Consider the following 576,716-nt stretch of genomic DNA (forward strand, 5'->3'; position numbering starts at 1 on the left):
ATTATTTAATAGGATCCATATGACATGTGAATTATTATTATTTTTTTTAACTTATTACCTCTAACGAACACATTAGGGTGAAAATAAGGGCACTTAAAATGTAAGATGTGTTTTGAAGCATGTTTCAGCATCAAGTTTTGTGAGCACTGGCACAAGTGGTTGTGTTATGAAAACAAAATGAACAATCCCAAGTAACGTTCCCCTGGAGGAACCTCTTCTATCAAGATTTTGCCTAATTCCTGAACAAATGGTTTAAATTTGTAAACTAGGTTTTGTTTTGTTTTTTAAAAAAAGTTCTTTGTTTTGTATATACTCTTATTTTTGGCCACAAGGGCTAACTGACATATCTCATGCCTTTAGAATTCTGTGCCCCAGGATACTCAGAATTCAGATGAATGTTCTACTCCCAATGCTATGTCAAGAGCACAGCCATCTTTTCCAAGATCAGATTTCTTAAAGCACCCAACTGTCATCATAGAGTAGGGAGAGAAACTCTTCTTAAGAGGACAGAGCTTTCTTTAAACTAGTGAGCTGCAGAGATCCTTGAAGTCTTAAAAACAGAAGCAAAAAAAGATAAGCAAGACCATAGCACTCCTGAAATTGAGAACTGAATGAAGCTGGTTAATAGAAAACAAGTATTTAGAATTATAGGTGTTTTACCAGCCAATTAGTGTCACCAGCTTGCAATCAGGAACTTTCACAGGGCTTGTCTACACTTGGTATGCTATAGAGGCACAGTTGGGCCACTATAGAGCTTCAGTGTAGACATTACCTATGCTGACAGCAGGGATTTTCCTGTCAGTGTATGTACTCCATCTCCCTGAGAGGTGGTGCCTACGTCAACAAAAGAATTCTTCCCTTGACCTAGTGCTGTCTATGCTGAGGTTAAGTTGGCTTAACTATGCTGCTCAGGGGTGTGGATTTTTCACATCCCTGAATGAAATGGTTAAGATGACTCAATTTTCTAGTGTAGACCAGGCCTTAGCAAGAGAATAAATTAATTTTCATGTGTCACATGGACAAGCAAACAAAGACTGGAGAACCTTTTTCCAATGAAGGGCCTAATTCTGATAGCTCATATGCTGCTGTGAATTAAGAGTAACTCCACTGAAATCAGAGTTATACCAGTGTAAAGTGACATCAGAATTACTGGAAGCCCAAAGTCTCTACTAGGTCTGACTCTTGCACACAAACAAAAGGTTTCTACACCTAGGCTCAATTTCTGATTAGTTTGTCTGATCAGTGGAGACCTAAAAACATGACATCTGCAGAGTGCAACACATTTTGGACAGATAGAGCCTTATATAAATGGAGACAACTTTGACCAAAGAAAAAATAAATACAAATTCACTATTGGTATGAAATATATTGCAACAGTAATTGGGCTTCAATCATCTGCCACACAGTGTCCACAGCTGTATAGTATTTGTATAAAAAGTGTGGTTCTTCATTCAAGTAAACCCTAAAAAAAATGAAATATGGAAGTTGTATTTTTAAACAAAAAACCTTAGAAGCAGCATATCACAATCCTCTCCAATACCATAGAATTTTCTTTAAATTGAAGCATTCTAAAGATGTCTGACCTCAAAATACATCATAATGTCAAGTGGCTTTTTTGTTTTAAACTGGTCCAGCCCAGGTCTGTAACCTGTACAGACATGAAAAACAGGAGGAAATCACAATTATTGTTCAGCGCAAATATTGAGCATGTCAGTTATAAAATGACAAAGCAAATAAAATGTCCCCAAATGGGGCTTAGATGGCTTTACATTAAAAAAAATAAAATAAAATAACCAGAGGTCATCATATACAAAGTTCTTTACATGCTGCATAATTCTGACAGTGCCCTTAATATCTAGGCTTTTTATTTTTTTTTCCACAAGATGCCAAACCACTTACAGTTTAGGTTTAGTTTAAATGCTTTTTATGAAATTAAATTATACCGATAGATGGTATTTTACCCATGAAGAAACTACTGATGCACTCCTTAAGAACAGAAAAGTATGCATATGTAAGTCAGTACAGGAGTTTCTTCTGCAACTTTTTGGAAAACAAATATATTTCATGAAAAAAAAGCAGCAGCCTGTTTTGTCATTAAAACAAATGTATAGTTTCACAGTTGGAAAAGAAATTAGTTACATTGTTTTACAATTCAATACATATTCCCTAAGTCACTTTTTTCTAATGGCTCTGTAATAAAGTGTAAGGACAAATCCTGGGCTCCTGGCTCTGATCAGACTCCTACTACTATTGGCTTCTATGGGAGTTTTGCTGGAGCAAGATGCTTAGATTCAGTCCAAGCACAAAATCAACTACTTTAGTGTTTGCACAGCTGGTATTCAGAACAAAGGGAACATTTTCAGACCTCTATTCAGGTTAAATGTCAACTGTAAAAAAAACCTATTTAAAAAAATCAAATTCCAAACAGTCTCTAACAAAATCTACAGCTCAGTCACCAATGCATTCATGATCCTTTTTCTGTAGCTGAGATAGTGGGTTTAATTCTCTCACACACACCAGTCTAAGTTAGGAGTAACCCCATTAAAGTCAATGGACTCATATCTGTATAAAACTGGAGAATACCACTTAGTATATTTAGAGTCAACTTTTTTTCTTTAAATATACTCTCTTGTTACTATGAACAACTGTTTCAAGCCCCACACCTCCATCCATTATCTTCCCATGCTTCCATTTTCTTTGTTTAATTCTAAAGTTACCCCAAGCCCTATTATACCTGGGTTGGCTACTCAATTTGCTTTCTTCTAGCATGCACATAAGAACTCTTTTATAGTGTTGGTTGCAGTAACTCTTGAAGATATTGGGCCTGATTCTTCACAGCCCTGCAACAGGTGCACAGTGGGTACAAACACTACCATTCTAATATGGCAGCATTTAACACAAGGTGCAAAATATGGAGAATCAGGCCCATAAGATCCAATAAGTTTGAGGACCTTTTAATTCGGGTCCTAAAAGGCATCTCTCTACAGGGAAATATGTTGTCTCAATATAAGAGGAATCATAAGGATAATTAATGTAGCACTTAATGTGGCACTTGAGTAACACACATCTCTGTTAGACCATGAATTACAGCACTCAGGGTTTCAGATTTGTATCATTTAACTGAATTTCTTTCTGTAACTAATTCCCAATTTTAGAAACTCTAGAACATTAGAGGGGGTTGACTGTAGACTAATAATAAATACAATAAGGGTAGTTATGTTTAGTAACTACAACTGAGTGAAAACATTCACATCTGAGCAAAGGGACATATGAATTCTGCTGGATTGCTCTAAAATATTCAGTAGAGATAAGACTAGCCATATTTCCCCACTCAAATCTTAGTATTTCTTTGTATTTTTCATGAAGTGTTTTACCACATGATTTAGTACCTGTGTGTTCAATAACTAACTGTAGGAATCAAATGACTACAAAATTGTCTTAAAAGACCAAATAAAAGCCTTGGCTTTATAATCCCCAATTCACTGCTATCCATGTCTTCTATAATATAATGATTGCACATTTTTAAAGTATTACAATTTGCTAAATGAATCCAACCACTCAATACTTCATAAATACAGCCTGTACAAAGTACAGTTTATTTATAAAGTTATATTCTAATACCAACTGTCAGCACATTTATATTACATCTGGTATTGCACTTTTTTTGAGTGGCACCGACACATACGTGTCTGTCTGTGTGCATGCATGTGAATAAACCCATCCGCCTCAAACTCCTGGACTTTTGGAATTCACTTTAGATGCTGTAAATCTAACAAGTTTAAAACACTGGAGTAAATATCATCCTCAGAATCCTGGGTTTAGCAAGTTATTGTCAAAAATATTTAAGAGTTTATAAAAAAGTGTTTCAGAGTAGCAAGTTCTGCCTGCAGCTGTGCATAAGGACAATCTAAGAACCTCTGGTAGTCTTGATACTTGCAAAAACTGGTGTCCAACAATTAGATTTTTCTCTCACTTACATTCTCACACAGAGCATACAAGAAAGCCAGAGTGCATGTGCAAGAGCATGCATGCTATAAAATGTTTGTTTGGCAGCTCTATATGCTGTGAGCTTTCCAAAGTGTTTGCTATAAGTAGCTGGTGATCATTTTGAAAATCCAAACTTATTTCTCATGTGTTGGTTATAGGGATTAAGCAGCTGCTTTCAAAGGAGCAGGAAAGAACAGAAAGAGAGAGAAAAGGTGGACCCAGAGGCTGAGAGTTTAACCATACATTCCTTGAACAGCCAGCATATCACTTAGGCCCTGTTGACACTTACCAGTAGATTGGCAATGCTGCGATTGATACAGCGGTGCTGATTTAGTGGGTCTGGTGAAGACCCATGAAGTCGATGGCAGAGCGCTCTCCCATGACTCCTGTATTCCAGCTCCCTGAGAAGAGCAAAGTAAGTCGGCGGGAGGGCATCTCCCATCAACATAGCATGGTGTAGACACCGTGGTAAGTCGACCTAAGCTATGTCAACTTCAGTTATGTTATTCACATAACTAAAGTAGCGTAACATATGTCAATTTACTATGGTATTGTAGACCAGCCCAAAGTAATGTTAAGAATATTGCCTGAGATTCTTTGAAGAAACTTGGGCCAAGTTCACCTGTGGCACAAGTGGGTATATCTCCCACTGATTTCAGTGGTACTTGTATACTCTTTCACCAGGGTTGAATTTGGTCCTATGATTACAACTGAACACCATCAGTGACATGATGGACAATGAGAGTCTTGGACAGAGAGAACTGGGTTGCAAAATTAAATGAGTGAATATGGGACAAATCATGTAAATAAAGAAAATATATTAATAGTTCCTATTATATAAATAGCCTTTATAAAAATAATCTTTCAATAATTTTAATAACTAACCTTTAGCTAGGCTCTGGAAAACATGTGTGAAAAAATCTATAGTGTTCAGATTAGATTAAATCAAATCCCAAAGCGAACACTACAATGTTTTGTTGCACTAAACCCTATCCTGCCCATTCAATTTCTAAGCCAGTCATTTGGGATGGTGGGGACCAGAGTTTCTTCATGAAGCTATAAATCGCATCCCTACAAATACTGTCCAGGAGAATACCATATAGTAGGCTTATTTCCTACGTCTTTCAAAATGGTGCAGATGATGACAGACCCAGAAGTCAAAGGTTCAATTAAAACCAAAATATATTATGCCTATGACTAAATTTAAAGGAACTGTCCCCTCACTTTAATCTTTTAGATCTTTGAGCTGAAATTGAAGGAGTTTTCAACACTATACCTACTATTTAAATAGCCATGAAAACACTAAGTTTTCTTCCTTTTCAACTCTTTGAAACCCTACATAATCTTTAAAGTGATACTAGACCTACTGTAATATGTAATGGACTATTTTTGATGATAGCATGTTTTCCTTTTCCCAAATTATCCAAATTAAAAGCAAACAAAAAAACCCCTGCCAATCTTTCAAGTTTACCTTTTTGGGCTTAAGGCATAATATGAAATTGCACATCACACGAAAGCTTAATTTTGAAGTGTACAGTTTAGTGCTATCTGAAACCCCGGTTTTTTTACATTATTTTTGAAAAATGTCTGAATATTTCATCTCTGCTCTTGCTGTAAATTCTAATGCCATCGTCTGTGGTTTGTGCAATTCCTATGCAACCAGTCTTTGCTGCTGACAAGTATTAACAGTGCAGTGTAGCACCCATAAGTGGGCGATGAGTTTTTTAAATTCTTCACTTTCATTTCAGTTCAAGGCATGTTGCTTTATTGTGTGGAAGATCCAGTCCATTTTCGTTGTCCAGCCACCATGATGAGCATCATTCATCTGCTTCATGAAATATTCTAGAGCTTCTTGTTCACTTTTGTCCAGTGCAAGCGTCTTTCGAATGTACGCAATATCATCAAAAGACTGTAATTCTGGCATTCCTGAGCCAAGCATCATGGAGAAGAGATTTATGAAGAGATTGGCATGCTGCCGAATTGCTAAGTAAGCCTTATAACACATCTCCTGAAACCTTAAAAAGAAAGACAAGAGTTGGTTGGTTCAAGATACTGGATCCACAACTTTCATTTTTTGGAGGTAACAGAAGGAGAGAGGCAGAGCGTGTCTTCACCAGACACGCTATGGTGGTGTGTCTATATCGGTGCAGCTGAGCCAATATAGTGCTGTCGTGTAGATTTTTCCCTTAGATTAGGTTCAAGTCATTTTTCAGTGACTAATTGATACCAGGTAAATTGGAGATTCTAATCTTCGCTTCTAAATCCCTATTTTCAGTTCATAAGCTTTCTCAAAAGGTGAATTATTTAGGAACGTTTAAGGAAATTCACTGAGACATTTGAATTATGCAAGTCTAAAAAGAATACGTTTTAAGCATTGAAACAAAATTGCTCATGACCAGTAAAATTAATCAAGGTTAGCTGTAGTTCTAACACTTGAGTAAAATTACATTTTTAATCCAGTAACCCTAAGTGGTTATGTATGTGCCTGATCCAGCAAAGTCAGTAGGAGCAGTGGATCAGCACCTTGAAGGATCAGGCCCACAGGCCTTGAGTGCCGAGAACCATAAAAGATCTATCCTGGGTGGACGATTTGAAAGAGATGTGTCCCCCCACAACTGAATTAATGTAACATTGTATGCCTGCAGTATGTTTCTTTGTTACATTAAGCTCTACAGGAACCTATACAGGGTCTTACAGCACATAGCTTGATTCAAGTCAAAGGCCAGAGTATTAAAGATCATTGGTTCCTTATTACATCTAGGACAGAGATTTTGCTACAAGATATACCCAAAAATATTTAATCAGTTTTTGTATATTTTGATTTATGTGAAATAACTGCTCAATTAAAAAATGGCTTACCTTTCAAATTCCCTTGTTTTGGTACATTCTTGGGCTCCTTTACTAATCACTATTAAGAAATCTTGCGTTAAGACAAATGGCACACGCTCTCGTTTGTAACCAAATTTTTTCTTTTTGTGATCAAGGAAGTGTCCAAAATCAATGTGAAACAGCTTTAAAAAGGAAGAAAATGGTTACATAGTTTAAAATTATTCTGCATATTTAAACAGCTTTCATAGTAATATCAGTTCATCTAATTTTTGCTTGGATTTTGTGATCCAAACACCAATATGCCATACAATTAGTGTCTATACATCAGACAAATGGAAGATGACATATTACATACGCAAATATTTGTAGAGAGAGACTTTTTGCAAAATAGTATCTTACTTGTCCGTCATCTTTCACCATGATGTTACTATTGTGACGATCACCAATTCCCAATATGAAGGTAGCAACACAATAGCCAGCGCAAGACCGTGTAAACAAATCAATAGCTGCATCATACCTGTTGAAAACAAACACTGGAGGCATTATTCTTCTGAAGTTCTAACACCACAGAAGTGCAGAAATAACATGCATGTAATGAAAGATATGTGTATACTAGCTTATGGAAAACACGCAAATCAAGACTACTTGGATTTTATCATTGAACTGAATCAAAAAGCTAGGTAGAGATTCAGCATTCTTGGAATACAACAATACCTGGAATAAGATAAAAAAATAATAATAAACTCACCGTTAGAGCAACTTTCTTAAAGACACAGAAAAGAAATTTTCACTCTGATAAGCTACTAATGCAAATTCAGATTTAAACCATGTATTTGTGCAAGTGTATATCTTAAATTGCCAATTTTTTGCCAACTGCTGCATTGTCACAATGATATCACACAATGCCTTAACCTCAAGAGGAGAGCTACGGATAGCAAAAATACCAGGCGTGGAGTATCGTTGTATGACTTAGTTTCCCACTTCAAGAAGGGGGGCATGAAATATTTCTGTTTTGAGGCCTCCATCAAAAAAACAAAACAGGTGAATTAAGAAGGAGAGTAAGTAAATGAAAAGTAAAAACTCACATTTCTCCTTTGTTTTTGTCCTTGAGCCACTGATGTAATGTGTGGCTATTGAACTGCAATGCGCCCTTTAGACCACCTTTACACTGAATCTGCATAATTGTGTGAGAGCTTCTCACCACCTCAATAAGTCCCACACAATCACCAATAGACAAACAGCCATAAGGCAACATCCTGGAAGAAAAAAAAAAAAACATTATAAAGAGCAAGTTTTCAGACAAAGCATTTTAAACAGTACAAAATATGCACATTCTGGTTAGTAACCTTATTCAGATCAATACCATCTATTACTGGATTTACTTCATAGGGTTCTGCTGAAAATACATTTGAAAACCCTACAGCTGTATTATCAGAAGTGTTGAGAAAAAAAGTGTGCAAGAACACTAGAGTTCAATAATGTGCCTGACAATGCGGCCACTGTATCTGGCAATTTATTTCCTAGTTTTATACTGGGAAAAGATTTAAGCTGAAAATTACTAGTGGTTTCCGCAATACCTCTGAATATTATAAATAATCATTAATGGAACTTTCAAAATGTAGGTAGATTTATCAAGATATATTTCTGTACACATCTTCAGACTTTAATACTAAGGGCAGGACAGTCTCCGGACTTTAAGAAAGGGAACATTCAGCACAACCTGAGTGCTACCAGAAACGCATAATACAGAATAAAGCTTAAGTAAAGCCTGCTTTACGAAAACCCCACATGAAATTTTAAAAATACATTTCCAGATCTATTACCTGTCAATATTATAAAATGGTAATGGAAACCCATGTACCGCAATAATGCTAGTCTTACTGATGGCCATTCCCTGGAACTAGACTGAAATAAATTTGCACATAAGGCACAGATCAGTTTATAGACCCCAATATTTTGGATATCTTGAAGCTATAAAAAAAGTTACAGTATAACATACAGAAACATGCTTACAAATCACTTTAAGTATTAAATTTGTTTTTCATGGAAAAGGAAAGGAACCATATGTAGTAATTAGGTTAAACAGAAAACATTAAGAATGGCACTTGAGAATACTTTCTGTTGCTCACCGAAGATCAAGACCCTGATTTTGCCAGATGTTTTCCATAATTCGAATGATCTGAAGTGTCAGCATGTCCTGACGTAAATCTGAAATATTCAAGTACATACAGATGTTGTGGATTTTATAAGATTAGCATGAAAGCTTTTTGTAACATGCCATTTTATTATTTTCCCCCCAATATATTTTAGAGTGGGAGAGTAGGTTGTGTATTTCACTAAAGTTACGTTCTCTAAAATGTATGATCATTATGCAGAAGTCAAAAGCAACCTTTAATGTTTAAGGATTAATGTAAAAGAGTTAAGGTAGTTTCAAGACAGATTAGTAATATACAACTTTAAAATCTGCGTGGATTAATGAGACAGACATCAAACATGGCTTTACAAATGAGAGCAAATATTCTAAAGCATTTTAACATTTGAACAGTATTACAGTTAAATAATGTTATGATAAGCACAGAGTGACCCTACGAAAATATTAGGCAAATCAATTTCAATACTACGGAAAGTACAGTGCATACACGAGTCATGTTCTAAGAGGAAAAAACAGTTCAAAATACTGTTATAAAAGAGAATGAGTGTTTGAAAAAGCATAGCCTAGGAGCACAGCTACAAAAATACTGTGCATGTGTTTGTCTGTTCATTTTTTACATACCCATTTCTTTAGAAACTTAAATTAGCAAAGCCAAACAAGGTATGTGTATTTCTTTAACATGTATTCTATAAATTATTTATAAAAAAAACTTTAAGTCAACAAGCAAGGTATGAGAAGAGAAGCTTATGTATAAACACACAAAATATGTTAACCAGGATATGCATGTATTTTGTGCCCTTACCATCTCCATTTTTAAAGATGATTTCATTGTTTTGAAACAACAGTTCAGACATAATATCTGGGTTTTCCCAGTTCAACCACAGTGGCCTTTTTGCAGAGGACATAATCCTGCACTCCTCAAGCCTACAAAAAGATAAGATTTCTTCTAAATAAGTGTATTGTTGACATCAGTGAATGGTGCTTTTGTAGTATTCCTGCTCTCTTCACCTTTCCTTCCCCCAACATTTATGGCTGATATAACACTATGATGGGCCGAGATGGACAGTTAACAACAAATTTTCATTCTTTAGCCTTAAACTTAAAGCAAGAAGTGCACTAGCTTGTGCTGCCTGACAAGGGAACTGGGTGTATATAATCTTTAGGCAGCATCACTTCTGGCCAAATAATAAGGTTCGTCACAAAAATTACAAGCATTATTCTGTGGTCATTTAAAGTTGTTCTACTGATGCTACCGGCTGAAGGTCAAAAAAAGGTATCCACTATACAATTTTCTTAGTACATTTGCAAATTTTAAAATCTTTTCCAAGATGCACTAATTTCAGAAAAATGGACTACTTAAATTCCAAAAGGGAAGAACATACCTAAGATTTCCCAGCTGATGAGCAGGGTTAAGAGGCGAAATAAAGCCTTGTAAAGCATCCATGAAATCTGGCCGCCTCATTTGTTCAACAAGAAACTTCATCTGTACCTGAAGGGTAATCACATTTAATTTGAGAGCTTTTTGATGATATGAGAAAGATGTACATACATGCTGGGGTTTAATTTTGATTTAAGATGTAATTTTGTGTAATGCAAGTGTCAAAAAACAAACAATCCCACATTCGTCATATATCACCAGAACTGAAGCATTATTTTCATATTACCTGAAAATAGTTGTATGACATAACTTCTATTCAAATGACCTACTCAACTGGCCAACAACAGTGGGTACAGTAAAAATATCTCCAACACCTGGTAAGGAATTTTATTACCTACTGAAGTAAACAATATCACACTATTTTAACTAACCAAGTAAAGACCCAATTCTTATTAAACTACTTTTAAACATACTTAATTCTTGTATTCTGATAACACTAATACCTTTTGTGTCTCATCCTTCTTCTCCTGCTTGAGAATATCTGTGAGGTTTATCAGTTTCTCCATAGCCTCCACCTGCCTGCTCAAATGTTTTAGGTACATCCCACATGCTCGACAGTAGGACTCCAAAAGTAAACCAAATCTCTGGCTTACATTCTTATTGTGCATTTCAGACCTATCAAAAGAGAACATTTACAGGTAAAAGAAGAACGTTTACAGGTATTACTGTTCAGGACTGATGCTGTCCCTAAGCCCTTTTCTCAGTTGGCAAACTTCTCTCAGAATGGAATTCTACAATTCAGCCCACTTTTAGACAACAGACCAGGCTACAGCACCTCCTGCTTATCACCTATATTACCTCAGCAGGTCCAACTGGTTTTGGTCTCTGCTGTAGATCCCACTCTGGGAGCTGTGATCCCCTGGTAAACACAGTGACAGAACAGCTTGTTCAAAACAGTATGATTTATCCATCCACAGGAACATCATAAGCAGAGAGAAAAGGTTTAAAAATAACTAAAGCATACAGCCTTGCCCAAATGTAGCATTTACCTCATGCAACTAGGTAGGCCCAATTTAGCCTTGACACCCTTCCTGTTTTCCCAGGGACCAAGTTACTGCCTGCTTCTCTGCAGACCCTCAATCCCAGAGGTGGAAAAACTATGGCCCGTGGGACCATCCTGCATGGCCTCTGAGCTCCCAGCCCCTCCCCTACTGTCCCCCTCCCGCACAGCCTCAGATCACCGCACTGCCAGTGTTCTGGTCTGTCGCTCCTGCCGGGGAGCGCAGCAGCATGGACACGAGCTTCTACTGCTCTGAGTGGCATGGTAAGGGGGTGGGGAGCGGGGGGGTTGGATTGTTCAGGGGCCAGGCTGTTAGGGGAGGCACAGCCTTCCCTATCCTGCCATCCATACAGTTTTGCAACTCCAATGTGGCCCTCGGGCCAAAAAGTTTGCCCACCCCTGCTCTATCCCTATGACTCAGAAGCTCAGCTTTTCTACTATATTCAATCTCTCTGTTTGAAAGTTCCTGCACTGAAACCCTAAAGGTGTCAAGTGGAGCTCTTGCACTCCCCTGCAATGGGGTCTGTGAGCCCATTTCCACATTAGTGAAGGTACACCTCCAAGGAATTATCAGCTCCACTGTCCATCGGGATTGTCTACACTCAGCCATTCACTTTTGGTTCCTAGAGAAGTAAGTTAACTATGGCTGATTTAACTTAGTTGCCCTTTAGACAGCAGCACAGTAACTTCAAAACCCACAGGGGGTGTGTGGGTGTGTGTGGGGGTGTGTGTGTGTATATAAAAATATTCATAAAATACATATAATTCCCACATTCTTCACAACAGGCAATTTTAAAAGGCTCTTGCATATAAAAGTAATTTGAAATATCTTAAATTTAGAAAGCAAGCAATGGAGATGAGCTAATTATCTACAGTTAACGTGGAATTTGCCGATAATCACACTGTACACACCCAGTTACTAACTACTCAGCAATCTTAATTTAAATTTCAACATCATGCACCACCTATTTTTTAAACTTTTCATTACACTTTCAGCAGTGATTTAAATAGAAAAGACAAAGTGGAACAATGATCATGACATAGCATCACAGGACTAGAAGGGACCTTGACAGTCATCTAGTCCAGTCCCCTGCACCCATGGTGGGGATTACGTATGATATAATGCAACAACAAAGGTCTAATCATAGGAACAGAATAAGTACACAGTAAAGCCAGAGTGACTGCTTCAGTAAACATTAACTAGAGGGCAGGAAAGATTGAAAGAAACAGAAGAGGCTAAAGGAAGAAGACAAATGAAGAATGGTGGTCTTAAAGGGGAGCATACTTTCTTACTTAGTGATACTAAATGCAATAACGAGGTACTGAACAAATAAATAATAATTAAAAGTTATTGATCTTTGTATAAACCTTCCACTGAGAATAGTAGATCTATTGTGGATTGAGGGAGTACGGGGCCCTAAATTTATACCCTCAGCCCATCAGAGAAGGAATTCAGCTCTCTTCAGTGACTGAGCATGACATTCCTACCGTAGATACAATGCTGGCTACTACAAAAAAACGTCTATATCAAAAATAGGTAGTTCATTATCTTCTGTATCTTTCCAAACTTCTAGACACCTAAACTGACTACAGATTTGAGAACTAATTTTGTCTGGGGAGTCATGCTGCTTATATAGAAAACAAAAAACAAAAAACCTTATAGTAGTAATAACTTAAGAAAAAAGAACATTTCTGACATTTCATACCCCTAACTACTGTGGTACAGCTTGGTGGAAACCCACCATTACCCAAAAAACTTCCCAAACAAACTTACTTTAAGTGCCAAAAGAAAAAGTGTCCTATCCTTTGATTGGTCAGTGCCTTCTTGAGTAAAAATCTCACCAGCAGATTATCCAAATATTGCTCATATTTCAGAACCTATTTATGGGTAAGAAGAAATGAGAATTTGGAACTGTAGCTTTCATTTTGCAAATATTCCCATGGATAATACACATCCAGACACATACTACATAAAAGAAGAGCCACATTCTGGAAAAGGATTTTATAACTCAAGAATGTCTGGCCCTCATACTTTAGGGTTTGTAAATGTTAGCAGGCATTGTTCCAACCCTGCTTAACAGTACACACACTGGATAAAGGTCCAAACTTACCACCTATCTGACATTTCCTTTATTGTTAACTTAACTGACACCAACCAAATTTTAGGGTCATTTTGCTAAGATTTCTAGAATTGCCTCTTCAGGGAGCCTGCCCAGTCCATGCTACAGAAAGATAAATGGTCTGGCTGCCAGTGTGAATCAGCAGAACAGCTCTGTATCTCCTTGCAGGGTCCTAACATCTCTCATCCTATTTACAGTAAAATAAACCAGGTTTGATATTTCAAGATTGCAACTACTATATTTATTATCTATTCCCCAGAATCATTCGGGAATTACTGTTGTCAAGATTTCTTCTCTTTCTTCTTGCTACATCAGATTTAGGAAGCAACAATTAAAAACAATTGTCAACAACAAATATACATAACCTCTAATTTAACAGAACAAGCTAGGGTACCTGTACTAGCTGGATTAAGTACTGAGACAGTTTGTCATCTGTCAAATACTTCTCCAGACACCGAACTGCAAATGCCCGCACCATTGGGTCAGGATAATTACAGTCCAAAAGCTCCATTGCCTGTTCTGGCTTGATTGGAGGCCAGTCTTTTACCAAGCAGTACATCTGTGTGGAACAAAAACAGCAACCCAACATAATCCAGACGTTTTAAGCAGTTGCATGGACAAAACAATAATTATGAAATAGACCCATGTAGGACCAGCAATCATTTTCCTGTTTATAAACTGAATTTACTCTTTGATCTCACAAATGACTAACTTGATGGAAACTACAACCTGCTAAATATTTTATCCACTATATAAAAAAAGCTATAATAAGAACTACAACCTCAGTCATTCCATAGTCAGTAATGTCAACCCAGCGTAACTCACTGGTCAGCAAGACATCAGGGATTGAACCAGGGACCTCTAGAGGTAAAAGCATAAGGCTCTTGAACTAAACAGTCAGGCTCTGGAACCATCATCTGCGGATCAGGCACAGAGCGGGACAGAACACACACCAACCAATGGGTTGCATGAGCAGAACATATTCTAACTAATGATTGCTCACTTTCATGCAAGTTGAAGAAAATCATTTTTAAAAATCAAAGATAAACTGTGTTTAAAAATGTCTTTTAGTGAAGTTTCTTGAACGTAGTATATTACCTGGGCTACTTCATCTCTAGAGTTCCATTTAACAGACAAAAGTAGTTTGGGTAGAATTTCTGGGGTATTTACACAATAATGTCTGTAAAAGAGAAAAAAATGTAACTTGCATATACAAACTAGAGGTAAACAGTAAGTAGCTTTACTTTGATCACAGCAGACTATGGCCTTCAATCCTGAATTATTATCTACCTTTATGCCTGCAGAGTCCCACTGAAGTCAGCAGGGCTCTGCATAGGCACAGGTATCTGTCCACACAGGTAAGTTTGCAGAACTGAGGCACATAATGGATTACTTCTATCACCAGCTTTCCTCCACAGGCGAATAAAACTAATATATGCTTTCCTAAAATGCTAACCACAGCATGGAGGAACATATTGAACAACAGGCCAGAATTCAAGTCAATTATGGGTTTTATGAAATCAGAGAATTCCAGAACCCCATCTTTATGATTCTGTATACCTGTGGCTCCAAAGGAAGTCCTTCTCTTGCTCAGTAATTTCAGACAGAGGGTCTCGTGTACAAATTGCACGGAGTTGCTCTTTGTCACTTTCTCTTAATTCATTATCTCTAGCTAGCCTGTTACTCTGTAAAAGAAAATGGTACATTATCCTTCCACACACTTCTGCTCTCACGCAAGCTACATACCTGATGTAAACATAGTATTTTTATATAGTGTAGCATCATTTATACTCTATTATTAAAAATCTGTTGGTTGTTTCTTTCAATCCGAGTGCAGCTCTGTATTATATTTTAAAAAAGATTAAACAGTGCTAGCTTTATAGTGTTTTGATTTTTGTAATTGCTTACGACCACGGACAGAGATATCATTCCAAAGAAATTAGTTGGATGGAGGGACAATAGCAGTTGGCACACTACCATCAAATGAGATTCTAGCAAGAGCCCCATAAACCACAAGATGAAAGTGACAACCCCATCCTCATTTAGCAAACTATTCAGGATATCTGCTGGAAGGGGGCAGAGAAAAAGCCAAGAATGGAGAAGCAGAGTGTGGGAAAAAAAATACGTGAATATGAGGTCTGAGAGGAAGTGTGGAACATGTCCAGGAAACTTGGAAAATCAGGGGGAGAGTTTCAAATTGATTTCCAATGTGACTGTAAAGCCAGTGTTCGTTAATGCTGAACAGATTCCCCAAAGGAGTAGGGACACTCAAAGTAACCCTCAGGGGAGCTAGGTGCATCCTGCGATTGAGTTCATTAAGCGTCATTTCATGTGTTCAGAACCTGTTACATAGATGCATTTTATAGATACAAAATCAAATAAACCAGCTCGGTCACCCATGACTCCTCTGCCCCTTCTTTCTTTCTCCAATAATTTAGTAACTTTTAGTCTATGGTTGGTGTAAAACTTCTTCATTTTACAGCATGATGCCAGGGTAATGGAGTTTCTGATATTTTGTTTGTGGAATGGTTTGCACTGTACAAAGACTGAATTCCTAAGGGGTTTTAGTGATATAGGGCTTTGGTATGCTCTTTAGCATAAGCCACAATTCACAGAGCATGGTGAAATTTTTCATCTTAAACTTGTTTCCATCAAAAACCACAGATTTGGCTCGATTGAGACATTTTGTGAATTTGTGTTAAACTTGTCAAATTGTTTCAGATAAAAAAATCCAAAATGTTTTATTATGACATTTAAAAAAAAAAGATTTTCGATTGCTTGATTTTTGGATTCAAAACAACTGATTAAATAAACCTGAATGAAGTTTAACAGAAAGAAGCAAAAAACAAAAACAAAAAAACAAAAAAACAAAGCCAATTTTTTTTTATTTTGAACTTTGTCTAAAAAAGTCAAAAGTTTTTTGTTTTGGGTCAACTCAAAACAAAATTTCTCCCATTTTTTTGGTACGGCCATCAAACTGAAAAATCAGTTATTCATCCAGCTCTATTTTTAAGTGCTATCATTTTTGCAATTTATTTGTCAGAAGCTGAAATGCTGCAGAAACATCTAATTCTATTCAACTGCACACATCTTTAAATCTGAATTCACATTTTGAGCTCTTCAGGATGCATATAAAATATATGGTTATATGTTGTTATAAAATATGGTAAAAGGAAAAGTGAAGAGTAAGCCCCTTTGCCATGTGAAACGTGCATTAAAAACTAAATTTTGTCCGAAATTCCCATTTTGTTTGCAGAAACCCTCTTTCAGAGCTAGATTACTGGGTAACATCATTGTGGAACTACCTAGAACATCTTGGTAAGAAGATTTTTTTTGTAAGTGTGGCTGGTTCTCATTTGAGAAACAAGGCAAACCAGAATCACCCAGAGACAGAGAGACATATTGTTTGGTCTTTTAAAGAGTATTATGCCTTAAAATGTACATAAAATATTTTAATGTAGAAGGAACTGATAGATTATAGCCTACTGCCGGTTAAAAAAAGGTACATAACCTATACTTAAGACTGGAAGTACTATGCTTTGCCTTCAGTTTTAGTTAGGTCATTTTTTTTTAAACTGTATTATTATAGTTACTCACACAAGGCATGGTTCATGGTGTTATATGGGGACACTTAAAATGGCTTAAATTAGGTCATGAGCATTTCCAAAGGGAATGAACATATCACACTCCCTTGCAGCACATATCTACTGAAAATCCCTCGACTTGTTCCCCACCCATCTCCCACCTGATTAGTAATCCAGCCACTCTAGCCTGTCCACTTTAATGAGTGCAGCTTCTGAAGCAAGTGAATTGGAGTCAGAAAAGAGAAGAGGCAAACACTTTAGAACTGCCACCAGTGGAAATGTTTTTTAAAAGAACATATAGTAGATATGGCACAATAATGTCTATTCCAAATGTCTTGGAGTCATCAAAAACTGGGATATACACTTGATGTTATAGCAAGAAATGCTATGGAAAAAACAAAACAAAACAAAAAACAAAAACCAAAAAAAACCTTAAGACAAAAGAGAATTATGGGAGGTAAGTCAGTGGATAAAAGATTCATGCCAGGAGTGGGGAAGCTATATATTCAATCCTATAAAAAGTCATATTTATAAAAAATTATTAAAAGCTTTTTAAAAGCACGTATTTATCTAGCTTCTGGTAGAGGCTCATCGTAAGTAGAACAAAGCCAAATAAAAATAAGGAAACAGAACTAGCCCATGTGCTACTGTTTAGAGTTAAAGCATCAACTCAAGGACAAACAAACCACACTTCTGAAATTCCTTTTATGGCTGCAGCTGTTATACACAATGAAGATTACTGTAACTTAAATTGATTACAGCAAAATGATTTTTCAGTTTGTTTCTTTAGTTCACTCTTTTTCCTATACAAGTCATTCAGTTTTCCTTCTTGTTTGTGTGAGTATTTGTTGAAAAGCAACCAGGCAGGAAAAAAAAAGAAAAAAGGTGGGGGGAGGGGGGAAAGGAAATCTGTTTGCATATTATATACATTGGCAAGTGGATTTAGGGGACATGGGTAGCACTGGAAACTCATTTTTCAAAACTGACTAGATTTCAAGTTGACAAAGTGACTAGGAATTAGGAAGCTCAGTTCAAATCTAGTTTTGCTTTTAATTCACTATAAATTTGAAAAAAATCACTACATTTTCTTGACCTTCAATTAATACCACTGTAAAATAAGGTTTAAAACTATTTGCACATGTTGGATCATAAGACAAAATGTACCTGTATATTAGGTCAGAAAGTTCATGGTTTAGGTCAAGCCCAGTGGGAAAATGCATTTATCCTGTTGAGGTCAACATCAAAAACTTGAAATTCTATGAAGTGTGGGACAGTAAAGTAGATAATATATAAATTTAATATTTGAGAAAGCGTCTGAAATATCTGAAGTAACAATGGATCTATAAATGCTCCATTATAACAGTATCTATACCGGATCTTAAATATTTCTACTAATTTATTGGTTAAAAGTGCAACATAGTGCATTTCAAAATTAAACAAAAATACATGTCTATTGTTTCGTATGTTAACAGAAGATGTTTTATAGAACACCACTATGGTAACTTGGCCTGGTGGTTTCCACAGCATTTGGGACTAACGTGTCAAAAATTTTAAACAAGTATATTGGTAATTGGTAAACTCTAAGCCAGTGTCAGATCTTGAATGTGTAGCATACATTGTCTTGTCCAAAGTTTTATTTTCAAGTTACTTGGTGTCATTACTATTATACAGCCATAAAAACACGCAGTACTTTACAGAACACACAGCTCCTGCCCCAAAGAGTTTACAAGATAAAAACAGGTAAGACAATAAAAGGAACAACAGGTATGCTGTGGAGATATCAATAGTGATGAGACAAATTTAGGAAGATTTTATGAAAAATGTTTTAAAAGAGGGATTAGAAGGAGCAGCAAGAGGATACTTGGCAGACACAAAGTAGATTATTAGAGTTTTAGTAGGGAGCAATGCGAAAAAAAACATAAAAGGAGAAAAAGGAGAGAGTATGAGTAGCATTATGCATTACTGGTTTGACATGGAAATGGATGCTAATACACCTTTCTCCTCCTCTAACTGCTATGATCTCGCTCCTGAGTATCATAGGGACAAGCAAGCTGGTTCAATAGGAAATAAACGCCCACCCATCACCCTAACCTTCAAAAACAAACCCTGAATATTTTTGAAGTTCAAAATGTATCACATCGTCTTTGTTGTGCCTTTAAAAACTATTAGAATGTATACTTCTCTGCACTTTCTAGTTTCAGCTAAGGATAGAAGAAACAGTACTGAGATGGCTATATTCGAGCCTTAAAGAAACCAGAAAGCCTCTAAAAAATTAAAAAGTATCTGTCCTTTCAAGATTTACAGTCAATCAAGAAGATACAAATATGCATCAGATATGCAACCCCAACTTCTAGATTCTGCAAGTCTGCCTCGTTCCTACTTTAAAGCAGCTTCTGCAGTTGAGATGATTTGGACTGGTAATTAATTATGAGAATTTTGTGTCCATCTGTGATAAGCAGAGGACCCCCGCTACTAATCTGTTCTATAGGTGGGAGAAAACTACAGCATTCTGAAGCATAACTCTCACCTAATGCACACTATTACTTTCACGTTGAAGAAAGAGAAATGGGGACATTCAGGAGAGTGCTTTGTAATTTTTAAAGGTACCACAGTCATGGGCTCAAAGTAAGAACCTAGACAGGTTTCAGCTACTGTAGAGATGAATATTTTAGAAACCACTAAATTTACAAACCCTCACTATAGTCACTACTAATCTCTCCCTTGCCAATCCTAAGGACCATACTCATTCTCTTCAGTCTTTGCTACTTTTATGCTGTTGACCACCCAGCTCTCAAAACTATCATCTTATGTGGATTTACAGTCCTTTCTTTCCTGGTTCTTCACCTGCATGTAATCTCCTTCAGTGTTGCCTTTGATTTATCATCACACTTCAACTTTGTTGGTGTTTTTCAGATGTCTGCCTCAGCCCCCCTTCTCTTTTCCTTGTACGACCTCATACTTAAGGATGACCTCTATGCCAGTGACTCTCAGATCTACCCCTCATCTATCAAGGATTGCATCTCTTCCTGTTTCTTCAGTATCTTCTTCTGCTTCCTCAATCCTTGACTGTCAAACATGTAAACTTTGTCTTTTCTCTTTTCCCCCTTTCTTCCACAGTTTCAGACAACTCCACTGTCCCTCAGGTACTCAAGCTCACAACTTTGGTATTCTCTTAAAGTTGTCCCTTTCCTTCTTCTTTCACATGCAGGTCCTTATCAACCCTTGTCACATCTCTTCCTACGTTACCACCTTTGGTTCATAAAGTAACATTAATCAGGTTACCTTAATTTTTTGTCAACTTTGTCCCCCCTTTTCCTTTCCTCTTTCTGATCACAATTTAAAAAAACAGGAAGCTCTTCATAAAGCTGTGTCTTTATTTCTGTATCTACTTATTTCTTTCACACTTTTGATCATGTAAGTTACAACAGTAATGATGATGGTGGTGGTGATGTTAGCCAATATTGTATAGTTAGGCACCTAATAAAATGAACTGACTTGGAGGTACTGAGCACCCATTGCTCGAATCAGATCCAAACGTCTCAACCGCTCCAAAAATCAGACGACGTAGGGTTAGATCATGCCTAGCACCAACATGTCTGCACAAAGGAATTGTGGGGGGTAGGGATGGGCGAGGGGGGGGGTACAGAGGCGGCTTCCAACCTACTCCGTGAGGTCTCAATAGGGCTACAAGCCAAACTGGGGTGCATATATGCTGTCACATAAAGGGGTATCACAACTTACTCCTCCTCCAGAGAAGAAAAGGAGACACTGTGGCTCAGAGGAGATATTGTGCTTCGCTGACACCTGATCAGGGTGGAATGACTTAAATCACGGCAATTTAAATAATCAATTTTAATCAACTTTTCCATTTGTACTTCAACTATTTTCTAAAGAAAGGTGCATTCTCATTGGTTGATATAACCATTAAAACATGCTGATTTACAACTAAATAGATTTGGTACACTAATACTTTTATTTAAGCAAATATATAGCTTAATATTTTCAGATTCTTATTAATTGTACATGTTTAGCATGTTAGAAAATGGTGACTCGTATATTGCCTATTTACTAGATAATTAACTTTTTGCTCATGATTTGTGTCAAGCTGCATTAGGATAGCAACTAGAATTTAATTAAAAATAAATTTTATATGCTGTTGTGTGTTTATTAAACAAAACAAGCCTTTAATACAGTACATGATCTACTGTGCCATATTCATAAACCTTGATCGCAAAAAGTTAGATATTTTCCCATTTACATTCTTCATAAAAAAGCAGCCTTTAACTCAGTTTTTGATAGAGGGCTCATGGATTCAACATATTTATTTTTCATTTAAAATGTTTTGAGATTATAAAAAGTTTAGGATTTAACATATTTTGTATTACATTCAGATTTCATTTTAAAGAAAGAGTTATTTTTAAAAAACAATTTAAATAAAATAAAAAATATCTGATTTAAATAAAAACTGTGTTTTAGTTTTTCAAAATAAATCATTGATTTCTATTCACCCTGCAATATGTAGACAACACAGAGCCCTACTTATCATTTGCCACACATGGCCAGGCTACTACCACCAGGGTGGCCCAGTGCCTGGATAAGTTCAGCTCAAGGACAAAGAACAGCTGGCTGAAACTGAACCCAAGCAAGACTGAGGTTGCGCTTGTGGGCAGGGGAAAGCATTCTGAAGACTTTGCAGACACAGTGCAGTCCACACTGACCAACATTTTCAGATTAATTTCAGGGAGATTTGTGGAGGCAGCCAGGCCAAACATGACTGAGTGGTACTGCGACCTAGCTCTTGGGATGGCAGCGCCACTCATATTTGTCCCAGCCAGAACAAAACAGATTTACAAAATAAAACTGTCTGAATGGTTCGGAAAAGCACTTAGCATCAGTCTTCTAAGGTTACACCATATACTCACGGCCTCCATGGGATTCTGAAGTAAACTGGACCTAAACTACCATTTTTAGGTTTCAGTGCCAACAGTCTTTTGATGTGAATGAGTTTACATCTAAGAGCTATTGTTTCAGGAAGAAAACATTGAATTGGTTTTCATTCACATTTTTGAGGTTTTCTATTTAATCACCAGGGCTAAAAATGTAATTTAATTAAAAAAAAGGAAGCTCAGCATTTGAAGCAAGGGATCGATTTGGTGGTAAATTTCAAGACCACCGAATCTCAGAATGCATGGGGTTCAGCTCAAGAGACAGTATCTCTGACTGCTAATAAAGTTAACTTGTGGCAGTTTGCTAGAACATAAAACTTAGATATCAGCATTGCCGAAGAAGTTACAAGCATATTACAGACTATAAAAGAAAGATTTTTCAAAGATAAAACCTATATACAACAGACAAGAAATTGTGGGAGGGAGGGAGGGAAGGAGGGAGGGAGAAGAGGGAGCAAAAAATTAAAAGAAATAGTGCCACTGATGGAGAATCTAACCCTGTTACATTTTTTGCAAAATCAACTTAACGTTCAGACAACCAGACAAATTGCTTATATAAGCTGGAAAAAAGTCCAGAACTGTTTGTACAGTAAGACACAGTTATACCCTTAAAAGATTTTGGTTGATCAGTGAAGCATCAATATGTTTAACTGCAAGAGACAGAACCTGTTGGCCATTTTTTGTCTGGTGTTTATCAAAAATGAATTTGGCTCCATGTATTTTGATATAAAATATTTCCCCCCACAAATAAAGCACTTCAAAATGTGCATATATTTTTAAAGTTTTAGTAACTAATCCTGGAAAGTAAATTCCCCTTACCAGCCCCGCATGGCTGTAGTTAAACCCTAGTTCTCGAGATATAGTCCAATTGGCATGTTCTTCAGTCACTGTCATGTCTGGAAACTTTACAGGGCTGCTAAACCAATCAAATTCCAGCTCTAAACATGGAGTTTCCTGAGGAAAAAAGAATTTTCATGATTGTTCTGAAACAAAATTATAAATTAGAAATCATTATAATCTAAACAAGTCGATGTGTGTTACTAAGGCTGAAATTAGAATATAAGCATCAATTTACCTTATTCGGATTTGACCCAGTAACGCCAATAGGATTTAGCAGATCTTCCAGCCCATGCGGCACAGGCCACAGATTCAAAGCCATTTTCCCAGATACAAGAGTGTCTGTATAATCAAACATGTTTATATTTCCCCAAGCCAATGGGCAGTGTTCCTTTAAAAGATCAAATGATCATTAATAAATGAGAGTGAAGAGTGATCAAGTTATAGTACAATATTGGATTTCAAGAAATAAAGGGAGGAGGAAAAAGATTTTTGAAAAACTGAACTATGGAATCACACAATTATAAAAAGAACAGGAATACCTGTGGCACCTTAGAGACTAAAATTTATTACAGCATAAGCTTTTGTGGGCTACAGCCCACTTCATCAGATGCATAGAATGGAACATATAGTAAGAAGATATATCACACAGAGAGAAGGTGGAAGTTGCCATACAAACTGTAAGAGGCTAATTAATTAAGATGAGCTATTATCAGCAGGAGAAAAAAAACTTCTGTAGTGATAATCAAGATGCCCATTTAGACAGCTGACAATAAGGCGTGAGGATACTTAACTTAGCCCTGGTCTACACTAGGACTTTAGGTCGAATTTAGCAGCATTAAATTGATGTAAATCTGCACCTGTCCACACGATGAAGCCCTTTATTTCGACTTAAAGGGCTCTTAAAATTGATTTCCTTACTCCACCCTGACAAGTGGATTAGCGCTTAAATCGGCCTTGCCGGCTCGAATTTGGGGTACTGTGGACACAATTCAACGGTACTGGCCTCCGGGAGCTATCCCAGAGTGCTCCATTGTGACAGCTCTGGACAGCACTCTCGACTCAGATGCACTGGCCAGGTAGACAGGAAAAGAACCACGAACTTTTGAATCTCATTTCCTGTTTGGCCAGCGTGGCAAGCTGCAGGTGACCATGCAGAGCTCATCAGCACAGGTGACCATGATGGAGTCCCAGAATCGCAAAAGAGCTCCAGCATGGACTGAACGGGAGGTACGGAATCTCATCGCTGTATGGGGAGAGGAATCCGTGCTATCAGAACTCCGTTCCAGTTTTCGAAATGCCAAAACCTTTGTCAAAATCTCCCTGGGCATGAAGGACAGAGGCCATAACAGGGACCCGAAGCAGTGCCGTGTGAAACTTAAGGAGCTGAGGCAAGCCTACCAGAAAACCAGAGAGGCGAACGGCCGCTCCGGGTCAGAGCCCCAAACATGCCGCTTCTATGATGAGCTGCATGCATTTTAGGGGGTTCAGCCACCACTACCCCAGCCGTGTTGTTTGACTCCTTCAATGGAGATGGAGGCAATACGGAAGCAGGTTTTAGGGACGAAGAAGAAGAAGATGATGATGAGGTTGTAGATAGCTCACAGCAAGCAAGCGGAGAAACTGGTTTTCCCGACAGTCAGGAACTGTTTCTCACCCTGGACCTGGAGCCAGTACCCCCCGAACCCACCAAAGGCTGCCTCCTGGACCCAGCAGGCAGAGAAGGGACCTCCGGTGAGTGTACCTTTTAAAATACTATACATGGTTTAAAAGCAAGCATGTGAAAGGATTACTTTGCCCTGGCATTTGTGGCTCTCCTGGATGTACTCCCAAAGCCTTTGCAAAAGGTTTCTGGGGAGGGCAGCCTTATTGCGTCCTTCATGGTAGGACACTTTACCACTCCAGGCCAGTAACATGTACTCGGGAATCATTGTACAACAAAGCATTGCAGTGTATGTTTGCTGGCGTTCAAACAACATCCGTTCTTTATCTCTCTGTGTTATCCTCAGGAGAGTGACATATCATTCATGGTCACCTGGCTGAAATAGAGTGCTTTTCTTCAGGGGACACTCAGAGGAGGCCATTCCTGCTGGGCTGTTTGCCTGTGTCTAAACAGAAATGTTCCCCGCTGTTAGCCACAGGAGGGGGTAAGATTGAGAGGGTAGCCACGCGGTGGGGGGAGGCAAAATGCGACCTTGTAACGAAAGCACATGTGCTATGTATGTAATGTTAACAGCAAGGTTTACCCTGAAAGAGTGTAGTGACTGTTTTATAAAATGTGTCTTTTTAAATACCGCTGTCCCTTTTTTTTTCCTCCACCAGCTGCATGTGTTTCAATGATCACAGGATCTTCTCCTTCCCAGAGGCTAGTGAAGCTTAGAAAGAAAAAAAAACGCACTCGCGATGAAATGTTCTCCGAGCTCATGCTGTCCTCCCACACTGACAGAGCACAGACGAATGCGTGGAGGCAAATAATGTTAGAGTGCAGGAAAGCACAAAATGACCGGGAGGAGAGGTGGCGGGCTGAAGAGAGTAAGTGGCGGGCTGAAGACAGGGCTGAAGCTCAAATGTGGCGGCAGCGTGATGAGAGGAGGCAGGATTCAATGCTGAGGCTGCTGGAGGACCAAACCAGTATGCTCCAGTGTATGGTTGAGCTGCAGCAAAGGCAGCTGGAGCACAGACTGCCACTACAGCCCCTCTGTAACCAACCGCCCTCCTCCCCAAGTTCCATAGCCTCCACACCCAGACGCCCAAGAACGCGGTGGGAGGGCCACCGGCCAACCAACCCCTCTGCCACAGAGGATTGCCCAAAAAAAAGAAGGCTGGCATTCAATAAATTTTAAAGTTGTAAACTTTTAAAGTGCTGTGTGGCATTTTCCTTCCCTCCTCCACCACCCCTCCTGGGCTACCTTGGTAGTCATCCCCCTATTTGTGTGATGAATGAATAAAGAATGCATGAATGTGAAGCAACAATGACTTTATTGCCTCTGCAAGTGGTGATCGAAGGGAGGAGGGGATGGTGGCTAGCTTACAGGGAAGTAGAGTGAACCAAAGGGCGGGGGGTTTCATCAAGGAGAAACAAACAGAACTTTCACACCGTAGCCTGGCCAATCATGAAACTGGTTTTCAAAGCTTCTCTGATGCGTACCACGCCCTCCTGTGCTCTTCTAACCGCCCTGGTGTCTGGCTGCGCGTAACCAGCAGCCAGGCGATTTGCCTCAACCTCCCACCCCGCCATAAACGTCTCCCCCTTACTCTCACAGATATTGTGGAGCACACAGCAAGCAGTAATAACAGTGGGAATATTGGTTTCGCTGAGGTCTAAGCGAGTCAGTAAACTGCGTCAGCGCGCCTTTAAACGTCCAAATGCGCACTCTACTACCATTCTGCACTTGCTCAGCCTGTAGTTGAACAGCTCCTGACTACTGTCCAGGCTGCCTGTGTACGGCTTCATGAGCCATGGCATTAAGGGGTAGGCTGGGTCCCCAAGGATACATATGGGCATTTCAACATCCCCAACAGTTATTTTCTGGTCTGGGAATAAAGTCCCTTCCTGCAGCTTTTGAAACAGACCAGAGTTCCTGAAGATGCGAGCGTCATGTACCTTTCCCGGCCATCCCACGTTGATGTTGGTGAAACGTCCCTTGTGATCCACCAGAGCTTGCAGCACTATTGAAAAGTACCCCTTGTGGTTTATGTACTCGGCGGCTTGGTGCTCCGGTGCCAAGATAGGGATATGGGTTCCATCTATGGCCCCACCACAGTTAGGGAATCCCATTGCAGCAAAGCCATCCACTATGACCTGCACATTTCCCAGGGTCACTACCCTTGATATCAGCAGATCTTTGATTGCGTGGGCAACTTGCATCACAGTAGCCCCAACAGTAGATTTGCCCATTCCAAATTGATTCCCAACTGACTGGTAGCTGTCTGGCGTTGCAAGCTTCCACAGGGCTATCGCCACTCGCTTCTCAACTGTGAGGGCTGCTCTCATCTTGATATTCATGCGCCTCAGGGCAGGGGAAAGCAAGTCACAAAGTTCCATGAAAGTGCCCTTACGCATGCGAAAGTTTTGCAGCCACTGGGAATCGTCCCAGACCTGCAACACTATGCGGTCCCACCAGTCTGTGCTTGTTTCCCGAGCCCAGAATCGGCATTCCACAGCATGAACCTGCCCCATTAGCACCATGATGCATGCATTGGCAGGGCCCATGCTTTCAGAGAAATCTGTGTCCACGTCCTGATCACTCACGTGATCGCGTTGACGTCGCCTCCTCGCCCGGTATCGCTTTGCCAGGTTCTGGTGCTGCATATACTGCTGGATAATGCGTGTGGTGTTTAATGTGCTCCTAATTGCCAAAGTGAGCTGAGTGGCCTCCATGCTTGCCTTGGTATGGCGTCCGCACAGAAAAAAGGCGCGGAACGATTGTCTGACGTTGCTCTGACGGAAGGAGGGGCGACTGAGGACACGCTTACAGGGTTGGCTTCAGGGAGCTAAAATCAACAAAGGGGGTGGCTTTACATCAAGGAGTATTTCAGGCAGGACTTCACGGAGGGTTCCAATAAGAAATGGTGCACCTAAGTTATCGTTCTTATTGGAACAAGGAGGTTAGCCTGGCCTCTGATTGATACATGGCTAGATTTACCTTGCTGCACCTTCTCTGTGAGTGACTGCAGTGTGACCTAGAGGAATGAGTCCCCTAGACGGGGGAGGGGGGGGAAGCAAATGAATACAAAACAAATCTGGTCTATTTCTTGTTTTGATCCACTCCATCTATCTTTTACATCTTTGGCTGGCAGCAGACGGCGAAGGAGGACTGCATGCCATCCACATCTCATGGCTGCTCGGCAGAAGATGGTACAGTACGACTGCTAGCCATCCTCATCTCTTGCCTGCCCGGCAGAAGATGGTATAGTATGACTGCTAGCAATCCGTATCGCCTGCCTGCTCACCATAAGATGGTTCAATAGGACTGACTGCAGGACTAAAGAGAATGACCTGGTCAAGTCACTCCAAATTTAGTCCCTGCGCCCATGTCTGCCCAGGCGCTCCCAGCCGACATGGCCAGGAGCACCTCGGACACGACGAGAATGGCTACCAGTCGTACTGCTCCATCTGCTGCCAGAAGGCAATGGGTTGCTGCTACTGTGTAGCAATGCCATACCACGTCTGCCAGCACCCAGGAGACATAGGATGACGGTTACCTGAGCGGGCTCCATGCTTGCCGTGGTATGGCGTCTGCACAGGTAACTCAGGAAAAAAGGCACAAAACGATTGTCTGCCCTTGCTTTCACGGAGGGAGGGAGGGAAGGGGGGCCTGACAATATGTACCCAGAACCACCCGCGACAATGTTTTAGCCCTATCAGGCATTGGGATCTCAACCCAGAATTCCAATGGGCAGCGGAGACTGCGGGAACTGGGGGATAGCTATCCACAGTGCAACGCTCCAGAAGTCGACTCTAGCCTCGGTACTGTGGAAGCACTCCGCCAAGTTAATGCACTTAGAGCATTTTCTGTGGGGACACACACACTCGAATATATAAAACCGATTTCTAAAATAACGACTTCTATAAATTCGACCTTATTCCGTAGTGTAGACATACCCTTAGGGAAATAGTGTTTTGGGTCATTACACATATTGAATCTATTTGTATTGTAGTGCATTGACACTATGGGAAGCCAGAAATAATACAATTTATCAAAATGAAAGCCAGTATAGTTAATAGCCACTATTTTTCCTACATTTTTGACTAGCTTGGTTTCTTGATTTCTAAGTTTTCTAACCAAGAAAACAACACTACATGCGCATGAAAGTCATGTGCATGCATGTTGAATCATATTTCACAATACTTTTTTCAGGCAATATTGTATGGATATCAGGTTTCAGCTGGATTCAGGAAAATAGCATAGTAGAACCTTGCTATTAAGAATAAATAATGTATTACCATAATTAATTTTTTAAGTTAGCAAAAAGAGAGAAGCAAATAATTAAAAGACAAGAATTACATTGCAAGTTGTACTCTTTTCATTTTCTCAAATCTAGTTTTAATTTTTGATAATACTTAATTTATACAATATATTACAGAACATATTACAAGATTTGTCATGAGACATCATTACAGCACTATGTCTCTGCTATTAAATCCTTACTGTCAAATGAGGAGAGACAGTCTGTGTGAAAGCATGGATTAACAAATATGTAGGTTAGCAGAGAGCAAATTATGAAAGTTGTAGCATATTTTCCCTGTGAGACTTCAAACCTCTGTCTTGTCAGCTGCTGGGATAATCATTTCAAAGAACACAATCTGAAGAGTTAAAGCTACCTGCTAGGATTTTTTCCTCAAGTAAGTCAGTCTTACACACTCACAAACAAACTAACAAATAAAAATTGGATAGTACATCAGAACACACACACGACCAAAGTTTTTGAGCCTGGATGTATCAGAATCATGGACTTTAAGGTCAGAAGGGACCATTATGATCGTCTAGTCTGACCGCTGGCACAATGCAGGCCACAGAATCTCACCCACCCACTCTTGTAACAAACCCCTAACCTATGTCTGAGCTATCGAAGTCCTCAAATCATGGTTTAAAGACTTCAAGGTGCAGATAATCCTCTAGCAAGTGACACATGCCCCACGCTACAAAGGCGAAAAACCCCCAGGGCCTCTGCCAATCTGCCCTGGAGGAAAATTCCTTCCCGACCCCAAATATGGCCATCAGCTAAACCCTGAGCATGTGGGCAAGACTCACCAGCCAGACACCCAGGAAAGAATTCTCTGTAGTAACTCAGATCCCACCCCCTATAACATCCCATCACAGGCCATTGTGCATATTTACCGCTAATAGTCAAAGATCAATTAATTGCCAAAATTAGGCTATCCCATCATACTTTCCCCTCCATAAACTTATCAAGCTTAGTCTTGAAGCCAGATATGTCTTTTGCCTCCACTGCTTCCCTTGGAAGGCTGTTCCAGAACGTCACTCCTCTGATGGTTAGAAACCTTCGCCTTAAAGTTAGGATCCAAAACCCACATTTTAGGCACATCAGTAAAGCTTGCTGATTTTTTTTTAATTGCTTAGCAACCCCAACTCCCATTTAGGTCAAAAGGAAATGCAAGTGCTCAGCACCTTCACACACACAGTTTTTTAGGTGCCTAAGAATGGCTTCAGGAACCTAACTTTAGGCACCCACATTTGAAAATTTTGGCCTGTCCCTTTCTGTTCAACTATACAGACCACAACTAGTGCTGCATGGATAATATACAACAAATATATCAGGTAACAAAAAAATTAATTTGTAGTCAATCAATAAAGTTAAGAGAAGTTTCTATACATCTTAGATATTTTAATCAAATAAAAATTCAAGAAAATAGAAGATGTTGGTAAGACCAACTTCTATTCAAGTTTTGGCCAACTGTTCTTCCCAAACTTGGCTGCCTGGAGTTTTCTTTTATAACACGTTAGAACTATTAAAATTATTAAATATTTTACCTCCTTAGCACCCTTTCTACCCTTAACAGAGCAGATGGAAAGGCAAAGCCGAGCAGCACGTGGGAGATCAGGAATGTACATGTCATATGACAGCCATTCATTCCATCTGTGGGATTTTAAAAGTAAAATAAAAACCAGGTTAAAGCAAATAAAACTCAGTACACTTTAGTTAGTAAATAGACACAAAATGATATGGAAAAATCAGAGTGTTCCTCTTCCAAGGATATTAAATACATATTTCTACTCTAGAAAAGCAACATCATCAAAATAGCACTTTCTGACTGAGCAGATCAGCTACCTGCATGTATTCATCCACATCTACTGCTTTTAGTCACCGAAGTCCTTACTGTTTTTTACTCTGGTTAGCCCTGCAGAACCAATGTCATTCAGAGAAAGTGAGATGGACTTTTATTCCTTTTTGGGCACCATCAACAGAATTGTTTACCACATTCAATCAACATTTGCGCAGACTCCCTGACTGTAATTGTCAATGTAGGCCTAGTCTGACAACATGGGTTTGCATGGCTGTTATTGAGGGTTTAATCTGGCCTGCAAATCTTTAACTATTCATGAAGATGCGTACAAAGTAAAGAAGTTGGCTTGACTCTCAGAGCGCAGTTTGAGTTGCAAGAGCTAGTTAGTAGAAAATGCATGTTTCTACTTGTAAACTCAGTATTGGGATCATTGGGAGACAAACAATACCATATTTATAGTTACATTACAATATAGAGCCACGCACTTTTAAGCACTTTAGTAGGCTTAAGTCGAGCAAAAAAATTTAAGCACATCAGAACATGATGTAACTAATATTTAAGGCTGCGGGTTTGTCATGGAGGTCACGGATTCCGTGACTTTCTATGACCTCCGTGACTTCTGCAGCGGCCGGTGCGCCTGGCTCAGGGACAGCTCAAGCAGCTTTTGTGCCAGATGCACTGACCACTGCTGAGACAGTCTCGGGCCCCTGCCAGCAGCAGAGTTTGGGTCTGGGAGCCGGCAGGGGTGCTTACGTGGGGGGCCCCTCGGAAGCGGTGACATCCCCCTTGCTCAGCTGCTAGGCAGAGGCCTGGCTTGGCAGCTCTGCATGCTGCCTCCACCCAGAGCACTGGCTTCGCAGCTCCCGTTGGCCAGGAACTGCGGCCAATGGGAGCTGCGGGAGCCATGCCTGCAGACCTGCCTGGCCACACCTCCGCCTAGCAGCTGAGAAGGGGGACGTTGCCCACTTCCAGGGAGCCCCCCAGGTAAACGCCACCCAGAGCCCACCTCATCCCGTCTCGTGCCTCAACCCCCTGTCCCCTCCCACGCCCAAACTCTTCTGCTACTACTGCTGCTGCTGGGGAGTGGGGGGAAAGGCATGCAGCTAGGTAGGGAGCCTGCGGCCCTGCCAACCTCCCCCCGCCCCCAACAATAGCGGGGGTCCCGAGCTGTACACCGCCACCTACGCCCACCCAACACCAGGGGGGGGGTCTCGGACCCCCCCCCCAAGCAGCCAGGCTGCCCTTCCCCAGCACCCGCAGGGCCCCCAGGCAGCAACCCCCCGCAAGTTTTATTCACTGGTATTTTAGTAAAAGTCATGGACAAGTCACAGGCCGCGAATTTTCGTTTACTGCCTGTGACCTGTCTGTGACTTTTACTGAAAATACCCATGACTAAAACGTAGCCTTACTAATATGTAAACAGATGCTCTCTGAAGAAAACCCCTTGAAAGGTGTAGAGGAAGTACCACCACAGACAAGTGGAAGAAAAAAAAATTAAATTCTGAGGATATAAATCCTAAGAGGAAGTAATTGAATGAAAAACTGTCACACACCACTGGTCAGTTTTACATTTAGTAAAAACCAGTGTCTCATCTCTCTTCTCCCTGATGTACACTTCCTTTTCCCCAGGTATGATAAAATACTGTGTTTTTTTCTTAAAGAAAAGTTTTGCTACAAATTTGGTATTTGTATTTACTAAATGCCAACAATCTACAGCAGTGGTTTTCAACCTGTGGTCTGTGGATCCTTGGGAGGCTGCAGACTATGTCTAAGACTATGCCTCTCCATTTGAAATTTTTTAAGGGTCCGCAAATGAAAAAAGGTTGAAAATCACTGATCTAGAGCAATACTTCCTGTACAACAGTGTACTAAGAAAGAATAATTTCTTAGCTAGCTAATGGATACTTTCCAAATATTTACATAGCTGTAATTAATTATGGTTCTGTTGAATTGTACACTAGTAAACCTCACAGGAAACAATTAACACTGGAGAAGAATACTTGAATTTAGTACAGGATATGTGTTAGGTAATGAAAGTCATAGAGAAGCCTGAAGCACAGTGAGTGCAACCTGTTTCAATTACTGCATTGTAACTAATAAAATAAGGCTGTAAAGATAAAGATAGTTTATGAAAGAGAAAAGTTTTCTTCAAATACTCCATTTTACAGAGCAGTGGAATTGAAATTTTACACAGTCTTCCGTAAGTGACCGTCAGGGTTTTCATCTCAATAGCTCCCCGGCATTACATGCACTGCACATGAAGGCAATTTCTGGAGTTTCATCACCTTTTAACCTCCATATAATAATAAATGGGCACATAATCTGCTTTCTGCTAAAAACTCTGCTCTCTGCAAATTCTGGGGTTACTCCACTGAAGTTAATGGAGTTGCTTCAAATTTACACTTGGCTGCCAAAGAGCAAAATTTGGCTCTACAGGACTACCAAGTACTGTCATTATTATTGTTATAGACTTCTTAAAACATGTTGAATATATCAACTGATATGTCTGGCTATTACCCTACAAAAGCAAAGATGCATAATTATATTTTCTTTGTTGGGTTGCCTAGTTAGATTTCCTCTGTTGGAAGAGGGCACCAGCCTTTAAAAATGGACTATGCTCATGGAAGAACTGAAAAGCTAACACAAAATGCTAAAAAGCAGCATTTTAAAAGCAAACATTAAGGGCTTAAAAATTGCAAATGTATCAATAGTGCTTCCTTAGCCCTACATAGACCTTACTCTTTGGATTCTGCTTAAAGGGAGACTGATATTGATTATTTAAGAACATAAGAATGGTCGAACTGGGTCAGACCAAAGGTCCATTTAGTCCAGTATCCTGTCTTCTGACAGTGGCCAATGCCAGGTGCCCCAAGGGAATGAAAAGAACAGGTAATCATCAAGTGATCCATCCCGTCGCCCATACCCAGCTACTGGGAAACAGAGGCTAGGGACATCATCCTTGCCCATCCTGGCCAATAGCCATTGACAGACCTAACCTCCATAAATTTATCTAGTTCTTTTCTGAACCCTGTTATAGTCTTTGCCTTCAAAACATCCTCTGGCAAGGAGTTCCGCAGCTTGACTGCGCGTTGTGTGAAAAAATACTTCCTTTTGTTTTAAATCTGCTGCCTATTAATTTCATTTGGTGGCTCCTCATTCTTGTGTTACCTGTATTATCATAGCGCCTAGGAGCCTTAGTCCTGGGTCTAGAACCCACTGTGCCAAGTGCTGTACAAACAGAACAAAAGGACAGTTTCTTCCACAAACAGCTTGTAATCTAAGTATAAAACAAGACAAAACAGATGGCTACAGATAGATGGGGGAATATAAGGACAGAATGAGACAACAGTGGTCAGAATGCCAGGCTGTGGCCTCTGTGCACCAGTGGCCTAGTTTTTGTCCAGTTTTTTTGGAGCCATCACAGAGAAGGAGAGAGTTTGAAGGAGGATATTGATGTAGCTTTGCAACTATTTACTGGGAACTCCTCTAATGTGTGAGGGGCAGCATTGGAGAAAGCACAAAGGTGTTTGAAAACAAGTAGAGGATGGATGCTGTCATCATTGATCAACCAGAGGCAAGAGTTGACATCTTGGTAGTGAATGAGAGATTATAGTAGCGCAGGCTGCAAGGGGCCCTGAAAGTGAAGACAAGTAACTGGTTTGATACAAGAGAGAAGGAGGAAGTCAGTGGAGGGCCATAAAGAAAGGGGTGACATGGTCAAAGCGACAGGCTACGAAAATGATTTTTGCAGCAGCATTCTGAACGGGAAGACTGAATTAACCAAGGCCAAAGAAAAGGATATTGCAGTATTTGAGATATGTGTTGATGAAAGGCTGGACAAGAGTTTTAGTTGTGTGAATGGATGAGAAAAGTCATATCTTGGAATTGTCATGCAGAAAGAATCAACAAGACTTTGATGTAGGTTGGATGTGAGGATCTAGAGAGAGGTCCAAGTCAAAGATAACACCAGATTATGAGCATGAGCAATAGGCAGGCAAGTGGGGTTGTCCACGGGAAAGAGAAAGGAGGCAGCTAGGAGGCCTTCAAGGGAAAGATAAAAAGCTCTCTTCTAGCCATGTTGCACCTGAGCTGAAGCAAGACAGCCACAATGAGATTTCAGAGAGATACGCTAAGATATTAGTTTGGGCAGAAGGAGACTGGAGTAGAGAGGTAGATCTGTGAGTTGACCCCATAGAGTAGAATTTGTGTTTGTGGAGACTACCCAGAGAAAGAGGTGCAGAGGGAGATGAGAAGGGACCAGGGACAGAGCCCTGCAGAATCCCTCCAAAAATTAGGAGATGGCATAATGAAGATCCTCCAAAGGACATGCTGAAGGAACAATGAGAGAGTTAGGAGGAGAACTAGGAGAGGGAGAGAACAGTTATGGATGCTAAGGGAGGATAAGATTTCAAGAAAAAGAGAATGGTCAACTATCAGGCCAAGGAGGAGGAGGAGGGAGTACTAATTCTGAGATATGGCTCAGAAGAGGCCATTGGCAAGAGCAGTTTCAATTGAGAGCAAGAAGCAGAAGCTGGACTGGAGAGGGTCTAAGATGGAACTAGAAGAGAGGAACTCCAGACAGCAATTGTAAACAATGTGTTCAATAACCTTAGAAATAAAAGGGAAAAGGGAGATAAGGCAGTAGCTGAGATGCAAATAAGTTGGAGAAGTAGAGTTATTTAGCTAGGAAGATGGCAGAACTCAGAAAGGAAAGAACAAATTTGTAGTGGAGGAAGGTCAGCCTGGTCACAGAATTTCTGCCAGAGATGCTCCATGGCATGAGAGCAGGAACAGAGGAAGCAGCTATTGAGAGTGAGCCAGGACTGAGGAGGGTGGTAGGGTGGAGCAAAAGAGTAAGGGCAGAGGAGAGTGAGAAACAGAGAATCAACCACCATAACAGCAGAAGAGAGGGCTGAAAGCACACAAGTTGTTAGCATTGGATTGGAAATAAGAATGCCAGAATGGCCATACTGGGGCATACCAAGGGTCCATCTAGGCCAGTATTCTGTCTTCTGACAGAAGCTGGTGCCAGATGCTTCAGCAGGCGTGAACAGAACAGGTCAATTATTGAGTGATCCATCCCCTGTCATCCAGTCCCAGCTCCTGGAAGCCGGAGGCTTAGGGACACTAAGAGCATGGGATTGCATCCCTGATCATTTTGGTTAATAGCCATTGATAGACCTATCCTCCATGAACTTATCTATTCCTTTTTGAACCTAGTTTGGCCTTCATAACATCTTCTGGCAACAAGTTCCAAAGTGCACTGTGTGAAGAAGTGCTTCCTTTTCTTTGTTTTAAACTTGCTACCTTTTAATTTCATTGTGCAACCCCTGGTTCTTGTGTTACTTAACGGGACAAATAACACCCCCTTATTCATGTATATATGTGATATGGCTGTGAAAAAAGCTAATGTCGTCTTGGGATGCATCAGGAGAGGTATTTCCAGTAGGGATAAGGAGGTTTTAGTACCGTTATATAAGGCACTGGTGAGACCTCACCTGGAATACTGTGTGCAGTTCTGGTCTCCCATGTTTAAGAAGGATGAATTCAAACTGGAACAGGTACAGAGAAGGGCTACTAGGATGATCCGAGGAATGGAAAACTTGTCTTATGAAAGGAGACTCAGGGAGCTTGGCTTGTTTAGCCTAACTAAAAGAAGGTTGAGGGGAGATATGATTGCTCTCTATAAATATATCAGAGGGATAAATACCAGAGAGGCAGAGGAATTATTTAAACTCAGTACCAATGTGGACACAAGAACAAATGGATATAAACTGGCCACTAGGAAATTTAGATTAGAAATTAGACGAAGGTTTCTAACCATCAGAGGAGTGAAGTTTTGGAATAGCCTTCCGAGGGAAGTAGTGGGGGCAAAAGATCTATCTTGCTTTAAGATTAAACTCGGTAAGTTTATGGAGGAGATGGTATGATGGGATAACATGGTTTTGGTAATTAAATATTCATGGTAAATAGGCCCAATGGCCTGTGATGGGTTTTTAGATGGGGTAAGATCCAAGTTACCCGGGAAAGAATTTTCTGTAGTATCTGGCTGATGAATCTTGCCCATATGCTCAGGGTTTAGCTGATCGCCATATTTGGGGTCGGGAAGGAATTTTCCTCCAGGGCAGATTGGAAGGCCCTGGAGGTTTTTCGCCTTCCTCTGTAGCATGGGGCACGGGTCACTTGCTGGAGGATTCTCTGCTCCTTGAGGTCTTCAAACTACAATTTGAGGACTTCAATAGCACAGATATAGGTGTGAGGTCTTTTTTAGGAGTGGTGGGTGAAATTCTGTGGCCTGCATTGTGCAGGAGGTCAGACTAGATGATCATAATGGTCCCTTCTGACCTAAATATCTATGAATCTATGTCCTCCACACCATTCATGATTTTATAGACGTCTCGCCTATCCCCACTCGGTCGTCTCTTTTTCCAAGCTGAACAGTCCCAGTCTTTTTCTCTCCTCATATGGAAGCTTTCACATACCCCTAATCATTTTTGTTGCCCTTCTCTGTACATTCTCCATTTCTAATATATCTTTTTTTGAGATGGGGCAACCAAAACTGCATGCAGTATTTAAAGTGTGGGCGTACCATGACTTTATATAGTGGCATTATGATATTTTCTGTCTTATTATCTAACCCTTTCCTAATTGTTCCTAACATTGTTAGCTTTTTTGACTGCAGCTGCACATTAAGCAGATGTTTGCAGAGAACTATCCACGACTCCAAGATCTCTTTCTTGAGTGATAACAGCTAATTTAGACCCCATCAGTTTGTATGTAGAGTTGGGATTATGTTTTCCAGCATGTATTACTTTGCATCTATCAACACTGAATATCATCTGCCATTTTGCTGCCCAGTTACCCAGTTTTGTGAAATCCTTTTGTAATTCTTCAACGTCTGCTTTGGACATAACTATCTTGAGTAATTTTGTATCGTCTGCAAAGTTTTCTACTTCACTGTTTACCCTTTTTTCCAGATCATTGATGAATATGTTGAACAGCACTGGCCCCTGGATAAACTCTTGAGGGACACCACCATTTACCTCTCTGCATTGTGAAAACTGACCCTTTGTTTCCTATCTTTTTACCAGTTACTGATCCATGAGAGAACCTTCCCTCTTATCCCATGACTGTTTACTTTGCTTAAGAGCCTTTGGTGAGGGACCTTGTCAAAGGCTTTCTGAAAGTCCAAGTACACTATATGCACTGGATCACGCTTGCCCACATGCTTGTTGACCCCCTCAAAAGAATTCTAATAGAGTCTTTCCATTCAAAATATGGGAAGGTCAAGTGACAGGCACGCATGTACGAGGGGGAGTGTGCCAATAAGCACTACTGAAAAAGACCAAGTGATGATCTGAGAGGGGGAACTCAGCAACAGAGAGATCAGAGAGAACAGTGCTTGGTGAATTTCCACATCAACAGCTCTTTTGGTGAATGGGAGAGTTGAACCAAGGCTAACAAGATAATTCATTTTCCTATTAACAATATGTAGGACACATTAGATTATTTTTTACCATTTGTATTGTTTATTCAGTATGGATAGTGAAACTAGGCCAGTCTGTTTATAGTCAATTCACTGTCTGGTTCTCCTGAACCAGTTTGCTACTATGTTTGGTTTCTTGTCTTGGGTGGATGAAGCTCCCCTGCAAGAGACTAATGCAAAAGGGATATGGATGCAGATTCTGGAATGCAAATGAGCTATATCAAGTAATATAACCCTCCACCAAGAGAAAAGGGTGGCCTGTCGTGAAGCTTATGGTAAGCATAAACTTCAGAGGCGGTGGATGCCAGTATGCGCCACCTTCATTTCCATCCACATGATCTTCTCAGGGATAGAAAAACAAAAGTGCACACAGCCTCTTACATAGTAGGGAGCTAAAGTACAGCATGATTGAAAAGATTCCTTTTAAGTGAATTCATGCTGCAGTCACTACAGAACTCATAACCCTGATACAGCCGCAATCCCTGTTGTTGGCTACTAGTACCTGCTACCAGAAGACTACGGATATGGAGGGGCAACTTTTCCTGAAAGTTCCTTCCCCTGAAGTTACAATACAGGGTGGAAAAGGCTATCTTGCAGCCTCAAGAGCTTTGGAGAAGAGTCAGTGGCCGAAGTCAAAGAACGGAGAAACTTTAATGAATATGATAATGTTCTGGACTAACACCTTTCATCATTCTTTCCCTAAAGAGACTTCCTCCCCAAACATCCCTACACTATATTAACACTGCAGATAAACTGAACCACAGCTACTGGAAGAGAGAAATTATTTTTCAATAACCATATATTCTGTTAGACTTGTTAATTATATAATATCTATTCATTCCCTTGGAGAGCAGTAGTGTTTGCAAGCAAAATTTAAGTCCCAACTAATTAACTTTTCTAAAGACATGCAAGGTCAATCAGACAGAAAATGTGAATTTGGAATCATTTTTGAATACACTCTCGGTCTGATCCAGACAGATACTGAGGCCCCACAACTATCATTAGAGCCAGAGAGCGAGCATAGGAGAAACTGCAGAGCACTTTTTGGAGATTAAGACCTTTGTTTTAAATTCACTGGCATACATTTGTACCACACACATTTTGTATTTACATCACCATCATTTGAATTTCCACGTTTCATTTTTAGACACAAATCAAGGTAGATCCAATCTATTTAGGTTGTCAAATTAATTAACTTCCATTTAGCAAACTGCTCTCCGATCTTCTCTTTGCCAAGTAGCTCTTCTTTACATGGGCCACACTGTATGTCAATTCCACCTTTTCCTATGTATTTTTATTTATGCACTTCTCTTCTTGCTTACAAAACTCTTTTCTCTAACAGTATCTATTCCTAGATTTTTTTTAAAGCTCTTTCTATTCCCTGTCCTGCCGTATTTCAAGAGCATCCTAATTCCAGACTTCCAGTTGCCCTGAAGCCCTAACAGCATTTTCCCCTCCCTAGTGGCTTGTGTTGGGTTGGTGGACGTTGATGATATTAACAAATCCGATTAATCACAATCCAACATGATGATAGTGAAAAAGGTGGCCACTTAAAGTGTGGTTTTATTTTGAAAAGTGATTCTATAAAACTGCATTCTGAGGTTCCCTATTTATCATGCCTCACTCACTAAAAAAAAATTGCCCAGATTGTTTGCGTTGTGATATTGCCTAGGAACCTCAGTCATGTACCCAGATTCTACTGTGAGATCAACAGAACAAGTGGTAGAAGACAATATGTGAAGCAGCCAGCTCTGCAAACACATCTTAGGATCTGAAAGTCAAGCTATGTTTGTCTTTTTGTCATTGTGATAGATTCTGCAGGGCAAATACTTGTGCAACCCTGCTGAACAGAACTGTTGCATGTTACAAGCAGAATTTGAACTTGCAGTTGGAGCTTTGCTAACAAGTCACAAGCCAGAACAGAATCTAGTTCAATTTCTAGTAGCTACGCTGGTTCTGTATTGTAAAACAAAAAGGGGAAATGTAGCAAATTTTTGGGTCACAGACAAAACTCTTAATACACATAGAGAACAGACCTGTTGAGTAAAAGGTTGCTGCTTTTACATAACATTTTACAAGCCAAAATGAAGATCTGCAAATCCTAAATTAATCCAATTAAACAAATCTGTAAATGGAAAGGAGTGATCAATTTAAAAGGAAAACTCCAGTGATTATTTATAATTCTTAGACAGCTACATACATGTTAAATAAGAATGTTTTTTGTTTAGGATAAATTATTTTCAGTACATCCTTTTAGAAAATAAGGCTGCTTTTTTCTCTCAGTGGTGCCTACTATCTTATCTGCTTCCCAGCTAGGGAAACTGCTTGATGGTAAAAATTGGTACGGACAGAATCTAATTCTGCTTTACAAAGCTCTGGAAATCAGATTTCCCCAAATTGTTACAGTAGCATTATTTACCTGGGATTGGAACAAGGTACCCTTTGAGTATTCACATTGTCACATAATGGTTCTCCTCCATGGTAGATACCAGTTCGGACATAGATCTGAAAATAACATGTTTAAGCATTAGCACCTGTTATAGCCCATTTGAATACTAGACCCAGGTCTGAACAAAAGTATTACTGTAAACACCATCGCTATTAGATGCTGATTAGAACCATATGTCACACACTAATTTTTATCAATTTGAGAAAAAGCTATATGGCATAAAGTATTCTTACTGTGCTTCTACTACAAAATTTTAGTTCACTACCTCTGCGTCACCATTTCAAAGTTAATTATGACTGCATTTCAAATAATAACTTTAAGTAACAACACAACTGGAATTTATCCTTGATTACCAGGGCAAGCCATGGAGATGGAAGGATAAACTGGGCAACTTCCAAGCACAGAAAAGAACTAGGATGGTAACAGTTTATGCTGAATGCAATTATCCCTCTTGTTTTTTCTCTCTTTCTTTCAAGTAAGGGTAGCAAACTTGTCCACAGCACTGTTCAAACAAAAACTTGTCCCAGTTCTTACAGTAATGGCTCTTTAAGCATAGTATTTGTTATTTTAAGATACACAAGAAAAATCCTTACTTACATTTTTCCTGCTTCTCCCCCAGTTTATTTTAGATGAATCACCAAATTAAGACCTGATACAACAAATTGCTCAGCATTCAACTCAGAACCTCAGTGCTTTGGGTTTCACAGATTGTAAATTACAGTAATATGTAAAAGGGAAAAATTCAGAAGTTTTATCATGCTTCTTATTAAATGAATAAGACCAAAATTCTCAGATTTGGGTGTCTAAAACAATTGGCCTAATTTTCTACTATGTCATGTAATCCCTAGTACCCACTGAAATCAATGTCAGCTGAAGGTGCTAAATAACTCTGAAAAAATCAGGTAACGTATTTGGATACACAAAGAAAGATTTAGGTATTTTAGGCAGCCAAGTTTGAAAGCATGGGCCTGAATTTATATACTGACTTCTATGTTCGTCAAAAGAAAAAAAGATGGCATTGGGAGCCGTGTGTGTGCACACCATTTTCAACTTCTGGAAGATACCTTCAATTTTGTTTTGTTTTTTAAAGAAGAGTTTATATGGCCTTTTCAAATACACTGCAGCTTAACCAAACAAGGAAAAAATTATGATGGCCTATCACAGGGGTGGGCAAACTTTTTGGCCCGAGGACCACATCTGTGAATAGAAATTGTATGGCGGGCCACGAATGCTCACAAAATTGGGGTTGGGGTGAGGGCTCTGTTGGGGGTGAGGGCTCCGGGGTGGGACCAGAAATGAGGAGTGCAGGGTGTGGGAGGTGGCTCCGGACTGGGGCATGGGGTGAGTAGCGTAAGGGTGTTAGGGCTTCGGCTGGGGGTGTGGAGTTTGGGGTGTAGGAGGGTGCTCTGCGCTGGGACTGAGGGGTGCAGGGGGGATGAGAGCTCCGGCTGGGGGTGAGGGCTTTGGAGTGGAACTGGGGATGAGGAGTTTGGGGTTCAGGAGGGTGCTCTGGGCTGGGAATGAGGGGTTTGGAGGTTGGGAGGCGGATCAGGGCTGAGGTAGGGGGTTGGGGCATGGAGAGAGGCTCAGGGGTGCAGACTCCAGGCGGGAGTTACCTCAAGCGGCACCCGGAAGCAGTGGCATGTCCCTCCTCCAGCTCCTATGCTGAGGCGTAGCCAGACGGCTCTGCATGCTGCTCCGTGCACAGGCACTGCCCCTGCAGCTCCCACTGGAGCGCTGGAGGGGCCATTGCAGCGTGTGGGGGGGGGCATGCCTCTGCTTCTGGGAGCTGCATGGAGTGGCCCCTGACCCTGCTCCCCAGCTGGAGCACCGGAGAGGGGCCACGCCGCTGCTTCTGGAAGCCGCGTGGAGCAGCCCCCAACCCTGTGCCCCAGATGGAGTGCTGGAGCAGGGCAAGCTCCAGGCCCCGCTCCCCAGCGGGAGCTCGAGGGCTGGCTTAAAACGGCTGGTGGGCCAGAACCGGCCCGTGGGCCATAGTTTGCTCACCCCTAGTCTATCATGTAATTTTAGTTAGAAAATTTGCTTTGAAAATATAAACTTTGCTAGTTTTGTGTGTGCTCCGTATGCTCCAAGGCCCTGTCCAACACTCACTGGTCAGTGGGAGTGCTTCCATTGACTTAAGTGTGAATTAGGCCCCTAATTAACACTAGTAGCTGGTATCAACATATACTGTTGACCAGCTGATTCCCTAATTTTGTTAGAGAGGCCTATTGCAGTGAGTGTGGCTCAGTGTTTTCATTCTGATTCTAGGCAATATTTTAACATCCATGCATTCAGAATTTCACTCACCTTGTCAATGTCTCGAATGTTTACATTTACATAGGTGGCACAAAGAATTCTTATCCTGAGAGCACTGTTTATGGCCCAGAGAGATTTGGCTGAAGCTTCGCCATTCATGTATGGTGTAGCTGTAGAGATCCGTCTGGAATAAGATGGCATTGTAAAGGTATCCAGTGGCAGCTGGGTATAAAGGCTTTCCTTAGCCATCAGCATCAGGTTGGGCATTCGGCCAAGCATTATACAACTTCTTATGTACTGCAATAGTTGGAAGAAGAAGAAGGAAAAAAAAAAAGATTGTTTTGCTGTATTTTCTTTGTAATTAATGCTTAAAAATATTAAAGGAAAGCATATATAAAATCCAAAAGGCTAAGAAAATTACATTTAATGAGCTCTTGTAGCATTTATCTTTATAGCATCCCTTTACATTGTTTTCAGTTACACCACCAATGTTTTTAACTAGCTTGTTGCACATGACCAAACAGGCAGCAGGATATACAAATTTTAAGACAAAAATAATCATTGTTTGCAGCAGTAGCACATTCTATCTGAATTCCATGTTTCCAGCTAGCGGTAAAGGGCTGGAGGTGTCTTGATACAATAGCGGTACAGTCTCTAAAGAGAAAGCAACACAACTCAGTCTCTGTCACCAGGTCTATTGAGTAACACTGATGTTGCTCCAGACGGAGCTGTTCACCCACTCTTCCATCCAGTAGTTCCCTGTCAAAGTGATGGATATTACTTAAGACAAAAAACCACAAGGCTGGGAGGGGAAAAAAAAAAACAAACAAAAAAAAAAACTCAGGGACAAAGAAAAATTAAAAACGACTTAGCTATAATTTCTGCAGTGGAGCGATACTCCTTATTGCTATTTCAATTACCACAAAGCAAACAGGAGTTCAAATATCTATTTCTAAATAAAAATGTCATTTAAAGTAGTAATGTCTATTTTGTAATTTAGCACTTTCTCTCAGAAATTTAGGGTGGTATTTCCAAAAGTGGTCAGCGCTGACCTTTACTTGATTAGAATAAATTCCCACTGACTTCAATGGGAGCCTGGGTAGGCCAAAGCTGAGCACTTCTGTTGCATTTTTATTTATACTGCAATTATCTGTACACAGTAAACTCAACTGCACAAAAATTTAAGCTAGTTGGCTAATGTTATGAATTTTCATTTTCTGCCTTCTGAATTAGTTTAAGAAACGAAACAAGAGTCCGTCACAGAATCTTAATACATCATTCTCTTACTGCACTCCCAATTTCAATTCTTCTAGTGTATTTTTAAATAAATCCATTAATTTACAACAAGTAACTCACCTTATACTGGCTCAGAGGATATTTTTCGAGCAAGTATTCATCACAGCCGCACACTTTTAATATATACTTGCCCTGGTACTCTAAAACGCAGAGTTTTAGTTGTTCAGATGATAGCAACATACTTCGTGTTTTTTTCCTGATTGCTTCAGCAATAACTTGCTCAGGAACACAGTCATGGTTGATTTTTAAGGTATATTTCTGCTTGTCATTGTTCGGGGACACTATTACCCATATCACCACTATTATTTGCCCTGGAATAATGTGAAACAACATCAGATTCTATTATTGTCCATACACAGTCTTCTAAAGAAACTGGTCAGACTTGGAATTGCTTGTCATAATCCCTACTGAAAGAACATGCAGGCGCAATTCATAGCCCAAAGTGCAGAGAACCTTCTACAAAAGGTGCTCAGTGGACTCTACTTACATTGACTTCCAAAAAAGCCATTCTGGTCTTACTGTCCATGTACATTCAAACTGTCATTTAATCACAAAACTATTTCTAAACAACTAGTACTTATTCAGCCAATCTTTTTCCACCAACAATATGACTATTCTGTAACTAAGGACTAAAAGATAGTTTTATGTTTCCAAAATCATTTAATTCTACATGTTCTAAATATTATTAGAGACACTTCTGAACTCAGACAAAAATTCTAACAGCAGCTGGCAAATCAGTCCACGCTGTCACATAATCACTGAAACAGTTGCATCAATCAGTGCAATAACTGGATAACTCAAGCTGTAAAAGAGTTTTCCTAGAATATAGAAAATTGAACTATGTGACACTTTTTTTTTTTTTTTGAGTTCAACTCCTACTACGCAGGTTATCCTGACTGAAGACAAAGCGTGTAACCAAACTGTAAGATGTTGCCGCAGTGTATTAAATATACTACATAAATAATGATTCACTTGCCTGCCATCATGAATTGTACTAACTGAAATTTTTGTTAATAGAAATAAGTACCATTAAGTTGTTAGAGCAAACATTTGTTATACCTTTATCTAGTTTACTGTATATGTGCTTGGGCAGTTCAGGTGAAGATTCAACATTTGGTGGACAGACATATAATGCTCTACTATGGGGTGCATTCACATCTCGAAGATCCACTGCTTCTTTACAAACATTAAGAATATTTCTTCTGAAGTCCTGTACTTCTGGATCCTTAACCATATCAAATTCACAGACAGGCATGCCAATAGCAAAACCTAAGATATTGAAAAAATACTTAATTGTCAGTGACTAATAAATATATTGCAGTATATTTTTCATAGAAATACTATTTTTCTACTGCTGACAGAACAAACATCTTGTATTTAAGCAGCTTATAAAAGCAATTCAAAATACTTGTTCACACTTTATATTAGCTACTAGTCCTCCACTCCTGCAGTTATGCTGAATAATGAAATCAACCTTATAATGTAACCGTGTACCTGGTAAATCTGGCAGTAGTAAACCCAGGAGCACATGAAAAGGTTAGAAAGGGATACACTCACTGAAGTAACCTGGGGAGCTTCTGGGTCACTATTGGATGCCTCCCCCAACATCCTCCAACAGGAATAGGACTAATGAGACTTCCTCTGAAGTCAGTTGCTGTTACATGACTCTCCCCAGACCTTGACTGGGTTTCACACAGAGTGCTCAGAGCCCTCATCAGCTTTCCTCTATAACTTCCAGATCTACTTTACTGCACGCCAACTTTTCAATATTCTAGAATAGCTACAAGATTTAAGCTTTGACTGTCACATTAGGCACTTAACTTAGCTCTTGAAGATTCAGCAAGGGACCAATCCTGCAAATTTTTTACTCAAGCATGTAGTCCCATTTACCTCAGCTGGACTACCCACAGAAGTAAATGTTTACAGGCTGGAACCCTCAGATTCTGGGCATCAGTTCAGAAAAATTCTGTGGGGATTGAGGCGGCATGCAAAGTTGTATCAGCATCCCCATTTCCACTTCCTGCTGAGGCCACAGTTGCTTGTGAGGGGTTATTCGGCCAGTCCCATCCAAGGGGCGGGGGAGGAGATGGGGAGGGTGTCCTCACTGACAGCTGGCTGAGGGCAGGTATTGAGCCTGATTTGCTCCAGACTCAGCTTTGGCACAGGTTGCCACCTGAGAAGCAGTGCTGACAATGCGGTCAGTAGAAGCACCAGCCTAACCCAATGCCCCCGCAGGTCCAGGGGAGACACCATAGTGCTAGTTCGTGAGGAGCTATGGCAAGTCTGGGCAGAGGGCCAAACCAACTGCCCCCCATCACATAGCAAATGACGCCTCTGCTCAGATTGTACTGATAAGTGATTAAGAGAACCTGTTCAGGACCACTATTGTATTTTTAAACTTTCCTGAACTTGGAAAAGAATCTATACCAGGGGTTCTCAAACTGGGGGTTATGACCCCTTAGAGGGTCACAGGGTTATGATGTGGGGGTCGTAAGCTGTCAGTTTCTACCCCCAAACCCCACTTCACCTCCAACATTTATAACTGCGTTAAATATTTTTAAAATTTTGTTTTTAATTTATAAGGGGGTTTGCACTCAGAGGCTTGCTGTGTGAAAGGGATCACCAATACAAAAGTTTGAGAACCACTGGTCTATACTAACCACCTGGTTTATCCTAAGAAACATTTTGGGGGAAAAATGGGGGAAAAAATAAGTTCTCTCACTTGAGATGTCCCTACAACAACAAATTTAATATGCATCTGTTAGAGACTTTAAGACTTGGCTCATACAACTTATTTTTAGCATGAATATTTACTGTAGTACCACATTCAAGTGAGCAGTAATGTTGCAAAACTCAATGAAAAAAGTGAAGATTTTTATCACCATGTTTTATCTACAAGATTTTATTTTACAAAATATAGTTATCTGATTTTTCAGACTGACAGACTGGAACAGGATAAGAAGAAAGCATTTATATAAAACTGGTTTGCTCTAGTGATTATTCCAAACAGTTCTTAGTCAATCAAATACACCAAGTAGTGAGAAAACTCACTCAACATTATAAAAGAAAAGAAGGGTTAGCCAACTGGTTTTGTACTGTGATGTGGTTATAATTGTAAAACACATTGGTGATCAATGCAGGATAGATAAATACAAAAGCATACTACCATAATTTGCATTATTAAACCAAACATTCCCACCCTGGTTTGAAAAAGTCTACCAGACATCTAAATGCCAAGTGGACGGGAGGAGGGGAAAGCGACTTGTGATACAAGCCTCCTAAAGCAGCAGCTCCTGCAGTGTAAAGATTATGTGTTGTTTATCGAGAACATTAACTGCAACATATTGTCTACTTGTTATTTAACACATTTGTAAAAAGTGTGTTATTAACTTCTTACACCCACTGGCTTCTCTTTACTTTTCCTCTTCTCTCTCTGTCCTTTTTAATAATTAATCATTTTCTGTGGTATTTGCACTCTGTTTTTCCTTTTCTCTCTTTCCTTCAGCTACCATTGATCTCTCTCTTTCCTTTATTAGGGATTGTTTTTGATGTTCATTCTACCTTTCCCACTTCTTCCCCCTGCTCCTCCCCCATCTCATTCTCTCTGTGAAGTCTTCTTTTCTAAGCATGCATTTAAAAAAAAAAATCAAGAAGATTTAAAATTATTTAATTTTTTTTAACTATTCATTCAAATCAGATTGAGGCTTTGTAAAACCAATTAGCACTCTGTGTTAACACATTACATTAAAACTTATAATGAACTAGCCTATTTGAATTTTCCAAAACAGCTATATATGGGCAAAAGAAAAAAAATATCAAAAATGAAGGCTCTGATCTTGTAAACACGTAAGCAGGTACATAACTCTGCTCACAGGAATACTGCCACTAACTTCAATGGGATTACTCATTTGCTACAAGCTAAGTGTTTGCAGCAGTGGGGGCTAAAATTGTATTTTATTAAAAACTTCTCTCAGTAGCACAAATTCTTTGTCATTTCAAAACAAAACTGCTTCAGTGTTATAGAAAATTATTTCAATACATTAAACAAAGTTATTGCAAACTTTATTTAAAAAACAAAAACACAAAAAATCACTCAAACCAAAGTTTTCAGAAGCAGGAACCGAAAAGTTAGGCTCCCAAGCCACACAGTATGGATGTTAATGAAATCCTGGACTTGTTTTTTTCATTTTAAGTGTGAAACTTCTTAGCAGACTAAAACCTCTAATAATCTGAAATTCTACTAACGAGCAGGAAACTAATTAAACAAACAAGTAGAAAATAGCCACTTTAGCCATGGAAGAATATAAAATAGGGAGAGAAAGAATTAGCAACATATAAATAAAAAAAATCTGATTTGAATTATAAATATTACTTGATATTTTAAAATAATTTTTTTATCCACTCTGTCTTGTTTCCTCCACTTTCCTTTCCTTCCACTCTCTCATTCACACCCACAAACTCACCCTACCTACTTATACCCACCCCTTCATACACTTTTCAAGCCCTAACAGCCAGCAAAGTAAACAAACAGCACCAAAGATATGGAGCCACAGAGACAATGCTTTGTTAAGAACCAAAGGCCCTTCCACCCCCTTTGAACAATTTGCTAGGAAAGAGTGGAGTAAACTCGGACCGGATCACAACTACTTGCACATTAGTATTTTTCCCCAGTGGCTGCATCAGAATTTAAGTGCTCCAGAATTTAAGATTTTTTAAATCTCTAATCAGTCTCTAATCTTTAAGAATTCAAAAGTAGTTACGATGAGTTTAATTTTATACTTCTATCACATGTGGGCAGAGCCTGGGAAAATTACCATTTATTTTCCCCTCCAGACTCGTTTTAGGATGAAGAGGAAGGTTCTGGATTCCTAACAGGGTGCTGTCCACAGACTCTACACCCAGGGCCTCCATCTTTTGTAACCATCAGCTATCAACCGCCTAAAACGTGTATTCCCCAAACACACTGGATGGAGGCACTCTCTCTTTGCACTGCACCCTGATTCTCCTAACTGCTGTAATAATAGCAGTTGTCTGCACTGATCAACCCTTTCCCAGCCTCCATTTGGGGTCCTCCTCCCTAGTGTATACCTCCAGTGCCTAGCTCTGTGCTGCCACCTAGGAAAGGTCATAAGCAACAAAGTGAAATTGACCAGATTCTTGGTCAACTTCACTGTTGCTTACAGGATTCCCTATTACTCTGCTGCAGATTGGGAAGGCTTTAAGTAGCCTGCAGGCTTGTTTACACACAAAAGCTGTACCATTTTACCTATTCCAAAATACAAGGTACAATCCCTAACATCCATTAGCTCTTCAATCATTACTGTTTCATTGAAGATCTCAAATTGTTTCTGGCTGTAAGGTAATAAATTAAACACAAGGCGTATCCAGTTACAGTATGCTCTTCCTTGGCATTCAGCACAAGGATGTCATTGCTCACGCTTGGGACTATATGGCAAAATTACCATGGAAAGCAACTGAAAGGAACCAGGGTTGAATTTTCCAAAGCAACTAAATCTGTGTCTACACAGAAAAGCTGTACAGCTTTCACTATATTGAGAGAGAGAAAACTGTACAATCCCACAAGTGTGTCAGTGTTACATTGGTATGGCTTATACCCATACAGGAAGGTGAAGAAACCATACTTGTACAAAGTACATTTATAATTGTGTCCATACTAGGGATCGTATTGATATAACTATTTCACTTTAAAAAAAAAAAACATCCCTAACAAAAATAGTTATACCAGTACAAAAACTGCATATAAACCAGATGCAATATCTTTCCTTTTGCCTATCTGTTTACAGACTTAGAAAGATACTTTGTTCATGGCTGGAAATTTATCTTCTAGCATAAATGACTACATACTTTTCCTTTTAAACAAAAGTTTTGAGACTGCAAAAGTTGATGACTCAACTTCACATTCACCATAGTTAAGTGGATTTTTCAAGCCCCTTCTCCACCCCACAGTAGGAAATATCAGTTTTATATTTTGACGTGGCTACACCAAAAACTCCCTACGTCCCTACATTCTACTCCCTGAAACAATCAAGACAATCAACAATAGGAATGACTTCAGGATTCAGAACCAATTTGTACAATATTTTACGCATTTTAAGAGGACAGAATTCCTACTGTTTTAAAATTAGTAATAAATAATATTCCACAACCATTTCTGGGAGACTGGATAAAGGCAAAACAAAACAAAACCCCAAAAAACCCACCAACACTTTCAAAATATTTAAAAAACAACCACTTTCCACTGACATTTTGCTTAATAAAAAAAAACTCTCCCCCTCCACTTCTAGTGAAAACCTACTCACGCTCCAAAATTAGAATTGCAGCAGTTAAAATCCCAACTTTTTATTTGCACAACACAATAAAAGAGTGCTGGTTTTACTGTGATCATGGTCTTCACTATATAGCTCATAAGACCACCCTTAAAACTCTGCCAGACTGCTGCAGTTTTTGCAAGGTGGCAGCAAATTACAATTGATAATCACATTCCCATTTTAACACCTCTTTTAGTATTTTGAAGAGGACAAGATGATTAAGTTTACTAACTAGGTAAATCAGGAAGCTTTAAAACACAGAACATCTTACCAATTTCCCGATTAAGAATCTTTTCTTCTCTGTTGCCTACTGGTTCAATGACTTTTAAAAAAGGCTGAAAGAGCCGCAGGTCGCAAAGTCTCCGTGTTTCATCAAAAAATTCTTCTCTTTCTGCTTCTTGTGTAACACTTACGAAAATGTAAGAAGATTCATCTTGAAGGAGCTGATAAAGAGGGTATTTTCTTGCTTCTTTGAAGAGTTCATGCTTGATAGTCAATAGTGTGGCCTCACGGAGGCATTCTAGAGTCACTATCATTCCATTAGGTAGAAGACACTCTACAAGGATCCTTGGTGGCATCAAATGGATGCCCCATAGTTCACCAGATGATGGTCTTGGAGGCATTTTCTTAATCTTTTGGTAAACTTACAACAGAAACAGGTTTAAGCACAGATTCCTACAGGAGAGACCTAAATAAATGTAAAACATTAAAACATATTAGAATGAAAAAATATAAACCTCACAAATTAGAATTGAGAGCAGCTTTATTTAGAGACTCTTCTATAACCCCAACTGACACAGTATCTGAGCACTTATGACATTAAATAGGGGCAGGACATACAAATTATTGCATTTTACCAAGGAGGGTGTAGGGGAGACAACCCAAAGTCTGATGTCAAAGGAAGTTCTGGGGAAAAGCCACATTTTTAATACGAATTAAAACCCTCAAATGGTACAATTAATAGCAACACAGATGTTATTCATCCTTGTTGCGAACTTTTAAACAATATGCATTTAGTGATTTGCAAAAAAAATAAAATAAAGTGGATTAATTTTTTTCCATTAAAAATGATTTACATACTTATGTTTGAAACACATTTAAATAATTCTCTTCATTCCCCACTACATTACCGCCAATAATTAAAACATTAACCTATTTTTAACTTACATATGAACATCACAGATGACTATGCTTTACAGTTTCAATTTGTATTAAAAATAGTAACTTGGAAGGTATGCAATTGTGCTAAATAATCACTTTCAGGTCTACCCACTGAATCTCTACAGTACATTGCTACTAAAACATTTCCCATATTCTCATTAGTGTCCTGCCAACCCACATATGCATCTATCCATCTCCAATCACTGACAGACAAGGCTTTGAAGTTCTTCTACCTAACAGCTAAAAGCTAGGTTTTGTCCTCTGCTAGAGAAAGACCAATATGAAAGATAGGATCTTCAATGTCCACATGCAACACTCAATTAAGTCAATTGTCCCCATCCCAAATGTTCTGAAAGTAATGAGCTGGGATGCCTGTCAGGGTGCCCTCCCTCCATTCTGCTTGATGTCAGTCTTTGGCTAATATATGTCTGATAACTCCTCCACCACAAAATTTCCCATGGTTGCCAGAAGGGAGAAGATACATTCTCTTTCTACTCAGACCTCTTCCCTTCCAACCCAAAGCCTCCTGTCTTGCTATGAGGGTTGGTTAGGAAGTTTCTGCTTTCCTATATCTTTCTCAGCTTTCCAGCTGCTATAAGGAGCACATTTCCACTACTCTGCCCTCTTTTTTTATGTTGAATAGGTCAAGATCTACTTCAGCCACTGTTCAGTTTTCTCAAGGAGCAGCAGAATGAAAGTGACAATTCTTTTCAGTTTCACTGCAGTCCACAAAATTCTGAATAGCAGTCAGATTGTGATCAGCCTTCTCTGCTGCAGCTTTGGAAATTCTACAAATAGCAACATAGGCAACGGAACTCTCCATTACAGTTTTAGTAAAATGCTACATTGATTTATACTTTATTCGTGATTAGAAGGTTCTTTGTCACCATAAAGGCTAGGTTTTTTGTTTGTTTTTTTAAATGAAAGCTTAGATTCTGCAGAAGTTAAAGAAATGTCTCTCTCTATTTGACCCAGAGGAAGGCAATGTAGATTTGGATATTTTAAGTTCTACGTACATACACTCACACCTATTGACTGCTCAACTAGATCATAAATAAGAGTTTAATTTGAGATTTAAATGAAAACCATCTTCTGCATATGGTGTTAATTACAAAAGAGTAGGAGTGAAACTCTGAAATTATATAATCCTTTAATGGGAGTATTTCAAAGGTCTAAAGTAGGTAAGAATCCCCATTTTACACATGGGGAAATAAGGTGCACAAGGTTAAATAACTTGCCAAAGATATCAAAACTGGTGTTTGGTGGAGAGAGAGACTCAATGACTCAGTCAGTCCTTTACTGACTATATAGCATCTATTGCTTTATTGTTTACATTAGCATCCCCATTCTACCCATTATTAAAACAAAACTAAATGAGGCAAGGAAAATAACCCACCATTGTTTGTATTACTATGTTAACAAATCAATTTATTAACACAGAATTAGTATAAATCTATTTAAACAAGCCTGATCTTGCAATTTTCTATAAATCATATGCAGAAATCAAGTTTCCTCATATTTCTAGTTTATTTTCTATATATTTTATTTTTTACATACACATCATCACTGCATTTATTATATCCATGTCTCCCCCTCTCCCATTCTTCAATGACAAAAGTCATTTTATAGAATATATTTCAGTCTCTTATGACAAGAGATAATGATGAAGAAATTCTGATGTCCCAAAAGGATGGTGGAAAAATATATCATGAGGAAAGTGCCAAGCCAAAAAAAAAGTAGTTGTACTTATTAATATACAAGTATATTAGTATACAAGCCAATTGTTTTTGAAAGAGTTTGTCATGAAGAGATGACAGGCTGGCAATATTTTCCCCTATACTGTTTTTGTTCCGAGTCAACCAAGACAAGAACAAGACTCCAGTCTACACTACCAAAATTATGGTTGTCTAGCATACTTATAGTTAAATCATATTACAAAAAAAGTGTTGTGTGGTGTGGGTTTTTTTTTTTTAAATTTATATATTACCAGTATGGTCAGGAGAGAGATATAGGGGAACCATGTTACAAACCTAGATATCTACCAGTGTTAAAATTTGGGTGTCCTGTTCAGAACATGTTTTCTGTCCACATATGCAAAACAAGTGATAAACATGGCTGTGTCCAAATCATCCTAACCCCCATGTTTAAGCATGTTAATTTTTGTAGTGCAGACTGTGGCCTAGTTCTGTAACATTAGGCTGCTGAAAAGTGTAGGAATTTTTTAAAAACTATTTAATTTTAGATTACAATATCAAACAATTCATCAAGTCTTAGCAGACCCAAAATAATTTTTCAAAATAAAATTATGTTTATGAAGTACAAATCTTAAAATAGTCAATGTGTTTGTTTTCTAAAAGAGAGTGTGGGCTGCAAGTAGGCCAATGGGCAAGTCACCATTTTAGAACAATCACACTAAAACAGCAGCTTATTTTTCTTCTGACAGAGTAGGGGCTAGAAACCGTGCGCACATTAATCCTATGTGCACATTCACTCCACTTGTGCGTGTAAGGATACCATCGTGGTTTGTATTTGGAGAGTAAAAGAATTTCGGTTTACATTTTCGAAGTATAATTAGCAGATTGCGTTTTTGTCTTGTTTTGAGAAAACTGGAAGGCTGCCTGGAATAAAGGGAATCAATTCTGTTCTTAAAACAGCTCAAGGAATATTACTGTAACAAATTATTTTGGAATAGATATTACATAGACACAATTAGGGGCAGCAATGAGCACTTCCAAATCATGGTTAATCACCCCTCCAGACCACCAGAATTCTGAACCACCACAAGTAGCCAGCAAGACCAAACTCACAGGCCCCTCACTGATCAAACTACCAACTCTCTGGGCTGGTTACAGCATCTTCCTGAACCACCGTGTTATTGATTCTCCTTTCTCAACCCCACTAACCACCTGTTGCAATTATTGATAATGCACACCTATATTTTAGATTGTGCCCAAAATTATTAAAGTAGTTTGAGTATGCATGTAACATATTTAACTTTTATCTTCATTCCTCTACATATTGAGTAGTTAAAAAAAAAAAAAGCTTCGTAGACCACTTTCCTATTTGGTTTGGTACATGCATTTTTCCAGTACTAAGAGCTATGCTGTCCGAAGACACACAATATTTGTCTAAATCAGTCATCTGTATCATCCTCTTTCCGGTGAACGAGAAATGACCATAAAGAAGGCCCAAGATAAAGAGTGAAGCGTTCTAGCTTTTGCTGTCACACAGTAGAACCTCAGAGTTACAAACTGACTGGTCAACCACATACCTCATTTGGAACTGGAAGCACGTAATCGGGCAGCAGCAGAGACAAAAAAGCATATACAATACAGTATTGTGTTAAATGTAAACTACTAAAAAAGTAAAAAGAGAAAGTTTAAAAAAAGATTTGACAAGGTAAGGAAGCTTTCTGTGCTTGTTTCATTTAAATTAAGATGGTTAAAAGCATTTTTCTTCTGCATAGTAAAGTTTCAAAACTGTATTAAGTCACTGTTCAGTTGTAAACTTTTGAAAGAAAAATCATAGCGTTTTGTTCAGCGTTATGAAAACCTCCATTCCCGAGGCTTTCATAACTCTAAGGTTCTACTGTACAAGACTAACCCTGTTCTGGATAGATAAGGTAATCTCATTTTCTCATGCCATTGCAATGAGGGCAGAATTGAGGTAGTTTGGCTACCTTAACTGAATTTCCATGCAATAGAACGTTTCATTATAAGCAGCGCTGGATTAAATTTTTCAGTTGAAACTTTTTTTTGTGGAGAATTTGCAGATTTGGCAACACCAAAACATTTTGTTAATTCCTGTCAATTTTGCTGAATTGTTTTTATTGGGGGAGGGGGGGAAGGGGAGAGACCTAACCTCCCACCCGCCTAAACATTTCATTTAGATATTTGATTTTTTTTATTCTGAACAACCTTTCATTTAGAAATGTACTTCAGTCTTCTTATAAACAGTAAACATTAAAAAATGCTCAACATCTAAAATGAAACATTTCATCAGACCAGAAATTTTTTTTTTTTAACTTTTCAGAATTGTCAGCCAATAGAAAAATCAGTTATTTGCCTGGCTTTAGTCAAATTGCTGTGTACAATTAGCCAAGACTACTGGGCACACTTTTGTCATGAACATTCATCTGAGGCCTTTACAAAGTTTAATGTTATTTCTTCCTCAACCACTTCTTTCCTGAAAGTGAGAATTCCTGTAGCAACCCACTCGAACGGTCATCATCCAGGAGAAGTGATCATCTGATCAGAAGAAGCTATAACAACTTTCTGAAACTTGCAGGAATCTCTGCCAAAACATAAAATGCAGATAATATAACTGCTACCTGATTGCCATAGAACATTTAAACAAGCAATGGGGAAAAAGATCAATAGTGGAGCTAGACAAATGTTGTCCAACTAAACATTGTTTCATCAGAAAATACTGATTTGAAGAAAGATGTTTTGGTGAACCTATTACAGATTTGACCTAACTTTTGCCAATGGAAACATGCCAAGAGGCCTGTGTTCCAGGATCCATAGCACCATGGTACAGAACCTGCTGGGGCTCTTACTGCTAGGCTCTCCACTACGCTGCAGTGCTACCATCCTCCCTGCCACAGAGCAGGGTGCCTAAAACTCAGAGCCCAGGCTCCTGCTGGGGCTCTGGAGCAGCCACGCCACTTAAGGACTTCTAGGCAGAAGCCTGAAAGACCCAGGTGCCCTGGCTCCAGCCGTAGTTTGGCTCTCAGATCTGCAGCAGGGACCCTAGAAGTCCTGAGAACTCCAGCTCAAACCAGGGCTCTCAGTTATGGAGTTGAGAATCTGAATCCTTGGACCAGTTCCCAGGGGTTTGCAGCTCTGGGGCAGCTGCACCAGAGACTACTATCTATTAATCCGTATTTTGACTGTGCCACTAAAAGCAAATGATTCTAAAGAATGGATACAGCCTTAATCCCAAAGATAAACATGCTCTTTCATGAATCTGCCTGAGGGAGGAGCATGCTTGTTCTCAATGGCGTATTTCCTTTTGCAGATGCAGCAGATCCACAGATGCAACCCACCCTACATCAAGATTACTAATGAAAATTCTCTTGTCTGCATGATCTGTAGTATAAAGTTGTAGTGTTGGTAATCAAGGAATATAATTACTGTTAGCAGTTATATTAACTGGAATTTTTCCAACTCTGGATGTTATCAGAGTAGCGGATGCTTTATTGGCAGGAGCTAAACTTGCATCTAGAATCAATATATTAGTGTCTCCCCAAAAGCAGTATGAAGACCCAGTGACCAGCTTTGGGGGAGGGAGAGGGGAGAACTGCATCCTCCCGCTCAGCCTTCCTTTATCCTGAGGGTCGCTTGTCATCAGTGCAAAAAAAGCTCCACTCCTGTGCAGGCTTTGCAACGGTGAAGTCCTGCAATGTTCACTATTATTCACTGACTAGCATACTACCTTGTAGGCACAAAAGTTCAGCTAACATCCTTCCTTTAGGATTTTCTCTCTTGCAAAAGCAAGCAAGCAGTAGGAACTAACCAGGAAAGACAAAGCAGCTCCATACATTAACTGTTGATGTATTGAACAACTAATTTAAACAAACAGTATTTTAATGTATACACCTTAATAATTATAAATCAAACTGAATAAATCTGCAACATCATTGAAAAGTAAAGTTTCCTAATCCTCTGCAATTCAGTGCATAAACTGTAATCACTCATTTCACTACCATTAGCTTACCCTTACAACTGAATGAGCCATTCAATAAACATGATACATTTTATTTCCAAATATTCAAAGTCAGTTAGCTTCTCTTATTGCAAGAAAAATCTCATTAAATTGCTTTGACAGACAGGATATAACAGTTTCCTGTAACAATTATTCTGTTTTATATGCATTCCACTATGACTTTTGTACAGATTTGATTAGTTTTCCCAGTTAGAAATTCACTCCACAATCCACACTAAAAACCTCCTAGATTCATAACTGACTGACCCCTCACGCCCCACATGAAACAAACTCCAAAAACGTTTACACTGTTCAGGTTTAGACCACCATATTGACTTTATTTCTCATTATCCCAATCTCAACACCAACTGAATTTTTCCAACGTAAGACTGTTATGACTTCAATCGATTCCCCAAAAGCAAAATTCTGGGAGGAACAGGAGTCACTTTCCCAGGGGAAAAACATTAATCTCTCTCTCTCTTCAGAATGTAAAACTTTTATCCACTGGTGCCAATATGTCAGCCTAGAAATTTCAGACTCCATGGACTAGAGAACAAATGTTTTTTTCCCTCTTAAGGCACATCAGTCACTCCAAAACCCAGCACAAGGAGAGTTGGCAGGGTTGTCAGTGGGTTTGCTTTTTCTGCTGTCCAAATCTGCTGCGTAGTGACAGTAAAACTGCCTTCAGTCTAGATATTTTCAGTGATACTCCTTTGTTCTTCTGGCCTGCCTTCAGGCATTTTTCTAGAGTACAGATACAGACCAAGCATCTAATACAAAGACTTGAAATTGTCCTCTGCTATAACATTGCTGATAAAATTATTTTTTGTTGCACTGTATGTAGAGCTTCCTCGTGTCTTTGTATTTTTCTATCTTATTTCATCCATTTAACAAATTATGCAAATACAGTTTTCACACGAATTCTTGTATGGCTGCAAACAGCATAGTAAAAGGAAAGGATTAGGAGGAATATAGCCCTTTTTGAAACCTTGTATCGCTAAGGTTTTTGTTTGTTTTACAAAATGCCCCCTTGTCTACACTACAAAATGTACCCATTGCTGACAATTGCTGTAGTTGAACCAATATGTTTAAATAAGTTTCTGAAACAGCGATCTCAGCACTCGTTTAGCCGCACCCACTACCAGTGATGGGTAAATTTTGTAATTTAGACACAGCTTTAGAGAGCTCTTTCTCTAGGATGAAATCTTAAGTGAATATTATAACGATTATCACTGCACTGGCATCAGCACTGGCATCAGACCCAGTGTAAGATACTGTCCAAAATTAAATATCTGCATTTAAACCCATTTTGTGATTAGGATATGATAGAACCATGTTCTAAAATTCATATTATAAATTCTAACACAGCATTTTTGTAAAGCTTTTTCTTCAGAGGGGCCTGGCCACAAAAATAGCCCTGTAGCAGGGCTTAACTGTTTTTGCCACTGTGTAGTCTTGTTTTGTTTTTATTTAAACACTGCTCAGAGCAGAACTAAACACAAACCCCCAAGCCTTCCAATATTGATACCAGTGGTAGAGCTGCAACAATGGACAATTACAAGTCCCTTTTTTGCCAATCCATATGCAGCCTGGCTGTCAAAGCACAATACAAGTCAGATAAGCTGAAGACATGCTTAAATAGAGTCAACACTGTTCCTCAATTCTGCTTGAAGACCAGTGTACCCAGAGCCTAAAACTGTGAAAAAAGGTAAAAAACAGACAGTAAGGTATGGAAGTCTGTGGCTCTAGGGCAGTGTGGCCTTCTCAAGTGTTTTGGGGTGGTGGTTGTTGTTGTTTTAAAGGCGCTTAAATTTTTGTCACTACGTACTCAGTGTTTCAAGGACAGAAGGAGGATCCTGGGAAAGAGAGGCACTTGGAATTTTAAATGACCTCCACCACCACCTCTGTAACCATGCTTTTCCTTAAAGGACCCTAAGGAGTAAGAACATGGAGAAGGTGGGAATGCCTGTTCTTTTTTCCTTGGACATTTTCTTCTAGTTTACAATTTTGATCTCCTTTCCACCATGCTGTGTGCATGCATAATACAAGGGGAGAGAATTCCACAGTGATGCAGTGTTTTTCAACTAGTAGCCTCTTCAGAGGAGATAAAAAAACCCAACATATTCTGTTTTTAATCAGTGACACACTGTTAAACACTAAAATTGCATTTTGACGCCTCGGAAGGCCAGTGTGCCTTCCTTCCTTGAACTTCCATACATCTGCTAAATCCTATTATTCCAATCAGGAATTCTGGCCTCTATATGGAAAAAGTTTCCCACTCACAGTTCAAGAGCCCTGCTCCATAGTGGCTCTACATTGGCTGAAGGTGTTCTGCTACATCTACAAGCATGTTGTGAAGTGGGGTGAGCAAACACTGGAGTTTTTTCAAGCTGTTAAGGCAAGCCTGCCGTGCTGAAGAAACGCAGGGGAAACAATAGCAACCACCTTTGCACATGTAAAAATAAAATGGTTAGGTTTCCTGCCTGCTTATGGGTCTCAGAGTTTTTACACTAAGTGAATTTTATATTGGTGACGTGAACATTTAATAAGAGAGCACAGAAGAGAACTCAGTGATAAAGCAGAGAGCTTTAATTTCATTTTTGTATACAGAAAAAAAGGAATCTTCTGCCCTTTTTGAAAGAGTAAGGCAGTGTGATGGGAATGAGGGTTTATTTTTGAGTTTCTTTTGTATAAAACTAATTGGATTGGTAGCCAAAAATGTAACTAAAATATAAACTCCGGCTATGATTAAGTTGTTTGCTTATATTTTTCGTTCTAAATTTCTTTCCAATTCTCTACTCTTCCTGAGATTTTGGAACCCAGACAGTAAACAGAATCTTTCAAAACAGGAAATGCTGGCACACATACACAGTGGCAAGAAAAAAACAGTAGAAAGAAAGTTCAGATATAGGTGTTGTGGATTTTATTCCATTCTGCACCTTTACGCAGTATCTATAAACAGGAGTACTCCAAAATTAAGTTAGGGGAAAAACACTAACCCAGGAATTTTTTTCCCATGTGTATGCACTGGGAGGGTACGCATGAATTGTGGTTAGCTTTGTGGTCAGTATCCAGGTTAACTTAGCCTGGGTGTGAGTAGCTATGCTGCAAAGTCAAATTCCTGTGTCCTCGGGACATTTGGGGGTGCAGCCCTCGATTCCTTGTGCTGCAACGGAATGGGAGTGCTGGCTGACCTTTCTACTCAGCAGAGTGTTAGTAGCTACTGCCACTTTTACCTACTCACTACAGCTGGGTTCCCTGTCATGGGGAGTTCAGAGACAGAAGCTCTCAGCAGGCCCCTGCTCTTGAGACTCACAGAATTAGAAGAGACTTCAAGAAGTCATCTAGTCCAGTCCCCTGCACTCAAGGTTGGACTAAGTATGATCTAGACCATCCCTGACAGGCGTTTGTCTAACCTGCTCTTAAAAACTCTAATGATGTTGTGTAATCTCCCTCCCTAGGCAATTTATTCCAGTGCTTAACTGCCAATTAGGAAGTTTTTCCTAATGTCCAACCTTGCTGCAATGGCCTTCTTGTCCTATCCTCAGAGGTTAAGGAAAACAATTTTTCTCCCTCCTCCTCTTAACAACCTTTTATGTACTTGAAAACTGTTATGTCGCCTCTCAGTCTTCTCTTCTCCAGATTAAACAAACACAATTTTTTCAATCTTCCCTCATAGGTCATGTTTCTAGACCTTTAATCATTTTTGTTGCTCTTCTCCGGACTTTCTCCAATTTGTCCACAACTTTCCTGAAATTGTGGCACTCAGAACTGGACATAATATTCAGTTAAGGCCTAATCAGCACAGAGTAGAGTGGAAGAACTACTTCTCCTGCTAATACATCCTAGAACGAGGTTTGCTTTTTTTGCAACAGTGCTACACTGTTCACTCATAGTTAGCTAGTAATCCACTCTAACCCCCGATCCCTTTCCACAGTACTCCTTCCTAGGCAGTTATTTCCCATTTTGTATGCGTGCAACTGATTGTTCCTTCCTAAGTGAAGTACTTTGTGTTTGTCATTATTGAATTTCATCCTGTTTACTTCAGATCATTTCTCCAGTTTATCCAGATCATTTTAAATTTTAATCCTATCCCCTCCGTTTGGTATTGTGCACAAACTTTATAAGTGTATTATTTATGCCATTATCTAAATCATTGATGAAGATACCGAACAGAGGATTGGTAGCTGCATACCCAGTCTAAAGCCCTCACAACCTGAGCTTGGTGACTTCTCATGAAATGGCTGCCCCAGGCACTGACAGAACTAAAATCCAGTCCCCAACCTTAATTGCAATAGTAGAAGATGGATGAAAAGCTATGAGAAGGGGAAGGGGTAATAAAAGTAGCAAAGCTAAACTAGCAGTGTTGGGGCTTTCCCCACATACTGACCTCCCACTGGTGCACAACCCTCACAAGTCTTCACTGGGAGGTACTGTAATCACTGAATAAAGAGCAATCTGTCTCCTGATTATTTTTATTAATGGTAGTATTACTGTAGCATGTCAGAGACCCTGCCATGGAGCAAAACCCCATTGTGCTAGGTTCTGTACAAATACAGAACAAGAAGGTCCCTGATCCAAAAAGCTCGCAATCTAAGTATAAAACAAAAGACAACAGATGGTTACAAACATGGGAGTACAAGACAGACAGACAGACACTGGTCAACGTTATAGGCAGTGATATCAGCACAATGGCGAAAAACAGTTGTCAAGTTTTTTTTCTGTCAGCATCACAGAAAAGAGGAGAGTTTAAAGAAGGGATTCGAAGAATGATAAGGTAGCTCTAAGATTGTTTATGAGGAGCTCTTCCAAAGTATGAGAGGCAGCACAGGAGGAAAGCATAAGTGCTTGTTTGAAAAACTTAACAAGTGGATGATGAAGGCTGGCAACATGAGCTGACAGTGAATTTGAGAGGATCGGTAGGGTGGGGATAGACTGTAAAGGCCTTGGAAATGAAGATAAGCAGCTTATATTTGATGCAATAGAGAAGGCGGTGGCTATGGAGGGATGCAATGAGAGTGGAGAGGAGGGATAGCTCAGTGGTTTGAGCATTGGCCTGCTAAACCCAGGGTTGCGAATTCAATCCTTGAGGGGGCCATTTAGGGATCTGGGCCAAAAATTGGGGATTGGACTAGATGACCTCTTGAGGTCCCTTCCAACCCTGATATTCTAGGAGTCTATGAGTGGTATCACGGTCAAATCAATGGGCTCAGAAAATCATCTTTACAGCAGCACATGAATGGACGTGAGCAGGGCAAGGCTGCACATGTCAAGGCCAGAGAAAAGGATATTGCAGTAATAGAGACACGAGATCAGAGCCTGGACAAGAGTTTTAGTTGTGTGGATGAATAGCAAAGGCTGTCTTAGATACTATGCAAAAAGATTAAGAAATATAAGACATAGCCTGAATGCAAGAACTAACAAATAAAGTGCAGACATTTGTGCATATGTTGCATCTCCAACTACTTGTAACTGGAGAAAGAGAAAGGGTGGGACTTCTTGTACCCTCTCACAACAAGGGTGCTCTGCAATAAGTGAAGGGCCATAGAAACTGAAGCACCAAGCAGTTATTTCCTCTTATGTGCTTTCAGTTTCTTCATGGTACTGTAGGTTCTGCTGAGGGACTGTCCTTTGCTATAACCGGAAACAAAAGATGACAAGAATTAACCAGCATTTTCAGAAGTGCTCTCAAGCAGTTCTAGCAAGTTACAAAACATGTTCTGCACTCAAAGGGTCAAATAGTTCCTGTAGTGTGAGGGGATCTCCAGGCCCTCAAGGAATTCATATTCTGAAGTAATCAGCCTTCCTGTGACTAGGTCATCAGAACAGTGGCAGGGAGTTTTGAGTAGCAGTCCCCAAAAGGGAAGAGACAGGCAAGCAGTGAGCTAAACTAAACAGAATCCTAAAGGGGGAGAAGATTTCAGACAGTATTCTTTTTATAAATTAAAGGCACAACATGATCCAATGGCTAGAAGTTGAAGCTAGGTAATTTTTCACCTTATCTGTAGCCTAAGTGTAATTAACCATTGCAATAATTTACCAACAGCTGTGGTGGATTCTCTATCACTTAAAATCAAAACTGGTTGTCTTGCTAAAAAATATGCTCTAGTTTAACCAGAAGATATGGACTTGATATACAGATTACTGGGTGAAATTCTATTGCTTGTGCTACACAAGAGGTCAAACGAGATGAAAAATTCTTGAGTAAGCTGAGCCACTCTGATTCTTTCCAGGTGAACTGGCTGTCCTGGGAACATAGGAGGAATTGTGGGAAGGCATTGGAGGACTACCAGTAGTCAAGTCACTGCAAAGTAGAGAAGTTACCATTCTAAATGGAAGCCTCACTTGGGCGTTAGCTTACAGCCCCAGATAAGCCAGCTAGCCCTGGATGAAAAAACTACTAAACTCAGACGAGAGAGTTGTATGTGTACCGCTAAAAGGTGTGCAATAGCTGCTGTTTGTCAGCAGGAGAGAGCTCTCCTGCCAACAAAGAACTTCCACCCCCAATGAGCGGCGGTAGGAGAGCTCTCCTGCCGACAACGTGCTGTTCACACTGGTGCTTTTCCTTGACAAAACTTTTGTCTTTCGTGTGTGTGTGTGTGTGTGTGTGTGTGTTTAATACCTCTGAACTTGTCATTCAGTTGCCAGTGTAGACAAAGCCTCAGAGAGGGTTAAGGCGCAACACCTGCATAAGAGCCTATATTAACTCTGCATGGATGATAAATCCTGAGAAATCTTCCCTCTCACTACATAACCAAACCTAAAAAGCTAACCAATATCTGAGACTTCTTGAATTGGACTTTATCTACCTCCCTGCCCTACACTTCATAAAATTAAGTTTGAGACAAACATTAAATAGGATAAACGTATTTTCCCCATAGGAAGAGTGCTCCCCAAGGTTCTGGATCCATTATAAGGGGATGTTGTCTTCTAAATTGACATATGCAAATTGTTTAAAATATTTGGGGGTGGAGAGGGACATTTATTTACAACCATGTATAAAAACAAGAACCTTGACAGAACAGTACTGGAAGGTGCAGTTAATATTCTGCCCTTTAGTCCAATTATAGCTAATAACCTTCCATACACCCCTCCAACACTGCTTTCCGGAAGCATCAAACACCATTCGTAAAAGTTGACGACTAGCTGGCTACCCCTAATAGAGTTCAGTGGGTCCACAAATGTTATTTACTGGCATAAGACTGGAGGTATGATCCCATGCAACTCCACACAACCTTGTTTGCGCATGTGCATTCCTGGGCATCGTAGTGCCTCAGTAATAGATGCTGAAGCACTCATTTTTAGAAGCTTTCAACATAGCCAATAGCGTGCTGACAGATGTTTAGCAGTTTGGACATCAATCACACTATATGCTACTTTCAATGTCGATGCTTCTATAGATGAGCCATGTACCCTAATTTATACCAATACTTTGAAAGAAGAGTGCTCTTGAGAGTGAAGCAGCAGAGGTTATCTATCATAGATGGCACATACAGCTACCTATTTAACCAGCAGGATCTAAATGTTGAGACTCCCCTATATACAAACAAGACCTATGACCAGATGAAGTTCAGAGTTTTGAACCAATTTTACTTTACATTTGTGAAATGGGACAGTAAATGAACAAGACTACTTTTCTTTGTGAAGAGCTTGGCCCATTATTACAGTAATTGCCTACGCGTATGTGAACTGCAATCACTATGGACAAGCGCTACTGCTTTGTGGACACTGGCTAAAAATAGAGCATTACTCATTGGAACATGTGGTTGGTGTGGTTAAATCAACAGCTGGCACTTAAAAAAATCTGATTAGAAGAGGTCATTGGTATTAGGGTCCCAGAGATAATGGAAGGAGCATGAATGGGGATTTAACAACTGTGGTCAAGCTACAGACCTAACATGTCCACCTTGTGATGCTGCTATTCTGCAATACAGACAGTATTGATCACCCAAAGCCAGTTTCCTGGTGTCAAAGGCTGTTAGCTGGGCAGAAGTCATGACAGTAGTCAGATTTGCATACAAAGGGCAGAATGTCAGAGTCATCCCCATATGCCAAAATAATTGAATTGTACTTCTGCTCTGTCAAAGCAGATGATCAGCAGGGGCCCTGCATAATAGAACTACTTTTCCTTCACACACAAGCACTGAGAAACAAGCTGTGCTTTAGCTATTACCTCAAAACGAGTCAGAAGATGGTAGAATGTGCCATTGAAAGGGAAAATTGGAGATGGCACTTGCACAAGAGTGCTGATTAATATGAAGGCCTCTGAAGTCTGTAGCAAGTAGGACTTAAATTCCATTCCTCTGTCACAGACTGCCTTAGCGTTCTTCAGTATCATAAGTTTTGTTGTTGTTTTTTTTTAAACCTAACTAATAAGTCACTGAAAAGTATTTTATATGTTGTTCTGTTTAATGCTGCCCACACCTGTAAAATGCAGTTGTGACTGCAGTTGTGCTCTGGGGGGTGGGGTGGGGGGACAGCCCTGGACTGCCGCTGCTCATGGGGTGGAAGGCAGCCTGGGACTGCTGATGTGGGGTGGGGCACAGTGATGCTGTTGATCTTAGGGCTGCCCGAGCTGCTCCGGCAGCCCTGGGGTCAGTTACACCTGCAAGCTGCAGAAGTCGCGGAGGTCCCAGAAAAATCACGGAATCCACGCCTTCCATGACCTCTGTGACAGACTCACAGCCTTAATGATTACCTATTCTTTTCATTCCCTCTAGGGCACCTGGCATTTGTCACTGTCAGAAGACAGGATACTAGGCAAAATGGACCTTTGGTCTGACCCCGTGTGGCCATTCTTATGATAACATGTAACTATCAGTGTAGGAGTTTTCAGCAAAAGCTACACATCTGGGCAGCTAGCTAAAGAAGGGTCGTAATGTTTTCTGCCTTAGGAGTTGGGGCTTTTAGCATGTAAGCAGGACAGGTACATCATCTTTCCACACCTTAAAGAGGGGAAACTTAATATGGGATAGGAGCTTAAAATCATAATGCTCCACTGTATCCAACAAAAGTTCAGATTAGTACAGGTAGCATTCAAATTTCAAGTGGCAGTAGGCTTCCTAGTGAAAAGAAATTGGGAGCCAGGGAAAGGGTGACTGTCATTTAGAGCTACATACCAACTTTACACTGGTTTAGGTGAATGTAAGCTTCCATGTCTGGAAGGCATGATTCACAATCATAATGGATAAAATTCTTAGGCAGTGCTACATAATCTAGTAGCATGTTCCACAGAAGAATAATTAGGGCTCTATTATTAAAGATGCTGCCCCCATAAATTTGTCTTTTCACAGAAAATATGGGCACTACAAAAAATTAATCATCAAGAATGCCTTTCAGTAGGAAACCATTGCTATTAAGGGACTTTTACAAGTCTTCAACCAGAAGGAAGCTTCAATGTAGGACATCCTTTGCCAGCAGTTTGTTACAAAAATCTTTAAAAAAAAAAAATAGAAGACTAAAGGTAATATAAGAAACCACTGACAATTCCCAACTGGGTGAAATTTAACACACAGAGTGCCTAAGAAAACTATGATAATCTAATTCTACTAGTTCTGTGGACTTAAGTGAGTTGGAATATTGCTTATGGAAGATTCCCACTGTGACCAAGTCTCACCGAGAGCTGTTTAAAAAAACCCCACATGCACATACTCGAACAGCAAGGAAGGGAGGAAAGATTAAGATTGTGTAATGGAGGAGATCCACACTAACAACTTTCAGTTGTACTTTAGTAATACATGAGATAAGAGTATAAGAAGGGCATGCAAAGTACATGTGGTGAAAGATGAGCTGAATCAGTTGTGCCAAATCATTTGACAATACATTCAAGCAGGTATCTGCTGGTAAGGCATTCCTATCTAACAGTAGCTTCTTTAGATAGCAGCAGTGAAACACTCCAGAGTTAGGAATAGTTTGCATAGCTCATTCATGAGGAAAACGAGAATCTCATTTTCCACTAGTTCTCATTTTCATCCTTCCTTGTCTCCTGCTGGAAGTTATGCTGTCTCTCTTTGTAGGTCAACGTGCTCCAAGGTCGACCTCTAGCTTTACCTGAACAAAGGCTTGATGAGAGAGGATAGCTACACCAGTACTTTATTCTAACAACATTTTTGTTTTTCTCTTAAACATGGATTGAAATGGTGGATAATTTTACTACATTAGGACTGAGTAGCTGCATCACAGAGAGGCATAGATCAGCATTCAAGTTGCACTCCCCGTCAATATCTGGCCTGGGGAACTAATGATCCAGCCAGCGGACCAAATTCAGTGATGAATCCTGGTCACGTGACACCTGAGGCACATTGCACATAGGCTAAGAAGAAGCTGCATCACAAGACAAACTAAACTTCTATGCAAGCTATGACTTTTCATTTAGAGTTGTTGTTTTGTTTTTTGAAACACTGAAGTGGAACTATTTTAAGAAAGCCAAATCTATTCTCTTAAAAACAAATTTCCCTAGGAGCTTAGTTTTAGGCATTTGCGAACATGTATCACTAGGTTCTTTGACCAGTACAAATATGCGTAACACCTCAATTCTAAATATTACTTTTATACCAATATGTACTCAAACATTACACACTAATCTTTGTAACTATGCCATTACAAGTGGCATCAGAGCTCTAGCAGATATTTTACTTGAACATATGCCCCCTCTGAGCTCCAGAATTAATTTATGAGGAAGCCAAAGGCCTATCCAATAGCTGTGATTATTTGATTGATACTCTCATTCAGTGGAAAAGGTTGGTATGTTCTCTTGGTACAAATAGAATGGAAGAGCATTTCCTATTTGGTGGCAAAACTGGAAGAGATTTTATTAAGGTGACAGCAAGTGACTGCAAAAAGATGAAATACAAGAGAGATCAACCATTTTAAGAATTTGTTTTTGACTACCCTATTAATGGGAACTTCCTCAATACACTGATTAGTTTTATTAGTGCCTGGGCCATGCATAGATGTCAGTGAAACCTATTACTCAGTTTAAGTATTTTTTTTTAGTATCTCATTTAAAAGCTTGACAGATTCAGAGAGAAACTTCCAACCTTGCTAGCAACCATTCACGCTTTCATGAGGACTACAGTTGTGGCACCTGGCTTTGAGGTTCCCAACCAAACTGACAATTTGCTTATAGAAACAGTTTGTAGATCAGATATAGGGTTGTGTGTTTTGCATTATAACAATTTAATGATCAGGCAAAGCAGATTTTAAAATCATATTTTCATCCTCCCCTGACTATTTCAGCATCAGGGAATTTCCACATTCAGCAACAGTGGCACAAATAGAAATCGGTTATAAAAAAGTTTGTGGTCAAGAGTGGGGTTAGTGCTTTGCAAACTTAACATTATTTAATGACAACCAAAAATCACAAATACACTAACAACTGTATAGGCTTTAAGTTAAATGCTGATTTACCTCACCATAAAAGCCTATGTAATAATTTTCAGAAGAACAAACAGTGCTGTTTAATACCTTACAAAGAAGGCTCCTCATCTCCAATCATCTGTTTGATAATCAACATTTATCCACTACTTATTGTTGCTCTCCTTGTGCCTGAAGCTTCATGTCCTCAGTCTTTAGTTCATTTTCATCTTTGGAGTAGCTGGCCTCATTCTTGTAGCAAGGTGAAGGTGAATTGCTTTCAAAAAGCATCAGAAACTTCAGTGTTTTGACATGCCAACATTAGATTAAATTCATCATAGACATGACAGGCCTTTCCACCCATGATCACAGTTACCCTCAGACTATCATGCCAAACCTTCATTGCTTCCATCTTCTCTCAACACTGCTAGATGCTTCTTGATGTTGTGCACAGTCTATTGATTGCACACCAGGAGCAAAAGTGAATTCAGTCTGAACTTGATTCCCTCTTTCAGCAGTTGGCAAAGAAGATCCTCAGCTGCTTGGACCAAGGCACACATGATCAATCAATTAAGGCATTCACCATGGTTATAAATACTGGCACAGAACTTCCCATTTATTATAAAGAACAAGTTCTTACACTGTGCAGGTATCTGTGTTTTATGGATCCATAATTCTAATTTATGATACCCTGCACTACAGGACTACTAGTCTCAGGAAAAATGGAAGTTAGGAAAACTAGCTAAATAGATTGAGCTGACGTAGTTCAGGCTTTCCATCCATTCTAGGGAGAAAAGTATAAACTAATTTTAGCACCAATCTTTATCAATACCTTGACATTTGTAGTAAAGCTGACTTTGAAAAGCCTCTGCATGGAGAAAGACAATTCTCTCTGAAAGGAAGTCTGAATTAGATAAGTGTTTCCTCTCAGTATCTCCTGTGTGGAGGGAGCAGCCCAGAGCTATTACGGGCTAATTTTGAGCATTAGATTCATTAAGACTTCTAAAGCATCTTAATGCTGCAACTGTTGCAAGTACATTATTTGAGCACTAAGAGATAAAGCAGACTGGCTTGTCTTGTCCAAACTAACACTATAGTATAAGGGACACTATTAGGAACAATTATGAAAAAAAGTCAAGTTTTAAGAGGTGTAAACGTTAGAACACATAAAACACTCAATATTTCTCCATTCTGGAGAGTGACAATGGAAACATCCATTGGACATTACTCTGTAAAAGAAATCGTTCTTCTCCCTGCAAAAGGAGTCATTCTACTGGCTAAATATTACGACCAATTGGCTCAACGTTCCAGGGCGTTTTACAGTAAGGCTTTGTCTAAACTGGAACCTGAACGACAAAAGTTTTGTAGTTCAGAGGTCTGGAAAAAAAAAATCACCCTGAACTACAAAAGTTTTGCTGACGAAAAGTGCCAGTGTGAACAGCACTTTGTCAGCAGGAGCGCTCTCCTGCTGACAAAGCTACCGCTGCTCGTTAGGGGTGGAAGTTGTCGGCGGGAGAGCTCTCTCCTGCCGACAAACAGCAGCTACACTGTGCGCCTTTTAGTGGCACGGCTGTAGCAGCACAGCTGTGTCACTAAAAGGTGCGTGGTGTAAACACAGCCTAAGTCTTAATCAATTAATCAAGCCTTCTGTATTTGAAAGAAGTGTTAATAAGAGTTGTGATTTTACAAAGTAACCAGTGATAATTATAGCCCTTCATTAAAAGAAGGCCTTCACACACAGAAAAGGAAAAATGCCAGAGTATGTTTTCTTCTGCAGATTAGTTGTCTTTAGACATGTTTTGTACAAGTGTCTGTTTTTCCTGTGTAAGTGCTTGCTTTGACACAGTGTATTCCTGTTGTATCTCAAAAAGAGATTAAGTACAAAATGTGTGTATATTTCTGCCTGACTTCACTGAGCTGGCTTCAACTTTGTGGTGGCGTAAGGAAGGTGGACATGAAAAAACTAGATGAATCCATAATCAATGCTTGATCCAGCTGTTCTTAATCTGAATGTCTTTGGTAGAGGTTCCCTTTCTCTCCAGCTGCTAAATCATCTCTGTGGCAAATGAAACAGGAGCAAGTTTTGAAGAGATGGGGTTATCCCAAATTAAGGTATTTTCAAAGAGCTTCCTAGGGAAGGTTACCTACAAAGATACCCATCATGCCCCATTTTGAATAATATCATTTGAACACTCTTCTAGGATCTTGATACTGAATATAAACATTTCCAGCAAATACACTTAATGCAAGTTTACCTGTCAAGTGCTTTTGCTCCTTTCTGGACTAGGAAAATGAGAAAGCACATAGAAGGGGAAGAAAAAAAGATGCAGCGGGGCTGTGGGGGAACAAGTTTTCTGAAAGTGTCAATGTTAAAAACAAGAGACCAGACCAATAATCTTCTAGATTAACATGTGCTCTGCCCACAAGAAACCACGCATCACTGCAAGTAATGAAAGCTCTTTGTAATCAGCATGACAGAAGGTTTTTTTTTTTAAATGAGAGTTTATATGGATTTTACTATATCCTCAAATACCCTGAATCTGTATGTTTTGATTGCTCCTATTTATCTATTAACTCCCATTTTACTAGCAATTTTGATTTATAGAAGCTGTTCAAAATTTAACACAATAGATTTACAGTAGCTGTTTTAGGCTCTTTGTAAGGCATCATAAAGAGATTAAAAACAAATACAAACAAAATGTTAGAAAGCTATATTCTCAGTTCATTTAACATTTCATAACATTCAGGAGTACTTCACATACTTTAGAATAGAGTGCACACGTCACTATCTTCTATCCCAGAAAACATACTGGAGGAAGCAGAGGCACTAGTCTGTTTTTCCCCAATTTTTAAAATATGACACTGTCTTCTTATGCTTTTTTTGTGAAGCTGGGGTTTTTTTGCCTTACTTACTCACAACTTGAGGGACAGGGGAGAAGAAAAGTAATCTCCCGCCAGTTTTTTTTCTCCTTCTCCACAGAAAGTATTCCTATCATCTCTTCTGGTCATTACCAAAGCTTCAACCTGCAACATTGCCTGGTGCATTTGTATTGTCTGTAGCTACATTAGATTTGACTTCTACAGGTATGAACATTGTTATGTCCAATACTACATTTATTTTATTCTTGTCAAGGACTCATATTGCTTATACAAAATACACGTTCAACACAACTGACCTTATACACCATACTAGCTCTCTTCTACCAACCATTGAACACAGCCAAACCCTCCACCACAATAAAAGTTTGTGAGCTATGCATATCGTTGTATCAAAGGGAAGATAAACCTCCTGAATCTCAAAACGCATTCATAGTACTATAAGTCTGAACTTTGACTTTTTACTTCTCAAATGTTCAAAGTTATAATTATTTAATTTGAAAGTACTGTTTAAATTGTAAGACAAAAGTGAGAAGATTTATGTTTAAAGCTGCTGATGTCTTTAACTTATGCCTTTGAAGTGTTTTTCTTCCCCAACAAGTTCAGGAGCATGTATTAATTATGAAATTTAGTTTTTACCAGCCCTTTTTTCCTAGAACTATGTAGTCAATACTTAGGACACAGATAGAAAGCCTATTAGTTGTTAGGAATGAAGGAAAGCCTTACAGTTAAGTTATGCATTAGAGCAAATCTACATTTCATTCCAGCTTTCCCACAAACTTCTTGTGTGACCTGGGCTAGTTACTTCATCTTTTTGTGCCTCGGATCTTCATCCATAAAGTTGTGGTAATTTTCCCTTCCTTTCAGCTGTGTTGTGAAGATAAATTTATTGATGTTTGTAAGATGTTTAATTATTACTATAGCGCAGGTCCTATAAGTATCAGACTGAAAACTGGAAGAAGCTGAACTGATTATTTCTGTGAATTGTTTTGGAAAAATGTGAGTCTTGTATGCAAAGTACCAGCTTAATTAATGAAAAAATGAAGCAAGTTGTCTGACAGATGTATAAAACCTTTGAAAATAGTGTTTGAAACAGAAACATTGACAACTACAACAGTAGTATTAGAAACTGTATTATAGCACAGACTTCATAAGACTACACATTTGAGTTTGTGGAGGAGTTAACATCAGGAAAGAAGTCCAATCCCCCCACCCCACCAAGGTGATTTTCTTCAGTTAAGTGGAACAACAAAAAGCTGATGAGTTGGATGACCCTGCAAGAGAGACATTTGACACCACTGTCAACATTAAAACATAGCCGGAGTGATTTATATTCCTATGTTAGGCCTTCCAGCAACTTTCAGCATCATCTTCAGCCAAGAAGAGTTTGTTTCTCTTCAACATGCAAAAAATGGCAATGATTAATCTAGGCCTAAACCATGGAAACAACCATAATTTAAGATGAGATTTTAAAAAATGTTAGCATCACCTTCAATATAGCACAACTAAGCAATTTAAGAAGCAGATACAGCTTTCTCCTAGATATGCTCTTCTGGACAGATTCAAATTCACAGGTCCACTATTAGATACAGAAGTGAAGAACAGGAAAAGTTAAATGAAATGACATTGACACTAATCCACTATTCTGAATTAAACAAGAGAACTGACAATGACTAGAAGCATCCAAAGGGACAAATGTATTGTGCTTAATGCTACTGATTCTAATCTGAAAAGAAAAAGTATGAAATGCTGAATGTAAGTTGCTAAGAATGCAGAGGTAAGCAGATCTTTGCTAATTGCACAGACAATTAAAATAAAGACTAGAGAATATCTCAGGTCCATTCATCTTGAACTTGCCATATAGTGCTTAAATAGTGTGCCAAACCTTACTGAGAAAGCAAAATACCTAACAGTCCTAAGACATATTGCATAATTTCAAAAATTCTTCCATAGCCACGATCAACTTCACAGTTGGTTGTATTAGGGCTTGTTCACATGGAGACATTGACCACAATACATATTGCAAAATAAGCTATGCCACACCAGCTCCCCATTTGGGCACTATTCCCAAATAAAAATCACTTTTATTTCAGAATAAATTACTCCAGTTTGGAAGCATCCTAATTATTCCACAATAAAGTGATTTTATTCTGGTCAATTTCTCCATGTAGATAAACTCATCTTCCCAGAGACAGACTGTACTCTGAGGAAGTCTACATCCAACTGATGAAATCTGCACTGAGCCAGAGGACTTTGATCAAAACACCACATTACATGCAAAGATTCTAAAAGGACACACTAAGTTTACAAAAGCAACTGAAGGAGTTTCAGATCAGAGGCTAGTGACACTGACAGTCTCAATGGAAATTTAGCTTGATCTAATGAACAAACTAGAACCATACAACACACACACTAGTTTCAGAGGGGTAGCCGTGTTAGTCTGTATCAGCAAAAACAATGAGTCCTTGTGGCACCTTAGAGACTAACAAATTTATTTTGGCATAAGCTTTTGTGGGCTTTAACCCACTTCATCAGATGCATGGAGTGAAAAAAAGTAGGCAGGTATAAATATATAGCACATGAAAAGATAGGAGTTGCCCTACCAAGTGGGGGGTCAGTGCTAATGAAGCCAATTCAATTAGGGTGGATGTGGCCCATTCCCAACAGTTGACAAGAAGGGGTGAGTATCAGAGGGAAAATTATTTTTTGTCATGACCCAGCCACTCCCAGTCTTTATTCAGGCCTAATTTGATGGTGCCAAGTTTGCAAATTAATTCTGGTTCTGCAGTTTCTCGTTGAAGTCTGTTTTTGAAGTCTTTTTGTTGAACAATGGCCACTTTTAAGTCGGTTATTGAGTGTCCAGAGAGACTGAAGTGCTCCCCTAATGGTTTTTGAATGTCACAACTCTTGATGTCGGACTTGTGTCCATTTATTCTTTTGCATAGAATCTTTTCATGTGCTGTATATTTATACCTGCCTCCTTTTTTTCCCACTCCATGCATCTGATGAAGTGGGTTCTAGCCCACGAAAGCTTATGCCCAAATAAATTTGTCAGTCTCTAAGGTGCCAAAAGGACTCCTGGTTGTTTTCACACACATACACACACACAAAGAATTTTCCCATTATTTGGCCAGGATGGCTCCTTCTGCAGCAAGAGCAAGGCCCTTGTACACATTTAAGTGGAATGCATCAAGCTGCAGCCCTTCTTCTGGCTCCTCCAGGGCCTCCTGCTGAGGATCAGGCTGTATTCCCTCCACCCCCTTCTTCTCATATTTGCCCGCCCCATCTGTGGGCCCCATAAAGTTGCAAGACTTCCTCCTGGCACCAGCCATGATTGCTATCTGCCAGACATGGAGAAGGAAGCTCAACAGGGGTGCTCTGACTGCAGAGCCTGTTTTCGCTCCCTTGTTGCTTCAGGTCTCTAGGCAGAGTTCCTCTGGGCAGCATCCACCGACTCCTTTGAAGAGCTCTGGGACTGTCCAGGGTTCTTTGCTCAGTGTCTCCATCCAGAACCCCAAGGCTATTGGTTGAACCCAGAAAAGAAAGCTGAAAAGTAGCTAACAGAACATGAGTTCATTCTCTTTGACTTTTAAACACTAAGAAATCCAGATTTGTACCCAAATCTGTTTACAAAGGAGCATATTGTATCAAAACGGTGGGAAAAATGTGGAACTAACCACAGCCAGGGTTGTTAATCTACTGTTGTCTGTTTTTAAGAGATCTGCATTCTCATTTAGACAGTTCAAAATGTTTTTAAGCTCATTTGGACTGGTTTGGTCTAAGTTTCATAACAGAGTAGATGCTGAAAAACTAAGTAGGTTGGTTTCTAAAAGCAGACACAAGAGCATTATTAACAGTAGTATCTAGCTCTTATATAATGCTTTTCATCAGTAGACGTCAAAGCACATTACAAATGAGGTAAGTATTATTACCCCAATTTTACAAGTAGGAAACGGAGGCACCATTACTTGCATGGTAGTAGCACCTAGGAGCCCCTGTTACAGACCAAGAGCCCAGTGCTATACATCATGCATAACTGAAAGGTGTTTCCTGCCCTGATTAGGCTTATCTAGTCAACAGACTGAGAATTCAGTTGCACTCTACCAACAGAAACAGAAGCACATCATTGTGGATGATGTATGCATTTTTATGTTTTAAAAATAAATACATTTTATAAAGCAAACAACACACTATGGACTTTGAATTTCATTTAATAAAATCTGTTTTTTTTTCTTCCCTGTTGGAGAAGAGCCATTACCATCTTGTTAGCCACCAACCATTGCCATAAAGGTACATAAAAACACTACACATTAGTAGTGCATTAAGGAAATATCTAAAGCGGACTATTAACTCAGCAGTTGCGCTATTTATTGTTCAGGTCCTGTGGAAAGGCATAAGATTTAAACTGCGAAAGTTGATTGAATTTGTGAGTAACTTAGAAACAACACACAAGACACTTTTCAAAGATCAGTGACCTGAGTTCATCAGACTGAAGTACCACCCAGTGTAGCATCAGCCGGTGATGAGGTTTTATTTCTCTATTCGCCTATTATGCAGAAGGCAATATTTTCACACTGGCATTTTTTTTTTAAGTTAGGTCGTAAACTCTTCAGAGCAGGGACTGGGTCTGTGTTTGCACAACAGAGCCCGATGCCGACTGAAAGCTCTGGGCACCATGGCGTTAATACCGGCACCACAGGAGCAGTCATCAGAAAATCAAGCAGCATGGCGTGGTGACAAGAAAAAAACAGCGTTATTAGGAGCACTCAAAATTAGCGACCAATTAAGCCCCAGTTTCTTCATTTCCTAGCGCAGGAGCCGGACACATTTCCTAGCCCCTGAGCGAGGAGGCAGATCGATCCCACCCTGTGGGTTTAGCGGTGGGGTGGGGGACAGGGCAGCAGCCCTGCCTCGCCCCGGGGACGCTGCGGCGGCTCCCGCATGGCTCGGGGTGCCTTTCCCCCCGCCCAGCCCCTCTCCCCCGGTGACTCACCTCTCGCTCCCCGGTGCCGTCGGTTCCAGCGCCGAGGCGGGGCCAACTCGGAGGGGGGCGGGAGAGGCAGCCCCGCACCGGGGGAGGCGGCGGCCACGACCGGGAGCCGAGGGGGGGGGGACAAACAACTCGGCCCCCCGCCCTGAAGCTCCCCCGCCCGGAGCCTCCGCCTCCCCGACGGGCAGCGCCCAGCGGGACCCGCACCCCCGCCGCCCCTTCAAGCCACCAAAGCCCGTCCTCGGGTCTCCGGGGCCCGGTGCGCCCTCAGAGCAGCGGACAGCGAGCCGCCGGCCCCCGCGCTTCCCCGGGCTCGCCGAGCCCCTCAGCCCCTAGGAGAGCCGCTTCCCCTCACAGGGAATAACAGGAAGGGAGCGGGGGTGACCCCGGGCGCGCACGGACTCACCGGAAGTGATTAGAAAGAGAGGGGGGGGGAGGGGAGGAGCGAGCGAGACAGGAACGTTCAGTGCGCATGCGCGGAAGGGGCAGGGGGTTGGTGCTGCGGGTCTTCTCCCCCCCCTCCGGCTGGTCTCCAGTCAAGGGGCGGGCACGCACCTGGAGGATACAAAACACTCCCCTTGCATTGACTTGGTGCCCGCATCTTCTTTGTCTAAATCAGTGGCTCTCAAACATATTTACTAGCGACCCCTTTCACATAACAAGCCTCTGAGTGCGACCCTCCCCTTTATAAATTAAAAAAAACACTTTTTTACATATTTAACACCATTACAAATGCGGGCGGCAAAGCGAGATTTGGGGTGGAGGTTGACAGCTCAGGACCCCCCTCTGTAATAACCTTGCGACTCCCTGAGGGGTCCCGATCCCCAGTTTGAGAATCCCGGTCTAAATCCTGGCGGGAGGGCATCAACACGGTACACAAAGTAAAAAATACAGTCAGGCCTCACTGCATCATCAGCCCTCCCAGTGATCTCATAGCCTGATGATACCATGGTCAGCAGAGGAAATGGGATTTGCTCACATGGCTGTGCTGTAGATGGACATCATAGCTGGGAGGGGCTTCGCCCCTGCTGACTCTGTCATAGTGAATGCCACATTTGTATGCATTTGCCACATGATAAACTGATTGATCTGACAGGTCTTTTTAGCCTCTGATCTATGTGATAGAATCTTCACTATCTCTGAGATGTATAGTCCTGGCCACTTCAAAGTAGTGGTGACCTCATCACCATTTGCTATCTTACCTGAAGCAAATACTCACCAGCAACCATACACCACACAAGAAAAACCTATCCTTGCAACAAAACCCGTTGCCAACTGTGTCCACATATCTATTCAAGGGACACCATTATAGGACCTAATCACATCAGCCACACCATAAGAGGCTCATTCACCTGCACATCTACCAATGTGATACATGCCATCATGTGCCAACAATGCCCCTCTGCCATGTACATTGGCCAAACCGGACAATCTCAACGCAAAAGAATAAATGGACACAAATCAGACATCAAGAATTATAACATTTCCAAAACCAGTCGGAGAACACTTTAGCCTCCCTGGTCACTCAATTTCAGACCTAAAAGTCGCAATACTCCAACAAAAAAACTTCAAAAACAGACTCCAATTAGAAACTGCAGAATTGGAATTAATTTGCAAACTGGACACCATTAAATTAGGCTTGAATAAAGACTGGGAGTGCATGGGTCATTACACAAAGTAAAAACTATGCTAATTTCCCCCCTACTGTTACTCACACCTTCTTGTCAATTGTTTGAAATGGGTCATCCTGATTATTACTACAAAAGTTTTTTTTCCCTCCTGCTGATAATAGCCCACCTTAATTGATTGGTCTCATTACAGTTGGTACGGCAACACCCATTTTTTAATGTTCTCTGTGTATACATATCTTCCTACTGTATTTTCCACTGCATGCATCTGATGAAGTGGGTTTTAGCCCACGAAAGCTTATGCCCAAATAAATTTGTTCGTCTTTAAGGTGCCATAAGTACTCTTCATTTTTTTTGCTGATACAGACTAACATGGCTACCACTGTGAAACCTGTCATTTGCTATCTTGTTCATTTATAAAACGTTTGTGGTAAAATCACAAGGTCCTCACTGCTTAAAAGTCATCTCTCTCTCTTTAGTAATTTATAACATTTCACTTGTATTTTGCGTTTTGATTTATTAACTAACAAAAACTGTGTGTACTTTGCTAAGAATGTTGTCAACCCAAGTATCTTTTCTGCACTTGGAAAGAAATGCTTTGAAATTGTTTTGATATTTTGAAGTTTCTTCTTCTTTTGTGGTTCTGATTGCTTGCTGCCATCTAGTGCAATCAAGTGTGGAAGTATAACATTGTATAAGTATAATGTTGTATAAGGGGACATGCTGGATACATTATATATGAGAGGGCATGCTAAAACATGTTACAAAGTATCTGAGGGAGCACACGTAGGGACAGTTAGCTTTTGAATGGAGAAGCAATTAAGATAGAGCCAGCACCTCTAAGAAACAGGCATCAGAATGGAAGGTGTGAAGGGCAATTAGTTAACTGGAAGCTGTTAAAGGAGATTGTTAAGGGTGGCAGGTAATTGAAGATACGTGACTGGTCTCAGGGATCTCGAAGGGTGGTGACTAAAATCTTTTTCTTCTTTTGTCTGTAACTTCTCTGTAACTTGTTCTCCAAAAAACTGTATAAATTAAAAGACACAAGCCCCACTCGGGGGGCTCACTTCTAAATGTATTAGCTTTGCTAATAAAACAGAGTGGTCTGATAAATTGTGAGTCTGAGTCAAACTTTGACAATTGCTTATACTGTATGATATTTATTTTTGTCATGATATTATAGACATTTATATTTTCAGTGTGAACTTTAGAAGAAATGGTACTGGGAGAATGAAAACCAGAAGGAACAAAATAGATTAACGATGATTAAGGCTACATTTTAGTGATGGGTATTTTTAGTAAAAGACAAGGACAGTAAACAAAAATTCATGGCCTGTGACCTGTCCATGACTTTTACTATATACCCCTGACTAAAACTTAATTATATAATTAATAAATAATAATAATAATAATTATATAATAACGTAATAACATAATATAATAACATTTAACATTCCTGTGGTGGGAAGAACAACCTCAACAGCCCAACACTGTGGCATTTAATTTCAGAAAGGGGAACTATGCAAAAATGAGGAGGTTAGTTAAACAGAAATTAAAAGATACAGTGACGAGAGTGAAATCCCTGCAAGCTGCATGGACGCTTTTCAAAGACACCATAATAGAGGCTCAACTTAAATGTATAACCAAATTAAAAAACACAGTAAACAAACTAAAAAAGAGCCACCGTGGCTTAACAACCATGTAAAAGAAGCAGTGAGAGATAAAAACACATCTTTTAAAAAGTGTAAGTCAAATCCTAGTGAGCTAAATAAAAAGGAGCATAAACACTGCCAAATTAAATGTAAAAATGTAATAAGAAAAGCCAAAAAGGAGTTTGAAGAACAGCTAGTCAAAAACTCAAAAGGTAATAACAAAATGTTTTTTAAGAACATCAGAAGCAGGAAGCTTGCTAAATAACCAGTGGCGCCCCGGATGATCAAGATACAAAAGGAGCACTTAAACACGATAAAGTCATCACAGAGAAACTAAATGAATCCTTTGCTTCAGTCTTCACAGTGGAGGATGTTAGGGAGATTCCCAAACCTGAGCCATCTTTTATCAGTGACAAATCTGAGGAATTGTCACAGATTGAAGTGTCACTAGAGGAGGTTTTGGAATTAATTGAGAAACTTAACAGTAACAAGTCACCGGGACCAGATGGCATTCACCCAAGAGTTCTGAAAGAACTCAAATGTGAAATTGCGGAATTATTAACTATGGTTTGTAACCTGTCCTTTAAATCAACTACTGTACCCAATGATTGGAAGATAGCTAATGTAACACCAATATTTAAGAAGGGCTCTAGAGGTGATCCTGGCAATTACAGACTGGTAAGTCTAACGTCAGTACCTGGCAAATTAGTTGAAACCATAGTAAAGAATAAAATTGTCAGACACAGAAGAACATAAATTGTTGCTCAAAAGTCAACATGGTTTCTGTAAAGGGAGATCATGTCTTATTAATCTATTAGAGTTCTTTGAGGGGGTCAACAAACATGTGGACAATGGGGATCCAGTGGACATAGTGTACTTTGATTTCCAAAAAGCTTTTGACAAGGTCCCTCACCAAAGGGTCTTATGTAAATTAAGTTGTCATGGTATAAGAGGGAAGATCCTTTCATGGATTGAGAACTGGTTAAAAGGCAGGGAACAAAGGGTAAATTTTCAGAATGGAGAGGGGTAACTAGTGGTGTTCCCCAAGGGTCAGTCCTAGGACCAATCCTGTTCAATTTATTCATAAATGATCTGGAGAAAGAGGTAAACGGTGAGGTGGCAAAGTTTGCCGATGATAATTTTATTAAGATGATGTTGAAGTAAAAAGAAAACGGTACAGAGTTTAAGCATAGAAGTTTCTGGTAATCAGGGAATAAGATTATCAAGGGGTACGAAATTCGGTTTAGGAGCGAGTGGCGTAAGGAATACATAATCTGCAATCTCCCCAGTTGGGGGTAAAAGTTTAACAGGTCAAAGTACGGGTCAAAGTATTGAGATATGGGGGTGTGTTGTTCATATGATGGCTATGTTCAGGTGTAGAGTATAATGAGTGGATACGGTGATGAGGATGGATTTACCCTCATTTGGTGGGATTTAATGTTCAGTGAGTTTATGGTTCCAGTTCATATGGTCCAATGGAAAAAGTCTCTCAGTCCCTTTCCCATAGTTGATGCATGATGTCGTACCAGCTCACACCTCCTGGTACTGTTGGTGGCCGGTGATATGTTCGATGTAGATGTCCCTTGACCATCGGATGGTGTCCGAGACCAGGAGGCACTGCATGAGCCGTGCATAGCGTCGACCGATCCCACAGGTCTGTAGCACACGCTCGTTGCAGGGGTCCCAAGCGCCCAGGGCTTCAACGATCAGGGCATCCATCTGCACCTCGTAGCCCTTCTCTCTCAGGGTGTCGGCCAGGGGGGCGTATTTTTCCAGCTTGTGAGCTCGGGCTTCATGGAAGGCCGGGGTCCTGTTCTCAAAGGAGACTGTGACGTCGACGAGGATGATCTTTTTCTGGGCCTCACCGGTGACTACCACGTCAGGTCGCAACTGGCTGTCAGTGCCGGGGATGGCGCAGTTCACGGCGACCTTCCCCAGGCACGGTGCGATGGCTTTCACCAGGCTGTTCTGGATGGCGTTGTGGCGCAGCTGCCAGGCTCTGGAGTGGGGCTTGCAGCTGCACAGGATGTGGGGCAGGGTCTCGTTGGAGTAGCCACACTTCCTGCAACGCTTGTCTCGGTTCCCATGGCGGACAGCTCCGTTGAGTGGGATGCAGTTGAGCTGGGCATGGTGGATGAACCGCCAGTCGGCAAAACGGGTGAAGCCACCCCTGGCGAGGAAGTGGTTGTTGGCGTCCCACTTGCTGGTCAGTTAGAAGGCTTTACCCTGGTCTGGTTTATGCTTCAGGGTTTCCATGTACAGTGAGTGGATGGCTGCCTTCAGGGTCCTCTCCAGCATGCCCCTGGCGCTCAGGGTGATGATGGTGTTGTCCTCAGACCTGATCTGCAGCACCAGGATTCCCAGCTCCTGGTGCTCCTTGCGCCACTCCCAGCGGCAGCCGATGCGCTTCCCCAGGCGACACGTGGCATTGCGAGCACAGAACCACAGAAGCGATGTCATGCCCGTCCCGTCCGAATTCGCCATCCAGGGAACCGCTCAGGAAGGTGGCGGTGTCTTGGTTGGAGGGGGTTCTGCCGATCTACTTCTTTGTTGCATCATGGAGGGCGTTTGCTGCGATGTCCTTACCATGGAGTCGGGACATGTCAACAGGCGGAAGGCGTGGGTGATCACCGCGATGTCACAGAGGTCACCCATGCGGGGGACATTGGCACCGTCATGCCTGTTGGTGATGTAGACCAGCTCGTTGCTGGCTCTCTGACGAAGGAACAGCCACTTCTTCACCAGCTGCTGGACGATCTTGTCTGCCTTGTTGAGGGGTACCTTCGCCACGGCGGACCCCCTTAGGATGAACGAGATGCGGGGGATCAGGAAGGTGTTCAGGGCGTTTATCTGCTGCCATGGTGCTAGCAGGGAGGCATCGATCTTGGCGGCATCCTGCAAGATCTCCTGGATGGTGTCCTCGGGTGTCTGCCGGACATGGAAATCCGTCGGCATGCCAAGGTTCTGGTATGCATGCCCCTCTGCCAGGGGGATGACGGACTCGCCCTGAAACTGGAACTCTGTCGTCTGCACCGAGTCCCTTTTGCTGCCATCGATGTGGAGGGTTGCGCACTTCTTTGCATTGAAGCGGAGCCCCATCCAATTGGCAGCTTGACTGGTGGCATCTAGCATACATTGGAGGTTCTCTGGGTCGTCTGCGGTCAGGACCAGGTCATCCGCGTAAGCCAGGATGCTCACTCTCTCACCGTGGAGGTTGAAGCCATCTGTGCCATTGGAGATCGCTCACAGCAACGGCTCCATGGTGAGGTTACAGATGATGGGGCTGAGGGGACAGCCCTGCTTAACTCCGCTCCGGATCAGGATCGCGGCGGTCTCCCCTTCGACCAAGCAAATGGTGGTGCTGCATCCCTCGTATACCTCTCGGATCACACAAAGGAAGTTCTCTGGCATCCCAAACTCCTGGAGCATGGCAAAGATGTGGTGGTGGGGCATGGACCCAAAGGCATTAGCCAGGTCGAGCCACACTACCATGCACTGCCTCCGCGCCCTTCTGGCCATTTTGATGGTGGTTTGGAGGACAAAGTTGTGTTCATAGCAGCCCTCGCAGGACATGAAGCCTTTCTGGATGGAGCTGATGGCTCCCCCGCTCACCGACCACTCCGTGATCCTTGACGCCAGGCAGCTGGCATAGAGCTTGTACACCGTGGAGCAGAGGGAGATGGGCCTCCAGTTGCTGGGGTCATCCTGCTCACCCTTCTTGTACACCAGTACCGTCATAGCCTTCTTCTAGGAGTTGGGAGTCCGGCAGAATCGCTTTCACTGGTTGAAGAGTGTGGCGAGGACCAGGCAGCCGGGATCTCGCTTTTTCAGGAGGCTGTAGGGGACGCCGTCTTTCCCAGGAGCTGTGTTTTTTGTTTTTGAGAGTCTGGCCATCACTTTCTTGGGCGTATAGTCAGTTTCCAGGACACCTGCTTTGTTGACATGGGGCAGGGGGCGGAGGCACTCTGGGTGCTGCGCGTCATTCCAGGCTATGCGGTCGAATACATCCTTGAAGTAGCTGTAGAGATACTCAGATGGGATCATGCAGTAGGGCGAGGGCCCGTCTAGGATCTCCCTCATGGCCTTAAAGCTGTTTGCCCGGTACAGCTTTTGGATCCTTGAAGCCGCTGCTGGATCGTAGCGGCGGCTGGCGGCTCTACTTCTGGCTCCCCTGGTGGTGGTGGTGTGGTTTGGAGCAGGCGTTCTGTGGGCAGGCGGGGCGTTCTCCTGGTTCGAACTTCTCCTGGGAGCGATTTCCGCAGAGCGATTTTCCGTAGTTCTTGGGTGAGCCTGTCTACGAGGAGGTTGAAGTCGTCAAAGGAAGCTGCCGCTTGTAGCTCCTCAGTCCAGGCAGTCTGCCACGGAGTGGCAGCCCTCCCCATCAGCTGCTGGCCCTCGTGGTCCTCGACCTCGTCTGGTGCAGGCTCAAAGCCTGAGTGGTCAGCTTGCCATCTATCTCGTGGGTCAGAATTCCCTTTGGTTGGGTGCTGGGGTGGAATCTCTGGCGGGATGCTGGCGTTGCTAGTGGTCGGAGAGACGCGGTCTGGCTCGGGGGTTGCTGGGACACCACCGGTCCTTCTATAAGTGGCTGCTGCCTGGGCGGTTGCTGCTGGAGCGTGAGATCTGCCGTAGGCAGTGTCCCGCAGAATGGACTTGGGGGCTGTGCTGGGCCATCTGGCGATGAAGGCCCGGTGCTTTGCTGCGGCTGCGGGGCTGGTTCCTCCAGTAACGTCTGGAGTTTGTAGGGCGATCTGGGGCACGGTGCTGGCTCCTCCGGCAGCTGGAGTTCGCAGGGCGGTCTGAGGGGCGGCGCTGGCTCTTCCGGCGACAGGATCTCGAGCAGCTATGTGCGGGTGGCGCTGATCCTTTTGGGGACGGGGACATGCCGGACAGGTGACAAGGTAGCACTGAGTCGTCTCAGTATGGAGATTTGCTTGGCGACATGAGAGGGTGAGACAGGCATCCTGCTGGCGAGGACCTGGGTGATGTTCCCCAAGGCAGCAGGTACCTTCTTGATCGCAGCATCCTGTTCCGCTGGCCTGGCGATGGGGACAGGCTTCTTGACGGCAGCTTGCAAGGTCGCTTTTCTTTGTTGAGGCTCAGGAGCAGCGGGCCAGCATGCAGCAGGAGAGCTGGGAGCCAGGGCAGGAGACTGTGTTGTTCCCTTGAGGCGTTTTCTGCAGGCAACTTGGCGCGTCTTGCATTGTTTCTGCGGCTTGAAGGGCAGGCTGCAGAGGGTACAGCTGAAGGCGACCGCTTGCTGTGGTATCTCTTCAGGTGCCTGGTGACACCACCGAGGAGGTGGAAGCTTCGGGGCGGAGAGCAGATGGGGCAGATGAGCACGTCTGCAGCAAGGGGGTACTGCAGGTAGATGGTGTCTTCATTACCTTGCAGCGGGGGAGTTCCAGCAGCATCAACGGTACCGCTGGCTGGTTCATCCTGGTGTGGGCAGGTGGGCTCGAGAGGTCCGGCTGGGCGGGCATCCGGCAAGGTCCTGGGATCCCTCTGGGTGGTTTCTGAGGCTGGGCAGGCATCCGGCGAGGTGCTGGTGACCCTCTGGGTGGTCTCTGGAGAGATGCTGGTCCCGTCTATGGAGATTCCTCTCTTGATGGTGTGTAGAGCAGCGAGAGCACCACTAGCGTCAGGGACCTGGGCAGCTGCAGGGGTGGGAGGTTGTCGCCTCAGAGCATCTTGCAGCTGTAGAGTTGGGGGGCTCTCCATTGGCGGCTGGTGTTGCTGGAGAGCGGGGGGCTCTCTGTCGGCAGCTGCTGTAAGGCAGGGGGGCCGTCCCTCGGCGGCTGGTGCTGCTGGGGAGCGGAAGGGGATGTTCCTTCTGGTTGTGATGTCCCGACAGGCCGGCCTCAGGATGCAGGATCTTCCTGGAACAGCATCTCGGAGGGGGTCCTTTGAGCAGCCATCGTTCTTCCCTTTCGTGCTGCTGGTCTGCAATGTCCTGGAGGCACCTAGCAGCAGAGTTTTGGTGTGTGTTCGGGGGCCAATGGGAGCCAGCGCTCTGGGCGGAAGCAACATGCAGAGCTGCCTGGCCACACCTCCGCCTAGCAGCTGAGCGAGGGGGATGTCGCCAGTTCCGTGGAGCACCCCAGGTAAGCACCGCCCAGAGCCCGCCTCACCCCAACCTGTGCCCCAACTCCCCTGCCCCCTCCTACACCCAAATTCTGCTGCTGCCCCTTAGCCAGGTGTGCCGGCCGCTGCAGAAATCATGGAGCTCATTGAAAGTCACGGAATCCATGACCTGCGGGACCAACTCTCAGCCTTAATGATGATTTACACGGAATACCGTTGTTTTGTTTTATACAGCATGCTATCCCAGTGAAGTCAAACAATCATTCGGTTACTGAAGTCACACGGTATGTTTTAATTCATGACAGACTTTGGCCCATGATGTAATTAGGATCCCCAGTCCACCACTGTCAGAGCTTCAATAGTGGCTGTAGCATGCACAGAATTCAATTGTTTTTACAATCTCAGAATAGGTTAGACCACACAGTGGTAAAAAATACCCTGAGTCTTGTCAACAGTGTAATCTCCCTGGTTGCTACCACCAATGGTGAATCATGAAAGAAACACTGCATAGCTAAGGTTGATATCTCATTCGGGGCTTTCAAGCTAAATACGTTACAGAAAAAAAATGGTTCTCAGTGCTGTGATTCTGTAGGTAGCCACTGAGTGAGAAGTTCTTCCTGTCCACTTGGTGGTGGATGCACTTATGGATTCCCACTGAAGGAGCCTGTACTCCAAGGTTTCCTCCCCTGGACAGGGCTCAGTTTTCTTCTTGATTTACATCAAGAAGAACTCCACTGAAGTCAGTGGAGTTGACAGATGTATGCCAGTGTAAATGAGAGTAGAATCATTCCCCACATTAAAATGACCATTCGCCTCAATAGCAAGCAGAGTCAGGGTAAGTAAGGAGTGGAAGGATACCTACTAAAATTGATCCACTAGTTGCTACTCGGGCCTGCAAATCCTCCTTGCCCACAGAGGACAACATTTCTTTGAGGCACTATTTATAAGAACATTTATGAAGAATTAATAAAGACTTTTGAATTTTCTGCCTGATGAATGACTGTTGCTATTTCCTGCCTCTGCCCAAGCAGAGTCTTGCTCAAGTGAGTCATAGAATCATAGGAAGGTCAATTACTTATTGTTATTATTTTTCACTTTTGTATCACTTTTGAGAATCCAGATATTGTACTATTGGATTTCCTCCAAGACCGTTTCCATTTGGCTTCTCCACAATACCTTGTCCAGTTATGGAAGAACACTTCACCCAATTCTCTGGGATCCAAAAAACTCAGTGGGACTCCAGATTTCATCACTCAGCTTCCTTTATTTGGCATACAGCAAAGCTACGCTGAATTGATCAGACTCAAGCACAGGGCGTGAGCATAGGATGTACCACACATCCAAAGTTACACAGAAACCCTCTCCCTTCATATTCTCATTACATTTACTGTACATTACATCACACATTTTTGGATTGGCTCGGTCACTTTGCAGGAACCAATCCTTGTGCAGCATGCTCTGTCCATGGTCGACATTTTCCTCCCTAGTACATAGTTTCCTGGGAGTTCTCCTTCTTATCTTAGCTGACTCAGACACGGTTTTTTTCAACCTCCTGCAGAAGGTGCACCATCACCCACAGTGCCATCTAGTGGTTACACAGGGGTAGGCAAGACACTATCCCATTATAACCGGGGTGGCCAACCTGTGGCTCCGGAGCCACATGCAGCTCTTCAGACATTAATATACAGCTCCTTGTACAGGCACCGACTCCGGGGCTGGAGCTACAGGCGCCAACTTTCCAGTGTGCCGGGGGCTGCTCACTGCTCAACCCCTGGCTCTGCCACAGGCTCTGCCCCCACTCCACCCCTTCCAGCACCCTCCCCTGAGCCTGCTGTGCCCTCGCTCCTCCCCAGAGCCTCCTGCACACCACAAAACGGCTGATCGGGAGGTGTGGGGAGGGAGGGGGAGGCGCTGATCGGTGGGGCTGCTGGTGAGGGGGAGGCGCTGGGAGCAGATGGGGGGCAACTGACTTATTACTCTGCCTCTTTGGCAATGTACATTGGTAAATTCTGGCTCCATCTCACGATCAGGTTGGCCACCCCTGCATTAGAAATTCAGTCCTGCCCTTTCGTGTCCTCCGCCCAAAGGTTCTCTAGTCCTCCTCTCCTGCACAGGTGTAGCAGGGGCTGGGTCTTTGAGTAGTCAAGGCTTATTCCAACAGGCCTCTTGACTTAGCTGAAGGCTCTTGGTGTTGCACTGTTTTCTGGGAGCGGATAGGGGAGCCCAGCCCCTCTCTCTCCACTGAGCTCTGGTTCAGGACCCCACAGTGGGTGGCTACACTTAGACCCTTGGGGTGCTAAGTCACCACCCTCCTGGGCCACTTCCTACCTCCATCTCTTTCAATTGCATAGGTTAAGCCACTTCTCTCAAGTCTCTGACCTGCAATGCTCAGTCACTTAATCATAGGGCGAGGAGGAACTGCAAGGGTCATCTCACATAAGCTCTGCCAAGATGCAGGATTTGTTGTGTCTTTTCTCTCTTTTGTAGGTTCTTCACTAGTCTGTGTAGTTAGGCCTCAGGCAAGGAGCTCCTGAGCAGTACTTTCCCCTCAGAGTTCAGAGCAGCCATCTGCTCCATTTGAATACCCGCCTCCGAATGAGTTGCTCTGTTCCTCCTTTAAAGCCCTGCCTCCAACTTGTGCCAGCCCTGCAGGTGTGGCTGGGTGGGACGCCTGGGCCCAGAGCTGCTCTTTACTCCTTTCTCTCCAGCATAAAATTTGTAAACCCCATCACACCTCCCTAATTCTATCTTCCAAGAAATGAGGCATCCCACCAGGTGTTAATTTCTCATGTCAGGCCAGGCCTCAGCTACGCTAGGCACAATTCATCAAACATCGAAGGAGGTGATCCCTGCCCTGACAGGTGTCTAATTCAACATTATTGTCAATTATTATTTTGTCACACGTCTAACAATATTTGGAGTTTTTCTTATAGCTCTAGCTGCTGGAATCCAGCAATTTCATGAGCATCTCATCTTTAATTTTAAAAATAGAACGTTTCTAGCCTTAATGGTTGCCAAGAAAACTTGAAAATATGAAGCGAGTGCACCCTGAATGCCAAGAAACCAGCAGACAAAGAATCCAAATCGTATTAGTTAAAAAACCCTCATCTTTTAAAGCCAATCTCAAGACTTTTGAATGCCTGGGGTTGGCAATACTGTCAACAAGATACAAGAAGTGAGGGACATAAACTGACAAGAGTAGGATGAAGCTGACAGAAAAATATCACATGGTAATGCATAAGGTATGTAAGTTTACATCTTGATGAGTCACTTCTTTTTGTTGTTGTTGATACCTTTCCTCCTCTTCACAAGCAAGCTAGTAGAAGCAAGGTTTTAAGTGAGGTTTGAATAGTGGTGATAGAGATAACTCCCATCAAAGAATTTTTTTTCTCTCCTTGGTAAAGGTCTTTCCTCAGTGCTCGATAGTTAGGTGTTTTATAAACACTGTGATCAGTGTGCTATAAGATGAATTCCATCAAGAAGGCACGCACAATCTCTACAATTGCCAAATGAGTTCCAGCCACGGTTACATGGATAGCACAAATTCTAACCTCCCTCCTGCCCCCAAATGAATACTTCTTTTCCGTTGCCTCGAAGACCTCAGAAATGAGAGGAAATCTATTCCCCTATTCACACTAAAAATCCATTGGAGCTGTGGGTCCTGTCCTCAGACAGAAGTCTTTGCTTTGTCATCGCCAAAGGCTCTGAGGGAAATTAGGCCATCTTAGCTCTGAAGTGGTTTGGGTATGGTGGATAAGTATATTTCTACACTGACAAAATATTCATAATTTCTATTGTTGGAAAAAAGGAGGAACAACTGTAAAACAGATGCAATTACCAGTTCAGCATCACAACTGAGGATCTGAATGAACAGGTAAGTAAAAAGAATCAGTGTCAATTTAGAATAAGAGTTAGTAAAGAAAGAGAAGCTGAGTGTAATGTTTTAATAATAAATAATAATAATAATATTTCTGGCAAGCACATCCAAAAAACAGAGTGTAAAGTGATCAGCTACTGGAGTTGGAGAGAAATTTTCCCTTATGGCATAGTATTGCACAATTAGGTGTACTATAGGTATTTTATTCCTTCCTCTGAAGCAATGTAGCATTAGAGACAGCTGAGTGCACTAGATGGACTATTGGCCTGTTTCGCTATGTTCCTATAATTAACAGGAATTAAAAAAAAACTGTTCAATGACTGATAATTTAATTTTGCCTTTAGCTATCTGAAGCTCTGATAGAAGAAGATAAGATAAAAAGGAAGACATCTGTTAGATAGATAAGCCAATATCTAACTAGGCAAATAATCCAAAGAAAAACAGAAGACTAATCAAGAGAAACTGAGATGTGAGTTGGAGAACTGCAAGCACAAGGGTAGTAGAAGACATGGTAGGAAAAGTTACTGGGAAGTTTTTCTATGTAAGGAAACAAGAAGCGGATAAGGGATAATGGCAAGGGCAATGATTGAATAGGTGCATATGTACTCTGTGAACTAAGAATAGATTAGTTTTAACAGCGGTTGTACAAGAAACAATATGGGGACAGATCCTCAACTGGTGGAAATCAAAACAGCTCTGTTAACTTTAGTGGAGCTCTGCCAGGTTACACTAGCTGAGGTTCTGGACCTATGGCATCTTATAAATACATGGAAGAGAACAATAAACTCACTCCCCAATCTCTAGAGAAAAGACATGGTGAATTATCAGCAAGGTAAAGAAGAAGACACCAGGGAAGATGACATTGTGGGTTACTTTACAAAGAATATGGGCAGGAACCAAGAGAACTAGCAGAGGGCAAAATAGCATATATTAAATAGATAAAAATATTCCAGAAAACTGGCATAACACTTCCCCCACATGGATCCCTCATAATCTGATTTTCTACACAGTTTGTAAAAGGTGCAAAAGAGATCAGATAATTAATCCTCTTTCAGTATGTTGCTTAGAATCTACAAATCTCTCTTTTATGGTACTGAACAATTATCTTCTTGTAAACTCCAGCTTCTATCTACTTCTGACTGGCTAAGAATTGCACACATGCTATAATTGCACCACACCCTGACTCACTGGTTTGTCTCATTCACCTGATAATCTTGCTTTTTTTAGCTTGTAAGCTCTTTGGGACAGGAACAGTCATATACCATATGTTTATACAGCACATGGCACAATTATTAATAATGATCTTATTGTCATAATGCCTAGGAGCCCCAGTCATGAACCATTGTGCTAGGCGCTGTACAGACAGAGAACGAAAAGAGAGTCTCTGCCTCAAAAAGCGTACAACCTAAGAAAAGAGATAGGAGCCCGACCAGGTCAGCCTATAGGTGCTTCTACAATAGAATTAGGTAAGTTCATGGAGGATAGATCTATCAGTGACTATTAACGAAGATGGTCAGGGATGCAACCCCATGTGCTGAGTGTCCTTAAACCTCTGGATGACAGGGGATGGATTAGGTGATAAATTGCCCTGTTCTGTTCACTCCCTCTGAGGCATCTGACACTGGCCCTTGCTGGAAGACAGAATACTGGGCTAGCTGGACCATTGGTCTGACCCAGGATGGCTGTTTGTATGTTCTTAAAAATGTTAAATAATAATAACTGCAGCCTGGACGAGAATAAGAATGCTTTGAATCCTCCATTTGCAGAGGAGAAGTGAACACCTGGAAAATCAACACATATTTTCTTCTTTTGGTTTTAAAAATGATATTTTACTTGGGAAAAAAAAAAGAGGCGTACACAATAAAATGAATCCTATAAAATGACACGAATTAAACAAGGCTGTAGGGCACAATGTAACCCCTCGTATGATATGTGCACCCCAATCCATACCGTCTTCCCTGACTGTGGAGAAGGCTTTAAAATGTCGTGAAAACCATGTCTGTGTTTTCTTCCGCAGGTATCCTGAAGCAATAGCTCTGAGAGAGGCAAACGGCCCAGTCCAGCTCAATGGGTTGCGGACTCTGAAACCGGAAAGTGGCATTTAAAATAGCTATATATATATATATATATGCTATTTCACCGTTGGTCATTTTGGCAGAAACCTCCAGCTCAAGGCTCTTCACCCACCTCCCTCCTCTCCATCTCCTCCTTCTCTCCATCCCTGCACTAACGACTCCTCCCCTCCCTGTCCTCTCCCCCACATTAGTGACTCCCCACTCGTACCCTCCCTTTCATCCCCGCCCCTTGGTGATGGCTCCTCTCACTCATGATTTCCCCAGCCCCTCCTCTCTCTAGTTACTCCCCTCCTACGAATTCCATTCCAATCCGTAGTACTTTCCTGGCATGGCAAGCTGTGCAAATCCCGGCAAAGGGCAAGGAAGCGATCCCTTAGCGTCTGTCACCGATCTGCCTTCCATGGGCTTTCCAGTGAGCCTGGGGGTTTAGCTGCAGCATCGCTTTGTACACAGCATCAGCAGCAATATTTGCTCCTCTCCAGAGCTCCGAGGCTCATGCGCCCTGGCAGAGATACTAGAGGCAGTTTCCCCGAGTCTCCTCCCCTATTCCTCCCCCTGATCTGCAGTCACTTCCTGCAGCTGTTTCCCTCTGTCCGGTTGTTCTGACTTTTCTGACTGCCGGCCCCTCAGCTCTAGTGGGGAGCAACCCGACTTAAGTTGTCATGAAAAAGGAAGAAAGGAGGAGGTGAAGATCTCAGCTGGGGATGTGCAGGGCTGGCCAGCTCTAGGTACAGGGGATTGCCTGCAGATTGCTTCTCTGAGTCCCTGCTCCCAGAACCAGGGGATTCTAGTAAGTGCATTATACTTGGGTGTATGCATTTATTAGAGTAGTCAGGACATTGGCAATAATAGGGAGGTAAATCTCACCACAAGCAGTGTTATGTATATGTTCCACTTGTTCATTTGTGGGATTTTCCATGTTTGTTTTGAATGTGGGTATTTATGTTGCATGTATGTTTTGCATGTCTGCATATTGCATCAGTTTTTGGATGCTATGTTTTGCATGTATGTTTCCCAAATTGCATCTTGAATTCTCTCTTGAATTGCAACCATTTCAAGATAACAACAGATGCATCCGATTTTAATTAGAATGTAAGTCATGGGGATTGTAAAGCTTCCAATTTTGCATAAATACATTTGCTAGAATGTCAGTTTTTACATCATGATGTATAGTCTCATAATGATGTATTAGGTAACAAAATGTTTCCTTGCCCTTTGTGTTACTTGTTTTGCATCTACAGAAGTCTAGAGTCAGTGACCACTGTCATGAAAGTTGTTTCCATTCTAATGCCCTGTGTTCAGTCACTTAGTACTGTATGAAGCCTTCATCTTTCAGGCTGAAATTTGTCAGGCTTGATCTCTGACCAAGGGTGAATGTATTGGGAAAGTTTCAGTAAAAACAAGTACATTCATTCTGGAGTACGAGAAGCCTGGAGAAAAAAAATACACTTTCTCATTTAAAAAATAAATAAATAAATAGTGACTGTTTGATTAACTCCATCACTGAAACAGCTGGAAACAGTCAGGAAAACTTGGCACAGAAATTTGATTTGACTGAGTTATGAGCTTTTAAAAAATTGCACTCAGCCTTTGTAGAGTGCATTTCATAAGGAATTTTCCCACTATATTCATAAAATCTGCCACTAAGGAAGGCTGTATCGTGTGTACGTGCTTGACGAACTTAACTGTGCTGTGAAAAGCTTTTGGGCCTAGATCGTGCCTGACATTTTTCTCGGGGTTGCAGAGGGTAGTGAATGTATAGAACCTTCCTCCCCTCTTGTATGGCACACACAAAGGCCAGGTACAATTGTGATCTCTGTGTTCAGGGAAGTGCAGAATCAGCTCCTTCCATACTCTCCCAGGGGCACACAGCACTCTAAAGGGGTAGGAAGTAGGTGGACTTACCTGGCTGAATCCCTCTGCATTGTCCTGTGGAACACACAGGAGGAAGTGTGCTGAAACCCATAACGATGTGTAGCAGTGGGCATGACAGTGAGATCCAGGAGGCATCCTGTCTTCCGGTGGCAGAATGCCTCCTGGAACTCACCCTGGGGAACTGCAGCTCCAGTTGTGTCTTAAAGGCACAACTGAGCCTTTACTGAAGTTGGGCAGAGAATAATGCAGGGTCATTGGTCATCTCGTAAGCTAAAAATGGCATGGCTTCTAAAGGGAGAGGGAATCTCTCCTGCTAACTTCCTACAGTGTGGAGATGTAGTACATTGTGGACCTAGTAAGGTGGATGGGGTGTTACAGTGGGGCCTAGACAAGTAGTTCTAGATATGGATCTTCTTTTTCTTACATATTTCTCTAAACCAGCCAACTAAAAACATCCTAGCACTGTGCCTTTAAAGAAAAATCAACATTCCTGTCAAAAGTCAGGAAATGGTAATGTTAAAATTGCATATGTAACCTTAATTCTGCCCCGTAATCCACTGCAAAAAGTCTTTAATTACATACCATTTCTCAAATAAGGTCATGTCATAATTTTTTCCCCTACATGTTGTAGTGCTGTGAACTGTACTGTGTATGATAGCCAGAGTTCATGAAACTAATAGCAGACACTTCTTATACAAGATACAGCAGATTGGGCCTGGTTCTCATTTACTCCAAAGCTACTTTAGACTGTGCTTGCTTTGTAAAGTAGGCTTAAAGTGAGAGTAAACTATATTTACATCTAATTTAAGGCCACTTTCCATTGCTGGAACAGTGTAAACTGCTTTTACCGCAAATGAAAATCACTTCATTATATATAATAGAGTAATAATACAAATTTGCTGGCATGTCTAGGTCATCTAAATGTGTAGCTAAATTAATTTTATAGGTCCAAATTATGTAACCCATGATCACAAATGAATAACTCTTTGTTCCACCTGTCATTCCATTGAAATTAATGGGACTACCTGCAGAGTACAATACTACTCAATGTGAGTAAGGGGGGCTGACTCTGTCTCAGAGTTAACAGTTATGCCCTGAGCTGAACCCATGGTAAACTATACTGGTGGTTAGAAACAATATTATATAGTACATAGTTGTTGACTCAATGATTAAGATAGTTATAGAGAGAAGAGAATTTATTTATAAAAAGTGAAAGAGCATTATCCCATGGACTGTTATCCCAATGGGATAACTCAAATGCTTAAAGTGAAGCACAGGCTTAAGTTCTTTGCTGGATCAGAACCAGAGTGTGCAACACTTTGCAGGACTGTACCTTAAAACAGTAAAGATTGTTCTCATCACTGAGTTAATGAAAAGAGTAAGTATAAACACATTTTAAAAATGAGAAGAAATGGCACCTGTACATGCGATTGATTACTCGTGTGAATGACAGCTTAATACTGTGAATAAAGGGGTCACAATCTGCTCCTAAGATTATACAGAAAAATTGTATAGTATTGAGAAACACTACGAAAGCATGTCATTAAAGATTGTGCTGTAAAAGGATACAAGCCAAAGGGCAATGTTAAGGCTGCGAGAGCAACCTTAACTATGTCATTTCACGGCTTTGAGTGCTTACTGTTCTCTTAACAGACTTTTAGATGCAATTATATTAAAATCCAGACACTGTGCTGAGAAGGGAAGAAATGTTAATGAATCTTCAGCTCTGTGAGCTTTGAGCAATCTTTATTCCTGGAGAAAAAGCATTCCTGAGCAGAGGCTTCAAAGCATGATGCATTTATGGTTTTCACTAGCTTCCAGTGATATGATTTCCTTTCATTTCCTAAAGTCATTGCTGTTACAGACATTTAATATGATCTGATGTTGTTCTAAGGCATTGTTCTAGACTTGTACTGACATTGTTTTACCAGGTTTCAGAGTAACAGCCGAGTTAGTCTGTATTCGCAAAAAGAAAAGGAGTACTTGTGGCACCTTAGGGACTAACCAATTTATTTGAGCATAAGCTTTCGTGAGCTACAGCTCACTTCATCGGATGCATACTGTGGAAAGTTTAGAAGATCTTATTATATACACACAAAGCATGAAAAAATACGAAAAAATACCTCCTCCCACCCCACTCTCCTGCTGGTAATAGCTTATCTAAAGTGATCACTCTCCTTACAATGTGTATGATAATCAAGTTGGGCCATTTCCAGCACAAATCCAGGTTTTCTCCCCCCCCGCCCCCACCACACAAACTCACTCTCCTGCTGGTAATAGCTTATCTAAAGTGACCACTCTCCTTGCAAAAAGAAAAAATGTAAGGAGAGTGGTCACTTTGGATAAGCTATTACCAGCAGGAGAGTGGGTTTGTGTGTGTGGGGGGTGTGTGTGTGAGAAAACCTGGATTTGTGTTGGAAATGGCCCAGCTTGATTATCATACACATTGTAAGGAGAGTGATCACTTTAGATAAGCTATTACCAGCAGGAGAATGGGGTGGGAGGAGGTATTTTTTCATGCTTTGTGTGTATATAATAAGATCTTCTAAACTTTCCACAGTATGCGTCCGATGAAGTGAGCTGTAGCTCACGAAAGCTTATGCTCAAATAAATTGGTTAGTCTCTAAGGTGCCACAAGTACTCCTATTGTTTTACCAGTCACATTGTAACTTTATAATCTGATTATTATTGGCTTGCAGTGTCAATATGATAATATAAAAAAATTGGTCAGTTTCTTTCAAATGCTCTATTGAGTGGAAGTGAAAGGACTCTCTGGGAGAAATGCTGGCCTAATTAAAATCAATGAAAGTTTTGCCTTTGACTTTAATGGGGCAAGGATTTCACCTTGTGGGTTTTACCCTGAAGGTCAAAGAGAACACCCACTGATGGTAGACTACAGCTTTATGTTGGGTAGTTCAATCATCACCTTATCTATGTCAATGCAGACGCCATACCAGTGCTACAGATTCATGGCCTTGGAGGCTATTGAATTCTGTGGCTTTTCTGAGACCTTCATATTGGTGCTGGGTCATGACTCCCTTTCCCCTTGCTGTAGCATCACAGTTTGCTAAATATGGAGACCACGGTTATGTAATGGTTATTTAATGGTGAGCATATGTTGGCAATAAGGTCACTGGGATAATTACCTGGTGTCTGATCTTTTTCTGTTAAAGGATTTTATGCAGGCATATAGAATCACTGACAGTGAGGCTAGGAGATGTTACTTGTCCTCAGGCTTAGACCTTCTGTAATGCACATTCCAGCTGAACTCTTTTGGATAGTGTGCAATCAGATTACTTCAGATGGCCTTGTTCAATTAGCAGTTCCTTCAACTGATTATAATGGTGAGTTAGTTACCTTTTTACACAGATGAGACAATGTGGTTCTAGTCTCTGTATCTTTTGACTGGTAAAGCCATGGGTTCCCAATAGACTATCTCACCTGATCTCTGATTTCCTTGTCCTCTGGAATTCCCTGTGGCATACTGCCTGCAGTTTTGACTTCTGTCCATCTTGACAATGATGTGACTTTGCCACCATCATTGAGAGATATCACCAATGCTTCACTTAACAAGAGAAAAATGTTAATTATCCTTAGACAGGCAGATGTCCACCCCCCTCCTTAAGAAGCCATCTCTTGACACTGAAGTGCTTGCCAGCTGTCAAATCCCCCACTTTCAGGGAACAAGATTGAGAAGGCTGTGGCTATTCCAGTCCAGGAGCACTTGGACATTAGTGGCATCCTGGATAGTTCCCATTTTACGACTGGCATTTTTTGGATTTGAGATCACACTTGTCAGGCTCACGAATGATCTCCCAGTGGTTTTAAATCAGGATCAGCATGTCATTTTGGTCATGGTGGATTTCTTAACATCTTTTTATATGAGTGACCATGGTTGCTGCTTTGACAGCTAAGGAACATAGCTAGTGTGTCCGGAGTTGCTCTGCAGTCTTACCTAGAAGAGAGGAGTCAGTCCATGGTGATAATATGGGATTTGAAATGCTGTGTCCTTCATAGAATCATAGAATCATAGAATATCAGGGTTGGAAGGGACCCCAGAAGGTCATCTAGTCCAACCCCCTGCTCGAAGCAGGACCAATTCCCAGTTAAATCGTCCCAGCCAGGGCTTTGTCAAGCCTGACCTTAAAAACCTCTAAGGAAGGAGATTCTACCACCTCCCTAGGTAACGCATTCCAGTATTTCACCACCCTCTTAGTGAAAAAGTTTTTCCTAATATCCAATCTAAACCTCCCCCACTGCAACTTGAGACCATTACTCCTCGTTCTGTCATCTGCTACCATTGAGAACAGTCTAGAGCCATCCTCTTTGGAACCCCCTTTCAGGTAGTTGAAAGCAGCTATCAAATCCCCCCTCATTCTTCTCTTCTGCAGACTAAACAATCCCAGCTCCCTCAGCCTCTCCTCATAAGTCATGTGCTCCAGCCCCCTAATCATTTTTGTTGCCCTCCTCTGGACTCTTTCCAATTTTTTAACATCCTTCTTGTAGCGTGGGGCCCAAAACTGGACACAGTACTCCAGATGAGGCCTCACCATCAAAGGTCCCTTTATCACCCATGTTGTTCCATGTATATACTGAGCTCTTTTAACCAGATAATTCCTTACTATGGGATGTAGGCACAGCTGTACATCTGTTGCCCTGTGGACTGCACAGTTCAAGTCTCTGGCCTGGAGGGTTGTTTGAACTATCTTCTCTGGACACATTAAAACTTCTGTGTTCCCAGGATTGGTTATGAAGTCTTGCTGCTGGATAGAGTTAGTTACTACAAGAAGGCTCATTCTAGTTGAGAGGGTGTGATTAGAAGCAGTGAGTCAGTCATGCCCTCTCTAGGAAGTTCCACCCCCACCCTCCATGTGTTCCATGTGATAGGAACTTTTTTGCACTTGCACTGCACAGTTTGCACAGGTGATGGACAGGAGATTTATTTCAGGGTAACCTCACAACAGCAAACCCTGCCTTTGTGTCTCATATGCTCAGCTGATGAAATTCCCTCTCGTGAGGGCTAACAGCAGAGCTGCTCCACTGTTTGCCACTTGTTCGGAATCCAGCATCCCTTTTCTCACTGGTCTAACAGTCACGTTCACATTCTGTCCACTCGGCATTCTTTGCTCTGGCTGCCCGTGCAGTGGGACACTAATTGTTAGCTGGTACTGTTGGTTTTTAAAGGCTGCAACAAGGTAGGCTCCCTGACTATATTTGAAACGTCTTCCTTGAACTTCATCTTGAAGCGGATCTCTGCTATGACACGATTATCCTTTTAGGAACCCCACCAACGTACTTAGAATATGCAATTAGTGTCTTTGTTGTGCTGGGCCCTAGGGTGTGGAATTCACTTCACCATATAACCCAGCAGTCCATCTCTCAGCCCACCATTAAACACCTCCCCTCCTTCGGTGTCTTTTAGAACAACCACTTCCCTCTAATTGCAACTTTTCCATCCATTCCCTTCTTTCCTCTTTAGCTTCTGCATTGAACATCCTCAAATTTATTTCAGTTGTTAATTTTAGTGAGGTTCTTTGGGGGTTTTTGGATTGCATTTGAATTAATATTTAGAAATTGATTTTAGTAGGGAGCACAGCACCTTGACAAGGGAGGTGCATTGCAGAAATAGAACATTCAAAAGGCTTTATTGTCCACCCATTTCCAAAGGCATGTATATGTGTGCTTCATTTTTTGTGGGTTTTCCCCCCTTTAGACCCTAGAAATACTCAGAAAACTTTAAAGCAATATTGTTCACTGGAACTTGAGCTTCGGTTCTGCAGCTTGTCCTGTACAGGCCCAGGGATTTGCTTACAAGGAGCCAATTGCAGAACTGGGGTCCGTGTGTGCAAAAACAACAACACAAACATTTTCAAAAGTGCCTAAGTGGCTTAGACTCCTAAATCCCATTTTCAAAAGTGTCTGAGGTGTCCAAGTACCTAAGGCCCATTCACATAGGTTCTCACAGGCCAGAATTTGAAAGGTATTTAGGCACCTAAAGATGTAAATAAGTGCCTCATGAGACTTTCAGAAGTGCCTAAGTAGGTTAGATGCCAACCTCATATTGATTTCAGTAGGAGTTAGGTGTCTAATCTGTTTAGGTGCTTTTGGAAATCCCAGTAGGCACCTATGTGCATCTTTAGGTGCCTAAATACCTTTGAAATCTGGCCCTCAGGCATAAATACTTCTGAGGATCTGGGCCTAAGAACCACAGTCACTTTTGAAAATGGGTCTTAGGCACCTAAGATACTTCTGAAAATGTTACTTGCAATATAAATTAAGGATTGCCTATTTAGAAAAGTAAGGGTAGGTCCCTGTATTTAAATCACTTTTTCTTAAAGATAGTACAAATATGGCATCCCGGAATGCAATTTTAGCTTGATGTGATTTGAAATGGCCAAGATATCAAATCCTGTTTATTGGTAAGTGGGGTTATGATGAGAAGCTAACATAATCTTAACGAAAGTGGCTCTGTCTTGATTCACACTAATACTTCCACTTTGCATTAACCTAGCAATGTTCATCACAGGGTTTCAACACAATTTGCAAACATCAATTAATTAAGCCTTTCAAAGCTTCTTGTTGGAAATTTAAGGGGGTTCCTAAGAAATAAACTGATTGAGAAATAAACTGAATAAGTGCTAATCTGAGATAATCTTCCAAACCTAAGAAAATATGAAGTAGTTTTTAATATTGCATTGTACTTAGTAAAATCTGCCAGAAGAAGAGACAGATATCCAAATGCTTTCAATAGCAAATGCCTCAGGAAAATGGTAGGTATTAAATTGAATGAAGTTGTAACAAATGAGGAGATTTGTCAAAGTTCAACAACTTTTTAACTCCAAAGTTATCCAGAGAAGACAATGTAAATATCTGGGATGTATTAAGAATGTAACCAGAGCATCTGCCATGGCAGGCGTACCATTGGGCAACTGGAGGAATACGCAAGAGAGGCGGAGTGAAAGAATCCCTCCATTGAACATGAGAGAGGGACGACTATGGGACTTAACACAGAGGACATGCAAAGAGCAGCCCAGGACAGACAGGGATGGCAGGGTCTTATACATGCTCTAAGCGATGTTTGATAGTGTGAAAAGGATTCAGATACTCAGTAGGTGAAGGCATGGAGAAACTGCTCAAGGTCATGCCACAAGACAGTTGCAGAGTGTGGAATGGAACCCAGAGGAAGTGACTCCTGATACTGTTGTCTACTGGTTAGAACAAGGTGTCTCCCTCAGTGTTTTTATTTACTGGAAAAAAGTCAATTTTGACATATTTTCCTGAAGTTGATATATAGGAAGGCTTTGTATGGGGTTTACTATTCAGAACATACACAACTACTTCCAAATGATTGACAAGGTACCAAGCAACAACACATATTGCAGTATTAGTTTATTTCTTAGATTGTGAACTCGTTGGCACAGAGCCCACCGCTTCTTGGGTTTGGGAAAGGGCCTAAGGCCCCAGTACTGCACGTGTTTACCCTTGGGAGCAATGCTTCAATGGGCCTCTGCATGAGCTCAGCAGTGAGTCACTGCACAAACAAATGTAGGCTCAGGGCCTCCCATGGTAGCACAAATATGGCAGAATGATATTTTCTTGCATCTGGAAGCTTATGCCTGGTGAGTTCTCATTTTGTTTGTTGTTCAGATATTATAAGTTTTTAGTAGTCCACTTAAATTTCCAGGAGGATGTCATTGCCTTTATTAATAGCTAAACCCAGATTTTAATCTGTGTCGTCTTGCCTAAAAAAATATCTGAGGCTGGATTAACAGGTTGACTGCAGCAGCTTTGCCCTGCTCCAGTGAAGCAGAAGCTATAAACTCATCTTAACTTCTCGTTAAACTGGGTTCATGGCTGCTTTGCATTGTTGGAGGGACACAGAGCAGCTGGAGTGAAAGTGGCAAAGTTGGCCCCAATCTTGAACATTCACACTGTGAAAAGGATGCTGTTTATTTGAGCCTGTGTCTTTTTTCTGCTTCAGAGCTGAAGAAGAGTTCTTCCTCCTTCAACAGTAACATGCCAGCAGTCCTCCCAGCCAATGATTGTTTTGCAGCAGGCAGGACTTCCTCCTCATCCTCGTCCTGAGAAGCCTTCATCTCTTCCTATGTCAGTGGCCACAAGGCCAAGAGCCAACTCACCACTGTCCCCACAGAAACCTTTTGGACTAGGGCCTTCCTTGCAGCACTCACAAGAAGAGGAGCTGGCAAAGGATCCTGTGCTGGAGGAACTATGTAAGCCTCTGTGTTGTAAACTTTGCAATGTCACTCTGAATTCAGCACAGCAAGCCCAGGCGCATTACCAGGTAAGGAGAAGCAAAAGAAGAAAGATGTTCAGATTAGTTGTTCCTGTGAGGTGTCTACCACTCTTTCAATATGAGATGTAGGGCAAGCCTTATGAATTGTAGGGCTGCAACCTGCCATAAGTGAGGGAGTCATGTGCCAGGACTTCCTCCCCTTCTGGTCCCACTGCCAGAGGCAGGTGGGGCATGTGGGCAGATGAAGCCCCTCTTTTTGCTCCCATGCCTGAAGGAGGGTTACTGAGGTTATACAGGGTTTAAGAGTGGGGCCCTAATGAGTTGCTTGTCCTCTTTTTGCTTTAGGCTGGAGCTCATCACAATTTTTTCATCAAAACTTTTTTTCCATCATGAAAAATGTTGCCCTTTCAACCAAAATAATGGAAAATGTATTTGTTAAAGTTTTTCATTCCTCCCCCCGTCACAGGAGAATGAGAAAGCAAAACCCCGTGCGCTTTGGTCCTGAGTGGAAGTGGGGAATCTGGGGAATAAAGGGCGAAAGGCAGCAGGAATCTAACCAGATTCTCCAGTTCAACTAAGGCCAACAGAAAGTTCTGATTTTCCTTCCAGTTCTAATTTAAAAATATATTTTAAAAATGTTGATTACCCATCTTTTCTCCCAGCTTTGCTGCTTTTATCAGCGGATGCCAGTTTAGCAGGTTTATGTCCCCCGGGAGACTGATTGAACAGGCTCTGTTGAGACTGGGGAGTATGCTCTTTGTAACTCAGACAGCAGAGGGTGCTTTAAGAATGAAGTCACTACCTTGCTCTTCACACCAAACACCATGCATATGGTTCACTTGAACTGGTCTTGTCTCTGAGTGGGGCTTCATTATACAAATGGGGGTGTAGTATATGACAGACACCATTGGATTAGCCAGCTTCTCTACCCCAATGTACATTTCTTTTGATATGATTCATGATATGGGTCCCCAGAGATCATCTCTCACTTTTCAGAGTAACAGCCGTGTTAGTCTGTATTCGCAAAAAGAAAAGGAGTACTTGTGGCACCTTAGAGACTAACCAATTTATTTGAGCATAAGCTTTCGTGAGCTACAGCTTACTTCATCAGATGCATACTGTGGAAACTGCAGAAGACATTATATACACAGAGACCATGAAACAATACCTCCTCCCACCCCACTCTCCTGCTGGTAATAGCTTATCTAAAGTGATCACTCTCCTTACAATGTGTATGATAATCAAGTTGGGCCATTTCCAGCACAAATCCAGGTTTTCTCACCCTCCCCCCCCCCAAACTCACTCTCCTGCTGGTAATAGCCCATCCAAAGTGACCACTCTCTTTACAATGTGTATGAAAATCAAGGTGGGCCATTTCCAGCACAAATCCAGGTTTTCTCAGCCCCCGCCCAAACTCACTCTCCTGCTGGCAATAGCTCATCCAAACTGACCACTCTTCTCACAATGTGTATGATAATCAAGGTGGGCCATCTCCAGCATAAATCCAAGTTTAACCAGAACGTCTGAGGGGGGAGGGTTAGGAAAAAACAAGGGGAAATAGGCTACCTTGCATAATGACTTAGCCACTCCCAGTCTCTATTTAAGCCTAAATTAATAGTATCCAATTTGCAAATGAATTCCAGTTCAGCAGTTTCTCGCTGGAGTCTGGATTTGAAGTTTTTTTGTTGTAAGATAGCGACCTTCATGTCTGTAATTGCATTACCAGAGAGATTGAAGTGTTCTCCAACTGGTTTATGAATGTTATAATTCTTGACATCTGATTTGTGTCCATTTATTCTTTTACGTAGAGACTGTCCAGTTTGACCAATGTACATGGCAGAGGGGCATTGCTGGCACATGATGGCATATATCACATTGGTAGATGTGCAGGTGAACTAGCCTCTGATAGTGTGGCTGATGTTATTAGGCCCTGTGATGGTGTCCCCTGAATAGATATGTGGGCACAGTTGGCAACGGGCTTTGTTGCAAGGATAGGTTCCTGGGTTAGTGGTTCTTGTTATACCAATAAAATAAAAACCAGCAGGATCTTATTAAAGGGAAAAAGGCAAAATACCACATTTATTGTGAATACAGAAAGAATCATAGTAAGCAGTTAGTTATAGCTATAACATTCCATTCAATCTCATATTTATTCACACATTCATTCATACAAACACACACACACACCCACACACAGGTTCTGCAAGGTTGTTATAGTTACCAGCCTTAGAGTTGCTCATGCCAAGCCACTGGCCAGGTGGCCTGGACATGAGGAGGGAGCAGGGCCTTGTCAGATGCTCATCTGATGCTCCTGGAAGTTGGTTTGCAGAATCAGACCCCAAAGTTCTCACTTTTTAGAGTCTATTTTTATAGGAATTTCTTCCTATGGCAGTCTATGGGAATTGCTTCATCATGCTGTTGCTGAATCAATCAGCAGATAGCACATTCCTGACGGCTCCAAGATGTTATCTTGTTCTTTGGTTCTCCCATTCTTGAGGCTGTTGGGTGGATTCCAGTCTGCCCTCCGGGGGGTCCTCTGGTTATTTCCACTTGACGCCTTCTTCAGCCGATGGACACTGGATTCTTAGGCTGGCACCTCCCTGATCATTCAGTTATTATCTACACCAAGCATCCATCCACATACATCCTCTATCTCTATTTTAATCACAATTGTTAATACAACAAAAGGGCGGGGAGTCTCTGGGTGCTGTTTCTGTTGTTAGAGTATTGCTTTGAGTCTCTCTCTCTGTGAATTGCTTTGAGAACAGACTCTGTCTTAGAATGTACTAACACAATTAGCAGCTTGCAAGTTTCACACATAGAGGGAGAGAAACAGTACCAAAAACCAAGAGACCTCTTAATTAGTAATACCCTGGAATTTAAACTCTGGGGAATCAAACTCATTTGTGATTTTAATACAGAACTTCTTTAATATGATCCAACATTCTGTTGTGTGGTATGTGGTTGTTGATGAGTATTTGCTTCAGGTTGGGGGGCTGTCTGTAGGCAAGGACTGGCCTGTCTCCCAAGATTTGTGAGAATGCTGGGTCATCCTTCAGAATAGGTTGTAGATCCTTAATAATGCGTTGGAGGGGTTTTAGTTGGGGGCTGAAGGTGACGGCTAGTGGCGTTCTGTTATTTTCTTTGTTAGGCCTGTCCTGTAGTAGGTGACTTCTGGGAACTCTTCTGGCTCTATCAATCTGTTTCTTCACTTCCGCAGGTGGGTATTGTAGTTGTAAGAATGCTTGATAGAAGATGTCAAGAATTATAACGTTCATAAACCAGTCGGAGAACACTTCAATCTTTCTGGTCACACAATTACAGACATGAAGGTCGCTATCTTACAACAAAAAAACTTCAAATCCAGACTCCAGCGAGAAACTGCTGAATTGGAATTCGTTTGCAAATTGGATACTATTAATTTAGGCTTAAATAGAGACTGGGAGTGGCTAAGTCATTATGCAAGGTAGCCTATTTCCCCTTGTTTTTTCCTAACCCTCCCCCCTCAGACGTTCTGGTTAAACTTGGATTTATGCTGGAGATGGCCCACCTTGATTATCATACACATTGTAAGGAGAGTGGTCAGTCTGGATGAGCTATTGCCAGCAGGAGAGTGAGTTTGTGTGGGGGGGGAGGGGTGGGGGGGGTGAGAAAACCTGGATTTGTGCTGGAAATGGCCCAACTTGATTATCATACACATTGTAAGGAGAGTGATCACTTTAGATAAGCTGTTACCAGCAGGAGAGCGGGGTGGGAGGAGGTATTGTTTCATGGTCTCTGTGTATATAATGTCTTCTGCAGTTTCCACAGTATGCATCCAATGAAGTGAGCTGTAGCTCACGAAAGCTCATGCTCAAATAAATTGGTTAGTCTCTAAGGTGCCACAAGTACTCCTCATCTCTCACTTTGTGCTTCTGCCTGGTAAGAACACCATCATATTGGACGCTCAACTTCTGACAACTTCTAGTTATGATCATTTGGGGTGGGTGGTCTAAGAGTCTTCAATTCACTCCCCCTTCCCAAGTCCAACCGAGTGCCAGTTTGCTGACCTTTGGGTATGTTGCAATAATTTTCACTTTGGTTTTTCTAGAGGAGTGTACTGAACAGGAAGGGCTTTAATGAGATGGGGCGACCTGAGTGTCTTTCTGTATTACTGGGATGGATTTTCAAAGCAGCTTCTAATTTTTGCAGGCAGAATTTTGTAGGTTCATCCCTTAGGTTTGCTGGCTGGCCTGGAAAGCATGTCCCATGTTATCTCTCTGGAGCCTCTCTTTTCCCTGGTCTGCTTCAGGAGTCTCCTTCCCAGCTACCTTCTGCCTTCAGGGATGGTCTGAAGGTGCAGGCCTCTCTGTGTTTTCTTTCCCAGAGAGGAAACACCCAACTACCTCTCTCCTAGGTCTCCTCTCCATATTGCCTTGCAGCCTTTCTTTATAGAAGCCACCCAGGTTGGTTCTTCAGAGCTGGGTCTAATCCTCAATTACCTGTCTTCACGCCAGGTGCAACAGAATGGGCTAATTGGGCTCCCCTTCACCCTTTCACTGCTAGTGTCAGGAGGTACATACCTCATCCTGAGACCCAGCCCTGCCAGGTACTGAGCATCTCATGAGGAATCTCAAGCACTCTAATCTCCCATTGCAATCAATGGGAGTTGAGATTGCTCAGCCCCTCTCCGGATCAGAGCCTGTATCTGAGCTGCTGATGTCATGACTACGTTTACATTTCAGCCTCTTAGCTGAGTCCTCTAGCTGCTATATACAGGTGGCACGCTACCACCTGGACAGTGATTAATTTGAGTTCTGTTTCCAGGGTAAAAACCATAGTAAGAAACTTCGGAATTACTATGCTGCAAATAGTTGCCCAGCTCCTGCCAGAATGAGCAATTCAGTGGAGCCTGCCGTGCCTCAGATTGTCTCCCATCCAGCTCAGGTAAGGCCTGGAGAGATGAGCGAGGCTGTGCTGCTTACATGTTCAGTACCCCCTATGACAAGGGTAACTAGGTCTCATGCTTTGGGGTGGGATTGCTGCAGGGGTCAGAGGAATCTTCCCCACTATGTCCAGCATGGTGCAATTGGACTGGTGTGTGCCTTTACATTCTTCTGAAGCATCAGGTATTGACCGCTCCTGGATACAGGGGACTTGACTCACTGAGCCACTGATCTAATCCTGTATGGCAAATCCTATGATACCTGTGTGAATCAGATGCTGTGCTGATTATGGCTGTTTAAAGCCATGGAAAACACTCATCGTCATGTCCTTCATTTGTGTGTGTTTGTGGAATATCCTCCCCTTGCCTAGCCATCTCCTGTGCATCGAAGTGAGGCTGCACCTCGGTGCTTATGTAGAAAAGGTGCTTAGATTCTAGCACCAACTGCACTGGGCCATCATTTCCCTCCCTAAATAGCTACTTTTGTGGCACTTTCTCCAATCGCAGCATGAGTGAATGGCCCCCTCTGGGGTCCAGATTAATGCTGTCCCATGAACTGCCCAATGGCAGGCACATGTAGAGCAAGAGTGCATGCCGCATTAGCTCAAGGGGTAAATCAAATGTTCTCCACACCTGACACTTGCATGTCATTGCGTGTTGGTCAGCAGGGATCAAAGCTGGGGCCTTCAGCACCAAAAGCATGGGCCTCTACCACTTAAACTAAAGGAGAATGAATTCCTTAACTGTGAGTAAGTAGTAGGTTGTTATATGGTTGCTGGGGCCAGACACTGAGGCTGTGGGAGACCTGTTGACATGCAAAAAGAACCTAATCCAAAGCTTACTGAAGTGAATGGGAGTCTTTCCATTAGCTTCAGTTGGCATTAGAGCAGGCCCTGCCCCAAGCCCTTGCATGTTACAAGTGTACTTTGCTGCTTCCCAACAGCTGGGGTGGCTGCTCTGCCTTGTTTGAGGAACTAATTCTCAGAAAAAAAGAAAGCCAGGTTTGAGCCAGCTGCGTAGAAGATGTTCATATTGTACGATGCAAGCCAGAATTCTAGAGTTTTTTTGGGAGGAGGGTCTAGTTAGAAGCATATGAAGTATCAAAACGAGGGCCAAAGAAACTGCACCTTAGAAAGTGTAGCACTGGCAAGGTCAATGAGTAAATCATGGTTATCCACACTATTTGGGAAATACTGTTTCCTTGGTGATGTACAAAACACCAAAAAGATTCAGTTACTGCCCCAATCAGCTTACATTCTAAGTAGACAGACAAGATCACGCCCCATAATGCACTGGGAAATCCTGAGGACTGAGCTTACTCGGGACTGGATCATTCCTCTAAAATTTGCATATGGAACTCCCGCTGTCCATAGGCAAGGTGTGAGGAGGGGTCAGTTGTTTCTCTGCAACCCGTGGAAGGTTCTTGGCTGGGCTGGAGATCCAGTTAGGGGGTAGGTAGTCTGGACACAGACCGCCCTGAGTGCTGTGGACTCTCCTTTCAGGGAGCTCCCAGGGGCAGAGGTAGGCAGAGGAGTCAAGCCTGTGAGGAAGCTGGAAGTAGGAGCAAGAGGCGCCAGAGCCAGTGCAGAGGTACAGGGCCTCTGCACAGATAGTTTTAATCTCCATTTGATTCTCAGAGATCTGTGTGGATCTTAGGGATGTGCAGGTTCAGGGGGCCAAACTCCCAGCTGGAGCCAAGGAGAGGCAAAACCTACTCCCACAAGGGAAAGAATTTGGGGAACACTGTGCAGTGAACCTGAAGTTCTAATCTTCCACCAGCTTGCTGAGAGGGGTCAACTTCATTGAGCCTGGCTCAGTTATTTCAAAGAATGAAGTCTCCTATGTTTGCATATGAAACTTTCCCTCCCTTTTGCTGATAGATGGGTGCCTCTAAACCAGGAGGCCGAGTGATCATGGCCACAGAGAATGATTACTGCAAGCTTTGTGATGCCTCATTTAGTTCCCCGGCTGTGGCCCAGGCTCACTACCAAGGAAAGAATCATGCCAAGAGGCTACGCCTGGCAGAAGCACAGAGCAACTCATTCCCGTAGGTATTGTTCAACCTTTACATTAAGGCTGGCCTGAACGTGTGCAGCCATGACTCCAGCAATCTCTATTAATGTATCTCAGAGAGCTTTAAAACACAGCTGTATGTATTTTTTTAACCTTCAGGGATACATCAGAACTGGGCAAACGGAGGGCACGGAAAGAAGGGAACGACTATAAGATGATGCAGAATAGAAGAAATGTGTATGCAGTTCAAAACAGTACAGGTACTTGAATGCTTGTGTCACCACTTACATGCTCCATAGGTCGCACAGTGACTATTTCTTAATGGGTTCAATTCTCTTCCATGTCCAAGCTCTGGTTAACACAGAAGCGTGCGTTAGGGAGCTCTTGTTCCGCGGGCTGGTCTGCACTGGTTCTGACTCTAGCGTGAGGGACTGTAACAGGGTGGCCACCTGCAGGGTGGCATGGGGCGACTCTGCAGTAGGCCTGCCTCATTTTGCCCCCTTCTCACAGCTCTTCAAAACTCTACAGCCTCATTTGGCTGCTGCAGTGGCTTGCTGCTATGACTTGGCCCTCCAGCTAAGCCCTTAACAAAAGTATAACTCTCCAGGGAAACAGAGTTCCACATCCATGTTAAAGCCAAACAAAACAGAGCCTTTTCCCCAGTCTCAAACTAGGCCCAACCCCTTCTTCCTAAGGGGCTTCTCTTCTGTCCTCTAATTCTTCTGCTCACCCTCTGGGCTCAGCTTTCAGCCCCTCCCAGGTTCCTTTCCATCACTCCTCTGGGTTCCTTTGGGTTGCTCCCTGGTCTTTCCCAAGCAGGCACTCCTTGGCCTTCCTACCTGGAGTCATCCACAGGTCTCTGCCAGCCTTGTGCTCTCCTCTGGCTCCTCACAGCCTTCCTGCAGCATCAGCCGCCACCACTTCCCCTTTCTTCCCAAACCTAGGGTTAGATACGACAGAGGACTGATTGGGTCACATGAACTTCATTTTCACCATCTGGGGAGGCAAAGCTACTTGTGAAACTGGGGTCCAAGGAGAGGCTGACCTGGGCCCCGTCCAGGGATTGGCTGCTGCAGCCTGCCTGAGGGTTTAGTCACAGCAGACTCTGTTAGAGAGGCGAGTCAGGGCACCTGTTGAACATCTGCGCCAGCCCACATCTAAAGGATCCTCCCCCAGCCTAAAGGGAGTAGCCACTGAGCCCAGGGCTCAGGTAAATTCAGGGGACAATGAATGAAAAGTAGGGATGGGAGTGAGGGGTAAAAGCAGGGAGCCAGAGAGGGACACTCAGCAGAGAATCCTGGACAGTGCCCACTGCTCCTCAAAGGTGTCCAGGGAGCCAGTGGATGCGGCCCAGAGTAATTGTGCCCAGATACGTGACTGGAGGGAGGAGCGAAAATAGGCCCCACAGTCACAGAGCGCCTCCCATCCAGCATCCTTCTCCTAGCATGATGGATGGCCACCTTGGCCAATGATGAGGAGGTCTCACCACTTCTTGGGGCCACAGATGGGGTGAGTGTAGATCAGGAGGTGCGAGGAAAAAGTACAGCCAGAACCGAAGGAGAAGGTTCTGGAGTAGCCGGAAAAGGGGCTGCAACCTGGTGCACTCGATGTAAATGTGTACCAGGGTCTATGTGACACCGCAAAAATGGCACGTGTCAGGAAGGGGAGTGGGTGAACTATGCCAGGAGTTGCCAGCTCATATCCCTGGTAGGCCGGAGTCCAGGGTAGAATATAGACTGGCCGACCAGGGCTCCTCACCCTCCACAGGTGGTAGAAGGTCTTGCCACTTGGCGTCGGGGTGGGACGTGAAGGGTATGGAATATGAACATGTCCAGCTGCTTCCTAGGCTTGATACAGAAACAAACCAACTGCAGGTCATGTAGCTGGCTTGGGTGGTGCGGAGGGGGGGCTTGCAGGGCAGGGGCCTGATAGCGATGTCTGGAGGATCAGAGGTGAGGGGCGGGCAGGGAGCACCCTCCACCAGGGCCTGCTCGAGGAAGGCGTGAGAGACAGGCGATAAGGCTACCCTCACCTCCTGGTGTACACACCGGAGGACACAAGGGGTGGAGAGTCCCATGCACCAACCAAGTGCCAGGGGATCCACCCCGTCCTCCCAGTCGTAATCCAGGAGGTCTTCACTGAGGTGGCGGTTGTGGTCAGTGATGGCATCTGAGTGAGCAGCCCGACCCTGGCTGTGTGTTTACCTCACAAGGGGCATTTGAAGACAGTCAGTGGGTCTATGATTATGCAGTCCCCCTGGCCAAAGCCTCTGTCTAGAAGTGATACAGCAAGCTGCGGTACCACACCCATATTGCTGCAACCTCAGAGGTTGTGCAGGTTGCACGGGTGCTCCATGCCCAAGTTGGGAGCCTTCCATTCCCCACTCCCTTGTCCCCGTACAGTCTGTTTACCTGAGCTTTGTGTAGATGCTGAGTGAGCCCCTCAGTAAAGGAAGCTTTGCAAAGAAAGAAGCTATTTGTGGTGCTAGGGCTTTGTCTGGCTCTCGCTGACTCCACCCATCTGTCCGTCTTGATCCTCCCAGCAGTTAAAGTTACTTCAGTTTGTCAGCCTCTTTTGGTTGGTTGGTTTCTCATCTCGTAACTTAATTTCCCATCTGCCTTTCTCTGTTGCTGCTTTAAGTGGTGGCTATTTCCTGGTGTTTTCTTGGCAAGGGGCCTGAGCTTTTGACTCCGACTGTACCACATCAACCCATGCTCGCATTCTTGCTGGCCAGAATGATAAAGCAGGTTTGCCATCTTCCAAGGCCATCTGTTCCCAGAATCAGTGTCTCTGGTGTTTCAGACTCTGACTTTGCCACCCTTTGAACAAACCCAATATGGGAAAGACAGATTCTGTTCTCTAATTTTGGCTGTGGGGAGGGGGAGAAAAGCACTTTGATTTACTGCAAAACCCTTTAAAAAGAACTTTGATCTAGGAATAAGCAGAGAAAAGCGCATGGGGGAAATTCACCCCTGAGTGACAGTCACTTTGCTCTTGTGCCCAGCCCTGTGCCCAGACAATTCCTCCAGTTCAGAGGAGCCTCTGGCCAGTGCAAGGCTAGCTCTGCCAGCGATGCGTTGCCTCAGCAGAAGCCGGGAGCATTCTAGGGCAGGACAGAGTGACGTGGAGGAGTGGTGGGTTGGAACATGACGAGGGGAGGGTGTTGAAGGTTGACAGACTGGAGGAGGGAAGAGGTGGATCGGGAGCAGAAGGGGATGTGGCTAGGGTGGAGCTCAGGGCTGATGGCAGCAGTGGGGAGTCAGTCCCATTGGTTATGTCTGCACTGCAGCTAGGAGTGAGCTTCCCAGCCCAGGTAGACAGCTTCAAGCTAGTGGGGCTTGAGCTAGTGCACTAAATGTAGCAATGTGGATGTTGTGGCTCAGACTGGAGCTGAGCTCTCAAGCCCACCCAACCCCCTGGGTTTGAGAGCCCTGCTCCAGCATGAGCCACAGCGTCCGCTCTGCTTTTTTTTAGTACACTAGCTCAAGCACCACTAGTGCGAGTCTGTCTGTCCACGCTGGGAGGCTTGCTCCTAGCTGCAGTATAGACAAACTCAGCAGGCTATAGCAGCAGAAAAAAGGAGTCCTGGGGCTGCTCCAGCTTGCACCTTGGCCCTGAGTAGCAGCAGAAGAGGAGAGGTGAAGTTAGTTCCCTCTCTATTCCTGAGCCGGCACTAGCCCTAGTGTAGGAATGAATCTGGCCTGATTCTGGTCTCATTTGCTGCAATTTTATATCTGTGTAACTCTACAGAGCGCACACATCAGGTATTCCTGATTTGCAGCTTCCTGTCCAAGAGAGAGAAAAATCAGCCCTTAATTCTATACCATTTAATTTGAAGTATATTTATTAGTGTCTGGCTCAGCGGTTTTATTTTTTCTTTGCGGGTCTTTTAATGAGCGCTTGTTAGCTCAGACAGCCCTCTGATGAGTGTTAGTTTAATTCTGTGTTTTCAGCATGGTGTTAGTTAATATAACGGTTCTTCTAAAATTGCATTAAATATGATCTTATCGTAATTATTTTTAATTAAGCGAGCAGTAAACTTACTCTGATCAGAAAGCTGATTCTAATTCTGAAATAGGGGGAGCAGTGATACAGGGTCAAATTTTCAAAAACGCCTAACTCCCATTTTCAAAAGTGACTTAGGCACTTAGGAGCCTAAAGCCTGGTGTACAATACAGCTTTAGGCAACTTACATCGACCTAACGCTGTAAGCTTCTACAGTAAAATGTAGCTCCCGTCGATGTAACGTGTCCACTACACCAACTTAATAACTGCATCTCCACAAGAGGCGTAGCACTTAAGTCAATGTAGTTAGGGCAACACAGTGTCAGTGTAGATGCTGCATTGCTTACATGGACTGTTGCTGCCTTTTAGAAACTGTCCCACAATGCCCCACATTGGCAGTTAAATCAGAGCAAGCGCTTCTGGTGAGGATGCGTACCACCGACACAAGGAGCACAGTGTGGACATGCAAAATTGATTCAATTACTGCGGTGCCTGTACGTCGACATAACTTAGGGCAAGTCTGCAGTACAAAATAAAGTTGACCTAAGTCCCATTGACTTTAGTGAGAGTTAAGCATCAAAGCCAGTTAGGTGCCTTTGAAAATTCTACGAGGTGCCTATCTGTATCTGTAGGTGCCTAAATACCTTTGTAAATCTAGGCCTAAGTCACTTTTGTGCTTAAGTCACTTTTGAAAGTAGGATTTAGGCTTCCAAGTCACTTAGGTGCTTTTGAACATTTTACTCATAGTCCTTAGTGATTGTGAAGTGAGGCTTGAAACGTTGCAGGGCTCCTCTTGCTTACAGATAAATGGACTCCTTTATTTTCTCTGCAGGTCCCTACTTCAATCCACGCTCCCGCCAGCGAATTCCTCGTGATCTCGCTATGTGTGTCACCCCAAGTGGCCAGTACTACTGTTCCATGTGCAATGCTGGGGCTAGCGAAGAGATGGAGTTCCGACAACATTTAGAAAGCAAACAGCACAAAAGCAAGGTGTCTGAACAGAGGTATAGGAATGAGATGGAGAATCTTGGCTATGTACAATGACACGCTATCCCTTGGTAGTAGTTTGCAGATAGAACAGCTTGTCTTGCCTGCTGTTTGCCACATGCCCTGCTTTGTGCTCCATTTGATAGGAGTATGCTCTCTAGCTATACATGTAATACCTGCAAACTTAATGGTATGGTTAGGGGTTTTTTATATCACTGTTGGCAGGAATATGCTCTGCAGGACGTGAAGTGGTTTTAATGTTTGTTTGCTCATTATCTAAAGCTCTTCATTGCATTTTGGGGGAGCCCTGTCCTCCCCCAAGCCCTGTTGCATGAGTGTGCAAGGCCCTAGAAGCACTGGGGGGACTACCACGGTTCTGCCATGCAGGCAGGGTATGTGGAGACGCATCACCCTTTTTGGCGTGTCCTAGAGCTGTGCTCCACAGCATCACTCCGCAGCAGGGGGACTTTGTGGGCAGGCTAGAGGAGAGGAGGGAACAGAGCCAGCAGATGTGTGAATGGCATGGTTGGCCACGCATCCCTGCTAGCAGAAGCATAAGAGGCTATAGCCTCAAATACACCTTACAGTAGGTGCCTCCTGCATTCCTGTCGGTACGGCACAGAGGCTGTGCACATACCCTGTGGGAGGATCCTATCTCACTCACCCTCATCTAGGCCACCCACCAGTGTTTGGACTTCAAGTGGCTAGGGAGGATTTCAACCTAACATCTGCAGTAGGAGAGTAGCTGATCTGCCACATCAGCAGATATGCTCCTCTGTCAAGGAGGATAGATTCTGGTCTGCTCTTGGCAATGGATTTTTACCACACTGGAGCCACTAGGCATCTTTATGCAGCATGGGAGCAGGGCCTGTGCAGGGCCCAGAGAGCAAAGAAGCTAATATAATCTGATGGGGGCTCTGTACTGAGCCTTGGCCCTCCATAGGACAGCATGGATGGTGCAATGAGGATGGGCTGGGGAGGAATCATGGGTCCTAATACCCTATCAGATTGGTGCTGAGGGGGGGGTCAGGTGCTGTTCTCCAGCCTGTAGTAGTAACTGTAAAGGGGGTGGGTCTGTGATGTAGTATAATTCCCTGGAAATTGGGGATTATTGGATTTCAACTGCCGCAACCTCCACTCCATTCAGCTGCACTAAGCCTGACAGACATTATATGTGCAAAGTGAAATTCACCTTTGGAGAAGAGCTGCCCATGTTGGGCATATTTCCTCTCTTCCCTTTACTCTAAGTCTCAGACTGAGCTTTCCTTTATCTTTCTTCCCTCTGAACAGCAGCGTTTTACAGTCTTTTGTTTTAGGGAAGGGATAATGAGCGTGAATGTAATCTCCAGGTTGGGCTGATTGTCATGTTCTCCCCTGTTTTATCTCTGGGCTGGGCTGCTGTACTATCTTTTGTGCAATCTCCGGGCTGGGCTGCTGTGTTCTTCCCAGTGCTCTCCCTGTGTGATGTTAGGGCTGGAGGGCCGTGCTGGCACCCATTATCTCCAGGTTGGGCTGTTGTGTTCTCTCATGTATTATCTCCAGGCGAGGCTGCTGTGCTGTCCCTCATGTGATCTCCGGGCTGGGCTGCCGTGTTCTCCCCTGTGTTCTCTCTGGGCTAGACTGCCGTGCTCTCTGTGTGTGATATTCGGGCTGAGCTGCCGTGCTGGCGCCCTGGTGATCTCTCAGTGGGGCTGCTGTGCTCTCCTCTGATCATTCACGCAAGTTGTGGTGAATTTAATGATCCTTATCTTTTTTCTAATATCCAAAATAAGTAGGGTCAGAGCCAGGCAGGTGCTGTGGATATCTCCCTTCCAGGCCTGCTTTACTGTTCTGGTTCTATGCTGGTGTAGCTCCTTGTTTTTCGGGTGGGAGGGTACTAGAAATGAAAAGGTGCTCTGTAGCTTGTCCCCTCCTCCTGGAGGCAGTGAGTCAACTTCTTCCCTAGGTATAATCCCAGTGACTTCAGTGGGGCTACAGCAGGGATGAATTTGACCTAGTGTGTATCATGTTGCAGACAGCCCTGTTTTTCGCCATCCTTCACTGGTCCCTGCTCCCTAGTATCCTGCATTCCACCAGCCTTTTTCAGCCTTAAAAAACAGAGTTTCTGTTCATCTTCTCAGTCCACCACAGAAAGGCTTGTATCACTTGCGTGCTCAAAAGCTGTTCTTCAGACTTTGAGTAATCTGTCTCATCAGCCACCTCCAGCGAGCACTGCACAACTGCCCTGTCTTTTATATAGCACTCCTATACTCCATGAGGTTAAACTGTAATGCAAGTCACAGCAATCATCACATGTTCCCTCCTGATCCATGTTTATATGCAGGGTAACAGACTCCAGTGTCTATAGCACCTAATGCTGGTCCTCTGTGCAAAGTCTGAGTAAATAGGCTTTTCACAGAGGAACTCCATCGGGTGGAATGGGTGCGAGAACAGAATCCTGGGTTGCAGAGCACAAACACAAGCCCCTTCCCCTGTGCTCTCCCTGGCTGGCTCCCTGGCCATGCCCACTGGCTTGCCCCATTCCCAACCTCCCTGTGCTGCCATAGAGAGTGCAGTCCTTCCAATGCCAGTCCTCTGGCATGACCTGCTCCCCATTCCACACAGTGGAACTGTGGCCTTTCCTCTATTTTCCTGGCTGTACACCCCCGTGCAAGGACGGAAGATGGTGGACGATAGTTGCCCTGTCGTGTTTCCCCACAACAATTTTTGCACCATGTTTAAATGTCCATTTGCCAAAAACCATGGCATGGTGTTTCCATTGTTTCGTGCAACACTGAATAAAACAAGAGCTGGGAAAAGCCCTGTTATACGTAGAGTGTCTAGCTCAGGGTCTAGTCAACGGGGCATTTTGCCTCACAAAACAGTGTCTAGTTCAAATGCCCCAGCAATGGGGCTCCCACGTTTGTTCTTGGGAGGCTGCCCAACGGGCAGGTAGATCTCCCCCGCCATCCAATCTCAGTTGGAACATCAGGGATGAGGGTTGTCACCTCCAGAATTCCATCTCTCCTCTGCCCTTGCTGTTCCCTGGTGTGAAGCAGGGAGTGGGACTACACAGCACCTGGTGACAAGTCTCCCAGGCAGGAGAAAAGGCATCCATGGCTAGAAGGATGTGGGATATGCTGGGACTTGCTCTGTCCAGGAGTCCTGATGTGAGCACAATGGAACCAAAGACTGCCCCTCCCATCACAGCACCCACAGTGGTTTCTCCTTGACCTAGAAAATGGCTAATCATGAAGGTATGAAAAAACACCTTAGACCTTATTAGTGTTGCTGCGATAGCAGGGGACTGGACTCAATGACCCAGGAGAGCCCTTCCAGTCCTATGCCCCTATGATTTAAGGGTTAAAGCCAACCCAAAGGCCCTTCAGCAAGAGGAGAAGGTCATAACCTGACTGTATGCGAATTAAAGTAATTCTGTACATAAGGATTCAGAATGCTTGGGGAAAACGTATTCTGCTATATCTACATTCAGAAAGGGGGGGGGGGTGGCGGTGGCGGCGGGCAGCAGGAGAGGCACCATACCGAGTAAGAATACAGGCGTGGCACCTTTTTAGAGACCCCCCCCCCCTTTGAATAGTTTATTTCTTGACTGGAAAAAAAAAATGAAGTGGACTTTTGTGAAGCTATCACATTGGCCAGTAGATTAATGATCTTTGCTGCTAAAAAAAAAAAAAAAAAAAAAAAAAATCATTGCATTCATATTTATTTTATTATGCTGATCATTAACAGTCTCGTGAATATTTATGGCTTTATCCTATGGGTTATTTTTGTTTAAATAGACAAATCTTCAGCGCACTTTGATTTCGAATCAGACTAGATATTTATTATTTGTGAAAATGTGGCTCTTCCCCCCTCTCCCCACGTATATGTATTTTTTTCTTCACATAAAATAAAACTGTTCCTTTATGTTTTCAAGGCAAACAAATTCAGGTTTTGCCTCCAGCTTTTTCTTAAGTCACAATTGCAACCTTTGTCTACATGGTGTACTCAGTAAATTGAGCACATCTTAATGTTAACTTTAAATACATATGCATTTCATTCCAGCTGTAGCTTTTATTTTAAGGCAATGAGACCAATACATGGGATCCATATAATTTATATGGAGTAAGAAAGAGGTACTGTTTTTTTTGTATTAAGCATTAGATGTCATTACGCATTAACAAATAAATGTGTTCTATCATTACCTAACATGGGGCTCAGTTCTGTGTATAGTTATTCTGGTGCAAATCTGAAGTAACCCTTCTAACTTCAGTGGAGTTACTCTGGATTTACACCAGTGTTACCAAGAGCAAAATTTAGTCCAGGAGATTTTTTTTTCCTTACTACATGAACATTATAGAGAGAATCGATCTGTAAGCATTGATTCATATTTTGGCTCACTAATATGCTGTTAATAACATGAGCAAAAAATCCTGTCATCACATTACTCAGGCAAGACTCCCATTGACAGCAGGGGGGTTATTGCCTGAGTACAAAGTGAATGACATGGCTGCACTGTATACTTGCGTTGGCCATGCCAAAACAAAGCAGGGTGCTAAATGTTCTCTCAATCGTAGATTTTGTTACAACAATCTAGGCTGGCTTGGCTTTTTAAAGAATATTTCTCTTGCTCTGTAAGGGCATGAACTTGCTCCCACTGAAATTGGCAGTGAAGCTCCCATTGATTTCAGTGGAACAGGATCAAGCCTTAAACTACTCCAGGAACTTTGTAGTGCCGATGCCTTGTCATGTACATGTTTTTATGTCTGTATCCACAAGGATGCTCTGGATGAGGAAAAAACCTTTTGCCCCTTAAGAAAAGCAAATTTCAAGAGGGATCCAAAAGGAACTATTATTACAACTGGCAAAGTCCATGTGTTCCCAGGAATAAATTTAGCATGCAGGATTGAACAATCGTGGACCTGATCCTGCTTTCATTTAAGTCATGGCAAACCTCCCATTGACTTCACTGGAGCAGGATCGATTGCCACCTGCATCAAATTGGAAGTAAGAAAAAAATCTGCTTTTAAATCAATTGTTAGACAATAATAGCTGGAATCCTTTTCCCAGTGATGAGGAGAGGCCAGTGGAGTTATATAAAAAATGAATAAGGCATCTGCAGTGAAAGGGAGGATTATGGATGTTTCTGAAACGAAACACAAAATCGTGAATGTGGATACAGAATCGATTCAGTCCACTTTGGAAGGAACTGATTTAATTTGTATCCTGCAACTGTATGGTAGCATCATTTGCAAATGCTTTGAATGTACTTCATCTAGAGCCTTCTTGTCAGGTTGGTTTTGTACACTTGTCCCTCTTTTTATTGCATTGAACTCTGTAGGGGAATAGTTGAGTTGATGAAAATGAACCTCTTCTCCACTCTACAATAAATCGTCTTGCTCTCACCATTCCACAACTTCAGTGTTTTGGCTTTATTCCTGCTGGTGAGTGCATGGCTCTAAACAGGCTTCCGCTTAGCAGAAGAGTTACAGGTGCTTGAGACTAGCTGCCTAATATGTATTAGTGCACAGGTAAAGGGTCCATGTGCGGCGCTGACTGCCTCCAACTCCTGTGAAGTCCATTTTAGTCTTGAATCTCCCCACAAGACTCCTTGGCTTCACAAGGAGTTGAGGATGCTCAACACCTTGCAGGATAGGAGCCGAAATCACTGTGAAGGGCTTTGCATCACATTGTGTTTTCCTGCAGAATGGATACCACAAGCTCACTTGCATCTTCAGATTGAAGAAAGGTAGAGTGAAAAATCATACGGGCATTTAACTTTATAAAAGGTTTTTGAAAGGCTCAAGAGACTGGTGCATACCAGGCCTGATTATCACATATGCCCTGGTATAACTCCAGGGAGCCAGATTCCCCTCTCATTTACATCACTTTACAGCCCTGTTTCAGGAAAGCACTTATTAAAACTTAAGCATGGACCTAAGAGATTGCCTGAGTAGGGGCCTTTAAGTTGTTAAAATGATGATGGCTGTTCAGTGCCTATATGAGTTGCTGTTCTCAGTCCTGTTCCCAGTGACCTTTCTGAAATTGTCCTGAAGCTCTTACTTTTACTTACACGTGAGAAAAGGAGAAAAATAATGCAGTTAATGAGAGACAAGCTGTCTTAATCAATACACTTTATAAAGCTTTGCACTTAATGGCCTAAGGACTTGATCCTGTGAGGTGCTGAGTGCGCTCAACTCCCACTGCCTTTTGTGGAAGCTCTTTACAGGATCTGGTCTTTAGACTAGAAGACTTCTAATTCAGACAATTGTCTCCATATCACTGCTAGATATTAAAAAACAAATTTCCCAGTGGCCATAACCTTTAGAATTCACATACAACTCTTCCATTCTAAGAGTGAAATGAACATCCTCTGAACAAAGCTTGGGTAAATGGGCTTTATATGGGGAACCAATGAAGAGGGGCAGGGACTGTGAGGAGCAATTTACTTGACACGGTCTGCTGTGCACCTCTCCTTTACAAGGGGTTTGTGGCCAGTGGATTAGTATGGAACAATTAGTCATGACCCTGGCCTGACAACAAGCCCACATGGTCCTGCCAAGAGGGCTTCCATGAAGCCCACCTCTGTAGCATGCATGTGACTGCAGAATGCCCCTGAGTGGCTTCTTGGCTTCCTGCTTTCCACCTGCAGTGGGCAGTGGAACTGTGGTGGTGCTGTGGCAATTTGTCCCTTCTGGAGCCCGGAAGCTATGACTTAATGCATAGATCACCCTCTCATTAGAGAAGCTACCAAGCTAATAAAGTTATGAAACCTTGCAAGTAGAGATTTATGTTATTGATTTAGCACAAATCCTACAGCGACCTGAGCAGAGGCAGGAAGTGCTACCGTGATTCATTCGAGGCACCATTTAAGACAAAGCTCTACAAAGAGTGGAAAGCCCTCATTCCCTGATATCAGGGCCGGATTAACTCTCCTGTGGGCCGGGGGCTATTAGATTTTGTGGGGCTCCTGTATACAAGTCTTTTCCTGGGAGAGAGTTTGGTGCAGGAGGGGGCTGGGGCAAGGGATTGGGGTGCAGGAGGGAGTGTGGGGTCTGGGATGGAGTTTGAGTGCAGGAGGGGAATTCTGACCTGGGACAGGAAGTTGGGGTGTGGGAGGGGGTGTGGGGTGCAGGCTCTGGCCAGGAGGTGCTTAGCACAGGCGGCTCCTGGCCGGTGGCACAGCACGGCTCAGGCAGGCTGCCTGCATGCTTTGGCCCCACGACACTCCCGGAAGTGGCTGGCTGCTTGCACATCTTTGTGGCCCCTGGGGGGATGGGGACAGCGTGTCTCCGTGCGCTGCCTGCACCCGCAACACAGCCCCCCAAAGCTCCCATTGGCCCCTAACATAGGAAGTCTGTGGCAGAGCCAGGAACTGAACCCATGGCTCCCAAGTTTTCACCCGAATCACTGGGCTACCCTTCCCAATTCATTGAACGCTCATTTATTTTAACAAATGTTTAATTTTCATTACTTATATTACCTCACAATGTTTTAGTAACTGGACTGTAGCATGAGTTTTAAAAAGAATGAGGTCTTGGCAATGTAAAACCTCATCCCGGCAAAAAGAACAGGAGTACTTGTGGCACCTTAGAGACTAACAAATTTATTTGAGCATAAGCTTTCGTGTTACAGACTAACACGGCTGCTACTCTGAAACCTCTCATCCTGGCAGTGTCTCTGCCGTTAAATCTTAGCTGAAAAGTGGAGAGAGACTGCCAATTTTTATGTTCGGATTAGCAAAATACAGGCTATGGAGGGGCTTCTGTATTAGGTTATGTTCACTTCATATAAATTATTAGTTTATTATTATTAGTTATTCCAAGGTGTTAGGTTGGCTACTTGTCTATTTTATGGTAGTTATGAAACTATTCTAACAATATCGTGCAATGGGCCTAATCCTTGGAATTACACCTCTTTTACAACAGCATAACTCCACTGGGCCCAATTCTCTTTCCGTGCTGGTGTAAAGCAAGCACAAATCTACTTAAAATGGATCTACACCAATATAAAGGGAGATGGGAGGACTGTCCCCAATAAATTACCTGAGACTACAAACTGTCTTTGGTAGGTATTTGGTGTACATACAAGGGTGCTAAGAGTACTGTATTAATTTAAGTTCTGTTTCTCGTGATCGGGGTCTCATTTTTCACAAAGGGATATTTTGAACAGAAGAACAAGATCGATGTTTGGATAAGGTGATTTTTTTTTTTAAAGAAAAACTAAGATGACAGCGTAATAAACTGGTCATGCTGCCTCTGCAGAATCAGTTTATGCAGGAATAATGTAAACAAATCAGACCATGGATTTAGCTAAATGAATCAGACCAACAGTATCCAAAAATGTTACATTAGCCTGTCTTTACCCCTAGATTTGAAAAGGTGATGCATAGGGATTTAGAATCCAGGGGAGGACACATGGCGAAATCCCCAGGCATCCTGCTATGAAAATGCAAGTGTTAAGTGCTGGTCTTTGGAGGTGGCTACAAAAATTATGAAGTTGAAACAGTTTGAATATATAGGTGCTAGATCTGACTGAGAGGTCACTGCTAATAAAAATAAAATAAATAATAATAATAATATAGAGCTTGTACACATTTCATCAGGAGTATGGCTCATTTTGACTCTGCTGTGTCGACACGCTTACGGACCAAATACTTCGGCAAAGCAAAAAAACAATTGTTTTTTATGTTGCTATACAATAAAAGCATCTATATTGCCTGTCTCATTATCCCGTCAGCAACATGTTGGGCTGTAACTTGGAAATGGCAAAAGTATTGAATTCCAGGTGGGCGGGGGGCTAAAAGATAAGTGAGCTGTGCTAATGCACATTGCTGAGCACCCTCCACTCCTGTTGCAATGAATGGCACTCAGAACCCTGCAGGATCAACCACGGTTGATGATGGTCCAAGTGTAAGAGGCTGCAACACCATTCACCTCAATGATGCCACACCCATTTATGCCAGGTTTGAGTTTGACCCCTTGTGCATTCTATCTGATGCCTGTCACCTTGGTATCTAGGCATCAGGAGCTGGGCATCTCACCTTCACACTCTCCTTTGACTAACCCGTGAATGGGCCTTTGAAGGTGTTACTTTACTTGTGCCTAAGGATTTCTTTTTTGCTTTATAGTAAGATTGGAAATGGTCACACTGACGCGCGGCTAAATGTAATTAGTAGGACAGCTTTGATGATGTTTGTTTTAATGTCTTATTTGATTGATTTAAAGTCTATTTGCTCAGGAGAAACATGGATTATTATTACATTGAAAAACAAATCCTTTCTAATGAATGTTATTGAAAATTATGAGAGAAAGAAGGACCAACATTTAAAAAAGATGATGATGTCAGGCTGTTTCCTTCTTAGTTCCAGCTAATGAGAGAAGAAATAAATAAATGACAGAGAATGCAAGTTTCACCCAGTCTTATGTGGGTATTTTGAATCCCAAGGCTCAATCCCCAAGCTAGACTTTGAAAGTTTACTCTGAAAAATCAGTCTTAATTTTTGATTCTCTTGCCATCACATTATTAATCTGAATGTGGCCTTTTTGTAGTCACTTTTCTTAAAAGTCTATTATACAGGGACCAGATTCTGCCCTGTTAATGCAAATCATGACTGCACTGGGACAAGGGGAGAATCTAGTTCAGGGGATGATATTCTTGTGGGAGAGGATAGCTTTACTGTCTATGCAGGGTTCTATATATGCCACCCTGGCTAAATCAGCACATATCCCAGCTACCTGGAGCACACTCTCCAACTGGCCAGCACTGCGCTCCTTTTGGGCTGCTCTGCTGGTAATGGGCATCCTGGGGCTAGGAAGCATGTCCTTGTGCCACCATTATCCCTCTGGAAGGGCTTTCTGCCACTAGGATCCCTACAGCAAGGTCTCCGCAGGCAAAAGGCAGCACATTCTATAAAACATAATTTATCAGAAAGGGTGCTGTAAGCATAACTGGCCTGATCCTGCATTCCTTGCACATTCCAGACTCCCATTGATTTCAATAGGAGTTTTAGTGTCACAAGGAGTATAGGATTGGGCCCACATTTTGAGATTCTAAAGGCACATTGTTTACAGCCAAGCTCTACGATACAACCGCATTTGCTCCAACCCGTCAGACAGAGACAAACACCTACAAGATCTCTATCAAGCATTCTTACAACTACAGTACCCACCTGCTGAAGAGAAGAAACAGATTGACAGAGCCAGAAGAGTACCCAGAAGTCACCTACTACAGGACAGGCCCAACAAAGAAAATAACAGAACGCCACTAGCCATCACCTTCAGCCCCCATCTAAAACCTCTCCAACACATCATCAAGGATCTACAACCTATCCTGAAGGACGACCCACCACCCTCACAGATCTTGGGAGACAGGCCAGTCCTTGTTTACAGACAGCCCCCCAACCTGAAGCAAATACTCACCAGCAACCACATACCACTCAACAGAACCACTAACCCAGGAACCTACCCTTGCAACAAAGCCCATTGCCAACTGTGTCCACATATCTGTTCAGGGACACCATCATAGGGCCTAATCACATCAGCCACACTATCAGAGGCTCGTTCACCTGCACATCTACCAATGTGATATATGCCATCATGTGCCAGCAATGCCCCTCTGCCATGTACATTGGTCAGACTGGACAGTCTCTACATAAAAGAATAAATGGACACACATCAGATGTCAAGAATTATAACATTCAAAAACCAGTCGGAGAATACTTCAATCTCTTTAGTCACTTGATTACAGACCTAAAAGTGGCAATTCTTCAACAAAAAAACTTCAAAAACAGACTCCAAGGAGAGACTGCTGAATTGGAATTAATTTGCAAACTGGATACAATTAACTTAGGCTTGAATAAAGACTGGGAGTAGGTGGGTCATTACACAAAGTAAAACTATTTCCCCTTGTTTATTCCCCACCCCCACTGTTCCTCAGACGTTCTTGTCAACTGCTGGAAATGGCCCACCTTGATAATCACTACAAAAGGTTCCCCCCCCCCGCCCCGGTCCTGCTGGTAATAGCTCACCTTAAGTGATCACTCTCGTTACAGTGTGTATGGTAACACCCATTGTTTCATGTTCTCTGTGTATATAAATCTCCCCACTGTATTTTCCACTGAATGCATCCGATGAAGTGAGCTGTAGCTCACGAAAGCTTATGCTCAAATAAATTCGTTAGTCTCTAAGGTGCCACACGTACTCCTTTTCTTTTAAAGGCACATTGTTAACTTGCTTTAGCAGTAATATCTCCAGTAGCCATCTGACATGTTTAGATCTTGCACTGAGCTCCACATGGGCAGAGGTCTGCTGCCTGAGTGGAGCTCATCATTGCAGGATCAGGCCACAGGTATGTATATGTACATGGCAGGCACTTATTAAAATGCAGTTAGACCACAGCAACTCCTTAGATGCATTATAATCTGAGTGCAGGGCACAGGTGGCAAAAAAATGTATGATACAGTAATGCCTTTGACACTTCACATGCACGCCCCAAACCCCAGCTTCTGAATGCAACAACCAAGCCAGCTTTGCTTTGTGTTTTCTGCCTCCCGCCAAATTCACAGGCCTTAGCCTAATTTAGGAAACCATGTCCTCGAACTGTTTGTTTTGAAAACTGAAGCTGTGTTACAAGGGCGCTGTCAGGCTGCCTACTTAACAACCTGGGAAATGGATGAGTGACCAAGCTCACAGAAACAATTCACGGGAGGCCATGGGTTGCATAAAATGCCAGCCAACATTTATTGTCAGTGGCATACAAAAATCACAATAGTACCAATGAGTCCAAAGCACAGATCTCCAGAATATAAAGCTCAAAACAATGGGACCCAAAGAGAGATCCTGGGTCTGAATTGCAGGCCATAACGCTTAAAAGAGAAAATAATCTACATGTCTCAGAGGTAAAATTGGCAGTTTCTTTAGCCTCTCTGTCTCTATTAAATTGCTTTTAACATCTTAGCTATAATACATTTTTCTCAAAAGGCTTTGCTGCCTCATTGCAGGAACATATTATTTCTGTTGAACCCAAAAGTGTGCTAGAGGCTTCATGCTTCTAAAATAAGGCAGATCCCCACCCTAGAAAGCTTACACCATCTAAAAACAGACACCAAGGAGTGGGAGAAGGAAAGGATTAACACAGAAAAGAGCCAGCTTGAAGGGACCTGACACCTCCTTTAGCCTCCTCCATCACCCACAGGCCTCATTCTCCTCAACAGCCTCAGAAAGGTTTCCTTGCACCTTTATATGAACCCGAGCCTTTTTGCAGTGCCCTCCCTGGAAGCTCACTCAGTCCGAGCCAAAAGAAAAAGAAAAAAAAAATGGAGGGAAAAAATAAGTAAATTGGAAATGATTCTTATGGATCATTTCAGAGGTTGTGTCCTTACACATCCCCATGCCAGAGTGGAGAGTCTCCCAGTTGTCTTGCAAAACTGATTTTATGGTGTCTGCAGGGAGCCCTGCAGCAACCCAGCTTAACCTCTTGAAGTATGAATGATTATGGTGCACATTACACATGGGTAAACTGAGGTACAGAGAGGCCAAGTGACTTGTCTAAGGTTACAGTGTGAGTCAGTGGCAGAGATGAGCATCCAGCCCAAATGTTCCTATTTCCAGGGCCTTGCTCTAGCCCCATTTCTCCCTTGGATATAAACAATAATGTACACTGCATAGTTTAGGAAATTAGAACTCAAACAATTAAATATTTTCTCCCCAAGATTTGGGTACGTCCAGTATGAAGTGGCATTTCAGACAGGAACAACATATCTATACTAGATATTAAAATAGCTGGGACTTGACTGGCTTTATTATAAAAATGGCAGTGTGGTTTATAATAAAAATGGAGGAAACACAATTTGAACTCCAGGGATGTCACAGCGTTGCTCTTCTAGACCATGGGTAAAATTTTCAAAATGTCAGATTGGCAGAGACCCTGGGGCTTTTTCACCTTCCTCTGCAGTGTGGGGCATAGGTCACTTGCTGGTTTGAACTAGAGTAAAATTCTCTGTAATATGAAGTCTTTAAATCAAGATTTGGGGACTTCGGTATCTCAGCCAGAGGTTATGGGCCTATTATAGGAGTGAGTGGGTGAAGTTCTAAGGCCTGTAATGTGCAGGAGGTCAGAATAGATGATCATGTATTGTCCTATCTGGCCTTAAGGTCTATAAATCTAACAGGGTATGTGACTAAGGAGCCTAATTAAAGTGACTTAATTTAGGCACTTTGATGCCAATGGCACACTTGAAGTCAATGGGAATTAGGCACCTAGCTTGCTTAGGTGCTTTTGTAAATCTCACCAGGCGCCTATCTGCATCTTTAGGCACCTAAATACCTTTTGTAAATCCCCCCAAGTGCCTAAGTCACTTTGGGGCTTAGGCTTCTAAGTGACTTAGGTGCCTTTGAAAATTCTACCCTATAACTTCACTGCAAAAAGAGATGTGTTTTTACAGTGACATAGCTAACTTGAGATGGTTATCTCAATGTAAGGTTCCAGTGCAGACAGGGCACAGGTGATTTTTTTTACCAATACCTATATATCAACCCTATACCTCCACCTGGGATTGACCATGATTTGTGACAGAGAGATAAAAACAACAGTCACTTGTCTCCACTTCGATTTAACATCAAGATAGATATATTGAGTTAGCTATTTCAATCTAAAAACATACCTTTTTTGCAAAGAAGACAGAGCCATAAATTGTAAATAGCTGGGGCAGTGCTTGCTTTTCAAAAGGTCTTTCCCACTTGCTGTTTAAGTGAATGTGGGATGTGGCTGATCGAAGCATGTCCCAGGGAGAGACTCTAGACCTACCCCAGTTATGAGGCTGTATCATACATGGGCATCATTTATGTTTGACATTTGTGATAAAACAATTATAGCTTCAGATTTCTTCTCGCTGGCAGCAGTTCTGCCAGACAAGTACAGGACGTCTTTCCTACTGGGCTTCAATCTTTAATCTTTTTCTGGTGCCCGGGGCTCTTCCAATTCTTGTTTCCTAGAAATGACTTGTCTTTGGCCAATATATCTAGTACCAGTGCCATCTAGTGGACCATAGAAGCATCACAACTGCTACCTTTTTCATTTGTGGACTTGCTGTATGCTTGAAGTAAACAGTTTCCTTAAAGAAATCAAACCTTTGAAGGACTAAACTTAGTTTATCCTTTTATCTACCTTTCCTCTAAGAGGCCCTTTCCAAGGAGTATCCTTTCCACATCCCTCAAAGGGTTTAAATCCATTTCTGAGACTGCAAAACAGATGTTGAAAGAGTCCAGCCATCACAAACTGAATAACTGAATATGAGCCAACAATTTTGATGCAGTTGCGAAAAAGGCTAATATCATTCTAGTATTAAGAGGAATGTCACAGATAAGGCATGGGAAGTAATTGTCCCATTCTACTTGGCACTGGTGAGGCCTCAGCTGGAGGACTGTGTCCAGTTCTGGGTGTCACATTTTAGGATAGATGTGAATAAATTGAAGAGAGTCCAAAGACAAGCAACAAAACGATGACCTCTGAGGAAAGGTTAAAAAAATTGTTATCAGGTCGCAGCTCAGTTTCTGAAGACTACACATGCCCAATCTTTAAATATGTTAAGGGCTGTTAGAAAGAGGACAGTGATCAATTGTCTTCAGTGTCCATTGAAGGTAGGATGAGACATAATGGGACTTATCTGCAGCAAGGGAGATTTAGGTTAGATATTAGGAAAAAACTTTCTAACTGTAAGGGGAGTTAAGCTCTGGAATAGGCTTCCAAGGGTGGTGGTTGAATCCCCATCATTGGAGGTTTTTAAAGGACTGGTCAGACAAATACCTGTCAGGGATGGTCTAGGTTTACTTGATCCTGCCTCAGTGCAGTGGGCTGGACTTGGTGACCTCTTGAGGGCCTTTCCAGCCCTCAATTTCTATGACTCTATCCTCACAGAGAATTTGGTGAAAGAAAAAGCCTTAGAAAGCTGTAAAGTGCAAGTGTTACACTATCAGGTCGAAAAGGGACCCAGGCGGCTCCGATCAACAACGCTGAATGGGCAGTTAAAAGTCGAGTCAGAAGTGCAGTGGGGCTAAGGCAGGATCCCTGCCTGCCTTGGCTCCGCGTGGCTCCCGGAAGCAGTGGCATGTCCCCCTTCCGGCTCTCAGGCATAGCGGCCGCCAGGGGGCTCCGCACGCTGCCCCCGCTCCAAGCGCCCGCTTTGCAGCTCCCATTGGCCATGGGTCGCATAAAATGCCAGCCAACATTTATGGTCAGTGGCATACAAAAATCACAATTGTACCAATGAGTCCAGAGCACAGATCTCCAGAATATAAAGCTCAAAACAATGGGACCCATGGCCACTGGGAGCTTCAGGGATGTCGCCTGCAGATAGGATAGTGCGCAAAGCCTCCTGGCTGTGCCTCCACATAGGACCCAGAGGCGGGACATGCTGCTGCTTCCGGGAGCTGCCTGAGGTAAGCGCGGCCCAGAGCCTGCACCCCAACTCGTTGGCCCAGCCCTGATCCCCCTCCCGCTCTACAAACCTCTTGAACCCAGCCCAGAGCACCCTCCTACACCCCAAACCCTTCATCCCCAGCCTCACCCAGAGCCCACACCCGCAGCTTGAGCCCTCACATCCCCGCACCGCAACCCCCTACCTCAGCCCGGAGCCCCCTTCTGTACCCTAAACCCCTCATCCCCAGCCCGGAGTCTACACCCTCAGCCAGAGCCCTCACCCCCTCCTGCATCCCAACCCCCAGAGCCAGTCTGGTGAAAATAAGTGAGTGAGGATGGGGAGTGTGAGTGACAGAGGGAGGAGGGATGGGGTGAGCAGGGGCAGGGCCTTGGAGAAGAGGCGGAGCAAGGGTATTCAGTTTTGTGCGAGTATAAAGTTGGCAACCCTATTGGGGTCAGGAGTTCAAAAGAGTTCAGCTCCCAGCAGCTCCCATTGGGACACCTAGGGCCAGATTTTTAAACAATTCAGCAGGAAAGGAACAAACCATAGAGAAGCTGAGACTTTGGGTACAAGAGAAGAACTGTAGTGCATGCAAGTAGTAGACGCCGTGTCAACTTTAGGCTGCAGAGGACCTAATATGTTCAAACACACATACTTTCCCGTATCCTCTTATGGGATCTTGCAAGCAAGTTTTTAATATTTTTCAAAACCTTCCCAGTTCACCTTCAGCAGTGGGGATGGAGAACACTGGCAGAATTTGGTTTCAGTCTGAATGAATGTCGCTCACAGAAAGAGACATAACCTTGCTGAGAATTTAATTTGCTAATAGAACTTGGCCCTCAGCCCCCTGCCCCCAAAACATTAATGATCATCATTCCATCTATGGCATTAATAAAACCTGTGTTTGACAGTGAAAGTAAATTACTGATCCTGGTTACAAGCTGGAGGAAAGTGAATTGCACAAGACAAATGAATGCAAGAACAATAGCGAGTGTCTGTTTCTAGCCCTGTCTCTTGCTGACCTTGGCCAAATAATTTTACTTTGCCTCAGTTTATCTGACAGTACAATGGAAATAATCTTGCCTATCTAAAATGAGAGTGATGGGCAGATAGATAGATTAGTTAATATTTACAGCAATTTGAATACATAAGGTGCAATATCAGTGTTAATCTTATTGGTGCAAGGATTCGGGTTAAGAGAAGGGATGCTTGACACTGCTTATAAAGACATTTACTTGGTAAAGCTGATTTTTTTAAAATAGATTTTATGAGAGGGAAGCAATTTGACCATCACCTTGAAGGATCACAAATCAATCACCTGGAGCTTTTTAACAAATCAGCATTCCTGGTAGGAAAGGTTCCAAGGAGTGAGAGTTCAAGAACAGCACAGAACTTAGGCCACTCTGAAAAGAAATGGGAATCAACAATTAATTATTTCAAAATAAAAAAAATATAGACTCACCCCTAACATATCATTTGTATCCAGCTGACATTATATTGTGCCGCCCTCACCTAGATTTAAAGATGTTATTGAAAACAGAACACTACACACACATACATTCTTGTAATAGTTTCAATAAAAACAGTTTAAAAATAAAATATGGCCTGATCCAAAACATATTGAAGCCCAGGGAAATCTTTCAATTGACTCAAATGGTCTGTGATCAGGTCCTATAACTAAGGCTATGTTTTAGTCACGGGCATTTTTAGTAAAAGTCATGGACAGGTCACGGGCCATGAATTTTTGTTTACTGCCCGTGACCTGTTCAGGACTTGTAATATATACCCCTGACTAAAACTTGGGGGGTGGGGCAGCTCAGGGAGAAAGGGCCTGGGGGGGGGGCACAGGTGCTCGGGGGGGCATGGGCTGGGGAGCTGCGGGGCGGGTGCCCGAGGGCAGAGGCAGCATGTGGAGCTAGGAGCGGAGGGAGGGGAGTTCCTGTTGCCCTTCTGGGGTCCCCCCCCCAGCTAAGCACCACCCCATCTCCCAACCCCCAGCCTTAACCCCCCCCCGAACTCCTGCTGCTGGCGGGGCGGGGCGGGGGGGGGAGACTGCCCCACAGCAGCCGGTGTGAATGGCCCAGGGGCTGCCTGAGCTGCTCAGGTGGCTCCCAGGCCAGGCACACCAGCCACTGCAGAAGTCACGGAAAGTCACAAAATCTGTGATCTCCGTGACAAACACAGAGCCTTACGTATAACCTGTTAAAAAAGCCAGCACATTGCTCTGCCTGCTATCAAGTTGCTCTTTCTCACTGGGGAAGTTCTGTGGTCTGTGATACACAGGAGGTCAAACTAGATCAGTGATTCTCAAAGCCGGTCCACTGCTTGTTCAGGGAAAGCCCCCGGCGGGCCGGACCGGTTTGTTTACCTGCCGCGTCCTCAGGTTCGGCTGATCGTGGCTCCCACTGTCCGTGGTTCGCCGCTCCAGGCCAATGGGGGATGCGATAAGGGCGGCCAGCACGTCCCTTGGCCCACGCCGCTTCCCGCAGCCCCCATTGGCCTGGAGCGGCGAACCGGCATGCCTGGGGCTTTCCCTGAACAAGCGGCGGACCAGCTTTGAGAACCACTGAACTAGATGATCACAATAGTCCCTTCTGACCTGGAATTGATTAATTCTATGGCACACTGTAGAATATTAATTGCAATAGTGTACAATCTTTTGTCTATTCGCAGGTGTTTCTAGCCAACAGAAACATGGCAGCTCATGTGGACTCCAATTGTTCTCTTGCACACCTGTAAAACATTTCTGGATTCTGCTTTCTAATTATCATTATGTAGGATTCATTAAGCACTGACAGTCTCAAACTTGTAAAAGACACAGATCAAAATTTTCAAACCTACGTGCTTAAAATTAGGCTTCTAGGGTAAAGTAAAAGGACCGAAGTAACTTAAAAGCCTACATTTTCAAAAATGCCTAAATCACTTAGGAGCCAAAGTCTCGTTGACTTTCAGTGAGACTTAGGGTCATAAATGACTTAGATATTTTTTTAAATTTTACCCCCAACTCCATATTGAGGCTCCAAAATCAAAGGAGGTGTTAAGAGGTGATGGTGTTATATTGACATGGATTAGCTTTAGTGGAGTGGGCGAAGTGCTGGTATCTTATTTCTATTTCAATGCCACAAATGCTATAGTTTCAAAAACTGGCAATATCCCTTTGGAAACAGAAGAGGGCAGCTGTTTTTGACAAGCAAACTGTGCATCGACTCTGTATTTTTGAGAATGAAACTGCAGCAGCTCAAGTCTAGACAAAATGACTTTTTTATGAATGAATAAAAACAACAGTATTCCAGGACCAGTATTAGTTTAATTAGTGTATAAAATAAAGCTGGACAGACCCTGCCAACTTCCGCAGAGTTCCCAGTTCTTCAGCTGGCAATGTATTCTCCTTAAAAATTAGATTAATTGCAATTTCGCTGCAATGCAATTACAGATTAGTCAAGGGAATTTAGCACCAGATCCTATGAGGTGCTGAGCTTCAGCTGGAGTGGAGGATGCTCAGTACCTCATAGGATTGGGTCATTAATGTTGAAACTGCTGGCAAATTGATGGTCTTGTAGACTGAAGTCCTCTCTTTAGCCACAGAACAGCCACAGCATAGGCAACAGCAGTACCAGCCTTCTATACACTATCCTGCCAATGTGCCTGTATTCTGTTTCATTAAGGTTTTTATATCACCTTGATCTCTGTATTATCTGAGTACCTTCCAGTAGTGTGTTAAGTGACGTGACTAACATCTGTCACTTGTGGTTTGTTTTCTCTCTGATCTCCTCCCCAGGGGGAGAATTGTGTGGGCAGTGGAGGGTTTTGTTTTGGTAGAGTTTTGTTTTCAGGTTTCAGTTTTCACCAAGAAAACCATCTCCAGGGGCAGGAGGCTCATTTACCTCCTGAGCGCCTCTCTGCTATGACAGACAACAAAGGCGTCCATGGTCCATCAGTGCCTAGTGGGGTGGTGGTGGTGTTCTTAGGATGTGGAACTTCTGTAGGAACTAGAGACGATCCGAAGTCTCTTCCACAGAAAATGGCTTGTGTATAGTGATACACAGGCAGTATATTACCCTGAGAACTGAACGCTTCTGCCTCCATTATTATTATTATTATTATTATTTGTAGTATAACACCTCTGATGAAGTTTGCTTTTCCAAATGGCAGCTGTTCAGCACTTAAGAATTGGCAAAGAGTGTATATAATTTTAAAATGTCCCCAGGAAAACAAAGCTTGAGGTTTGGCACGAAAGGGAAGAATCCTGCATTAGCAGAGAGGTATGCTGGGTAATCTGACAGGTCTTCTCCATTTGTAATGACAGTGGGCTAGATTGGGTTACCATTACTCACTTCATTTACTCCATGAGTAGTTCCATTGATGTCAACGGACCTACTTGTGAAGTATGGTACTACTCAGGGTGGTAGAATTTGGCCAATGTCAGAGAGGATGTAAGTGAGTTTAAGAAAGTCTGGGGAGTCAATGGCTCTGTTCCTGCAATGTTCTCCATGCTTGTTGACCCATATGCCTGCACAGGACCCTCTAAATTCAAGTACTGTAGATCCCAATAGGTCCTTTCTTAGGGCCAAATTCAGAGGTGATGAGGAACGGTGTAAGTCTAAGTAATTCTAAAGAGCATACTTGCACAGAGCTCAATCCAGGAGTGGGGCCTAATTTGGTGTAGCTCACCTTTTCTTCCAATCCAGTATTCAGTCCCTTAGACACTTACAATTTCTTCTTCTTCTCTCACCCACTGACTAACATATGGTTTACATAGCACCCCCTATACATCACCTCTGAATTTGGTCCGGCAAATCTATGAAATGAGGCAGTGTAGCACGGATGGGTGGTCATCTAATTTCTATGAAGCTTGCTGTGAAAAGGTGACCCTTGCTTTACATACCAGCTGCAGAGTTCATCCTGCAAGGTGCTGAGTACTTGAGCTGGTTGGCAATTTGTTGACAAAACTTTTTTTCCCCCACCAGAAAATGCTGATTTATCAAAACTTTTTGTGGGGAAAGTGTTGATTTCAATGACTTTTTCTACGTAAACATTTGGAAAAAGGTTTCTAACATGGCCTAAACTGTTTGTTTTGGCATCTTTGAAATGAAAAATTCCAGTTTTGCAGTTCAAAACAATGTTTCTTTGAAAAGATTAAGCTAGTTGTTGTAAAAAAAAAAAAAAAGTGGTTGAAATTGAAATGAAAGGTTTCATCAAATGAGATCATCCAAACAAAACCTTTTCTTTGCAAACATTTTTGAGATTTTGACTTTTCATCCCAAGTTGGGATAGAAACATTTTTCGATATCGCTCCCGGTTCTGAGGATGCATCTCATCTTCCATTGACTCCAATGGATATTGAGGTTGCTCAATATCTTACAAAGAATCAGGCCCTAAATGAGGAGTTTCTCTTGCTCTGTAATCCTTCCACTGGGGAGGGTAACTCTACCCCTATCCCACTCCCCTGACCACTAATGACTGGAACAGACTTGTGCTGTCAGGCTTGGATCCAGGCTTTTTCAAGACTCGTGGGTTTTATGGAAAAGAGACTTGCTACTAACAGTGGGCTAGTTTGTGCCCAGCCCCAAGATGGATACAGCCAGTGATCATGCAAAGAGCCTCTCCTCACTGTAGGCCTGATGCAAAGCCCACTGAAATCAATCGAAAAACTCCCCTTGATTTCAATGGGGCAGGGATAAGGCACTTTGTGTCCCTAGGGAGCTGCCAAGCAAATTGCTGTCCTCACTGGCAGAGAGGAGGTGGCCCTGTGGCTCCACATGGACTTGAGGACCATGGACTAAGGACATACAGGCACCAGTAAGTATAAAGGCATCCAAAGAGGGACCTATGTCTAAGGCTGCTAACTAGAGAGGGGCCTGAGCTACAAAGCTTGTATCTGAATCTGGATCTTTCACAAAGTTCAAGGACATTCAGATCTGGGTTATTTTGTGCTGGCTGTTAAAAGGCCAGCTGTGAAGTTTGGAACCTGATCCAAGTTCCCATTGTTAGTGGCATTCAGATCTGAGCTTTGAATATGGCTCATCTCTTCGACTAACACAACAAATGATACTGTTTGCAAGCTTCCTCCTATAGCAGGTCACAGATGAAAGAGACACAGAAACATCATTTGCTCCAGGCATCCTTCCATGATCCTGTATCTTTGCAGCCCTAGTGAATGAAGTTACTGTGATTCTGACCCTGCTCTCAGTTCCGTTTGAGATGGTACATAAAGCAGAAATTACCCAGTCTTGGTTCTCTGCCTCCCCCATAGACTGCATCTATTTATTCTAAGGAAAAATGATGAAAGAAAGAAGCAGAAAAACAGTGAGCAGGTGAGATGGTTACTTTATGGTGTGCTAATAGCCAAAAAGTCAATATAATAAAAATGACAACCCTCTTCTTTTGCACACTAGCATTACAGATCTAAGTGTCAATCTCAGTGAGATAGCTGAAAAGCTCATTCAGAGAACTAGGGGACTTGGAGATTTTCCATGTATCTGGTCAATGATTATAGATTCACATGCATAATGCTGAAAATGTTCCCAGGAAATATTTAAAAGGAATCAATGTACTCCATGGCAATAATGACAGAAGGCTTTTTATTATTGTATACAGAGTGATAGTGGGCATGCAATATTGATTTTGCAATGGAAAGATGATGACCTGTTTGCTATATGCTTTTGAGCACTTTCATTTCACTGTAACCTCCCATCACTTTCCTTTTTAATTGAGTCAGTTGGGAAATCGATCTAACATGTTAATGAAAGCAAAATCAAGACACCCAAAAAGCACCTCGTGTCCTCAATTGTATGGGGAAGGCAACAAGCATCTCTGTTATGCTTAGTGCTCAGTTCCAAATATTATTTAAAAAATTCTATTCTCTCCTTGCTTCCAACAAACTATATATCACAATTTGTGAATGCTCTGGAGGAGCACGTTATAACAGGCAATCTAAGGCTTGTTGCACACCTAAACTTTAGATTGACTTAGCTACATTGCTTTGGGCTGTGAAAAGTTTCATGCTTGTGCAATGTACTTAGGTTGACCTAATCTCCAGTGTAGATGCAGGTGGTCGAGAGAAGAATTCTTCCATCAGCCTAGCTACCACCTGTGAAGGTGGTGGATTTACTACAGCAATGGAAAAACCTCTTCTGTTGCTGTAGTAGGTGTCCATGCCATGGTGCTATGGCAGCATAGCTGCTGCTGCAGTGCGTGTAGTGTAAACATACCCTTATTCAGCTACCTCCATCTGTTACACCCACAGGGGCAGATTCCCTGCATGCAGAATAGTCATTTACACCAGTGCAAGGGGTGAGGGTGCAGCTGCCAAATCAGAGAGACAGCATTTTACGCTCACTTTGCCTAGGTATGGATGACCACTTCAAGGCACAGGGCAACAGAGAATCAGGCCTGTTGACATTAGTGGGTTGGTCTCATTGTTTCCTTGTGCTGCCCTGTCTCTGTCTGTATCCTCCTATTGTCTCTTGTGTTATACTTAGGTTGTAAACTCTTTGGAGCAGGGACAATCTTTTCGCTCTGTGTTCTTACAGCGCCTATGCGACAGGGTTCGACTCAGCGCTGTGGCATCTCCAGCTGGCTGTCCTGGGAATTAGCTTAGTTTGCCAGTGCACCCTCATCTGGTGATGTCTCGCCGGCCTCACTTCTGCTCCAGGAAGCAAGCTGTCCCAAAGAACACAGTGTCCTCTTCAGGACACAGCCCTCTGGCTGTGTCACACTCTGTTCTTTCCCCTTCCAGGGGAACTGTAGTTCACTCTCCAGCCACTTCCTCGGTGTCGAGTGAGGGCAGGAGGGGGGACCCGGGCTCACCCACTACTCCAGGTCCTGGCCCAGGGTCCCTGTAGATGGCAGCTACGCGCTGCATCCCCTCCAACTCCACAGTCTATTTCCCTGGACCACTTTCCCACAGCCCCAGCACCTTCTCTGCCCTTGTCTCAGGGCTCCAGCCAGGAGCTCGCTCTCACTCCCTTGATCCTGCCTAGCACTGCTCTGTCCAAAGTGCTAACTGCCCTCCACCTGCAAAGCAGCCAGTCCTCCTCCCTCCTTGAGCTCCAGGGAGTGACTCACTTGCTCTGGCTTGAGGCTCTTTTTATATGGGCCTGACTAGCCCTGATTGACTGCTCCTCGCAGCCCCTCTCCAATTGGCTGTCTCCTGCACAGCCTCCCTAGGGTCTTCTCCAATTGGCTGCCTGTTGCACAGCCTCCCTAGGGTCCAATTAACCCTTTATGGGCTAGTGTGGGGCAGATGCCCCATCACAGCCTAATTCAATGGGGTCCTGGCCCATGCCTTGGGCTCCTAAGTGCTACCACAATATACACAATAAATAATGATAATATATGTTTTAAAAGTAGCACTGGAATACAGTGTAGTAAACCAAAAGTGAATGAGTTTGGACTAAACTTTGCTCTTAATTGTAAACACACATATACATACACGTGTGAACATACACATTACATATATATATATACATACACTCAGTTCCATACATGTGTAACCACAAAGATGTCAGTGGCCTGGAGCCTGTGTAACTGAAAGCAGAGTTTGGAACCATAGCAAAACCTACTGTCCTGCAAGATGAAAAAAACGGAGTAAAATAATGCATTACTTTGACTGTTAGCTCTTCTGGGCTGGGACCATCTTTTACTTTGTGTATGTACAGCGTCTAGCCCTGCTCCTGACTGGGGCCCTTAGGTGTTCCTCGAACACAAAACATAAACAGCAGCAGCAGGTGATGGCCAAGGAAAAAGTAATCTTTTTGCTTTGTTAACATGAAGTTTTGGACTAGATTATTTACATTCCTTCAGTCATAGGCACCCAGCAAAGCTCCGGTACATTTGCAAAGGGGGAGTTCATTTTTTTCCAATACATTATTGTTGTTATTTCTTAAGCACGAACAGCATTATTCAGTAGATGAGTTGGAGCCTGATCTGTTGCTAAGGCTCTGTGTTTGTCACAGTGGTCATGGAAGACACGGATTCCGTGACTTTCCGTGACCTCCATGACTTCTGCAGCTGCCCATGCAGATGGCCTGGGAGCCAACTGAGCAGCTTGGGCAGCCCCCGGGCCAGTTGCACCAGCTATTGCTGGGGCAATCTCGGGACCCTCCAGCCCCACAGCAGCAGGAGTTTGGATGTGGGGGGGGGGGCTCAGGGCTGGGGATTGGGTGCAGGGTGGTGCTTACCTGGGGGGGCTCCCCGGAAGGGCCACAGGAACTCCCCTCCCTCAGCTCCTAGCTCCATGCACTGCCTCCACCTGCATGCACTGCCCCCGCAGCTCCCATTGGCCGCGGTTCCCAGCCAATGGGAGCTGCAGAACCGGGGCTTGGGGAGGAGCAGAGGCAGCACGTGGAGCTAGGAGCTGGAGGTCGCTGCTTCCCAAGACCCAGGTAGGGAGTTTGCTCCAGCCCTGCCATCCCCCCCTGCAACACCTGCAGTGCCCCCTGGGCCACATGCCCCCCGAGAACCCGTGCTCCCCCCAGCTGTTCCCAGTGCTCCCGACCACCCACGTCCCCCCTCCAGGCCATGGCCCCCATCGCCCATGGCGCCCCCCGGGCTACCCCCCCCAAGTTTTAGTCAGGAGTATATGGTAAAAGTCACGGACAGGTCACGGGCCATGAATTTTTGTTTACTGCCCGTGACCAGTCCATGACTTTTACTAAAAATACCCGTGACTAAAACATCGCCTTATCTATCGCCCATGAAAGTCAATACAAGTTTCCCTTAATTAGTATTTGAATGACTCAGTCTCTTAACATTATTATCAATTAGGGGTAGAATGGAAACATTCTTGTACTGCTATTCATTTTAATTCCTTGTTGTATTCCTTACTGAGGGTACGCCCAAGCTGCAGAAGGAATGGGGATCCAAACTTCCCACAACTTTGGGGGTGCCAGGTTTTGGTCTGGGCCCGTCTCAAATGGTATGTCATATTTTTCTGTTGAGTTTGTCTTTTATTTTGACCGTGGAGGCCCTTTTAAAAACTGAGCACAACTGTGCGGCACTGGCTAAGCTAAGTGAACCAGCTGCCAGATACAGTTTAGTCACAGTCTCAGTCAAATGAATAACTTGAAAGCATCAGAAATATTGTTTAATCCACAGAAAGCAGGGAGGGACAGTTCAGAGAGCCTTCCTTCTTATTCCTTTAGGGTTCCATTGGCAACAGCTGTAGTGACCTTGGCAAGCCAGTCCCACTTGCCAAGATCTGGATCGGGGCCCAAAAATGAAGATGCGGAGGTTCTAAGGCCAACTGTGGCACATGGGAGTGAATGATAAGTGGCTCAGATGCCACAGCTTAGAAAACTACAAGCTGGTGCATAATAGTGTTGGATTTACTCTTTCACATGTACAGTGCGTCAAGAAATTGACGTACATACAGAGGCGGGGGGGCTAAAGAATTTAACCTGTGCAATGATTGATGTGTCATCATTACTCCATCAAATTATCTGACATGCAATACACATAAGAGTGCCGTGCAGGTAACTGGTGCTGTGTTTGCTGTGCTGGATTACTGACTATGATTTTGACCTGATATTTGCAGTATTTTAGATTTAAAAAAAAACCAAAACGTACTTTGATGAAGTTAAAGCATTAAAGCCACCATGCTCCCTCCTGACTACACGAGAGGTTTGCTAAAGTTCAGATGATAGGCACATACTGATATTTGCCAGCAAGATGGACTAAAATAAAGCCTTGGCATGGAGTGCTGTTATAACCCCCTGGTGCCTCAGTGAGGAGGATCATCTAGGAAAGGGTTCTCAGACCTTTTTCATAGAGAGATTGTCTCACGGACACTTCCCCTCCCATTCATGAAAACACAGACTACCTGTTATCTATGATATTCATATGGCAACCATTACCATAGGAGTATCTGAGGGCACCTCACAGTCTTTGAAGTGCATAACCTCACAACACCCTTGTGAGGTAGGAAAGTGCTGTTATCCCCAGGGGAAACTGAGGCACAGAGAACAAAGTGACTTGTCTAAGGTCACTCAACCAGGCTGTGGTGGACCAGGGAATTGAACTTAGGTCTCCCATGTCACGGCCCTAACCACTGCATCATCCTTCCTCTCATCTCATTTGCACTTACATAAGATCGCTGTGGCAAGTACTACCATTGCTTACATGGAAAATTATTCAGTACACATTTAGCTTCTTTTAATGTAGTTTAGTAGTTAGAGCAAAGATGACAGCCAGAAGTGCATTATCTGCTGTCTCTGCGTGGACCATTAGCAAGTGCTCTGGAGCCCTGAGTTTGGAACCTCTGGTCTGGTATATTACCATTAAATTTGAAACCTTGGAAATAAAAGTGGATTGGGGAGAGCTGTTCCGACATTTTGGAGGTGATGCTCAACCTCACTTACTAACTGCCAAATACTATGACAAAACCAAGGTTATGATGCTGTCAATGTCAAATCAATGTAAATGTAGAACAAGGGCATTTCCTCGTGCCATAAAAATATTACCTGCTCTATTATGACTTTTCATTAAATATTAGCAATATCTGACATTTGTATGAGGTGATTGCTTTATCCATTAAAAATTCTGGACAGTCCTGTGCAGCAAAAAGCCAGATGGCACTAGCAACCTTCAACCTGTCTTTGCTATTTCTGCACAAATGTGAGCTGAGGTCATTTTGATTTCAACATGCCTTTCATGTTACTATGCAAGACCTGTGGTACTGTACCAGATTTCTCATCCATACCTTGTAGCTGGATTTAATTTATCTAGATGAGCCAGAATGCAGCATTTTTTTCTTAGCTTTTAAGGTGATCTTTCACCACACTATTTTTAAAAGCATTAGTATCGTCCTAACTAAAATTGACCTTTTTGGATGTTGAGCTTTACACATCAGCTCTTTTACGGCAGCCACACCATAGCATACTTCAGAACTTTACCTCAGCATCTGAACTACAGATTTCAATTTATGTTACTCTCACACACCAAAGCTGATTCCCTAATAACTGAGCATTCTTAACTCTCTATTTCTTGAGGTAAAGAATGAAAAAGATTCTAAAATAAATGCATATATTGTACATAATGACAATTTGCAGTGCAGCAAATACAAAGAACAAATGAAAGTTCTTGTGATAAAAAGTAGACAGGTCCCACTCTTTGGCTGTTAATTCTTATTTCACACTTTTTTATCCGTTGACTTTTTCAATTTTCTGAGCAAAATGAGAAAATTAAATCTCTTTGCTTCATGCTCAGAAACAGAAGCAGTCTTACTTAGCAGAAAAGAGTTTTGTATCTAACCTTGTGTAATTCACACTGTCTGCCTCTCACAGGTATGGGGGGGAAACAGACACAGATCCTGAATGTGGTTTTCCAGATAATCAAAAGCTAAAATATGATAAACCAGTTGCATCAGAAAGTGGGGTGGAAAGTATCTGAAGGAGAAGTTGAAATAAGAGGCTCTTTGAAAATAAAATTATGATGTATCTTCTGACAAAAAATCATATTATAATGTTTTTGAGCTTGGAAAACTGAAAAATAGCTTAATTTAATAGCTTGGTACTTAGAGCCACTGAATGTGAATGAAGATTAATGCTCACTCATGTCGAAAAGAACTTGGTTTGCAGTTACATGTTACAGATATTTTAAATTAGCATATAGAGCATGCACAGTCAATTCATTTCCTCTGGGTTTGCCCACACTAGGAGTTAATTAATTTCCAATTAAATCAAGGTAGTTAACACATTTGTAAAGGCTAGTCTGTACACTTCACAATGTTAATTACATTGAGTTAACTAGGAATCAATTAATTTGAGGTAAAAAGGTCTAGTTGAGACACATCAGAAACACACCAAAGTATAGATACTCAGAAAAGTGACTATGTCTTTACTGAAAATATCTGCTCAATGTGCAGTGATGGTCAAAAAAGCTAACACAATGTTAGGAACCATTAGGAAAAGAATAGCTAATAAGACAGAAAACATCATTATGCTGTTAAATAAATCCATGGTACGTCCACAACTTGAATAGTGCATGCAGTTCTGGTTGCCCCATCTCCAAAAAGGATATATTAGAATTGGAAAAAGTACAGAGAAGGGCAACAAAATAATTAGGGGTATGGAACAGCTTCCATATGAAGAGAGATTAAGAAGAGTCGGACTGTTCATCTTAGAAAAGAGATGACTAAGGGATGATATGATAGAGGTCTATAAAATCATGAACAGTGTGGAGAAAATGAATAGGGAAGTGTTATTTACAGATTTAACACAAGAACCTGGGGTCACCCAGTGAAACTAATAAGCAGCAGGTTTAAAAGAAACATAAGGAAATACTCCTTCACACAATGCATAGTCAACCCGTGGAACCTGTTGCCAGGGGATGTTGTGAAGGCCAAAACTATAACAGGGTTCAAAAAAGAATTAGATAAGTTCATGGAGCATAGGTCTATCAATGGCTGTTAGCCAGGATTATCAGAGATGCAACTCCATGCTCTTGGTGTCCTACGCCTCTAACTGCCAGAAGCTGGGAGTGGGTGACAGGGGATGGATCACTTGAAATAGCTCCGTTATGTTCATTCCCTCTGAAGCATCTGGCATTGACCCTGTTGGAAGACAGGATACTGGGCTAGATGGACCATTGTTCTGACCCAGTATGGCTGTTCTTATGGGAAAAAAGAGTGTGGTTTGTACATGGAGGTAACTAACTTCACGTAAATTCCTGGTGGTGACAAGGCACAGGGAGATTTTACCTCTGTATAGATAGTCAGATCAAACCTGGGTGGGGGATGTAGGGTTGACCTTGGCCATGTCTACACTAGTGGGAATCCAGCAGCATAGCTACAGCATAACACTGTAGTGTAAGCGCTATCTCCCAACAGAAGGGGGTTTTCCATCGCTGTAAGAACACTACCTGAGTGACAGTAGTTAGGTGAACAGAAGCGTTCGTCTGTTGACCTAGCTGTTGACCTAGCTGTTAGGTTGGCAGCTACAGCATACATAATCTTCTGAAATAGGAATGGCTGTTCTTAAAGTTATTGGGTCAGATTCTCCCTTACCTTGCACAAAGTGCAGTCATTTCCACCTGTGTAAAATGCTTTGCAGTCAGAACGGTGGACCTTTGCTTATATGTAAATGACACACACAAGTACCAGGCCCATTGAGAAGGAGAATCAGGCCCATTGTTTGGAAAGATTGTATACATTTGATACCCAGGCTGACGTTTTGCTTCTGTTCTGCAAAGTATTTCAGCTCCTGCAGAAAGATCACAATCCCACTCTGCATTTCTTCTGTATTGTATGATGGCACATTCAGGTCTTTGAATGGAGCCATGTACCTTTATGGGACCACACCAATGATAATAATGATAATGTTCTGCAGGTCTATTCAGGAGACAGGGCTTGGGGGCCTACTAGGTTCCTGTTATCTTATTGCTGAGAGCTTTAGTGAATAGAACAACAAAGCCACTAGCCTGCAGCTGTCTAGTGATAACATGTGATCTGGTCAGTTCTTATATAAGCTAGTAATTGTGGTTGAGCTAGGTCAATACTTGAATGGAAAAGAGGCAGCCATGGAATCTTTTGTTTTCCACTCATATTCTCTCCTTGGTCCCACCATGGCAGGTGACTCACTCTCTTAAACTGCATCCCCACTGCATTAGTAGCCTGAGTTTCAGGTGCTCTCAGGCTCCAACCACCCCTTCCCTGATGAGCTAGCTACCTCCAGCTTGCAGTCCTGTTACCCCTAACCTGACCCCGCACCACACCCCAGAGGTCACACTTGAGCTACGCATGTAGTGAAGGCATACCTGTAGATCCTGAAGAACATTGCAGATGGCAAGTCGCTAAGGGTGGAATGGTACCACCACTGTAGCGGGAGGTGTAATTTCCATCTTGAGTAGATGTACATCTGACAGCTTTGACTGAGCTAGTGTGCTAAAAACAGCAATTTGGGCGGCACCTCAGGCTAGCTGGCCTGAGTACAACCTACCCGGAACCTAGGTATGTATTCAGGGTGGCTAGCCCGAGCCACCGCCCACACCGCCCTGGCACTGCTATTGGTAGCACACTCGTTTGATCAAAACTAGTGTGCACCTGCCTACTTTAGCTGGAAATTACACTTCCAGCTGCAGCGTGGTCCTTAATATTAGTGCCTAGACACATTAGTGAGAGATGCCTTAGAAATCTTTGGGGCCTATGTTCTTAACAGAAGTGAAGCACAGAAGTCAGGAAATCTAAGTAGGTACTATGGGATTATTGAACACTCTGCTTCTTTGGATTTACATTTAAATACTTTTGAACTTCAGTGAATAGGTGTCCTGGGCCGATATTGACAGAAGAACACTGAATTCAGAGAAACTGCAGCAGAAGCAAAACATAAAGGCCTGTTCTGCAGACAGAAAGCTGTTAGCTTTTAGGCTCCAACCATGGACCATATTTGAAATTGCTCATGTTTCCTGAGTTTGTGTGTACTGGCATATGGGGGGGAGGGGTGGAGTGGGGAGGGCTTTGGGTGGAGTACAATACGGGGTGCTGGCCCTCTCCAGTGCAGCAACCTGGAAGATCTCTGAGGAAAACCAAAGTTATGTCAACTACCTTTGGGAAACAGGTGCAAAAATGGTTTCACCCTGTCTCTGTAAAGATTAATTTCAGTGGTGTGATGTTTTTAAAAGTCTCTACATATCTGTAGAGGTCAGTATGTCTTAAGAAATAGAAACCACTGCCAAACTGAAAAGCCCATGTACAAACATTTAAAATGGGTCTCTAATCAAGGTCAACAACGAAAATGGGGCTACACTGAAATTAATTAATCCCTCGGGAGGGGGGAAGGTTTTAATCTGGGTATATATTTTACTAATTTTTGCACTCAGGATTTTGCAATGAACCCAAAAAGCATCTTTGGTTGAAATGTTTTTGGAAATAATTAAATGGACCAAATATTACGCACCTCCATTTGAATGTAGGTCTTTTTTTAATAAAGGAGATAATTTTAGCTCCCTGAACTTGAAAAGACTATTACAGAAGTACAAATGTCATTAATGCCGAGGGGGATAATGCTGGGCATCAAAAGAGAGTGGGAGAGGAAAGGGGCTTGGTTGAACCAGTCCTTCTGCTAAGCAATTTACATTCTGAAATGTGAGGGGAAACAGATGTACTTAAATGTTATTCTGCTTTTAAAATGTGTATATTTTGGTCCTGCCAACAGACTAGTTTTCCACTTGACTATTCAGGAATTGGCCCCTAAGTCTATCATGAAATTAACCAAAGTACGGAAAGAGCACTGCTCCTACCTTGCATTAGTCACTGTCTTGACCTTATGCCCTCCCATATTCACTCCAGTATATATTTCAGCCAGTAAATTCTCTGTGTGCACTGTAGAATTCCAGAGTCAGTGGGGTCCCTGGTAAACAAGAGAAACAAAATTGGAATTCAAGCTGTGAGGAAACCTGTTTGGAGCTGCAGCTGTTTGTTTATTTAAAAGAAAACCTGCCTATTCAAGATGGACTGTGATTCCATATATCTTGACACCACGGGCTTTCACATCCTATTCCCCTTTCTTTGGCTGTCTACCGAGCTTGGCTATCCAGCAAGGATGCAACAGGCTCATTTCTTGCTTTTGCTATTTTAATACCTTCCTTGCCCTTGCTTTGTTCCCCTGTACTTTTATCCACCAAAAATTATAACATCCTCAAATCTTACACCTCTGCTGTCACTCCCTTCTTTGGATCTCCTCACTGAGTTTCCATTGTCTTTTGCATTAAGTTCAAGCTTCTCATCTTCCCCTTCAAGGCGCTTCACAACTCTATAGGCACTGGTGACTGAATAGAAGGACATTGTGTTCACATACGGAACCTGCCACCCCTTCTAAATATTACTTGAACCATAACACCAGGAGGGATTGCAGGTGCTCAGTACCACACAGGCCTTTTCAGTCAGGAAAGCATAAGCTTTTCTCACTAAATTATATGGGTTTGGTTTGCCTTTTAGGTATGTGGATCACGATCCACTCCTCGTATTTAATAATGGATTTGTCCATTTCTACGTCCATTGCCAATGATGAAGGACACAGGGCTCTAATACAGAAGGATCATCAGTGATGTCAAAAGCTCTGCACTTTGCTTGCAGGCACAATCTAAACCATTATAAGACTGACTGAGAGTGCTTTGGGTATGTCTTCTGCAAAGTCTGCAGATAGCTTGGAGAGCTTTGGCTGCGTCTCTCCTTGAAACACTTCAATAGCACTGTCCCTATTTGAGCGAGGAAGCACCAAACAACTAATTAGTGATTAATGTGACCTCTCTGGCCCAGGAACCTAACTCCCATGGATTTCATATAGGCTTAAATAAGGATGGTCAAACCCTCAGCTGGTGTAAATCAGTGCAGTCCCATTGACTTCTGTGGGGTTGTGACAACTTGTCAGCCAAGGATCTAGCCCTAATATTTTCAAAGTGTTTTGAGACTCTTGGATGAAAAGTGCAGTGAAAGTGCAGAATGCTATTATATTGGCGCTCAGCCTCCAACACATGCAGTCCTGCCTCTTACATAAGGAATTAGGAACCCCACCTGAGCCGTTACAAAATACATTCTCTGCAGCCACAGGAGGTCTCCACTTAACTGTGACAGCTGGTGGGCCTAGCGGGGACTTTGGATGAGCAAGTTCAGCATTTCTTCAGTCCTACATGCTCCTCCACCCGGCTGGTTTAAGGAGATGCACCAGTGCTTTTCCTAGCACCAGCCCCTGTCTGCAAGACAGGGCTAATGAAGTTCCTCTCTAAGGTCCCTGGGTGAAATGGGTGGCAATGAGATTGGGCTAGTCATTGAAAGGGATCTAAACATTTGTCAGACGCTGCCAGCAGTAGGAGCAAGGGGATGGAGTGCCCAGGTACCCTTAGTGTTTGCTTGTAATAGCCAGCCCCTCAGTTTTCAAACACCCTGGTCTTCATTAAATATTTACTCCCCTCAGTTTGCTGCAGGGCGAATTAGAGTAGATCTGAAAGCGCTTTACTGGATGGGAAGGTGCAGTGTGTGCAATTCCTGAAAGGCAAATTCTCCTCCACCAAAGCAGCCTCACACCCTTCAGGTTGAGCATAATCTTTCATGAGCTACAGCTCACTCCACTGCATGCATCTGATGAAGTGAGCTGTAGCTCACGAAAGCTTATGCTCAAATAAATTTGTTAGTCTCTAAGGTGCCACAAGTCCTCCTTTTCTTTTTGCGGATACAGACTAACAGGGCTGCTACTCTGAAACCCGTCAGGTTGGGGACCCCCCTGTTGGGGCAGGGGGAGCAGGCCTGGTGTTCTCCTCTAGCCACAAGAGGGAAATCTCCCCAAATCACATTAGGTTATGTGCACCAAGAAGCATTGTTCCGGGGAGCCACCCATTTAAGCAGAGTGCCGGGGCAGACAGAGGCAGGGGAATCTCTAGCAGCCGGCACACACTTCCATGGAGCAGGGGGACTCAGAGTCAGTGTGGAAGCACAGGGCCTTTGTTCAGAGAGCCTCGAGCTTCAGGCAGATCCCCTGAGATTCAACCATTCTCAGAAAGGCAGTATGGCTCAGGGGCTAGGGCACTTGCTGAATCTGTGCTGGGCTCCGTTGCTGTGTGACCCTGGGCAAGTCACTCTGAGTATCTACACAGCAGCTGGGAAGTGTGATTCCCAGCTTTGATAGATGTACACAGGCTAGCTCTGCTTGAGCTGGCATGCTACAGACAGCAGTGCGCCCACAGCCTGAACACAATGCTACCCAACCCCCTGGGTACGTACTTGGGTGGCCAGCCTGTGCCACTGTGGCCATGCTGCTGATTTTAGGTGATGGCTTGAGCAGAGCTGGGAAATGTCTGTTGTGTAGAGGTACCCTCTGGGCCTCTGATTCCCCTCCCACCTACTCTGTCTTGTTTATTTGGATTGTAAGTTCTTTTGGTCTCTGGCTATTTGTTTGTAAGTGCCTACTATGCTGGGCCTGTGCAGGCCCAATTAATCAATGTGCACTTGGCGCACTTGCACAGAGCCCCCATCTCAGGGGAGCCCCGGCCACAGCGGGAACAGCCTCCTCCTCCCCCAGACCCCCATCCATGGCCAGGAAGGGGGTCAGATGGGGTGTGGCAGAGGGAGGGCCTGCTTGCATTCTGTAGCGAGGGCCAGTGGACTGGAGTGGGGAGCCAGGCCAGCCCCACAGGATAGGAGTCATTAAGAGGTGAGCGTAGGGAAGGCTCGCTCTCCAACAACACCCCGTCCTGGGGTCTCCCACCCCACGGGAACAGGACCTGATGCTCTCACTACTTTTTACAGAACCTTTAAAAAAAATTCCTTGCCCTTGCGCGTATACACACAGCCACACATTTTACCTTGTAATTAAAGCCTCTTATCACGCCCAGCACCACTTTAAAAATAGTCCTCAATCCTCCACAGACCACAGAGAAGCAATAACCCTGCTTACACAACATTGGATGTCCTGCTTCTGAAACCCAGGCCTCACATGAAAAGAGAAAAGAAAAGGAGTCTGAAGAGAAAGGGGTGGGGGTGGGGGAAGGGACTGAGAGTGAGAAAAATGAAAAGGAAAAAACAAACAAACAACGTAAACATCCCCCCAAAACTCCATTTGGATCCTTTTACCCTCACCAGCATTTAAGCTGGCTGTGGGTGGGAAGATACTCACAGCACAGGGGAAAAGGAAGTGTGGAGATAAAGAAGCACAGACAGTCAGTGTGAATGGGGAACAAAAATCTCATTTAGATTCCTAGTAGTAACCCATTTCAAAGAGCTAGAAAAGAGAAAGCAGCATCTCCCATATCCGCAGGAGGAGGAAACCCTTGCATCCGTTAGGAAGAGACAGCTGATATTTTTCAAAAGCTCCTTTCTGGGAGGCCATGAAAGGGAGCAGGAGACCCTGCAACTGACATCCTGAGATACCCTTTTTAGCAAGGGGAAAAAAAAAAAGCTGCTCTGAAAGAGGAAACAAGGCTGGATACAGTCAGAGGAGAAACTTGCCTTCTGTATCGTATTCCCCCAGTCTCTCTCCCTCCCCGATGGAACTAAGTGTTCCTCTCAGTGCTGGTGTGAACAGTGTCTGCCCATTCTCAGTGGCTGATAAGCATCAGCATTCTTAATGTTGAGTAAGAATAATGCTGTGGTTAGAAATCCCAGTCCAAGCAGGTGATTAAGGAATAGAGATGGGCATTTATTTCTTCACTCTCCAATTCATTCTGCTTGACAATATAATAAGGGAAAGGTCACCCCAGATTACCGCATGGCACAGAAGAACCGTGCTTCAGGAAGGACTGTTTCTCCACCACCAAAACAAAATTCACCCTCCAGCCCTTTCTGTGTTACACACAGTAAACACCACAGAAATTACATGCACAGCTGTTTCAGGGCCAATTAGTCATGTGAGCTTTGAAACATCAATATTCCTTCCCTGGTTATCAACACTGTAATTATTGCTTGTCAGGTTTTTATGTTCTTCTTAAAATAAGCATCCAGGCGCTCAAAGTAACCCCTGCAGAACCTACTGGTGCAACAGCACACAAACAGCCCATGGAAGAGGGAAGGATTGCAATCCCCATTTTGCGAATGGGGAGATAGAAGAGCAGAGGAGTTAAGTGGTTTGCCCAGGATCACAGGGGTTATGGGTGTCAAGGCTGGGATTAAAACTCAGCAGTTCTTGACACTCAGTACTGTGCTCAAATTAGTGAGCTTCTTGCCCTCCCTGGTGTATGTCAGACCAAGGGTTGGCTGTAGGACTTTATGGGTGTAATGTGTTTCAGTGATGTCTGCCTTCACTTGATAGATTTCATAGCATTTCAAGTGGAACTGGGTCCAAAGCTTTCATTCAGAATGTGCCCCAGTGCAAAATGGCTTTTGCATCAAAATGGAAACTTCCATGGGAAATGTCCAGTTTTGAGAAAGTTTGTCTTGTTTTTCCATCAAATATTTTCAGGAAAACTTCATTTTTGCCTGACTAGCCATACTTTTTTGATTTTTGGTTGCTGAAAACAAAGAGTTTTTTGTTTTTTTTTGACAAAAACTTGAAATATTTTACAGAAAAGTAACAGTGAAAATGAATTGTTGTTCTGTGTTCTTTCACAATTAAAATCCTTTCCCAATCAGCTGTGAACCTGCATCCATGTCAAGTACTGGCCGACACTTGTTGTATGGAATTGAACATAGTACACTATGTGTTTTTGGTATGGACAGGGGCTACCAGGGCTTTACACAGCTCATTTCTAATAATTTTGCTGGGAGCTGCTTTTGAAGCCAAATCTCTGACAGAGAGAACTTGAACGGGGCACCATCTCCTTACCCATAGAGTGGCTCATAGGCATCCATAGAGCAGCACTGGGTAATCTTCTCCACTTTGCCCATCTGGCTGAGTTCTGGCTTGTATCTAGGAATGCTGGGGTAGCTAATTCAGTGTTTATACCCATTCACCAATGATCTCAGAGAGTTTCATCACTTACCCTTTGGATGCCCTGAGCCAGTGTCCTTCCCTGGGTGTGTGGCTTGTTCATATGTCTTGTGGAGGGAGATCATCTAGCTGGCTCTGACTCCTTCTTACAGCCTTTGGGGTGCCCAGAAAGTGGGACCCCTTCTCCCCAGTTCAGGAGAAGTTCTTTGGGTGCAGGTAGCCTACTTGCTGCCCTTCCCCACCCCTCGGTCCATTCAGTATTAATGGAACCCAAAAGGTTCCACGCAGACCTACTGTTGCTCTTTCACTGTTGGTAACCTCATACTGTGGCCTTCTGCATCCCAGAATAGGAATCACCCTTTCTGCCCCCACCAAGAATCTCCTTTATTTGTATGGTCCCCATTACTGCAGCATTTGAGCATCTCACAAATCTTTATCCTTACAACACCCATCAGAGGCAGGGAAATGCTATTATTCTCAATGTACAAGTGGGAAACAGAAGCACTGAGAAACTAAGTGACTTGCCCAAGGTCACGCAGGAAGTTTGAGGCAGAGCAGGGGATGGAACCTTGGTTTCCCAATTCTCAGGCTAGCATCCTAACCACAGGACTGTCTTTCCTCTTGGGCACCCTAGCTGGGCATATCTGACAAACCTTTTCTGAATCTTGGGTTTCTAATGAAACTTGTCTGGTTTTGTGCTTTGTTGCAAAACTATCATCCGTGGGTTATCCTGGGTTAGTCACCTAGGCTACCAGACCAGATGGTGCTGAGATGATGTTCAGCCATCTCCAGATCTGATTTGGAAACCTAAAGGTTAAAATCTCTCTCTCCTTACAAATTCCTGAGCAAACAAGCTCTCCAGGAAACAATTTATGATCTTTAACATGAAGGAAGGAAACAAATGATGTCACAGACGAATTTGGAAGTTCTACAGATGACAGACAAATCTAGACCACGATGTACTGCAGCATCTCCTAAGTTCTTTCCTAGACAGAGAAGTAGAACTGGTTGAAAAATTTCAAAATGTTTTGACAAAGAAATGGGACAGATTGTTCACATATGTTCCCATTTTCCAGCCAGCTGTACGGAGAAGCCAGGTTTGAGGGCTTTCATGGTGCAAAAGCTGGATGGATGTTTAGCTGAAGACAAAACCTGGATAGTTAACAATGTTCCACTAGCATTTAATTCTGTTCCCGTTTAAAACAGTCATAGTTTTGCTATGGAGTTAAATAAGGGGTGAGGCAGCTCTTCAGTGTCACCATGACAAGGCAGCATGTTCTGGATGAATCAGTACAGAACTGATTCTGTGAGCCAGGATCTCATGTGTTGTAATGGCATCACCTCTCTACATCTAAGTTTCTTCAGTTGTAAGATGGGGGAAGAATAACAATTACCTTTCACTCAAGAGTGTTGTGAAGTGGTTTTTTACAGTTCTTTAGTGAGGCTTGGTATTATTAAAGAAGCCAACAGTCTTTGACAGTGAGTTAGTATGCTACCTTTTTACCACTAAAGGCCTGGGTTTAAGTTACAAATGGAAATGAATTTGGTAGTCTCTTCAGATTGACTCCCATATCTCTTCCTGTGGTGAAGAGAGACCCCAGGCTGCAGCGGGTCAAGACCGAGGTACATTGGCACAGCTATGTCTGGGAAGCTTGTCCAGCTCCCACCCAGCAGTGGTTCTGTCTCCACTCATTTATTAGGGCTTTGCATTCATGAGCACTAAATTCACCCATGATGGTTTGTTAAATTAATGAACACAGAAGCTGATGCAGAGTTCCTGCATGCTCATTTGCTACGAGGGACAAATTTTAGCTCCTTGCTCTCCTCAGTGGTTTGAGCATTGGCCTGCTAAACCCAGGGTTGTGAGTTCAATCCTTGAGGGGGCCATTTAGGGATCTGGGGCAAAAATTGGGGATTGGTCCTGCTTTGAGCAGGGGGTTGGACTAGATGACCTCCTGAGGTCCCTTCCAACCCTGATATTCTATGATTCTATGATTCTTTCCTTCTCAGTGACCTTAGTAGGTTCACATTTTACACCTCAATCAGCGTCCCTGTTTGCTATGCAGCTTTTCGTTTGGAAACCAAAAATGATACAACACACTGCAGTTAATGCTAATGACGTGCGATCTTGTTTTTCTCATTACTCTCTATTGCTGCTTAATGACCTAAACATCTTGAGCACTTTTGATAAGTTGGCTGAGGTGTATTGATTTAATTTCTCGAGTTTCTTTTGTGAAGGGCTCTTACTGATGAGCACTGACGCAAGTAATTTGCAGCTTTTGGTGCCTGCGATGCACCGCAGCAGAACGGGGAACAAAATAAAGAACATTTCACCTGGAAGAAGTTCTGCTTCATGAACACTGCTGAGATTTCTGAATAGATCGGTAGTGCCCATTGCTTTAGCATCTGGGATAAATGTCAATATAAAGCGATGCAGAAAGATGACGGAGTGCTTTGGGTTAGCCAAAGGAATACCTGTAAAGATGAACTTTGCACCACACTGTCAGACTAACAAACTCTGGCTCAGATGGGCCCCCTGAGGAAGCAGGTTCCACAGTTAGGGACCCTGCAGCAGGAACGCTCTGCTTCCAGCCTCATAACAACACTGCATGAGATTTTGTATCTCTTCTTTCCAATAAGTAGTATCTTTCTAGGGTTTGATCTAGATGTAAATGAGCTAAAAAGTGCATCAAAACTAAATCTTTCCCTTTTACTCTCTCTGCCTTTGCACTTAGGGTTGCCAACCCACCAGGATTATCCTGGAGTCTCCAGGAATTAAAGATTAATCTTTAATTAAAGATTATGTCATGAGATGAAACCTCCAGGAACACGTCCAACCAAGCTTGGCAACCCTATTTTGCACTCTGAAATTTTAAAAATTATTGCCCCCGCCCCAGGATATTCACTGCTCACCTCCTTGTCTCAGGCTTTGAGTCAGAAGACATTGGAAGAGCAGCTTCTGCCTGGGACTATGTAGGAACAGGATTTTATAACTGTACTATAAGAATAGAGGTACTAACGTGCATCTTGATTTCATTTTACCAGCCACCCTTTTTGAATAGCAGCCATCCTTTTTGAATAGGACCCTCTGGGACATTGGTAGGAATGCATCTGACAGACTGCCAGTGTCTGTACTGATGTTAAGGCAGGGACAGACCAGAACAATCCTTATGACTGATTATGGTCACCCTTTTGTTTTAGGATAAGTTATAATGTCTACTGCATCCGATGAAGTGAGCTGTAGCTCACGAAAGCTCATGCTCAAATAAATTGGTTAGTCTCTAAGGTGCCACAAGTACTCCTTTTCTTTTTGCAAATACAGACTAACACGGCTGTTACTCTGAAACCTGAAATGTCTACTATGGTTTCCTTTATGTATTACAAATTAGGCACTCTAGTAAAATATACATTTCTTTGTTTTAAGGTTTAGTAAGTAAAAGACAGGATGTTGTATTGTGTCTATGTTAAGGAGATTCAAAATAAACTGACACTTTGTATTCTCAAAGGTCTCTGTAAAAAGACTGTTTGTGTGAATGAAGAAGGTATGCATCAGGAAAAGACAAGGTGTGAAGGCCATTGTTACAGCCAGATGGTCAAGAAAAAAGGAGTAAAGAGACTTAACGACACCAGAAAATCATCAACGCACATCCATAATGAAGGAAGGGCAAATTGACGACCCTGAGGTGAAGGCTGGCACCCCTAAAGACAGAACAACTGATTAAATCAGAACCAGGACAGGATAACCCTCTCGGAGGTGTATTGGAATGTTTACATCAAAAGATACACCAATTAAGAAGTAACCAGTTACAACCTGACACAGCAAAATCCATAGTCTTCAATGGAGAAAAAAGACTATAAGAACAGGGTGCTTGGCCATGGGACTTTGGGTTCGTTTTGCCACACTCCAGGAGCATCGGATCACGACTGACAGAGCCCTGCTCCCCTCTGCGACCAATCTGGCTGGTCACTATATTGATCCAGACTCTGGACTGGTAACTATAAACATCAACTGGCAGGACTGTGTGCATGGTGTGCGTGTGAGATTGAAAAGCATATGCTAACTGTTGTATTCTCCATAAATGTGGCGTGCTGCCTTCTTCCCTATAAAGATCCCGTGTGCTTGTTATAAGTATAACAACTAGGTTGGCATAACTTTTGTCTGATCGGCTGGGTGGAGGCTCCCTTTACTTAGTTCTGCTTCAATTGCAGTAACGTGCTGGATACCCATGCGCTGAGTCCAGACACCTGCTGGAGAATGCTGCTAATGACTGGGATTGGTTAATTCCAGTGTAATATCTAGTTGCTGGTTAGCAGATGCAGCAGCCCTAACAACTCAACCATTTTTTGAAACTGTTTCTCTCATACTGAAGTGTCCATGAAACAGTCATGACCAAATCTGCAAATTGGCTTTGGCCCAGCCTCTATTTGGCTTTAATATTCAGCCATGCTATTTTGGTCTTCCCCCCAAAAGACAGATTTTTGTTTATGTGGCAATAACATATCTGTGAGACCAAATGGGTACTTAGAGAGCTCACTACCTAAGCTGAGCACTGAAATACCATTTGCACTGCACTGCAGTTCACATTCTGGGACACTCATAAAACATGACTGCCCAAAGTTGCATAGGCAAGTTGGCACATACTTTTGAGGTCACACATTTAGAGGCTGCTTTTGGAAATTAGCCCCTGTACAAGTGATTTGTGTCTCCTTCTTTGGTCAGGTGTGGTCACTGCCTCACTTTCCCCTTTTCTGTATAGGTTAATTTAGCCCTCTTTCCCCTTTTCTGTATAGGTTAATTTAGCCCTCTGGCCAAAACAAGTCAACTCTTGCTCTTCCAGGGAAACAAAAATCCAGTGTCATTCACCAAAACCCTCAGTCCAGAGCTCACAAGCAGTCCTTTACCCCTAGACTTCAACTCCTGTTGAGACCCACAAGCAACTCTAGGTCTCCCCCTCAATCTCTGACTTTCAAGCCCAAAACATCACCTTTGGGTACTTCCTATATGTCTCCTTCCAGACACTTCTAAACCCCCATTCTGAGCCCTTTGCTTGGATTAACTTTATTCCCTTCAAGTTTCCCACTGTTTCTGAGGAAAGGCTGCTCTTAATATTTCCCCAGCAACCTTCCCAGAATGCTTTGCTTTGTCTGTAAATTCAAGGGTCCCTCCAAGTTGCAACTCCTACATCCCATTATTCTGGGCAGAAACCAGTAACAGTAATGTGCTATACCCGGATGAACTCTTATAGGGCCAGTACATTCTTAGAGCCCTTAAATGTTGCATCAAAAGCCAATTAAAAAAACAGCTACATGCATTTCTTAAACCTTGATTTGAAGATTTCACATGAAAATATTAAATGATCCTGCTCCACAGGACAAGTCCATGCACTGGACAGGGTGAGTAGGTATCCCCTAATGCCTACATATTATGCTACAGAATTAAAAAAAATATTATTTAAAAGAATGAAGTCTCTAGCCCTTATTGGTGCACAGATAACTTTAAAGAAAGTGAACCAAATGTAAATCAATGCAGTGACGGCTGTCTGCATCTGCAGGGAGACCAAAACTGTTGCTCTGAGCAGAACTGGTTGAAACTCAGAATTTCTGTTCTGTGGGAAATTCTGTCATTTTGAAATTTACCACCAAATGAAATTTCATTTCAGGTCAATTGAAACTCTGTTTCCATTACACTGAAATGTTTCATTCCAATTTTTACAATTTACACATTTTATCACATACATTTCAAAATGAATAATTTCAAAACAAGAAATTGAAATGGTCCCATCTGATTCAAAAGGTCAAAACAAAACATTACCCTTATCAAAACACATTTTTCCCCCATTTGTTTTTCAAAATGAAATTTCCTCAAAATTGACACATCCTTGTGGAAAATTTTGATTTTGATGATGTGGCATTTTCTGATGGAGTAACATTCCCTTGAAAAACTTTTTGACCAGCTCTAGCTCTGAGAGACACGTAAAATGCTCTCATTCATTTTAAGTAGTGGGCAAACTCTGAAGCTTAATAACGATCCCACGTACGCTAACATTGCAAACAACTGACCTGCCGCTCAAAGCACATATGAAAAAAGGAGGGGCATCAAAGTTGTAAAGATCTGCTCAATCTTTGATATCATGAGCAGGAGGAGCTTGGGACAGTACCACCATTTGCCCCACCGCAGACAAGTCCTGGCCCCTAAACGAGTCTCAGTTATGTAGTATTATAAAACTAATTCCCTGGGCCTGAACAACCTTTAAAATGCAATAATAAAACATAAACAGAAAACCATTTCCTCTTCCAGTGCTCAGAAATACTAGATGGGTGTAAAGCTGTTTTTCTGCAGTCAGGCATGCAGTATCTCTGTAGTTATAAATATTCAGGGGTTTTATTTAATCCAGTATAACAACACTCCAGGACTGCACCTGCACAAGTCTACTCTTGTTAATAGCATTAACCTGAAAGTTCCCTTCTGTTTGACTTCACTAAGAGAGCAGCATAGCAGTCAATTATCTCTGAAGGCACAGGTGTGACTGAAGCTTAGGTCATTAATAAAATGAGTTGGCTGATCAACTATGGACCGTTATCCTAATCGGAAATCCAGAATCCAACCTGGCAGAGCTAGCACCCTTAGCTGCCTGCATGTGCTTTGGAGGCACCCTAGGATAGCAGGGATACTACCAGGCAGGGTTATTGTTGGAGTTTGTTAAGTACTGGGAAGGGTGGAGGCAAACTCATTTGAGCAAATCAAACACAGGGGGTTGATATAAAATTTCCCTTGGAAATCAGAAGCGCTCCTTTGTGGGAACTGTACTGCTCCCCTTGGAATTAATTTTCTATTTCACACTGATGGGGAGTCATAAAATATTTAAGTACTTGAATACCAATCAACCATATAATTGCTGATCTGACTATAAGTGGCCAATCCTCAGCCAATGTAAATCAGTGTCACTCCATGGAAGTCAGACTCCATCTGAAAATTTGACTTGATCAGGGATGCTGTTGGATTCTCAATTCCACTTAGTGGAGAATGTGGAAAAAAGGAGTAGGGAAGAGACCAGGGAACAAAATCCAACTGCAAAAAAGTCAAATGAAAAATGGAGCAGAGAGAAAGCTATAAATGAAAAAATAACACACCTTTTAGAGTCCTGAATGCTGGACTCTTGATGCCTGATGCTGGCATCACTGATATCACTACATTACAAATTCTGCCATGTTATAGAGTAGGTTAATTCTCTGTAGTGCAATGACTTGTGCCAGCCCAGGCTTGGGCAATTCATTCTATCCCAAATTTAAGACTTACTTCCCTTTAGCTAGAGAAACCTGGTTACAAAAGTCAGGACTTCAATTATACACATGCCAAAGACAAAGTTCATGAAATGGAAATAGTTTCATGAACCCCATCAATAGGGACTGATCCTACAAGGTGCTTAGAGCCTCCTGGGAGTTGTTGAGCACTCTCACCCCCACTGTAATTATTAATCACTATTTCTAGTCATGGATCTAGACCCTGTTGTGCTAGGTGCTGTACAAACACACAACAACAAGAGAGTCCCAGACCCAAAAAGCAGACACTCTAAGTTGTATGTTCATTTCCCATAAACTACTCAGCACCTTACTGGATCAAGACCTGAGTTTGAGAGGTTTGCAAAAATCCAGAATTCTGAGACTTATTTCTAGTAAGAACAGTTTGCAGAGGGTGTACCTTTCATAGATTTCATAGATTCCAAGGCCAGAAGTGACCATTGTCACCATCTATTCTGACCTCCTGAATAATGCAGGCCATAACTTCCACAAAATAATTCCTAGAACATATATCTTTTAGAAAAACATCCAATCTTGATTTAAAAATGGTCAGCGATAGAGAATCCACCACAACCCTTTTTAAATTGTTCTAGTGGTTAATTATTCTCACTGTTAAAAATATATGCCTTATTTCCAGTTTGAATTTGTCTAGCTTCAACTTCCAGCCGTTGGATCTTGTTATGCCTTTCTCTGCTAGACTGAAGAGCCCATTATTAAATATTTGTTCCCCATGTTTGGACTTTAGAGACTGTAATCAAGTCAACTTTCAAACTTCGTTTTGCTAAGCTAAATAGATTGCTCATGCTCAAATAAATTTGTTAGTCTCTAAGGTGCCACAAGTACGCCTTTTCTTTTTGTGAATACAGACAAACACGACTGCTACTCTGAAACCTAAATAGATTGAGCTCCTTGCCTCTATCACTTTAGACATGTTTTTTAATCCTTTAATCATTCTTGTAGATCTTCTCTGAACTGTCTCCAATTTATCAACATCCTTCTTGAATTGTAGAGACCAGAACTGGACACAATATTCTAACAGTGGTTGCACCAGAGCCAAATACAGAGCTAAAATAACCTCTCTACTCCTACTCAAAATTCCCCCATTTATGTATCCAAGGACTGCATTAGTCCTTTTGGCCACATTGTTGCACAGGGAGCTCATGTTTAGCTGATTATCCATCAGAACCCCCAAATCTTTTTCAGAGTCACTAATTTCCAGGATAGAGCCACTACCATGTAAGGGTGGTTTGCATTCTTTGTTTCTGGATAGATACATTTAGTCATATTAAAATGCATATTGTTTGCTTGTGCCCAGCTTATCATGAGATCCAAATGGCTCTGTTTCAGTGACCTGTTCTCTTCTTTATTTACATTTCCCCAATTTTTGTGTCATCTGCAACTTTACCAGTGATAAGTTTATGTTTTCTTCCAGGTAATTAATACAAACGTAAAAATAGCATAGAGCCAAGAATCAGTCCCTGTGGGACCCACTAGAACACCCCCATTTGATGATGTTTCCTCATTTACAATGATATTTTGAGACCTGAAGTAGAGCAACATAATTTTGGCAAATAGTGGGTTAGCAGAAAAAAGCATTTTTTGGGGCACCAAAACTATTTGTGAATTTGGATCAAATTTGAAAAATGGTTTCAGCTGAAAAAAGTGGGGAAAAAAACATAGAAAGACTTGGAACATTTTGCTTTGACCATTTCAAAATATTTCATTTTGACTTTTTCATCTTCAGATGTTCTGTTTGGAAAATTTTGAAATGTTTTGACATTTTGTTTCAGCAGTAATACCTCCCATTATTTCCTTTGGCTTTCACAAACATTTCAGCAAGTGCTCAGTGGCAAGTGCAGGGCTGGAGTTCAGCTCTGAGTCTTTTCAGTGTGATTATGGCCTTGGAGACAATCCCCGTTAATTGTATAAAATTAGCACTCTTTCTAGATAGGGTTTATTTTATTTAATTTTTTCCTAGATAAATCTCCTATTTAAAAAAAGCTTAATGATCAATTAAAAGACCATCCATTCAGTTCTAATGGGTGGTGTACTATGCTGGTACTTCATCACTGACAAAAGATGAACATCATACAAATAAGTTATAGAGATAAGACACATACCAATTAAAATAAAAGGTGACATGTAAAACAGAAAAGAAAAATTAAAAAGAAAACCGTGGAAATATCCAACCCTTCTCTACTGTTACTTCAGTCTAGTTAAGCCTGACAAATAGTATTATATGCCTTTTCACTTGGCACACCAGTCTTGTTAATATATTATAAAGAGGTTTCTAAACACAGTGCTCTGTGCAGTTTCCTACTCTGAAGGAATTCTGCCCTGTGTCAAAACCACCCAGAGGCCGAGCTTCTAGCTACCCACGACAATAACTGCTAGCTCCTAGTTGGTGAAGCAGTTGCTTGCTAGAAAATTAACCATATAAGAACAAGTTGCAAGGACTACATAAATAGATTGGTGGATGTAACAAACAGGTGTATTATATAAGAACATAAGAATGGCCATGTTGGGTCCGACCAAAATTCTATCTAGCGCAGTATCCTGTCTTCCAGCAATGGCCAATGCCAGATGCTGCAGAAGGAATGAACAGAACAGGTCAAATTACTGAGTGATCCATCCCCTGCTGTCCAGGCCCAGCTTCTGGCAATCAGAGGTTTAGGGACAGCAAGAGCATGGAGGTTTGCATCTCTGACTATCTTGGCTATTAGACATTGGTGGACCTCTGCCCTGTGAACTGATCTAGTTTTTTTTTTTTTGGAACCAATTATACTTTTGGCCTTCACAACATCCCCTGGCAACAAGTTCTGAGCGTTGTGTGAAGAAGTATGTCATGTTAGTTTTACACCTGCTGCCTATTAAATTCATAGTGAGATTCCTGGTTTGTGTGTTATATGAAGGAATAAACACTTCCCTCTTCACTGTCTCCACACCATTCGTGATTTTATAGACCTCTGTATAGTAGTGGTCAGAATTTATCCAGCAACGCATTGATCTTTCCCTTTGCTCTTCGCCTGTGTATTGGTTTGAAAGGGTAGAGAAAAGAAATAAAACGTTCCTGTGGGCTCCCTCATTACTAAAAAATAGAAACCTTTTTTGCCTGGCTGTCCTTCTAGCTAAGGAAGACTGGGCACAGCTTACTTCATAGCCTCCAATGCTGTGAGCACTCTGGGTGCTCCTCTCAATTTCCCTCCAATGGCTTTGGAGAACTGCCTCTATAGCAATCCTAATCTGAAATGGCCCGACTGTTGAAAGAAGAGGCTGAATCTTCAGCTCAGCTCCCAGTGCATGGTATGGCTCTAGACCAGTGGGCTGGCTCCTCAGAGCACCAGTTGTTGAACCAGAAAATCTTGAATGCTTCAATATCCTTGCCCTCCCTCCCCATGTTACTGGTTGCTAAAGTGTATACTGATAGCAAGTAGCTCTTAAAGCCTCACAGGTAGCCATGTTGTCCTATGAATGCTCTGTCTCACAAGTGCGTTATGACTTGGGGCTTCTCATTCTCCCCCTTTCCTCTCTGCAGCTGACCTCTAAACAGCTGGTCCAATGTGGGTGGGTGGGGGGGGGGGCGTTTACTGGAGATGGGCCTCAACGAACACCCTGGATGCAATTACACAGTAACTGTGGGGCTCAGGTCCAACTTGAAATTCACCAGCAGAGAAACGGAGAGGGCACTGGAAGACAAACCATACCTCCTTTCCCATTGCTAACTTGTGCCTTATATGCTGAAGTTTGTACCTTTGTAAAACTTTGTGGTGTTTAGTAGGTAAATGTTATTCATGACTTTTTTTTTATTCATTCATTCAAGTTTTGCATCTTGCAGGTCTATTTTTCCCCACTGACAAACAGGAAATCCTATGCAGTAACAATGTGTTATGCATTGAGATTCACTAATTCCCTATTTTTCATATGCTCAATATATTTTTGAGTCACTGAGCATGAAGTCTCCTGGCTTCAAACCATATCTTTAAAAGAAATTAGGTGAAGACACTCAAAACAAGAGCAAGAGTGAGAGACACAGATGCATTTTCAGCTCCAGCAAAGTCACCAATGAGGAAAAAACCCCACCCTTTTTGAAATAATCCAGGTAAGTCAATTAGTTGTGCTTCATCTCCTCTTGATTGATGCTTCACCTTATCATCTTTTACCACATTTTGCTAGAATATGGAGGCTCAGATTAAGGTTACCGTCAGTTAAGAACTGGCTCTGTAAATCCCGGGTGGCCACCTGTAGCTCGTGTTAAGGAATTTTCTGGAAGTGACTTTTCTTGTCCAAAGGGGGAGGGGTGGGGAAGGAATAATTTGGTTGTCAGTGCTGATGTCTGATTTAGTCAACTATGGCTTTTTCTAGTGCATGTGAGCTCTGGTCTGTGTGATGCACGAAGTCAGACTAGATGTTAATAAAATGTCCTTTCTGGCCTGGGCTATTGATGGATCTCTGAGCTTACACTGTGTGGGGCTGGAGCTAGACAATCTATTTGGTGACCTCAGCCTCTGTTCTTTGTTTATCTGTCACAAAACCAGCAGCACGCACCTTGGCAATCTGTTCTCAAGAGAGCTTCTGGACTGGAATGAAAAAGGGGTTGCTAGTCTGTCTATATTACACCCATCATTGTGGCATGTGGGGGCGTAGCTGAACTGTGCGTCGTCTGGGGATCAAAGCAGAAGTGCAAAGGTGACTGTGTGCCTCTCCTGTGGTGGGGCTGTCAGGGGCAGGGAGAGGCCCTGTTGCAGAGAGAGCAGCCCTGGGGGTTGCTCTAACTTGTGTGCCAGCCCATATAGAGTTTCAGCAGCTGGATATAGCTGGGCTGTGAGGATGCCCCAGCCATGCAAAGTCCTCTATGTTGACCCTGGATTGGCCAAGGACTCCCTCTACATCAGAGAACTTCCCCGGTGGGCTCTTCCAGTGGCTTTGTGGCCCCTTTTCAGCAGGGAGCAGGCCTAAAGGGGCTGCACTTCCTCGAAAAAGTCAGCCCCAGGTGCCTGAGAAGGTTGGAAGCAGAGCTGATTGGAATTTCTGTCCCCTGGGAAATTCCCGTATTTTGACAGCGATTGGATAAAAAGTCAGAATATCGATTTTTTTGGTGGAACACAGAAGTTTTTGGTTCAGAAATGTCAGAATGTTTCATTTGGTCTCAGTTCAGCATTGCACCAACCTGGTTTGGCAGAGCTGTACAGGGAGCCTTGCCCAAAGTCTGCCTGCCCTGCACTGATCTCGTGTTACCTCTACTTCGCCTGCACCAGTGTTATATTCACTCCCATTTTAATGGATGTGTGCAGGGTGCCTGTGTCTCCATAACTCCCCTTTTATCCTCTCCTCAGCATCCTGGGACTGATCATGTAATTAAAGAGTGTAGCAGGTAGGAGCAGGTGATGGGGGAAGGGAGAAAGATCTGATGAGGAACCAGCGTGGGGAGGTGGGAGTGGGAACAGACCAGGTGCTGGGGAGGCAGTGAGATTGGATAAGGAATCTGACGAGGGAGATTGGGACCAGGAGCCAATGGAGATGGGGAAATGTGGGCGGGGAGGGCATCTGGAAGCCTTGGTTGGGGAGAGTGACAGATCCCATGAGGAGTTTTGAGGGGGGAGATTAGGACTTGCTCGGCAAAGAGATGGGGATGAGAAATCTGAGAAGTAGAGATTGGGGCTGGCTAGGTGAGGAGCCGGGACTGGGCCAAAGAGCAGAGGTGAAAAAAGACAGAACTGGAACTGGGACAGGTTAGAGGGGACAGAGCAGAAAGGCTTGTGCTTGAGGGGAAATGGGCAAAAGAGTGTGTTACAGGACTCAGCCTCATTCTGCGCATGGGATGGGCCTGGTCAGGGTTGTGAAGTGAAGGAGATTGTTGCCTCTAAGCCCCTGCTTTATTTGTTGCAGAAGTTGGATGGTGCGTCATATCTGAGGCAGTGGGTTGTAGGAAGAGAGAGGAGGGTCTCATGGTTAAGTCAGCTTAATGCTGCCCCAGAGAACTGGATTCTCTCCCTGCTTCTGCCCCAGAGTTCCTATGTGATGCTAAGCAAGTCACTGAAACCAAACTTTTTCACTAATGGTTTGTTCCTCATCAGGTGCCCCAATCTGAGACTCTGGGTATGATTTGCAGAGGTGCTGAGCACTCACAGCGAGGACTGAAGTCCATGGGGGCTGTGCTTTGAACATATGAAATGCGATCTAATGTTAAGTACTCCGAAAAAAATTAGGTGGTCCTAGTTTTCTCAAACTGGACCCCCCAAATTAGTAGATACTTTTGATCTTAATCCCTCTGTGCCTCAGTTCCCCATCTGCAAAGTGAGGGTAATACCCATTCATTTCACAAGTGTTGTGAAGATAAATTAATTAATATTTGACTAGCACGCAGACACCTTTGTGATAAGCGTCATAGTAAAACCCAGGAGGAAATTGATAATTCTGTCTTCAGAGCAGGCTTTGAATAGTGCGCAGTAAATAAGTCATGGGGCCACGCTCTGAACAATGAAATATTGAATAGCTGCTTGGTAAATGATGACTGCGCAATCTGTGCACGGAACGAGGCAAGGGTCCTATGGATAAAATAGTATGTGATCATGTAATTAAAGATAGTATCAGAATGCACATGAACAAGGGGGCCGAATTAAGACTGCACCTTAAGACTGGAATTGCCTAACTTTTGAGTGCTTGACTTTGCAACCCTAATAATGTTCTTTTAACGCAGGTTTTTTTTGGGTCAGTAATTACAAGCCTGCTCGACACAATTTAACAGCATCAGGGCAGTGGATTTTTATCCAAGGCTTGAAATAGTTGTCAGAATAGCTTTGTCAGCAGCTGAAACAGCTCAAGAAAAGAGGAATGGTTTCTGTGCACATTTTCACACAGAGATCCAGAAGCTGGAGCAACACACACCGAGCCCCTGCAGTGGAAGGAAATGCTTGTGAATCCAGCACAACAGTTCATGTTTGGTTGGAGAGCCCACAACCTGGGCCAGCTGTCACATCACACAGACTGGTTTGCCTATCACAGACCAACCAGCCTTTCAATCAACTTGCTGGAGAGAGAAGCAGGAAAAAGAACACAGTCCATGTGAGCCACTGTATGTGAGCTATAGTAGTACCAGAGGGGGCTTTGAGCAAGAGATGCTGAAGTGTCCTGGGAGACAATTTGGGACTGGAAAATCTAATAAAGAGGCAGTTCATTGAGTTTCATCCCCAGTAGCTGACCTGGTGCCCTTTATGTTGGATGAAAAGTGTTATCTAAATGTAAATTGCTGTCACTACATGGATCCTAGCAGGATTAGCTATGCAAGGAGCATCTTGCAAAAGCAAATTGTCTTCTCTCTTAAAGCCAACATTGCAAACCTTCACTCACAGCAGGGTTACCTACAGTATCTTCACCCTTCCTTGAAACCCAAGAAAGCCCAGGTTTCCTCTGGTGTTGCTGGCCGAGTGCGATTCGAAGTTGCCCATATAGTGGGAATGCAGGCAGCCAAGAGACCAGATGAGCATCAAATACATTAATTGAGGGCACAAATCACAGCCAGAGATATTCAAGCAGTCTGTCCCAAGGTCAGCTGTCTATGGTGAGATGGATATCCAATTAATATTCCAGCTCTTGGCTCCGGTTACTGCCCAAAATACACTTTTAAAAATCTGATTTTATGGCCGTGAAATAAATTTCTGGCCCTGTTGAATTGTGTTTAGTGTTTCCTGCTGGGTAGGTGCGTGCAGACAGCGCCTTCCATCTTATTCTCTGCAGGAAGCCCTCATCTAATGGTTTAAAAGAGAAAGAAGAAATTACAGGCCCACATGGATGATCTTATGAGCAGGTCAGCAGCACATAGAGGCAGGTTTTGTGGGCTCCCTTAGCAAAGGGGCTAGTGGACAACAACATTTTCACATCTGAGCCCTGCAGGGTCCCTTTATCAAGCTGCACTTTGGGAACACTCCTGTAGACCAATGGTCTAATATTACTGGCAAGTTAAGTACTGTGTAGACAAGCCCCCAATGTCAGCCAGTGTAGCTCTGGTAACTTCATTGTCAATGGACCTACACTGGCGTAACTCAAGGCAGAAAGTCCTTTTTGGCACTCCTTAGTCAGGCAAAACACCTGTGATGTTATCTTCACTTACACTGGCTTACAATTGATGCCTACATGCCCATGTAAGGCAGCAATAGGGTATAAAGTACCCCATTATACCCTTGCATGAGTGACCCACTTTGTGGGTTACAGTGACTGGAGCAGCCATCACTGGGTTCCTCCTTCATCTCCTGTGCAGATGGATGGGGAGTTAGTATGCAGGAGCAGGAAGTGGGTGGAGACTTGGAACCTGTCTCCCCTTCTCCTATGTGCTGACCAATACAGCTGAGCCACCATGCTGGGAGAATCAGGGAATGAATTGTGATTCGGGGCAGATCGCAGGATGAACATCTAGCCCTTAGTGCTTAATTTTGCAATTGTTGTCAGAACTTCATTTGCTGGAGATAAAGAACTTGCAAGCGGGTGAGCCAGGCTCAAGCAACATTGCCATCAGAAGTCCATGGATTCAGATAGGCTCAAGAGTTTTGCCTCCTTAAGACAGACACTTGATAGCCTCAGGTTTGTGGCAGGAAAATGGAGAATACAAAGCAGTGGGTTCCTTCCAGGCTCCACTCACAAATTGTGCTCTGCCTATTTGAAACACCCACAAGAAGTGCCAGAATAAGAGTCCACTCACTGTCGATTGTACAGATCTTCAGAGTCATGAATCCTCTTCTTTCTTACACGCTGTGCGTGGGACATCAGCCTGACTTGTATCTCTCGTCCATGTATGAGCAGCAGTGAAAGAGTTCACTATATTGACAGTTAAGTGGCCGTTGTAAGGGCACAGAGTTCAACATCAAAGCGAGTATGAACAGGTCTCACCTTTCAGCGCTGTTATGTCAGGCTATCTGCAGAATCAGCTACATCGGTTTACACTTGTCTCATGTTTGGAAGGTCACCTTTGCAAGCATAATCACTATTTATTTAATTGTAATGAAAGCTTCCAGTGTACCAGATGGCAGCTTCCCAATGAACGTACCAGCTCTCTGGGATGCCAAGAGCCAGCCCACTTCAACCCCTGCGCATTGAACTGCCTATGTGTCATTTCTATGTTTCTGTGCAACATGAAGCCTGCCAGTTCATGGAGATGGCTTTTGTTCACTCTGCTTCTATCCATCACAATAAGCATGGCCTGACCACGGACAGATTGTGGAAACAGTGTGTGATTTGCAAATAGAATGCTTTCTTCCCAGCAGTGTCGCTCTGTCATATTATATCCTTCTCTCCCTGCCATGCCATGCATCAGCATCAGGTTCTGCCACTGCTTGCCCTGTGCCAAGGCAAAGTCACAGTAGAAGTGACAAAAGGTAATGAGATTAGAGATGGGAAAACTAGTTTTAATAAAATAAGAGACAGATAAGCCTGGGAACTGCAAAGCTCAGGTAGCATTCATACCTCTACAGGGATGGGAATCCTGTAAGTACCTAGATGACAGCTAGACTGGTGATTTAAAATCATCACTGATAAAGTCTGCAGATGACACAAAAGTTAGGCAAGTGGTAAATGATGAGGACAGGTCACTGATACAGAACAATCTGGGTTGCATAGTAAGCTAGGCGCAAGGAAACAATATGCATTTTAATATGGCTAGATATAAAGGTATACATCTAGGAACAAAGAATGTAGACCATACTTATCTGATGGGGGACTCTCTCCTGGGAAGCAGTGACTCTGAAAGAGATTTGGGGTTGTGGTGGATAATCAGCTGAACATGAGCTCCCAGTGTGACAGTGTGGCCAAAAGGATAAATGCAACAATTGAATTCATAAACAGGAGAATCTCGAGTAGTAGAGAGGCTATTTTACCTCTGCATTCGGCACTGGTGTGATCACTGCTGGAATACTATGTCCAGTTCTGGAGTCCACAATTCAAGAAGGTTGTTAATAAATTGGAAAGGATTCAGAGAAGAGCCATGGGAATGATTAAAGTTTAGAAAACCTGGCTTATGTTGATAGATTCAAGTAGCTCAGTCTATTTAGTTTAACAAAGAGGAGGTTAAGGGGTGATTGATAATAGTCTTTACATACCTATATGGGGAACAAATATTTAATAGTGGGCTCTTCAGTCTAGCAGAGAAAGGTCTAACATGATCCAGTGGCTGGAAGTTGAAGATAGACAAATTTAGACTGGAAAAAATGCACACTTGTTAACTGAGAGTAATTCACCACTGGAACAATTTACTCAGGGTCATAATGGATTCTCCATCACTGGAAATTTGTAAATCAAGACTGGATGCTTTTCTCAAAGATATGTTGTAGGAATTGTTTTGGGGGAAGTTCTATGGCCTGTGTTACACAGGACGTCAGACTAGATGTTCACAGTGATCCCTTCTGGCCTTGACATCTATGAACCTATTAACCAACCATTTGTAATGGACTATTATCCACAAAAAAGGCAAAATCCTATGGACTTTACTGCAATAGTGCTCCCATTGACTTCAGTGGTAATTATGACCCAGCAAAGACTTGCAGGATTTGAGGGAGGGTCCTGAATTCCCTCTGGTGGCAGTCCTAATGATAATGCTTCTTAGTACAGGAAAAGGTCGCAGGACATCTCCGCCCAGAATCCTTAACAGGATGCGTCAGTGTAAGGAGAAGGAAGAGTAAAGCGTGGTGGATAATCAGCAGAAAAATCTGTCTTTTAAAGCAAGTTTATCAATTCTCCACTGACAATCAACTTAATCAGTAACTCTAACTTGACCCCTGTTGGTTTGATAAACCCTGTTGCATTGCAGGTGGATGCCAGTCCATTCTGAGATGACCTGAAGATACTTATCTCAGCTTTATCCAAACTTTCTGGCCCAAATTTTCAAATGTGGCTAGTGATTTGAGGTATCAAAATTAAGATATGTAAAAGGGGACCAATTTTCAGAGGATGGGTTCTCCGCACTTTCTGAAAATCAGACATCTCTACCTGGACACCCAAAAATGGAGACATCCAAAATCACCAGTGACTTTGGATATTGTGGTCTGTTACATCTCCAGAAGTGTTCAGGAAAAAATTCTGTTGCCATTTTATGCAGCTTATTCTTGATTTGAGGTTTACTTGCCACCAGTTTAAACACTTGGACATGGTGATTATTGATCAATTCATTATGCACATACAAGCTCCTTCTGCCCTTCCCCAGAACTGCTCTATCCCAGGTGCTACCTTTCAGCTCAGGAGCCAGTCCTCCTCCCTTGACCACCAGGGAGAGACTGCCTTGCTCTTTGCTCGGCAGCCTTTATATAGGGCCTATGCTGGCTCTGATTGTCTGCCTCTTCCCCTGCCCTGATTGGCTCTCCCCGGGCCATCTCTGATTGGCTGCTGTGGGTCTGTACAGCCTCTCTGGCCTGGTTCAGCCCTTCTTCTCAGGGGGTGGGGCACCACCCCACCACAGGGTGGTTTGTGTGTTTTGGGGTGCTAGGCAGTGGGGGCCTGTTGGGGGGTGCTGGGCGGTGGGGGAGATCTTTGTGTGTCAGGGCACTGGACAGTGGGGGTCTGTGTGGGGCATTGTTTAGTTGTGGTGGTGGGGTTGTGGGGAAGGGCACTGGGAGGAAGGGAGGGGAAACCTGTGCTCCTGGCCCAGTGGCTTCTGCTGGGGTCTGGAGCTGGGGCCATGAGTCCTTGTGTATGGGGAGACTTTGGCAAACCAGTAAAGTGCCTGAAACCACTATGGCTTATTGCTAAAAGCAGCCAAGTCAGCAGGCTGTAAATTAGCCAAGTCAGCAGGCTTAGCTTAACCAAGGCAGGAGGGGGTGCCACAGAGAGGACAGCTTGACCTTGCGTCCTTCCTGGTAAGAATTTTATTGAAGTTGCTGTTACATGCATCTTAGAAGAGCAGGATGTGCCCCAGGAATGTCTATTGGGGCCTCACGGCTGCAAACTCTGGAAAAATCCACACCTGGTTAATTGATAATCCGAAGGAACCTCTCGCTTGACCATTGAAACTGCTTACTTAACAAGTTTGCTTTAAGGAACATATCATTCTATTACTAATGTATAAATAAGGGGAAAAAGTTTGAGGTAGGGGGACTCTTCAGGACTGGAGTCTCTCTCTCTCTGGATGCATCTTGTGTTTCCCAGGGGCAGACGGGCTGCCGCTGTGCCATTCAAGAGCCACACTCAGCTTTGGTAATTATCAAGGGTTGGGGTTGTTTTACTAACCTCTTGCGGATGTGTGTATAAGTGCTTGAGACTAAGTAAAGTTTAGCTTTAAGTGAAAGCACTCTTGTGTTGTCCTGTGTGTGCCAGCCATCTATCGGTCGGACGGCCGTGTCTCCCCTTATTTATTTCCTGACACCACCTCGCACAGAGTAAAAGTTACCAAGAGCTTGGAGTTGAAAGAACCCCGGGTAACAGATGCCCGTGGCTTGTGGTGCGGGCTGCAGGAGGGGCCGTACACCCCTCTTGCAGCTTCCTAGGGCTGTGCACCCCCTCTCATAGCTCCAGTCAGGGCTGTGCATCTGTGGCTCTCTTTCTCCCCCCTCACCCACCTGCTTGCCCAATGTGTCCTGATATTTCACTCTTGCGATCTGGTCACCCTACTCTTTCCCAGGTGGGGGAGATTTAAAACTCAGAAAACCCAGAGTGATAGGATTTCACAACGCTAGCTGGCACGGCACGCGATCGCACATTTAACCAACCACTGGTGTCTTCCCCACCAACCCGTACCACAAATGGAGGTAACATTAATACTTTGAAAGGGAGACAAGCAGTCTCCACTGCTGCAGCAGAGGCAAACGAAGGAGCAGTCAGAGCAGCCGGTGGTGGGAAATGTTCTGTTGCGAACTTGCTTTCCCACCAGTCTTTAAGCATATGGTAAAGTGGTGCAGAGGAAGCGACATCAGATTTCACCAGGACCCCCTTTGTGTTGTGTTTTGCAGCAGTCTGCGGGTTTAACTAATTCCCATTATACCGTACAGCTGTCTCAGCATATTAATGGCATTGAAGTCATGTTTGAGTGGGGCTGATTAGGAGTGTGCCTGCTTAGTCACCATATTTTGCTTCCTACACTTAAACTCCCTTATATTCATCACAGATTATGTGCAGTGCATGGTGTTTACAACCATGAGTGCCTTCCACATGGAGGTGCTGCAAAGGGCACTTCCTTCTGCCCCACTCTATTTCAAGTCTGAAGTGGCCTGCCTGCCCTCAGATCAGCCTACATTTAGCTAGAGTAGGTTTTTCCTTTTGTGAAAGTAAAGGAAAGTATTTGGGTGGCTGGATATTGAAGCGTGATTTATAATTTAATGAGCAGTACTTTGTAATGAAATGCAATAAACTTGTAAAATTTGTAATTATTCATAAGTATAATCCAGTGTCAAACTTCGGGGTATAAATTGATCATACCTGCCATCGTCCCACATATACATATCACACAATATACTACTAAATACATTCTAGGAGATTCTCACTTTCCTTTGAAGATATTGGCTAGAGCTGGGTACAGTATGATTTTCCTGTCCTGCAAGCATTTCCATGATTTCAAAAATTTGTCCTGTCCCAAAACAAGACGAAAAGTCAAAATCTTGAACATTTTTGAGAACTGAAAATCCAAAAAGATTATTTCAATAATTTCAAAATGTTTTGTTTCAATGTTGTATGCAGTGTTGTTGTAGCCGTGTCAGGTGTTCTGATGCTGACTTTTTAAATTAAAAGTTTCCCTATAAATTTAACTTAAATTTTGGAACAAAAAAGTCATGTTGAGCCAAAAACTGGAACTTTATCAAAACATCCTGTTTTGCCCTTTTCAAAACAATTTCAAAACAGGAAATTCACCCAAACCGACCTTTTCCTGAGAACAGTTTTAGTTTTGATGAATCTGTATTTGCAGAAGAAAAAAGTTGAATAAAAAAATTCCCAACCACTGCTGATATTGGCTACTGATTAACACAGGATCCCAGACTGAATGGATTAATGATCCATCTACCACTGTAAATTCAATGTTCCTATAAACGCTCCATTGCTGGCTTATGGCTGTGTGGATGAGCCTAGCTCTCATTGGGTTTTCCATACAATTTGCAAGGTAGAGACAGACCCCTTTCTTTGTAAATGAGGATGTGATAAATAATTCCAGCTGCCTGGATGAGGTCCCCCTGTTGGGTTTTGTCTGTCTAGTTTCCCCTCCTCTGTGCTGTGGCATGTGAGCTGACTACTGCTCTCCACTGCAGTGGTGACTGCATTTCAGAGGTGCTTGGTACATATAATTTGCAAAGCATTTTGGGATGAAAAGCTTTATGTAGATTTAAAATATCATTACTAGCCAATCGTCACAGGGCATACCCACCGCCAGAGTGCTCTCGCATGCCACTCTGGTCTGCTCTAGCACCTGTTGTCGTCTGTCATTCTGCAGTTGTAGCAGTCTGCTGCTTCTGTGGCCTGGGCCTCCAGACAGGCCACCTTTCATTCAGTCCCCTTCCGGGATAACAGAAAAAGTACAAACAGAAACCCAGAGTCTTCATGCCAGACCTTCAGCCCCCATTTAGGACTCATCTGTCTTTTGCCGCTTTAAGTCCTTAGACTGGTCCTTCCACTCTTGCTATGGGAGAGATAAGGGAACCCAGGGCTGCCCTCTCCTCTGTGATCCAGCCCAAGAGCCTGGTGTCAGCCAGCTAGGGACTGCTTGTTCCAATCCCTTGCCCTGTCCTTGGGCTGTTCCTAGTTTTTCCCTGTTTGTCAGTGTCCTGCTCGTGGCTGTGAACTCCACTAGTCCTGCTCCGAAGTTCTGTCTCCTCATGTGGCTTCTTCCCAACCAACTACAAAGGAGCTTCCTCAAAGCCCTTTCCAGCCTCTTTGGCAGCAGCTGGGTCATACAGCAGGCAGGCAGTCTCTCTCTCTTTCTCTCTCTCTCTCCTCAAGACACAAGTCCCCCAGCTCTCCTCCTTGGAGCAGGGGTTGTAATTTAGCCCAGCTGCAGGGCTCTAGTAGCTTTACCTTCAGCTGCCCTCATTCCCCAAATTAGTCCTCTAGCTTGGATTGTTCAACAGGCAGCCTTCTCCTGCCCCCCTGCTGTGCCAGAGGAGGCAGCATATATGCTGGTCCTGTTCCCAAAGCTTATCCCAGCTGGCTGGGAGAGAGGGGGACACTGCAAGGCTTCTGGTCCAGGGCCCTTAAAGAGACAGTAATGGGTTTTGTTTCCAAACACTACTTATTCCCAGGACCTCTGGCACACCTCAGACCTCCTAAAATCTTAAAGGGCTGTGCCATGGGACAGGTGGGCTAACCCCTAGGCCACACAACCCTTAAATGGTGAGAAAAAAAGTTACCTAAAACAGTGTGGGACACATCAAACATATACGCATAGCTGCCAGCTCTGCATATGAGAACGGAAAAATGTAACATAAAACATATATAAACATATAATTGAATTTCATACATTACTCAACAAGAACAGGAGTACTTGTGGCACCTTAGAAACTAACAAATTTATCTGAGCATAAGCTTTCATGAGCTACAGCTCACTTCATTGGATGCATAGAATGGAACATATAGTAAGAAGATGTATATATATACATACAGAGAACATGAAAAAGTGGAGTAAGAGGCTAATTAATTAAGATGAGCTATTATCAGCAGGAGAAAAAAACTTTTGTAGTGATAATCAAGTTGGCCCATTTAGACAGTTGACAAGAAGGTGCGAGGATACTTAACATGGGGAAATAGATTCAATATGTGTAATGACCCAGCCACTCCCAGTCTCTATTCAAACCCAAGATAATGGTATCTAGTTTGCATATTAATTCAAGCTTATCAGTTTCTCGTTACATTACTTAGCATTCAGAGAAATCTGATAAATCTTAAACAAGCTGAAAATCAAAATGGCCACATTTACCTATTTAAAATAAATGGTTCTCTTTGTTCATTCTAGACCAGGCTTTTCCCCTGAAATTAGTTTTGTTTTACAATCCAGCAGCCTCAGATCCTGGCTGAAGAACCATTCAGAGAAGGGCTCTCAAATGGCTGGAGAACTGTCAAAACTGAGCTGCCGGAAAAGAGGCGGAGAGAGAACACTTCCTGTTATGCTTTGTTTGCTTTTAATCAAAGCACGCCCTGCTATGTGCACAGATTGGCGTGTTTAGCACTGTACTGGCGATTTAGTGGAGTAATGAATGGCTTGTTATCATGAGGCGCAAGGCATTAAGGATATAGAAATGCTGGGACTCGTGTTTAATACTGAGGAGATGGTGGCAGCTTTGGATGTTTCCAAAAAGTAGTAAATACATTTCTAAGAACCTTAGCACAAATGGAAGCATAACTATCAGCTGACGCTGTGTGTCTATTTCAAACACCAGAACCAAATCAGGCAAATAGTTTACTCCTTTGCTGCTGGAGCCTGTAGTAGGAGATCAGTGTAAGAAAGGATGGCCGTGCAGTTACAGCAGTGGAATGGGAAGCAGGAGAACTAGATTCAATTCTCAGCTTTGCCACAATTGTGACCTAGGGCAAATCATTTAATCTCACTGGGACTGACTCCCCTAGCTGTAAAATGGAGCTGATATTTAGACTGTAAATTCTTTGGGGCGGGGACTGTCTTTTTGTTCTGTGTTTGTACAGTGCCTAGCACAATGGGGATCTGTTCTAGGTGCCACTATTATACAAACAATACATAATTTCCTTTCTATTTCCTTTCATCTTTCTTGTCTAGTTAGATAGTAAAATACTGTCCCTGCCCTGAAAACTGTACAATGTGTTTGCACAGCACCTAACACAGTAGGGCCTTAATCTGCATTAGAGCCTGGAGATGCTGTCATGACTGGGGTTTACGTGGCCAGGCCTAGTGGTCAGGGCCAATGCCAGAATCCAGGGGCTTCAGTCAAGGGTCAGAACCAGAGTCAGAGTCTAAAAGCCTGAGTTTGGGACTGGTGTCAGGGCCCTAGGAGGCCGGAACAGAGCCAGGATTCGAGAGGCAAAGCCAGGATCCATAGACAGAGTCAGAGGTCAAACGCCAAAGCCTAGAGTCAGACCCCAAGTACCAAAACAAGGCGTCAAAGCCAGTGTCGGAGTCCAAGTACTGAAACCAGGGGGCAGAGCTGGAGCCAGAGCCCTGGTATCAAAGCCAGGGGTCAGATTCAGAGTTCAAGGCTGGAAGCCAAGGGTCCAAACTGGGGTCAGGCGTCCAAGAGCAAGCTGAGAGACAGGTCCATCGCTACTGTTGGCAGGGAAGCCCACTTCATTGCACAGACACTTCCTGGGTGATACTAGTACCTATACCAATCAGGGGGCCACGAGGGAAGATGTCAGTCTGGCCTTCCACAGTAGCACTTCCTGTGGTCTTTATCTTAACTGCATGTATAAGCATCGCGCTACCACGACGACTGGGGAATCCTGCCACGACGACTGGGGAGTCCTGCCACGACGACTGGGGAGCAGACTGGAGGCATCATACACCCTACAGCTCTGGGTTCTAGTCCTGTCTCTTTTGAACCTCAGACGTGCTCCCATGATACAAATAATAATAGTCAGTGATGGTCTCTGAAGTGTTGATCGCCGGCTCCTCAGTGCGGCCCTGGCAACATTTTCTTTGGGTTTCCATGGGACACAGAAGTGTGTTTTGGCCCACATATGTGGCAGATGAGGAAGAAATGGGGCAGCTGATGTAGAAGAGATTTTGCTACACTCAGATTCTTAGGCTTTGTCCACATGCAAAAATTATATTGGTATGGTCTCCCTAATGTGGATGTGGTGATATTACTATAAATGTGCTTTATGCTGTATAGGTATTCCCCTATGAGAAGGAAAATAAACAATACTAGTAGAAGGCACCTTTATACCAGTGTAGCTGTGACCACCCTAGGGATTGTACCAGTAGAATTATATTGGTAAAAAAAAATCATACCCCAACCACAATAGTTTTACCAGAGCAAAAAGTGCGTTTGAATGAAGCCATAGACTAAACATGGCTTTTCTCACCTGCCTCTTACATTTGATTTGTCTTCCTCAGTGACTTGTGCATTGGAAGCAGCAGCTAAAATGTTCAGTTCAGGGAGACGCACTTAATTGTGACAAAATGTTTTCTATGCTGCTTGAGGCACCTCCCTGACATGTTTGCTCAGCGTGTAAAGGGGCCTTCAGCTGCCTTGCGCCATTTGCTGGATTTTAAGTGTGGCAGATTAAAAAATGTTTATCTTTGTGCTGTTCTTGAACTGGGAGGGGACCAGAAGAAATTGGGGAATTCAGATGTAGACTCATGAAGGGATTTTGTACGGGGTCATGTATCAGCCGTGGCATTCACTAGTGACAGTGACAGACAGAACACTAGCCAAAAGCGGTGGCTGGGAATAAAGGGAGGGTGGTCGAGATGGTTGGAGAAGGGACCCAGAAATCCAAACTGGTAGATTCTAATCTCTGCCATTAGAATCATAGAAGATTAGGGTTGGAAGAGACCTCAGGAGGTCATCTAGTCCAACCCCCTGCTCAAAGCAGGACCAACCCCAACTAAATCATCCCAGCCAGGGCTTTGTCAAGCCGGGCCTTAAAAACCGCTAAGGATGGAGATTCCACCACCTCCCTAGGTAACTTAGTCCGGTGCTTCACCACCCTCCTAGTGAAATAGTGTTTCCTAATATCCAACCTAGACCTCCCCCACTGCAACTTGAGACCATTGCTGCTTGTTCTGTCATCTGCCACCACTGAGAACAGCTGAGATCTATCCTCTTTGGAAACCCCTTCAGGTAGTTGAAGGCTGCTATCAAATCTCCCCTCACTCTTCTCTTCTGCAGACTAAACAAGGCCAGTTTCCTCAGCCTCTCCTCATAAGTCATGTGCCCCAGCCCCCTGATCATTTTTGTTGCCCTGCGTTGGACTCTCTCCAGTTTGTCCACATCCTTTCTGTAGTGGGGGGCCCAAAACTGGACGCAATACTCCAGATGTGGCGTCACCAGTGCCGAATAGAGGGGAATAATCACTTCCCTCACTCTGCTGGCAATGTTCCTACTAATGCAGCCCTATATGCCGTTAGCCTTCTTGGCAACAAGAGGACACTGCTGACTCATATCCAGATTCTCATCCACTGTGAATCCATTGATTCATAGATTTTAAGGCCTGAAGGAATGATAATCTTGTCTGACATCCTGCACTACACAGGCCATTGAAACTCACCCAGTAATTCCTGCATCAAGCCAATAACGTCTGTTTGAACTACAGCATCAGTTTTAGAAAGGTATCCAGTCTTGACTTCATGTGATGGCGACCTCACCATGTCCTAGGTAAGTTATGTGTGACCTCCAGTCTCAATGTGACCTTGGCCACATTGCTAAAACGCTCTGTGCCTCAACTTACCTATGTGAAATGCAGGCACAGTTAATGCTCCCCTATTTCACAGGTGGGTTGTGAAGCTTGATTAATTTATGTTTGCAAAATATTTTGTGAGCCTCAGATGTATGGTCCTATAGAAAAACACATAGGAGTTTAGGCTATACCGGCTCAGCCCAAATATTAACAAAATTAGAAATCCCTATTCCCCAGGGACAGCTGAGCCATCTCGGTATAGCATAGTGTATAATACCCTAGGACCACCATTAAGGGTCAATTATGTGCTCTGCCACTAGCCTGCTGCATGACCTGGGGCAAGTCACTCCACCTCCCTTTGCCTCAGTTTTCCCATTTGCAAAATGGGAATAGTGATACTGACCTTCATACAGTACTTTGAGATCTATTGATGAAAAGTGCTATAAAAGCTAGGGATTATTTTTATTATTAAGAGCACTATCCTGGTTACACTGAAGCCTGGGGTAGTACCTCCCACTGATGGTAATTTCTACGCTACAATAAAACACCTGCTGCTGGCCTGTGTCAGCTGACGCAGGCTCCTGGGGCTCAGGCTGCAGGGGCTATAAAATCGAAGTGTAGATGTTTGGGCTCAGGCCGGAGCTGGGTTCTGGGACCCTGGCAGGGGAGGGTGGAGGATCTCAGAGCCCAGGCTCCAGCCCGAGCCTGAATGTCTGCACTGTAAGTTTGTAGCCCCACAGCTGGAGCCCCGGGAACCCTTGTGTAGACATGCCTGAGAACCATAGGAACAGTACTTAGTTTTTAGTATAACAATGTACTGTATATGGTCTGCTGTTTCATAAACACGTCTTTTGTTTATGGAAATAATTAGGAACTGTTAGTATGTTTGCAGAGTTGACTCTGGCTGTTTGCTTACCACACTGGGTAGCAGAGGCTAGGACTATGGCAGGTGGCTAGCTACCTCTAGAGTTGCTGAAGGAAGTGCCTGTCCAGTTCTGTGTTGTTACCATAATCTTGGACATGTCTGGAATAGTCCTTACTGCTTTTTCAGCAGGGCGAGTATATTTTCAGTTGACTTTATAGTTTATCTCCGTTCTTGGGGGCTGCTTCTGGTACCCCCACCACAAAAATGCAGTATTAATGGGCAACTGGAATTGTATTGGTGGGGGTTGGTTAGCTCTACCAGCCAGCGGGCCAAATTCTGCATCCTTGTGCAACTTGGTTGAAGCCAATGGGTTTGCACGGGGTGTAAATCAGAGTTGGCTGGTTCGGAATGACTATTATGTATTTGTCCTGAGAACCCTCAGTGGGTGTCAGAGTGAGTATTTAATACGTGGCCCCCATATTGGGGTGTGTGTGTGTGTAGTTATTTCCAGGGGATGAGGCCACCCTTCTTACAATGCAGCCTGGGAAATAGGAAGCCAGAGGAGAATGACTTTGTCTAGCGCAGGGATCGGCAACCTTTGGCACGTGGACCATCAGGGAAATCTGCTGGCGAGCCGGGACAGTTTGTTTGCCTGCAGCGTCTTCAGGTTTGGCAATCGCAGCTCCCACTGGCCGTGGTTTGCCGTTCCAGGCCAATGGGGGCTGCAGGAAGTGACAGCTAGCACATCCCTCGGCCCACTCTGCTTCTCGCAGCCCCCTATTGGCTGGAACGGCGAACCGCAGCCAGTGGGATCTGCGATCGGCCGAACCTGTGGATGCTGCGGGTAAACAAACTGTCCCAGCCCGCCAGTGGATATCCCTGTTGGGCCGCGTGCCAAAGGTTGCCAATCCCTGGTCCAGCTCATTATTACTACCATTTGTATTACAATAGCACATAGAGGGCGTAACCAAGATCAGGGCATTGTTGTTCTGGGCAATGTAAAAACACAAGCTAAGAGATAGGCCCTGCTCTGAGAAACTTACAACCTAAATAGACAAGATGGACAAAGGATGGGAGGGGAAACAGAGGCCAAGTGACCTGCTCAAGATTATAGAATGCAGGTCTCTTGCTTTCCAGACAAAGGCCTGGTGCTGTCTTCCAGCACTTGTGTTTTGGGTTTTAATTGCCATTCCCTCCCTGAGATTCTGGAATTGTTCTACTTCATTTTCTCACATTTGTCACCCACTGGGGTATGCAGGCTCACTCACTTCCAAGGGCCTGATCTCTGCCTTCCTTACACACCCCAAACACCCACTCCCTGAAACTCCGGGACATTTTCAAGGTAAAAAGTCATTCAGACAGAGTCTGACTTTGTTTTGCTCCTTATTAGTAAATACTCTAATGTTCTACTGTGGTGGCTTGTACCACTCTAGTAAACCTGCTGTAAGCAGTAGCCTTCTGGCAAAATACTGCGGGAAGGTTTGCAGCATAGTTTCAAGGTTGGGTGTTACAGCAAGGAAGTTACAAATTAAATAACCTAATCAAAACCATTGAAAGTCTATGGGAGTTAGGTGCCTAACTCACGTAGGGTATGTCTAATCTACAAAATTATGTCAACCTAAGTTATGTCCACATACAGCCACCCCAGTAATTAAATCACTTTTGCATGTCCACACTACGCTCCTTGGGTCAGCAGTGCACGTCTTCACCAGGAGCGCGTGCGCTGATTTAACTGTCAGTGTAGGGCATTGTGGGATGGCTTCTGAAAGGCAGAGAGATGTGAGCAATGCAGGGTCTACACTGACGCTGCTTCGAACTAACTACATTGACCTAAGCGCTACGCCTTTCATGGAGATGGAGTTATTAAGTCTGCGTAATGGGCGAGTTACGTCAGCGGGAGCGACATTTTAGAATTAGGTCAATGTAAGCTGCCTTATGTCGACCTGACTCTGCAGCATAGATCAGGGCATAGATGCTTTTGTGAATTCCTGTCGGCACCTATCTATATCTTACAGCATCTAAATACTTGTAAATCTGGCCCTTTGTCTTTATATAGCATCCAGTAGAGGATCTCAGGTGCCTTATGAGCATTAAATGTTCACCACATGCTTCAGAGATGGTCAAACTGGGGCACAAAGGGGTTAATTGAGTTGGTCATGGTCAGTGGAAGAGCCACACAGAACCTGTGAATCCCAGTTGCTTCCTCTTCCCACTAGATAATGTTGATGACGCTGTGTAGAAAGTCAATGGGGACGTTCGGCTCCAACTGATCTGCCCAGAGTAATCTCAGTTCCTGTTCATGGGAAATGAGCAAGAGGGGGTAAAATGAGGTAGAGAAAGAAATAGCTCAGGCAAATATTCTGACTGAAATTAATCTCTCCGGGGCAGCAGGAGTTGCCTAAACTGTATTTGAAATGCTGATACTTCAGTAGGGGGCTAACTGTGCCAGTGATCAGACTGATAATTCCTTTTAAATTATTGTTTTACCTCACTCCATTCAATTACTCAAGTTATTTTGTTATCCCACAGATCTGTCTGTTAATGTCAACAAAATGATTACAGGCTGCAACAGTGTCAAGATGTTTCACCCACAGGAACGCTGGTAAAATGTTTATGGCACAACATGTTGAAAAGTGCATTTGATGTGTAAATGTCAAGAGTAATCAGCTTCCTGTCACTAGAAACAAAAAGTGGCACAATCACTGCCCCTAAAATGTCACACACGGAACTAAAGAGCTACTCTATTGCCGATCACGTAAACCATCATGTAAATGGCCAGTGTTTGTGTCAGTAATTTCCTAAAGAATCCTGTGTTATTACAGCTATTTGCTAGATAGTGTTGGGCAGAATGTTTGATTTGCAACAATTTCAGTGGAGAGTGCTGAGTTCTTCCTCTGATGTAGGTAGTGCTGCAGAAGACACGGAAGTTTTTATATAAGAAAAGGGGCAATTTAGGATAGCAAATTTGAACACAAATCAGCCTCTTTTACTGGTGGAGCAAGCATCCACTTTTGAATGAACGAAAATAAAATCTCCCATGGCATGCTACATTTTAGACACCTGCCAAGAGGCCTTTGCTAAATGCCACGGGGTGGGCCTAGCCTGGCTACCTCCTTTGTTTTTGGACCCTCTTCTGATATGCTTTAATAATAATCATTAGTGATTACACTGTGTAGTCCTTTATATATTTAAACTACTGCGCAAACACTAGTCAATGAATCCTTGCACCGTCCCTGCAAGGTAGGTTCAGCAAATATCCCTATTTGATGAGGAAACTGCAGCAGAGAGGTGAAGTGACTTGTTCAAGGTCACACAGGTCAGTGGCAGAACCAGGAACAGAGCTCAGGATTTCTTGACTTCCAACTTTGGGCTCAGTCCTTGGCCCCACCACCTCCCAACCTGCTTTAAAAATGAACTGCAAAGGACTTCCTACCAGTCTGGGCCAAGCAAGTGCCTCAGCTCTCCTTCAGCATCTTCTGTAACTGGAGAAATCTCTGCTTGCCTTGCAGAGTCTTCTGCCTCCCACTACTGCACGTGCACTTACTTGGAATAGCAGTTGTGTTCACTCTTCCTCCTTCTGTTGTGATATTGTTGGGCACAACTGGCTCTTACCTGTGGCAGCTCCTGTAATTCAGATGCAATGGAGCTCTTGATAGCTCTTCTTGCGGTTTCCTGCTTACAAAATTCCGATTGTAACTCTGAGGATTTTCCTCCTCCACTTTGGGGGCACATATCATACCTTTTTGCCCTCTCTTACAGTATCTTTAGTAAAAGCCAGGCAATGTACCAACGGAAACATTCCCTCAGCTGCCCTTGATCTTGATTAATCCCTTTGCACCGGAGTGTTAGGATTCGTCTCCTCTACAGACTTCTATCTCCATCTATTCTATGTTGGAACTCTCCAGGGGAGAAAATAAAGCATCAATCAGATTTTCTGGCCTTGTACAAAATAATGTTGTGAGTTCTTTTGAATTTAAAAGGTGACTTCTTGAAGCCCACTAGGGGCTTCTCCACTGTCAATCTAAAAAATGTGAAAGTTGCCCAGATACCATGGTGAAGGGCTGTACAAAACCCTACAATAGATAGATAGCTTTCACAAAGAAACTTTTACAAACTCCCTCTCATGTTACAGATGGTTTGCAATCCTGTGTTTATGGCAAAAGAATCTTAAAAAAAAAGTCGTTGAAACAAACCAGTTCTGAATGGAAAAGGTATTGAAATCCTGAAGATTTAATTTAATATTTTTATTACATATTTTTGGAGCCCTGATTACACCCCCCACCCCCAGGAATTTATTTGCCTAAGAAAAATCATACCATGGATTACAAGATTGCAGGTTAAATCCACTGCTGTGAACTTATTTTTACAGCTCTGACTACACTTGTACAATTTGTAAAATCTTGTAACACCTTAAAGTTTTCAATACTACATCATGGAAGAAGGTACTGCTATATGGATGAGCTAGACAGAAGACTCTGGATTTTCTCCTTCTGCTATCTTTTTGGCAAAAAAAAAGGGAAAAAAAGTGGAATCTCCTTCTTTTGAATGTACCTGTAAATAATTTCCTATAAATATTCTATCGTAAGTTCATGGGGTAATCAGAGAGACTGCCTCAAATTTGTCCTTCAGTTTAGGTGCAAGGTAAAAAACGTTGAGATTGTCTGTAGAGTATAACAACATGGAAAGTTGTGACTAGGGAAATAAAAATAAATTATGCCAAAGATGTTCACATAGTGTGCATGGAATTACATCGGTAAAGCCCCCATGGAACATACATGACAGCTAGGACTACATATTAGTTTGCATCTCAAATTTTCCAATACCGCATATTACACTTGGACATTTTGGAATGAAAGTCACTTCAGCCAGCACAGCATAACGATCATAATTTCCAGAAATATTATGATTATTGTATAACAATTCAATTAATAGATCTAATGAAGTGGAGGAGATTTTTTTCAATACAAATGTCACAGTAAGAGAGACCTCCATCTGATTGAAATGTCAGTGTGAATATTGGATAAGATCCCACGTTGCTGCTCATTGATGTTATGGTCTTTTCCAGGGTTTGAATGTAATAAATACAGGAGTTATACTGCTCAGTTTCCAGTTAGTCAAAAGGAAAAAAAAAACATAATCAAGTTACAATACACAATTAGATATTATGTAGCCTTTTCTTTTTATATATCTATATAATCAAGTAAAAAAAGTTAAAATAGTTGGAAGTAAAAAATGAAAAAATAGCTGATTGTGTTTTTCTTTTTCTTTACAGTGATATGGTAGCAAATACAAGACAAATGCGTAATAAACCTTTACATAAGGTGTCTGGTCCCATCTCCAGCAATAGGGCTCAGTGCTCAGCTTGGAGTAGAAACTGAAATTGGTTGAATTTTCTTTGTTTTTGGCTGTAGCTTCTGTAGATGATGTGATGTGAGGAAAACATATTGCAAATATCCATCTCCAAGGTGTTTTACAAAAGACCTAAAATACCAGAGGGTGAAATTTTCCCCTTTGCAGGGAGAGCCAGCACAAGCAACATGCAAGTCCCACTTAAGCTGTCAGTAGTGTATGCATCCAGTCTATTCCCTCTTACCATAAAAAGACATAGGTTCTGTACTTTTCTTCCCCTCATTCCCTCCAGAGCCATTCGTTGCATGCCCTGAGGATTAAATGGGACATAAATGATGCCCAGGCCTTTTGCTAGACCTCTGCACGGGGTGAATTTCCCCCAGAATGTTACACTGAAATGTTGATGTGTTCATTGACAAAGCTTGGCAAATGGTCACACCGAGCCCTATTTTGGCTGTAGAAAAGAAAGAAGTACTCGTTCCGGCATAAAATGAGATCAGATAGACAACCAACACGAACAGTATTTCTTTCCTGTTGTCTGCATAATAATAACAGCATGTTTGCATATAGAACAGCTTTTGCATTATTGCTCTACTTATAAGAGTATAGTAAGGAACTTATAACAGACTTGCACGTTACAAACTTAAGGTTCTTTGGTGAAGAATGAAAAAACAGTATTTTAGCTGAAATACATCTCAGAGAAGTTTTTGCTTTTATCTGTTGATCCTTTGGATTCTCTCACAGAGGAGGGAGAGGTACTGAGTCAGCTTTACCATGGCAACGATGGCAACCCCACCAACCATCATGCATGTTGGCCAGAAAAGTGAGTGGAACAGCACGTTGGAACTGTAAAGTTTGGTTAATATCACATTCTTCTGAATGCCTTCTGGGTCGTAAAAGCACAAGAAGCGCTGGTACTTCCTGAAATTTTCCAGTACAACACTGACAAGTGACAGGGACTCTTCGTAGTTCTTGCCACACTTGGGGATGTAGGAACACTGGGAAGAAATTAAAAGGAAAAGAAATGTCTCTAACTAAATACTATTTCAGATGACAAACAGGAAAATCTCCAGCAAGAGATTTCATAAGACTACAGTACAATTAAATGAATAGTAAAATAGTCATAGTCATGGTCACAATTGTGTGCTCTTTTATAGCGGTTTCCATTTGAGGAACTCAAAGTTCTATACAGATATTAATGGAGTAATCCTCACCCTACCCTCTTACAGACACTTAGCCCCAGGGGAGAGGGAAGCACCAGAATGGAGCAAGCAGGTATTTCATTCCCCAGGGAGGTAGTGGCCAAACCCCTGTACATGACCACAAACTGGGAACAGGTGGAAACTTCTTATACATTTCCTTTTTGCACATCCATGCAGAATGTGTCCTGTAATTAGGGGCAGTGGTTTGTCACATGGCCAGAGGGTGATCCTGGGTTCCGTGATTGATTTGGTCTGTGGGTAGCTCTCTTGCTCTCTCAGACCCCTCTCAGCACTGCTGCATGGCTGAATCTCCCTGCATTGGGAGAACAGCTGTCAGTGGGTTTTGGTTATTAATTAAATTTTATCAAGTGAGATTTGCAAAGGAAAAAGACATTTTGATTAAAATCATATGACCTGTGACTTTTGATTTTTTTAAATATATCAACTTTCATAAACTTTCCCTGCTCTCTTTTATGACTATGCCATGACTATTCATAACGTCCTGCTGCCCTAATAACAACCCATAGATTAACCTTGTAACAGGATTTGATTGATTCATTGGTGAGTTTATTAGCTGAGAATCTGATTTCCAGTGCAGCAGAGATGCTGGATGGCATTAGCAGACTGCGGCATTAAGGGTACAGCACATCAGCACTTCTTTTATGAATATTTCATAGAGCAATAGAAACTAGAGATGGAAAAGACCAGAGAGGTCGCATCTCATCCATCTTCCTGCTAGAGAAGGTTTGTTCCCTCCAGCATATTCTCCAGTGCTTTGCCCGCCACGACGTTTCTCCAATTTCCCAGTAGAACCTCACAGATCACAGCCTGATAGGTTGCATTGTAAGGAAATGTTTAATTCGGGTCAGCCTGTGGTTTCCTTTATATCCCATTGCTTCAACTGGCAATTGTAACCTCAGCGTTTGCAGCTCTTGGGATTTTATTGCGAGTGTCGATATTCAGGTTTTGTTCTGAAAGCCCCCTGTGCTGGATTCCTGTGATTAGGTGAGCATCTAAGCCTTCATTTTTTTAAAAAGTAAATTTCTGGCTCTCATGGTTGTGGAGAAAAGCCTGACCCAAGTACAGCCTAAAGGCTCAAAAAGCAGATGGAAAATAAAGAGAACCCCAAATTTATTATTTAAAATCTCATGATTTTTAAACCGGTCCGATATTTTTAGGGGCCTGACTCATGATTTTTGAATATTTGAGGTTGGCAATATATCGCTCTCAGTAATTCCTTTGCATGCTTGGTGTTTACAGCCTTCCAGTAGTAGCCTGTCTTCCCCCTAGCTGCAAATGGAGCCAAGCCAGATGGTACATATTTGGCCTTTTTAATGTTATCAGTCCCTCTAATCATGGGCCAATTCTGTGTAGTTTGTTAGGACTCAATTGTTCTTTTCCAATTTGCCCTGTGGGAGGGGTGGTATATAGCTGCCCCAACACACCTAGAAAATCTCTAGGCCGTAATAACGCCCCAGAGAGTCACAATTCCTTCACTGCTATGGCCTTTGTCCGCAGGTAACTGCTTACTACTTCTGAGCTGTGCAGGGGAGAGGATGAGATTAAACAAGGCTCTGTCCATTCTCTGCCTTTCTTCAGCCACTCCCCATCCACTTGCTTGAGGCAAGAAATGGCAGGCACATAGACGCCTAAACATCTGTGAGGATCTGGGCCTATCTCCCATTGGGAGGATCTGGGCAATAGTGCCCACCTGACTACAGACTGCTGGACCCAAGGTCAAGGGAAGCAGCTCAGAGGCCCTACATAGCCAGACAACACAGGCCATAATCTAGCTCTTAGTTTCCATCCAGTGTTGGTCATAGACAGTGTATAAACACTCAGCCTGGGAATAACTGTGAACTGAATTTGCTGGACTGGATTTTGGTTATGGAAGGGAATGAGAGAGGTGTTGGGGGCTTAGCTTTGTTTGCCTTTTGCTTTAGTAATGCCTAGGTGCTTATATATTCTAGGAAGCCCAGACTATTAGTATGCAGATGAATTACAACACCAGGCCTCCAACTCTATGAGTCTTTTGATGCCAGGGACAGTAGACATACCAACCCAGGCGAGGCTATTCATGGCAAGATGATTTTCAAATACCAAGCCTCCCAAGTACAAAGCGGTTCTTGTGATGTTTCTAATGTGTTCACACACAGAATGAACTGGAGATCTATGGCGAGAACTCATTCTTGTAAGATTTGCTGTCCAACTTTTAAGATTCAAAGGTTTGGAGAATTCAGATAAGCGTCCAGATTTCTGAATGTCTCTCCAAACTGGAGAACTGAACCAGGGGCAAAATTCTGATTTCACCTCCACCACTTTCAAATGTGTGTTACTCTTGATTTGCATCAGTGTAAGGGAGAGTGGTGTAATGAGGCCTATGAAGTAACTAAACCTCACATTGTCTCTGTGAAATAGGCGATGGAAATACAGTCTCATTTACACCACCGTAAGGAGTAATTCCATTTATGCTAGTGGAGTTACACTAATGGAAAATTGGGGTCTCTGCAGCCCATCATTTAGGACAGGAAGGGAAGGGCACTGTCCTGTCCAGTGGAACTTGCAGGCTGTATAGGCGGTTGGAATGTCATTACTGGATGTGGAATTCAGCCTGGACACTATGGTTAATGATCCTGCTCTTCTAAAATTTGGTATGGGAACTTTAATGATCATATGGTCTGGTAAGGACCTCAATTTATGTCTCAGACAAACAGTGGAAGAGAGATATGCAGCATGGATCAAAGAAGAGAGCTTTGCCTCTTTGACTCATCATTAATTCCCAGAAAGCCCTTAGTGATTTGAAGAAATACTGTCCCCTGGAGGTGGGAAAATGGGAAAAGAGAGTGGAACATGGGTGGCTCACTGCTACTGTCTCTTTCCCAGTACTCATACGTCAGCAGGTTTAAAGGTAACTGAACTTTTTGTGGGTACCTGCTAGATCCCATTATCATTTCTGAATAACAGTTGATTCAGAACATTGGGGCCTTGGATCAGCACAGCAACCTTGGGCTGCAGCAGAGCTGGGAAAAACTTCACAACGGTGGGTAGACTTTTTGCTCTCATACTGCTCTACCAGTCACATTTGGCATTTAGCCAGCTGACCCCCAAAGAGAAGAGGATGGTCTACAAGGGAGAAGGGAAGGATGTGTAAGACAAGAGAATGGTAGCTTTGAGTTAGAATCCCAGCTCTGCCACTGAACTCTCCTTGGGCAAAATTTTCTCATAAGTTTAGCTCGTCATTTTTCTGATCATCCTGGCAGCCCTTTTCTGCAGCTGGTTCAGTTTGGACTTTTCTTTCTTGAAATATTTCTAGGAATCATTTTTGGGAAGTTTTATGGCCTCTGTTATACAGGAGGTCCAACTAGACCAGTGGTGGGTAAACTTCGGCCCGAGGGCCGCATCCGGCCCTTCAGACATTTTAATCCGGCCCTGGAGCTCCTGCGAGGGAGTGGGGTTGAGGGCTTGCTCCGCATGGCTCCCGGAAGCAATGTCACAGCCCCCCTCCGGCTCCTATGCATAGGGAAGACAGGGGGCTCTGCACACTGCCCCTGCCACAAACGTCGCCCTGCAGCTCCCATTGGCCAGCAAACAGGGCCAATTGGATCTGCAGGGGTGGTGCCTGCAGACGGGGCAGTGCGCAGAGCTGCCTAGCTGCACCTCCATGTATGAGCTGGAGGGGGGACATCCTGCTGCTTCTGGGAGGAGCTGCTTGAGGTAAGCGCCGCCCAGAGCCTGCATCCCTGGCCCCCTCCCACACCTCAACTCCCTGCCCCAGCCTGGAGCCCTCTCCCGCACCTTGAACTCCTAATTTCTGGCCCCACTCCAGAGCCTGTACCCCCCAGCCAGAGCTCTCACTTCCTCCTGCACCCCAATGCTCAATTTTGTGAGCATTCATGGCCCACCATACGATTTCCATACCCAGATGTGGCCCTCGGGCCAAAAAGTTTGCCCACCCCTGAACTAAATGGTCACAATGGTTTGTTCTGGGCTTGGAGGCTTTGATTACAGTGCGATATAACAGTGATTACTGATACATAGTGTCTGTTCCTGACATCACTTATGTTCTGTGGATATAAATCAGGAGTAACCCCAGTGGAGAAAAAGAATTAAACTGATATACAGAGAGATCAGAATCAGGCCTTTCCCCAACTGCTTGAAGTACTGCAACACTTCCAAGGCGTAACAGAATGACTCAGTAGTTTGAATAGAAGAGACTGCTGATCCTGTTTACTTTCCCCAGAGGCTGCTAGCAGCTGACAGTTGAGAAGAGAGTGCTATGGCTGTAGGATTGACAAGGAGCTAGGCAATAGTCTTTAAAGGCTAGAAATAAAACATGCACAGGGAGAGGAATGAAAAATCTTGTGTGATCTTCTGGGGAGATTAAAATAGCTCAATCGACACCCATTGACTTCCTGTTGATTCTGATCAGAAACTGACAGGAGTGCATTATATATCTCACTATAAATTGCATCTACTCCTTCCCTTAACCTTTTGGGAAGACAGCTATTTTAGACCGTGAGTCTTCTAGAGTAATCATTATTTCAAATCAAAGTGCATTTTCTTCAGTCTGAGCTAGGGAGAGAAGTGGAGAGCGTGGCTGCAGACACTGCACTGTGTGTGTGTGTAGGGGGGGTATGCAGTGAGCTGGAAAGATTATGCAGGTTTAGGCTGACCTTTGGAAGGTCACGTGTGTTGACCTTCTGGAATGTAAGTGCAGCTCTTGTCATAGTGTTGTCAGTAATGTTTGGGATCAGGGAGGCAGCTGCATGGTTTTTTTTGTGGGTGAGTGGTGGAGGTGGGTCTTAGGAATATGATGAGGTGGAAGGAAACTGACCACCAGGACCCTGTTGGCACATAGAAAATCAAGCACTCTCGTGTACACTTCCTCTCTCCTGTGCATGAGGCCCCTCTCCAACCTGTTGAATGGATGGCAGCTTGTCAGGTCTAGCAGCGGGGAAGTCCCATCAGCTATTCCTAGCCTGCCTCTCACAGCAGCAGTATATATTATTGCTTGCTAGGTGTCTGCAGATGAGGTTATAAATACAGAGGAAAAACAAGGTGGGAAGGGTACATAAAGAATTAGAGATAACAAGAAAGGGGCATGCCCCTTCATTTCAAAACCAAAACTAGTATCAGAAACATGAGGAATATTGCACATGGGGTGAACTGGCTTAGGATGCTTGGGATCCTGAAAGCACGTTGGCTTGTATTTTTCCTAGGCTGACGGACCAGTATACAGATAAAATGATGGGATGCCTTGAACCACAGTGATGGAAATTAATGCTGTTTGCCAATGCTGGAGTGTACAGCAGGGTCTTCTAGCCTTGGTGTTTCATAAGAGAATGGCTCTCCACTGGGCCAATCAGCACCCAAGACCAACACTGCGGTGGTAGTGTGCTCCAGTAGAGAGGGCATCAGTCTGGGAATCAGAAAACTGGGCTCTTGCATTGATTTCCTGTGTGACCTTGGGCAAGTCACAACTTCTCCAGCTGTAACGTGGGGATAACGATGCTTTGAAATCCAAGGGATGCAATGCTAAGTATTAATGTTACTTAATGCAGGTTTCTTCCAGCACTATATGGGAGAAGGAAGTGGCTTATATGCCTGCTCTAGGGGGAGAGTCGACACAACTTTTGTAAATGGACATTATGCCTCATCGATCTATTTGAATTCTTTGAGAGGCTGACAAACATATGGACAAGGGTGATCAGGCTCATATAGTGTACTTGAACTTTCAGGAAAGCCTCTGACAAGGTCCCTCACCAAAGTCTCTTAAGCAAGGTAAGTTGTCATGGAATAAGAGGGGAGGTTCTCTCATGGATCAGTAACTAGTTAAAAGATAGGAAACAAAGGGTAGGAATAAATGGTCGGTTTTCACAGTGGAGAGAGGTAAATAGCAGGGGCCCCCAGGGATCTGTACTGGGACCAGTGCTGTTCAATACATTCATTAGTGATCTGGAAAAAGGGGTAAACAGTGTGGTGGCAAAGTTAGAAGATGACACAAAACTACTCAAGATAGTTAAGTCAAAAGCAGATTGTGAGGAGTTACAAAGGAATCTTACAAAATGGAATGATGGGGCAACAAAATGGCAGATGAAATTCAGTGTTGATAAATGCAAAGCTATGCACATTGGAAAACATAATCCAAACTCTACATACAAAATTATGGCCTCTGAATTAGCTGTTACCACTCAAGAAAGAGATCTTGGATAATTGATAGTTCTCTGCAAACATCTGCTCAATGTGCAGCGGCAGTCAAAAAAGCTAACAATGTTCGGAACCATTAGGAAAGGGAGAGATAATAAGACAGAAAATATCATAATGCCACTATATAAAGCCATGGTACGCCCACACCTTGAACGGTGCATGCAGTTCTGGTCACCACATCTCAAAAACAATATATTAGAATTGGAAAAGGTTCAGAGAAGGGCAACAAAAATGCTGAGGGGCATGGAGCAGCTTCCTTGTGAGGAGAGATTAAAAAGACTGGGACCGTTCAGGTTGGAAAAAGGGACGACTATGGGCGGATGTGATGGAAGTCCATAAAATCATGACTGGTGTGGAGAAAAAGGGTTATTTACCCCATCATGTAACACAAGAACCAGGGGGTCACCCGATGAAATTAATAGGTAGCAGATTTATAACAAACATAAGGAAGTATTTCTTCACACAGGGCACAGTCAACCCATGGAACTCATTGCTGGAGATGTTGTGAAGGCTAAAAGAATAAGTGGGTTCAAGAAAGGAGGAGATAAATTCATGGAGGATAGGCCCATCAGTTGCTATTAGCCAAGATGGTCAGGGACACAATCCCATGCTCTGGGTGTCCCAAAGCCTCTGACTGCCAGATGCTGGGATTTGATGACAGGGGTAGATCACTCGATAATTGCCCTGTTCTGTTCATTCCCTCTGAAGCATCGGGTATTGGCCATTGTTGGAAGACAGGATACTGAGCTAGATGGACCATTGTTCTGACCCATTATGGCCATTTTTATGTTCTTATGAGGTGACCGCCAGGTCTACACTTAAAATGTAGGTCAATATAATCACTCCCCTGAGTGATGTAGCTATGCCAACCTAACCCCCAGCATAGATGCAACTGGGTTGAGAGAAGAATGCTTCCATCAGCCTACTTACTGTTGCCTGGGGAGGTGATGTTTCCACAGTGATGGAAAAACCCCTTCCATCAAAGTAGGCTGTATCTTCACTACAGGGCAATGCCGTCATAGCCCCCGCAGTGCAGACATGGCCAGCACGTCTACTGTGGCCTGTGGTTGTAGCCTAGCATTGTGCCTTGTGACCCAGACACCTCTCCCTATAGTGCATCTCAGTACCATAATGACTCAGACCTTCCTAAATATATCAGTCTGGCCACTACAGGACCAGACTCTGTTTTTTGTACTTCATTGTTGTCTGGGACCAAAGTTTTAGCTTTCCAGCACAGACTGACAACAAAAGAGGGAAGAAAATGAAGTGGTTACTGATCGCTAGATAAGAGTCACAGTTATATACTAACAGGATGTGTCAGTGTGACCCTGACCTCAACTGTAACTGCTATGACTGCACAGCTGTCAGCCCAGCAGGGGTGGGTGCGTGCCCTGGTTGTGGCCCAAATAATGTAGCCACAGAGCTGCGATGAGGAGAGGACTGCTAGCCTGGTAGCAGAGATTTGTTGTGCTGATTTGAGTGTGCTGAAACTTGGAGTCTATGTTAATTCCATCAAGTTTCAAGAAGTCTGGTATTTAAAAGACATTAATATTGAGGGCCAAGTCCCATTTAATACTGGATTTGGATTCTGATCACAGAACCACCAGCAAATCAGAAAAAAACCCTAGGAATCCTCCTGAGAGCAAAGTTTAACCTGTAAAACAACCTTGGGCTTGGGAAGTATTAACTGTGCCTACATTAGATTAAGGGGAGGCTGTGTTTGGGAGAATTTAAGAATAGATTTAGACAAACAAAAATCTTCAAACGGCAGAGTCTGGAGATCTATACAGAATCCTTTGATTTGTTTATACGCATTATAGGACCAAAATGTATTTGAGTTGCTGTAATCAAAATACAGCATGAATTTCACTGGAGTTTGCGCATACATCGCCAGCAAACCAAGTCTCTGCTGTTTACTGGCTAAACTGATCTCTAAGAACCATATTTCTAAAGTAATACTGGATAGAGAATTAGTAGCTGCTGGACTTTACAACAGACAGAAGGCTGGGGCATTATCCTTTGTTTCACAATTTGATTTCATAGGAACTAGTATCCCAACTACAAGAGTTAATTATCCAACCGAATAACTAGCCTTGTGAAACCATTAAATGCTTTGACTAATTTCAATATCACTTCATCTTAATACACAAAGGTAATTTGGTCAGCTGAACTGCTGCCTCAAATAGAAACACAATGGGTCAAATTCAGCCTGGTGTAACTGAATGGGATGTATTTGCAGCTCAGTTTGAACTGGGCCTCTGTTATTGTGTCCAGATGCATATCATCTGGGGTGTAGTGGAGGGCCCTGGGATGATTTTAACTGCATCCTCAAGTAACTGCAGGTGCAAAATTGGGCTTGCAATAATTTGTGCAAATAATTGTGGATGCCAAGATGAAAGGCAGCTCCTGAAGCTCTGACCTCAATCCCCTGCTACTTAAAAGAATACAAACAGCCATCTGCAGATGGTCACTCGCCACAGTCATGAACATTAACAAGCCCTGATACACATAGTAATGAGTCACCAGCACAAACGTACTCGTAATTTCTGGGAGACATTCGTTATAGTCTCCTGAAGATATTTGATCTGGCTCAGACCCACTGGATTAAATTTACTCTGGATTAATAGTGGTGCAGAGAACAATTTTTTGCTCAGGATTTTGAAATAATTTCAAGGTATTAATAAAACAGGTGAGTAAAACTGAGCTGGTGTAAATGGAGCTATGTTGATTTACACCAGCTGAGAATCTCAGCTGTTATTTTTATATGATTTTTATCATGACAATATCCCTTTGATACACTTTCAGCATCTTCATGGCACCCAGGGGACCAAATTGCACTCCTTGGTCCATGGGTAACACTCTCCTGACCTCAACTGGGCTGCAGCGGTGTAAGAGAGAGAGAGCAGAATTTGGCTGCCATGTCCACGATGGAGACCTGTCTACTGTCAGATATAGAGCCATCACCTACCTCTGTTGCCATGCTGGCTAGACTTAGCTCCACATCGAGAAGGCCACTTCTATTCTCACTACCATGGACGCTGTATTTACTTTGCTAGAGGTGTTAGAGTATAAAGTACAACCATACGAAAAATGTGCATTGACTTGTACACAGCTCACTTAGAATATCAATGTGACAGACACTCAGGGTGAGATTGTGTCATTAAGTCACTGCCCGCATTGGCAAAAGAAGGGGAGGACTGACAGCAGACCAGCAGCATCTCCCAGGGGGCACTTTGCCTCCGGCAGGTCCTAACTCTGCAGGAGAGACACACAACAGTGGTATGTGCTATACCTTTGTAACAGGGTGTAACACGTAGTCCCTCTGGCAATCAGCAACCAACTCCATAGCTATTCACTCCAGGCCAGGATTTGGGGGGACCCTGCATGGTGACACTAACCTTTTGTCTATACTGCATTTTGGAGCCTGCGGGAGCGAGCCTCCCAGCCTCGTTTGACAGCGAGTGGGGCTCACACTAGGACTCTAAAAATAGCTGTGTAGACAGACCTTTGAAGTCAGCTTGGGCTGGACTGTGGGCTCTGAAGCCCACCTCCCTCCCTAAGCTTCAGAGCCTGACCTACAACTTCAAAGGTCTGTCAACCCGGCATGGGAGGTTTGCTCCCACGGACTTCAAAATGCAGTGTAGACATACCTTAAGTTGCCAGGCTAACGCAACACCAGGGAGAACCACAGGGTTTGTCTGTATCCAGGAGCCTCAGTAAAAAATCCTCTATAATCATTAAAATCTGTTCTCTACCATGAGAGACTCTACATACCCGATGGTCTGTACTGATTCTACTCTACCCCTCTTTGGGGTTTCTAGCACTGTGTCTGTGCATGAATTTCCTAGGCCTGGTACCTCGGGAGTGTGAGGACTGAAGCTGTACCTGACTCCTTCACAGGAGGGAATGTTTGTGCAGAATAAGGCACAATCCACCCCACAGCAATTCAACAAAAGAGTTCAGCTAACACAGCTGATTCTGCTGCCCCTGCTGAACATTTATGAAGGAGGAATAGAGATCTACTGGGAGACATAAGGCAGGGGCTAGAAGCCTCGTTACTTTAAAATAGAAAATGGATACTGCAAAATGAACAGCCCTCTAGAAATCCATTTGAGATGGAATTTGTTCCATGTTCCTACCTCAGAATTAATTTTCATCGTCTCTTCAGTATGGTAAAGTAGGAGCTTTTGCCCAGAAGAAGTTAAGTTAACGTACACCTGTAGGCAGGGGTACTGAGAGATTTTCCAGCAGTCTGGACCACAGCTAAATGAGCAGTTAAATGATTCTGTGATGGATGCATTGAGGAGTGTGCACTGAGCCTCTTCTGTCCAAACACTAGGTAGAAAAGAGACAGGTTAGACAAATCACAGCAAAAATGGGCAGCAAAGTAGTAAACAGAGCCGGGTGTTACCTTCAGGGATATGATACTGTAAGTCGTTGGGGGAGAAGCTCTTTCATGAGACTGTTGCTTACAGGGTGGACTTACATTCTCAGTACAGCTCATCCATCATAGAATGGATTATTATTCTGTAGCATGTGAAGGTAATGTCTCAGGAATACAAATACAGTGGTTTCACATGCATGTAATGGCAACACACTTGGGTGGGTTGTTGGCAGTAGGGATTTAACCTGGTCTCTTAACCAAGGCTCTAGCAGATTAATCAATCTCTAATTGGCCTAGCCACTACTAGAGGGAGACAGAGCACCACACTGACTGGGCATGGGCACGTGTTATGTTCTTCCATAGACAAAAAGCAGACAGGAACTTTTAGTTTGTAGAACATTTATTTGAGATTAAAGGGAACAAAGAAAGCTAAGAACAAATGTAAAACATGCCTGGGAGAGACCATGGTCTGCACAGCTCACTTATTAATGGCAGCCATCTTGAATTAACTCTGAGAGTGCACTCCTCAAGGCAGAGTAGGAGGACCAATTCACTCTTAAAGGTGAAGTACTTAGAAAATACCTTCACGGTTTCATAGACACATTGTACCATATGGCCCTCCACCACCATATGGAATGCTACTTGTCAGAATACTTTTTCTTCTGGTACAGGTCTCACTAGGTTTTGAAGAAGATAAATCACTTTGAGAAATCATGCTGGAGAATTTCTGGTCTATCTTGGGTACATAAGAGCTTAACAGGGAGCAAATGTACCATTTGAACCTCCCTGATAGGTACTGCATCATGAACCTTATTTCTACTGAGATGGAAATAAGAAAATACAATCTATGACTAGGCTTTTCTTAGGGACAAAGGTCATTGGAGTATCACAACTGACAGCTATTCAGGAAATTCCATTAGTGTCCAGTGGGGGTCCCCCTCTCCCATTGATCTTCCTCTGAACCTTGCTGGGAGCCCAAACATGTTCTGGCACCTTTCATGCTTACATTGCAAAGGCTGTCCTATCTTTCTGCCACAGAAGGGTTGGGACATAGCTCATTTGAGAACATGTCAACCCTTCTCCCTGATATAGCAAAGTATTCCCAAACTCTGCAAGCTGTGGACCAAGTATGAATCAGGGTTTGTCTACACAGGGACACTCAGGAAAGTTAATCTGAATTAACTAAAGATGTGACAAGATTATATGTTAAGTGATTTAAATGATCTCCTGGATAATTCTCTTACTAAGTATTTTGCTCTGGTAACAATTATAGTTGTAGGTTCCATGTATTAAAAATGGTTGATAATTAAAGTTCAATTATGGCATGATAATTCTGTTAATGATTATGAAAAAGTGTAGGATTTTTGCCCATGAGGGCAAGATGTATTTTGGTGTGTGTGTGTGTGTGTGTGGGAATTGTTCTCTTTAAGGTGTGTGGCCTAATGGCTATTGCAGGAGAAATGACAGAGACTCCTGGGATCTATTCCTGGCTCCTTCACTTTTATTTCTCTGTACCTTATTTTATTCATGTATAAAAGGGTTATAATTACACCTATCTCACAGCTGAGTTTTGAGGCTTAGTTAATTAATATCTTCAAAGTGCTTTGATATACTTGGACAATATGTCCTATAGCTCCTAACATAACTGATCTTTCCAAAAAAGCAATGTTGACATTAACAGCCTCCATAATTGACAATGATATTGCTAAGGAGGTCTGGGAGAGAGAGTGATTTTGAAATGTAAACACTCTTGGATGTTTAAACAGGCTTGATCTCTGTCTCTAAAGTTTAAGATCTGTCTGGATTTAAAAAGGGATGAATAATTTTATGCCTGGGAATAAGATGCAGGGCAACTAATCCTCATGCATCACTGCTCATCCTGAGCATTGCAGAGGTCAGGAAGGGATAGTTTCCTGCAGGTACAGCATTACACAATGGATGTTTCCCCCGCTTCCTCTGCAGAATCAGGTATTGGCCACTGGCAGTGGTAGGATATTGGGCTTGATGGACTGATGGTCCAATCCAGAACGGCACATTCTTTGTTCCCATGTCTTCATGGATCAGAATAGAAAAGCACTGCTGACAGCTCCATCACAAGTCTAGAATGGAGTCTAAGTAGGGCTCATACTTGAAAGTTACTCTGAAGCACAGCCAGTAAATCAGAGGGCAAACCTTCTGGTCCTTAGCTAAGAAGGGAAGCTGTGGAAGGACATCAGAAAAATTACATGCAGTATAATAACGATGAAAGATGATGTCTCACTTCTAGCAAATTACTATATTTCAACAGGATTTTACTTGTTAAAATGAAGGAATTAGCTTACATGGGAACTAAATGCTATAAAATAGCATGATCCGTTTTCCAAATTAAATTTCCATTTTTCATTTGAAAGGGTATTGTTTCTCTAGGCCACTGAATATTACTGCTGCTCCCTGCTGATACTTACAGTATCATATCCCTGAATAGACAGGGGCTCTATTTTACAGCGATAGCCACTCCATAGTTTATGGACTCCAGGAGGCCACAGACCAGCTGTTAAAGATATTACACAAAATCTATATTGTGATGGAGAAGGTGTTTTCAGAATCCAAAACTGTTCATTTTCCTCCCACTCTAATTAAACAGTGACAAATCTAAAACAGGTGATCAGGGTTTTGTCAGATACCGTAGCACTGATTCTGCTCTTGCTTACACCAATACAACTCACTTGTCTGCAGTGGAGTTACTCCTGATTTATAACGGTGTAAGTTAGAGGAGAATCAGGCCATCCTGATCAAAGGGCAGCATGAGGAGAAGAGAAATCATTAAAAGGTCAAAGCAGGGAGGGAAATGAAATCAGCCGAACCAGAAATTCCAGGAACAGTGTAACCATAATAAATATACCTCTGCATGTATGACCGCAGCAGCGTAATTCCCAGGAGGAAGTACATCATAATGGAGCACACCATCATAGTCAGTCCTAGGAGTATGGCCCGATCTTCTCCTGCTTTCAGAGCTGTGACTGTTTTCCTTTTGTCCAGTAGATCGTGATCCCTGATTTTTTGGTAAATATTTCTGAGGTTGAAAATAATACATTCTTATGTGAAGTTCATATTTAACCAGTGAACCCTCTAAAGGGTGGGTGGTTCCACCACCACTTCCATCTCATGGGTGAGAAGGGTTCCTCAGATGTCTTTTTCAGTGGATTCATTCTGACCTGGCAGGGAATTAATTCACTTCCAAAATATTTTACAGTCATTCCTGAAAAGGTAAAATCCTTATATTGCAAATATAAACATTTGGACACTTGGGCCAGCTCAGTAAATCCATCTCTGATGTATCATCGACTCCAATAGAATTACTCCACAGTTGAATTTTGACCCATTAACTCCAGCTCTTGCCCCATTCCCCTGAACATTATTAGGCATTTTGCTGGGTATTTTCTTCAGGGCTAAGTTCATTATAGTAGCCAGGCCAGAAGACAATATTCACCCAGAAATGTCTGAGGGGACCTCATAACACATTCTTTCTCATTTGCCTGTGGGTTAGTAAAGGAGTCTGATTCAAAGCCCATGGACGACAATGGAAGTCTTTCCATTGACTTCCATGGTCTTTGGATCAGGCCCTTATTTTCTATTTTTGAAATGTAACTCATGGGAATACCTCTTACGCATTACAATTAATACCCTATCTGAAAATTATCCACCAAAGCTACTTTTCCCCTGCAATTAAGAAAAATACAATAAACTATTCTCCCCTCCAGCTGAGAAAGTCCTTTTCACTTCCTATGTCCTTTCATCTCCAGGCCTTTGATGATTCAAAGGTCATGGGGACAGAGTGACAGGGGAGGGATGTACTTGAGTACATTTCAAACACACTCAAACTTTTTGGGTTTAAAATGTACTGACAAACCTGAAGCTGATCATAAGCTTCTGTGTTTTCTGTTAAGATTCTTTTGAATCTTCCAGGCAGCACCCGATGCATGTAAGCCGCATACCTTTGAGCCTGGGCACCACCATAAAATGGCCATAGTAGTACCACCCGGAAGTAGTTCATCTTCTACCGTCTGCAAAATGGCAGGTGAGCAGCATCAGAATGAGCATTATTTTGGGTTCTAACAAACCTGCAACTCATCTACACTGAAACTATCACATTTCACTTGTTCTTATTAGAAAAAACCAGTCGCATGTAATCTACATTAATAGATCAAACAATGCAATTTCCAACAGCGTTGCTACTGCATACAGGGATAATACTGCAGTCATTTTAAAAAGAATGGTTTTGATGGAAAATCATAAATGGGACCTCCGTGTCCACTAGAAACAAGAAGATAATTTTACCACAGGTCCCCAAACCTTTGCAATACTTCTGATGAATTTAAACGGAGTTTGAGTTTATAGTGAGAACCAAAACTAGAAAAGGCACATGAGGCTTGGTGTTTTGTAGCAAAAGTTTTGCCCAGCTCTTGTTAGAAACGCTCAAACATTTCAACATACCTAAAATACAATGGGTAAAATCCTGGTTCCACTGAAGTCAATGGGTGTTTTGCCATGGACTTCAATGGGCTAGGATTTCACCCCTCCTCTCTACGTTTCTTCTATTACTACTGATATGCCAACTGTTTTTTCTTTGAGCTTTTCTAGTCATTACCTTCTCCAGATAACAATTTTCTTTCCCAAGCTTATGAGTTCACTTCTAATTTACTTCCTTATATTTCCAGGGTTTCTCTATAAAACCTGGCTCCTTAAAGACTTGCTACTATTTCCTTCATTGGAAACTAAACAGTAATTCAGCCTATTGAGATTTTCTGTGGTGTTGTGGGGAATCTTTTGTGATTTTATTGGATGCTGTTGCCTTAAAAAGCACTGATCTAAAATAATAGTCAAATGTTACACTCCTTCTATTATTTATCAAAATGTATTTAACTTTGATAGCTGCTATTAAGATATGCATTGCTTCCAAATGAAAGCAGGCAGTAAGGTACCAATAGTCATACAGTTCCAGAACATTAGCCAATCACACAGCTTGACTTATGTCAGTCTGTAGATGTAAACCAGGCACAGTGCAATCAGTCTCTAATGTCACCAGAACATAAAAGTGATTTAAATGGACGATTTCAAAACAAACAGCTAATTGAAAATAGTTACAAATGTTTCCCATGTGGCTTGTAGCCAAGAAGTGTGCAATGAAAGGTAAAAAGTTGGACTATAAGGTATGTTGTAGAAACAATCTACCTACAAGGTGACTGGAAAACTGAGCAGTGTGTGGGGAAAATCTGCCAGTTATGTTTTCAAGACCCCGGGGCCACGGAGAATAAGCATCTGCTGATGAGGTCATGCCAGAAGCATTGACAACTATTTTTCTGTTGCCATTGTTGATGAAAAGCCCTAAAAAAAGATGGAATTTGATGCATTTTATGTGATGTCTTCATCCCCTGAATTGCTGCTATAAGTGAGTGTGGGTAACAGTTGAACACTGAGCAAATATATGGCTAGACGGTGACTTGAGGCACGGATCTGAGAACGTGGTGGTGTGTCAGATGCACCAACTCATGCAGCAGTTCCAGGAGATACAGCACTAAGTATGCTCCCCTGCTTCCCCCTTGCTCCAGCGGGTTAGTGGGGGAACTTGCTGCTGGTCGAAACCGGCAGCATTTTCTGATGCTCTCCCTGCACCAACCAGAAAAAGTAAGAGGGGGTGGAGCCACGGATCTGTGCACTCCCTACATTCCTGGCCCATCTTTTGCAGTGAAAGCAGTCAGATGGTATGTAGCACCTGTTTACAGCTATGAACCCTCACTCGATGCCTGGGTAGCCTGCACAGTGGCATAATGGGAGATCTTACCCACATCTGACTCGCTTGTGTGGGTGTGTAGTCCAAATCACAAACTAACCCATAAGCCGCATGTCCTGCCACCAGCAGAAGCACCACTCCCTCATTTCAGCTGGAGTAGCAAAGTTATTTTACGGGGACAACTGTCCTTCAGGTCAACACAATGGACGATCCTACTAAAATCCACTCTGTAGTATGTGGCTGTGTGATGGAGTGGTTTGGGCATATGTGTAATATGTGCCTCTCTGTTGGGTGGGATTTGTCAGATGTGAACCATTAGCACAGTGGAGGAGCTGCTCTCACTGGGCCGATAGAGAGCTATGCTTAGGCAGCTGATTTCTGTTCCTGTTGCTGCTTGGACACAATGAGCTCACTACTGCAGTGTGTATAAATGGAGTCACAGATCAATGCATCCCGGCCATTACATCTTGATGATTCACTCTAATAACTGAGCTCATATGATAACTCTCCACATGTCTAATTGTTTTCTTTAAAGTCCTAAGCATGAGAACATGGGTTCTCCCAGGTCCTCTCTCTCCCTGTGTACAAAGGAACTTAATGTAAGTGAGCCCAGGTGGACAAAAGGTCTTTGCTCCTCCTACTGTTTCTCAGTTGCCATTTCCACCTGATAAATCCCCAGGTTCTCCTATCAAATGGCTCTCATCTGATGCAGCTCGGATGACTGCACATTCTGACGTGACTACTACGAGAGAAAAATTACACAGGGCTGTGTTGTGTAGGATGGGAGTAGAGCAGAGGGAATCTCTTCCTCTCAATTCCCAGTATCTCTGCAGTGTAGTCAGCACCTTATATGATATCTGAGTCCAGGCAAGAGCTTAGGGAGACCCTATGCAATGAAACTAGGCCGCACAGGCTATGTCTTGGCAGTCTGGGAACTAGAGAGACAAGGAGAACTTTAGGGTCTGTTCGAATCTAGTGGCTTGAATAATGAATCCTGTTTATGTTCATTACAGTCAAGAACTGTTCATTCTCTATCACAAAGGACACTACATCCTCTTAGCACCAGCCACAGTGATAGGAGGGGGCCTTGCCAAATGCATCCTTCTATACACTAAAGTCTCAGGGGTCTGGTCTTCTGACTTGAGGGTGTGGTCGAATCAGTGCTCCTGTGCATATGCTGAATTTGTCACATACATTAGAGAGGGGTTCATAATTATATCTTTTTAAAAGGAGAAGCAGGGTGTGCTAGAGGGATGAATGGCTCAGAGACCCTCTAAACAGCCAGCATTACTCCTCTCCACCCATCTTACATTTTATATGCAAAATCTTGCCCTTACTCAGTATAGCCATGTATGTGCTAATTCCTACATTCTCTTTGGCAGCTGAGAACTCGAGATCCCATCCTGAGAGGTGTTGATCGTCTACAACACCCAACACAGTCCTAGGAGCTGTGGATGGTCCCAAATAGGTCCCAAATTGGCAGGGTCTGGGCGCACTGAAGATGTGAGGAATAGGACTCTCAGGATTGCCTCCCTAATTCACGTCTCCCATAGAAAATCTACAATAATCTACCAGCCGAGCTAGAAGGACATACTTTGGATTTTGAAAACAACCACGAATCAGACCAAGAAGTCTCATCCTTAATGGGTTTAATGGGTTAGTTAATTTAGACACTTCCTAATCTGACAGCATGGTCATGCGGATGTCAGATGGGAATACACATGTGCTTGTATTATTCTAAATAACTTTGAATCCCGATTCAGTTCTCTGATATCACAGTTGTTATGTGGATATCATTCAAATTACCTCATGCCAGGCGTCTTTAGTACCTGAAATCCTTGAATATAGAGGTCAAATCCAAACCTCCCTCTCACCTGCAAGGTTCCCGGTGCTAAACGCTCAGTGACCTTTTGTGCTCAGCAGCCTCTGTCCCTTTCATTTATTTAAAAAAAAACAGCACATCTGTATGTGGTTGCATCATGTTTGTTGTAATGAAAACTGTAGTAACACAAGCAAACTCAACTGGGGGCCTGATCCAAAGCCCACTGAAGTCTATAGAATGACTCCCATTGCATTAGATCAGGCCAAACAAGGTCACATAAAACCCTCCAAAAAGACATTCCTCAGGTTTGCCAAGCAAAGGAACTTGGGCTAAAAATAATAGAAGACAATTGAGAAATGAGCGAGTGCTTAAACAGCCTTCTTTAGGGCTCCCAAAACTTAAAGGGTGACATTTGAAAAAAACAATCTCTAAAATGAGCATGCATTATATGCAGTTTCTGGCCTTAATCCTTCAGATACTTATGCCTGTGAGTAACTTTACAGGAGAGTAGCCTACTCATGTGTAAAGTTGCTCAGGTGCATAAAAATGGTTGCAGGATTGGAGCATTAGGTGCTTATTTTTGAAGATACGCCCCCTCAAAAGTCTGTGGTTGTGGGGTTTTGTTATGGGAGCATCTTATTGCTCCATCCCATAATTTCCCTGTATGATGCCTGAAAAACAAATTCCTATGAAGGGATCATTTTTGGGGGTTGTTTCTCTACAATTCACTCCTTATTTGAGATGGTGACCTTGTATGTACTAAAATCACTGCAAAGCATAGAGTTCCTCCTGTTAGCACTCCATTAACTCCTCTCCTTTTGTATTTCTGAGACCGTAGTTGAGATGCTCTGATTTCGGTTTTCTATTCCATCCCATTCACCCTCACAGAATATCATTTATTACTTGCATGGCACTAAGAGCACCTTAGATATGGGTGTACGGAGATGACTGGGAAATTAACCCAGATCCATTGTGTCAAAAGCAGCAATGGTAACTACTGTCTTGCCAGTGCAACGAGAGGTAGTAACTGTTGTATGTGTAATGGCAGCTGCTGATCACAGAAGGCCATCAACGGCTCCCACTGAAGCCAATGGCAAAACTCCCATTGATAGAGCGACCATATTTCCCTACGCTGAATACAGGGCACTTGGTAAAATTACTTGTATTCAAGCGAGTTCAACGGCAATCAATCAGAACTATGCAGTACAAACATTTAAATTAACATCAAGTTGACTGAGCCCCTGTGAAAAAGAAATACTGCGTAATTGGGTTCTTTTTATTTACCTTCTTATCTTTAAGGCTTTAGGGTTCACATGGGGAGAGGTGACACAAACACACACTCCCGTACACCTCTCCCATACGGGGGGGTGACCGACTGACCCGACCCTCCCTGGCCGACGCTCTCCGCCCTCCATGCCTGGCAGAGCCCCTGGGACAGACCCACCTCTCTTGGTACCTGGCGCCATGTCTTCCCAAGGCAACATGTGGCGGGGGTGTGTGTGTGTGTGTCACACATGTCCCCCTCCGATTTCTGCCAGGGTTCACACCAGAATGTGGCCAGCAGCAGCCTTTTGGCACTGTGCGGGAGGGAAGGGACAGGAGCTGCTTCCAGCCGCAGGGGAGTGGGGTTGGGGGAAAGGGATGACCTGGCCTATGTCTTTGAAGAGCTCATCTCTCTCCTCTCTGCCATCCCCCCAGCTGAAAGCAGCTTGTCCCTTTCTGCTCGCATAGTGTCGCAAGACAGCTAACACCTCCAGGCTGCTGCTGGTCACCAACATAACCCAGCTGCCTCCTGTGAGCAAGAAGAGGTTAAGCCCTAAGGATGCATTGTGCACCAGGGCCCAGGGAACCTGACTGCAGAGGCTTCAGTGAACCCAGCCAGAGAGGTGGCTCAGCAGGGGAGGGTGCCTAGAGGATGGAGCAGCCCCATGCTCCCTGGGGGCAGGATCCAGGGCATGCGGGGAGTGGGGGTGAAAAGGGTGCTAAGCCCCTGCTCGGGGACCTGCTGTGGAGCCTGCAGGTTCGGGGCATGACCAGGCTGGAAATTGCTTCCCCTCCCGCCACTCCAGAGCTTAGCTGAGGAGCAGAGAGGCTTCCCTGTGCCAGTGCTGGGCGGGGCTTTAGCACATTCAAGGCTCAGCTCCTCCTGGCCAGTTCCCTGGGCCAGAAGATCTTGGGCTTTCCTGGGGCACCAGCCCATCCTTAGAGGTTTTTAAGACCTGGCTTGACAAAGTCCTGGCTGGGATGATTTAGTTGCGGTTGGTCCTGCTTTGAGCAGGGGGTTGGACTAGATGACCTCCTGAGGTCTCTTCCAACCCTAATCTTCTATGATTCTATGAAGGAACCTGCCGGCCAAGCTGTTGGTGAGCTGAGCACTCCAGTCACAGGCTGGTTCTCTCCACAGCACTGGATGTGCCCCGCGGGGTGTGTGTGTGTGTGTGTGTGAGCAGGAATATGGAGGAGCAGCAGGGCTAAGGTGTGTGTGAAGGGGCAAAGCAGAGACAGGATAGCGAGAGGGGGAGCACGTAAAGGGCCGATGGTTGGGTAGCCGAGGTGACACGTAACCGGCTGACACCTCGTGCCGGCCTGCACTCACCAGCCACCGCAGCTCACTGCATGCAGCCAGTGCCAGCCGGAAACGGGACTGGGGGGGCAGGGTCCTGCTGGATGAGAGCCGGCACGCAGCGGGGGCTGTGCTGATGGACCAGCGGGGGAGCGGCCGGCTCCACGCGTTCGAGCTTTGCCCCGCCACCAGCCTTGCAAACCTACCCCCATTATCGGCCACTGGACCGCCCCCCCACTCACCGCTGGTGGGCAGGCAGCTGGCGAGCAGGGATCCGGCCGGCAGCAGGACCCACCAGTACTGATGGGGGGAGAGACAGAAAATATGGGAAAATTTGCCTATCTTTTTTTTTAAAAAAAGTCAGGACACCTGTAGATGGGCTTAAATATGGGACTGTCCCTTTAAAAATGGGATGTCTGGTCACCCTTCCCATTGAACTGAATAGAAGTAGCACTGGGCCCATATTGCTGCTGTTTCCTTACGAAACAGAATATAATGAATGTAATCAAGGCATACTGTAGACAGTGTCTCACTCCCTTAGACTCCTGAATTGTCTGTGCTGCTGGGTTACAGCGTATATCCGACACTGGATGCAGGTGGTATTGACTGCTGAATAACTACCCAGTGCTGGAAAGAACTGACTGTTTGTGTCTCTTTGCAGAATGGTACGAAGGGTCTGATTGTCAAAAGTGCTGAGCACTGACAACATCAGTGGGAGCCCGTGGGAGTTGTGTGGGGCTCATTAAATCAGATCTCCTGTAAATGTCCATAACAAGGCTAACCTTGGACAGCCCTTTCCAGTTCTGGGTATAAATACAGAAGAATGTATTTTTTCAGACCAATAAGCATTTAAGGGGGACATTTTCAAAGGCACAGAGGGCAGTGCCTTTGAAAATGCCATAATCCCACTGGTAGTCAATGAGAATCGGGTGCAAAACTGGCCTCTTTGCCTTTGAAAATCTCCCCCTAAATATTTTACAAAAATACAGCTATATAGGATCAGATTTTCAGAAGAGCACAGGCTCCACGTGGGGCCAGATTTTCAGAAGAGCTCAGTTCCCATTTAAGCACCAAAATAACTGGGCAGATTTTCAGACGAGCTCAGGAGGTTTGCTGCAGGTTGAGCACCTAACCCCACAAGGACATTTTCCAAAGCAGAGGCCAGCCAGCTGCAGTAATATCCCAGTAGAACCCACTAGGGTTGTGGATGCATTTATCTCTGTTTTTGCTTCAGCAAGGGCTGACTTTTTGTGATTACATTTCATAGCCAGTGCAAGGGGGATGGAGGAGAGAGAAAAAAGGGAAATGCAACTGAGTGGTGGCAAGAAAGGTCGCCTGGCAAATCTCACTACAAACAGGAGAGGTTTTGGAGGGGTGGGGCAGGGCACTAGCGAACAATTGTTCTCTCATCAGTGATATTTAACTTCTTTCATTCCCAACTGAGCAATGCCTTTGTCTATGGACTTTAAACCTCTCCCCTCCTTCCCTTTCATTCTCTTGTATGTAATTCCCAGCTGCTGAAGGAACTCTAGTAACTTGCACTGTTCCTTTGTCTCCGTCAACCAATCCCCTGCACCAGCATCACTCAGATGAGCTGGCCTTTTCATAATAATTAGCTCACTCTCATGCCCTAAGTGATTGTGCAATACCTATAGGCTTGGAAGGATTAGATTTGTATCGGTAAATGTCGGCAAACATTGATTTTGCTGCACACGCACAAACTGACAAAAATATTTCTATCTAAATTTACAGATAGGCAAGTAAGAAAAATTGTGCTTGAGAACTTATTACAGTTTGATTTCAGGATATTTACTTCGTATATTTTGACATGTGATGTGGACAATGTGTGTATTAATGGTTATAAAGCTTTAACTTTTTGAATCTCAGCTATTGCCATTACATAATTACTGTCTGACCACCCCCCATAAGTTCTGTGAAAATTTAAATTGATAAAAACTGAAAAAATGCTTGAAACCCATAATTTTACACAACCGTGAACATTTAAATTGGAAAAAAATTGAAAAATGCTTAAAAATTAATGCTGTTATCCGTCAAAATTACAAAACAAAATAAAAATCTAATACTGTACTGCATGTCCTCTCTATTTACACACACACACACATCTATGACAACTCTCTAATTTCAGCATGTGCATCGTATCAGTGAGATGCATGGAATTTATTTAGAGTGGCATTCTGGGTTGGACAGCAAAAGTGTTGGGGAGAGTGTTGCTTGAGCAATGGTAGCCGGAGGCATGATGGCTGCGGAAAACAGAATGTCGTTGCTAGCCTTGGTGGTGGGGTTGTGCTCATGTGTGGTGACTAGCACATCTGTAAAAAGGTTCAGGGTGTGCCAACCTCAGAACGGAACTCCAAGTGCTAGTGACCGGGGGGCGGGGAGAAACCAGAAGGACCTTGGACACACATCCAGCATGTCTGATCAGACCCTTTTTGGGGTGCTGCACCAGAAACCCCTTCCATTTATCAAGCAGTTCTATCCTAGAAGTCTCTGGCAGGGGAATACTGGGAGGCAATGGCCTCTTGCATCCGTCCCTCCCTCCCTCCTCCCCCTTCACAACCACCTGGGGAAAGCCAGGGGCTGATGCTTCAGAGAGACCCTGGTTTAAAAACCACAAAACACAGTGAGTGCCATTGCAGTTTACCTTTTCTCGTCATGTCTGTAAGATGTGGAGGTCCGGCCACTGGTCCAAATAAACATCTTAGAGGATTGCCCAGTGGTGCCTTTCCTTACTGTGGAGGTCTTGGAGGGATGACGGAAGGACCTAGAAGGAGAGGGATAGTCGCTGTCAGTATTCATTTGAAACACACCAAACCATGTTGTGTCCATCGTGCTAAGTTCCCGGGCCTGGATTCCTATCCACTTGGCAGTGCTCAGTGGGCTCTGGGCCAAGCAGGTGGGCCTTCTGATTATTCGAGGCGATATGTAAAATAACAGACATGCCCTCTCTGTACCCTTCCAGGAGCTTTGCTTGACACAAAGTTATCTTCTACTTTTTTCTCTCGCTCATTTGTTTTGCTAGCACTGGCTCACATCAGAGATAAGATGTCGTTTCCTTGCCTGTGCTTTACTGCCCGGACAAACGCTTGCTTTGCTGTTGGATCAACCTTGCACACACTCTGGAAAATGAAAACTTCACCTTGGGGTGAACTCCAAGCGCTGGCTAAACAATAGGCTGGAATCTTTTGCTGTTCCCATCACTTTTGTATGCTTTCCTCCTTGGCCTGAGACCTCTTGATACATTTGTTCTAAGCAGCCATAGATTTTAAATAATTATGTGAGCCCATGATGTATTCAGAATGCACTGATCTGTCACCAAACTCCTAGTTAAATCTAACTGCAGTTACAGTCCCTCTCCCAGCTGGCATTCTGATTGGCGCTGCTTGAGAGAATCATAGCAACTTGACTAGGTGCTCCATTGATGCATGCAGAATAAATGTTGAGGACAGTTTGTTTTCCTTTTTCTATTGCTCATATAATGGATTAACTCTTTGATTACCAGGATTCTTAGCTGGCTCTTAGGCACTAATATAATAAACATGATTAATAAGATCAGGCTAAGATCATCCATGGGCTGATCTTTCTGGTGAGTCCCTGCCAGCATTATACCTTTTCCCCAGCACATCAACATGATGTATATTAATTAACAGGTTATGTATCTGTTACAGTTCATTATGGGCTGAGTCCTGCAACCCTAAATCAGTCAAAATTCCCAGTTGGGTACCTTGCCTCAGTAAAGATGGAGTTGCAGCACCTGGAGCTATTTATTCTTTTGGAAGTCTATCTGATATCACTATAGACTATAAAAGGATTTATTGTTCCAAACCTGCTTAGCTGACAGAGTCATGGTTGTCTTAGAAGCAGAACCAGGATTTTGTTTTTTAAATGGACTCCAATTAATTTCCTCCTACTGTCCCCTTAATCTACACTCCCTTCAGCAAATTCTCCCATTCTTAAGATTTATGTTTTCTTTCATACCCCAACCCACTGCCCACCTGGCACAACCTCCCACTTCATGTCTGCCAAGCAGGCTCTCTATCCTCCGCCTGCCATAGCTCCTTCCTACTGCCTTCTAATTTACAGTGATTGCCCTAAACACTCCCTGAGCAAAACTGCTGCCCGGGGCTTTCTCTTTTCTATGGCAGGGCATGATACCAGTAGCATTTCATTTTCAGAGCTTATGATTTAAAGAGGGGAGAAATGTAAAGGAGTTTTGATCTAGGGTTTTGGTTTGGATTCACTTCTCCCTTTTAATTCATCTCTACCTAGGTTTGCCAGGATCCAATTTACTTTATAATTTTGATGGATGTTTATTTTTAAGCATTGTATTTTTTTATCTATTTGAATTTTCACCAAATTATGGGTTTTATGCATTTAACATGTTTTATTGCTTTAAATTTTCACAGTTGTGGGAAATTGTGGCAGGGGGGAGTCAGACAATTATTGAATGACAGTAGATGTTGAGATTGAAGGAGTTAAAGCTTTTTAACTGTTAAAGCACAAGTTGTCAACCTCACCTGTCAAAGTATACAAAATAAATATCCTTAAATCAATCCCTAATAAGTTCTCAAAAGAATTTTTCTTACTTTGCCAATTTTATTTATCATCAACGGAAATATTTTTTGTCACTTTGTGTGCATATGGTAAAATCAATGTTTACCGACATTCACTGATAAAAAGTTAATCCTTCCCAACCTAACTATATCTCAATTGGTTCTGAACACTCATCCTTACAAACAAGTGACTTAATGATGCTCAGCATCTCACCAGATCGGGCCCTTGATTGTGAAGTCCCTTTGGGCAGAGGCCATATCTCATTCTATGATTTGTAAAGCGCTGTGTGCATTTATTGCTCTGTGGAGCAGGACTCAATAATAAAAATGAAATAGTCTGGAATCTAAGTGCCTTAATGTAGAAGCTTCTCATATCTCAGTGGCCATTCCCTAGCTCACTGAGAAATAAACGCGGCTGTTTGTGGTTTCCACTGAGGATGCACATGCATTCCAGAGTGCTGTCTGTGTAAAAAAACATGCTGTAACGCCACCATCTACAAAGTCATACAAGGGCTGATTCATGAATTTGCGTAGCTGTCAACCTGACTGAGATGGATTTGGAGGGAAAAAAACAGAGCTAGATCTGAGTTGAAATTCAGCTTGGAGTGTGAGAGGGCTGGAATCCAAATCTGGATTTGGATCAGAATTTCACAGCTGGACCCCTATTTCAGTAATGGGGCAAACAAAACCCTGGGTCTTTTCACTTCAAACTTTGCAGAGGAGTGGGAAGGAGGCTTGACATTTAGAGAAACCACCACCAAAACATTCTGCCAATTTAGGCCTTGGGGTGACACCATAAAAAGCTACAATGTATATCAGTGAGTGGGCTTTTTGGCAAGTGCTCAGTGCCCTATTGTTAGCACTGAGCACCCTCAAAATCACACTGAAATTAATAAAATCCATCTGTTACTCTGGGGCAGGGACCATCTTTTTGTTCTGCGTTTGTACAGTGCCTGGCGCACTAGGATCATGGTCTATCACTGGGGCTCCTCGGCGCTACCACAAAATAAATCAGTAATCTGAGTATTTGTATCACACTCATCGGTGGACGCAGATTAGGCAGGAAGGAGAGCTCTTTGCACCAGCCAAAGAGGAGGGAGAGCACTGCTTAAACAAACGAGGAAGAAGGAAGGAAGCTGTGTTCTCCCAGTCTCCTTACTTTAACCCCTGATCATAGAATATCAGGGTTGGAAGGGACCTCAGGAGGTCATCTACTCCAACTCCCCGCTCAATGCAGGACCAATCCCCAATTTTTAGCCCAGATCCCTAAATGGCCCCTGAAGCAATCATTAAACTCAGAACCCTGGGTTTAGCAGGCCAATGCTCAAACCACTGAGCTATCCCCTGTCACTGTGGTAGCTGATCACCTAAACAGTCTTTTCTTTCCTTTTCACCTGAGCAAAAAACCGTAGTCAAGGATTAGGGGAACAATGTATAAGAAAAAAGAAAAGGTTCGTCTCTAAGGTGCCACAAGTCCTCCTTTTCTTTTTGCAAATACAGACTAACACGGCTGTTACTCTGAAACCTGTATAAGAAAAGGCATTTGTGACTAAAATAACTATGGCTTGGAGGATGAAATAGTAGCTACCAGCATCTAATCAATCTGATGACCCATTAAGGAGAGTTTTCAAGCGGTCAGCATAGGTGCTGGAACTGGAGGTGCTGGGGGTGCTGCCCCACCCGCTGGCTTGAAGTGGTTTCCATCACATACGGGGTTTACTGTTTGGTTCAATGGCTCTCAGCCCCCCCACTGTACACATTGTTCCAGCAGCCCTGGCCATAAGAGTAGAGAACTTGGGATACAGGACTCCTGGGTCCTATTCTTGGCTCGACTACTGACTCACTGTGCAGCCATGAGTAAGGCACGGTCTACACTAGAAAATTAGGACAACATAAATACGTTGCTCAGGGGTGCGAAAAATCCACATCCCTCAGTGGTGTAGTTAAGCTGACCAAAGTCCCTGTGTAGACAGTGCTAGGCAGACGGAAGAATTCTTCTGTCAATGCAGCTACCGCCTCTCTGGGAGGTGGATTACCTACGATGACAGGGGAACTCCTCCCATTGGTGTAGGTAGTGTCTACACTGACGCACTAAAAGGTTGTGGCTATGCTCCTGAAGCGTTTTAAGTGTAGACAAGCCCTGTGACACTCAGCTTAACTAAAATGGCCTCTAACATTGGGGGCCTCAGTTAGCAAACAGAAAATTGTGGCATCCAATACCATATTTAGTGTCCATTTTTATAAATTGAGGCCTGGCCTGAGCATCAGTTTACTCAGTCTGTTCATATGAAGCAGTTGTGAGGACTCATTGAAATCTTCAGGAGGAAGGCCTCTAAGGTTCTGTTCACACACAGTCCTATCACTCCTGTCGGTGTCACTTACTGAAAGGTAAAGTTACACACGGTGTGTGAATGGCTAAAACTAAAAGAACTGTAATAGGGCAGCTGAGTGACGCAGCTGGACCTACGCTGCGCTGATATAGCATAAACCACTGCCATAGTCATTGGGAGACCTGGAGGAGCTTGGTTATCACAGACGTTGCTCTAAACTAAACACAGCTGAGCATACAGTTGAGGTGATATACAGCCTTCTCAGGTAGGATGAATAGTAGCAGCATCACCACAGGTAGCTACACATCTCCTGACTCACCTAGTCAGAGTGAAGGCTTTGTGATGGCAGCCTTCAAAATGGAGAGAGGTGGCTACAATGCACAGAAGGGTGTATGGGAAGGAAGGAGAAGGTCTTTTTCTCTGGAAAAGTTTGAATGATTTCATAATGTTTCAGAATGCCGGTGCCTTGGAGCTACCCATATGTGATATCATTAATGCTGCCTGCTTCATTAGCTGCGCAATGCAAGCCACCCTTCACTATTTAACAGATAATTACATGCCTAATCTTGTGTAAAATTGTAACAGTAATGACATCACAGCAGCCACTCCAAAGGTCAGATGTAAGTGACTTGATTCAGTGTTTTCTTTAGCTGTAAGGGTCACCTATACATTATAATCCTTTCACAGGAACAATGGGGTGTGAAATCTCCAGGATCCTTCTTCTGAGGGCCTTTAGGGGAAAAGAGACATTTCACATGGAGGAATCTGAAACTAAGTTAATATATGCTGGTTCAGTGGTTTGGTTAGACAACATGTGCGTTTCCCTTGCACTAAGCTTCCTCCCCCTGCCCAAATTGTACTGCGAATGCCAGTCCTTATCCAAAACTGCAAAATAATTTACCCGTACTATTGGAGCAGCCCCACTGATAAAAGGAAATACTTTTTCACACAACATGTAACGCAACTGTGGAACTCATTGCCGTATGATGTTATTGAGGCTTAGAATGTAGCAAGATTCAGAGAGGGACTGGACGTTTATATGAATGACAGCCATCTCCAAATGTATAAAATAGTATCTACTAAAAAGAAAAGAGTTTTGAAATGGATAGAAACCCTCAAAATCACATCTTAAAACAATCTCTGATTATTAAGAGTTAGGAGAGACTTTCCTGTGAGGAAGATGATCCAACATCTGCCTACTGAAGCAATATCATGTACCTTTCTCTGAAGTACTTGATGCTGGCTACTCTCAGAGACAGGATTAGAAGGACTTTGGGTCTGATCCAGTATGGCAATTCTTATGTTCCTCTTTCAATGGGGTTAATATGGAGATTGGAAAGGGAGGCCATGTTTTAGTTTTTGCAAAATCCAATTGGTCTTTGGGATCAGAGTTCCATTTTATTTAAATCACCACTGTTCCAGGGCAGGGTCTGGGGAGCTCCAGGTGTACCGAGGTAAGCAATCTATCAACAGCATTAAAATGGAGTCCAACTCCCACTAGTGTTTTCAAGTACGGGTTACATTTACCCCCTTTCCTGTGCTGCATTTTCTTAGGGGTAGACTTTGGTATCCTCACTCATGATGAGTAGCAGCATTCTCCAGGAGCAGTCCTGCTGCTTTCAATGGCACTACTGTGGCATAAATAGATATGGGCGAAATGTTTTTTGGCAAATAACAAATATGACAAAAAATGCATTTTGGGAGGCGCCAAAAAATGCATTTGAGAGTCATCAAAACTATTCACTAATTTGGGTTGATTTTGGTAAATAAGTTTCAGCCAAAAAAAAAAGAAAGGGGTGGGGGTGGGGAATTTCAGAAATGTTAATGGTTTGTTTCATCATTTTTCAAATGAACTGTTTCAACATTTTGTTTTGAATCAACATGACATTTAGAAAATGTCATTTCAAAATTATGTGCAAATGGTTCATTCAACCTGAACAATTTTTTCTGGTTTTTCATTTGATGAGAGAAACAAAACAAACAAACAAAAAAAATCAATTTCATTTTGAAATGAAACAATTTCTTTTTTTTGGCCACTGACCCGAAAAACATTAATTATTTGCTCAGCTCTAGTCATAAGGTATTGCTTAACATGAGTGAAGGTGGCAGAACTGGGCCTCTGTGCTTCAGTTAGCTGTGGAGAAGATGTTTCAGATAAATGGTTTCAATTTTGGTCCACAACTATGTAAATAAAATGTCTTACTGCAAATTTGACTATGAAACAAAATTGCTCTGTGCTGTTATTAGCTCCTCTAGAAAGAGGAAACAAAGCACAGAGGAGCAATGTTTGCTTTCTATCAAGTGCTTAGCATCAAGAACATTAACTTTTTAGTTCACGTCTTTCAGATGTTTGTTGTCCTAGGGATGCAGCAAACTGTCCATGGGAGATTTGGCCACTGCTGAACATGGGGGAGGCAATACAGCAATTACACACACACTGTGGGTATTATCCTCACAGTTGTAATGTCACAGGGCTGTAATTCTTATATACTCACACTTCAAGGGAAATATTATGTTGAGTTCAGCAGTTTCTATCTCCATTTAAATGGTGTGCACAGGTACCAACATACAAATGCACCTCAGAAGTAGAAAATAACTTCAGCTTATATTTTTACACCCTTGGTTATAAATAGACTGTGAAACATCGGTAGCTGCCTAGAACTTAATTGTTGCCACTACGCTGCATACAATAGTCCTTTGGCACTTCCAGCTAGCATCAGGGATGGAACTCAGATCTTCTTGCCTCAGAAGCACAGCGAAAGGAGAATCTTTCTCAGCAGCATAGGGTCTGTGACACATAGCCGAGCAGCTCTGAATTAATCCATTAGAGGGAAATGGATATACATTCTAATCGGGTCATGATAGCATTTATGCACTAAAGCCCCACTCCTGCTGAAGTCAATGGCAAAACTCCCATGGATTTTAATGGGGCAGGATTAAGTTCTAATCTAACACTTCTGCCATTTACCATGACAGTAACTTGGAAATACATGCCCACTACAGCCCAGATCAATCCAACAGCACACAAGTCATCATTACAACCAATAATAACAGGTACAGTGCTGTAAATTTAATGGTGCTTTTGATGATCAGGCAGAAAGAGTTTAATATGAGACAGCCAAAGACAAGAAAAGATGTTTCAGAGTAACAGCCGTGTTAGTCTGTATTCGCAAAAAGAAGAGGAGTACTAGTGGCACCTTAGAGACTAACCAATTTATTTGAGCATGAGCTTTCGTGAACTACAGCTCACTTCATTGTTCCACTGAATGCATCTGATGAAGTGAGCTGTAGCTCTTGAAAGCTTATGCTCAAATAAATTGGTTAGTCTCTAAGGTGCCACTGGTACTCCTTTTCTTTTATAGTGGAGGATGTGGCCCCAAAATGCTATTTGTGTGTGTATTTGCACGGACTCAAGGTCATGAGGGTCTCCTTAGCATACAGAATACACTGGGAAGGTGACAAGGAGTAAAACAAGATTCAGAGAACTGTGACTCTTCCTCCCCCCTCACAAACAGTTTATAAAGAACAATCCCACTGTTTGAGTATTCCTAAGAATCATTTTGTTCCTGCAAGGCCAATGCCCTTCCCACTGTAATTCTAGGGAGCAGCCCTGAAAATCATTCGATAACTCACTGGCATATTACACAGGGCACTATATTCACGCCACATCACTTATCAAGGTTAGAGTTAAGTGTCTGGATGGGCTTCTAATGCCTATTACCTCTAATTCTTCACCTTTGTATAGAGTCCGAGAAGGATAGTACAGGTAATGTTTTAGGAAGGCGTGAGAGGCTGATGTTTGTCTGAGGTTTGCCTGTGTTCAGGTTTCTGACAACAATAGGCTCTTTTGAGGCCTCAGTGGGCCATTTATGGCACCAAAATAATGAGATCAATTCTCCTTATGGCATTTCACGTCTTGGATAGGGGGAAATTTGCAAAAAGATCAGCTCTTGTGTTAATTTGACACCATAAATGGTGAGGTATTAAAAGGCTTTTGAAAACCATGCATCCGCATAAAGATATAATCACTGAGCTGTTTGGGTTTGCCTGAATATGGCCATTTCCTTCATTATCTAGGCTGTGAAGTATTTGGATGCACACTCCTAATATTTCCCAACTGAACAAGTCATTTGCCTCCCAAGGGGAGTCTTCTCTGTCCTTCAAGCCTTGAGGATTCCCTACTAGGCCTCAGTTTAATCTTCTACTCCTCCCTGCCTTTCACTCTGTGCACTGCAATCATGACCCTTCCCGTTGAAGAGGCCATCAATACCACTTATTACTTAGACAGAATAGTTACTATTCAGTGGTGTGAGGTATTCAGTATTCCTAGTGGCTCAGCAGTCTGCTTTTGCAGTGTTCCTAGCCACAGGTACCCAGAGATAAAGCAAGAACCTGGAACCAGGAGTCAAATCCCACCCTCCCACAAACACAAGCTTTGAGGTGTATTAATTGAAGAGACAGGGACAGTCACTTGTGGCTGTGCTCAGTTCTGAGACACCAAGCAGGGAAGAAGATTATTCAGGATGGGGTATAAATAAGAGTAATAATGGGATACATTTCAGAGGAAAATATAGACTGAATATCAGGAAAAGTTTCTTAGCTATGAGGTTTGCTAGAGTGTGGAACCATCGCCCAGAGTGGTGGAATTACTGTTAATTAAGATCTTGCCTGCCTGATTCAAGGGATAGCCCAAAAGGAGTTTTCTAAGCCTAGCATCAATGATTCTAAGGCCACACAGCAGGTCAATAATAAAGCTGAGAATGGAACTCAGATTTTCTGACTCCCAGTCCTGTTCCTTGAAGACAAGACTGACCTTCTTCCTTGACTCAGTGGTAGTTTTGCCTGTGTAAGGGTAACCCATACACCTTCTGGGACTGGTGTTCTGTCCCACCTAGTGGCACTGAGTCTGTTTAAAGAGAGAGATAAAATGAGTCTGCTCTACAGCCTTAGCTAACAGCCAGGTGGCTTTTAGCTCATGCGATAGAGGCTCAAGCACTAAGCTCCAGAGGCCCCAGGTTCGATCCCACCCGTTAATGACCAGGGTCTGTCAGTGTTACATAAGGATGGCAGGTTCAGACTCACCTGTATACAAAGCACTCTAAAGTACTGTAAAGTACTTAGAGAAACTATTGCATTGTATATCAGAGCAGCAAGAACAAATACCCAGTCTGTGAGCATATAAAACCAGTGGCATTCAGGCGAATAGTGTTCACAGGAAGAAAGGCTTCAGAAGGTGGTATTTCTTGGAAAAATTCCCCTCCCCCCGGTTAAGTGGGTCAAAATACCTGCTCTTCCTGCAGGTCTTTACATTAATGCCAACATTTGCTGAGCTGGTTCGACTTGAGGCCATTACCAAAAATAAATATTACTGCAAATCAGGGATGCAGAGGAACAGAAGTAAAGCCAGCATGATCTAAGAAGAACAGCTATAAAGCAACTAGCTAAAGGAAATGCATCTGCATTAGTGGAAGACAGCTACCACTTAGGGAACATTTAACGCCCCGGTAGCAGCCACACTAAATCGTGCAGTGGCGAAGGCAATATCAAACGGCGTGACTCTACTTCAGTGCTGGCATTTACTGTAGGGCAACCAAATGGTACAGAATAGGAACAACAGACCTTAGTGCAAGACAATGACCTACATAAATAGCTCTTATTTATCTGCAAAATTTTATAAGCCACAATTCTGAATGCTGATTAAAGCAACTGGCAAATGACGGTGTACAGAACTCCATTGGTATATGCTTGTAGAGATCTCATGAATTACTCCCATGTAGAATGCCCCTCTGGCTATACATTTTTCAGCTGTGGGATTTGTCCTTTTGTTGAAGTAGCTGGGGTTTCCTCTCCAGCATGTCTCATGACCAGTGGCATCAATAAGCGCCATGCTAGCAAGCATTCCTGTCAGTCATTAGATCCTGTAAATCCCACCTCTACAGTGTGGGAGGGGGTCAGCATTGTGGAGGAGAAAGATTGGTGCTATCAGTAAACTAATGCTGCCTCTGAGAAGAGCTTAAGAAGGTAGATGGAGGATGTTGCTGCTCTATGACTTCTGCCTGTTCTCTGCCCTCCTCTTGCACCTTCCTAAGGTGTAGTTCCCAAACCCCAAATGGGGAATTCCACAGAGTGAAAGGCACCCTCCGTTTGAAATGTGGGGTTCACATGGCATGAGGGGTCACCAACATGAGGGTGGAGTTAGCTAGCTACAGAAAACAAGAGGATTTTGTTTTTTAAAAAGGCAAAATGTCTTGACTTGAGGTTACTGCCTATGATTTTTTCTACGTGTATTTCATTATTAATATTTCTCCTAGTGTTTGCAAGAATAAAACAGACCTATGAAGAAAGGGTGACACATTTATACCCCTGTGCTGCAGGCCTGCACACAACCTACATAGGCTACATGTCACTTTCCCCACACCTAAGTTCTCTTAACCTCCCAGTTCCCATCTCACTTTTTACCTACCATAGTTTATGCTCCTTCTCTAATACTGACCAATTTATTTGAGCATAAGCTTTCGTGAGCTACAGCTCACGAAAGCTTATGCTCAGGTAAATTGGTTAGTCTCTAAGGTGCCACAAGTACTCCTTTTCTTTTTGCGAATACAGACTAACACAGCTGTTACTCTGAAACATCTCTAATGCTGGATTTCCATGTTGGGCGGTGGGGAGAAGATACATCTGAACAACCTCTTGAGTCTTGCCACTTAACTCTGCTTTGTAACTTTCTGCCTTCCTGCTCCTTCTCTTGTTTAGGGAAACATGCTTACTGTGACTCTGTTTAAAAGCCTCTGTGCTGAGTGTATAGAATTTAAATGCCTCACTTTTGACTTGAGGGCTTTTTGGAGCAGCTTCCTCATTTGTGTTGATATCCCCCAAACATGGCCCCGAATGTTAGTGTCACTAGCTAGTTTTTGGTATGCTCCCTCTCCTGAGGATGCTGACTGAATTATACTGGTCACTATTACTTAGTAGATCAGTGATAGTGAGTTCTTCAATCAACTACCATATGTTCCCTAGATTATCAATAAGGGAGGGACTGCTGTGCCGTGGCTACTACCTGCGACTAGGAGCTGAGGAATCCTGGGTTCTATCCTTGGCTCTGCCTCTGGGTATGTCTGTGCGGCAATCATGGGGTGTGACTGCAGCTCCAGTTGACTTAGCTGAGCTAACTATTTCAGGTACTGGAGCAGTGATGCTACAGCAGCCCATGCTTCAGTATGGTTCGTACAAGCTTTCCTGGGACCCTGCGTAATTGCTCATGTGGCTAGCCCATGCCGAAGTACATTCTGCCACAGCTTCACTACTCCAGTACCTGAGCTAACTATATTCAAGTTAGCTTGGTTATGTCTACACAAGCTGCAGTCACACTCTGTGACTACAATATAGACATATCCCCTGAGTGACCTCTAGCCAGTCATTGAATGTCTCCAGGCCTCAGTTTACTCAGTTTACTCCTCAGTAGAATGGAGATAATATTCCTCCTCTGCACTTGTGCGGGCTATTTGTATGGCACCTTGAGACGACTGAATGACTAAAGAAAAGCCAGCCTTTATTATTCTCATCATCATCTGGTGATGATGAGTTTGCAGTCCCAGCACGTGGCAATCACATCTCTTGGCGCACTGCAGTCAACGGGGATCACTGTCCCTGGGGAACAGCCAGGGATAATTGTCACCTCTGCCTGTCAAAACTCAGTAAACATTTTAAAGCTTTCTGTGCCCTGTCAATTGTAAACGCATTTGCATTTATGTAGGAAATGACATGTTGGACAAGCACTATATTCATCATTTCAAAAGCTCCCAGAGTGCCAGGAAGGGCAGGGACTATAGGTAAAATGGTCCAGCTTTGTGTGGTGTGTCCAGCAGCAGGAACAATGGCAGCAGAAAAAGTCCGGAAGGCATGAGTCTCCACTGTCTTCATAGCACACAAAACCCCACTGGGACTTGAGTGGAGAAGTTTAATGTTTGGAATCTAGCCCTAACAGAGATCTCAGGAGACAACATTAAGGAGGAAGGATGTTGAAGGCAACAATGGTGGAAGTTCACATCTAACTGTTTGAGTCACACAGTCAGTGTTTGAATCTTACTGGCACGACCAGCATTGTCACATATAAACAGGAGCTGCATGGAAAGGACGGGACATAGGGCAGGCAAAATAAAAACTGTGGTTCTCTCTGGCATTAGCCCTCCATTTCCATCTTAAACCAGAACATAGACTGGTGGTGGTTTGCTTCCAGCATAGAGCTTGAGCTGGAGTCTTCATCCTACTTCTCAATGCCAAAAATACCTTCTCCTCTAGCCTTGCTTTCCTGGGCATATAATTGGCCAGATTTCAGAAGAGCTCAGCTTCTGTTTAGACACCAGATTTTCAAAAGAGTTGGGTGCACTTTGGGAGTGGATTACTTGTGAACCTAGGTTCATGAGTGTCACAATGGGAGCTGCTGGGAGCTGCACACTGTTGAAAATCTTCCCCTACGCTGGAGCTGAGCTCTTCTGCATATACTGTGTAATGGTCTACTGTGAAGTGATATGTTAAAGGGAGATTCTCTTTGACTGTATAAATGATTAACTCTTTACTGTATACAGGAATGTGCAGTTGGATCGATCTCTGGCCCCCATTACTGTAAGTATTCGAGCCACTCAAAACTTTCATACATTTATCCTCACAACAGTGCAGCAAGATAAGGAAGTGCTATTATCCTCCTTTTACAGATGGGGAACTGAAGTCCACAGAGGCTATGTGACTTGCCCAAGGTCACATAAGAAGTCTGTGGCAGAACAGGGCCTTGAACACAGTTCTTAGAAATCCTAGGCTAGGAGCCTAACCACTGGACCATCCTGTCTCTCTGAGAAGCTAGTACTCTGATTGAGAAGGTAGAAACAATGGCATAATTACCCTAGGATTAAGTTTAGTGGTTAAAATAGACTGAAACATGGGGGGAAGCCAACAGTGTGCTGACAATACCAGCCAAGGAGTAGGGAAGCCGGGGGAGTGCTGTTTATCCAAGTCAGAGAATTAGGGGGAGAGCTCACTGCTGCTTTGGGATCCATGATAAAGTTAAAAGGACCATGCGCCAAATCCTGGCCCTAATGAAGTCAGTGAGAGTTCAGCCATTGACTTCAGCAGGAGCAGGCTTTGGCCCTGTGTATTTCTGTAGCTCTTAGTTTCCCACATTTCTAAGTGTACATACTTGCTTGTGCCTTGTGAAAACAGAATGGAGATTTTCATTAACTGAGCAATACCTGGCTTTGAAATGTCACCCAACGGCACGTGTCACCTGGGGAAAGCTAAGATTAAAAAACTGATGGTGGCTGTGTTTGTGGGTGGGAGGCAGAAGGAGAATTTGTGATGTGATCTGTGTGAGGGAGAGGATTTTATAGAAAAAAAAAAAGAGGCCCCCCACCCCAGTGGAAATGACAAAGGAAGAGCAGAGATACACCAGGGAAGCGGGGGAAGGAAGGAGATAAACAGCAGCAAAACAACCCCCAAAGGAAAAGAGCAAACAGCAGGAGCAGATATGGCAGCAACTGTTCCTTCTCCCACTGCACCCATCTAATTCCTTTAGGGGGACAATCATTTCTTATCTCCTCTGTTTCAACCCCTGTGCCACAGAGGACTCAGCTGGAGCAAAGCAAAGGCAGAGGCAAAGCTAAAACTACCGTGCAGTGGGGATTGAACACTGTAGAATTACTTAGTTTTGAGTCTGGCGTTTGGATTAGCTTTAAAAAGAGACGTGCAGATAAGCAAGCAGGCAATTACAGCCCAGATGTGCTGTTTATGAATGGAAAGAGCTATAGTCTATGTGGGCCATACTGAAATTCTAATTCAGTTAGGTTCCTTTTGTCACACCATTCATCATGGATGCTATAGGAGATGGAATTAAAAAATAAATACAACTCTATATTGCTTTAGGCCTGCCTTTTTTTACTCTTTTAATTTTGTTGTTGTTGGGTTTCATTTCTGTCCAGAGAAATACAGCAGTTCAGTTTTAGTGGGTCAGTAAATTGCATGAGGAGCTCAAAATACATAGCTGACAAACACCTATAGTGCCAGATATCTGTTGATTTTTTCTGGGACACAGTTAGACATGAATAATAATAAACAGCTCTTCTATGAGGTGACCTCAACACTATTTACAATGGAGATCATTATCCCCATTATACAGATGGGGAAACTCAGGCGCAGCAAGGTGATGTGACTTGGCTAATGTTACCCAGCAGATCAGTGGCAGAGTTGGGAATAGAACCCAGATTTTTGGTGTTATAGACCTGAGCTAAGGCCACACTGCCTTCCTAACAAGCAGGTGGATTTCTTACTTCAAGTTTAGTTTAAAGACGTATTATCACTGCAGGCAACCTATCTTTCTGTGGAGTAACTGCCGGGGACTATAAAACCTGTAATCTAATGAATGATCAGAGCAGGGAACAGGGAATCTGGACTTCTGGACTTTATTCTTAGCTCTGCCACTGGCTCGGTGTGTGACTTCAGGCAAATCACTTACCCTCTCTTTGCATCAGATAAGAGTTACAAAGGGATCTCACAAGACGGGGTGATGGGGTAACAAAATGGTGGATGAAATTCAGTGTTGATAAATGCAAAGTAGTGCACATTGGAAAACATAATCCCAGCTTTATATACAAAATGATGGATTCTAAATTAGCTGTTACCACTCAAGAAAGAGATCTTGGAGTCACTGTGGATAGTTCTTTGAAAAACATCTGCTCAATGAGCAGCTGCAGTCGAAAAAGCTAATAGAATGTTAAGAAGCATTAGGAAAGGGATAGATAAGATAGAAAATATCATTATAATGATCATATATAAATCCACGATATACCCACACCTTGAATACTGCATGCAGTTCTGGTCGTCCCATCTCCTAAAAAAGATATATTAGAATGGGAAAAGTACAAAGAAGGGCAAAAAATATGATTAAGGGTATGGAACAGCTCCTTTTTGAGGAAAGATTAAGAAGACCGGGACTTTTCAGCTTGGAAATGAGATGACTATGAGGGGGCTATGACAGAGATCTATAAAACTGTGACTGGCGTGGAGAAAGTGAATAGGCAAGTGTTATTTACTCCTTCACATAACACAAGAATCAGAGGCCACCCAATGAAATTAATAAGCAGTAGGTTTAAAGCATACAAAAGGAAATACTTCTTCATATAATGCATAGTCAACTTGTGGACCTCATTGCCTGGGGATGCTGTGAAGGCCAAAACTATAACAGGGTTAAAAAAAAAAAAACTAAATAAATTCATGGAGGATAGATCCCTCAATGGCTATTAGCCAAGATGGTCAGGGATGCCACCTCATGCTCTGGTGTCTCTAGTCTCTCATTACCAGAAACTGGGCGTGGATGACAGGGGATGGATTACTCAATGATTCCCTGTTCTATTAATTCCCTCTGAAGCACCTGTCATTGGCCACTGTCAGAAGACAGGCTATTTGGCTAGATGGACCATTGGTCTGACCCAGTGATGCCATTCTTACGTTCAGCTTCCTCATCTGTAAAATTGAACGTGTAGCACTCTTTCTAAACACACTGGGCTATTGTGAGGAACAATTAATTGATGTTTGGAAAATGCTCGAAGATCCTTGGATGAAAGGAACTGTGCAAGTATAATCTTGTTTTGTGTGCTCAATGGCTGTCACAATTCCATCAGCAATCAGTCTCCTCTTTGTCCCTGCCACAGAATGATACAATTCTGCATTTAGGAGGGATGTATGCAAATACAAGCTATGAACAGTACCTCTTCTGGAACCCGACAAGGACTTTTGAGCAGAAATTAGTTGTCACCTTAGGAACTAAGAAATGGGTGGATTTGAATGATATTATCTTGAAACAGAGACACAGTCCTGGCTGGCAGACAATGGATAGGCCTGATCTGGAGTAATCATTCATTCATGAACAGCCAGGGGGATCAGGGCACAAGGGGATTGAACTTGCCTCTGGCTTCCTTTTTTTCCACTTGGTTAAATTGTGTGCATAAAGGTGCAGATAGAACTTTGGAAGAAAGCCACCATTCCCTCTGGTAGTTCTAGTTTAATAAAATAATGACAGTGAAAGCCTTGTTGGGCCATTGTATTAGAACACAGTTTTGTCTTGCTTATGGGGTCATTGTGTGTTACCAGCATGTTACAGAATTGTGCTACCGCCTGTAAAGTCCAGGGTTGTTGTAAAGATCCCATAACCCAGTCCCAACCAGCCTTGCAAGACCAAACCGATTACAGCATGGTACCAGGGGCTGTATTTACATCTACTAAGAGAGTGCCCCTGCTCCAGAGAACTTAAAATCTAAATAGACTAGAGAGATAAAAAGGAAGTATTATTACTCCCACCTTACAGATAGGGAATGGAAGGACAGAAAGACAAAGTGGGCTTCCAAGATCACATAGGAAGTTCGTGGCAGAAATTGAGCCCAAATCTCCCGAGTCTCAGTCTAGTGCTATAACCTCAAGACCATCTTTCCTCTTTGCCACATTGTAATACAGTACATTTCACAGAAGAGCACTTCTCAGGGCTGGCACCTTATCATTCCAGCCTACCTCCTGTCCACATGCAGCACTTTGCTATTTGAAATTCACCAGCCGCTAGGTCAATGTCCAAAACACAGTCTTATGGCTTAAAAAGCTGCCCTAGAAAGGCACCCGAGATATATTTTTATATATATTTATTGCAGTTTTTTACAGAGAATGTGAATGTTTGGGTCACATTGCACCCGCGAGTGCTAAAGGAGTTGGCGGGTGTGATTGCAGAGCCATTGGCCATTATCTTTGAAAACTCATGGTGATCGGGGGAAGTCCCGGACGACTGGAAAAAGGCTAATGTAGTGCCCATCTTTAAAAAAGGGAAGAAGGAGGATCCTGGGAACTACAGGCCAGTCAGCCTCACCTCAGTCCCTGGAAAAATCAGGGAGCAGGTCCTCAAGGAATCAATTCTGAAGCACTTGGATGAGTGGAAAGTGATCGGGAACAGTCAGCGGTGGACGTGTTATTCCTTGACTTCAGCAAAGCTTTTGACACGGTCTCCCACAGTATTCTTGCCAGCAAGTTAAAGAAGTATGGGCTGGATGAATGGACTATCAGGTGGATAGAAAGCTGGCGAGATTGTCGGGCTCAACAGGTAGTGATCAATGGCTCCATGTCTAGTTGGCAGCTGGTATCAAGTGGAGTGCCCCAAGGGTCAGTCCTGGTCTGGTTTTGTTCAATATCTTCATTAATGATCTGGAGGATGGTGTGGATTGCACCCTCCACAAGTTTGCAGATGACACTAAACTGGGAGGAGAGGTAGATACGCTGGAGGATAGGGATAAGATACAGAGGTACCTAGACAAATTGGAGGATTGGGACAAAAGAAATCTGATGAGGTTCAACAAGGACAAGTGCAGAGTCCTGCACTTAGGACGGAAGAATCCAATGCACCGCTACAGACTAGGGACCGAATGGCTCGGCAGCAGTTCTGCAGAAAAGGACCTAGGGGTGACAGTGGACGAGAAGCTGGATATGAGTCAGCAGTGTGCCCTTGTTGCCAAGAAGGCCAATGGCATTTTGGGATGTATAAGTAGGGGCATTGCCAGCAGATCGAGGGATGTGATCGTTCCCCTCTATTCGACATTGGTGAGGCTTCATCTGGAGTACTGTGTCTAGGTTTGGGCCCCACACTACAAGAAGGATGTGGAAAAATTGGAAAGAGTCCAGCAGAGGGCAACAAAAATGATTAGGGGACTGGAACACATGAGTTATGAGGAGAGATTGAGGGAACTGGGATTGTTTAGTCTGCGGAAGAGAAGAATGAAGGGGGATTTGATAGCTGCTTTCAACTACCTGAAAGGGGGTTCCAAAGAGGATGGCTCTAGACTGTTCTCAGTGGTAGCAGATGACAGAACAAGGAGTAATGGTCTCAAGTTGCAGTGGGGGAGATTTAGGTTGGATATTAGGAAAACCTTTTTCACTAGGAGGGTGGTGAAACACTGGAATGCGTTACCTCGGGAGGTGGTGGAATCTTCTTCCTTAGAAGTTTTTAAGGTCATGCTTGACAAAGCCCTGGCTGGGATGATTTAATTGGGGATCGGTCCTGCTTTGAGCAGGGGGTTGGACTAGATGACCTCCTGAGGTCCCTTCCAACCCTGATATTCTATGATTCATTATAGTACCCTGAAAAAACTTTTTATAATTTACTAAGTGGAGCTGCCTGTTGGCTGGTGAGCCAAAACTTGGGTACATTATGTTTTCATAGCAGACTTTTAGTCTAAAACCAATTTAGCATAGACTCAGGAAAGCCAACAATAAGAAAGAACAAAAGCCAAGTCTCCTTGAGAGACCACAATGTGCATCTCCCTTCTATACCGGGCAACAGAAGCAATGAGAACAAAACACTTGCTGTTTTAGCAGGGTTCTGAGAAATGTAAAGATGCAGCAAAATACAAAACAAAAAGCACAACAGTTTCAGGCTAAATACCCCAATACAGAAATGGCAACTATGCTAAGAGCTGGCACAGCGGCTGCAATTTTTCCTATGGCTGTAATCTCTATTAATTACAGCAAACGTACAGTTTGTAAGAATGACGCTGCAGTACTATTACCGTTGGACAACGATGGTTTATTTTTTTTATATAAGGAGGCAGATTTTTTTCACCCTAATCATGGTTCCTTGGAATAGAATCTAAGGGTCTAGCCTTGGTTCAGCTGAGATAAATGGACATTTCCATGAGTTGCACGGACACTAGTTAAAGCCACTATTAATCCTTGTTCAGATGATTTTCTTGCCTTCTGTGCTATTTTAGGCTGTTTCTAGATATCATTTGCAAGAAGGAACTTTGCAGGACCCCGTGGATATGGGCAAAATTTGAGGGTGGCTTAGGTTTTGCAAAACTAAAACCTGAGGTGATTCCTAGCCAGGTCCCATTTCATTTGAGCCCCCAAATCTGACAGAGACTAGGAATAAATGGTTCTGGTTTTGACCCATTATTTAGTACTGTTCTATGCTCGCATTTCCCCTAGATCAGCAAAAGGTTACAATGTGATTTTCTTTGGTCTTTTCACTCTCCTGAAACAAGAATGTCTGTGCCAAATCCTTTCAGACCAAGGCCTGGCACTGACCAAGGATCTGACTGGCTAATATGTTGTTTGATTTGGAGCCCCTATTTATTATTTCAGCTGAAGTGCCAATATTAGAAGTTAACATTCAGCACAGCAGATGGGGAACTGGCGGCAAAACTTCTGTCAGTGATAACAGGACTTTCATGCTTCACTTCCCCAGGGCACACTGAATGTTCCCCTTTTAAATAGTGCTGGGCAAGAATGCCTCAGGGAATTTGTGGCAACAAAATTGGTTGCAGCAGAAACTCATCATGATGCTCTGGATGCCAGACTGGACATGTAACACCTATTTCATTTTTAGGAGATTATTTTCTAGGAGCTCATGGAAGACACATGTCCAGGTACTGAAGTTCGAGTGCAAAATGCCCAGCAGAAAATTCCTTTCCATCAAAGAGAGGAGAAGATCTGGGGGTGAATAATATCATCCGAAGAGCAATGTTCTGACGTGACAGAGTTACATCTGACCACAGTATCATCCAGTGATCAGACCTTAGACTCAAAAGAGATACTTGTTGAGGGGTCTGAGTCTACAGACCTCATCAATTAGGAGGCAGCTGGATCTCTCACTGCCTCTGACTGGTGTGTGCTGGAAACTGCCACACTATAAATGTGCCTCTCTAGAATCCCCTTGCTGTACTGAGTGTGAGAAGAAGCTATGCAACATGATCACTGAATGACCTGGCTCTTCCTTCCTGTCTCTCCCCTGCGTTTATCAGTCCTGATAACGGGGGAGATGTAGCTCCTACAAGTAAAAGTGGAGGCTATGTGCTTGTTGCAGGCACTCTCCGTTAATCCTGATACACTGAGACTGACCATGACACACAAACGCTGCAATAGTTTGACCTTTTTCCTTTATGGCCCATCCTGTTTTGTAAGAGCTGCAAACATAAAAAAACTTCTCTCTCAGCCCTGCCCTGTCTCAATTAGGCAGCACCAAAGAGATAAAAATTTAAATGACTGCCATACAGGACATGCTTGGAGAACACTTGCACTGGTATAAAGCCATTTACACTTTAGGTGCTTGCTAGGAACTGAGTGGAATGACAGAATATACAATACCAGACACTCCCCAATATCAGGGGCATGGTGAGTGTGTCTTAGTCAGGCGTACTGGTGAAAGCAGTTTGAGTTATTGGCTTTGTCAACACAGTGCTGCAAAACGGTGATACTAAGGGCTAGGGGACTATGCATATGACAGCTGCTCAGTGAAGAATTATGAAAAATTGGACCACGTTAATGCATCTGTGACATGTTCTTGATGCCCCTGCCTAGCCACTTCCACATCAGCTTGTTTGGAGATGTGGGTTGGAGGAGCAGGGACATGCAGTGGTGAAAATTTGATCATAATGGGTCAAACACAATGTTGCTTCAGTTGTTTACAGTATTTGAGCACCTCATTATTTCCATGTAACAGAGTGGGAATCGAGGCATAGCAAGATGTTGTCCATAATTACACAGGAAGTCTGTGGCAAACCCAGATCTCCTAAATCCCATCCAAATTCCTTATATGCAGCACTACCCCTACCATCAAGAGACTTGCACAGCTACACAGCACCACAGAATTTGGCCCATCCTAACAATCATAGTCAGACAGTAATAACACCTGGATCTTACCTAGAACTTTTCATCAGGAGATTACAAAGTGCTTTACAAAGGAGATCAGTGTCATTCGCCCCCTTTTACAGATAGGGAAACAGAGGCACAGACCAGGGAAATGACTTGCCCAAGGTCACCCAGGAGGCCAGAGGCCAAGCTGGGACTAGCACCCAGGTCTTCGGAGTACCAGTTCAGTGCCCTATCCACTAGCCCACACTGCTTCCCACTAGTGTGCGGTCATGTAGTGCAGCCTGTATTTGGAAATACACCAAGACTCTACATTGTTCCCCTGTTTCGCGTGGACAAGAGAATTCTGTTCCTATCTGAGGAGAGGCAAATCTGAAGGGGATAGTTTGCCATCTGTTTGCTGCCTGGTATAAAGTGGGGCAAAATATTTTACTGAATCAGTAGCTGTTCAATGGACATATATGTGGTGATATATGAGACCAGACATGCCTTTTATTTCCTGCCTCTTCTACAAGCAGGCATTTCTCTCAGCCTAGTCATACGATCAGATCAGTCACATGACCCTAGTGGAGATTACACAGCTCTCAGAAACCTGGCCTTAAAGAGGGCAAGGCTGCAGAACAGGTGTTCTGGGTTGTGCCTACCTTTAAAGGGTCATCACACTCTGTTACAATCTCTAGCACCCAACTTCATATCTGGCATTTATGTCTACAATAGGCCAAACCAAAATCTCAAATCCCAACATGACCAGGATTTGAGGAAACTCAGACCTAGATACAGCTTTACACTGTCCCATATCCATGTAATGTAACAAACCTAAATCCAAGATCCAACACACCCCCATCCAAACTCTGGGGCTCCAGCCCAACTCTCTCCTTAATGTATCGAGATCCTGTAGTGGGAATTAATCAGCTGCTATGAGTATTATACTTTATGTCTGTGTATATGTAGTTACTAGGTAAGTTACCAGGAGATGGCACTCAAGAAAATACAACAGAGTTCCTGGGTTATGTGGGACCAGTTAAGCTTGTCGTGCAATGCAAGCAGCTGCCTCTGGGAAGCGCTTTTCCTCAGCTCTCAGCAACAAGTAAAACAAATCCTGTATCCAAAGTCAAATGCAAAGCAAACAGCCACAGTCTATACAAAACAAGGAAGTGAGGTTTCCTGACACCTGAGTATTTCAAAGGAAACTAAGGCTGGCTTACTGCAGCTAGTCCCAAAGTGTTCTCTTGCATCAGGACACAGCCACTTCCCTTTCAATTCAGCTTCTAAAGCCAATGAGTCCAAACACCTCTTCCTGAAGAGGAATCATCACCAGTAAGCCTAGTCCACCCCTTCTCACATTAGTTCCCATGCGGTGCCTCTGCTGAGGAAAAACACCTGCTAACTTCTTGGTCTGGAATAAGACTTTAACCCTTCCCTGGACAAACATGGGACAAGCTTCGTCCATCCCTCCCACATATACAAGGTTATGAAAGCTGTGATGCTTTATTGGCCAGCACCAACTGGCACCTGCATTTGCCACTCTTTCTTCTCGGGGCTGAATGTTGGAGAACTATGGGAAACTCACAAAGCAGGCAGCTAGTTAATCTGCCCCATAGGCAATGAGTACTCATGATCAAGGAATGAGACACAGATAAATGTCCCTTTACTGCTTATCGTATGGGGCACTTCCAAGTTGGAGAGCCACCTGGCCTCGCACTGGACTTGGTCATCGCAGTATTCTGATGGCTTTATTCAAGGCTGCAGGATTGCACCACTGATGCCCAAGGCTTCATGTGTTTGCAGGGCTTTATTGTGCTCATTATTTCCATTGGCTCACACAGCATTTGAAGCAATGGGTGTTGTGTATGTGTCTGCTACTCTGAATATTCCATGGCCCTTCAGGCTGAGAGACAGAGAGAGAGAGGGAGGTGGGGGATGGGGATCAGAATAGTTTGCTTACCGGGTCCTGAAACATCGCACAGGCCAGCTGCCATCCAACAGTTGTGGAATGACAGGAATGATCAGGATCAAAGGAAAAGTTCACCATCCAAACCTGCCAAATGTTATGCGGGAAATTACAACCAACTCAAAGCTGCGGAAACTCGCATCTACTGCTGCAGACCATGCAGTACCGTGGAAGCCTGGGCCTGCCCTCGAGTTCCAACGGGAACTGGTTCAGAGAAACTTCATCTGACAAATCCTGTCCTTCCTTTTTAATCTTTTACTCCACACTCCCAGTATTCCCCCCGGCAGGCGCTCATCCATCTTTCTCTCTTTCAAAAAGCTTCTACAATGAATTTAGTATTGCTGTTGATTAAATGAGGAGATGGACATTAAGAAGCAGAGAAAAGTGAGTTAATTTTGCCTGCTGAATATTTTAGGGAAGTGTAGCAGCCTCCTTTTCATTTTTCACCTTTCTGCTCTCTGTATGCAACCCCTTGCCCATGCCTCTCTAATATTCCCTTGAGCTCTGGTAATCACACAGGGAACGTTCAAATCAAACCCAAGTGATGCTGTTTTTCAACACTGACCTTGAAGGTTACTTCCACCGGGATACACACACACATTACAGATCTCTCATTGCAAAGCTGCTCCTGGGACATATCATTATGTTCCCCATTAAAAAACAAATAGAAGGAGAAGATAGATTTCACCAGAAATGTTGCTCTTCTTCAGGCCCCGTCTTGATAGGCAAAATGGTTCTTTTCTGCAATTGTGCTCATTCAATTGAGTTAGCTTAACCTGATTGAAAAGCCCTCTTAAAGCTAGTTAAGACAACAGCTAACATCTTTTAGATCATTTATGCTGGTCCTGTTGCATCCCAAGCTCCTCACAGCGTACAATATAAGTAACTCAAAGTATCTAAAGGTGTTAGTCTACATCTTCCTAAGCGAGTGTTCAGAGCATCTCCTCAGCAACACAGGCTACTATGAATACTTCAGACCTGTCCTTCACGCTGTGAACTGGCCTCTCATACAATTTCAAATCAAATTCAAGGTTTCGGTCTTTATCTTCAAAGTGCTCCATGGCCTGGGCCTAGGATATGAAGATAGCCAAAGGTGCTGTGATGAAGACCATGATCAACAACTGTGTTCATTTGGCCCAGTGGAACTGTTTGCAGTAAGAGAAAAAATTATCTGTGTGGGAGACAGAACTTTCTCAGGGGCCTGTCTGAGGCTGTGGAATGAGCTCCTCCAAGAACTAAGGACCATCACAAACCTCACCACCTTTCACTCCAAGTAAAAGTACATTTCTTTGACCTTGCCTTCTCTTGTATTAACACATAAAAAACCTAAAGCCCTACCAAACCGAGAGACGCCACTACATATGCTTCTATCCTGGGGCAGAGGGGAGGATGAAAGAACAAACAATATGGAAGAGATGTGAAGTCACATTGCTTAATGTACTATTGGAAGGACTCCGATATTATGGTGATGAGTGAGGTGTAAGAACCTATATAGAATAGAACAGAAACACTTGGGTTTGGTTCTGCCATAGTGACAGACCAAAATACTCATTTTTACCCTTTTTTATTGTAGTCCCATTGGAGATTTTAGCATTCGGACTATAACTGTGTGGGTACTTTTTAATTTCTATTAATTAAATTGAGAAAAGTTCCCAAAATCTGAAGCTGATTTCTGGAGAAAGATTCTAAAAACAGACCTCAAGACTGGCACGATGTGGAAGGAAACACCCTTTGTTCTAACCTTGTTAACATTTAAAACCAGAATTCATTTCAATGGGTATAGCAAGTCCATGCTGAATTTTGACCTTTACATAAAGGAAGGACCAGCTGCAGATCTTTGCACACTCTGGGCCAGGAAAGAGGTAAAATTTTAAGAAGTACTTAGACTGAAAACCAAAATTCCTCCTTGCGTTAAACAGAAACCTGGATTCAGCCAGATCCTTTCTTGTTTAACTCAGGTGCAATATCGCATCTCAACCATTTTATTCTAGGCAACAGTTGATGAATGTAATGTCAAAAGGTATTAGTAAACATCTGCCCAGCTCTTAGATTAATAGGGGGAAAATAATGGAGGTTTTAAAATGGTCATATTTTCTAATTATGGCAGATGTTTTTATTTATAAGCGTAATAGGGGGGAATGAAAATCATCCGTGACACCAAGTCAATATATACAATAAAATCCAATCATTTAATGACATAACACTTGGCTAAGGAATCACATTGACAAAAAGCACCCAACTCCTGAGTAAGGGCAATTCAGCTGCTGGTATGTACTTCGTGTAATAAAATGATTATGAATAATTTTACAATAAATCACTTGGAAAAGAAAGCACAGCCCCATTTGGTACATCAGAACGCCTCTCACATGCTAATGGAGAGCCTGATTATGCCAGCCCAACCTTCTGGGCCTTGGGTGAAATTTGTCCCTGTGTGGAGGGTCAACACAGGGTCTATGCAGCACTGAAGGCCTCAAAATAGGGCGTAAGTGGGACTTCAGTGCCGCATACAGTGAACAGTACCGTATGCCATGAGCAGCCCCATTGCTTTTAAGGTAATATTCAAAGGAGGAAATTAGCCCCTGTGCAGAAAGACAGTATGAGGCCTGTATGCCACCTAAGTGCTCCTTTCAAAAGGGCTTGACTGGGATTTTGATTGTCCCTGCTCTTAGTCAGTTTGGATAAAATTCACCCCTGTGCAAAGGTGTTGCCTATGCTAGAAAGTTGCATCACATTAACTATACCAGTATATCCCCTACTGTGGAAACAGTTATATCTGTATCAATGTACATTATTGGTATAGCTATTCCAGTACTGGAAGGGCAATAAGCTATATAAGCTGTATAAGACACTGGTATAATGGTAAAACTGTGTCTGCATTTGGGGTTATACAGGATAACTATATTGGTAAGTAATCACACCCCTAATTGACATAGTTATCCTGGTACAAAAACTGTGTGCAGAGCCTAAAGCCGGAAGGATCAGGCCCGTAACCCTTCGTGTAGCCGTTTAGTATGCACCCTAACATTCTGCCTTTTCAAAGTACTTTGCATCCATGCACCGAAGTAGCTGGGGTAATAAAATACGTCCAAGCTGAGGCTTACTGTACTTTTGCTGTCGTTAGCTGTGGCAAAACCAGCTAATGCTGTAAACTCTGCCTCATGACGGCTCCTTAACTTTACACCTACCAGTGGCTGTAAACTATCGTGAGCACTTCCATGGGAATTATAAGATCTTTTGCCAGAGAGATAAATAAAAGAAAATTTCAAACCTCTGCTATGTTTACTCCTCCTAAGAGAGAGGAAAATGCCCATAAAACTTCTATTAAAACACACATGTCTTCACTAGTCATTAGTGCTTGTTGGCTAAACTCGGAAGCTAACGATTATTCTGCCCTTACTAGAAGGTGCCAGTTCAGTCATTAAAGAGCTGCTGGGGATTAAACAAGCATGGGAATAACTGAGTCTCTTTTAAAAGGCCATTAAAATAGAACTCATCAACCCTCCGGATTCAAGGGGGAGATCAGAAATTTTATAACAAAGAAATTTCTCTGATGCGCTCCCTACTTCCCTGAAAAATAGGTTTCATAATCCAGCCAGGTCCTCCAATGCCATTGCTTTGAATACATATACATAGTAAAGCAAGTAAATGCTACTTTTTGTATGAATGACACGGCAAGGTCCTGTGCAATAAACAGAATTCGGCTCACACCTATGCATCTGTATGGCGCTGCATGAATAGTCATATCTGAGCTGTTTAGGTCAGAGCTATAGGGTCTTCACATTCAAATAAGCAAAGCTGAAATTGACAGATGTGTAAAGTGTGATGACATTTAGTTTAGCTGTTCAGGTTCTGATCTAATGCCCACTGGAATGAATTGACTTCCATTGACTTCAATGGGTTTTGGATCAGATTTTTAAATACCACTTTTCACTGTAATCTTGTCAGATTTTCCAGACTAAGAAGGTTTGGACCTGGTCAGTCGTTTTTTAATGGGAAACCTCAGAACATAGTGAAACTATAAGCGCAGCAGGAAGTAATACTGGTGTCACAATAGCTGACACTCTCCGCTAAGTCTTGGCTAAATCGTTGCCTTAGCAGGTGCTACAGAGCATGGTGCTACTGTAGATGCCATTTTGCAGATGGAATATAAATAAAGAGGATCCTAACTACTTGTGATCCCATGCTATTTTCCATAAGTCCCATATTTTCCATGTTAGCCCCAGACTCCTGGTCAAATTGCACCTTTACTTTTAATTGCATTTCACATGTCTCATCTTTGACCCCTTTGGCATGGTTCCTTTGGCACTGTTACAATAGTGGCTGTGTTCTATGCCCAAGGTGGCTTTACTTTAACAGCAAGCGAAGCTATTCCTCTGTGCATGTGAACATAATGGGCCAGCATCATACCCCAGGATCCACATGGAGTGGACTGTCTGGGCATGGACCTCCTCCTTCATGTTAAGGCAGGATCAGTCACCTCTGTGATGGGGTGGATAGAGGTGAAATAACTTGCCCAGGGTCATGCAACAGATCAGTGGCAGAGCCAGGACTAGAACCCAGGTCATTGGATCACATGGCCTCTAATAATAGTGTTTGCTCCTTAGTCCTTTATGACTGAGAATACTGCAGAGCCCCTGGGTAGAAGAGCATTTTCCATCACCCAGTGCTGATTCTTCCATCAGTTCAGGTGTGGCATGAACAAATGTCAAAGGAAATGCTGTCTCCTCCCTGTCTGGTGGAAGCATTGTGGTTATAATAGTGCCAGGGAATAAAGGGGATTTTTCAAGGAATGACACAAGATTCTTAGTGGTACAGAGAAGAGTTAACGTGCTGGACTGATATTCCCATTCTTCTGTAGCTTTTTAACTTCCAGATGAAATAAGATTTTTCTCTTTACAACATCAAAAAAGTGGCAACAAAAGGTTGGCAAACCTATTTGGTAGCAAGCCACAGACCTGTGCTGCAAATACAGAATTTTGTAATAGCAAACTGGCTTGACAGAACAGTGCTCTCCGATAGCTGCAAGATTCATTTTCCAATAGCTATAACATTGTCGTTAGCAAACCACTTTTGAAAGCCACATATTCTGATAGCCAACTGCTTCAGCAGGCCAAAGGAAAAAAAAACTTCTCTGGGACATAGTGCAAAAGGTTGATTTTTCATTTACTTACATATCCAGTACTCACAGAGCTACTGGTGATAAATTTTAAACATCTGGCTCAGGCAGTTGACTGGAAAAGCGATAAAATGCTCAGCTTTGACTGAATGTAAGACTTGAATTTCCATTGTGGCAAGAGGTAAAGTAAAATATAAATGCTAGGAGGAAATAATATGCCTCTCTTGGGCCAAATGCTCCAGACTGATCTTTATGGAACAATCGTGCTTATGGAGATTGGGTCAGAAATGGTGCTTTTACCTCCTCTTTGGTCCTTCGTCTCCTTCTTCTCTAACTCATCTTCCTAGCCTTTCCCACCTGCCTACTTCTTTCTTTCCCTCCCCTCACCATGCTAACCACTTCTGCTAGTATTTTCCACTAGACCATGTGACCCAGTTCTTCAGCAGGGTTAGATGCCGTAACTCCGCGGATTTAAATAGTGTTATGCAGATTTACACCAGCTGAACAACTGTCCCTGGGTCTTTAATACTACTGTGGATATCTGGCTGTTATACAGGGATTCACATTTTTTAAATGCAAAAATCAGTGTGCATAGGAGCAACAGGGATGGATCTAGCTACATTAAGACTCCATAACTGATGGGCCGTTCTCTTTCAGCCCTCTCCCTTGTGAGCCATGTAGTTCATTGCCACCTCCCCCCTTATCTACACCCCCTTCTTCTGACAAAAGCCCCACCTTGCTGAGATCCTGCTTTAGGTAGAGGATGGCTGAGTATGACTCCTTCTAGAATCCGTCAGTGCTACTCATTGCCTCCACCCGAGGTAGGCCACAGTAAGAGACACAAGCAGCTCCTTGACTCCCATGAAAAAGGCCACAGTCTTTTTGCAGCTCCTGGCAGCCAGGGAGCTGATTTAGATCCCTTCTGGGGCTGCACATTGTGTTGCCACCAGACGACAGGATCACAGAGCTGTGCAAAACTTTGGTTACAAACTGAACATCGGTCCAGATTCAGCAATATTGGCAAACTTGGGCCAAGTCACAGTAGAATCAGAGCCTGGGTCGATTTATGTTTGAGGAGTGGAAACCGTGCAAAACTTGGCGGCTTTGCATTGTGTCCATTAGAAATATGTGAAACATTTGCAAGAAATTTGAGCTGTGAAAATGTTACGGCATTCTCCTCAGTGAACAGTGGTTAATAACAGCTCATCACCCTTGAACAGGCGCTATCAAAAAGGTCTGGAAGAGCAGATGTGAGAGACACAGAAAGGGGAGGCCTCTGCTGTTGAAAGGCGCTGAATTCTATACTCAGGGATCATATGGTAAAATGTGAGTGAAGGCCAAACTGGAACTCTCTCTGAAGAGGCAGCATCATGCCCTAGGAGACAGAGAATTGGCCAGGAAGTGAGGAGACCAGCGTTCTATTCCCAGTTCTGCCAACAGCCTGAGTGAGTGATCTTGGGCAAGCCAATTCACGTCTCTGCACCTCAATTGCTTCATCATTGAAATGAGGATCCTTTGTAAACTGCTTTGAGATGTACTGTTGAAAAACACTAGCTAGGTAATATTTATTATTATTATGATAAGATTAATCCTTACAAGAAATCAAATTAATGGAAAAAAATCCTGCAGACCGTGACCATGTTTGGTTTTTATGCTGAGGTGTTGCCATAGTTCATAGCCCAGATGCAACAAATCACTTAAGGCACAAGCTTAACTTAAAGCATATGAGTGGTTCTATTGAAGTCAGATGCTCATGAGAGTAGCGTTAAAGTTAAGCATGTGCTTAAATGCTTTACTGGATTAAGGCCTCTAGGAGTATTTTCACATATTATGACAAGTTCACACTTGGTGCTGTTGCTTGCAAAAATTCTGTGACATTCTTTGTTGACAGACAGGACCCACCCTTTCAATTTAAAAGGTTACAACGTGAAATATTTTCAACCTAAACTTTTGCACTACAGAAATGTGGGAAACGGATGGTTTTGAATATTTGTCTGACATGTAATTTTCATAATATTTTTTGCAAAATTGCAGCATTCCTAGGGGCTCAAAATGAGATAAAATGAACCTTGTGGAAAGTTGTGTGAAAATTTCCCCACAAGTTTACACAACTCAAGTTTTCACCTGAAACCAAGCAAAATGTGGCTGTTTTGGTTGAATTTTGCTTTGAGACAAATTTAGACCCAGTGTAATAAGATACAGCCACTGAAGTCAAGAGGTAGCACCTGGTCTAAGTCTGGACTTGAAGCTAAAACTCAAAATGAAACTAACACTACTGTGCGCTCTTTGGGGCAGGGACTGTCTTTTCATTATGTGTGTTCAGCTCCTGGCAGATCGGGATCCTGACTCATGACTGGGCCTCTAAATGCTACTGCAAATTCAATAAATAAATCAATAATAATAAATAATGAGGTGCAAACCCTAAGATGTGAGATATGCAGGAACCAAATCCAAAAAAGGATTGTATGAGCCTTTGTGAGCCCGAACCACTGAAATCCATTCAGCAGTAGTCAGGATTCTCCTATAGGGTGCAATTCACCCCTATGCCAAGGGCCAGCACAGAGGCTGTGTGTTGCTTAAGCCCTCAAAATAGAGCTTGAGTGGGACTTAAGTGGGCCATAGACCTTGCTGTGGCCCTCTTCACCGTGGTGAATTTCACCATTGGGGCCCAATCCAGCTCCTATTTATGATCATGTTAAAATCCCCATTGACATCAATGGACGCAGGGTTAGATTGTCCAACTGTGAGCTTTCTAACTGGCTTCAATTCTGTAGGAGTGCTCAGGTCCTGGAGAGTTACTCATGCCAATTGTTTTGTTCTAAAACACTTTAGGGAACTGTCAGGGTTCCTTCCCACTCTGAACTCTAGGGTACTGATGTGGGGACCCACATGAAAGACCCCCTAAGCTTATTCTTACCAGCTTAGGTTAAACAGTTCCCCAAGATACAGACGTTGCCTCGAACCAGATGCTGCCACCACCAAGCGTTTTAAACAAAGAACAGGGAAAGAGCCCACTTGGAGACGTCTTCCCCCAAAATATCCCCCCAAGCCTTACACCCCCTTTCCTGGGGAAGGCTTGATAATAATCCTCAGCAATTTGTACAAGTGAACACAGACCCAAACCCTGGATCTTAAGAACAATGAAAAATCAATCAGGTTCTTAAAAGAAGAATTTTAATTAAAGAAAAGGTGAATGAATCATCTCTATAAAATCAGGATGGAAAATACTTTACAGGGTATTCAGATTCAAAACACAGAGGATCCCCCTCTGGGCAAAACCTTAAAGTTATAGAAAATAGGAATAAACCTCCCTCTTAACACAGGGAAAATTCACATAAAACAAAAGATAAACTAATCTGCCTTGCCTGGCTTACCTATACTAGTTGCAATATTGGAGACTTGGATTAGGATGGGTTGGAAAAGATGGATTTCTGTCTGGCCTCTCTCAGTCCCAAGAGAGAACCAACATATAAACAAAGAGCACAAACCAAAGACTTTCTCCTCCTCCCCCGCAAGATTTGAAAGTGTCTTGTTCCCTTATTAGTCCTTTGGGTCAGGTGCCAGCCAGGTTAGCTGAGCTTCTTAACCCTTTACAGGTAACAGGATGTTGCCTCTGGCCAGGAGGGATTTTATAGCACTGTATACAGAAAGGTGGTTACCCTTCCCTTTATATTTATGACAGGAACAATTTTTTAAAAGGCCTCATGTTTTTTCTTCCATTTCTACTACTCTTGCCTGTCTCCTTTGAGATGGATGATACTTGCCTATTTCTCTGTTCTCCCCTCTCTGAATCATTAATGGTTTTTTTTGTGTGGACTCTCTTTCTCAAAATTGCCTTTTTGGAGACACACATAAACAGCTATTAATTGAAATGCGAACTCCAACAATTTCACATTGCACATTCCCAGACCTATTTTATCATTGTTGTTATTTTTATTTAACCTTCTCCTGGGTGTTTGCCCTGATTCTAATCTCTCTCTATGGGGCTTATCTGTATCAATAGATCAACAGCTTCTGGAATCCAAACTTCTCAAGAAGTAGCCTAAGAGGCTTGCTTTTGAGTTGACAGCTTGTGCACCTAATTGATTAATATAGCAGGCCAGCAAAATGTATGATCTATAAAATGGCTTTAATTCTGTTTAAGAGTAAATGAGCTTCAACCCTTTTTGTGTGGGGCAGGGGAGAGGGGTGGTTGTAGTCAGTCTTCTACTTTCCCTTTTTAATGCAGAAATACTTAGTTCAGAGTTAGGAAGGAGGTTTTTGGTTAAACAAAGAAACACTTTCCAGAAGTTGATGATGAGTTGTGTTAATAGTGGGTCCTTCCAAGGAAAGGGGAGATCAGCCAGTACTCATGCTATGATGGGAGAGGAATGGTTCTGGGGCTTGATCCTAGCAGAGTGGGGGATCTGGTAGGGATTCTTAGCCTGATTCTGCCATCCTGATTCTGCCTTTCACCACAAGTACCCCCTATACAATTTGCCCTGTGAGGTTTAGTGACTAGAGATGCTGCCCTAGGAGCAGCACGGGGAAGGAATGGGGCTTCTCAGAACAATTCCTCCCTGCTTGCCCACTTGCTCCAGTGGGATAGCAATGTACAATTGTCCCTTACCAGAAAGGTGATGACTGGCACACTTGGGTGGAACCAAGGCTCTGCCTACTCCTTGCCCTCTTTGCCCAATCCCTGCCCTCTTATGCAGTGGAGGGGAGTAGGAGGTGGGCAGTTTCTCCTTATTCCTGTGCACAGAGGCATGTGTGTGGGAAAGTTTAATTTCTCCCATGATTGTGCACAGATGCATAGCCTGGGCCATGATCTGTGCCATTGGGCACCCCCATGGAATAAAGTACTACTCAACAGGATTACAGGTGGTAAAATCAGGATCTTCATTATTCCTGCTTACAGTAAAACAAGCCATCTTCTAAACTGACACCGAATTAAAAGTAGCTACAAACAAAGATTTAGTTTTAGACAAGACAGTTTCTTTCAGCCTGCTCAGTGAAAGCGCCCTTTGCCCTGACTTCTTCCAACCCAATTTTAGACTAAGTGAAAAATGTGGTACCATGAAATCTCAGTGCTAGGCCACCAGGAACACAGAGAGATAATAGCTCAGCAAAATAAAAAGATTACAATTACGTGTGGCTTTGTAAGAAATAAGAAGTGAAGGAGTTAATGGAATGCTTGACAGGGAGACATTGCTAAGACTTGTACAGAAGGATAGACTGAGATAGCTCAGTGCTTATCAGCTGCCTCCTGTGAAAGAACATTATATGCCTAATCTATTCCATATGCATGGAAGCCTACTTAATTCCACGTGGATTATGGCACTGGAATGTCAGAGACAGGTGTAATGAAGCTGATCATTCCAAACAGGTGTGTGTAATAAACAAATAGATTGAGTACAATGAACTGGCCATTAATGAAATGAGCAATACAATGGCTGGCAACACAATTAGTTTAAAACAGACTGCAGGTCACTGACCTTTAGATAATGGGACTGGGGTTCCTTTATAGCTTATCATCATAGTGGCCTGCACTGCGTGTCATCACATATACTTTAAGCATGTGTGAAATTTTCTTTCTACAGACTTGTGAATTTTTTGGCTAAATTGATTATGGTTTAATATATTGCAGAACATAATGAATATGACACTAATACAGCAATGAATTTAACATTCTGCTTTTAAGAACTGAAATGCGGTACATATTCGGAAACTGTATCATTCTGGAAATTAACAAATTAGCTTAATCACCATAACAAGTTACAATGGCATATTTTGTGAAAACAATCATGTTACAATAAAAGCAACTGACAAACCAAAAACCTCAAGGGATTGATCCAACTGCCATTGAAGCTGGGGGAGTCTTTCCATAGACTGTATATGCGTTGGACTGAGCCTCAAAAGAGTACATCACTGGTTGAACTATTCTGCTTTTGCAGAGATGGTATTAGAGCATTACCATTCTGTTAAATTACTTTTCAAGCTAATTTGTTCTTTTCTCTAAGGATTTTTGTCTTAAACCCTCTTACCTGTTTGGTTTCCACTGGATAAAAAATTCATCTTCACTTTCTGTCTTGAACTGCTATATAGTGTTACCATGAGCTATTAAACTGTGGCCTTGTTCTACCCACATGATGGGCTACATCTCACTGCTGAGTGGGTGAAATATTTCCTATGTATATTGAGCCAATTTTTCAAAGGAGAAACCTGAACAGGACCCTGAGATCCTGCAGCTGCATCTATTTATGTTTGTATTTGTGTGCACATAAATTATTAAGTGCTCAGGCAAAATGAGAAACTGAATTCTGGGTCAGATCTTCAAGTGGTATAAATTGTCCCAGTTCCACAGAAATCAGTGGTGGTTCTGGCCCTTACACAGGCTTTGTGCATTCCAGCTTTGGGGCACATTTTAAGAGAATGCTTTAGAAAGCACTACATGATTGTAAGTTATTATTCAGATATGAAGTACTAAAGATCCATTGATTCTCTGTTCTTTTAAACATACCTATTTATCTGTAAAAAGAAAAGGAGTACTTGTGGCACCTTAGAGACTAGTCTCTAAGGTGCCACAAGTACTCCTTTTCTTTTTGCGAATACAGACTAACACGGCTGTTACTCTGAAACCTATTTATCTGTGGTACTTATATGCCCCCCCATCACATAGTATCTCAGCACATCACAGTCTTTAATGTATTTACCCTTACAATATCTCTGTGAAGCAGGAAAGTGCTATTATCCTCATTTTATAAATGGGGAACTGAGGCACAGACAGACACTAAGTGACTGGCCCAAGGTCATACAGAAAGTATGCCTCAGAGCAGGGTACTAGCACCCAAGTTTCTCCAGTCGTAGGCTAATTCCCTAAACACTGGACCATTGTGCCTCATACCTTAAAGTGAGACTTTCATGTCATAGCACTTGGCTGTATTTTGCAAAAAAAAAAATTTTTTAATGAAATGGGTCCCTAAGAATTTAAGATATATTAAATTATTTGTATTATTTACTCCTCTAATGCCAGGAATGTGCGAAGTTCTTTACAGACATGTAGGCTGATCAAGTTCCTGCCCCAAAGAGCTAAATATTCATATGTGATTCAAAATAAAGCATACTCAGATTTTGATTGCAGTAATAAATCGGATTAGAAAGGATTACCTCACAGAAATACAGCACCGTGAGGGGCTGGAAGCAGGCAGCTCTGGGAGAAGGGGCAGCAGAAGCTAGAGCATACACAGTTTAAATCGCTCTACCTCGAGATGTACTTTCAGCCTCAGAAAAGAAGCAACAATGAACATAGCACGGCAGGAACAGAGGCACTAATTTAACGATTTTGATGTTATTATGAAGCTTTGGTTTAGTACCATAATCTGAACATTGGTACCAGATGGATGCTAATCAAGCTAAGTACCAGAACTGGGATACTGAGAACTGAGGCAAACAAATTGCACTAACTGAAAGGTGGGCCAAAAAAAAAAAAAAAAGTGAATCAAAGGCATAATCCTCACTAATTGTGGTGTTTATCTTTTATTTAGAATTTTTAAAAACGGGCCAGTTTCACCAAAAAAAAAAAAAAAAAAACCCACGAAATTTCCATCTGGACTTGAACATGGTCCTGTTCAAATGGGAGAATCTTAAAAACTTTGAGGGAAGTCAGTTCATGTCAAAATAAAAGGGGAGGGAGGAATTTTTAATTTGGCATATTTTTGATGAAAAACAGACCATTTGGGAGATTTTTCATCCAAAACAAAATTTCTGGGCTATACCTTGGGCCACAACATAATGATGAAAAATTTCACATCAAACTCTCAAAAAAAAAAATTGTCACTTTTCTCACAGCTCTGAAGAACCCTGGAGTGATATAGCCAAGGCTAAACCATAGTCATTTCTAGGGTTAATCATTTCTGAAACATCAGAGAGACACAAAGAAAGCCATACCAACATATACAATAGAAATAGAAAGCTGCGTACTAACGGCATAGCAGGGAAATCACTTATCAGCTGTACATTGAAGACTGCATTCAGAATGGAACCCTGGAGTATGCTAAAATGCACAAGACCCTGTACCGGGGCACCAAAGTCAAAAATCACTAAGCTATATGCGGTTGAAACCAGCCATGAACAAAGACAAAGTTGGATATTTTTAAGACCATCCCAAGTCCTTTGTTAATCAATCTCATGCAGATATTAAATGAATCTGAAATATTAAATACAAGTATGGAAAGCAATAAACATGTCAACATTTGTAAAAGAAAATGACATTGTACATAGTCTGAACACTACTTTGCACTTATATTACCCTTCATCCGAGGATCTGAAAGGTTTTTTACATTGGGGCTGACAGATAGGTAAACTGAGGCAGAGAGCCATTAGAGTGACTTGGTCAAGATCGCACACAACTGAGTCAGTATAAAACTAAGGACTTCTGGCCCCCAGTCCCCAGCTGTGAGTTTAGATCATGCTGATTTAATCAACAAGGACATCTCAGTGGCAGTACTTAATCTTAAAACTAGACTGAAATTTGTTTAAGAGATTGAAGTAATCTCTTTAAGTATTGTCAAAGTCTCACGAAATAGCATTCTCCCTACGCTGGCTAGAATACAAGGATTTGAGATCAAACGTAGGCCGAGGGTTTGTAAGGTAGTCAGGAGACAGAGAGAGAGACTTACTTAAAATGAAGCATCTTCAAGCTAGCTATTCTGTAGCGCTCAATGAGACTCTTTAAGGAGCCCAGCTGGTCACTCCGGGTACAGAGAATGGTAACATGCAGCTTGGAAACTACTTCAGAAACTCAGCTGGCCATGATTGGTTCTGGGGTTTGGTTGCCTGGCAAGCCAGCACTAACACAGGCTGTGGTGATATTGTAATGCAGATGATGAAATACACACAGGGCCTGCTCTAGGGGTTTTACCATCTAGACAAACATTCACCCCTTACACACCTGCAGTCACTAGCCAAACAATCACTGTATAGTTTGTTGCCTCTGATAGTTTGCTGCCATAGGCTACTGCCTATAAGGCAAAGCTAGGCTGGAATAAAGGAGACAGGATCTCACATTTATGTAGGAAAATCAATGGAAAAACTCACACTAGGAAAGCCATTGATGTAAAAATGGTCCAGCTGTTAAACTGGTGCCTTCAATCAGTTTTAGTGCCCAAATCAGTCCTCCCTTTTATTTAATCATTAACTAATTAATTGGTAGATCTAGGCCAACGTCAGATCACTGATTTGGAGCCAGTTGAGATTTTGTTGGGGTGGGGTACAAAGATTTGGCTTTGAATCCCTTCACTGAAACGTACACTTAGAATTTTGATTGTGAGTTGAATATGAAGCCAAAGGGGTCTGCTTATGGTCGCTCACTGAAATGTGGCTGAAATCCCACATGGTCAACAAACTATTCTATCTTATGTACTTATCTGCCCCCCATCACCGTCATATCTGACCATCTCAAAATATTCAATGTATTTATACTCCTAACACCCCCGAAAGGTTGGGAAATGCTATTATCCCTATTTTGCAGAGGGGAAACTGAGGCACGGAGCGGCTTAATGATTTGCCCTAGGTGTCACAGAAAGTCTGTGTCAGAACAGGGAAGTGAACTCAGGTCTTGCAAACCAGAGGATTGTTTTTCTTCTCTCATGAAGCTTTGGCCCAAGATGGCAGAAATCTCACAAAAGCAGCTGATCCTTAAGGTTTCTGCTATCTCAGACGAAATCTCATTAAATCAGCTTGTGTGATCTTGGTGCTGCTGAACCCTAGCTCTGATTCAACTTCAAACCTGAGCTCTTAAACCCTGACTCAACCTTATCCAGATCTAGATACAAACACCATCTCTCTGGCCCATCCTGGCATATTTCAATGATTTATACATGGTGCCAACTTAGTATACAAGACAACAATATATACAAATTTTCAAAACATGCGGCCCTTTGAATGAAGATTCACTAGCTGGAATCCCATGCTTTGCAGTGTGCTGGTCAACTAGATGCAGCTTCAATAGTAGAGATAGGATGCAAAACAAAACTTTAGGTATTAATAACACTTCCCTTATTTTGGGCCAGGGAGAGAGAGTTTGGAAATCTGAACCAAAATCCTGGTCCAGAACACCCCAAGCTTTGGAATACTTGATTCAGTATCTAGATCTGAATTTTGTAACTCAAGCCCATCTCCAACTAGTAGATATAGGAAGAGGATACAGGAGTCACCAGTTCTGAAGAACTGTTGTCGTCAACGGAGCAAAATAGAAAAGTCATCTAGAAAAGACTGTGTAGGCACAGAGAACAGTCTGGTGACATTTTAAAGTCAGAAGGCGATGGCTTTAAATAGAGAGATGAAAACCACCCTGAATATGCTGAGTAAGATGTATTAGAGCAAGAAAAGCTGTACATTGCCAGAGATTGGGGGGGGTGGTCCTTGTATCTGAGGAAGTTTTACAATGAGGCTAGATAACAGGTCTGGGATCCCAGCTGCAGAAAGTTTATAACATTTATATGGCTGATAAATTGCAACAATTATGATTTTACTGCAAAAGGGAAAACATACCTCCCCTTAGACCGGGGAAGAGACAGTATTAATCTCACACCTTCTTACTACTGAGATATTTCTATGAATCCCCATTAATATTTTAAAATCAGAATTAGTAATAGGGATAAATGGCAGCTTGTGTGATGAATGAACAACAGGAAGCACCAAACCATAGCATACATGCAAAAACCCCCCTCAAAACACGATCTTCTCCCACCTCTCCCAGACCCATACATTAAAAGGCAAAGAAGCCATTACAGACTACTGGACTAAAAGGGGTTAATGGAAGTACAATACCTAAAGCAGCCTGTGGACATGGAAAATATGAAAATAAAATGTCTACTAATTAAGTGAGTCTTGAACAGACTGCTAAGATTGTGAATCATTTGAGGGCATGGTCCATGTGTATTTACCTGTCTCTAAAGTACCTGTCACCTTTTTTGTGCGATATGAATAATGAGCCATCATCATTTTAAAGCAATATCCAAGCATGATAATAATGCATGCCTTAGTGACTGCCACAGGACCAGAAAAGGGGAGACACAACAAACTACATAGGTACAAGGAGCCACAAGAAATTGAAACCTTGGTGATAATGCAGGTCCTGACTGATCTTTGAAATAAATGATGAAGGCTTGCTGACGGGCAGGCCGACTGAAAGAAACATCTATCTATCTATCTATCTATCTATCTCAAAATGCCCATGACACTGTGGTCCAGAGGAACTGCATGCAAAGTCACTCAGAAACAGCACCAAAGGTCGCGTTCAAGACTCAGTCATCATTACCTATCAGGTAAACCAGTAGTACCATGCAACAGACATCCCGCAACAGATTGTTTGATGGTGCTTTCAACTAGTGTGCAAGATCTCCTGGGGTTAAATACTTACTTTTGATACTTGCAAACCTGTATGATAAAGCTTTAAAAGGAGACAGACAGCTGCTTCAGAAAACCATGATGCAACAATCAGACCGTGCTGCTTACACAGGCATTGAGAAATGAAGGTGAGGAAAATAAACCCTGACTGCTTTTCATAACTCCACAGCAGGAAGGTCAGGCTGCTGTGTCCAAATCCTTCCACAGTAATTTAGCTTCATACAACAAAACCTGTTCAGTGTGCCTCACCAGAGTCCCCCAAATGCCATAGCAGAAGGATGCAGTGTTGCTGTAGCTGTGTTGGTCCCAGGATATTAGAGATACAAGGTGGGTGAGGTAATATCTTTTATTGGACCAACTTCTGTTGGTGAGAAAGAAAAGCTTTTGAGCTTCCACACTCTGTAAGCTCAAAAGCTTGTCTCTCTCACCAACAAAAGTTGGTCCAATAAAATATATTAACTCACCCCTTATCTCTCTAATAGCAGTCGGGTAGCAATTAGACACAGATGTAATAAAGTTCCACACACAAAGTCCCAAGCCGAGAACTCTGGGCAGGCACCAATTGGCACTTCGGTCCATTTGCCAGACACCCCAGAGGGACCTGGGTCTTCATTGTTTTTTCTTTTCTTTCACATTGTCATACCGAAACAGGGATAGCAGCCTAAAACACTGAACTAAAATAAAACCTCTAATGCGGGAGTTGGGGTTATTTATGTAGGAAGAGGTAGCTAATATTTTCAGCCTGTGCAGTGCAATCCAGTAGCAGATGGTTAAGGATTTAAGTAATGGAGGTCATTTCTCATCTATTAGATATTTTCTTCTGTTGATGCCCGATTTTCCTACAAGCCTCGAAGTCCAAATCCACTCAGAAAATACATTATGGGGAGGTGTGGAAGCATTGAACAAGGCATTTATAATCCCATTTCTTCAGGGTAAATTCTGCTCTCATTGACATAATCTCATCAATAGAAACTCTACTTGTTTCCCAGGGTAAGAACAAAAGTTGGCCCATAATTTGGGGCTCATTGAGCTTCCAGTGCAAAACAGGGGAGATAGTATCTCAGTTACCAGTGAGTCAGAGAGTCTCAGTTGCCAGTGCCCTTTTCAAAATTTCAACCTGAACTTTAGGAAAGAGTAGAACCACAGCCTCATCCAAAGCCCACTGGAGCCCATAGAAAGGAGTGAATCATAAGTGCTCCAGTGCAATGCACAGACCCAGGAGGTTCTAAGACTTCAATCAGACTTTTGGGGGATAGTCCAAACTGAGCATTAAGTACAAACTCTGTGAAGTTGGCCAAGTACCAACCAGCTCGCTTTTATTAATCTCTCTGAAATAGCCATTTTTTATTTATATGATAGCCTAGAAGAACATAGTGCTGTACAGAATCCATCCCACTTCCAAAAGCAACTGAAAGACCAAGATATAATCATTTATAATCATTTATCTTACTGCTTTATATAGACACAATACATGATGGCGTGGGATGGCCGTGTAACTCACAAGTGGAGAAGCTTTGTAATTTGTCACGTGGGTATCACCTATGAATAGGCTCACCTTCATATGCACACCCATATATTTATAAAAGTTTTAGGTGCCTCAGTTTTGGGTGCCCGGCTTGGGACACAACTTAAAGGGCCCTGATTTTCAGTAGGCAGCTGCTCTGTGTGTGTGTATGTATGTAATGATACAGAGACATATTTCAAAACCTTGACATATGTGTCTATAGTTTTAGAGTCTTCATCGAGGTTTTGACGTGTGTCTCTATTTTATTACTTTTACATACACACACGGCTTTTATTAAAATATAGTTAAAGCAAAGAAAAGGGCAGAGGTTTGAATATTTTAAAAAGTAAAAATACAAACAAAGCAGAATTTTTTTAAAAAATAAACCCTATCTTTGCTCCCTGCCATCCCTCCAAAGCACCCACTAATAATTTGGTAGAATCATGTTGTGCACATCATTGCTATGTATAACTGTGATCTCATAATAGTTCCTCTTGTTTTCCCTCCTTCTCCCCTGACACTTTTTATGATATCTGTGCCTTGAGCCTACCATGAGCTCTAGGCAGGTGGCCACTCTGTGCCTGCCTGGAGCCCCATTGACTTCAAAATGGGGTCTACATGGGTGAGAGATTGACCATTAGATTATAAACACTTTGGGGGTAGGGTTTGTGGGTTTTTTCATGTGTTTGCACAGCACTTAGCACAGTGAGATCCTAACTGAGGCCTTTAAGCACAGCTACAATGTAAATAAGGTGGTCAGAACCTTGCAGCACTGGACATTTTCTTTGGTGTATTTTTTGCAAGCTTTCCCTTAATTTAAGTCATGTACTGCATGGCATGTAATATGATGATAGGTGTTTCTTTTAGCAATACTGATAATCATTAAAAACTGAATTTGTCCCATGGCTATTATATGGCGTGTGAGAGTGAGGGAGATTGTGCATTAAGAACATACTTTAATCATTTCTCCTTTCCCCATGAGTCCCCAAACACTAACTCATTCTCTACTCTGAGAGCAAAAGCCCAAGTGACCCAGATGTAGTGAACACAGATATCAAGGAGGTAGTTTCCTTAGCAACAGGAACCATATGAAAACATCCAGAACATCTTCTGTCCCCTGCTTGCTGTCCCTTGCTGTTGTGGCTACAAGCAGCAGAGGTTAAGGCTCCTCCTTGAATTTTTAAGGCACAATGTGGTATAGTAAAAAGCAGAAATAGCCTTGTTGTTTGCAAACTCATTAGCTGCTGCTGCCTCCCATTTGCTGAAATAAAGTTACTTCCATTGTATTGTTACTGAATACTGACAGCACCCGTAAATGAAGCCAAGGGGCAGATCCTGGGCTGGTATAAGCAGAAATTCATGGAGCTATGGTGATTTACACTACCTGAGGATCTGGCCCTTGGGCTATGATCCAAGGCGCTTCCAATCTAGACTAGATCAATAGTGGCGATACAGCTCACCAAGTGATGACGCAGCCTTGGAGTGGTGGGAAATTCTTGCAGTACTCACTGTCGAAACACTTCAAAGAAGATCATGTTTTAAGGAGGAATTGGAAGGAGCAGGAAGTCATTTAGCACATGAGAAGAGAGGCATTTTCAACCATTTGGCAAAGCACAAGGTCGATATGTAAAATAATGTGTACAGTAACTTGAAAGTTTTATGCCATTTTTATCTGTGTACTGCACTTTTAAATGTCCTGGTCCATTGACACAGCAGCCATTTTGTACAGAGTTGCTGCAGTCTACTATGCAGGAAACACATACGCTGACTGCACTCTTGTTCCGTATTGTTGTTTGACTTTTATTTTAGAATAAGGCTGTCAGACTGAACATATTGTGCTTTGCCCTTTGTGCACATGTAAGGCCATAGAAGAACTGGGCAGAAAAGGATGCCACTGATTTCAGTCTGTCAGTATATAACCAGAAGGCCCAGACCTCTGGATAGGTAAATTCACCTGATGGAGCTTATTAAACAAACCAGTTCTGCAGGCTATGAGATGTGAATTATTCTCCGCAGCTGACCCAGCCAGATCAGGTCTGAAGTGTTACCAGAAGCTGGTCCAGAGCCAGTTTTTACAGTCAGTTATGACAGTGCAGCAGGTTGAGCATATTTGGGGTGAACAGAGGCAATATGTGGAACATCCCAAAGTTAGCAGTGATACCTTGCCTATTGGAATGAGATAGAACATCAGAAAAAGATGAGGCATTCAGGAGGAAAAATTGAGAGCTGCTCAGCAGACCAAGGCAGAGAGACAGAGCAATCCCCAGCCAGCCACACCACAGACAGCATGAAGAAACCAGCTGACAGAGGACAACAACCTTGCAGCTCAAGAGGGTAGATAGGAGAGAACTGAGGTATGCACAGAGTCAGAGTAGTGTGAGCAGATTCAAAGAGGGAGAGAGTGACAGTCAGAACGGCAGGCGGGAAAGATCATTTTAGCAGTTGTGTTTTGTATGGAGAGCAGTGGGTGGAAGGGTGAAATGCCTGGAGATCAGCAAGGAGGACATTTGCAGAGGCATGAGGTGACCAAGGGGAGATGGGAAGAAAGGGCATATTTGGGAGACATTGTGAAGGAGGAAGTGATGGTGGTGAGGGGCCCCTCTGAGAGCCCTCTATTTTCTCTCCCAGACTTTACCCCCAGTTGAAAAGGCTTGGGTGTGGGTCCTTGTGAGGCCCATGAGTGCCACTGAAAGCACTGGCCACACAGAAAGCCTTAATCCCACCACAGGGTTTGTCACATTCCTATGTTTTGTCAGGCTGGGGAGCATGGGAGCCACAGCCATGCACTGTGCTGACACTCCCCTACCAGACCAGTTTATATTTTAATCTTTTAGCATCACCAGTGACAATGAATAATGTTCTACATTTAAACATCTAGCCCCAAAGTGCTTCACAAGCCACGGTATAAAGAATCTCCAGCAGGTAGTGTTTTCTAGGGTGTAAGATTGCAGCCAGTGAACACTGAACTCAAGAAGCATAGAATTTAGACCATGCTCTTAGGATAAGTAACAGGACATCATCCCAAAACCCTCAACATCAAACAGTTTAATCCTGGGTTTATCTGAAGAGATAAAATGAGCCTATCAGGATGTGCGCCGGTGGTACCACACTGTCTAGTTGTATTCAGACTCATGCTCAAACCACTAATCCTCTACTTGAATACAAATGTGTTCTAATAAACTTTATTGAATTAGAGCAGCTATTCAAACTAACACACAGATGATACGAAGACATATCACTAGATGAGTTCTGGATTACTCTATACCAACGTTTGTTAACGATAACCCACAGAAACCAATTTCCTGGCTATGAGGAGACTAGGAACCACTGAAATGAAAAGGAGGGTGCCTTTCATTTATCAGTGATCCCACACACAGGTCGTAATCTCTCTGGTTATTTGTGGCTTGAATCTACTGCAGAATATTACATTCTGTAATAATGAACTGAAATTTCAACTTTCATATTGTGAACCATCTTAAGTGTGGTGAAAATACCCACCACTATCCTGTATATTCATTCCACATGGCAAGCATTCACATGAAAGCTGTAGACACTTGAGTGTGACCAGATATTTAAAGCTAGTGCCCACAAGACTAGCAAATAATCATGCTTTTTTGGTGACCTCTTTGCAGGGTGTAAGAGGTGTCTTACTGGCCAGCCACGCTGGTAGAAGCAGTGTTCACATTTAGCTGGGGAGAAACTTTGATCTGTTTTCCTGGCTGGAGTTTGCTACTGCTAGTTTTGCGGGTCTGTTTGCGTGGGGGGAATGGGGACACCCTTATAATCTGAAATCGGATCCGATTCTGTGCACTGGGCTCTAGGCAGCTCTTCTGTTCAAATTCTGCCTGCTCTGTGGCTTCCTGTGTCAGACATGCTTTATTATACTCTGCCCCTCATCTTGATACCAGTTATTTACTTGTATCTTTCAAGCTCCAGCCTACAATGAAATCAAACAGTTTGGGTCCCAGATATAAAGAGAGATAATAGGTATAGGATTTGCTATGCAAATGAGAGGATGTAATGCTACAGTGGGCATGACTATACTACGGTCTGCTGTAAGTCACAGAGCTTCAAGCAGATTCAGAATAAGCTGTAAATTATGCAGGTAACCAGAAGTACTGAGTCTTTTCTTCTGACAAACTTAAATCGTAAGTGCTTATTTATTACACACGACAGCAGGCCTGTCTGTACCTCCAAGAGCTAGATCATCATACACTTCAATCCCTGAATGGAGGGTGCTCAGCCTCTTGCAGGACTGGACAGTGGAAGCAGGCAAACTTTATACAGACGTGATCCCACGCTTATTGTGCCCTGGTCAATTGTTGTGGCTTCAAACGCTCTGAAGCACTTACCATTTCAATAAAACTGAAGCCCTTCTTTTCAAGGGGTGGGTGGTTATTTTTTATGGATCAGGAGATTTTGCTTTTCACTATTATTGTTAGAGTTGATTACATTTTTAGCATGGTCGCCCAGTTATGAGGGGATGGATACTTTGAACCAAATCCTGAAAAAAAGAAAGATAGCCTTTTAAAAGTAGTATCCATTTTATAACCATCATTAAGGGATGGCATGAAGTAATATTTTCTACTTGTTCTGACCTAGGACTCAGAACATCTGGGTTCTATTTTCACCTCTTTCACTAGCTCATTTTATGATTGTAGGGAAATCACAACCTGTCTCTCTGCCTCACTTTACCCTCCTCCAGTGTAGGGATAATAGCAACTGATAGTGGTGTCACGTGGCTTGACATTTGTACAGCTGTTTCAAATCCTTGGTAAAAAGCTGTAATAGAAGACATTTTTAACATATGGGCCCAAAAACATTTATGAGTTAGCTTTTGGCCTTAGGGATGTTATTACATGTATGAGTCTACTAATAGATTATAATATCCTGATGTGCATGTTTTCATGATTAAAGATAGGTCTATTTTAATGGGGAATTTAAGCAGTTTGTAAGCCATTTAATCACATTGGACAAGAGAACAGCAGCAGTCACACCATAGTTAAAATTGAAGCTTGCTCTCCACTTGAGATCTGATTTTCAACCCCCCACAGCCTCTCCAAAAAAAGAAACAAATCTTTCTGAAAACCTGCAAGTTGTAATTCCCTCAGGGTAGAGATTTTATGGCAATCTTGGGAAAAGTCGGACAGAGTTTTAAAGTTAAAAGTGTTTTGAAAACATGACTGTAGGTCACTGTAACAGAGTCTGGTGTCACCTTAAAGACTAACAGATTTATTTGGGCATAAGTTTTTGTGGGTAAAAAACCCCACTTCTTCAGATACAGGAGAGTGTCTGCTTACTGAGCACCCCCTTGTGGCCAGAGGTGGCTATGCAGGCACCCTGCCACAGTGAGCCCCCTCAAGAATTCCACATAGTCTCTTTTGTGGCCAACAGCACCCCCTCCCAGGACTGATTTAACAGCAGAAATCGATAAAAATATCCTCAGGGTCCTTAATAACAGAAATGGTTCAAGCAGTCATCCGGGTCTCCCCCAGTAAAGTCTCTCACCATAAAAACCAGAAGTTCATACTCCACCCTAGTTCTTCTGTCACACACACAGAGTTCTTCCTCTATTCTAATCTGCTCCATTCAAAGCCACCAGTCCAGGCTCTTGCTAGCTGGAGCTCTGCCCTGAGTTTCCTTCTCCTTCCAGCCTCAGCCTACAGCTTCCAAACCGTCTTCCCCACAGGAACCTTTCTTAATCCCTGCAGTTTCCTGAACTTTATAGGGAATTAATTGATCCAGCTCAGAAGTGCCTCTTTAGTAATCAGAATTGGCTAGCTCCAGGCTCTCCAGCCCTTGAGGGGCAAGCCACCCGATACACTTTTTGTAAATACATTCTACTGCTAATAGCTTGGCTGAGAAACACCAACTTTGGTTTTGTTGACGTTGTGGAGAAGTTCCCTTTGGGAGGAGACGGGAAAGGGTTAAAATGCACATTGAATTGTTTTTAAGTGTATACAGAGAGGATCATTTATAAAAATTAACTAGCCTTATTCTGACTCCAGCTTCTTGGCTGAATCAGAGGCTGGATGCATGGATTGGAGGACAGGAGACCAAGAGGATATGTGGAAGGGCAGGAGTCCAGTAAGGTGTATGGAAATGGAAATAAGGGGCAAGGGAGTACATGGATTAGGGGTGATGGACTGGGGGAGGCACCTGGAAGGATGGCATGGAGTCTTACTTCCTGGTCTCAGAATGAGAAAGCTTTAGGGGACAAGAGAAGCAGATTTCAGGAGGTGGGGGCAGGACACTAGTGGGTCATGGAATGGGGAACAGAAGGGGATTGCTGGAGCATAGAGAAGTGGTGGGTAGTTGAGGCATAGAATGGGGCAGGTTGAGAGAGGGCATAGAAGGGAGTGCTGCAATCTACGGAACCATGGAAGGGGACAGGGAAAGGCAGAGTGCTTACCTTTATACATATGGATCTTTTCACCTCTATACCTTCCATAATCCCCTCCTTGTCCTGCTAACATCTGGAGGAGAGGAGCCCTGCTTTGGTGGGAATCATGAGAGCTGCTGGGAGCAGCAGAGTTCCTCTTTTCCAGACAGCACATCCCTCCCCAATTAAAACTTCCAGCACTCATGAAAAACAGGGAAATTCATAAACCCAAAACTTCATTAAGGAATAATTAAGGTGGAAAATGTGTATCAATGGAGACCACCTAATGGCCAGAAAGGGTCTTATAATTTCCACAGAATAATTCTTCTACTTCAAAAACATGAAAATCTGGAAGTGAGCATTGAAGGGATGCAGCCACTTCTCTTATGCTATATAATTTTCCTTCCTTTATTCTCATTCACATTATATCTTCCCACTTGATCCTTTATAATTTACATACGAGCCAGCATGACAAAATGGAGAATAACTGGCTAGGTGGTAATACTTCTGAAAAAGGTCAGGGGGTTATAGTGGATCACAAATTGAATTTGAGTCAACAATGTGGCGCAGCTGTGAAAAAGGCTAGTATCATTTTGGGGTGTATTACTAGGCTTGTTGTATGTAAGACATGGGAGGCAATTGTCCTGCTCTACTCAGGACAGGTGAGAACTCAGCTGGAGGACTGCATACAGTTCTGGGTGCCACTCTTTAGGAAAAATGTGGACAAATTTGGAATAATTCAGAGGAAAGCAACAAAAATGATAAAATGTTTAGAAAATCTGAACTATGAGTAAAGGTTAAAAAATGGACACATTCATTCTTGAGAAAAGAAGATCAGGGGTTGTGGGGGGATGCACCTGATAACAGTTTTCAGATATGTTAAGGGCTGTTATAAAAAGGATGGCTATCAATTGTTCTCCATGTCCACTGAAGGTAGGGCAAGAAGTAATGGGCTTAGTCTGCAGCAAGAGAGATTTAGGTTAGAGATTAGGGAAAACTTTCTAACTGTAAGGGAATTTAAGCTCTGGAATAAGCTTCCAAGAGCCGTTGTGGAATCCCCATCATTAGAGGTTTTTAAGAACAGGTTAGACAAACATCTGACAGGGATGGTCTAGGTTTACTAGGTCCTGCTTCACCACAGAGGGTTGGACTTGCTAGCTTCTCATGATCCCTTCCAGCCCTAGATTTCTATGATTCTATAAGAACATATTATACATCTGAAGAAATAAACAAGACTAACATGTTGTAAAATCCCATTTTAACTAAAACAAAACTGGTACATAAATTAATTGGTAAACATTATGGGTCAGATTTTCAAAAGTTCTCAGTGTTGGCCCAACTCTTCTCAGATTAAAGTCAATTGTAAAGCTCCCATTGACTTAAGTGGGAGCAGAGTTAAACCTCACCCTAAGTGCCAGTTAGCACAGTCCTCTATACTCCCATAAATATTAAACCCTACAGGCCAGCTCCTCAATTGAGGTAAATCAGCATAGCTCCATTGACTTGTATATATCCAAAGCACATTAAGGAGACAACATTAAGGCCAGGTAGGGAGAGATTTACTTGCCTGGAGTAAGTGGAGGGAAGGAGGGATAAATGGCATGAGTGAAGTGGATGCATCCTTTTGGTGTTTGTTTAGAGATTGATCCAGTAAAGAACTTAAGCATGTGTTTAACTTTAAGTCCATGAGCAGTCCTATTAAAGTCAATGGCATGACTCTTCAACTTAAAGTGAAGCATATTCCGAAATGCTTTGTTGGATTGGAGCATTAGACATTTTCATACTTTTGATTTTCACTGAAGTGTGAAAATTATTCAGTGGAAATTAAAAGACACTTTCTGGTGGCTCCACTGACACACACTTCCCACTTGAACTATTTCCCAATGTTGTGTTTTGTTTACAAATGACTATTAAATCCACACTCTACTTACAGTAGTTGAGACAGTCTTGTAACCAACCTATGACTAAAACCAGCAATATTTAAGCACTTTTAATGGACACTTATGGGTAACACTCAGGTGCATGGAAATCAATGGGTGTTTTGCCATCGACTCCAGTGAAGCCAGGATTTCACTCTAGATGTCTAAGACTAAAGAGATCCCAGTAAAATGCATTTTTACCTTTGTGTTTACTGTAATATCATCTGTGCTGTAGACCTTTAGTTTAATGCACAGTGAAGTGCAGGGTCAATCTACTTAGCAGTCAATATAATGATCCACAGTGTAGCAGCAAGGTGCACTGAGTTTGCCTCCGCTAACAGTTTGGAGGGTAAAGTGTGAGGTGGTGTTGTTGAGAGTGGCTCATATCCCTTGATTAATAGCTTTCAGCACTTGCAGCTGCATAGCAGAGAATGCTAGCTGCATGTCAAGAAGATTCACGAGCTACAGGGCACAATTCAAATTGCTCTGAGTGAGAGGTGATGTGGAGCTGTACTGCTCCAGTGGGAACACCAGAAACATTGTGTGGGGTACCCTTGGGAGCTTTCCAGTGCACAGGGGCAGCCTGACCATGACCACCATGCTCCCCTTTCTCCTCCCCGCTCCTCAACACCCTACTTGGGGAGTCTGGCAACCAAAGGGGCATTAGCAGTATGCCATCCTTGAACTCATTTGTACCTGGCCTTTGGCCAGGAGTTCAGGGGAGGGAAAGTCCTTTGTGTCTCACCTTCCTGCCTGCCCAATTTTGAAGGATCTAAGCGCAATCTGGCCTTTAGTATATTTATCTACCAATTGACTGGCAGATATAAGAAAAAAATGACAGAATGTTGACATCATTCACTCGGCATTTTTAAATGGAACATCCCAACAACACACAACATACTGTTGAAAAGGAGGTTACATCAGGGCTTCTAACAGTAAGTCTGCAAGGCAAAGTTTAATACTGAGCCACACAGATTCTCTCCATGGTCCTGAAACTTGGCCTATAGAGTCACACAGAGAAAGAGCAATTCCTCTCTGACCAATTAAAAAAGTTTACAAGGAAACAGAGACTTTTACCAGATTTGAGGGAGTAGGGGCTCTGGGGCCTTCCTGTTGCCTTTCCCATTCCCTTGTTCCTTTCCTCTCCTGAGCCACATGTTGAAACAACCATCCTTCCACTGGAAGAGCATTGGCTTTGGTCTCCCTCCACAGCCCATTGACGCAATTCTTGGGTCAGCCAGAGGAGGTTGTTCAAGAATGGACTTGCACCCCCAAATCATGCCGAGCATTGAGTCTGCTGCCTTCCAGAACAGGCGAGGGAATGAGTTTGGTCCCAAATTCAGATCACCAGCATGGGTATCCAACATGCTGCATCCTCTGGACTATTTAGGATGACTCTGCCACTTGATCAGTCTCAAATGATTTTTATTTGGGGTTAATTTCCTATTAAACTGAAATGTGCAGAGCGACCATTTTGTACAAGGATTCAGATTATTTGGTGAAGCAATGCAGTTGCATAATGTGCTGAGGCACCATAGTGAGGAGCATGGTGTAAACTCTAGTGTGAATTTAAACGATCATTAGGGCAGGAAAGAAAGCTCTGAAGGCTGAAGGTAGCAAAGTCCTGTCAATGCCATCTGCCTGGCAAAGTGACTGCCACCAAATAATAGAGTTCCTCTAAAAGTCACACTCCCTTCTTGCAGGACAGGTGGGATTCTGCAGTCGGACTGTAGGGAATATGATCGGGAGATATTTGTATGGCCGTTCCATAAGTTTCCCCAGCAGCTGGACTCAGGGCACAGCGACAGAAGCCAAATGAGCACAGAATAGCCACATTTCTCAGAAATTCCATTTTTAAACTGGATCTAAATTTATATTTACACAAAACACCATAATGAATGTATGTAGTTGTGCTGCAATAATCTATCATGTAAAAAATACTAATCTGCCATTCCAGAATCAGTACACTCTCTAACAACACACATTTCCCTGATAGACCTCAATGGCTCAGAAGCAGCTGCAATCTTTAATTGGCAACTGATTCTCTTAACAGTTCCTCCACCCCCAACTTTATTTGTATTAATCCTACCCTAGGGATTTACACAGCAGACCAGACTCAAGTGGCATCAACTTTCATTATCTGCAAAAAACAATTTTTAGACCACTGTTAACCACCCCACAATGCCCACAATGCTCCCCAAAATTCACAAGCAGAACCAGCATTCAGATAATGTTAAGGGTAAAGATCACAAAGCACAGCAGTTTTAGATACTAGTTTTTCAGCCACGGAGACTTGTTTTTTTTCCCGGTAAATGTCACCATGAGCCAATGAGTAGGCTAGGCCTCCTGGATAAATAGGCATGATGTTGAGAGTCAAGAAACCTGGATTCTAAACCTAACTCTGACCCTGACCAGGTGAATGATGTTAGACAAGGCGCTTAACCTCTCTATGCCTCAGTTTCCCCATGTAAAATGGAGTTTCCTCACCTAATGTGCTTTGATATTCTCAGATAAAAGCACTGTGTAGGGGCAAGGTATTATTTATGTCCCTGCAAGTTGTTCACCCACAGTTTAAAAAGAATGGAAAGCATTTGGTAGAATAACCAATCTCCAGGACAAAATCTCCAGGAATAGCAAAGCTCTTGTAGGATAGGACTGAGCTTTAGTAGCAAATGTGGGCACGGAAGTTTGTGCTTTGTTTGTAGTAAGTCTGCGTTTAGCTATTGCTCTCTCAGTCTTCTCTCTTTAACGTTCACTGTAGGCCGCACCCATTCAAAATGATAAAGCACATAAAAACTCAGGCAAGCAAGCTCCAGTAACCCACAATATCCATGAAACTGCAATCCTGAAAGTCTCTTAACTTGCTGCTCTGACACCATTACCTTGCCTGATGCACCTGAGAAGTGCAGCAAATCACTTTGTATAAATCCTTGCACTGATCTCAGAGTCTTTCAGCATACCTAGACACAAAAATATCAAGTTAAGAAGAGAGTTGCAGTGAATAAATGATGGGCTTTCAGCCAAATTCTGAAATTTCCTTGAGTTTGTCTCATGGTGCCAAAACCAGCTTTTTTGTCTATAAGTGCTTGTCAGAACACTTCATTATTCCATATGTTGTTTTCAATCACTATCAATCTACATATTTTGGATAATACTCTCTCCAAATGGGAGTTCTATAGTCTATTCTAATACGAAGACCTTTTTTAGTGGTGATAAACCTTACAATCTGCATTACTAAAATATTATTACCTTAAGCTTTTCATTTCAGCCCATAAATGCTGCCACCAGCTAATTTCATTCGTGAGATGAGAGAGTGTAATTTATGTAACAAAACGGTACTTGAAATTATTTGCCTATAAAATGTCCTTCACTTGAATCCCTGACTAACAACCTTGTTAGCATTAGCCTCTTCCCAAATGTTAACACTTCAGGAATTCTTCTTCCAAAACACACGTAACAGTAAAGCCTACATTTGTTCTAACACACTTTAATCTTCATTCGCAGACACGTCATGCTGGCCAGTCTAACTCTCAGATACATTCCTTATTTCATACATTTCAATATATCCTGCAATTTAAGCCAACTTTTAATTGATCAAGTTACCTTAGCAACAGTGGACTCTCTGTTCCCAGTATGGAGATTTCAACTGGATCTGACAAAAAGATTTTTCCTTTAATTTACATACTTCTGTAGTTTTCACCTTTGAGAAAATAACTTATTTTCAAGAGGGAGATTTCCATAAATCTTGTCTCTCGATGTCTGTCTTGGAATATTTTTCACTTTTCTTACAGTTCCAAGGGTGTTTAATTATTATTTTTTTAGGTGGAAAGGAAAAATACCAACATGTTCAGTAATTTTCCTAAAATGAGCAGTCAGAAGTCGCTGGGTGAGAAGACCCTCTGTTGAATAAAGTAAGTCTAAAGAACTGAGCTTCCCACATGCAAACTTTATTTTACAGAGCTCCTTATTTTTGCCACGTTTTTTAAAACTCCTCTTCTTATCTGCTCTGTTTACACATCTTCGGCTGACTGAACTGTTCACATGTTTCATGGACATTATGGTAATTCCCATTAACATCAGGAAACTTCGGGTTTGTGCTGGATAAGTGCATTTTATGTCACTTTGCAAAATTCTTCACTTTTGCCTGGTACTTGGAGAAAAACTGTGTAGAAGTCGGAAACAAAACCAAGGCTTATTGACAAAACTTTGGACATTGACGCATTAGGATAATTGACGAAAGCTGTTGATGCTGAATATAGTGTAGTTTCTGCATTCAGCCAATTTTGAACTGGTTTTGTGGAAGTTAGAATCCTGATCCATTCAGTCCAATGCCAGACATGCAGAGATAAATCGGAAGAAGACACCTTTTCTTCTGATACAATCTTTACTTTTAGAAATACCAAGGCTGCAGCAAAGCAGATATGCAGATGCTTCTCCAGTACTCGCTTGACACTGCATCTTCTTATTCATTCCTGTATGGAAATAGGGGCTTTTAAGTCTTTTCTTCTGTTGCCTCCATCTGGAGCCCTTCGTCCTTGGTTGGTATTTGTTTTTCTGAATCAAGAGTGCTCCAGAGAAATTCCCCCATTTGTCTAAATCTGTTAACTGATTCCACACAAAATGCACTCGCTAATTTGCTTCTGTGGCAAAAATAAAAACTGTCCTCACTGGCAGGAGAAATGCATGGTCCACAATTGGTTGTGATGGGATCTTTCCCCCTCTGTTTAAAATGTAAGGTCTCATGAATTAAGAAGATACAATGTGTCTAGATCTTATACCAGTCAGACTCTGATTCATCAGGGAGTCTCCTTGGTAACTAGCTGTTCCTCTCTGATGATTCGTGTTATAAAAAAACTCTCTCAATTTAAAGATAAAATACAGTGAAAGGAGAAAGAGGAACTATACTATATATATGCATTAGAAAGACACACATACATAATATGTATGTATCTATACTGTGCATTTTCTACATGCATGTGCGTGTGAGGGGAGGAAACACTCTTTCTGTAAAACAAAGACATATTATTTGCAGAGGGGAAATATACCCACACAAATTATTGTATTTTTGCTAGAAACCCTTGCTGTGATCACTGTCTTTGCAATGTAAATAACCTCAGAAGAAAGGGTGTTGCTGTTACTGGCATTTAATGAGAGGCGTAGCAGTTTATACTGTAGCAAGCCAAATGTTTAGTCTTGTGTGAGTCTGATCACCAGTTGTAAAGATTCAGAAACACAACAATTTACTCTAGGAATAACAGCCAGATTATTGGATACTACTTGTGATCCCTGCTTTAGTCATTAGAATAGTGGCTACTCTCCCTTAGATACATAAGATGCTATTATGTGTGGTTTCAGGTTGCTAAATTTGAAAGTGTGCTGCTTTTTAAGACTATTTTTCTCTGAGAGCTCATGTTATATGAGAAAGTTAGTTCAGGGTGAGGTTAATACACACTCTGTTTAGATGATAGTCATGTGTTTATAGTTAACAATCCACTCAAAACCATTTAGCACGCAGAAGAATAACCAAGCTGGAAAAATGTACAGTGGTAAGTACGGCTTACATTTCTCTAGTACCTTCCCTTTGAAGATCTCAAAGCGCTTTACAGACATTAAGCTGAATTCGGTAAATATTATTCCCATTTTACAGAAGGGGAAACTGAGTCACACACTGAGGCCAATGTTTTCAAATTTGGGTGCCTAAAATTAAGCTCCTAAATCTACATTTAGAAACATAAATATGTAGCCAGATAGTCAGCATCTTTGAACATTTTGGCTTAAGAGATTTGTCCAGGGCTACAGAGGGCATCTGTGACAGAATCAAGCCTAGAACTCAGATCTTTTGACACCATATCTTATGCCTTAATGACTCCCACTTGTACAATGCATAATATCTGCAGATCTTCCAAGTTACAACAAGGTTAGCTCTTTATGAGGCCAAGTTAAACAAGACACGGTAGGGATTAATTCATCCCATTCCTCCCAGGGGGCCAATAACTCGAAGATGGTGAGAGGCTGAGAAACCTGCTTTCACTCCATTTTTCTAAAATAAATAAATAAGAAGCAGAAAATCACATTTCACTTTTGTATAAAAAGCCCTCTTAACAAGTTTTTTTGTAGCTTCTGACAAATAGGTGACAAAAGGAAACTTAAAACTCTGGGCCAGATCCTCAGCTGGTGCCAATCGTCTCACACCTCAAGTCTCTCTTCATGAGCCTCTCTCTCTTTCTCTTGGTGGGTTCTTATGCCTTTTCTGCACTGATTCCTGCTGCTCCCACAAATAAATAAAAGAACAAGCCATATTTCCATAATGGCTTTTATCTGAAAGGAAGCCAAAGCACTTTGAATGCTAGTTTCCGGTACGAAACTGCAGAAAAACCTGAGTGTCTCTGGATTAAGTTTAGAAGTGTGTGCAACAAGAGTGATGTAGTGGTGGGAGTCTGCTATAGACCACCGGACCAGGGGGATGAGGTAGATGAGGCTTTCTTCCGGCAGCTCACGGAAGCTACTAGATCGCATGCCCTGATTCTCATGGGTGACTTTAATTTTCCTGATATCTGCTGGGAGAGCAATACAGCGGTGCATAGACAATCCAGGAAGTTTTTGGAAAGCGTAGGGGACAATTTCCTGGCGCAAGTGCTAGAGGAGCCAACTAGGGGGGGCGCTTTTCTTGACCTGCTGCTCACAAACCGGGTAGAATTAGTGGGGGAAGCAAAAGTGGATGGGAATCTGGGAGGCAGTGACCATGAGTTGGTTGAGTTCAGGATCCTGACGCAGGGAAGAAAGGTAAGCAGCAGGATACGGACCCTGGACTTCAGGAAAGCAGACTTCGATTCCCTCAGGGAACGGATGGCCAGGATCCCCTGGGGGACTAACTTGAAGGGGAAAGGAGTCCAGGAGAGCTGGCTGTATTTCAAGGAATCCCTGTTGAGGTTACAGGGACAAACCATCCCAATGAGTCGAAAGAATAGTAAATATGGCAGGCGACCAGCTTGGCTTAATGGTGAAATCCTAGCGGATCTTAAACATAAAAAAGAAGCTTACAAGAAGTGGAAGGTTGGACTTACGACCAGGGAAGAGTATAAAAATATTGCTCGGGCATGTAGGAATGATATCAGGAGGGCCAAATCGCACCTGGAGCTGCAGCTAGCCAGAGATGTCAAGAGTAACAAGAAGGGTTTCTTCAGGTATGTTGGCAACAAGAAGAAAGCCAAGGAATGTGTGGGCCCCTTACTGAATCAGGGAGGCAACCTAGTGACAGAGGATGTGGAAAAAGCTAATGTACTCAATGCTTTTTTTGCCTCTGTTTTCACTAATAAGGTCAGCTCCCAGACTGCTGCGCTGGGCATCACAAAATGGGGAAGAGATGGCCAGCCCTCTGTGGAGATAGAGGTGGTTAGGGACTATTTAGAAAAGCTGGACGTGCACAAGTCCATGGGGCCGGACGAGTTGCATCCGAGAGTGCTGAAGGAATTGGCGGCTGTGATTGCAGAGCCATTGGCCATTATCTTTGAAAACTCGTGGCGAACTGGGGAAGTCCCGGATGACTGGAAAAAGGCTAATGTAGTGCCAATCTTTAAAAAAGGGAAGAAGGAGGATCCTGGGAACTACAGGCCAGTCAGCCTCACCTCAGTCCCTGGAAAAATCATGGAGCAGGTCCTCAAAGAATCAATCCTGAAGCACTTGCATGAGAGGAAAGTGATCAGGAACAGCCAGCATGGATTCACCAGGGGAAGGTCATGCCTGACTAATCAAATCGCCTTTTATGATGAGATTACTGGTTCTGTGGATGAAGGGAAAGCAGTGGATGTATTGTTTCTTGACTTTAGCAAAGCTTTTGACACGGTCTCCCACAGTATTCTTGTCAGCAAGTTAAGGAAGTATGGGCTGGATGAATGCACTATAAGGTGGGTAGAAAGCTGGCTAGATTGTCGGGCTCAACGGGTAGTGATCAGTGGCTCCATGTCTAGTTGGCAGCCGGTATCAAGTGGAGTGCCCCAAGGGTCGGTCCTGGGGCCGGTTTTATTCAATATCTTCATAAATGATCTGGAGGATGGTGTGGATTGCACTCTCAGCAAATTTGCGGATGATACTAAACTGGGAGGAGTGGTAGATACGCTGGAGGGGAGGGATAGGATACAGAAGGACCTAGACCAATTGGAAGATTGGGCCAAAAGGAATCTGATGAGGTTCAATAAGGATAAGTGCAGGGTCCTGCACTTAGGACGGAAGAACCCAATGCACAGCTACAGACTAGGGACCGAATGGCTAGGCAGCAGTTCTGCGGAAAAGGACCTAGGGGTGACAGTGGACGAGAAGCTGGATATGAGTCAGCAGTGTGCCCTTGTTGCCAAGAAGGCCAATGGCATTTTGGGATGTATAAGTAGGGGCATAGCGAGCAGATCGAGGGACGTGATCGTTCCCTTCTATTCGACATTGGTGAGGCCTCATCTGGAGTACTGTGTCCAGTTTTGGGCCCCACACTTCAAGAAGGATGTGGATAAATTGGAGAGAGTCCAGCGAAGGGCAACAAAAATGATTAGGGGACTGGAACACATGAGTTATGAGGAGAGGCTGAGGGAGCTGGGATTGTTTAGCCTGCAGAAGAGAAGAATGAGGGGGGATTTGATAGCTGCTTTCAACTACCTGAAAGGGGGTTCCAAAGAGGATGGCTCTAGACTGTTCTCAATGGTAGCAGATGACAGAACAAGGAGTAATGGTCTCAAGTTGCAGTGGGGGAGGTTTAGATTGGATATTAGGAAAACCTTTTTCACTAGGAGGGTGGTGAAACACTGGAATGCGTTACCTAGGGAGGTGGTAGAATCTCCTTCCTTAGAGGTTTTTAAGGTCAGGCTTGACAAAGCCCTGGCTGGGATGATTTAACTGGGAATTGGTCCTGCTTCGAGCAGGGGGTTGGACTAGATGACCTTCTGGGGTCCCTTCCAATCCTGATATTCTATGATTCTATGATTCTATGATGGGTTAACTGTTTGTAATCACCTCTGGGGTTGAATCCGGTAATCAAGTAGGCAGCCAGCACACTGCTTATTGTATGATATGAGGAGTGGGCATTTTTGGTAAAGCCATGGGGCAGGCCCTCTATACCTGCAAAATGGGCCATGGGATTTTTAACGTCCAGGCAGTACAAGAAGTATCAAATTATCTATGTTTGAAGGAAGAAGGGCTGAATCAAAGCTGTGGGGCTTCAGACCTTTAGTTCCAGAGAAACTAGGTATTTCAACCCAGAAGCGTAGACAACTGTGCCATCCCCTCCAGCAAGAGCCTAATACACTCAAACCTTCATTTACCAAGTCACATGGTGGACATTCATTTATCAGAATCAATTCAGTGTTCAGACAATCGAGATAATTCTCAATGCAATTAATACACGTTGCGGACATGACCTCATTTTGGATAAGTGAGGTTTTTGGATAACCATAGTTGGGCTAATCAAGATCTGACTAGACTTCCTGAATGACTGAGAACCCCAGTCAGCCCAGCACAGCCAGGGAGAAGGGGAGAGAAAGTGATAGGGGTGAGCTAATTATCTTTTCTCTCCTACTTTCTCCAAACAGACACCTAGGGACATCCCCCAAATGCCTTCTGAATTGGACAACAATCCTCAGATCTCACAGTGCTGCTGGGGCTACCATGGCAGGGCTGAAGGGGAGGGAAGGAGAACCCTCTCCCTTCCACCTTCTTTCCTTACCCTACTCTACCATGTCTTTTGGGCTGCAAGGAAGTAAAGCGTTTATTCTCCTCACATCTGCATCTGCATCCCTCGGTGGAGCCCAGGGGAGCTGGAGCAAAGATGAGTCCCTGACGGGAAGGAAGAGGAGAGGAAAGGAGAGTGGATGGGTGGGACTGATGCCCCATCTCAGTGAGAACGAAAGGGGTGAGCATGACCCGCCTCCGTGTGCCTCTGACTCTGCCTTTTTCATGCCCACTGGAGAAATCAGGAGGGCTTTCATTTTTCCAAGTGATTTATTTATGTAATTTCCCACAGTTTCCCCTAGATGGAGGTGGAGGCAGGCTGAACAGTGCCCAGGCTTGGGGTGCCAACACTCTTAGGGAGTAGCTCTGGCTCCCTTAGGCACTCATTCACCCTCCACCCCCACCACGGGAGCAACATTGGCCCTAATTATGTTCCTTTTAACTAACCTTTGTTTTGACTTGCCTGCTTGAACGATATTATACCTGCCTGTGTCTGACTGACCTTCCCCAATGTCACCCAGATTTCCTCTGGCACATGTTAAATGGCAATTTGAGCGAAGTTAAAGAACATGCATTTGGTGGCAGAAAAAATGCATTGTTCTGATAACATGGTGCTGCCTTCCTCAGCTCAGATACTCTGGCCTTCAGCTATTACATTGGTAATCTGCTAAAGGAACAATATCCATGGTGAGTTGTACACATTCTCATTAGTACAGCCTTTCAAACTGTCCCAGACTAGTACACCCACCACTGCCATGGGCTATGTCCCAAGTGGTACAGAGCCCCTTTAGTTCTCACTGCAAGCAGTGGGATGGAGCTTGGCACATCTAGCTGATCTGTCTCTCCAGGCATTTGTTCTAGGCTTACCACCATGAGCTGAGTACCTCTCAGGCATGGCACTACAAGGGGGCAAAGGTGAGAATCGAAAAGCAAATGATATTTAACTCACCAGTCAAAACAATGACTGCCAAGGGAGCAAGTCCAGTTTTGTGTGTCTGCACTAGAAAGGGGTGGGCATTCTCTTCTCCCGTGCCCAGCCGCTGTGCTGCCCTAGGGGGTTGGACACTATTTTGAGACATGAGGGAAGAATAAAGAACTCCCATTCATCTATGGACAGATGTGTCATGCAGATTTAACAGGAAGAGGGCTCCAAAGCTGCAGCAGGATCTCACACACACTTCACTGAATGGCCTGGCACCCACAGACCAATGGGCAGTTTTAGAAACACTCTTCATTAATGAGCACATGAGCAGTTAAGGAGGGTTCCCAGTCACCCACCCACATTTTAACCTGTCACTTTCAGACCTTATATTAAAGCCACAGATATCCTATTCATAGAACCATCTGGGGCAGGTGTCCGTTTGGATAGCATTGGCTCTGCGTTCGCTTCCAAGACCAACATTCTGTTGTCCCAGCAAACCAGCCTTTTCACTGTTCCACAAAGCAGCATGGTGGTGCCCTGAAAAGATGACCAATTGTTCAGGAACTTTGACAGCAAGTCAGAGGAGAGAAATCGAAAGCAAGGTGCTTATAACTTGGGCTGAGCAAAAAACAGTAATAATCTGAGCTGGTCTACGCTGGCAGCATGAGTGTCAAGGTGTCTGCCAAAGGGAACGCAAAGTGTTACAAGTTTAGGTGCTGTGGAATTGGATGCCCATCCACTGAAAACATGTTCTGTGCCCTCAGCCCTAGGTGGAAGGAGAGGGCTAAATCCAATGGGAGGTTTCTAGTTTCTTTCCTTCTCCTGGTTCTGGGCAATTGGCTCTTCCAATGATGGTTTGCAAGAAGAGGTGGTGAGGTCTTGACTGTCATCACAGGGCAGTTCACAGCTGGGTTGGGGCCAGGTTTACCGAACTTGGGGCTAGAAGCAGAACTTGAACATTTTCAGGTTTACCCAGCCTGGTTATATAGGTGCTTCAAAATCTTGAATGCCACACAGTATGCACCATCCTGAGACAAGACCTCCATGTTTCTGGGCTCCCCGAGGAGCCCCGAACTTGGCCTGATTAATCTGCTAGAACAGCTCTCCTGGACCTCTACGGAAGTTAAAAGCCTGACAATCACTGTCCTTATCGGAAGGTTGGCAGCAGCATGTACCCCCATGCTCACAAGCTCCCCATGCTTTCCGGGTGCACCGACACTGTTGGTTCATTCCTGGCCATCTTTACATTCCTTGTCCGCACCACACACCCATGAACCCTTTTATTCAGCAATAACTGAACCCACAGCAGTGACTCTCTTCTCAGACAGTCTGGGGAGGTTGGAAGCAAGTGGCTATGTAGTGGCCTTTCCCTGAGTGGGTAGATAAAGGAGGAGGAGAGCACAAGGAACCGCGGCCCACCTACCCACATCCACCCCTAAAAAATGAGAGGGCACAATTGCAGTCTCTGTGTTTAGGGGAGTGCTGGATCGGCTCCCTGGGGTTCAAACCACTCTGAAGAGCTGGCTGCATAATGGGCAAACGGCATTGTAGCTACTTCACTCTGGCCTGGAGAGAAGGCCAGGTGCTCTGTGGTGGGGGAACAGGCTGCATCGTGTACTGGGAATGGCAGAGCTTGCATGCGTTCTGTAAGCACTCTGCCCTGACCAGGCCAGGGCCTTGCCGGCTCAATACAGACCATAGAGACCAGGCAGAGTTGGGGTTGGTATAGCTATTGCTGCAGTGCAGCAGCAGAATGATTGTTAGATGATTTGGGAGTTGAATTAGTGGGCTAGATCCTGGAGCTAGACTGATTTACACCTGCTGAAGATCTGCAGCAATACTTTGGAGGGAGATTTAATTTCTTATTATACATTTTAATCATTGGGATGTGAATTAGGGCTTAGAATAGGCACTGGGAGGAATCAAAATAAGTAATGAAATCTCCGTGCTGCCTTTCATTTGTTAAAACGGGAGTTAATACTTAAACATTCCTCTATTTTCTTATTTTCTTTCCTGGGTCCTTTTGGGTAAAAGTTAATATTTTTAATAAAAATGAGCTTAAGCTCAACTTCATCTCTCTTCTGGCAGCTTGTTGCTTTTTGGGGAAATCAACCAAATGGCGAAGCTGTGTGAACTCATGCCGTTGACCACGTGGTCATAAATCTTGTGTGTGTGTGTGTTTTAAGCAATAGAAAGGGGTGTTTCCTGCCATTAAACCTGATTCCCTGCACTTGCTCAGTACAACACACAGTGAGGTTCTTCCATTTTCTTTCAATCTCAGGTCTAATCTGCAATCTGATTTAAACCAAAAGGAACATCAGTGGGAGTAAAAGGAAATGTGCGCAGCTTGTGTAAGTGTTTTTATGAATTGGACCTCTTGAGATGAGAGTTTCATTACCGCTGAAAAATGAGCCCACCGTGCTGTCGATATTATAAATGAGAATGGCCCATTTGTATTATGAAGACACAAGCTTATTATTTTTAGCCTGTTCGTATAGCATGAGGAAAGTTTAATGTGATAATCAATGTAATTGAAAAACTGAAAGTACAGAAAATTGCAACAAGCTAATAGGGGTGATAATGGCTACAAATGTAATATTAATAAATGGTCTAAAGGCTGTATATAGTATAGTTATAGGTCCAGATATAAATACATACACACATAGGATTAATTCCTGAAGGGCTTATCCAGCCCTTAGTCAGGCATGACTCCCATTCAGTGTAACTGGAGTTATGCCTGAATAAGGATTGCAGTGAATGGGTCATGCTAAAGATGATCCTGATCTAGACTTCCAAATATGAACCCTCCAATCTTAAAAATAAATATGCTCCAAGTTTGGATCTGAATTTTACTACTATGGCCTCTTTCTAGAATGAACTGAACTGAAACCGTGAATTTGAATAATCCCACACTTCGTGGTGCTTCAAAATCCAGACCTGATCTTGGATCTAAACTACGTGGCTTAAGCTCATCTCTGCATATTATGGGCCACATCCTCAGAGGATGTAAAGCAATTTAGCTTCATGGAGGTTACTGGAGCTACACCAATTTACATCAAGTGAGGATCTGTCCCTTAAATGTTATATACCATGAACACAAACTTAAATTGTGTGTAAACTATATATACATATTGTACACAAAAAGCTTTTGGGTACTTGACTTTACAACCTTAATATTCTTTTAACCTAGTTTTTATGTGTAATTTCCTAGATTTTTAAAAATGTTAAATGAACCACCCTCCCAGAAATTCCATCCAATGGCATTGTATTGTCACCCACATGGTTCATCAGCAAGGTTGGAAGCTTTATATCCACAGCAGAGACCTCTGCCGCTTGAGCTAATGGAGTAATGGATAACTGTAGTAGGTTGTCATCCTCTATTTAGACCAGCCACTAGAGGGAAAGTAGTCAGTGAGTTTCACAGATATCTGCTGACAAAAGAGGAATGCAAGACCCAGGAATCTTGGATGCAGATTCTGGAGGGAGTGTTCTCTTGTGATCACAAACCCTTTTACCCCAGTTCCCTTCTTCCTCTCAACCCTCCACCCTGGTCCTGTCTCTTCCCAAATTCTCCTCTCCGGCTCCTAGGGGGTCCCTGTGTGAGATCCAGTCTCCTATGCCTTTCCAGCTCATCTTACCAGGCCCCGCCCACACTTCTTGTTCCAGTCTTCTTGCTCAGCCAGTTACAGTCTCCTCCACTACTTCTTGCGCAAGCTCAATCTTCCTCACCCCATTTCTCCTCCCCAGCTCCCAGTTCCGGTCTCCTTGTCTAGCAAGTCCTCGTCTCTCCTTTCCCACACCCTTCCATCAGCTCCCTGGCCCAGTCTCCTTCCCAGACTCCTTGTCCCTGCTCCAAAGCATGGAAGTGCTAGAGGTATTAAATTAAATGGTTGTAAGAATTTTAAATGCACAGAACACCTTATTTTCCCCTAATCTTGTTCTTGGAAACAGGTGCACCATTTTTGCTGAAACTTTCCCCCAGAAGTTCAGCCTGAGGCAGACAGTCGGCATGGGCAATTTCAGCCTGAATGGTGAATTTGGCAAAGATAAGCAACTTAAAACAGGGGTTTATAATAGAAAGTGTTGGGTAATCTTAACTATAGGTGGTGCTACCAGCTCTGCCTATAAAACACACACACCAACATACATGCAGACTGCCTGATTTTCAGAAGTGCTAATCGCTACTGTATTGACTTTCATTGCTCCACTGTTTCTGGAAATCAGACCTTTATTCTATTGCCACTTACATCAGTTTCACACTGAAGTTAGTCTGTTGATCTCACCAAGGTAAGCAAGACTGAAATCTGGCCCAGTTTATATACGTATGCACACGTAGACATTCCTAGATATAACCATATATCTTTAGTGAGCCTGTGTTTGACCATTAAATGAACTCATTTTTTAAAATATGCAACATGTTATGTCATAAATTATATTTAAATATGTTAAAATGATTATTTTGTTCAGGGAAATTATTAAAGTCAAAGTAGAAGCTACAGCTGATACAGTATACATTGCCTACAGTGTTCATATTCACAATGAAATTACTTACATTATGAAGCAATTATCATGGTTTAAAATGCCAATAACATTCTGAAGGCATAGATGCCTTGGGTTTTCCATTTGCAGAAGTATTTCTTTTACTGCACATACTTGCCTAATAATTTTAACATTTTACATACCTATAGGTATTTTACAACCCTCCCATGTGTGATCTTTGTTAAAAAAGAACAATAACAACAAACTCCAGAAAGAATATTTACTCCATTAGAGCACACTTTTACTCCATTGGAGCCATGATTACTTATAGCCATTACTCCGTTACATCTGCCCAAAACACGATGGGTGAGCTCACATTTATAGTCTTTCCCCATGTAAATTTTTGACAGCAGATCCTCCAGCTGTGAGAGAGTAGATCATTGCATTCTATATCATTGTGAGTTCATCACCTCCTTTACAACCAATCTATACCCTTCAGGAACAGGATCCACTCCTGCAGTACCTTTCCTCCCAAAATGCTACCTATATCATTATCAGAGGCTGTTTCTATTGTTCCATGGATAGGGTAGTGGAGGGGGTCAGGATGTAGATAGCTTGAACTCCTTTCTTTTACCTTCTTCAGAAGCCAGGCATTAAATTCTCTGCTGGTACAGATCAGTTGACTTCGTAGAGCAGCACTAAATAACACCAGCAGAGAATGTGACTGCAAGCCACCGGTTATCTATTTACTGATTCTGGGCTTGATTCAATAGGCTTAGGATCAGGCCATCCATGTGGTTCTAAGAACCCCTTGTGTTGGGCTAGAACATCCTCGACTCCCATCAGAGAAAGTGGGAATTGAGGGTGCTCAGTGCCTTGTAGGAATTAGGGTCCAAGAGCACATGAGTCCTGAGGTCATTCTCCAGACAGAGTTCCCTCCACAGCTGCAGGACTCTGCTAGCTCTTTAAAAACAAAAACAACGGCTCAGTAGCCTCTGAAAAAAGATTTTGTGGTCTCAGTCTATCTCCTAGAGAAGCTGCCAGGCCTCTCAGGAAATCCAGCACCACAACCGGCACCTTTTTTAAAGCAGTCTCAGCAGGACAAGCCAAGGACTGAATGGGCCATGGAAACTGAAGAAAGGAATAATTTCAGCTAGTCTTTATACATTAGCATAGGAGAAGCTTCCTTTGCTTTGGCCCAGGCTCCCTCTGTTCACTGCATAAATGAAAAGGGACTTCAGCTTCCAGAGCTGTGAATTCACTACTTTTCACTGGCATTACATTTACTTCAAAAGTACACTGTGGACCTGATCAGCAAACGGCTATTGAATACGCATAAATGCTCATGAAATCATGTTACAAATGTCCACATTTATAGCTTAGGTATTTGAGTATGCAGAAGGACAGCTAGATGCATAATTGATAGGTTTACTTTTATGTAATCTATCTATCTATCTATGTATCATTTATTACTGTATTAAGCCACTGAGTGTTTTGTCCCTGGGCAACCTCTGCTGAGCCAATAAATATTTCCAAAGGCTTGACTCCCAGTATTTACCTTCATTTTCTGTAACATCTTAAAGGACATACCGAATTCCTTTTGCAATCCATTTTATAACCAATAACACAAAATGTCCCTTCCCAAACCTCGCTGTCAGCAAACAAATGCCATGAAGCAGAATGATTTTTTGTGTGTGCACCATTCAGAAGTCCATTAATTTGGTTTCTGTGGCGTTAGGTAATGAACGTTCCTGCAGCAAGGTCACAATTCCATTTTACATCAAATAACTATCTTTTCTCATGTATGATTCATTAAGCATATTTCTTGCTTGGGGCAAACTGTTTTATTGAAATTATTTTTCTTTGTTCTTTTGTACTGATTGTCCATAAGGACTATAAAGATTGTCTGCATGACATCTTTTTTTTTTTAAATTCAATACATAATTGTAACAATGGAAATTCATCTGATGCTACATTAATTCCCCCCCTAATTATCTTCTCTGAACAGGGGAACTACCTGTTATTATTTACATGACAACATAGGTTTCTTTTAGTCGCATGGAATTTTACCTTCAGGGATATACGCACAGGGTACATGCAGGGCAATGACAGAAATAATGTGAGGGCATATTGTTCAATCTAAGCTGCAAAGACAAATGGAAGCATGAATAGCAGAAGTGTTAAAGATCTGAAAGCAAGAACTTTACTGAAATAAATATTGGAGATGGGAACCCAGAAAAGAGGTTAACAGCCATTGCAGATACATCTAGCTGAGTGTTGAGTTGGGTTAATTTGCAAGGGCAATGGATGTCTTTGAAACTGAGAAGTGGTTAAGAGAAGACACTAGCCTTTGGGCTGGATCCTCAGCTGGAGTAAATTAGTGTAGCTCCTTAGAAGTCCATGGTTTACAGAAGCTGAGGTTTTGGACCCTTGTTTGTAAGGAAGATTATGAAATCCTAATAGACTTCCTTTTGTGATGAAAAACAACTGAAGACACAGCTGTCCTAACCCAGGACAAATCCAGATGCTTTTCCATCCCCTGTTACCAATGTGATTTTCACTGATGTCCATCGGTACACGGGCACTGTTATGCTGACAGATACGGGTGACTTCATGGGTCTCTTTAAGATTGCAGGTGAATACACCCCTCAAATAACATAATTCTGAGGATAAGTTAATCACAAGCCCCACACATAGGACTAAAGGATTGTAAACCCACCCAGGCGTTTAGACTGAGTGAGCAGAGGGGTTTTGCTGAGTAGTGTGTGTGTGTGAGAGAGAGAGACGGATGGGAGAACACACAAAAACTGAGAACAGGCAAGAAGGGCAGGAAAGACAGAGGCAAAAAGCCAGAAAGCCAAGCTGTAGCCTGTGAACACAGAGTGACCCTGGAAAAAGCTAGTGAGAGAGGTTTTGCAACTGGTGTTGGCTACAGGCTTGGGACTGTAAGCTGAGAAACTGCTCTGTTTGTTCTTGGTTCCTCCTGCCTATGGAGAAGCAGGACTTTGTACATTTCGTGTAAATACACAAGACTCCATCAATTTCTACTCCCAGCTGGAACATCCCCAGGGCCCCACACTTTGACTTGTCACTTGAGTCAAAAAGGGCAACAGGCATAAAGGATTTATAGCGGGATTTCCAAAAGTGCTCTGTGTTGGCCTAATCCGGCTCCTATTGAAGGCAAGGGGAGTTTTATCATTGACTTCATCGGGAATGGAGTTAGCAGCACAAAGTGCTTTTGATTATTCCACCTTTAATGTCTGTGTGGTGGAGGTTGAATACAGAGAGTGACAGCAGCTGGGCCACTGTTGGTGACAGTAACAGTCATGTGCAAATTTTAACTCAGATCTGCTAGGATTGAAAGTAGTTTGTAACATCTATGAGAAAAAAGCTGTATTTACACACACTAAATATATTAGACTAGGTCAGAGTAGCCTGTGTAAGTCTCAACTCACTGCTCTCCTAAAGGATCAAACCTCTGCTCCTGAATCCAACAGTTTCTGATTGCTCAGAAGCTGGGTCAAAACATACATAAGCACACACATATACTGATGTCTGAGAGAAAGAGATAGAGCTATATGATAGCCTGGTGTGGTTAATAGGTTTAATCAGCATGAGTTTGGGATGAAGGTATTACACACAAGCAGCATTCAAAATTCATCTAAGCTACACCGCCGAAGTGACATCAGCGATGCAAAAACTCACCACAGCGATCTCATTGTTTCTTTGTGGTTTGTTGAACCATTTTCTCACCTTGTCTTATAATTGTGCTTGCCCTTAAGCCAGGGGAAACTTTCTGGCCTGAGGGCCACATCTGGGTGGGGAAATTGTATGCAGGGCCATGAATGTGGGGCGGGGGGTTGAGGTGCAGGAGGGAGTGCGGGGTGTTGGAGGGGGTGAGGTGTGCAGGAAGGGACTCAGGGCAAGGGGTTGGGGTGCAGGAGGGGTGCAGCAGGGGGCTCAGGACAGGGGGTTGGGGTGCGGGGTGCAGGAGGGCTTCGGGCTCTGGTCCGGCACCGCTCACCTTGAGTGGCTCTGGGATGGCAGTGGTGCACAGCAGGGCGAAGGCAGGCTCCCTGCCTGCCCTGGCCCTGTGCCACTCCCGGAAGTGGCCAGCATGTCCGGCAGCGGCTCCTGGGGGTGGGGTGGGGCAAGCGGCTCCGCCATGTGCTGCCCTAGCCTGTGGATATCACCCTCAAAGCTCCCATTGACCAAGGTTGCCCGTTCCCGGCCAATGGGAGCTGCGGGGGGTGCTGCCTGCAGGCGAGGGCAGTGCACAGAACCCTCTGACCCCCCTCCCACCCCGGGGCTGCAGGGATGTGGTGCTGTCCACTTCCGGGAGTGGCGCAGGGCCAGGGCAGGCAGGGAGCCTGCCTTAGTCCCTCTGCGCCATGGGGCTGGCAATTGATTGAAATGCCTGATGGGCCGGATCTGGCCTGCGGGCCATAGTTTTCCCTCCCCTGTCTTAAGCTTTTCAGACCCCAAGCTGCCAAATACAGCACCACCAGTCCTATTACTTACCCAGGGGTCAGGCAGGGAATTTCCTCCCGCTCTGGTCCCATCATTGAGTTGTGAACCCATGTGAGACCTGCCCCCACAAGTATGGGGCACCTGAGTTGCTCATTCAAGGAGCCTGTCCATTCTTTGCACTGAATGGACAGGGGTCCTATGGAAAAAATGAATAAGGGGGACAAATTAAGATTGCCCAGGCAACCTTAATTCTGATATTTCCTAACAGTTGAGTGCTTGACTTTCTTAACTTAATAATGTTCTTTTAAGGTACCTTGTGTATGCAATTTCCTAGGTTTAAAAAAAAATAAAAAACTAGAAATTCCATAACATCATATTGACGCCCACAGGTTCAACAGCAGGACTGGAACCTTTGCCACATGAGCTAACATGGTAACTGATAGCAATAGTAGGATGTCATCTTCTATGTGGACCGGCAGTAGAGGGAGATGGGACACTTTGCCAGGTGGTTTCACCCATATTTACTGACAGCAAAGGAAGGGTGAGACTCAGGAATCTTGGGTCCCATTTCAGGCTCCGGAAGGTTGTGTGCTCCAGTGGGCACAGACTGTTCTGTCCCTAAGATTGACCCCTTCTGCCCCATCTCCTCCAACCCATCCCTATCTTAGGCCTATCTCTTCCCCATCCCTGCTTCCTTCTCCCAGAGTCCTCACCTAGCCAGTAACCATCTCCACTCCTCAGGCTTATCACCCCAGTCATCGTCTCCCCCTGGCTCTTAATCGGATCTCAGTCTTCCCCTCACGCACTAGCTCCCTGTCCTGGTCGCCTTGTCTAAGTGGTCCCAATCTTCCTCTAACTCCCAGTCTTAGTTTCCTTCTCTCCCCCACTCCCATAAACCTCCTCTGTTCTTGTCCCAATCTACTCTCCCTGCAGGTCCAACTCTTACCCCCTTGCTTTTGAATCACACAGCTTCCTCCTCCACATTGCCTGGGCCCAGCAGGGGGCGGCCACTGAGAGCACAGGAAAGATAGTCTCCCTGTTCTCAGTTCAGACACCCAGACCTGGCATGGCCCACAGCAGAGCAAAGCTGCAATTGTAGGGAAAATCCTTCTTAGCCCTGGCCCGGAGCATGCTCAGAGCATATGGAATCTTTGGGAATTTTAGCTGATAAAATCTAAGAATTCTCTTGAGCACGCGTGAGCAAGGTTTTTCAAAGGCTTATAACTGGGCCAGATAAAGGTGGATTTTCACAGGGGTAGCAAAGGGCACCCTCCTGGCACTGGTCAAGTTCCTGCTCCAAAGTACAATGGGAGGACAGTGGGCTATTTTAAAGGAAAGATTGCTGGGATTTTTTTAACATGGGCAAAACAACATATTTTCCCCTCGTCTCATTCTCAGCAACGGTCAAACTGTTTTGGCTGAAGTTTTCCAAAAATCCTGAGGCAGAAAAATTGGCATGAAGAATTTCAGCCCAGTTATAATTTGACAAAGTTATAAGCAACAGAAAATTGGGTGTTACAATGGTAAGTGTCAGACAATCTTAATAATATGTGGCATTACCAGTCCTGCCTATACTACTTAGTATCTATCAGTATTTAGGGCTTCATGTTCCAAGTGCTTAACTAACATAACTAATTATTGCTCACAACATAATTATTATTATTATTTATTTTTGTATTGTGGTTGTGCTTAGGAGTCTCAGCCCTGGACCAGGACCCTATCGTGCTAGGCGCTGTACAAACACAGAACAAAATGACGGTCCCTGTCATAAAGTGCTTACAACCTAGGTCCCTGTGAGGTAAGTATTACTATCCCCATTTTGCAGATGAAAAACAAGGAGCAGAAAAGAGTTTAAGTGATTTGCTCAAGGACATAGAGCCCGTCCCTATTAATCTCCTGATAAATCTTTCATCCCCAGCATAAGGCATCGTTAAGGGCTATGGTCTTATCCTTCAGCAAAAACTGAGATATACTTATCCTCTCAGTTTAGTCTAGTGGGGATATTTGCTCACACTGAATAAGAGGAAAATCATTAACTTTGCCTTTTGATATATATTTTTAATTCCTTTATTCATAATGAATTCCTTGGTGTGGCTGCGGGGGTGAAATATGTTACACTATAGGAATTTCCTTGCAATTTAGCATTAATTAATGTCCACTTCTTACATAGCGTTAACAATAACATGCCTGATATTTCGGAAACCATTGTGGGAAACTCTTTTCTTTTATTCTTTTTGAGCCTCTGAGTTGTCAAAAGTACAGTTCAATTTGCATTTTAGATTTTTAGTCAAAATTGTGTCTTGAGGGTTTTGAAGTGTTGGCAGACATTAAACATAGTGCCCTTGTCCTACTGTACTTTGTATAATTGAGATTCCAGTTCTTGTCTTTTCATGTTTGCAAGTCTACAGAGGAAAGAACACCTCATTTCCAGAGAGACAATGATAAACTTTGTGTTAGAACAACAGGTCTGTCAATCCCCATTTGTCTTATTCCAGTTAGAGTTTTAGTTAAATGCACCATGTCATTTGCCAACATCTATACTTCTGTTTTCCCTGCTCACCATCAGAGGGAATTCTATTCCTAAGGCAGCTTTTGAAAATCAACATCTGTAAGGTGTTTTTTGCATCTGTCCATTGCAATAAGAACTTACTGCAAGTTTTACTGCTCTAACAGCCTCTGGAGAATTAGATATGCTGTTTACCAAAACTGACTACCAGGTACTAAGGATAGTGCATTCACATTCAAGTCACTGTGTACTGTGCATTAAGAGGCTCACCTTGACTTCATCAGTCCAGAAAAACCCATTTCTTTAAAGCCTATAGGGAATGGCCTTAGTGGTCTAAGTTACAGGTTTGCAATATGTCCAGGGCCTCCATATATGGCTACAATTTCTAGCAAAACTTATCCAGTCCTCCTTGTGAGAAAGGAGAGATTAGAACAAGAATTGGAAGCCAGGAACTCCTGAGGTGCAGGCCTGGGAGGCAGTTGATTAAAGGTAGAAAGGGGCATTTTATGAAAATTGCACACTACTCTGTGTATTTAACAACCCCACATGCCATGGGTCACCAGCTGGGGTTGAAACCAGAATCTTCATCAACAAAGCACAGATCTCTACCATGAAAGCTAAAGGAGTAGTTCTATTAGCTGGCAGCAGCAACAGGTTATTTTCCTCTATGTGGACTAAAGGCTGACACAAAACATCTTTTGCAAGTGTGGCACACATATACCAGGCAAAGGGAGTCCCATGAAATTAATTAATAGGTAAAAGTGCACAGGGTTTAAAGCAAGAGCTCCTGCCCCTTCTCTGAGCACCTTTAAATGTTGTGCAGTGCCCTGTCCACTTGGCTACTTCTTGTAACATCAGTCTCCTTATGAGTTTTGATGGATGGGCCTGGGTTCATCTGGATCCTGCCTCCAGCTCAGCAGGCTGTAACTTCCTTATTCTCTTCCCAGATATATTTACTTGGCGGTGCCTCCACCCCCTCACTCCTTCCTGACAGGATCACCAGGGCAGCTTAGAAGGATAATTCTAATCACAGGGTAACTCTGAGTTAGTTGGAGATTTCCAAGGAATAACACAATCACACCAGGTGCCAGCTCATGCCAGCGCCCCTAGGCCTCACTGAACACTGACAAATGCATACCTGGAAGTCAGTCTGACTCACCGGTATGTTAGCATTGTTAAAATAGATATTTAGTTGATAAAAATGTGTTTAGTCATGATGAAATGCTTCTAGGATGCTATATGTATTGATCTCAATTATAACATCAGTAGCCTATGGTATACAGTTATATTGAGTGTTTGCGCTGTAAACCTCTGTAATTCTGTAACTCACCAAACAGGAAAGCAGCATTAATTAGTGTAAAGAACTGGTCCTGCACACAAGAAGAAGGCCCATTGAATCCAAACAAGCCATTGTGAAACATCAAAGGACAAAGACAAAGGGATCCGCAAGCTGCATGACTTGAGTTAGCCCTAAAGGTTATATAGTTTGCATATTACAGCAGCTACTATTACCTTTTGGAACCTAAGACTGTATCTTATTTGTGTGTATATGTTTACCTGCTTTAACCTTGTAAATAACTATTATTTTTGTTCTTTTTCTTAGTTAATAAACCTTTAGTTAGTTTATTATAGGATTGGCTACAAGTGTTGTCTTTGGTGAGAGATCTAGGGTGCACTTTATCTGGGGTAAGTGACTGGTCCTTTGGAACTGGGAGTAACCTGAATATTGACATGATTTTTGGTGTAAGGGATCCTCTGTCACAAGGGCAGGTTTGCCTGGGTGGTGAGACAGACTAGAGTTGACAATAGTCAACAGAGTAATTGCATTAAACAGGAAGTAAATACGACATAGCAGGGTAAACCAATACTTTCAGGGTTACTGATGCCCTCCCAACCCTGATAATACTTATGAATTTCCCCAAAACTCCTAGTCATGTGACTGAATGTAGCACGAATAAAATTTAGAGTCTGTGGGGGCCCTTGACAACTTAAGAAAGCTACATCTTCTATAGAAGCAATAAGTAATTTGGCTGATTTGGTTCAGTACAGCCCCAAAGACTCACACATGGGATAAGATGGTAAGTCCCTCCACCAGGCTTAATAGATGGTAAGTAATAAAATCCCCAAAACCTTACCCTGTGGCTTGAGGACACAGTTGGGGGAATAAAGGTCTCACAAACAATTCCCCTGACTGACTGACTAAAAGATGGTGCACTCAAAACTCCTCAAACCATCCTCAGGCTCAGAGCTGAATTCAGACTCCTCAGCAGCTGCAGTTGACAGGCATCCTCTTCAAACATGTCAGATGACTTCTGTTTTCGAGATGACTCCTCACCATAAAGGGATGCAGGGATCAGGTACAGATTATAATAACTATCCTCAAATGTCCTCATTCTAATCTCCTACCTTAGTGCTCAGATACAATCACAACCGATGGGTACGGCAACCCTAAACTAGCAGCAAGAGTAGTTAGCTGCCATGTGGTAACTGATTTACTGGGGAGATGAAGGAGTAACTCAGCCTGACTGGGGAGGGTATTTTCCCAACAAAATTCTATGAACTGTGAGTCACCTTGAACAGGGAAAGGAACAAGTTTAGGGATATTGTTTCCACATATCCAGAGGCAAGTTTTCAGGGGGGAACCCTGCATACAGGCCTGGGACTCCCAATCTCACTAGCAGTGGGCGCTACCCTGTCAGGGTACATCTATACTGCTAAAAAACCCTGCAGCAGCAAGTCTCAGAGCCCAGGTTAACTGACTCAGGCTCGTGCTACGTGTAAGGGGACTGTTGCCCCCTTACTAACATTCAGTGGGGGTGTTTTAGTTGCTAGCTCCCAGTACTCAAAGGGTAAGGGTCGATGGGGAATCAGGACCCCAAGACTGACAGTCCTCAGGAACAATGGGAGAGGCCAATGCTCCAGGTCAGCTTGAATGACAGGGTGGGCAGGCTAATCAGGAAGTCAGGAGACCAGGGAGGTCCTGTCCTCCGTGTGAGCTGGGTCAGACAGAGTGGGGTCAAGCTACGGAGAAAGCAGGGGCCCGAGCTGAGCTGGGGAGCAGAGCTGTGCCAGATCCAGAGGGACCAGAAAAGCAGCCCAGAGAGAGCAGACCCTGTCCGGGGAGCAGAGCTGCAGCCCCAAAGCCAGAGGCACAGCCCAGAGAGAGCAGACTTGGCCTGGGAGGAGAGCTGCAGCAACCACCACCAGAGGGGCCAGAAAAACAGCCCACAAAGCAGGTCAGTGCTGGGAGCAGAGTCACAGAAGCAGCATGCAGAGCAGACCTGTCCTGGGAGCAGAGCTGCAGCAACCAGAGCCAGAGGGGCCAGAGAAGCAGCCCATGGAGCTGGAGGCAGAGCAGCAGCCGTGCTGAGGTAGAGTGGAGCTAGAGCTAAGACAGAGTGGAGCTGGAGCGGAGCAGTCCGGAGCCGGGTGTCGTGAGCAGCTGGGGAGAGCAAGGGGGGATCCTGGGCAGCGGGCCCAGCACAGGGAGACGCCTCAGCCAGGAAGCTCTGCAGGCCAGACTCGGAGGGGGATATGTAACCCCGACAGGGCGGGGGCGACGCTGGGAAGAAGGGCCCTGCCACCTAGAGCCTGAGAACATGTGGCCACCACCAGAGCAAGTGTCCAACCCACAGCATCCCTGCAGCACAGCCAGGGCCTGAGCAGGAGGCCTGGGACTTACACGGAACAGACTGTGGACTGCCCTGACATTCCAGAGACGCTGTTTGTGATGTTCCCTGCCACAGAGCGGGGTGATGTGTTTCCTTTAACTTTCCCATTTCCCCTTATTCTTTTTAAAATTAATTGTTGATTAAATAACTTGCATTTGCTTCAAATTGTATGTAATGGTCAGTGGGTCAGAGAAGTGCCCAGTGCAGAGAGAGTACCCCGGAGTGGGGACACCCTAGCCCCTGTCCTAGGTGACCGCAGCAGGGTTAGGGGTTGAGCCCCCCAGGAATCCTGGGCCCAGCCTCGTTGGGGTTACGAGGACTCTGCCAGACAAGAGAGTGGAAGGGGAGTCCTCAAGGGCAGGGAGGCCACTGGGTAAAGGAAGTGGGAGCGAGGGCTCAGATCTTTTCCCTCGCCCACTTCATTGGGGTAGTGAAGAAGCCAGGAAAGTTCTCCACAATAGCGGGACTATTCCCCCGCTTACATAGGAACAAAAAATCACAGTCTGGACAGTCCCTCTCAGGCTCTGAGACTCTCCCCGCTTGCCAAGTCCCAGAGCCCAGGCTCCAGCCCGAGCGGGAACATCTACATTGCTATTTTAAGTCCCATAGCATGAGCCCCACGAGCCTGAGGCAGTTGACTCGGGCTCTGAGACTCCCTTCTGCAGGTATTTTTTTGCCCTATAGACGTATTCTCAGTGGCTGGCTCCAAGCACCCTGCAAAATGGCTTCTCTTTTCTCACAGTGAGAGAGGTGGGCATCTCACTGAGGACCTTCCTTATTGGTCAGGCTAGCTCTAATTTCCAAGGCTTTTTCCTATCAGTCATTTGAACTCTAACCCCCCCTTTCTCTCAGACATTGGCTGTTCCTCCTCTGAGCAGGCATGCTGGTGGCCATCAGGCGCACCTAATTCCCCTAAGCCAGCAGAGGCCCTATTATTCAAACTAGTGTCTCTCCTCTGTCCCTATCAGTTGCCTAGCAACCGGACTCTGAGTCTGCCTTCCCCCAGCTTCTTTCAGGGTCAGCGAAAGGTTGTCATTTCCATAGAACAGTGGTTTTCAATCTGTGGTCCACGGACCCATGGGGATCCTCAGACTATGCCTAAGATTTCCAAAGGGGTCCGCACCTCCATTTTCCATGCAATATATGAAATTCACAGGAAGGAACCTCTCCTGCACTCCTTTGAATCAGCCCAGAGTTTACCACAGCAGATGTTCAGAGACTGAGGCAAGGCCCGGGGTAACATACAAAATGTACATTCAGTAATACACACCCCTGTGCTGTGCACACTTTAATGAATTGGAAAGATGCATACACTATCAAGCATGTATGTCCTGGTGCACGCTTACAAGCTGTTCAGAGAATTAGCTAAGGCTCCAGCCTCACTTCCCACCCAAGGGCAATGAAGTCTGCCTTCACACTGCATGTTGCTTAATATTGCACACTGCACAGCCCCATCCACAAAGTGAAGGTGTCAAAGGCTCATAGCTCACACAAATCAAAACTGAATACCAAACTGAACCAGAACACTCTGAGTCCTTCTTCCTCAGTGAGGACTATCTCCCTGCCAAGTTTCAACTTAATACCCTGACATGCTTCCAGATAGATCTTTTCTATACTCACAAAGGTCACAGGAGGTTTCTGTTATAATGAGTAAAATCTATTTGCCCCACTCTCTGCATTCAAAAATGGCTCAACTGTTTTGTCTCAAACTCTCCAGGAAAAAAATATCACCTTCAATCAGAGACTGACCTTGGAAAGCAACAGCTTACAAGGTCAAAATTGGAAAGTTATGAGTGGGTAAAGACTGGGTCTTAGGGTGGAAATACTTTGCCAACCTTAAGTACAGTTTCTCTGAGAGTTCTGTCTACAATAAAGATCTGCTGAGAAACATGCAGTGAGTGCCTTGTTCTCTGAGTTCTGCTCACCTGAAGGGTTGACAGGGGGTCAAAGTCTTTGTTTCACTCACTGAAACTAAGATGCAGGTGGAAGTTAGTGGAACTCACTGCTGCATCTCTCATTTGTTGCTAGTTTTCTGTTGGCATCTGTTTCTCTTGAGATTTGAGCAAGGAGATGCGGCTTTAACCCTGCTATCAAGCAGGCCACCCTTCTGACTCTTCTCAGCTTTTAACATTCAAATTCACTCTGTTTTCAGAAAGGATAGGGGGGGAGTGGTTCCCATGCTGAATCCTGATCCAGTCTATGTTAGTTAAGTTACCCATGTCAATTTCTTCCAATGTCAAAATTGAAAATCTACATGCATTTCCAGCAAATAAAATGTGAATGATGAAGAGAAACATGCATAACGCCTGAAGGGTGTATCTCCCCACAATGTGCCTGTGTAATTCTCATTAGTGCTAATGAGAGCTAACCATATTCATCAAAGGCAGAGTAAGCCCTTAAGTTAGTAGTATACCGTATGGATTATAAATGGGCTTTGCAGAACAAAAAATAAACATATTTTATACCTTCCTCTTTATTACACCCATTGGCAATTACAGCACTGCTTAATATAATAATTTTTCTCCAAAGTTTCTGTGCAACTTGAATTTGTATTAGGAAGATACAAAGATATTAATTGTTATAACACCTAATGAATTCTGCTATCAAAGATGTCTCCCTAATAAAGATATGTCAATGAAGCTGACACAGTTTATACTGGAGCAATTTTTGATTGAGTCCAGAGTAAATGTTCTATAATAAATTTTGTAACTGCTGTCAGTCTCAGTCTTAATAGCATGAATAGTCACTTAGCTTGCTAAGCACTGGATCTAATTCAATGGCTTGTGGTTTTTGGCATCATGCACTAGTGTTCTCCAACCGTTCCTGTCTTTTGTTAATCTGCCTGTGACTAATTCACAAGTCTTTTTATATTGTTAGAGGGGGCTCTGCTAGTGCCTTCCCTGACCCCTACTGCTTACCTTTTTATGATTGATGCTACCTATTTTCACTGTGAAACGTGATCAACATACTCCAGTTTACCCTGCTGGATTACTGAATTGCTTGAGAAACAGCAGTTTTTCCATAAGCGGCATTAGCACATTGGTCTTATAGCAGCTGTAGGATTTTTTTTTCTTTAAACCCACAGAACAGATGCCATCTCTTTTCCAAAGGCTCCAGATCAGACATCCTTTCTGGCTTTCACAGCCAGGTTGCTGTAGCTCTGGGCCAAATTACAGTTAGAGATAAGCTTTGCAATGTTGTGAATAAACTAGTATTGTTCATTCATTACCAATGATGTCACTCTTTTGCTGAGCCATTCCCAGGCAGATGTAGATCTTCTAAACATGATCACAGCCCACTGTTTCATCAAGAAACCTATAGGCCTTGGAGTATGAGCTCACATTTGTGATATTTGCTTGTTGGTGGCGATGATTACTGAGAAGTACTAAATATTAACAAGAGCTGTGTATCTAATATGAGCAATGCAAACTTGGGGGCAGATCCCCAGCTGGTGTGCATTGGCACAGTGCCACCATAATCAATGGATCTAAGGCAATTTACACCAGCAGGAGACAGTTTACATGAACTGAGAATCTTGCCTTTTATATCCAATATTGCGAGACCTGCTGTTGGTAGCACATACAAAAATGTATATACTTCTGTGCGTATTCTCTCTTTTCTCTCATCTTATTGAAATCTAGGATGCATCATAAATATTTGCACCAATGCATAATTTGGACTTTCCAAACCTTTGGCCACTAACACTCTAACTAAAATGTGTGAGGGCAGTGGGAAGGCTATAGTGCTGTATATGTGCAGCTCAGAGTCAGTGTATGTCACCGTCCTTCCTCGCCACCTTATAGTCTCCTCTTTATTGTTCCTCTTTCTTGTTGTTTTAAATATACATGCTCACTGGCTTACAGGGCTGATCCTGCAAGGTGCTGAGTGCTTCATGAGCTGAGTAGTTCGATGGGAGCTGTAAGTGCTCAGGACTTTGCTGTATCAGGCACTTAATATTTTCAGAGCAACTGGTTGAAATCTAATGCACATCACTCATTTATCAAATCACATATCTTTGGGGAGCACACACTGAGCCAAACATGTTTTTGTCAAATTAATGTTAGAGCAAGTTACTGTACATTATCTTGCATGATTGTAGTAATTGACTTTACATTGAGCTAAAAAGCTAGCTGTTTAAGTGAAAGCCATTTAAAATCCCCTGATGGCTCTAATTACACCTCCATTGCAATATAGGGTGAAAAATCAAATGGGGAAATCAACAAAATAGAAAAAGATACAGTTAGTGAGAGGTTCAGTCAGAAAAAAAGTCTCTCGATTTCCAAACCTACTATATATGATATTTGCTTCTGGTTTTCCTGTGTAATAAATTACAGTTGTAAATGACGTAAAAAGCATTAAATTAAAAAGAGAGAGCTCTTAAACCTACAAGTACAGGGAACCATTCTTTCTGCAGTTATACTGATGTAAATCTGGAATCACTCCAACCGTTCTCCCCTCCCCACAAATCAATCTGGAAAAGTTTGTGCCTCTCTACAAGCAGCAGCAATCTTCCTTTGAGTTTCAGCAAAATGTTCACAGGCCCCAGGATGTTTTTCCTTTAACTCTCATTTCATTTCCATGACTAAACAGGAATTTCACATGGTGTCATTACAAAGGGTTTATACAGCTCTGAGCATGTTGCATTTCTGCAGAAAACAAACAACAACACAAAATACTGTGTATTGTTAAATTGCTTTAGACTCAAAATCTGAATGCTAATGATCCATCTGATCCCTCCAAATTTCAGCCTTAGGCAACTGGAGATGGTGAGGTTTCAAAACCTAGAATAATCGAGGTGGGACAGTGGAAACAACTGAGAGACTCTTAGCTCTAGTCATAATCCTGGCTGTTGCAACAATAGAGTACAAAACACGGCCAGAATTCACTAGCACATCAAATGTATTCCCATGAATTACTTAGCAAATCTAATTGAATGTTAATTCTGCTACTGAAGATAAGTAACAATTGAGTTTATGCTGAAAAATTGATTTTAAATATAAAGAGTCATATTCTTTCTTTCCCTCTGAGTTTGCCTGAGGTCATGGATAATGCCTCCTTTACAATGCAGTTTTAAGCTCTTCTGTTACAATCAGTTTGGTCTGACAAGTTGAACAGCACACTTGTCATCTTCCAGAGGTTCACATAAGCAATACACTGGGGGTGGGAGGGATTTTGAACACTTTAGGTTTTGTCTTTTTTAAAAATCAAAACTGCATTTGCCAAGAGCATCATGGAAAACAAGAGGTCCATAGAACAGGGTATGACGATGTGACTCAGCAGGGAGGGGGGAGTGTTGACCTGGGAATGTGCCCTGGGGATGGGAGACCTGAGAGCCTGTAACCTGAGCCAGGAGGGGGAGGGGGAGGTAACACCTCTGCCAGGAATGTGAAGACAGGCTGCAGGAGAGAGCCTGCTGGGGGGGGGTTTGGGGCTGGGTGGAGGAACACAGGGAACCCCAGGGCTGGGGTCTAAGCTCCCTGCTCCCCCAGAAGGATTTGACTGAGGGGTCCTGGGTGTACCCACAAGCTCTGTTTTGGACTGTGTTCCTGATGTCCAATAAACCTCCTGTTTTACTGGCTGGCTGAGAGTCTCAGTGAATCCCAGGAAGAGGCGTGCAGGGCCTGAACTCCCCCACACTCCGTGACACAGGGCAGCAGGGCCCTTCAGCTGGGATATTCTGACAGATATTTAGAAACCTAACTAAAGCTGCTGAAATTCTGCTGATTCAATGTGGTAAGTGTGGCTTGTTGATGCCCTCTGGGACACAAAGGAGATGGGAGTAGCTCTACAGAGAAGAAACTAGGGAGATAGAACAGAGGAGGTCATGCAGGGAAATCTCCAAGGACTGACGAGCTTAGGTTGAGATTTATGTTGAATTATTGTTTATGAGTTACCAATAAAGCCAAACCCCAGATCTGGACACTCAGGGTCTGTGTACTCTGTTGAGGATGGAGGAGTATCATTACCCATTCAACTTGCTGTTGTAGTGACTTTGTCTTGCAAGCCCCTGTGTGCAAACTTTCCATGGCAACTAGTGGTCCTGGTTTCAGATGGAAATGAAAGTAACTAGTGGAAAGGACAATTCATATCAGCTTTCCACACAGCCTCAGCATTACCTCCAGTTAATGCTGATGACAGTAGACATTTCTGTTGTAGGTACCTTCCTTGTTGAATCTGGGGCTTTATATATGACAGCTGGCCAGAATACAGAAAAACAATTGTAAGTTTTCAGCTGAAATTTCCTAGTTCTCCACACAACTCTAGAACCTGATTTTCTTTCTGAGTTTATTTTGTGTATTAAGTCAGGAGTCAAGCGTGGCACCCACAATGGGAGGCTTTGCTGGCTTCTTTAGAGTTGCTGCTGGCTTTATGGTTGGAATTCTAATCTCCTTTTCAGCCCTTGAAGCATCTAGTGATACAGTGTGTATTTTTCCCAGTACATACCATTATGCAATATCATAGCAAGCGACAGGATGCTACAGACTCAAGCCATTGCTGAATCTACCCCTGGAGATGATGGCCATGGCTGTCCACAAGGTAAAATTTAAAGATGTCGAGCAACTGGATAAGGAGCCTTTCCACTCTAGTTGACTGGTTTAAAAGAGGCTATGAGTGGTCCATTCTCTCTGGGGTTTCCTCAGGTCTGGAACACTCACCACACGCCCAAACTGAGCCCTAGTCTGCTGGCCTTCGGGGCGCACAACCCACATCTGTTTGCATGGGCTGCAGTATACAGAGGGGTAAGGAGCTGTATGTGGGGAGGAGAGTGTTATGTTTTGTAGGAAGCTGAGTTCTGCTTGCTGTCAGGGGGAAGCTGCTATTTACTAAGAGTTTTGTTCTTGTAGCTTGTGTCAGGGATGCCTGGGGCTTTGAATAGGTAACCCTTTTTATTCTTGCATAAATCCAAATAAATGCAAATAAGTAACAGTTGCAATCCTACACAAGCTGGTAGTGGCTTAAAGTCATTAGCTGGCAGCTTGTTTGTTGGCCTATGTGCAAACTGATTAGGTGACCTCAGTCCAGTTCTCAGCAGACAGATGTTCAAGTCCCAAAAATCCACCATTGCAAATGATACCCCCCAACAGCAGTCTCAGCAGAGACATCACCTACTGAACAGGGCCAAAGACTGAGATTTTCTTACACAGAGGAAAGATCATCCTAGAACGTGGTAAGAAGGGACACAAAAACAAGGCTGAAAAAAGCAGCTTGCACTTCCACTGTTACTGTGCTTAACCAGAGAAATTCAGTCTCCAGTGCCGTGCATCTGAAACCTTTCACAAGCACTTCCAGGAAGACTATAACTAGACCTTGACACAAAAGAAAGAAGAAACATTCAGTCATATCAATAGTTCACTAGGCTGTTACGTTCTGTCATGCCTCATGGAACAAGGCTTCCCCAAGTCATTTTTTTTGGACAGGAAGGTTCGATGTTTCAGAGGTACAATTACATTACATTAATTTTTACATAGAATCTTTAAAGCCAGAGCAGTAGGGGCCCAAACTGTGTTGTCCGCGTGTACCTTACGGGCTGCAGTTCTGATGCAGGATATTTCCTTCAATTTTCTTGCTTTTGCTGGTGCAACCTGCACTCCTGATGATTTTCTGTAGCTTCTTTAGTTGTTTAACCATTTATGATGATTAGCGTCCATTTCAGCGAGAGTGTTCCAGACCATAATGAGCACAGCCCACTTTGTATTCTGCAACTGTTGCCTTAGCGGCACTGCCCGGCATTCTGAGTAGTCTGTGCTACAGTTCATGCTCTGCATTATAGAAACCTTAATGGTAAATTAAATGCTCTATAGTTGAAGAAATCTGAGCCATGATCTTGGCTTTCTCGGTTTCCTTTTTTTTTTGTTGCTCAGATGACACTCTTTAACTCTTCAAGATGTTTATTTGAAAAAATAAATTTGCGCAAGAGCAAGACTCCTGCAAACAAAAAGCAAAATAGACTCGACTCCCATTGTAACCCCATCTGGCAGACGGAAACATTTTTTGAGCAGTATAAAAATGCAATCTGTTAACAAGGAGGAGGATTGTAATAGGCGATGGTTAATGTATTAGGCACCAAGATAAAATAGCTTTCTTTGTCTCAGACAGAATGTTCTAATAGCTAGCTTTGTAATGACAAAGATGCGTCTGTATGCACGAAAGCTCATGCTCAAATAAATTGGTTCGTCTCTAAGGTGCCACAAGTACTCCTTTTCTTTTTGCGAATACAGACTAACACGGCTGTTACTCTGAAACCTGTATCAGCAAGGAAAACAGGCTTAAAGAGATACAGTTAGTCAGCCAGTCCTTCTTTCTTTAAAATGATGTGAGGTGTATTTTAAGAGGAGGCTTCTGGCCAATTAAGATGCTGTTAATACAATCTTCCATTGGTTATTTTTCCACATTATTTTGTATCATATGGGAGATTTACAAAATCCCCATTTCACATGTTTACAGATTGCCTCTAACATTTTGCTGAAAGTTCAGACTTCACTTTTCCCTCTGGTGCCATAAAAATTCATACCTTTGCCCACCAACTGTATCCTTTTTTTTTTCTAATCAATGCCTTGAAATACAAGAGCAGCATATTTTATTACACTGGGTTCTGCCTCCATTTCACAGCTCTTGGTCTCTGCTGCGACAACTTGTTCAAATATAATGTTATCAGATGAGCATAATCAAAGTGGAAATAGCCCATAAAATATAGGCAAAGATACAGAGGTACGATCAGATGCTACACACCTGTTTTTTCCAGCATATAAGAAGAGATCAGATAGATAGTCACCATGGCAAAGACAGATAAGAAAAAGCCTTAAGGTAAAGGGAAGAAAATAGGAAACTATTTCCTACCCCCAATTTTAGTAGTATGCTCAGTATTCTAAAATACCCTCCACACTTATTTTTTTCAGCACACTATACTGCCTGGCTATGACACTTATTACTGCACTTATTACTGAATGTTACTTAACAATATTTTGTATTTTTAGAGTGCCTTTCATCCCAAATCATTTCACCACTATAGACATAAAACACCCCTGAGATGTAGCTGCCTCTGGAGTGCAGAACAAAAGAACATAAGAACGGCCATACTGGGTCAGACCAATGATCCATTTAGCCCAGTTTTCTGTCTTCCTACAGTAGCCAGGGCCAGATGTTTCAGAGAGAATAAACAAAACAGGGCAATTATTGAGTGATCCATCCCCTGTCCATCCTAGTCCCAGTTTCTGGCAATCAGAGGTTTAGGGACACCCAAAGCATGGGATTGCGTTCCTCCAATTCTAATATATCTTTTTTGAGATAGGGTGACCAGAATTGCATGCAGTATTCAAAGTATGGATGTACCATGAACTTATATAGTGGCATTATGATGTTTTCTGACTTATTATCTATCCCTTTCCTAATGGTTCCTAACATTCTATTAGCTTTTTTGACTGCTGCTGCACATTGAGCAGATGTTTTCAGAGACCTATCCACGATGACTCCAAGATCTCTTTCTTGAATGGTAACAGCTAATTTAGACCTCATCATTTTGGATGGATATTTGGGATTATGTTTTCCATTACTTTGCACATTGTGACAACCCATCAGTGAGCAGCGGTGGTGGGAGAATGCAAATTTCTGCTCAGGACAAATTTATGAAAAATGCAATTGGGATCTTTAATGTCCAACCAGGACTTCAGTTTTGAATGTTTTATGCAAAAGACAACCCTCTCTCCTACCATGGTTCTCAGCTTATCTCCCTTGGAAGAAAGAAGGTTGAGTAACCCTTGAGGAGATGCAAATGTGAAGCCCCAGAAATCTTGCAAGTTTCTAAACAAGATGCTTGCACCACTGTAGGCTTGATTCTGCAAAGACTTATGCATGTGCTTCATTTCAGACATGCAAGTAGTCCCATTGATGCAACAGTAAGTGTGTGCATAAGTCTGTGAAGGATTATGGCCTAAATCATACCCCAGAATATTTATACATGTATCTATATGCATGTGTGTATGTCTCTCTCTATATATACACATAATACACACATACACATAAACACATATGTTGTAATTGTTAGGAAGAATAATATAACTAAATTCCTTCTAAGACTTTGAACTCGACTGTTAAGAATTTCTGAGAATTAATGGGCTAAAAGTTATTCTGAATAAGGATTTGATCCCCAAAGCCTCGCTCAGTAATACGTAGTCCCATTATGGTCAAAGTGAGTGCAGTTGCGCATTTTGTACAAAGGAATACTGGGAGTCTGTGAGGTGTTTGGGCTGCAAATGACTCCAACTCTCCTCTTCGAGGTTGTTCCTGAAAAAGGTTGGAATTTCATCACTGATTTTCTTTTCAGAAAAAGATTTCATCACTGATTTTCTTTTCTGCTGCAGTTTCCACGGTATGCATCCGATGAAGTGAGCTGTAGCTCACGAAAGCTCATGCTCAAATAAATTGGTTAGTCTCTAAGGTGCCACAAGTCCTCCTTTTCTTTTCAGCAAGAAATTTAGAGAATCCTTTGGGTCCATTTGTAGAAAACATTATAAGGGCACTTTGGAAATGAGAAGCATCTGTTCTGAGATGACATTAAACTGCTCTACATTAGCTCAAGATTTGCTTCCCTGTGATTACAACCCAGACCCTCCAGGAACAATCACAGGCAAATAGAAAATCTAACGGCTAGAAAGAGCTGACAAGAGCCTAGAGCTGTGATCAACATCCAATGTGTTTTGCTCTGTGAATAGTCACAAAATCATGCTTAGGCAAAATGTCATTACTTTCGCTGACAAGTTCTACCTTTGCAGGAGGACCAGCCAAATTCTGTCCCTGGGCAAAACTGTGAATGTTCCATGGCTATAATTTTGATATCATCGTAGAGAAAGTTTGGCACCTAGCAATGTGGGACTACTTGCCTGGAAAGTCACAGTGCAGGGCCCAGATATGTTAGACTTGCCTACTGTGAAACCGCTAACATAACATACAGAAACCAAAGAATCCCAGCTTGATCATGACTACAGCCTTATCTATAGACACCGCAGTAAAGCCTGCAGTTTGCAAATGAGACTAGTGCACAGTGGTGTGTGAAAATTGTTCCTCCCTGTGCCGGATGGTGGAATTGCATCCCAGGGCTATTCACTCTTGGGGAGGGGAGGGGTATTGGCATGTTTACCTTCCTCAGGTGTTCCACTAGGAGAGGACAACTTTACTGTATGGCTGGGCTCCACAAGCTCCACTTAGGGTGACCAGATGTCCCGATGTTATAAGGACTGTCCTGATATTAGGGGCTTTGTCTTATATAGGAAATTATTAACCCCCCCACCCCCCAAAAAATAAAGTGTCTCGATTTTTCACAGTTGCTATCTGGTCACCCTATGCCCTCTGGTGGAGCCTCCTGATTTAGTGTGTCCTGAATGCCATGGCTATGCCCCTCTGATCAGTGCTGCCCACTCATGGGGTCGTGCTGGCTGCTGGCCAGCCAGGAGTTCCAGGCGGCTTGCACAACCTGGGTGCACTTTCCAGCACTGCAGGTCCATAGACTTCTAAGAGTGGAACCAGTGGATTAGCATCAGTAGATTAGCACCATTAATTCTATTAACAGTACAGTTCTTTTTCAACACACAGTTACCCTGGTCCATGAGACTAACGTCACAAACCTATCTGATTTTGGATGCTAAGGACCAGAAACCGGGGAGATCAATTGCAAATATCATGCTGCACATAAAGGAGTGTTACTTTGCCTTGTTACTTGAACGAAGCCTTGTTTGCAGGGTCATCATTCATTTGTTGCTTTTTCTAGTTACATTTCTTCCTTCAAACAGGAGATCACCAGGCTGAAAGAATCTCACTGTATAGATTCCTGGTACCAAATAAAAGAGGATGGTGGCAAAGATCATACTGAAATGAGGATTGTAGCCCTAGGGAGAATAAAACATTAGCCAAACAGGCTCCAGTTCGACCCACTGAAGCATTTGGGAGTTACCTGGATGCATCCAAAGGCAGAATAAGATCCAGGATGTTTGTCAATTACAGTGAGAAGGGGCACCCCTAAAATTTGCAAGGCCCTGACAGGAGAATGACCAGAGCACATTTGTTAGAAATCACTGCCAGAAATGGCATTCCAGCACCTACATTGTTTTCTGCTTCAGGAGCCCTAATGTGTGTCATGGCAGCGAGGATGGTGTGTTTGCTGTATCACTATATAAGTGAAGGATGACAATTCTCTCCCCAGGTTGCTTTGCATGTCAACTGCACTAAGAAAGAACCCTTTCCTGTGATTTCTCTGCTTGTCATGACACATGTGCTTGGTATTCGACTTTCCAATTTCACCTGAAAAAAGTATCAAGGCAGTAAAGTCACTTTAAAAAAAACAACCAACCCAACACCCACATGTAAAGCTGCTTTATTTTTCTTCATTACTGTGTTCTCTGGACCATATTCTCCTTTGATAGTGATGGCATTGGAGGTAAACTTTAACTAGACATTAATGTAATGGTTATTGAGCAGTACACTGAGTGTCTTTGCACCCATTAACAACATAATCAACATAACACTGCTAAGCTGCCCCACAATTATAATGAATCAGCGAGACAATGATGTTCTAACTGGCAGAAGAGCCCTTTCAGGACGTGATAAAAATATGTTATCAGTGAAAGGCATAATGAGGATAGATCCAATAAACACAGGGCGGGGGCACAGTTATGCTCTCCACATCTCCACGTGTGTTCTCTCCACGAGCCATTTCCATGACATTATCGTGTGCATATGCAGAGGTATGCTACATCTGGATGCGGAATTAATCTTTTTGAAGGTCTGGAAATCAAGTCCAGGCTTGGAAATTTTTTACTATCTCCTTTATTACCTCTATCTTAAACCTTAGGATACTGATGGGTCCTGGAGGCATATTTACACCATGGGGCTGGCCAGTGCCTGGGTTTGGGTGGTGGTGGTAACTACAATAGGGTAGGGAAGAAGGAGTGTCTATGGCTAAGGGTAAGAACAGGCCAACTTAAGATTCCAAGATGGATCCACTTCCATCCACTCTCCACTCCCTCTGTCAGCAACCTCCCCTTCCTACACGGTCCAACCTCCCCATGCTGTGGGTCTTGCCCTCTGCAAAATATCTGCAGTTTACAGAGGTGGCAGTTACCAGGGGTTGGAGCTTCCTGACACATAGTCAAAGCAGCTTTGTGCTGGAGGGAGAAGGAGAATGTGGCTCTTTGCCTGCTGAGATGGGAGAGGTGAGCAAAATATGATGGAGATGGACGGGAGTAGGAGCAGAGGGGAGGGGAGGCTGAGGGGCAGGGGCAGGGGCAGGCCGAGGGTGGAGGAGAGAGCAGTTCCAAGAAATCAATCCCCAGGCATTCAAAGAAACTGGATTTGTTTGGAAGCATTAACCTGAGGAACTGCTCCATCTACACTAGTTTTGATATGAATGGATGTTCATAGGGATTGACTTTTCGGGACCTGTACATTGAAGTGGATGTTTTCTGGATGCATGGTGCATTCCTTCAACTTGCCTTATGTAAAGAGGCATCTTCTGGGATTTCACTGAATCGGAGACATTGTAACTGAGATTCACCATCAGCAGCAATAGTTTGTAACTACCCTTTCCCCAGAAAGCCCTGAAGGAAAAAACAGTCAGAGTTAAGGGCAAGGAGGTCCTTTCTCAGAGGGGACTGCATTCCAGGATTGACCATACTCTGACTCCGAAGGGCAAACTTGACCTCCAATTATATCTATGCATGCCCCTTGGCTTCAATGTGGTTTCACTGGTGTAAACCATGGATTGAACCCTGAAACTTTCCAAAAGAGAGTGGCTATTTTCCACCCCAACACATTAACAAGTATTACAGGCATTGAAATACATGGGTATTTCATTTTCCAGATTCCTGTGGGTATCACAGAGTGGCAGCTAGGGATCTCTCTATATTCTGATTCTGATGCTTATTTCTCTACTCCCTGAGTGCCTCCCAAGAGTACATAAGTAAATTGAGTAATAAATAGAGAGGAAAGGGCAGAGCTGGGAATCATGAGAGCTGTTCTTTTTATTCCAGGCTCAGCCACAGGCTCCCTCTGTGTCAGTGTGGAAGCCACTTTAATCTCTCTGCACTTCAGCTTCCCCATCTACAAAATGAAGATCCTGCTACTTGCTGTGAAGGTATTTTGTGTGAGGCTGGATGCTTTACAACAAAGCACATTTTGATCCTTTCATGGAAGGCACTGTGTGAGCACCAAAACAGTGTAAATATCAGCCGTCTGTGGTTGAGCCAAATGTATCTGAATGACAGCTGGAAAACACACAGCAGCCAGACATTGAGGAGTGACAAAATGAGATTAAGTATCAGAGGGGTAGCCATGTTAGTCTGGATCTGTAAAAGTGGCAAAGCGTCCTGTGACACCTTATGGACTAACAGACGTTCTGATGAAGTGGGTATTCACCCACGAAAGCTTATGCTCCAATACGTCTGTTGGACTAGGGGTTAGAAGGATATTTCCAAATCCCAAAAGAGTATGTCAGCCAATCAGTGACTGATATCCCATGCTATGGGAGATGCAATCATTCTTCATTCATTTGGAAGTGGCAGGGAGCCCTTTGCTGCTCCTGAAGACAAAGGTGCTCACTATAGTCAAATTTCTCTATATAAATTCCTCTATAAACATTCTTATGTACAGTGGCCTGGAAGAGGAGTTGGAGGGTAGCACAGAAGGAGACAGCCAGGGCTTGAAACACAGTGCAGTTCTGGTGTATGAGAATTTGGGGACAGAGGGAAAGAAGCTCTTAATGAGATGATATTCTCTAATACACATATATGTCAGTTCCTGTGATGCTGCTGCCCATCTTCCAGCTAATCTAATTTGGTTGCTGCTATTCCCTGCTCACCCTGTATGTCTCTGCCTATGCTGCTGTGACTGTCTAGTGATGGGCTTCCAGAACTCTACATCTAATATTTATATTAATATGTTCTCAGTTCCCCTCCCCACTGAGCATTCTGCTGCTGCCCTCACTCCCTTGCCCCTTGCAGTTCATATTTAGTCCGATTATTTCCATGACAAAAGTCCTGAATCGGAATGAGAATATTCCCATATATCATCTAAAAAACAGGACCATGGCATATGTGTCTAAATATTGGTGGTATTTGTACCTTTCTAGCACTTATTTTCCACCTGGCACAGCTCTAGTTGCTTCCCTTCGAAGTTACATGCATAGCAGACAAGGGACAAATTACCAGTGGGGTACAAGTGCAGTTGAGTTTAGTGGAAGTTTTGGGTGTGCAAGGAATGCAGGATTAGAGTCTAGGTGGAAAAAAGGGGGTGCTACAAGTAACTGGTAATTAATAGTCGAGAAACAGGCTGGAACGATTTTTTATCATCAGAGGCCGCTTTCTAGAAATACCTCTCAGTGACACAAAGCTCTTTCCCTGACAAGCATCTTCCTTTTCTTTTTAACAAAGCAGAAAACATACTGCTATGGCTGGAAAATAAGGAACAAAGGATGTGACAACTCTTTTCAGATTCACAGGCTCAGAAAACCATCTACGTTGCAAAACTTTGAGAAACTCCAGCTGCCAAAGTACACGTACAAGCAAGCAGATAATTCACAGTGTGTTCTGAGAAAGGCTATATTTTGGGTTCTCTTCACTGCGTACACACGGGGAGAAGATTGTGGGAGTGCTTTCCTCCCATGCACTCCTGCATCGACACCCTGAGGAAAGGGAGGTCCTCAGCAAAGGGATGCGGCTTTGTGGGATCATTGTTCCTTCTCTTCCACGCTTGCTGGTAGCCTGGGACTGGCCCTTGGGGAGCATATGCTGCATCCTTCCAAAAGATGCATTCTTCTTATTCTTATTTATTTGTAAGGTCCCCAGTGATAGAGCAGGACCCCATTGTGCTAACCATTGTACTAACATAATAAAGCAGTTGTTATTCCCAATTGCATTTTCCCACTGTATACAGGGGCATTCTTTGCCTGGGCCATCATAGAATCATAGAAGTGTAGGATTGGAAGGGACCTCAGCAGGTCATCTAGACAAGTCCCCTGCACTGAAGGCAGGACTAAGTAATAACTAGACTCCTCCAAACTCAGTCAAGGTAGGTGGTAACTTACTCTGAGAGTAGATCCATTGTAAATCAATAGGACAACTTGCTGGATAAGTTACTAATCAACATAAAGGTGGCAGAATCTGGTCCTATATAATTTGTGCTTGACATTTATCGCGTTATCTTTGAAATCAATGAAAATTTTAAATATTAAGAGAAAAGTTCATTGGACACAGTGGACCAGTTCCTTAGCTGATGTAAATCGATGTAGCCTCATTGACCTCAGTGGAGCTATGTCCAGTCATTCTAGATGAGGATCTGTCCCAGTGTCTGGTACAATTCATCCTGCATAGAATTTAATCTAATAGCCTAAACAAGCTAATATTCCCAGGGGGAAAATCACCGCTTATAGCTGTGTATTTAGCCAAAATCTCTGCATTCACAACAGCTTCCTTAAGTGTTTTCTATGAAGATGTGAACTCCATACTACCCAATTAAAGGCGTGCCCTTAATAATTTATCAGGCAATTAAAGTCATCATCACTCTTTTATTCCAGAGAGCTCTACCAGCAATATGTAGTCAGGTCTTGAGTTAAAACAGTACCAATATAAGAAGAGTGACGCAATGTATCAACAATAATGAAGTTTTTAAGGCAATGAAGGTGGTTTGTCAAGAGTGGAGTACATAATCGAATTAGCAGAGGTTAAATCTTAATTACTGGAAATACCACTTTTCTTGGAGAAGGGGGAGAAATACAAGTGAGAGAAATCTCAGTTACACATCACAGGAAAAAATCCTACATATAAATTAGAGATGGAAAAGACCTATTAGTGTCCCTACCCAATATTAAGAAACTTCAGAAAGTAGTGAGCAGCTGAAAAAAAAGGACTATATTGGAAGTTGCATTTCAGTCTTAACTTTGGAGACTGCTCTTACTATAACAACACAACCACTTTTCATTTACATCCTGCCAAGTGATTTGCAAAAATAAAATAAATAAGGATCAAGGTTTAATTAACCCTGGCGGTGATTTCAAAGATTCCTGAGGGGATAGGTTCCAAATGCCCATGGATCTTCAATGGGATCTGGACCCTTAACTCCCCTAGATTCTTTTGATAATCCCAGCCATCACTGTAAAAATGGCAGAACCTGGACCAGAGCTTCCATTTGTGTTGCCACCAATTCTGGTGGGAATTCCCTCCCCCGCCCCCAATGGCCTTAGAAAGATCAGCAGGTAGACAAAATAGAGGCATGTTCTTTGTAAGATGTCGATCAAGAAAGAATGCTGGGTTGTTGTGTTGCAGGTTGCAGATTACCTTAACTTTCCATTGTTAGATCATTTCTGGAAAAAGACTTGGGGTCAAAACAACATAGTCTTGATGATGGGTATCTTTATTGTTACCCAGAATTTTTGAGAACCCTTTTGTTCCTTCTGCAGAATCAATTAAATGCAATGCATATGGAAAAGGTAGGGTTAGAAATGACAGCAATATAAAAATAAATGGCTCTACAAATAGAATGGTGATCTGTATCTGTCTAGGACTTTAATCCAGACCCTTCAGAAGTGTTCACAGACACATTTAAATGAATGTGTTGAAAACAGCCAGCATGATTACTGCGCTCTGACCAATAGTCGGGCTGAGCTTCACAATTTCTCAAGCTAGATTCTCTTGTGTGCCAGAGCACATCACATTTCAGTAGAGAGCTGCCACAATAAGGGTCAATAGGAGACTTCCTCACAGTCTCTTCTGTGGCAGGAAGAGGGATGCTGAGAGTCTCCATGGCCCACTTCTGATGACCTTAGAATCCATTTTAAGAGACTTCATCTCCTGATGTCTCACAAGAACTTTAGAACAACTCAAGTACTGACTGACTGGACCCGCTCCACCTCAGGTTCTACACCAAGCGTAGGACATGCTGAGACTGGCCTTGGGATTTGCCTTGATTTAAGGAACCATTCCAGAACCCTACTAGGCTCCCAAACTTATCTACAGAAAGTGCTTAAAGTGATCTGAAAAAAGCGTGTGTGTGTGTGTGGGGGGGGGAGCGTCTGTCATTACCCATACATCTGCTCACCTCCCTGCATAGCAATTAATTCTGTCTCTGAACCCCCACATTTATCCTGTCCCCCAAATCCTGCCATCACTTCTGGCCCCACATCTTGCTGCCCCCCCCAGCTCCTTAGCAATTCTTCTCCCTCCAACCCCTTCCCATATCAGTTCTCTCTCTCCTACACCCCAGTCTTATCTCTACTCTTCCTGCAGTTCCTGGGTTCTTTACCCACCCCCAGGCCTGTGGAAGGTCCCTTTCTGCCCCTTCCTAGGCAGGTGTTGCAAGGAGGGAGAGGAGAAGAGGGGAGGAGCAGAGAAGCTGTCCTGTTGCTCACAGGAGGGGAGGGGGAATGAGGGAATGGAACTGTGCTAAGGCGCCATGCTCTTTCTGGCTCCTCATTCCCTCCTGTGAGACCTCATTCCCTCCTCCCACAGTGACCAGCCCGCTTGTTAGAAATGTTATTTCTGACGTCTGTAGCCCTTTGCACTTTAAGCCCTGTTTTCAGACCATCACTTGCTTATCCCTACTTTAAAGTATACTTTGTTATCAATGCCCATTCTGCCTGGGCTAGGGGTATGTCAACACTGAAACTAGGCACCCGTGGCTGGCCCATGCCAGCCAACTCAGGCTCACAGGGCTTAGGCTGTGGAGCTGTTTCACTGCAGTGTAGACTTCCAGGCTAGTGCTGGAGCCCAAGCTCTTGGACCCTTCCACCTTGTAGGGTCCTAGAGCCCTGGCTACATCCCATGCCAGGAAGTCTACACTGCAGTATAACAGCACTGCAGCCCAAGCCCTGCGAGCCTGAATCAGCTGGCATGGGCCAGCCATGGATTTTTCATTGCAATGTAGACCTACCCTCAGAGCCTTCAGCTGTGGTAAGCGCTGACACCTACATCTCTGGGTGAGCTGGTGAAGAAGCTCTGCATGGCACCAAAAGAAGCTAGCAAACAATATTGGATTGGGCTAGGGACTGGTGCTTAGGAGACAGCGGTTCTATCTTGGCTGTGCCACTTGTGGGCAACTCATTTCACTTCTATTTCTTCTCATATGCTTTGTTTAGTTAAATTGCAAGCTCTCTGGAGCAGGGACAGTTTCTTTGTACATCTTTGTGTGGTGCCTAGGACAATTACTGTAATGCAAACCACAATAACAGCAGCAAAAGTGGATAAATGTTTGTGGGTGAAATATTAAACAATATGGAATGGACTGTATTGAATGGATCAGTGTAATTGGACGCAGGAAGCCAGATTCTCCCCCTCACTTACATAGCCTAATTCTGCTGATTTACACTTGCATAAGAGGAAAATTGGGCTCAGACTGCAATATGTTGCCACCATTCCCTTTACAGAATTTACAGGAAATCAATCAGAGTTTGGCATAAAATTTAGAGATGGGCCTGAACCAAAACCAATCTTCTGCTCTCACCAAACTTTGGAGAAGTTCTCAGCAGGATCTAGGTCCCGACCTAGAACCTGATGAGGTCCATATCTAGTAAAACTCAGTGTGAGTATACATAGCCAAACTGAGTCAATGAGGATTTCAGTATCATGTGTGAGAAGACAGTTTGATTTTTTTCCGGACTGCTATTTTCTGAATCCTCCCCATGTCATATAATTTATGTTAATTGAATGCTGATGGAGTCCAAAGAAACATATTGATGGGAGATGTAAATGAGATAGTGTTATTAATTCATCATTCAGTAACTAGTGCGTGAAATGCATTGCTGTGCATAGATTTAGGACACTTCATTTTCAGTATTACTGAGATGTCTCGCTCTCTCTCATCTACAGAAAGAACCCATCATTCCACTGCTTGTAAAAAAATAAAATTAATTTGAGACAGATTGGCTGAACTGCATTGTTAGAGTTATATTTATTTATACACTTTCAGATTTATATGATATCTCTAGTTCTATTCTCCAGGCACATGGGCAATAAAACATTGATATAAAAACATACATCATAACAATAATCTAATGTAAAAAGTGGAGTGCTTCATTTTCAACCCACTGTCTCAGCCTGAAGGAATACATGGACCTGGCAACTTGGATTCATAGAATCATAGGACTGGAAGGAACCTCGAGAGGTCATCTAGTTCAGTCCCATGCAATCATTGCAGGACTAACATTATCTAGACCAGGGGTGGGCAAACTTTTTGGCCTGAGGGCCGCATCTGAGTATGAAAATTGTATGGTGGGACATGAATGCCTGGTGTGGGGGGGTACTCAATGGGGTGTAGCATGGGGGGGCTCTATAAGGGATGTTACCAAGGTGAGGGGAGGGGGGACTTATGGGGTGTGGCGGGGGGGTTCTACAGGGGCAGTACCAGGGACTCCTAAGGGCCCTACAGGCAGTGACACCAAGGCGGCCGTACCAGGCACCGCCATGGGCAGAGGAACCCTAGCTGGGACAGATGAGGCCCCGGGCAGTTTTGAGGCTCTCAAGGGTGGAGCCGTAGGAGACCAGGAGGGGATTGGGCATGATGCTGCATGGGGGGAGGTGCTGCCACGAAGGGATGGCGTTCCGATCCCGGAAACAGCGCAGTGAAGTCCCGCCTGCACAGTGTGGCTCCGCGTGTGCCAGAAGATGGTGGAATTGTGAATCGGTGGCTGGGAAGCGCTGGGCGGGCGGAGCGGGGCAAGCCCATGATCCTGCTCCCCAGCGGGTGCTCAAGGGTCAGATAAAAACATCTGACGGTCCGGAAGCAGCCCATGGGCCGTAGTTTGCCCACCCCTTATCTAGACCATCCCTGACAGGTGTTTATCTAACCTGCTTTTAAAAATCTCCAGTGATGGAGATTCCACAACCACCCTTGACAATTTATTCCAGTGCTTAAACACCCTGACAGGAAGTTTTTCCTAATGTCCAACCTAAACCTCCCTTGCTGCAATTTAAGCCCATTGCTTCTTGTCCTACCCTCCGTGGTTAAGAAGAACAATTTTTCTCTCTCCTCCTTGTAACAACCTTTTATGTACTTGAAAACTGTTATCATGTCCCCTCTCAGTCTTCTCTTTTCTAGACTAAACAAACCCATTTTTTTCAGTCTTCCCTCATAAGTCATGTCTTCTGGACCATTAATAATTTTTGTTGCTCTTCTCTTTCTTCAATTTGTCCGCATCTTTCCTGAAATGTGGCACCCAGAACTGGACGCAATACTCCAGTTGAGGCCTAATGAGCACGGAGTAGAGTGGAAGAATTAGTTCTCGTGTCTTGTTTACAACACTCCTGCTAATTATCCCAGAATGATGTTTTCTTTTTTTGAAACAGTGTTACACTGTTGACTCATATTTAGCTTGTGGTCCACTATGACCCCCAGATCCCTTTCTGCAGTACTCCTTCCTAGGCAGTCATTTCCCATTTTGTATGTGCGCAACTGATTGTTCCTTCCTCAGTGGAGTACTTTGCACTTGTCCTTATTGAATTTCATCCTATTTACTTTAGACCATTTCTCCAGTTTGTCCAGATCATTTTGAATTATAGTCCTATCCTCCAAAGCACTTGCAACCCCTCCCAGCTTGATATCTCCACAAACTTTATAAGTGTACTCTCTATGCCATTATCTAAATCATTAATGAAGATATTGAACAGAACCGGACCCAGAACTGATACCTGCGGGCCCCCACTTGCCTATAAGATTAGCAGACTTGGGCTCTATCAGTCCAAGTAGAGTGGGGAGTGAATTCCAGATGGAAGATCCTCTACTCTGTGTTAATTGAGGGACTGCCAACCTGGATATCCCAGATGATGTCTACGGTCACAGTAAAGCACAGAAAGAGATAGGTGATCGCTAGATACCCAAGACTCAAATCTTAAAAGGCTTCATAGGACAAAACCAACATCTTAAACTGCACCTAAAACAAACTTTATGAAACAGCACTATGGGCCAGATTTTGATACTCTTCAGTTATGTTGGCGAGGAGTGTGAGAAAATTACTTCCCCAGTGAAGATGCAACTACGCTGACAGAAGAGTGCTTCTGTGGTCAAAGCGAACCTCACTATGTCTACACTAGGGGGCTCTGCAACCATCACAACACTTGTGAAGGCTCTGCAGAGTAGACAAACCCGTATTCATGTTGGGTATCATCTTACTTCACAAATAGTCCCAAGGGAGTCAATGGGTCTATTTGTAGAGAACAATGCTACAGTACTTGACACAAGTAAGGATATTGGGATATGACCCTAAAAGTCTGACCTGGAGCCTACTAAAGTCAATGAGAGTCTTCCTCTTGATTTCAATGTGGTTTGGATCAGGCCCTAAATAAACAGCAGGTCTATTCTGCTCTTCTTGAAGTTCTAAGCTGTCCTGGATAGTTGGGGACAAAGGATAAACTCATAGGACTAATTTTTCCATGATGCTGACCACCTGTAGCTCCCAGTGCTTGAGCTAGGGGTGCTGAACCCTTCTGGCAGTCTACAGTGTCCCATTAGACTATTTGGCTGGAAAGTATTCTGATTAGAAGAGCCCTGGAACCTAACTGGTTCCACTAAGCTGAGGCCAACCCAGAAAGAGTTGCCATATCCTAATACTGAACAAGGAGCTTTACTAGAATAAGGAAAACAGTATTATCCCTAAAACAGCTTTCTTTGCCTGCCACTGCTAGAGGTTCAGTCTAGAATCTTCCCCAGGCCCTGCTTTACTTCCTGTTACTGTTAAGTAGAATAAGTATAGATGTCCTCAGACTGCACCACTGGGGGCAACTGGGAGTCACACTTCTAGTAAGAGAAGGTGATGAGCTACCCCCACAGAGGATACAATTGTAATATTCTACTTGAATCCTGCAAAAAGGTTAGGTGAAGCCCTTAAGTGGCTTTCCCCCTTAAGTGTAATGAATTGATATATGTTAGATTTTTTTGGTTTGTTTCTTTAATGGGATTTGAATCAAAGCTAATTTTATACTGGTTCACCCCTAACAGTTAGGCTATGCCTACACTACAGACCTTACTGCGGTACAGCTATGCGACTGTACGGTCTCCTATGTACCCTTCTTTGCCGGCAGCAGAGAGTTCTCTTGTCAGCATAATGCAATCACCCCAAATGAGTAGCATTAGCTATGTCAGCAGGAGAGCATCTCCCACCGACATAGTGCTGTCCACACTTTTATCGGTGAAACTTTTGTCTATCGGGGGGTGGGGTGTTTTTGACAAAAGTTTTACCAGTAAAAGTGCTAGTGTAGACATAGCCTCAGACAAAGTGGCTCAAATTGGCTGCTTCTGTTTTCTCTTCTGGTTTACAAGTCTTACCATTTCAGAAGTTGCAAGTAGGCTGTGTGTTGACACCCCATTCTGCTAATGAATGAGAAAATTCACGCGTATGTATTTGTTATTGCTTTCAGTCCTAGGGAGCAGGCTCATACACAAAAGAGAAACCTAATGATAGGCAGGTTTCAGAGTAACAGCCGTGTTAGTCTGTATTCCCAAAAAGAAAAGGAGGACTTGTGGCACCTTAGAGACTAACCAATTTATTTGAGCATAAGCTTTCGTGAGCTTATGATAGGCAATTACAAGTTCAGGGCTTGTGTACGCTTATAAATGCCATAGTGCTTCAATGTAAATATTTCTCCTCTCAGCATAGGTAATCTACCTCCCTGAACAGACAATGGAGGAGTCCTTGTGGCACCTTACAGACTAACACATTTATTTGGGCATAAGCTTTTGTGGGTTATAACCGACTTCATCAGATGCATGGAGTGAAAAATACAGTAGGCAGGTATAAATATACAGCACATGAAAAGATGGGAGCTGGGAGGTGGTATACCAACATAATTACATCAGTTAGGAGTGTGATATTTTTACCAGATCATTATCAGTACAACCCCTAGGGCACAGTTATCCCAATATAAAAATAACTCATTCTGGGATAGGTTATTCCCCTTCCCACATGGCAATAAGTATACCACCAGTATAAAAGCAGCTTTACACCACTATAACTGCATTCACATGAGGTGGGAGAGGGCATACTGCTTTAACTGTATTGATTAAAGCATCCTGGTGTGTAGGTAAGGCCCTATGGTGGTGAAAAGCAAGACAAACTCCACTGAAGGCAATGGACCAATGTCTGCCCTCAGTAAAACCAGTGTAAATCTGCAGTAATTCCACTAGCCTTAGTTCTGAGTTCTGTGAATGAAGGTGGAATTTGACCCAGTGCTAGAATATACTAGATATATCTTAGATAGAACTGTTTGAAACATAGAAACAGGAAAAAAATATTTTTTTCTTTCACTTTTTTGTCAAAAATTCAAAATTAAAAAAAAAACCAACCAAAAAACCAAACCAAAACAAAAAAGACATTGTTCACCTCTAATCTTTGATGTTAGAAAAGTTTTGCCACGTTCCTGTATGGGCACTTAACTGAAAACAAAGCATAATCAGATTCTGAGAACACTGTCATATGACTGGAAAATGGGTTGACTGACAGCAGATCAGACAACAAGTCATTAGTGCACTGTGGATGTTTTGGTCAGCCTGGTGATCTAATGGCTGCACCACAATGAGGATCCAAGGTAGGGTTCAAAGTCAGGCCTATGGCTCCCTAAACTCTATAGGCGAAATTCACCCATGTGCAAAGGTCTGCAGTAGGCCTACATGCCACTTATGTCCTCAAATGTGTATTGTTCACATAGTCACTTTTCAGACTAAAAAAAACCACATTTTAATGGCTGGCAAAATCTTAGTTTTTGTCTCTTCCATACCCCCTCGCACTATGGTTGGTGGCAACATGCTTAATATGTGCATCACAATGGAAAGTATTTTTAATCAACTCGCTACAGCAGCTGGAAATGGAAACCATTGCAGGATTCCCAAATGCGAAGCAAGTTAGTAAAAAAATATTTAAACTCTTTCCATAACTGAAAGGGTAATAGGAACGCCTAAGGGAAAGTAGTCTGTTTTCTTCTCATGCTGCATTTAAGGGCCCATCTGTTGGAGATGGCTCCCGTCTGAATCTCCCAACAAACACACATATCCAAAAATATAAATGACTGTATGCACAGTAAAACCTGTTTGTAACAGACTTTAAAGAGCCATCCAGATCTTCTTGATGCTCTTAGAGTACAGTTCTGAAGTCACAGGACAGTCAATTAATTGCCCTAGATCTCTAGTGTGGAAAGCATTCCATGGACAAGGGTGGAAATTAAGTGTGGCCCCACTCAGTGGGACACAAAGTTGTAAGTTTATGATACAGACAAGGGGCTTGATCCCAGGTATCTGCCAGCTTTCACCTGCAGAACCTAGGATGCAGACCCCTGTGATGGACTGCCTAACTAGGGTGAGGCTATATGGGTCTCAGTGGTGAAAGGCTCAGAGATAGCCATCACAGTCCCAAAAGTGGGTGTTAAGGGCCAAGCATGGGGCATGGCCAAGGTGTACAAGAGACAAATTGATTCAATGCATCTGTCATATAGTCCCTGTGGGTCAAACATCCAAAAAAAGTCCCAGTCACAATTTAAAGCTGGCCTTTCCTGCAGGAACCCCTAAATGCTTCTACTCTCCCCAGAGGTGAATGTTCTGCCCCAGATGCAGTAGCCCCCACTGGCACCTGGGTGTATGTGTGCCAGGTACACCCTCCTGTGCAAGTAGGGATGAATCAAGCCCATCATATTCAGAAGCAACGGACAGAACAGACTATTTGCATATCAATCTCCAGGGACCTATGTACTGCACTATCAAGAAAGAAATTAAGAACTCAAAGAGGGTTTTTTGGTGCATCTGTACAGAAGTGATGGAAACATTCCAGACTGTAAATGGCCACTACCCTCGTCTACTCCTTGGAAGAAATGAGGGAAGTGTCTGCAACCCCAGTGGTAATTCTGCATTCTTACTCATGAACATTTTAGGTTGTTGGCTTCTTTTAAATGTAATTCCTTTAGGTTCTTAAATTGCCGCTGGAAAAATGCATCAGTTAGAAAAGAGGTCTCAAAACCATTTTGTTTTGCTAAGCTATCTGAGTTATTCAAGAACAAGTATGTCTTAAAGGTGTTTGCTAAGCAATTTATTTTGTGTGTATGCATGTGGTTGGCTGAGGGTAATACGCTTTACCAAGTTTGCTCATTATTTTTGCTTTCATTCCAGATAAATTTTGTGCTTAGGAAAGGTGACAGACTGTCTGGAAGATCGAAGTCTTCCATTTATTTCACCTGCTCTTTGACTGCCTTCCCTTGATGATGTCTGTCTCAACAGGGATGGCCAAATATTATTAATGATCGTTAGAGGTATGTGGTTAGTTTTGTTTAGGAGTGCCAGTTCTGGACATGTTCAGGAATGATTTTTGAATTGCCAAAATATTCGAAGGTTGATTTTTTTCCTTCAGAGGCACTTTGTCAGAATGATCTGCACCTCCACGACCTTTAGGCTGGATCAAGGACCTGAGAATAAATGACACCTGAAATTTGTGTGATTGTGTTACGTATTATAGGAGTGGGTTTTACCTTTAGTATTTAAATCTTTAAATAATATAGGATAAATTTATCTACCTTTACCCTACCTCTTGTTGCAGTTTCCACAACTGTACAGAAACTTTAGGTCCCTTCAGTTTCACCCCTGGAACCCAGATGTATGTTTGCTTTAACCATAACATTCAGTTTTCATTGGTTTAAATTTTGTAGACTATCTTTGCAAGGAAAAGGTTTAGAAACCTTTTTAGAAATTAAATCTGCAATTCTTCTTAATTTCTATCTTCCCCCAATTTCATGGGACCCAAAAGTCAGATGCTATGGGGCCCAAAAACCAGCTCTTGCATCCTGCAGGGCAAAGCTCAAGAACTTTTAGCTTCCTTCTGAATGTTGTGTGAGTTCCTTTGTGTTATTTAGCACTGTTATGGTTTTATCTACCTCCACTCGACTCGGGACTTGCTAACCTATTTGTAATCTATTGTTTTAATTATTTTCTGTTCAGATGCCCAAGGACCTTGGGGCATTGAGAGACAATAACACACATTATTTATTCATTAAGTATTCATTATAATACTTTATTATTATATTACATATAATACAATATAAGTATTATTATAACTATGTTCTTTAGCACAGGTGATGAATGTGCAAGCTTCTTCCAGACAACTGCACTATCATGTTCTGGAAGAACTAGCACCAGGCATTAAAGGGTAGCTCACTTTATTTGCCCATTCGTTTCCTAGTGGTCTCTGGTAAGACTGACAAAAAAGTGTCAAAAATTGTTAGTTCTGGTAATTGATTTTTTGTGATATGTCACTAAGAACTGGACCAAGACCATCAGATCATTTCACATAGGCCACTAAACCCATGTAAAAAGGTGACAACTTTCAGTCATTGCTGATCTGCCCTAAAATTACTACTATATTTAGACATAATGGTGCATATGAGAACCCAAAAGTTAGGCTAGATACTACATACTTACTGGTTTACCAAATGGGTCTTTCTTCTCACCTATTACCTGTACATGTGCATGTATATTTGGAACAAAGCATCCACAGTTTCCTTTACATCATTATGAATCAACCCTGTTCTGGAGGGAGCACCTCGAGAAGATAGGTTGCTTCCCATGCCCATTCAGTCCTTGGTATCTCTACTAAGACTGCCAGCAAGAGTACTAACAGATACCAGCTCTGGTCATGATAATACTCTTTCCATTCCACTATTGTCTCTGGAGGATAGTAAACAGAAGCTACTAAAGTTAGAACTTTTTAAATCAGCAGGTCCAGACAACATGCATCCAAGAGTTTTAAAAGAGCTGGCTTAGGGGCTTGCTGGACCATTACTGTTGGATTTCAATAAGCCTTGGAGCACTGGGGAAGTTCCAGAAGACTGGAAGAAAGCTAATGGTGTTCCAATTTTTAAAAAGGGTAAATGGAATGATCTGAATAGTTATAGATCTGTTAGCCTGACATGGATCGTGGACATGATAATGGTGTGGCTGATATGAGATTCAATTAATAAAGAATAAAAGGAGGATAATGTAATGACTGCAAATCAACATGGGTTTATGGAAAACAGATCTTGTCAAACTAATTTGTTATCCTTTTTTGTTGCAATTACAAGTTTGGTTGGTAAGGTGTGAGCTAGTGAGCTCCCAGAGGGGACACGTTACCATAACTCACATCAGGATTGACCTTCTCATTGCCCCAAAACACTGTTGTCATAATATGTGTCTAAAAGGTGTCATCTGAGGTATCTTGCAACCTGGTAACATGCTGGTCATTAATATTATTGAATGATATATGTGTGGGTGGTGTATAAAGAATTATAGATGTGTGCTGGAAATATGCTCTTAAAAGGTGTTTTGCAAGCAGTGTATAAACCCAGCTTGTCCTAGACAATGGAATGTTGTTTTGCCAGTTTTTACATGTCTACAGTGTAAATTGAGCCAGAGCTATTTAATACCTCAGAGGACAATGAAAAGTACATCTACATATAAGGTAAACAAAGCCATTAAGCTAACTGGGTGGGGGTGTGGGAGAGACTGCTCAGTGATCACGATGTGGGATGGAGTCTGCACCATCAGGAAGCCTTCCTGGTTCTTGAAACAGAGACAATAGAAAATACAAACAGAAAGACAAAGTCATTTTGGAATGCATTACCTGGGTCACAAAATGGGGAGCAGCACCCTTTGAACTCATGAGAAATGGATCCTCTGGGTCTGAAAACCAAGAGTAACTGGAATGGACTATAGGTGAGAAACCTGCTTAGACAAAGATTGTAACTTGCTGAAGTTAGTTTTAGTCACTAGAAAGTGTGCTTTGGTTTGTTTTACTTTAACCATACCCATGTCTTCTATTCTACTTATTATCACTTAAATATCCAGTCTTTGTTAATAAACTTACTCTTGTTTTATTGCAAAATTATCTCAGTGCTGTGTATTAAACAGAGTGGCGAAGTCCTCAGCCAAGCTAACAGGCAGGTCTGGAGGCAGTGAACTTGATAACATTGGTGAGTGTCCAGTGAGAGGGACTGGATGTCGCCGAGAGACATCTCTGGGGAACTGGGATTCTCTGATTGTTACCTGCAAGGCAATGTTTGGACTGACAGAGACCTGAGGAGTTTGTTGGCAAGGCAGACAAGCTGTTGCGTCAGGACACGTAGCTTTGCCTCAGCCAGAGTGAGTTTTGCTGCTGTGGAGCGGTTACACGGTGACTCACAGTTCTGATTGGCCTGAGCAAGACGTCACAAAAGGTAATAGTGTTGACATAACGAACTTAGACTTCTGTAAGGCATTTGACTTGGCACCACATATTTCAATTAAAAAACTAGAATGATATAAAATGAACATGGCACACATTAAATGGATTAAAAACTGGCTAAATGATAGGTCTCAAAATGTAACTGTAAATGGGGAATCCTCATTGAGTGGGTTTGTTTCCAGTGGGGCCCTGCAGGGATCCGTTCTTGGCCCTACACTATTTAACATTTTTATAATAACCTGGAAGAAAACATAAAATCGTCACTGATAAAGTTTGGAAGTGACACAAAAATTGGGACAGTGGTAAATAATGAAGAGGACAGGTTGCAGAGTCAGAGGGATCTGGATAGCTTGGAAATCGCGGCACAAGGAAATAATGTGTTTGAATACAGCTAAATGTAAATGTATACTTCTAGGAACAAAGAATGTCAGCCACACGTACCCGATAGGGGACTGTATCCTGGGAAGCAATGACTGAAAAAAGATTTGGGGGTTGTGGTGGATAATCAGCTCTCAGTGCAACGTTGTGGCCGAAAGGGCGAATGCAATTCTTGGATGCATAAACAGGGAAATCTTGAATAGGAGCAAGGAGGTAACTTTATCTATGTATTTAGCACTGGTATGACCACTGCAGGAATACTCTATACAGTTCGTGCGTCCACAATTTAGGAAGGATTCGAGAGTGTTCAGAGAATAGCCTTGAGAATGATTAAAGGATTAGAAAACGTGCCTTATCATGATAGACTCAAGGAACTCAATCAATTTAGTTTAACAGAGAGAAGGTTAAGGGGTGACTTGATTACAGTCTATATGTACCTACATGGGAACAAATATTTAATAAAGTAGTCTTCAATCTAGCAGCGAAAGGTATAACATGATCCAATGACTGCAAGTTGAAGCTAGCCAAATTCAGACTAGAAATAAAACATACATTTTTAATAGTGAACATAATTAACCATTGGAACAGTGTACCAAAGGTTGTGGTGGATTCTCCATTACTGGCAATTTTTAAATCAAGATTGGATGTTTGTCTGAAGGATCTGCTCTAGGAATTATTTTGGCGAAGTTCTCTGGCCTGCGGTCAGACTGGATGCTCACAATGGTCCCCTCTGGCCTTGAGTTCTATGTGAGGGGGACACATCCACCAAGAACTGAACTGAGACCAGCTACTCATTTTGCTACGTTCTGATACTGAACAGGCATCAGCTGGTGATGATTTCAATCACTACAAGAGAGAGGTCTGCACAAAACCCCCAGATTCCACCACCCATGAATGCTGCAGGGGAAGACAGACAGACAGAATCAAAACTTGGCAGCTGTGTTTTAATTCTCAAACCAAAGCTGTGTTTCCCACACACCACTAAAATGTGGAGGATAACTATGTGTTTGGAAAGCAAGGTCCACCTTTAATCACTGCCAGCTAGGGCTGGATTTGAACCAGCAATCTGGATGAAAAGCTCCCTACCCCATCAGTGCCACCACCAGTCCTCCTTAGTGTGTGCAGCAGCTGATTTTACAAGCTATGCAATCATGCTGTCTGAGATCAAGGTCAATCCCTCTCTCTGGAAGAACACTGCATGCTTTTTTCTTTTACAGTGGCTGTTGCAAGATAAAGCAGCAGAAAGCGTCCCTTCAAAGCCCATTATAAATACGATTCCTAATGAGCTTTATCTATACACAAGGTTTTTTGAAACCTAGGGTAAGTTTTAAAAGGTTGCATGAGGTTTGGTTTTTTTAAGAATAACCAACAAATGTTTAACACTTGATTTTACCTTCAGAAGAAATCCCATTAATTAGTTAATTGATTGCTAGTGGGTCAGAGAGGGTGAAATTCCTCAAGTGGAGCTGTTAGAGAGCCCAAATTGTTTTCAGAGAGAGGGATGCAGGCTGAAAATTAATTACAGTTAACTCACCTGATTAACTTAAAAAAAACAAAATGTGATTAATAGCACTTTAATTGCGCTGTTAAACAATAGAATACCAACAGAAATTTATTAAATGTTTTGGATGTTTTTCTACATTTTCAAATATATTGATTTCAATTACAACACAGAATACAAAGTGCACAGTACTCACTTTATATTATTATTTTTATTACAAGTATTTGCACTGTAAAATGATAAAAGAAATAGTATTTTTCAATTCATCTCATACAAGTACCATAGTGCAATCTCTCTATCATGAAAGCACAACTTACAAATGTAGATGTTTTTTGCTACATAACTGCACTCAAAAACAAAACAATGTAAAACTTTAGAGCCTACAAGTCCCCTCAGTCCTACTTCTTGTTCAGCCAATCGCTAAGAGAAACAAGTATGTTTACATTTACAGGCGATAATGCTGCCCGCTTCTTATTTACAATGTCACCTGAAAGTGAGAACAGATGTTCACATGGCACTTCTATAGCCAGCATTGCAAGGTATTTACATGCCAGATAGGCTAAACATTCGTATGCACCTTCATGCTTTGGCCACCATTGAAGAGGACATGCTTCCCTGCTGATGATGCCCATTAAAAAAAAATTTGTTAATTAAATTTGTGACTGAACTCCTTGGGGGAGAATTGTATGTCTCCTGCTCTGTGTTTTACCCACATGCTGCAATATATTTCATGTTATAGCAGTCTTGGATGATGACCCAGCATGTTGTTTGTTTTAAGAACACTTTCACTGCAGATTTGACAAAACGCAAAGAAGGTACCAATGTGATATTTCTAAAGATAGCTACAGCACTCGACCCACGGTTTAAGAATCTGAAGTGCCTTCCAAAATCTCATCGGGATGGCATGTGATACATGCTCTTAAGACTTCTGAAAGCAACACCCTGGTGCAGAAACTACAGAACCTGAACCACCAAAAAAGAAAATCAACCTTCTGCTGGTGGCATCTGATTCAGATGATGAAAATGAATGTGCATTGGTCTGCACTGCTTTGGATCATTATTGAGCAGAATGCATCATAAGCATGGATGCATGTCCTCTGGAATAGTGGTTGAAGCATGAAGGGACATATGAATATTTAGCACATTTGGCATGTAAATATCTTGCAACGCCAGCTACAACAGTGCCATGTGAATGTCTGTTCTCAGTTTCAGGTGACATTGTAAACAAGAAGCAGACAGCATTATCTGCTGCAAATGTAAGCAAATTTGTTTGTCTGAGCAATTGGCTGAACAAGAAGTAGGACTGAATGGACTTGTAGGCGCTAAAGTTTTACATTGTTTTATTTTTGAATGCAGTTATTTTTTGTAAATAATTCTACATTTGTAAGTTCAACTTTCATGATAAAGAGATTGCACTACAGTGCTTGTATTAAGTGAATTGAAAAATACTATTTCTTTTATTCTTACAGTGCAAATATTTATAATAAAAAATAAATATAAAATGAACAGTGTACACTTTGTATTCCATGTGGTAATTGAAATCAATATATTTGAAAATGTGGAAAACATCCAAAAATATTTATATAAATGGTATTCTATTATTGTTTAACAATGCGATTAATCAGGATTAATTTTTTTAATCGCTCGACAGCCCTACTTTCAGAAAGAGGCTATAACAAGTGCACAGTATATGGTGCTGAGTTCTTTTCCTCCTTGAAGAGAGATCATCTTAAGCAGTTGCCTCTGAAGTCCTATTTGTTTTATGAATTTCTGGAAATAGAGGGAATCATTAAGCCCAGGAAAATCAAGTTCCAGGCTGCTGGGCACCATGTTAACCACCAGATTCGCTGGAAGTGTTGAGATAGCTTCTGGTGCCTTGGGAAAGTCTGTTGGTACTGGCTCTATGTTCCCACCTAGGGATCCTGCAGCCACCATAACATGATCAGCTGGAGGAACTCTGCATCCACTTGACTAGCGCACATGATTGCTACAATATTCAAAGAAGTTAAACCTCTTGATACCAAGAATAGGATTTTTTCTGCCGACAAGTCCTAATGCAAAGTCCATTAGTATTGGCCAGGAGGCAAGAGTGGAGTGGGAAATTCCAGCCAACCGGTACTCAAGGTTAACTTGAGCATACTGGATGGCTAGCAGATGTTCTAATGGAAGACAATTCAATTTCCGGGACAATATGTCCCTATAGATTGAGCCTGAGGTTACTATTGACTTTTTCTGTGCCCCTGTTGCCGGTGAAATTCATTCTCTCTCTCTCAACAACAACTTGAAATGAACGTCACAGAGAATACACTCAGCAGAGAGGAGACCAAAATGCTTCCCCTGCAGTGCTAGAAGTGCATGTCCCTTCCGCATAGAGTTATCCTGCTGGAGTCAGCTTTACTCTGCTTCTGCACTCCATGCCTGCTGGTTTGCAGTCCTCACCAACCTATTTCCAAACACAGTCACAGCCCACTACAGTTGTGACACACTTGTATCCACACCGTACCTGGTTATAAAATCCACATTACAAACATGTAAAGAAATCATTCTCAGAAAGATTGTAGCTCATTCTGTACACTTACTGGGTAGCCTATGGCTTAGATTCAACTACTACTGTTGTCTGAAACAAATCCTTGTGCAGGTAGGGTGTGAATATCTCAGACATTTTTGAGGTAAATCTCCCATTCTTAGTCTAGCTCAGATGCAGCTCCATCAGTGTTGGGAATAGTAGACTGCTAGTGTAGACAGGGCTCAGGTCTTCTTATTGCCTTACCTTCCAGACCTGCTCGGACATGGCTAGGCCAGTGATCTACACTGGTGTTCTTATGGTTGTTAGCGCTTGTGGAGTTGCACTGGTGTTAAAGCAACTGTAAATGATTCTCACAAACAACTCAATGTAGACAACATCGTAATGTCCTTCAGAATGGAAACATCTTCTCAGGAGGTTGGGGGACAACATGCGTCTGTGAGGACTATGTTGCCCTGCCTTGGTTGATGCTGGGGTAGAAATGGCTCTTAGCTGAAATTGAAGTGTGTCAGAAAAAGTCTGCCTAATGGAAATGATGACCATAGCAATAAAGACATGAAAGGTATTTTTTGCTTTAACACTCTCCCTGACACTCATCATGTTAATTTCACTGGGCCCCCAATCTGTTTGCTTGTGCGTGTCTGTCTCATACAGCCCCGTGTCTGTTTCACATCAGACACAGGTGGGTAGCCAATGGCTAGAAGGCACTGGAAATGGGATTAACCAGAGCAGCCCCTCCACCAAACACCTGCTAAACTTGGTTTAACAGAACACCAGACAGCTGCTCATTGATTTTTTTTTAAAATTACTATTCCAGTAAATGCTGAATACTGAAAGCTTTACTGTGCGCGATTACATAGAGCCTCCATCACTGTATAGAAAGTGATAAAGTACAAGAGTGTTCCAACATTTATGTGAATGAATTACCTATATCTTATCATCTTAAATTATCATATAAGCTATCACTTTCACTAAACCTTCCAATAATCCCATTTTTTAAATAAAACCATTGCTAGCCGTATACGTTTGTTGCAACTCAGGGAAACACAGTACTACCCAGTGCTTTTCATATAAACAAAGTGCCACATGATTGTGGCAGCTTTTGTGTTTGATTTCCCAATGCTTGGAATATATCCAGCACAGTCCATCTTTCCTGCAACTGGGAGACAAGCAGACCTAATCTAACTGTACATCTGTCTTTTTCTACGTCCAATGCATGTCACAAATAAAGAAGCATTTCAGACTAACATATGCAGAAACTGGTTTTTACAAGCATCTCTGATACAGATATTTAAATCTCTTGTTTAGAAGAAAGGAAAAACAAAGTCAAAAAGATCCTACCTTTGATGCATGGTTGCCATAGTACAAACAAACTTCGCCCACGAAAGGGGTGTGAGAATGCAGAAGTTTGTATTGACTCTCTTTTAAAAAATGTAAGAGCCTTAAGGGAGGAAAACCCTTTTAGAAATTTCACCATAGATCATGTGGGACAAAAGAGCCATTGGAAAAGGTTTTAGTGCAATCTCAATTATGATGATGATGCTTTCAACAGGTCTTGCCAGAGTGTAAAAACCACAAGCCCTTTTAAACTTCTATAATTGCACAAAGGGGAATCATCCATTTTCTGTTTGTAGAAACACAAGTGATGGAAAGTGGCTCTGGTATGGGGAGTTTGCTGGTGATGTTGTTTTGAAAAACAATGGCTCTCTCTGAATCCTCCCTCTTTCTTAGTCTGTCAAGAAAATATATGTGCTGGATGCAAAAAGTATTGGTAGAGAGACATATCACCAGCGAATAAAGAACTCAGTAGGATAGATATGCATGGATATAATACACAGACAAAACCTATTGCTTGTTGTATTAATGTGTATTATTTTGCTTCCTGGTACAATCTTTCAACAAAGAAAAATAACAGGTACTGAAAACAAACAGCCTTTTGTCAATAGGGTATCTGCAGTTACATGGAAGGTACTAAGTTAATATAATTATGGGAGAAAATGTAACTAATGATTGGAAAGCAGTACTTACATGAGGGTGGTTTTTTTCACATCCGTGGTGTTACAAACATTGTTTGGTCACTTTAGATAGTGAGAGACTGACAGTGCTGGATAGAAACAGGTGCCGTGCATGCTTTTCCAACCAGCTCTCTGCATCTAAAGGACCTCAAGCTATTTGTGTCTCCTCCTTTCCTTTGGCACCCCTTTGCAGCCATGTCACCTGGCAGCACATCTCACAATCATCCCAAACGGTTTTGGGATAACACTAAGTTCTAGGTTTGAGACCATTATTTTTTCAGAAGAGATATCAAAACACAATCCCCGCTGACTTGTAATGATTGAAAATCTTATAAAAAGAAAAGGAGTACTTGTGGCACCTCATCGGATGCATCCGATGAAGTGAGCTGTAGCTCACGAAAGCTTATGCTCAAATAAATTGGCTAGTCTCTAAGGTGCCACAAGTACTCCTTTTCTTTTTGTGAATACAGACTAACACAGCTGTTACTCTGAAACCTGAAAATCTTATGGCAGTTGGGCAACAATAAAGGTGGGCTCAATTGGGTAAATCCATTCTGCCTACTGAAAATTTGCCTTTAGTTTCAGTGGTATTCTTCACACACTGTCCTAAGGCTCAGGGGCCATTCTTCAACAGCTGCTTCCTTTCGTGCTAGAGGTGACTACGTGTTAGTAATGGCCGAACTGATTCCTATATACGTGGCATATAGTTTGTAAATCAGTTTGTGAGGTGCTTGGAGATCCTTCTAGTGGAAAGCACAATGGATGAAATCCTGAGGAACCATGTCAGTATGAACATATTTCAGAGTAGTAGCCGCGTTAGTCTGTATCCGCAAAAAGAAAAGGAGGACTTGTGGCACCTTAGAGACTAACCAATTTATCTGAGCATATGCTTTTGTGAGCTACAGCTCACTTCATCAGATGCGTATTGTGGAAAATACAGAAGATGTTTTTATACACACAAACCATGAAAAAATGGGTGTTTATCACTACAAAAGGTTTTCTCTCCCTCCCCCCCCCCCACCCTACTCTCCTGCTGGTAATAGCTTATCTAAAGTGATCACTCTCCTTACAATGTGTATGATAATCAAGGTGGGCCATTTCCAGCACAAATCCAGGTTTTCTCCCCCTCCCCCGCAACAAACCCACTCTCCTGTTGGTAATAGCTTATCTAAAGTGATCACTCATTGTAAAGAGAGTGATCACTTTAGATAAGCTATTACCAGCAGGAGAGTAGGGTGTGGGGGGAGAGAAAACCTTTTGTAGTGATAAATACCCATTTTTTCATGGTTTGCGTGTATAAAAATATCTTTTGTATTTTCCACAGTATGCATCCGATGAAGTGAGCTGTAGCACATGAAAGCTTATGCTCAAATAAATTGGTTAGTCTCTAAGGTGCCACAAGTACTCCTTTTCTTTTTGTGAATACAGACTAACACGGTGGTTACTCTGACACCTATACAACAGGTAGAAGACACAAAATGTGGGAGGGCATGGAAGATGAGATAAACAGTAAGATGAGCATGTTTTGCATAATATGCACCAGTCAGCTCATCACATGCCTAGTAGGTCTCTGCTCAAATGCAGCATTTTTTGATATTTCAAATAGTTTTTAGTAAATTAGTTTGGGAATTTTAAACTTGTATAAATGAAGGAGGAAAAAAACAAGCTCGTCAATTGCTGATACCCCCCCACCACCCGGTTGTGTAACTCAAAACCCATTTTTATTAGAGAAAATGAAATTTGGCAAATGATTAATATACAAAGGTAATCTGATCACTGAGGATGTTTGGAAGATGAAATTAAAGCCATAGTATTCATATTTTTAAAAAGCCGATTACTCTGCATGTATAATATTTTTCTTAATGCTTTCTACCACACACAGTATGTGCCCTAATTCGTATTAATGTCTCCAAAGGAGCCATCACAGTTTATCAAGAAAGTAATATGCATCTTAAAAGTACTCAGAGATTTACATGATAAACCTGAAATGACTCCAGAGTGTATTATCAGTTATCACAGACACTCAGAAGCATTCACTCACTTCTGGCAAACTAGATAATTCAAGGAAGAACTTGAAAAACTTTAGTTAGGTAGGAAGCTGTTACTCAGCTACTCTCCATAGGATTTATTTAATGCACTTAGGAATACTTTCCATCTTACTCTATCTAGTGGAAGTGAATGGCCCATGAACAACAAACATCATATGGCCCTGTCTAAAGAAAACAACTAGCTAAACATTAAGGCCCATCATTTATCAGTTACATTAATACAGTCTTATCTCACTGGCAATACTTTACAGCTATTGTCCTGCCAACCAGGAGCTAGTTAAAATATCAATACAACCAGGGCCTGGTTGGGAGGGCAATATCTGTGAAATATTGCAAGGAAGATAATAAAGTTGCCAAGATGATGTTTTTAAATCATGCCCAAAGTCAAAGGCTACACCAAGTGATAACGTCCTTAAAGTCAGTGGAAGAAATTAATACAGTGACAAAGTGAGGCTAACAATTACATTTCTCCCAGCAAGATGAGATCAAAGGGGAATAGGAAGAAGGACAATTAAATGGTTTTTAATTATGCTGCAGACTTTCCTCTAATGGGACCCTACTCTGCAATGAGTTGCTTAAAAGCAAGAGAAAATGTACTCTTGGGATTAAATTCGGTACCCACAAGGGGATGGACAAGATGACCTAAGGGTATGTCTACACTGGAGCTGGACGTGGAATAGCTGGCACAGGTAGACCCTGACTCAGCTCGCACACTAAAAATAACAGTGTACCTGGGACTGCTCAGGTGGCAGGACAGGCTACTTGCCCAAGTACAATCCTGCCTGAAACCCTAGGCATATACTCAGGGGAACTAACCCATCCTGCCAGCGCTACACTCCTAAGTGGGGCCCCAACCCAGAGATTCATTCAGACATGAACTTAATTTCAAATACATGACTAGTTCCATTGACTTCAATGGGACTGCTTACATGCTTAAAGTTAAGTATAGGCTTACATTTCTCACTGGAATCTTCCTGCTGTTACTCCTGCAAACAGTAGTTGATAGGCTGTATTGTTTACACAATACATCAACAGGGATACAGTTAAGGAATATACTGGTACAGCCATGATCCTGCAGTCTGTCCTGTGTAATTGGACTTCATGTGGGACCCTGCCGTGCAAAAATCTGTCCAAATTAAGCGTGTAAGAGTGCTTGATTTTACATTGCTAGCTAGCCAGCCACACACAGAGCTTTTGGGGAACAAAGCCCACAATATTTGGAAACCAGCGAGGGAGAGCCAGTGGTCAAATTTGTTAGTTATGTCAGTATAAATCCGTAGTAAATCCACTGGAGTTGCCTGACTGGTGTTAGTCATTTCTAGAGCTTGTCAAAAAGGTCAAAAATTGACAAACATTTCACTGATTTCCCCCCTATTTTTCCTTGAAAATGCAAAGCTTTCAAAATTGCCCAAACATTATTTATTATTATTATCTTACTGTAGCACCTTGGAGCTCTAGTCATTGACCAGGAAGCCACTGTGCTGGGGACTGTGCAGAGAGCGAACACAAAGATGGTCCCTGCCCCAAGGAGCTTACAATCTAAGACAAGAGATGGATATAGATATATGAGAGAGTACAAGGAGATAATATTGTGATAGGCAGTGGCCAACTCTAGAACTTGCTTCCACCACAGGCTTACAGCTCTTAGAGTTCTGAGTCATGGCTGGACTCACCACACTTCTTTAAAACTTTGGAGGAAATTGTCCCGAAGGAAATCTGAAGAGCCTAGATAGTCTCATACTATTCAGAGCCTCCTCCCTCCATGTACAGCATTTGCTGCAAGCTCTTTAGAAGGTTATGATATGTTCCACAGTTCTTGGTCTTGACTGTGAGTACAGAATTTGGGGCTGCATATGTAGAGACATCCCTTCACAGTACAGGGAATTGGTGACACTACATTTCAGATTCCGACAGACATTTGTACAAATTGGAGGGGGTTCAGAGAAGAGCAACAAAGATGGATGACAGCTTGTGAGGCCAAGTTGTAAAGAAAGATGAAAACAACGAAATGTATTCAGCTTGAACTGACCGCCGTGGGGGATGGGATAACCATCTTCAAATATTTGAGGAGAGTAAATGCCAAAAAGTGAGAGCAACTGCTTAGGGTGGTCTGGGGAAGGGACATAATGAGGAAAAATGGGATGAAACTGAGTGAAGGATAATTCCATCTGAATATCTGACATGGCCCCCTAATAGCGACATCTGTTTCCAAGACAAATGGTGGGACCCCTGCTGTAAGTCATTTACAACCAGACCGGACAAAGCCAGGAACAATCCCATGCTGGCAGGCAGCTGGCAAGGGTCTGATTCTAGCAGTACCATGGTTTCCCTCAGGCTGACAACCTGGAAGCACAATGCAGTGGAAGCACTGCGAGCATTACTTGCGGCTCCGATGAACAGCTCTATCTATCTATCTCACTAGCTCTTGAACTGTTGAGTAATTATGATGGCAGAATCATATAGAACTGATTAGCACATCAGCGAAGAGCACCTTGGGGCAGACTTATTTAACCTTCCTTGTATTCCGTGATTCGGTTTGTGCAGAACGGCCACACTGGGGTAGAGAATTAAAGGGAGGAATTAAAGGAGAGTTTACTGAGCCTGGTCATGTTTATATCACCAGCTGGATGAGGCTCCAGAAGGAGAACTCCCGCCCCCCTTGGCTAGTTCCCATAGCAATTGACCTCTGAGCTAGTGCTTTAAATATATCATTAAACATAAAACAAAGACAACAACAAAAAGCATTGCTTGGATAGCAGGAAAGGAGACAGTATTCACACCACCTTGGTGCTTCATAATGTCTGCAAATATATTCTAATAATAGCCCCTGCCCCAACCGTGAGGAATAAAATATAGTGTCCAGGGCACGAGAGAATGCACTCAGATGAGTTTGGAACACAGCGTTGATCACCTCACACCTGGGCTTCAAAGCAAACAGGCAGAACAAGAGCCATGCACTGAATCCAAACTGCTGCTGTGCTGACTAGCTCAGCGGTGGGTGGAAATCTCAGTCAGGCTTCACTGGCACCAGGCAGCTGCTGCCGAGATGCCCAACACTGAAATGAAAGCTGGAAAGATCAGGTGAGGGCTTGTTTTTTCCCCCCCTTTAAAGTACTGCATGGCACGGCATGAATGAGCAGTCAGGTTACTGCCTCTGTGGAGTGAATCTGTGCCATCTTTATTCTTTTTAATTAAAGGTTGTTGTTTTTGCCCAGATACAATAGCCCAGTGGTTCTCAAGACTACTGTACCTCTTTCAGGAGTCTGACTTGTCTTGTGTACCTCAAGTTTAACCTCACTTAAAAACTACTTGCTTACAAATCAGACTTAAAAATACAAAAGTGTCACAGCATATTATTACTGAAAAATTGCTGACTTTCTCATTTTACCATATAACTATAAAATAAATCAATCGAAATATAAATATTGTAATTACATTTCCGTGTATAGTATATAGAGCAGTATAAACAAGTCATTGTCTGTATGAAATTTTAGTTTGTACTGACTTTGCTAGTGCTTTTTATGTTGCCTGTTGTAAAACCAGGCGAATATCTAGATGGGTTGATGTACCCCCTGGAAGACCACTGAGTACCCCCAGGGGTACACGTATCCCTGGTTGAGAACCACTGCAGTAGCCCAATTGACAGTTACAAGCTTTTACAGTGCAGAGTCCTTGAACTAGGGTGGATGTACAGAATATAATAATACTTAATTTTCACATAGCACTTTTCACTCAGAAATCTCAAAGCACCTTGAACAGGAAAGTAAGTATCATTATCCCCATTTTACAGATGGAAACAGAGGCACAAAGTGACTTGCTCAAGGTCACAGAGCAGGGCAGTAGCAGAACAAGGAATACAACCCAACTCACCTGATTCCTAATCCAGTACTTTATCAGCTAGTCCTTACTGCCTCAACACATATGTACGCATACAAATACAAATAAGGATAACAGCATTTCCTTTCTCCCAAGCTTTGTCTGTGAATCTTTCTGAGCAGGGACGGTCTCTTACTCTGTGTTTGCACAGTGCCTCACTCACCGGAGCCCTACTCTCAGTTATGGGCTCTACAATCTGCCATAACTCTGCTTTCACTGGTGATGAAGAGAATGTCAGCCTTACCTTTAAATTTTCTGCATTTAGTTGGTTTCTGACATTTTAAACTTTTTTAAAATGTTTATTTTTCTTGCCTTTTAAATAATGAATCTTTGTGCCCTGGTATTATTTTTAAACATGAGGATGGATAGTGAGGGGAATATGGAACTACTTTACGGTGTGGGCATTTGGACAATGTCACCGTACTCTGATAGGATTAATTTACGATGAAATGCTTCTTTCACCAGCTATGTGATTTGTCAGAAAAGATAACATGAAGCAGGAAGCATCTGAATCTCAGGCGTTGGTGAGCTGCTGTCAGATACAATTTGTAACTGTTTTCTCATGTCGGAAAATAAAAGACGGATTATAAAGGAAAAAGAACGCTATTCTGATAAACACCCATGACTAACTATCCTTGTGTAAGGGTTAGAAATATCAGATCTAATCTTGCATACTGGGGGAACAAAAATCTACCCTGGGAAATATATATTTGAGGGTCTGAAAGGCACAAGCAACTTGAGAGTGAAGATTTTTCAGTAGTTAGCATGAATATTTATTAATGAAAATGTCATACCTTGGGATTTGTAATATTATACACTGCATCCTAACTGCAAGTAACAATCTCTCTAGTTAAGTCCAGTGACTCTGTAAACATATCCTTCTGCCACCCCAAAAGAAAGAAAGAGAGAAGGAGCTAGGAAACACTAAGGTCTCTAATTGCCTCCTCTACCATTTCAGTTACCCAGCCAGATTAATATTGGTCTGTTTACCTCTAGGATATTAGTTATCACACAAAAAAGTTATCAGATAGCTAACAAATAAACCTGCAGTATCTTGATATGTTAGTTCATTTGGAGCTTCTACTTTCCTACTCTTTCATCACTTTCTGCTGTTCACTCTAAACAGTTTAAAAATATGGATAAAGCCTCCAGGAGGCTGAAGCAGCCAGAGAGAGTATGTGTGTGACAGTGCGTATGCAGCGGATACAATGCAACCTGCTGTCGAAAGACACAAAGATTGCTCATTGGCCAGCATACTCTTAGGATATTCATAGTGCTGGGTCAAAGCACTTGACTCTGCAAACTAAACAACAGCCTGCCTAGAGCAAAGGACCAAAAAAACATGGCTAAGAGGTTACTGTTTTCATAACCGCATACAGTATTTCATTTACAGATTTTACAGTTTCATATACTGCACACTGCCAGATCTCTCTAGTGGTATCTCCTCTTACTATTTCTGTTTTATTTTGTAAGAAATTCTGGAGCTGTCAGCAGAATTATTAATAAAATACTGCCTGGTAATTATTGCCCTATTGTATCTTCTGCTCATCTTAGGTGTTTCCAACACACTACTAACATAATGTACAATGTAAGCTGCAAACATACATACACACACTCACGTGGAGTTACATTCCTGCTTTCAAATATATAATCAAGTCTGTCAATCTAAAGTGGGATTGTGACTTTGTCTACATGCATGTTCAGGGGAGCAAGAATAAGATTCTGCCTCCCATGACTCAGGGGAGCCTTGAGAGAGGAATCTGGTGTCAGTCCGATGCCTTTCATTATATCCACACAACTTTTTTTTAAACTGAAGTCTGTGGTTTGTACAGAGTCTGGCACAATGAGATCCAACCTGGCTGAGGTCTTTAGCTGTTACTGCAATATAAATGTTAATTTATACATATATGTGCCAATTAGGGGAGAGTATGCAAAGTAATTAATGGGCTATTGCATAACACACAAAGCTGCACAAAACTTGACAAGCTATATGCATGGTCTAGTAGACTGAAATTGAGTCCCTCTGTCACTTAGACCTGTGATTTAAAAAAATGTCCATCAATTTTGGATGCTTCAGTTAAAAAAATGGAGGCACCCAAAATTAGTGGATACTTTTTAAAAAATGGGATTTTGTGACTGATCTGGGAAACTGAGGAACTCTCAATGAATAGAACTTAAAAATAATTGGTCATAGTGTCTTTGTATCTCAAATTTCTCACCTGCAAAATGGGGATGATAAAAATAATGCATTAGGGGGCTCTTGTGAAGATGAATTACTTATGGCATGATTTGCAGAGTGCAAATCCAGCTCTCACTAAAGTCAACTTGAGCTGCAAGTGCCCCTTTAAAAACAAGGCTGTTAATGTTGGTAGGGAACCCTGAAGAGTAAAAGTGTTATTATTTCTGGTTTCAGAGTAGCAGCCGTGTTAGTCTGTATTAGCAAAAAGAAAAGGAGTACTTGTGGCACCTTAGAGACGAACCAATTTATTTGAGCATAAGCTTTCGTGAGCTACAGCTCACTTCATCGGCATCACGAAAGCTTATGCTCAAATAAATTGGTTCGTCTCTAAGGTGCCACAAGTCCTCCTTTTCTTTTTGTTATTATTTCTAGCATTTCAAGATTGTAGCTGACCCAGAACGTGTGATCTCATACTTTTGCTCACCACCAGCCAAAAGGAGAAATTTAGCCAGAGAAAGTTAACACTTCAGAGCTGTGGAGAAGTGTTTGAGTTTGATTTTTCTGAATGCTGGGCAAAGGCTCACAGTGGTTTTTATTCAAAGCAGTTTGCTCCTCTTAGCTGAAGGACACTATTCATTAACATATGATCTTCTTAGGGTAAGGCAGTTTCACATTTGATGGTAGAATTCAAGATAGGGTATTTTAAAGCAGTAAAGTTTATTGCCTGATTATCTTTAATAAAGTATTTAGCACAACTAGGCATACTTAGTTGTTACACTGTTTGACAGACATGTAAGAAATGGAAATCATCATAGTAAAAAGAAATCTAAAGATCATTAAAGATGCAGTTAGATGTGACTGTGATATTTATTCATTCACACACATCTTGGAGACTGCTGAGGCTTCCAGTGTAATTCACTAGGTCACCATATTTGAATACAAATTATAGGAATACTTGGCATACTTCAATAATTCTAATACCAAAAACATTTTGATATTAGAATTATTGAAGTATGCCAAGACTAGAGAAGACTGTGGGGAACTTCTGAGAGTACCTAGTAAGTTTAGTGAATGGGCAGCATGATGGCAGATGAAATCCATTACTGACAAAAGTTAGGTAACTTTTATTGGAAGAAATCATTTGAACCACTCACACACATTCCTGGGTTCTAAACTGATTGTACTGTAACAACTCAGGAACAAGACCTGGGTGTAGTTGTGGGGAACCCCATGTAAATGTCTGCTCAACACGCATCAGCACATGCAAAAGCAATCAAAATGTCAGGACATAGGATGGAATAGAAAACAATTATTATGATATTATGTAAATCAACTGTCTGCCCGTACCTAGAATTCTGTGTTCACTTCTGGTAATCCAATCTCATAAAAGGCGATAGCAAAAATAAAAGGGGTTCAGAGATTGATAACAAAAATGATTGGAGGAGAGTGAAGGGGGACTTCCATTAGAGGAGAGACTGAAAAGATTGGGACTGGTTAGAGAGGAGATAAAGAAGAAGGCATATGACAGGGAAATACAAAATAGTAGTATTGAGATGGCAAACTGGGCACCCTATTTACCCTCTGTCATAGTACAAGAGAACATTCAGTGAAACTGAAAAGCAACACATGTAAACTTGTTCAAGGCAATGCTTTTTTACATAGCACATGGTACTCATTGCCACAGGATAGGATGGAAGCCAAGTGCTTAGTGGGATTTAAAATAAATAAATAAATACAAATGTATATAGCTAAAGAGAACATCCATATATTAGACATGATAAACTAAGGGATATAATCCCTCATGCTTCAGAAGGCATGAATCAAACACTCCCTTAGGGAGTTAGGAAAAAAATTCCCTTAGCTCACACTGGACAATTACACAACAGCCTTTCTTGCACTTTCTTCTGAATCATCTGGTACTGGTCAGTTAGAGACAGGATACTGGACCAGATGAGCCAATGGATAGGGACGAGATTCCTATGTGCCTATTTTTTGGGTAGGATTTGCAAATGTACTTAAGTGAAATTCAATGGGACCAGTGCTCCAAAGTCATTTAGGTGAAAGGTGGCTTGTGATTCAAATTCACTTAGGTGCTTTTGAAAATCTCATGCTTTCTTTTTAATTTTTTCAGGAGAACAACAACAAAAAGAGACAACTAATGTCTTTTATTGGGATAAAAATAGTGGCTACTGTGTGTGTGTAGGACTAGAATAATAAAAGAACTCATGACCTATCAGCACTTAGATCCTTTTGGTAGCTGATTTAGAACCAAATCCTGCTTGCCTTACTGATGCAATTAGCTTGATTATTATCAAAGGGATATTCATATGATTAAGATGAGCAGGTTTTGATCCTTATTATAGTAACCAACAATATATACAGAACCAGACTACAGAATATACACACTGTGCTTGATGCTATGGTGATGGGCACTATGGAAAACCCATTGACAGGGAGACAGACAGACAGGTAACACAGTAGTTTTCTGACTTCTAGAATGAGGATCAATTTGACATTATTTTAAATGGAAAGAGAAAACATGACAATAGGGGACATGTTCTCCAATATTTTATCTATGTAACTGTATCTATTGTTACTTTCTCTAACTCAACCCCGACAGATTTTCCATAGAAGAGAATAGGGAAATTAGCTGCACTCAATTTCCATTAATCAAACAAAACAAAAAAATCTGAAATTTTCAATTGTGCAGTGGTATTTCTTGCCTATTATTATGGTACATAAGTGCCATCTGGATATTTGCCCTGTGACCAGTGGGTTGATATATGTATGTGTGTGTTTGTGAGAGAGAGACACTGACTTTTAAAAAGAGCCAATTGGAACAGAGATTCTGCATATTCAGAAATATAAGAAAACATCACAAATCTTAATGCAGGCTGAAGAAATTGCAAGTCATCCAGTGAGCAAGAGGGTTTAAGAAATCTATTTCTCCACCTGCCCATGAAGAGTTGGATGATTTCCCAGGCAAGGAATGGAGAAGAGCAGAAGACTCCATGAAGTCCACAAGGGATCTTGCTATGTTGATGTAATTCACATGGGAAGTGTGTGTAGATGTTAGAGAGATGGATGCAATTCAAAATCCATAGACAGATAAAGAGTGAAACTGTTTAATGGCTGGAAGCTGTAAAAGGGTTATCAGTACTATTGCTGGCAGGTGAAAAAACTTCTGCTTTTAGTTATGATGGTCCCTGGTTCTAGTTTGCATTCTTAATATGGGTCAGTTGGAATTATATTAGGGATGGGCACAAGCCACAACATTGAGATCCAGATCTGAATTTCGTAGCACCAAAGTTCAGTGATGTTGGCTTCATCCATCAGAAAGCAAAATGACATCTATGAAATTTAGTTCTAGGTTTGTTTTTTGAACAACCCTCAAGCTTAGGGGTGCTTGGATCCAGGGTTTTAGTTTACATATGTCTATATGCATATGAAGTACCACTGTGCATCCTTGATCAAATCCAAGTTCATGGATGTCAATGGAGTTTTGTCATACTCTTTAGAACTGGTCCCAAATTGGAAGTCCCCTATAATGGGACTTAAATTTAGTCCTGTGTTTGTATATACAAAAAGAAAAGGAGTACTTGTGGCACCTTAGAGACTAACAAATTTATTTAGTTTTAAATCTGTTAGTCTCTAAGGTGCCACAAGTACTCCTTTTCTTTTTGCGAATACAGACTAACACGGTTGCTGCTCTGAAACCTGTTTGTATATAGCAGTTAATTCAGTGCTAAAGGAAGAATGGGAGGTTTCAGGAATGCATCCGATGAAGTGAGCTGTAGCTCATGAAAGCTTATGCTCAAATAAATTGGTTAGTCTCTAAGGTGCCACAAGTCCTCCTTTTCTTTTTAAAGGAAGAATGTTATGCCTGATGAAATATCCCTGTTACTAATACTGCTAAAGTCAATTAACGGAGATTTTCCTTCAAGTCAAGTGATCAAACAGCAGAATTAGGACTTCTAATGTTTAGACAGAACTTTGCAAGTTTTTGGAGGGCTTTTGACAGTTCAGGTCCCAGCTAAATCCATCACTCTAAATCCATCAAACTCTCAGCAAGAGAGAAAAGAGAGACACACACATATCAAGTTTGTGTTTCTGAGTGAGATCTCCTCTGCTTGACTTGGAACACTCTAAATATGTCTACTAATAAAAGTATTCACTCAGAAGAACACAAAGGTATGCATACCTGAAAAAGAAATCCTATTCACACCTAATACATTAGATACATTGCTCACAAATACCAGGGTTCTTTTGTGAGCTCTCATTGAATAGAAGCAGCCACATGTGCTTCCCAGTCAAAAAGTTTTAATTAATTGCTTTCAGTCATTTTCCTTATATGAAATTGGAATAGTTATAGAAAGGACTGGCTGTAGATTGTTTTGGTCGTGGTGGGATGGGGGATGTGTGGGGGAGTATTATACTGAACTACTTGAAATGTCTAAGGCAGAAACCAAAAATAGATAAAAGCAATTTCTTTGAGGCTGTTTACCTGTAACAAAATTCTTCAAAATCAGCTTCATACAAAATGATTGGATCTTCTTAATTAAGACCTGATTTGGTCATGGACGTCCTGAAAAATACCATGACAAGACAGATAGGTGCAAGTGACACTCTTTGGCATGGGAAAATATAGATCTGATAAGATTAACTATTGGGAGATCAACAACAGATATGAAAGAGTGGAATGTCAAGATAAAGCAGCAAATACAAAGGGAAAAAGTTGTCAGAAGTCTGTGCTCTGCCCAGACGTGTTATTAACCAGGGTTTGCAACAAGTCAGCAGGCCTATCCTTTTTATTTGCTGACTCTTAAGTTAGTTCATCTGTAACCATAGCGATTTATTTTCTTTGCTTAGTGTTTCAATGATTGTCTCCCATGCCTGGAACTGCCTGGGCTTTGTTAAATGGATTGAAAAGTTGCCTAGTTTTCATTGATGCTTTTCATTCAGTATCCTTTTCTGGAATGCTACGTTCCTACATTAGCAATCCTTAGTAAATCCCAACAGATATCATTACACCTTCTGTGCAAATGTGCAGTACAGAGGCTATTTTCACAACAGCATCAGTTTCCTACTCTCCTCTACAATGTCACCACTGATAGATAGCTCTTCCAGTTAAGCAGTTTTCAAGTTAGTGCTTTATCAATCGATAGATAGGTCAAGATGACTGAAAACCAAAGCACAGACATTCTGTTGACTTCTATATTTTCTGTCTTTGCTCATGTCTGTTGCTCAGCAAGGCTTTCCCAGTTTCAGGATGGAATTATTTCAACTGCATCCTCAGGTCATCAAGGGGACAGAACTGTGGACCTTCAGCATCAAAAGCACAGGTCTCTATTATCTGATCTGAAAGAACAACTATTACCTAGCAGATACAGAAGGCTCTTTTCTTCTGTGTACAAAGAGAACCCCTCCCCCCCCACAAAAAAGCATGTAACATTTTTTTCTTCTTCCTGCCTTTGATTATACCATAGGCTGTGGTATTTAAGCACCAGACAGTAATTGGAGACAGCAGTGAATATGCCCCAAAAGGCACATTCGCAGTCTTCCCACCATTCCCAATTTGGTCTTTTCCAGGTTCTCTCTCTGGAACATTATTTGCTCATTTCTAGAGCCTATCTAGTGTATGTGAGGTGTGACATTTATAAGCCGCAGCTCCACTTGTAGATAAGAAACAGGGGTCAGCAGTAGCTGTCACTACACTCATGTGGGACATGGTTTGCTGGTTGGTGAGGATGGGATGAAACCAAATATACATTGCAGTAAGTGTTCTGCAGGCTGGGTGATTTTGTTCCAGCCACCCTAGCTGGTAAGGAGTTCTCAGCACCTATAAAAGGAACGGATTGTCAGCAAAGGATCCATTTGTGACTGGAAATGGACTACAATAGTCTTGACATTCTAGAATGTTGATCTTGGACGAGTGAGTTCCCCACACCTTTGGGACTCACCTCCCTTCTTTGTCTGTAACAGAAGTTGTTTGCCAACCTTCACATTGCTCTGCAGAGCCCAGCTTTTCTCCCTTGCTCATAAGGAGATGAGTAACGGGTAGCTGAGGTGCAATACTAAGGTGAGGATTTGGAGGGAAGGTTGGGCTAACTGACTTTTGCTATTCTCTGAGTTGTTGCTGGCTTAATTGATCTTGGAGCAACTGATTAGTATAGTTTTCAAAGGTTGTTGAGGACTCGTGGAGCTTTGGAAGGATGCTCTCTTCTTGCAGAGAAATAAACCCTTAATTAATAAACAGGTCCCAGATCCTCAAGCATTTTAAGAACTTTGCTGTGGCCTCCCGTCTAGGCAAAAGAAGGCGCAGCAGCTCCAAAATGCTCCTGGGTGTTTGTGCTGAGTTTGATGGTGGGTGCTCAGCTCTGTAAGTCTCTGCACTACCCCAGGCACCAGAAGTAGCCAAGCACTGACCAGATAGCCTATCCCTGCAGCAGACAGTATGAGATATTTGAGTCAGTTTGACCGTTTTTGTATTTTCCAGTTTAAAAAATTACTAAAAGTTTTTTTTTGTAAAGCCAAAATGGTCCACGCAAAATTACCCCACGTGGTACAACCAGTATTGGTGTCCACCTAGATTATTCATAATTTAAATATTGGTCTATGGGGGGAGCTTTACATTGAGAACCTGATGGTTGAAAAAAACCGGGCCAATAGGATCTGAACTTTAATAAAAGGGGAGTTTGGATCCAGAATTTCATACCCACTTAAAATGATTCAGTCATTTTTCTAGTCACATCCTCTGTTTTTTTCAGTTCTGCTAATTCTTCTAGGGTTTTTTTTTTTTTTTTTACACTCTCCCAATACAATATATAAAGGTTCAGCACAATGAATGCACTGGCAAAATATGCTCACACAACGACTGATTGTACAATCTCCTGAAAGTGTGTGTGTGCAAACTGGGCAACTGCCATCATGGCACCTTGAAGCCTATTTATTGCACTGATCTTTGACATCTTTGGCGTCCATCGGACAAATACGGGGCATCTATGAATGACTAGATCCAAACTTCATCAAAAGGGTTGATGGATCTTTTATCCTGAAGGGTCTATCAACTGACAGCACAGCATTGCTGGTTTGTATAGCTACAAGAATCCTGTTAATTCACAGAATCCTTGATTTTTATTTTACCCTGAGCAGAAGGTGGGTTGGAAAATAAAATCCAGTCTCTATGAGATTTAAGTTTTCCTCCAACTTGGTATAAGCATAGAGCAAATGTAAATCAAAGTCAAATATATTCCTGGCCTCCTGTTTTATAAACTTCTTTTCCTCATTTGTCACAAAGTCAAAACAGCTTGACATTTTGACAGCTGAATTTTTTTTCCAGGAGAGAAGCCACTTGACAGAAGTTCTTACACAAACTCATTTCTCACTGCCTTTTAACCACACGCCAGTGTTCCTTTTTTCTTTTAGTATATTACTGTCACAAGATTTTCATATTTCCCAGGTACAAGGTTCCTCCCACGGATTATGAGGGCTGAGGCTTATAACACCCCTGGCTTGCACTGTACTTAAAACGTGTCCATGTATTACATAGAGAATAAAAAACAGGGCTGGGAAATTGTGAATTATGGAGCTCTATTTCCATTGACAGGGTGTGGTGATAACATAAATCATCAGGGAAAATCTCCAATATCACCAGAACTTCAAGTTAGAATATTGATCCATAATTCAGAACTGTCCAGGTCTTTTATTGAATATCCATAATTGATCCACATCCCCAATCCATGCATTTCCTCCCAGCTCCCTTTATTGTTACCTCCTCTACCCCTTCTCCTTACCACTGTTGCTGTCCTCCCTCACAGCCTCCTCTATATTGTGGTGATGATGTTCTTCCAATCTCCTCCCCAGATGCTCCTCTCCCAGCCCCAAGCTTTTCTTCTTCCAATGTACACGATAGACACAAAGAAGATGGGATGCAAGGCGAAATATAGCAATGGAGATGACAGTGTGTTTTTTTGTTTCAGTTACACATACACACACTTCTTGTGGGCCTCCTGGATTTATAAAAGGGACTGAACAGAGGGAGGGTGGGGACTTGGCACATGTGGCTGAAGAAAGCATTCCGTACAATGTATGATGCTGAAAATTAATTTTAATAGAGCTGCAAGAATTAAACGATTTTCCCATGAACCTTCATATGAACCTGATGTGATTATCTTTGTGTAGACATCTCAGGAAAAGAAAAGCAGGTGAAATTAATTAAATACATTATTCAGTTTTCAGACAAGTTGTGAAGTAGAGTTGTGTGATGTCATTTACCTAAAAATAAGCTATATTTTAATGATGATGGGGAGGGGAGGCTGAGAATATGAACCGCCATTTGTACAGTGTTTTCTTTTTCTTTTTGTTTTCTCAAATCTCAAATATTGGGCACTTGCATGGCCCCCCAGCACCACAGTATCTGATCCCCTCACAATCTTTTAGTGTATTTATCCTCCTGTGAGATAGGGATTCATAGACTCATAGATATTAAGGTCAGAAGGGACCATTATAATCATCTTGTCTGACCTCCTGCAAAATGCAGGCCACAGAATCTCACCCACCCACTCCTGCAATAAACTTCTCACCTATGTCTGAGCTATTGAAGTCCTCAAATCATGGTTTAAAGACTTCAAGATGCAGAGAATCCTCCAGCAAGTGACCCGTGCCCCATGCTAATGTGATATTATCCCCATTTTACAGCCCAAGTTCCCACAGAAAGGCTGTGATGGGGTAGGGAATTGAATGCAGGTCTCCCAACTCCTGAGATAGTGTCCTAAGCACTCAACCATCCTTCCCCACAAAGTGCACAAAGCAAAATTGGAAATAAAGTTAACTGAACATTTCTGAATCTTGCCAAGAGGTCTGGTTCGGTTCGAGGAGGGGAAAACCCCCCCAAACACTTTATTTCCATAAATATCTGCCCATCCCTAAAATTTATGTGGCATTTCTCATCTATGAATGAGGCCTTTGATGCCTATCAGAAAACCCTAGAAAATGTTTTTTAGGAGAAAGTTTCCCCTATTATTCTTATTTTCTGACTGCTATCCATGACGCAAGTAAAAATAATCCTTTGCCCAATTTGTAACTTAAAAGCAAAACATTTAGCTGAAAATGTTGCCTATTTACTTCAGATGCCAAATATTTATGATTTATATTTCATAAAAGATGATACAGATATAGAGAAATGGAATTCTTACTAGGCTAGACCTACTCTTGCATCTCCTTAGCAAAGACGGCATTTACTGTCACCAAACAAGTTTAATACTTTTGTCATTAAAATGTCACCTGAAAATCACTATCAAATGAATTGCATCATGACCCACTTATAATGTACTCTAATGTAATGAAATTCTCCTTAAAGGAAACATTTGATATGATGACTGAAAGCAAATTTTTTTGGTAAGTTCCTGATATACTGAACTTTTTCTCGTAATGAAGATTTCATGAAAACAAACAGTTCTCTGAGTTGTGAACTTTTGACAACAGGACTGTAAAGTACATCCAACGACAACCACATTACAGTAGATTTAAAGCAGTATCCTAACCCTAATTTTATTATTTAGCAGAGCAAGTGGTACTGTACCTTTCACTGCAAAATGTGACTCTCTGTTCCTTTAAGTGCATTTTTTAAAAGCCCCTTGAGAAGCATTTCCACAAACAGAATATCTCTTGTCACTAACTACTGCTCATCCCAAAGTCTCTGCATTATTGTCTGGATATGAAACTTTAATGCATCAGCAAGAGTAATTTATCAAAATAGGAAGCAATAGCTTCAGATCAAAGACACTGAAAGGTCCAATGATAATGATGCTGCATATGCATGTACATAAGGTATTCATTCATTCATTAAGTTCCTGCTACTTATCTTGGTGAGGGTCATATACAATGACAAATACCCAAACTTGGAACCTGCCTCCAGACAAGGAAGATGCATAATCCACATTGCCTTGTTTTGCCTCAAAAATCCCAGCCTGTGATTTTCTGATATTTCCCTGTCTAGTTATGCTAAACCAAGCACATAATGAAGTGTAAAAGGCTTATAACTTTGCATAGCACCTCATATTCCTCTGGACTCTCTCTCTCTCTCTCTCTCTCTAAAAGATAAAAAAGCCCTTTGAAGGAGAATATTTCTTTTGATGTTGCTTATTTTGAATGTACCCCACTGCCCCCTCCCAAATCATTCAACATCTAACTAACTAAATATCGTTTACATCTCTAGCTACAACCCTTGCGGGGTGGGGGTGGGAAGAGGCAGAGAACCTTTCCTGTCTGAAACCAGAGTTCTTGTCTAGCAAAACAATTAAATGTAAACAGTGCAGCTGAGGCTTTCATTATGCAAAATGGATGGACACATTATGCTGTCCATGGCAATAGGTTGTATTTTAAATAGTTCTGAATCAGGGAAATCACCCCTTAATGCTCCACTTCCCCTTTTCACATGACAGCAGGGACATTCAAGGCACATTTTACATATTAATAGCATATATTCCTCATCTAACAGGTTTCAAGTCTGTCACATCTTCTCCCTCCTATTTTAGGACCCCCCCCCCAACTCCCAACCCAACCTTAGAAACAACCTAGCTGGCATGGTAGATAAGAGGTAAAGTGTTTTCTTCATGACCTCTATGCATCGTACTCCATGGGAAAAGCAACGTGGAATGCACACTCAGCAGACTATGAGATTCGAACCAGTTTGTCCTCAAGGCATTTCTGCCATAAAACATAGTCCTACCAACGGTATTTTTATTATAAGCAGCCTGGCTTCCCTTACCCCCATCCCCACCCCCTCTCTGCTTACTGCTTCTCGCTGTGCACCTGGCTGCATTTGGAAACCCACAGAGCAAAGCATAAACAATAAGCCTCAAACAGCAACAGACTCCTTTGTTTTACATGCAAATCCTACCTCTGGTAGTTGTCACATCTTCCTCAGGAGCAAAGCCTAATTATTAGCAAACAGAGATCCAGTGGAATCCTCCAAACTGCCACCAGTTGTTAAAGGCTGTCATCCTTACCTCCTGGTGCTTGAGCCTTTTTGGACCATTAATGTCACAACCCCTGCTAACTCATAGCTTAAGACTCCCTGCTCAAAATGTCTGAAATAGTTTGGAAGGACAATAGGAATGACAGGCACACTAGACAGCCATGCTTGAAATTAGTTATCTGAAGCTCTGCTAAGGCTGTTTCATAGTGTTTTAAAGCATGCATTAAGTAGGATTTATTAACCTATCATAGGCATGCTATTTCTGTTTTCATTAAATGCCGTAGCAGGATGTCTGTTAGAAATGCGGTGATAGGTCTAACGCCTTTCCCCCACTGCTTTTAAATCCTCATGTTAGAGGAGAAAAAAATCAGACATCCTTAAACTTACTAACGGTACCGTTTCTGCAGAAAGGAGTTTCACACATTATTTTGAAACTAAAGAGAAATTCACTCCTTGGAATGGAAGGTGCGGTAGCTCCCAGGACTAATGTAAATGAAAAGATTAATCTTCATGCCACAAAATCCCTATCCACCCCAACCCTCTGCTACAGAGTTAGTGAAAGTATTGATCAAAATCTGAAACTTCCCAATGTTAACTAAGGCACATATAGTATTAAGTCAGTAAGGATGAAGCGTCTACACTATCTTATTTTCAATCGCTTATTTAGTGCCATAGGTGTTTGTGAGGTTTAACCAAAATTAGACTATGATTCACAGATAGCAGCATCTCAGTTTACAGTCTTAATGCACTAGTTGCTACACTACAGAACAAACAGTGATAATGAGCAGAATAAACAGAGTGCCCTTATGGTCTTTACAGCCTCAATGGTTTGTGGAAAAGTTGGGGTTTTGGGAGGGTTCTTTCCTACATCTGTTTTAGATATGATTTATGTGTAAATATAAATCTGAAATCTCAAACATTAGAACTAAATTTAGAATATTTGACTCTGGAGCCTTTCACTCCTAGGTGACTGGTTCAATATCAGCCCAGGTCAGTAAAGATCCAAGGTTGGCTCTTTAGTGTTGCTGGTCTGGTTCTGTGTGAATAAACATCCACTTTTCAAAAGCCACCAGCACAGAAACATCTTTGCTGGTAGTAGCAGTCGAGAGGCCAGAGGACTGAACATGCAGATCAATGCCGAGACTGACTGGTAGGAATGGGTGGGGAAGCTACTACTTCTGGTGTCCACAATGTACTGTTCAATGATTAACAAATGGACTACAGTGTCCAGGGCTCTCAATCCAGGGCATTTCACAAGCATTAATTTACAATGAAAAAAAAAATCACAGTGAGCAAGCAGGGAAATGAACCATGAGCTGAGCGATTAGGGAGCAAGGCTGATCAATGTAGCAATAGTTAAAAAATAGATTCAACTGTATTAAGATGTGGGATTTGATGGCATAATAACCCCCTGTCCCCGTCCATTCCTGAAAAAAAAAAATCAGCAATGAAGAGGTTAATAAACCAGTAACAAAGGGAAAATGTGTATTAGTTTTTATCATTAATGGGTACTAGATGGGACAGGGGATTGGTTATGGGATGTGAAACTTTTCCTTTAGCATCATTGGTTTGAATTTGGACTAGTGAGTCACTTCTGTATCGCTGAAGCTCAACACTGCTGGAGAGGAGATCATGGGCCTACGTTAAACCAATAGGTAGATTCAGTCCAATTCCTAGGGAGCACCTGTCCATGCTGCAAAAGCCACCACCACATTTAGGACCAGTTGCCTACTTTGCTGAGAGTTTTGCCTGACAGCCAAGGACTGGGTGCGAATTTAGAGGTGAATTATTTTCTCCCTGCAAAGGCTGGCCTTTCAAGCATATACTGGGTGAAATTCTGAGCTGATTTGCACCCGAGTGAATGTATTGAAATTGATGGAGTTACTCCAGATTGCTGGAGTGCAGAATTTGGTCCAATATCCATCTAATTAATCTGGGGTCTTAAGCAACCCTTTCATTGTATATCATCATGAGAATTCATGGAGGATGGGTGAAGTCCCAGAGGACTGGAGAAGGGCAAACATAGTATTTATCTTTAAAAAAGGGGGGGAACAAAGGACACAGGGAATTATAGACTAGCCTCTCTTCGATACCTGGAAATGTACTGGAACAAATTATTAAACAATCCATTTGTAAGCACCTGGAGGATAACAGGATGCTAAGGAATAGCCAACATGGATTTGTCAAGAACAAATCATGCCAAACCAACCTAATATCCTTCTTTGACAGGGTTACTGGCCTAGTGGGGGGGGGGGGAAGCAGGAGGGGGGAGAAGCTCATGGCATGATATATCTTGATTTTAGTAAGGCTTTTGACATAGCCCACTTGATAGTCTCATAAGCGAACTTGCTATAAAGTGGGTACATAGCTGGTTGAAAAACTGTACTCAATGGTTCACTGTCAAACTGGAGGCACTGCTGCTGGGATCAAAAGCCAGTCTGCTGACCCTTCCAACCAAGCAAGCAGCCTACTACAGGCCAGCTGCACTCATCAGGTTGCCCAGAGACTGACCCTGTGTTAGGGACCGAGATATAGGTAGTCTGCCCTAGTATTCAGAGCTGGAGTCAAGTCTAGTGGGAGGAGCAGGCATTCAGCAAGCTGAGGGTCAGAGCTAAGGTCAGATGCCAAATGGCAGAGCCAAGGGTCAAGCTGGAGTCAGGGACAGAAGTCATGGACTGGGGTCAGAGCCAGGACTGGTCACTGAGGATTGAAGGCAAGGTGTAAGGGCAGGAGGAGAAGCAAGAATCAAGCACAGAGCAGGAGCATAATTGGAACAGGAGCAAAGGCAGGGGCAAGGCAGTAGCCAGGAGCATTGCCAGCACACGGTTGGGTGCAGGAGGCAGGCATAAGCAGGGATCAATGCAGCCACAACAGGAAACCACCTTTTTGCTCAGACAAACTTCCTGTTCCTCCTCCTGACTTAAATAGCATTGCTGGACCAATCGGTGAAGCTGGGCAATCCTCCAGTCAGAGCTCCCATGGGTGGTGCTTGACTGGGGCAATAACCGTAGTAGCTTCCAGCCCATCAGTTTTCAGAAGCCACTAGGTGGAGGCCAGGATGTGGCAGCTGTCTGGGGACCTCCAGGTTTGGATTCAAGACCAGAAACAACATACCCTGCTTCCCAACTGGCTCTGCTCAAGTCCTGATTCCTGACAGTATGTCTACACTGCACACTCAAGCTTGGGGGCTCAGTGTTTCCAAGCCTGTGCTTGAACGTCCACACTACATTGTAACCCTAGGTTTACATTTACTGGACCCATATCTCATAGCTGTGCTAATTCCTGCATTATGAAAAGGAGGACTTGTGGCACCTTAGAGACTAACCAATTTATTTGAGCATAAGCTTTCGTGAGCTACAGCTCACTTCATCGGATGCATACATCTGATGCATCCGATGAAGTGAGCTGTAGCTCACAAAAGCTTATGCTGAAATAAGTTGGTTAGTCTCTAAGGTGCCACAAGTATTCCTTTTCTTTTTGCAAATACAGACTAACATGGCTGTTACTCTGAAACCTGTCATCCTGCATTATGCAGACCTTCTGACTCAGGCCTGTAATTTGATTTGCATCCACTCTGCAAAATGACAGTATTTGGACCTAAGTTACAGCAGAACTTGGGCCCTGACCCTCCACCCCCTAGCAGGATCCTGTGACCTGGGTCCTGATTGCTTACAGACCCGAGACAGACTGATGTGTGTGTGGATGAAAGTGGGGTTTGGGCTTCAACTTGAGTCAGTGCTTGGGCTTAGTGTGCAGTGTAGACATACCCTCTAAGTTCAGCCTGCACACAACTATGTCGCCACTGTTCCAGGTTGGCTGGCAGGATCTCATAATCTTCTTCACATATCACTAAGTCTTCCCGGAACAGCATGTTTCAAGGTGGCTTCCTTTGTATATTCTCATGTATCATATCTATGAGGGCTGTAGGCAAAAAAGAGGCTCAATGCTGACTCCTGATGCAGGTCAGTGCTTACTGGAAGTTCTCTAGTGTAGCCCCCATTGAATTTTCTCTGTGGTAGAGTCTCCACCATACATATTTCCTGGATAAGACAGACAAATTCTTTTGGCACACTTCTCTGTTACAAACTCCACCAAACTCGTTAGAATCATAGGATTAGAAGGGACCACAAGGGTCATCTAGTCTTACACCTGCCAAGATGCAGGATTTGTTGTGTCTAACCATTCAAGACAGATGACTATCCAGCCTCCTTTTGAAAACCTCCAGTGAAGGAACTTCCACAACCTCTCTTGGCAATCTGTTCTATTGCTCTACTGTTCTTATAGTAGGAAGTTTTTCCTGAGATGTAATCTAAATCTGCTATGCTGTAGTTTGAACCCATTGCCTCTTGTCCTGTCCTCCGGCAAGAGAGACCAACTTTTCTCCATCTTTTTTATGGGAGCCTTTCAAGTAGTTGAAGACTGCTTTCATGTCCTCTCTTAATCTCATCTTGGTACACAATTATATATGCTTTTCCCAGGTTCACAAAGACCATACCTCTTTTCTCTAAATTCGCTTTGAAGATTTGTAGCACAAATATGACATCAACTTCTCCTTCCTGGTACGTATCCAAAATGACCCTCCCAAATCTCCACCATTCCATGCAGATGCTTTTCAATAATCTTCTCCTACACTTTCACAGCATGTGATATTAGCTTAATTGAATGATAATTAGCACATGGTGTAATGTCTATTTTATGCTTAAAAATAGGCACTACAAAGCTTTTATGCCATTCATCCAGGATTTTTTCTATCTTAAGACTGTCACTGAACAAACCTGTAAAATACTTGATGCCTTCCATTCCCAATGACTTCATCAGGTCCAGGTGCTTTCTCCTTTTTCATTTTTCCTAAGTGCCCCTGCAGCCTCCTTCTCCTATACATAATCTATCATGCCCTGGTTAGTTTTACATGTTCTTAATTCCTTCCCTGGGTTCTCCTCATTCATCTCTCCTTCAAAATAATCACCCTAAACATTGTTAATTGATTCACCATTTATTGGAATGATACCATCTTCATTTCCAATGTAAGCAAATTTTTTGGCATTGTCTCACTTGCCTTGGCAAGTCTATAGTTGGTATACTGTACCTCATATCTTTCTAATTTGTTATATAGCTTGTCACAGGCGCTACTTTTAGTTGTTGCAACTCTTCTTTTGGCCTCCATGTATGCCATTTTATCAGTCTTCAAGTTTCCCAACAGATTATTTAACTCCTGCATTCCACTCCCGAGTTGCCCTTCTTATCCTCTTTAGTACTAGATTCATCAATCCTAGGACTTCATGTGCTGTTTTTAGCAAAGTTGCTTTAGTTTGAATTACTTGTCCTCTATACCTCCCTGTGTGTAGTCAGGAAGTTTATGGATTACTTTTTGTTTTAAGCTTTTTTTTCATTCTCATTTTTCATTCCCATTCTTAAACGAGTGAATAAGCTGAGATTTGCAAGCTGTAACGTAGGAATGCTGATGGAAAGAAGTTTGGAGCTATGTGAAGTCTTAAAGAGGAGAATAGTAAATATAGCTTGTGTACAGGAGACCAGATGGAAAATTGTAAAGCCAAGTTGTAAAGCTATGCTGGTGGAGAGTAACAAAATCTCTTTATCGGGGAGTTCAACCTCCTGAAATGACGTTGGAGGTATTCTGGATAAAACCATGTAGAAGCATGAGATAGAGGTTACCAGAAGATTGGACTGACTGACAAGTGTTAAATTGTGCTGGGAGGAGGCAACAGTACATCTATTAAGTGGGTAAGCACCACAATTGGGAGAGGATCAAAAAGTAAAAGAGGAGGTTTTGGTAAGTTGCTGTGACTTACTGGAAACAACCACCCAATGAGCAAGTAATGATCAGAGCAGATTTAAATGCACATGTTGGAACTGTGACAGCTCTCCGTTGAGGGCACAGCATTAGAATCAGAAATGCCAAGCGGGAAATGGTCCTACAGGCTTGTCTGGCACTGGTTGTGGTGATCACAAACACACCTGTCAGAAGAGGACAAGCCATTTCATAGCTTATAACAGTGGAGGATGCAAGTAAACCAATTTCTTTTTAACAATAAGACCAGAGCTATCATGAAGATCAATACCAAGGTAATGCCCAATGACTGACCTGAGAGACAGCACAGATTTCTCCTTATGGAGTACAGAACGAAGAGCAGCAGGTGCCAGTGCAATACCTGTTCAATGGATAATTTAAGAACTTCCTTTTGTGCTGTCCATCCAGCGTCTTTCATGAGCACTAAATTCACCTTACGAAAAAAAAAGAGCTCCTTGTCCTGAGCAATAGATTCGTGATTCATTAAAGGCTCAATGTAGAAATGATTTGTATATGGGATGTGATAACAGCTCTAGAGACATTAGGCAGATTCAGGTGGAAGACACAGAGATGCTTCCTTGGCTGATTGTCTGCAGAGAAACATCATGAACTATCCAGGAACCTGTTCAGAGTGGATGGCACCCAAACAGCCTACCTAGGAGTTAATACTGTAATTATTATTCAGAAGTTTGGTAGATATTATCCAGGGCCTGGCTGTGAATCATTTGTGTAGACAAGCCCTTCAAAGAATTCTTTAGAAAGAGTAATTTCCGCCCCTGCCCCCACCATAGAGAAACCCCCGGCCCCATGACCAGGGCTATCTTCTTATTGTGTGCTGGTTCCTGACCACTCTTTGGGGTCAGGGGCCAGAAAGAGGAAGTGGCACACATTGCCAAGTCAAGATAGGGGTGAACAAGTGGAAAAAAGCCAAGAGTGGGCCTATGTGTGGAGGCTGATCTGATACCCAGGTGGAAAGTGAAGTTGGGAGATACCTCTAACTCATGGGGCCTGGGGGATACTCCTGGCGGTAGGTGGTTAGGGGAGTCAGAATGAGGTGAGTAGGATCTCCTTTGGTCACAGAGTCAGAGAGCAGGCATGAAGAGGAGCTCCTGCTGGGGAGGAGGCAGAAGGGAACGAAAAGGATGTGGGACTGAAAATAAGTCTTCTTATGTTGGGTGCCTCTATGGAGAGCCAAGACTCCTAAACTCATCCCCAGGGCCCTGAAGATGAAAGGAACAACCTTAATACACTATTAACATTTTTTGTTGTTGCTACAAAATTATTTAAAAAACCAACAACTCCTTAATTAGAAATAATTAGCTCTTGTTTCTCCTTCTTGAGAATACATATTAAAGAGATGGATTAGATGGACCACGGATCTTGACAATTCCTATGTCCCTAGGTAATGCATATGCTTTCTGAATACTGCCCACCCCTCCAATAATTGCTTACGTTTGCTCTTAGTTTAGTACCATCAGTAAAGTCACATTGATTTTAATGGGAGTGGAGGTTACTTAGCATCTTGCAAGTAACCTTACTGAGATACAATGGGGATGCACCAATGTAAATTGGTTTTTGACTCTTCTTTCTTTGATCAATATTAATTTTTGACAAATATTAGCTTGGGAAATGGTCTAAGAGAGATGGAGATAAGGAATTCAGAGGATTTGTAGTTTGCATGCTGACTGTCAGTTAAACAGTGTAATGAATGGAACAATTTATGCATAATTTCATTATGAGTCATCCTAATTATAACAAAAATTTGATAGTTACACTTTCTAGTTATATATGATACAGATACATATGCTAATTGCATATGGAAGAACACAATGTAATTAATGTTGCAGGTTATGCACACAGTAACCTCTTCTCCTCCAGCAGGGACAAAATTCTCTAGGAGCCATAGGAATTTGGTTTGAAGTTGTATATTTATTAGTAAGCTATTTTTTCCATTCCAATGCTGTGTCACTTTGAAAGGGTATCCACATCTGAATCAGCACTGGGGAGCTTTTCAGTAATCCAGTAGATGGCCTGGTGTGAATCAGCTATGAAAGAGTGCAGAAATAATCTACCGATGGCCAGTCAAGGTTGGATCTGTTCAACAACTGAGACTGACAGTATATAAAGTAGCTACAGATGTTACATGCATTGAAAGTACACTGGATGCTGTATCAAGAGTGTGAAATTAATTGTAAAAGAGAACTAGATGTAAATAGCCAGTGGGAGACTTAAAGGAGACTGGTCCAAACCTAATCCCAATCTGGATTTTGAGAAACTTGAACCCAAATCCAGAACTGAATGTTTTGTCTTGCACCTATTCCTGTGATGGACTAACCTGAAATCCCATGTTCAGACACCCCCAAATTTTGAAGAAGTTTGACTCTGGATGGAAATCTTACTGTGGTGGTTTGGTCCCATCTCTACTATTTAGGATTTAATTTTCCATTTCTGTATGGGATATTACTGAAAGCAGGACAAAAAGTTCAGAAAATTATCTGAGTTTATTTGAACAAGCCCAGTTTGAGTCTTTCACGCGAAACTTGAACATCAAGAGCATGAGCTTTAGCAGACTCAAATGATCATGACACCTGGCTAGAAGAGCAAACTTTCCAGGAGACTTTCATGGGCACACCTGGATTGTAACCTCTTTCAGGCAGGGACGGTCTTTTTGTCATACATTTTTACAGCAACTAGCACATTGGAGCATGGGTGAGATTCCTAGGTGCTACTGCAATAATAATAGAGTATCGCTGACAAGAGTGATCTGACCACACAGGGAGGTACAAGAGTCTTGCAGGAACCCTGTGGTGATAACATATACATTACTTCAGTATCAAACTGAACACCCACAGCTCAGAGAGAGGTCTGTCCATTCATAGCTGTCCATCTATAAAGCAAGGGCAGAACTGACTGGCATTGTGCCTCTCTATGTTCCATTCCTAGAATATAGGCTTTCCTGGGCTGGCTTCATGGTGTAGTAACATTTACATTCTAATGGTGTGGCCTAATGTTGCAACAAACTCCTTTGCATAGCAGAAGTTTAGGTTCAATTTCTATGAATGTTGAAACTAGAACATGATCCTGAACTCACATTTGAATATCACGGGAAACTAACAAACATAATTGAACTTTAAAACACATACATTGTTTTATAGCTATGCCTTCACTGCCAGAAATCTTTGTTTTTTTAAATTACAACAAGGTAACTAATGCACATTAGCTCTCCCACTGTAAAATCCTAGAGGAGACAATGCATCTGTAGTTTTTACCAGGAAGTAGCCAGGTACAATTACATCCACAGCAAATTGTTTTATAGCTATGCCTTCACTGCCAGAAATCTTTGTTTTTTTAAATTACAACAAGGTAACTTTCAGAGTAACAGCCGTGTTAGTCTGTATTCGCAAAAAGAAAAGGAGGACTTGTGGCACCTTAGAGACTAACCAATTTATCTAACCAATCTAACCAATCGGATGAAGTGAGCTGTAGCTCACGAAAGCTTATGCTCAAATAAATTGGTTAGTCTCTAAGGTGCCACAAGTACTCCTTTTCTTTCTGTGTATATAAAATACCCCCACTGTATTTTCCACTGCATGCATCCTATGAAGTGAGCTGTAGCTCACGAAAGCTTATGCTCAAATAAATTTGTTAGTCTCTAAGGTGCCACAAGTACTCCTTTTCTTTTTGTTCTCTCTGTCATTCTTTTGCCTTTTCCTCACCTCTCCCTTTTTGACCCACTTGTCTCAGAGGAAACAATTGTATTTAGATCCTTGTTAGGTGACCCAGAAGTCCCAAACCAATATTTGATGCAAATGGATAGTTGCTTGCTGTGAAAATCTTCTTGGTTGACAACTCATTAGGTACTTTAGACAATAGTTGTCTGTAAAGTTTTTTAAAGCAGCAGTCTCCTCTCTTTTGCATATTTAAGCTAGTATCTCTCTAGAAATGTCTAGACTAACTTGGTCTTGAGCAGTTTTAATGGAGGTCTTTCTACTACCCCATTTCTTCACCAGTTTCTAGATTGTGTTGCTCTGTCACTTTTCCTTCAGTTTTTAACCATCCTTAAACTGCCCAGGTGTCAGAAATCTTCTCACTCGTTTCCTGTAAACATTATTCTGCCTTCTTCTTTACTAACCTAACCTTTATTTATACACAGTCTCATGGATTTGGCTAGCTATTCTCAAAACATCTGCTATATTTTGTACTTTATGGAGGTGGATGGGAAACAGACTGCAGGGGGTTGGACTAGATGACCTCCTGAGGTCCCTTCCAACCCTGATATTCTATGATTTATATACACATGCTTGCAAAAGTAAAGCTCAGTTAACTCTTTCTTCTCCTTACAATCACATTCCAAGTTCTTACTAATTTAGTACACTTATGGATATCTCAGTTAATTAATGTAGCTCTGCTTACCAGTGGCATTGTTGCACAAAAGTGTATACACACAAAGCACAGTTAAAGAAGTCTCAGAAGTCTCCAGAAGTCTCAGAACTTCCACATATTTCAACAATTTCAAGTCTTTAATTACACCGAAGAGAGCCCTGACAGAAAATAACCTAGACAGATAGCAGTGAAGATTTCAAATGAACCTCCAAATCCCTTCTATTCATTTGCTCAAATTCACCGGAGGTATACGGAGGTGCCACTTCACTGACTTCATAATATCTTTAGCCTGGGTACAGGTCATATATTATTTTTGATTAGCTGTAGGGGAAATCCAAACTCATACAGCCGCTTTCACAGTGATGGGTAGTGTAAACTATTGAATTCTGGGGCAGAGATGATGAAATTAAATGAGTTCTGGTGTGACAGACACTGCTCAGTAAATCGTTGAAGGCTGCAGATACATTTGAGCAACAAAAAGAAAACCCAAGCAAACAAAACTACTCTCACAATTGTTTATTGCCAGCTCCTTTACACTTTTCTGTTAAGTGACTATGCAAAGTATGTTGGTCGTAGGGATGACTCCCCATTTGCTGCTGTCAGTCGAAAACTTGAGTTGGGTAATCCCACTGGAGTTTCGTGCTTCCACTTTCCTTGGTTTGGGTCTTAATACAGGTGCTTTCAAAGCTTGATTGGGTGTGACCACTGTGCAAAGACTCCACTGTTTCCTACTCTGAACATTTCTGCTGTATAACAATTGCTGCCTGGTTCTTTCCCGTTTGTTAAGCAACGGATTACTCTTCAAACATTTGCAACCAGGTTAGCCTAAACTCTGCATGCAATTCCTCGTATTTACAAAAAGAAAAGTAGTACTTGTGGCAGAAAGCACCTAAAAAATCAGAAAGCATCTAAATAACCCGTTCAGCTTCCGCGAAAGGTGAATCACAACGTGCATTATTCATCACAAAGAAAGGAATCACAGTAGCAATGATTGGGGCAACAGTTCCGAGAATTATTGAACAAGCGAGAAGCACCTCTGATCGCGGCATTCCGAGATGACAGTAAATATGAGGAGCCGTGTTAATTTGTATACGCAAAAAGAAAAGGAGTACTTGTGGCACCTTAGAGACTAACAAATTTATTTGAGCATAAGCAAGCTTTATTTGCTCAAATATGCTCAAACAAATATGCTCAAATATGCTTTCTTTGTGATGGATAATGCACGTTGCAATTCACCTTTCGCGGAAGCTGAACTGGTTATTTAGATGCTTTCTGATTTTGTACATGGTGTCTTAATTGTTTTCTCAATCAGGTCTAACATCTTTTCAATCCATTTCCTCCTATTCCTACATTCATTTCATTTCACCTAGCAACCCTTATGGAGATATTGCTAGCTAACTGTGTCCTCTTCTTTCTCCCCCAGATCACTTGATGTATAATGCCCTCCTTTCTGCAGGACTCAGGTATCTCCATTATAGGATTCTTCCTTTTATTCTTTACTCAGTCATTGCTTTGCTTTAGTGGAACTCTCACTCTTTGATGAAAATCATTCTTTTTTTGTTTTCTATTTTCTTTTTAATATCTTTTGCATGCCTAAAATGGCCGCTCTGTTTTGTTTATTTGGGAGCTTGGTCATCTTGGACTAAATCCTCAAGCCTGAGCAGGGGCCATGAAAGATGCCTTGAATGTGGTGATGCTAGCATGGTATTACTGAATGTGGAAGGTCGGGTTGTAAGGAGGTCAGGCTGAAAAGAGAGGCAGGGGCTCCTTGCTAAAGAGCACAGGACTGCAGTGACCCCTCTGCAGCTAGCTCATGGAGAGGGAATTAAGGTAAGATGGTGATGTCAGTGCGGAGTGGAACAGTAGTTGAATTGAGAGTCAAGCTACCTAAGTTCTATTCCTGTCTCTGCCTCTGACCTGCTCTGTGATCTTGGGGATGTCATGTCACAGCTCTGTGCCTCAGTTTCCCCTTCTTGTAAAAAGGGATAATGATACCTACCTTTGTAAAGTGCTTTGAGATTTATGGACAAAGAGAGCTGACCTACAGCAGTCACGTGACAGTTAGGACTTTGCTTTCTGTTGACTGTATCTGAGATTTCTAAGGCTCTGCCATCTGCAAAGGTAGCTCCCAGTTTTTGAGGTAAAACTGACGCAGCATATTACAGAATGCATGCATTCGCAGGCGTGCACACACAGAGTGCTCTCTCTCTCTCAGACGTTTTACTTTGGATCTTTTCCTTTGTCTAAGATAAGGGACATCCAGACAGCAGGAGCAATTTTATTCTTTGTATGTGAAAAGCATACAAGGCCATATCTTCAGCCTGTGTCAATTAATAAAGTTCCACTGATTTCTCTCTGTCCATTGACATTAGCTGAGGATCTGCCCCAACATCTGCAGGCCAGGAAAGAGCTGGGGATAGGGCCATTGAATCCATAAGACAACAGACCCACTGGCCGAACAGCTGCTCTTGGAGGTTATTGTGCTTCAGTGGCTGCAACACTGGTCATGGTGCAGGAGTGCTGACACTTCACAGCGTCGGGAGTAAAGGATTCCACCCCGTGGGGCTGCCCTGCTCCGAGTCCGTTTTTATTTCTGACTATCTGGGACTAAGTCTGAAAAAAGGCACCTTTGCCACCAACTTTAATCTGGCAATTGGGCAATAACTGGGCATACGTGCTGCCACATTCAGCAGGTGGGGCTAGAGAGCCTAAAAAGGGTCATGGCAGCCCAGAGATCTCAGCTGGGTGAAGGAGAGCATAGAAATGAATGGGCAGCCGGCCCTGGGGGCACAGCCACCTCTTTAAGCACACAGGGGCCATGTTCCACATAGTTAAGATGTAGATGCCTAAAATAGGCCCCCAAACCATAGCAATGATTTTGCATCAGCATGTGTCTGTGGTTGACAAAGGATGGTAAAGCTTTAAGTCTCATATCTATTCAGGACATGGCGCTATATTGTAAAAGGCTGAAGTTTATAAGGTCATACCAGGTGCCCTGCCATGGCCTTATAAATCATGGCCTTATAAACAAAATGTCATTAGCAGCCTGTGTGTCTTGATGGATAAAGGTATTTGGTGGCTGCATTTTTGAATGGCTTAATACCAAGAAGATTCATAAGATCACAATGTCAGACTCAAACCCCATGCATTTTAGTAATTAGATTTGTTGGAAGGAGGGATGAGCACATTCTGGGCCACTTTGTGCTTTTTCTTTCCTCTGGATCTCTGGGGGTTGACAATGTGTGGAGCCATTTTGTCCCACTGGTGATGCTTTGATGTGCCCGGCCTGCACAAGGGGTTTTGGGAGAGTGCCCTGAAGAATCCTTTAGACTCCTTTTGGAAAGGTGCCCATTGTGGCACCTGCCTTTGGCCACCAGTAAATGCATGGGGTGAGTAGGAGTTGGGAGTTTGCCATGCGGCGGTGAATCTTGCTGACATCAGCAGGAGGTGTTGAGTGCCTCGAAAGATCCAGCATTCAGAGAAAGAACTGCATTTAAATTCTCTCTTAAAGTCCCTCAGTCCCACCAAATAGGAAAATACATAATTTATGATTATTTTGATGGCTTCTATTGAGCCAGTCTGACTAAAAATATTCCCAGCATTCTCCTGTGTTCTCACCAGACATATTAAAATGATTGAGAAGAAAGACCTTTAATCCAGTTAGAGGAAAGTACAGACATTAGGTTCCCCTTTTAAAAGCTTTTCTTGAAGAATAGGTTCTTTTATGTCCTATTCCTTTCCCCTACCCCATGTCTATCCTGTCTATTTAGATTGTAAGCTCTTCAGGGCAGGGACTGTCTACTGTGTGTTTGTACAGCACCTGGCATGATGGAGCCCTGAACTTGGTTTGTCCCTAATCAACATTGTAAGAAATATAGCTAATAATAATATTTGAGTGAGATGTGTTTGACAAACTACAGTTTATAGATGTGAGGAATTAAAAGGAGATACTTGGGTGGAAAGCACATGGAGTGAATATAATGGGATATGCTGGCCCTTTAAGCCTAGAGTGGGGCCAGAAGACACTATTCCAGGAACATTGGAATGAACAAAGCTCAGAAAGTGGTTGAAGCTAGAAGAGCTAAAGCAGTCCCAGGGAATTAGTGTTTAGATGGGAAAAACCCAGGACATTATCCCTTTAAGGGCCCAGGACCAGGAACCTGGTAGTGCATGGTGTGGCAGGGTTCCTCTCTCTCCCAGCCAACCAGGAGGACAGTATACATGCTGTCTTCCCCACTCAGAACAGGGGCAGGCTGACAGGAGGAGAAAGCCAGAGTTGCAGCTAGAAAGGACTGGGGGCGGTGACTTCATGAGGAGCACACTGGGCAGAAGAAGAGCTGCAAGCATGATTGAAAAGCCAGAGCTGAGTATGAACTTTTGTATTGTATTGTAGTGACGGACTTTATTTTGGGACCTTGAGGACTGTTTTGAACTGTTTCTGTTCTTTAACCAGCCCCAGGTCAGGGGTGGGAGGGGAGGTGTTAGCCACAAGAAGGACTGAGTGGAGTTTTTAAGGGGCCAAGAAGAAGGAAAGCAGAGGCAGGGTGCTGCAAAACCATTCTGGCCACCAGGGGTCGCTCAGGAGGTAGCTGCCCTGCTACAGTGAGATTCTCTTCAGTGGAACATTTGTCCGTTGGCAGCAGTGTCCGGGGGGAGGGGGGATGAAACAGGGTGCAGTTTGAGCGGCCATGCATGGGGCCGTCTGCACTGCTTGCCCTATGGAGGGGGTCTCTATGGGTGTTCTGAACGCTAGAGTAGCCTTAGCAGCGGAGCCATTGGCACTATATTTACACAGATAAATCACTTGGGCAAAACTCCCATGGAAGTCTTTGGGAATTCTGACTAAGGACTAGGAGTACTTGTGGCACCTTAGAGACTAACCAATTTATTAGAGCATAAGCTTTCGTGAGCTACAGCTCACTCCATCGGATGCATATCGTGGAAACTGCAGCAGACTTTATATATACACAGAGAATATGAACCAATACCTCCTCCCACCCCACTGTCCTGCTGGTAATAGCTTATCTAAAGTGATCATCAGGTGGGCCATTTCCCGCACAAATCCAGGTTTTCTCACCCTCCACCCCCCCACACAAATTCACTCTCCTGCTGGTGATAGCCCATCCAAAGTGACAACTCTTTACACAATGTGCATGACAATCAAGTTGGGCTATTTCCTGCACAAATCCAGGTTTTCTCACATCCCCCCCCCCCCCCGTGTATGTGTAAAGAGTTGTCACTTTGGATGGGCTATCACCAGCAGGAGAGTGAATTTGTGTGGGGGGGTAGAGGGTGAGAAAACCTGGATTTGTGCTGGAAATGGCCCACCTGATGATCACTTTAGATAAGCTATTACCAGCAGGACAGTGGGGTGGGAGGAGGTATTGGTTCATATTCTCTGTGTATATATAAAGTCTGCTGCAGTTTCCACGATATGCATCTGATGAAGTGAGCTGTAGCTCACGAAAGCTTATGCTCTAATAAATTGGTTAGTCTCTAAGGTGCCACAAGTACTCCTTTTCTTTTTGCGAATACAGACTAACACGGCTGTTACTCTGAAACCTGACTAAGGACTGCAGCACTGGGCTCGGGAAGTGGAAAAGAGCTGAACCGCAGAGAGCAGACTCTGTTGGGATAGCTCAGTATGACATACCAATACTTCTGTCCCCAACGCGATCTTAACTCTTTTATCTTGTTTCCAGCATGATCACAAATTTTCTGTCTGGTCAGCTGATGACAGCGCACCACTGGACAAGAACTAGAGCAAGACTCCAGTGGTGGGTTCCTGGTAGCCAGGCAGTCAGAGGTCTGGCAGGCTTGACTAACCCTGGAGCAGCTCTCAGGAAAGAAGGAGAGGAGCCCCCACAAAAGATGTTACATTTTAAATAACCCTTGATTTGTAATTTTACTGAGCTGGCATCTTTAGTGTACAACAGGATGCTAAGGAGAGGTCAAACTCTCACCTGCGATTCTTCTGAGGAATGGGAGTTCATGGCCTCCATTGAAATCAATGGGAGACAGGGCAGAATTTAGCCATTCACATGAATGGCAGAGCTGCTACGGATTTATGAAACGTTTCTGTAAAGAATTTATCAAGGTTCAAATTCTACTTTCAGTTATATTGATGTAAATCTGAAATGACCCCTTACTACAGTAGTGTAATGCAGGATTTACACTGGTGTAGCTGAGAGCAGTATGTAGTCCCAAGCACCTGTCTTCAAAAGACATCTGGCTCTGTACAGAATATTAATTCATCAAAAATGTGTCCCAATAGCCCAGCTAGAAAGTTCCAGCTGCTTTGCTACCACCCCCAAACACAAACACACCTACCAGACAGTGCAAGTGAGAACAGAAGGAGTTAAGTAGTTATGGGTAAATGACTCCAGCAAAAAAAAGAAAAGAAAAGAAAAGAGGAGTTTGGAAACAGGCACAAAGGAACGCAACTCTGGTGGACATTTTCAAAGAGGAACCTTCAACAAAAGGCAGAATGACAAGATCCTGCATTTAGCCCAGACTAGATGGACCCACAATGGGCCCATACAGACAGTTCCTGTTGAAAAATCCCTCTCTAGCTATATCCATTTACAATGATATCTTTACAAACCTATCCTATACAAAAATATGAAAAACACCATCTAATACCACTGTGAGGGGGGACATATATGAACCTATCTAGCTCAGTAGCTGTATCTGAATTTATATAACACTGTGAAGTTGTATTTATTTTAAATATTTTTTGTATTTTGTATTTTGATTTTTGTGACCAAGAGTTCCTTTTATTTTAAACAAAATAAGTTCCTTCCCCCCATTTAAAAATAACTGTATACACAGTGGCCCCTTTTTTTTCTAAAAATGAAAGAAAATAGAAAGACATTATCCGTGAGTTCTCTAGCCCAGTCTGAACTTGTCTCCATTCTGAGCAGTTTATAACAGATGCTCTGGTTTTTATCTCGATGCTTCCTAGTTCTGGACTGCAGTATGGGAATGGAGTTTAGAAGCTGGACTGCAATTTATGTAGTACATCTGAGATCTGAATTAGAGGTCTGATCCTGGAAACCTTTGCCCATGCATGTAGTCCTTGAGCACACAAATACTACTGATCCATTGTGAAGTTTCCCGGGATGGGGTTTAGTCCTTAAACAATTGAACTTTTAAAAAATGTTGAGTAAATAAAACAAAACATTCCAAGGATCCAATCCCGCAAAACCCTTAGCAGTGCAACTAGAATAATAGAATCATAGACTTTAAGATCAGAAGGGACCATTATGATCATCTAGTCTGACCTCCTGCACAACGCAGGCCACGGAATCTCACCCACCAACTCCTGTAACAAACCCCTACCTTATGTCTGAGCTATTGAAGTCCTCAAATCGTGGTTTAAAGACTTCAAGGTGCAGAGAATCCTCCAGCAAGTGACCCGTGCCCCACGTTGCAGAGAAAGGCAAAAAACCCCCAGGACTTCTGCCAATCTGCCCTGGGGGAAAATTCCTTCCCGACCCCAAATATGGTGATCAGCTAAACCCTGAGCATGTGCCAAGACTCACTAGCCAGACACCCAGGAAAGAATTCTCTGTAGTAACTCAGATCCCACCCCTTCTAACATCCCATCACAGGCCATTGGGCATATCTACCGCTAGTAGTCGAAGATCAATTAATTGCCAAAATTAGGCTATCCCATCATATCATCTCCTCCAAAAACTTATCAAGCTTTATCTTGAAGCCAGATATGTCGTTCACCCCCACTGCTTCCCTTGGAAGGCTGTTCCAGAACTTCACTAGTCCTTAACACGGCAAGTCATGCCTTTGACTTCAGTGTGATGTGTTGCTAATGTGACCAGATAGCAGGTGTGAAAAATCAGGATGGGGGTGAGAGGTAACAATCGGCTATATGAGACGAAGCCCTGAATATTGGGACTGTCCCCATAAAATGTGCACATCTGGTCACTCTACGTGTCGCCTGAGTTAGGGGTGGCAGGACCAGGTTCTATGGAACTGGTTCTTATCTCGGTACACAGCTGTCTGGGTTCCAGTATACAAATAAACACACAGTGCCAGACACACACACACAGTTTCATTTCTAACCCTTGACTCACTCCCCTGTACCCCTCATGGTCATCCAAAGAAAGAGGTATTTTCTTTACTTAGGTCACTTGTTTGTGCTCCAAATAGCCCTTGGTAAAGTAAGCCAGTAAAAACCCAATGCTCTACCCTTTGGGCAAAGTGAGAGGGATCTGAGAGTGCAGGAACAAATATCCCCAGGGCATCATTTATCTCTCACAGCACATCTATTTACTTATTTTCTCTTTCAACAGTTTTCAGAGTAACAGCCGTGTTAGTCTGTATTCGCAAAAAGAAAAGGAGTACTTGTGGCACCTTAGAGACTAACCAATTTATTTGAGCATGAGCTTTCGTGAGCTACAGCTCACCAGTGAAGTCACCGGGAAACTTCGTGTAGCTCACGAAAGCTCATGCTCAAATAAATTGGTTAGTCGCTAAGGTGCCACAAGTACTCCTTTTCTTCTTTCAACAGTGTTGCCATTATTTCTGAACAGAGGACTAGAATGTTTGTCTCCCTTCTTCGCTACTGTTGGTCACCCCCTTTCTACTCTCCTTGACAGGCATTATGGTCAAATAGCTCAATTAACTCTTAAAGGCACAGCGTGCTGAAACAGCTCTCACCCCCTAACGCTATACCATAATGTAATCCCTCAGCAAAGGCAACACAACACTTCACAGCGATTGCTTGATTCCCTAGAAATATCACACACTCTGCAGACCAAGGCAATTAATAGCTATTATACAACAACGGGCATTCAGACGGCTCACTAATATTAGCAGTAGTGATTCTAACATACCATACAACATCCCTATCCCTCTGGGTCAAACGCAAAACCTTTACTATAATCAGGTTTAATTGCTGGCCTGTATTAAAATAGCACAAAGACCTTGTGGGCAGAAAGGTCTCTTAATCTGTAAAAAGAAAAGGAGTACTAGTGGCACCTTAGAGACTAACCAATTTATTTGAGCATAAACTTTTGTGAGCTACATACGAAAGCTTATGCTCAAATAAATTGGTTAGTCTCTAAAATGCCACTAGTACTCCTTTTCTTTTTGCGAATACAGACTAACACGACTGTTACTCTGAAATTAATCTGTAAAGCGCTCTGGGATTTGTCAAGTATGAAAGGTGCTACCCTGGATAAAATCAAATCAAGTTCTGTTCTCTTCTGTCTGATGCTCACTGCAGAAGTGCAGCTTGGACTCCATAACATTACTCACAAGCCACAATCAATGTGGAGGGGACTGCTGTTAGTGAGGCAAGGGAATTATTAAGGCAGTGCCTGGTGAATGCGATCCTGGACTTAGTGCACGAAGATCTCTCTCAGACGGCACACAGCAGAGCTTTTATTTTCTAGGTTCCCTGTCTTTATCAGTTGCCTTAGGAATGATAGTGTCCTTTTCCAGATAGGAGCTAATTTAGTCCACTCTTTGCTAGTTTATTTAAGGAAAACCTGCTCACCTTTAACATTTGTCTGGAAAGCCAGCCTATGACAGTATACAAGTTTGCTGTTGAAGTTTGTCTTCTTGAGATTGCTGGGCTGCACTATGACAAAACTCAACAGCAGAATGCAGCATCAAATCAGAGACTCACACTGCTGCTGCTTTGTTCCTCCAGTACTCGCTCTGACACGAAAGCAGCATCCGATCCAGGACTTACACTTAAAGCAACAATACACTAAAACCTTTGCTCTAACACTGTACCTATGCTTGAGGCTTTAATTCCTGGCTTATCAATGGGTGAATGCTTGACACATGGACAGCAGTTTTTAAAAATATCTGCAGGTAGATATCTGTCAGCCAGCTAGAAATGAACCAGCATCCCCCCCGCGCACCCCAGCTGGCAGTGGAATTTGGCCCCGGTATGTAATATTTGGTCTGAATGTTGCCAAAGAGATGAAGAGCCGAGAGCATTTGCAGTGGCTCCTCTAAAATTAATGCACAACCTATAGCTGCCATCCTTCTTCAGGAAATCCCAGGAAAGCCAAGACGGCTGCAGCTTTCTTAGATGAGGTCAGTAATGAGAAACTCAAGCATATTTGTCAAGATCGACTCTCAAGGTAGAGGAAATCCAAATTTCATTTCTCAACTTGATAAAGACAGTGAGGACTAAAATGAGCTCCCAGTTACACCAGCATAAATCCAGATTTAAAGCCAACAAGGCCCATGGAGCTACACCTGTGTACTGAGCAGAATTTGGGGTAATTGGCTCACCTCTGTCTTCACGAAGGTTGTGATGAGCACAGCAAGCCACTGTAACGCGGACAGCATTGATGACATTGGCATCCAAATGGGTCTGTAGACATCTCCAATGTTATTTTAATCTGCCAAAAGCACATTCAACCACCATTCTACACCCGCTGAGAATGCAAGTAAACTGCCTTTTGCCAGGACTCTGAAATCAGGGTACAGTTTCATAAATCAAGGCAAAAGGGGGTACATGAGGTCCCCCAGAATAATACCAGGGACAGTAACTCTGTTTTTTAAATGTCATTTGGTGGGAATAGTGTCCCAACCGGTCCATGAATATAGACTCCTGGGCGGTGAAAAAGTCTGGCACTGTGAACTTTTCCAATACAACCCACATCAACATTCACAAATCAGCATATATGGTCCACAAGGGCCGGCATAACAATGGAGTAGTACCCTTTCCAGTTGATGTACTCATGTGCTTCTTGAGGCTGGCAAACTATGGGATCTTGAATCCCATCAATGTCCCCAGCACCATTAGAAACACCATTCTCCCAAAGCCAGCAATTACTCCTGGAAGAGCTTTAATGCCAGCCACCTTGGGGCAAACCAGACGCCCGACTGCCTCCGATGCCTCCACCATCACTTTGCCCACTGTTGACTTGCCAACCCCAAACTGGTTGGCAATGGACCTGTAGCAGTCTGGGGTAGCCAACTGCCAGACAGTTATAGCCACCTGCTTCTGGACCCCAAGGGTGACCTCAATTGTGTCTCTTTACACTGGAGGGTGGGGGCAAGCTGCTCACAAAGCTACAGAAATGTAGCTTTCCTCATGTGAAAGTACTGGACCTACTGCTGGTCAACCCAGGTCTGCATGACGCTGTGATCCCACCAGTCTGTGCTTGTGGCCCTACTCCAGAACATCAGCGGCTATGCCAACTGTACTAAGCAGCATTTGCCAGGGAGAATCTTCAATACTAGGGTACTCCTCCTTCTCCTGCTACCTCAGGAAATCCATCAGGTTCTTTTTGTGGGACAGAAAATGCCACCAAAATGTCCACCAGCACCTCGTGGATGCTCTGCCAGTTTCCTGATACAGGCGTGAAAGCACAAGCAAGAGAATTTCTTCAAAAAAGATGCCTTCTCCATGTTGCTGGCTGCAGGAGCTGGGATTGCACAGACCAAAATGACTGCTCAGCAAGCAGTGTTGGCAGGCTGTTCAAACTTCCTGCAACGTGCAGGGCAGGCAGTAAAGTTTTCCCACAGTGCATCATGGTCACAGGACTAGAGAGGCCACATTTTAGGAGGGCGCTAGGGACTCTGGGATATGGTTGGTTTGACTCAGGCGTGTATGCTGCAGTGTGGACACCAGAGCTCCAGGTTTGAGCATTGGTTAGAATAGTACTAATGTTGGGTTAAAAAACAGAGTACATGCTCAAGTCCAGGATTCCCTAATATGGGACAGCTGACTCCAGTCCCATTAACCCTGGGCTTATAGTGCAGTGTAGACATACCCAGTCATCTTGAGCCAATTCAGAGTGGTTCAGACTTGGTGACTGATTTCTAAGAAGGACATATTCCATCCCGATGAAGTGTTTTACTCAAGTGGTATGTATGAGACCAGTTGCTGCCCTGCCAGTTATCACATAGAGCTATTAAATCCTGCAGTGGTAGGGTGACCATACATCCTATTTTGGCCAGGACAGTCCCTTTTTTAAGCCCTGTCCCGATGTTTTTCGGCAAAAGTGGGCATATGTCCCATTTGCTGACTTGATGAGTTGACAAGTGCAAATGGGGAAAATACCCACTTTTGTTAAAAAAGTGGGGTGTAGAGGAACACGTGGGGGGGGGGGGAGGTGACGAGCAGTGATGCCAGCCCCATGTAGACGGGGAGGCAGGGCTTGGGCTGGGGGGAGGCAGGCTTGAGCAAGCAGCGACACCAGCCTCAGCCTTGCATGGGGGGCAGGCATGGCTCGGGTGGGCAGCGATGCCAGCTCCTGCCTCGCAGGGAGTGGAGTTCGGGCGAATGGGAGTGGGGCTTGAGCTGGTCCCACGCGGTGTGCCATTTTTCCTTTGGGAAATTTGGTCACCCTATGCAGTGGGTTCTTTTGGGCCTCTAGCTCTCTTTTGCTGTTAACACTGAAATGACCAGAACTGACGTTTGGCCCCACAGATACTGTATGCAAAATTGCTCCTGTCTAATTGGCCTAGCTTGCAAAGACTTTACAGAAACTCTAAAGCATTTCTCTGTCTGTCTGTCACATGGTAACTTTTGAATGCCACATCCGATCAATTCCAAAATTTCATGGAATTTTCTAGGCAGCAGTGGCCAGAATCCTATTGATTTGGGGGGAAATTGGAAAATCAAAAGGGAGAAATAGGGCGACACACAAAGCTCCTGCTAGCTCTTTAGCACAGACACAGCTTTAAGTATCTCTGTAATGGTTTAGTCATCAAACATCTGCTTGATGGCATCCAGTAACATCATCCAGCATAACAATACATCTACGTTATCTCTGCTCATCCTCCCAAAAGAGTTTAATAAGTTGACACCCTGAATGACTTATCACCCAGACAGAAAGAAGAATAATGGTGTGGGGGAAGGCAAAGGGAGAAGGGGGGATCTGGGAGAATGCACACAGCCCTGGGCATGGGGATAAGAATAGAGAACCCTGTAGGGAGGAAGGAGGCGCACAGCTCCTGCCACAGGGGTAGGGGTGAATGGGGGATGCTGGAATAGGGGAGAAGAAGAATAGGAGAACATACAGAGCCCATGACAGAGTGGGGGAGAGATTGGGGGAACCCTGAAATGGGGGAGGGGGAATGGGAGACACAGGAAAAGAGGGGAATGGGGATCACACAGAACCCCTGCCATGGTGGGGAGGAGATTGGGAGACCATGGAATGGGGGAGGGGTATGGGGATGCCCACAGAACCCCTGGTGAGGAGAAATTTGGGGGACCCTGGTGTGGGGGAAGTGGGAAAGGGGGAACACAGAACCACTGGCAAGGGGAGGATAGGAGACCCTGGTATTGGAGGTGGGGGGAAAGTGAGGCACAGAGGGCCCTTGCCAGGGGGAAGGTGGCACACAGAGAGTTTGTGAGGGGGAATGGAGGGAAGTCAGGGGCTTCTGGCATGCAATAAGCTCACCTTACACACGCTAGGAAGTGTGTGACCCCCCACTTGTTAAACAAATACATGGTTTCATGAAGGTACTTTCCACTTCCCACTCGTTTGTATTTTAAGTAACTGTCCACTGTACCAATACACATGTACAGCTCTCAGGCCAGAGAAATCTACTGGAGACATAATGGAACAGGCTTGAGCATTTCCCCAAATTCATGAAGGAATTTTCCTGGTCTGCATGGATGGGAGATAGGGGAAGGAGTCAGCTGTCTTTGTTGCACTGTCCCTGGCTCCTGAGGAACACCACAGATGGTTCTCCCCTGTGTGCAGGATGGGACGGGGAGGGAAGGAGCGAGCTAAGGGCAGAAAGTGTAAATACTCGTGTATGAGTTGCATCCTCCTCTGCCTCAAACCCACAGGTGCTCTGTGTGCACAAGGTAATACACTACTGGGCCTTAGAGGCAGATGCCACAGCAGAATTTCCTGGCAGTGCAGCTCTGTTGGAACCACGTTGCCCAGGAAATGGAGTGGGAAGAGGAGTGGAACGTGTGTTAGAGTCAATACAGAGGCCTCAGTCCCAACACCTGTACCTCCAGCAGGCCCCTGAGATGAACATGCAATGGAAGATGGAAGATTTCAAGGAAACATCATGAGGGGAACCTACAGATTTTAGGGCACTGTCCTGTGGGCATTTTTATGGGTGAGGGCAACTGCGATCGCTCCCCCTCCCACTTAGTAGACGATTCTGGTGATATTCCCAATCTACTGTTCCTGACTTGACTAAGAATGGGAGGGAAAGAGCAATGTTCTAGCAGTTCAGGAAGTGGAAGATCAGCTGGAACTGTCTCAGGGGATGGGCTTCATTGTTAGATATGAAGAGTTGCAAAAATCAGTCCAGGAGGCCCGGAATGCATGAATCAACATGGTCAATAGGGTGAGGGCTGAAGTGTGAATCGCTGTGTCTGATAGGATAGAGCACCATCTTCTGGTCACTACCTGAAGGAAGTGAATGGCTTTCTGACTGTCCTGGGTATTTGGACACCTAACAGTACTGAGGAGTTCAAAAGGACCTCAGGGCTGCAGACCAATGTAACCGCCTAAGGACAGATGCCCACGATAGTGAGTTGTGTCACAGAGGAAGAAAGTTCTTTCAAGCACTCCCCTCTTTCCATTAGCATGGCTGCAGTCCTGCCTGGGTTCAGCTTTTGCCAGCTGCTCTTTATCCATTTGTTGATTTTGGCCAGGCATTGAAAGAGCTGGGAGATGGTACTGTGAATACCTAAAGGAAATGGATGCAGCATTTTCTTTTCTAATACACCTCCAGCTTTTTTCATCTGGAAACAAACATGTTCCTTCTGTTATTGTCCTAAAACACAGTCTTCTGAAACAGATTACACTACATCCTGACTGTATACTCTGTAACTACAACTGCTAAATCATAGGAACCTTCTAAACGAAAGACTGTGGCACACTCCATCTCTTTTTAAGCATGCAGAGAACAAGGAAAGGTAGAGAATAGAGGTTAGCTGGCTTGTCTGTTGTTGACTTTGTTGGAGCACATGAGCAGGGAATCTATCTGCAGAAGAGTCTCTGTTTCTATTGTCCCTCCCATGGTTGGGCATAGTGTCACCTTTTGGATTAGGCTGGATTTTGTAAAGTCCTTCCCTTGCAGTTTAGCAGATGAAGAAGTCCCGGTGAGGAAGTCTTATCATCATTTAGTATAATAGAAAACATCAGCTCAAGGTCAGCTCCATCAGTCCATGTCTGAATATCCCGGGTGTGCATGTTAGAGTGTGTCAGCAACTTTGTGACCTCAGAATGAAAGAATCAGCCTTTACAGACCGCGGCACTCTGTCCAAACCATATTCGGTTTGGCAGCCACAGCAAAAAGGCTCTTGTATTGTAACCTACACCTCAGAGAAAAGGGGCTTGGTTTTTCACAACCAGGGGACTCAATCTATGACTGACAAATCCCGTCATCCAACTCTCATAAAATATAACAGATCAGATCCTAAACTCTTGGGAAAACAGCAGGGGGAGGGAGCAGCAGGCAATGGGCCTAACCTCAATAGCAGCCTCTTCTTCTGTTTCACTTCCCAGACTCCTGTCTTCAATTACATTAGGGTGCTTGACATCCAGCCAAGCCCAGCTTTACGGAAGAGTCAGCAATAAACAAAGGTGAGTATTCATTACTCAAACTCTGACGTTCCAGAGCAGAAGGAAGCACTGCTACAGAGAAGGCTGTGGTTTTGCTGCAGCATTTAACTCCTAAAGTTGCTCTTCTCAGAGGGGCATGCTGGGGCTGAGGTTACAGCATTAAAAGAGTGGCATAATTTTCTTGGAGTGCAGCAAGGACACTGTGCAATTCCACAGGGATAAAGTATCATCCTGGACACCCCATTTTCTCATGTAAGAAGTCCCAGCCAAGAGTAACAGCGTGGCTGAAATGTCACATCCGGCTGAAGTAGTTCTTGGCTCACTCTGATTCGAATGATCACCGTGCCAGCAATGTCACTCACATTGATGAGCTGTCCACAACTGAGCACGGGTCTCCCAAAATAACCCCGCCACTTTAGCCAGCAAGAGATCCTACCTCTGAGGACCATGAGCACAACCAAGGAAGGAAGCAAAGATGCTTGGCAAACAAGCGCAATTTTCTGGAAATGTTTATTGTTTGTCCATGAAGAACATGTAGAGTATATTGGCAGTACAGAAGTGTTCAACTGGTAGCATTTGAAATGAGGATGGGGTGGGGGAGCTGTCAAGACCATGCAGAAGGGTCCAGAGATATCCCTCATGCAGAAAGCATTTGGAAAATACCTGATACTTGGATGAATTCTGGTGCATCCTAAAGCAAACAAATTGCTCTCCAGAGGTATTTTGATGTATCACAGGGACAAAGATGGGAACTCTATCCTGGTTTTGCAGTAGGTAATGAGGGGAGTAGAGATCACTCCAAACCTCCTTTCAATCTGGTGTTTGCACAAACCCATTAGAGCCTCTCCAGCAAAGAGATCTCAGCAGTGAACTGCTCCTTCAAAAGGGTTTAAGTCCTCCACAGCTGGCATTGAATTTCTACAGATTTGCTTTATCAGAGAAATCTAAAAGTCTATGTCAGTAAGTGCTTGAAGCTTCTGTTTGACCAAAAGTAGTAAACAGAAGAATGAAAGGGACCCTGAGGATAGGAAATTCAGTATTTAAGGACATAGGGCCCATTATTCAGTTTGATTGGCTTTTGGCTCACCCTTACTTACAATCTGACAAATGCCAGGAACTTTCAGAATCAGAGAAGCAGTGGCTGGTGCATTTCTCATCCAGCCAAGGTGAAGCCTTTTCTGGGAAGTACCAGCATCGGATAGGATGGAACTTGGGATGGAACCTGCTCACTATATTTAAACTCTTCAGGGTGGCCATCTGAATGGTGGGGTACCTTAAAGTTTCAGACTCAGAAATGTTACAAAGAAAATAAATTCTCTTCAAATCCACTGGGCCACAATATGAATGAATAATGATTGTGTGAACAAAGTGTATTTAGGAGAAAATCTCATGGTACAATAATGTATTGTCATCTGCACCACACACGGATGTGGAGAACAATATTTTCCTTTTCTTGGATTAATTAACTTCAGGGTGGGAGTGTGGCTAGTGATTAAAATGAGGGGCTGGGAGTGCTGATTCTTGGGCCCTATCACTGGGTCTGCCAATGACTCCTTGTATTAGCCTTGGGCAAGTTAACTTCTCTGCGCCTGTTTGTCTATCTGTAAAATAAATGCTGAGCTATCTCAGAATGAGTTGGGGGGATTAGTGTCTGTAAAGTGCTTTGAGACCTTTGATCCTATAGAATGACTTCATTTGATTATTACTGGGTAGAATGCTACCATTCTAAACCCTGGTGTACCCACTTTGTTTGCTGGAGAATGAGAGAGCTTCCTTCCCCTTTTGTTAAAATGGCTATGAAAATGTTTTGCCTTTCAGCTGATTCACTTGACCTCCGAGAGACTGTTTCAAGTCAAACAGTCAGCTCATAAAAGGTTTACATCTATTTGGGGAGATGCCTTGGAGCTAGATGAAGCCAGAGCGGAGATGACACCATAGCAGATACAAGCTACACAAACTCAATTATTACAGAAAATTTTTTCCATCACCCCATTTGTGTACTAAATGGCTGAGGGATAATTATTCCTACTGCTTTTTGATCTCTGTCCTGTTTGCATGTGGCACTATTATGCTTCCGAAGCACTTGCCTCATGTCCATGGCATTTGGCCTGCAGCAATGAAATCAAATCCAGACACACAACATCCGAAACATTCTCTTCTAATGGATGGCTCACCATCAGCTGGAAATGTGTCACATGCAGCCAGTTATTTCTGCATCATAAACTCCTAATGCTTCTTTAGGCTGATGGGGTTTTGTATTTATTAAGGTCAGAAATATGCCAAATATTCTTCCAAGCAGGACACTTCTTTAGTTTTATCCACAGTTCTGTGATAATCTTCTGGGATTTCTGCCATTTGAAAGACCAGAAGATTATCACAGAACTGTAGATAAAAGCACCAAACCACTCAACAACCAGAGTCTACTGGTACAGTAGACTATTACAACTAGTATAAAACATTCACACCAAGTTCCAGACCTCCCAGAAATGAGCCTAGGATTTAAGATTCCAGGCATTCCCCTAACCTCAGCCCATGTTCATGAAATGTAAGTGAACATGTGCTAAGGTGCCATCAGGGCTGGGAACCAGATGAACATTTCTCCAAACAGGCAACTCCCCATCCTGACTGATTTTCTCCTTTCCCCACCTCTCCAAAAACCCAATAAAGCCTCCTGGTATCCATGAGTCTGAGGAGTTGGGGTTCTCAATGCTTGTTGGGAGAAGAGGTGGCTGGGAGGGGAGGGAAGGGAAGAAAGGACTGGCTGCAGTATGGATTTCAATGGAGGCTTGACTCTCGTGACTCAGACGTCCAAGTGACCCTTCTGAATGTGATTGGCTTTCAGTCCCTGAGAACCAAACTTTTGTTCCAGTTCATTAATCCTTTGCAAACAAGCATCACACAGTCCTGTTTGCCATCTATGTGCTTTGTGTTATCCTGCCTTTAAAGTGACAGATTTCAGAGTAACAGCCGTGTTAGTCTGTATTCGCAAAAAGAAAAGGAGTACTTGTGGCACCTTAGAGACTAAAGTGGTCCATCAAACTTCAGTTTGTTCCTTTCTGTTGCAAGGTTCTGTTGGCTCTTTGTAGAATTCCCTCTTCTCCCCACTGTCTCCCAGTCAGATGTGTTTTCCAGATTCTCCAGCTGTCTGGCACTCGTTAAGGTTGTGCCAGCACCGCAGCGATAAACTCATCTCTTTTCTGGGCTTTGTGTCTACTAAACTTCAAACATAAAAATTTGCCTCAACCCCGAAGCTTGGCAGACAAGGTCTCAGGCCAGGAACAAATATTTTTTGACAACATTCCAAAAAAAAAAAAGATAATATGTTTGGCCATTTTTCAATTGTGCAAAAATAGTAGTTTGTTGGATGTAGGAGCTTTATGAGCTTATTTAATTAAAACAGCTTTGATTTAAAACAAGACATTTGGCAAGGGATTCATTATCAATCTCGTTGCTTGCACTGGTCTGAAACCCTCCCTCTTCTTCTTTTAAGGTTAATGAGGTTTCTGTGCACATTGAGAGGTCTTTTTTTTTTTTTTTTTTTGTTCTCTTCAAATCCCTCCAGGAACTCAGGAGTCAATATGCCTCCAAACGCACCCACACCAACATGCTTTTGTTTCCTCTTTGCCCGTTCTAAAGGACCTGACTTTGTACCAGCTCTCCCTCTGGCAAACCTTGGATACAGCTGCCTGCAGGTGAAGGGGTCTTCCCGTGCTGATCCAGTTACAGGATCAGGGCCTAGTTTTATACATGGTAAGTGGGGGTAACACTTATCAGGGAAAAGATGTGAGGGGAGAGCTGAGAGTTACAGGAATGATGTCGCACCGGTACTCGGTTTAGACCTGTGCGAATCAAAATAGTTCAGTCAAAACTGGTTTCAAGTCACAGCCACTTGCCATAAATCACAGTAAACGTAAAATCCAGCATAACCATCTCTGCATTATCAGCAGCCCTGTTAGGTATATAGTCTTACAACCATCCCTTAGAGGTAAAGTAAGGCTAGAGCAAACCTTGAGCCCCTCCGGGTTCGAAAGGTAAGACGCATCTCATCCATGTATTATTCCCAGAAAGCACAAGACACTTTAAAATACATTTGCCATGAGTCATCAGAACAACAATAATTAATAATGGGAATAAAATCCCTACACAAATCCTTGAAGCATAAAAACACAAATCTTCCTGCTGTAACCAGAGAACCATGCGGAAGTGCTTAATTCCACACAACAACACTGCAGATCCTCATTCCCATTGGAGAGTTTTATAGTTATCAAAAATTCAATATATCAGACCAAAATGGCATGGAGGAACCCAGACTGTTCAAATTATGTCCTCGGAGATTCTCTGTAAATCCGTCAGAGAACATAAAAGCCACTAATCTATCAGCTGGCTCCAGGATTGTCCAATAACTTGGTGTCTGAGTCCATTACCAAGGCCCCTTTTTGACTGCTGATAAAAGCTAAAGTTCTCTTCTGGAGGCCTGAAGGGAGGGAGCATAGTTTTGTGGTTAAAAGCACAAGCCTGGGTGTCAGGAGATATGTATTCTATTCCTGGCTTCACCACAGGCTTTCTTGGGCAAGGGGCTTTACCTTGCTGTGTCCTAATTTTGCATCTGTTCTGGATAACAGTACTGACTTAATTCACAGGGTTACTGCGAGGCTTGTCAATGCTTGCGATGTATTATTTATTATCAAAACTATGAGCAATTCTCCCCACCAACTGGATACATCAAAACCTCTTTGTCACAAATCATTTCCTTCCCCTTCGCCAGATCCAGAGTATAAAAATCTGGCTGCACTCTGGATTCAGAGCCAAGGAAAATTATATTTGTTGAGGCAAAATGCATATTGTGGGGTCATCTGTAAATGGATGGGCCTCCACAGTATGTGACACTTCCGTGTTGCGGAAAACCTTGTGAGGGGAACAAAGCATGAACGGCTTGAGGATCCTTTGACTGATACATGTAATCTGTGACCTTGTCAGCATACGCCCCAGTACAATACTGATTCTGAAGGACAACATTTTAGGGTAACTATATACCCTGCCTAGCTGCTTAGAATCTGCAAGTTGAACACATGTAAAGAAAAAGCAGAATAAAGCCCTAAACTTAGTATGTATCTACATTATATAGAAAAAACTCTTATCAGTTATCACTGCATAGAGTAAATATATTCAGCTACTGGATAGGCAAGTAAAACATTTTTAAATTTCTATAATTTTTTGGGAATATACTGTTTTTTTTTCCCCAGGAAGCTTTACAGTGTTTAGACTCTCTTGTTTCTGTTATAACACCCAATGACAAATGAGGCAGCTGCTAGATTTAACACCGATTGCCCAAATCACATTGCACCAAAACAATGCAATGTGCTGCCAGATATTCCAGTCCCCTGTAACACCCCAAGTCCCAGAAGCTCCATTCCTCAAATTATTTAGCATCTGCTGATCTCATCTAATTGCCCAGTAACTAAAGTGGCCACATAGCCAAAGGTAGGCACCTAAGCGTATGCACAAAAGGGGTAGTCAAGTGCATAAGTACTCCTTTGTGAATGCAAACACTGGTTTACTTGGGAACTCGGCAGAAAATCTGGAGGCATAATATTGGCGTTAACACTGAAATTAATTTGGCCTGAAAAATTTAGCTAAGAGCATAGTGCTAGTCCAGGGGTTCTCATACTTCATTGCACTGCGACCCCCTTCTGACAACAAAAATTACTTCACAACCCCAGGACGGGGACTGAAGCCTGAGCCTGCCCAAGCTGCACTGCCCCGGGTGGAGGGCCCAAAGCTCGAGTCCCACTGCTCTGGGCAGGAGGCACAGGCGCTGACTCTGTGGGTGCTCCGGGGCTGGAGCACCCACGGGGAAAAATTGGTGGGTGCTCTGCACCCACTAGCAGCTCCCCGCCCCAGCTCACCTCTGCCTCCTCCCATGAGCGCGCCTTCCCCGGCTTCTCCTCCCAGCGCTTGCTGCTGCGAAACGGGGGAGGAGCGGGAATCCGGCGCACTCAAGGCAGGAGGCAGGGCCGGTGTGGGGATTTGGAGAAGGACTCCAATAGGGGCAGGGAGGGGGCAGAGTTGGGGCAGGGACTTTGGAAACGGTTTGGAACGGGGGCAGGGCAGGGGTGGAGTCAGGGCGGGGCCAGGGGGGTGCGTGCACCTACCGGCGCAGGAGAAGTTGGCACCTATGGCAGGGGGGCCAAAGCTGAAGCTCAAAGGCTGCAGCCCCAGGCAGGGGGCCTGTAACCTGAGCCCTGCCACCCAGGGCTGAAGCCCTCAGGCTTCGGTTTCAGCCTTGGGCAATCGGGCTTGGGCTTCAGCCCCGGGCCCCAGCAAGTCTAAGCCAGCCCTGGTAACCTCATTCAAAGGGGGTTGTGACCCACTTTAGGGTCCCAACCCTCAGCTTGAGAACCACTGTGCTAGTCTAAAAGACTGCCACTCCGTGGTAGTTTTGAGACTTGTTGCCAGTCACAGGCATCCAACTGCAGAAGAGGTTAGAGCAGTGATTGTCAGACCTCAGTGGTTCAGGAGCCAAATTAGCGAGCAACACTACCCAAAAGAGCCATAGTAGTGTGAATTCATTGTTTCATTTAATATAGTACTATATCTTCATATTTAAATAGTATGATGGGAAATATTTAGTTAATATATAGAAATATGTTTAGAAAAGTTCTGTATCAAATCGAACTCCAGCCCAGGGATACTCAGACTGTCTTGCGAGCTGCAAGTGGCTCTTTAAGTGTCTCCTGCAGCTCTTTCCAGCACACGATATTAAAACACTGTGTGACTTAATTATTAACCAGTCTAAGTTATTAACCAATCAGGATGCTTTTACTGTGTTATTAACCAGTTGTATTTATTGGATAAAATAATAATACTTGGTCAGCCGTTTTACTGTGACAATAATATATATAACTTTTATAAGAGTTAAAAAGAAACAAAAAGAAAGTAAGACGTTTTATCTTGTGACTCCCTATAACAGTTTTGTTATGTCAATTGTTGTTATGCAAACCAAAAATGGATTTCATGCAAAATGGTACCAGCTTTTCGTTAATTAATGATACAATCAGACTAAAATACATAATCTGTTGTGGCAAATGCAACATTTGTCAACCTATGCAATTAAAACTTAATAAGAATCAATTATAATTGGTTACGTGAACAGAGTGTGCAATTCTTATTAGTTGGGATGTACTTTGTGAGCTCCATTACGGAGGGAATGTTATTGAAATGCATTATAATGAAGAGGAAATTTTAATGAGAAGACAAGGATGCAAAAATATATAGACATAAAACTAAAAAAAACTGCTTACAAGTAAAAGAAATGAAAGTATATGAGGTAGAATACAAATGGAAAGTACCTCATAGTGATACAAAGTCATTCATTTGACTGCATTGCTTCACATTCAGCAACCACCATGGACAATATGAACAGAACTTGCCTCTCCAAGGGCAGCCACTTGGAGAGAAAGATCCACATTCTGCCTTGTTAAGTTCTTTGCAATCCCTGTTCACCGTAAAGAAGTTGTACTGGGTCCAAATGAAAGCAGGATTTAGCCCTCAAGATAAGGGAAATGCTCGCCTGATGTAGCATTGTTACCCCTTGAATGCAGTAACATAATATGGATGTTTGATGGCTTTACTTTTCACCTTTTTTCTGATTATGCTGGTTTATTATATTTTTCATGGTCATTTTAACTCTGCCTGACCTAGAACAGAACAGATAGGCCTGACCCAGCACTCTGGATTCAAATACCCCTTAGCTCTGAGGAACTTCAGATCCTGATTTATGACATGGGCCTGTCTCTGATGTAGATACTAGGGGCCTGATTACTTTTTTAAGCACCTGTGTAACTCTATTGACTTCAGTAGAATTGTTCTAATTAATACCAATGAAAGAGAGAGGAGAACCAATCCCCATGATTTTAATGGACAGGAAATTACTACAATAATTATGTGAGTTGAACAGAACTTAGGCAACACTGGATGCCTGAATGCTGAACAGGGCTAACCAGGTCTCTGTTATCATCTGGAAGTGATTTTCTGTAAGGCAGTTTGTCAGCTGTCTGGGTCAAAGTACAGTATGTTGTCAATAGTCAAGGGATGAAATTGACACTTTGTAAATTATTCTTAAGTAAAACAAAATAAATGGGGAAACCCACATACCATATTGCTTCACATGGATCACCAAGTAACCTGAAAACTAGAGGGGTTGGGGGATTTTATTAGCAAAGGTGCAGTACCAACAAGCTCCAGGAATGAAGGAACCCAGTCAAGAATGCTTTCACTCTGGACTAGTCCCAGTTTCCAGTAGTGTAAAGCAGCCTGGGATGCCATCATGCGGGTACGTTCAAGTGACAGTCAGATTGTTAGTGACAGAGATTCAAATCCTGAAGTTGTTACTTGGGCAAAATACGTGATTGGGGTACACGTATTTAAGAAATGTGAAGGTGAGTGTCAGTAGGAAAAAAACACCTGGCTTTAAGTGTAAGAGACTGAAGAGGGTGTAATTCCAATGGCACCAGCAAATTGGAATAGGAAAATTCCAAGTCTGTCTGGTTCTGCAGATACCCTTAAAAACGAATCCATAGGGAAACACATTTCAGACATTGCTTCATCAGAACAAATTCACATTGGATGATTGTCACTACCAGCTTGTGGGAACATGCCTTACACATATTAACTTTTTCCTGGGAGCCATATAAGCTCACAGTTAGGGATCTGTGTTATTCCTGAAACAAACAGTATGATGCCGTAGTGATCTCTTAGGTATCTACCTGATCTCTTTGACAATATGGGATTAATCTTATAGTACATTTTCTGGCTCTGTGTTTAAATGTTGCAATCCTGGAGGCTTCCAGCGTCAGGAAATTTTCCTTGATATTCAGTCTAAATTTGCCCTCTCTCAATTCCGTCCCATTATGCTCTGTTTTACCCCCTTGAACACTAAATAATTCTTCTCTGTCTTCAGTGTTTACACCTTTTTCAAAACTCTATTGATTGTTATGTCTCTCCTTCGTCATCTCTGTACCAAGCTACAGTGTATTACCTACTTAGTTCTTACAGTACAGATTTAGCTCTTTTAATCTTTCATTATAAATGAATCCTTCCAGTCCCCTGATAATTTGTGTTGCTCTTTTCTGAACTCCCTACAATTTTTCAATATCTCCTTGCTAATGAGCTTTCCAGAACTGAACAGAATGTTCCAGGTGCAGGAACAGCAGAGTTCAACAGAGATGGGGAATTTCACCCCATGGTCTGGGACATGGCACCTCTGCATATGCTGCCAAAAACGGCATTGGCCTTTTTTGCTGCCATATCACCTGGCAAACACCTATCTAGTTCACGGCCCCTGAGAGCGGAGAGAATAATTTACAGCTAATATTTAGATGGCATTTCACCTATTATTCTGGTTGCAAATTGTTGGCAAATAGATCACAAAACACTTCAACTGAATTTCTTCAGCAAATTATTCCTGGTCTATGCATTGGTTAGGAACACACCCAGTTATCACTCTGTTGTTTAGCAACCATAGTGATCCAGTGAGGGATCAAAAATGATGCTATGACTTATGCAACTTCACAGCTTAGAGAAAACTCCAAATTCTACAATTGGAAGCATAATTCAAAATACGCATTCAGCAAATATTCCCAGCTACCCTCGGCTTTTCACAAGTACTCAGGCTAGTAAAACTTGAGTGCTCTCATGTTTGGGGAAAGTGAACATGAAAGGGTTGTGAATGTGGTCAAATTGGAAATCACTTTCCACTTTAAATGAATATTTGTGGATCTTTTCCTCTCTAATTGCTCAACTGTCTTCCCCCAGTCCATGTGTATTTGAGCATTACTGCTCCCCAATTTTTACCTCCCATTGAATATCTGTGTTCTAAGATTATTCTGAATATTGTAACTCTGTTGACTTAAATGGAGTTTTATCAGCAGAGAATGTAGCCCTATATTTCTCCAGATGCATCAGAGCTTGAATTTTGCCAGCCTGACCCTCAGTTTGCAGTTGTCTTTTCTCTTTAGGGCCCTTTGTATTGTCTGTCCTGGGTATTTCCAACTCCTTCCAGTTTAGAATTATGTGCATATTTCATTGACATGCTGTTTTCTCCTTCTCTTCCAGATCAGTAGTGATGTTAAAAGAGACATAATCTAACACTGATCCCTGTAGTACCCAGTAGACTCCTCTACCCTTGAACTAGATAACTTTGCAGTTCACCGTTAACTTTGTTTATAGCCTTTCGGCCTGTTTTCAGTCAACAAGACAGTGTTCCTACCTGAGCCAATTTCAATTAATTTTTCAGGCAAGATTTCCTGAGACACAGTATTAAATGCTTTACTCAAATGCAAATATATTACACCTGCTGCGTTCTCTTCACCCACTAATTTCTATTTCTAGCAAAAAAAAAAGCAATCAAGTTTGTCTGGCAAGATTTATCCTTTATAGACCCATGCTGCTTATTGCTCATGACTAGCTTGCAGTGCTCTAGGGGCTAGGCTGTCAGATGTGCTGAGTGCTCAGAGCTCCAGTTGAATTCAGTGGGAAATGTGGGTGTTAAACACCGCTACAAACTGATGTTTAGGGTCAAAGCTGGGTTAGTCCCACATTGGATGCCGGGCAGGAAAGACGACACGGGGTGCTTCTTTCTTTGCTACCCATGCACCTTTGCAAGTCCTGGGTCCCTATCCACAAGAGGGTGCTAGCTAGCATGCGTAGCGGTGCTACTTGACCCCCAAGGCATTGTGGTCAGTGTTCGTTCTCCCTCCAGGTGCCTGTTAGTCTGAAAGGCATCAAGCAAACGACCAGGACAGCTGGCTCACTGCGTTTTGGCAGCACTGTCTGAAAGGACTCTCTGAAGGCTGGTACGTGAGAGAGTTCATGAAGCACCATTCTGTAGCCGGTATAAGGAGCAGCATCCATCCCCTGAGCCTTTTTGCATCACCCCACCTGAGCACTCTTCCCAATCTCCTTCCAGTGCTCCTCACAGGAACAAAACTATGATGTGACCCTTAATAATCCCCCCCACCCCACTTTATGGTCCTTTATTTTTCTTGGGTAGATTTCTGGGCACATGAGTGTCAGGATCATGTGTCTTTTCTTTTTTGAATATTGGTACTACATTTGCTTTTCTTCAATCAGCTGATAAGTCCTCAGGGGTCCATGCCTGATCAGAAATAATTGTAAGCAGAGTAATAAGTTCACTGGTTCCCTTAATTATCCCAGGATGATCGGGGCCAGCTAATTTATATGTGCTCATTTCCCCTCTTTCCTCACATGCGCCTAGCAGAAATTACTTTTACTGGCTTTTCCCTAATTTCTTAAAGGTTCAAACTTTCTTTCTTTATCTGTTTCATTAAAGACAGATTCTGGGTCATCATTAATTTCATGCCCATCCTCTTTATTAATTAATGGACATATTTTCTCTCTAATACTTTTACTTCCTTTCCCCCGATATACTCATAAGTGCCCTTCTTATTCCCTTTAGCTCCTTTGGTAGCATTAACTAACTGATATTTTTGCTACTTTTATCCATTCCCTGCTGAGCCTTAAATGATTTGGCATTCTTTACTCTCCTCCCCCGCCCCCATTGTCCAGTTCCAATCCAGGGTTTTTTTTAAACTTCAGATCTTTAAGCAGTCCCTTGTGCAGTCACTGTAATTGCTGCATATAACAAACTTATTCATGCATGCTTATTAGTCATGCAGATTTATTCATACATGACTTCAGTAGAAATCTGCAGGGTGCAAATGTGGAAAGAGCCCATTGGGACTTGCATGGACACAGTTAGGAGCAGAATAGGGTGCAATCTGATCACTAGCACAGGGGATGCAGCTGAATAGAGAGGTTCAGCACAAGTTAATAAAACAGACTAAGGATACACAAAACCAGCCTCCACTTCCTCCTAAGAAATACTGCCCCCAGGAAGTAAAAAACCATACATAGCATATGCCTACCACCTATGCTCATGAGTAGAACAAGCAGTGGTTATCTTTCCATCATTAATTAGTTGTTTAACTAGTTAATATTTGACAGTGCTTTGAAGATGTCAAGTGCTATGTAAGTGTACATATTTTCTGCATTAAGGGGTCTGGTCAGCTCTCCATGGGCACTTCAGGGTTGGAAGGGACCTCAGGAGGTCATCTAGTCCAACTCCCTGCTCAAAGCAGGACCAATCCCCAATTTTTGCCCCAGATCCCTAAATGGCCCCCTCAAGGATTGAACTCACAACCCTGGGTTTAGCAGGCCAATGCTCAAACCACTGAGCTAGTAAGTTATGAGGTACTGCTACCAGAGAATAAACTTACTGGAGAAGGGTCACTCATTCCCCCCCCCACCATGCAGTGATTCTCCAGGGCTTCCCTTCTTGGTGGGCAATTAAGCAGTTCTATTTCTGCTTTTCCCACCCCAAAGTCCAATTAAACACCTCCATCCTGAAAGTAAGAAAACAGCTGCAACCTAGATGACTCCCACCCTTAGTATGGCTGCCCCCCTAACAAGCCACAGCTGCTGGCCCTTTCTTCCAAGACCCCTTGCAGTCTTCAGAAAGGGGCCAGGATCCCTTCCACCAGGCCAGTTAAGACATTTAAGCCTTTCACTGGCAAATCATCAAACAGCAACTTTGAAAGTGAAGACCATTTCCTCAAAAAAGAAAAGTAAAAATAAAAATAATCAACATTTGAGCGGGGATCTGAGTGAAACTGTTCTTCCCAAGACAATAATAATTAAGTCTGACCTATTATGTTAATCAGTTCATGTAGTATACTTGAGGGAAACTGAAGTAACTTCAGCATTATTATCGTTCCCATGAACTTATTTAAAGCTCCCAGCTAGTTCATTTCTCTGGCAGTCTCATATAGGCAGCAGGTATTACAGTTCCCCCGCCGAGTCTATTTTCTATATTAATTATCTCACAGCACTTCAAGAAGTTTAATTTTGTGCTAAAAGGTTGATGAAGATTAGATGATTAAAATGATAAAAATCAATTTCCCCAAACTTACACAATCTGCTGCAGCCAACTTGAAAAAGAAGAGAAATGTGTGTGTTTACGTTCCTGTGGCTGTCTTGGAAAAACGATATTGTAAATGAAATTGTAAGATAATTCATGAATTGTTTTCCTGGCAGGCACCATCATTCTGCCTATTTTGGAGGGTGGGGGCTTTCTAACTTCATGGCAAACAGAACAGAATGTTTATTGTTTTTAGCTAAGAAATTAATTTCAGTTAATGAAAAACAATGGCTGGGAATGCAAACTCACTGACAAACATGCAGAAATGAAGCTATATACAGCACTGGAGTATGTTCATTTGAGGTTTTATGGTTATGATTGTTTTTAAGGCTGTGTCTCTTTTCATAGTGTTATGGTAGCCCTGGTGTAGGTGGCTTCTTTGTATACAAGACAGCTGCTGCACCAAGGATGGTCTTTTGGCTAAGACATTGGCCAGGGCTTCATTTCCCAGCTCTGCCATAGCCCTTGGGGAAGCCACCTAATCTCAAAAAGAAAAGGAGGACTTGTGGCACCTTAGAGACTAACCAATTTATTTGAGCATGAGCTTTCGTGAGCTACAGCTCACTTCATCGGATGCAACATCCGATGCGAAAGCTTATGCTCAAATAAATTGGTTCGTTTCTAAGGTGCCACAAGTCCTCCTTTTCTTTTTGCGAATACAGACTAACACGGCTGTTACTCTGACACCTAATCTCACTGTTCCCTATCTGTAAAATGGGGATGAGACAGACTGTACAGGGAGAGGAGCTATCTAAGCACCTGGAGTGCTCCATGTATGTTGCACATGTGCACCAGCTGGCATGCTATTAATACGGTTAGGATACAGCAGGTAGATTTCTGGGTCCAGTCCTTTGCCTCCGTATACAACACAAGAGTAACTACAGCGCGGCAAAAATATTACATTGCTTTTGCAAAAGAGTCCTAATTTTGTGTCAGGTAATCACACCTCCTGTAGAGTTTTGCATTTGGGGGTAAAATTTGGCCAAATGAGATTAATTTGATTTAAAAAAATGGCATTGATCCATTCTCTTCACTTCCCTTTGACGTTGATGAATGCAGAATCAGGGTTGAATGACACGTTGTCCCTGAAGTGTTCACAAAACAGCTTTGCGGCTCCTGACTATTACTTCCCTGCTCTGGGACGGGATGCCTCCGCATATGTAGCCCCAATTGCACTGGTTATTTTTTGATATTATATCACATTAGACACTCCTATCTAATTTGCTGTCCACGCTCACCCTTGCTGTCATATCACAGTCACTGAACATGTATATGTCAGGAGATGGGGCATAAGGTGGTGTGAAACTAGCACTCAGCACTGGTATCCGAGTTGACGCTTGTGATCATATCCAGGAACAGGGCCACGAGTGCTGAGTGCCCACCCTTAATACAATGATTAGTTACATCTTTTGTCTAATACGAACAAATCTATTAATAAAATCTATTAGATATGTTTTATATTGTATACTTGCTGTTAAAGCTTCCCCTCCCAGTCATCACTGGGGAAATTTGGACAGCATTTGCCAACCAACAGGTATAAAAGTCACTTATCATTATCAATATATAATTCTTGTTTCACATACAATGGTGAAATTAGGAGAGCAAAGGATGCTATTCAAGGGATAGACAACACAGGCAGAGAAGCACAGGAGGGAAAGCTGGAGGAGATTTGTTCTGACTGTTTTCATGTTTTTATTTGTTGAATCTATTGATTTTATATGGTCTCCAGATGGTTTCCATATTTTTGAATTTTTTTTCTCTACTATCTGGCAGTCTGAATATTAGCTTTTGTATGAGGCAGTTTCCATTAGAGTTATGAGCTGTTTTTTGATTGTTGATATTGCTGTGTCTTTCCACTGTTTTAGAATTTATTTTGGCTGTTAGGGATGCTGATGCTTATCCATTTTATACTCTCATTACCCTGTCTATTCCAGTGTGTTATGGGTCTAGATCTACACAATGGAATTGTCACTACTCTTTTGCATTTTATTAGCGTGCCTATATTTTACCACTTTATTTCTTAGAAATAATATATTGTAGGACATGCCTGAGTCCAATCACCCCAAATATTAATTAGATATTAATCTCAGGTGCTGAAGATGGCAATGATTCAATGGGTGACACGTCCTTCCCATTAGGTCAGTCTTATAAGAATTGCCTTTGCAGATTAGGCCAATGCAGTATCATGAAAGGGCTTTATAGCAGGGATCCTCAATCTTTTTCTTTCTGAGCCCCCTCCCCTCCCCAAACATCCTAAAAAAACTCCACGACCCCCTTGTGCCACAACACCTGGTTTTCTGCATATAAAAGCCAGGACCAGTGTAAAGGGGTAGCAAGCAGGGCGACTGCCTTGGGCCCCATGCCACAGGGGCCCCCGCGAAGCTAAGTTGCTCTGGCTTCAGCTTCAGCCCCGAGTGGCAGGGCTCGGGGTCCCAGGCTACAGCCCCATGCAATGGGGCTTTGGCTTTCTGCCCTAGGCCCCACCAAATGTAATGCCAGCCCTGCTTGGCAGACCCCCTGAAACCTGCCCGTGGCCCCGTATGAGCCCCAGACCCCTGGTTGAGAACCACTGCTTTATAGGAAAGTGTAAGACTTCCATAATGACCAGTACATTCACCAACATGACCATGATGGAGTTTCTTCCTAGGTCTAGGTATTCACTATTTGTCTTAGGTTCTGGTGCAGGAGGGTCTCATCTAAACATACATCTTATCTAAAGTAACCTTGGTTGATATATTCATATTAATATCTAAATCTTTTCTTAATCCTACTAAACTGAATCATATCTTGTGACAGAGAGTTCTGCAGTCAATTATGTGTTGTGTATTCTATTCTCTATAGGTTCTTATACGGTGCTTATCACCGTAATATCTGAGAGCTTTTCAGTAGTGCATTAAGCAGTGCGATAATACATCTGTCACACATTGTTTGTTCTCTCATCCTCTCTCCAAGGGGAAAAGCATATGCAGTGGAGTGTCTTGCTTTAGTAAGGTTTTTTTGGTGTTTTTTAAATATCTATGTTGCCATAAACTTATTTTAGAAAAGACAAGATCATACAAATGCATCTTGCACCTGGAGCAGGAGGTTGTGAGGACCTTAGTTCCTGGGGGAGATCATTCTCCAGTCTCAGATCGGCCCCCAAGACAGTTCTGTCTCCCTCACAAACAAGCTTTAGCCTTATCACAGAGGGTTCCATGATGCCAGAGGAGCACTGTTGTCACACATTGTCTGCATCTCAGAGCTTTAGTTGATCTTTTAGCTGCCCTGGACCCAGGACATAGAGTACCTTGAAGATAAGGACTAAGACCTGGAACTTGATTTGAAATTCTATGAGAAGGCAGTGTAAAGAGAAGAGGACAGGTCTGATGTGCAATCAATAGTCTGTATTGCTGATGAGACGTGCTGCAGAGTCTCCTAAGTGCTGAAGGTTTCAAGCCTAGGTATATTACATTGTTGCAGCTCAGCCAACAGGTAAATAACTGAGACCTGGTCATCGTCCATCAGGATGGGACAAAGTTTCCTAGCCAACCAGAGATGATAGAAAGCATTATTCGTGGATGCTGCTATGTGAGGACTCAGTGGCAGCGAGGAATCCAGGAGCACTCCTAGACTGGACTGAACTGGCAAATTGTGGGTGTGAACATTAAGAACATGAGAATGGCTTACTGGGTGAGACCAATGGTCCATCTAGAGTGAACAATGGGATGGTAGCAAACATCATGTTAGTTCTATTTTTGGGGTTGGTGTTTCTTAGGAGAGGATAAGCTAAATGAAAAGAAAGGGGAAGGGAGAGGGACATTGAAGGGGAGGCAGCTGAGGGGGACAGGGCAGGGAGAAGAGGGTGAGAGGAGCAGGTATGAAACTGGATGTGAAGAAATTGTGAAGGAGGAGGTTGTGCAAACAGACAATCAGCACACGGCAGAGAAGGTCCAGACAAAAGGGTAGAAAGTTCTTTGAAGGCTCTACCTGTAGTGATCTGGAGTGAAAGTCCTGGATTGAGTCAATTCTTTTCAGTTAATTTTCTTTTAATATGGAAGCTTAGCTCCAATGACAGTGAACTTCCACCCCCCTTCGAGCAGGTTGCAGTCTGCTAATGTCTTTGGAATTCACCAGTTATCACCAGCGTCCATCAGGCTGCACCAGAAGAGGAGGGTTAAAGAGGGGTGCTGTAACAGCACTGAAGAGTGGTAAGGAGGAAGCTGTGGCTCCTGGGCTTGCTGCAGCTGCTCCTGACTAGGTGAGAAGCTGTGGCCTCTATAAAGTATACCCCTGGCCCTTCATGGTGATACTCCTGCAGCTACAAGGGGTGAAGACAGCCCACGCTGCCACTCTTGGGTAAAGACACAGAGTATCCTTACTGAATGCATCCAATGAAGTGAGCTGTAGCTCACGAAAGCTTATGCTCAAATAAATTTGTTAGTCTCTAAGGTGCCACAAGTCATCCTTTTCTTCTTACTGTTATAGTGAAACTCACAAGGGGAAAGCCACCTCCTGTGAAGCATGAGAAACACCGGTGAGCGGGGTGATGAACAGAACCCTTTCCTCCCACGCTGGAGCCAGGATTCTGAGCTGCCATGCAGTTCCCCCTTGCAGCTGCTACTCCAGCCTATGGGATGGAACAGTGGCTGCAGCCCCCCTGTGCCACTGGTCCAGGGTGGATCACAGCCATTGTATGTATGCCTGTATGTATGTATGCCTAAGGGTGGATCCATTTCCCCTCTTCTGAGCTGCCCCTGGCCCTCCCAGGCCTCTGCTCACATCCATCCACATCAGCCCATACAGGGTTCCACCCAGTGTCCCCAGCCTGGGGCTTTAATGGTGCAGAGGGCCTTGGACTTCTCTTGTAGCGCACGGGTGGGTGCATTTCCCCCACAGTGAAGGTTGTGGGGGAGAACCCTTGTCTAAAAGAGGTAACACTGTGTCGTCATGAACAAATCCATGGAAAATTGCTGGCAACACTGTTTTGGAACGAATTACATGATGGATAAAAATATCCTGTCCAACAGGTAATTTATCACACCCACCATTAGTTATGATACAATTCAGTGAAAAATTAAATCTGAGTTTCAGCTGTAAGCCCTGCCTTGGCTCCCACGCTCCTAATCCTCAATCTTTAGCCAAAATCCACTCAGGCATTTCCTACGAAGAGACTGAACTCTCAGTTCTAGCACAAAATCTAGCTACAAGCTGCAAGAAATGACTCCTCTAGCCCTCAAGGCACAGAAAACATAGGGCCTGCTCCTGCTCCATGGCAAAATTCCTATTGACATCAGTGGTGCAATACTGGGCCCAGAATAAATCTCCCTCCCCCCTCAACATGTGCTGAAATAATCAGTGTTTAATTTATAAATTGCCCCCTCCCTGCCTGCACATTGTCAAGGCATGTGTGGTACAGAATGGACAGCATCAAAGAGTGCTACAGAAAATTCAGACAAGTGGTTCTCTGGGCAAGAATGAGAAGTGGGAGAGGTGTAGGGGGTTAGAGAATAAAACTGCAGTCAAAACTGGTTGTTTTCCAGATCACCGTTGGAGAAACGAAAGGTCAAAGTGTTTTTGACAAGTGGTGCTTTGTCGGTCTGTCTGTCGACTGTACTCTGCTTTCTGCTCTGAGGGTGATGGCAACAGGATGACTCACCATGCTCAGCGAGAGCAGCAATATCCACCTGATGAGATGGCAGGACTTCCAATGGCAGCCATGGGTCGCGGCATCGAGGCAGGCTGGCATCGAGATTAGCTTCTCTAACTGCCTTTTCTGCTCCCCATGAGGAAAGCTGTCCTCAGGCTCCGCCTGCTGACTTGCTTGTCCAGAGGCTACATAGCTTGCTGCAGCCTGTGTGTATCACAGGCAGGAGGCTGGTGGGGGAGGGTTAACAATAGGGAAATGGACTCAGCTTGGAGTAAAGGTGCACTGCGCTACACCAGTGTTACTTGTGTAGGACCCATAGAAACCTAAGGCCAGGCTTGACCCCTGCAGCAGTTTGCTGTTAAAGGGAGCAACAGACTGTGTGTTCCACTAAGAACTATTTACTGGCCCTTAGTCAGGATGGTTAAATGTGGCCCTTTGGCCTGACTGAGGAGAGATACCTTCTCTGTGCTCTTAGCTTTCACAGTGAAGCACTTCTCGGGCAGTCAAAAGAGGTACCAGTCTCTCTTTTTGCCTTTGCTATACAGCATACGGTATCTCACATCCCCACTGCTTCCCCAAAGAGAGTTATTGCCATTCAGTGAGTTGCTCAGTGTTCTGCAGCCTCAGACGGATCCCCTGCCTTTGTGATTTAGCTTTTATCTGGGTGTCATTGTCATTAATAGTTCAGGTGTTCTTATCTACACTGAGATACTCTAGCTAGTCTTCAAGGGTGTGCTAGAGGGCCCCAGCTGCAGCCCAAGCTCTTGCCCTTTAGAAGTGTCCAGGCACTCTGCACCTCCTTCTACTGTCCAGACGTTTTCCCCAAAGGCGGCCAGACTGACCAAGGTTAAAGCGGCATATGAATTCTGTGCAGCAGGATCACTAGAAAGGAGGGCTATCCTTCAATAGAGATGGCACTTGCCTTGCTCCACACTATACCTTCCAAACCCATTGTCCCCTAGCACCCATGACAAGAGCCCAACCATTACATAAGTAGGCATCATGTATTATAGTAGTGCCTAAGGGACAACCAAGGGTGGGACCCCATTTGTGCTAGGCGCTGGACAGAGAGTAGAAGCTGGTCTCTGCCCCAGAGAGCTCACACTCTAAACAGACAAGGCACAAACAGAGTGAACAGTGTTATGGCAGCCAACATCATGTTACTTCCATGATTTTTTTTTTTTTGTAGGAGTGGGTTTACTTAGGAGGGGGGCATCTAAATAGCAAGAAAAGCGAAGAGAAGGCAGCATGAAGAGGATAGGGTAGGGAAGAAGAGAGTCAGGAGGGGTAAGTGTGGGGAGAAGAGAGTGTGAGGGGAAGGGTTGTGGAAACAACCAATCAGCACAGGGCAGCATGGCATGTGACAGCCATCAGGAGATCACCTATGTGCCTTAAATACTTTTGTCAAGTGTGCATTCCCAGATGGGGACAATTAAAGAACCATTCTTCCCAAGAATGGGCGCTTGATCATCCACCATCCCTTTGCAGAGCTGCATTAACATTTCAAAAGAAAAACAGTCTGTATGGCCACCTAATGAGAGGGGGGCCACGTGACTCAGCTAAAACAGTGAAACTAATTATTGTGTATAGATTTTCCCACCTCCCTTTTTCTCTCTCTTGGACACATATATAGTCATAATCACAGGGCTGCATATATTATATACAGATGCTTTGATCACCCGCTAACCACACGTTATGGAGAACAGAAGTTGGGACTTATTGTCATATATCAATTTAGCTAACAGCAAATCTTCATCAACTCTTTGTAGTATCAAGGCTTATATCCTCTTTGGAGGTAGCCACTAAAAGGCTACAGAAGAGGTCAGATCCCATGCAGCAGTGGGCTGTGGAACGCATACACAAGCTAGTCAGTATTTTACAGCATCTTTTCCCATGGTCTGAGCCAAAACTAACTTCCCCAGTGCTCCAGAATACCATGGGAACAACCAGAAGTTGGGTAGTGGGCGCCTTTAGGTTTCAGCTCATAAAGTGGGAGGAAGGAAGATATTGACTGGTACCAGTACATAAATAGTATGTTATCTAAAAGTAAGCTAAAAATTCATCATAAGGTTAAAGAAAGCCAGTGATATTGTCCCTAGTGGAGACAAGGCTTCTTGCCATTGATTTCAGCGGGAGCAGGATTAGACACATAGATTTGCTAAAAGTCTATAGGGCAGTTTCTAGAAGAAAAGCAATTAACATAGTTTCAGGTACACATTCTAGTTTTGCTACATCAGTTAGAGCATAGTGGTAAATTGATGTGGTTGGTCATGTCTGTGAAAACTGTAGTCCATGCTTTGTGGTACCAATCAATATCTAATTATGTATTATGTTAATTTAATAACGCCCCAGGCATTCAACCTCACCTTCAAGCACTGATGCTCTGTGTGCTGCTGCTCCCATTTTCCCTGACAAATCATCTTAGTTTGGTTGAGTTAATAGGTTTTAAAATGCATACTCAGTCTACCATGGAGCATAGTATAGACCCTGAATCCATGCCACCTGGCACTGGGACTTTAGCTTACCAACTACGTGGAGAGTGGTACTGTAGACTGTGGTGTTGTAGAGTCAGTAGGAGGCACTTTTTCCATTAGCTGCATCTAGATTAGGAAAAAAGGTCCCCTTCTAGGGTCAATTCTGACTAGCTAGGCCCATTAATTCCTTTACAATCATGTTATCTCAAGTTACCTTGAGGTAGCTAACAATTTAAAAGACATCTTTTCCATGCCCTTTGTGTCTGTTCTGATCACATGCCCCTGTATTGGGCTGGAGAACCCTGCATTAATGGAGGTGCTGTCTTTCCATACCAAACAAGTAAGCTGGGCAATAGTAAATACAGTGTTTTAATATAGCTAAATGGAAACATGTAAGTCTAGGAACAAAGAATGTTGACTATCCATACAGCATGGAGGACTCTATTTTGGGAAGCAGTAATTCTGAAAAATTTTGGGGGGTTGTGATGGATAGTCAGTTGAACATGGGCTCTCAGTATGACAATGTGGCCAAAAGGGCTAATGCAATCCTTGAATGCATAAACAGGGGAACCTGGAGTAGGAGTAAGGAGATTATTTTACCTCTGTATTCGGCACTGTGGTGACCATTGCTGGAATACTGTGTCCAGTTCTGGTGTCCACAGTTCAAACAGTATGTTGATAAATTGGAGAGGGTTCAGAGAAGAGCCATGAGAATGATTACAGGGTTAGAAAACGTGCCTTATAGTGATAGACTCAAGGAGCTCAATCTATTTAGCTTAACAAGGAGAAAGGTAAGGAGTGACTTGGTTACAGTCTATAAGTATCTACCTTGGGAACAACTATTTGATAATGGGCTTTTCAGTCTAGCAGCGAAAAGCATAACACGATCCAGTGGCTGACAGCTGAAGCTATACAAATTCAGACTGGAAATAAGGCATACATTTTTAATAGTGAGGTAATTAACCATTGGAACAACTTACTAAGGGTTGGGGTGGATTCTCCATCACTGTCACAGGAAAGAAGAGCCAAGCATTAGCATTAGGAGAACAGATATCGGGGTGAGCTGATTGCAGGGGGATTGGGGCTATAACACTCCCTTCCTCAGGGAAAGTGGAGATAGGAATAAGAATGGGGGGGGGGCATGGGGCTGAGTGTTCACTGGGAGGGAGGAGACTTCCAGTGAACACATGGGAAACCCCAACCTTCCCCTGGATTTTGCCTGTATCTTGTAGGGACTATGGCTGGGCTTTCCCCCTCCTCCTGTAGCTTGAACAGCTCCTGGGGTTGATGGGATGTGTGCATATAATGAATGGTGAGATGGGTTCAGAACGGGTGTGGGGGTGGATATGAGTGTATGTAGAATGGAGATGGGTGTACCAAATGGTTGGCTCTATGTATTTTCTGTGTGTGTGTGTGTGCACACGTGCAGAATGGGTGGTTGGGTGAATGAGGAATGAATGGGGGAAGGTGATGGAGTAAGAGGCGTATGTGTGTTATGAACGTGTGGATGGAAAGGTGGGATGGAATGAAAATGGGTGCAGAATGAAAGGTAGGTACAATATATAGAATGAAGGAATGGAATAGGTCTGAATAGCACAAATAGGCAATGTGTTTGGGAACCGATGAAAGTTAAAACCCTCAGGGTTTTTGTTTGCAAATGTTGGCCAGTATGCTATTGTCACATCCATTTGTTGCATGCTGTTTTAAATTAGACTAGCTTTACATGAGTAGCCCCATGGGATCAGAGCCCTAGCTTGTAAACTGGGTATTACAGTAACACATAGAAGTGCCAACTGAGAGGAAGGTCCCATTGTTAGGCACTGAACAAATACATAGTAAGACACAGTCCTTTCCCTGAAGAGTGTCCAGGCTAACTAAACAAGGCAGACAACAGGGAAGCAGAGAAAGGGAAGGTAACTTGCCCGAGGTCAGAGAGTGGGTAAGTGGCAGAGCTGAGACTAGCAGCTTGATCTCTCCTAATTCCCAGTGTTGTGCCCTGACCAGTCAAACATGCTGCTGCTATGTCTGTTCTTCACTGTTTTATATCCATTGTTCATCAAACTGGATGTTTCATCCTCTTTCTGCCCTAAAACGCCCTTATCAGTCAAAATGCCTCTCAATGAGTTATTGGCCTTGTATTAAAGCTTTTATGCTATGCTGGCATCACCGAAACCTCATGTTTTTATGTGTGCTTGCAATCTTATTTATCAGCTCAGTAGCAAATGAGTGCATCATTATTCTTCTCTTGTCCAGAAAGGTCACAAAGCCCAGCCCTCTGGATGTTTGTGCTCATAAAGGTGGCTATATGTTCAAAATTATGACTCATAACTTTGCTGGTCACTAACTCCAGAATAAGCATAAGCCATCTCTAGCTTCAGCAGCTAGTCGTGAATGATAAAACGACCTCCTCTAATGCTTTAGGCTGCTCTGTGTATGAAACCCTCACTCACACACTGGCCTGTGGGGCCACACAGTTTGTGACCAGGTTCCACTGCAGAATTAGGAAATGCTTGGAAAGCAAAGACAGACAGGAAGATGAAGTTGTAATTATTGTGTCTGCCAACTGGCAGCCAGAGACTTGCGACAGACTTCACTGATGAATGGAGCAGCTCTCTGAGTGGGCCTAGGGCATCATTCCCAAAGGCTGAGGGTAAAAATTCTCTGCTGCAACTTCCCTCAGTGTAAAGTGCCTCTTAGAAACAGGAACTGGAACTTGGGCTTCTTATTTCTTCATTAAAGTTAAAAATGTTCAATGTAAGTTCAATGTTAGATGCTGGCAGAGAATGACAAGCCTTTGGAACTTTCACACGTTGCTGTTGTGTTTTCACACCTAAGCAGTTAGAAGATGGTACACCCTGGTCTGTTATCAAAGGGTCCACTTGTTCCTGACCCTAGCACAGGGGCAGCCTTCCTCCCTCCTTGCAAGGGACTGCTCTCCCCCAACACCCTGAGGGATTCAAATCACCCTGCAAAAGGGAAGAAATAGGTGGGACTCTGGCCACTCTCCCCCTTCCCTCTGGTCCATCGAGCCAGCCGAGCTGGGGCAGGTCCCACCTGCCATCGTGCATACTTTCCTGAGCTCTGGGAGGGACTCTCTGCCTGATGCACAGTCCCCCGCTGGAGTTCCCACAGGGGCGACGTGGCTCTGCACTGCCCGTCCCCACAGTGAGGGCCATTGTCTCATTGCCATGATCTGGCCCTAAACTGGGAAACACAAAGGATAAATCATAAAACTAAACTAAACTGCAAGGGTCCATTTCATCCTGGAGGGTCCTAAAGGGCCTCAAACCACAGCTAACCAGCCCCACTGGAACACAGCCATGGCTGGGGGTGAGAGAGAGGCGGAGATCAGCTCCCTGTACCAGAGTAAAGAGAGGGGAGCTTTCGGCAAGGACATCAGGAAAACCCCCTATTCTTACAAACAGCACCATCAGATCTTTCATTTGGAGGAGGTCAGTTTTTAAGGTCTTGTCAGAAAGACTCCCCCACACTAAAGCACACTGATCTACCTTGGAAGGAATGAAAGTCTAAATTGACATGGCTGGGATTTGAATCAGTGACTCGAGGGAGCGTAGGTGTTTCAATCCTGAATCTTAGCCCACTAAGCCACTCCTCTGGCTTAAGTCACTGGGGTGTTATGTATCAAATGCTATCTCCTAGCAACTCGCTGCACTCTGATCTGATGAGCGGAAACGGCATGTAAATCTACAAATACGTCTTGACTTAGTCCAAAGATGATTTGCCAACAGAAAGCAGCATGTGAAACTGAACAGGATTAACAGAGTAATTAAAACATTTCAGTGGGCCGACTCATCGTTAATAATAATAAGACACTGTGTGTGAAGTGGGACGTGAATGAGAGAAAGTGCAACTGAGTGAGGTTGTCACTCACACTATATTTCCCTGGTCAGGCATATAAGGAGCATCCTTATTCCCTGATTGGGCTACCTAGGTTGCAGGCAGTGGTGTGGAATACAGGTAGCGCGGCCTCTGCAGGGCAACTGCTCTCCTTCCTGTGGTGGGGAATGGGTGAGCAGGCTGTACAGTGTCACAGTCTGGGCTCCACTTCTCCACCCAATGCACATACCGGCTGAGCCAGCATGGAGGGGAAGCGATCCAGCCCAGGGACAGGGCTGGTGCTGATTACTTCCCCCTTGGAGCAAGCGAGGAACCAGGCGCCATACTGTTGCTTGCTCAGCGACCCCCTTGTCCTAGTGCTGCTCTGGAAAGAGACTTGTGAGCGGTGGGGGGCTCCTGAGGGAACAGCACGGTGAGGGTTGAAGAGAGGAAAACAGGTGGCCCTTCATGCAGAGGCTTCTCCCTCCCACCCCAAACAATAAAGTCTAGTGCATTGAGAAAGATTTCCACCCAGACACCCCTTCTAGCTGTACCTCCACTGAAGTTACACAGCTGATATTTCAGGGCCGTTCGATGTACTATCAGCGCTTTCGGGGGTGAGCAGTGCAGTTGTTCTAAACCTTTTGAAGAACCTCTAGAACTTGGGTTTAGATGGCTGGTGGGGGATTATAGTGGGGTGGGGGAAGGGTAAGTGCGGTAAAAATATGTTCTCTGTGGGCCTGGTTCTACTCTGATGTACACTGGTGTAAATCTGGAGCTACTCTACTGGTGCTAATCAACTTATACCACTTTAAACTGATCATGGATGAGAATCAGGCCTGATGTAGCCTCATAGCTTGGTGTAAGTGTCGCCGATTTACACTATCTGAGGATCTGGCACATCAGATTCTGAGGCCAGAAGGGACCATTGTGACAGCTGCCCTTTTGCATAACAAGGGCCATATAGAGTTCCAGCCAGTGATTCTGTCACGGAGCCCATTAATTGCACAGAAGCAGGAGCATCACAACCGGGTTTGAAAGCTGGGTCACAGATAAGCTGTTGGAATGGAATGATCCCTTGGAAAAACACTGAAAGAAACAAGTGGAGAATTTTGGGCACCATTGTAAATAAGCACAGTAGATAAGGTAGCAGAAGAAGAGCAGCTGGTGGCCAGCAGGTGGGCAGGGCAGCAGGAGGTAATCATGAATGGCTATTGCTCCACTCCCTACTTGATGTTAAAGGAGTACTTGTGGCACCTTAGAGACTAACCAATTTATTTGAGCATGAGCTTTCGTGAGCTACAGCTCACTTCATCGGATGCATACCGTGGAAACTGCAGTTTCCACGGTATGCATCCGATGAAGTGAGCTGTAGCTCACGAAAGCTCATGCTCAAATAAATTGGTTAGTCTCTAAGGTGCCACAAGTACTCCTTTTCTTTTTGCGAATACAGACTAACACGGCTGTTACTCTGATACTTGATGTTAATTACACTTGTTGAAATTCTGCATGCTCCTTTAAAAAAGTTCCGCATGGAGTGCTGTTAAAATCATGCACAGTCTTCACTTTGAAATGTTTTAATGCTACTTTTCTAGGAAGAACAACAAGAGAACAGACAGAAAATCTGTCTATACCTTCCAAGTACTGAGCGTGTCAGAAGACCCACTTTGGATTTTACAGTCCTTGTGGGTCAGATGACGACCTCCTTACTCATAGTGTAGTTACACATGCTCGTCAATCTGGCCCCATAACATGAGTAACTATTGAAATAAGTGGTGCAAGTAAGATCAAAATCAGGGTGGTAGCATCTGGAAGTAGAGCTACTTACATCATTGCATTTGTGTTCAGGTACCAGATTTCTTAGTGAAACACAGGAATAGAAAGCCTGCTGATTGCGTATTGCATAATATCAGCCATTACTTTCGTAGCCCAGCATAACAATATAATACAATACTTTCTATCAGTTTATATAGCTCCTGGTCGCTGAGAGTCTGAGCACCTCACAAACATTAATGAATTTCCCTCACCAAACCCCTTTGGGGTAGGGAAGTATCATTAATCCGATTGAACGCATGGAGAACTGAAGCACTGAGAGATAGAAAGTGATTTGCCCAAGGTGACAGAGCTGTAACAGAGACAGAACTGAAGTAGAGCTCTGAGTTTCCGTCCAGTGGCTGACCACACCACCACCCTGTAACACATTCATTTCATGTAGAATCATTCCTATAAGAACAGCTTCCCCAAGACTTTTTACAGCATTAAATACAATGATTTATTATTTTCAAAGCATAATCCTTCCCACACCCCAGGAGGTAAAATTATCCCCATCAAATATGGGGAAACTCAGACTTGTCCAAGGTCATGCTTGCCCTGCAGATCAGTGAGAGTAATGAGATTAGAACTCAGAAATCTAGTCCCCAGTCCCAGTTTAGTCTCCTAGTCTATATGCCTCTCAGTGTTATGTACCATCAGAGAATTAAATAACAGCTGAGTTGGAGAGGAAAATTAAGCTGTACAGGCATGGAAGACAAGATAGGGTTTCTAATAAGATTGGAAAATGGAGCTGGAGAGTTGATTAGCTTCATATCACTGTAGAATCTACAGATGCTAAATACCCTGCCCTCAGAATCAGTTCAGATCAGAATATTGATTAGGTGGAATTGTTCCTCCTGAAATGCTCAGTAACCTGTTAGAATTTTTGTATGAGGGAAGAAGAACCAACTTCTCTTTCTGATGCTAAGTCTTAGGGAAGCCTGTGTTCAATGCAGTTTGCTGTACTTTGCAAACAGGGAGACAGACAAGGAAAGCCATCTGTGTAACCCATGCCTCCACAATATTATATACTGAGAGAGAAACATATAGTGAGACATTAGGACATGCACACATGGAGAGGAAAACAAGGAGACAGAGTTGGGAGATTCTGGATGCTGAAACTTTTTAGAGATCCAGTTTTCCAGGCATATCAATCGTTGCCAGTTTGCATCCTCGCTAATTACATTATTAATGCTCTGTTATGTAAAATTTATAATCTACTGCAATCTGACTGACCTAATCCATCAGACATGGCAAGTCACAAATTAGCATGTCTACCTGAGTAATTGAAAAAGTGATCCAGTTTTCTGAAACTGATTTTTTCAAAATAAATAAATAAATAAAATAACTTGTAAATTGTATTAGCAAAAGACAAGGGGGGAGGGAAGTGTTTTTAATTTTAGTTCATTTCCCATTAAAGTCCTGACAATGACAAAAGGCAGCAGTGGCAGCTGCTACTCTGTATCCTGCCAGTATCCCTGCCTGCCTGCCAAGTATTACTGCCTTAATGTGGCACCTGGAGTCCAGGAAGATCGCATGTCACAGAGAATCCCTTTCATTTCTCCCAGCTACTTCCTTGCTGCTTGCCAGACTGGAGAGGAGAGGGACTGATCACAACAAAGTACTTGAGTGGAGGTTGGCACGTTTATAATTGAAAAGATAAATCTTGACCGGGGTGTGGGAGGAAGATTAGGGATGATGATGATGATTTAAATGTCTCCCAAGATTCCAAAGATCTGGACAACTTTTCAACCTGGATTTCTTCTTCCCATATTTTATACAGGTGCCCTCTGTCATGGAAAAGTCTCACAAAGTGCCCCATCTTCCAAGTGATTTCATCTGTATTTCATATGCTTTTAAAGGGACTGGCATGTTCTCTTTACTGGTTGGTCTGACAAGAGGAAACCGCACTGCTCCTGTTGCACTCCACTCATAGAGCTACGCCTGTTGATCAAAGGGAGTGGTGTGTATGGTGCTGATGGGTCTAACCCTGTTGGTAGCACCCACAATTCTCCTAAAAAGGGACCATGTGCCTCTGGGTGTTTAGGATTTTGAAAGCATCATAGCTTGTTGGTAAGTGAACTATCTTTTTGCCTGACTGGACATTATTGTATATTTATAGGCCATTTGCCAGAAAGGACTCAAAGAGGAGCAGCTGAGAGGTAGGAAAGGGGAAGGCCCAGCAATGATTATGCTGCAGTTCTGCTAATGACACGGCCACTTGCCTTCTCTTTGCTAGCAGCAACTGTAGAAGAGCGAGGAAGGGGTCCGTGCTAGTCACAAGATTGTTGGCAGTATTCAAATGAGAAACTGGTGTGTGTGATGAATGGCCATGGTGATACATAGATACTGTGGTGATCAGTGCGCTGGAAATGGAGATAGTCAGATTAGCTAGGAACGTGCCTGTCTAGTCTGAAGGTGACTCTAGTTGTTACATTCTAATTGTTTCAGTTGTCTCCCACAAATAATGTTTGTGCCCAACACAGCCCTGGTCGTGTCCATTTTGTGAACAACAGAAATGTTGGCAGACTCTCCTTCCCCACTTTGGCCTAGCGCTGACTGCAGTGCCGTTTGCTGCTGGACACGCGATGAGATTCACAGCAGCGAAAGCAAATGGCAGGGTGGATTGTTTGTTTGTTCTGGCTGGAATGCGACTAGCAACATGATTGTTTAAAACCTTGGCAGAACCAGCAGCAGTTCTCGAGGTTCTGTCCCCCCAGCTGATCATTAGTGGACAGGGCTACTTCAATAGCACTCACATCAGACATGATGATTTGAATATAAACCTCCTTGTCGAGCTCTAGAGAGACCCTTTCTAAGTTTTTCCCTCCCTTCTGACAGTCTCACTTCCTTCTCTCAAAGACTCTCTGTGTAGTTTCTTAGAGAGCATCCATCACTGTATTATCTGTGTGCATCAACATGTCTTACTGAATAAAGCCACACTACACCCCTGTGAAACAGCATATCCGTAGCCTGATCTATGTGTGTCAGTAGAGATTGGAATCAATAGGGCTACCCCCAGAATTAGGTGCAACTCAGCATGAATAAGGGTATCAAAATCTAGTCCTGAGTGACAGGCCCCCAGGCATGCAAGAGATCTGTATCTGAGTCAGGAACTGAACCGACATCTTCTGAGGCCCACTCTTAGGCCCTAATCCCCAAACCATCCTTCCTTGGGAAGGGGTGAATGTCGTAGTGGTAGCTGAATGGGCTGCTATAGTGACTTTAACAGCATGGGGTCTCAGGCTGCTCTCTGAAAAGCAGGTGGAAACAGAAGCTGAAAGGTCAGGATACAGAGTATTAACAGAAGTACTTTTGCCTACAGTTCATATTTACCCTTCATATTCTAAAGACACACTCTTTGGTACCAAGACACACAATCGGATGGAATACTCTTTGTCTGACTTTTCACACTGGGTGTGCAAGACCAATAACTAGTAGTGAAGGGCAACCCTGAAAAAGGGTCTGAAGCTCAGTTATATAAACATCTGGAAGTCATTATTTGGATGTACACCTCCCTGATAAGAACACAGATGATCTTTTGCCACCATTCAAAATATAACATCAAAACAGTTCCAAGAAGCCTCACGCTTAGATCTCAGTGTATTGCCTTTGTTTTAATTGTGAGCAAGTTAAAATGAATGTTAACAACATCCTTAGTACTGTACTTCATAGAGAAATATACAGAGCATCAGGGATATCTTTCTGGTGTTTCCAATTAACCAGAGGCACTGACTTCGCTGTCTGCTTTATCCAAGGACAAAAGTAATTGGTTACAATAGCAAATTACCTTCCACTCCTGCAAATTAGTATTAGAACATCACAGTAGAAATAAAGCCCATGCTATCTGGATTACTGCAGTGATATAGCTATAAATGAAAAGCTGTTTTCTGAACTAATGTTGGGAGAGATTACTGAGATGCTACTGAGGGATATAAATTTGGGGAATTATTGAATGGTATTCAACTTTTTTTTTTAAATTGAGGTGCACAATTCCTTTTCTTCTGAAAGTGTGATGATACATCCATCTTGCTAGGAGCTTCCTTAGAGGATATAAGTGAACAGTCAATCTTTAAGAACAAAGTGAAAACTGAAGGTAGAAACTGGCCATCATGGCAAGCTCTGCTCTAAAATGGTGCACTTGGGGCTTCAAATTGGTATCATTAATCCCTTTTGTGCCCTAAGGGCATTCCTATGAAACCATCAGTGACACATGAACAGCTCTGTGGTCATTTGCCATATGTATCTAAATTTGATAGACTTCTCTCTAACGATGACTGAATACCAGTGGTTCAGAACGGAGGACTGGGGCGAATCAACAAAAGATGTTTATCTGAATGTTCAGAGTCTGTGAACTTGGTCTGGGATAGGATTTGAAGTGGTTGCTCAGCACATTTTCCTGACTAGAACCTGGAAGTGCAAAGGGCTTTGAAAACAGCAAATTGTTTTGAGTATTTCTTAATCTTTATAGTATTGTTTGTAGTACAGTATAGATCCTAGAGGCCCCGATCAAGATCAGGGTGCCACTGTACTATGGGCTGTACAAATACATAGTAAGATACAGCATCGGTCCCAGAGAATTTACAAGCTATATAGATAAAACAGGCAAATGGTGGTTGAAAAACAGAGGGCCAGTGAATTGCCCATAATAAGTCAGTGCGGGGAGCTGTGATTAGAACTCAGGTCTCCAGAATATCAGGCCCATAGCCTATCCGCTGGATCAGGCTGTTCCTGTACCACTGACTTGGGTCAAGAAAAGGGTGAAGGTTCATGGGCTTTTATTTATTTAGTCTGAACCAGTCCACCATTCATTTTCACATGAACTGACTAGGATTATCTGAAGTATAGTAGACTCCAACAAACACATCCAATATGGCACTCAAGGGGTTAAGAGCATCACTCAAAAATTTAATGGTAACCTGCAAAATATTAACATTGATTCTAAAAACTAACTGCATTGAAAACAAAACAAATGAGTGAGCCTTTCAAAATCCTACAAAGAACCAAAGGTGAATTTCCTGTTCATAACTCATCTCAGAGCACTTTATCATCTGGGGTTTACGGTGGGTCAAAAGTACATAAACCATCCATTCTGCTTTGTTCAGTTGGTTTAAGTGCAAATTCTCTGTCATGTGCAGCCTTTACTATGAATGGATAACAGCATGAAACTGGGGATAGTAATTCTTCCTTTCTTCCAACCTGTCTTGTCTAGTTAAATTGTAAACTCTTTGGGGAACAGACTGTCTTATTATGTGATTGTACAGTGCCTGGCACTGATATTAGGTGGCGTATTGTCTTACCCTAATAATGAATAGTTGTTTAACAGGACTTTACTTCACAGCCCGAGTCCCTTGTTTCAGGGTTCCTGGGTACTACATGGCTTTTTTCACACATGGGGAGCTAGCTAGCTCAAGGTCACGCAGGAAGTCTATAACCTAGTCTGCCTTAACTATAAGACCAGCCTCCCTGTTTAGCTTCTCCTACCTGTGAAAACAAATCTGAAGTGTGGCTAGGTGCAGTCTGACAGCCTTCAAACAGGCAGCTGTTAGGTACAGTACACACAAGACAATCGAGAGTGAGATTTTATATGCCATCAGCACACTGCCCTTTGCTAGCATGTGAAATTTAATCTCATGTGCTCTGAGAAACACTGCTGGTTTTTTTCCCAAAAAGTGGCCTTTAACATTACGCGTTTAATTACAAGGTTTGTGATCACAAACCACCATTTGTGCATGAAATTGGGTAACTAGGGACACAGTTCTCACAGCTCTCATTTTTCTGGGTATTTGGACACTATTTAAAAACATCTGACATCTTGTAAGTGAACAGAAATACTGCCTTTCCTAATGAATTCAATGCCACACACGCTTCTCAGGCAAATACCTAGGAGCAAAGAAGAGGGCAACAGATTTGGGTTCTGTCAGACAAGCTGGGATTTAGAACATTCCAGAGTCTAGCCTCGCACCCACTCCCTCCTAATTGAAGTGTGGCTAATGAGATCCTCAGATGACCCCAACCTTTGTGGTAGCAGTGTGAGAAAATACTGTTTGCTCATGAGCACAGAATGGGGAAAAGGATCTTGCTAAAGCTATTGTCAATCATCACTCCTATCAGGACATAATTTGCTTACTTCTCTCTACTAGCAATGAACTGGCGGCACAACAAGCAAATGTGGATTTGGATTTGGGCATGTTTGTATCGGGGTGGGGGGGGTGGGGGGGCTTGGTTCCCACTCACTTCTACTGAAACAATAAACAGCCTTTAGGAATTTTTTAAAAGGACAACAGCAAGGCAGGCACATGGGTCTGATAAAATATCCACTGAAATAATGGAAACAGTTGTATATAGTTTAGCAGGGTGGGAACCAAAATCCAGGCATTTTATGAGTTAGAAAAATTGTAAGTCTCCCATATGTATGGGGAGAATTGTAGGGCTGCAGACAATTCTCCCGCATCCGATGAAGCGAGCTGTAGCTCACGAAAGCTTATGCTCAAATAAATTGGTTAGTCTCTAAGGTGCCACAAGTACTCCTTTTCTTTTTGCAAATACAGACTAACACGGCTGTTACTCTGAAACTTTTCTTCTGTGAACGCTCTCAAAGAGTTTAAAGGAATACCAGGAACTTAAACTACAGTCAGTCTAAAAATAATTAGTAAAAAATAAAGTTGTTCAGGAAATTATTTTTTCTCTCCCATGAAAAATGTATCCAAAACCAGTCCCACGCCCGCTCTTTTGTCAAAGTTTTTCTTCAATATGTTTTCGGTTTTCATTATGAAAATAAAAAAACTTGAAAATGTTAAATGTGTTAGGTTTTCAGCTTACCCCAAAATTTTAGTTTTTACTTTTCAAGAAAAAAATTGCAATTTGTTCTTAAGATTCAGTTTAGCTGACAAGCCATTGTCCATTAAAAATAAACAAACACCCTCCCTAAAAAAAAATTGATGGAAAATATTTCAATGAGCTCTAATTAAAAATAGTGTCTCATACTATATCTGCCTCCAATCCTTTGTGTTTTTTTGGTGAGATTCTCCTATTTTTAAATTACTCTCTGCTGCAGTGTGACGGACACACACAACAATCGGAGAACCTGACGTGGCGTAAGGAGGGGTGAAAATGACTATACTCAAAATGCAGTCAAATGCACAAAGGGTGACATTTTCAAAAGTGCTGTAAGGACGTAGGAACTGAAATCATTGAAAATCAGTGAGATTTAAAGTATATCTACACTTCAAATTCTACAGTGGCACAGCCATTGCAGTAGTTAACCCACCTCCCCGACAGGCACTAGCTGGTTTGATGGAACAATTCTTCCATTGACCTAGCTCTGTCTACCCTGGGGGCTAGGTTGGCATAGGACTCTCTGAGGTGTGGATTATTCACATCCCTGAGAGACATAGCTATGCTGATAGAAGTTTTCAGTGTAGACCAACCCTTGGGCTTCTATGCCTCTCAGGAGCTCTTGAAAATTCTACCCAAAGCAAAGAAAGTGAAAAAGAAAAAAAGGTATATTTTTCTCTAATTGCTTCCAGTTATAGTTAGCTAGGGCAGTGGTGAGCTGGAGCCGGTTCGCACCGGTCCGCTAGAACTGGTTGTTAAATTTAGAAGCCCCTTTAGAACCGGTTGTTCCGTGAGGAACAACCGGTTCTAAAGGGCTTCTAAATTTAACCGGCCCAAAGTGGCGCCTTAGGCGCCAACTCCATGGGTGCTCCAGGGCTGGAGCACCCAAGGGGAAAATATGGTGGGTGCAGAGCACCCACCGGCAGCTCCCCGCTCCACCCCCGACCCCAGCTCACCTCTGCTCCGCCTCCTCCCCTGAACACACCGCCCCACTCTGCTTCTCCGTTCCCCTCCCCAGGCGTCCCGCGAATCAGCTGTTCGTGCGGGAAGCTGGGGCGGGCTGAGAAGCAGGCGGTGGCTTCGCGCTCAGGCCCAGGGAGGCGGAGGCGAGCTGAGGCAGGGGGTGGGGGGGTCGCGAGGAGGGCCGCCAGTGCCGCAGCAGGTAACCCGGGGAGGTGGGCGTGCAGGGGAACTGCTCCCCCCCTAGCTACGCTCCCCTGCCCCTAGGAGCCAGAGGGACCTGCCGGATGCTTCCTGGGAGCTGCCCCAGGTAAGCACCGCCAGGACTCCCCACCTCGCCCCCCAGCAGGTCCCTCTGGCTCTTAGGGGTGGGGTGGGCACCCACTACGGTGGCCCACGAGACCCTCCTGCCCAGTTTTGGGGGCAGTCAGGGGACAGGGGAGGGAGGTGAATGAGACAGTGGTCCTGGGGGGGGTGTGTGTCAAGGAACGTGGGGGGTTGGATGGGGCAGGAATCCTGGGGGGCGGGGGTGGGCAACGACCCCCTAGTGGGGTGAGGAGGGAACCAGTTGTTAAGATTTTGGCAGCTCATCACTGAGTTGGTACAAGTGACAAAACAATAGTAGCTTTAAAGTATTTTCAAGGAGAAGTGACTTTTAGCTGGTTAAGATTCACATTTCACAATTATTCATGAGAGCAAGCTTAAATGTGCCTTTCTTTCAAGTAGCTATGCTAGTGAAGCCACCAGGTGAATGTTTTTGGAAAGTTATCACAAAAGGGGCAAAACAATTATTAGCATCAATCTGCTGAAAAACATTTAGGATGAAATTCACCCCTCTATAGAGGATTAACCTAAGTAGGTGCAAATTAGGACTTAAATTGTACCTAAGTATTACCTTGGGATGAATTTCACCTTGAGTTAATATTTGCAGTAATTTTTTTTGAAGTATTTGCCCAGCTCTAGCCAAAGTGAAGCTTTCTGCGCTTAAGATATTTGTTTTTCGAAATGACATTTGTTCAAAGGGTCGTTGCAGGACAATGGATGAAGAACAGGAAGGAAAGTTTAATTAACCCTGAATCCCTCCCAAAGTAATACAGGATGTGGGGAGGTGGAGAGAAGAGGGTTAGATGATTCAGTTAGATCTTCACTTGTTCTTTAGGAAAGATGTAGAGTAGAAGTCAGACTAGAATTTGATTTTATATATACCCCTCCATCATCAAGCTGTCTTAAGACACTATTCAGCCAAATGATACCCATTTTGGCCTCCCCACCCAATGTAACTCTGCCAAGTGTTTTTAAAGGCCTACACATCTTCAGTTATATGTTTTCTACTCTCTTTCCCCCCCCCCCCCGACTTAGGGAATCACTGGGGTCAGTCTTCATAGCATTGTTAGGAACTGGGTCAAACCTTGTTATGGGCTGAGTTGAAACTCATGGGTGTGAATGTGTCTTCACTTAAGTTTGCTATAAAGGAACTGTAAAGGGGCCTCACTTCAAACAAGGCCTAATGGAGTCTGCCCAAACCTAGCACCATGTTGGTGGAGGATTGGTGCACACACGAAAAACTGTGAGAGACTAGGGGCAGAGCAAGAAAGCAAAGCAGTAGCCTGTGTGCCCCTGAAAGAAAGCTAGAGAGAGATTCTGGGTTTTTGGGGGCTGGGCTGAGAGAAGCTTGGGCCTATCAGCAAAGAAACTGCTCCTTTTGTTTTTGGTTGCTGCTGAGTTCAGAGAAGCAGGACTTTGTATCACAGAGAACACCAGACTCTATCGTTGGTTTTTACTCCCAACTGGAACAGCCCCTCAAGGTCCTGCACTTTGACTAGCCACTTAGTTAGCAAAGGGACAACAATGATACTCCCCCACCCCTTTGAGTTAGCAGCCATTCAGATGAATGAACCTGTTCACCCCTCAGAGTTTCAGGCTCTCTGCAACCTCAGGCAGAAGTCTCTTCATTGTTTACACTCACTATGCTTTGTTTGTTTTTTTCTGTATCCATAACAGACAAAGACGCTTTTGTCTGAATGGAAGCTGAGACCGAAGAACAACTGAGACATCTGTCTATTTGCCCCGCCACCCACCATTGACTAATATTTGCACACAGAACCTCACATTTTGGGTAAAACTGCATTAGATCATGATAACATAGGCATTCTATAGGTCCCCATGGCATTTTTTAAGCACCCAGCAACGTTCTAGACAGAGCCTTTACATCAGAACTAGAACTGGTCAGAAAACCAAAATTTTTCACCCCGAGAAACTTTTGTTCAAAAAACCTTTATTTGAAAACTTTCTGTTGAAAAATATTAGTTTTCCCATGGGACGTTTTGAATCAATTCGAATGATTTTCATTTCAAACCAACATTTTGAAACAAAACAACCTGGGGCTCAAATGAAACAATGTTTGAAATCAAAATGGAAGAAAAGGTTTCATTTCAAAATGTCGATTTGAAACAGAAATGTTCATTTAGAAATTTCCCTTGGGAAAACTGAAATTTTCCATCAGAACTGACATGTTTCTGCCAATGTTATTGTAGCTGTGTCAGTCCCTGTAGAAGAGCTCTGTGTAAACCCGAAAGCTTGTATCTCTCACCAACAGAAGTTGGTCCAATAAAAGATATTACCTCACCTACCCTGTTGCTCTGATTTTGCTGCCAAGAAATTTGGTTTTGAAAGAACTGTCTATTTCTGTGCGGAAAACTTTCCACATACAAAATGCTGACCAGTTCTTATTAGAGCCTGTTTTGACTGAGGGAGTGTTGGCCAAAGCATCAGGTTTATCCCTGATTCTCCCCCCTATAAAATGCTCTGACTTGTAGAAGTTGCCTTTGGTTCTTGGTGTTACTATTATCATTATTGTTATTTTTCATTAAGCACTGAAAGTACTTTTCACTACACAATTCATTAAGGAAGACAAGTCAAGCATCAAGCTATTGTCCCAAATCATTATTGTCTGTGTTCTTCAAGGCACTGGAGCGCTTGGTCCTACAACGTATATTACCCAACCTGGAGAGAATTTTGAGCCCTGACCAAGCCGGCTTTCGGCAAGGCCGTAGCACATGCAACCAAGCACTCACGCTGACCACATTTGTTGAAAATGGCTTCCAGAGAAACTTAAAAACAGGCACTGTTTTCATAGATCTAACAGCGGCGTACAATACGGTATGGCACACTGGCCTGCTCGTGAAGGTATCATGGGTCCTGCTACCTTGGGTCACAGGAGTTGTTGAACTGTTCCTCCGCGATAGGCAGTTCAGAGTCCATATGGGGGAGAAGGCAAGTGCTTGGAGACGACAGAGCAATGGTTTACCCCGGGCTCTGTGCTTTCTCCAACCCTGTTCAACCTTTACATCAATGACCTGTCAACAACGGAGTCACAAAAGTTCATTTACGCAGATGACATCAGTTGCGGTACCCAGGCTCAGCCGTTTCACGAGCTTGATGCCACCTTAAACTGGAATATGACAAAGTTAGCTGACTACTGTAAGACTTGGTGCCTCCAGCCAAGTGTCATAAAAACAGTCTCCAGTTTGTTCCATCTTCACCAAGCCAGCACAACCCGAGAACTGAATGTTTATCTGAATGGTCAGAAGATGAAGCATGAAGTAGAACTGATCTATCTAGGTGTGACCTTAGACTGCACATTGAGTTACCACACCCACCTGAAGAAGACAGCAGCTAAAGTTAAGACGCGCAATAATCTTCTTAGCAAACTGGCAGGTTTGTCATGGGATGCTTGTGCTCCAACTTTGCGGAAGTCACCTCTTGCCACCTCGTATTCGGTGGCGGAGTACTGTGCACCAGTTTGGAGTCGATCGTCACACACCAAACTGGTGGATATGCAGTTACATGCCGCCATGTGCATCATCTCTGGCACCCTGCGTCTGACTCCACTCCCATGGCTTCCAGTTCTGAGCAATATTGCTTTTCCTCATATCAAACAAGAGGTTGCCACTAGCAAGTTACTGTAGAAAGTACATGCCAACTCAAGCTTGTCGCTGCACAATGACCTTTTTAAACCACCAGCTGCATGTTTGCCATCATGTCACCCATTATGGTCTCATCTGCCACGTCAGGATGTTTGGGCAGAAACACTCTGGTGAGAGGAATGGATATCTGTTATAATCCCCAACCAGTCTCTCATTGCCGACCCCACAATTTGCCCGCCTGGTTTTGACCTGCCCCATTGCCAGTGGTTCCTGTTGAACAGGTTCTGGACTGGGCAAGATCTCTGTGCATCCAACCAGTATTGCTGGGGCCTTCGTGACAGCCCTTTGTGCAGCTGTGGTGCAACACAGATGATGACGCACATTGTCGATAAATACCTGCTGACTAGGTTCAGCAGTGGCCTAGAACTGCATCATGCCACTGAAGATGCCATCACTTGGCTAGACGACTATGCACATGCGAAATAAATAAGGAAGACAAGGTCTCGGAGCCAAAGTGCTTTCAGTCTAAATCCATGATCCAGCAAAACATATGAGCACCTGCTTACCTTTATGCACTGGGGTAGCCAGACAGCCAGCCCCCCCTCTCAGACCAGCATTGCTGGGAACACAAGGGAGCCAAAACAATAGGGCACTTAACATCAATTGCAGCACAGCCTTTGAAGCTGTGATAAGCACAGGTGTGCTGCTACAATGTGCCTCTGGGAACATATACAACGATTAGGCTCACAGCAGACAGAGAAGCTGTGACAGACATGGCTCTTAGCCCCTACTAAATAGCGTGATGCACACACCCCAACATCCTAGGTGGGAAAATATTTACCCTGATAAAAGGAATGTCCAGTAGTCGAAACTTATTGTTTCTCTCCCTTGCAAGTGTAAACTACTCTTGCCAGAGCTGGCGTTGCCCAGACAGACCAGCCCCAATTTGGCATAAGAAAGGAGAAAGAGAATAAAGGAGTACAGAGGTATAAGTATGGGACCTACAGCACCATGATTTTTGAGTGCTTTTCACTATCTATCTGCTGGTCAGATAATTGACAGCCTCCCAAGGCTTCTGCAGCTAAGAGGGTCCCTAAGCCTTGTCCCTTATTCGTCTTTCCGTGGAATTGAGTGACCAATCCTGGCTTGGCACCGCTGGAATCGAGAGATGCAAGGAGGGTAAGAAGCACCCACACCTGATCTCCTATCTTTAGTGTACACATATTTTGAAACAGAGCTCTATACTTTGTTTTCTTTCTTTGGGATTGTGGCTTCAGTTTTGTAACTTGTTTGTGTGTGTAACATCTCTACATTTAAATAAGTAGGCACTAGCAATTTTGTAACCACATGATTAGAATCTAGTTTAATAAATTTTGGTAACCATTTGTGCATAAGCCTGACTTGTTTCTCTGGTTTACTGTAAAGCAGCCAACACAATTAAAGAACCTCAGCTGTTTTGGCTATAAAGCCTGGCCATTAGGTGAGAGTACTAAGAATCATAGAATATCAGGGTTGGAAGGGACCTCAGGAGGTCATCTAGTCCAACCCTCTGCTCAAAGCAGGACCAATTCCCAATTTTTGCCCCAAATCCCTAACTGGCCCCCTCAAGGATTGAACTCACAACCCTGGGTTTAGCAGGCCAGTGCTCAAACCACTGAGCTATCCCTCCCCCCCTAGCGTTGAGTTGTGCCGCCTCCACGGGGCAAACTCTTGGGGCGCCTGTCAGTCAATCCTGACTGCCCACTGTGAAGGAGCTCTGAGCTCTAGCAGTTAAAGTCACGGGTGTGGAGAGGCTCTTAGTGCTGCCATTGGGGCACCTGTCAGTCAGTGTTGACTGCCCACTGTGAAGTAGCTCTGAGCCCCAGCAGTTAAAGTCACGGGTGTTTAGGACCTTGGGGCATCCGTCAGCCTAGCCCGGGCTGCCCGCCGCGAAGGGACAGTGCGTCCTAGCAGTTAAAGTCAAGGATGGTATAAAACGGGCATAGCTGGCACCTCACCAAACATCCTTGGCCATCGGCTAACAATTGGCTACACTTATGACTACTCAGGTGCATGAAGTTAAGCAGGTGCTTAAGAACTTTGGTGGATGGGGCCTAACTTAGACAAACTATACTGATCAGACACAAAATGGTGGACCAATAAGATCCAATCTCTAAACAGTGAAGATTTCAAAATAATTTTCTCCCTTTCTCCTTCTTGGTGGATTATCACAGCAGAAGCGAGTTTGAAGCAGGGATTTGAGAGAACAAAGGGTGTGATTGCGATATTAGACATGTTAGATGAGCTCTGTGTGGCTTGAAAGCTTGTCTCTTTCATCAGCAAAAGTTGGTCCAATAAAAGATCACCTACCTTGTCTCTCTATGTTAGAAGACAGACTATTCCATGCACCTGGGACTGAATGGAGAAGGCAGGATACAGGGAAAGCAGTAGGTCAGATGGGCTTGTACATAGTCAATAGATACTTGATAGTTTAATGTCTCTTCCAAAAGATGGCCTCTGTAGGGGACTGATCCTGCTCCCTATGATGTCAATGGGAGTCTTGCTATTGTGACTGATACTCAGGGGTAGATTTCTCTCACATTCTCTGGGGTGAAGTAGTGGAGTTATATCTCTAGCATTCTACTGCCATCACTTGATGTCCCATTGGTCCAGAGTTGGCTACCAACAATACACAATGACTAGGGCCCTACCAAATTCACAGTCCATTTTGGTCAATTGCACGGTTATAGGATTTAAAAAATCATAAATGTAATGATTTCAGCTATTTAAATTTGAAATTTTATTATGTTATAATTGGAGGGGTCCTGACCCAAAAAGGTGGTGTGTGTGTGTGTGTGTGTGAGATCGCAAGGTTATTGTAGGGGGTGGGGTTACAGTACTACTACCCTTACTTCTGCACTGCTGCTGCTGGCAGTGCTGCCTTCAGAGCTGGGCGGCTGGACAGCGGTGGCTGCTGGCCAGGAGCCCAGCTCTGAAGGCAGAGCCACCGCCAGCAGCAGGCAGAAGTAAGTCATGGTATGGTATTGCCACCCTCACTTCTGCACGGCTGTCTGCAGAGCTGGGCCCTCAGTCTGCAGCTGCCATTCTTCAGCCGCCCAGCTCTGAAGGCAGCGGCGCAGAAGTAAGGATGGCATGGCATGGTATTGCCACCCTTAGTTCTTCACTGCAGCTGGCGGGGAGCTGCCAGGGCTGGGTGCCCGGCCAACAGCCACCACTCTCCAGCTGCCCAGCTCTGAAGGCAGTGCAGAAGTAAGGGAGGCAATACTGTGACCCCCCTAAGATAACCTTGTGACCACTCCTGAAACTCCCTTTTGGGTCAGGACCCCCAATTTGAGAAACGCTGGTCACTCCCATAAAATCTGTATAGTATACAGTAAAAGCACACAAAAGACTAGGTTTCATGGTCCATGATGCATTTTTCATGGCCGTGAATTTGGTAGGGCCCTAACAATGACACATTGCACAGCCACTTGAAAGCATAGTACACTAAGCCACACTCTGGGACTTTCACCGTGCTGTAGATTCACACGTGGCTTGCTGCGCTCACTGTGCAGACAAGCCCTAATGTGCCTGAAATGCAGGGACTTAAGTAGACTGAAAAAAGCAGGTCAGTAGAGATGGGTTAACAAGTGCATTAACCTTGGTCATGGAGTAAAGTGCTCAGACCAGTGTTTTATGGGGGAATCAAAGTGCTCAGGTAACTGAGATCAGTGACTGTTAGTTCTAATACAGTTTTTACAACTCCTGCCTGCAAACATATTAATGAAGGCAGTGCCCTCACCTGAAAGATAGGGTCCCAGTACATAAGAATGGCCATATTGGGTCAGACCAATGGTCCAGCTAGACCAGTATCCTGTCTTCCAACAGTGGCTAATACCAGGTGCTTCAGAAGGAATGAACAGAACAGAGAATCATCAAGTGATTTATTCCCCCATCACCCAATCCCAGCTTCTGGCAACCAGAGGCTAGGCACACTTCAGAGCATGGTTTTGAATCATTGCCCATCCTGGCTAATAGCCATTGATGGATTTATCCTCCATGAACTTATCCAGTTCTTTTTTTGAACGCTGTTACAGTCTGGGCCTTCACAACATCTTCTGGTGCAGTAATGGGACTAGGTAACTTAAAGAGGCTGACTGAACATCAGTTAAACTTCAGAATCATTAAAAATAATCTTTGCAGTATGAACATTTCCTGGAAAGTGATAAGTGTTTTGTTCACCTACAATAATTTTTATTCAGCTTTTTGGGCCGACAGAAATGTAGACAAAGCCAGTCTATGTATTTTGATCCTTCCATCCATCCATCCGAGCCAAATCCTTAAAAACCAACCAACCAACCCACCCACCTACCAGTAGAATATACAAATTCAATCATTTTTTCTGATATTTGCCAAATTTTGTATTTGCCAAATACTTTGCCAGTTATTTAACTGGCAACATACTCAAAAACAGTGAATCAAATGTATTTAATAAAAAACTTTATTTCGCCAATGGGTTAAGTTAATAGTGTTTAATACGTTCTGCTCTACTTCTCTGTGCATCTCTTCTATTCTAATTTATAGAGCATCTGTTACTGTAGGATCTGGACATTATATTAATAACATGCATTACATGCTATATTTGCTGTACCAGTCTGAGCTCTAAGGAAGTGTGCTGGTCCATTGGGTATGCACACATCTTAGTATATGTCCTTTTATTTAATGTTAACAATTATCTTTATGACCTTTGAAGGAAATCTATATTTAGGATTTGAGAAGACAGGATTTTGGGGCTGTAAGAGTGTGACTCATCACTAGTGGTGCCTTGTGGCCAGGCAGGGTGTTGCACGGCCTTCCCCTCAATTGTTTCTGCCAAATTGCCATTCAGGCTTCCTGGTAGCCCACAACTTCTTGTGACATGGCCCTCAAGCCAGGTCATAAATAGTCCCATCTTTTCCCGGGTAAACCAAGAGTCCAACAAATAGTCCACTGACTTCACACTGGGGCCTCAGTCCGACTCTGGACTCATTAATACTTGCCCCTGGTATCAGGGAATTTTGATAGAATTTAGATACCCATGTCAGGGTATTTCCTCAGTGGGCCAGTAGGGGAACTCAGGTCTTCCCTCTCCTCTGGGCGTTAGTTCAGGGTCCCTTTCATGAGCAGCCAAGGCTTGACTATGCAGATCCCTTGCTCCTTCCTGGACCATTTCCTACCTTGCCCTGTTGTAGGCTTTTCCCATATACTCCAGGGTTCTGTAGGACTAATACAACTTCTTGCTGTGCACAGCAAATGGCTTCCTCTGCTCAGCTCTGTACAGTGACTAGGCACTATCAACTATTATTGTATATAGCCCATCTGCATGAAGTCTTTTTTACTCTCCATATCTTCAGAGATATGTAATTTCAGATCTTCCAGGTAAGCAACCCCATCACCTTCAGCTTTCTCCTACCTACTAGCTATTCTTATGGTACCTTTCTTTTAGGGTTGGTACTGTTGTTGTTATTTAGTTGGATTTAGTTGCACTCCTGGGTCCAAACCAAGATCAAGACCCAATTGTATTAGGCATGGTACAAACACATAGTTAAAGACAGCCGCATATCCCAAAGAAATTGGATTTTAAGTAGAAAAGACAGATGGAAGGTGGGAGAGGAAACAGAGATGAAGAAACTTGCCGATGGATCACATAGCAGGTCAGGGGCAGAGCCAGGAATACACGTCAGGTCTCCTGAATTCCAATTTAGTGCCCCATTTGCTAAACCACACTGCCTCAATGTGCCAGTCTTCTAAGGTCCAATACCCAGCCTAGGTGCTACCACAGGGCACACACCCACTCCAAGTAGCATGGAGTGCATCTGTTTCTCTTTCTCCAGCATTAGAAAGTTTGTTCCAAACGTATTCTGTTTTGTCACTGAGCAAATTTTAATGAATGAGTTTTGAACAGCTCTAGCTGTACATCCCTAAGCCCAGTGTCACAATACATTAAATTAGGGTTTGCTGTAACTGTATTCTGACCTGCGAACCATCTATGTTGTTAGACTTTCTGTTTAGTTAGTTGTGGATGAAGTGCTGCCACCTATTGAATATAGTAGGAAATAGTTTTCTGCAAATTAAAATCACACAGGCCTGTATTAAAGCAATCATCTGATATGAAAATGTTAAGTGCTATAAGTCTAAATCCCCTCACAGACTTCAAACTAGTCAATACCAGCAGAGATGGGAAGGAAGTGGTTTTCGTGTCCCATTAAAATTTTTGAGATAATGAAAAATGTTCCTTCGTGTCCTGAATCAGGATGAAAAGTTTCACCAAAATAAAAATAAAAATAATATTTTGGGATAATCAAAATACTTTGTTTTGATTTCAACCATTTAAAATTTTAATTTAAAAAAACAAAACTATAATTAGCTTATCTTTTGAAATGAAGTCATTTTGAACTGGAAAACAGGAATATTTTGTTTCAAAAATGTCAAAATGAAACCTTTTTGAGTTGAAAAATTGTTGAAACTGACCCTTTCCCATGAAAAGTTTCAACTGTGATGATTCAGCATTTTCTGAGCGAAAAAATGTTTCATCAAAAAATTCCCCATCAGCTCTAAACGCCAGATGAATAGACACATGTATGCAGCATAGTTTCTGCTGTGTTTCAAATTACATTGTTTTTTTTCCTCAGCAAGACAACACACATTTCTTAATACAAGTCAAAATACCTAAACTCCTAAATACCCTTACAACAACTGCATATTTAGGATACAAAAATTAAGATAAAGGCACATTTAGAACTCTATACAAGAATCTCTGCTGCTCTGGGGTGTGTCTCTGAGTGTCAGATCATTTACATTAGAGCAGCAATTTACTTCTCAATGATGTCAGTGATGCAATATCAGAATTTTACTATAGATAAAACTATCTGCATCTCAAAGATCTTTCCAGATACGCATATCACAAGAGGGAAACAAGGAACAGAAGAAGGGGTGCAAATGGATAAATGGAAATGGGCTGGATTTCTATTGGCGTAAATTAGCATAGGTCCATTAAAGTCAATGGACCTGATTCTACTTGGCACTCAGGCTCATTCACACTGCCGGGGCCTTTATATAAATGAGAATCAGATCCATTGAATTTATGCTGGTTTACACTAACAAAGGATCTGGGACAAAAAACATATACACTTCACGAAGCTATGCTTTGGATAGGCAAGGAATACAGAATACATCACCTGTTCTTACTTACTTGCCTATACAGCACCAGGCACACAGCTTGCAATATATAAGTAATAATCACTGTCTCAACTTGTGTGTAGACAATCTAGGAGGCAGGATGCCACATGAGGATATATTTTACTAAAATAACTCTTGAAATGCCTTTGTTAAACATAATTTTCAGTTCAAAGACATGTGCCTTTGAAAATCTCTTGCTTTGACACGTCAGGTGGAGAGACAGTAATGTGTGATATGGCATGTGTCAACATGTTTGACATCATGCAAATTACACTTTACAACTCAGACATAATAGAACATGATGCTTTTTGAATGATTTATTGGTGGAAAAGAAAAAACTCTGCATTATTTTCAAATAAGTTTGGAAAATAACAAAAGCAGTTGTCAAGTAATTGCAATCGATTATTAGACAATCACATGGGATTATAACAATTACCATTGCTTTGCTTTTGAAGGTGGATTTCTCTTTAATATTTCAGATGCTGTTTTTACTATATGATTCATTTCTTCCCCTTTTAAGATATTTTCTGTTTCTATTTTCCTTCTGACTTTAATAACCCACTTTATTGTTTTCATGGTGACCAGTTAAATCTTCTCATGTGGCGTATTCTGATGAAGGAAGTTTAAAACATTATTATTATTTTGATCCTTTTGTGTACATCTGGCTGCTCTGTTTGTTCTTCTTTGTTTCCTGCTGAGTTCCAAAGTACCTTTATTTTACAGGTGGTTATTTTTTTGTTTTGTATAGTCTTCTCCATAGATACCATCTAGCAAGCTGGTAAATTATTTTTTGTAACCCTGGGTTTATATGATTGGCACAATTTCTCTATTTTACTATACAAATACAGCTCGATTGTTGAAAGTTCAGGTGCAGGACATAAGAGAACAATCATACAATCATGCTAGACACTTATAATAGTGGAAATCTGAGCTCTTTTTCTCCAGTTGAAAATATAGAAGAAAGGAAAGGAATAAATACAAAGGGCCTGATTCTACTCCTATTTATACAGCTGTAAATCTGTTGACTTCAGTGGAGTTACTCCTGTTTTATGCTTGTGTGTGTGAGATCAGAATCTGACCCTTTATCTTTTATACAGACTGTGGGTTTGATTCTAATCTATTGAACGGGAGTAATTCCACTGAAGTCAGTGGAAATACGTTGTATAAAACTTGTGCGAATGAGATCAGAATCAGGCTCCAAGTTCCCAGCACAAGCTATTATCTGTGTGTTAGTGGCGATGCTAATTTACAGTTTAATTGCCTAGATCACTGGCTCAAGGTTATAACAGTATCCCATTTTTAACTAACATAGTAACTTCTCTTTCACTTTTGCTGTTTTTATTAATAATTTCCATACACCCAGCTTACACACTCTTCCTTGGCTCAGGGTTGATAGCCTTGGCGGTGATTGCTACTGTCTCAGTGCAATTTAGAAAAGGCAAACTGCTGTAGCAAGAAGCATATTGGAGGCCTCAGTGGCAGAGGGAGGACGTGTGATGGAAAGTGAAGCCAGTGTTCAATACCAGCATTGACTGCTGCACTGGGCAGAGTGACTCACCTCTTCACACATGGATTTGCCAAGTTAAATACAGTTTAACCTCTTAATCCCCCCCATGAAATTGGTGGGTTTACAGATAAAGTTTGAGGGCTGATGCTGCAATCCTTAGGTAGAACTTCCGTCAACTACAATGGGCATTATTATTGCTATTACGAGAGCACCTAGCTGAGATTGGGGATCCATTGCGTCAGGCACTGGCCAAGCACATAGTAAAAGACATTCCCTTCCCCAAAGATTTTACAGTGTAAATAGACAAGACAGCCCAAGGTGGGAGGGTAAACAGGGCACAGAGAGGTGCAGTGACAGACAGGAGTAGAATTTAGGTTTCCTGAATGCCATATTCACTAGGTCACATTGCTGAACAAGTAATCTAGGGATCTCTTGCAAGTAGTTAACTTTAAACTCTAGGGAAAAATTCTGCCCCTTGTTACACCAGCCTGTAGTAACTCCATTCCTATCATTGCACCAGTGTGAATGGGAGCAGAATTTAGTTCATTATAGAAAGCTGCACAAAGACTTCCAAATATTTTTGAGAACTATCCATTCAGTTTCTTATATTAATTAATTCTGATTGTGCTCACTCACCTGTAACTGCTTTCCACAAATGCTCTAGTGAAAACATTTACTAGCAGGAATGTTTGCAGCAAAAATGGATTATGAGCAAATAGTGGAGAATATTCATGGAAAGCGAATTTTGAAAGTGTTACTGTTAGTAGTCACACGAGAAATCTGATTCTAAGCCTTATGCTAATCCAGTCAGAGACCAGAAACATACTATGCAATCTATGTGGCCAGTCAAAACTAACCAATATGGGTGAAATTTTGAATATCAAATACATGCACCACAATAATCTACAAAGAAGGATTTGGCAGAATTATTTGGTGAACAACACGGAATAAATAATAAATCTGAGAAAGTTTTAAACGGTTTGCAGATATTGTTGAAAAAGAAAAGAGGTGAAGTTTTTGAAATAGATTATTTGCTGGTAATTATTCACCCAGCTCCAATACATACACATACACATATATATATACACATATCCCTTTGCTATTGTAACTGAAAACTTGGCTGTACTGTATCGATTCAGATCGCAGCAAACCTGACCAATTGACACAGGCAGACAGGAAAACTTTGGGGCAAAAGTTTCTGTCACCAAATCTTGTATTTCCTGCATGCATGTAGAACCAAACTGTATTGACATTATAGGATTATAAAATAGGATCACTTACCCTGTCCACTTTGAATTACCATTAAGGCTTCACGTTGATATTTCCAACAGAGCAACTGCTTATTTTATTAGCTACAGATATTCATTGCACATCTTGAAAATGCCTTTTGCACCATGTCTTTATTATAGGATTCAGTACAGCTGAGCAAATATAACTACTATAATATGTACTAAATACAAGAAGATGATAATACCAGGATAAACTCTGATTATTTATAGTGTACATGGTGAAGGAAAAATATAGAAGTTCTTTGCACGTAGGAAAAGAAGGGAAAATGTATTTAAACTCTACCATGAAGGCCAAGTGAACCTTGTTGAAAGGATTACCATCCCCACAACCTCTAAGTAATAGACCTGAGCAAAGGCTTACATATAATTCTTTCCTTGGTATATTTCAGGGCTGGTCCTCAGTTGGAATTCTTAATACTGCGGTCAGCTAGGAAAAACAGTTGTTTATTTTTTGGCAATTAGCTTCAAGTAATGCACCCCACACCCAGAACAGCTTAATTTTTTCCACTTACCCCCATTTCTCTCGTGGATGTTTGAAGCAAAGGTTCATTTTGTCCTGCGGCAGAACGGATTCTGTGCTGCTGTTTAGTATTGTCTCACCTAGTCATAAAAAGTATCCTGACCAGAAGGAAGTGGAAAACAATACGTAAAACAAACGCAGAAGCCCAGGAGGAAAGCTACACCCCAAAGACCAGCACTAATAGCAACCAAGAGAGAGCACTCCTCCTCATTGCTAACTTTTTCCAGTGGTGCCTCTGTAGTTCTTTTGGAAATTAAATTCTTTATGATGTAATTTCTGTTGTAACATTTCCTCATTCCCATTGCAAACAATTTTTCACAGTTGGTATTGACCCAGAATAAACTATTGGATGCAAGGTTTTTTTTTGTTTTGTACCCAAATAAGTAAATTAAAGCAAATTAAAGCAAAATATAACTTAGAGGCTGTATCAATGCCAGTTGACATCTTTAAGAGCATACTCGCAGGGAGGCAGTAATTATTAAAGGTGCATTCTTCCATAATGTGGTATTTGAAAGCCCTCCCTGAAAACAGAATGATATTTTAAATATCCATCTACGGGACAGTTTCTTGCTGGACAGACCAGGTATGGGAGAATATGCAGGCAAGTTATGGCTTGATTTTTAAAAGACTGATGAGCAGGCAGGGAAAATATACTAGACTGACCTTGCTGTTTTTGCCTTCTCAGTATTTCTAGCACCAAAAGGCAACTGCAATACAGGAGACTTCATGATTTCACCTCTAAAGATGCCAAGGTCCCTTGCCCTGGGATTTTTTGCAGTGCTTAAAGTCACTGGGTGTAATTCTACTCCCCTGCTGATTTTTGCACTGGCATAAGCCCTGTCAACTCCAGAGCTGTTTCTCCTGATTTACCACGGGGTGCAGGCCCGGCTCTAGGCACCAGCAAAACAAGCAGGTGCTTGGGGCAGCAGAGTTCTAGGGGCGGCATTCCGGCGCCGGCCATGCTGCCCCTAAAAATGTGCCCCTGCCACCCCAGCTCGCCTCCGCCTGCTCCCCTGAGTGTGCCGCCGCCGCTCTGCTTCTCCCCCCTCCCTCCCAGGCTTGCTGCGGGCCAAACAGCTGTTTGGCGTGGCAAGCGTGGGAGGGAGGGAGGAGAAGCCAAGCAGCGGCGCGCTCGGGGGAGGCGGCGTCGGTGGTGGAGCGGGGGCGAGCTGGGCCGGGGAGCGGTTCCTCTACCCCCCCTGGTACTTCCTGTGCTCCCCCACCCCTCGCTCACCTCCACCTGCTCCCCTGAACGCGCTGCCTCTCCCTGGGGGGGGGGAGAAGCGGAGCGGCGGCATGTTCATGGGAGCAGGTGGAGCTAGGGCAGTGGGGTTGTGGGGGGAGGAGGCGGGGCTGGGGACACTAAAATAAAGCAGGGGCGGCCAAAAATTTTTTTGCTTGGGGCACAAAAATCCTAGAGCCGGCCCTGCCAGGGTGAGAGGAGAATCAGGTCCATTGTACATGTGTGTAGACATATTTGCTGTATAGAAACATTTAGCACTGATATTTAATATACGTCTGGGAAAAAATACAAATAATTTTCCTTCAGATGAAATAAATGCTTCTGACAGTCAAATTTTTGCCATACACTTACTCAGATTCAGGAGGAAAACTAAAGGCTGAATCATATTTGATAATGCCCGGAATGGTTGATCCTTTAGTAGGATCTTTTATCTTTAAGGATATAGGGCCAGATTCTCTTCTCACATTGCTATAAATCTGGAGTAACTTTGGTGAAGTCAGTAGAGTAATACTGAAAGTAATTAAGTCATGTCACTTACCAGTCTAAATGATGTCAGTGTCACTTATCTATTGCCATATACACTTAGTAGCCAATCCAGACAAAAAGAATTAGGTTATTAAAGTGTTTCTGTGCCAGTGTTCAGCCATGGAAAGCAATTCACAATTATAAAGTTATAATTGGTATCCAGTGACTTCTTGTTCTTGCATGTCGTAAAGGTACAGTGTCTGCTTCCCGATCGTCATGCACAGCACCTTGGTACTGCAGAGGGTTGCTATGGGGTAATGCACAGCAAAGATTTCTTAACGGTGACATGAGTAGACAGATTAAATAATTTAGTGTTTGTGAAAGGTGCCAGATTAAGTTCTAGGGAATTAAGTCCTCTGTTGATGCACAGAACGAGGGCAGCATAGGCAACACCAATGCAATATTGTTCACATTGCATGCCAATGTGTGTTGCCCTAACCCGGAGGCAATACCTCCAGAAGTGAGAGAGGAGTCTAGTCTCCACACCTAGGATTTTCAAAAGAGCCTAAAGGATTTAGTTGCCCAAATCCCATTGAGTACAATAGGAGATGGGTGCCTAATTCCTTTGTGCTCTTTTGAAAATCCCAACCACCATCTCCTCAGTGTACTTTTCAGACAGCCAACACGCTTTTTCGAATGAAGGTGTTAAGTGGACCCATTTCTACTTGGAGTGCACCGTCAAATCTTTTCATCCAGATTACCAAACAGCCATCGTTCAGTTGGTGATGACTTTGGGAGACTACCACCTGAAGTTGGATATGAACTAGTATCCATTGGGAGTCCTGCATGAGAATCTGAGGGCAGAATTTGGCCTAAGAATTATACTGTGTGATATTACAGCATTATAAAATGAAAGAGAGCTATGTTCAGTTAAGAGGCAGTTTTAGTTCTGAAGTTCACAGAGGTAAAAACAGACTGTTTTATCTGGGGGAAGAACATAGCAGCTAACTCTTAAAAACAACAAGGAGTCCAGTGGCACCTTAAAGACTAACAGATTTATTTGGGCATAACCTTTTACGGATAAAAAACCACTTCTTCAGATGCATGGAGTAAAAATTACAGATGCAGGCATTATTATACTGACACATGAAGAGAAGGGAATTACCTCACAAGTGGAGAACCAGTGTTGACAGGGCCAATACCGTGTTGACAGGCGCTCCTACCAACACCACAAGAAGAAAAATTCTGCATGGACTCCTCCTGATGGTCAAAATGATAGACTGGACTTTTACATAGAGTGCTTCCACAGACGTGCACAAGCTGAAATTGTGAACAAGCAGCATCACTTGCCCCATAACCTCAGCCATACAGAACGCAACGCGACCCACAGCCTCAGAAACAACTCTGACATTATAATCAAAGGGGCTGAGAAAGTAGGTGCTGCAGTCATCATGAACAGGTCGAATTATGAACTGGAGGCTGCCAGGCAACTCTCCAACACCCCTTTCTACAAACCATTACCCTCTGATCCCACTGAGGGTTACCAAAAGAAACTACACCATTTGCTCAAGAAACTCCATGAAAAAGCACAAGAACAAATCTGCACAGACACACCCCTGGAACCCCGACCTGGGGTATTCCATCTGCTACCCAAGATCCATAAATCTGGAAATCCTGGACGCCCCATCATCTCAGTCATTGGCACCCTGACAGCAGGATTATCTGGCTATTTGAACTCTCTCCTCAGATCCTATGCTACCAACACTCCTAGCTATTTTCGAGATACCACCGACTTCCTGAGGAAACTATAATACCTTGGTGATCTTCCTGAAAACAGCATCCTGTCCACCACGGATATGGAAGCTCTTTACACCAATATTCCACATGAGGATGGACTACAAGCTGTCAAGAACAGTATCCCTGATGAGGCCACGGCACACCTGGCGGGTGAGCTTTGTGACTTTGTCCTCACCCACAACCATTTCAGATTTGGGGACAACTTACACTTTCAAGTCAGCGGCACTGCTATGGGTACCCGCATGGCCCCACAGTATACCAATATTTTTATGGCTGACTTAGAACAACGCTTCCTCAGCTCTCCTCCCCTAGCACCCCTCCTCTACTTGCACTACACTGATGACATCTTCATCATATGGACCCACGGGAAGGAGGCCCTTGAAAAATTCCACCTGGATTTCAACAATTTCCACCCCAACATCAACCTCAGCCTGGACCATACACACAAGAGATCCACTTCCTAGACACTACAGTGCAAATAAGTGATGGTCACTGACTGCTTGTAGCGGGGTGGTCACCCACTCTTGCCCTGAAGGGCTGAAAAGCTGTGGGCTAGAAGCTGGGCTGAGTGGGGAAGTAGCCGCAGCTGGGTTACGCCCCAATCAGGGCCCAGCGGGCCCTTACAAAGGCTGGGAGCCAGAAGCTCAGGCAGACTGTCTCTGGCTGGAGAGAGAGACAGGCCTGGATGCGGGGGAACTCACCCGGGGGACCGAGAGTGAGGCAGGGCTGGGGAAAGGCCTCAGCAGCTGGGAAGCCCTAGGGCAGGAACTCGCCAGGATGCAGGGCCTGGTGCCAGGCCCATAGAGGTATTGGGGTTGTGGAGCGGCAGCCTGAGGGTGGGTAAAGGCAGCCAGTCCAAACCCCTTGTTGCCTGTGATGATTGGCTTTTACACTGCAGTCCGCCCCAGGGCATGGGGCTAGACGGTGACTGGCAGTAGCCATGACTGAGGCGACGTGGGGATAGTGGGTGAGGGTTCCCTGGGGTGAGGAGACTCAGGGATTGGGGGTATTGCCGGAGGGCAGCACCCAAGGCAAGGGCACCGGGTCCTGGGAGGGACCGGGGGCCAGTGGTAAGGCAGATTACCGGCCTGCGGAGGGTGCTCTGGTCTGGAAATCGAGCTAATTCCCAAGGACGACCAGCAGGAGGCGCCACGGGGTGAGTCCGAACGCTTACAAGTGGTGGAGAATGTGGGTATGAGCTGTCTGCCCCGATGCAAGGGGCAGAACAAGGGGCTAAGCGGACTGTGCCGCATCGCAAGTGACGGAACTGCTGGTGGAGAAACAGGGGATGATGGATCCTGGGTACACGGGGGTGTACTATGCGGAGGCCCCGGGTGTCATCCCTGGGTGGGCCCTGGGGGCAGCGCCCTGGCAGAAAGGGACAGAAGAGCTGCAGGGTCTCCGGGGGACCCAACAGGGACTGTGAGAGATGCTGTGGGCCCTCCAAGAGCAGGTCGACCAGCTGGTGAGGGAGCAGCGGGCCCTGTGGACACCCCTTGGGCGGGAGTTTAAAAGAGACCGTGGAGGGCGTGGGCCTCGGAGCACCAGGGCCAGGAGGCCCGTGGTAAGGGCTTGCTACGCCTGCGGTCGGACAGGACACTTGAGACTGGACTGTCCCCACGGGACTGGAGGCAGGATACCTCACCCTGAAACGGGACGATGCCCAATCCCTCAAGCAGTCCGCTGGGTGAGGGAACCCAGGTGGCTGCGGGTATGTTGGGCCTGCAGGCGAAGGGGACACCTAGAGCTGGAGTGCCCTGCCCCAAGGAACACGGCCCAGGGCAACCCAGGGAGGGTTGGCCCAGTGAGGGACGAAGGAAAGGTGCCGAGGCCCGGGGCAGCACGGAGGCGGGATGCCTGCTGGAGCTGCCGGGCACCCGGACCTATAAAAAGGCACTGCCCCTTCAGGGGAACTGAGGAAGGGCCAGAGGAGGTGCCTGTGGGCCCAGAAGGACCAAAACTGAAGGAGGCGACAACCTGGATAGAGGGAACCCTGCAGGAAGTGGGAACCCAGATCGTCATAGGGCCAGTTGCCGAGGATGAGACCCAGACCATGTGGGCCCAGCGGGAGAGCCCACGTAACAGTGGGAACGCAGACCCAGGGGGAAGAGGGTCTGGAAAACCCAGACGTACGGGTGTGGCTGGAGGCCGCAGAACAGGCCCGCCGGAGGGTGGAGACCCAGGTCCGGGAGATGTCCTGAGCCTGGGAGGCCGCAGAGAAGAGATGCGCGAGCCTGGAGGGGCATGGAGGGCTAACTTTGGGGAGCCCAGGCCGAGAGGCCCCCCTTCCCCCAGGGGTGGGGGTTTTGAGGGGGGTGTGTGTGTAGCGGGGTGGTCACCTGCTCTTGCCCTGAAGGGCTGAAAAGACTGCCCTTGGAGAGGGCTGTGGGCTAGAAGCTGGGCTGAGTGGGGAAGTAGCTGCAGCTGGGCTAAGCCCCAAATAGGGCCCAGCGGGCCCTTACAAAGGCTGGGAGCCAGAAGCTCAGGCAGACTGTCTCTGGCTGGGAAGCCCTAGGACAGCAACTCGCCAGGATGCAGGGCCTGGTCCCAGGCCCATATAGGTATTGGGGTTGCAGAGGGGCAGCCTGAGGGTGGGTAAAGGCAGCCAATCCAAACCCCTTGTTGCCTGTGATGATTGGTTTTTACACTGCAGTCCGCCCCAGGGTGTGGGGCTAATCGGTGACTGGCAGTAGCCACGACTGAGGTGACATGGGGATAGTGGGTGAGGGTTCCCTGGGGTGGGGAGACCCAGGGATTGGGGGTATTGCTGGGGGGCAGCATCCAAGGCTAGGGCACCGGATCCTGGGAGGGACCGGGGGCCAGTGGTAAGGCACTCTGGGCTGGAAATTGAGGTAATTCCCAAGGACGACAAGCAGGAGGCGCTGCCGGGTGAGTCTCAACGCTTGCACCACTATACTTACCTACATGCCTCCAGCTTCCATCCAGGACACATCACACGATCCATTGTCTACAGCCAAGCCCTAAGATACAACTGAATTTGCTCCAATCCCTCAGACAGAGACAAACACCTACAAGATATTTATCAAGCATTCTTAAAACTACAGTACCCACCTCGGAAGTGAGGGAACAGATTGACAGAGCGAGACGGGTACTCAGAAGTTACCTAGTACAGGACAGGTCCAACAAGGAAAATAACAGAACACCACTGGCCATCACATACAGCCCCCAGCTAAAACCTCTCCAACACATCATCAATGATCTACAACCTATCCTGGAAAACGATCCCTCGCTCTCTCACAGACCTTGGGAGGCAGGCTAGTCCTCACTTACAGACAGCCTCCCAATCTGAATGTAAGCGGGGGAATAGTGCCGCTATTGTGGGGAACTTTCCTGGTTTCTGCACTACCCTGGTGAAGTGGGCTAGCGAAAGGATCTGAGTCCTCACTCCCACTTCCTTTACCCAGTGGCCTCCCTGCCCTTGAGGACTCCCTTTCCACTCTCCTGTCTGGCAGAGTGCTCGTAACCCCAAAAAGACTGGGCCCAGGATTCCTGGGGGGCTTGACCCCCAACCCTGCTGTGGTCACCTAGGCCAGGGGCTAGGGTGTCCCCACTCTGGGGTGCTCTCTCTGCACTGGGCATTTCTCTGACCATTACATACAAGTTAAAGCAAATGCAAGTTATTTAATCAACAATTAATTTTAAAAAGAATAAGGAAAAATGGGAAAGGTTAAAGGAAACACATCAACCCGCTCTGTGGCAGGGAACATCACAAACAGTGTCTCTGGAATGTCCAGGCAGTTCACAGTCTGGTCCTTGTAAGTCCCAGGCCTCCTTCTCCGGCCCTGGCCGTGCTGTAGGGATGCTGTGGGTTGGACACTTGCTCTGGTGGTGGCCACGCGCTCTCAAGCTCTCAGTGGTAGGACCCTTCTTCCCAGTGTCGCCCCCGCCCTGGCGGGGTTATGATCCAAGCCTGGCCTGCAGAGCCTCTTGGCTGAGGCATCTCCCTGTGCTGGGCCTGCTGCCCAGGGTCCCCCTCAGTCTCCCGAGCTGCTCACGACACCCGGCTCCGGACTGCTCCAGCCCCAGCTCCACCACTCTGTCTCTGTGCTGTTGTTGCTGCTGTGCCTCCAGCTCCCTGGGCTGCTTCTCTGGCCCCTCTGGCTCTGGTTGCTGCAGCTCTGCTCCCAGGACAGGTCTGCTCTCTCTGGGCTGCCTCTAGCTTTGGGGCTGCAGCTCTGCACCCCAGCTTAGCTTGGGCCCCTGCTTTCTGCTTAGCTCGGCCCACTCTGTCTGACCCAGGCAAATCCAGCACACACGGAGGACGGGACCTCCCTGGCCTCCTGACTCTCTGATTAGCCTGCCCACCCTGTCATTCAGGCTGACCTGGAGCATTGGCCTCTCCCCTTTGTTCCTGCGGACTATCAGTCTCAGGGTCCTGGTTTCCCATACACCCTTTCCCTTTTAGTACTGGGAGCTAACCAACCAAAACACCCCCACTGAATGTTAGTAAGAGGGCAACAGTCCCCTTACATGAAGCAAATACTCACCAGCAACTACACACCACATCACAGAAACACTAACCCAGGAACCAATTCCTGTAACAAATCTCGTTGCCTACTCTGTTCCCATATCTACTCTAGTGACACCATCAGAGGACACAACCACATCAGCCCCACCATCAGGGACTCATCCACCTGCACATCTACTAATGTTACATATACCATCATGTGCCAGCAATGCCCCTCTGCCATGTTCACTGGCCAAACCGGACAGTCTCTATGTAAAAGAATAAATGGACACAAATCAGACATCAGGAATGGTAACACACAAAAGGCAGTAGGAGAGCACTTCAATCTTCCTGGACATTCTATAACAGATTTAAAAGTAGCCATACTTAAACAAAAGACCTTCAGAAACAGACCTCAAAGAGAAACTGCAGAACTAAAATTCATTTGCAAATTTAACACCATTAATTTGGGCTCACTACAAAAGCAGTATCTTTTGGAATTGACACCTTCTCATCAATTATTGTGCGTGGACTACATCCACCTTGATTGAATTGGCCCCGTCAGCACTGGCTCTCCACTTGTAAGGTAACTCCCTTATCTTCATGGGTCAGTATATTTATGCCTGCATCTGTAATTTTCACTCCAGGCATCTGAAGAAGTGGTTTTTGCCCACGAAAGCTTATGCCCAAATAAATCTGTTAGTCTTTAAGGTGCCACCAAGTCCTTGCTGTTTTTGCGGCTACAGACTAACATGGCTACCCCCTGATACTTGACAGCTAACTCTTGTTTTCCAAGACGATTTGGATTCATCCTTTAAGAATTCTCCACCTGTCTCACTGCAGCAGGGAATTGGATTACTGCCTACTCTCTCCCCTCATATCATTCACATTTGAAAATACCATCAGGAGACGCTATACACTGGCCTGGTCAATTGCTGTGAAACAGCACATGTAGCAAGTACTTTTCTTTACCGAGCTGGGATAACAACAGGACATCGATTCACGTGCCTTTCCATTACTTTTAATGAGCCTGGTCACAGCAGGTGTTCCAAGTAGTTCATTGCCAGTCATGGCTAAATTTGGTTTGGTACTTCCCTCCCTGGTTATAGGGGTAATTCCTTTGCTGCGATAACTCCAGTGAAGTCAATGGAGTTATGCCAGCAGAGAATGATTATATTTGACCTACTGTGTTTTGAATAGACCATGTGTTCCTTGTAATAGAATCTTCTATTTTTCTGCTTGTTTATTGATGCAAAATGGTCATCAGCAAAAAGACACCCACCCACGCACCAAGACACAGTGGTAGCAGAGATACTTCAGTCCAGGTTTGAGCCCGGAAGGTACTAAAGAAGGTACAAACCTGCAAGGTACTGACTTCTCTGGGAGTTTAGGTGCTCAGCAATTTGTGGGGTCAATTCACATCTATTCTACAAGACCTAAAGAGAATAACTTCCCCTGAGAACAACCTGTCTTCTACCAACTGCACCCCCACTTGAAAAGAGATGGGGCCTGAAGGTCCACTGACTCTGGCTGTCTCAGGACAGCAGGGGAAACTAATTCCTCATTCAAAGGCCAGAAATGCCCTACCAACAGCAATGAGAGATGTATATCTTGGCTATTAGCTGGAACAATTCAACTGACCTCAACTGTTTTCGGAATATAGTTATAAGAGAAACTGAGAACTAGTTATTTCCTTGCACTTGTGATGTCAGCATATATCTTTCATAGTAACCCAGATGGAATGTTGAAGTTGAAATTTATCTAGCTGGTGACTACCTTGGTGCTGTATTTGGTAAAGCAGCACCACTGCTGTCCTTAAATGGTTACTCCACATTACTGGGAAAAGGGAGCTTACTTTCTTCTGATCTTAAACTGACATTTTTTTATTGATGTTGACCTTATCCCAAGGCAATTCCTGAAGAACTAAGGACTGCCGCAGGCCAGGAACATTTCCTGCCAATGTTTCATTCTCAGGAAATGTCCTGGACCATGGTCATTACTGCTTAGCTATACCTGTGTTACTAACACATCAGCTGGTGACCTTATTTATTGTGTGTTGCCCTTTGGGCACCAGGGAATCTGTGCAGCTGGAAATGTGGTACTCTGGTAAATTTTGCATGGGAATTTTGTTGGTACATTCGGGAGGAGCTTTTTGCTGAAATTTCAACACATTTTTCTTCCATCTGCATGTACTTATCCTAGAATCAGAGAGTCACAGAATCTGGAGAAGGGAAAAGTTGTGTAAGTTCATCTAGTCCATCCCCCGGGGTCAATGCACAATTGTTCCTTGTTACAAATTTTTGAGTGATAATATGTCCACTCTGATTTTAAATGTCCTAAATGATGGGGCTTCTATCCCTTCACATGGAAGCCTATTCTACAGCTCAATGGACCTTGCTCTCTGGAAGTTCCTAATGATATTTGGCTTATTATGCCTACTGGTAGCTATCCTGTCCCCCACACTGCACCCTTCTGATTAATATAGCTGTATTGTTGATGGTCATTCCTTTCAAACCCAGCATTTAGTACGAGATGGAAAAAGACTACAGATTATCTGTTCCATTGCTCTGGCAATTCAGGATTAAAAATTCCAGTTAAGCACTTTACATTCTCACAGAACTGTAGAAAACATTAACTAATAAATCCTTACATCATTGCTCTTGGTTGGGTAAGTATCATCATTATCCCCATTACCCAGAAGGAGAAACTGACACAAGCAGTTGAAGGGCCAGAATTTCAAATGCCCATCACAAGGCAGCTCCCACTCAAATTTAGGGCCAGATTTTCAACAAGTTCGGTGGTGAGCATTTTTGAAAGCCTGGCCCTAAGTGACTAGCCCAAGGTCACCCAGTGAGACAGTGACAGAAATGAGGATTTCCCACCTAGTAGCCTACGCTTGGTCCACTCATCATGCTGCTTCTAAGACATTATCCTTACTTTCTATTTCTAGTGCAGACTAGGTTTAAATGACTCTTCGCCTGTTTCCTGTTGCTGAAATACAGAGATTTAGGTTGCAGCATGTCAGGTTTTAGATGCTCAGTTTTAGGTCTGTTGACCTCCATCGTCCTTCCCCCTGTCAAGAGATCTCATTTCCTTCACCCTGGCTGCATTGCTGGGTAACTTTAGGATCCTGGGAAAGTCTGGTAGCCCCAAATTATGATCTATGGTTTGTGGCTGGCCAGGAATGGCCTATGTGCATTTTGGGTCACTGTGTGAGGGGAGGGCAGCCTCCTTGGGGCTGCTACTACTGGTCCCAGAATCGCTGAGCTGGTGCAGAAGGACAAGAAACATCCACCAGGTAAAAGGCTGGTATGTTACTACTTCCCTCCTAACCCAAGTCAGAGTTTGGTCCCAGCTCCTTTCTGGGATTATAGCAGCTATGCACTGCCCCTTACTGAGGGCTTGATCTATTTTAGTCCTTAATCTCTCCTTGCCTCAGTTTCTTCTGTGGAATGTAATAACTTTTCCCTACCTCACAAGAGTGCTGTGAGGATGCAGGATGTAGTGTATAGGAATTCGATATATGGCTTAGGAGCCCTCTAGGGGATATGTCTACCCAGCCCGGAGCAGTGAGCCTCTGAACTTGGGTCAACAGACTCAAGCTTGCAGGGCTCACGCTACTACACTGAACGTAGCTGTGTGGACGTTTTGCTGGGCTGAAGTTCAGGCTCTGATGCCTAGGAAGGGCAGTGGCTTCAGAGCCCTAGCCACAACTTAAAAGCGCTGTCTACACCGCTAGTTTTGGTGTGGTAGCGTGAGCCCTACTAACCCATCTGGTGACCCGGGCTCAGAGGCTCGCTGCTGCTGGTTGTGTAAATGTACACCAGTGGGCCTTCCTCTCTTCTATTGCAAAAAGCCCTCAGAATCCTGCCAGAGCAGCAGCATACATTGTGCATAGTTAATAAACATCATTTTATGAAATCCAGCAGTGCCAGTGTGGTTTCTCGTTAGTCTTAATTGTTGTGTAGACAGCAAAGCCACAACACAGTGAGTAATGTTTGTAAAGAATGCTGAGTCCCTCAGCTGAGCAGGGACTCTAGAAATGCAGAGTAATGTCATTGAGCTGGAAATGATGATGTGTGAAAGTCAATAAAAACACCAGCAGCAGCACTTAAAGGCGGCGTATCTAGCCTTTTCCTGGACATCTGACAGCTCAGTCAAAAACCCTCAAAGTGACGATTCATATTTAATTTGTCCACTGAGCACAGAGTGAATGAGTTTCTAATCCTATTTCTTGCAGATGGTAACATACACATTATGATATCCAGTAGTTGTGTTTTATGGAGGCTAAAGCACAGCTACGTATTGTCCAAGGTGGAGTATGATACATCATAGTACATATCAGCCCCATCTAATACTGGAGTACTCAGCTCCATTTGGGAACACTGCCACCTAGGAGTAAAACAGAGGTAAACTTTAAAAGGGCAATTAAAAAAAAACAGTGAGGAAAATGGCTAACAAAAGGCTAAAGGGCAAATTAAAATATAAAGAACCATAGAACTAGCCTGGAGACTATTCAACAATATCATAAAAGATGCACAGATGGTTTGCCTACTCATGGGAAGAAATATAGAAATTAACAGATCAATTCTGCCACCCTTACTCACATGGGGCCAGTTCAAAGCCCACTGATGTCAGTGGGAGTCTTTCTATTGATTACAAGGAGTTTTGGATCCAGCTCACGCAACAGTATCAGAATCTAGGAGCAGCCCTTTTGAAATACTGCTCCTCTTATGCAAAGGGACCTTACTGCAGCCTTGAATTGATAGCAAAGGATTTCTTTGGCTAAGGTGGAATCTTTGGCCTGTGTAGAGCCAGTGTGGCTGGATTTTCGAGACTCCCATAGGAGATATAGTGGAGGTGGAGGGCGTGGGACATGACTTGAATGCGCTGCACTCCAATGACTCCTGGCAGGCCTAATGTCCCCTAACAGAGCATTACAAACTGTTGTAACTTAGAACAGCCTTAAGGCTGCTCTAAATTATACCAAGAGCCAAACAAGGCCACGGCCAGTCCCAAGATTAGGGGGTAAGGAGGAAGAAAATGGCATAACAGCCACCTTTGCTCTCCCCTACTCAACGTGCATGACCCCACATTGGGGATGGTGCAGAACTGCCAGTGCACAGGGGTACTTGAATCTGCGCCACACCACAAAAGTTCTCTTAATAAAGAACCAGTTTAGCTTTACAAACATGGATTCCTCTCACGTTACTATCCAGCATGCAGTATCTGAAACGGTATGGAGTGGTCATTTTCCTGAGAGAATCCATTCTAAAGAGCTGTTAAATATTGTCACTTCATCTCAGTATCCAGAGGTCACTGCTCACATCCAGAGTGTCAGGATAGAGGTACTGCAGTACTGGGTCCTGCATGAACAAATGGGTTAGTGGGCCCCTATCCAGATCACACAGTGTCCAAAAGGTTAGTCCTACGGCATTGTCTTGCTGGATCAGGTGTTTGTTGCAATCTGGCAAATTCAAATACAGCAAACCACCAGGATAGCAGGGGCACAACCAGAATTTTCCAAGTAGCAGAGCTCACGTTCTGAGAGGTGCATGTGTGTGTGTAGGGCTGCCCAGCTTTGCATTGCTGCATGTCATATGTATGTCCTCGCTGAGCTGCCACCTCTCCTCCCAGAATGGGCCTGCAAGTGGAAGAGACAGCATGAGGAGATGGTGACATGGGGTTATGGGAAGTGAGGAGCTGGGTCTGAGAGTGTCTTTGGTGGGTGGAGAGTAGTGGGGAAGAGTTCCCAGCCAGTCCTGGTCTCTCTAGTGGGAGGAGAGATAGAAGAAGTCCTGTCAGTCCCAGCCTCTCTGGTGGGTGGTGGGAGACTGGAGGGGCCCTGGCCAATCCCAGTCTCTCAAAGCAGCGATGTGAGGAGGGAGAGGCCTCAGCTGGTCCTGGTTTCTCTGGTGCAAGGCAGGGAAGAGGTCCCAGTTGGTCTCTTTCACTTGGGCTTTTCCTTAGAGATGGGGAAGAAGAGGCGATTGAAGCTGTCAGTAACTGGCCAGAATAGGGGCAGCAGCTCCTCTGGGTATTCCAGCCACCAGGATCTCCCAGACCTGGCTCCCCACTTCCTGGAACCCTGGGCCACCATCTCCCCGTGCTGCCCCCTCTACCTCTTCCACTTCTGGGCCCACTCTGTAAGGAGAGATGGCGGCTCAGCAGGGACATGCATGTGAATTTGCAGTAGAATCTATGGCCAAGAGGGGGAGGGGAGTGGGTAGCATTGGAGAGTATTTCTTTTGAGATTGCTGAAGATGGGAGTTGAAGGGACTCAACACTTCTCAAGATGGGCCCAAAAGTATGACATAGCAGGGATATAATCTCCAAGATTACCAGAAATGTCTAATGATTTTTGGTGGCATCAATTTTTGGTGCCCAGCTTGAGACACTTTAAAGGGGCCTGATTTCCAGAGAGAGAGAGGACAGCTCAATATGTCTTAAAATCAGACTCTTTTGGTGTCTCATGTCAGACACTCAAATACCTAGGCCCCCAAAGTCACCTCTCATGTTTGAAAATCTTGTCTGCTTTTATGTGATGGGCCTGATTCTCATTTATACTGTGGTCCCTTACACCACTTTGGCTATGAAAAGGGGCTTAAAATAGGTGTAAATTACATTTACACCTGCTTTAAGGGCTTACACTGCCAAAGTAGTGTAAAGGGGCCTTAGTGTCATTGAGAGGCAGTTGTTTCCGCACATTACAGAGTCACTATTGTGATGCCTTTCTTTAAAATGGGAATGGAGCATGGTGGCTTGTTCGTGGGCTGGAAAGCCTGGGGCTAAGCCAAGCCTGACTACCTGATGAGCCCAACATGAAGGGAATCAGATGATCCCAGGGTAAAAGGCAGCAGGAAGCTCCAAAAGATGGGGTGGTGGGGTTTGAGAATATAACTAAGACTGTCGGGGTAGGAAGTCTGGTAGGAAGCAGGAGAAAGCTCTCCAGGCAGGGAAGCCTGGGAAAGACCCTGCCCAAGTTGCTGGGGAGAGACAGAAAGACCTTTCTTTCCTCAGGGAGGAGTGGTCTGTGCCCTGCTGATATTGCGGGAAGACTGTGTAAGCGTCTGTTTTGTTTTGAAAGACTTTGTATTGGATTACTGGGACAGGGACACTGAACTAGAGTTGGACCGGGAGGGCTGGTGTACATCTAAGGACTAAATAAATGGGATTCCCTTCTTGGGATTCTTTGAAGTACTTTGTGAACTGTGACTTAGTAAAGGGCCCCTGAAGAGATGGGTCAGTCAGAGACAGGGTGCTGCAGAGTGATGTCTGTCCAGGAGGGGGTGCTTGAGAGGTAATCAGTGGCCACACTGCTACAGGGAGCTCATGGAAATCCTTGGAATTTCAGACATTCCCATCTGCACTGCCCCATGTTCTGCTGATTCCACTGTCTCTGGATACCCTCTGGGATATGGGATAGCTGCCTATATTTTCCCAGAATTCACTGTTAGGCAATGTGATAGGTGTAGACATGCAAACATGGTTGTTATATTGAGGTATTGTGTGGATAGCTGAGGATGCTAAGTAGTTTGAGATAGAGAGGGAAATAACAAAACAAAACACCAAGCACCAACCAATTATAGAGCATTGGGGCAAACTTTGATGGATTTAAGACCACTAGAGAATTAATTACAGAGCACAACTGTATGTGAAATTTAACTCAGATCAATAGAAGGCATAAAGTATTGGACACTGGCAAAAATGTAGTCTAAACCTTTCACTTATGCAGAGAGACTACGAACTTATAGGATCCCTTGGGGGAAAGAGACTTAGGAAAAATCTCAGACAGTTCAGTTGAAATGTCTGCCCAGATGGATGCAGCAGCTACAAGAAACTCAGATGCTGAATAACCTAGAAAGTAGAACGGTTAACGAGGATTGAATTAAAGGATTCAAAAATTATGAAGGAAATACCAATACTGTGTAGTCTCTCATTCCTACCCTCTCCCATAACAGTACTGCTTATAACTACTGAATCCTACCATACAAGGCCCTCGAGACTTCCAGTAGTTCCTCGTTTCAGCTGGATTAGAAATACATCAAGGGTAAAGTGCTATAGGTGAGAATGGCACTATAAAGGGAAATAAAAGGGTTCTTAGCTTCTCAGTGAAAATGTCAGTACTGAAGTGTACAACTCCCCGGTTTCAGATTGGAGAGATATCTAAATACTAGCATTTCCTCCATGATTACTTGTGGGGGCAAAGGGGATCCCATAAAATTGAAATGCAAATTTAGACCCCTTTAAAAATGTAGGCCAATATTTGTTTTAAAATGGCTGCCTAAAGGTGGGCTCCTACATCCATATTTGGATACTTAAATAAACGACGGGTTTCAGATTAGGAGCCGTGTTAGTATGTATTCGCAAAAAGAAAAGGAGTGATATAGGCCATCATTGCCAGCAATGCCCCTCTGCCATGTACATTGGTCAAACTGGACACGTCTCTACGTAAAAGAATAAATGGACACAAATCAGATGTCAAGAATTATAACATTCATAAACCAGTTGGAGAACACTTCAATCTCTCTGGTCACTTGATTACAGACCTAAAAGTCGCAATATTACAACAAAAAGACTTCAGAAACAGACTCCAACGAGAGACTGCTGAATTGGAATTAATTTGCAAACTGGATACAATTAACTTAGGCTTGAATAGAGACTGGGAGTGGATGGGTCATTACACAAAGTAAAACTATTTCCCCATGTTTATTCCCCCCCCACCCCCTACTGTTCCTCAGACATTCTTGTTAACTGCTGGAAATGGCCCACCTTGATTATCACTACAAAAGGTTTTCTCCCCCCCGCCCCCACTCTCCTGCTGGTAATAGCTCATCTTAAGTGATCACTCTCTTTACAGTGTGTATGGTAACACCCATTTTTTCATGTTCGGTGTGTATATAAATCTCCTCACTGTATTTTCCACTGAATGCATCTGATGAAGTGAGCTGTAGCTCATGAAAGCTTATGCTCAAATAAATTGGTTAGTCTCTAAGGTGCCACAAGTACTCTTTAAATAAATGAATGGCAGCTGCTGGGTGGCTGAGCACTTTGGAAAAATCAGGGTCCCTTTTCCTGAATCAGGAAAATCAGGAGCCAAATATGGATTTCAGGCTGTGATTTTGAAAGAAGCCTCGGGGAATAAGGGCATTTGGAACTGGAAATTCAGTGGAAGCTGGGCACATAAATCCCTTAGGTCCCGTCTAACATCCCAGTTTAAGAAGGTCCGCTTTTTGGAAATCTTAGCTTTAACTGAATTAGATCAATTGCCGCTCTGGAAGGTAGAAGGTATCAGACACCAGAGCTGGAAAATTTTATGACCACTGGCAACAAAATGTAACTATAAAAGCTAAAACAAAGATAATGTAATCTTATGAATCAAGCAATGAACTGATCCCTGCAAGAATAATGGAGAATTATTTTTGCTCTGTGAAGACTATTCCACAATTATGAGATTTCAGGCCTTCCTCTGGTTATTGCTGATGAAAAGGATGATGCCAGGATAGAGAGATAATAGCCTGACCTTCTGATCCAGTCTGGCAAACCCCTATATGTCATTCATCTTTTTATTTCTCTAGGTTCTTCTGAAGTCCTGCATTAATGTGTCAGTCCACTAGATGGCAATGTTCCCATTGATATGAACAGGCTTCTGCTGTTGTCATCCCTGTATTGCTGGATTAATTGAAAATCATTATAAAAAGTTCAATCAGATGGATTATTATTATCCTTACCTTTCAAACCATGAGTTTTAGGAAGAATAAGATGATCTCCTTTGTCGTAATTTAGTTCCTTTGTGTAATCCTCACTGTTCAATGCACATACCTCCTAGGCACATTTATTTAATAAACACTATATAATAAATATGAGGAAGGTCACATAAGGACAGCTTCTATTTGTTCAGTGAATGACTCATAAAAAAACTCAGTCTTATGATCCTGGATTTCTAACTGCCATCAACTGGTAAGACAATTTCCCCATTTCACTAATGATGGATTGTGTATGGGACTGGGATTCTTAATGATCACCACGATTTTGGTTGAATTTCTGCATTTGGGTCAAGGAATGTTCCTGAGTTTCCAGATATGTTGAGTGTATGTAAGTGGTCATTGGCACTGGATCAGAATTGGGAGAGAATGCTAGCTTTCTGATTGGCTGACTAAACATATCGGATATCATGTAAACCAAATATAAGCATTTACCCCCTTTGGTCTGTCAAGGATTTTTCATTTTTTTTTTCTTTTCCTTCAGATACAGTGAGGTAGAGTCTCTATCTCTCACTACTGCCCATCCCCATATTATATGAGAACCTTCCATGTCAACACAATTAACAGTAGCTAAGTTTCTAGTGGACCTCATGGGTTATAATAAATATGCCTTTAAAACAGGAAAACACATTAATTGTAATGGTTTGTGGCCTACAAAGTGTTTGGGCAAAGATAAGAATGGATATTGAAAGAACAATTTGATGTAGTTTGCGGACCTATATATTTGAAGGGTAAAGACTTTCCATTTTACTGTAACAATCTCTGGATAACTGATTAATGATATAGAAAGGAAGCATACATTTAATTTGAAAAGGCCTGAGAAGTGGATTTGGGTATTTTGGGTACATTTGGACTCTTGACAAAAAATAAGGGAGCTGTATTTTTTTTGTATAGATAATCCCAGGTTAGATGCATAAGAATATAAGAATTGCCATACTAGTTGTCCATCGAGTCCAGTATCTTGTCTCCAACAATGGGCAGTACCAGATGTTCCAGAGGAAGTTATAAAATTCCCATGATTATCCAACATCAGGTATTTAAGGACAGTTTTTTCCTAACTCCAGGCACTTGCTGTTTTATTGAGGATTGCTATTCTGTAAACATTTTATCCCCAGTTAGCTATAACTAGATAGTCTTGATGACATAAATATTGACTCCTTCTAAGCTTTTGATTTTTATGATATCTTATGGTAATGTGTTCCACAGGTGAATTATGGGCTGTGGGAAAATGAAGACTTCCGTTCCTCAATTCTGAAAGTTGTTGTCATAATTTCATTAACTGTCCTCTTGATGTATTATCAGATAGTAAATCTTTTCTTGTCTCTATTCCATTTGTTTTTGTATGAAGCTATCCTGTCATCTGTAATTGACCTCCTTATACTAAATATTATTTGATCTGTCTTCTTATGGAAATCCTCTTGCATTTTAATAATTTTTATTACCTTTCTCAGAAGCTTTCCCATTCCTGTTATATTATTTTTGACATGGGGTCACCAGATCTGAACACAAAGGGAGAATGTATGATAGCCAAAAGGGCAAATGTGATCCTTGGATGTAGAAACAGGGGAATCCTGAGCAGGAATAGAGAGTAATGGGCACTGGAGTGACCACTGCTGGAATACTGTCCACCATTCAAGAAAGATATTGCAAAACTGAAGAAGGTTCAGAGAAGAGCCAGAAGAATGATTAAAGGATTAGAAAACATATACCTTATAGTGACAGGGGGGCTCCTTGAGTCTATCTATTTAGTTTATCGTAGAGACTGTTAAGGGATAACCTGGTCACAGTCTGTAACGCCTTACATGGGGAACAGAAATTCGATAGTAGAGGTCTCTTCAATCTAGTAGAAAAATGTATAATGAGAACCAATGACTGGAAGTTGAAGCTAGACACATTTAGATTACAAATAAGTCCTATATTTTTAACAGTAAAAGTAATTAACCATTGGAACAACTTACCAAGGGATGTGAAAGTTTCCCTTCACTGGAAAATTTTAAATCAAGATTGGATGTTTTTCTAAAAGATGTGGCCCAGTTCAGAGGTTCCCAAAATGTGATACATGTGGTATGAGACCTTGTTGAAAGTGGTACACTGTAACATGATGGTCTGGCCTCTTTAAGGAGTAGTAAGGGCTGGACCAGCCACCACCTGTTCCATGACGTGACCCATTTAAGGAAACAGGTATTGACAAGAGCAGCAGCCTAGCTGATGAATGGGACTAGGTTTTAATTAGGTACCTACATCCTTAACGTGACAAAACCCAGCTCTTAGATGACTCCCAGGAAGAGAAAAAGGGCAGAATTAGAAGGGAGCATCAAAATCAGGAGAGAGGCTCCCTGGGATGGGAATCAGAAGGGGCACTGGTGCGTTGGGGAAGCCTGTCTGAATCATAATTCAGCCCACGAAGGACAGTTTTGGAGTCTCTTAACCACAAAGAAGGATTTGAGAGTCCAGGGACCAGGGCAGGAAAAGCTCTGTGGGAAAGACTCTGCAGAAGGGCCAGAGGTTGTAGTGTTCCCTAGCTCAACAGGTACTGGAAGAGAAGAGTGTTGAGTTCACAGCATACACATGGAGAAGTTAGATTAAAAGCAAATATTCTTGCTGGAAGGTTGCAACATAACAATCCTTTATTTTTTATAATTCAGAATGATAATGCACGAGAACCCAAAAACTAAGTGAGAGAAAACAGGCTGCTCCCTAATGCAGCAAGGCACAATCTAACTCTCTTTGCTTTAAGCTGGCTCTTTCCAAACTGACTGTCTGCTGACTGCTAGCTTGAGCAGACCTGGTGCATTTGTCTGCTTGAGCTGAGAAGCATGCTCCCAGCTGCAGTGTGGAAGTACCCTGAGAAGAAGGGTGAATTGAAGTTGCCACGTGCCCAAGTAAAGCCCTTTGCTTTCAGCCAACACTCCCCCAACTTCTCTACCCTTCCCCTCTGAGCCATTCCTGCCTTTTTACACAGGTGCACTCCAGCCAAACCCACATCCTAAGTCTAAGCTCAGAGCATGGCTGGAAATGGTTTTCCCATCCCACAATGGTTTTCATGGTTTCAAGAATTTTCCCATTTGGCATCAAGATGAAACTGGGACCTTTGGAAACTTTTAGCAAAAAAACAGAGGGAAAGATGCCCATGCAATCCAGAATAGCAAGTAGCTAGCAAGTAGGGCACTCAGATGGGATGTGACCCAGGGTCAAGCGTCTGGTCTTTTACTCAGGCAGAGAAAGCACTTTTATTGAGGTCTCCCTCATCCCAAATGAGTACCCGGACCACCAGGCTATTCTGTGATGGGTCTGCCTTTCTTTCGCCTCCTCTCATTTTGACCAGAAATTCCATCCTGGCCCCGAGAAACATTTCCTGACAAAAATTTTGTGGAAAATTATACATTCCCATGAAAACGCTGAGTTTTGACAAATTGGAATTAAAAAAAAAAAAGTTTTGTCGCTAAATTCCCAACCAGCTATAAATCTCATGTCCTCTAACCCTCCCACCCAGACTCCCCCACCCAAACTCCCTTCTTATCCAAGTTCCCTCAGGCAAATTCAAACTTTATTTTACTATTTGAAGTTAAGCCTGTTAAGGCCTAAAATAAATGTGCACAAACAGGAGAAATTTGCATGTAGTACTTCAATCATCAGGTTTTAAAAAAAGGTGGTATGTGAACCAATAAAACTTTGGTTCTCAAGTTCTCTAATTCAAGCAGGAATTGAAGCAGGGAAATCCTATGACCTGTGTTATGAAGGAGGTCAGATTAGATGACCACAGTAGTCCCTTCTCATCCTATAGTCTATGATTCTATGAATAATATTTTCAATTTTATTTTCCATGGTGAAATTTTCAAAAATATTATCTGATTTGGGAGCCCAAGTCCCATTGAAAGTCAATGGACCTTGTGCATCTAAGTCATTTAGGCAGTTTTGAAAATCCCACTCTATGTCTTTCTTAATACATTCTAGCATTGTGTCTGCTTTTTTTGACCACAAGTGCACATCAAGCAGTCATTTTCACTGAGTTTCCCACACTGATGCCTGGATTTTTTTCCTGAGTGGTAACAGTTATTTTACAATCCATCAGTGTGTATGAGTGCTTCAAACTAACCCTTCTGATGTGCATTACCTTGTACTTGTCTACACTGAATTTTATCTGCCACTGTGATGCCAGGTTGTATAGCCCTGTTATTCCTCACAATTTTCTCTAATCTTGACTAACTGTATAGTGCTATTCCTTGCCTCTCTGCACTAATCTATACTTTATACCCAGGTATTACAAGCATGTCTCTGATTATTTTCTTACCACAATGTCTCCAAATACAGCATACATGACTTTTTATAACTAAATCCTCTCCTATTGCCAGGCATTCTAGGGCAACTATTTTGGCTTTTAAGCTTTGCAGATTGCGAAGAATAAAAAACTAAAAGCTATATATCAATGTCCCTATTTTTATTTAATTCTTATCTGAAACATTGTTAGGTTTTAGTGGCCTATTCAGTGGACTTCAGTGACTTCAACCTGTCCTTCTGTCAGTATAGCTGTATTTCTTTACATATGCTCAATGGGATAAAATAGTTTCTTTTGTGCTATTGACATTCTTAGAAGTGAGGTTCGAAATATGGGAAGAAAATAATACAGTTGATTCTATTTGAAAAGATATATATGAAGAGTGGTGCTGCCAACTCATAGAATTTTGTTGAGAGTCTTGCTGTACTTGATATCTTAAAGCCCCAGCTCCTGGAGATAAATAATCCTGTGAGAATTTGTATAAATCTCAGGTTTTATTTAAAAAAAAGTTTCTAGACTTTGTGGATGCAGAGAGAAGTTTTAAAACATGACCCACGTGCATCCTAAAGGCTCAAAAACCAGAAAGCAAATACATCCCAAATTTATTATTTAAAACAGAATATTATGATTTTTCAAGGCCAAACTCATGTTGTCTGAATGAAAACTCCCACTGAATTAATGGGGCCAGGATTTCACTCCATGTGTTTAAACAGAGAACTAGGCCATGTGTACCCTAGAAAGAGTTTGCTGGTATATAGACAGACAACTCTCCCAGTGGAGATAAAGCTTATACTAGCTTAAACCGATATAGCATATACCAGCTCCCTGAACAAAATGAGCTATACTAGGAAAAGGACTTTTGTGCTGGTATAACTGTGTCTACACTAGGGCTTTTTACCTGTATAAATATTTTATAAAGAATCACACCTCTAGTATAAGAATGTTAGTTAGGGAATGACCTCCTATCTGAAATTCCTTCACCTTATTAAGTTCCTCCTACAACATATCCTGGCCCTCTTGGTAACTGAAGAATCAAGAATTCTATGAGTATAACATATTTCCATATGCCCAGTGCAGAACACTTCCAGATAACAAGAAAACAAGACAGTGTCCAGTCATGTGGAACCTATTTTTATAGCTGGGATCAAAGCAGTCACCCTGAGTCATGTTATGTGTAAGTATAAAGGGGTAGACAGTCCCTGAGCGCCTCTTAGGGCCAAGTGTGGTGCTCCAGGTGCGCCCCAACTTAATTTCCCCCAACAGGGGCAGCAATAGGTTCTCTTTAACCACCCAGGCCAAAGAGAACCCAGCACACTTTACCCAAGCAACATGCCCCCTTTTTAATCAGATTCCAGAACAGGAATCATTGAAACAAAAAGTTTATCAGGATCCTGGTTCAGGGATCCCAAATTTGCAATGCACACACCCAAGCGTCAGGTTAGGCTTCCCTCCAAGTGCCTGAGAGAGTAAACATCACCAGTCACCCAGGCCCAACTGTCTGCTTTCTACTCCCCCCTCAGCTTCCTGTTCCTGTATTTAAATAGCTCAGGGCCTCTTTGATTATTCCCAGGCTATTGGCTCCAACCTGCCCCTTAAAGGAGCAGTACATTTTTTCACCTTACACTCTTTCACGTGAGCTATCATTTGTTCACTTAAGACATTCATTCTTTGCAGGGGAAATGAAACTTACATCTTTCCGGAGAGTGGGGACTTACAGAAGAACAATAGGATCCTGTCAGTTTACAAGTATATTATGGAAATGGAGGTGGAGGGATGATCACATACTTCCAAGCCTGATTATTAATTCTCTATAGTTTCTTATGGAGATCCAGCCTTTCCCCTATATCTTGTGTCCAAATTTGGATGGCTGCAATAGGGTCCTTGACAATGCCATACCAAGGTTTACCAGAGGCCCTTTTGTTGGTGTACCCTCTCAGGAACTGAAAGTTAGTTTGGGGCATGCAGTGCACCCAGGTCTACTCACTCATTCTGCTTTAGGTTTTGTATGTGATTTTCTCACTCATTTTTTTCTTTAGGATTTTCAGTGATCACTTTCGCTACAGTTTGCTTTTCTCCTCAATCTGACACTCTATTTGTTTTCCACTCACTCTTTATTGCTATTTTCTAATGTCTCCAAGTTTGGGGTTTGCTTTCTATGATGTTTTGTCCTATTCCACTGTGTCTCTCAGTCTCAAGTGTTCAGTTTTGAGATAGTTAGCCTCCCTTCTGCCTGACACAACTGGAACTTGCTTTCTTTCTGACTCTGTGGAATGTACTGGTGGTCTATAATGAAGGATGGTGGCTCCCCCCTCTCCATGACTACTTTATTCACCAAAAATGCACTTTCTGGTCAACTGAAACTGTTGATGAACTTGGGTCAAATCAGGTGAATAGTTTCAGCTGAAAAAAATTGGAGTGAAGTTTATTTGAAAAAGTTCAAACATTTAATTTCAACATTTTTGCAATGAAACATTTTAACTTTTCATTTCAAAACAACACTTCACTCAGAAATGTAGATAGATTTAACTAAAAAACCCCAAAGAATTCATATCATGAACAAAATGTTTCATTTGACCCAAACAATTTTTTTTCTTCAGTTCATTTCGGTGAGAAATGGAAAAATTGTCATTTTGGGTTGACAGAAACTGAAATTTAATTTTTGGATTTTTCAGCATGGCCACTGAATCAAAAAATCAATTATTCACCCAGCTCTAGTCTATAAATCTCTGCAACATATGCATGTCTAAGGTTGACCATTTATCATATTCAGAGAGATGACACAGGCAGGGCAGGTTTACAGAGCTACTGCTTTGAATGTCTGAAAACTCTAGCAGTGTAGAATGATGGATGAAAAGCTTAGCTGCATAAACTCTGGATCTGCCCTTTTCTGGGGCTGGAAATGGCAGTGAGTTGTTTCCTCACAACTTGCCCAAATGCTATAAATGTAATGTGCTGAGATTACATTGGTAGCTTTCTTACAATAATTCAGGTATGCTTCTGAACATTAGGCATCTTGGTGGCTGGAAGTTAGGTGAGATATTAAGCCATTCACCTCACTCACTTTCTGTGGAGTGATGATGAATGTTTCAGTATCCATCATTATTTCTAGAAGGTGTCCGGATAATGTGGTACTTCTGGAAAGAATATTTCAGCAATAGATATTTTCTTGTCAGGTTCCATAGTACTGTACCAGTTTCTGGAGGCATTACTTCAGGAGACAGTCATTTTATTGAGGCATTACCCGTTGGTAGTGGACATGTTATCCACATATTTCCAAGTATAGTTGCCATAAATGAGGCTATATTATAGTATGTATTAGTCTCCTTGCCTGACAAATTGCCATCCTGGTCTACTTGCAGCTTACTTCCTGCAGTAAGACCCTACAACGGGCTCAATCCTGCAAAGTGCTTAGCACCTGGAAGGAGTCATAGAATCATGGAAGATTAGGGTTGTAAGAGTCCGGAGGAGGTCATCTAGTCCAACCCCCTGCTCAAAGCAGGACCAACCCCAACTAAATCAACTCCCCCTGATGTCATATGTATTTATCAATGGGAGTGGAATGCTGTTAGCCTCTTCCATGAAGTAATCACCACCTGGCAGGATCAGGCGTAGTGAGACAAAGCACAAATAATTTGTGTCCCAGAAAGTAACCATTCACTTACACATCCTTATATTTAAAACATCTGATGGCTACTGCTTATATTTTAACTGTTCCAGGTATCTGACTCCTCTCCTGTGCTTCCAGGTATACGTTACCCCCATTACTGCAGCATCTGAGCACTTGTGGTATGTCGAGGTGGTGACAATGTTTCTGCAACCAGTGCACCGAAGAGAAGTTGTGCTTGCCATCCTTGTCTGATGGGAAGTGATTTCCTTAAGCTTTCTCTTAGTAAAAATCCCTGCTAAAAATCCTTCCCATTCTGATCCTGTATGGAGGTGCTCAAAGTTTACTCTTGCTCCAAGGCACCAAAACTCCAAGGCAAACTCCAGAACTTAAATAACTTCAGCTTTCATAGGAGACCAGATAAACAGGAAAACATAATTTCAGCTGTTTTTAATTTCCTTATAAATAAAAAAACTACCCCATGAGCCATTCCCCAAAGGTCGATATTAATATACTAAAAGTGAGATAAAATATTTACCTGTAATTACCTTTTTTTTTATACCTTCCTTATTAAGGCACAGTTAAAGCTATGGATGGAACATATGAAAAATACCAAGTCAATATGAAGTGATCTTTGATTTTACATCTGGATTTTTGAGCCCTCAAATAATTGCAGGTGCAATGTTAGAAGTGAAAATAATTATTGACGTATCTTATAGCATTAAGGTGTCAGAATAACTGATTGCATGTATGATCCAGAGACTGTGCTTAGAAGTATAAATGCTAGAAAATATGCCTGAAAAAGTTGTATATGCCTCAGTTTTATGTGGGCTCAAAAATTCATGAGCAAAACTGGAAGTCAAGTTGAGTTTCCAATATCTACAATGGACCCACCCTTAATCAGCTTTGGAAGTAAAACATGCCATTTAATCATTTAACATGTCACAGCTCACCTGTGCAACAGTTTATTCTTTTTTTCTTATTTAGTTATTTTAAATTATTGAATTAAAACCACAGGGGACATTTCAGAGATGCAGAATGTAATTTCTCATACTGTCATTTAGGCAGGACGCTGGGTCTAACACTCCTTCTCTAAGTTCCTAAATGACCATGAGCAATCAGGAGGTCTGACTGTCTCATTTGAAAGGCAGCACTCCATAGCTCTTCACTACCATATGGTAAAATAGACTTTTCTTGGAAGTCTCCCATCTCTGTATTTCACAATCCCTATGCACTTAGCTTGTGAGAAATAAGAGCCTGCTTCTCTAACTAAATTATCATGCAGGATAATCATTCAAAGTTTAGAGGTTTCCTTCTTGGTTTTTTTCAAATTTCGCATGAGACACCTTTTGTACTTTATGTCAATTACCCTGAGATGACCTTTTCTGTTTGGGAGCTTCACCTCCTGCTTGATCCAATGAAATGAACAAATATCCAGAGGGCAGCATTTCATAGGTGGGGGTTACATGCAATGGCAGTAGAATGTCGGGCTCAGCTGTACCAAACAAGAGTCAAAAATCCAAGGTATATGACCCCAAGGTCTCACAACATGGTTCCCAGCTCTGTTATGGCATGATTTTTTTTAACCTCCGAGGATAGGACAAGAAGCAATGGGCTTAAATTGCAGCAAGGGAGGTTTAGGTTGGACATTACGAAAAACTTCCTGTCAGGGTGGTTAAGCACTGGAATAAATTGCCTATGGAAGTTGTGGAATCTCCATCGTTGGAGATTTTTAAGAGCAGGTTAGACAAACACTGTTAGGAATGGTCTAGATATTAGTCCTACCACGTGTGCAGGGGATTGGACTAGATGACCTCTCGAGGTCCCTTCCAGTTCTGTGATTCTACGATTTACAATACACCGGCTCTAAATTACTGTCTCTTTCTTCATCCCTGAAGTGCAGTAAAAATATTTCAATCCATCTCCTTGTGCACCCCATATAGTTAGAGGAAATGTTCTTTAAATTGCAGCAGATGCAGATATGGGATATATAAAATACAGCATTCGTTTTTGTGTCAGACTTGTGCTAAAGAGTGTTACAGGCTGCTGTAATTTCCAATCTGTTAAACTCCTGCTGCACTGTAAAATGTCTTGCCAAAACCATAACACTTATTTGGTTTGTCTTCTGTGAATGGGTCATTTAGAACGAAATGCTGCACGAACCCCTCTGCACAGCTATTGTAAATCTCGAACAAAGCACAGTACCCAAAGTGCCAATACCGCGTCTCAGACAGTCAACAGTCTGACAGCAGATTGATGCTGTTGCTGCTGCTCTCAGTGCCGCTCAGAGAGCTTTTAGGTGGGGATGAAAATTGCTGCTGGCCAAGAGATCCCCCTCCTTTGTGCATACACTGGTACCTGGGGGAGTTTCAATTGCTTTAATGCCCTTTGTAACTGAACAGATCAGTAAGCTCAATATCAGAAGAACATTGCCCCTAACTTCAGAGATTTTCCAGCAGTTTGCTAGCTCAGTCCCCTAGGGATAAATCAGTAAGGCCTTATTGGCACATGCAACTTGGAGAATGGAGAAAATGCTTTCTGTATCAAGAAGGAGGATGAGTCTGCACATTAATTACTGAAGAAAGAAGATCGGGGAATTGGGTGTTCCCCACCCAACTACTTCAGCCTCGCTGGAAAATACAGTGCAATACTCATATGCTGGAAGTACAGGATGGTATTATGCCTAAAGCTGAGAGATCATAAGATCTGCATTGTATTGCTTAATGCCATCAAGTTATTCTGTGAACCTGAGAGTCACTTAACCTTTGTGTGCCTCAGTTTCACCATCTCGACTGAGAGCAGGAATGTAATAAGGCTTAATAATTAAAGGCTCAACTCCTTAGGTCCTTACTTAATTAAACCAACTTCCATTCTCTTCAGTGATCTGCCTGAGTTCTTCAGTGTTCTACCCTTCTGCGAGAAAACCCTCAGGAGGGGAATGAAGAGAATTGGGGAGGTAATCTTGGTGAGGTACCCCTCATGGCATGTTCTTCAAATTCTTCAATAGAACCCAGGTAAGAAGCAGAGGTTTTGGTCCTCTAAATAGTACAGATCTCAGGGCATCTGTTAAAGAGCAGGGCTATCTTCCTGAAGGCCCTTTATCTCCCTGCAGCCTCCTGATTCCCTGTGGCTCTTTCCTTCTTGTCAACTTCAGCTGAACCAAGCTATCACAGACAGTTTCATCTTCTAAATGCTCAGACAGCACAATGATGAGACAGTGCAAGATAGGAAGAGAGACAGATAGACACCATAGTGTATTAACTGTTGGGAACTGTTGGCTTTTTAATGGACACTATTATCTTGTCACCACTAAACTGCTTTTTTTAAAAATATTTACATGGCATCTTCCTCTGACTATCTTGGGAGTTATGGAACCAGGATTTGGGCCAGGATTAAGTCATGGAAGTCTCTTCTTCCTTCATTCAAAGGCCCCTAATTTTCAATGGATACAGCCCCAGTTTTGGCAGTTGTACCCTCCTCCAATTTAACACAACGTGCAAGAATTTCTTGTTTTCTTTATGTTTAAATGTAAACGTCAGTTGGTATTGGACTAAAAGCCCGTACATCCTCCTTGCATGGTAGCGAGTTATTGCATTTGAACTGTGCTTAATCAAAATCATCAAAATCTTTGAGAGTAGTATCTATTTAGACCACCACCAAGCAAAGCATTTAAGCATGTGCTTTGCTGGATTGGGACCTTACTTGGTGGTGGTGGTGGTTTAAACATTTACATTGCTGTAGATTCTAAAGGCTTCAACTAGGTCCTGTACAAACATATAATAAATGACAGTTCCTTCCCCAAAAGGCTTACAGTTTAAAAGCAAAGATTAAATAAACAAGCCGGCTGGGATGGGTTGGAGATGGTGTAGCAATTCTAATAGGATGTACAAATTCTTGGTTGGTCAATAGTAGTGATGCAACATGAATAACTATAGAGTAACACTCAAATAGAATATATTCTAGGAGAGGCTGTTAGCACTGTTTGTTATTGAAGTTGCCCAACATTTCCCATTACAAGACTCTATTTTCAGTTGCTTATAAAACTTATAGCTAAAGTTTAGCTATTGAGGTTGTACTTTTCCATGCTAGCTGTCTTCCTCAAGATGGGTTTTTTAAAAAAAAGTCAGTCAAAACAGTTCAGCCATTTCTGAGAACAAGGCTAGAGAAAAAGGTATGATTTTGCTCACGTTAAAAAATTCTGGCAACCATTTCATTGAAAAGCTGTAGCATCTGCACGCTTTAGAGCAGGGACTTGAAAATGGGCATGGGTGTAGCCTTTATGTCAGGGATGTGTCTTTTGCCATCCCTGTGAAAAATCTGCCCAAATTTGGCCAGGTTACAAGCTTGCGATTTTTTCCAAGTTAGCATATGCTCAATACATACTTGCTAGCGCTTAACAGCTGAAATCTCCAATGATTTTGTCTTTACTGAGCATGCTTTATCCTCTCTCAGCTCCTCATGCTGGCCAGAGTGCACACATACCATTGCCACTGAACATACTCCATTTCCTCACAGCTCCTATGTATGACCAGACTCCTATGTATGACCAGAGTGACTGAGCATGCTCCAGCCCAGAGATAAGAGGGCTTAGAAAGACTTTCCTTGTTATAGCTGGTGCAGGATAGGATTGAGCTGGGCTCTAGAATTTACAGCAGGGAGCCTCTCTCTCCTGTCCTCTCAGTGACTAACCCTTTCCTAGCACCCAGGCATGGAGGAGGAAGCTGCCTGATTCCAATGCAGATGGAACAGATCAGGAGGGAGGGAAAGGAATAGACTGGGACAAGGAGTTTGGTGAGATAAACTCACTGGTAGTTGAGGAAGGAGATTGTGACTGGCTGGACAAGGAGACTGGATCTGGGAGTCAGAGTTTGGGAACAGAGTCATTGAGAGGGGAAGCTGGGATTGGTTGGGTAAGAAGACTGGGACTAAGAACCAATGTGTGTGGGAGTTGTGGAAAATATAGTAATATTTATATAATGTAATAAAAGACTGTCATAATGCACAGACTCAAGGGGGCCAAATTAAGATTGCACAGGCAACCGTGCATTTCCTAACTTCTTAATAATGTTCTTTTAACATATATTTTATGTGTAACACACACACACACACACACAATATTTCAGCCTTTAATTACGGGCCAATGCAATAATATTCAGTGCTTATACAGTATTTTTCTCCTCATCTTCCAGGAGCAGTTCCTGGTAAAGAGAAACAGATAAAGAATTCCAAACAAATGAAACATGAATAGCTTGCACTCTTTGGCCTGCAAACTTGTTTTTTTCCAAGAGCAATAAAAATATCTTCTGGAAAATGTTAGAAAGCATCCAGCTTAGGAAAGATGTCATTAAGGTTTGGTTGGGTTTTTTTTGGCAATTATCTTTCTAATCCTGTGGAAATAACAAAAGATAATTTATTTCATTTTGTAACATGGAGCAATTAAAGGCCCAATTCGGCAATGTATTGAGTGCCCTCAACTCTGGCAGGTCTCATTTGGAGCTTCAGGCACTCAGCCCATCTTATAGGAGGCATCCAGAACCTCACAGGATTCAGACGTGTGTTGTACATTATCCAAGTGCTCCAGAGAGTGCTGCACGTTTGTACCCAGGGCCCCCAGACATGGAGCAGGGCCCCATTGTGCAAGGCACTGTAGACACACATAACAAAGAGACAGGCCCTATCTTGAAGAGCTACTTCTTTTCATTGTCCTAACCTTTAGAGTGCCTCCCACATGCACCGAAAGGGTGCAACTAGTGTTTCAGAGCAGTAAGCCTGGCTCAGGAGGCAGGTCCTCTTGTAAACCATCCAGAAGATCCCCTCCAAATGCAAGAATTATCCCTCCATATACAATGATGTAGGGATATTTAGGATCCAGCAGGTAGCAACAGTAGTGCTTTTCTACCTTTCCCAGCCTGTTTGGAGGGATCAAGGGAAAGGAGAGGTCAGCCCCAGAGCCCAAAGCACTTCCCTCAGCAATAGCACTGTATATTATATATATTATATATAATAGCACGAACCTAGCAGCTGGTGAATGAAAGAAGCTCAGCTCAGCCATATTACTCTCAGCCAGCAGAGGGAGCCAGGGGGAGGTGGAGCCCTGCTTTCAAAATGCTGCACCCCCCACCCCCCATAGAGCCTGCATCATGTTGGGGCAGTTAAAGAACTGAATCCAGAGAGGGTGTGAGAGATCTTTCAGCTGGTGGGAAGAGGCTCCCCCATTGGGGATGTGAAGTGAGCTCCCGGCATGGAGAGGCTCCCCCCCCAAATATTTGATTCTATATATCTGTGTTAAAAACACAGTCGTATTGCACAGTGAAAGCAAAAGTGTGATGGTACACAGTGGCCTTCAGAAAGAAGGGGACAGAGCTTGTTCGTCCAGCCGGCAATCTGTTGCTCCCAAAGTTTGGTTCAAAATTACCCCCTGACCCTCGACTTGGCATTGACTTAGTGTATGTCCTTGGGTAAGTGCCTTCACCTCTCTCCCTCCATTTTCCCATCTGCAAAAGTCAGGATCAGACCTACGTCACAGGGCGTTGTGGAGGTAAATTGGTTTTTCAATGAGCCAAATTCATCCTGGTGTCATTCAAGTTAATTCAGTAGAGAGACACCAGAGATAAGTTTGGCCTGGAGTTTGTTCAGTGCTTTGTGAATATAAGTGCTATATAAGTGCCAGGTATTATTAAGGGATTGATCTTGTTGAATAGCATTAAGAACCAGTTAGAAGTGTGAGTGTGGTTCATGCTGACAGGGTATATAAGAAACACTGCTTGATTCTCAATTGCAGCAAGAGAGCCCTGTCTCCTTTTTACGAACAAGCACGAGAATAGAATATGAACTGTGAAGTAAAGGAAAACATTTTCAGACATAAAAGAAACAAAAATGCCGTGTGGAAAATAACTCTTTCATTCTAGGCTAATAGGTGGATAGATTATTACAAAGTTCAGATCTGTCAGGTGTTTGGTCTGTAGGAATTTTTGCTCACAATAACGTGACAAAGTCCTTACTTACATTTTTCTAGGTGTTCATATGACTGGTTGCCATGGGAAATGCTGTAGTTATCTGGGATCACCTTTTGTACGCACACACTGATCATCCATCAATAGAGTTGATAGCACTATTTTGAAACCAGCAAGTAAATATGAAAGGCCTATTTTAGCAGTTTGATGCAAGTTTTAATCTACTAAAAATATGATCAGATTCTTACTAGAGCATTATTTTGTTTTAACATTTAATTATTCCCACCCCCCCACCCCCCACTGAGTTTAGTGGTTGTTTTTCACTCTTTGGAACCAATTCAAGCTTGGATGCCAGTTAATACTTTTTTCTCTCAAAGGCTGAAAATAACAATATTGGCTTGAGGCATATGGGACAAGATGTTCAAAATAAGTGGCCAGAATTTCAAAAGAACACAGGACTCTATAAAAATCTAGCCACTATTTCCAGAGAAGTACTGTGAGTGAGCGGCTGGAATGAGCACCTCTGAAAATCTGGCCCTTTATTTAGGTGCCTCAAAGGGCTCTAAGTTCGTTTGGAAATACAGCTGCAGTTATGTTTGCTGAGCACGTGAAACTGGCCCTCAGGTTTTTTTGAAAATCTGACTCCCAAGTCTGGTCCAAATCTTATTTAATCCAATGGAAAGATTCCCATTAGTTTCAATTCAGTGGATTTTGGATCAGACTGTACTACATTTGAATTGCAAATACAGCTCGATGTTTTGGGTAGAAAGCAGGTAGGAACTAAGATCATACATGTTGAAATGAATGGAATTTTTAAAGCTGTGCAGTTTAAAAACATCTCTCTAGAGAAGCTTGGCTCAGATATATTCTTCTTTTGCACAGTGAGGTAGAGAAGTGTCCAACAACATATTTCAAAAACAGTAATCCAGGCAATTTACACACACAGTAATCACCTAGGGATGTTTCTACCCTCCTTCCTTGTTTCACAGAACATTGTGTGAAGGAACTTTTGGATCCACAGCTTGTGTTTCCTTTAGCCAAGGGGCCAGATGTAATGAAAAGAGTGTCATTTTTTTTTCAAAGATGTTTTTCAAGGTGGAAAAATGGTAAGAGTGTCTGTACCAAGGTTTTTTTTTTTTTCCCCCCTTGGAGACACTTTTTCAGCATATCAAAGCTCCTTAAATCCTTCAGAGAGAACAGATTTAGATGTTTCACAAGGCTAAGTTTTGTGCTTCATAAAATCTTCCTAGAGCTGGTTGAATGCAGCAAAAATAATGTTCATGTCACAAAACATTTGTCTGAATTCCAAATGGCTGTTTGGTTTAACCACTTTCTTACCCCTTATTATTAACTATTCTCCAGTGTTCATCCCAGCAGACTTTTTTGTTCACGTGAATGTTTTGGGAATGGTTGTCCTTCATACAAATAGCTATTTGGGTATTTGTGCTCAGACAAGCGTATTTACTTTTCATCATGCATTATTCACTGTTTAGTCATTATTTGTCAAATATATTATTTCCTGGTTTAAGTAGCCTCAGTCATCAAATCAGGAAGCAGAAACAGCACCATGAGATTTAGATGACTAATCACATACCACAAACACTAGCAAGTAGTCAAGTGAATAATTTGCAAATGACCCAAAGGCTGAATTTTCAGGAACAGCAGAAAAGTGGAGTCAGTTTGAAGATACCTTATCAACAGATAAAAGGGCTAAATTCATTGGATAATTTACTTGCAACACTTAATTTGTCCTGCTCAACTCTAGTTTCATATTTCCGAAACCATGCAACAACTTCATCTGTGCACTTCTCTCCCTTTCACCTTCAGCATTTGTCCACCAGGCACTGTTAAGTCTAACCATGTATACCTGCAGCCAAATGTTCATCTAAGGTGTTAGTTGGTACAGCGAGTTTCTCTTGTTCCTCACTGACAGCGGAGAAATACTATCACCATGCTTTCAAAGGACAGGTGACTGTGTAATGAGGAGTATCAGGGAGTGTAGTTCAATATTTACATGTACAAAGTACTGAACAAACTCCAGGACAAACCCAGCACACATCACTACTCCTATGTACTGTTATACAAGCAGAAATCTAACATCCAGTGTATTACTCCACGGTATCCTTAATTACAATATATTCGTGGGAATTTTCCCCAGATTGCCTTATGGAAATCCAAAAGCATTGCCTTCTGCTTCCCATCACAAGATCCAAGACCTGGTTTAACAAAGAAAAGAGTAGAAAATAATTAGCAGTAAGAGTTTTCTTTCCCCCCCTTTAGGTTAGGAAGACTCAGAACACTAATACTTTAAAAGAGGGAAGGTGAAAGATAGAAGCAGACAAAAAAAAAATTCAAAGCACAAAACTAGTGACAGTTCTTTTATTAAAAGAAAGAGCCTGAAGATCCTAAAGAGGGAAGACTTGTACAGTAACAATGATGGATGGCCAGCTGAGATGCCCTTGAAACAGAGATAACCTGGTCCCATGCTTCAAATGACAATGCTGAGTCCAGATTTAAAAAAAATAAAAATGTGTATATGCCTAATCCAAAGGATTTCCTTCGGTGGATGGTGCTGCAACGAATGGAAAATATTACTAGATCTTAGGTGAGAACGTTTTTCATTTTCCACACTGTAGAGAAAAGGAGTACTTGTGGCACCTTAGAGACTAACCAATTTATTAGAGCATGAGCTTTCGTGAGCTACAGCTCACTTCATCAGATGCATACCGTGGAAACTGCAGCAGATATTATATACACACAGAGAATATGAAACAATACCTCCTCCCACCCCACTGTCCTGCTGGTAATAGCTTATCTAAAGTGATCATCAAGTTGGGCCACACTGTAGAGGTTACTTATGGTTTTTAACATGGAAAACGTCCATCATATAGCATATAAACACCCTGCTGTATTGTTAGGACAGACAGAATACACAAGGGGAAGAGTAAGTCTTTCAAGGCATTTCCTGAAGGACTAGCTAATGCCAGACAGTGCCTTTATGGCTTGATCATGCTGCTATTGCAATTCAAAAACTGCACCATCAAGCCCTTAAGTCAGAACCCTAGACTGGGGCTGGTTCAGAGGAGGGAGCTCCACGAAGCATCATGCCGAACCCAGGCTTTTGTTGTTAGCTTGGTGGTGGAAGACATGGGGTTATGAAATTCAACTCTGAGAATGTAAAGCCAGTATCTGCCCTATTGCCCTCTCTCAGACATTTTGCTAGGTTGAGTAGCTTTAAACTGTTGCTGGGGCTCTGTAAGGGCCCTGCTACTAATTCTGCTGTCTAATTTGGGGGTTATGCTGTTTTGAAAATCATGGACTTCTTGCACTACCAAAGCCCCTCTTCAGCTGGACTTTCTGCAACCCAGGATACACCGGCAGGAGTCCAGCAAGTCTAAGCTAGAGAGAAAAATGAGGTTGTGACATGAGTGATCTAGGGAAAAATTTGCCCTGAATTGTTGGGCTAATCCTGTGGATGACTACTAGGGTAATGGGTGCTCTGGAGGAAGAGGGGCCTTGTGGTTAAGGTGCCGGAGAGGGACACAGAAGATCAGAATCAGTTCCTGGCTCTGCAAAAACTTCCTGTGTGACCTTGGCTGAGTCACTTAAACTCTGTCGCTTAGTTTCCCACCTGTAAAATGGGGATAGTAGCACCTCCTTTCCTTTCCTCCACCCATTGTCTGTCTGGCCTTCAGGGTGGTGAGTGGCTCTTACTATATGTTTGTACAGAACTTACCACCATTGGGCCCTGATCCTGCAAGATCTACTGGCATGTAAATGAAAATGCTCAGTTGGTAAAAGAGTACGGCTTTTCACTGCATCTCTTGATAGCCCCTCTCCTCCTCTGTCCCCCATCCTCCCACACAGCGGCCTGTGCTTCTCTCCTTGTTTGGATAGTTTGGGAATTCCAGCCGCAGTCTCTTCGGCTGCCAGCTCCAATTCCCTTGCCCGAACAAGAGGCATCCCTAAAAAAATAAATATCATGTTTTGTTTCTCCCAGGTCCAGGAATAAAGAGATAAAAATAACTGAGATGCACATATTGATTTTTGACCCTGAGCAGCTCGTTTTGGTGGTGGGGTTTGTATTTATTTTTCTACAGCATTTCCAGTACTATTCTTGGGATCCCCTCTCTCTGCTGCTTTAAGGTCTCCATATTCCAAAAATTGCTCATCATGCAGGGAAAAGGGGAAGCCTCATTTGCTGCTACAAGAGGAATTAACGCTTTAAAAGTCATAGGTCTAACACAAACTGCATTTCATTTATGGGGTGCACAGTAAAATGCACTGGCAAAGGGCATGCATTCATCACTTTCATTTCAGCCAGATGGTGGCCTGCACAGGTGTGTAAAACATACTATGAGAGGGTAGGTCTTTGTTGCCTTCTAATGGTTTATTCGTAAAAGGACAAGAGTCTACTACATCTAACAGCATTATTCCTTTAGCTCAAGGGATAGAAACTCAGGCCTTGAACAATGAAGGCCACAGTCCAAGTGTGGCGTTGTCATAGGTGAACAAGGAGAGGGGAAGGTGCAAAGAGCCTTTGTCTCATCTTGTGCATTCCTGCTCCCCTTCCACTGCAGAGCCAAGCCATAGATGGAGTCCCTGCTGAAAAGTTCCAGCCATAGCCCTGGCCTCTCTGACCCAGCCAGCGTCAGAAAGGAGTACAGGCCATATCCTCCTAAGAGTTGTTTCACCACTTATGCTGCACTGTCAGTGGAGAGAACTGGGATGTACTGTGCCCCTGAAAGCTTCCTCTACTCCAATAAAACTCTGTTTTACACATCGAAGGCCAGTAGTTTGTGCCTACAAGAGAGCTTCTCTGCTCTGCGTCGGGGAATGATGTCACACTTTAGGTGAATTACTATCAGAGGCCAGGCGAGTATTTTAGGGATACTCAGGTGCTAATACACAGAGGTTATTTTCATGCTGAGTCTTGTATAGGGTCCTGACACAGAGAACTTGGTGCCACTAGAAACATTCAAATCTCGGTTTCAGAGTAGCAGCCGTGTTAGTCTGTATTCGCAAAAAGAAAAGGAGGACTTGTGGCACCTTAGAGACTAACCAATTTATTTGAGCATGAGCTTTCGTGAGCTACAGCTCACTTCATCGGATGCATACCGTGGAAACGGCAGAAGACATTATATACACAGAGACCATGAACCAATACCTCCTCCCACCCCACTGTCCTGCTGGTAAAGCGATCACTTAGATAAGCTATTACCAGCAGATCCTCAAACTCACACTTCCATCTCTTTGGTGGGCTAGTGTTACATTACCACCTGCAACATAAAACATGTGGAACTACAGACTGCATTAATCAGAACTTGCTTAAGACTTTCTACATTCACTTTCTGTGCTTCGTTAGTTGTCTGGCTTTATTGCCAGATGTACAGCTCTTTCGACTCTAGAGGTCAGTATAATGTTAAGAATAGAAAGGACTGATACATACATTTCTTTCCCCATGATGAGATCTCCCAAAAGGGACTCTAAATTAGATTGTATCCAATGAATATAAGATGGCAGAGAAAGCTCTTACTGGGAAAATGTACTTGTGAAAGTACAACCTCCAATATGGGAAGCTCAGAGGAAGTTAAAGAAAATGATCATTGCGGCTGTTTGCTGAATGGAGGTCATGAATGTCCTAGTCGTTTTCTGAAGTCATAGACAACAACATAACGTGAGTGGAGATGTGGGGGTAAGAAATCTCCTAGGGTGAAATTCAGAAGGCTGTCACAAGGGTCCATGCCTCAATGCAGGCCTATTTCTACAGACTTAAGTGGGACTCTAGTGCTTAGGCCTTGTGCTGGTCCTTTGCCTTCACCTTCGTCTTTGCTCCTGGATGAATTAATAGTATGAATAATATAGAAGATTATTCTAATTTTTTTTTAAAAGTACATTTGTCTGGGGCAGGGTATGCTCTGTATTAGGAGCAGAGCTGAACAGAGGTCTATCTGTGGTATTTCTACTGAGGTTTCTACCATATCTGTCGAATGCACCTTCCACCATAGCATCTATACACTGCTACTAGCCCACTGAGGTGCCCTGATAATACCTATCAGCAAACAGGAAAGCTAACCCACAAAAATGCCCAAGGACAGTCAGGTAACCTAATTAATTTTCAAGATATGTGAATAGTGCTAAAAATGTTCTGCAAATTCTTCTTCCAATTTGTAAATGCTTCAGCAATGTTTATTCCCCCTTTTGGGTTCCCTTTCCACAAACATTTAAGATTTAGTGGCATGAATGTCCACAGGGAGTAACGCTTATATTCCTTTTGGATGGCTATTAAATATAGGGTGACCAGACAGCAAGTCTGAAAAATCCGGACAGGGGGTGGGAGGTAATAGGAGCCTATATAAAAAAAAAGCCCAAATATCAGGACTGTCCCTATAAAATCAGGACATCTGGTCACCCTAATTAAATAGAAATCAAATTTTACATTTGCACATGCAAACAAAAAGCATGCACACTCGGTCAATTAACAGAATCAATACTGCCTGGGTAATTCTATTTACAGTTCCCTGCAGGATCAACCAGATACAGTTTTCTTCACTTCCTGAGTTAAACTTTTGTAATGGCATTGAATAACAGTCCTATTCCAATCTAGGAGGTAGCTGCATGTCAGTGGTGGGTGAGGTGAGTCCTGCATACAACACCTTTAACCTTCTTTTTAAAGCATTCTGGAGTCCATGTGCTGTATAATTGTAAGATATTATTAAATTATGATTTAGAATCATACAACTGAAGTGACCTTGAGTGGTCATCTAGTCCAGTCTCCTGCACACCAGGCAGGACTAAGTGTTATCTAGACCATCCCTGACAGATGTTTGTCCAACCTGCTCTTAAAAATCCCCAATGATGGAGATTCCACCACCTCCCTAGGTGGTTAGAAACATTATAGGTAAAATTCTCCTTCCTAATCCACATTGTGCATATTCTGCACACTTTCTGTGCACATGGTACTTCTGTTGACATCAGTGGAATTTCCACATGCAGAATAAGGAAGACGCATCTGGGTAAGAGCCCTTTGGGGGCTTGATCCATCTATACTCCTTCCTCAGTCAAAACACCCATTGACTTTGATCTTGTTGGTGTCTACCAACTAGATTGTTCTGCCCTGTTTTGGCAGGGGGGCAAGTCAATTAGCACTTTAATGGCGAGGGTCCATGGTAATGACAATAGCCATTCCCCCCAACTTTCCCATTGCAAAGCCATCATCTGAATCAAGGCATGACATCTCTTTTCAGAAGATGACTAGGTCTCCAGTGGTAACAGATTTTCCACCAGTCAGAATGCCATATGTCCCTGATGAGTTTGTCATTTGAACTTCGAATTCAACAGGGAAGCAGAGATGTAAACTCTTCCAGGCAGGTTTCAGAATAGCAGCTGTGTTAGTCTGTATCTGCAAAAAGAAAAGGAGGACTTGTGGCACCTTAGACACTAACAAATTTATTTGCGCGTAAGCATCCGATGAAGTGAGCTGTAGCTCACGAAAGCTTATGCTCAAATAAATTGGTTAGTCTCTAAGGTGCCACAAGTACTCCTTTTCTTCTTCCAGGCAGGTGATTTATGGCATATTCTCAGCTTCTTAGGGACAGGTTATTAACCAGTGTAACTGTGATATAAGTAGATGTCACCGAGAATATGAATCAGTGGGAAGCACCTGACAAAGACCTCAAGCAAGCAGTTTCTTAACAGGCTGTAAAAGTCAGGGCTATGGAACTTCATGCCACATGTCTGTGTCAAAAATAACCAACAGCACCTTTAACTGGGGGATACTTTACAACTTTTCAGGGCTCAGATGATCATTGAACCGCAGTCTGTATATGGGGGATTTCCATCTTGCTTTAAAATATGCAATTCCTACTACTTTCTCTGCTTTCTTCCGCTGGTTTGGCAAAGTACAGGGCATGAAAACTGCATGCTGAACTACACTTCATTCATTTTAGTGCCTATTCTATTAACAGGCATCTCTCTTCCCAGCCCTTATTTGGTGACAGTGGTCTGGGTTCTTCTTAGGAAAGGGAGCCATCCAATACGATTGTGCATAGACTGCACTCTTTCTATGTGTCCTATCTCCTACTTCTAAATTTGGGTATCTAGCTTTTAAATGTGAGGTGACACAGTAACAGCTGATTTGGATTCACACAAAGAAACTGAGCTGTAGATTGCTGTGTGGGAGGTGGGAGCTCTGTGAAATGTAGCTAAGGTAGTTTGGTGTATATATATTAAGAATGGGCCACTGATCTGGAGAAGAGCCCCACTCCTTTAAAACTATTCCAGTAACTTGCTATAATGGATGGACTAACTAGAGAATAAGCCAGGGAAGAACTGTAACAAAGACTGATAGCACTTCCATTGTTCTGTTTTCTAATTGCTGCTGATAATAACCCAGAATCATTTGGGCCAGATTCTCAGCAGGGGTAAATCGGCATTTTTATTGACTAACAGGGCCATGATGATGTACAACAGCTGAAAATTTGGCCCATTTTTGTACATCATAACCGTCAGCATAAATTGAAAGTTTGGTGCTAATATTGCATCATAAAGTAGTCTTCAAATGAGAACAGGACAGTCCAACCTACTGATGTACATTGAGGGCATCTGAGAAAATAATAGAAAACTGCAAGTGGAATTGAATGCAGGCAGTGCTTTTGTCTGTTTCATCATTGCTTATGTTGCCTGTATAATGCAGCTGGAAGAAATGCAAGGCCAGACAAGATTTAATAGCTGTCTCTGGCTTGTAATTTAGGGCTAGAACATCAACTCCCTGGCTCCAGTGTGAAGGAAGATCTTACATTTTCAGAAGATGCTCAGACTCGCACCAGATTGGACCCTTATATTGTTAAATAAATGGATTGCATTGTTTATTAAATCTGAGTCATATCATAACATCCATTTTAAGCAGAACTCTCTTTCAAATTGATTTGGATTCTTCTAAAACACTGATTGGCAGGCTGTTTTTAACAACTGACTAATATTTACTCACTATCCGATCTCACTGAAAGCCAACAGAACACCCGTGTAACTGAGATTAGAATCTGGTCCATACTATCTATCCCCCTTATTCAATTGAAATTAAATAAGTAATGGAACAACTAACTAACTCACATAAAGCACAATCGGAGGGAATTGCACAGACTAATGCTGAACTGTACTGGAAAGAAGAAAAGGAGTACCTGTTGCACCTTAGAGACTAACCATTGGAAAGGTTTCAGGGTGGTAGCCATGTTAGTCTGTATCCGCAAAAAGAACAGGAGTACTTGTGGCATCTTAGAGATTAACAAATTTATTAGAGCATAAGCTTTCATGGGCTACAGCCTGCTTCATCTGCTCAAATAAATTCGTTAGTCTCTAAGGTGCCACAAATACTCCTGTTCTTTTTGTATTGGAAAGGACTCTCGATCCTGGATCTGGGATACAGATAAGGCTGAAGAAGCAACTTTCATAGTACTTGGAGTCTCCATTCCAGTGATGCAATAAGAGAAGGTTTGTTGGGGGAGGGCAGCCTTGTCTGTGTTATCTGATAAAGAAGCGGGTTTGGAGAAGGATAAAAGGAAATGGGGCAGAAGGGAGAAGAAGTGTTTTTCCACAACAACAAGGAAGGTACTGACATGCGTGACATTTTTCGTAAGTCAGTAGGCCTGATTCTGATCTGCTTTATGCTGGTGCAAATCCACTGACTTCAGTGAGTCCGGTCCTGATTTACCTTGTGTGAGAGGAGAATTGGGGTGTGTGTGTGTGTGTGTGTATGTGTGTGTGTGTGTATGTGTGTGTATACACACACACACACATATCGGAGATGGGTTCAAGCCCTCAAATTCAGACCTGGATTGAAACTTCCCAGAAGTTCAGAGATGTTTAGTTTTGTGTGTGTGTGTGTGTGCGTGCACTTAGTTATATGATGCATAACCAGTTTTTCTCCAAATGTATGAAAGCTCTTTCCTGAGTTATATTTGCAGTTTCCATAATTCCATGAAAAATTGGAAGCGAGGCATCTGAGTTACTAGTGTTACTAGAAACCTAAGGCCCTGTAATACAGACATCAATAGAAAAGCTCTCAGCATCAATATCAATAAAAGAATATGTTGTGTTAATCTGTGTGTGTATTGATCAGAATACATGATTTTTAAATATTTATTTAAAAGCCATACTCCAAAATACAAGATTTATAAGGGGAGCTTCTAGTTTACAAATCACACATCTAGTTACAAGTGTCTGTGCTTATGGTACTAACAGCTTAGATAACTAAAACCTAAGAGGATTTTTAAAATCCAATGATCTTTTCAATGTCTACATTGTTTGTTTACTTACATTTCTCTCAGCTTCCCTTTCCTCTATAGCCTGTTTCACTTTTAGCTTTGCAGTGATTTAGTCTGAGTTGCAGCCACTGTATGAAAATTTTTATTTGTTGAAAAACAAGTCTTTCCATTGGAATAAATAAAATAAAATAAACGTTTTTATTGGTCCTAGATTTTTTTTTAAAAAATAGCTTGTTTTACTAAAATGTAAAATTGGAGCTAAATTTTAGTTGACTGTCTCATTGAAAAGATTATGGCAGTATTTTCAACTCTAAGCATGCAAAAATCATGAATCAAGCCCCCAAAATGATGAGATTTTAAAAAAAAGTCTGGATTCTTTTTATTTGCTTTCTGATTTTTGAGCCTTTAGAAGTCATGTTTCCAAGCTTTTCTCCTCAATCTTGAGGACTAAGCTTACTTTAACACACACACATGCACACACAGATTTTCATATAACATGACTCCAGGAGCTGAGTCTGCATCACACACAGTGCAGCGAGGTGCTGACTGCTGGCAGGAACAGGACACAGAAGCTGCTGTGGCACCAGACCCCTAGGCAGCAGAAGGAGAGCTGACCCAGCCCGAGAAGCTCTGTTTTTATTTCCACCTGACGCAACCAAGAAAGACCCAACACTTGTAATTGAGACCCGTCAGGTTCAGGCTGGGTTGTAGGGCTCTAATAGCGATGGCTGTGTTAAAAAGACAGAGCGACAGATTACGTTTGCTGCCATGTTTTACGTCTTAAAGATATTAAGCCTGATTCCTCTCTCACTTCAGTTTTACAACAGTGTACACCATTGGCTTCAGTGGAGTTATTTCTGATTTTAAAGAATAGGAGCTTCAGGCCCATTGATTTAAAGTGAAGTTCACAGAACACTAGTACGGGCGTTAATTGGAATAAGATGTCGTGGGACGCATCTTCAGTTGATATAAATTGGCATAGCTCTGTTGAAATCAATCGATCTCTGCCTATTTAGGCCAGCTAAAAATCTCACCCTGTATACAGACCTGGGTTTGCTTTCAAATTCATTTTGTGGCACATTAGTTCGATTTTTGACATATGAGAGGTAAAGCAGCCCAAACCAGCCATCCCCGGCCTCTTATATCTATTCCTTCTACCATTTCTAGCAGATCATCCTCTGCTTCTTCAGGGATGAGAAATACAGCATTGCTGTTGTCACCAGAACCTGGCAGTAAATCTCCACTAGCTTAACAGTGTTCCTTAGCGTATGGTTGCTTCCAGCAACATTGAAAATGTGCTCTGTCATTCACCAATGACTCGGTCTGAATAGCGGGAATTCAGAACAAGCGACAGTCTTAGCAGTAAACATGGCACCTTTTCATAACGAGGCTGCGGTCGTTACTACTGTTCCATATTATAGGTAGAGCTGGTAGCACTATATTGTTAAGTTTCAGAGTAGCAGCCGTGTTAGTCTGTATTCGCAAAAAGAAAAGGAGGACTTGTGGCACCTTAGAGACTAACCAATTTATTAGAGCATAAGCTTTCGTGAGCTACAGCTCACTTCCTCAGATGCATATCGTGGAAACTGCAGCAGGCTTTATATATACACAGAGAATATGAAACAATACCTATTCCCACCCCACTGTCCTGATTTGAGTTGCTTATAGCATTCCCAGTTTTTCACCATTTGGGCTGATATTTTACATGCCAGGTGTCTGCCTCAGGCTGAATTATTTAGGAAAATTTCAGCCAAAATGGTTCAGTTGTTTCCAAGAATGAGACTAGGGAAAAATACATTGTTTTGCCTATGTTAAAAGATTCTAGTGATCTTTTCTTTGGCCAGCTCTAGTGCCCCCATGCTTTGGAGTAGGGCCTTGAAATTTGGCAGGATGATCACCGTGGCCTCTGTGTCGAAGATGTATCTTTTGCCATCCCTGAGAAAATCTGCCCAAATTTGGCCAAGTTATAAACCTTTGAAAAAAAAAATTCCCAGTTCACATGCTCAGTAGAGACTTTGGTTTTAGCAGCAAAAAATCTCCAGATTCCATCCAAATTGATCATGCTCCATCCCCTCACAGCTCCTACATTTGACAGGACTGATCATTAATCTCCACAGAACATCTGAGCATGCTCCCTCCAGCTGAGGGATACAGGGGGAAAGCTGAACTTTCCCTGTTACTGTAGTGGCTGCTTCAGAGTGGGATGGGGCTGGGCAGTGGGACTACGAGCAGGGAGCCTGTTCCTAGCACCCAGACAGCGTGGAGGATTAAACTGTCTGATTTGAAAGCAGAGGGGACAAGAGCTAGACTGGGGTGAGGAGAAGGAGTAGATGGGACAAGGAGTCTGGTGAGATCTGGAATTGCTGGGCAAAGAGCCCGGACTGGGAGGTGCGGGGAGACTGTGTCTGGTTTTGAAAGAAGACAGGGGTGGGTAACTAGTGAGGGAAGGGGGCATTGGGACTAGATGGACAAGGAGACTGGGATTAGAAGTCTGAGGAGTATAGATTGGGACTGGATAGGGACATGGAGAATGGGACTGGGACTAGGACAAGGAGACAGGGGTCGGGAAGAGACAAGACCGGGACAAGGATAGGTTGGATCAGACAGGGCATAAAGAGTTAAGCTTGAGGGGAACTGGTAGAAGAGTCTGTGCCTGCTATAACACACTGCCGTCCAGAGCCTGGAATGGAATCTTCTAGTGCTAATCCACATAGAGGATGACAAGCTACTATTGCTCTTAGTTACTCTGTTAGCTCAAGTGGCAGAGGTCTGTGTGGTGGATCTACAGGTTCCAGACCTGCTGATGACTCTTGTGGGTGTCATGTTCTGGGTCTGATGTTGTTTAACATCTTTATTAGTGACCTGGATGTAGGAATAGAGAGAATACTGATCCAATCTGAAGATGACACAAAGCTAGGAAGGGTTGCCAACATTTTGGAGGATAAAGCTAAAATTCAGAGGGATCTTGATAAATTGGAGAACGGGACTATAGACAACAAAATGAAATTCAACAAAGTAAGGTGCTACATTTTGGGAAGAAAAACCAAATGCACAAATACAGAATGGGGGATAACTGACTTTGTAACAGCCCTGCTAAGAAGGATCTGGGAGTTGTGGTGGATCACAACCCCAACATGAGTCAGCAATGCAATGCTGTTGCAAAAAAATGCAAATGCAGTTTTAGATTGCATGAACAGAGGCATAGCATGCAAGTCATGGGAGGTGATAGTACCACTCTACTCAGCACTGGTTTGGCCTCAGCTGGAGTACTCTGTTCAGTTTTGGTCACCAATGTATAGAGAGGATGTAGAGAAACTGGAAAAGATCCAGAGGTAAGCGACAAAGATGGGATGGAATGCAAGCCATATGAGCAAAGGCTGAAGGAACTAGGTATGGTTAGTTTGGAAAAGGGGAGATTTAAGGGGGGACATGATAACACTCTTCAAATACTTGAAAGGTTGTCATTAAAAAGATGGAGAAAAGTTGTTCTTTCTTGCCACAGAGGGCAGAACAAGGGGCCATGGGTTCAAACTACAGCATAGAAGACTTAGGTTAAATCTCAGGAAAAATTTCCTAACTGTAAGAACAGTAGGACAATGGAACATATTGCCTAAGGAGGTTGTGGAAGCTCTTTCACTGGTTTTCAAAAGAAAGGCTGGATAGCCACCTGTCTTGAATGGTGTAGATACAACAAATCCTGCATCTTGGATGGGGCGTGGACTAGATGCGGTCACTTCTAACCCTATGATTCTATAATGGAATTTCTGTTTATTTCAATGTGCATTTTTAAAACGTAGGAAATTGTATGTATGCACTCCCTCCCTCTCCCCACCCGCTGCATGTTAAAAGAACATAAGATGTAAAATCAAGAAATTAGGAAATGCCAAAATTAGGGAGGCCTGTACAATCTTAATTCAGCCCCCTTGTGTGTGGGCGCATTATGAGGCAGTCTTTAATTACATGATCACATAGTATTTTTAATGTAATAAAGGAGGCTGCTGTCTGCAGGATCCCTGCCTCCCTCATTGTGGAAGGTGTGTACTGAAGGAGGCAGGGACTGCAGGAAGACAAAGAATGATCTTATGGCTAAGGCAGCAGAATGCCTTCATATAATTCCCACTCTCCCACCTCAGAGGGGTGTTGTGAAGATAAATTAATGTTTGTGAAACACTTAGATACTATAATGCTGCAAACCATAGAAAAACCTATGAGGAAATTAATAATTCTGTCTTCAGAGCAGGGTTTGAATTGTGTGCAGTAAATAAATCATGGGGCCACACACTGAGCAACAAAGAAAAAAATATTGAATAGCTGCTTCTTCAGTGAGCACTGTCCATCCTGTGCACTGAATGAGGCAGGCAGGGAAAAATAGCATGTGGGCATATAATTAAAGACTATCATAATGCATAAGCATAATGGGACTGAACAAAGATTGCACAGGCATTTTAATTCAGGCATTTGCTAACTTTTGGGTGCTAATCACAGTGAAGTCAAGCAGAGTCTTTTCACTGATTTCAGTGGGGTTTAGATCAGGCCCTAGGAGATGCCTGAATGAGATGGAATAGTGAATTATTTATTATGGGCTAGACTTGGAACCCTGTAAGTAGTGTTTCACAGGATTAGCCCATTTTTGGTCAGGTGTAATGGCTCACCTGTGTGGTGAAGGGCTTCGCAACTTGACCCTAAACTTTCTGGTTTATTTTGAACTTCACCTTCCTAATTAGGCCTAGACAGTTTTGGTATAACTGAACTAGAGCTAGAGAGGTGGGATACAAGAAGTATAATTTTGGACATAATTTTTTAGCTTCCCAATGAATAGTATTATAAAGAATCAAGTTTTCTTCTACAACCAACGTCACACAATATACTTGGGAACTGAAAATATTTCAGTTGGATTTGTAACTAGAAGGTGCTGGAATGCTGATGCTCAGCTAACATAATTGAAAGCTTCAGTAGCATATATACCCTTGAATCTGCTCAGCTAAGGGCATCCCTCTTGTCCTGATGTGAAGGCCATGCAGCTGAGCAGAGGTGTGATGATTCAGTGCTTATTAGAGGATATAAACCACTTCATCTTTTCTCCTTATGAGCACAACCTGAAGAAAACATCACAGCCTTGCTTTTCTTTGTATCTCTCTGCTACTTAATAAACATTAATAGACTGTAAGCAGTTTAGTGCTTTGTTTAGTTGGAGTGCTGAAAATGCTGGCTCCCCCTGTAAGACCTCATCTGTCCCTTTGTATCACTGACAACGGGCATCATCTGCTCTTCTCCTGGACAGTGCCCAACTCATCATTATATCTTGCTGCCCCTGTTTCCTCCCTCCTGCCCCTCAGTTTTTAAATTCTCCACTGTCTTCAATTATATTTGCCCATATCTGAACCCCAGCAAATTCAAGCCCCAGTTCAGCAAAGTATATAAGCACATGTCTAGTTTTAAGCATGTAAGTAGTCTCATTGGCTTCACCTTGCTGAATTAGGGTCTTAGTGAGCTTCTCAGGCGTGGTGAGCTTGCTTTTAAGAGACTTTTGCAGAAGTTCTACCTGTGTTTTGATTTTCCTATCAAATTCTCACTAGCATACACTAGAATCTTGTTTCTTGGCATTTGGAAATGGGTAGCATTTTGTTTCTGGTGTTTTTATTTAATGCATTATTGATGTCTCGACTTTTCAGACTTCCATGTAAATAGCCCCTTCTCCTAATCAACCTATTGGAAAGAGTGGCTGCCCAGTGGGTGTAGGCCAACGTAGGATCTTCTACCGTAGTTAAAAATCTCATTTCACAATAGCCAGTTGAGACTCCATGGAGTGCACTTCCAAGGGATTATGGTACTTCAGAAATGGCCTTCACCTCATACTTCTGGCAAGTATGAGCAATAACCATCCAGAAGTGCACTCCCTGTTATGCTGCGTGGCTTCATGGTAAACTGTCTTAATTGCTCCCTTAGCAAAAAAAAAAAAAAAAAAAGCAGGCAGTCTAATAGGAAATTACTAAGATGACAACTACAAGGTTTGACATGCCATAGGGGTATGTCTACTCTCTTGCATGGGGGTGAAGGAGGGGAAGGATATTAAAATAATAGGTCCATCCCTACCTTCAAAATATGATAATATATGACATTAGTGGCTGAAATGGAAGGAACCCTGGGTAACTGAAGCTCTAGTACAATATGTAAGATAGAATGAAAAATAAATTAGTTTAAAATGGTTTGAAGTCATACAAAAAGTGCATCCACTGCATAACAGTCTCAGTACAATAATATTCTCGAATGTGGCTGAACTCTTCATGCTTTTCATGTAGTTGCACTAATTGTAGTACTTAAAGAGTGAGCTAATTCTGCCATTGTCTTCCTTTGAGGGAAATGGGGATTCAACAGTTGAGTAACATTGCGAGTGCTCATTAATTAATTCTTAAGTAATGCAGAATGAAAATTAAAATTCTATGGAGTATATCTATCTATCTATCATTACCCTGAATATCATACATTCATTATGATCATCTATATTGAAATGAATACACATTAATATTAAATGGTCAAAACCTCAAAATATTATCAACAGCTAATTACATATGTTACTATAAATATAATCTATACACATCCATACAAATCTATACTATTATACTATATAACAAGGAAATGTAGTTTATATTTATACTGCATTATGACGTTCAGGAGTTGGGAACAATTTTGATAATTTAGAATTAACTTGTATTCATTTTGGTTTAAACAACTGGGAATATAGTATTTAAATTAATATATACTACCAAAACCCCTTGATTTTTACTCTATATCTTAGGGAGGGAGGTGTTTTTGTCTATATCTATTTATCCATCCTAAATTAAACTTTTTCCTTCAATAATCCTTAAGGAACATGGAAACCTGTGGTACAAAAGCTGTGTGATGTTGAAGCTGTATTCTCATGATGTAATAAGTCCTGCACTGTTGGTCTCATAGGCTCCAACACATAGTCCTTGTCTATATTGCACCAGTTTAACTAAAAAACAGATTTAGTTAAATCAGTGCAAACCTCTGTGTGGACACACTTGTACTGGATTAAAATTGGTAATATTGTTTTAGCTTACTTCTGTAAATTTAAGTTAAACCAGTGCAATTTTGCCCTGGTCTACACTAGGACTTTAGGTCGAATTTAGCAGCATTAAATCGATATAAACCTGCACCCGTCCACACGATGAAGCCCTTTATTTTGACTTAAAGGGCTCTTAAAAATCGATTTTCTTACTCGACCCCTGACAAGTGGATTAGCGCTTAAATCGGCCTTGCTGGGTCGAATTTGGGGTACTGTGGACACAATTAGATGGTATTGGCCTCTGGGAGCTATCCCAGAGTGCTCCATTGTGACCGCTCTGGACAGCACTCTCAACTCAGATGCACTGGCCAGGTAGACAGGAAAAGAACTGCGAACTTTTGAATCTCATTTCCTGTTTGGCCAGGGTGGCAAGCTGCAGGTGACCATGCAGAGCTCATCAGCAGAGATGACCATGATGGAGTCCCAGAACCGCAACAGAGCTCCAGCATGGACTGAACAGGAGGTACGGGATCTGATCACTGTATGGGGAGAGGAATCCGTGCTATCAGAACTCCGTTCCAGTTTTTGAAATGCCAAAACCTTTGTCAAAATCTCCCAGGGCATGAAGGACAGAGGCCATAACAGGGACCCGAAGCAGTGCCGCGTGAAACTTAAGGAGCTGAGGCAAGCCTACCAGAAAACCAGAGAGGCGAATGGCTGCTCCAGGTCAGAGCCCCAAACATGCCGCTTCTATGATGAGCTGCATGCCATTTTAGGGGGTTCAGCCACCACTACCCTAGCCCTGTTGTTTGACTCCTTCAATGGAGATGGAGGCAACACGGAAGCAGGTTTTGGGGACGAAGAAGATGATGATGAGGAGGAGGTTGTAGATAGCTCACAGCAAGCAAGCGGAGAAACCAGTTTTCCCGACAGACAGGAACTGTTTCTCACCCTGGACCTGGAGCCAGTACCCCCCCGAACCCACCCAAGGCTGCCTCCTGGACCCGGCAGGTGGAGAAGGGACCTCCGGTGAGTGTACCTTTTAAAATACTATACATGGTTTAAAAGCAAGCATGTGAAAGGATTAATTTGCCCTGGCATTCGCGGCTCTCCTGGATGTACTCCCAAAGCCTTTGCAAAAGGTTTCTGGGGAGGGCAGCCTTATTCCGTCCTCCATGGTAGGACACTTTACCACTCCAGGCCAGTAACACGTACTCGGGAATCATTGTACAACAAAGCATTGCAGTGTATGTTTGCTGGCGTTCAAACAACATCCGTTCTTTATCTCTCTGTGTTATCCTCAGGAGAGTGAGATATCATTCATGGTCACCTGGTTGAAATAGGGTGCTTTTCTTCAGGGGACACTCAGAGGAGCCCGCTCCTGCTGGGCTGTTTGCCTATGGCTGAACAGAAATGTTCCCCGCTGTTAGCCACAGGGAGGGGGGAAAGGGGAGGGGCTAGCCACATGCTGTGGGGAGGCAAAATGCGACCTTGTAACGAAAGCACATGTGCTATGTATGTAATGTTAACAGCAAGGTTTACCCTGAAAGAGTGTAGCCACTGTTTTATAAAATGTGTCTTTTTAAATACCGCTGTCCCTTTTTCTTTCTCCACCAGCTGCATGTGTTTCAATGATCACAGGATCTTCTCCTTCCCAGAGGCTAGTGAAGATTAGAAAGAAAAAAAAACCACACTCGTGATGAAATGTTCTCTGAGCTCATGCTGTCCTCCCACACTGACAGAGCACAGACGAATGCGTGGAGGCAAATAATGTCAGAGTGCAGGAAAGCACAAAATGACCGGGAGGAGAGGTGGCGGGCTGAAGAGAGTAAGTGGCGGGCTGAAGACAGGGCTGAAGCTCAAATGTGGCAGCAGCGTGATGAGAAGAGGCAGGATTCAATGCTGAGGCTGCTGGAGCATCAAACCAGTATGCTCCAGTCTATGGTTGAGCTGCAGCAAAGGCAGCTGGAGCACAGACTGCCACTACAGCCCCTGTGTAACCAACCGCCCTCCTCCCCAAGTTCCTTAGCCTCCACACCCAGACACCCAAGAACACGGTGGGGGGGCCTCCGGCCAACCAGCCACTCCACCACAGAGGATTGCCCCCCCCAAAAAAGAAGGCTGGCATTCAATAAATTTTAAAGTTGTAAACTTTTAAAGTGCTGTGTGGCATTTTCCTTCCCTCCTCCACCACCCCTCCCGGGCTACCTTGGTAGTCATCCCCCTATTTGTGTGATGAATGAATAAAGAATGCATGAATGTGAAGCAACAATGACTTTATTGCCTCTGCAATTGGTGATCGAAGGGAGGAGGGGAGGATGGTTAGCTTACAGGGAAGTAGAGTGAACCAAGGGGTGGGGGCTTTCATCAAGGAGAAACAAACAGAACTTTCACACCGTAGCCTGGCCAGTCATGAAACTGGTTTTCAAAGCTTCTCTGATGCGTACCGCGCCCTCCTGTGCTCTTCTAACCGCCCTGGTGTCTGGCTGCGCGTAACCAGCAGCCAGGCGATTTGCCTCAACCTCCCACCCCGCCATAAATGTCTCGCCCTTACTCTCACAGATATTGTGGAGCGCACAGCAAGCATTAATAACAGTGGGAATATTGGTTTCGCTGAGGTCTAAGCAAGTCAGTAAACTGCGCCAGCGCGCCTTTAAACGTCCAAATGCACATTCTACCACCATTCTGCACTTGCTCAGCCTGTAGTTGAACAGCTCCTGACTACTGTCCAGGCTGCCTGTGTACGGCTTCATGAGCCATGGCATCAAGGGGTAGGCTGGGTCCCCAAGGATAACTATAGGCATTTCAACATCCCCAACAGTTATTTTCTGGTCTGGGAATAAAGTCCCTTCCTGCAGCTTTTGAAACAGACCAGAGTTCCTGAAGATGCGAGCGTCATGTACCTTTCCCAGCCATCCCACGTTGATGTTGGTGAAACGTCCCTTGTGATCCACCAGAGCTTGCAGCACTATCGAAAAGTACCCCTTGCAGTTTATGTACTCGGCGGCTTGGTGCTCCGGTGCCAAGATAGGGATATGGGTTCCGTCTATGGCCCCGCCACAGTTAGGGAATCCCATTGCAGCAAAGCCATCCACTATGACCTGCACATTTCCCAGGGTCACTACCGTTGATATCAGCAGATCTTTGATTGCGTGGGCTACTTGCATCACAGCAGCACCCACAGTAGATTTGCCCACTCCAAATTGATTCCCAACTGACTGGTAGCTGTCTGGCGTTGCAAGCTTCCACAGGGCTATCGCCACTCGCTTCTCAACTGTGAGGGCTGCTCTCATCTTGGTATTCATGCGCTTCAGGGCAGGGGAAAGCAAGTCACAAAGTTCCATGAAAGTGCACTTACGCATGCGAAAGTTTCGCAGCCACTGGGAATCGTCCCAGACCTGCAACACTATGCAGTCCCACCAGTCTGTGCTTGTTTCCCGAGCCCAGAATCAGCGTTCCACAGCATGAACCTGCCCCATTAGCACCATGATGCATGCATTGGCAGGGCCCATGCTTTCAGAGAAATCTGTGTCCATGTCCTGATCACTCACGTGACCGCGCTGACGTCGCCTCCTCGCCCGGTATCGCTCTGCCAGGTTCTGGTGCTGCATATACTGCTGGATAATGCATGTGGTGTTTAATGTGCTCCTAATTGCCAAAGTGAGCTGAGTGGCCTCCATGCTTGCCTTGGTATGGTGTCCACACAGAAAAAAGGCGCGGAACGATTGTCTGCCATTGCTCTGACGGAGAGAGGGGCAACTGACGACATGGCTTACAGGGTTGGCTTCAGGGAGCTAAAATCAACAAAGGGGGTGGCTTTACAACAAAGGAGTATTTCAGGCAGGACTTCACGGAGGGTTCCAATAAGAAATGGTGCACCTAAGTTATTGTTCCTATTGGAACAAGGAGGTTAGTCTGGCCTCTGATTGATACATGGCTAGATTTACCTCGCTGCACCTTCTCTGTGAGTGACTGCAGTGTGACCTAGAAGAATGAGTCCCCTAGACGGGGGTGGGGGGTAAGCAAATGAGTACAAAACAAATCTGGTCTATTTCTTGTTTTGATCCACTCCATCTATCTTTTACATCTTTGGCTGGCAGCAGATGGTGCAGAAGGACTGCATGCCATCCACATCTCATGGCTGCTCGGCAGAAGACGGTGCAGTACGACTGCTAGCCATCCTCATCTCTTGCCTGCCTGGCAGAAGATGGTACAGTACGACTGCTAGCAATCCGTATCACCTGCCTGCTCACCATAAGATGGTTCAATAGGACTGACTGCAGGACTAAAGAGAATGACCTGGTCAAGTCACTCCAAATTTAGTCCCTGCGCCCATGTCTCTGCCCAGGCGCTCCTGGCTGATGTGGCCAGGAGCACCTCGGACATGACGATGACGGCTACCAGTCGTATTGTACCGTCTGCTGCCACAAGGCAATGGGTTGCTGCTGCTGTGTAGCAATGCCGTACCGCGTCTGCCAGCACCCAGGAGACATACGGTGACAGTGAGCTGCGCGGGCTCCATGCTTGCCGTGGTATGGCGTCTGCACAGGTAACTCAGGAAAAAAGGCGCGAAACGATTGTCTGCCCTTGCTTTCACAGAGGGAGGGAGGGAACGGGGGCCTGACGATATGTACCCAGAACCACCCGCGACAATGTTTTAGCCCATCAGGCATTGGGATCTCAACCCAGAATTCCAATGGGCGGCGGAGCCTGCGGGAACCGGGGGATAGCGACCCACAGTGCAACGCTCCGGAAGTCGACGCTAGCCTCGGTCCTGTGGAAGCGCTCCGCCGAGTTAATGCACTTAATGCACTTAGAGCATTTTCTGTGGGGAACACGAACACACTCGACTATATAAAACCGATGTCTAAAAAACCGACTTCTATAAATTCGACCGAATTTCGTAGTGTAGACGTACCCTTAGTGTGTACACCAGGCCAGAATGGTGCAGATTGTAGTAGTCTTACTCATAGTGGGTAGCACCTGCACAGGCAGTCCAGTTTCAGCCACTGGAACTATTTTCAGGGTCGGGCCCTATTTAACTTCTAAGGGTATTGGGCCCTGTCTCAGTATCTTCGTGAAATTCCCCGTACGGGCATCTATGTATCTTTTCTATGAGCTATGTGGTTTATTTTGGGAAAATTCAGAATTGTATAATATTAAACTGAACTTCTTTAAGGGACATAGATTGATTTTTAAAGCAAACAAGAATTCCCCGCAACATTCTCCTTTGTGGAACTATATTTGATAACCTGCAGGGGTCAGACTGATTATTCAAGAGCTCATTTGGCTAAAGATCCAAGCATATTTCACATAGGGTTTTTGTGGCACAGTGAGCAAAGTCTATCAATTCAAGGTTATTAAACCATAAATTTTTCCTCATGCTCAAGTGACCGATTTCACATTCCCTTCTGTGGGGCTCCCCATCCCAGGAAAACCTAAAAAACAAACTGATCAAGCAAATGTGTCTGTTCCCTAAATAATAAAAGCCAAAATCCTGTTTCATTAGCTAGGCCTATATGCTGAACCAGACTGAAAGGTACTTTATTCATTGCAGACTGATATTTACCATGACAACTGTGGTACTGTTTGCTTTAGAGATATGCAGTGGCACAAGTTCCTGAATTATTTCAGTATTGAGTGTTGATTTATGGATAGCTTAGCTCAGTTATCTTAAGGCATGTCTACACTGCCTGGCATTTTAGACTGGGGGGGCATGAATAGCAGTAGGCACCACAGTGCTGCGCTGTAATAACCCTGTGTGGATGCTGCAGGTGCGAACTTAAAGGTGCCTGGTTCACTAATGTAGTTCTCTTCAAATAGGATTAAAAAAACATTTTCATCATCTTCTACTCTTCCTTATTTCAATGAGGACAAGAGACAGAAGTGCCAAAATAATGAGAATTCTTGTCAGTGCAATCCACATTTGTCCTGACCCAAGATAAGAAATACTGGACATTTCACAAGGGCAAATTACAACACAAATGAGTAAGAAGTGACTAGAGCAAAACTGTCTGTTTTTTTCTTCTTTTGCATAAGAACTGCAAATTCAAGTAACCAGTATCCATGACCCATTTGAATTTCTTTCTTGGTGCAATTCTGAGGGTCATCACTCTCAGGGTTACTAGGTAAGCATTATGGAGGCCCCCTTCATAGGAATGAATTTCACGCTTTGAGAACATTCCCACGAGCAAATTTTTGTTTGCAAGAATGTCCGTGGAAAGCAAAAGTATCAAGAATACTTGTGCAAATATTCATGTGAACATATACACATTCTAATATCTGCACCAGAATTGTTCCTGGGGCCCTCTTGAATTTCTTTTTTGAGGGACTGTCATTTGGAGGGTCATTCCATCTCAGAACAGAGACAATACCATGTGACTTTATTGGCCAATGACACACTAGAAGTAATGGATAGTGAATATCAAACAGTGAATAGTCTGAAATGATCAGTTTGCAGACAGGCTGAAAATTGTTCACCCAAACTGATGTGCAAAAAGTGATAATATTTCAGAAGAAAACCAGGATTGCTTTACAGATTATTTTTAAGCAGAAAAAGGGGTGACATTGGCTGGATAATTCATTTGCAATAAAATATTCAGCTGGCTCAAACCAATGGTCACTCCCTTATGCACAGTTCCTTGGGCGTAGGAAGAAGAATGTGGACTTTGAAGTCTATTGAGTAACACAAATGTATTGTAACTAATTGGCTAAAATGGAAAAATATTGAGAGAGCAGGCACTGTACAGGAGGTTGGCATAGGTTGTACATTTAGGGCAGTCCTCTGGCTGCAAGTCTTAGGAAGGTAGCTTCCCCTTCACCAGTTTTTGGCATAACAGCAGTCCAATATGGAAGAGGCAAACAAAATAATCCTGCACCCATAAGCACCCTATTGGTTTTAGCAAGATAAAAGGTAAATAGTGTCTATGAAGAGGGGCTGGATCCTAATTCCCCATGTGTTTGAGGGGTCCAAGCTGAGCATCCCAGGTTCTAAAAAAAAGAAAAAGCAAAGGAGGTCTCTCTCCACATCTCCAGAGGATCCAGGCAGTAGCAACCCTTCGGCAGCTTTCCTCATAAGCAGCCCTTGCTGTGGAGACTAGAGCACTCAGATTCTGCTTCCTCCTAGTTCCCCACCCTGCACTGGGCTTGGATCCTCTCTTTTAAGGAGTTGCCCCTCTCCAAGTTTGACAGGCCTCATAGATGTGCCAGCTTGGGGCTAACTGTTCCCAGAGATGCTCTTTAACCCCTTCTTGACTGCAGGGGGAACTTGTCCCACCACAGAACTCCTGATTCAGTCTTCTCCTTTCTGGCAAGTTGAAGCATGGAGAGACTGGATTTCTGATAATATTATCCTTGATATAAACATCCTAATAACCCTGGCACCATAAACACCTTTGCCTAGGCCTAGAATCAAACCAACAGTGAAGTCTTTCTTGACATTCTCTAAAATCTGGGTAACTTTAGATTTTAAAATCCATTAATTTTCTTTTGCGCTTCTGAGCAGCTGTTTGTCTGCTTCCCTTCACTTTTTTTCAGTCTCTTCTTGCCATGATTGGATATTTCTTGTCTCACAGATTGAGGCCAACTAAAGTGGCTTTCCTGATCCCCTGGATAACAGAGAGAATGGCTTCCTAATGAGAGAATCACCTGAAAGTAAACCTTTTAATAAAGAGCATAGTGGGGATCTGAACAACTGAAAAGCCTTATTTCCTATCTATTACACATACTCTACTGTATGGAAGTTGGTAGCTAGCAGTGCCAGTGTATCACAGGAAACAGAATTAAAGGCAACTTGCCCCTAAGCTCCCCCATATCCATTCTGATCAACTTTAGAAAATGTTTTTTTCCCCTTACATCCCATATACCAGTAAGACACCTGAATGTAAGTCTATAATTTCCCTGCAGCTCAAGTCTCTGTGCTTGTAATCAAAACACATTCTACTGATGAGGAGGCACACAGCATTATGCAATTCATTCAGATTGTAATTATGGCTAATTTCCACCTTCTATTGTAGCAGAATGGCTACAGAAATTAATGTGACCACTCCAGACTGTCACTTCCAATGTTTGTAATTGCTTTGCTGAATAACAAGTTGCATTGGTGGTGGAAGGGAGGGACTCAGTGGAAGTGTATTTTGCTTAAAGGTAGGTTTAATTACTATCAAGATCCTGGAGGATCTGTCACATCCCCAAATTCCAACAGCGCCGAGGCAGCATTTGCACAGCAAAGGGGTTATATAAAGGCAATATTTGTTCCTAGCTGTAAGCACTAAAATACAAACCCCCCTTCCCTGCCCCTTCAGTTGAGCTTGGCCTAGGTAATAGGGTTGGCTAAGGCTAATGATTCAAACATCTGTAAATTTTGGGATGTTTAGAGGCCCACGGGCAAGGCTGGCTTAAAGTGAAACTGTCCTCTATTGATCAAAACCACATGGCATACTTGGGAGGAAGGGAAAAAATATATATATCCAGGGAGGTGCAGCTCAAATAGTTTTTTTAAGGGTTGGGTGTGGAACCCCTTCACATCAAATGGTGTAGGTTGGTCAGTCCATTCCATTTTGCCTTCTCAACCATTGCCTGTTGATTCTGTAAACTACTTATTGACCTCAGCAGTTTTGCCTGAGTGAGGACTTGGCAATGACTTCACATTTTGGTCCATGGAAGGAAGTGATGTTCTCTAGGGTATCAAGAGCTTTAACTTCAGAATCTCATGGTAACTAGCTACCATACTGATAAAACACAACAGCAAACTCCATAGTGCAGTGGCTGGCAGGATTCTAACGCAGGGCTCAGCCTGCTAGCACTCTGCTGCCACAAGATGACTCTGGTGAGGGTCACAGCTTCCTGCCCGGATGCTGCGTCCGTGGCACACCCAGCCATGGAACAGGTTGTTCCATTTTGGGCAGCAGTTGTGTGTACTGTACTGCATGTTCACTCCTCTGCCTGCCCATGGAGCCACCCTGCTCCCTGCTGGCAAAGTTTCAAAGAGTATGTGGTCAAAAGGGACAATAACATCATTTAGTCTGACCTCCTATATTTCACCGGCCAACCACAGGGTAAATCTCACCCTGATATCACTATAATGTGCTCAGTAACTCAAGTTATACTGAAGTATTTCCAGTCCTCAGGAGACTGAAGTGTCAGGCGCCACACGGAGAATAGGAGAGACCGAGGTGCCACCAATGTCCCAGGCAATGGCAGGGAATTGATAAGGTGAGACTTGCTCAGATGATTGTAGCAGGTAATCCAAACCCCAGTGATGAAGAAGAGGAGTAAAAATCCCAAATCTAATGTCAGTCTAATCCAGAGGAAATATTGGCTCTAATGCTGCGTCATGCCAGAATCACTGCTGTTTCCCAGGAACAGGCACATCACTTAGTGGTTGATCCAAAACCTATTGAAATCAATGAAGCCCTTTCCAAAGACTTCAGGGGGCTTTGGATCAGTTTGTTCCTGCCGAAACAGGTAATTATGATTTTTGTGGGCTTCCTTTAGCATTCTGAGTAAGGCCAACTGGAGCAATTGGTGAACCAGTTTAGCAAGAATGCACATACTGATCCTTTGTCCATGTCTAGATTTAAATTCAAAGTAAACTATTTTCAGGATCCTCAAGTGTTAAAACATTAATTTTTAAGCACTTTGGAGGACAGGATTAGAATTAAAAATGACCTTCACAAATTGGAAAATTGTTCTGAAACCAACAAGATGACATTCAATAAAGACAAGTGGAAAGTACTTCACTTTGGAAGGAAAAGTCAATGCACAACTACATAATGGGGAATAACAGGCTAAGTGGTAGTACTGCTAAAAAAGGATCTGCAGGGTTTAGCGGATCACAAATTGAATATGAGCGAACAATGTGATGCAGTTGTGAAAAAGGCAAATATCATTCTGGGGTGTTTTAACAGGGCTGCCATATATAAAGCACAGGGAGTAATTGTCCTGCTTTATTCAGCACTGTGAGTCCACAGCTGGCATATGGCATCCAATCCTGGGATTCTGTGATTCATCTGCTCCCTCTAAATTTCTGAGTTCTGACAAGGGCCCCCTAGTGGAAATTCCAGTAGGTTCGTTGGAACCCTGGTCACTGTAGGTTTCTACTGGCCTGTATTGGTTTCAGTCAGACGACCAGTAGCTCAAGAACCCACATAGCTCTAGGAACCAGTAGCCTCATCGCTTTGTTCCAAAACTTACTTTGCTAACTGGACCCAGATGAATATTTTCAATAGAAATTTATTTTAGGGGAGAAGGTGAAGACCTGAAATGTTGTAAGATAGGCTATTGTCATAGTAGTTCCTGGCAGTAGCAGAAATTCTCTTCTCATGATACTTCCAGTAAAAGATGGACCTTACTTCAAACTTCAGGTCTGGATTTCAAACCTGCAAAGTTTCAGTGTTTGGATCCAGGCTTTTAGCTCAGCCAATATAGAGATATACCATAACTATGAAATTTAGATTAAGATCTGCATTGTCTTCCAGTCTCTCCCTCCCTTTCAAAATTTAGAGGAGTTCAGATCTGGGTTTTGAGTTGAATCTCATCTTTATTTTCAGCCCAGGTTTGGAGGACTATGAGGCTAGAGTTTGCTCTCACTTCTACCAGTCTATATTTGGAACAATTCCACTGAAGTCAACAGAGTAGCTCTAGATGTGACCAATGTAACGGAAAAAAGAATCTGAACCAAGAATGCCGGGTACATTCTCAGTGGGAGTTTTACCTTTCAGATGCTTATGCAAACATGATCTAAACTGTGAACATGTGGGGTTCATTGATGTATTTCACTCCACACATAGTTACCATGCCCTAATTTCATTGTATTGTAAGTCAATTGAACAGGGAACAATTCCTGCTTTGGTGTATGTTTTGGAAAAATATCTAAGCCCAATATAATTAGACAAAGAGGCAGACATACAGGCAGATTTAAGAATAGATTATTATTTTATTTATTTGCTGCTATTGTACTTTCACCCTTCATTTTATAACCAGAATTTGTCAACCTGAAAGGGCAGAAACAAATACAACAGGAATTTCCAACATGGTGAAGCTTTATTAAAACAGAAGTGATATTAGTGGGTATTAACCAGAACTCATCTACTTCAGCTGAAAAGTAATAAAAGAGAGACCATCATTTGCAGGTAATGGAGGATTGGGCAAGCTACTGTACCACTAATTCCTGATAAACAACTATAATAAGATGTTGTAAAGTAAAATAATTAAGGGTCTGAAGAAACCTAAAAGCATTAAAACAAACTTACAGAGAGATGTGTACATTCTTGTTTTAGAGGTAATTACATTACAGCAGAAAGATTTAGCCAGAAATGAAGCTATGGAAGAGATGATTCAGAAGAAGAAATTTATATTACTGCATACTCTAATCTTCTACAGTGCAGACAGTCTGATTTATCTGTAGTCTTGTATGATCTTACATCCCTAGTTGTGACTGATGTCTGTAATAACACAGGGCCCAGTCATGCCCCCAAAATATGTAGAAATGGCACATGATCCCAAACCCAGAGAAGTCAATGGAAAGATTTGCATTTATTTCATTAGGGTTTGGATCAGACCCATATAGAACCAGATGGAGGCATGGGGGAAATCCATACTCATTATCCTGGCCTCCTGCTGACCCTTGAGACCAATGGCGTTTATGGGAGGCCCCATAGGCTGTTTTTGAACTTTGCAGAGATTTCCTCCCTCTTCGCTCCTTTCCGTAGATTTTCTGCAGGAGGGAACAATTGGACCCACCTTTTTATAGTCATATGGGCTAAAGAATCAGCCTATACAGGCAAATTTCATGATCAGCCTCTCTCCCAAATAGAGGTTTGCACTTAAAAAAAAAAATCCAGAATGGGCCCATGTTGGTGGAGCTCAAATGACATTTTGTGGCTTTTCATTCTAATTTAAAACCATTTGTGGGTAAAAACCCACAAGTTTTGCAAAATTTCTACTTTGAAATTCAGTAGAGCTGCACTTAATTTCACCAGCTGAGGATATGGTCGAATATTCTTTGCAGACAAGAATCAATTTGCATTGGAAGCATGCCAAAATTCATATTGTCTCTGTGAAAAATGGCCATTTTCTGTAAATTGCTGGTATTTACATCAGCTGGTATTTCCTAAGTTGAAAAATAGCCTGGAAATGACCAACATTTCTCTGTGAAAATCTACAAGAAGAATGTTGTCACTTTCAGAATTCTGCCCCCTATAATCAGGTACCACCTGTTGTTTGACAAGTGCTTTAATTATTGGGCAAACTCATTGTGGTCATTGTCTGCAGAGCTGTAAATGCAATAGCTGGGAGTAGGGGATGGTGGATGGAAGCATGTTTCTGAAAGGGTTCAGTATGCACAGCATGGTACAGAATGTAGATTTTCATTTGCCTTTTTATTATGTAAATAGATATAAGAATTGCTGAATTTTCTGAAAATGACTATACAGGGATCCTCAGATGGCGAACAGCCATGTAACTCCAGGAAAGACTGAGGTACAGCAGCTGAGGATCTGGCCCATAGTGTTCTTGGCTTCAGGCATAAGGGCCTAATTCTTCTTCCAGTTTTTCATCATTGTAAAACAGGCAGCCGTGGAGTTATGGCTGGTTTGTATCAATGTAAGTCAGAGGAGGGCCCCTCCTTCATTTAGAGAGATGTGCAGGATGGTTTGAAAACTATTCAGGTTCCTCTCTAGATGTGGGGAGACTTTGAGTGGCAAGCATTTAAAAAAAAAAAAAAAGCAAGTCAAATGTAGTCTTTCCTGTGACAGACTGACAATATATTGCAATATCCTGAATGAACGTTATTGGCCTGAAGAAGTGTTCTGTGAAGCTGCAAAGCTTGTCTCTTTCACTAACAGAAGTTGGTCTAATAAAAGATATTACCTCACAACACTGTGTCTCTTTACTGAATTAAGTTTAACATTTTTGGAGTCCATTGTATTAATAGCGCAATTGTGTATATGTGACTGTGAAACTATATGTATGTACGTTCTCTAAGAGACTGACTAATGCAATTTCTGGAAGGTATTAGGAACTTTAAAGGACTTTTTGGAACAATCCGTATGAAGTGGATTTCGTAACAAGTACCCGAGGAATGCAAATGGCACACTTTGTGTCCATCCTTTTGAAGCTATTCCCTGGGAAGGAAAACCCATTGTCTACTAATTACTACCAGGTCCTGCAAACTCCAGATCCAAGAACCCTAAACTTTGGGTGGACTAACCATGTTACCAGTGTAGTTGTTCTGAGCTGAAGCTATGATGAACTTGGCACTACAAGGAATTCCCTTTGCCTGGGGTTTGAAGGACTGCTCCTGCAAGGATCCATGTTAGGGTTGGGGTTAACTCTGGTAAATTTATTAGTACACATAGAAGTTCTTTTATTGTTCTAAATGCAGTGCTTTTATCTTAAGAATAAAGCAGGCTTGCACAGGAAGCGTTGTGTACTACCTTATAACTGCAGCAATTACACCTGTTAACCATTTCTGAAGAGAGAGAAAGCAGTTGTCCCTGGGAAACCTGTCCGGCCTGGGAATAACAGAGCGAAGCCAGGAACCTATGCAGTCTGGAAATACCCTGGTCAGCGAGGAGAGAGATGGGGGTCTCACTCACAAGGGCAATGGCTGGGGAGCTCGAAGCCTGAGAGTGGGTGCCCTTGCTTGACTAAAGGAGTACTTGTGGCACCTTTGCTTTTTGCAGATACAGACGAGCACGGCTGCTACTCTGAAACTTGCCTTGAACTGTGACAGTTCCTACCCAAGCACTCCTCAATGCATGTAGCTGTGGGGAAAGCTGGTTGTCTATGATTAGAGAAGGCGCCTGGAAGTGAAAATTTGGGCTTCAATTCCTGGCTCTGCCGCTGACTCATTGTGTGACCTGGAGTAATTCATTTTACCTTTCTCAACTTACCCATCTGTGAAATAGGGGTAACCTTTCAGGGGTTTGAGATCCTTAGATGAGAGGTGCTATGGAAGTGCAATGTCTAGTTTGATATCTGGGGCAGGAGAGACCGTTCATCCCAGGAGGAGAAGAAAAGATGGACTTCAAATTTGAGGTTGCTAGGAGTATTTTTAAGGGAAAGGGGGAAATAGAGAGTGGCCCCAATAACTGATACACTGCGTTTCTTTTATAAAATTATCAGCACATGGAAACTCCAACCAGTTTGGGAAAAGTGTACATGCCTCTGACCAGGGGAGTGTAGAGGAAGTTCCTCCAGTTGTTATAATTACATTATTTAACTTTTAAACCAGTACATGTTCCAGCAAGAAAATGACTTAAATGCTAAAAAGAGAGAAATCTGATGCTATTTGGCAAAGACACGATTTATACTTACCATCATGCTCTTATGTTACACCTAATAAAAGATAACACTTGCTTTAAATTTTAATCCATTTGTAACACTATAATCTGCCCAGGTGAACCACATTTTCCTCTTTACACAGACAAATAGCCTTTAAAAAAATCAGAACAAAACATGATCGTTTTGAGGAACATTGGAGCAATGATGTGGGAGTAATCATTCTATATGTTGGATTGTATTTACCCTCCATATCTGGCCTAGATCCAGTATTTCTTCATTCAGAAATTTCAGGCTATTGCCCTAGCATTATTTCAGTTTGAAGAGAGACTTATATTTTTTAGCTAAGAGGGGAAGTGTGGGTCAGCGAATAGAGACTCGGCCCGGGACTTGAGAGAGTTCTGAGCCCCACTCTACAACTCACATGGTGTGTGTGACTTTTGGCAAGTCACATTATTATCATCTGTTTTCCCTCCCCATTAGAGGAATACGTCAGGGGAGATGATTAATTTATCTAAATCTTAGAGCCACTGGAACTTCAGAATCTAATCCTGTCAGAACTAGCTGGAATTCAGCCTTCTAGTAAGTAGGTACAAGGACATTGATTTCTGTAGATGTCTACCAGGGAGGAATTTGGTTTAGAGCGTCATCCCTTCCAATGCTGATAAACTAAAGTTTAATGTGGTGTAGTATGTGGGTCTTTTGGAGAAGATCTTAAGAACCGGTGTCCTTTCTCCTTGGCGTGGTTATTACTAATCTGATGCCACTTCTTGTAGGACTGCTGCTTACTCTAATGCTTTGAACTTAAGCGTTCCATCTACTTATGGTTAGAGAGTAGAGCTTATTGAAAAAGCTTTCCTGCCAAAAAGCGGTTTAACCTAAACCAACTTTGGGGGGGGAGAGGGGGAAAGGGAAGTCAATTACAAAGAAAAATTTCAGTTTTTCTTGTGAGAAATTTTTAAATGACAATTTTTTTTTCATTTTAAAAATCAACTTAAAATGTCACTTCGTTTCCAGGTTTTTAATGAAGAGAAAATGTCGATAAAAAACACAACTTCCTTTTGTTTCAAATCAGTTCAAATCTTCCCATAGGAAAACTAAACTTCTAGGACTGAAAATTTTCAAATGAAGATTTTTTGTTTGAAATTTTTTGTGGCAGAAATGTTGGTTTTTGGGCCAGCTCAATTAAGAAAGTGTTCTTTGGCTGGCATTTGCCCATTTCCCCAGAGATGGCTGCATTTCTGTGAAGTGTTTTCCTCACACAACTAAAGTGTAAAACACTTTAGAATGCATTCAAATGTAAAATGCTGCTGTACATAAAGTTATTGGTCCAGATCCTCAGCTGGTGTAAAGGCAGTGAAGCTATGCTAATTTACATCAGCTAAGGATCTGGCTCTTTATCCTTGTATCCCACCATCAGATTTTCCAGGAAAACACCTATTGGGTTCAAGTGAGTTCTGACTGGAATGATAACAGGGTATATACGTACACTCTTTTGCACTTTTTAGTGTAGTTCCCACCCTTGTTTGAACACATTCATGAGAATGTATCGGTGTTCTCTTTTCTACACCTCCAGTATATGCACATTTTAATATTTTAATCCATTCTCCAGTGATTCATTTTTAAATTGGAGTGAGATATTGTATTTATTTATAGCTACATTGTGTTGCTTGATGGATTTTAAAACCTGGATAAGAACTGCATTTTCCTTTTTTAATAACCAGGCCCTTTCTTTCATCGTTTATTTTAAGTCCATCAAAATAGCATTTGGTCAGTCAGTCACAGTCTTTAAATTCATCACTACAACTCTTCTCCTATTAATATGTACTTCTGAAAATTAGATGGTTAATTAAATTATCTCCTCCATGAAGCTTAGTCAAGAACAAGAATGGGAATTGCTCACCTGCAGAACTTCAGCACTGACCACAATACCAACTCTGTTACCGAAGCAATGGAGAATCCTCAAAACATTTACACTCAAGTTACTGGTAAAAGCTGTATTATATTTTTCATTTGGAGATGTTTATATTTTATGGCTGCAATGCACACACCACACACGTGGGTTTTCTCTCTCTTTCTCACTCACACGCGTTTGTGAGTCTTGTTGCAAACTCAATGCTGTTTTTCAGAAAAAAGAAGTTGGGCAATAACTCTAAATCCATGCAATTTTCATCATCCTTTTCCAGAGTTTTCAAGTAGCTTTGGTCAATTTATTCTTTTCTTTTTTCTTTTTCATTTCTTAAATCTTTTAAATACTTTGAAATACTCTGTTTGATTTTTCCTGTTTTATAATATACATGGTCAATATTTCAATTGCGTCTCTCAAATAAAGATTTAATTTAAATGTAATAAGGCATTTATTTTACGTGTCAGCCAAATGCCACATGATTATTGAAAAAAAAAAGTTTAATGACATTTGTTGGCCAAGGAATTATTACAGTTTGTTGTGGAACCTGAGTAAATGTTCTTAATTAACATTATTTAATATACGATAACTGTTATCACTAGGTGCATTGCTTTAGTTTTAATAAGATGGAACTGCACCTTAATTAAACAACAGGTGGATAAAAGTATATTTGCGTTGCTCCATGTTTAATATAGCAAAGTACTTATCTCTTATACAGTTGTAAACCTCAAAATGTTAACTCTTGACATTCATATAGGATATATTTAAATTAATGCAGAACTATAGTTTGTATAGCGGAGCAAAACTAAATTAAGTCTGGAGTTAGGGTGACGAAATAGCAAGTATGAAAAACCGGGACTGGGGTAGAGGGCAAGAGATACCTATATAACAAAAGGCCTCCAAATATCCAGACTGTCCCTATGAAATTGGGACATCTGGTCACCCTACAGAGGAGTTTTGTGTGGGTAGGACACAGGGCAAAATTTCCAAAAGGACCTAAGTGATTTAGGTGCCTATGTCTCATTTTAAAAAGTTATTTAGGCCCAAAGGAGACTAAGTTCCATTGACTTTCGATTAGATGAGCCTCTTAAATACCTAAGGGCCAGATTTTCAAAGGTACTTAGACATCTAAAGATGCAAACAGGTGCCTGGTGGGATTTTTAAAAGCACCTAAGCAGGTTAGGCACCTAACTCCCACTTATTTCAAACACTTTCTTTTCTAAGATTGTTCTTGCTAGTGTTTCCCTCTCCCTTGGTCTTTTTTTTTTTAAATGTACCTTATACAACTTACACTATTTTGGCCAAATTCCTTCCTGGTGTAACTGCATTGACTTCAACATATTACACCAAGGAGTAAATCTGACCCTTTTACTCTATATTCCCTATAAACACACACAAAAGAGACTTGCCTTTTAGAGGTTTCAGAGTAGCAGCCGTGTTAGTTTGTATCCGCAAAAAGAAAAGGAGGACTTGTCCCCAAATGTGAAATAGTTATGGGTGAGGACAAAGTCACAAAGTTCAGCCACCAGGTTTGCCGTGACATTATCACATTTCGGGACAAAGTATACCTTCAAATCAGCGGCACTGCTATGGGTACCCGCATGGCCCCACAGTATGCCAACATTTTTATGGCTGACTTAGAACAACGCTTCCTCAGCTCTCGTCCCCTAATGCCCCTACTCTACTTGCGCTACATTGATGACATCTTCATCATCTGGACCCATGGAAAAGAAGCCCTTGAGGAATTCCACCATGATTTCAACAATTTCCATCCCACCATCAACCTCAGCCTGGACAGTCCACACAAGAGATCTACTTCCTGGACACTACCGTGCTAATAAGTGATGGTCACATAAACACCACCCTATACCGGAAACCTACTGACCGCTATGCCTACCTACATGCCTCCAGCTTTCATCCAGACCACACCACATGATCCATCGTCTACAGCCAAGCTCTACGATACAACTGCATTTGCTCCAACCCCTCAGACAGAGACAAACACCTACAAGATCTCTATCAAGCATTCTTAAAACTACAATACCCACCTGCTGAAGTGAAGAAACAGATTGACAGAGCCAGAAGTTACCTACTACAGGACAGGCCCAACAAAGAAAATAACAGAACGTCACTAGCCATCACCTTCAGCCCCCAACTAAAACCTCTCCAACGCATCATCAAGGATCTACAACCTATACTGAAGGACAACCCATCACTCTCACAGATCTTGAGAGACAGGCCAATCCTTGCCTACAGACAGCTCCCCAGCCTGAAGCAAATACTCATCAGCAACCACACACCACACAACAGAACCCAGGAACCTATCCTTGCAACAAAGCCTGTTGCCAGCTGTGTCCACATATCTATTCAGGGGACACCATCATAGGGCCTAATCACATCAGCCACACTATCAGAGGCTCGTTCACCTGTACATCTACCAATGTGATATATGCCATCATGTGCCAGCAATGCCCCTCTGCCATGTACATTGGCCAAACTGGACAGTCTCTACGTAAAAGAATAAATGGACACAAATCAGATGTCAAGAATTATAACATTCAAAAACCAGTTGGAGAACACTTCAATCTCTTTGGTCACTCGATTACAGACCTAAAAGTGGCAATTCTTCAACAAAAAAGCTTCAAAAACAGACTCATGAGAGACTGCTGAATTGGAATTAATTTGCAAACTGGATACAATTAACTTAGCCTTGAATAGAGACTGGGAGTGGTTGGGTCATTACACAAAGTAAAACTATTTCCCCATGTTTATTTCCCCCCCTCCAGCCCCCCTGTTCCTCAGACGTTCTTGTCAACTGCTGGAAATGGCCCACCTTGATCATCACTACAAAAGGTTTCCCGCCCGCCCCCCTCCCCCCACCGCTCTCCTGCTGGTAATAGCTCACCTTAAGTGATCACTCTGGTTACAGTGTGTATGGTAACACACATTGTTTCATGTTCTCTGTGTATAAATCTCCCCACCATATTTTCCACTGAATGCATCCGATGAAGTGAGCTGTAGCTCACGAAAGCTAATGCTCAAATAAATTTGTTAGTCTCTAAGGTGCCACAAGTACTCCTTTTCTTTTTGCCTTTTAGAGTTTCTTATTGTTTTTAATTCTACATATTTTAAGATGCACAAAGAATACAAAACACTTAAAAGTCCTCATTGCTCTCTATTGTTCTCTGAACTGTCTTTGTCATTAGCTTCTAAATGATCTGTCTTTCTGTATCTGACTGGAGTGTTCCTCATTTACTGCTCCTTCAGCTATAATAATAATAATAATCAGTTTATAAGCACTTTTAAATTTGTTTCCTGTATTAATGTCTTGTATTCTGGACTGGTTTTCCATTTGCGCTTTGCCTCTTATAATGGTACAGACATTTGGCATGACCTTGAATGAGTGTTTTATTTTAAAAAAAAAACACTTTAAGTAAAAAGAAACAGCATGGTCCTCATAACATTGGAACAGTTGTACCCCATGTAACCATCAAAGCTCTGGCATCTTTTGCCTCTAAACTTCTGATGTCCTAGCAACAGCCTTGACCCTGGTGCTCTGAGGTAGGAAGACCAATCAAATGTGCCTAACAATCTTCTGCTTGTTAAATCACTGCCTGGGCAGTGAGGTAGTGACATTTGACTGGCCTGCATCTAATGTCCTTCACAATGTAGTCATTTGACATTGGTTAACAGCAGCTCAAGTATTCTAGGTATAAATTCTCTCCTGTGAAGATGCAGCAAAGATTTTTAGTACTTATGAAAAGTGCTGAATTGACAGCTCTAGGAGATTGGCTCCTTTTAGAAACAGAGACTAGATGGACCTCTGATCTGATCCACTACATCAGGTCCTATGTTATCATAATCATATTACTTGAAGTACTTTATTAACGCACAGAACAGACAGAGAGTGGGCAGTGTCCCAATTTCCCTCACACCGGACCTGGAGGGTCCATTCTCTGGGGAGAAGAAAATAATTCAGGTCAGTCAGTACCTAGCCTCTCTGCTGAAGCAGCCAACAAGAGGCGGAGCTCAGGACGCTTGTCCTTTAGAAACCAGACTATCATCATTTCATATAGCCCAACATGCCTCCACACAGTAATGGTATTTTATCATTACTGACCTAAGCTGGCCTGAGTTCCTACTGAAGGCCTCTTGTAGCCTATCAAGATGCATAGGCAGGTGGCAAGCAAGGATTACTGCTCACTCCATTGTTTCATGGTTTTCTTGTCATCCTCTGCTTTCCTCCCCATTCTTGTCTTGTCCCCCTGTTGTTTCTTGGAATGAGTTAGTAAGCTTTTTTGGGAAGGAAAGGTTTCTACAGTACCTAGAAGAGTTAATCCTCTGATCCCCCTGGTTGGTGTCTTTAAGCACAGTTATGATCCAAATAATAAATAAGGCCCCAACTATGCAAAGAGAAGCACAGGCTTCACAGGGGTCTCCCTATGCGGTTCCCCATGCAGGATCAGGGCCTAAATAAATGATAACAACTAACAATCTGTACCTCAGACCACAAAGTATTGAGTTAAATGCTGGGGTAAGTGGGTGAAATGGAATGCCCTAAGATATCTGATTACATGATCTCATAGTTCCTCTGGCTCTTAAATGATATGAATTTGTGAGCCCCTGCTAGATTCTAGAAGAAGTAATGGTGAATTTTCAGATGTGATAAATACTTTGCTATCAGAGCACTGGGCAGCATTAGGGTAAATGTTTTGTTGCATATTATTCACTCAGATGTGGTGCTATGTGTACCAACTTTTATTACTATATCATTTATTATAGTATAAAGTAGTGCCTAGGTACAAATTTTAGGACCCCATGGTATTAGGCAATGCTCAGACGTGCAACAAAAAGGACAGTCTCTGCCCCAGACTGCTCACAGTATAAACTATGGACTGAATGCAACTGGAGAAAGGGGAGAAATCAGGTGGGGAGGGGTGGGAGGTTGAGCTAAGAAAACAAAGAGTTGATCAGAAAAGCAGAATTGACAGCTGATTAGTTGCTTAAGTAATGGGATGGAAGTCATTTGTAGGTATCACAGCAGAGGGGGAATGTTTCCATTTCTCATCTTAGTTAGTCTGACTGTTTTACCTGCTGACCCAGAGGTTCCAGGATGTTTAGAAAATTAATAAGGTAGTTGCGTGATGATTAGAAGCAATGCGCATTAAATATTCTGTAGGGCTGGTGCCTGCATGCACACTCCAACAGTAAACAAATATCCAGCCTAAATAATTTTCCTGAAACAAAAAATAAAATATTTGTTTCAAATAGCTCCCTGAGAGCTCTCTCTCCTGGGAATATACCGAGCTACATAGACTGTAGTTCTCCACTAATTCTTAAGTGAATGCAGTTCGTTGACAAGCTTCTGATAAACTTTCCTTCTTCCTCCCTTTCAGACAAATTTATATCAAAATATTAACAGAAACAATTTCTGTGGGGGAAAATTGCAGAGGGTAGTTGAAGTTGCGTAGACTTTCCTGTTAGAGTGCCTGTGTAGTCATACAATGTATATTCTATTTATTTTGCTCCTGCAGTATAAAATGAATAAAGTCTGTGAGACTTTTTTAGCAGTGTCCTTGGATATGGTACAGACATAATGTGCCAAGGAAGATCAGATCTTACAGATCAGTTTATGCGTGCTATGATAGCATACATTACACAAAAGGTAATAATGTTCAAACAGTATTATTTTCCTTATGGAAAAGCAGCTCTCTTTTTGGGAGGAAGCACAGTTCAATGGGGAGGGCCTCAGTAGACCTGGCTTCTGTTTCCGTTTCTTGACTTTGTGGTTGACCTTGGGCAAGCCACTTCACCTTTCTAATGCCAATATTTCCCCTTCCGCTATCTTGTTTAGTTAGCTCATCAGTGCAGGGACTGTCTCTGTCTTTGGGCTTCTGCAATGCCTACCACAATGGACATGTCTACATGGCACCTAGGAGCAAGCCTCCCAGCCAGGGTAGCCGGACTTGTGCAAGTGGGGGTTGGGCTAGTATGCTAAAAATAGCTGTGTAGACATTGCAGCTCAGGCTGGAGCTTGGGCTCCTAAGCCTGGAGGTGTCTCTACAAACAAAAAAGGGAATTCAACAGATATGCTGGTGACTGCAATTGCTAAAAGCAATGCTAACCAGGCAATATACTTCAGCTAGGAAACCACCACCTTTGTTCACTGAGTCCTGGACCATGCCAGCTCCTGAAAGCAACAGCGGCAGACTCCACATAGTGGGGAGTCTGTCAGAAGCTGACATGAGGTACCTGCAACCCCATAGTGGATCTGAAGCCAGCTGGTGTGACTCCAGAAGCAAGTGTGGCTTGCTGAAGAGATGTGAGGCTGCGAAAGTCAGGGGTAACCCAGGTACAAGCTCCCTTTCCCTCAACTACGATTAACTCTTTATATGGAATCAGCTCTCTCTGCTGGCACAGCAGAGGGCCCTTTGCACCATGCTGGGTACGGTGGGTGACTATCCCATTACATATAGGGTGGCAGAAAAGCTCCTGCTGAAGTTGATGCTTACGGAAGGCTCTGTACTCCTCCTGGTATCATATCCATGGTGAAAAAAAATATTCATTTTGGCAAATGAGCCAAGGATTTAAAAAAAAAAAAAGAGAGAAGGACATATACGAGTCAAGCACATATAACGTCAGTAACAATAACTGCAGGTAAGACAGTCGCTGGTCCAAATACTGCTCTAAGATGCACTGGAGTAACTCCATTAGAACCAGCTGGGCTACTCTGGATGTATGCCAACGCACTTAACAGCATGCTATGTTTTTCAATCATCCTTCAGGATGAATGCTGCACTAACACAGAGCTCATAAAAAGGATAAAATGTAAATGGCATTGAAGCCTAACATAGTATAGACTGAGATATTAGAGGTGTTTTTTATCAATAGCCTTTCCAAAGATTTTATATCTGTTTATCAATGCATTTGCTAAATTAAACACATCAGATCTTTACTTGAGACATAACAAAAGTAGTGAACAAAATCAGCATTCAGACAGTATTAGTGACATTCAACATGACAAACTGCGTAGGAAGCTGGTTGTCAAAGCCCTGTGATAATGAAAATGGCTCTGTTCACATTACAAAGATATTACTTATCTCTCTTACGGTTTGAAATGTTGTAAAAATCCTTTATATATTTCATATTTACATTATAGGCATGAGCATACTAGCTAAGTGCATGACATTTTGTTTCTGCTGTTCTTGCCAGAATATATGAGAACATTTTTTCCCTGAAAGAAGCAAAGGAAAACACGTGTGACTATAACTTCATTCTTTAAAGTAACAACCAAACAAGTGTTAAGTATATTTTTCAGCATTCTGAAGCCTTTAGTAATAAATTCGAAGTGTTTACTCTGGTGCTGACATGGAAGGCTTCAGATAATTAACTTCAGTGGAAACACAATCTCTCCAGGACTCCAATGCTGAAAATATTTCAGCTGTTTTTTTCAAAAAGAAACCATAATAAAGAAAAAAGCATATGCAGTGTTTTAAAGTAAGGGCTAATAAAAGCCTATAAAAGGCTTAGCTTTTGCTTATTTTAATACACTTTGGGGTTAGAATGCCAGAGGAATTATGTAAGGCAACCTGCCTATGTGCCATAGCTACAAAACTGCTACTCCATATTTTCTCCACCCCTCATGCAAGAAGAGGTAGACCCGGAAGAACCTGCCATGAGCCCAAGGAAAAAGAGACAGCCATGCTTTCTCCTGCTTACTGGCTCTATACACACAGTCCATTGTAGGTCTGGACCTTGCATCAGTTCAGCAGCTGGGTCATGGTCAGGAGGAGGTGGAACCAGGGAACATTCTCCATCGCATTTTCTTGGTGCAGATCCTGAGGATGTCCTAGGGGTATATCTACACTGCAATGAGACACCTGTGTCTGGCCTGTGCTAGCTGGCTTGGTCTAAGGAGCTGTTTCATTGCAGCGTAGAGATCTAGGCTCGGGTTAGAGCCCAGGATCTGGGACCCTGTGAGGTGGGAGGGTCCCAGAGCTCAGCCCGAGCCCAAAAGGTTTTCACTGCAGCGAAACAGCCGTGCAGCCAGAGCCCCCTGAGCCCAAGTCAGCTGGAATGGACCTGCCACTGGATTTTAATTGCAGTATAGACATATCCCTAGTGGGAGTTCATGCTTCTCCAAGCAATCAGGATGGAACTCTTTCACCACCAGCAGGGAGGATGAGTGGATGGGTGAATAATAATAAAATAGTATTTGTGAATAATTGATTTTAATGTTTTGAATACATTTGAGCTGGTCAAAACGTTTCCATAAAAGTAAAGTTTTTGATGGAAAATTATGTTTTTGAAAAAGCCCGGGCTAGGATGATTTAGTTGGGGCTGGTCCTGCTTTGAGCAGGGGGTTGGACTCGATGACCTCCTGAGGTTTCTTCCAACCCTGATCTTCCATGAGTCTACAAGCAAACAGGGCACTGACATACTGCTCGCAGTGCTAGAGCCCATTAAAGGGGGTGACTGTCTATGGTTCTGCCCTTCTCTGAGGAGCTCTGAACTCTACTGCACTGGAGGTGTCAGCCTCCCTGTGCCTGCACTACCCACTCTAACAGCTTGAGGCCCTCAGCTCCTTCTTGTCCCTCCAAGGAGAAGAGAGGTCCCTGAGGAGTGGATGGGGGAAGGAGGGAGCAGAGCAGGTCCTGTCAGCAGCTGCACTTTCTGTTCCCTCCTTCCCCCTCCTCTCCTGAGGAAAAATGCATTGGCTGGAGGATGGAGTTTATCATCACTACTTGTATTACAGTTGCACCTTGAGGTGCTCCATTGTGTTGGGTATTGCACACCTCCCCCCTCCACACACACACAGTGGGTGGTGATCCCTGTGCTGAAGAGCTTCCAGTTGAAATAGGATAAAGGATGGGAAGGGAAACAGAGGCACAGAGATGTGACATGACTTGCCCAGGGTCACACAGCTGGGCAGTGGCTGAACCAGAAATAGAATCTAGGTCTCCTGACTCCCAGTGATTTGACTCAAGGTCTCAGGTGAGTCAGTGGCAGATTTAGGTAGGGAAAACAGATCTGATGACTCACAGTCTTTGGTTTAACCCATAGATAGGAATACCTCTGTTAGGTTATTAACACGCCAGTGGTTGTTTAGTAAAAGCCTTATAAAAATCAGTTGTTTCTTTGAACCATGGTTCAGGAGATTTTTGCTCAAAGTCGGAATGTGAAGCATATTTGGAACCAAATTCCTTTAGGTCCTTTTATATCAACACCACTTCATAGGTTTCTGATGTTTGTTTCCAAAGCCCTGCAAAGCATGCCCATTGAATCAAAGTAAGAGATGAAGAGGGGGGCAGAAGGGGAAGAAATATACTGCTCTGAACTTTGTCAGCCTGCAGCTGTGACCTCCCTGGGTTTTTTTTAACTGCTAAAGGAATGAAGCCGTAAATCACCAACAATAACAGGAGGATCAATACTCGCCTCTGCCTTTTTTGTGAGATCTGGAGCATGGCCTGAATCTGTCAGACTGAATTAGAGAGACTGTGGGTGTCAGTGAGGCCTCAAACAAATAGACCTGCCACACTGTTCATTGATAAAAGGCTTAGATACAGGCCATTGTCATCATTATTACCCCCAAAAAGGCACAGATGGGAATGCTAACCTTTCAGATAAAAGGCAGGTTGCCTAGCAGTGGACGTGTTTACTTGCACTTTGCATGTGAGTGCACTAATCTCAGGGGGGAAAAAGGGTAAATAAACTGTTTAAAAAGTACAGGGCTCCACTGCATTACCTTGCTAATGGAAATTAAATCAAATGGCTGCATCTGAATGGAATATAATATAGAAACACAAGAAACATGATCTCAGAACAGACAATTGGGTCACATAGTCCAGGATCCTGCCTTTGACAATGGGGCCTATGCGTCCAGCTCCACGCTCAGTATTTGCTTAGACAATTGTGAAAGGCTGTACCAGAAGGAAAACTCCTTCCTGACTCCATCCAGTAAATAGTTCATTCCTTGAAACATGAAGGTTAAACGATCTCTCTTATATCAGGTTACCTGGTGGAACTGCAGATACTTCATTGGATTGTATCAATTTTGAATCCTTAATTTAATATCCTTATACCGTTAAGGTTATATTGTTGCAGTGCAAAGAAGCCCGGGTTAAAAGGGCAGCAGGAGCTTCTGCGAACACATTGGGGATCACAGTTGCTGAGATGGGGGATGATTGTATGTCTCCCCAGAAGAATCTTGAATCAGCAGCACTAGACTGAAGTAGTCCTTACTGAGGAGAATGATGAGGCTGCCACAGGAGGACATACAGACACAGAAATACTCCCTTGAGAAGCTGAGCAGAACTTCATTGAAATAAGATGGGAACAATCAGATACAGTAAACTCTCCCAGACATAGCTCTCCCCAGCCTTGAATTGCTCCTAATCCCCATTGGGTTGTACTTCTCTGACTGTCCCACAGTCTAAGAAAGGGGGCACAGTAAGAAAGGGGGCACAGTCCCCCAGGAACGTTGAAAGTTCCAGTGGACTCCTCACACCTTCACAGCCTTGTGTCTCACTCCTTTTTCTTCTTCCTGGGTCAGCTTTTCTGCCCCATCCATTTTTTTTAGGGGCTCAAAGCCCATTCATCCTTCTTCCCAGAGCAGCATTGCTGGCCTGCCAGGTTAGGAACCACAATGAAAACTCTGTCAATGACCTCGTTTGGAACTATACCTCCCATCTCCACTTTCCTTTTGAACAAAACACTCCCATGTAATGTTATTTTAAACATGCTTTTAGGATATGAATGTCACCACACCCTACATAAAAATACCAGTGCTGAAAATATGACCACATTCTTCCACCGCTCTGCAGATGCGGCCATTGACTCCACAGTCTGATTAGAAACTGTTAAATGAGACAAAGTGCTTTCTTCAGTCCAGATCAGTTTGGCAGCCTTTTTAGATCTTTCAGATTTCTCCTCATTCTTGCACTATGGTAAGACTAGGAACATGCAGCTGGCCTTCACTAGATCATTATTTTATGTGTCTTTGTCATAGCCCTATGGAGAGATGTGGGATGAAATACTGTTAATAACAGAGCAGCAGCACGGCAGTGGAAGCGGAGTTGATTGCAATAGACATATAACTATTAATGTATACAGTTAAGATGGAGTGTGGTTTCAACTGAGTAAGAAGTAACTATGAGCCATTGTTCCAGATGACAAATACAATACAGTGATGGTGCTAGCAGGTAAAATGCCTGATTATTTCCTCTCTCAAAAAGACAGATTAAAGTGGACAGTAAGAAAAAATAATCCACCTCCTTGCAAACTTTAGCTACTCCTACCCTCAAACCTTTTAAAAAAAGTTTGTTTTTTTCCTATTTCCAGTTGCCGTCTGGGGCTGACAGTGCTGGAATACCCTGAGAAAGGCTGTTCTTGCAGTATTCACACTTTTGATTGGAAATAATAGCAGCAGAAAACGTAGAGGAAAGCTTGAGCTTGCAAAATGCAATACCCAGGCCAATTTTGCAGACTCAAGAGATCTGAACTGTTTGGAGAACTCTCTGAACTTTTGGATGGCTAAACCAAACCTGAATCCAGCCTGATCCAGCTCCTACTTAAGCCAATTGGAGTTTTTCCATTCACGTCAGTGGGCCTTGGGGTGGGACCAGATACAGTCTGAAATGCTTGTGTAGGTCTGTACTAAACTTGCCTTTGTGGTAGCACCATCCGACCTGCGGCGGAACAGATTGAGGCTGAACAGCTTGCAGGGATATATGTGTGAAATGAGAAGTATACAGTTCACAAGCTTTTAGATTTACCTAGAAAGCTATGGGTAAAATAGGAGAACTCCCACAAAGAAAAGGACGTTTGGAAATATGGTTCTGGGATCCAGATTCCAAAGAAAGTAATATATATGTAAATGATGTGCTTACGTTAGATCTCAACTCTCATATAAGCTCCCACCAACCCAAGCCAAAATTCCTTGGGCCATAAGCTGGTGTTAGCTTGCGTAGCTCCATTGCCTTCAGTGGAGCTCCACCAATTGATGCCAGATAAAGATCTCAAAAAAGAAAAGGAGGACTTGTGGCACCTTAGAGACTAACAGATTTATTTGAGCATAAGCTTTCGTGAGCTACAGCTCACTTCATTGGATGCATTCAGTGGAAAATACAGTGGGGAGATTTATATACACAGAGAACATGAAACAATGGGTGTTACCATACACACTGTAAGTAGAGTGATCACTTAAGATGAGATGATATTATTAAGAAAACCTTTTGTAGTGATAATCAAGGTGGGCCACCTTGATTATCACTACAAAATGTCATCACCCCCCCCCCCGCCGCCCGCTCTCCTGCTGGTAATAGCTCATCTTAAGTGATCACGCTCCTTACAATGTGTATGGTAACACCCATTGTTTCATGTTTTCTATGTATATAAATCTCCCCACTGTATTTTTCACTGAATGCATCCGATGAAGTGAGCTGTAGCTCACGAAAGCTTATGCTCAAATAAATTTGTTAGTCTCTAAGGTGCCACAAGTCCTCCTTTTCTTTTTGCAAATACAGACTAACACGGCTGCTACCCTGAAAGATGAAGATCTGGCTCTTAGCTTTTTGAGTAGAGCTAGCAGCAAACTGGAATTCCTGTTCTGCAGGAAATTCCGACATTGAAAAAAAGATCATTCTGAAACAGAACCAAGAAATGAGATTCCAAAGTTCCTTAAGGAATGGGAATTCAAAAACTTTGTTTTAGAAGACATGACATTTTCTTTTGACTTTGAAACATTTTTAAGGCTCCCTGAGCTGCCCGGAGACCTGGCAGCCATCCAGGCAGAGAACTGGGCAGCTTGGGGAGCCAGGGAGAAGCCAGGAGTCTGTGAATAGTCCACCTGACAGGAATCTGAGGACTCTGGAAGCCAAGGGAGCATGGGCTGCCAAACAGGTGTGAGCTTGGGAGATTTGGAGCCACAACTCCCCAGCAGCCCACTGGGTAGGCAAGCTGGCAGGAAACCAGGCTGGCCTTGGACTCTTGAATGGTTTCTCTTACAATTTCATTGAAGGAAGCATTGTCCCCTGGAATGGTTCAATTTCGACAAATTGGCTTTTTCCAAAGGAAAAATGTTTAGTTGGAACGTTTCTGCCCAGCTCTACCTTCCAGGTTTGTGCATCACTCCCTTTAGGTGATGAAACATCCTGCTTAGATCATATGAGATACCACTAGCTTTCTACTGAGGGCAAAAGAAAGGAAATTTTATTCAGGAAAGACTCACTTGGCTATATCTTTGCCTTGCCTTTCACATGCCAATGTCTTATCCACAATTACTTTAGTGGAGAGGTGGAGACATGTAGACAGATTTTCAGCCTGCTGGTTCAGTAAAGGCCAGCTTCTGAAGCAGATTATACTTAATTTTCTTTTCATTTCCCTTTATTACTGAAAGTAATAGGCTCACTTGGCAGCGGTAGATGGGATGCATCATACCAATCATGCACTAGCCCAGAGGGAGTACAAACACTGTTCCTCTCGCTAGCCATTGTATGGAATGGATGCAATGCCAGTCTCTGAAAGGATGTGAATCTCAATCTTTTGACCAGATGGAAAAGCCTAGCAGCTACAGACACAACGAACTGGAAAGAGATTGCCAGGAGAATGAAGTGACTACAAATCAGAGATGAAGGAACATATAGCTCAGACTGGCTCGGGAAAAAAATTATGACATACAACGGATCCACCTATATGAAGGACAGAAACAACACATCTTGCCGATATGACTTCATTTCCTTTTGAAATATTTGATTAGTATAGTTTCTACAGGCAAGAGGCCCACATTTTATAATGCATAATCAATTTTACAAGACAGTGCAGTTTTGCACAGTGATGCTAAGGTGTGTTTATAAACCAGGCATTCAGTCTATAGTTATATCCTACATGGCATTTGTGTAGCATATCAATAGCTCAGAAATAGGAAACAAAATCAATGATTCATCAGGTACAATGCTCTGAATAATTCACATGCCAATCTGTTCGGTTCTGCACATCAGGTATGTTGATAAACAGAGTGATCAAAAATGTCACATGTTGGAAAGCTAACTGGATGGCTGGGATTCATTGAGCCCATACTATTAACTTACTCCTCTGTACATTACCTGGTAGGAAGAGGATTAAAAGCATAGCAGTGACCTGACTTTCCATCAGTGTGGACCTTTTAAGTCAAGCAACTTCCGTATCATGTATTCTAGAGAGTCATTGAGATTCGTGGAATAGAGCATTGGCCTTCAACTTAGGAAATCTGCATTCTGTCCTCGACTCTGCCACTGACCTTCTATGTGATCTTGGGAAGGTCACTTCATCTCCCAGTGCCACTGTGTTCCCTTCCACTCTTTGGCTGGCTGGTTTATTTAAACAGCAAATCCTTGAGGCCAAGCAATGTTTCTTATTATGTGTATGTATGGTGCCTAGCAGAATGGGGCACGGATCTCATTTTAGGGATTCTAGGTGCTACCATAATATATATAAATAAATAATAGTCTGCAGACTGACAGCCACTGAACAGCCCCAGTACAGCTAACCATAACTGGTGAGCAAGTATTTGTGGTGTGTTTTCAGTGTTAACTAGCCAGGTATTAACTAGGTTTGTTTGTCTGGGGTTGATAGGATAGGAAGGGAACAGATTGTTCACAGCTGTTCCACAAATCAGAAACAAAACTGCCTTGTGATCATTTACCTGCCTCTTTTCATGAATTGTATTATTACCTTTCTCCATAACAGTCTCAGAGCTTCATCCAGATGTGCTTACACTTTTCCATTCTGAGCCAAGATCAGATTCTTTAACCTCCAGTACAATAACCAGCTAATACTGTAGTTTAGAATAGAAATAGACCAGCAAGATAAGTATCACTGTCCACTGCATTTTCTTTATTTTCGCATTTCATGTCGCCATGTGTCCTTAACAGTTCATCCAGTGGAGATGGGAGGCTTATATCCTATGTCAGATTTAGAGTTCTCCAATGATGGAAGTGATTGTGTCATCTACTGGCAGTCAACACTACTTGTTCCGGAGAAGATGTTTTTGTGGAAGTACTAGACAAAGCAGCAGCAGACATGGCATAGTATCATACCCCTCTAACTCATGTTCGATTGACTAACCAAAAGAGCATACAGAATCCTATGAGAGTGAGCTATCCCTTTGAAGCAACTTTGGACAACTTTCTCCCCTGTGGTTCTCTCTGTTTCAAGTGATGCTTGACATGGATAAGGCTAAGTGCCATTAACTTCATATTAGTCTGTAGCATGGAAAATGAACACAGGGCCTGATTCACCTCTGCATTGTATCAGAATAGCTCAATTGGTGGATTTATACCAGCATAAGACTGGGCTAATGCAGTGGTCAATCAGATCCACAGGCTCTACATTTGTAACTCGTGGAGCTACAGACCCTCTTCCCCCCCGCCTCAATTCTCCTGAAAAAGTCTTGAAATAATTTACAAGCTTTTGTTGGCAGTTGATTGTTGGGTGGGTTGGTGTTGGTTTTTGTACTGCCCTAAGTTATTGTAGCGTGTTGAGGTGGTAGCAATGCTTGGTCCATGCCTCAGCACTGCAGAATGTTCACATACAAAGACCTTTTTGTTCTACTTCAATATTAATTTAACACAACACATGACTTTGTCCATGCAAGGTAACCAAATTCCATTCCTTGCAGATGGCAACCCAGAGCCCAGTGGACTAATCCTAGTTACTACAGAAGTCACAAAAAACGACAACATACATTTCTCTCTTCTTTAATTCTCTCCAACCCAGGAGACTTTGGACCGTCACTGTAGTAACTGCTAAATGATAGAGGAAGTAAATGTCACCAACTACCCAGTGCACAGGGAGGGAGAACTCACTGCTTTTTGCTGTAAAATTGAATGCAGGGAAGATCTCGCCAGGCAGTCGGTGCAAGTATCCGCCAACCAGGCATCAAAGACATAAAACTTTTAAGAGACATTTTTAACAATCCATTTACTTCCCCAGTTTCTCTGTGACAGTCTTCAAATATGTTAAGGGCTGTTATAAAAAGGACAGGGATCAATTGTTTTTCTTTCCTCATGTAATTCATGAACGGCTGCTCAGAAGAGAGCTGATTTCCCTCTTCTCCCAAGAGACCTGTATAATTTCCCCCGACTAGAACGGTCATCTTTGCATCAGTCCATCTCTTTGGGCCAGATTCTGTGGTGACCTTGTGGGACTTTTCACTGGAGTAAGAACTTCAGGATTTGTGCCCCATATATGTATAATAAAGCTTCCTATACCCTGGTATTTTTCTTGTTCTCCTCTGGATTGTTCCTGGCCTTTAATTACCCTGACCATTGATCATTTGTTGCCATTAACCAAATCAAGGCACTCTTCACAAGAGCAAGGATGGGAGGAAATATGGCCTAGAGGTTCAGGTGTTAACCTGGGACTTGGAAGAATTGGGTCCACTTCTCTGTTTTTGTCACGCATTTCCTGTGCTGTCTTGGGCAAGTCATTTGGTCTATGCGCTTCAGTTCTACATCTGTACAATGGGGATAGTAGCACTGTCCTGCTTCAAAGGGGTGGTGTGAGGATAAATATGTTAAAGATAGTTAGGTGATGGTAATGGAGACAGGCAGAAGGTATGGCAATCCTAGTTTCCTGGCCAAATTCCATTTTTGGTAACTATTGCATTCTTCCTACCTAAATTCGTAGGCAATTTCAATTGGATATGGCAGGGCATCTTTACTATTTTTATCCTGCAGATCACTCTGTAATAATTTCATTCCTGGATCCATATCCTTTCCCAGTCCTGCACTGCTTGGTCCTCAAAAATGTTTAATTCTGAGAACCTCCAGGAAGCGTTTGAGCACTACTGTTTGAGGCCACCTTCTTCACTTCCTGTCCTGAAATGTTGGGGGTTTTGCCCTCTATCTATAAGGCCTGATCTTGTCCACCTCTGCAGCCCAATAGTTTTGCAGTCTACCTATGAGATCTGCTCAACAACTACTGAAGTCAATAGAAAGACCCCCATTGAAGTTGAAGTGTAGGACTCTTAAAGAGATGTAACATACCATCTCAGGGTAGCCGTGTTCCAGTAGCAGGTAAAGCTTTGGGATCCAAAATTACAGCTGTAACCCTTGTTCTCTCTTGTCCAGATTCCCCCTGCTGTTTGTTACTCTTACTGACTCTGTCTCTTTTTCAATCTGTGTACTTATAGTAGGGCCCTCATCACCACAATATATTAGCATCATGAATAAAATGAGATTGTAATCTCTTCCAGGCATTTGTTCTGTAAAGCTCTTAGCCCACATTTGGTTGTTATATAAATGATAATCCATCTAGAAAAAAGGAGCTATATAAATATGAGGCCATATAATCACTTTTATAATACTGAGTCCAATACTGGGCACAATGGCTTAAATACAGTTTAAGATGTCCTTTATCATAGAGTTATAGAACAATTCTTTCCCATCTTGGGTTCTCTTCCCTCCCTTATGCATCTATCTCCCAGTCTTTTTGATCACAGTTATACATTACACTGTCAGTTTTATGGTTCTTTGCTACTATCACTCATAGGAAGTGTTATGCTTAGTCATAAAATAGCAGCTAAGAGAAAATTAGTACATTTTTAGCTACCATTATTGGGAAGCCTTCATAACGTCAACATCTATTTGTTCAGCATTTCCTCTTGATTTCTCACATATAGCATACCACAATTCTAGTTTATTGTGTGAAATGATCATTCTAGAGAGGAGTGAATTTTCATATTCAGCTTTTGTGATTATATGGAGGGTAGGGGAAGGTTGCTCTTATTGTTTCCCTCTTGTTTGCCTACTTTTTTTTTCCTCCTGAAAGTGAAAAGTGATGCTTCTAAGGCAGAGGGGGCAAAGGAAGGATTGTGTAATGGGTAGAACCCTGAACCTGGGACGCAGGTAACCTCAGCCCAGTTCCCAGCTGTGCCACTGACTTCCTGCATGAATACAATCCTGAATGAATCTGGGGACAAATGGAAGGGGCAGGAGTGCATCTGGTATGCCAATAAGCCAGGCACATCAAAGAAGCCTGCAAGGTAACAGGGTTAGGGGAAGGATGTGTCTCTGACAAGTCTGAGGGGGTCAGAAAAGAGAGAGTAATCTAGAAACCTAAGGGCTTGTCTTGCTTGTGCGCACTAATAGGGATGTGAATTGTAATGCAGACCAACATACTGCACACTAACTGGCCCATGTGGACCCTGCTGGTGTGCATTAAAATTCTATAGTATGTACTAACCTAGTCCCTTACTACATTAATGTGCACTAGAAAATTTTAATGCATGCCAGAAGGATTCATATAGGCCCGGTAGTATGTGACACATTGATGAATTAGAATTCACACCTCCTCTGGTGCAGACTGACACACCATGAAGACAAGCCTCAAGACTAGGACTTTACTACAAGTAAGCCAAGATGAACCCAGCCAGCTTTTCCCTCACTGAGAGTAAAATAAGACAGGTTGTGCAGAGTATTTCTTTGGTTTTAACTTAATCCTTGCTTTTTCTTCTTCAAAAACAGCATGGTTTATTCTGAGATGAGGCCTAGACTCTGTTGAGGTAGAGGTAAAGTCGCTGTGGTGTTACCTCAAAAGGAAGGACACCATCTCTGAATAGAGCTGGTTGAAATGTTTCTTAAGAAACATTTTTCCATTGAAAAATACCATTTCATTGAAACCAAAACTCTGCGGGCATGTGTCACTTTTGACAAAATTTCCTTTAGGGGAAAAAAAAATAGCAAGTAGCATTTCAATGAGGTTGAGACATTGTTTTAACATTTTTAGAACAAAACATTTTGATTTATCATTTTAAAATGACAATGTTTGCATTTTATTATAAATGTTTTTAAAAGTCCAATTCTAAACTAGATGATTGTATTGAAATGAAATATTTTAATGAAACAAAAAAAAATTCCCCAAAAATTCACTTTGTGGGAAATTTAAAAAAAGTTGTTCCATACCGGAACAAAGTTTCAAAATTGCAGAATTTTTCACAAAACAAATTCTGGTTCCCACATAGGCTTTACTCATTACCCTTTCTGATGTTCCGTCAGGAAGAAAGTGGTATCTACATTGAGGAATCCCCTATGAAATGGGAGCCTTTCTATTGACTTCAGCAGGACTTGGATCAGCCTAGCATTGAGGCCTGTAGGAAAACAGAATGTACCTGGATTTACAGACCCTGTGTTGTGAGGACACATAAAATGATCAAACATTTAAAGGAAACTCTGCTGAGGAGTCACACAACCTGTGGAACCCTTTGCCAGATGACGTGGTGAAGGCCATTAACCAGGATGGGCAGGGATGGGGTCCCTAACCTCTGATTGCCAGAAGCTGGGAATGGGAGACAGGATGGATCACTTGATGATTACCTGTTCTGTACATTCCCTCTGAAGCACCTGGCTTCAGCCACGGTCAGAAGACAGGATACTGGGCTACATGAACCTTTGGTCTGACCCCATATGGCTGTTATGTTTTAATATACCAGAAAGAGGAAAAAGCAGAGATGACGAAGACATGGGACCCAGTCTTACACCACTGAATGCCATAAGCATTTTGCCACTGACTCCAATGACAGTAGAATCTGACCCATGAAGGGTGACAATTTATTAAACAAACACACACACACACTACATGAGAAACCTGCTTTTGCAATGCCAATAGACAGCCCAGAAAAATACATACAGAGATTTCACAGAGTGAAGTGTAGCTGAATAGCAAGAACATGTATTTAAAAAGAAATATATTCTGTCTGATATAATCATGAATCATTTAAAATCAGGGGAAAGGTCTCTGACATTAATCTACCATGATAAAACAGCCCATTTAAATGAATGGGAGGAGGGAGGCAATATGAGTGAGGATAGATGTTATGCTTAAGGGAAGAAATTAAATCTGCAGAATTACTTCTGTGGAGATAGTTTTGATTGAAGTGAAGTGGTAAAGAAAGCAAGTGCAAGAGAGAAATTTCTTTAACAGGAGACAGATTTTAGAAAAAATTGTATGGGCATACCAGACAGACTTAACATGGCCAAGCCCGCAGAGAGATCAGTGATCTTGATATAGATAGAATAATATACAGGCAGCTGAGCAGACAAATAAAACTAAACTAAATGACAAATAGAAAGATTCTTCTGAAGGCTGGAGGCCAGCTCAGACTACTGGGCTTGGAGTAAGAGGAAGAAAGGGAAAAATGTTTTTCACTTGAGGAGAGAGAGAGAGATCACGCACGCAAAGTGGATCTATAAGTGTCTTCATACAACTGCCAGGTGACTGTGATGGCAAAATGGATGCTATAACTAAACAAACTAATAAAGTGGAGCAGTGTTCAGCTGATGTGGAGTTACAGACAAATAAATAAAGTAGGACATTCAGGGTATGTCTACACTGCACACTAAGCAGGGGGGTCTGACTTGGGTTTGAGCCCAAGTCCCGGTTCTGTCCACGCACAAATCAGTCTGGCTTGTGTCTGCAAGAACTCAGGACCTGGATCCGAGAGCCTTACTCAGGGGTTGGGTCTGAACTAGAGTTCTGCTTTGACTTGGGACCCAGCCCTGTCATTTTTGCTAACGTGGACGCAGCTCAAGCCACAGACCCAAGTCAGAAGTCCATGTAGTGCAGTACTGACATTAACACAGCTGTGGGACCAGGGTCCAGCAATTGACCGAGCATGGATCACTTGATGATAACCTGTCAGTTCATTCCCTTTGGGGCACCTGACATTGGCCACTGTCAGAGGACAGGATACTGGCTTGATGGACCTTTGGTCTGACCAAGTATGTCCGTTCTTATGTTCTTAATTGTAAGCCCAGGTTTACAATGCAGCGTGGATATTCAAGCACAGGCTTAGAAACACCGCGTCCAGAAGCCTTGGTCTCAGACCCAGGTTTACTATACAATGTAGAAATACCATTAGACATGCAACAGTATAAACCTATTACTCACTGTAGCCTGACCGTAGGACTTTTTCCAAGCTGTGTTTGAGGGGGAGAATAGAAGCTTACAGTTTCTGGGAAATCAAATGAGATCATCCCACAGTGTTTGTGGTCTGAGTGTGGTGCAGGAAACAGAGGGCGAAAGTGCACCATGTCATCTTTCTGAGAAATGGCTGCCAAAATGTTAATACAGAGGATGATCACTTACATGAATATAACCATGCTGTGGAGAGTGATTGACATCACACCTCAGTTCTAGCCCTTCTACAGTTACCAGCTCACCTTCTTAGAACAGACTATCTTCTGTCCTAGACCTGCTGCTCTCTCAACCTATCACCCATTTTGGACAAAAGAAGGTGACTTTTCCCTGCAGCAGGAATACGTCTCTTTTGCCTCTCTGCAGGAGCTCTTGGGTAAGACTTATGGGGCATTGATCAGTCAAGAAGCTAACCTTTCTGTGGAAAGCAAACTGCAGATCTTATGTCTGATATTTCACAAAGAAAAGATTCTTGCCATTGCTAGAAAGAGACAATTTTTAATAGGCAGAGAGTCCTTATATTCCCAGGTACAGGCCCCTAGACACAGGCAAAGGGATGTGCTTTTCTATAATTAAAGCAATCTTTTGGACACAGCGAAATGAAGATATCAGTCGAGGGCCTTGCAAAATTTAAGGTGAAATGCAAAAGGGAGAATTTTATTTCTTCTGGGATAGGACTTGCTGAGAAATGGACAAATGGGGGAAAAATGGAAAGGCTGATCTCAGAAAGACTCAGAGGCTTTAAAGTCAGAAGGGACCATTGTGATCATGTAGTCTGACCTCCTGCACATTGCATACCACAGAACCTCACCAACTCACTCCTGTAACAGACCCATAACCTCTCGCTGAGTTACTGAAGCCCTCAAATCATGATTTAAAAAAGACAAGTTACAGAGAATCCACCATTTACACTAGTTTAACCCTGCAAGTGCCCCATGCTTCAGAGGAAGGCAACCCCCTGCCCCATAGGGTCTCTACCAATCTGACGTGGGGGAAATTCCTTCCTGACCCAAATATGGTAATCAGTTAGAACCTGAACATGTGGGCAAGACCCTTCAACCAGACACCGGGAAAGAATTCTCTGTAGTAACTCAGAGCCCTCCCCATCTCGTGTCCCATCACCAGCCACTAGAGATATTTGCTACTAGCAGTTGCAGATCAGCTACATGTCATTGTAGGCAGTCTCATCATACCATCTCCTCAATAAACTTATCAAGCTCAGTCTTGAAGCCAGTTAGGTATGTTCCTACCCCTGCTTTCCTTGACTCCTCCATAGGGTCTGGTACCAGCCTTATACTAGGACTATCAATTTATCAGGCCCTATTGGAGCTAAAATTAAATTTTATATACAAAGCTTACATGTTTTATTATTAACATTATCTTCTTCAGAGACATTAGAATTCTGTTTAGCTGAGCAGGCCTGATTTCTGTTCAGTATCTGTTCTATACATGCTGGGAGCTTTGGCCAGTGGTTAACACAGTGACCAAACAGCTTTCCTAAAGCAGAATATTTTTTTAGAACAAGTGTATCTCAGAGACAACAGGTCTTAAAACAAACTAGGTGTCTAGCCTGATACATGGGGATCTTGGGAGGTCTAAGCTTTCCTTGGGCACTCCAAGTCCTCTAGGGTCTGGGTGTTGGTTTCTTCTTAACTCACAAACCTCTTCTCTCCTGTTTGGGGAGTGACACTTTTAAAAGCCACTCAAGCCTTTGGGATCACTTCCCTTCTCACACTCTCTTCATACCCCTAAAATTATTAGCACTGGCAAAAGTGTTATACAGCTTGGACTGAAGCCTGGAAATAGGTCACTGTCCTGTAATATCCCCACAAATGTTTGCTAGGAGGTTGCTTATCTAGACCTGTTATGTTGCTATCCTGCTTTTTTCCCAACAGCTCCCTACTAACTTAGGCCAATACATTTATTCAGGAACTTTACCCCCCTGGCCAGGTCACATACAATACTCATAGAATTATTACATAACCAGTATACTTTGATGGTTACATAGCAGCTCTTCATCCATCACAGCAATGATTTAGAAACAACAAACAACTGATCTTTTTGTTCTTGCATGACAACCCTAGTTTAAATATTGAGACAGGTAATCAAACAGAACAGACACTCCACAAACTGTTCATTCAAAGACTGGCCTTTAGTGAATGAGAAACAGCGTGAAAATGGATAAACGGAACAGCCATTTGGAATTTGAACAAATGCTGAGGACACGCATTTTTGCAGTATTCAGCCACCTCTACTAAGGCCAGTGGATATTTATTACATGTTTTAGAGTACTGCCCAGAAGCCCAGTCAGATTAAGGCCCCCTGGTGCCTAGCTCTGTGTTCCAATTTATGGCCATACTTACCCTATAAACAAGTTTCCGGGGAGGTAATAGATTGAAATGGTGCAGTGCCTTGTTTCTGTGGTTGCTCTAGTATTTATAAAGAAAAAAATTAAATAAAGGAGAGATTTTAGCTGGATGTTTGCTTATTGAGCACAGCTTGTGGTCAGGGGTCGCTTTGCAGGCACCCTGCCCCAGTTAGCCCTCTCTTGAAGGCCCCTTAAACCACAACAGAGATAGTGTGGTTGCTAAGAGCACCCCCGTCTGGGACTAGTTTAATAACAGTAATAGTTTAAACAACCCTCAGAGTTCTCAAAATAAAGTCCATCAACACAACATTTCACATGGAGCACTGGTTCTTCTGCCACACACAGCACTTCTGTCCCAGTCTGGTCTACCTGAAGCTACCAGTCCTAGCCTTTGCTGGCTGGAGCTCAGTCTTAGCCCTCTTTATGTTTTTATCATCTCCTTTGCTCTGAAAGAGAAGCCAGTCTACATACTGCCATCCTCCAGGCAGCTCCTCCCAATTTTCTGGGAGAGAGGGGACCCGGCCCCACCCTACACTCAAAGGGTCCTGATCCCAGGCCCTAAAACAAACAGTGTCTTGTGGTTCCTCCCTATCAACTCCAAATTCCCCAGGATGGCTTCTTTGTTCACTGCCAGGCCATTTCCTAGGCCTTTGTTTATTCCAGTTTCCTGGTACAGGGTCTTCTGGCCTACCCTACTCTTTAAGAGCCAACATACCCTGTTACAGTTCTGTTTAGGCAAAATTCTGAGCAGTGTTATTTAGAGCACATGGCTACCACGTTATGTGAAGTGTAAGCTTAATTCAGAAAGCAAACTTTGTACAGAACTTGAGCTCTGGGTCTCAGTGACACCCCTGATTAGATGCAGAATAGTTGCCTGTCACAACACCCACAAAAGGTGTTTTTATACACACACACACACACACCCCATCGTGTCCCACTCCATGTCCGGCTGCATGCACAAGTCACTGCTGTTTAATTACTTTCCAAAAGCACCTGTCACCAGGGCAGCTAGAGTCTTCAGTTACAAAAATTGAAGTGTCTCCTTTGCCTATACTTACTCCCCATAGGAGGCAAAAACTGTAGCTTCCATCATTAACATTTCACTCCCTCCCCCTGTTATGTCAGGTAGGCCTATTTTGGGAGACAAAGAAGGAAATTCTCACTTAGCTGCAGAATCAATGTCAGCAGCTGTTCTTAACCCACACATCCACAATAAATGTTGGTGTTTCTTGCTTCCAGATCTTTAGATCATTTTATCTGGTGCCTACTCTTGCTTGTTTGGCTTCTCTTCACAATAGAAAGAACTTAGCTATCTAGTGTTTCTCCTCAACAGCGAGGTTGCTGATACACTGTTCCATCTCACTGATTCATTAGACCCTTCTTCTAGGCTTTGGCTCTGGTTCCGGTTTCAGACAGTGATTAGCTTAGTTGAACACAAAGGATAATATTGTAAGTGAATTCTCCCCTATAAGAATACTGCTGCAACTAATTTCTTATACCTAAAAACAGGCAATTATTAGCATCTAATCAACATATCCACCAGTCAGTGACTAACAGCTTTATTCTAGGGCCACTTTTTCAACCTACATGACTGCTAGACACTCTACAAATAAGTTAGATAAATAATCAGGAACACACAGATTCCTGAAGAGTGTTGGGTGCAGGAAACTGCTCAGTATTGTACAGGAGATTTGAAAAACCTCTATTCTTGACAAGAATCCTGCTATCAAACAAGCTTGATAGTTTTCTCCAGGATGACTAGATGACTCAGCAATAAAACAGAAAAGCCTTTCTCTAGAAGCTGACTGGTTCAAGTCAATTCTAAATCACTAGTAAAGAAGTCATTAGTATCCAGTGGCCATTTGGCAGGTCTCAGTCCATTTCACAGCCAGCATCCACATTAATAAAGCCTTTCTCCAAAAGAGTGCTAATGGTACATTTAGCAGTGGTTAAAAACTCAATAAGCACAAATACTAATCTACTCTTCTTTGTGGTGCAAGGTGAATTAACAGTCCCAAAGCTACAGACATTGTTTACTAAAGGGCTTATTCCTTTCAGACATAGAACATCTCTAAAATATTTCATATTATACAATAACAAAAAATCCTCTACTGAGAGGAATTGCTCCCCAGACAATACCCTCTAGCAGAGGGAAATAGTTATCAAAGAGGCCTCCCAGCCAATACTTTTTCTAACACCCCTTTGCTTCTATCTTAGAAGCTTGCTAACTGAGGCTTTTATAGTTGCAGACAGAGCCTTAACAGTTTACAGGTGAACTATGCTCTCCCATTACCCCCACCCCAATTAGATTGAACAAGAGCCCTTATAATTGGATCCAGCTGCCTTCATTCACCCTCTTGTTTATAGGAGGCTGTTTTGCAATTCTTTCTTTAATTTCTAAGGGGAAGCAGTTTGGGAGAGGAACAGAAGAAAGCATAGTTTAGTGTGTCTGTTCTGTTTATCTGGAGCCTCTGTTTCCAGGGCTGTGGCTTAATATATACCATGCTCTAATTAAAAAAAGAGGATTTTTTTTAATTGACTGGCTTCTCCATTTGGGAATGTAGGTGAGGGTTAAGAACCTAAGACATGGTTAGAAACAAAGGGCAAGCCGAACACTTTCATTGAGGGGACAGTGAGCTTTTGAAGTACACTCACAAAGTTAGCAGCAGGAAACAATTAGCAAAGTGATGTTTAGAACCGGAACTAGTTACTGTAGATACTTAACAGGGGTGAGATCAAACCAGAATGTTCCGACTGGGATAGAACTCTATGGATTGGTTTCTGGCCCATTGACCTTCACTTATAATGTCTGCTGTTTCTTACTGGTCCTACTTATTGATTATGAGAAAATCATAACTTAATTACTTTGTACTTAGTTCCAGCTTCCCTTTCCTCTTGAGAAATGGATGTGCTAAACTTGATTTCATTTAAGTACCCCGGAGTCCTGGAAATTCTATACTACAGAAATTTGATCCTTTGCAGGTGGCATACAGAAAAATAACAATCATTAAAATGCATGTAGTGCCTATCTCTTAACTGCAAATGCTCCTGCTACTTAGTGTATTTCTGCAGTCCCACAGCATCACCCAGGGATTAAGGAGCACTGCACAAAATAACAAAGAACACTTATAGGAATACACTAAACATTACAATTAAAAAATTAATCAAAAATGAACCCACCCACCTTACTATTCTGCCTGAAACTCTCTGTTTTACAGATTAAAGCTCTTCCCTACTGTCATCTTTCAGAGATGCAAAATCTATTTTAGAAGAGTGACATTTTCCAGTACAGAAGGCAGCACTGTGAGATGCCCTGTGGAAATTGTACTGTTTCATACTATTCTCTTCATTGTATTTGTTCAACCATTCTCTAGCTACATTCTAGAGACTAATTAACATGTGATAAATTAGCAATTCCCAAATAGGAAATAATCTTTTAGCCACAAGGCATAGCAGGCCTCATTCTGATATTGCTTACACTGCTATAAAGTGGGAGCAACTCCACTGAAGCCAAAGGACTTGGTAAAACAAGTGCAAGTAAAATCAGAGTCAGGCCCAGAAGCTGTAAAATTCACCACTGCCATAATAATATTTTGGAATGAAAGAAGTATCCAATCAAAAATGTAACTAGAGAGGAATATAGTAGTGAATCTAATGATATTTGCTAGTGATGAAGAGTCTATGTACATATAGCTTATTCAAACATTGATATTCCTACAGATGCCTGGGAACTTTAGATGTGACTTATCGCCTTGAGTGGATAGGCAACCCAGTCATCCATGTGCTAAAGGGAGGTCTTAAATGTGACTGGGGGAACTGAATTTTAACCTTCATCATATCTTTTTAAAGGGCACAATGCTACATTTGTCACGTGTTACGTGTTGCTCTTCTACAGAGAGCTGATAATAGTGCCATTCTCCTGCATTTGTTTCTCTAATTAATCCATGGTCTAGGCCTCATGGTTGGTTTAGGTATCAAGTGCCCAATCGCTATGCTAGGTGAACAGTAACAAAATTACATAACCATGCAAACTGTCAAAAAGAATATATTCTTGACCCTTCCTGATGTGTGTTGCTATTATGTACACATGAATCTTTGTCTCTTCAGCCCTTCCTGGGGGGGAGTTTTACTTCTCACTCTGCAGCTGGCAAGATCTTTTGTCATACTGATGTCTGGTGGCACAAGCCTGGACTGATTTGATTTAGTCTGACAGGTTTCTATAATAAGCAGCATCTGAGTTTGACTACAGAATCCCTGCCTAACAAGATCACTGCAACCCCTTATTACAGCAGTATTAGTTGAAGTTTTGGCTGGGGGGAATAAAATCTTGTGTTTCTGTGCAGCACTATGAGCAATAAATGGAATTTTGCAGAAATCAGCCACCCCTTCCCTGCTATTAAAAGCTGAGAACCTGCTTCTTTGCAAAGCATTTTACAAGTTAATATAAAATATGTGGATTCATAGTTACCTCTTGAAGCCATTTACCCATGATTGTTAAATGTGACAAATTATAGGATGACCATAGCAGCTCAGCTGCTTAATGAAAGTCTAATTACTATACTAAAAGAAGGAGCTGTACTTGTTGCATATAAATATTAGTCTTCTGTTTCAAATCTTATGAAAATGCAACCCTAATTACAAATCCACATCTATTAGTATCCCATGAACATAAACAAATTGTGGATGAGCAATCCTTTGAGATACATTTTTAAGTACTGTACTTAACCTAATCGCTCATAACAAATTAGATTTATTTAGACCAAACCGGAAGTTTGGAATCAAATGCAGTGTATTTTTCTCTTACCAGAGGTCACCTCAAACTGTATTAATATTTTGGCTGAAGCCTAATGCTCTCAATCTAAATTTTTCTTTCTCTTGTAACAAAAACTTCAATACATTTAGGGTATAAGTGGAAGAAGACCCCTGGTTGGCCTGAGTCAGCTGACACAGGATCACAGGGCATGGGCTGAGAGGCTAAAATTTGCTATGTAGACACTTAGGTAAGAGCTTGGGTCCCAGAGCTCAGGCTCCAGCCCAAACACAATGTCTATACACAGCAATATTACAGCCTGGGCTCACAAACCCACGTCAGATGACTCGGGCCAGCCATTGGTGTTTGATTGCTGTGTAGACATACCCTTAAACACCAATCCTGTAATTACAGGTTTCAGAGTAGCAGCCGTGTTAGTCTGTATTCACAAAAAGAAAAGGAGGACTAGTGGCACCTTAGAGACTAACCAATTTATTTGAGCATAAGCTTTCGTGAGCTACAGCTCACTTCTTCGGATGCACGTAGCTGTAGCTCATGAAAGCTTATGCTCAAATAAATTGGTTAGTCTCTAAGGTGCCACTAGTCCTCCTTTTCTTTTTGCGAATCCTGTAATTGCATCTCCATGGGAGGCTGGCATTGCATTCACTTTAGTGGGGTGCCAGCAGGTGTAAAGCTTTCCTGTACTTATCTGATTGCAAGAGTGGGGCCTCCTTTTGGTCTTTACTTCAGAATACAGCCTGCAGAATTTACACCAATTCTTCATCAGCAAAAGCCCAACACACCCTCTGTGCTGTTTATTTTCTCCTGCTGCCTAAATATCACAATTATAAATCCACATTTCAATGGTTTTATCTGTCTGCACTTACATTGCTAAGTTGTGACTTAAATTTGGTGTTGTCTTAGATGAGTGCCAAACTAATCATGATGGTTTAGAGACAATGATTTTTTTTTCCAGGCACAGAGTTGAGGGTACCAGACAGAACATCAGGAAGCACTTAACTGCAAGGAAGCACATGATTTGTTTGACAGTTCATGTATAAAATTCATAATGTTATTTGCATTCTACTTCTCTTAGATTTTAGGTTTTTATTCCATTTCCTTTTGTCATCATTTTCCTTTTATGCCTTTCTGAGGCCAGCTTGGCAAAGAATCCTCCCTCCATTCTAAATCTCATTGCAAAATATCTGGTGATAATTTAATCTAAGGTGCAGATTCAAAATTCAATTTCTGTGAATATTCTGCAGGATTCACGTAAAATCCATTGACTCCACAAACAATTATGTCAGCAAACTTGTTTTTTAGGATATTTGTAGAAAGTAAACATGAAAGACCAGGACTCATGAGATCTGTGTTCAATTTCAGGTTCTGTGCCTTAATTCTGTGCCTTGAAAGTAGGGATAATGAAATCTCCTTTCTCTCATGCTTTTCCTGTCTTGTCTATTTTGATAGTAATCACTTAAAGGTAGGGGCTGTCTTTGACTCTGTATTTACAGTGCCTAGCACATTAGGGTCCTGATCTCAGTTGGGGCTTGCAGTTATTATTCTACTATAAATAACAAATAATAAGAGACAGTTGCAAATGCAGCCAAAGCAAATTTTGTTTAAAAAATTGAACCAATGTGTTCAGATATTGATGAATTGCAGTTTTTACCCAGATCTAATTACTATATAACTAGGTGATTTTTTGCTGCATTACATAGGTAGCATTGAAGTGTCTTCAATGAATTTGCCTCGCTATGATAACTGTGACAAAGCTACATAACTATTTCAGTCCTTTGTGCTACTGTAAAACAACTCTTTAGTGGCCCTTGTAACAATTACATTGCAGTGTGCATTGATAGGGAGGAGAGGGTGTAGGGTTCTGGGTTGGGGTGACCGGAGCTTCTCGCTGATCAAGGTGGATGAACTCAGAGGATAAGTCATTGAGCATTAAAAACATCAAGGTCAGATGAGCCCTTTGCAAATCGTTTCCTCACATTGTTGATGACAGGATGGTGCAATACCACATGAGAGCACTGAAGCCCAGTGAACAGACTCTCACTGGTTGCTCCTGTATAGCTTTCATCTTTGTTGTGCCTTAACATATTGAACACCCTTTAAATGCATCTCTCATCTCAACACCCTTCAGTTTCTACGGGTACCTATAGTCTCCTGGGTATCCTTATGGTATATAAAGTCACCATTTTCAACTTCATGGTGACAAGGGGAATAGAACTCCTATTCTCCTCCTCTGAAGGCATAGGCACCTCTTACTTGGATTAAAGGAGAATTTCCTTTACCTTTTCAGCAGCATAAGGCCTATGGCACACAGCTGAGCAGTACTGATTGTACCCAGCAAAGAACACTGGTACACTAAATAGCACATTTCATTGTTTAAGTAGCCTCCTACTTACACACCCAGTAATGGTAGAATAAGATGTTGATAGTAGATTTTGCACCTATTTTAAAGGAAGGGGGCTTAGAACACAGTGAAGGAGACAATAGCAAAAGAAAAATATCTTGCTTTCTTCAATGATTTTAGGGTGAAATATTGCAGAATATTTGGATAAACCAGGTGATTTTTCACTTATTTCACTTTTCTACTAAGCATCCCCCAAAGCCAAAGGTATTCTAGTCAAGCCCAGAATTTAATGTCTAGCACCAGGTTAGCCTGTGATTAATTTCACTTTCTGGAATTATGGCATAGTTATTTATCACATTATCACAAGATGAAATAATAACATTACCACAAGATAACCATGCAGTTACTCTTGTTTTCCAGGGAGTTGTTGTGTAGTTACCACTTAGTTCTTGTAAATTACTGTGCAGTGTTTTTAGGTAATAACTCAATAAATAACCTGTCACCACTTCAGGAAGGCTTCCAATCTGCTGGTTGCTTTCCTCTGCAGGGATATTCAGTAAATAGGAACTGATCTCTCCTTCAGTATTTGAATGTACATGAAATCTTGTGATCTCGCAGTGGGAACAGCAGAAAATGCTTTTGAAATAGCTTTTTATCTTTTTATAATCCTACTCTTAACTCTTCACTACATCGGTAGGGGAAATGGACATTTATAGCTGCTATCTCTCACCTGTCAAAAACCCAACAGCTAAATTAACAGGTCTGGTAATTAGTACTAGAAGGATGCTGCTAGGCACAAGACACAGAATATGATGTGATCTAGAGGACTTTTTCTTCCCTGTGGTCAGAGTAGGGGCAAGATCATAAGAGGTGAATTGCTTTTGGTCTAAAGACAAAAGGTACAGCTTTTGTAACATATCTTATCTCAGCAGATTGTAGATAAAATATTCCATAAACACTTCAGTTAAACTACTGTATTGTGAGATGCTGTACATTTTTGTGATATCCATATTATATTTTTCAGTGTAAGTACTTTTTTTTTTTTTTACTAAGCAATAAAACACTGTGTAAGACTGCTTTACTAACATTAATTATACAGCCCTCACAAAAACTGGTATGGTAGATATTACTGCAGATTGTTAATGGAATTACAGAAGATTAAGCTACTAGCCCACGGTTACAGAGTTGTTAGCATACCTGGGAATAGAACGCACTGCTCTTATTTTCCACCACTCTGCTCCAACCATACTCTCTCCCAAAAGTACAAAACACAAGCGTCTGTATTTTTGTAGGGAAAAAGGTTACTGACCATATTTTTAAAGTTAAAAATAACATCTCAAATACACACACTTGTGGCAAAAATGCATTTGAAAGGATATTGAGCGGCTTCAGAATAACATAGTTGTTGGGGCAATAATATATTCTGACATGATACACCAGAACATGAAAATACAGGGGAAAAAAGGAGTGAAACTGGGTTTTTTGTTGTTGTTTGGTTTTGTTTTGTTTTTAAATTGCATTTATTCAATTTTTTTAAACAAATTTTCAGTTTAAGAACATAAGCTGGCCATACTGGGTCAAACCCATGGTCTATCTTGCCCAGTATCCTGTCTTCTGACAGTAACCAGTGCCAGATACTTCAGAGAGAATGAACAGAACAGGGAAATTATCGAGTGATCATCTCCTGTCATCTAGTCCCACTTCTAGGAGTCACAGATTTAGGGACTCCCAGAGCATAGGATTGTGTTCCTGATCATCTTGGCTAAAAGCCAAGAACTTATTTAATTATTTTTTTGAACCCAGTTATACCTTTTGGCCTTCACAACATTCACTGGCAAGAAGTTCCACAGGTTGACTGTGTGTTGTGTGAACAAGTACTTGCTTTTCTTAGTTTTAAACCTGTAGCCTATTAATTTCATTGGGTGACTCCTGATTGTGTTATATGAAGGGGTAAATAACACTTCCTTATTCACTTTCTCCAATGTGCATTACTTTACATTTATCAACACTGTTGCTGGCACAGAGTGCCCAAGGCAAGCAACAGCTGGGTTTGTTGCCCAGTATGCGTTGCGCCAATGACCACAACGGGGTGGAGAAGCAGAGAGATTTATTTGGAGCTCCAAATAGGGCGCAGGGAGACTGAGCTGTCTCAAATCCTGCAGTAGTGCAGCAAATTCCAGTATACATTTTATACCTTTGCCTATTTCACTACACAAGCTTATGCAACCAATTACCTGTTGCCCCATACAATACCATAGCCAATCAGCTAAAGCAGCCAATTGTGTTTTTCCTCAGTAGCATTGCCCAAGCCTTGCCTTATTTGGTCCTATTTGTTACCAGTTTTTGCTAAACACTTCTGCCTTATCTATCTGTTTCCCAGGCCGAAGCTGGCCTCGGCTGGCGAGCCATGTGCAAACCTGTCTGTTTGTGTGCTAGCTTCCTCAGTTATACAGGATCACAGAGGGTTGAAGGACCAAAGGGGCCTTGGTTTATCCAGGCCTAGAGCAGGAGGGCTTCCTTGACACTCGTGGTCTTCCACCCTCCCGAGTTACCTAGTGTAGTGCCCAGTGTCCCCAACAACACTAACTTTTATTTGCCATTTTGTAGCCCAATCACCCAGTTTTGTGAGATGCCTTTGTAACTCTTCAGTCAACTTTGAACTTAGCTATCCTAAGTAATATTGTATAGTCTGCAAACTTTGCCACCTTACTGTTTACCCCTTTTTTTCAGATAATTTATGAATATGTTGAACAGCACTGGTCCCAGTACAGACTTCTGGGGACCCAGTTATTAACCTCTCTCCACTGTAAAAACTGACAATTTATTCCTCCTCTTTGTTTCCTATCTTTTAATGAGTTACTGATCTATGAGAGGACCTTCCCTCTTATCCCATGTTGGCCTAATTTGCTTAAGAGCCTTCAGTGAGAGAGCTTGTCACAGGGACTTTCTGAAAGTCCAAGTATACTATATGCACTGATCATCCTTGTCCATATGTTTCCTGACATGCTCAAAGACTTCTAATAGTTGGGTGAGGCATGATTTCCCTTTACAAAAACTATGTTGACTCTTCCCCCAACATACTGTGTTCATCTATTTGTCTGATAATTCTGTGCTTTGCTATATTTTCAACTAGTTTGCCTGGTACTGAAGTTAGGCCTGTAATTGCGGGAATCACCTCTGGAGTCTTTTTAAAAAATTGGCATTACATTAACTACCCGCCAGTCATCTGGTTTATATTTTGAAATTCTGTTTTAGAGCAGAACTCAAGATTTACAAAATTCAGCATAAGTTCAACTTGATATACATTTGACCATAGGAATTATAGAGATGATTAAAATGATTTTTCAATGGAAAATGGCTTTAATGACAGAAGATTTTCACTAAAAATATGTTGAAATTTTTTCAGTTTGTGCCAATCCAAACCCAAAATATTTTGGTTTTAAAACTAAAACCCTGAAAAACTTCATAGCAAATTTTTATGAGAATAAAAAGGCTTTGTTGAATATTTTTTTCAAGGAGGGGAAAAAAAAGATTTTCCAGTCAATCCAAATGTGTAAATATCAGCACAGAACCACCCAGTATGGAGATGCCTGGTTAGAAACTACTCAGACTGTCTAGTGCTCTGATTCTTACCCTTTTCCATGTTGTGACTGCATGTTACCCCAGAAAAAAGTTTTGGGACTCTCTTTCCAAATAGCCATAAAGAAAGGGATGGTTGCCATGATCCTCTGAAACTTGTTTGTGGCCCTCCTGTTGGTCATGATCCCACAAGAAGTGGCAATCTAAAGGAACCTGGCATCCTCTTGACATATAGAGGGGAGTCTGACCGTTTTGTAAACTTCAGGTCTGAACACACACTGAGCATTTTTATAATACTTCCTCCCTGGAAGGTGCCACCATTTTGAATGCTATTATATATATATATAGGAACTGCACATCCACGAATGACATCACCAACAATGATGCACTTACACAGCAAGGGTCCATAATACCGAATGTCCATGGCCACATTGTAGGGCTTTAACCCAGGCATCTAAAATCACCACACGATTATTTCTGATCTGGTGTTCTTTGTTTTTGCCCAAGACATTCTTAGCCCAAGGAAGCTCTCTACTGCATCTTTAAGATCTTTTGTGTCCTGGCCCGAAGAGGACAACATCATCCACGTAATTCAATTGGTAAAAAGTTGAAACAGCTGTTATACTGATATTTTGCAGAGACTTGTTCAAGGAACCAACCCATTGTGCGGTAGAATAGGGCTGGGACCAGGACACATTCCTGCTTCACCCCTGATCTAGTCTAAACCCTGTCAGACTATGGGTTTCCATTTGCACCTGTACCCCTGAGTCATTACGTAGCTTTTGAATTAACCTCAGGATAATGTTGGGAATGCCAGTGCCTCATACAGCAGCTCTATCGCCAGAATAGAACGCTGCCTTCAGGTCTACATATGTTGCTGCCCAGTGGTGGATTAGGAGTTTGTGAGGCCCTGGGCCAGAGGAAGTGGGGGCTCCCCACCCCTTCCACCTGCAGTCCCCACTCCGCGCTCCTTCTGGGGAGGGGTTGGGGTACGGTGGCTTCCCCTGCTCCCTGCCAAGAGCGCTGGGAGGAGCAGGGCAAGCCCCTGCACCCCAACTCCACACCCCAGCAGGAGTGGTGGGTGGGTGGGGTGCAGGGGTGCCCATTTTTCTACGGACCCCCCCATTGGCCCAGTGGCTAATCCGTCACTGCTGCTGTCAAAGGATGATTCAATTTGTGATGGGTCTCAGATAAACGATGATGAGCAAGCATAGTGTCCATTGTAGATTGCCCAGCACTGAAGCCAGATTGTTCTGGGTGATGATGTTTCTCAAGGAGAGGCTGGAGCTGGGCTAGAAGGACATGTATGAATTTTTTCCAGGAACAGAAAAAAGAGTTATTGGCTGCTGCAATTAGTGTGCGGGCCTTTCCACTAACAAAGTGGGATGATGAAGATCCTTCCTTCCACTCTGCTGGTACCTTCCCAGTAGTTCAAGCCTGGACAAAAAAATTGGTGTAATGTTACACTTATGGGCTCTATAGTGCACCTGAGCAGTTTGGGTTCAGCCTCTTTGCTGTTTCTTTATAGCAGGGTGGTACTCTTCCAATGTAGACATGACTGCACAGGTTATGGGGTCAGGGATTGCATCTACTACTAACACATGCAGATCAGGGCATGGATTGCTTCAGGATGGTTAATTGCAACCTCATAATATTCCTTCCATCTTTGCAGGAGTTCTTGGGTTGAGCACTTTTTACCATCAGCCTTATTTGTCTGCATAAACCTGGAGCAAAGTCCAGTTTTGGATTGAAGTGATTTAATAGCTTTGAGTGTAGGCTGTAATTTATTAGACCTTTATTCTCTCTTCTGCCAAGTTTTCAAAATAATGATCTATTTTTGCTGTCACCTGAAAAATGCCTTGTAAACATTTACATTCAGCATCATCATGGTGCTGTCTGGCGTCAAATTTGTTTTGCAAAATTTAAAATATCTCATCAGATAGTTAAGGGCATCACTGGTCGCATTCAGATTTTGGGATGGCATCTTCAGTTTCTCAGCTGACTGTGCTTATGGCTGCCCAAGCTGATTCATCCAGGGGAGAGCCAAGTGTGTCGAATTTGTTATTCACTGTGACAGAGTATTTGTTAGCAAGTGCTGAATTTTCATAGATGCCTTTTGTTGCATAACACGCATGTACTTGTGTTGAAATAGGAGGGTAATTGCAACAAGGAGACGATGGCCACTATTTGTTGGGGTTTCTGCACATCTGTAAACCCAATGTGACTTTACTATACTATGATTCAGGACGAATATATGGTCCAGCTCCTTCCTGGTCAATGCTTCATTGGATATCCTGGTTTCCTGATGAATATCTATGAACCAACTGTCAGGGCTGGCAATATTATAAGAAGTGCAAAAGGAAAGAAATGTCACAGAACTCTAATTTATTATTCCAGAGCAAAATGATCCAAGAGTAGTCTTGAAGCCATTTCTCTGACAACTTAGGGCAACATTCATATCTCCAAGTATAATAAGTTAATTGTGTGGCAGTACTGATTGTGTCACTGCTGTTAGCTGCTGATAGCATTTCTTTATTAGTGTCTGCAGCTTCCTTGGTGGGAGCGTAGGCTACAATGAGGGACAGCTGCCCGTGGCGATGCATCAACCTGGCATATAGCAGTTGATCAGAAATACAGTACTATCTTGAGAGTGATTTATTTATGGGTGGATGGAATGGTACCACACAGATGAATTGATGTGCATACATTATAAATTCACAAATTATAAGGCCAGAAGGAGCCAGTGTGATCATCTAGTGTGACCTCCTTTTTAACAGAAGTCCACATTATAATGTCATTCTCAGACTTCGTATTTCAAATAGTCACATGGCCTTCTATGCCTTAAACATGAGGAACTCCCAAGAGTAAGGATCAGGATCTAAATAGAGCAAGTAGAATATTAGTTAGGGGACCTGCTTGGCAGCTATGCGAGAGGGAAGCATTTTACCTACCAGCGTCTAACATTGTTTGCTTGTGTCCCAGAAAGCCCATAGAAATGTTGTAATTTCCATATTGGTGAAAGTGCATATTGAGTTTGAAACACAGACGGGCATCAAGACATTAATTATAATTTACAGGTACAGTTGTCGAGACTGCTCCCATAGACAGAGTAGTGGATCAGAGAGCTCATCAGAAAGTGGGGGGAGGGGGTTAAAGGGCAGCGCTGAACTTTTTGCTGATCGTTAAAGGTTAATTGGCCCTCCTAAAGAACCTGAACATCACCAGACAGAAAAGGTGGTGAATTGAATGAATCAGGTATCAAGCTTGTGTGCCAGCCCTGGGGGGCTTGGACTTTTCCTTCAGGCTCTTGTTCCAATAGATCTTCAGGAGATATTCTCTGCACGGATGGCTAATTACTAGCTAAAATGAATTTGTTATCCTCCCATTGTTAGTTGCTGGTATATATGCTTTAGCTTTCATCTTCCAAACATTAGTTAATGTGGAACATAGACCCAAATGATAGTATCTCCAAAGGGCAGATGTTAGATCTGGTCAAAATGTTTTCACAAACATATTTTATGAAAAATGACTTTGAAGAAAATGAACAAAAAATGGAGTTTTGATTAAAAAAATTATTTTGATGCCTCAAAAAACCCTGAACACTTACCAAAACCCACATTTTTCCTCCAAATGCTTTGCAAAACTTTTCCAGCTTTCCTTTTTATTTTGGGTTCTATATGCCTGGCTCCGCCACTTATGGGTTATATATCTTAGTGCAAGTCACATTACACCCCTCTCTGCCTCTTTTTCTGCACCCACTCATTGTCTGTCTTGTCTGTTAAGATTGCAGGCTCTTCAGAGTGGGGACTGTCTCTTGCTATGTGTTTTATGGAGTCTAGCAAAATGGGGCCTTTATCTACCTCTGTTAGGGCCTGTAGATGTTACTCTACTCTTTTGCATCAAAATCCTGTGAAACATCTAGGGTTTTCTCCAGAGGACAGGATGAAAAACTTCATCTTCAACAGAGTTCCAATTTGAGCATTTATCTGAATCTCTGATTAAGAGCAAAACACAAGAGGCCTGACTTCTGAACGGTGATGATGCATATCCAAAGGAAAGGCTCTTGTGAACCACTCTGACCCATACCCAATGTAACTTACACAACCCTACTATGTGAATACTCTCCTGTACAGCAGAGAACCAGGAAATTTCTCCCATATCCTCTGCCGCCTGTGGGCACATTTGAATTTTGCTGAAATTTTCAGCTTATCTTTGTAAAACAGACAGTACTGCAGGTTTGTGTTCATTTATTTACTTAAGTATTCTATTTCATTACAAATAGCTGGAATAACATCTGCTGATGTTGTTGTCTCGTCTTCTGTGTGTGTGTAAATACATTTGATCTGCTTGTTACATTCTGGGCACTTCTGCCTGTATGTTTGAACAGGATTGCATAGGAAACACATATAATGAAATATACATAGGATTTACCCAGATACCGGTGGGCTAATACAACTCCATGACATGACAACTTTAAGAATGTGATGACTATCTTTTTACTCTGTTTACTCCTTAAATGTAGACCATAGCAGGTTTGGACCCATTTAAAAATCACCAGAGGTCTTGTTACTTAGCTTCCCTTTCATGTAACAGAAAAAAGGCTGAATGAGTCATGTGAAACCAGCCATGAGATGAATATAGGCATAGATGTCATATCCTCGTGTGTGCAGCTGTAATCTCATATCTACTTTGCCATCTGCAGATTTAATGGACACAGTTTCTCAGTGCCTACTGCAGGGCTCGGTACAACTCAGTTATCGTCAGCCAGATTTCCTGTTGCCAAATACCCAAATACAATAGTTGTGTAATGTCAGACTTTGGTTTCTGGAGTAGTTTCAAAACCTGCCAGCCACTATGTGTAATTTTATAACAGCACCACTGTTAAGTAATCGCACTCTCACAGAATTATGAAACCTGAGAGGATAATACATTTGCAAATGCATTATGAGTATTTATTTGTGAATTTTTCATAGGCAGTTTTTATTTTAGTTTGATATTTAACATGAGAGTATTTTCCTACAGATCTGTTTGCTTTCATTTCTTCCCTCCTGGGTAATTTTACAATCTTTTTTCCCGACAATTGTGAAAACAACTTTGTCTTTAATTACAATATTTACAGAGATTACATTTTTCATGTTGAAAGTTTTTACTGCGGATATGAGGTCACTGAGATGTCAATTAACCTCTAGATTTCCAAACTGAAATCCTTACTGGGCTTTAGGTATTTCCTTTGCAAACTGGACGTTTGGCTAATGTGTTTGAATGTAAGTGTCTGATTTATAAAAGCACTGAAGCACATGAGTAATGCCAATGAGAAAATCCCTGAGGACCTCCAAAATCACTCCTGTGTTCCAGAGGAAGCTGATGATCACTAAATAAGTTCACCTTTATATAGTTTCTTCCTTGGATGCTAAAGCTAAAAAGAAGAGGCAGAGCACTAGGTGTATTTTCTTTGACGCAGGGGTGCAATTCCCATTAACTTTAATGAAAGTTAACCCGTGTGAATGAAGATAAAGATCTTACCCCTTTATGATTTTAAAGAACGTCCATGACAATGAGCTACCTGGAATATTTTATTTTCTGCTTTGTTATGATAAGAATGATTTTTGACATTTGGCTGATCACAAAGCAGCTGCCCCCCTTTAAAAACAAAAACAAACAAATAAGCAAAAACCCACACAAAAGAAATAAGTGACTGAATGACTGGAGGAAAACGTTAGTTCTGCGTGTCTGATTGTCATCTTTAAAACAAAGCATCTGAAAATGCCAAAATGATGGACATTAATAAGCTGAATTGTTTTCTCAGGTTGATTGCGAAAAGAAAGGTGGAGCTATATATTCTTTTCATTAGATTGTGTTCACTGCATTGCATGACTCATTTGTTTTCTTTTTTTTAATAAAAATATTGAAATAATGGCATTCCACACAGGAGAAAAAAAACATATAGGACCAGTTTGGTTTAATCATACAATTCAAGTGTCCTTCATTACAGATGCAAACATACTGCTGTCCTGCAGTCTTGCTATGATTGAAACAGAATAAAATACACAAAAAACATTGGCTAAATTTTTTTTGATTTTCAGTTGGGGGAAGTTGATGCATGTTGGAAAATTGCAACTAGATTTAGCTAGGATCGTCCCTTTTTATCACTCTAATTTATTTATATCCGAGAGGGATAATTACTCTGTAATTCTGATTCTGTGAAGATACCATGACTGAATCCCTCCTGCTCAGCTTCTGTAAGACAGGCCAGTATGAAAACTAATACAATTCAAAATATTTGGCCCATTGAGGGCCCATTTGGAGACCATGTACCGGTACCTCTGTGAACCCACTTGAATATCCTGTTCCAGTACCTTGATGAATGGGAAGGAGAGAGCTCATTTTAACAGTGAATGAGTGGTTTAGATGGCGCTGCACAAGGCCGTCTTGAATTGACAACAGTTAAACTCTTCCAGAACATATGAACTTGGAGGGCTTGTCTCTCGTGCTCACCAGAAGTCTTCTGAGACTTGTGTCCTGAGCCAAAACCAGTGAAGCAGAGAGCTCTGCAGTACAGAGTCAGAAAGAAATCTTTTTCCCGCCTGTCTTTTCATTTGTGCCTTTCCTTTTCTTTTTTTTTTTTCTTTTGTTAGTCTTAGGCTCTTCTTATTCACTGAAGAGAGGAAATGTAAAGGAGAATTTGTGTCAGGTGAAATATTGCAACATTTAACCCCAACAGCTAACCAAATGCATAAACCACAATTTATTTCTGTTTGTAGCACTTTTTCTGTTAGTATCCTGCTAACCTACCTGACCTATGTAAGAAAATGCAGACATACCAAAGTTTTTTTGTTTTTTTTTAATGATGACTTTCAGTCTTCAGTACAATATTATGAGGCAACAAGAACCAGGGTTCCCTGGGATCTAAATGTACTATTTATTCATATCAGTACCTCAGTTTATCGGTCAAATCTCTATACTCTGGCAGTGGGCAACCTCTTTTGGAGAAACTCATGTGGGTCACACTATTCCACTACAGCCCTAAATTCTAGGGTTTTATCATTAGAGCCACCTCATACAGATTAGAGTTGTTTTTCCTCTGGACATATTTCTTTCCATTTGTTACCTTTGTGTAAAAGCGCCATGGCCCTGTCTCCTCCTGTCATGCTTTGGGGGGGACTTGGACCTTTGGGGGGCACCATGGGGGAGTAGCCTCTGTGCTTCAAGTGCGGATACTGCTAGCAGACCTGGGCCTTGTGCAGGTTGGAGTCTCTTGGTGATATTTTCAAAAGCTAGTACTCACCTTATTGTTCCCATTGACTTCAATGGGATCAGAGTTAGGCCGGTATTGACAGGCCCACTCCTCATGCCAATACCCCCTGGCAATTACTCATGCAGTGGTTAGGCACAATTTAGCCCTAAATGTTTTTTTTTACTATTTGTTATCACTAATCATAATGCTTAATAATATCTCCCATCCTTTTTGATAGGAAAGAAATCCATCCAAGACTAAGCTACAAGAGCTTTGGCTATTTGGAACTGTGTGTTTCTATGCTGTCATACAAATTACGACATGGACCAGAAATGTATACACATGGCATTGTGAATGGCTCAGATGATTGGTAACAGGCTACCGAACCTTCACCTGTAGGCTGCTGATATTCTTCCAGATCAGTTGAGACAAAGTCACCATTTCACCATGATCTTTGACGTGGAAGGCTAGTCTCACACTAATTCCTACTGGATGGGTTGGTGATCTCTGCAGAGAGACCCAGGATTGAATGGACACGGAAACGGAATTACTCTTTCCTCTAGAAGTGATCCCCCCCATGTTAAGGCTGAGGCACATGAGTGGAAGCTTGCACTGATGCTGTTACCTGGGGTTTCTCAGAACCCCAATGCGCTGGTAACTTAACTGTTTCTCTCCAGGCGGTGTCAGGAATAAATCAATCTGCCCGATAAATAATTGATACAAGCAAGTGTGCTTTCACCTAAAACTACTTTTTTATTAGATCTCAGGCGCGCGCACACACACACACACACATGCTGTCGCAGCAGGGTTAGTGCATGTTAAAACAAGTATATTTATCTAGAGTTAAAAAATGGTTTTGAGGAATCAGCGGCCAGCATTCCGGGGCGGGGGGGCTGCTCCCTGGGAATTTAGCTGTCAGATTCTTGCTGAAAGAAAGCTTCTTTGGTCTGCTCCAAAGCATATTCTTTCACCTAATCTTTTATTCAAACAAAGCACATAACCTATAGTGACTTCTAGTGGGTCACCAGTTCTCCTAATTTCAGCAAAACTACTCATCTGTGATCATCAAAACATTTCTAGTCATAACAATGTGTCGGGGCACTTAAAACCAAGGCCTCTGTATACTCACTCTCTTCCATACTTGTTAACTTTCTGTGCCACCCTCCTATTCTGATTAACAAACTGCAAGTATGGAGCTGTCTGACCTTGTCTCCTCCCCTAAGATTTTCCTAGCTATGTGATGTTTGGTTTTCAGCTGGCAATAGCTGAAGGTATAAAATTGCTGGCTTTGGTATTATGTCAAATTCTGGGGTAACAATGCCACTTGCTGCACTTGACCTGGTGACAAAGACCAGATGTTAACTTTCAGGGCTGACAAGCTGGCACCTTTCATGAGCACTGAATTCACTTTGCATTTACAAAATGTGTCTCTCATTTGGTACTGAGTACAGTCTGTCTTAATCCTAAAGATAGGTTTCAGAGTAGCAGCCGTGTTAGTCTGTATTTGCAAAAAGAAAAGAAGTAATTGGTTAGTCTGAGGTGCCACTAGTACTCCTTTTCTTTTTTCTTAATCCTAAAGATGCCCTAATATTATCCCATTTAAAAAAGAAACCCCCAGCTTATCCTGAGGAAACTGAAATACAAAGTGACTTACTGATCCAGAGATATCTGAGCAGCCATAACTCTCCATGACGCCAAAAGGTGATTGTGGGACTTCTGCATCCTCAGTAGCTCACAGTCGGGCAGAACAAGGATTGGATCCAGGAGTCCTGACTAACAGTCTCCTGCTCCAGGCACTAGAAAACATGGCATAAATTAAACATATATATAATAGCCATAAGAATATCAAACCAGTTCATTTAAATTAATGCTATTACAATGAATAGAGAATGAATTCATGATACAGAAGGCTTGATTCTCTTCTGACTTACACTTCATTTACATCAGCTTAAATCCATTAACTTCAAAGGATTTACTCCTGCTTTGTTCTGGTGTCGGTCAGGAAAACCAGGCACAGGAAGTGTAAACAGTCAGATCAAGTGGAACATATAATATCCCTTGTCATATTAAATTCACATTAAGGGCAAATGTGTTCCTTCTGATTTATTCTACTGTATTATACACAATGCCCAGGGACGACAGTAGTAAATGATTAGCCTTTTATTGCAATGTGTGTCCTTAATAACGAATAATGTAAAAACATGAACATAAATATAGACAAAAAATTGAAGTCATATTTATGGTACACTATGCAGAGCTTGGGCATTGACCATTTATAGACATAGCTAATTTCAATCCTCCCGACACTGAAATATATTGAAGCAGAGAATGCCTCAGGTAACTTATTGGAGTCATTTTTTCCCTTGTAAAGTGCCTTTTTATTGCAGCAGTGAGTGAAAAATTAATGGGCCTACTTTCTTTTACTTTTCTGATGAGAAGGAAGTACTTCCATTAGCGACACTAAGAATAGGATTTACTGTAACTTGGCCTCAGAATGGTATTTGTGGTTCCCACACATCCTGTAACAATATGCTTTCTAAACTTAAACGGATATTGCCACAGTCTCTGTTAGAGAAAAGCTGAAGGAAGATGATGAACGGGAGCTTTTTTTTTTTTCTTTTTCCTCCGAGAAAGCAGCTCCACTAGACTGATGTTTGTTCTAAGGGAATGACTGACCTCATGTTCAACACCTTGGAGAGGAAAAAAGGCCAAAGTGAGGCCTGTTTCGAGTGTTTTTCACTAGTGTGTCTGCAGAAAGGTTGTTTTTTGGGGTTAATTACTGAAACAAAAGGCCCACGAAAAGCAGCTTTTTGTGGTTGGCTTTCTATTCTAGCAAAATATAATTTTCTAAAGTAGGCACAAATCCTACATTTAGGTATGTCTGTCCTATCTCGCTATCCCAGGGGTTCTCAAACTGCGGGTTGGGACCCCTCTGGGTGTCACGAGGTTCTTACATGGGGGACGGGGGGTTGTGAGCTGTCAGCCTCCACCCCAAAACCGACTTTGCCTCCACCATTTATAATGGTGTTAAATATATTAAAAAGTGTTTTTAATTGATGGGGGAGGGAGGGTGTCACACTCAGAGGCTTGCTATGTGAAAGGGGTCACCAGGACAAAAGTTTGAGAATCACTGCTCTATCTGTCATTTAGAGGCTGCCCATCAGTATATCTTAGTGTTACATAGATGCCCAAATGCTCATTTTGGACACACACACCACCCTAATCAATATCTCTCTAGAGTAGTCCAGCCACCTCTTGATTCTTGACCTCTCTAAGGCTGCAAATAAGACTGTCAATCCTGGCCGTTTTTATGATACCATTGACTCATTTAGGCCAACAAAGAATAAACATTGCGTAACCATCTTTTGTCCTTGCCATCCGAAATGACATTTGAACCAGCGAACAAGTGGCCATTCTGTCACCCACTACAAACCCTCGAGCGAGCTGGTTCTGTGTAACAGAGGTGAATACCAACCATTCATCATACCCATATGGGTTAGGAATGTAATTTCATGAGCTGTGTGTGTGGGAGAGAACTGTGAGAAGATGATGTGTCAGGGTGTGGGCTGCAAAAGGGACAAAGAGGTGACTTTAAATTTATGCTGGAAATAGAATAGACAGCTAGTAATGATGTACCTACCATGGAATTTTCTGAAGAGATGCATGAAGGAAAGATCAGTAAGTCAAAGACTACAGCACCTAGTGGAAAGAAAGCAGAGGTGTAACCGTGCACATATGCAAGCTATTGTTCTGAACATGTGCACATCCTAGAGTGAAATGGCACAATGTGGGGGTTGGGCAGAGGAAGGGTGTTGCATAACAATGCTGGAAATAGTAAGGTCTCTGTGCACTTGCTAATTTTGCATCTTTTTTTCATTCTATGGCACTACGTAATATAGTTATTATAGCAAGTAGAGAGAAGGCCAAATCGGAACATGGGGAAATTCAACTGCAGACTTGAAATTTTGAAATAGTATAAGATGGATCCAAACCCGCATACCAGACCTTGTTGGACTGTGGAGAAGTAATCTGAATTTTGCTGCTTGGACCTTTTATAGAACTCAGATGAACCAAGGCACCAGATCAGGCCTCTTCAGACTTTGGAGCCATTTGGTTCGGGCTTCAGATCCAAACATCACAGCTTGGGCTGTTTTCCAGTAGAAAGCTATTCTCCTCCACCCCCGTGTCTCTCTCTGTACGTATGTGTGTGCGTGTATAAATAAATGGGAAATGCAGGCACTAAACATAAGTTAAAACACCAAGAAAATATAGGTTTCAGAGTAGCAGCCGTGTTAGTCTGTATTCACAAAAAGATTTGTTTGTTAGTCTCTAAGGTGCCACAAGTACTCCTTTTCTTTTTTCAAGAAAATATAGTGTACCATATTTCAGTATACAAAATGGTCTTTCCTGAAACTATATATGTTTGTTATGAATTCCTGGATTCATCTACACTATGTTGTTGTTTAATGGCTAGACATTCAACACTCAGGTACATACAGGGGTCTTGGACTGGATTGTACTCTGGCAGCTAACTGGTACTGCCTCCCACCCACTGGGAACATGCTAGTTCAATCAAAACTATCTAGTGTAGTCTACCCAATCTGAAAATTACATCTAAAGTGCACACATACCATTGGACTCTAGCCAGCTTTTTAACAATCAGGAATCTCCTAATAAAATCTTTCCATATTCAGATAATCTGGGGACAATTTCTGAATGTCAGTTTGGAGTTGGGCTGGAATGTAATCCTGTCTTTCGCCTGCTTTCATCCCTTTTCTGGCTTGTGATGATCACAGCTGCAAAATAAATTTAGTAAAGAAACTTCTTTTCTTTTTCCCTTCACTTCCTAAGTAAATAACTACTTTGAAAGACACAGAAAAACATTGAGAGTTATCTTCCAACAGAATAACTAAAATTCCTAAGAGACAATGATTGTTTCAAAACAAAGCTATTTCAGGCAGTTTTATCCGTGTATGTACAAAGCCATTCGTCTGTGAGGCTTTTCTTCCCTAGCACAAATGTTCTTGCGCTGGGGTTTTTAAAATAAAGACAAAAAAGAGAAAGCAAAGTGTTTTGGAAGATGAGTCTCATATTGTTAGTGTGAAGTAAATCAAATAAAAACATATTCTGCAAAGGTTCAACCCAGCTGATTTTACAGCTGATTTTCTACACAGAAACCACCATCATTTTTCTTGAATGTTATTGAACAGTCCTGTTGGCGTGGTGGTTTTCCAAAGGTCACAAAGAATGCTGTATCTCACAGGTCTTTTAAAAAGGAGGATTATATTGGACCCTGTTTGACTGCATAGATTCTTATATTGAGCTCATCACCATGGTAACAGACTGTTAAGTTCTGCTGGGGTTCCCAGATCCGTGAGCCATTGTGCTACCCCTCTCAGCCTGAGCAAATGAGAGCTTTTCTGTTGCTAAGCTATATGTGAGCTCCCTGAGTCATCAGCTTGTCTGCCTTGCCAGCAAATTCTTCAGGACTCCACTAGTCCAAACCTTGCCTAACAAGTAAGTTCCTCAAAGGCCTCTTTCCACAATTCAGTTCCTCCTTACTGTAACACTCACAAAACCGGATCAAGTTCATGGCTTCTTTAAAGAGACAACACACAGCAGCTTGTTACTTTAATTCCACTTCAATCAAAGCCATAAGTTGGTTTATGGTAAAGTAAAACAAGATTATTAACAAAAGGACATAGCGTTAAGTGATACCAAATATAATGAATAAGGATAGAAATGGTTACAAACAAACAAAAGTAAAAATACACTTCTAAGACTTAAAACTTAACTTAACAAACTAGAGTCTTTCGTTCAAAGAAGTTTTTCTCACCACAGTCTGTCTTCCACGGTGGCTGGCTAGACCTTTAGCCAGGACCCAACACACAGAGCTCAAAGCATTTGGATTCTTTGACTCCTTAGGTGAAGGATAACTAGGGGGTTCTCTCCTCTTCTTTTTATAGTCCAGTAAACCTTTGAAATGTGTGAAATGAAACTCTGCTCAGACTTACTTTTCATTCTCCTGCTTGGGGGTATAGACGCTATGCTATCTTCTCCCTTGCTTGATAGCATTTTTACCTTACATGTAATTGTACCTTCATTGTTAATACACATTCCTTTGTCTAGGGCAGAGTGAGCTTATGCATTCCTTGCCAAACACATGCTAAAAACGTAATTCTAGTACATATTTATAATTCTTTGTACACACCCCATACATACAGCTCACAATGATTTTCAAGACCAGCATGGTATCAGTTGGTATATAATACCTTACGTGATATTTCTTAGATACAGATTATGACAATAGTGTGTTAGATGTAGTGAGTATGTCAGGCATGACAAGAGTTGCTTGACACACAGGGTAATGTACAATTAATGGGCCTCTGTGTCACACAGACCCAATCCTGAGAAGTATTGAATGCCCTCTATATGGGTGTCAATGACAGTTTTGACTGAATAAATGGACCTTAGGATTTGGCATTGCACTTGCATCTGTTGAGTGTGGACGGCTGATGATATATCCAAAATACAGATATATTGTAGATACTCTGTTATTCTTAATACACCTGGAGCCAGAAACTCAACCAGTGTAAATCAGTCACACCGTTGGCTTCAGTAGAACTGCACCATTGTACACTAGCTGAGGATCTGGCCTATAGATCTTCATTAACTTCAGCTTACAAAATTACAGCGCTTAACCCGGGTGGTATGATATGTGGAGAAGTTGAGTCATTTCCAAATGAACTACTTTCTGGAATGTAGGTCTGTTTTGGCCAAGCGGAGAGCTCGGGTTGCTCAGTTTTATGTACTCTCCACATGCATGCATTCATTACAGGCTTGTCAAGGGAAAAGGTGACTAATGCTGCTGCAGCGAAAAAGAGAATGAGCTCAAAAGTTTAGCGGGAACAACAATTGTACTCTAATTTCCTTAACTACAAAAAACATGGCTTCAGACCATTTGTGATACCTCTGCATTCAGCACCAGCCCTGCTGTTCTCAGTGAAATCGGAGATAAAAAGCTATTTTATGATCTACTGCATCTTGACTGCATTCCAAGTCATGGTTTTTATTATGATGTGATGTGTGCTAGCTGTTAGTCATGGTAGTGCAGCCGGTGCCACCATTGCTCTGAACTGTGAGGCCATGCTGTTTGGGAAGTAGACTTTAGATATTTCACAGGGGTAAAAGATTTTTTTTAAATGACCCTTTCTTCACTTAAATGCTGATGGTGCAAATTGTATGCATTAGCAGCCCTCCAAAATTAACTGATTCGCTGCGTCCCCAGCAGTACAATGCAGCATGTCTGCAAAAGATCTTTTTTAATAAATCTCTTTTAATCGAAACCAAGAAAGGTAGGTGTGTGTGTGTGGGGGGAAACAAAAACAGCTGCCATTGTGCTAAACATTGACTTCCTGTAAGCCATCATTAAATTCAAATTAAAATATAGCCGAGGTTTTTGAATAAGACTGTAGAAGAAGATGAAAGTTTACACTGACAGTAAAGCAAACCATTTTTTCCACTCTGAGGTTTTGCAATGGTGCAGTGTATCTGGTGAATTTATGGTTGTGACGGGTTGGATCACAGAAACCCCCTTGGGGCTGCCAACTGATGTGCCAGGACTACTACTGCCCCTGCTTTCCTGCCCTGGCAGCTTGGGACTTCAGTGCCCTGCCTGGTTTGAGCCAGACCCGCTAGTGTGCTGCAAACCCAGACCCAGGTCTGAACCACATCCCCTCACAGCTGTAGGCTTAATTTAAAGCAGCTTAAGAGGTGTTCCTGTCTTTAACACTCTGATGCCCAACTCCCAATGGGGTCCAAACCCCAAATAAATCCATTTTACCCTGTATAAAACTTATACAGGGTAAATTCATAAATTGTTTGCCCTCTATAACACTGACAGAGAGATATGCACAGCTGTTTGCCACCCCCCCCCAGGTATTAATACATACTCTAGGTTAATTAATAAGTAAAAAGTAATTTTATTAAATATAGAAAGTAGGATTTAAGTGGTTCCAAGTAGTGACAGACAGAACAAAGTGAATTACCCAGCAAAATAAAATAAAACACGCAAGTCTAAGCCTAGTACAATAATAAAACTGAATACAGATAAAATCTCACCCTCAGGGATGTTTCAATAAGTTTCTTTCACAGACTGGATGCCTTCCTAGTCTGGGCACAATCCTTTCCCCAGGTACAGCCCTTGTTCCAGCTCAGGTGGTAGCTAGGGGATTTCTCATGATGGCCACCCACCTTTGTTCTGTTCCACCCACTTATATATCTTTTGCATAAGGTGGGAATCCTTTGTCCCTCTGGGTTCCCATTATGAACACAACACAGCCGGTCCTGCAGTATTTCATGAGCTATGAATCAAAGTGAATCGGCGGTGCCTGTGCTGATGTGTGCCCTGGAAAGAAAAAATTCAGGATTGCTGCTGGCATTCACAGAGCAGCTGCACACGATGAGCCAGTGGTACCATGCTCGGGAAATAAGCACTGAGTGGTGGGATCGCATTGTCATTGTATGGGATGATGAGCAGTGGCTGCAGAACTTTCAGATACGCAAATCCCCCTTCCTAGACCTGTGTGAGGAGCTCGCTCCCCCACTGCAGCGCAGGGACACCAGACTGAGAGCTGACAGTGGAAAAGCGAGTGGCAATTGCTGTGTGGAAGCTGGCAACTCCAGACTGCTACTGGTCAGCTGCGAATCAGTTTGGAGTTGGAAAGTCCACCGTGGGGGCTGTGGTGATGCAAGTGTGCAGGGCCATTAATCGCCTCCTACTATGAAGGACTGTGACTCTCTATAATGTGCAGGAAATGCCTGATGGCTTTGAAGCAATGGGATTGCCTCACTGTGGCGGGGTGATAGATGGCACGCATATCCCAATTTTGGCAAGAGGAGCATTGTAGTGGGTACACCTCCATTGTTTTGTCGATGAAAGCTGACTTTTGTCGACAAAACTGTGTAGTGTAAACAAGGCCATAGACTGGAGTTATTAAATGGGCTTAATCCGGAGTTAATGGTCAAGAGCAGGACAGAACCTTTCTTCCAAAGTGTCTCTTTCTCACAGGTTAATTTGATGTCAGTTAATAATATGGGCTATTTTCTTCTCTGGACGTTGTAGAAGGGATAAATTTGACTCTTTATTTTAGAAGGTAGAGGAAAATGTCTGCTTCAGTTCTAGTCTTTAATCACCGCCCTGTAGTCAGGGCTGTGCCGAACAGTGGTCTCCAGGTGGAGCTCTATGGGAGTGCAAAGGGAGCACGCCCACTGCTGTATCTCTTCCTGAGTGCAGCATGCATTCCCCTGCCCATGCAGCCAACTCCATTGGCTGGTGGAGAGGGGATGGGTGGGACTATGGTCTCCCCACTACTTCATCAGTCATCCCTGTCCCATGGAGTATCTTGCCAGTGAAGTGTTGGGAGAGAGCAATCCCTGCACTTAAGGTAGCCATTGTGTCGGGCTACTGTGCAGGGGTGCAAGGAGCAATGGGGAAACCCAGTGGCTAGAAGGAGAGCCAGTGACCAGTTCCACCAGGATGGTCTATCCACCAAGGGTTTGCAGAAGTCTGTTACGTAGAGATGAGGCACAGAAGTTAGTAGCCTTAAACTGAGTCCTTGGGGTGAAGGACTGAGCCTTGAATGGGCAAATACTAGGTCCAGTGCCTGACTGGGAGCAGCAGACTAAATTAATTGGCCAATGCCCGATCATTTCTGTCATCCTCAGTGTTCTGCAGATGAGTTCATTATTGAGCACTCCTAGGTGAAAGCTATCCAGATGGAAAAGCTCTTTCAGCACTGGCAGCTGAATCAACGTGATTGATTGAGCCCTCCCAAGCCAGGAGGGTATAGTTACTCCCTAGGAAAAGGCACAGTATCCCTTAAATGGGGGGACATGCTTTCAGACGATACAAATAATTGTGCTGCTACTCTCTATCATGCTAAGCATGAACTGGATTCAGCACTGCAAGATGGAGATGAGCTGCAGACCAGGCAGCTGACCCGGGAGGTGGTAAACCTGGAGAGAGACCTGCAGAGTGTGCAAGAGCAGAGCAGAAAGTTAGACTTGTGGCTGCGAGAACGACAGGGCAAGATGAGCAGCCTCAGGAGCTGTCTTCAGATGCAGATGCTGCATGAGACAAGAGAGACCACCTGAGCAGAGAAGCAGCTTTGCCAATGTTTCCAGGTGGAGAAGCATCAAGTTTACCAACTTGGAAAGCCAGATCTCCAAGGCACCTGAGCTGCTTGGCACTTATGAGCAAGCCAGAAAGAGCCCAGCTTGCCATCCATAGGCTGTAGGAATGCATTGTCCAGCTACAGATGGAGAACAAGGTGCTGGCCATTGCTGACCACAGCCGGTCCCTCAGGGACAGTCACATTGAGGGGGACAGACTCAGTGGCAATGTGCTGGATGAGAGAATGGAGAAAGGGCTGCCGTAGATGGCAGCAAAGAAAAACCAGCCACTCCTGGATATTGGGAAGCTCCCTGAGGTGGAACTGCTAGAGGGCTTCCAGCCCAGGGCTGAGATGGAGGATTTGAGCCCTACTCACAGTAGTGTATGTGGAAGGCAGACTGGTCTCTGTGAACCTTAGATGATGGGCTTATTGGGAAGGAGCCTTGGATCATGGCCCTGGTCCTGAGAGATGCAGGATGAGGGCCTAGATGCACTGCAGTGCTTGGGCAGAACAGGGGGTTTCCTGTCAGTATGTGGCAGAGCAGAGCTGAGGTTGGGCCTGTTGATTACACAAAACCAGGTTCCTTGCTCTACTGGTGCTGTATGTGAAGGTGTTATGGGAAGCAATGCTGCGACAGGGATAGTTACACTGGGTACTTGGGAAAGGCATCCCCAGAGACAGCTGTGCTCAAGAGGGGAGGTGCACAGAGTGGCCACATTGAGCATGAGTCAGCTCTATCTCCAGGAGCCCTGAATGGTGTGGGGGTGCTCAGAAAGGGGAGCTGGACTAGAAGGAAATCCCTCACCTGACTCCCTGCTGCTAGCCTCCTTCCCATTGGAGGGGAGGAATGTCACTCAGAAACAAGGACAGGGGATTGACTGCGGGGCATCTTATTGACTCTGAGCCAACTAGCTGGCACAGGGCTGGTGCTAGAGAGAGAACACACATGTCAAGGTCTGAGCAGAAGGTGCTTCTGGCTGATTCTGCTGGGGAGACCCAAGTCCAAACAGAGCCTGAACTCAGGGCTAGCAGACTGGATCACCAAGCAGACCTGGGGCATGGCTGCAGCCAGGCTGCACGGGCAGCCTAGCCCTAGCCCTGTATTACAGAACATGGGGACGGACACCAGTCAGCCCAGCAGAGCGCATGCTCAAGCACCGGTGACCGGACTCGTACTCAGTTTAGAGAGTATTAATCTGTATAGGTATTGGAGGCTGGGTGTATTGTATTGTATTGCTGTGTGTATGTGTGACTCTCCAAAGGCCCCCCCACATCATAGCTGATCCTTATATGGGGCTTGTCTCTGCCCAGATAAGTGTTGCTGAGTGCAGCATTTGTTCCTGAGGTGACTTCCTCCCCAAAGGTTGTGGAAGGGAACCAAGGGAGTTTGGGCCCAGTTGGGAGGCAAGCTGGACATTTTCTCAGGCATGTGGTGTGGGATTTGGGAATCACTTAACCAACCTTGGTGTTTCCCCTCCCACATAAGGGCCCATTTCTGTGTACAGTTATGCAATTTGAGTGTGCAAATGCAAGGATTGCTCAGATAGCTAGGCAAATTTGTTTTCCATTGAAGTCACCAGGAGTTACAGCTGCTCAACTCCTTTGAAAATCAGGCCGTACAAGCTTGGAAAATCTTGCCCTTGGGGTTATTGCTAGATGTACCCACCTCATCTCACCCTCTGATGTATTTTTTATACCTTACTATACACTGATCTGAAATTACTACCGGGGACAATGTCTCCAGATATTACTAAGAAGTCCTGGAGAACTACTGGCTTACAGTGAAGTTACTAAGGGGAACCTCCAGTTGTGCAAGCTTTGAAAAACCCCAGTGATGAGAGCAGCAGCTGTGTGATCAGGCTGGCCTCTAGTTCTAGGAGTGATGTTGTGGTGGGAGTCTGCTATAGACCACCGGACCAGGGGGATGAGGTGGATGAGGCTTTCTTCCGGCAGCTCGCGGAAGCTACAAGATCGCATGCCCTGGTTCTCATGGGTGACTTTAATTTTCCTGATATCTGCTGGGAGAGCAATACAGCGGTGCATAGACAATCCAGGAAGTTTTTGGAAAGCGTAGGGGACAATTTCCTGGTGCAAGTGCTAGAGGAGCCAACTAGGGGGGGAGCTTTTCTTGACCTGCTGCTCACAAACCGGGAAGAATTAGTAGGGGAAGCAAAAGTGGATGGGAATCTGGGAGGCAGTGACCATGAGTTGGTTGAGTTCAGGATCCTGACACAGGGAAGAAAGGTAAGCAGCAGGATACGGACCCTGGACTTCAGGAAAGCAGACTTCGACTCCCTCAGGGAACGGATGGGTAGGATCCCCTGGGGAACTAACATGAAGGGGAAAGGAGTCCAGGAGAGCTGGCTGTATTTCAAGGAATCCCTGTTGAGGTTACAGGGACAAACCATCCCGATGTGTTGAAAGAATAGTAAATATGGCAGGCGACCAGCTTGGCTTAATGGTGAAATCCTAGCGGATCTTAAGCATAAAAAAGAAGCTTACAAGAAGTGGAAGGTTGGACATATGACCAGGGAAGAGTATAAAAATATTGCTCGGGCATGTAGGAATGAAATCAGGAGGGCCAAATCGCACCTGGAGCTGCAGCTAGCGAGAGATGTTAAGAGTAACAAGAAGGGTTTCTTCAGGTATGTTGGCAACAAGAAGAAAGCCAAGGAAAGTGTGGGCCCCTTAATGAATGAGGGAGGCAACCTAGTGACAGAGGATGTGGAAAAAGCTAATGTACTCAATGCTTTTTTTGCCTCTGTCTTCACGAACAAGGTCAGCTCCCAGACTGCTGCGCTGGGCATCACAACATGGGGAATAGATGGCCAGCCCTCTGTGGAGAAAGAGGTGGTTAGGGACTATTTAGAAAAGCTGGACGTGCACAAGTCCATGGGGCTGGACGAGTTGCATCCGAGAGTGCTAAAGGAACTGGCGGCTGTGATTGCAGAGCCATTGGCCATTATCTTTGAAAACTCGTGGCGAACGGGGGAAGTCCCGGATGACTGGAAAAAGGCTAATGTAGTGCCAATCTTTAAAAAAGGGAAGAAGGAGGATCCTGAGAACTACAGGCCAGTGAGCCTCACTTCAGTCCCCGGAAAAATCATGGAGCAGGTCCTCAAAGAATCAATCCTGAAGCACTTACATGAGAGGAAAGTGATCAGGAACAGTCAGCATGGATTCACCAAGGGAAGGTCATGCCTGACTAATCTAATCGCCTTCTATGATGAGATTACTGGTTCTGTGGATGAAGGGAAAGCAGTGGATGTATTGTATCTTGACTTTAGCAAAGCTTTTGACACGGTCTCCCACAGTATTCTTGTCAGCAATTTAAAGAAGTATGGGCTGGATAAATACACTATAAGGTGGGTAGAAAGTTGGCTAGATTGTCAGGCTCAACGGGTAGTGATCAATGGCTCCATGTCTAGTTGGCAGCCGGTGTCAAGTGGAGTGCCCCAGGGGTCAGTCCTAGGGCCGGTTTTGTTCAATATCTTCATAAATGATCTGGAGGATGGTGTGGATTGCACTCTCAGCAAATTTGCGGATGACACTAAACTGGGAGGAGTGGTAGATACGCTGGAGGGCAGGGATAGGATACAGAGGGACCTAGACAAATTGGAGGATTGGGCCAAAAGAAATCTGATGAGGTTCAATAAGGATAAGTGCAGGGTCCTGCACTTAGGACGGAAGAACCCAATGCACAGCTACAGACTAGGGACCGAATGGCTAGGCAGCAGTTCTGCGGAAAAGGACCTAGGGGTGACAGTGGACGAGAAGCTGGATATGAGTCAGCAGTGTGCCCTTGTTGCCAAGAAGGCCAATGGCATTTTGGGATGTATAAGTAGAGGCATAGCGAGCAGATCGAGGGACGTGATCGTCCCCCTCTATTCAACGTTGGTGAGGCCTCATCTGGAGTACTGTGTCCAGTTTTGGGCCCCACACTACAAGAAGGATGTGGATAAATTGGAGAGAGTCCAGCGAAGAGCAACAAAAATGATTAGGGGACTGGAACACATGACTTATGAGGAGAGGCTGAGGGAACTGGGATTGTTTAGTCTGCAGAAGAGAAGAATGAGGGGAGATTTGATAGCTGCTTTCAACTACCTGAGAGGTAGTTCCAGAGAGGATGGTTCTAGACTATTCTCAGTGGTGGAAGAGGACAGGACAAGGAGTAATGGTCTCAAGTTGCAGTGGGGGAGGTTTAGGTTGGATATTAGGAAAAACTTTTTCACTAGGAGGGTGGTGAAACACTGGAATGCGTTGCCTAGGGAGGTGGTGGAATCTCCTTCCTTAGAAGTTTTTAAGGTCAGGCTTGACAAAGCCCTGGCTGGGATGATTTAATTGGGGATGGGTCCTGCTTTTGAGCAGGGGGTTGGACTAGATGACCTCCTGAGGTCCCTTCCAACCCTGATATTCTATGATTCTATGATTCTCCAGTGCAAGGTCAGGATCTGTATTAGAATGACAGGCTTGCCAAGGTGGTGTTTTGTTGGTCAGGGCTACAGCCACAAGAGTTATTACAAGGCTTTTTTTAATTACTGTTAGCATGTTCTCCCAACATAAATGTCCCAGGAACCTGGCTTGGAATAGACACTTCCTAGAATGTTTCCCTAAGCAATTTTTCATCCGGGGGGGTGGTCACTCTAAAGGTATTCTTATTGTTCCACCACGGGAAATGGGAAGGCTCAATTTCCCAGTAGCGGTGGAAGAGGATCAGAACTTTTCCAGCAATCTGAAATTTCAAGGAAGGAGGAGCCCCACTGTGGCGGTTAGTGCTGAATTGTCTCACTGCCATGAGGGATTGCTTTGTTCCTTAGGGAAAGTTCTGTACTCAGCCTTTGGAGATCAGTTCTCTTGGAACAAATGGACAGAGGAAGACGATTGATTCTAAAGACCTCACCATATTTTTATTATTATTGTTGTTGTTATTTTGTTACTCTGTTAAAGTAACACTTGGCACTTTTCATCTGCAGTTCTCCAAGTGCTTTGCAAAGAAAGACAATTGGCTAAGTTTGATTATCCACATTCCACAAATGAGGAAACTGAGGCATGAAGATCAAGATGCTTGTCCACAGTCACTGAGGACTAAATTATCACAGCCCTTACTGAGAGCTGTGTGATGGAGAAAGAACCCTCACCTAGTTCCTTGAGTGGACTGTGATTGCGGCTGCAGCAGGGAGAGCAGGGTCCCCTGTTGTGAGCTGATTGTCAAGTGGGAAGAGCCCTAGATGCTGCTCCATCCCCTACTTCATGGCCAGGTGCACAGTGAGGACTAACCAGTTCCATGAAAAAGGATGAAGTTAGTTACTCCCTCCACAGAACAAGTGGGGGAGCAGGGAAGGAATAGTTCATGATTCTCTGAGCCAGAATTAATTCTCTGCTCTGCTCCTGGAGTGGTGCAGTTATACATTGCCCCTTACATGGATGATCTGTAAGACTACAATCTAGTCCAAAGAGAGCCAGTGGCTTACTCAGGATTAGGATTCCGTCCCTTGATTTCAAATCCTGACCTCTGTTTCCTTTAAAAAGGTACCTCCATTTTAAATATTCAGAGCCACCAAAAATGCATGTCCTTTGGGAATCTTCAAAATCCCTAGCTGTGAGAGTCTGAATTCACTTGAGTAGGTGGTCTTGAACATTTAATTAAACTAGTTATTTCTGGAAACCAAAACAGAACACTTAGTGAAGAACAGCTAAGAGGAGCCATTGCTTTCTTGGGACATCTGAATAATTTAAAGAGGATTTGAGGACTATGCTTTATTTTAATTAGTTTCTGAATCAATTTCTGCTCTGCCTGTTCTCCCTCCTCCCCGCCCCACTTCTTTGTACTGTTTGTTTTTGATGATATCTGCAATCCTAAAAAAAGAAAAGGAAGCAAATTAACTTGGCTCAGACCACATCATATTATCCCTTGGAAGATCACAGCAGCCTGCAATAAAAATGTGCTTATGCTGAGAGAAAACAAAGAGCTCAGAGGGCTGAAAATGTACTCATCTGCTTATTAAGAATGGCTACCTTCATTATTTTATATGGCATCCCTGTTCTGGATGCTTCACAGATATAGACAAAGAGGTCAGATGTTGCTTGCTGGAATGAGTGAAAATCCAGATTTGCTTTATTGAAGTAACTCTGGATTTAGGTGGAAACCAGAACCTAGCCCAAAATAGACACAATACGGATGAAGGGTGTAGGGGAAAGGGCTGCATAGGATCAAAGTGACTGAGCCATTGTGTTTGACAAACATCATGCCAGCTCCATGCTTCCTAAGAAATACTGAAGTCACTCCTGCCCTCCCCTTTTGCATCTGCCCGAGTGAGCTCAGCACCTACATGCTGCATCAGGTCATCAGTCCTTTCATCTCCTTTTCTCCCCCTACCGCACTCTGCATGGCCTCTGGAGGGACAATTACATGTATGGAGCCAGATCTTCAGCTGGTGTAAATGGGCTCGGCTCCATTGAAGTCAATAGGGCTGTGTCATTCACACCAACTGAAGATCTGGCCTGTGAAGAGTGAAAGAGAACAGACGACATGGCTAATCAGATGAGCCCCACAAAAGTCTGGAGTGTCCAAGGGGGAAGAGTTCTTCCAGACACCAGGCCAAAGGTCAATCTGCTCGTGGCAGCACATGACTAGGGTGTCTGTAAGTGTGGACCAGATTTCTCAGTGGTAAGACTGGGTGCAGGGCATGCAGAACTGGACTCTTCTGTCCCTAGTAGCATATTGGCATCAGCTTCTCCTCCCCATACCTCGGTGGAAGGAGGAGGGGAATTCTCTTTGTCATAAACCTGTGTGTAAAGGTATGGTGGAAATATATGTTCCTATAGGAACATCTATAGTTTTTTCCATACTGCTGCATGGCCATGATCCATCCTGGCCAGGATCTTGTCTCCAACACTGGATAGTGCTGGGTGTTCCATAGAAAGGCATAAAATCCCCACAGTGCTATATGTTGCACCATATCTGGAATGGGGGTGGGGGGAGAAATGTCATCTTTCCCACCCCATTCCAGATATAGTTCCTGAAAATGCAGTGACGTTGCAAGGGTCCTTAGCACGAGCTCACCATTGATGATCCCAGTTCACTAAACTGTGTATAAAGTAGATGATAGAGGTAATTCGTTCTGTCTTGCCAATCCTCTCCTAAGCATTATCAACTAACGTGTGACAGTTACAAAGTGGATTACAGGCCAGTCTGTCTGATGTGACTGAACTAAATCCATCAACTATCCATCACTTCAAATCGGGTTTGAAACTTGGTCTCTGAAGTTGCAGAGAAGTTGTCACATTTTGCTAACACCTTTCCTCCTTATTCCATGTGTCCCTTGTGGTTCCATATTGCAATTGTTTCTGCTCATTTTAGCTGTGTTTTCAGAATGTAATATGAAATTACTAGGAATTATGAAAAGGACATCTCTGTTAGAATTACAGAGTAGGTAGGAGGAATGGAGTTGCTCTTAAGAAATTCATCATCTGTCATTATGTCTTATTCTTCATACCAAACCATCTTAAAAAGATGTGTGCATGCATGTGTAAATATGCCTAGTTTACATTCTTATTGTGTCGCTAGTTAATGCTCTTATATTTATTGTATTCTTACAATAATCATAATTAATAACATAAACATTTTTAATCTGTTACCTACATTAAGACAGGCTGAGTGGAGATGAGCTTTAAGCTAAAGATAGTTACCCGGTAGTTGCATGTCTCTTGTTAGTAGCAGGGACGTGTGGAAATACCTACACTTGTGGTTCATCAATGGAAACAAACTCCACAGACCAAGACTTTTACAAGATTCAGGGAATCCAAAACATCTAGGTCAATATGAAAGAAACACATGGCATGGAAAAACTTTTGAGATGCTAGGCTAAAAATATAAGCATTATACCACATAATAACATACACTATTTTAATCTCTAGCAGAGACTTGTGCACTGTTACCCAACAGAGCCTAAGAATTTTCATAACATATTTTACCTATAAGATATAGAGATATCAGCAAGGTCCTATGCACAGATGGGACAAGCAGAGTGAAAGGGGTTGCATCCTTCAAAAGAAGGTGTTTTTGTTTTGTTTTGTTGTTTTTAGATACATCCCCTCTCAATAATATATTAGTGAAATTCAGGCCCTTGGTATTTTCCTCACACACTCAGCTAACATAAAACCGTATAGACTATTGTATCTGAAATATTAGGCTGAAATAAAAGGTATTGTCCTTCAGCCCTTACACATCCATCCATCACTGTACTACCTGAGCATCCTTGAGGAACCATGTGTCTAAGAGCTTGTCTACACTGCCACTTAAATTTATGTAAATTACTTCGCTCAGGGGTGTGAAAAAAACCATCCCCCCGAACGATGTAAGTTACATCGACTTAGTGCAGTGTAAACAGTGCTTTATGTCAGTGGAAGACATTCTCCTGCTGACATAGCTTCCACCTCTCGTTGAGGTGGAGTAATTACGTTAACGGGAGAGTGCTCTCCCATCAACATAGTGTGTCTACACCAGACGATGTAGCTGTGCCGATGTAGCATGGCAGTGAAGACAAGCCCTTAGTTCCCCAAAAGACAATGCTGCTGTTGTTTATGTCCATGAAGTTACTGCAGTTTTATGATGGTGTAACAATGAGCATAATTTGGCTCAAAAGGAGAATGATTGTAGGATTAAGCCCAAAATAACTATGCTGGGGATTTTTGTAACTGAAATCTTAAAACTTCTCAAGTTATTCCTATAGTGCCAAAGAGCTAACATATTACATCAGACGTCAAAAACATCCCTTCAGAAACAACAGAAACCTTCTGTCATTTCAGACACTCTCTATCAGATCTGAAATAGACGTGGTAGGTGGAAGCACATTGGAAAACAGCCAGTGTTCAAGATTTATTCTTTTACTAATTTGTAGATTTTTTTTAAAAGCTTCCAAAGTTGGTGCATTCTTAAAAATTGATTTTATGCTTCAGATGTGGAGGTTTAAAAGTGCCATCATAATCCATATGCTACAACATAAAGAAAAAGATCTGCAAGCCTCAGCCTGAATTCATTCACCCTTTGCTGCTACCTGTGAAAATTGCAAATGAGAATATCAGGCCAGATGCTCAGTTGGTGTAAATCAGAGTAACTCCATATAAGTCAATGAAGTTCTTGCCATCAGTGGATCTGATTCTTATTCTGATTCTTTCTATTTTGGAGGAGGAAACTGCATTCTTTCAATTATAGAAACCATCCAGCTTAATACTGAACAAATTTAACTGGTTTCCAGTTGGATTCCCACTATGTCCCCAGCCCCCATCTGCCTTTTTGACAAGATGTGCAATGTTTGCAGAAATTATTACTTTTTTTTTTAAAAGTAAGTCAGATTCTCAACTGGTGTAACTCCACTGAAATCAATAGAGCCATGCAACTTTATGCCAGCTGGGGATCTGGCCCTAAGTATTTTTTTCTCTAGTAGAGCCAAGTTTATAATGAAAGAGCAGGGGAGGAGGGTTTGGAAGACAGGGCTGTGATCAGTACTTCAGCTCTGCTTGTGCAGTATAGTGGTCACCTCATAGGCACTGTCTTTGAGTTGCTGGGGGGTGCTTGGCCCCCTGCTCTGCCTCAGGCCCCACCCCACTCCACCCCTTCCCCCAAGCACCCACCCCACCCTGCCTGCCTCTTTCCACCCCTGTCCTGTTCCCGCCAACCTCTTCCTGCCCCCACTCTGCCCAATTATGCCCTCTCTCCTGAGCATGCCCCACCCTCGCTCCTCCCCCTCTGCCTCCTGCATGCCGCTAAACAGCTGATCCTGGGCAGGCGGGAAGTGCTGGGAGGAGTGGGAGGAGCTGGTTGGTGGGCCCACCGGTGGGTGGGAAGTGCTGGGGTGGGGGAGTAGTTGATCTGTGGGGCTGCCAGTGCGTGCTGAGCCTCTCCAGCCCCAGAGCACTCACGGAGTCGGCGCCTATGGGTCACCTTATGCGGAGCTGCGGCTGATAATGGTTGTTGCCTGCATGGGTTCCTTGTCTGTTTGCTAGGCCGTGCTTTGGTACTTCCCCCACTTGCCTTCCCACGCTCCACAGACTCCAGGAGAGAATGCCAAATGTTAAATGTGCTGCTGTTCAGCCAGCTGCTGGTTTTCTCCCTGCTGCTGAAGAAGGCGACGAGGCGAGGAAGAATCGTGCTGCAATTCCCATGCATGAAATAGTCCCTGAACACGTGGTGTTAAGGAAAAACTTGAGTAGTTTCTTGGCTAATACTATGTCTGTCTTTGCCAGTGGGCTGCTTGGAAGCATCTAAATTGCACAGTGTGTTACATAAGTGCTAAGATCGATTCAAATGTCACTTCTTTGGTTATGCTGTGCGGGTCTTATACTGCATGCAGGCTAATAATAATCTTTGATACCTAGCTCTTAAATAACACTTTTTGAGATCTCAAAGCATTCTATGAAGGAGGTTAATATCATTACCCCATTTTACAGATGGAGAAACTGAGACACAGGGAGGAAATTGACTTGCCCAGGGTCACCTTGCAGGCCAGTGGCAGAGCCAGGAATAGAACCCATTCTCCTGAATACCAGTCTAGTGCTCTATCAGACAACACTGCCTCCCGAAAGAGGGTCATCTCCTCAACTAGTGTAAAAAATTAATGTAGCCCCACAGAGCAATGGTGATTTACACCAGCTAAAGATCTGGCCAACATTTTCCCCGTTCCTATCAGAAGAGTGCTCAGTTCCATATTATGGGCCAGGATCATCTTTTGTTCTGTGTTTGTACAGCACCTAGCCCAGTGGAGTCCTAGTCCATGACTGGGGCTCTGAGGTACTACCGCAATCCAAATAACAAACAATATTATTTATTATTATTATTATTATTAATTAATAATAATGTTGGTTAATCCTTCCTTTGTTATCCTGCAGGGCTTGCTGTACCTTTTGCAGATCTGTGTGTAAGATAAGATGTGTAGCTTCCATTCAGCTGCCCTCCCACCTGCAATAGGACTTGTGCACCATTAAGGTGGGGTAATACACCGTGAATAGTTCGTAACCATCAATACAATGCATTTTTCCGTGTGAGGAACATCTGGGAACAGAGATCACACGTTAGTCACAATTGCTCACAAATATGATTTACCCTGTGGACTAATATTCAAATTGATTACCATCGGCGCTCACTTGTGATTGGTCACAGGAGTCGTGTGCTACAGTGCCTTCTCATTGATTGAAATAACCCTTCAGATCGGTTTGCTTGTGTGAATGCTCACAGGGGGCAGGTTTGTTTCCCATGAGTATTCAAGCTCTACCGGTGGGATAGTGTGTGTGTACAGCCTGGATGACTGAGGTGTTGTGTATGCAAATATAACACTGCACCTCAGGGCAGCTTGTTGATAGCTGGGATCGAGTCTGCTATGTCTGGATCTAAATGCACGAGCCTTTACTGCTTGAGCTAAAAGACCCTACTTTTGTTAGCCTCTTCAACTTCTATCTGTGGCACAGCCATCATGTTACAATCATACTGCTAGAGTGCGCTTGAATCTCTCTTGCAACCACAGTTTTAGTGCTGCTAAATAGAACCTAATATAAGTAAGTACTACAGTATTCTGTAGTAATGGTGTAAAATACTGCAGATTGCAACAATAAAACTGCAGTATTTGGGGGTGATTGCAAAGGGTTTGCAAATTATAGGTGTATGCACAGACTTCACCACATACAGTGTAATGCTGCAGATCACAGGCAGGAGGCAGTATCCACCACCAGAAATGGAAGCTCGGCACAAAGCCAGGTTTTTGTGTATTCCCTCCACACTCTAAATTATCTTTTAAAGAAACCACCTGAGCAGAAAATAAAACAATTGTCACCTTTTCTAAAATGACACAAGAATCTTACATTAACACTTTAAGCTGTAGAGCTATAGAGCTATTAGTAATAGTATTAACACCTAATCTCCTGAGCTACCTTTCTAAAGGACACTATTTCAATAGCAATTTCATTCTAGGACCACTCCAGTCTATGAACCGTGAACTATATCAGCAACAAGTGATCTGATCCATTTCCAATATAATAGTGTTTAGTGTGTATTTTAGGAGTGGGTTATATTAAATTGCGGTGGCATAGATTTCTCACAATTCAAGGTAGGTAACTAAAATCCAGCTGAAGTTCTGTTCCTATATGCAAAAGTGAGGAGGAGGAAAGTGTTAGAATTTGATGTCACATATTATTAACCAAAATGCCATCTACACACATTAATTTGTAAGCACCCTCTAAAATCCAATTAAAACCTCTTTCATTTGCTTAATTGGCTGTCACACAGATTGTTATATAATGTGTGATTGGGGGGGGGGCGGACCTTTTTTGGGGAAAAAAGCAACAAGAATTAAACCAGCATTAAATACCCATGGAATTCAAGCTGAAACGATATCGGAAATTCATCCCTCTGCAATTCTGTAAAGTCTTCCATTTGAGGATCTCCTAATGATTGGTATGTATTAATGAATTAAGCATCACATAATCCTGCCCTGATGTAGATATGGAAAATACTGTCTCCATTTTACAGATGGGAAAGCGGAGGAAGGAAAGTCACACAGTAAGTATGAAACAGGACCTGGGGTAAAATCCTACTCCACTGAAGTCAATGACCAGATCTTCCGGCTCTCCATACTGTGTCTTAACTACAAAGATGTATGGTATGTGCTGTTGCTGTAATTGTCTGAGAGAGACACCACAATACATAGGCATTTGGGAGCATGTTACAGATGACATTTCAGCCATAGATCTGAATTCTCCTTGCTCTTGTGTTTTAAGTCAGATCTGGCTGTTCGAAAATAGTTATTCTGAGCATTAATTTTATTTAAGATGGAATATTTGGAGTTTTACTATTTGATATATATATATATGTAATATGAAAAATAAAATTCAACCCATAGGTCTGTCAGTTAAAGCTGTTATAGTAGTCAGATCATTGGCCAGCAAAGGTTAGCCTTGTTCTTTAGAAGTTGAGTCTGCCATGTACTACTTAGAGAGGCACTGTGGTCAAGTGGGTAGGGCCCCAGCCTGCTTCTCAGGTGCATGAGGTTCTAGTGCAGCTCTGCCACTGACCGGCTGTATGACCTTGAGCAAGTTACTTCCCCACTTTGTGCCTCTGGCTTGCCTGTTTTGAGAGGGACTGTGTCTTGCTCTGTGTGTATAGAGTAGGGCTCAAGTCTTGATATGGGTAGTTCTCTAGAGTGCTACTGTAATACAAACAGCTAATAATAACAGTGCCGCTCCTGCTGAGTTTGTATTTCTGGCTGTGCCACAGACTTGATGCCGTAGCACCACGCATGCAGGAAAGGAGTATTAGGGAGGATGGCACTGTCAGGCCCTGAGCCAGGAACAAGAACACAAATTCCTAATTCCCAGCACACCCCTGAGGAAAGGAAACAGGTCCATTTATGCACTGTGGGTCAGATCTCCACCCGGTCGCTTGTGTGTGGGGGCTCCTCCCCACCCTGGCACTGGTGGTGTCATAGTCAGGCAGAACTGCCACTGCTGAGCTCTGGGGCAACCTCGCTCCTCCTCCCCAACGCAGGGGAGTAGAGAGTAGACAGCACCCATGGCAACACCCCACTGTGTATCAGGACGAGCAGTCTGGTGCACACCACCGGTTTGGGCTGTATGTGCTTATGGGGGGCCCTGGTATATTGTTAATAGAACTGCATGAAATGTATGTAGTCTTATGCCCTAAATGAAGGGTACGTGTGTATCTCTTTGCACCTGCGGGTCTGGAGTTTATATCTTTCACCAGGCTTTTCCTCTTCCGAACAATCAGCACACCTTTCTGCTGCATGGTGGGACAGTGGAGAAATTATTCCCCAAAAGAATGTTACTGAGTGATGCGGGAAAACTCCTGAATTATTTATCTGATGCTTCTGCTATCTACAGTGCTGGCCACATGATGTAACAAAAATCTGTGAATAAACAATGTGTCAAACTCTTCATGAATCCTGTTCATCCACCTCAAGTAGCAACTCCTCCTCTGAGACCAGGAGATCCAATTAAGTACCAAAATTCCCTGATGATGGAGACATTTATGTGCATTGGGGAAGATCCTCAGCTGCTGTGAATCAGCATAGATCCACTGAAGTCAAGTCCATTGACACCAGTGGGGTCAGGATTTCACCCTCAGCCTTAAAATGTGCATCCATCAAATAAGCCAAGTGATAAATATGTTGTTTTGAAGAACCTCTCCGTTCCTAGTCCATGTGATTTAACAACCAAACATCTATGTAAAATCCAGTATGGGTTTCTGTTGGACATGTGCCAAGCTATTCACAAGTGGCTTGAACAGCTGGCTCATGGCAGGATTCCCTGTTTTGGTGATATCCTGCACATTTTAGAGGTATTCCTAATTCTTTCTGCCCACCCCCTTTTACCCACTCCCCAGTCTGATGGTAAAGAACATTCTTTGGACTCTTAGCTTGTGCCATATGCAGAATAAAGGCCTGTTATGACAGTGCTGGGTGCCTGGCACCAGCATGAACCGTAAAGCTCATTCCTTTGGGGGTGGTGGTGGTGGGTAAGTCTCACTGTCCCGTGCTGTGTTGGTGTGTGGGAGAGAGAAAGTGACTCAGCTTTGGCTGAAGCATGAAACCAAAGCAGGTCCAATGAGAACTTGGTGAATTTGGCAATTCTGTGTCACTTGATTGACTGATCTTGGAGTGGAGCTATGATGCCCAGAAAGCAGATCAGAACAATTTTGCCATGAAATAAAACAATTTTCCATTTAATAACAGCATCCTACTGTTTCCTCTTCTCTCCAAAGGGGCTGGCTTGTTGGCTCAGTATGTGACCGGACCATGAAACCTGAAAGGCTGACAGGGAGAGGAAACTCTGTCTCAGCACTTTCCAGTACCCAGCCCCCCGCTAGCTTCCCCCACCTCCGCCCTGCCATCTTCCAGTGTTTGCTGCAGTGCATTGTGCTGCCTAGCAACGGCACCGTGGGCGATGTCATAAGGACTCAGAGGGCTGCAACAGGGGAATAAACACCTAAGAAAATGAATAAATAAAAATCCCCACTGAAATAAGGTGGCGACACAAATTTCTGAAAGCAAGGAAATACATGGCTCATCGCCTTGTGTTACTGCACCCAGGCCATATCGTACCTGGCCTGGGGGAGCCATCCAGAACAGAGACAAGTTGCAGCAGCAAAGATGGATCTGAATTTTTCCAGAGTTTGCAGGTGTTCTCTACTGGGGATGTCTAGTAGCTGTTTAGAGTAATTTCTACCCAACATCACAGAACCCAATTGCTTTAATCTGTAGGATTTTACTGAACAGAAAAATGGTCCCTGCCCCAAAGGGCTCACAGGCTAAGTAAACTTTTTATATGGGATTTTAGTTGATGGCTATTTTTCTCATATTCAGACTCAGTCTGCCAAGTCTCACGCAACTGGATAGAGACTTTCACACTTTCCAATTATTTTAATCAAGATTTTCAAGTATCCCCTTCTTATGGATTTCACTGAGTGAAATCACTGTAAGACATGTTTTGGGGGCAATCAGGTAAGGGCTGTAGTGCTAATGCTCACAATTTTATCACAAATCTCATCATATTTCGTCTTTTTCTTAAAGCACCAGCTCCTGGAGTCATGTGAAAATGGAAAGATCTCCACTTCCATAAAAAGATAAGCCAGCTTCTAGTTCTCATGTTTGTGGACAAAAGATGGAAAATATGAACCCTAAAGGCTCAAAACTCAGAAGGTGAATAAAAAGACCCAGCTTTTAAAACACAACAACAATTTTTAAGCTAATCTCATGATTTCTGAGCACTTGGGTGGCAATATTGCAGTAGTGAAAGTCAATTTGTGTAGACTCTTGGGTATCTGTCTCTCTTAAGCCCTTCTGTGAATATCCTATTTGCCTGTAGGTCTCAGCAGCACCTTCTGGACAGCCATGAGCTAGGAACAGAATCTCTCATCCAACATGTAATTGCTATACCTTCATAAATAGGGCCCTACCAAATTCATGGCCATGAAAAACACGTCATGGACTGTGAAATCTGATCTTCCACCATGAAATGGTCTTTTGTGTGCATTTCTCAAATTGGGGGTCCTGATGAAAAAGGTCACAAGGTTATTTTCGGGGGGTCATGGTATCGTCACCCTTACTTCTGCGCTGCTACTGGTGGCGGGGCTGCCTTCAGAGCTGGGCTCCCGGTCAGCAGCTGCTGCTCTCCAGCTGCTCAGCTCTGAAGGCAGCCCCGACGTGAGCAGCAACGCAAAAGTAAAAGTAGCTGTACCGCAACACCCATTACAATAACCTTGCAACCCCCCCCCCAGCCCCCAACAACTCCTTTTTGGGTCAGGACTCCTATAATTATAACACTGTGAAATTTCACATTTAAATCGCTGAAATCATGACATTTATGATTTTTAAAATCCTATGATTGTGAAATTGACCAAAATGGACAGTGAATTTGGTAGGTCCCTATTCATAAACAAGATCTCGTCATGCCTCAAACCTGGATCTGCTTCCCAGCTCACACAACAATACTAGTGATGAGGATGGGATGTGGATCACATGAATGACATCCAGACCCAGCTGAGAGTTGTATGCAATGTACAGCAAAGCTATTATGCTTTTCCCCAGAACAGATCATTGCCATAGGTCATATTTTTGGCTGCTTTAACATGGATAAACAATGCTCATTGTCAATGGCTGGGATTTGGGGAGTTAGTGTAATATTGCAAGGTTAATTGTTGCAAAATGTGTTCAGTAACAGTGAGAATGAAAAATAAACTCATCATCACTGTCATTAAACTCAGTTAATATCAATCTGTAGGTCAGTTTTACAGGAGTCTGTGTGACACCACAGGCAATCAGCTGCCTCACATAAAGGAATACAGCATTGGACCTGATTCTGGGGGTGTGTGGAAAGGAATGTGGTTTCTTCAGCAACAGTCTAATATTAGCTAGGATACAACTCTGCCATGGGCTAATGAAGAGCATAAGAATGGCCAGACAAGGCTAGAGCAATGGTCCATCTAGCCCAAGATCCTGTCTCAGACAGTGTCTAGCAGCAGAGCTTCAGGGGGAATGAATAGAACAGGACCACTGGAATGATCCGCCTCAGCCCACCCAACTTCTGGCAGTCAAAGGGTTAAGGTTGCCCCGAGCACGGGGTTGCATCCCTGACCATCTTGACTGACAGCCATTGATGAACCTATCCTCCATGAAAGGTTAATTCCTCAGTGAAAAGGCTTTTTCCCCACTCATTCTTAATGGGGAAAGGATCATATTGGGTTAACTGGACAAGTTAGAAGCCTCAGTGTTTTTTGCCAGGTGACAATGTAACTGTTGAGTAAATTAAAAAAAACCCTAGGACTAATTACCTTCTAGCAGAGGTCATCAGGTATCCTGAACCAAATGAAATGAGAGACTGGGATATCATGTTAGTGCATGTGTGTTTTTATTTGCTTTGCTTTTCTTCCTTTTCCACAGAGCTGGTAGAAACCAATGCTCCCTGGCCCTGCTTTAAACCTAGGAGAATACCCCTCTGCTTTGATTTCTGCTTTCACTTAACCTATCCATTTTATGTGTAGAGCAGGCTAGGAGCCAGCAAACCAAAACAGTTTGGGCTTGTCTTTGTTTACACCCCTCAGACGCTCTTACTTATTTATTTGTGTTGTTTTTTCCCTGGTGGTGAATAAATCAGGATGAGTAGCAACCCCTGTGTAATCTGCATCTCAGGCCTCTGTCAACAACCAAGCTGCCATGCTGGTGAAGGCACCAGATGCAGAACTGAAAGGTCATTTTGTTGCTTATTAGTTTTTTGATTTATTATTTTACCCAGATGTGGATGGCAGGAGATAAACCGTGTTCTATGTTAAGCTGGGTGAAATTTTTTGGCCAAAAAGTGTTTTCAGGGAAAAATGTTTCCCCGTGCATCAAAAAACCCATTATTCATCTAGCTCTTATTCAAGGTTATTGCTGCTTTTTTTTTTTTTTGCTTTCAGATTTGAATGGGGTAGTCTGGAGTGGGATGAAGTGTTGTCCAGGTCTTTTTCAATCCAGTCCACTAGAACCCTCGTTGAGGAGACAGGTTTTCACATTAATGGTATATTTCCACTGTGTAATAAGATCAACAGCATATAAAAGCAATTTTCCTCCTCCCGCAGTGAGTCCTAAAACTCACCCTTCTCAAAGTGGTTTATTTGAGCATTGGGGGCTCATTACTGCCTGTATCTGCCCCTTCCCCACTGAATCATTTAAACACCTTCAGCAGCAACAGTGATGAATTAATCTGCTACCTACAACAGATAGCTCCCTATATAAATCACATGCATGCGGAGCTGCAACTAGAATTCTGGCCTTTCCACTTCAAATAAGAGTTCTAAAAGAATGACCTCCAGAGCTCAAAGCACAGGTCCCACAGCTTCAGCTAAAGAGCCAGGCTCTGTAGACAGGGCTATAAAACACACACATCCTCTGTGGATCCAGGCACAGATGGGTTACGTGTAGCAAACTGACCAGTAGGATATACACCACTTGATTCAAGGGAGAACTCCTATAGCTAACAACTGTAATGGGTCACCAGAGGGTAACATCGTTCTTTGGGGTCCACCCACATGGATCTAACTGCAGGATCAGCACCGAAGTTGGTACTTTACAGTGCCATCTACTTTGTGGAGCTGTTACACATAGTCTTTCTTGTTCTTTTTCTTAGTGTGAAAGCAAGTTTTTAGTGTTGGAAGAAAGAGTCATTATGTTAGTTTTGTTTTATATGATTTTCTGGGTAAAGGAACCTGTATGAGCTGCAGGAAACTTTGCTCTCTGCCCTGGTCAGTGATTACAGTCAATTCCTGAGACAGATTTTCTCCCTAGAAAGCAGGCACTGGTGTTGGATTGAGATTCCTGAAAGAAGAGATTGACCTGCATACTGTTTGACCATCTCTGTTCCAAGTGGTATATATGTAGATGGTACATCACTGATTTATCCTCCTCTGGGAAGCCTAAGTACAAGGCCCTCTGCATCTGCTACTACTTGCCCGAGGGGTGATCCAGTATCAGAAGAGGACACTGGTGTTGGAAGATGGGGTAGCATTAGCATTGGATGGCAAAAGTGAGTGAAGATCAAGAGTACAGTCAGTTTTGGAAAGCAAAACATTGTCATAGTACCTGACAGCATTGTTTCTCTACAGAGTACTGTATAACATCTAGTCATAAGGGAATGGACTTGAGATTGGAATGACCAACTGAGTGCAGAGGAAGGATGAACCTGTATAAGGGAAATGTAAGAAAAGACTGGTAAAACTCAGGATTCCAGAAAAGAGTGTAAAAAAAAAAAAAACCGAAACCCCCCCAACAACCACCCCCACTTTCACTAGTGCATTTTGTGCATTTTGCCATGAGCAAAATGCAGTTTTGCTGGGAGACAGCAATTTTTACTCATTTCCCCAGAAAGTCATCCAATTTTGTTAAATTTCACACCTTTAAAATGTGGACTTTGCTGCAAAAGTTTTCAGTAGCAAAAGCTGCACTCACAGCTCCCTCCCCCCCCCCGCCCCCGGCTGTACAAACTCCATTTTCATCATTCTTAATATATTAATCTGGAAAACTAAATTGAGGGGTCAGAGGCAGTTCATGTACATTTGTGTCTGAGGAATTAGATGATTAAAATTAAGAGCATCACATGCCAATGCACTCAAGATGGAACAAAAGTAGCAGTCTACCATTTTTATCTCTCCCAGAGAATATCTATCAGAGCGTTGTGGGGGAAGTAATTTCTCTGCAGAGAACTTCATGTTAAAACTGGGCATTTTGGCTTGCAACACAGTGCTGCATAATATAGTGCTATTCAGTGTGTCAGCAATTCAAAGTGATGCTCCACTCTTTGGATCGCTTATCCATTATTACTTCAGACAATGAGCATCTGATCCAAAATATAAGTGGTGGATGCTGAGTGAACAGTGAGTGGGGAGAAGATACTGTGGTTCATTGACTAACCAAATTACTTTGGGGCATTTAAATGCATCTCTTGCTTTTTATTCTGCATGGGCTATTGTATTTGAATCCTGTGATGATTCAGTCTTAGAAAAATTAACCTTTTCCATTCCTTGAGGACATTAACATTCGCAGAAGTATGCTAATGTAGCAAGAGATGGTAAATGCAGCCTCCAATATGAAAGGCTCATGATCTGGATACTGAGAGAATTTATTATTAAAACAATCCATCTATATGGTATCTAATTATTTTGTTAAGAGTGTAACTGAACAGGTGTATGAACTGAACTGAACCTGGATGTGGATTGGAAAAGTGGCTATTTAGGTTAAGTATCTCTTTCACCAACTGGCTGAGCTGCTCTTTGAGACACAGACTGCAGTGTTGACGAATTATTTGTTATTTGTTAGACTTTATTATTTTCCCTCATTTTATTTTTGCATTTTCATTTCCTTGATAGAGAAATACTAAAAAAGAGTGACATGTTTGCTACAGAAAAAAATCACAACAGATGTTAATTCAAATAGGGAAAATCTCTCAACAAGTTATCTGTAAATACTTAAGTAAAACCTTGAATTTGCTTTGCCTGACTTTGAAACCTTCTTGTGCTTGGTTTCTGAAATGATTATGTCAAACAAGTTTTTTTGGAAAGATGTTCATATAAGCAGGGAACTGTAAATTTAATATTAGAGAGTGTATTCAAGTATTCATATTGGAAACCTTTAAATCCATCCAGGAAGCAGAAACAATACTACATGATCAATATATCTTCTCAAAACTCATGAGCAAAGCCCACATTTAGAGTATCAAACACTTGCAACAATCTGTTTATAAATACAGAGCAACAATTTTTCATTGAAACCATTCATATGAATAGCAAATACACTCAGGGAAATCAGAAATTGCTCATGGACAAGTCACAAACACAGACGAGCTTCAGTTTGTCAAATAAATACATTTAGCAGCTGTACTTTATATATAAAGTTGTCAAAATAGTCATCCAGTCATCAAGAATATTAAATGGGCCACTATCTAAGAACAGATGAGAAAAAGAGTGTACAGATTGCATTTTAAAAGCAATAAGCACACCCCATCATAGAAAGTGCCAATTCACAAACTAAGGCCCTGAATCTTCATTGGCCTGTACCTAATGTAGGTAGTTAATTACAACCATGCAGAATGAGTACAAGGTAGGTGTAAATCACTACTGAATCAGCATGGTATCATTTTACACCACTTTGCGCGATGAGTATGTCTACATGAGGTGCAGGGAAAATGAGATTTGGGCCCACTGGGCAAGAATGGGTAAGGGGGTGGGCTTGTCAGATGACTGATTCCAGGTCCCTGATTCACAGGAACAGCCTTGGTCTGATATAATTTACAATTGCTGCCTCAATAGACCTTTTGCCATATAGCATAGCACTGCTCCTACTATGCCCCCTCACTATGCCAAGAGGGCAGAGGCACAGGGCCAAATGTACGAGAATGGAGTTCCCCTATGCCAGGGGACTTTTTTGCTGGGCATTTGCAGTTGGGTTTCCGCAAAGGGACTGTAAGCCAGCTAAAGAACCAAGCCTATAGTATTTTCTGCTGTATCACAGGTATTAAACACTATTGAGATTATTTGTAATGCTTTCTGACGTTCGGATTAAAAGCTGTAAACCTTAAACTCATTAACCTGAAAGTTCCCGTGTCATTGTTTGGAGTTCTTGAGTCAAGAAGACTGTGATAAAATTGAGTTGGGATAGATTTGGGGGGGCTGGTGAGTTCAAAACCCATAGATCAGGTGGATTATTTTCCTCAGATAAGAATAAACCTCTACAATAAATTGGCAAGTAAAACCTTTAAATCAAATATTGTAGTACCAATGAGCTTTAGACAGATAAACATTATCATGGAAATAGAGGGCTGGGGAGAAGTTACAGATAAAGCAAGGTCAGTTCTTAACAAACCTATAGGGGGAGTCTTAGCCTTTTCCTTCCCAGCATTCTCTTCTGTTCATATTGCTTTGTAATGCAACTAATGTCCTGATATTGTTTATCCTAATCTATTGGGTTCTAAACTGTTACACATTTTGTTTAATTCAGATTTTTTTTAATCTGATGGTCTGAGAGCTCCTGAAGAAAAATACAAATAAAATCACAACTAAAATTAATACAGACACGATTTAAAAGTATGTATAAACAAACAAAATCAGCCTTAAAATATTAAAATGCATAATTGGCTCAGGCATAGGGGATTGATTAATGACTCTGTGTGGCCACGGAATGTGGAATGGTTGACCATTAACTTTATGCAGTGACAGATTAGTTACAGTAGGTAAAAAGTGTTAATGGCTGGACAGAGCAGATATCTGGATCTTACCATCTCTAGTTACACAATCATATAATACAAAGGCATGTGGGTACTTCTGAACAAAGCAGACCTCTTGTGTTTGCTGCACAAACACAAAACGCTATCTTGAATTTTGTTCTTTTAGGAAGTTCAACCCTGCCTCCAAAGCTCTAACTCTAGCAATGACAACATGGTGTTGAAGAATAATTAGCCAACACAGCAACCATGTCATTCCCAGAAATACAAGCTTTCAGCAGCAACTCTGCCAGGAACAATGTAGGCAGGGGAATGGGTTTTGTAACATTCTCGGGTGAAACTAGCTGCTTCCTGCACAGCTTTTCTAGAGGCCACTGCGGAACTTTTGTTTATGTATAAAGAATGAGAACACTCCCAGAACAAATACCCAAGTTTAAATAAATGTATTGGAACCAGATTAAGTAAAATCCCTTCTGGTTCCTTCTGGTTCCAGATTACAGCTAGATTTTGGAATAGCCCAACAGGTCCTGGTTTCGTTCTTCAGTACAAACCTAGAAGAAAATAGAAACTGACTCACTTATAGGAATTGATCTTTGGAAGGAATAGGTTGTGTGTGCTAATGCAAAAGTGTTTTTCCTTATAGAAGGGCTTTAAAAAAACAAAACAAAACAAAAATAAGTGCTTCTTGTTGAAAGCAACAGGCCTCCAGGAAAAATATTTTTGAGCAATAAAGTTAGGGCCATTTGTTCTTAGATGACTGACATAATTTGTGACTTTTTGCAGTGTCATAGCCGTGTTGGTCCCAGGATGCTAGAGAGGCAAGGTAGGAGAGGTAATATCTTTTATTGGACCAATGTCTGTTGGTGAAAGAGACAAGCTTTCAAGATGAAGAGCTGAAGAAGAGCTCTGTGTAGCTTGAAAGCTTGTCTCTTTCTCTAACAAAAAGAACAGGAGTACTTGTGGCACCTTAGAGACTAACAAATTTATTTGAGCATAAGCTTTCATGGGCTATAGCCCAGCCCACAAAAGCTTATGCTCAAATAAATTTGTTAGTCTCTAAGGTGCCACAAGTACTCCTGTTCTTTTTGCGGATACAGACTAACACGGCTGCTACTCTGAAATCTTTCTCTAACAGATGTTGGTCCAATAAAAGATATTATCTTGGCTCTATAATTTAAAATTATACTATTTAGAGGACTATTCAGATAGTGAAAATCCAAGTTTCCCTTGAGCCTCATTGCCTGGCTTGCCTTTTTGTATGTGTCATAATGTGGGTGTATTTTCATAGGACCAGACTCTCATTTGTAGTAGCACCTTACTCCTAAAGCAGCCACTTCACTTCAGTGGGACGTCCCACGGAGTGAAATATTACTCAGGGGGAGTAAAGGTAGCAGAGTCTAGTCATTGGTCACTTGGTAATGGCAGTGGCACTAAACCATTTCCGTTGACAGTGGGAAACTTGGAGACCCAGAAGGATCATTCAAATTTATAAGTACCACTGGTCTACATTTTTTCACCACAAAGGTGTGGATGTTTTTTCTTTATTTCAAAAAAAAAAAAAAAAAGAGGTTTTGTAGAGAACAGACTTTTTAATGACCAAATATATATATATAGCCAAAAATATTCATTTTTCTTACTGAAAATCCAACCCTCCAAAAAAATTTGCAGACAATTTGCCAAAAAAAAAAATAATTTTTTTTGTTAACTTTCAGGGGAAAAAATATTTCCCAACCCAGTCGTCAGTGCAACAGTATATCCCAGTTCAACATGTAGTGAATTACAAGTTGGGAGCCTGAAAGGATCGTGGTGGTGTTACTAGGTTTGTTCAGCCATCGTGTACTGCTTTCCAGCCTGTCACATCACAGTTTTCCACAGAGAACTTTAAATTCCTTCTGAGTACCTGCAATCGAAATTTTAAACAGCTCTATCTTTCTCAAGTCTCAACTTGGATTCCTGCTGGGCTTTCATAATAGACAGCCTCTCTTTTGTCATTCAGAAAGAGCCCTGTCCTGTCCGAACTTTTCACATTATCAAATTTGCTGGGCCCATTGGTTTGTTTGATAGATGCAGTAATTCACGACGTCAATTCTAACAGTTTGCTTTTGAAAAGGAAAATATTTTCAGTGTTCTGTCTCTGGGTGTTATTTTTAACTTCTGCGTAACCTATGAAGAGTAAACAGAATGTGTTTGGTGTCCCAGTGAAAGTGAGCTGTAGGTGAAGCTACCAGTAGCATGGCGGGGGAATGATTTCTTGTGCACCATTGAAATGATCAAACCGGAACTCATGAGCTCCCTAGCGAATACAACTCATCTCCCCAAACATACTAGCCATGATAATTCTCTCTTTGTGAAAGCTGTTAAAATGTAGCCAGTGGGTCATTAGGTTTTAACCGGGACTACATTTCCTATTTACCAGTCATTCTAGCTGCTTGCATCATGGGCCACCATATATAGAAAGCCTTCATCGTAACTATGGGAACACGTTCTTGCTTAAGCAAAGCTGGTTAGTGTTACTTCAGTTTGTTCTGAATTAGCTGAAGATGATCTGAGGAGGTGTGTGTGCATGTGGGAGAAAGAAAGATCTTTCATTTACCTATTCTCCAAGCTGCCTGTTGGTTCCAATAAATCAAAAGAAAGTAGTATAAATAAAGAACTCCTTTCATTTCCACTGACATCAACACTTGCCATGACTGGATATCACTCCTTCATAAAACACGCATATTGTGGTCTCATTTTCAAATGTAGGTACCTGAACCCCCACAAGTGCTTAAAAAAATATAGGGACCAGCGAGGGCCAAGCCCAGTGCTTTCCTCCCATTGACTTCATATGCTGAAGTGTTATCCTGACTAGAAAAGTTTTCCTGAATCAGGGCCTTCGTGCACTTTGTCACACTCTTGGTGTCAGCTTGAAGCACAAAAGACACATCATTAGAGTTAGTAGAAAAGTGTGGACATTTTTGGCAAATATTTTCATGAAAAAAATCACCCCCTTTGTTTTCAACCAGGAAATTTTACAATTTGTTCCCAACCAGCTGTATGTATCACTAGCAGCCTGATTGAAAGCCCAGTGAAGTTAATGGAGATATTCCCATTGATTTCTGTGAATTTTGGATCAGCCCTTCCAGCACAGGGGCATTTTAACTTTAATCAGGGCTGCAATGGTAACTCCAGGGCCCTCCATTTTGGATACTTCTGAGCTACAGGGTGTATTGACTCAAGGTTCTCTTCTTCCACAGCAAATACAATTTTCTTTTTACATTCTCCACCTTTTTCTTCTTCTTCTTCCTGCATATAAAGGAAAGTCATCCACCCAAAAAAGGGTATGTACCAGCTACTGCCTGCCAGCTTGCGGGAGATCATCTGGGAATACTGTAATACAAAAAAAATTACGGTAGCTTTTAAGCAGTAAACTGAAGATAAATTGAACCTCTGTGCTTATTTAGCTGGTTGACTCACTGTAGTGTAGTAATTGCAAAATATGTGCCTGGAGTGGGATAATTCTAAAGGTTTAGAGAAACAAAAATTCTTGATTATTTTCATATGCTGTTTATTCTTAGTAAGTTATGACTTCCCACCAGGCTAAAGTGGGAGGGGATGGTGGCTTTTATATGGATCAGAGCATATGAATTCGGTTATATGAATCCTCAGAGGCTCTCCATAGGCACCTAATGCTCCTTGTACCTTAAAAAAAAAATCACCTCTATCCTGTTGTATTCAGTGGGGTGGAGGTAAAGTTAGATTTATCAGTTAAATTAGTTTGCTAGTTCCCAAGGTAGGCTTGGCCATTAGCAGGATTCGCATTCAAACTCCATCCACTAATCTCCAGTGGATCTGGGTGTTTTTCTCATCCTTGCTTGTCATTCACAAGGCCCTTACCTCTATAAATGATTATAGAGTGTAATTATGCTTACTTCAGGGAGCTTCCCCCCGCCCCTCCACCACACACAGGTGGAGCTGTACCAAAACCCGGTCTCCATACATTTCCCAGACTTTGGGGTTTTGGGGCTCCATATATTGTGGCCTGGGCCCATCTCCGCTACTGTGTGCCATATAAATAAAGGTGTGGTGAAAAAGCGGAGCAGCGCTGTTGCAGAATGCATATCTGAAGGTACATAAGCTTTCAGGAACAGATGTTGTATGTCTAAAGGTAATGCCAGCTGTTTTCTCTCTGATAGTGTAGCATCTTGAAGTCAATAGGCGTTTGTGAAAGGACTGTGAAGATACTGAGTTAGGAACTCCGCATTTGCCCCGTTGACCTCTGTGGAAACAGATAGCAGTCAGCAGATTGTAGAAATGGGCCCTGCATTTTGGCAATGAGATGTCCATCGTAGCCAGCGTTTGAATAACGATGACAATGTTGCAGTTCTATACTGATTTTCATCTAAACATCTGAAAGATGGTAAAGTTGAGCTAATTTGCTGTCATTTTTACACTTCATTTTCTTTTGGTCACTCCTTATTGATAGGACCAGCATGAGCAATTTTCTTTTCCTGCATTTCCCTCATCTGTCATCACCAGCAGTACTTACTGTAATGAGCCTGTGAGCAGGAATGGAAATATGGACCTTAGCAAATGGAGCTGAATGTAAAAAGGAGCTTCCAAGAAGCGTGGTGGTGGTGGTTAGCAACCTCGCTTAGCTGCTAGTAATAGCACCAGCCTTCCCCAGAGGGCAAGACTTGTACATCTCCAGCGTAAATGTCAGCACCTCTGGGAGAGAGCTGTATTATAACAAATACTCCTCTGTTGGTGGGGAAGGGAGGGAGAGGATGCAATCTGATATTTCTTGGGAAACTGTAACCTACACCCTTTCTCCCTCCCTCAATGCACTGGGAGAAAAACAGTAGTATTCTGATAACTCTGGGGTGATTGTAAAATGTCTGTCTTCGCTATGTATTTTTCTTACCACTTGGTATCCAGTGGAGAGGCAGACCCTGGAGTCTGCTTTATTGACAACTCAGCTGTCCATAATGTCATGTGTATTTCCACCACTCATATGGCCTTGGTTTATGCAAACCAAAAATCTTGGGCCAGATCCTCAGCTGCTGTAGGTTGGCACTGCTCCACTGAAGCCAATGGAGCAACATGCTGATTTACACCAGTGAGCCCAGTGAAGGGCACACAACCTAAGTCACGTTTGTATCCCCTGGAGGATTTGGCATCAGTCAGTCTCAATCTCAGCTGGAAGCTCTGCTCTTGATTCTTCTCTCAGTTCTGCTGGGGTTAATCAAGAGCAACTCCACTGGAGTTACAGCAGTGTGTAGCTGGGGTAAGAGGAAAGTTTGTGTGTGTGTGTGCCTCTCTAATTAAAGACACTTGTCGCTGTTGTATCTATACACCATAAACTGGGTAAAGAAAAGCAGGCCCAAACATATAAAAACAATTCCCCTCTAGGGAAAAAAGAGAGGCTCTGCTTTTGTATCTAAATCTGTGAAATTTGATTCAAAGAGGATCAGGTCCATGTGGTTTTGATCCACAAGGGTTTGCAGCTGAGGAATCAAGTTTCAGATTAGGATGAGCCATAATGTCAGTCACAACAGCTGAGTTTCTCCTGGTTTATCAATGAAACATGCAAAATGGTGACTTTCACTGGAGTGTGATGCCAAGCTATAAAATGAACCATGTTTCTTCACAACTGGGCCTTGTTTACTAGAAATTTGGCATAGGTTCTAGGAACAGGCAGAGGAGAGACTGTGGAGAGGAAGTATGGTCCTGGGGTTAGGGAACTATAGCAGAGTTGGGACACCTAGGTTTAATTCCCTGCTATACCACTGACTTCCTCTGTAACCCTGACTCTGTTATTAGTAACTCTGTTATTTCCCAAGAAATAACACTTTAGTCTCTCTCTGCTTCAGGTCTCTACCTGTAAAATGAGGATAATAGCACTGCCCTGCCTCACAGGGTGTTGTGAGGATAAATACATTAAAGATTATGAGGCACTCCAATAGTGTGATAATGGGGGCCATATAGGTACCACAGAGAGGAGATAGGTTCCCTGGAAATGTTTATGACCCTTAGCAAATCCTTCAGAAAACAAGGTTTGAGTTTTTGTTTGTAACAAATACTAAAACTGGGCATGTTTCAAGTGGCTTTAGTTTTCACTTGCTCCCTCAGAACGGGTGCCGGTATGATTCTTTTCCAGGACTTTTCCCCCTAGTATGACACTTGCTTCCTGATATACAGTGTGTAGAGATATGAGCTAAAGCAATATGATTGTACAATACCTGCCATCATGACTGCAATGTGAACAACTGCCTCTGATTGGAAACAGTGCTACCTTCTAAAACAGTTATAGGCTTGCTGAGTAGGAACAATGGAAAAGTGCAGAAGCGTGTAAGTCACATACACACCCCACCCTCATCAATGATATCTGTGTGTTGACAGAAACAGCTCCACTGAATCATTTCAACCATACAGGTTTCAGAGTAGCAGCCGTGTTAGTCTGTATTCGCAAAAAGAAAAGGAGGACTTGTGGCACCTTAGAGACTAACCAATTTATTTGAGCATAAGCTTTCGTGAGCTACAGCTCACTGTAGCTCACGAAAGCTTATGCTCAAATAAATTGGTTAGTCTCTAAGGTGCCACAAGTCCTCCTTTTCTTTCAACCAAACAGATCTCTGGTACTGGGACACAAGGTTTGCGCACAGTAAAGAAAGCTCTTCCAGTACTGAGGTGGGTTATTAACATCAAGGGAAGGAAGTACTGGAAAGGGAGCTGTATTTCTGATTTGCAAACCCTCATTCTGTTCATAATAAGAAACTAAGGGCCCGATCCTTTCCTTTGTGCTGCACCATGGTGCTTAACTTCCTTAAAGCCAGTGGATCTGTTCCCAAACTGTAGCAGAATCCTGGGGTGGCACAGAGCTATCATAACTGTTCCTATGCTACCACGCAGAATGGGCAGGGCTGGGGAGGGAAAGGAGATGGCTCAGGGCATCCCTGTACTCTGATGAGCCCACGCTGCCATAATGACCCCTGAAATTGCTTTAGTTTGTGATCGGGGACTGGTCTAATACAGAACAGGCATAGGATTGGGGGCAGGGAGGAATACATTGGTGGCTTAAAGCCACCTTTGTATATGTGTTATCGTCCCCCCCACATCCTTCCTGAGTGCTCCCCAGCTGCTACATGCCTAACTAATATAAAAAGCGAGCTCAGACATGCCATAGAGTGGAATGAGTGCTGCGTGCTCCAGTGTGCATTAAAGCATCTGCCCCTCATGAAACCCACCATTAAGAGCATCCTCGAAAGTCTCATCAGCACTTAATTCAATTTAATCAGGGTGTGTGTGTGTGCGTGCGTGCTTTATAACTAATTCCTTATCCCTCGTCAGCCTTAAGTTTTGCCTCACAAAACTCGGTTTTCTAGTGACAAATCAGAAACGTCGCCTTTGCTCAAACTCATGTGTTTTCATGCAGAATTTTTCAGTCTCTCCTGTGAAAAATTCACACAGAGAAAATTGATGGTTTCGCACAGATATTATAAGCATAAGTAGGGCCTAAATGTGCCACACTAGCTAGTTACCCAGATGTTCCAGGCCTGTGAGCATGGGGCATGTTACATTTATATTTTAAGAAAGAAAGAAAGAAAACTGGTATAGTGTGTGGGGGAGGGGGCTGTCCCAGCTGGTGCTGTGCTTGGACGATAGGGCAATCTGATTTGCATGGTGCAAGGAGGATGGGCCATCACAACTGGCATGGTGCCTGGAAGATCTACCTGCGTAACATATTCAAAGGGCATGTAGATTGTATCATTGGATAAATCTACCCTTATGAAAAAATGCTGCATTCCTACAAAGTTCACTCCCCAGCAGTGAAGTTTTATAATTAGAAATCCTGAGAAAACAGCAAAGCTGATTATTTGGTGGCTCATTTATAAGCAAAGAGGCAGCCAACAGTTGTGAGCCCATATGGAAACTTTCCCCTGCCACACACACACACATTAATCAGCTGCGTTTTGACCTTGTCTTGTTATCCCAGCTGGAAATTTAATCTTTCACAAGGCCTCCAAAGGGTCTGCCATTGTTCATATGGTTTGAGATTTTTTTTTTGTTTTATTTAAAGACGTTATTAAACTCCCTAATCGAAATGCACTAACAGAAATATATGGGGTTAGAATGGGGGGGTATGTGCTGATTCATTTCTACTCTTTCATTTCCATTTCATTGCACAGAACATAAATCTCCAAGTGTCAAGATGAGAATACCCTCTCTGTGAAATGCTATAGAGAATTAGACTTGATACCTCCGAGAAACAGATTTTCTTCCGATGTATCTTACAGTCATTTAATAGGGAGGGCATTTTTTTTTTAAAAAAAAAAACCTTAACTGTCTGGGTGGTAGTATTTTTTCAAGATTAAACCAGAAGACTAACAGTTCATGACTTTGGGGTTTCATTTCTGACGCTACTCTTTCTAACTATGCCACTGACTTGCTGAATGACATTAGCCAAGTCACTTAACCCTTCTGTTCCTCAACATACTTGTCTATAAAATGGAGGTAGTGATGCCTACCTCACAGGGGTGTTGTGAGACTCAGTTTATATATATTTTACATACAGCATAACGGGAGTCGCCAGATGGTGCAATTCCAGACAATTTTGATAGTTCTGTATATCAGAATGTATAGAGGAGCTAGAGATGCTTATTGTCAATTGAGATACAATTCCCTTTAGAGGCTAAGCATATCACCAGTAAAGTCAGTTATACTTAGTCCCGTTCTCTTTCTGACTGTTTTATTTTCAGTGCCAATCTGCTGCCTATAGCTATACCCATGCAAGCAAACAAGAACATTACATGTTACAAAAACATAGGTAGATATGCAGGCATATAGCAATCTCTCACCTCTTCTCCTATTGTTGGATGGATAGATTAGACAGAGATTAAATGCTCTGAAAAAATGTACATACTAATAGCTGTGTCATTTATCATAGGAACCAGACTATATGTATAAATTACATGTATATTGGCCAGGACTCTGGCACAAGATTTACTGTTACCACAGGGCTGGTGGATCAGTAGCACCACAAGCCAGTAATGGGAGCTGCAGATTCTCAGGAACAAAACCTTAATATCTATGCAGAGAGGATATTCATGTTCAAGGACTCATCTGAAAGGCCCCAATCCACTAAACTGCAAGGAATTCAGTTTATTCAACACTGCTGAGTTTCACTTGTTTTTCCAGGGACATATAGTCCTCTAGCATATTCTCCCCAGCCTAGATTGTCCATATTATTATCCAGCTGAATTATAACATCAGCATTTATATTCTACAGCATCTGTAGTTACTTGAAAGCCAATAGCTAATTGTAAAATCATACACCTAGGAAACAAGAAAGAAGGCCATACAGGATGGCGGACTCTATTCTGGGAAGCAGTGACTCTGAAAAAGACTTGGGAAGGACATGGTGGATAATCAGCAGACTATGAGCTGCCAGTGAGATGCTTTGGCCCAAAGGGCTAATGCAATCAATCCTTGAATGTATAAATAGGAGAATAGTGAGGGATAGAGAAGTTATTACCTCAGTATTTGGCACTGATGTGACCACTGCTGGAATACTGTTTGATTCTGGTGTCCACAATTGAAGGAGGATGTGAGGAAAATTGGAGAGGATTCAGAGAAGAGCTATGAGAATGATTGATTGGAAAACCTTCTTTATAGTGAGAGCCCTATCTTTTTCAGCTTATCAGTGAGAAAGTTAAGAGGTGGCTATAAGAACCTACATGGGGAACAGACATTTGATAACAGAGAGCTCTTCAATCAGACAAGGATATAAAACAATGCAATAGCTTGAAGTGGAACCTTGACAAATTGACTGGAAATAAGGTGCAAATTTTGAACAGTGTGAATAATTAACCATTGGTACCATTTACCAAGGGTTATGGTGGGTTGTCCATCATTGGCAATTGATATTGGATATTTTTCTAAAATATATGCTCTTGTTCAAATAGGCATTCATTCAGGGAAGTCCAAGGGCCTGTGTTATGCAGGAAGTCAGACTGGATTATCACAATGGTCCTTTCTGGCTTTATAATCTATGAATCTGGAATGTGAGTTTTAGACCCATGAATATGTTACTAGAGGGCAGTAAAACAGTATGCATTTTCCAATTAGTGGTGCTGATAGTGTGTTATTTCACTTCATTTACCTATGTGATATAACAGCCCAGAGCTAGGCTATCTAGCCCTGTTTTATGAGGCAGGAGAAAATGGACAAGGTTTCTGTGGGATACTAAAAAAGACTTTCCTTTTACCTAATAGGCAAAGCCTGTACTGGATATAGTGTTACCCTTTACATGTCCGATCTCTGAAAGAGGTCTAAATGCAGCACCAGGGCAAGCAGGGGTTCTTTCTATTAGGTTCAGAGGAAGTTTACTGCTTTTTCTAGTGCTGAATTTGGCCAAGTAGAACCAGAATCTGTCTCTTCTGTTTCAGACATCGCACTCCATTATCAGTCTCACGAACAAAGACAATCTTTATTTTTTTAATGTTGGGCTACAAGTATCGTCAGTCATGAAATTCTGTAAGAATCTGTAATTTTGATCAAACAAAACCAATTATCTTAATAGAGACCTAGTTTAACATGCTGAGCGTGTCCATCTTATGAAACATTGGAGTCTTTTTTTTTCCCCCATAGATGCACACCATTCTTTGATTAGATTCTCATTTTCCCCCTACTAGAATGGTAATCTGCCACAGGGGTAATCTGCCATCCGCTAAATAAAGATTTAATTGTGGCACAAGTAATTTGCCACGTGTAATAGAAAAAGTGCATTTTCAGCATGGAGAATCGGGGATGTTGACAGCTTTTGAAAATTGTAATGTGCAACTATTATTGGAGATGAGGGGTGGGGACTATAGTGGGTTCTAAAAAAGAAAGCTCTTGTCAACAAAAGAATACATTTTAGTGCCTGGAATGACTTTGTGAGGTTGCTGAGAAAAGGACAGATCCAACTGTATCCTCCTTTATATAGTTTTAGAGCTCCTGGTACTGCATTCCCTGAGCACCCAAAATTCCCATGGACATGTAAGAAATGTAGGAGAGAAGGACCTTAAAAACTGGTGGTTCTAGATTTTAAGAGTGCTCAAAAATGTTGTAGTTTTAGTTACATTGGGTTCTAAATTATGATTCAGGGCAGTTGCCTTATTTTATTTTTTTTTTTACTTTTTCATTCCCAGTTAATTTCTGGGAGCAAGTCAATGTTTACCTTCAAGCAACACTGTGCAGAAATTCTAGGTAAATTACTTGAATGGTGGCCACTGTCTTTAGCCCACCGCTACACAGAGTTTCCCACTGTCCAACTGCATTAGGAGCTGGGATCAGAGAATCTTCAATGAGGAGGTTGAGTCTTAATGGTTTGGGGAACATTTAGAAGGTTTCTATTTAGAGCTGGTCAAAAATGCTAGCTATGTATTTGTGGTTTTAAAAACATTTTCTAGGTGTCCTATAAAGAAAACTCAAAACATGGTCAGCTTTCATAAACCAAAACATTTCTGTATTTTCTCTTTCTTTCAAAATTAGGGTATTTGGAACAAGATAAAAAATGTCCACAATTTCCATTTTCATTTTGGTTCAAAAGCTGTATTTGGTTGAAATTATTTTGACCATCTCATGTTTGTTTACTTTTCACTATACAGCACAAGTCTTGTGTTCAGAGCTGCTAGACCTGTCTCCCAAAGTTGGGTTTTTTATAGTGTACCTGACATTATCCCTTCAGAGAGACCCCTCTTGATGTCCCTGTCCAATTTTTCCCCTCACAATTCTAGTGTCCTAGGTTCTACCTCTTTCTTGCTCATACTGTATTGTTCCTTATCTTTGTCATCTTCCAGGAACTCCTATTCTTTCTTCATAAGCTATCTCTTTTGTTCTACTTCCAAGTGTCTCATCTATCATTCTTCATGCTTTAGCATCCTGTGCATCTGTAGCTGGTACTTCCAAGACATCTTTTTATTTTTTTGTGCTTCTGGCTAACTCTCTGCTCTAGGGCCTTCTGTTCTGGCTATCCTTTTGCCCTCTCTGTGGGAAGCCCTCTCCATACTCTGCTTCGAGGCTCTATCAGATAAGCCACAAAAGGTTGTGATGTTTTAAATTTTGAACTTGCGAAGTTTAAGTGGGGTTGGCATTTTCCAAACTTGTCACCTCCAAACTGGATTAAGTTTGAAATCATTCATTCTTTGACCACATAACATGGTCTTTTTCATTTACTGTGGCCTTTTTAATTTGTGTTTTGGCTTTATTCTGGAGAATTTGGAAAGAAGCAAAGATTCACTAATCTCCCAGTTAATTTCCACATACATTGTTGTGAGCAGAGTAGAAATTACATTGGAAATTGCACATTATATAAAATGATAAGTAAGAACATGTAATCTAGATTAATTTGCTTCTTTTAGGTAAAGAAATGTCCTGAACAATTCAATCCTCATCCAGGAGCTGACATTCCTTTCCTGATAGAGGTTTTCTTGTGGCTTGATTATCTCTTTATGAACACTTCAACTTTGACTGTTCTAGCTGCCACATGGGGTCAAGTTCTCATGCTGACTGGCAGCAAGGAGTGATCCAAGGACAAATGGTGATATAAGGTGTTTCCCCTGCACTGCCATAAATCACCGATATGGTGACAACTTGTTCAAAGGCTTCCTGATGAAACTGGATTCCTTTCCTTTCACTGAAAGATCTCATCTGGCAAAGAAGAAATTGGATCATACAACAGAAGATTGGGGGGAAATATACAGTCAATTCTGTTGTGGAGGGAGTGAATGCATCACTTCTTCTGTTCTGACTGGTGTTGATACCTCCCATGGGAAATGTCCTGCATGATTATATTTCATTCATCCACCACAACCTGAGGATGGTGAGACTTCTTTTGACAAATAAAAACATATTCTTTATACTTGCATATTAAAGTTAATACCTAAACACTAGACTGTGCTCTTGTTTTATTCAGCCGAGTAAGAGAATATGAATTCCTCCACCCCCTCCTTTGGCCTACCCAGACCTGGTTTAGATCCAGATCTAAAGAGCAAACTCTCCTCTATAGTATGGAAAATACAGACCATATGATGTATGGACTTAAGTTGTGACAGATAAAAATCCACAAAACTTGCATTGTGGTCTTTTCCTATAGAGAATCCAAAATCATGGATTGAATCATTCGCAAGGATTTGGGGATTAAAAGGAGACAGGTCATGCTGATGTCCTCTGATCAATGGGGCACAAGATGCACAAGATGCAGATGTTCTTGTATGGGAAAGGAGCTTTTTCAATTGGTTTTGAAACCTACTCTTAATGATCATGTCTTATACTTGTGCCTAACACTCTCAGGAAGGGGTTGGATGGCCTGGTTTCTTTTATTTAGCCTATATTTTCCTTTTCTCAGCTTCCTGCAGCAATTCACCAAACCTTAAAGCCATCTGCAAAGCCATTTGTTTCCCTTCTTCACCCACTCCGTAATGAAAAAACCCAGGATTCAGCATGCAACTTTCTCCCTCCGTCACACTCCAAGCTCTTATCCCATTACAACATTGCAGGTGAACGGAAGTGGGTGGGAAAGGAAAGAGAAGGATAGGCAAGATGGCCTCAGATACAGTACTGATTTGCTGTGTGTATGGAGAGTATGAAGGGAATAGTGAATTCATACTTCCTCTTAAAGACAAAGAAGGAAAGAACTTGCAACATCCCCCACAAGTCAAGCTCTCAATAGTGACAGACATCCACATTTCCTCAAGTTATCCTCACCACAGACCTCAGTCAACATTAAGCTGCTCATTCTTGACCTGGGATCATGCTGCAGCTGCAGGTTTGACAGAACTGACTGAACCAACCCGGCTCTGTTTAGACACATCTCCTCCTAGTTATACCTCATTGTGAAATCTGCAATTATTTATCTTCGAATTTCATATTTCCACCCTACAAATATAGCGTCTCATCATTGGACCATCCCAGCAGCCCCTAATTGTTTTTCTCTTCTCTAAGCTCCCTACTGTTGCCTTAGTTCTGGGCTCCAGTCCCCAGTGCAAGGCACAATGAGGTTTAATTCCATGAAAGTTTTCATTGGATGCACTAGATCTAGTCTGATTATTTCCTCCTGGTTTATCAAAAGGCAATTGATTGATGGAGGTGTCAGACTGTGATAGTTGGAATGTGGTGTGGTCCTGTCTGCAAGCGGAAGAAAATATAATGGGCATAGTAGTGCCTGGAACTCTTTAACTGAGCATTGCTACTTGAACTGATTGAGGACAGGAATCTTTCATATATGAAAGGGCTGTGGGTGGCACTGGTAACACTGGGCCTGATTCTGCACTTGTTCAGTCTCTTACCTCTGTGCACTGTTCTGATTTGGTAATATTTAGCACCCAATTTGTATTTGTTTTTCCAAAGTGTAAATGACTACACAAGGTGCAGGGCACTGGAGAATCAGGCTGGCTCTGTGCAGGAAGGGATATCACTGGAATCAGTTCCATCCACTCCAAGCAAGATTATCCAGTCTGCCAGGGCCACTTTGTGCAGGCGGATTTAATGGCCAGAGATAGCCAGTGCAGAATTCCCCCTGGGTAGGGGAATTCTTCACTGGGGTAGCCCCCTCCAACACCAGCCACCCTTCCCCACAGCAGATGGGATGGGAGGAGGCATTCCGAGGGCAGGAGTACTGATGGGCTCAGCTACAACTGTTCCTCCGCTAGTGTAAATTTAGAGCTGCTCCTGTGCAGCTCCTGTGCTCCTTCTGAAGCTGCATGGCTCTAGATCAGAGGACTGCAACTGGCCCACTGAAGCATCTCCTGTAAACTCCTTTGGAGTGGGGTGCAGCAAAAGACACCGAAGAAATGGCCCAAACTAAGAGGGGTGTATGCCACAGTAGCCAAGTACTGAGTGAGCAACTGATTATAAATGGCTGAGTAGACTGTGAAGCAGATGCTTGTTGTTTCAAAGGGGAGTTGCATTGAATTTGTTGTTAAAAGGGCATATGCAGAGCATGTACAAAAGTAAATGCAATCGTGACACATTCTTGTTGGAAGAATACAGTAGTTCAGGCTCCACAGGAAAAATTCTCTGCCCTGACAGTGTTTTGTAGGTGCAAACAGATGAATATACATGGAAACCTTTAAAAAACCTTAGATAAGCTCAGATATTGATTGGAAAGATCTGCAAGTGGCAGGGAATCCCTTAATGTTGGAACTGGATAAAGAGGGTCTGATTCTGATCTCATTTATAGTGGTGTAAATCAGGAGTAAATCCACGGAGGTCAATGGAATTGCACTGGTGTAACTGAGAGGAGAATCAGGCCCAGTGCCTCCAACTTCACTGGTTTCTCAGATGATGGTGAAAGGTTATTGAGAGCTGTCCCTTTTGTGTGTTCTGTTGTCTGTCTTCAGTCTCTCTCTCTCTCTCACACACACACACACATACACACACACAGAGAGAAATAAAGGTAGCATGGATTCTGCATGATGAGGCTGAATGCAAAGATCAGAAATGTCATGTATGACTATTTGTAGAGCAGAACAGGTCCATTTGGGAATGGAGCAACTCCTCCATTTCTCCCCCAGGGAGAGGATGAGCAAACCTCATGTGACAGATGTTAGTCACATCTTTTAATGCACTCTTGGAAGACGCTCAGATATTATAGTGATATGAGCAGGACAAGAACTTAGAACAGAATATCGAGCAAGATTGGCAGGATAGTAAAACTATGGGAGTGACTTAAGGCTCCATGAAAAGGCATGACACAATTTTCAGTAGTGGTGTGTGTAAACTAACAGGTATTCAAGCCACCCTAATGATGGAAGATGGGTACTAAGGCATGTGTAATTCCTTATGCTTTCAGTTGAACTGGAGGTTAGCGCATAATGGAGCTGTGAATATAAGGTAGTACATGGTGTACAGGCTGGTCTGGTCGTATTTGTGTTAGAGAAGAATGGGGTGTAAGGATCTGGGATGGTTTCAAATGAACAATTAATCTTTTTTTCAAAGTAAACAAGTACCCCTTACCATGAAGAGAAGATATTGTCACTACCCTATCGGAGGGCAGAAATTCGCAAAACTTGGACTTCACTCATGCTTATTTACAAATGGAGGTGGGCCCTAAGTGTTGTACAATGAATACCCATAAGGGACTGCTTCAGTTTAATAAACAGACTGCCCCTTGAAGTAGCATCAGCGCCTGTGATTTGGCAAAGAGCGATGGGACAAGTGTTGCAAGCAATCCTGGGAGCTCAGTGCTATTTAGATGATATTGTCAGAGGGAGCACTGATGGAAAAACACAGAAATCATAAGCGGTGTTGCTGAGTCTGGAACAATAAGGGCAGAGAGCAAACCAAGTCTGAAGGCGAGTCTTTTGTATGAAAATTGTGCACTGAGGCCATGAGCGAGATGGAAATGGCCTACGTGACTTAGTGAACAAAATAACTTGCTATTAGACTTGGCTGGGAATTTTCCACTGGAAAATTAAATTTCCACAACATTGACATTTTCTGCAGGAAAACCATTCCTAGCTCCATGCCTTCTTGGAGTCCAGGCTCCCCAGCTTTGCTACAGCCCCTCTTCACCGGCAGGCTGCTGGAAAGATCTGGCTGTGCCACAGAGCCTGGGGTTGCTGTGGAACTGGGACTCTCGCTCTTCTGGGCTCCCAGCTCCTCAGTAGCCTGCCAGGCATGTTGCTCCATTCCCAAGGATTCCTGATTCCTCTTCACCCTGCCTGGTGGGCTGAACCAGTCTCCCTGGGCTGCCCAGCTCCCAGGGAGCCAATTCCCCAGCTGCCAGGGATTCTAGGGAGCAAATTTTGTTTCAGAAGCACCAAAACATTTCCACTGCTGAAATATTTCTCTGTTTCCAAGACACAATATTGTGGAATTTCAGTTCTGTGAACAATGTAGCTGTTTTGGCTTTTCATCTCGTTTGGGATGAAAAAAATTAACCAAACTCAAAAATGTTCATGGAACTGAAGTCCTGTTTCCCAAGTTGCAGTATCTATAAAAACACCATTAGGGGGAGCTCTAATTCTTATTACAGCACCTTACACCTTATCCTGCCCTCCTATAGTGGCCGTGGAGGTGGGGGGAGGAAGAGGGGGTTGTGATTTCTCTCTGTCTCTCTTACACACAACCCTCTACAGTTAGCAGTCCCTCTTTTGTGCATCATAAAATTGGCCCTTGTGACATTTGCATTTCTATATTGCGCTAACGCTTCTAAATTAGCATGAAGTAATTCTCTAGTTCAGCAATACCTGCACTTGAAGTGCTTACTGTAGCAAAAGGAGAGGGGAGAATGGTTGAGATGGCAGATTGCTTGGGCATTGTAACCCAATTAAGATCAGTTAATTCACTTAAAAGGTGAATCATTTGTAAATATCACCAAAAATTGGAACTGTTTTAATGGGAAGGAAGTTTGAAGTTCTTGAATTCTGAATCAAATGGCTCTGCCAGGGCTTTTAAGCCCAGCCCATAGATTATAGCTGTGAGGGACCTGGGAATGAAATGTAATCGATTCTAATCATTCCTTTCAGGTGACTGATGATAGAACACATTTTGATGGGGATTTCCTCAGATTTCATAGGAGATAAAAAGCCAGGGTCCTGACCACTTGTGGTCATGAAAGATCCCATGGCATTTTTAACAGTGGTATCCTGGCTAGATTCCAAATTCAGTAATTACATTATGTCTCTCTAAATTCCCCTTGTAGTTTCAAACTGATACAATTTTCTTCTTCATATCTTGTCCGAATCTCTTCTGCAGTGCTGTAAATTAATTTGTTTAAGAGCTTTGAAAGTATAAAATGCTATGTAAGTGCTGCAAGTATTATTACTAGTGTTGCTGTGGGCTGTGAAACACCTGTCATGGCCTCGCCCTAGAGATGGTCACATTTCAGTGGTGGCGTATGCATATAGTTTTGAAAGAGCTTTGAGACCTTTTGCAACGACACTGTATAAATATAATGATAAGATTAATACGGTATATTGCAGGTCTTATACTTCTAAAAGAACCTTAAAAACACACCAAACTCATCCATTTTTATTCTCTTAACCTTGAATGCAACAATGTGACTAAGATATTTGTGTATTGCAGACCTATCATTTATATTCCAGTTACCCAGACATCTGGGCCTCATTGAGCTAGGTGCTGTGCAAACACATAACAGGGAGCAGTCCCTGTCTTGAAGAGCGTGGAAGAATCTTCATTACACATTAAGGGCAAGTCTACACTACCATGCTGCATCGGCATAAGTTACAACAACTTAAGCGGCAGTGTAGACCAGCCCAAAAGCTGAGAGAGAACTGTGTATCCCAGCCACTAGGCAGTTTAGAAAATATTGGCCGAAAGCATTTTTAGATTTCTCACCTCAGATAGTGCAAAGATGTCACCTGAATTAAGACGGCGTTATGCCCACGAATGCAAGGGATAACTTAACTGCGTCTCAGCAGACCACAACATTCTTAGCACTTTGGCAGCACTCAAATCTTGTCTCTCTTAGTGAATCATGTAAATGGTTGAAAATGGTTTAATGAATAAAATGTTTAAAGAGAATACAATTAAGTGACATTTATTTAAGCATTTAACAACTGTAGTTAATCAACAATGTGTTAGGTTAAGACTTTCTTAGAAATATCACTTGCGGGGCACTATATTCAGGATATATGAGCAGCTGCTATTATGGAAGCCAACATTTTCCAGGTTGGGCACTGAACGGCTGAGATAAGAAAGGACGGTCTAGTCTAGTGAATAGGTGCTAGACTAGGGCTCGGGAGACTTGAATTCAATCCCCAGGTTAACTACTGGCTCCCTGCATAACCTAATCTACCCTATGTTAAAGCTTTCCTATATGTAAAATGGGGGACATATGTCTTTGCCTGATGTGGTGTCTTGGGGGTAAAATGCCTTAAGATTGTGAGGCCCAGTATAACAGGGTCATGTAAGCAGAGAGATATTTGGGCATTGAATTAAGTGGTCTGAAGGAGCATTCAGCACCTCTAAAAGCCGGGGCAATGTTTAGGTGCCTAAATACGGCTGTATTGTATTTGCCTAACTTTGGACACTAACATTTGGACATTTTTCTCACGTATCAGCAGATAGGCAATGTGCCCAGCCATTTGATGGTGTTATCATCAGCCAGGTAGAGAGCCTGTAGCCCACTGTCGAAACAAGTCAGCGGGCACGCCTCAAGGATATGTGACATAATCTGAATTTGACTGCAGCTGCATCGCGGATCATTAGAAAAACCCCATTTAAAAAGGTTGGCAGCACAGGTTCCCTGTCCTGTTGGATACCGGTTCAGAGATGACCACAGGTGCCTTAGCATATCAAAACCTGGTGGACAGATGGTTGGGGCAGTGATGAGAGAGTGATTAACGACTATTGTCTCTGTCCACTCATTGCACCAAGTAGATTCCACTCTGATGTCCTGTGGTGGCACAAATTACCATCAAGGGCGCCTAGAAGACAGGCAAGCTGGTGGGTGGCATTTTTCTCACAGAGCAGTAAAATATACATAGTTCTGTAGAGAACATGTAAAAAGCTACAGGCAAATGTACTATGTGGGACAAGGGTTCAGGTGTGGGCAGGTGCAGTGCAAAGAGCACTGAGGGAATGCTTTGTAAAAGAAGCCCCTCTTATGGAGGGATCTGAAGAGGGAGAGAGATGGTGCTGGGTGCATGACAAGTAGGAAGCTGGTTCAAGCAAGAGGGTTGCATACAGGAGGAGAGGACAGAGACCTGGAGAAGTAAAGAAAAAGAGTTGAATGCAGAGGAGCCCAGGGAGTCCAAGGAAGTAGAGGATGAAAGTCATCTGACGTCAAGCAACTGTTTTACAAATGGCAACCCCAGTGTGTATGCTGGGTTGGAGTAGGGATGGGAAATAATAGTTCTGGCTTTGTGAAAAACAAAGTTTACCCTTCATTTTTTTCTTTTGTATCCATGCGAGTGGAAACCTGCTGAAGTAATTGTGCAACAAACCACCTCCCTAGGGAACATCACCTCATGCCAAGGGTGTGGATTTTCTTTGAGCACCCCACCCACCACCTGTCTCCAGCAGGCAGTAAGAGTAATATCCTCAAGGCTGATTGTGTTGTTAGTACAGAATTGTACTCCATCTCCCTACAGTCATTGCCCACCTCAACAAAGCTTGTTTTAAAAATTGCTCTATGCTAACCCCTGTGTCCTATTTGCTCCCATATCTTTTGAATGTATTGTACATTGAAAGTAAAGCAGCACATCAATGCATATGCAAGAGGGAATCATCCAGAGAATGCTGCAGAACTCCCGTCGTACTGGAATTCAAAAATCATTTACTCTGCTACGATATTGCACATGTAAAGAACATGTTGCATATAAATCATATTTCTTTTCTTATTTGGAAATCACAACACAAAACAAGAAAGCAGGACTTAGATGGCAAGAACATGCTACAGAAAAGCCTAGATGATGTGTGAAGAACAAAACATCCCATGGTAGGTCCAGGGCAATACAGAGGGAGGACTCAGAATATATAGAAAGGAAAAGAAAGCTGATCTGTCCAGGACATATGTTTGCATTGTGGGCAGGTAAGGGTTAGTTTTACCACCAGCACAATAAAAATAATGTCACATACATACTGCTTGTATTCTGCCTTTATGTTTTAGCATAGACCCCACAGAGATGAAAGTAGGAATTATAGGAGAGAGTAAAGTTGTAACAACATGTACGATAAAGTAAAGACCGGACAGACCTCTGATCTCTGAGCTGTTCAAAATCTGGGTCATAATTGCGTGTCTTTGGCTCTTCTCTACCAGAAAGTGAAATGAAGAAACTGTGGCTTTTCAGTTACCTTAGGGGAATTCAGGCACTGTCAGCAACAACACCACCTTTTTAGCAGTGAGGATTTTGGAACGCAAGAACCGAAACAAACCTTTAAAATCTATAAAGCTCTCCCGAGCCAGCTGATGTGGCCTGAATGATTTCTAGAAGCTGATGCACTGAGCTCCCTGCTCCCCAAACATGAACGTATTGAGTAGTTTTCAAGCTGTAAGCAAGTTTCCAAACCTGGTTCTCCCAGCACCAGCATACAAGTGGTTGTAGCTCTCAGGCTAAGCCAAGAAATGGCAAGCAGAAACAATCATTCTGAAGGATCTGGCTTGATCCCATGAGGGAAAGCACAAACTGAGCCAAAGGAGCTTACTGTATATACATATATTCACTTGAAAATATACCAAGTACTATTAATTAGTAAGCAGAGGAGGCCAAATTCTGCTTTCACAAATGCACTTTTGACTCCCATTGACACGACTAGAAGATGCACACTCCTATGTGAAGACAGAATTTGCCCCATTATCATACCCTAATGATTTCCTAAGAACCCTGCTCTGACATTGGAACTGACAGGGAAGATTTCTAGGAAACTCAGGTCTCTTCCTACATAACCTTTCTAACCTCCATGATTCTAGGTTCATTCAGTTTTGCCAGGCTCAGACTTTCAATGTCTATCTGTACTGCTAGATTAGATATTTCTCTCCACTTTTGGGTCCCCACTTTCTGAGAATGTATGCTCTGAAGTGGCGATTCAAGAAAAGGTAATCATTTCAACCAGGCCTTTCATAAACTTGGGTTAGATGTGATGTGGAGAGGCGGTGTTGGGTTTTTGTTGTGGTTTGTTTTCTAGAAGAGCAAGCTGCAACGCTACACCTTAATTTGTGCCATTTTGGTCCTTGCATTTGCAATTCCTCCCCCACCCCAAAACCAGAAGCCTGGGTTATTAGGTTGAGCTCCCAGCAAGGCTTTTGCAGCAGGACATGTTGTGTACAATGTGGTGGTAGGTTTGCTCAGAGGCTGGGCAAGGGTGAGTACACTACAATCACACTGCATTCTGTACAATGACTGTCTGTAAAGAGAGGACTGATATAAAGTGCACTCAGACCCAAAGCCCAGATCTGAACACACCCACATGTTCTGGAGGGAGGGTGTTGGACTCTGAACCCAGTTCCAGATACACATTTACAGTTGATAGCTGTCTCTAGTAAAGGGCTGAACGAAACTCTGGATTCAAGCACCTCAGTCTTTGCGGAGTTTTGAAATCTAGGTCTTAATTTTGCAGCTTGAACTCAACTCTAATTGAGCTTTGTTTAATGTCAGAAGCACTCTGCAATAAGGAATCTGGCTATATTTGAATCTCATCATGCTTTAACGCTTTGTCTTTCAGGGTTTGATTGTGCCTTAGGTAAATAGGTGACTCGGCCTTTGCTGTGGTGGCATCTAGGGTGAGAACCTGCTGCTAATGTGTTTAACTCAGTACATCTCTGACCACTTTTTAAAAGCTACAGCAAATGTTTCTTTACGATGGGTATTTGCTGTCCTACCAATGGTGGGTTCCTGAGTGTAATCACCCCCTTTTTAAAATAAAATACTAAAAGTCAAAACAAAGCAGTTTATTTGATGGTTGGTTTTCTAATGTCTATACCCTGGGTTACTTGTTCAGTGTTCTTCTTTAACTGTTTAGTATTCAGAGTACCGTACAAACACAGGAATTACCACACTGAATCAGACCAGTGGTCCACCTCATCCCGTATCCAGAGGCCATTACCAGATGCTTCCAAGGAAAGGTGTAGGAAACCCTACAATAGACAGTTATGGAATAACTTTCCTCAGGAAATATTTTCTCACTTAACAAAACTTAGAGGTTGGCTTCAACCATGGAGTTTGGAGGCTTATATCTCTTCCAGTAGCTTGGCTGGGGACATTTTATAAAAAAGAACCTAAGAACAGCCATACTTGTTCAGACCAATGGTCCATCTAGCCCAGTGTCCTGTCTTCCAACGGTGGCCAATGCCAGGTGTCCCAGAGGGAATGAACATAACAGGTAATCAAGTGATCCATCCCCTGTCGTCCATTCCCAGCTTCTGGCAAACAGAGGCTAGGGACACTTCAGCACATGGTTTTGAATCCTTGCCCATCCTGGCTAATAGCTATTGATGGACCTATCCTCCACGAAGTTATCTAGTTCTTTTTTGAGCCCTGCTATAGTCTTGGCCTTCACAACATCCTCTGGCAAAGAGTTCCACAGGTTGAGGCGCATCGTGTGAAGTACTTCCTTTTGTTTGGTTTAAACCTGCTGCCTACTAATTTAATTTGGTGACCCCTAGTTCTTGTGTTATGAGAAGGAGTAAATAACTTCCTTATTTACTTTCTCTACACCAGTCATGATTTTATAGACCTCTATCATATCCCCCCCTTAGTCATCTCTTTACCAGATTGACAAGTCCCAGTCTTATTAATCTCTTCTCATATGAAAGCTGTTCCAGACTCCTAATCATTTTTGTTGCCCTTTTTTCTGTACCTTTTTCAATTTCAATATATATTTTTTGAGGTGGAACAACCAGATCCATACACAGTATTCAAGATGTGGGTGTACCATGTATTTATGTAGAGACAATATGATATTTTCTGTCTTATTATCTATTCCTTTCCTAATGATTCCTAACATTCTGTTATCTTTTTTGACTGACGCTGCACATTCAATGGATGTTTTCAGAGATTTAGACTCCAAGATCTCTTTCTTGAGTGGTAACAGCTAATTTAGACCTCATCATTTATATATATAGTTGGGATTATGTTTTCCAATGTGCATTACTTTGCATTTATCAACACTGAATTTCATCTGCCATTTTGTTGCCCAGTCACCCAGTTTTGAGAGATTTTTTTGTAGCTCCTTGCAGTCTGCCTGGGACTTAACTGTCTTGAGTAGTTTTGTATCATCTGCAAATTTTGCCACTTTACTGTTTACCCCTTTTTCCAGATCATGTATGAATATGTTGAACAGTATTGATCCCAGTACACACCTCTGGGGGACACCACTATATGTCTCTCTCCATTCTGAAAACTGACCATTTATTCCTACCCTTTGTTTCTTATCTTTTAACCAGTTACTGATCCATAAGAGTCCCTTCCCTCTTATCCCATGAAAAGCTTACTTTGCTTAAGAGCCTTTTGTGAGAGACCTCGTCAAAGGCTTTCTGAAAATCTAAGTACACTATAGCCAGTACACTACGTACACTAAAAATCCCAAATAACTCCCATTGACTTCAATATAGACAGTTCACCTTCAAAGGATTAATATTAATAATTTTCCCTATCATTTTCCATTATTACTCATATTTTGATATGGCTATTCAGCGTGATACCTGCATTCTCCCAGTTCAACACTTTAAAAAGCAATTATATTAATATAATGAAAAAGGATCAATTCTGTAAGCCTGCAAAGAATCACTTGTGTCCCAGGGAGCAGATTGGGCCCATATTTCCATGAGAACCATAATGTTTAAAATCTCCTTAAAATACACAGTTTTTATCTGTTGTTTTTCTCTCTTGTCTTTTCTTTTTTTCTAGTTCCCATGTGGATAATGACGCATCCCTGTTATGACACAGGGAGGTTAAAATTTCAAAGTGCGGGTAGGAGTTAGGCACAGGGATCTTGTTAACAGATAACAGAGAGTGCGAGCTGGCGTCCCACACATTGCTTTGAAAACAGCCATGTCCGGCGTCTTCAATCGTATCTCAGTGAGAATGAAATGTCACTGGGTATAATGTATCACAGGCCAGCAATGATTTGTCACATTAAGACATTCAAGAAGCTGTTTTCTGAGAATTCG

General features: G+C 42.7%; 4 protein-coding genes and 2 long non-coding RNA genes across 16 annotated transcripts; 3 read left to right on the top strand and 3 right to left on the bottom strand.

Moving 5' to 3' along the window:
* Positions 1 to 4,857: 4,857 nt before the first annotated feature.
* PIK3CA (phosphatidylinositol-4,5-bisphosphate 3-kinase catalytic subunit alpha) lies at positions 4,858 to 76,910 on the bottom strand. Of its 2 annotated transcripts, XM_084638446.1 has the most exons (22): positions 76,555 to 76,910; positions 68,796 to 69,222; positions 50,734 to 51,150; positions 45,193 to 45,402; positions 44,194 to 44,444; positions 42,889 to 43,134; positions 40,549 to 40,634; positions 30,390 to 30,495; positions 23,132 to 23,284; positions 22,876 to 23,010; positions 15,087 to 15,211; positions 14,625 to 14,706; positions 13,921 to 14,085; positions 13,181 to 13,284; positions 10,850 to 11,021; positions 10,351 to 10,457; positions 9,771 to 9,892; positions 8,946 to 9,024; positions 7,902 to 8,072; positions 7,216 to 7,333; positions 6,847 to 6,998; positions 4,858 to 6,002 (listed from the first exon to the last, which is right to left on the bottom strand). In XM_084638446.1, the coding sequence occupies exons 3-22, from the start codon at positions 51,083 to 51,085 to the stop codon at positions 5,732 to 5,734; spliced, it is 3,207 nt and encodes a 1,068-aa protein (XP_084494572.1). In that variant the 5' UTR covers positions 51,086 to 51,150; positions 68,796 to 69,222; positions 76,555 to 76,910; the 3' UTR covers positions 4,858 to 5,731. The 2 variants fall into 2 exon arrangements, with proteins under 2 accessions (XP_084494572.1, XP_084494573.1); XM_084638447.1 differs by lacking the exon at positions 68,796 to 69,222.
* Positions 76,911 to 92,470: 15,560 nt separating this feature from the next.
* Positions 92,471 to 117,555, top strand: ZMAT3 (zinc finger matrin-type 3). 2 transcript variants are annotated; one of them, XM_084638984.1, is made up of 7 exons: positions 92,471 to 92,657; positions 101,724 to 102,044; positions 106,803 to 106,922; positions 108,801 to 108,967; positions 109,093 to 109,193; positions 113,771 to 113,942; positions 115,468 to 117,555. In XM_084638984.1, exons 2-7 carry the CDS (start codon positions 101,781 to 101,783, stop codon positions 115,565 to 115,567), a joined length of 924 nt encoding a protein of 307 aa, XP_084495110.1. In that variant the 5' UTR covers positions 92,471 to 92,657; positions 101,724 to 101,780; the 3' UTR covers positions 115,568 to 117,555. The 2 variants fall into 2 exon arrangements, with proteins under 2 accessions (XP_084495110.1, XP_084495111.1); XM_084638985.1 differs by having other exon boundaries at positions 113,771 to 117,555.
* Positions 117,556 to 161,957: 44,402 nt separating this feature from the next.
* Positions 161,958 to 297,106, top strand: LOC311525999. The gene is made up of 3 exons (XR_014712923.1): positions 161,958 to 162,073; positions 278,507 to 278,611; positions 297,009 to 297,106. It is a non-coding gene; the product is annotated as an uncharacterized lncRNA (long non-coding RNA).
* On the bottom strand, positions 182,374 to 412,493 carry LOC311525996 (calcium-activated potassium channel subunit beta-2). Of its 7 annotated transcripts, none has more exons than XM_084638576.1 (5): positions 412,389 to 412,493; positions 208,065 to 208,184; positions 198,129 to 198,299; positions 195,003 to 195,198; positions 182,374 to 184,452 (listed from the first exon to the last, which is right to left on the bottom strand). In XM_084638576.1, exons 1-5 carry the CDS (start codon positions 412,424 to 412,426, stop codon positions 184,168 to 184,170), a joined length of 810 nt encoding a protein of 269 aa, XP_084494702.1. In that variant the 5' UTR covers positions 412,427 to 412,493; the 3' UTR covers positions 182,374 to 184,167. The 7 variants fall into 7 exon arrangements, with proteins under 7 accessions (XP_084494702.1, XP_084494704.1, XP_084494706.1 ...); XM_084638578.1 differs by lacking the exon at positions 412,389 to 412,493 and adding an exon at positions 337,615 to 337,836; XM_084638580.1 differs by lacking the exon at positions 412,389 to 412,493 and adding an exon at positions 260,835 to 260,996 and having other exon boundaries at positions 198,129 to 198,278.
* A 28,424-nt stretch (positions 412,494 to 440,917) lies between these two features.
* On the top strand, positions 440,918 to 464,474 carry LOC311525997 (uncharacterized protein). 3 transcript variants are annotated; one of them, XM_084638581.1, is made up of 4 exons: positions 440,918 to 441,027; positions 462,680 to 462,778; positions 462,875 to 463,284; positions 463,873 to 464,474. In XM_084638581.1, exons 1-4 carry the CDS (start codon positions 440,998 to 441,000, stop codon positions 463,928 to 463,930), a joined length of 597 nt encoding a protein of 198 aa, XP_084494707.1. In that variant the 5' UTR covers positions 440,918 to 440,997; the 3' UTR covers positions 463,931 to 464,474. The 3 variants fall into 3 exon arrangements, with proteins under 3 accessions (XP_084494707.1, XP_084494709.1, XP_084494708.1); XM_084638583.1 differs by lacking the exon at positions 440,918 to 441,027 and adding an exon at positions 458,463 to 458,618; XM_084638582.1 differs by lacking the exon at positions 440,918 to 441,027 and adding an exon at positions 458,463 to 458,560.
* Positions 464,475 to 518,399: 53,925 nt separating this feature from the next.
* LOC311525998 lies at positions 518,400 to 525,650 on the bottom strand. The gene is made up of 4 exons (XR_014712922.1): positions 525,526 to 525,650; positions 523,330 to 523,388; positions 521,344 to 521,485; positions 518,400 to 519,110 (listed from the first exon to the last, which is right to left on the bottom strand). It is a non-coding gene; the product is annotated as an uncharacterized lncRNA (long non-coding RNA).
* Between the last annotated feature and the right edge of the window lie 51,066 nt (positions 525,651 to 576,716).

Source organism: Lepidochelys olivacea, assembly GCF_965140295.1.
Source record: "Lepidochelys olivacea isolate rLepOli2 genome assembly, chromosome: 9".
Taxonomy (NCBI): domain Eukaryota; kingdom Metazoa; phylum Chordata; order Testudines; family Cheloniidae; genus Lepidochelys; species Lepidochelys olivacea.

Excerpts from the sequence above, each read along its gene's own strand:
- LOC311525997 (XM_084638581.1), top strand. The coding sequence starts at position 440,998 with ATGTTCTTCAAATTCTTCAATAGAACCCAG. Across the intron at positions 462,779-462,874 it reads CAGCATGGACTGAACAGGAG|GGCATGAAGGACAGAGGCCA; the intron begins GTACGGGATCTG and ends AAAATCTCCCAG. Across the intron at positions 463,285-463,872 it reads AGGTGGAGAAGGGACCTCCG|CTGCATGTGTTTCAATGATC; the intron begins GTGAGTGTACCT and ends TTTCTCCACCAG.
- LOC311525996 (XM_084638574.1), bottom strand. The coding sequence starts at position 208,663 with ATGTATCAAGAGGTCTCAGGCCAAGGAGGAAAGCATACAAAAGTGATG. Across the intron at positions 198,300-208,064 it reads TACAGACATGACGAGAAAAG|AAATATTTACCAAAAAATCA; the intron begins GTAAACTGCAAT and ends TTTCAACCTCAG. Across the intron at positions 184,453-195,002 it reads CGATGAAAATTAATTCTGAG|TGTTCCTACATCCCCAAGTG; the intron begins GTAGGAACATGG and ends ATTTCTTCCCAG.
- ZMAT3 (XM_084638984.1), top strand. The coding sequence starts at position 101,781 with ATGATTGTTTTGCAGCAGGCAGGACTTCCTCCTCATCCTCGTCCTGAG. Across the intron at positions 102,045-106,802 it reads AAGCCCAGGCGCATTACCAG|GGTAAAAACCATAGTAAGAA; the intron begins GTAAGGAGAAGC and ends TTCTGTTTCCAG. Across the intron at positions 108,968-109,092 it reads GCACAGAGCAACTCATTCCC|GGATACATCAGAACTGGGCA; the intron begins GTAGGTATTGTT and ends TTTAACCTTCAG.
- PIK3CA (XM_084638447.1), bottom strand. The coding sequence starts at position 51,085 with ATGCCTCCAAGACCATCATCTGGTGAACTATGGGGCATCCATTTGATG. Across the intron at positions 45,403-50,733 it reads GATTCTTAATCGGGAAATTG|GTTTTGCTATTGGCATGCCT; the intron begins GTAAGATGTTCT and ends TCAATATCTTAG. Across the intron at positions 11,022-13,180 it reads TTTTTCTTTTGGCACTTAAA|GTCTGAAATGCACAATAAGA; the intron begins GTAAGTTTGTTT and ends CTCTTTTGATAG.